Genomic DNA, 576,716 nt, shown 5'->3' with positions numbered 1-576,716 from the left:
ACATTTAAGTGTTATGTATTATATAATAGACTATATACATATACTATATGATATAATATATAATATAATAGATTATATATTATATAACATATTCATACATATTATGCATATATATGTACAAGTATTATAAAAATATATGTATGTGATATATACAATGCATACATACATCCATATTGGGAGAATATTTGGACCTGTGATTTCATTGATATAGCAAATTCACAAAGTGGCAACTCACTCCAGAATGCAGTTTGTTAGCTCTTTGGACCTTAAGATTCTCTTAGAAAGCTTTCTGGATCTCTGAGAAGTTATGGTCACATAGTATGTGTCAGAGTTAATCCTGAACCCAAGCATTCCTGACTTCAAGGCCTTTATCCCATATGCTACATTGCCTCTCAAACAGTATGTTAGGATACATATATATATGTACATATATGTATATATGTATGTATATGTATGTATATGTAAGTGTGTATATGTGTATGTATATATACACATATGTATACACATGTATATATACATATATATATTGATTAATGATGTTAACTAATTCAATTTTTTACCATTTTATTTACTTTTTTAGTTTTTTTTGGTTATTTATTCACTTAAATGGGGGATGTGATATAAAGGTTACAGGCCAATAGATAATCCAAAACAAAGGAAGTATAATATGTTTTTTTACTCCTAACTAGCTTAGAAGAGACACTTTTTAGCACCTAGAAACAGATTGTCCATTTAGTTCCACACAGTCACTTTGACTTATCCCATGCCTAAATCTCACAAGAAGTAAGAAAGGTATATTTTCCCTCCAAAATCAAGACTTGGATATTTATCTTCCAACCTAAAATTATATTGCTATCACAAAACATTCCCACAGAGTTGTACCAGGGAGGCTATCCATCGAGTCAATTCTTCGCGTGTTAATATTGTAGAAAAAACCATTCTGCCCCTTCAAAATACTATGTTAGCATTTTTGTGATTTTTCTTTATCAGTGTGGAGATCTCCTTCTCCCACTGAAACAGACCAATAACTTGTCTGTACCATCTAGTCTTACAAAGTTGCCTGAACACTGAAAGGTGAATGTGTTAGAGAAACCATGAACTTACATCTTCCTGACTCCAAGGGCAGCCCTCTCTCTATCTACCATAACACACTGCCTCTCTTATTTGAATTTGGAAATACTCATGAAAGAATTTAAGTAAAGCATTTTGCAGATCTTAAAGCACTACATACATGTTAGCTATCATTACTGCTATTATTATGGATAATGTGTGGAATTGTTATTCCCCCTAATGTTGATGGGTTTTGTTGTTGTGTGTTTGCTGTATTGTGGTAGCATCATTACTTATATTTATTTCTTGCTAATAGTTGTTTTATTTTCCTCTTATTCCACCTCCTATTATAGATTGTTTAACTTCAGTGAACCTTTTCAAACTTAGAAGGAAAGATGAGTTGAACCCAGGAGATTTATTTAGAGTAAAATATCTCATACTCATCTCAACAGAAATGACAGGAACAGTCTGGTAAATAAATCGAACAGATTCTTACTGGTTTCCTGAAACAAAATTATTTTTGCTTCCTGTTTATGCTATGATGCTTGAATTATGCTAGGATTTTTATTATTTTTTTCTTTTTTCGTTTCTTAAAATTGTTTTTTTTTTTTTGGTTTCTTGTTTTAAAAAAAAATCTTTCCCCTTGGAAAAATTGCATGAATTCTCAGACTCTTGTTGGTAAGGTCCTTTATCAGGAGTATCATCAGTCCCATAGTTAGGGCTTATTGTGTGCACTGCTGTGAGACAGACATGAGAGTGTCTATGGAGAAAAAGTTGAAAGATGAAAGAGTACTCTATTTTTTGGAAGAGGGAGGTAAAAGCCTTGTGAATTGTTTGCCAGACAGAATAACTGTTACTTTTAGTGGACAACCTTTCTTGGGAAAGTTGTTCCACAAATAAACGTCTGTGGGCTTTGTTGGCTTTCATAGCACTTCATGTGAAACAATATGCAATGATTCTATGTGACCTGATAGGGACATGTCCTAAGAGCAGGATATAATTTTGTCCACAGTTACACAGGAGAGAACTTAGTGAAAAACAACCAACTCCCCAAATCTCGAAATTGATAAAAGCTCAAATCTACCAAAAGGCAAAGAGAATTGCAGACAATTTCAGACTCTTATTCATTTCAGAGGATTGCTGACTCAATGAAGTGTTCACAGAGAGGGACAAGCAAATAATATGTGGAACAATGAACCCATGGAGACACCACAGGACCAACAGGCAGGCGCTATTTGGGAGCATTATTTTTTCTTGGTTTCTACAATAGCCAGGATCCCATAATTCAGCATTAGGCTTCTTTTCAACTGTACATTATAGAAATAAGGCGATTTAGCCAATGTGGCTTTCCCTTGTAGTTAGTTTTATACAACATGCAGGTCTGCGAGACTTTTTTAATTAAGAAAAGGGAAACATTAAATATTTGAAATATGGAACACAGCCTTGAAAGAACTTTTATTTATTGGTACTTCCATGAATTTATGTACATTATGTATACACGTATATGAATATATATACCCATTGCATAAACCCCCAGGCACAGGCGAATAATGAAAGCCCAATTAATATCAGAAAGAACAGTGTACTGCCGGCAAGTGAGAGCTGCAAGGACAATCATCCACTCTTGCGGCCAACACTGACAGCTGCAGTGCCACGATAGAAAACCGCATCAAAGGCCCTCCTCTCCCCCCTCCCAATTCAGCCTAAAATGAAAAACTCCCCTCCTATCTCACCCTCACTCAGGCAAATGCCTGAGTGAACAGATGGGATACCAGAAACAACCCATGGTTATCTGTGATGTCACCAAATGAGGCATTCTGGGATGTCTTTAGTGTGGCAGAAAATGTCAGAAGATGACAAAGAAGTGGAGGAGAATTTTTAGAGGGCTAAATGAGAGTGGGACAGAAACCAAGGAGTTGGGGTTGGGGGTGGGGGCAGCAGATGAAAGAAGTTGTTCTGAGCTGTTTCTGGACTCAATTAAGATTGCTATTTTTGCATATATTAGATGAGATTTCACTCAAATGTACTCGCAAACATAACAAGAGACAGAAAACAACAACAACACGTGACTTTGGTATCCTATGGTCCTTTTCTCTCTGGATTCAGCCAGGATGTGGAAGCTGGTGCCAGCCCATTCTGGAATGGGCCAAGCCATTTCTGCTCTTCCTCCCTCACCCTCACTCATTCCTTTCCCTTTTAAAAAACCAAAATCTTTGTCTTCACAACCTTACTATTAGATTTGCCTCATTTTGGATGTCGATTTCCTCTCACAGCTTTTACCCACTACCCCCAGAGATATCAATCCATCTTGGACATGGATTCGAATGGGGTGAGAATGTCACAAAAGATATTTCTTAGAGCTTCATAGTGTGAGAAAAGGCCTTGCCTTAGGAATCATCCTGTGAACCCAAGCCTGATTTTCCCTATGTGTAACATTGAGTAAAAATCTTCCCTTGTTAGATGCTCTCAAGGGATTTAATCAATCATTTAGTAAGGATTTATTAAGTACCTACTACATACCAGGCACTGTTCTGCGTACTAGGGATATAAAAGCACAATGAATGATACCATCCCTACTTGCAAGAAATTTATATGCTAACAAAAGGGAAAACAAGAATATACCCATGTACATACAAAATAGATGTAAAGAGAATAAAGACAAAGTAGTTTAAAGAAAGGTAGTTTAAGAAGGAAGGCTTTGTATGGAACATGGTGACTGAGCTTTGTCTTAAAGGAAGAGAGGAACTGTACCAGGCAAAGGTGAGTAGGGAGTATATTTCAAAGGTGAGTATGGCCAGTGCTCAGGCATGTGGATGAGAGATGGAATGCTGTATGTGAGGAATTGAGAGAAGGCCAGTTTGATTGGATGACAGAGTGAGGGAAGAGTAGAAATGTCCAGTATGGCTGGGAAGATAGGTTGGGATCAAGGGGTAATGGCTAAACAGAAAGGTTTATATTTGATTCTAGTGGCAATAGGGAGTCACTGGAGTTGATTGCACAGCAGATGATGGTCTGTATTCAAGGAAATCACTTTAGTAGCAATGTAGAGAATGGACTAGACTAGAAACAGATTTGATTCTGAGATCTATTGGGAAAATCATCTAGGCAAGATAGAGATAGTAGTTAAACTCATAGGATAGGCCATCTCCTGGAGGAGAACCAGGAGAGAGTCGCATCATGAAAACACAGATAGGAGAGTGGTCAAGAGTGCCAAATGCCATAGATAGGTCAAGGAGAGTTAGGACTGGACAAAGACCATTAGGTCTTTGCTAACTTTAAAGAGAATAGTTTCTTTTGAGTGATGAGGTGGGGAGCTAGAGTGCAGAGGGTTGAAGAATGAGAAAGAGGAGACAGTAAAAATGCTGTGAGTGTAGATAAATATTTCAAGGAGTTTGACTGAGAAAGGAAGGCAAAATAGAGAATGATGGCTTGAGAAGCTGTTAGAGTATAGTGAATTTTTTTAAGGTTGGGAGAGCCTTGGACATGTTTGAAGATAGCAAGGAAGGAATAAGTACATATTAGATTAGCGTCGGGGTTGGTGATGATTGAGATTGCAATCTATTAGAGCAAATGAGAGGGAATGGGATCTCGGGTACATGTTGACCTTGAAAAAGAGAATAGCCATGTTGTTGTAAGAGATTTGTGGAAGAAGGAGAGAGTGAAGGATAATGTGAAGGGGTTTTGCCATAAAGAGAAGTAAAGAAGAAGCTCACATTAAATAATCTCAATTTTTTCAGTTAAATAAGAGGCAAGATTCTCAAGTTAGAGGAAGGGGAGGGGGAGGCTCTCAAGCCTTGAAAAAAGAGATTTAGACAAACTTTTATAGGGATTGAGATAGGGAGTCAATTAGAATAGAATAAAAGGATTGCCTTGCTGCAGATAGGGCCCAGTTGAAGTTAAATAACATGAATATATAATCTACCAAATCAGCCTAGTTGTTCGACTTTCTCAATCTCTGGCTATAAGCATTGGAGTAGGGGTTGAGGGGGTGGATGATGGGAAATAATTCGAGAATGATGTTTGGCCAGGTATGAGCAGCAATAGGAAAAAGGGGAAAGGGATTTGATAGTAGAGAACAGTGTGGAGTTGGGTAATTATAGGGTCAAGACTGTAGAGGGTTGGTAATGAAGTCAAAGCAGGGGTAGTAGCTTAACCTAAAATGGACTTAGGAAAGGGAAGGCATAGGGAGTGATGGAATAATTGGAGGTTATGGTCAGATAGAGGAATTTTAGTTTTTAATTTTATTATTTATTTATTACCCTCCACTTGTAGGTTGTGACCATCCCTAAGGCATGAAACAGTATTTGTCCTCAGATAGCTTACATTCTAATGATCTCTGACTCCAAATCTGGCACTTTTCACATTACGCCACATGGCCTCCATCTGACATCACAGGACATAGTTATGCTTATCAGACACCAAAACATTAATAGGCAGTGATGGGGATATAGGAGGATACTTAATTACTTCAAATAAGCTATGATTTCATTGATTAGATAGCCCCCCTTCTCCAGATTCAGATCAAAATCCATATCTTAGGAGAGGCAGAGTCAAAATGATAGAGTGGTAGAAAGAAATATAGCTTGACTTCCCCACTAGACCTCCTCCACAAAGATCCAGGAAATGCACCATACCTAATTCTGATTGGGAATGCCAAAAAAATCACAATGAATGATTTTGGGAGGGCCAGGGTAACTTAAGGAGAGAGACAAAAAGGTCTGTGGATACTGGGAGATGGAGTCTAGGTAGCAATGAATCAAAGACTGAAGGACAGCTGAGCCTGGGCTCAGGATAGATAGCATCTGAGCAGGAAGAGATCCCAGGGGATCCCTAAACTAATGAAGGATGTAGGAATGGGGGCCATCTGACAGCTAGGTTACCTTCTACCCAGTCACATTGAGGGGAGATCGACAAATAGGGGTGGCAGAGAGAAGTGATCATGAATGAATTGTAGACATATTTTGAGCAAGAAACAAGTTCAGAATCAAACAGGAGCTTTGATCCCAGGAGCGGAGGAGGGACTTGGTTCTAGCCTCCAGCCCAGGGTGGAAATCTACAGTGATAGAATGAGAGCAGGTGTCCTAGAATAAAGGAGAGCCTGGAGTTCAGTCATACTGAACCTGCAGAACCTCCCGGTGGGCTAAAAAGGGCTAATTTTGCATCAATCTTCTGAAACTCCTAAATAGGGACAAACTGAGAGTCCCAAATATGAGTCAGGAACTTGGAGAACTCAGATCAAGAGGATAGCAAGCATACTTCACCCCCAAATTCATCACTTTGGAAGCACTAAAAGCTTGAAGACCCTAAGCCTGAGGTATGAAAACAAGAGAATGATATAAGAGCACAGAAGCTCAGGCCAGACATTCCCCCAAGTAGTGTACAGATTCCAGAATTAAAATAATGTCCAAAGTCAAAAAGAAGCCTGGTAGAGTGGGCAAAGAGGCAAAGAAACAACAACACAAAAGAACCCCACTCTAAAGAGCTATTATTATTGCAACAAGACAGCTCAAAACACAAATTTAAAACAAGTGAATGGCTCAGAAACATCTACAAACAAAGCATCAAAGAAAAAAAATGTAACCTGGACGCAAGTCCAACTAGAATTCCTGGAAGTGTTAAAGCAAGAGTATAAAAAAAGCTTAAAATGATTTTAAAAATCAAATGAGAGTGGCAGAGGAAAATGGAAGTAAAAAGAAATGAGAGCTAGGAAAAAAAGACATGAATAGAGAATCAATAGCTTGGAAAAAAAGAGTTACAAAGTGTTACCCAAGAAGAAAAACTCCCTGAAAATTAGCATGGATCAAATAGAAGCTCATGATTTCAAGACATCAAGAAATATTAAAACAAAGTCAAAAGACAAAAGAAAAATTGTGAGCTGCTATCTCATTGCAAAAACAATTGACCTAGAAAATATTGAGAACAGATCACTTAAGAATCACTGGATTACCTAGAAGTTATGACTAAAAAAAAAGCCTGGGTATCATAGTTCAAGAAATTATAAAAGAAAATTGTCCAGGTATCTTAGAACCAGGGAGAAAAGAGAAATTGAAAGAATTCACTGGTAGCTGCCTGAAAGAAATGCCAAAATAACACCCGCCTAGGCATATTATAGCCAAAATTCAGAGCTCCCAAGTCGAAGGAAAAATACTGAAAACATTCATAAATAAAGAATTCAGTTACTGAGGAGCCACAGTCAGGATCACGCAAGAGTCAGCAGCCACCACTATAAAGTAATGTAGAGATTAGAATATGATATTCTAGAAAGCAAAAAACAAAACAAAACAAAAAACTAGGCTTAAAATTAAAACTAATTTACCCAGCAAAACTGAATATGATGCTGTAGGGGGAAAAATGAATCTTTAATGAAATAGGTGACTTCCAACCATTCCTGATGAAAAGGGCAGAACTGAATAGAAAATTTGACATGGGAGTCAAGAAAAATGTAAAAATGTAAACATGAGCAAGAAATCATAAGGGAGTAAACAAGGTTAAACTGTTTACATTCTTATATGGAAGATGATACATGTGGTTCCTCAGAATTCTATCATCATCAAGGGTAATAGTGGTCCTGGGAGTGATTCCATTATGTTTTGATGATCTTAGAAGAAAAATAAAAAGGCTGGGGAAGAGGAGTACACTGGGTGGGGGTGGGGGGAGGTGGGGAAAGGCAGAGGAAAAATGGAGAAAATCATCTTACATGAATGGAGAACACTAATAGAAGTCTATACAAGAAGGAGGAAGTGGGGAGAGAGGAAGTGGATGACACTTGTACCTCAGTCTCATCTAAACTGGTCAGAGGTAGGCAGAACACATATGTACACAGTTGGATACAAAAATATAGTTTATCCAATGGGGAAACAGGGCAGGAATAATTTAAAGGAAAATGAAGGAATAAGGAGGAGTGTAGGTTAAGAGAGGGATTAAAAACAACAAACTCTTAGAAAGGACAAGAAAAAAAAGAGAAAGAAAATCATAAAAGAATAAGATAGAGGGAATATATAGTTAGCAATCATCGTTATGAATGTGAGTGGGATACACACTCATAAAATGACAAAGAATGACAAAATAGATTAGAAACCAAAATCGAACAATTTGTTGTTCATAAGAAACACACTCGAAACAGAAATATACTGTCAGAGTAGACTCTATTATGTTTTAATGAAAGTATATTTTTTAAAAGCAGGGGTAGCAATCATGATGCAACAGCAAATATAAACCTAATTAAAAGAGATAGGTGGGGAAACCACATGTTACTAAAAGATACCATAGACAATCAATTAATAGCAATACTAAACTTACTTGTGCTGACTGGCATAGTATCTAAATTCTTAAAGGAAAAATTAAATGAGTTCTGGAGAGAAATAGACAGTAAAACTATAATAGGTGGGAACCTTAATTTATCTCTCTCAGACCTAGATAAACCTAATTGACAAATAAACAAAAATAAATGAAAGACTTGAATAGAATTTTAGAAAAGTTATATAGGATAGACTTCTGAAAAATACTGAATTGGAGTTGAAAGGAATTTTCCAGCTATGCAATGCAACTTCACAAACAAAAACATTGACCATGTATTAGGATATAAAAACCTCACAAATAAATGCAGAATAGCAGAAATATTCAATGTACCTTTTACTGACAATAATGCAACAAAATTATATTCAATAAAGGGCCTTTTAGGCAAAGATTAAAAATTATTTAGAAACTAACTTAATCCTAAGGAATGGATGGATCAAAGAACAAGTCATAGAAATAGTAATTTCATTAAAGATAATGACAACAGTAAGACAATATATCAAATTTCTACTATATATCAAAGCAGTACTTAAAAGAAAATTTATACCTTTAAAAGCTTTTATTAATAAAAGAGAAAAAAAACAGGCCAATGAATTGGGCATGGAAATTAAAAAAAACCTAAAAAATGAACAAATTAAAAACCTACAATTAAACTCCAAAATAGAAATCCTGAAAATCAAAGAAGATGTTAGCAAAATTTAAAAAAAAAACACATTGAGTTAATAAATAAAACTAGATGGAGATCTTTTTTTTGAAAAAAAAAACAACTAAATAGATGATCCATCAGCTAATTTGATTTTTTTAAAAAAAATATCATACTAACATAAAAAATGAAAAAGGTGAATTCACTGTCATTGAAGAAGAAATCAAAGTAATTAGCTATTTCGCCCAACTGTATTCTGATAAAATTGAAAATATAAGTTAAATGAATGAATATCTACAAAAATTAAATTGCTCAGATTAACAGACCAGAAACTAGAGTACTTTAATAGCCCTATTTTAGAAAAGGAAATTGAACAAGCCAAAAATGAACTCCCAAATTAAAAAAGAGAGAAAGGAAGGGAATAAGCATTTACATAACACCTACTATGCTTCAGGCACTGTGCTAAGAGCTTTACAAATATTATCACATTTAATCTTCACAACAATACTGTGAAGTAGATGCTGTTAACTCCATTTTGCAGTTGAGAAAACTCAAGCAAACAAGTTGAGTTGACTTTCCCAGAGTCACATACCTAGTCAGTATCTGAGTCGATATTTGAACTCGTCTTCTTCTATACCCAGCTCTCTATCCATTATGCCACCTAACTTCCAGGTGAATTCTACCAAACATTTAAAGAACAATTCCAATACTCCATAAACTGAAAAAATATGAAAATAAGGTGCCCTACAAGTTTCCTTCTATGATACAAATATGATATCTAAACCAGGAAGAATCAAAACAGCAAAAGAAAATTAAAGATCAATATCCCTGATGAATATTGATACAAAAATTTTAAACAACATGTTAGCAAGGAGAAACCCCAAATGGGATCACAGAGAGTCAGACATGACTGAAAAACAACTGAATGAACAAATCATGAAAAGGAAGGTTACAGAAAAACCTGGAAATATTTGTACAAACTGATTCAAAGTGGAGTGAACAGAACCAGAAGAACAATTTATGTAATAACAACAATAATGTTGTAAAGATAAACAACTTTGAAAGATTTAGAAACTTTGATCAACACAAACATCCCACCAAAATTCCAAAGGACTCACAATGAAAACATTTTCTTAACTCTTGATAGATAATGGATTCAGAGTATAGACTGCAGTATATTTTCTTCTTCTTCTTCTTCTTCTTCTTCTTCTTCTTCTTCTTCTTCTTCTTCTTCTTCTTCTTCTTCTTCTTCCTCTTCTTCTTCTTCTTCTTCCTCTTCTTCTTCTTCTTCCTCTTCTTCTTCTTCCTCTTCTTCTTCTTCTTCTTCTTCTTCTTCTTCTTCTTCTTCTTCTTCTTCTTCTTCTCCTCCTCCTCCTCCTCCTCCTCCTCCTCTTCCTCCTCCTCCCTCTCTCTCTCTCTCTTGCTTTACTTACATATTTACATATAATACATATCTATTTATATATTTACTGTACATATTGATATTTTTTTCTTTGCCTTCTTAATGTATGGGGAAGAGGGAAGGAAGAGGGAGAGAATTCAGAACTAAAGACTGAATTTAAAAAAAAGCTATTCTTGAGTAGATGATTTCATGATTTTCTGTGGTCAAAATCTCATTCCTTGGAGGCCAGGCTTTGGTGATGCACCTTTTGAAATTTAATTAGTCTGGTCCTGGGATGGCAGTCTGTCACTGTGTCCATACAACTTTTCCAGATTTATTGGATATCCCAGGGCTTATATTCTAATGGCACAGCCTTTGAGACCACAGGATCACATCCAGACCACAAAGACACATCAGAAGAGCAATTGATTATAGGTAGATAGACTTAATTATGAGTGGAAAAGGAGAAACCATACAGAATTTAAAATTCCAGTTGTAAACTAAATAGATTTATTTGACAATCCTTCATTGAGAACATGGCCTTCTCTTTTCTTACTCTGTGGTAATACATGGGAGTGGTTTTAGGGGTGGTTTTCTTTTCCTTTCTTTCTTCCTCCCTTCCTCCCTTCCTTCCCTTCTTCCACCTTTTCCTCCCTCCTTCCTTCCTTCCTTCTTTTTCTTTCTTTCTTTTTCTTTTCTTCTTTCAAATTTCTTTCAAGTTTCTTTCTCTTTCTTTCTTTCTTCCTTCCTTCCTTTCTTCCTTTCTTCATTCCATCTCTTTTTTTAAAAAAGCCACTCCTTTAGTGTGAGAAATATTGAAACTCTGTTACAGTAATAATTTTTATAGCCTTAAAAACATGGTTCAAGTGTATTTAATTTTTAAAAACCAGATGAATCTTATGTCTAACATCTTATAGTTTGACAGCTCTGTGTCCTTAAAGATGTCCAAAAATAGAATGAACTCCCTTAGGACATTGTGAGAGCCCTGTTCCTACAAGCCTTTAAACAAAGTCTGGATGACCCATTATTTTGGATATTGTTAAAGGAAATGGTTGGACTAAGTAGATGATCTCTGAGATCCTTCCCTCAATCTGTGATTCTGAAATTGTTTGCACACTATACCTGTGGTTTCACTCCTTGTTTTCCTTTCATCTTTAACATTAGTGTGCCCTAGGTATGTAGAAGGGCAGGCTGAAGATATTTTTTTTTAAATTGGGCAAATGTAGTTCCTATGTTTCTTTCTCGAGCCATACCATTCACTCAGTATAGGCACATTTGTCAACTAAATGGAGCAGTACAGTTATGAGAACTGTGTGTCTGCAGCAGAAGAATCATATCTATCTATCTATAATGTGTATATATATGTATATATACACACATATACATATACACATACATATACACACACTCATAATATACATATATAATACCTTGATATATATATATATATATAGTATCTTTCTATTAAAATTTTTTAAATTTTCTTTATTTTTGTTACATTTTAAGTTCTGAACTGTCTCCCTTCCTCCCTCCTCACCCCATACTAGAGAAGGCCACCATTTGAGGCAGATTTATAAATATATATAAAATCATACTATGCATACTTCTATTTATTAGTTCTCTCTCTGGAGGTGGATAGCATCTTCCTTCATAAGCCCTATATAATTGATTTGAATATTTATAGTACTCAGAATAACTTGGTTGTTCACAATTATTCTTCTAACCATATTGCTGTTACTGTATACAATGTTCTCTTGATTCTGCTCACTTCGTTTTTCATCATTTCATGAAAATCTTTCCATGTTTTTCTAAAATCATCCTGCTTGTCATTTCTTATAGCACAATGGCATTCCATTATAATTATCCACCACAACTTTTTCAGCCATTCCCCAGTTGATGGGCATCCCCTCAATTTCCAGTTCTTTGCCACTGCAAAAGGAAATACTATAAATATTTTAGAACATGTAGGTTCTTTTCCTTTTTCCTTGATCACCTTCATGGTATCTGTTTAACCAAATTGCTACAAATTTTAAAGTATTTTTAGAGGATCAAGATTCTATTCTAATTCTTAATTTCAACTTGATTTTTTAGTACTAACTTAAATTTTTTTGAAATGTAAATTTTAATTTATCATCTGTAGCAAATATATATATATGTCTCCTAGTATAAATAAGTACATGTACCTCTTTTATGTATACCAAGTCAATGCATACAATTGAATGAATTACCTATGTGTTGTTGTTCAGTTGTATCTGATTCTTCATGATCTCATAGGGTTTTCCTGGCAAAGATAATGGAAGGGTTTGCCATTTCTTTCTCCAACTCATTTTACAGATGAAGAATTGAGGCAAACAGGGTTAAGTGACTTGTCCAGGGTCACTAGGGAGTATCTGAAGCTGAATTTGAACTCAGGTCTTCCTCACTCCAGGCCCTGCACTCTATCCATTGTGCCACCTAGCTGTCCTACTTACATGTTATGAATATATAAATGACAGAAGAGTATAATGGTAAGAGCTTTGGACTTGAAATCAGAAAGACCTTGGTTCAGATTCTACTTCCGACACTTACTGTTTATGTAATCCTGGGAAAGTCACTAAAATCTCTCTGCATCTCTGTTTCCTTATCTGTACAATGAGGGTAATTATGCCTACTTCACAAGGCTGTTTTGAATCTTACAGGATCTCGGAGCTAGAATTGAAAGGAAGCCTAGAGGCAATCTATTCCAGTCTCCTCATTTAATAACAGAAGCCCAAAAAGGTGGGAAGTGACTTGTCCAAGATGACACAGCAAGGAAGTGTCAGTGCTGGGGTTTGTATTTGGGTCCTGAGATTTTGTTAGTCATTCTTTTCACTGCACCATGCAGTGGACTCTTTGTAGGGTTCTTACTTAAGTGTAAGCTATTACCAAAAGGGTTCTTAATCTTTTGTGTATCATGGACCCATTTGGCAGTCTAGTGAAGTCTGTAGACTCCTTTCCAGAAAGTTTTTAAATGCATAAAATAAAATAGAAACCATTTATAAGAAACCAATTATATTGAAATATAGTTAACAAAATATTTTTAAAAGATTGTGGACCCTAGGTTAAGAACTCTTATTTTATAATAATATTGCAATATCCCCTGTTGGGATAGGCTCAAGTAGAAGGAATGGCACTGGAAAGACCAATTCAGGTTTAGATCAAAGACAATATATGCATTTAATAGCAGCAGAATACACAAAACATTTGAACGTATAGAAGTGATGTTTCTTACCTCGTTTATCCTTATTTTTCATAAACAAATTTTTCATAAATCATACTAGAAAACTCTGGTCATTTGAATTCTTATTCATAGAATAATCTTAATCATAGATTTATTTCTGGAAGAGACCTTAGAGGTCATAAAAACCCTTCATTTTTTCTTGGTGGTAGAGAGCACTAGACTCGGAGTCTAAAATTCCTGTGTTCAAATTCTACCTTAGATGCTTGCTAGCTATGTGACTCTGGGCAAGCCACTTGACCTCTCTCTCTCAATCTCATTTTCCTTATTTGTAAAATGTGAATACAGGGTTGTTGTGAGGATCAAACAAGATAACCTATATAAAATACTTAGTGACCTTTAAAGAGCTATATGAATGTTAGCTACTATTATTGTTGTGGTAGTGGTTATTTTCCCCATCTTTAAAATGAGGAACTAGATGATCCCTTCCAGTTCTAAAAATAAAATGCAAAATGTAAAATGACTCTATCCCTTAACTGGATGGTTTTTTGAGAAACCCCCAACCCCCTGAACCAACGCAATATTTAAATTCCAGAACTATAATAGGAAACCATTCCATGAAAACAATAAATAAACAGACCAACAATGAACGAATGACTATACCCAAACTGTGGTTTTCTATAAACTAGGAAATATTGTAATGCAGAAGCCCTGAAAAATTTTCCTGGTTGATTAAAAAAAAGAAACCGTTCCTTACTTATGAATGGCTATTGTATTGCCGAATGATATCTGCAGATATGTGGCAAGACTAGCCACCTGCCCTTGCTTACTACTGAACAAGCTACTACCAGCTGCATTCTGCATGAAGCTTGGCCTCTGCCCCGAGGATTATCCACTAAGTTGGGTAAAATGATTCAGGCATGATACAGAATCATTTTAGACGTTAGTGCACTCCAGCAGCTCAAGGTTGGAGGGTAGGGGTTGAGAGTGGGGTTGTATTTCTTTAGAACAAAAGGGAGGTCTGGCTTTGTGAAGGAAAATACTATGAGAGGCTCAACTAAAGAATGGTTTGGGGTCCTACTAATTTTGGGTTCCTCCTATTTCCCACAGGCATTAAACAGATGAAAAGGTACTGACTCCCTGGCAAAAATAACCCAAGGCTGATTTAGACATGGGAGCAATCCCTAAGAAAGCATTTCCAAAAATAAACAAAGGCAGAAACAGTAGAATTATAGATTTAGGAAAACCAAGATGGGGCCTTGGGGGAATGCCCATGTGTTCTCGACAGCAAATATGGAGAAAGGAACAGACTGGGTCAGAGCCCTGAATAGAAGCAGAGGGTAACGAATGATGGTGATGGATTACCATGTTATAAATCAATGAAGTGACTGGGTTGAGATCATAAACCACAAGAACAAATTTCAAACAGATATTAATAACTTCTGACCTTCACCATCAACCTTCAGTATGGTGATCTTCATGGTGCCTTTAGTGTCCTGTGTTGTCTAAATGTTTGGTTTGGTTGTAGTAGCTTAAAAAAAAGACACATGGTGCATTTTAGGATCAAGTCTTTGTGCTTTGAAGGGTTGGCATGCTCCTGATATGCTGACACATACCTATCAAGTGTCTCAGTAGTGTCAAGTTTATTTTCTATGAACATTTGAACTAATTTTATCGGCCCCATTTCTCTCAGACTATTTACTACCTGAATATTTGTCAAGACATCCTGGAGAAGTAGCCAGCAATGCACCTCTGAAATGATTTCTATTTGAAGCCTAACTTCTGTGCAAAATGTTCTCTGGTAACAGCAGACTCTCCTCTCCTCTCCTCTCCTCCCCTCTCCTTCCCTCCCCTCTCCTCTCCTCCTCTCCTCTCCTCTCTTTTCCTCTCCTCTCCTCTACTCTCCTCCCCTCTTCTTCCCTCCCCTCTCCTCTCCTCCTCTCCTCTCTTCTCCTTTCTTTTCCTCTCCTCTCCTCTCCTCTCCTCCCCTCCATCCTCCTTCCCTCCCCTCTCCTCTCCTCCCCTCTCTTTTCCTCTCCTCTCCTCTCGTCTCCTCTCCTCTCCTCTTCTCTCCCTCCTTTCCTCTTGTTCCCTCCCTCCTTCTTTTCTCCCTCCCTCCCTTCCTTTCCTTCCTTCCTTCCTTTCCTTCCTTCCTTCCTTCCTTCCTTCCTTCCTTTCTATTGGTACAATGTTTAAAGCAGTCTTCCATGAAGCCCTTGTAATGGTAAGATTTCCCGAGAGGGGGTTGCCAAGATTATGTTCTTTCTCAATGGCTTTTAATTTGTAACTTTTAATGGCTTTCCCCCATTAGACATGGACAATATAAGTAGTATTCCTGAGGAAGCCAGATCTGATTACAATGTGCAGATCTGCTGAGTAGATCCTCTCCCCACATGGAGAGCATTTGAAAAGCAAATTCACATAGAAATACATTCTCTTATTATCCACATGCAAGTCCCAGGAATGCTGATTTAAAAAAAAATCTATCACAGTTCTTCCAGAACTTGAACACAGCATTGATTTTCTTGTTTTATGTGATAATGCTTAGGAGTGATGATAAAATGGCTCAATCATAGAACTATATTCTCCCATGTACTTGTATTCATCTTGAACTGTCAAAGCATATTGGTACTTTTAGCAGAAACCTAACACTTTTGTGACATTGTGGACTAGTTTTTCTGCTTTCTAAGGATTTCATAGGATATCTCCCACTGCACTGGGGTCTGCTTCTGCTCCATTAGACATTTCACTTACTATTGTTATCCAAATGGCATCCTTGACTACTTAAATGCTTTTTTGAACTTTCTTACAATTCTAACTGTCTTTTCTAACTATCTTTGGACTCCAAAGATCACTCCAATAATACCTAGATCTCATCACCACTTCAACATGGCATCTCTTTGTGGTCATGCACAGAGTAAATTGCCAATTCATTAACCATATCTGCAGCCTTCCTAGGCCTTCCAACCTCATTCCAGAACTTCAGTCATTTTTCCCAGGCTGTTTTGGCATCACCCAGACCCTCATTCCCACATTACTTCTTCCAGACTTCACCCTAAAACAGTCCACAGATGAACAAACAGAATTCTTAGGTATCAGCTACCCAATACCCTCTAGCTCCCACCACAAGCCCCTGCCTTTCTAGCCTGTTCTTATATTACTTCCCTCCATACATTTTAGACATCATCCCAAGTGGATTGACCAATCTCTACCCACTGAATATGTCCTGTAATCTCTCACCTCCAAGATTTTCCTGGAATGCCTTTCTTCCCATCTTCACCTATTTGAATTCTTATCTACCTTTTCACAGGGAGAAATCCCTCATTCCCTTTCCCTGTGAATCAGATATAGCACTTCATTTTACATATATATATATATATATATATATATACACACATATATCATTTATCAAGCATTATGATATATCATTACCATCTGTATTTGTATCATTCTACTATACTGTAAGCTCCATAAAGTAAGGGACTCTATTTTAATCTTAATTCTTTATCTCTCACAAGACCTCAAACTGTGCTCTGTACACAGTGTGTGCTTTAATAAATATTTATTGTCAAATGCTGTAGAGTTATTGAACATTTATTTGGAACCTCTGTTTTGGGGTGGAAACCTTGAAGCAGTTATATACATTCACATTTCCCTAAGAACTCCAAGACAGTATAGAAATCCAATATATTCCGCCCAACCCAAATAATCTTTACTGTTCCCACTGGTCCTCATAACTACAACTATGCTGGCTCTTTAGCAAGTATTGGATCCACTTGCCTGCCCTTTGCATTCAGGAAAGAAGTGGTAGGAGCAGGAGTTGCAACACACTTGGAGTAAAAGAACAGAAAACGAAGATTTTTCTGAAGGGAATGAAGGCTCACAGGGAGAACAGAAGCCAAAGGCATGAGAAAAGAAACAGAAACAGGGAAGGAAGGAAGGAAGGAAGGAAGGAAGGAAGAGAGGAGAAGTGGCATTGAATTTGGTCTGGTGGGTGAATATTGTGACAAAAAAAACCAGCTTAGAAATAGCTTCAGAAGAACACTCTTGGAAAACTTTCAGTTTGATGTATGAGCTAAAGCTACTGCCGAGGGAAGCTATTCTGAGGCCTGTCCAAGGTACAGGAATTTTGTTGGCCCTTGTGTAGACAACTTTTGGGAACAGTATCGATGGGATCTGGTGAAATGGGAGTTGAAAGGGTGGACCTAGAGTTATCAATAATCAATTGGTCCCAATGTCATTCTCCCTCATTTCTCAAGGGGGTCAGTTTATGGCTCAGAATCTTCTTCACCCCAGCTCCTGCTCTGACACTAGTGAGCTTCAAAATAGATGTTGAGAGTCCCTTAAACACTCTAATATAACAGTTCCTGCCTCCTCACTTCTCATGATCTACTCTGACATGCTATTTCAGGACCTCACAGGGATATTTGCACCCCTGAGGTAATTCTCAACCTCATGTTTTCTACTTCCTTGATCAAGAACTTTGAAATTCCTTTATCTGATAATAATTTCTGATCATCCTATCTCTCCTTATTCTTTACTCCTCCTAAACCTAGTCATCATCCTCATTGTGAAGTACTCCTTAGTACTTTTCCAAGCTATTACACCTGCTTTGAATTTCTTCCTTCAAAATTCAGCTCAAGCATCTCCTTCTATACAAAACCCTTCCTTATCTGTCAACTCTTGGTGTCCCCTTCGAATTAAGTTTTATTTACATTTTTGCATATATTTATATATGTACATATATGTATTTATTTATTTTGTCTCCTCTGTTTGAATATAAGCTCCATGAGGGGATGAACTTTACTACTTTTGTATGGCTAGTGCCTCGCATGCAGGTATTTAATAAATTCCTTTGGATTGATCAGTTGATCAGAATATGATCAAAGCTATATTAATGCAGGCTCAATGGTTATATATCTCACTCATTTATTTGGGATTTGGAACCTAGCTTTTGATGTAACCTCTACAAGTTCTTCACTGAGGCTATATATCCAGAGTATAGTGTCTTTTCTCCTGCCCGACTTTAGGCAGACCTGACCTCAATATTTTTATTTTTTTATTCAAGATCCATTACTTCATCAGTGTAAGAATTTCACCATGTGGAAACCTCTTCTCTGTATAGATGCAGATCAGCAAACACATCTTTAACATTAAGCCTCACAGAGATGCCTTGGGCCATTGAGAATCTAATTGACTTGCCAAGGTCATACAACTAGTATATAACAAAGTCAGAACTTGATCCCAGGTCTTCCTGTCTTCCAAAGCCAGCTCTCCAATCACTACTTGACCTCCAATAACCACTTGATCTCCACAGAGAAAGTGCTTAATAAGTGTTTGTTGAATTGTTGTCTTGAATCTGTTGAACACCCACTGTGTACAGAACATTGTACTTGGTGAACAACATTGGACAAATACAACTCATTTTCGTCTCAGTGGCTTTCATTAGAGACCCATAGTTCCTCATTTTCAGGATCGATTGGCTCAGAACTGCCTCAAAAGGAATAAAGCCATTTCCACCTTCTTCATCTTTAATAGTTTGGCCAGTTCATCATGCCAGGCATGGGTGACAGGCAGTTTTCAGCAAGGGTTGGTCCTTGGATTGTGATGCCACACACTGGTTTCTCCCAAGGCTCTGAATTCATCTCCTGCAACCCTTCAACTGTTTTAATTATCATTGTCAAGAGGGCTTTCCTTTACTTGAATCCCTGTTAAGGAACAAGAAACATCTCAAATTAGCATGAAAGGTAGTTTTTATAGTTCTGAATGTGGGGTATTTATTTTACACTGTTCTATGGCACAGGGATGGGTCTATTATTGGATTTTGTTCATTATTTTAAAGCAAATTTTGGAGATTAGACATTATAACTGTAAGAAGTAATAACAGCAGCCAGAAATATTCCTAGATCTTGCCCCAAAGAGGCCAAATAGTGCTTTTATGAAGAGAACATTTAACTACCTGGGAAGGGAGAACAGAGGGGAAATTGGCCATGCGAAAGGAAACAGAGCTCAACAGTAGCCCTCACACCAATGCCAATGTGATAATACAACACAGTCAACCTGAAGGCTTAGAGATCTTGGTTGAAAGGTGCCAGTTCAGGACAAAACATTATTCTTATTATCATTAAAATAACCAGTAGGCAGTGAATTTTCACCTGCAGTCAGAACACACTGCACATCACAAATTGCCTCTTATAGCTCAGCTGGGGAAAACACAAAGAGGTGGTTATTTTGCAAAGCAGCTTTTCACTGAAACTTAATTCAATTTTAAGAAAATGAATATGAAGGGGGAGAATATTTGTTCTTGCCCTTTCAAATACTCCTGTCCCCTTCTGTCCTCCTCCTCCCATCACCCATTCTTTCTTCCTCCCCCTACTTTGCCCTCTCCTCCAGCTCCTTCTCTTCCCTCCAGGTAAGAGCACAAAATCTTCCAGGTTCTCTGCTACAATGGCAAAGTGCCTGTAGCTTGTTCTGTAACACCCTATGAGAGAGTTCCCATTAGGGATGCCTTTGGAACAAATAAGACAAATGCAAGGACACTTGGAAAATGTATTCATACTGGGTTATGTAGGAAAGTTTACTGAGTGTATGCTGACATAGAATAACCCCTTTCTTGTGAGTATGATAGTCCCCTAAATGGTCTTCCTGCCCTAGTTTCTCCTTTTTCCCAGTCTGTCCTTTATACAGTCAACAAAATATTCTTCCTATGCCTTGATCTGACTATGCTTGCTCAAAAACATTCCATAGCTACCTATTTCCTATAGTGTGTATGTATAGATATAGATAGATATAGATATTTTCTATTTATTCTGGCATTTAATGTGCTCCACAATTTTACCCCAACCTGTAGTTCCATGTTCTACACCCCTTCACACATGCTTGTGTTATCTAGCTAAACATTATTTCCATTTTCCCTGTCTCATTCTGGTAGACAGAATTCTTTGCCCAGAATTAATTTCTTCCTTATCTCTACTTCTTGAAATCCTTCTCTTCCTTGAAGGCCCAACTCCAGTGCCACCTGCTTTATGGATGCTCTTCTGTCCTTTCCTTCTTACCCCTAACTGAAATTTTCAAAGAATTTCACAAAGATTGTCCTAGAGCACATTTTCTGGATCACTTTTTGCCCCCATTACATCCTGCATCATAATTTACTTACTTGTGTCTACATCACAGCCTCTCTTTTAGTTGTAAGCTCATTGAGGGCAGGGATCAAAGCATTTTTTCATATTCATAACCAAGGGTCTTAGCCCAGTGTGTTGCATGCAGTACAAGCTTATTTAAAATTTTATGGATTTCGACTAAATAATAATAAACAAAAATAATAATAACCAAGATAGAGAAGATTTACAAAGTGGTTTACCTATAACATATCATCTGGTTATCACAGCAACCCTGTGAGCTAGGTACTACAAGTATTATATTATTCCTATTTTACAGACAATGAAACAAATTTCATCATTAACAGGTTGGATATAGAACTCTGATTTCCCAATATAATTTAAAAAAACATCCATCTTATTTTTCTTCACAAGTGACCACACCTTGGTTAGATGACCATCTATCCTGCTGCTATAAGGGGCAAATAATGTCTGATTAAGAATGGACAGTGTCTGGAAAAACTGGAAAATAGTATGGCAGAAACTGGGCATGGAGCAATGTCTTATACTGTATACCAAAATAAAGTTGAAATGAGTTCATGATTTACGTATAAAAGCTGATACTATAAGCAATTTGGGAGAGCAAGGAATAGTTTACCTGCCTGATTTATGGAGAAGAGAAGAATTTGTGACCAAACAAGAGATAAAGAGTGTTACAAAATGCAAAATGGATAATTTTGATTGTGTTAAATTAAAAAGGTTTTGTACAAACAAAGCCAATGCAACAAAGATTAGGAGGGAAGCAGAAAATTGGGCAAGAAATTTTACAACCAGTGTCTCTGATAAAGGCCTCATGTCTAAAATATACAGGGGACTGAGTCAAATTTATAGGAATATAAGTCATTCCCCATTTGAGAAATGATCGAAGATATGAACAGGCAGTTTTCAGAGGAAGAAATTAAAGATATCTATAGTCATATGAAAAAATATTCTAAATCACTATTGATTAGAGAAACGCAAATCAAAACAACTCTCTCCTGCCAGATTGGCTAGCATGAAAAAAACAGGAAAATGGTAAATGGTGGAGAAGATGTGGAAAATAGGAACACTGTTACACTGTTGGTGGAGTTGTGAACTGATCTAGCCATTCTGGAGAGCAATTTGGAACAATGCCCAAAGGGCTATAAAAATGTGCGTACCGCTTGACCCAGCAACACCACTTCTAGGGCTGTATCCCAAAGAGATCACACAAGTGGGTAAGGGACCCATATGTATAAAAATATTTATAGCAGCTCTTTTTGTGGTGGCAAAGAATTGGAAATCAAGGGGATGCCCATCAATTGGGGAATAGCTAAACAAGTTGTGGTACGTGAATGTAATAGAATACTATTGTGCTATAAGAAATGAAGAACAGACGGACTTCATAATAACCTGAAAAGATTTACGTGATCTGATGCTGAGTGAGGGGAGAACATTATACACAATTACAGACACATGGTATCTGTGATGACTAACTTTGATAGACTTGGCTCTTCTCAGCAATACAAGGTTCAAAGACAGTTCCAAAAGACTCATGATGGAAAAAGATATCCACATCCAGAGAAAGAATTATGGAATCTGAATGCAGATTGAAGCAAACTATTTGCTCTCTTTTTTTCCTTCTTTTTTGGTTTTGTTTCTTCTTTCTCATGATTCATTCCATTGGTTATAATTCTTCTTTACAACTTGACTATTGTATAAATAAGTTTAATGCAAAGGTATATGTAAAACCTATATCAGATTACATGCCATCTTGGGGTGGGGAGGAAAGGGAGATGGAGAAAATTTGGATCTCAAAAACTTGTGGAACTGAGTGTTGTAAACTAAAAATAAAAAATAAATTAAAAAAAAAAAGAATGGACAGTGTCCTCAAAGTTGATTTGTAAATAGGTTCTTAGGAAATGAGAATTCATTCTACTTGGAGGCTGAATGTTGGCTCTGGTAACTTTCCATCTCTATTTCTGCCCTTCTGTCTCCCAATGATCCACCTTCTAGATCTGGGAACTCAGTACCCTAATGCCACTCTAAAGTGGCGTGATCACAACAGTTTAACTCAGCCTGCCCTTCCCATAAAAATATTCCATGCTCCAAAATTACTTCTCCCATTCCTCAGCTCATTCTCTCATCTCAGCCAGGTGTTGGGAGGAAAGCCAGCTGATTAAACTTGTTCCCAGTAATGTGTGAATGGTTGATAACCTCAACTCTCTCAGAGGCCTTTGCTTTTTAAAAAGAAGGTACTTGCTAACCCAAGTGAATATCCATTTTGTGGGATTTCAAGGATTAGAACAAAATGAAGTGAAGAATTTCATTTAAACACATACTAATTTGAATCAACAAATATTTACTTGTCTCCTGCTATGTAAAAGATAGTGTAACTAGTTGAAGATTATAACATTTTAGTGCTATGATGATCCTCAAAGGTCATTTTACCCATCAAACTCATTTTACAAAAAGAAACTGAGGCCAAGATAAATGAAATTACTTATCTGAGGTCAAACAGCAACTTGATCCCTCTAGAAGATGTTTTGGAGCAGGTAATTCAACAAACATTTGTTAAACATCTACTGTGTGTAGGACGCTGTACTGGGCCCTGGGAATACAGAGACAAAAATGAAACAGTCACTGTTCTGAAGGAATTTACGTTCTATTGACAGATATACAAATAAGAAAATATAATATAATTTTGAGAAAGTCAAGAGAGAAAGTCAAGAGAAAGACAGTTGAGTGATCAAGTGAAGAATCATGGAGAGGGTAGCAACTGAGTTCAGCTGTGAAGAAAGGTAGACTGAACCTGAGAATAATGGAAGGATGAGGGATGACTCTAGCAAATGCAATGAGATAGGAATTCAGGTAACAGCTTGTAAGCTAGGTCGGCTAGAAGATCTATGAAAGGGAGAAACATGAAGGCTGAAATGGTCATTTGGAGTCAGATTGTGGAAGGCCTTAAATGTCGGGCTAAGGAGTCTGTATCTTATTCTAGAAGCAGTAGGGAACCACTGAATATTTATGAGTTGGAAAGTTTATATCTGAATAATTGCAGTCTTCAATTCTGATTCTGCAATGCCCCTGTGCCAGGTTAGTACAGTAACCTATTTCCTAAATGCCTCATCGATTTGTTCTTTCTGTCCAGTTGGCCTGTAACACACTTTGCTTACTCCAATGACAAAGCATTTGAATACAGATGATCATTGAATCCATGGGCATTGATCACCAAGGGAGAGACTGTGAAGAGAAGAGAACCAAGATGGGGGGATGGGAGGTAGTTGATGACTCAGCAAAGGAGAAACAGTAGTCAGATAGAGGTAGGAAAACCAGCAGTGTCATTCATGACAATCAAAGTATGCAGAAGGGGAGTTGATTTAACAGTGAAGGGATGTCAAGGAGGATGAGGACTGAAATTCAAGAAAAGGCCATTGGATTTTATGGTTAATAAATCTTTGGTAATCTTTGAGAGAGCAGTTTCAGTAGAATGGAGGATTTGAAAGCCAGACTACAAGTGGTTGAAAAGTGAGTGGTTGGAAGGGAAATGGAGACAGTAGGTAGAGAGCTCATCATTCCATAAGTGCAAGTCAACTTCTCTCTACCATAGTGGATGATCTTCAGTGCTCATGCCCTCTTCCTTCACTCTAACTCAGCCTCAAAAAGAGATTATCGTCATCACTCCCAGATGTCCCATTTTCATGACCGTGAATTATGAAATGCATCTATCTGATTGGAATCTCTTATCATGCCATCTCTTCCTATGCTTCACTCCTCCTAAATATATTCTTTGTCTTCACTATGACCTCTAGTCCTTCCATCCATCAGTGCTCTACTAGGCCATTACCCCTGCTCTGATGTCACTCTCTGTTCTTCCCAAAATTGATCCTATTGGTTAACCAACTGAACATCCTGCTGTGCTCTGTCAAATCACACATCCATTTGGCCCATTGTTGATCATACCTCGCCAAACTCCAGCCCTGGATTACTTCCACAATCCACGTCTTCTATTCATTCGGTACTGAACAAGGCTAAAAGAAGGCACACAAGCATGATGATTGGATCCGCTGGAAATTTGTTATCTATTCTCGACTTGGCCTCCATTGCCACAAGACAATCCTTCTATTCTTTGATACTTCACTCTCAACCGGTTTTTCATGCAGCAGGTGTTCCAGACCATTTCTAAGTTTTCCACAGCACCTCTTCCCTCATACTTTCCTGAGGAAGCAGAGAACATTCACAATGGATTCCGCGTCTTCTCCTCTACTATGCACCTCAAAACTCCTTGACATCATCCCCCTATTCTGCCCTCATTTCCTCTGGTCTCAGATAGAGAGGTAATTTATTTCTTCTTACCATGGCCAACCGTTCTATTTGTATCCTGGATCTCCTCCCCTCCTGATTTTTCTAACATATAGCCCCTGATATCATCCCCTCTTGCTTTCTAATCTGCAATCTCTCCCCACTTATTGGCTCTGACTCTGCTACCTACAAACACACTCGGGTCTTCTCTCCATCTTGCAAACTCTCACTTGATCTTACCACCCGCTCAAAATATTCCTTTCTCCTTTTTACAGCCAAACTTGTGGGAAAAAAACTTTCACTTGCATTGCTTCCCCTTCCTGTCTTCCCACTTGCTTCTTGACCACTTAAATTTTCTACTCACCTAAAGCTGCTTCATTTAACTTTGTCAATGATCTTTTAATTGCCAGATCCAATGGTCTTTCTTAATCCTTATAATTCTTAGGGCCTCTTGCACAGGTGTCAAACTTTCTGCCCACTCCAGTGGGGGTGGGGAACCAGATTAAAACACAATTGGGAAATATTTAACAAAATAAATAAAAATACAACACAACATAGACAACGTTAATTTGTGATTTTCAAAGCCAAAATGCTGCCAGCGGGGATCAATTTCCATTTAAGTATGATGCCCCTTGTTTATAGCATTGGACAATGTTGACTGCCCTCATCTCCTAGATAATGTCTCCTCTCTATTTTCAAGACACTGCTCTACCTTCACTATCCACCTACATGCCTGCTCACTCCTGTCTCCTTTGATAGATCACAATCTAAATCTCATCCCCCACAAAACTGTAGGAGTACTCTAAAGCTCTGCCCTGAATCTCCTTCTTGCTCTGTTTATACTCTTATAATAATTTAATTAACTGTGATGAATTCACTTATCATCCCTATGCAGATGATTCCCAGGTCTATATATCCATCCCAAATCTCTCTCCTGAGCACCAGTCCCATTCACCAACTTTCTATTGGACATTAAGAGCTGAACATCCTACATAATCTCAAACTTAATATGTCCAAAACATCTCATTCTCTTCCCCCTCCCCTGCCCGCAACCTAATCCTCTTTCTAAGGTCTATGTTTCTCTCAAGGGCACCAGCCTCCTCTCAGTCATTTAGGTTCACAATCTGAGTTGTTCGCAGCTCCTCATTCTTCCTCATTCTCTGTAGCCAAAGAGCTGCCAAGTCTTGTAGATTTTATTATTTACAATATTTGTTGTATGTGTGTGCATGTAAACATGTATTTTGCATATAAGTCCATCCTTTAGATCAGGAGTTCTTAACCTTTGGTCCATTGACTTGTTTTAAAATATTTTGATGGGGTAGCTAGTTGGTGTAGTGAGTAGAGCACCGACCCTGGAGTCAGGAGGACCTGAGTTCAAATCCGGCCTCAGACACTTGACACAATTACTAGCCGTGTGACCTTGGGCAAGTCACTTAACCCCGATTGCCCTGCCTTCCCCCCTCTGAAAAAAAAAATTTGACACCTACTTTTATAAAATTTCTTCCCTTTGTAATTCTACGTATTTTATTTTGTGTATTTGAAAACCTTATTCTGAACAGGGGTCCCTAGGCTTCGCCAGACTGCCCAGGGGGCCTATAACATGGAAGAGTGTAGAATCCGTGATTTCAGTCAATTTTTTCAAAGCCTTGGACCATTTTGAGATTGCAGTGCTAGAGAAAAGGCTCCTGACTTTCACAACAGTCCATTAAATGAGTAGAACCTTTAACAGCTTATATTTTAAGAGAACATTACTAGTGACATGTCTTCCTCACTAGAACCCTTTGTGATAGATTGTCCAATTAATCCTCATTTTGCCCCTAAGGAAGCAAAAACCCAGAGAAGTGAAACTACTTTGCCAGAGTCAACCAGTGACCAATTCATTCACAAAAATATGTCAATGAATAGTTATTTTTTAAGTGTCTGTTGCTTGCAGTTAGGCAACTAGGTTGTTCCATGGTGCATAGAGAGCTGGACCTGGAGTCAGAAAGAACAGAGTTCAAATCCAGCCTTGGACACGTATTAGCTGGGTGACCCTGGGCAAGTCACTTAACTTCTGTCTGCCTCAGTTTCCTCATTTGTTAAATGGGGATAATAATAGCACCTACCTTCCAGGGTGGTTATGAGGATCAAATGAGATAATATTTGTAAAGTGCTTTGTAAACTTTGAAGTGCTACATAAATGCTAGATATTATTATGTAGAACCCTGTACCAAATGCTGGAGGAAAATTTAAAAAAATAATAATAAAATAGAATAACTGCCCTCATGAAGTTTACAGTCTATATAACCCAGGACTTCTAGCTCCAAGACTAATGTGCTTTCAAGTAGAGCAAATGGCCTCTAATAATCATCTCACGAGGAGATTACCATCCTAAAACTATTCCTGTCATCACATTTGTCACAATCAAAGTTTTTTATGGCCCCCATCTATAACAGTGCCCATCAGAAATCCTAGCACCAAAGTCAGGTTGGATAGCCTATGCAATTCTGTTGTATAGTTTTCTGGAAAATTAAATTAATATTTGGAAGCAGGAAGATGAATGGTGGAGAGAAAGAAAAGAGAGAAATAGAAACAGAGAAAGCCAAAATTAAAAAAAAAAACCAAACATATTTTTAGCAAAAGGATTTTTGAGAACCTTGGAAAATTTTGTGTTTGCTCACGTAAGGCCTCAATGTTTTAAACATATTTTACCGTGATTTTTCCTTCAAAATCTTGACATGCAAAGTTGAACAGTCTTTTTGGTACAAAACCCTGGGACATAGAGAAATAAAAAAGTAGTATTCTAACTAATACATACTCAACAGGAATCATAATATCACATAATTACATGAAATCTCCAGGCCTATCCAACATCATCTTCAGAAATAGGCACTTTTTTTAAAGAGATACTTCCCCATTTCAGGGCTTAACCTTTCACCTGTTTCACTGTTATTAAGAGGACATGACTGAAAAGAGATGTAGCCATAGACTTCTGAAATCTATTCTAAATATTAGCCGAGATCCCCAAAATATGCCAAACCTTTGGTCCAGCATGAACATCTTAAATTTACTGCAGAGGTTCAAGGACCTGTGATTTCATCAGCGAGGGTACTCCCTCCAATGATAATAGACCCTAGTGGTTTCACAACTTTGCAGAATGTTCTTGGTGAGTTGTTGCGTCTAAAATAATTTCTCAACTAGGGAGCAGATTTCTGGTAATGAGCTTCTTCAAATTAGCTAAGTTTGGCCTGGGACAACAAATACACGGTCACTAGCAAACCTGTACTAGATTTTCCGGCTTGGTTAGGAAGACCTGCCAAAGCTTACAGTGGTGTGCAAATTACTTGGGACAAAGTAAAATAATTAAATTTGTTGACATATGATAAGCATCACAATTTTTTCAACATCTTCAAAAAACCATTATTATGCAATAGGTCCTGTTTTTGTTACAGTCACTTGTTTTACATAATTTGCCACTGAATTCACATGATTTTGGCATACGTTCTTCATCTTGAAATGGAATGTTTATTTCATTATATAGTAAGCATATCTTTGAGGAAGAGTCCAAGCCTAGTCCTGATTATGTCAAGCAAGTTCTCAGGATATTGAGGCATGTTTATCTTCATCTTCTAAATAACTTTCATAACATGTGGCATAGTTCCAGGTTGTGCCCCAAATTCCGCTTTTGAATTTCTGTAATTCGAGAACAATTTTGCTTCCCAGTGTACCAATGTATTTATCAGAGTTCATCATTCCCTCAAAGGGGTACAAGAGTTCCTCATTCACTGGAAGTTAAAATAATTCCTCCAGACACTTGGGGGAGTTGGATTTTTATAGTCTGAAGAAGATGCCCAGTTTTTACAAGCTATCCTACAGGCATTTTCTGACAATAGTTTTGGAATATTCTTAAATGGAAAATGAGTTTCATTAATGAAAAATGACCTTTTCACCATTTTAGTACCCTAATTTTTGTCTTGCCCATAACAAGCATTTTTCCCTCATAATAATGGTTAGCAGCTTGGGTTTTTTGTTTGTTTGTTTTGTTTGCTGATTGTCTTTCTGTTCTTTCAATATCATGAGGTATACACCTTTCTCTAGAGGAATCAGTAACAAGCCTCTAGCTGTTAGATCTCTCTGATAATTAATTAGGCTATTTTGCTACAATTAGTTGATTATTTCTTGACTCCCCTGCCCCCATTTCCAATCACACTTTGTGCTTTAAGAGGACTGATTGTGTTTCACTGGCTTGAACAATCCTTGAAATATTTGACTTTCTTACTCTAACAGTCATTATAATATTGATAATAGTCACTGAAGTGTGCTCTTTAGGAGTTACAACTTTTTCATGTGTCCTTGGAATAATATCTGTAGCAAGTTACTTTATATGGCCTCATTCTTCCAAAGCCAGTCCAGATACATCTCCCTCTCAGGCTTCCAGGGTTACCCCCAAGGGTTTGAGATGTCTCTTCTCTAATGCTATCAGCTAGAATACGTGTATAAACCTTAACTTAGACACCAATGCTCATAGTACCTCAGTTCCATTTAACCAATTACCATAGATTACAACTTAAGAAAAGGTAGTTACTTCACAGATATAGCAAGAACTAAAGTACAAACATTTCTTCCCAAGACCTTGGGGTCATACTCTCTTCTGTACCACCTTGATCAATGGACCTGCAGTCAGGAAAAGCTGATTTCAAATTTGGCCTCAGACACTTGCTAGCTGTGTGACCCTGGACACATCACTTTTTTTTGTCAATGACTTTTTTTTTCAAATTTATTTATTTATTTTTAGTTTACCACACACGGTTCTACATAATTTTGAGTTCCAGATTTTCTCCCCTCCCACCCCAAGACGGCCTGGAATCTCATATAACTACTATGTATAACTTCGCATTGAATTAATTTATACACTAGTCAAGTTGTGGAGAGGAATTATGACCAATGGAATGAATCATGAGAAAGAAGAGACATAACCAAAAAAACCAAACAAACAAACAAAAAAAAAAACCAAAAACAAAAACAAAAGAGAAGCAAAAAAGGCAAGCATGTAGCGCGCCTCAATCTGTATTCAAACTTCACAGTTCTTTCTCTGGATGAAGATAGCATTCTCCATCATGAGTCCCCTGGAGTTGTCCTTGCACCTTACGTTGCTGAGAAGAGTGAAGTATGTCAGGGTTGGTCCTCACATAATCCATATATCTGGGGACACATCACTTAAGCCTTTTTGTCTCAGTTTCCTCATGTGTAAAATGAGCTGGAGAAAAAAATGGCAAACCACTCCAGTATCATTGCCAAGTAAACCCCAAATGGAGTCACAAAGAGTTGAACAGGACTGAAATAACTAAGCAAAAACATCAGCATATCACTTTGGTCCCTTGGAAAGGTGGGCTCAGACTTAATCGAGTTTCAACATAACATCAGTTCCACCATTTTCACATCCAAATGCAACATGATGCCTCATGAATCCTTGTCTCAGCTACCGCTGGGCTGGGTCCTGATGGTTTCTCTTTGCTCCTCAGGGCATTGAGGATGGACAGGCTGAAAAACCCTGCATGAGCTTGACTCTCAGACTCCCAGATATAAGGTGGCTTGCTTGCCTGACATTTCAAAACTCACAAGGTCATAGCATCCAATTCCCTTCATGTAAAACAAAACAACGTACACTGAGGTTCTTATTCATAGGCCATTTGTCAGCCTCAAGTAAAGTGGCCCCAATGTCTCTCCCTTACAAAATTGTCATTCATTAGCTAGAAAGAATTCACACAATGAGAAGGGCTGAGGCTGTGGCTGGCTAGTGCATTTTAAGTGCACCCCGAATTCCAACAACACAGTTGGCCAGTCAAAGAAGCTCCTATTTACTACATAATTAGCAGCTTGTAATCAGTTGCAGAAGGTCTACAAAGTTCCAAAGTCCCTCCAAAGCACTTCCATCTCACATCATCACAACCAGAAGGAGATTCCCCTGCATCTTCCACATGGGCAATTTCATTGGTGGCATTTTGTGCATGCTTGTAGTGACTAAACTCAGGGGCCAGTTCCCTCTATTAGATATCTATTCTTAAAAACCACAAGATTAAAAATACAACACAAGAGAGCAATGAAATGTGTGTATGGCCCAAATCCCAGTACTCAGCTGACAGAAGAGTAAGTAAAGCTTGATCCAATTTCGTCTACTCAAGGTCACATGTTGTGAATCCACCAAGTGTGGGTAGAAGTACACACATGACCACTGATGTCACAAAGTGAAACCAATTAAAATGATTACATACACTCTGCCTTGTAGAATCCAGGTCACCTCCCTAGACTATGGGGACTGAAAAGATAGATGTATAAAGATGCCAAAAGGGCTCACAGCTGCCCTTAATAAGAGTAATGATGGTCTTTTAAAAGTTATAAGAGAATGTATAGTAGTATTTGTTAAGTAGTATTATAGAATTACATAGTATTATATGCTAGTATTATAGAACTATATATAATTATATATGTATAATATAATTATATAGGGAATTATAGAACTTACAGTAGTATTTAAGTAGTATTATAGAATTATATTGTATTGCAAAGTAGTATTATAGAATTATATGTAATCATATATATAGAGAGAATTCCATTATATATAGAATTATAGAACTTACAGTAGCACTTACTAAGTAGTATTATAGAATTATATTGTATTGCAAAGTAGTGTTATAGAATTATATATGACTATGTATAATTCTACTATATATAGAATTATAGATCTTATAGTAGTATTTTTGAGTAATATTATAGAATTATATAATAGTATTATAGAACTATATATAACTATATGTATATAATATAATTATATTATTTATAGAACTTTCGGTGTTTAAGTAGTATCATAGAATTATATTGTATTGCAAAGTAGTATTATAGAATTATATATAATCATATATATATAGAATTCCATTATATATGGAATTATAGCACCTATGGTAGTATTTGCTAAGTAGCATTATAGAATTGTATTCCAAAGTAGTATTATAGAATTCTATATATAATCATATATATATATATAATTCCACTATATGTAGAATTATAGAGCTTAAGTAATACTTAAGTACTATTATAGAATTATATACCATATAGTAGTATTATAGAACTATATAGAATTATGTACAATATGATTGTGTTATATATAGAATTATAGAACTTACAGTAGTATTTAAGTAGTGTTATAGAATAATATTGTATTACAAAGTAGTATTATTGAATTACATATAATGATATATAGAATTCCATTATATATAGAATTATAGAACTTACAGTAGTATTTAAGTAGTGTTATAGAATAATATTGTATTACAAAGTAGTATTATTGAATTACATATAATGATATATAGAATTCCATTATATATAGAATTGTAGAACTTACAGTAGTATTTAAGTAGTGTTATAGAATAATATTGTATTACAAAGTAGTATTATAGAATTATATATATAATCATATATATATAGAATTCATTATATATAGAATTATAGAACTTATAGTAGTATTTGTTAAGTAGTATTATAGAATTGCATTGCAAATTAGTATTACACAATCATATATATATATAACTCCATTGCATATAGGATTATAGAACTCATAGCAACATTTGTTAAGTTACAGTATTATAGAATAGTGTTGCAAAGTAGGATTATACAGTCATATATATAATTCCATTATATATGGGATTATAGAACTTATAGCAATATTTGTTAAGTTACAAGTCAGTGGTGTTTGTTTCTGATTGCATCATAAGCAACTTTGAATGTGAAGAAAATGAAGCATATATGGAGGAAACTAAGAGAGCCTACTCATTAACTATTATGTCACACACACTGTGGGTCAGTCCATTAATATTTATTAAGTTTATTCCATGAGTCAGACATTCTGCTAAAAGCTGAAATATAAAGAAAATAAAAAGAGGATCCTGGACTCAAGGAACTCGTAGTCAGTTTAAAAACAATGTAATGTAGTCATAGAGATGGCAGAGGGATAGAATGCCCTTCTTACACTATCAGCATACAAGAATATTTAGGAAAGTTTATTCTCACGAATACTAATAAAAGATGCATACTGTTATATGGGGAAAAATCCCTATTCTACATGTTAAGAATAAAATCTATATCCAAGGTAATACATAATTGGTTGCTTAACTCTATTACAGCCTCTATATCATTATGTTTTTGTAATTGAATCTAAGTAGTCATTTTGGTATAGTGAAAAGAGTATTTAATTTGGAGTCAGAGAACCCAAGTTTGAATCCTGGTTCTGTTATTGATTCTCTTAAAGCACTGTCTCTGAATTGCCTTGTTCACCTGTCAAATAAGAATGATCATTCTTGCATTACCTACCTCATAGGGACGATGTAAAAGTGATATATAAGGTGTAGAAAGATGAGTTATTATTAGGAGAGACAGAGTATGTACTAGAAAGAGCATTTGTATTCTAGGTCACAAGATCTAGGTTCTAGTCCCTGTTCCGATGGTTATTTATCATGTAGCCTCAAGAAAAGTCATTTCATATTTCTGAGCCTGTCTCCTGTTCTCTCAATGAAAATAATAATACTTGTACTACCTATCTCAGAAGGTTTGTGTACTATTTAAATACTATCTATCTATCTATCTATCTATCTATCTATCTATCTATCTATCTATCTATCATCATCATCATCATCATCATCCTCATCTCATTCTCCTATTTTTGATGGAATTAAGATAAAAACAGTCCTAGGACAAGTCTCTATGCTATTATTTGCTTATATTTAAGGCTCTGTGAAATATTGCCCTGTTGGATAAAATAACTGGTTGTTTTTGTTTCTGTTTTTGTAATTGAATCTAAGTATTCAGATGTAACCTCACTAAAAGCATCTTTGGGACAACTCCAGTAACAGCATAATGGGGATGAGATATATTCAATTCTACTCCTGCATGGTTTTGATTGCTTTCACTGGGTCTCTGTATTTTGAAAGCTTCCCATTCTACTTAGTACAGAGATTGTTGAGTTTGGGGAATGGCAACACCTATTAAAAACATTCTTCTTAAATCTTTATTGATCAACATTTTGCTTGTGCAGTTGTGGGCAACAGTTCTGTAAGTGATGCCACTGTAGTTCAAGTAGTTTCTTTGTTGAATTTTCAAGGATATTTTGGGGATATGTAGCGGCAGGAAAGAGAAGAGAATATTTATTAAATGCCTACTAATTTCTAGGCAGTGGGCTCGGCACAGAACCTGGTGGTGGTATTTGTTAAGTTACAAGTCAGTGATATTTATGTCTGAGTGCATCATAAGCAACAAATATTTCATTTGATCCTCACAACAATTCTGGGAGGTAGGTGCTATTTTATTATTCCCTTTTTATAGTTGAGGAAACTGGGGGTAGGAGAGGTTAAATGACTTGCCCAGAGTCACACAGCCAGTTAATGCCTGGATCCAGATTTGACTCAAGTCTTCCTGACTCCAGGTCCTGTGTTCTGTCTACTGCACCACCTAGCTGGTCTGTATCTCTTGTATGGAACTAGGTTATCTCTTAGTTTATGAAGGGCAATGAGCTTCCAGTGTATACTTCTGGTATGCTATTTTTTGTGATCTGAAGTATTTTGTATGGTTTCTTTACATGGTCTGTACTAATCAATATTTGATCTCCCTAAGGATCTTTTTTCTGTAATTTCTAGTGCCGGTAACCTAATCCTGAATCGCTATTATAAGCCCCTCTATTTCTATAAACAAATCTATAGGATGCAGCTACTTATTTAAACTAGGGTCAGGTAGGTGGCACAGTAGATAGAGCACTACCTGAGTTCAGGAAGACCTGAGTTCAAATCTGGCCTCAGACACTTACAAGCTATGTGACCCTGGGCAAATCATTTAACCCTGTTTGCCTCAGTTACTTCATCTGTAAAATGAAGAAAAGGATAAAGAAATGGCAAACCATTCCAGTATCTTTGCCAAGAAAATTCCAAATGCAGTCACGAAGAGTTGGACAACAAAAACAATATTGATGATAATAAGTTGTTTGAAGCTTCTTTATTGGCGTATTTTGGTCGAAGTCAGGTTGAAGTAGTCCATGGCCTTTTGATTCCACTCTTGTACTACAAACTTCTCAAGAGGTAAACCATTTTCAGTTACATTTAAGAAATCCTACAGAAGTAGTAGGGAATAGAGAGCTGACCTTAATGCCAGGGAGACCTAGGTTCAAATCCTGCCTCAGAGACATACTGGTCGTTGGATTTTGGGCAAGTCACTTAACTTCTCAGATGTCTACACAGAGCTTTAAGACCATAAGTTACATTGGCAGAGGGAGTTTTTCACCTCAGAATTCCCTATGCCAATGAATCAAAGGTCTGGTCCCTATTCTTATACCTTGACGAATCCTGAATGTCGTATATTCCTACTACCAAGTTATGTTTGTTTGTTCTAAAAGTATTTCTACAAGTTTTTATCTTATTTAAAGTAAAAGGTTAAACTGATAGCAAGTTGCTGATTGATGTGTTATACTTGCTATATTTTTATACTACCGTGAAGGTAGTATCTTGAAGGAATTTTGGTCTGTTGTGCCGGATCACAGATGACTGTACAGTTGGAGAATGTATCCTAGATTATTAAGTTAATTTTACTAGTTCCTTTGTGTAATCAAGACCCACCAAAGTAGCGATAGAAAACACAGTAAGCCTTAAATAAAAAATTAATTTAGCCACTTGGTTAAAGTTCTAAGACTATCAAATGTACATGTAGAGCAAAATGAGGTGTTTTTAAGGGAATTTTTTTTGTTAACAATAACTTTTTTTTTACAGTATCTACATTTTTTTATTTAATATTTTTAGTTTTCAGCATTGATTTCCAAAGGATTTTGAATTACAAATTTTCTTCCCATTTCTACCCTCCCCCCACTCCAAGACGGCATATATTCTGATTTACCCATTCTCCAGTCAACCCTCCTTTCTGTCACCCCACTCCCCCCATCCCCTTTTCCCTTCCTTTCTTGTAGGCCATGATAGATTTCTGTGCCCCATTGCCTATATATCTTATTTACCAGCTGCATGCAAAAACAGCTTTCTTTTTGAATATCTGCTTTTAAAACTTTGAGTTCCAAATTCTTTCCCCTCTTCCCTCCCCACCCACCCTCCCTAAGAAGGCAAGAAATTCAACATAAGCCACATATGTATCATTATGTAAAACCCTTCCACAATGCTCATGTTATGAAAGACTAACTATATTTTGCTCCCTCCTATCCTGTCCCCCTTTATTCAATTTTCTCCCTTGACCCTGTCCCTTTTCAAAAGTGTTTGCTTTTGATTACCTCCTCCTCCTATCTGTTCTCCTTTCTATCATCCCCCCTTTTTAATCTCCTCCCCCTTACTTTCCTGGGGGGGGGGTAAGATGACCAATTGAGTGTGTATATTATTCCTTCCTCAAGTCAAATCTGATGAGAGCAAGATTCACTCATTCCCCCTCACCTGACCCCTCTTCCCTCCCAACAGAACTGCTTTTTCTTGCCACTTTTATGTGAGATGATTTACCCCATTCTTTCTCTCCCTTCCTCCCTCTCTCGATATATTCCTCTCCCATCCCTTAATTTGATTTTGTTATTTTAGACATCATCCATTCATATTCAACTCACTCTGTGCCCTCTGTCTATATGTGTGTGTGTGTGTGTGTGTGTGTGTATGTATGTATGTATATTTCCTTCAGCTACCCTAATACTGAGAAAGGTCTCATGAATTACACACATCATCTTTCCATGTAGGAATGTAAACAAAACACTTCAACTTTGGTAAGTCACTTACGATTTCTCTTTCTCATTTACCTTTTCATGCTTCCCTTGATTCTTGTGTTTGAAAGTCAAATTTTCTATTCAGCCCTGGTCTTTTCACTGAGAAAGCTTAAAAGTCTTCTATTTTACTGAAAATCCATATTTCGCCTTGGAGCATGATACTCAGTTTTGCTGGGTAGGTGATTCTTGGTTTTAATCCAAGCCCTTTGATCCCTTAATGTAGAAGCTGCTAGATCTTGTGCTATCCTGATTGTGTTTCACCAATGCTCAAATTGTTTCTTTCTGGTTGCTTGCAGTATTTTCTCCTTGATTTGGGAACTCTGGAATTTGGCAACAATATTCCTAGGAGTTTTCTTTTGGGGATCTTTTTCAGGAGGCGATCTGTGGATTCTTTCAATTTCTATTTTACCCTCTGGCTCTAGAATATCAGGGCAGTTCTCCTTGATAATTTCTTGAAAGATGATATCTAGGCTCTTTTTTTGATCATGGCTTTCAGGTAGTCCAATAATTTTTAAACTATCTCTCCTGGATCTATTTTCCAGGTCAGTGGCTTTTCCAATGAGATATTTCACATTGTCTTCCTTTTTTTCATTCCTTTGGTTCTGTTTTATAATATCTTGATTTCTCATCAAGTCACTAGCTTCCACTTGCTCCAATCTAATTTTTAAGGTAGTATTTTCTTCAGAGGTCTTTTGGACCTCCTTTTCCATTTGGCTAATTCTGCCTTTCAAGGCATTCTTCTCCTCATTGACTTTTTGGAGCTCTTTTGCCATTTGAGTTAGTCTATTTTTAAGGTGTTATTTTCTTCAGTATTTTTTGGGGTCTCCTTTAGCAAGTCATTGACTTGTTTTTCATGGTTTTCCCATATCACTCTCATTTCTCTTCCCAATTTTTCCTCTACTTCTCTTACTTGCTTTTCCAAATCCTTTTTGAGTTCCTCCATGGCCTGAGCCCAATTCATATTTTTCTTGGAGGCTTTTGATGTGTGCTCTATGACTTTGTTGACTTCTTCTGGCTGTATGTTTTGGTCTTCTTTGTCGCCAAAAAAAAGATTCCAAAGTCTGAGTTTGAATCTGAGACCGTTTTTACTGCCTTTTCAAGTTTCCAGCCAACTACTTGACCCTTGAGCTTTTTGTCAGGGTAAGACTGCTTGTAGAGTAGAGAGTACTTTGTCCCAATCTTGAGGGGCTGTGCTGTCATTTTCAGAGCTATTTCTACATGGCAAGCTCTGCCACACCAGCACTCCTTCTCCCCCAAGAACCACCAACCAGGATTGCAGCCCAGATTCAGGCTGGGCAAAGAAGGTTTTGCACTCCCGAGCTAATCCGGGCTTAATTCCTCCCACCAGGTGGGCCTGGGGCTGGAGGCAACTGCAGCTATAGCTCTGGAAGCAGCCTTGGAGCTATACCACCTCCACCACCCCAGGGTGGTGGCCAACTGCAAACTCTTTTCACTCTGTCCAGCAGCCCACTAACCTTCTCTGTTGTCTTTGGCATTTGTGGGTTGAGAAGTCTGGTAACTGCCACAGCTCACTGATTCAGGGTGCTATGCCTGTTCCGCCCGGTTCCTCATCTGGTTGGTCCTGGCATGGCCCATGCTGGGCTCTGCTCTGCTCCACTCCCAGCTCGGTGCGATAGACCCTTCCCAGTGACCATCCAGGCTGTCCTGGGCTGAAGCCCTGCTTCCCTTTGCTATTTCGTGGGTTCTGCAGCTCTAGCATTTGTTCGGAGCCATTTTTATAAGTGTTTGGAGGGACCTGGTGGGGAGCTTAAGCAAGTCACTGCTTTCTGGCAGCCATCTTGGCTCCGCCCCTCTAAGGGAATATTTTTAAACATGTGAGGGCCATACTGCACTGGGTTGGTGCAGTTTTCTAAAATTAGGGGAAATTCATTTGAGAATGAAGTTAAGTTGGGAATGACATTTAATATTATGGTATTTTTGTAATTAAAGAGTGAATGATCGCTTCACTGAAAGTTTGATTTGAGAGCAATTTGTCCTGAACATGGGAAACAACAGTTTGAAGAATTTTCATTACTTAAAAAATTGATTACTATGCCTTAATGTTTGTTCTGACTTTTAATAAAATAATTTCTGAAATTCTGAAAAAATGATAGCAAGTATTACAAAATACACCTTCTGATCCATCCCAGTTCTGGCCTCCTCTTGGGTCAGAGTCCAGGCTTCTTTAGAACTCTGAGTAGTAGAGAACCAACCTAGAAGTTTAGAGTCTTTCTGCCAGTAGAGCAAAAACAGGGTACGAGGAGTGGACCTACAACAGGCTGTCTATGCTGAAATCAGAATGATGTAGAAGCCTTTGGTGATTCTCATGTTCCCAGTTTTATATCTGAAGAAGACAGGAGAACTTATACTGTAGAGTTTCTGACTCCTGTGTCTGTCTGTCTGTTGTGTTCTGAGAACATCTCTCAATCCACAGGTTTTTGATAGGTTACTTTCTAAATCTGTTATCATTCATTTTACTGGTCCAAAAGTATACCTTACAACTGGTATTGCATAAGTATTAATTGCTCTAAATGTTGTTTTCCCCATTGAACCTTGAGTTCAGCATGCCAGTAAGTCTCTTGAATTACACAGCTACAACTTTCTTCTTGAAATTTTTATGCTTGATGTGTCTTGATTGGAGAAGATAATCTCTGCAATTCACTTGCCCTGCTTGAGACTCTGATGGGAGGGTTGGGGAAAGGGAATAAGTATCTACAAAGCACCTACTATGTGCCAGGGACTGTGTGAAGCACTTTACAAATATTGTCTCATTTAATAATTCATCTATAAAATGATAGAGCTGCACTAGATATCCACTTGAGTCTCTTCATACTCAGAAGCCTTCTGGCCTTTTTCAAGGTAAGCAAAGCATCTGTTTGAGTTTTGGCTTATTTGCTTTACTGTGGTACTGTCTTCTTTCTCTGTTACTTCTGTCTTTGGCAGTCACTGTCATGGAGAGGTTGTTGTTTTGTTTGCTCTTTGTTCTCGAAGAGAATCATGACATCAAGGAAATGATGACATGACTGTCAGTTGACTTTGATTTGAGTGAGAGAGGGCTGTGCAAGGTCACCAGCCTCACTTTCTCCTCCAGAGCCATCTGGGTCTAGTGGCCTGATATTCACCAGGATGACCAGAGATGGTGCAGAATGTGGTGGGAGATTGTGGCCCTTTCAGGCTAAAGTCTTTTCGGGTTCTTACTTTGAGTGAGGTGATGCCCATTCAGTGAATAAGCCTCTTTAAGAAGTTAATCAAGGGTTGGACCCTTTAATCAAAAACTCAAAAAAAATCAAACTGGGAGGGGAAGACCCTCAGGGTTCCATGTCAGGAGGGAGTCTTGGATGGGTGAATCAATTGTGAGGTTTATAGGCTTCCTGAAAAATTTCTCAATCAAAAAAAACCTCCACACCAACATCAATAATAGTAGGGTTCTAACTCGTTTTTAGAAAACATTTATTTACGTGTCCTTTCCTTGATTTTTATAGGAACAAAATCTTGACTTTTTCACCCTTGACTAAGTGATTTAACACATAGGTTAAAGGTCAGTAAATAGAACCTCAAGAACCATAGACTTTTGACATATGGTTCATCATTAGCAACCAGGGCCAGCCAAGTCATAAAGTCTTTGCAAGGCCATCTTGTAATTCAACTAAGAACTCAGTAGGACATGCATTGGAACAGATGGTTCTCAGCCTCAGGTACAAAGTAAATCAGAGACAAGATAAAAGCAGCCCCATGGCCTTTGCCTCAGCCAAGAGGGGTCAGTGTCTGGAATAACTCATATCTAAAGCCTTTCACTGGAATTATAGTGTGAAGCCAGATTTGTTAATTAATTCCATTTGAAAAATCTCCACACCTGTAAAAATCCAAGTAGTAAACACAAAAAACCACAGTGATTTTATATGTAAAAAAAATACAAAACAGAATGTCTTCTTTAAGAAACAAAGTGAATTTATTGGTGATTTACTAATGATATAGTTTATTGGCTCTCACCACAACCTTAGCACAGCACTCTATCCCTAACAGGAGTTACTCCACTTTCACTACTTTTTCTTTCATTCTGTGACTTGCCCAGCTAATGTGTCAAGCTAAAATTAAGATGCATCTCTAGCACTATTTTTTTCCTTTATGGATATTTGAACTTATATAGCTATGGGAATGTTTCTATTCAAACTAATCACCAACTCCAGCTTCATTCGATAATTACAGACCTCTCAACAGGTCAGAGTTCTACTTAGTGATGGAGGCCTTACTAATCCAGTCCAATAAATAGACCCTGACATAAAGTGCTAGGGATAAAATTAATAAAAAGAAAGGTAGTCCCTGCCCTCAAGGAGTTTATAATCTTAAGGGAGAGACAATGTACATCTAAAAGGAGGTAGGAAAGCTGAGAGGGATGATGGGGATGGGACATTTGGCCCTGGGGCATCTTCTTCCATGGAGTTGAAACCAGGAAGGGCAGCAGAAGCAAAGTGGAGTTTTACTAGATCTACTGGTGCCTAGATCTCCTTGTTTCCAATCCCATGAGAGACTTTATTTCCAGACACATAGCAACGCAGTTGAAATCCCTTCATACGGTATTTACCAGCATGAACACTCAATAGATTGAAGCATATGGTAGTGACCAGTGTAAAGACTTAGGCCAGACTTGGTGATGGACTAATTTAAATTTATTTCTTATTTCATGTTCTTCTAAGAACAATCTATATCTCTTTCCCTGCTTTTCATTTCCTCTGTGATATAAGTGGAATGCTCCTTTCATCTATAGATTCATGCAGACTACTTGATTCAATATAGGGTGTATAGTGTGATAAGTTACCACGTTTGAATCAAGCAGCCATTTCAACTCTGCTGGGAACATCTTGGATAATCTAAATTTAATTTGTATCAAGCTAGCGGACTGGATAAGGATCATACATTTTGAAAGTAAGATACTTTGAAATGCTCTAAATCAATAATAATTATAAAAATTCAAATTAAAGCAACTTTGAGGTCTGTGTCATATCTATCAGACTGGCAAAGATCACAAAGGAGGAAAATGGCAAATGTTGGAGGGAATGTGGACAAACATGTACACTAATGCATTGCTGTTGGAGTTGTAAATTTGTCCAGCCATTCTGAAAAGCAGTAATTAGATGTGGTAAAAAAAATAATAGGGTGAATTTCTCTGCTAAGCAAAAGTGTACAGCTGTCTGCAGATCATTCTGGAGAGAGAAAACTTCCAATCACTATCGGTGGAATATCTTTGAAGTCAAGATTTTTTTTTATTTTGTCTTTGTGCCTGGTACCTGGCACAGTACCTTGCATGTAATAGGTACTTAATAAGTGCTTATTGAATTTTTAAAAATTTCCAAGGAATCATTTTTTGTTCTTGGATGATAAAATTCTTGGCACTGGCACATTACTTCTTCTGTGTCATATTGTCTCAAGGACTTTCAGAGACTATGCGTTAGCCCAAAGATACTCAGAAGGCCAATAAGGAAGGTTTTATTTTTGTGCATGCTTGGTTTTTCAGCAAAAATCATCCATGACCTGAATACTTAGAGTTTTCAAAGTACTTTCTACATTCTTTCAACATTTCCTGGTCTGATAGTTCCTCAGTCTCCTCAGCTCCAAAGACTTTGATCTCCCCTCCACTTTAGCCATCTTTAAGGATGGTAACACTTTAAACTTTATCATTCCTCAGAGTTATTACACTTCTAAGATCCTGACCTCAGAGGTCCTGTTCCTGATCACACTCTCCTCACCTCCCTTTCACCTTTCTCATTTTCTCTTTCCTACTGAATACATTTTCTACCATATTCTGACCTACAGTTTTTTGAGTCCTCCATAGTCTGTCAGTTCATTCACTGCTCCTCTGGTTTCCCTTTCCTCCCTGTCCTGCATGAACCCCATAATCAATGATGTTCTCACTAGCATTCTAGCAGCCCTTCTTTTTTATCTTTCCAATAGCCACTTTACCAATCTCCATCAAGAGGAACTGGTCCAATTGGCTCTGCTACAAATTCGCGCTATCTAATCTCTGCTAAGTACTACATGCCCCCTGCATTGGAATATGCAGGATGGGGGAGGATATCGGCTATGTTGGGTGAGGTAGAGTTAGGAATCCAGGATGATACCAATGTTATGAACCTAGGAGACTGAAAGAATGATGGTGCCTTCAACAGAAAAAAAAAAGTGAAATTTAGTAGAAAAGGAAGTTTCAGGGTTGGATATGTTGAATTTGAAATGTCTCCCAGATATCTACTTCGAAATGACATTAATAGACATCGATGATGTGGGATTAAAATTCAGGGGACAGACTAGGGTAGGAAATAAATCTGGGAGTCATTTGCATAAATCCAATAGTTAAACCCATGAGAACTTCTGAGGTTACCAAAAGAAAAGGAGTATAGAGGAAGAAAAGAAGAGAATTGAACAGAAATTTAGGGAATATTCACAGTTAGTGAGCATGATGTGGATAGTAAGCCAGCAAAGGAGCCATAAAACAGGTAGAAGATGAGATGAACCAGGAGAGAGAGTGATGTCATGAAAACCCAGAGAATAGAGTATCTGGGAGAAGAGAGTGGTCAACAGTGTTAAATACAACAGATAGGACTAAAAGGATTGAGACTGTGAAAAGAACATCATATCTAGCAATTAAGAGATCACTGGCAACTTTGGAGAGAGCAATTTCAGAAGGCTGATGAGGTCAGAAGCCAGACTGCAAAAGGCTGAAGATTGAGTGAGAAGAAAAGGAAGTAGAATTCACTATACTACTTGTCACCCAGGGTCAAAACCTTGTTGTCATCTTTTATCTTGTTCCACTCATTCAATCATTCTCTAAGACCAGGAAATTCTACCCTCATGGTATAGATCCCACCCATCTCCTCTTCATTCTTAACGTCATCAGCCCATTTGAAACCCTCATCACTTCTTCCCTGCACTGTTCTAAATATCTTCTAACTGGTCTTTCTTGCCTTTACTCGGTCTCCCCGCCAATCTTACCTGATCACTATTGGTAACGATACTCTTGCCAAAGCAAACCTGTGATGCTATCTACCTAGTCAAAAATTGTCACTGGTTTGTCAATGTCAACCAAACAGTGTCCTCGTCTCCCTTACTAAACCTTAAGTGTTTTGAAACTGGATAAAGTATCTTATTCGAGTTTTCATCACATAATAATAGTAACACCTCATTTTTCTAAAGCAGTTTAAAATTTCCAAAATGCTTTCTTCATAATAGCTGAGGTTAGTAGTGGAAGCGTCGATACGCAATTTTATAGATGGGGAAAACAGAAGCCCAGATAATTAAATGACTTGACAAGAATTATGCAGCAAATAAATATCAAAGATAGAACTCAAATCTTACTTCTGTTTCCAAGGCCAGCTCTCTTCCCACTATAACACAGCTTCCTTGGGTGCTCAATAAATATTTGTTGAATAAATGAATCAAAATGAATAAATTGTTTCATTTGATTCTCATAACAATAACTGTGACCATAAGGTGATATTTCATAGGTGAAGAAACCAAGGTCAAATTGTTTCTAAATGGTAGAATCAGAACTGGAACCCATGTCAACTGACTTCTAACCTAGTGTGATTTCCATTATCCCTACCTATTTATAGGGTGGTCCCTAAATATTTGGTTGTTTCTAATTAGTTCTCCAGCAAACTTCTTTTTTTCCACATGGAAATCATAATAGCATTAGTTCTAGAGTCTAAGAAAAAAATATTTCCTTAATACCAAGTAATTGTATTTAAAGTAAGATGCAGATCTTCAGCTTTGATGACAACATGAACCAGTGTTTTCTTCTCTCTTAGGCATTTATTGTGAATTATTAGAGTATAAATTTAGTACAAATAATCTAGTACAAATAAACATATTTAGTGCGAAAAATTTAATACTCTTAAATGCATACTGTTTTTGCCAGCAAACTACTTGTTGGCAAAGAGCCAAGAAAATAAGAACACCTGGAAAGTAGTGATGTATGGCTGTGTGTACTATAAGGAACTTACACATAATTAGAAAAATCTCATATCTACTCTTTAACTGGACCTTCTTAAATTAAATATAAATTCAAATACACCATGACATATTTAGATTTTCATCTAGTTTAAATGTAGCATGTTGTGGCTACTCTAAAAAATATTCCTAAATTGGTATTAGAATGGTCTAAGTTAAAAGGTATCTATTATGTGCATAGGCAGCTAGGTGATGCAGTGGATAAAGTGCCAGGGCCAGAGTCAGGAAGACTCATCTTCCTGAGTTCAAATCTGGCCTCAGACACTTACTAGTTGTGTGACCCTGGGCAAGTCACTTAATCCTGTTTGCCTCAGTTTGCTCACCTGTAAAACGAGCTGGAAAAGGAAATAACAAACCATTCCAGTATCTCTGCCAAGAAAACTGAAAATGGGGTCAGGAAAAGTTGGACATGACTGAAAACAACTAAACAGCAACAATTATGTACAAGGCATTACAAAGCCTTGATTAGCCATTGACCCAAGAGGCTGGAACTAAGACACAAATTAGGTAGAAGTTGCAAGAATATATAAGACCAATAAAACCTAGAACTTTCCAAAAACAGAATAGGCTAATGCTTTGAGAAGCAGTGAGTTTTCTGTTTCTGAAGGTCTTTAAATACAAGCTGAGTCACCACCCAGTGGGACATTGTAGAGCAGATGGCCTTGGAGACGCCTTTCAACTCTTAAAGTTTGATTGGTGCCCAGAGTGGTGTAGGGAGGGGCATTTGTTAAGCACTTGCTGATTTTCTTAAGAAGCATAAAGACTCATCTAAAATTTAAAAAAGCATGGCTCCTAGAGAGGTGATGAAGAATAACTGAATGGAGCTATAAGGTGGAATCAATGGCCAAGTATACCTTTTTTTTGTACACAGATTGGAATTTTGCCAGAGGCCAACCATTCACCTCAGATGATTCTAGGTAATTTTCTAGACAGAAAAAAAAATCCCTTGAATAAAAGATAATAGATGGGAAAGGTGCAATTTTCTGATAGGGAAGGAGAAGCAGCATTGTCTGAGGCAATGTGGCTGTTTAATAGACCTGGAGAGTTTTACTTGATAGGTGCAAAAACAGCCACTCAGAGAAAACATAGCATTTCACTTATTTTTTTAACCGTAATTTTTCACAGACTTAAGGTTAAAAGCAAATGGTTGCACAGGCCTATGCTTCACTGATGTGTCTTCTGGTATGAATAATACAACTGGATCTCAATTCTGGGACTGTGCCCAGTTTCAGAGGTCTAAAGACTCTGTCGAAAGCAATGAAGGCCAAATGTTGCCAAAATTTTATATATGCAACAGCAGATCAATTACCTTACTGCAATGGTAATCTTTGATTGTGAGTATCTGGAGGGAGGAGCCTCATTAGGCCTGTTTTCAGCCCTTAATTCTATAGCTCCTAAGTCAACTTGTTCCTAGTCTTTCATAGACCTGGACTGGCCCCTGAAAAAAGGCAAACTCATTTCCTACTTTCAGGCATTCACAGTGGCAGCTACGTATGGTAGGAGATGTTGGATGGGGAGAACACATGATTAAATATGATCACCTCTGGCTCCCTTCTTTCATTGTCAGTTGGGAGTGTTTGAATAAAGAGAAAACATGAAGATATTCTCCTCCTACTTCATGTCTGTATTTCATTAGGAAAATTTGAAAATGTTTTTGGTCCAAGAAGTAAGCCTTCCTAAGAAAAGAGGGATTGTTTTGCATGTGTGGATATGTTGGGTGAATTTTTCCTTGCAGAAAGATGTTTTTTTCCCATCAAAAGTATAATAGTCAGACTTTCTTAGAAGGCATAATAAGCTATTTCTTGTCCTGCTTTCAAAAGTCTTGATTCTGATTTTTAAAAAGAGGGCAACCAGATTAAATCTATAAAATAAAACCTGAAAAAATTGACATAAAAAAGTCTGTCTACTACTATTCTTTCATTGTTTTTTATTCTTCCTTTGAAAAGTTATGAGAATGACTGGTAACGGAAAGATGGGGTGGTAAATGTTGGGATTGTATCCTTATGACAGGTTTCAGTTGTCATATCTCTGCCTTACTCAAAGGACTTGTGCTGGGTCACTTTCCACAACTCTATTCAAGAAGAGATTTTTCAAACTACTTTACCTCAATAAATATGGTGGTGAAATCAAGGAATTGTGCAGGTTTAAGTGTTCTGATTATTCAATATTAAGTGCATGTGTAGATTAAGCCAGCAGTGTTGAGGAATCAGGACCAATTAGACTGGCTTTAAATTATTGAAATGTGAAATGTTCCATAAACAGAACATTTTGTATATGCATTTGCTGGCAAATTATCTTTGATGATTCAAGCTGGGCACTAGAATGAAGTGTTAGTTGTCTCACCTCTCATATTAGCTAGCTGCCTGGGTAGTTAGCTCAGCTGGTTAGAGCATGAATCAGGCAGGATAAGATTTTGTTCCCCTTATTACCTTTTCATGGGAAGATACACCACAGACAAAACCTCTTAGCTTCTTATCCCAGCTAATGATCTCACAATTTTCTTTGTAGCCCCCATAGCTTGGGGTATAGTGCCTCAAACGTAGTAGATGCAGAATTCAACTGGCATTTAGTATGAATGAATGAACATTACTACATTCAGGTACCTGTGTGTTCATTGATGGATATATATATATATATATATGTATATATATATATATATACACATACACATATATATAACATATCTACATCTACAGATACCCATAAATGTATAAGCTGTTCCAAAAGTTCAAAGTTTAAAGTTTAAACTAAACTTTTGAGACATCTCATGTATATTTGTGTGTATACACACACACATATGTATGTGTATATATATGCATATATATATGTATGTATGTCTCTTTCCTGGCATATTCCTGATTTCTTCTCCCTGTTACTTGACTTATACTGTAATATCTCAAACACAGGGATGTATGCATTAGTTTTCTATGCAAATGGACTTTTTGTAATTCTCTCTGAAAGTGGCTTTCTGGAGATTATACAAGATCATTTATACACAGAGTTGCAAAACCTTAACATTTTAAGGGACCTCAGACTCCATCTAGTCCAGCCTGTCCTTGAACAAGAATCCACTCGTACAGCACACTCACCAAGGGGTCATCCAGCCTTTGAGGTAGCTAGGTGACATAGTAGATAGAGTGCTGGACCTGGGGTCAAGAAGATCTGAGTTCAAATCTGGCCTTACTAGCTGGGTGACCCTGAGCAAGTTACTTAACCTCTTCTTTAGTTTCCTCAATTATAAAATGTGGATAACAGTTTTTACTTCGTAGGATTGTTGTGAAGATTAAATTGACATATTAAGTTATCATTGATAAATGAGATAATATTTGGAAAAAAGTATTTAGCATAGTGCTGGGCACATAGTAGATGCTATATAAATGTTTATTACCTTCCTCTTCTCTTCTCCCCTTTGCCAGAAGAGCTCTAGTGAACGGGGACCCAATGCCTCCCAAGTGGACAGTTCTAATCATTAGAAAAATCTGCCCCATGGGACTTAGACCAACAAGTATAATTCCTATTTAACATGACAACCCTTCAATTATTTGGAGACAGATATCATACCCTCCTAAACATTCTCTCCTGTCTGCCAAGCATTCCCAGTTCCTTTAGCTAATCTTCATATGGTATGATCTCAAGGCTCTTACCTTTCTCTTTTTTCTTCCAGCTTATCAATGTCTCTTCTCAAATATGGTGCCCCAAACTAAACACAATACACCAGAGGACATTTGTATTTTATCTGAGAAGCAATGGGGAGCCAACGAAGCTTCCTGAGCAGGGGAGTAACATGGACTGACCTGTGCTTCAGGAATATCCATTTGGCAACTGTGTGGAGGATGGATTAGAGAGTAGAGGGACTGGAGACAGAGAGACTAATTAGGAAGCTATAGTCCATTAAAATACCCAGATTTATCTTTTGTAAACAAATGGCTGCCAAGCTATATCTCTCCCGAGTTGTATGGGTGAAGTTGATCTAGCCAAGTGAAGTATTTTATATTAATCCCTATTAAATTCCATTTTATAAGAATCAGCCCAACATTCTAGCATGTCAAGACCTTTTGGTATCTTGAATCTGTCATTGAACTTTTCAGTTTTCTCCTAGTTTTGTGTCATTTGAAAGTGTGATAAGCATGACATCTATTGACTTTATTCAAGCCATTAGTAAAAATATGAAGCAGACACATCCAAGCACAGATCCTTTGGACCTACCACCGACAAGCTCCTTCCAAGTCAACATTGACCATTCATGACTACTAGGCCCAGTCATTCAGCACATGTGGAATCCCTTCAAACTGGACTGTTATTTAGCCAACATCTCTCCATCGTATCTGCAAGAATAGCCTGAGAGAATTTGTCAAATACTTTACTAAAGTCCAGGCAAATGATATCTACAGCAATTCCCTGACCAGCCATTCTAATAATCCTGCCAAGGGAAGGTAATAAGCATTTAGTAAGCACTGACCATGTGCTAGGCACTGTGCTGAGCACCTTACAATTATCTCATTTGATTCTTACAACCCTGGGAGATAGGTGCTATTATTATCCCCCTCTTACAGTTGAGGAGACTGAGGCAGACAGATTTAGTGACTTGCCCAGGGCCACACAGTTAGGATGTTAGATTTGAATTAAGGTGTTTCTGATTCCAGACCTAGAGCTCTATCCACTGAGCCACCTCACTGTCAAAAAAGGAAATTACCTTGGTCTGGCATAACCTATTTATGACAAAACTGAGCTCAATTTCTGTGATCACTTTTCTAGATGCTTCTTTATCAACCTTTTAATAATACATTCTAGAATTGTTCTAGCAATTGAAGACAAGCTTAATGCCCTATAGTTGACAACTTCTATTCTCTTCCCTTTTCTGAAATTTAGGACTTGCCTTTCTTCATTTCTGAGGCACCTCTCCTACCTTCCATGCTATTTCCTAGCTCATATAGAGGGTTCAGCAATTCCATCCACCAGTTCTTACAGGACCCTAGGATATAGTTTATCAAGGCCTGTTGAACTCATCAAAGTTAGCTTCAGTTAACTTGTGATCTCTCCATTTATCTTTGGGTCACCCACAACTTTAATTCTTCAGAGATTGTGGTGTTCTGAGATATGCAACTATACAGCATCACCAGAAGCACAATTGTATTGAGGTGGAGGAGAAGAATGAGGAGGAGGAGGAGGAGGAGGAGGAAGAGGAGGAGAAGAAGAATGAGGAAGAGAAGGAGGAGGAGGAAGAGGAGGAGGAGGAAGAAGAGGAGAAGAAGAAGAAGTAGAAGAAGAAGAAGAAGAAGAAGAAGAAGAAGAAGAAGAAGAAGAAGAAGAAGAAGAAGAAGAAGGAGAAGACCATGACCACAACCATGACCATGACCATGACCATGACGATATACTATTATGTTGAGAAACCAGGGGAATATCAGTATTTAAAATATACACTTTTACAGCAGCAAGAAGTTAAAGTTTTTGAAAGCATTATCCAATTTTCCAAATGTAATCTGGGCCAATCTTCTGCTTAAGTCTGGGCCTAGCTCATTGTTCAAGAGATATGTGCAGTATACATTCCTTTATGAGAATCCATAAAAATATAATTTCAGAAAGATATTTTAGCATGCTGAAAAAATTGAAATGTTACATAGGAGACCAAGTGAGAGAGTATGGATTGCTTGGTGCAAATTCATCACCTAAATAACACATGTCTATTGAAAGTTGAATATCTACATAGAAGGAAGGTGGAACATTAATCAATTTTTAAAGTTTATGAAATAGATATCTGTCTAAACCAAAAATAGTATAGTGTTCTTTTGGTGAGGAGTTCAGAAGGAATTGTCTAATAGTAATTTGCAATGAATTTTGGAACGTTTGCTCTGGAGACAGGATAACACACTAGAATGAAATTCCACCAGACACATAGATTCGAGTTAAGGGAAATAAGCACACCAGCAGGGTGTCAATTTTAAGTTCTACCAAGAAGTTACCTGAAGATGAGGCCAGAAATGTCTGCATCAAACATAGGAGAAAAATGGCTATCCTCCCTTTGCTTTAAGAATTATGGCAATGAAGGTGAGAATTTCTATTTCAGACACAGTAAAAGCCAGAGACTGTCACAGAGCCCTATGAGAATACAAGATTTGTGTAATGCGAGTAGATGAATTTTTGTGGATATAAATTGCTTTGGAGAAGAGGTCTTTGTTGACAGTGGCAAAATCCCAATTCTTGATGCTCATAAAATCATGGCAGTCAGAGTTGGAAAAGTTCTATTAGGTCATCAATCTAGATTCTGGGCCCAGACAGGATGGTTCACTACTGTGAATGTTCCAAGCCTTTGTCCAGACTCTTGAAATATCTCTAGTGGCCTAACTTAGAATGTTGTTGCTCTCCCCTGGTTCTTGGAGAAGTGTTAAGGTGAATTCATTTTAGAGAATTCATTTCATGAATTAGAGCTACTTATCTGTATCCATTAATCTAACTTCCTATAGTAGCAGCTTCTACATGCAGAAGACATTTCAGGATGAAGAAACACTTGTGTCACCTGAGTAAGCTTACCATCAAAGAAGGTCACCATCAAGAAACAAATCATGAATTTTTCCAGTTCTCCACTTTCATACTTTAGCAATGCATTGCTTTGGTTTTAGGGCAAAAACAATGTGTCCAGAGAATATTTCTTGGCCAGACGATGTTCCAATATGACTAATACATAACAAGGTATTTTCATGAATTGATAAGCAGACTTTTTCTTTTAAAAATTATTTTAAGCCCAAGTTTACCATGAACTCTAATAAATCTTCTTTTTTTCTTCCAGCATGTAATTCGGTACGATATTGTTTTCATGTAACCTGTATCCCAAGAACCCTCGGGTCTTAGATTTGCAGAAACTGGGTTCCATCTTGGTGGCACCACTAAAAGATCAATATCTATCTTTGGCTCATTGTATTTCTACCCAGAGTTTACTTGGGGAAATCTCCAAATATAACATATATAGCTTTTGTCTAGATTTCATCAAATATTGATAACAGGGTCCCCAGTACAAGCACTTGAAATGACAGATGCATATTAGGTAGAAAAGAACTTTTATTTTACCTCATAGAAAACATATAAGGACCCTAGAGTCCATCTGATGAGTACCACCCTGGGGTTTGGTATCCTCTTGGGGGAATAGAATTTGGGTTTCCTAGCAAGCCAGTACCCTGACATTGCAGTGTAATAACTTTCTCCTACCGGGCCCTATACGATCAATCTAAGACTCATAGTGTTGTCTTGTGTTTTGGACTATGCTGGAAAGGGCAACACACTTTGGGGCAGCTGAACAGGAAATTCCCTTCCTTGCCATCGGACTTGAATTCTAAATAGCTCATCATGGTGAGAGGTGAGGGTAATTAGGAGTTTAGATGCCTTATTCCCCCTTGTTGTGGCTGTATTCCCTTAGTGTCTTTCTAACTCTAGTCACCAAGCAAGCAATCCTCTTTCCTATCCAAGAAGCATATGGTTCAGGAAATCTTTGACTAGTAGACCAAATCTCTCCTCTCAAACTTGTGGTTATGCATGAAGTGATCTCTAAGGCTAATACTGCCCAAGAAATTTCACTTCTCTGGCTAGAAAGCTAGAATAGGAAATTATACTGTCTTGGAAATTCCTCCCCTCTAACTTGGAGACAGGGATTAATGAATACTAGTGTTCACACACTCCTCTCTGGGGTCATGTGGGTGAATACGTATAGTTTCTTCAGGATGCTCCACCACCATCCTAGCTGCTGCTGTCTCTTTGGCCCAGAAAATCTACTCTCAGGCCTCTGGTCTCTGACCAGTGCTCAGAAAGCTGTGGGTGGGCTCATATAACTCCCATGTACTTCTATCCCAAGGCTGCCATTAACAGTGCCTATGAGGGATGTGTGATTTAGAGAGAAACCCTTCTCACCACATCATTCTCTTATCTTCCCCTTTAGTACAGAAGAAAGGTGAAAGGAAAAAGGTAGAAATAAGTCAAAAAGGGCTAAGTGTACCTGTAGGCCCATTTTTATGGACGTTTTTGTTGTTGTTGAGTCATTTCAGTCATGGCCAACTCTTCGTGACCCCATTTGAGGTTTGAAGTCATTTGCCATTTACTTCTCAAGCTTGTTTTACAGCTGAGGAAACTGAGGCAAAGAGGGTTAAGTGACTTGTCCAATTTGAAATCATTAACATGAGTCTCCCTGATTCCACTCCCAGCAGCCTATCCATTGAACCACCTAGCTATTGAATTTTTCTGGACTAGCGCTCCCCGATAGAATCCATTCTCCTAATAGTCTAAGCCTACCAAATTATTTTGGGGGCAGCCCACATTACTGAAATCCATCCCTCAGGAGGCACCCAGGGAGAGCAACAAAACAACCAATTCATCTTGAGGGTAGCCTCAGACAATAAGATTGAATCAGTTGTCTTTTATCCCCTCAACAAGGTGCCAGTCTATAGAAGGGGTACTTTCAAAAATTCTAAACAAAGGCTCCCTTTCTTGTATACTCATCAAGTAGAATGGGGGAACTCCCTGATGAACCCCTTACCTGTACAAATACAGTCTCCAAATGGATCATTTTCTAGTCTGAACAAATCAATCTCAGACCATAAAACTTATTTTCCCTTTTTGCCATTTTAATTGTGTTTCTAATCTCCCAGCACGTATTGGTGGCATAATTCTTTCCTGGAAAGAAAAAGATAAATGACAAGTGGTTAGGGTTGAGGCTTTGTGGAGTCTTGAGAGCTCTAATCTTGAAAAAAGAGTATCTCCTCTACTACTGACTTGTTGTTTGACCTCATTGAAGTCACTTTTTCTGAGCCTCAATTTCTTTCTCTAAAATTCTTTTGTTTTAAAAAAAAATCATAATAACCAGGAATACAGAGCACAATTTAGCCAACATGAAAGTACTGAAGAATAATTTTGGTACAAGTTTCAAGTTATTTGCATTAGAAATTTCCATTTCCAAATATATATTCGAAATGCATCTTTCCATTTTTTTTTAAAGCTACAATGAAGTTGTGTGTGAATGTATTGGTGCAAAGTGGCCTTGGTGCTAGTAATGGATTATTACAACTAAACTATTAAGATTCTTTTAGCCACATGCAAGTCTCAGGAGACTTTTCTTGGAAAAATACCAAAGACTGGGCTCCCAGTTTGTGACTTGGAGTTGCAGAAACAGAGGGTTGGGAGGAAGCAAACCATAAATATTCTGATACTTACCTGAACCTTACTAGACAATGGAGTTGAGTGGGAACTAATCTCCCAACACCCCCACCACCTGTCATTGCTTCTGGTAGAAGAGTGGCGGAGGGGAGGGAGGTAAGAAACAGGTGAGCAAGGTTAACCCAAGGCTTTCTGAACAGGGAAAAAGAGGTTATTAGCAACATTAAAGGAACAAATGAAGACTGGAGGGTTTTCCGCCTAATAATAGTTTAATATAGTGTACCTACCATTGGGGTTTAGATTTTCTGTTACTTTTGACTGAGAGACAATATTGGTATAGTAGAGCATCTAGGCGGTGCCATAGTGCACAGAGTGCTGGGCCTGGAGTCGGGAAAACTCATCTTCCTGAGTTCAAATCTGGCCTCAGACACTTACCAGCTGAGTAACCCTGGGCAAGTCCTCTAATTTCTCCCATGCCACCTAGCTGCCGTCAAAGCTAACTATGCTTTTTGATAGGTTGCAATTCATAAACATTCAAAACTGGTATTGTTATTGACATAGAATAGAATGAAAAAATTTTTTTCCTGAGGGAATACCACTTCACTTTCACTAGTATTGAAAGTACTGACCCCGCTACTAGTACCAAAGTTAACAAACTGTAAACTAATGGAGGGTATGGACCGAGTTTTTGTTGTCCTCAAATTCCCAACAGCTCTGTGTTTTGTACATAGCAGGAATTTGATCCACAGTTGCTGAATGGGCATTGCTGAATTTAGTTGCTTCTATGTTTTCCCTTGGTCTATATAGTCTTTCCTGATATATTCCTAGTGATCTCTGCCTGTATTACATGAGTCATGTAGTAATTTATCAGACGCAGTCATCAGAAGCATTGGGTTCAAATCCTGTTTCTGTCACTATCTAACTGTGTGACCTTCTTTGGGCAAGTCATTCTCTTCTCTGGGCCTCAGTTTTCTCTGTAAAATAAGGGGGTTAGATCAGATGGCCACACTAAGGTCTTCTTCACCACTAACTCTGTAACCCCATGATCCTGCTAACCCTTTATGTTCAAGGGCAGTTAGTGCTGCTTTCCAGAAAGGATGAAAACATTATTTAGGAAAGACATTGAGGTGATAGAAAAAGCTTTGAAAACAATTCGAGCATTGTCACAGCTGGAAAGTATTCCCTACTGAACTCAGACTGTCACTCTTAGTGTTGCAGATACAGATATTATGTGTATGTCTAAGCACACACAGGCCTATATACACGTATATGTCACTATGGTAATTCATGTGCTAAATCAATAGCTTTAAACCCTGGATCTTCTTATGTCACACCTATCCTCAATAACCCTCAGTGGCTCCTAGTTATGTCTAGTATACCCGCAGCCCAGAACTCTGGATTTGTCCAAACTAGGTTTAATCTTGAAGGCATCTAAAACCATCATCATTATCATCTGTTGCCCTTTCCAAAAACTTCCTTAGAAAAGTCAAACTTTGTCTGATGTCAAGGTTTCTATAAAAAGGGATCTCAAATCCCTTGTAAGCATCAAAGCTAAAATACGTCAAGTAAAAGATGGGTTTTATTTAACCTGATAAAAATGAGAAAACAAATACCCAAGCCCATTAATGGTTAAAAAACCAACAACCAAAAACAACAAAAAAAACCCCAACCAATATTAAAAATATATATTCTTCACTCTGGTGGACTTTCACTTCTTCAGTGAACTATATAGTAATCTAGAAATACAGCACTATCCTGGATGGTCCCACCACCTCCTGCAAACAGAAACTTGGGGTTAATGAGTCAAATAACCTACTCCTAAGGTGAACCATATCTCTTCCAGTGACCTTTACAATCATCCAAACTTATGGTGCTACTTTGGAAGTAAGACCACTCCACAAGGAAAATATACTCAGTCCCTTAAAAGGCAACCCTTCCTCCTTCCATCCCCTCACCCCCTGCCCCCCACCAGTGGAATTATTCAGGTAGTTCACAGTACTAGTTAAGGACACAGTCCAGTTTTACTTCTCCCAGTCCACACACGTTGTGACTCTGACCCTTACTCTTCATGGGCTCTAGCTCTTGCTCCAGTTTGCCTCTGAGCTATGTTTTAAATAACAGATTCAAGGGTGTCTAACTGTGGTGAATCAGCTAGTTATCCTAGATTAGGTGATAAAAGGGAACATTCAATCAAATTCACAACTTGTCTTGGAGACTTCATGCCAGAACAAAGGTCTCATCTTCATTGACCTTGCTAATAAGGAGTGAACCTCATAAAGGATCAAGGACTTAGGAGGATACTATACACTACCATGCTCCTAAGCATACCTTCCACATAAAGATAAAATACAAACTTCTTAACTTGTCATTTAAAGTTCTGCAAAATCTGGTCCCTGCCTACTTTTCCAGACTTAACTTCACCTTCCTGCACACTCACTTCTAGCCAAACTGGACTACTCGCCATCTGTTTTCCAAACATTCCAATCCATCCCCAATCTCTGTGCATTTTCACAGGCTGTGGACAATGTCTTGCATCAATTCACTCCTCATTTTCACCTCTTAGAATTCAAATCACTATGCTAGCATCCTTGAAGGGAATTTCAAATTTGACCTTCTACTTGAAGATTTTCCTTGTCCCAGTGTATGTTAACTGCTCTTTCCACAAATTGCTTTCTGTTTATTTGTCTCTGTATTTATTGTATCTCCTACCCACCCTCCAGTAGAATGCAAACTCCTTGAGGCAAGAGACTGTTTGATTTCAGCCTCTGTGTTCCAAGGGCCTAATAGTAAATGTGTATTTAATTAATTAGAATTTGGAGAGTACTTTTTACAATGTCCAATAGAAAAAGCACTAGAAGGAAAGTCTTACAAATTTTCCTTTTCTCTAAGATTTTCTACAGATTCGCACACATTCCTACAGAGAAGGCTGCCTTTACCCTTACCACACCAGTGTGGTTGCAAAGGATATCTACTGCAAAGCAGGGACTAGACATAGGCAAAATAAGCAATGCCTTAGGGCATGGTGTGTGTGTGTGTGTGTGTGTGTGTGTGTGTGTGTGTGTGTGTAAGGATACTTTTTTTGGTATTACTATTTTTGGTAAAGTTTTACAGATACCTTCTGCCTTCTGTGTTTTGAATTAGTGTCACTTTCCTAAATCCCATGGTCCCATATAATCCTCCCTTGTGACAAAGATAAATCAGCTAAGGAAAACCAAACAGCATGGTCCTCACATCTGACAACACACACAACGTTACCCATATTTCCCCACCTCTCTGCCAAGAGGAGTGATGCTGCTTTCATCATCTGTTCTTCAGGACCAAGATTGGTCACTGCATTCAATCTGAATTCAGCTCCCTTTGAGTGTTGTTTTTATTCACTTTGTTGGAGTTATGGTGTATCATTCTCCTGATTTTGCTCTCCTCTCTCTGGATCAATTCATGTAAGTCTTCTCATATTTCTCTGAATTCTTATTAGGCATTTTTAAAAATGGAAAATAATATTCTATACCTGCATAGACCACAAAACTTGTTTAGTCATTCCCAAACAATGGGTACCCACTTAGTTTCTGGGTTTTTTTCTTTAATATTTCCTCTTTATAAACATGCTCATTTTATTGTGAGTAAAGCCTGCTTTCCTTTACATGTATGGCATGTAAGTATTTGGTTTATGGTGAGTTAAATCTCACAAGTTACAGTGAAGGTTCAAAACCTTTGACTGAGACAATAATACACAGCCTGTGAGATATTCAAAGGGGATGGGATGAGAGATATAATGTTCCAACCCTTGCTCTGTCCCATCCCCAAAACATCAACCCCTATTTACTGTCTGAAATAAAGCTTTGAAAGTGGAAGGGTGAAGAATTAAAAAAAAAAAAGCAAAGCTCTGAGTAGCTAAAGTGTGTATATAAGGTGGTGGGATGGAGGGGAAGGAATGAAGGGTACAAGAGGTGGAGGTGGTGGTGGTGATGATGATGATGGTGATGGTGATGGTGGTGGTTCATTATTCTTGAAGAGGAAGCTTCATAGGAAGTGGAGGCAAGGAAACTAATCCACATCTCCCTCATAATTTTGTGCAGACCTGATTGACCCTGCCTTAAAAAAACAAAACAAAAAAGCTTTGAATTTATATGTTTATTTCCCAAATATCAGTGTAAACTGAGAATTTGTTCCTTTGGGGAGAATATACTCTAAGTGGTTCTATCTATTTATCTTTAGAATGTTAGTCCCATTAGGAGCAAAATGCCATCCTAGTTCTGTGGAAGTTTTTGGGCTTGTGCCTAGAACTGCTGAAGCAGATATTCACACCTACCACATATAACACTTAGTAACATGATTTTCATTGCAGCATTTTTTTTAAAGAAACATATCATAGGCTTAATTATTGCCCAAACAGCTGCTTCATTGCAGGGAGGCCCATGAAAGGATCCATCCTTTCTCTAATGAAGGTTTGCTTATTTTGCATTAAAAATGAGTAAAAGAGACCCTTTCTGAAATTTTTGCTCAGGGCCCCAGATTTTAAGTTTAGTATGCTAAAACAAATGGATGTTTTTTGTACATATGTTGGTACCCCTAGCTAGCATAGTGGGAAAAAACTGAATTTAAATGAGGAGACTTTAGAATATGGGCACCCAGAAAATTTACTAGCTGGGTGACCCTGGGGAAGTCAGCTCCCTGAGACTCAATTTTCCTCATCCATAAATAGATTACATTTGCATATCTACCTCACAGGTTTGCCTAAGAAACACGATTTTTTTAAAAAAAGTTAAGGCACTAGAGAAATGTTAGTTATTATTATAAGGAGTTTTAAGAACATCCCAAGGACAAGAAGTAAAAAAAGGGGAGAGGGTCTAATATATCCTAAATATTAGAAATGAGAAGGATAGTCTAGTTAGTGCCATCCTCTAATTTTACAGATGAAGGAACAGAGGCCCAGAGTTTCTCAAGATTAGAATTGGTATCAGAATCCAAGTTTCAGGATATCCACCTCAGCTTTCTATCTACTATACTAAGATGCTTTTTAAGCATATGTTTTTCTGTTGTCTAAAATATGCAAAAGATCACTCCGTCCTTTTAGAGAGAGAAGTATATTTCACTTTCTACTTCCTTATGCTACAGAAAAAAAGTGTCAGATCCTTTGGAAGTCCCATTTTGTTCTCTAACAGTTCCCTTGGAGATTAGAAAAGTACATTAGGTTTTCTAAAGGTATAAATGTTTTTAGGTTTTCTAAAGGTATCATTGCTTTATGCTAACACTTAGCTGCCTGACATCAGACAAGTAGAGCAAACAATGAATATGTTTATTTAAATAAGTCTCTCCTCCCCCCGCCATTTTTAGAGTAAAGTCTTAGCTATGGAAACTATAGATCAAAATCTCTGGTTATTTTTATCACTCATTGTATATTGCTATGTTCCTCTCCAAAAAAAAAAATGTACTTGCAAGTCTGTAGTCTCACCAACAATGTTTGAGAGTGCCTGTTTCCCTGCAGCCTTGCCAACATTGAATTTTTATCACTCTTTGCTATTTTTGCTCTTCTAGTGGGTGTAAGTCAATATCTTCAGGACTGCCTTGATTTGCATTTCTCTGATTATTAAGGAATTTGAACATCTTTCCTTGTGGTTATTAATCATTAGTCTCATTGCTTTTTGCTAGCATTTAGCTGCACCAGGGGGCGCAGCATCCTTTTCCCTGAGATTTGAGAATTAAAGAAAGGATATGAAACATTCATTTTCCTAGGCTTAAAGCAACTGAGGCATTTCCCTCCTCACACTGTCCTTTTCTAGTCTATTCCTTAAACCCCCCCTCCCCAGTTCCCAAATCTCTTTCACCTTTGTGTCCTATACCATACACCATATGGAAAAAGATGGGTTTGAACGTTAGCTGTGGCCCTTACTATCTGTGTGACCTTGAACAAGTCACTTAACTTCTAATCCTCAGTTTCCTCATCTGTAAATTAAAAGGATGATGTAGGAACTAGATAATCTTTAAGGTGTCTTCTCTTCCTCCTCTAGAATCCTATGATGCTCTACAGGAGCATCCTATCTAATTCCTGATAGTTGCAGAGCAGCCTGTAGGAGTCTCCATTACCAACCCCCCTCTCCCAGTACCTTGTATGGCTCTCAGCAGTGCCAGGCTGGCTGAGGGAAGTAAGTCCATGTCATACTTCCTCTTACTCAGAACTTCAAGGCACATTCTCTATTATATTTCCCACTCTCTAGCATAATATGCCAGGCTATATCTAGAGATTCTTTCAGGCTGAGGAAACCTCGGTGAAGAAAAAACAGACTTCCAGGAAGAAAAGTTAGACATATTTGGTAAAAGATAAAAGCTAAGGACATGCACTTTCCCCACTCTCCCCCTATCCATTCTCAGCCTCTGCCACAAAGTTATTTAACTTCAGGTCAAATGCATCAAAGATGCATCTCTCTGCTCTCTTTCTACCTCTAATCTCTTCCTTACCACTGGAAAAAACACCATACCTTCCCCCAACTTGCTCTTGCTTCCTCAGTTGAGTGTCATTTTTTCCAGAGGTCTCACATACCTGCCCTGGAGGAAAAAATGATGGAAGTGTAACACTCATCTCATCCCTCTAGATTGTGCCCTGGTCAGCCCACGTCTAGAGGATTGCAGGGTTCTATATCTTAGGAAGGTCTTTGACGAGCTAGAGTTCATCCAGAGGAGGCCAACCTCTGGATGGTGAGTAAGCATCAAAGAAACTGAAGATTCCTCACCTGCAGAAGAGAAGACTTAATGCGGGCATAATCATAGACTTCCATTATTTTAAAGGCTATCACATGGAAAAGAGGATTTCATTTGTTCTTCCTGGCTTAGGAAGGCAAAACAAGGACAAATGGGTAGAAGTTAAAGGAAGGCAAATTTTGGCCCAACCTGCAAGAAAAATTTCCTAACAGTTAGAGTTATTCAAAATGGAATGAGCTCTGAGAGAGGCAGGCAGTGAGTCTTCTCATCTCTGGTGGTTTTAACCTGGATGCTAAATGATGAGCAGTTGGGATGCTATAGAGAGGATTTGTGATGTGTGTCAAGGTTAGACTAGATTGCATGACTTCTGGGGTCCCTTCTAATTTCGAGACTGTATGATTTTATTATTCTATGATTCACTGTACTCCTTAGGATAGAAATGGGCATCTGGGGACAAGGAAACTACTTTCTTTAACCAACTTCTTCCTCTTGGCAGCTGCTATAGAAATTGATGAGCAAAAATAGGAACCCACCCACCCAAGATATGATTCCCAAAGACTCATGCATACCGTGTACCACCCAAAACCACATATCCTCTTCTCACCTTATGACAAACCTTCCCCTCTCCCCACAAAATATTTCCCCAACTCCACCCCTCAAGATATTTAAAGACAACAAACCCTCATGAACCCAGGGTCAGCAGTATTTCTAGCAAAAAGTAGATTGCAGACCTCAGAGACCATTTAGTCTAACTCACTTCATTTTGCCAAAGAGGCACGTGAGTCTCGGGGACAATAAGTGACTTGACCAAGGTCACACAAGCAGTGAATGTTAGAGATGGGATTTGAACCCAAGTCCTCTGACTTTGGATACAGTGCACTGTCTATGCTGCCTCCAGGTAAAGAGTCCTTGGGTTTCTAGGCTCAGGGTAGAGAGTGCAGAAAAGACAGTAATAGCCAACCGAAATGTTTCTGGGGAACAAGCTACAGTGATATAGGGGCCATCTCCAGTCATCCTGATGAGGATGGTGACTTTGCACAGCCCTTCCTCACTTAAGTCCAATTCACTTGAAAGGCATGGCATCACCCTCCTGATGTCATGGTCCTCTTTGAGAATGAAGGACAAACAACAGTAGTATAAAGTAGTAATAGAATTTCATTAACTAGTTCACATTTCTATGGGATTTAAACACATCATAACAGAAGCCTCAGAACTATGTAGTAAGAGTACTATTCTCCTCATTTTATGGCTGAGCGAACTTGGGCTTGAAGAGCTATTGCTTACAAAAAACATAAACATTTAAAAAAACCCAACAACCAAACCCTAGTGAACTGGGAGAGAGAATACTTAGCCAGTGGTGACAGAAACAGAACTAGGAAAACACCTGATGACCCAAGAGATGCTGGGATGGCCTAATTCAGAGGGAAGCACTCCACATATGGAAGAGGTGGGAAGGGCAGAAGAAAGGTCGGTCACCTCCCTCTCACCCTTTGAAGGTTTTATCACTCTTACTTTTCTTTCCCCCACACACTGCTGTAATTAAGCCCAGCCTAGGAAATGAGAGCACTGGACTGGGAATCAGCTTCCCTGAGCTTTAGATTTGCTCTCCTATATGAAACAAGAAAGTTAGCCTGGATGATCTCTAAGGTGGAGAAAGTGCCCTGGTAAGGAAGGTGGGTGTGGCGTCAGAGGAAATGGGTTTATTTCTGGCTCTGTCACTCCCTAGGGGTTGGATCTTGGGCCTCACTTTGTCATATCTGGACTTCTGATTCCTCATCTGTAAAGAACTGGACTGAATATTTCCTAAAGGCCATTCTGGAGCTCAACTTTACCAGTGTTATTATCTTCTTTTATTGACTAGGAAACTGAGGCTCAGAGAACTGAAACTCAAGCCTGCCTTCCCACTGTGTAGTGAGGAGAAAGGTGTGGATGAGCAAGATGAACCTTGTGGGTTAACTTGTGCCGTTAGTAGTAGTGGTAGTAAAGAGATCAAGTGCTTAGAAAGGTGAATGACACTGCTTCTAGGGGCATGGTTGACATTACACTGATTGAAAATTACTTTTCTGAAAAGCAATGCAAAGGCCAGGTGGGATGCTGCCTCCTGCCACCCACAAGTCCAAATCATGGGAGGACTGCCAGTCAACTCTGAGTGGGCACAATGTCAAGATTTTGAGCAGCGATGGGATCATAATTTTATTTATTAATATTATTATGAAAAATAATTGTTAGCTATTAATATTAATAATAAAATCACTTTTAGGTATGCTCTCAGGTACATAATTTTACACATATTATCTCATTTTCAGTCCAACCACCTCTTTTTACAGTTGAGGAAACTGAGGCAAAGAGGTAAAAGTGACTTAGGAAAAGTCACTCAGATAGTAAGTAGCAAGCAGAAGATACCAAGCCCAAATGCATTGGACTCTGGTTCTAGCCTTCCACTTAGCTGATACACCTGCCAATTCTTCTTAGGTTGGCAGACCACCTGGTCCTTCCCCATACCTCAGGAGTGAGAAATATCTTATCGAAGGGCAAGACTGAATCCTTCCTACACTGTCAGGAATACACCTGCCATGGGGATAAGGCCTAAAGAATGTGATTCTTAGGAAATCTTGGGATTGAGGTTGATGAGGGAGGGGGTCCCGGAGATCTGGGCTTTCTGATTCATGCATCTTTATGCAATGAGCCCCTGGGCTTATCAAGGTAAAGGGAGGCCACCCAAGGTGACCTAAAGACAAAAACCTAAATTAAATTAAATTAAATGAAGATTTCTTCCTACTATGCCGGGTTCACTTTTTGCCCTCCTCCTTAGCTGTGATTTTGCTAAGGACATCCTTTCGGTGAGGCCTCATGATCCTGAGTAAAGAATGTTTCAACTTTCCCTCCACTCTCTTTCACATTACTAACAGCCGGCTTTGAGTTGTTGCATCTTGCCAGTACATGTAGTCGGCTGAATTTTTGACATAAAAATAGGGTATGTAAAACAGATGCAAGGCATCCGTATATGACAAACCGTACATGTAAAAAAATATGTGTGTATGCGCCTAACCAGAGCGAGGTATGCCTACACACCCACATCCACACAAAAGCAAGCATAGTGCCTTCCCCAAACGGTAGGTGTGTTTTGACTGGAAGCGCTTGTATTTTGAGATATCCAAATAATTTGGACACAGTCTGTTGTAACACAGCAAAGGAGAAATAAAATATGTATGTGTGTATTACAGCATATTGCGATTTCCCAAAGCACAGGTATTGTGCTGTCTCCTTGGTATTGAATCATCCGTAACGGTATTGCAGAAACGGGACAGAAATCTAAACAGAGTGAGCTAGCTAGCTACCTATCGCATTTACAAAATCCGATACTCAGGCTTTTGTAAATTGTATTCCAGCACGAATTGTTATGCGTAGACCGAACAGTTCATACATTATTACTAATAAGCAAAACAACAGTAACAGAACCCCCAACACCTTGAGGTGGGTGGGTGTTCAGAACACCTGTATACAGAAAACTGGCATATTTAGAAAAATAACCCCTATTGTGTGTCACAGCACCGTTTACAGGTTTGTAGTCAAAAGTCATGCCATGCCTTCATTGCGCGTGTCGTACCTGTACCTTTTCTTTATGGGGCAAGTTATGTATACAACAAGCAACATTGTTTTCCTTGTGCTAATACCTCCGAGAGTCGACTGGGGGCTGGGTAGAGAAAAGGGTAGAAGAGGATAGATAACGAGAAAAACACTGCTTCGTTTTCTAGCTCTAGCTGTCAGCAAAGGAAATGTGGCAGTCCAGAATCGCTGCTCTGGAGTTGAAGAGTTGAACCCATTGGAAGAGGTGACGTGTTCATCCTCTTCTAAATCGCTGGAAAGAAGCTGACAAACTGCGGGACTCAGAAAAAGACAGAACGTTCCGGGGGTGAATAGGGTAACTTAGGTGAATACAGAGGCCACCAGTGACCGGAAAGGAAAGGAGACTTAAAGCCACAGCCGTATTACAAAGTCGACAGACGGAATAGGTGCCATGTCTGATCATACGCTCTTCTTCCAGAGCAATCCTGCTCCTCTAACGGAACATTGTTTTCCTCACTGTCAAAACGAGTATCCCTATCCAAAGAAGACTCCCTCATTTCCCCTCTCCCCCTCCCTACACCTTCTTTCATTGCATAATATTTATGCAGTATTTCGTTTCCGGGGGTCCTTTTCTGTAACTCAGTATAATCAAGACATAAACGCTGAGAAATAAAGCTTTGGACTCAGTTCTGAAAACAAAAATATTCAGCCCATTGTGACCCCCTCCAAATAGTCCCGTGGTTCTTGTCCGAAGGTCTGCTCCTTGCTATTGGTGATATGGCTGTTAGCGAAACAGGTCGGGGAATTTCTGTAGAAAAACCTTGGATGAAGGCAGCCTTCCTAAATTTCCATCGCAGCATCACCTCCCCCCCCCCCCGCCCCGTCCCCCAGTCCCATTTTAAAAATGGATACAGGAGTAGTGCAACAAGCACTTTGTAAACCATAAAATATTATCTACATTTATTATTGCAATCACCAGTAGCATCATAATTACAATAAATTCCGTAATCATTTATCTAAAATGATGATCAAGCTTAAGCCCAGATAGCCTTCACCCACATTAGAACTAGGGTTTTGTTTTGTTTTGTATTTTTTAAACCACCTAGATCCACTGTGTCAGTTACTAACAAATTCCTGTCGTAACATAAATTAGGACCAAAAACAACAACAACAACCCACAAATAATGTTAGGAAGTAGACACAAAGCTACGATGTGAAAACATCAAAGGAAGCTGGATAAAATGCTGTTGAAAATAGTATTTTGTACCACTCCTTCCTTCCTCTTGACAGCGCTAGGAGTTTTTTTGCCTTTAAGGACACGAAACTATAGATTTAGCAAATCGGTAGATTAAGCCCCGGGAATAACGTGATCGAAGTTTTCAGAAATGTCAAGAAAACAGTTGAATTCCTTCTCGGATAATTCACCTGACCGGCATCTTATGCTTGGGGAGCTGGCTCGGGGCTGAAGAAGGAAAGCCCTAACTAGGGGAGGTGGTTTTGGTTTTGGTTTTTGTCAAGTGAGGAAACCCGCTTTGCCAAAGTCAACTAGGAATCTCTCCAGTCGTCCCCGAAACCTAGCGGTCTAGGGACTTGTTCGTGTCCCTTCGTGCGGCCAATGTCAGTACGCACCAGCGAGGATAGTCCAGGCTGGTCCTCAGGAATGGAGGCGAGTGCGGAGGGATGGGGGACAGTTTGGACTGGCCGCTGATGGGCAGCAGTGCTTACATGTCTCTGCTGTTTCTCTCCCCCACCCATGGGGCACCCTCCCCGTGGCACCTCAAGAACACCACCCCCCCTCAAAAGAATGTGGTTGACTTTTTTTTTCTTTTTTTAAGACATGACGAGCCCTTGAGAATGCGGTGTCACTCGTTTCCTTAACAGGTAGTTTCATGGGGGAATCTTGCCGGTCTTAAATATCAAAGGCTGGGCAGAGGCGCGCCGAGACAGGAGAGGGAGAGCTGGAACATTTTGTACTGGTAGCAAATGAGCTTTAAATAACCTCATCTTCCTCCCACTTTCCCTCAACCCCGTGGTGAAAAGAGAGAAGGGAGCCTGACCATTTTGAAAGACTCCTATAAACTCCGTAGGAGACACTCCACACAAATGCAAAACAAGAATCAGCCTCCTCCTCTGCGTCCCCCAACACCCCCAAGGCCACCCTTGGTGGCTGCATCCCTTGTGGGATAGCTTGGTTTTATACAGAAATGGATCGGGTATGCATGGGGGATGGGGGGAAGACACCCTGAACTGCCGCGTTAGGACTACGCAGCAAAGGAGGAAGGTGATAGATAGCTCTTGGGTATTGGAAATCTAAGGACGCCTCTCTCCGTTGCACTTCGGAGAGGGCAGTGTAGTCCAGGGTCTGCAGGTCGGCGGAGCGCAGGCTTCCGAACCAGCAAGGTCTTGGGCCCCGAGCTCAAGGCTGCGGGTCTCCAGCGCTCCCTTCCCGCGCCGCCAGCACACACCTTCCCCTTTCCCGCACCCGGCTGGGCTGGGGGCAAAAGTTTACTCCTTTCGTTGGGTTTGTTTTCCATCTCTGCGCGGTAAAGTGCGATGGCCGAGGAACTGGGGTCAGGAAAAGCAAGCTGGCAACCCTCTAGAGTTCGCCGGCTGGGTCAGACAGAGCCGGGCTGGGCGTAGCTCCCACCCACGTTCGCGTCCATGCATTGTTGCCTTGCCCGCGCTGCCACCTGCCCCGGGGTATAGGAAAGGCGAGGCTGGCACAGCTCGCCCGCCCGTCCGTGCCCCAAAGGTTAACTATGACGGGATTGGGAAAGGCGAAGCAGGGAGGTGAAGGGAAGAGTGGCTTGGGGTGCGGAAGCGGGGCGGGGAGACCAGAGACTGTCTATCCTTTCCTTCCACAATTATTTAGAGGGCAGCGTGGTGTGGGGAAAGCACTTCGTGAGCCTGGAAGCGCTATAAACATGGGCTCTATGGGTGCCACTCTACTGCTTGTGGATACTTTCAGGCTCCTCTATCGTTGGCTATGCCCGGCAGCCCTTAAGAGAATCGGCTTTCTTTTTAATCGCCATGACCACTAAGTCTACGAGAGCAGTGAGAAGGAAGCTTCACCGGGTTGCTTTCCAACAGGTTGTTCACTAGGCAAAAGTCTCCGACTTCCCTTTCGGGTTACTTTTCTGGAGCGACCTAGAGGCGATAACATTTCAACCTTTCTCTGTCCCCGAGACTGTGTGCGGGCAGCCCGCCCACGCCCCCCTGGGCCCAGGCTGCGGGCTTTTTCCTTACGGCTCCCCCCCTACCCTCACCCCCACCCAGGATGGTGCAGCTGTCCCTCCGCTTTGTGCCTCGCTACTAATCATGCAGTCAGTTTTCAAAAGTTGCCACAGCAGAGTTTTCTCTTGCTTTCTTTTTTTCTTCCCCTTACAGACCTTTCCCTCTGCTGGAGCTGGCCTGGGGTTCTGAGGCAAGCCTTAGCAGAAAAGAGAAAAAGGAAAAAACCCTACTTTCCCACCCCGCCCCCCTTTTCCTCTTTCCTACCCTCTCTCTCCTCGAAGGGCAGACCTTCCTGGAGGACTAAGACCCTCGGAGCCCGTACGCCCAGGAGTCCCCGAAGACTGGTGACTCTGGTGGGAAGGAGTTTGCTCTGCATCGCCCACCCCAGTTCTCTTCACTTCTCCGCCCTTCCCCGCCCCCCTCTTCTCCATCTCAGGCTTGCTTGAGGCCGTATGATCTTTGGAGCTAGTTTTGTTCACACTTTCTTCTAAAAAAAAATCTGAATTTCAAAAACCTCAAACCGAGGACCTCATTTCAACTTTCTTCGTCGTCCACTTTTCCTATCCTCCCTCTCCCTTTCTCTCTCTCTCTCTCTCTCTCTCTCTCTCTCTCTCTCTCTCTCTCTCTCTTTCTCTCTCTCTCTCTCTCTCTCTCTCTCTCTCTCTCTCTCTCTCTCTCTCTCTTTCTCTCTCTCTCTCTCTCTCTCTCTCTCTCTCTCTCTCTCTCTCTCTCTCTCTCTCTCTCTCTCTCTCTCTCGGAGCATCAAGGGAGAACGACCAGCATCCTCAACTTTGCTGCTCTCTCTGCCCTGCCTATCGACTGATGGCTGCCTACGACCTTGGTCTGTTTCTTCGGCCCACTTTCGTTCACCAAGTACACAGCCATTCTCTTGCCCCCTGCTTTCAGAAGAAGTCAGACTGAGGAAACTTGACCATTCTCTTCCTTTTTCTCTTCCTCCCCACCCCAAACCTTGGCTTTTTGGATGCAGCCAGTTTTGTTTTGTTTTTTAACAGGAATCCCGGGAAACTTCTCCTCTATCTTTGAAACATCCTCCCCTTCTTTCCTGGGGTGCGGTATTGCCTTAGGCAGTGTTGCCAACTAGGTACATTGAATCAGAGATGGGCAAAAGTTCCCTCAATCCCTTCAAACAAACAGGACCCTTAAGTGAAGAGATCAGACCAAACTGTAATGAGAGCCCTAAACTAGAAAGCATTCATATATACATAACATATATATGTAGATAGAGATTGATTTTATATCGTCATTGATTGGCAAAGAGAATTTTTTTTAAATGCTAAAGAAGTGAACTTCCGAATCCCTAGTGCCTGGAAATGCTCTGCATGAAAGATGAACAAAATCCAAAGTGATGGCAAGGCACCTGGCACTGTAGATTGGCAGAGGTTTTTCACAGTCTTGGTATACTTTATTCCTCACAGCTCTGATCTGAGCCGTATACCAGGCTGTAGCTGATGTTCTAGACTCTGTCTGGCACTTTTACATATTTTTGCTGTTTTGACACCAGCCATACAGACAAAGAAGAGGTCACTTTTAGGCTATGCTGAATTAGGCTAGTTTTTCATCATCTCAACTAGAATCCAGTCATTTCCCAGTCTGTTTCGGCATTTTGGACTTAAATGGATGCTTAAGTGTGGTCCAGTCTGGTATTAATGAGCAAAAGCCAACAAAAAAGCAAAAACTCCCTCTGACTCTTTGACACAAATCAGAACAAATCATTAAAAACCCATTATGCTTACCACCATATGCTAGTCTTCTAAAATTAAGAATATTCTTATTCCACATAATGGATGACTACAGTGCTTTAAGCTTCGTTCCACCTTCCATTCAAAAACAATGCTATAGCCAAGGGAATACATAAATAGAAATTGCCTTTTGTAAAAACTCCTTTTTCTATTGTGTTTTAAGGTCTACAAAGCACTTTCTCTATGACAAACTTGTGAGAAATAGTACATTATTGTCACCATCTTAGCTGAAGAGGTAAAATGATTTGCCTGAGATCACAAAAAAAAAAAAATCATAGATAACCAGAGTTTGAATTCAGAACTCCTAACGCTCAGTACAGTCCTTCCCACCACATCATACTGCCTTACTGTCATCTGCTCCTTGCTTAGGACAGCAACAAGAGTAGGTGTCAATGTGAGTCTTCTAGAGTCTCTTTGGAGATTGGGGAGGGTCAGGTGGGACAGGTTTGTCAGCTTCTCAAAGCTCGGTTAGGAAAGCTCACAAGGCATGGCAGCAGCAGCAGCAGCATCTTGTGGAAGGGCAGCCCTGGCTCTGAAATAAAGGAGTGTTTGTTGGGGGTGGGAGGGAAGGAGGAAGAATGAAAGAGAAGGGGAGAAGAGGGCAAGAAATAAATTCAGCTGGAAAGAAAGGGGTGTGTGTGTGTGTGTGTGTGTTGTGTGTGTGTAAGCAGAATTGCTTTCAGACCCACTGGGCTATGATTTCTTTTCCCTTTAATTTTAAACTTCCTTTGGGGGAGAAAAGTGTTCCCTCCACATCCCTAAAGCACCCCAACTCCCTTTATAAAGTCTCTCCCCTTCTTATATTCTTTAAGACTAGCTGCAGCAGCTAGTTCCTGTAAACCAATAGGACTTCCAGATCCTTCTTTGCTTGGAGGATAAAGATTGCATACACAAACATAATGTCCTACTTCCCTTTCCCATTCACAATCCTCCACCCTATTATAACTCTATGCACTTTCACATTTTATCATTGAAGCCACCAGGATTTTTAGTGTTTTTGTTTATTTTGGGGTGGGAAAGAAGGGATTGGGTGAGAAAATGCTGGGCAAGAAGACGACTGAAAGGTGAAGGTCAGGAGTTGGGACATTATGGCTCTCTGGATAATGTTTTGTTGATTTTTTTGGTGTCATTTTATTACTTCAGAAGGCTTTCCTGCTAGAACATGGCCTATTTACATTATAGCTGGCACAGGAAGCTTGGGAGTCTTTATCAAAACAAAGTACTGCAGTCAAAGGATTTCAGGATGCTTCCCCTACCCCACCCCCCAAATTAAATAAATTTAAAAGGGCTCTGTTCAGTTCAATGACCTCTATACAGTTGAATATCCTCAGCTTTAGGGGAAGAGATGATCTCTTTCTTCTATTCCTGGTAGCAGAGTGTGGTGATGACCCATCTCTGAAGATAGGGTAGTCAAGTCTAAAAGAAAGACTTAGCATCAGAACCCTCCCAAGTGTCAGAGACCTGTGGTCTTGAAGGGAAGGAAACCAGGGAGCTGACTGGACAAATAGTTTAATAGAGAGGAAATAGATTTCATTTAAGACAACTGAGGGTTTGAGAGCTGGACCATGAAGTCAGGGTTCCTTAACCTTTTTGTGTGTCATAGCACGCAAGTAAACCTGTTCCGCCTTACCCTTTTGGCAGTCTAGTGAAGCCTGTGGACACCTTCTCAGAAAAAAAAAAATTAAATGCATAAAATAAAACACATAGGATTACAAGGTCAACCAATGAGACATCACACACACACACACACACACACACACACACACACACACACATATGGATTTACAGATCCCAAGTTAAGAATTGTTAGCCTAGGCCCATCCCCCCTCATTTTACTGATGAAGACAATGAGTACCACATTGGTGAAGCAACTTGGCCAAAATCACAAGGAAACATCAAATGTCAAAGTTAGAATTTGGATGTAATCTTTGACTACCCATTCAGGGCTTAATCCACCATACCACATGATAGAGCATTTTTTCCTGAGGCTGGTCACATCCAACAAGAGACTGTTCTTCCCTTTTAACGGTAATTTTAGGCCCCAAATTGAGATTTCCATTTTTGCCTACATTCAATCTCTACTCACTCCCCTCCCTACTCCCTTTCCACCAGCCCAAAACATTGACTATTTACTAATGTACGTCTGGAAATTATTCCTACATTTGGTTTGGTTTGAAAAGTTTAGGATTGAGTTAGTTTGGGAGGAGAGGGGTGTTGAAGATGGAGAAAGTTCTGTTTCTTCTTTCTTTCCCCTGCAGAGAGGCTTAGTTGTGAAGGGTGAAATTGGCTGGTTTATTGTTATTAGGCAATCAAAATAGCAACATAAAAATTTGTTTTTTGAAAAAAAAATCTATATACATGAAATCCTTGTTCCTTTAAATCATCCCTTCAAGTGTGAATTGCTCTGTCTGGGAAATCAATTCTAATACTTTACTAAGTGTGTCCCTTTAAGAAAAATTCTTAAGCCTGTTCCTGGGCCCAGTGTCTGGGAAAGAAGCAAACTAACTGCTTAGGAACAAAAGAGACAAAGAACCCAAACAACAAAACAAATAAACAACTCCCCCCACCCCCTTAAGGGCAACAATAGACTAGACTTAGCAAGTGCAGTTGCTGCTTGGCCTGTGTTGATCCTGTCGACCTGCCAAGTCTCACTCATTTGGCTGCAGACTTTCCCTCTCTCTCTCACCCCACTCCCTCCCTGTGTTTACTCCCTCCCCCTTTTCTGTCTTTTTAGGTCTTTCTCTCACTCCACTCTACTTTGTGCTTTGTTTTTCATTTTACTACTGTGTACATTTGCAAAGTGGATGTGTCTTAAAACTTTTGCTTCTCTGAATAGTTTCAGCAAATTATTTCGTGCCCCAGAGGCCAACTGATTCCTACAGAATCCTGAAGTCGCTTTATTGCTTAACTTCTTACTTTGAGAGTATTCTTTTCCTTCTTATCCTAGTATTTTAAGATTTAGAGCCAGAAAGGAACCTTAAAAATCATCTAGCCAGGCTCCTTATATTTTACAAATGAGGATATTGAGGGAAATATGTTCAAGGTCAAGGGCGTATCAGGTAACTTGTTAGGATTTGAACACAGGTCCCCTGACCTCCAATCTAGCACTCTTCTGTCACTTGGCATTTTTGTTTGTTTGAAACATATTCTCTATCTTCTTCCCAAACTTTTCTCAAATAATGTAAACATCTTAGCTCTGGGATGACTTCCACCATAGAGAAACAAATCCTTGGAAAAGAGAGGAGTTGAAAGAAAGAATCAATCGTTGGAAAATGTGGGCAGTAGACAGTAATACATATATTGAAATCAAGCCTTACCCTTTCCAACAACCCTAATCTTCAAAAAAACATTTTCTTAACAAACTCTGTTGTTACAGCACCTCCTCTTCATGAAGTATCTGTGTGTGTTCCAGGGAAAAACTGGCCAAATCTGGCCTTTTCTGGGCAGCAGGTGTGAGGCAGGGTGGCCAATGTGGAGGGAGGGTGGTGGGAAAGGAGCTCGGAATTTCTATGGTAAAAATTCCCACCCTGACCTTTTTTTTTTTTTAACTTTCTCAGAGGAACGGGAAAAGAAAAGTCTCTGCCACGAACTAATTGTGTGATCATTGGCAGCTCACGTTGCTTCTCTAAGACTCAATTTCTTCATCTGTAAAACGTAGGGATTGGTTTAGATAATCTCTAAGGTCCCTTAAAGCTCTGACTTTCTATGATTCTAAAAATAAAAATTAAAAAACCCCCTCAGATTTTCAATAGGAAATAGCATTCTGTAAAGAGCATTTTTTTCCTAAGGGAGAGTGGATGTCTTACAATCAGAGGGAAAGTCTCTGTCACAATCAAGTGGAGAACGAGGGCAGTGTTGGATTATATAGAGAACCTAGCACATTTCCAATGTTACAACACTAGACAGTGTTTCTAGTAGGGTCAAATAACTTCATTGCTGGAACTGGGGCCTTAGAGGTCATCTGGCTAAATGAGACAACATATGTAAATCACCTTTGAAACCTTAAAATGCTATGTAAATGTCAGCTGTTACTAGTAACACGCAATCTCCTTGAAAGAAGGCGCAATTTCATGTTTGTCTTTGTATTGCCAATGCCTAACACATCCTAAGGCCTTCATAAAATATTGTTGAATGGAATAGAGTCCAATATCCGCCTTTTAAAGATGAGGAAATGGAAGCCTTAAAAAGTGAAATGATATAGCAAAAAGAGTGCTATAACTAAGACCTATAACTAAGTATTGGTTTTGATACTTCCTATCTGTGTGACTACTGTTGAGTCACTTAACCTTTCTAAAGTTTTCTCATCTGTAAAATAGAAAGTCTGAAAGGGTTGTAGAAAGCTCACTTTTTAAGGCCAGACTTAGTATGGACACCCAGTTGGTTTTAGCCCTGTTGCAGCACAGAACTTCCAAACATAAGAGATCCATCAGCTTTAGCTTTTCCAGAGGCAGGGATTACAGGTGTATGCCACCACACCTGGCTACTCTACTCATGTTTTCAAAGGGCTAAATGGAAATGGGGGTAAATAAAGGCAGCTAGGTGATGCAGTGAATAGAGTGCCAGACTTGGAGTCAGGAAGACTAATCTTTCTGAGTTCAAATCTGGCTTCAGAAAGTACTAGCTGTGTGACCCTGGGTAAGTCACAGCCTCAGTTTCCTCGAATGTAAAATGACCTGGAGAAGGAAATGGTAAAACATTTCAGTATTTCTGCCAAGAGAATCCCAAAAAGGGGTCTCAAAGAGTTAGACACAACTGAAAAATGACTGAGCAAATTAGGAATGGTCCCAGAACAAGTTACTCTAGTCTGATTCTTTTATTTTTAACATTCGAAGATAATTTCACAAGTAGATGAAATACCTGCTTTTTTAATTGAACCAAAGCATTAGGATATAAGCCTATCTTCTTTATGCTCATTGAAAACATCATTGGTACAATTCCAGTGGCAGATTGGACAACATGGTACCTTGTTCACATGTGATATTGATCTCTTCTGCTATTTTCTTCTCTCCTCTGGTCTCTCTACTTTGAAAGCTTTTCATTCCATTTAGCTTAGAGATTATGAATATTTGGTAATGACAACACCTATGAAAAACATTCTTAAATTTTTCTAAAAAAAAAAAAGAAGAATGTTATGCCAGGCGATTATGGAAATAGTTCTCTCTCAATAGTGAAAATGGCCCTATTCCAGGAGAATTAATTAGTTTGAGTTCTCCAAGATATTTCCAGGTCTGAACTTCTAGGACAGGGATTTGTTGTCTGTCAGTCTATGAAAGATAGTGAGCTTCTTATGTATAACTCTAGCCCCCAGGTTACGTGTTGCTGGGGGGTACCAGTTTTTATTGTCTATAGTGAATAATGTGTTGCACAGTTTCCACTGTTAGTGTTTTCTTGCAAATTCTATATTGACCACTAAATCCAAGTTCCTTAAGAATAATTCTTCAGTTTTTCATGGCAATAACCTAGTCCTGAATTACTATCATAAACCCCATATATTTCCACAAACAAATTGGTATGACATCCATTTTTGGATGCTTTTTTTGACGTATTGTTTCATTCTTATACTTTAGTCATTTTAGAGACTCCATCTGGAGATAAACCACTTTGTATTATGCTCAATAGATCCAATGGTGTGTACCTGTTACTACTTTTACTATTACTAAGTAAAATGATGTGCATTTGTTTCAAGAGTATTTTGGTAGGCTTTTCACTTTTTAAAATCATGTATTCTAAGAATGTCTATCTATTTTATTCCTTTTTGGCAACAAAGTGTTAATCTTTCTGTAGTTGCTTTAGTATGGCATACTCTGAGTTTTAAATCTGTCATGGTCCATTATACAGATATATATGTATATATGTTTATACACATGTATGTGTATGCATATGTATGTATATACATATGTATGTGAGTATATGTGTGTATACAGTTAGGTAGTACAGTGGATAGAGTGCCAGTCCTGGAGTCAGGAAGACCCATCTTCTTGAGTTTAAATCTGGCCTCAGACACTTACTAACTGTGGGACCCTGGGCAAGTCACTTAACCTCTGTTTGCCTCAGTTTCCTCAGTGGTAAAATGAATTGGAGCAGGAAATGGCAAACTCTTCTGGTGCCTTTGCCAAAGAAAACCCCAAATGGGGTCACAAAGAGTCAGGCATGACTGACAAAAATACTGAACAGCACACACACACATACACGCACACAGATTGGTATTGCATAAGTGTTCATTGCTCTAAATGTGTCTTTCCCATTCAGCTTTGATTTCAGGGTACTGTTAAGTTTCAACCTATTTAGCCAGAGATTTCTCTTTGATATGGCTATGCTCAGTTGTCTTGTCTAGAGGAAGATAAATTATTTGTAGGTATATGTACGATCAATGTGACCTATGGATTCAAGCTCTAAGTCTTCAGTCTCCATCTTTCCTTGGAGTATATAAAGAATTTTTCTCCTATCAACTCAAATGACATTTTGATATCACCAGAGAAAGGTTCCATAAGATGAAAGGAGCTATTTAATGTGATTTTTAGTGGAGACATATAGTTTGATGTCATTCCAGTATCAAGTAAGTAAAAAGATATTTTGGTTCAACTCCTTTGTTAGTTTGGAAGCCATACTTAATTCTTTTTAAGAGAGATAATAATGGATTTAAGACTAAGCAGAAACATAAGGGACTTAAATTGACTCCCTGAAAAAATCATATTTCCTATCAATTGTTATTAACATTATTGTATTGGTGGTATGTCTCAAATAAGTAGACATTAAATGTTTTAGCATTCTCACCACCCTTAAGCCTGTTTTATGTGTTTGCAGTACTTGAATAAGCCATGAGTGCAGAACTGAATCCAAAGCTCTATGATATTCAACAAATACAGTATAAATGTTAAATTACTTTTGGACTGCTCATTGAACAGTTACTGAATTCATAGTAAGTAGTTGTTTATGCCCCTAGAACTTTTAGGAACACGCTTTTTGACCCTTAGTCAATATATTTTCTTGTATTTGTAGATTTTAACAAATAATACAATCTACAAATGTTTGATATAAAGTAAACAAACATAAGTGGCCTACCTTTGGAGGGGTCACTGTTATTCTCTGCTCTTGACAATATGTGATTTTTTTCTGTTAAGAAAAGGGGGGATTCAGGCTTGTGTTGGAAAGGAGTCTGGCAAATTGCTTTGCTAGTGATTAATGTACCACTGTGATGATCTGGGCCAATAATTATGAATCTTATCTGTCCCTACCACTTTCTTGTTTTGCAGAGCTAGAATTGCAGATACCTACTTTCATGTACCTGTTCTGTTATTCATTATATTAAAGGTATACAAGTTTTCTCTTTCTTCTTTTTTTTTAATTGTGTTAAGATATTGCAACAATGTAGGCAACAGGAAACTTTCCACATTATTCTTCAGAGATTCTTTCTTGCCCATGAATTCTTTACCTCTCAAGCCTTCTCAGTAAAGTTATTAATAGAGGTTAAATTGTTTGCTTCATTCTTTGGTGTCTTTGACTCCTTGTATCCCTTAGCCTTTTGACTTTTGATTTTAATTGTTAATTAGGGGAATCTAGAATTTTTAATATGCTTTCATTTTCTGTGTTCTTTTCTGCGTGTTTCTTCTTTGGGGTTGCATTTAATTAAGGAATGTGGAATTTGAGTTTTCTACTATATATACCAGCTAGGTATTGGCACAATCTTTGAGTGATTTTCTGCAGATTCTACAGATCTTTAATGGCTATCTCAAGTTACTACTGCCATGATGGTTTTTGATACCTGTCCTTAAGGATATTCTTGATAGCTCTATTGTATGGTATGGTATGGTATACCCTTTGTATGGTTCTTTGTATGGACAATCAGTGTTGCATACACTGATATGTGAAGGTGTTGAAATGTTTATATGATTTTTTTTATCCAGTTCTATAGGAGAATGGATTTGTTTATAATAGTTATAACAAATGCTAACTTTTTGGACTTACTTGGTTTTGGTATAATTGGTTTGGTAGTTGGAGTCATGCCATCAAACTCAAAAAGAGCTTTTTAGAATTCCAGTCTAAGCATACCAACCTTCCTTTCAAAATCATTTGAGATATCAGTATTGTTTTGCTCATTCATTTTATTTTGAGGTATACTTTCTGGAGTTTGTATTGAAGATTTTCATGACTTCAGGGTCTTCAGCTTTTCCCTCTTCACATTCAAATAGCTTAATTTGCTCTCCTATTTAATCAAATCTTATCTTAGAGATAAAGTTGTTGTTGTTGTTGTTTTTAAATGATAGCCCTGTGCTGGTTGGCAATATAATACTACTTGACTTGGGGCTGAGATTACTATTAACAAAAAAGAAGCATAAAGCCCTTGCCTAGAACTAGTAAAATCTGTTTCCAATTTTGTTATTATATAGTACTGGCACATAATGAAAGTATTCATGTCTTCAGTCCATTTCAAGTGTACTTGTGGTTTGCTTGCTTTCGTGGTCAGCACCATCTGCACTAAAGCATTTCCAGCAAGTGGGTATCGGTATTTCTGATTAGTTCCAATGTTTCGTGCCTTCTTGTGGTACCAGAACATGAAGGGATGTCACTTGTTTCACTGTTCTCCATGTCAAGATGATCAACACAATAGTTTAGAGTAGGGCCAGCCTGCAACCTTATGCCACTCTGTCTATTTCCTAGTTTCATAGAACTGGTTTCATTACACTATCTGGGGTACTACCCCAAATGATGATATTTCCAGAACCTAACTGGCTGCAATAGGGAGTTCTTGCTAGGCCTTTACAGCTACTATACTAATCTTAGGGCACAAAATCCCTACTATATACACCATCGATCTGGCTGACATGCACTTACTTTGCTCTTGCCTCTCCTCTCCTCTCATGACATGCATGATAAATTGGGCTGTGAGGGGTCATCATTGTTGTTGTTTAACTATAATTATAATTATTATTTTGTACTGCCCTCTACAGGATACCTTCCCAACTCATATTCTTGGGTTTGGTCCTCCAGGAGAATGACTACTTCAGGTTCAAGGTACTCTGTAGATATGCATTACTAAAATTATAGCTCATAAGTCCTCACTAGTTTGTCCACTTTTAATAGTCAGCCTGTTGACACAATTAAAAGGATAGATGTTTAAATGACATACCACGGACAGTAGAAATAAAACATCCCCTCTCCCTCCCTGTCTCCATAAACCTGGAATGCTCTCTTCTACAAATATCCATAGTATCAGTGGGAAGAATGGGTATATACTTAAGAGTACCCTAATAGAGAGGGGATGAGAATGTATATGCCAAGACAACTCACCCCTCTGTTATTGCAGGGCTTTGATGTCTTTCCTGTTTTCATATTTTCCTTATGATGCTCCCCATTTCTTCTGGGCAAGTTGCTCCACTCAAGTCCCTGGGCCTATACCTCTTGATAGCTCAATTCAACTCCATGGCTAACCTCTTTGGGTCTGCTCTCAGGTGATCACAATCTTTCCTACTGGGTGTTTTGTTCTGCCGCTGGATACAATTGCTGACAGGTTGGAGGGAGGTAAGAGAAATATAGGCCTTACCCTGCACTCTGGAACAGAAACAAGGGAAAAGTCAAAGAATGATTCCTTCTGAAGTACTGGGTTTTTCTCCATAACTGACTCTCTTCTTGAGTGCTGGGGATTATTAGACCAACTTCAGAGCTATCTACCTTGTTTTTGAAAGGCCACTTAGAGGTATGGCTAATCCTTCAGATGTCTAATGGTCACCTGTTCTATAATTCCTAGGTAGCTAGGTAGCACAGTGGATAGAGCACCGGCTCTGGCATCAGAAAGAGCTGAATTCAAATGATAACTATCTAACACGGTTGCTATAAGGATCAAATGAGATAATATTTGTAAATGCTTAGCATAACGCCTGACACCTAGTAGGCACTATATAAATGCTTATTCCATTCCTTTCCCTTCTGTCAGTTTGATGGAGGAACTTCATCATGTCTTCTCCAGAAGAAACAAAGCATAAATCCTTCTTTACATTCTCTTTGGAGGGTGTGAAATGGTGATTCTGAGATCTGCACACTTTATAGGTTACAAATGAGACTACTTCGTGTTTGATAGGATCAAAACCTAGTTTTGTATGTTACTTGTCCCTTACATTCTATAGATTCATTAAGCAGGCTAAGATGGTGTGTGTGTAGCGGGGGAGGGGGGGAGCAACCATAATTGATCAGGAATCCTCTACCACCTCAATGTTAGGTAATTATTGATCAAAGTCATACAGATAGCTAGTGACACTCAGGGCCATCCCTGCAATAAGGGGAGCTAAGCCAAAGGACACTTTCCCTTCCCCAACAATATGGTATACTGAAAGAAGCATTATACTTGGAATCCAGAAACATGAGTTCAAATCTGGGCTCTGCCATTTACTAGCTATGTAACCTTGAGAAAGTCCCTTAACCCCTCTGGGCACCAATTTCTGTACCAATAAAATAGGGGATTAGACCAGATGCAGTATGACATAGTTGAAAGAGTTCTGGATTTAGAATTCCAGGCTTGGATTTAGAATTAAGGTCTGGATTCAGAGTGTTGCTTTGCCATTTCGTGTCCATGAATATGGATAAATCATTGAACCTCTCTGGTCTCAGCTTCCTCATTTATAAATGAGTGTTGGGCGAGATGACTTTCTAAGAGCATTCTCAGCTCTAAATCTATGATATTCCTTTGATGTCTAAGTAATCTTTTAGCTGTAGATTCTGTACTCCTGTATTTCAGTCACTCACAAGTAATATGTAGGGGGAATAGGTAGACAAATCCAACCCATCTCTTTGCCTTGGTGAGGGTAGTAGTAAGAGGAAGTCTTGGGGGTGGGTGAGATTGTGAATGACTGGTGTCATCAGTCCTCAGCTTTTGGAGCCAGGAAGTACTGGACTCATCTCCTCAGCTTGCCCAGTTATCCCAAGACCTTCTCTTTAAATGGTTAAGACGTTGAACAGGTCTATTTCCAACAAACTATTATACTTTACCACTTTAAATCCAGGTATGGGTGTTAGCTGTCCCCAAGTCCATGACCAAAAACTAAAGAAGGCAATCCAAAGCAACATTTTCTAATGAGTTTTATTCTGAACCAATACCTTTCCAGTTGGAAAAGCTATTTTCTTTGTATTTTGGCCTTGCCAAAAATGACTGGTTTTTTTCTCCTGTGGAGGTCACTCTCTGACCAGGCAGTGTTTCTCAAGCAGCATGCTCATTCTTACCGGTATATCTTGAAGACCTGATTGGTGAATCATGGCAAGTCAGGATTGTCTTAAAACAATTTAATTCATTGAGGCTTTTGTCCTGCACTGACTAATACTGGATTCCTTACTCTTCTGCTACCTCTACTTCATCTTTTGTTTCTTGTCTCTTTTCCTACAACCCAAGTCAACAAACATTTATTAAATACCTCCTCCAAAAACCTGTTCTGATATCTTCCTAGTGTGGTGATTTCCTGGGTTCTCAGTGGCTGTGCATGTTGATAGGGCCTTTGTGGTTGTTGTTGCTGTTGACCTGGTGACAGGCTATATGTATATTACCTGAATCAGAAAGGGGAAACAACATTTATATAGTGCCTATTATGTGTCAGACACTGTATAAAGCACTCTACAAATATTATCTCATTTGATTCTTATAATGTATAGGGTCTTATCACTTTGCAATATTCCTCTGCCATGCCAGACCCCTTGTCTCACTGGTGAGTTCTTTTGGGGGTCTCCATTTGGGTGACCATGCTTCATTCCCCTCCTAGCTGTGCTTCTGATTCTATGGACATTGCCACCATGCCCCTGCCCAGGTATACTTGTTTGTCCTCCCTGCTTCCAACTTCCATTTTATATGTTGTCTACCTTCAACAGAAGGTAAGAACTGTCTTTGTTTTTTTTTGCTTTATATTTGTATCCTTAGCACTTAGCACAGTGCCTGGTACACAGTTAGTATTTTATAAAGGGTTCTTGCCTTGCCTTCTCTCCATATATATTCTCTTCTTACTCCTTTGTATTTGTTCTATGTCTACAATGTATTCTCACCTCTCCAATTATCTGCAAATCCTGGCTCTTTTATGAAGCCCCAATTATTGGAGTCCATATTGATCTTTCCCTTTGCTCAATTCCTATGGTATTTTTTTAAAGGAATTGAGTACATGGTTATGCACCCTAAGCATTGTTCTCTAGTTTTTGCATATATTTAAATTTGGCATTCCAAGAATTCAAATTTTGGAGCTAACTCTTTTGCTTCTCTTATATCCCTCCTACTTGACTATTGGGCAAATACAGGAGGCTTAATTTTGTTACCCTGAGTTATTATTATTCACTTTCCTTATAGAAATACACTTGAAGAAAAACCTGGACATATGAGAGGATCAGCAAGATGCTCCATATATGTGTGTATATCTCTAATGCCTTTGATTTTCCAAACATTTCCAGTTAATTTAATTAAGTTGTTTGCTTAATAACAACCTCAAGGTGAAAATGCTTCATTTGCAAAGATGTCATGGTCAGTAGGAGTATTAGGTGGGGAACAGGGCCAGTGAAAGATAAATACAACTGACATGTACTCAGAGGCTGAGTCCAGCATAATAGGGAAGAGGGTAGACTCTTGGGTAGTTAATAGAATGTCTTCAATACACACTCCTTTTTACTTGTTCTATGTTGCTAACTACTGACCAGATAGATAACTGACCACATGGGGGAATACACACACATTCACTACACATGTCCCTCCTTTTCATCTTTCCTCAAGATGTAGAAGTAAAAATGTAGATATTTAAGATTATTCCAAGTAATCAAAGAAACTGGTAAGCATGGTAGTAAGGAGTCAGCATCTGGAAACCTTTGCTCTGGGATGGACTCTAAGCCAGGCAGAAGTGAGGATATGTCCTTGTTTTTCTTTGTTGCTGTGTATTGTGATAGCAAAGGTGGTAAAGCCCCTCTGTTCTTTAACTGGTTTACAAAAGTAACATTCTTTTAAGAATTGAAGCAGGTCAGAGATTGTACTTCACACCATTCACATTGGCCAAGATGACAAAAGAAGGAAATAGCAATTTTTGAAGAGGTAGTAGTAGGACAGATATATTAATTTGTACCATTCCATTGTTGGGGGAGTTGCAAATTGATTTAACTATGTGTGAGGGAAATAGCGGGTAATGACAGATATACACAGAAAAGAACTTCAACATAACATTTTAAAATGCACAGAAGGAAATAAAAGGTACAAAAGGAGACAAATGGAAAAAATGTGCTACTACCTTGTTAAAATATATATTATGTTATATATAAATTTTATTTTATGTTTATTCATATGACATATAAATTATATATAATATAATATGTATGTTATGTATCATGTATCATATGTAAACATATAGGTATATGATATATGTTTTATGTATAATTTAACAAGCTAATAAGGTAAAATACACAACTCATGTAAAATATGGATAGGAATAGTGTCATATCAGATGGTTGTTGTGAGAAAGAAAAAATATGTAATACACTTTGCAAATATTAAAACTTGATATTTTAGCAGTTGCTGTTATTGTTGTATAACAGACATTCACAGCTTCTAACTTCTCTCTACAATAGAAGCTCCTGGGTCATGAAGGAAGGGGACAGGACAACATTGGGCTTCCAACCTGCCTGAATACTTCCTTCCCTCTGGTGCAAATGATATAGAAAACAAAATTCTTTTTTTCTAGCTCCGGTCTCCAAGAAGTCTCCAAAAACACTCTCAGAAAGCCACGTTCAAAGGTGTCACTCCATTACTTGCTCCTGGGATGGCATCTGCTGGAGGGTCTCACTTCCACAATAGTATACGCAGCACTACTGTGATACAAGACAGGACATAAACACACAAGGGTAATAGCCAGACTACTTATGTATGCTTTCTTGTACTGCAAAAAGCCCTGGACTTATAGTCAGCACAGGCCTCAGTGTGAAACTCTGATCTTATTATAAGATTGTGCTCAAGTCACTACTGTCTCTGAGCTTTGAGTTTTTCATCTGTCAAATGGGTATATTAAACTTTTACTAATGTTATCATTCTGGCTTGGCTATCACCACATGCTTTGAGATGATGCCCCTGCCTTCATGCTTAAGACCATGGCTTTTCTGGAATTCTACCCATTCCCTCTCTAAGAACTCTGAGTATCAACTGTTCACTTTAAACCAAAACTGGGCTAATTTAAGTCTCTCCTTTAGAAGTGAGCAGGAGAAAGCAATGAAAGTAAAGAATATCCATGAGCTAACAAAAAATATATCCAGTTGGGGAAGTATCTAGTGGATTGGTATGGGGGTCAATGCTAGTGCTGGTCTTAATCAACAAATTCATTAATAGTATGTGAGAAAGAATAGAAAACAGTTAATGATATTTGCGGATGGCAGAAGAATTCCTACAATAGGTGAGGTGATTAAGGACCATGAGGATATCAGAAATGTGAGCAGTAATAGTCAATAATCAATATTTAGTCAATAAGTGTTTATTAAGCTCCTACTATATACAGGGTAGAGACAGCCACGTGGCTCGATGGATAGAGCACTAGGGCCTGGAGTCAAGAAGACCTAAGTTCAAATCTGGCCTCAGGCACTCACTAGCTATGTGACCCTAGGCAAGCTCTGTTTGCCTTAATTCACTGGAGAAGGAAATGGCAAACCATTCCAATATCTTTGCCAAGAAAACCCCATATGGGATCATGAAGAGTCAGATATAACTGAATGACTCAACAACAACATCTATCAGGTGCTGTGCTGAGTACTACAGATACAAACATGGGGAGCTTGCCTCCTGGGGGGAAAAGAAGAAGACAATGTGTAAAAATATGTCTGTGTGCAAAGGCAAAATGCACAAAAAAACTCCATGCAAAATAAGCATAAAGTAGTTAAACAAAAGATAGTGAGGAAGACACTGGCAGCTGAGATCAGAAAAGGTTTAAGCTATGGCTTGAATGAAGACCGGAATTTGGGGCAGGCAAGATCTTTGAGGTCCTTGTGAGGAGGGACTGTTTTATACTTTGTACTTGTATCCCCAGAACCTAGCACAGAGCCTAGTACATAGTGGCTGTTCAATGAATACTTGTTTATTGATTGATTCTAGATATGGGGAACAAGTAATTTGAACACACAGTGAGGTAAGAGTGCTATGTAAGAAACAGAAAGAATACCAGTTTGCCTTAGATTGCAGAGTGCATGATAAGGCTAGAAAGACATTTTGGGGTCAAGCTGTGGAGGACTTTAAAAGACAAACAAGCATTTATATTTTATGCTAGAGGCAATAGGGAGATATTGGAGTTGATTGATTTAGGGAGTTGACATGGTTAAAACTGTGCTTAAGGAAAATCACTTTGGCATCAGTGTGGAAGATGGGACTGCAGTGGGGAGAGACTTGAGGCAGGGAGGAAACCATTGTAGAAGCCCTGGGGGAAAAAAGTGATGAGGGACCCTCTAAGGTGGTGACTGTGTGTGAATAGAGAAGAGAACTGAGTTGAGATTTGTTGAATAGAAAGAAACAACAAGATTTAGCAAGTGATTGGGGATGAAGAAGCGCTGGGGTTATAATCTTGGGATAGAAGAATGAAAGAGTCTTTTATAGAAATAAAGAAGCTTGGTAGAGGGGATAATTTTGGAGAAAGATAATTAGTTTTGTTTAAGACTCATTGAGCTTGAAATATTTTCTGGTTGTCCAGTTTGAAATGTCCAATAAGACGTTGAGGATGTGGGACTGAAGTTCAGGAGATGGAAAGGCTTGATATACAGATCTATGCATCAACTGCATGAAGATGATAATTAACTCCATGAGAGGTTCTGAGGTCACTAAAAGTATATATGGAGACGAAAGGACCCAATACAGAGCCTTGGGGTACATCCACAGTTACAGGCTGTGATTGCAAAAATAAGATGAAAGAGTGGTCAGATAGGTAGGTAGAAGGCTAAGTAAGAGAAAGCATTACCACGACAACCTAGAATGGAGAGGAGGAGAGGGCAACCAAAAATGTCAAATGCAGCAGAGAGGTTGAAAAAGAGGAGGATTATTTGATTTGCTAAGTAAGAGAACATTGGTAATTTTGGAGCGAACAGTTTCAGTGAATTGTGTGATCAGAAGTGAGTCACAAAGTAAAGACAATGAATGTAGATAGCATTTTCTGATGGCCTGGATGAAAAGGGGAGGAGAGATTTAGGAGGATAGTTCCCAAGATGCTGGGTTCACACAAATCAGGACCAAACCCCCACAGGAGTTCTTTCCTTTTCTTTCTTATCTTCCTTCCTTCCTTCCTTCCTCCCTCTATCCCTTTCTTTCTTTCTTTCTTTCTTTCTTTCTCTTTCTTTCTTTCATTCCTTTTCTTTCTTATCTTCCTTCCTTCCTTTCTTCCTTCCTTCCTTCTTTCCTTCCTTCCTTCCTCCCTCCCTTTCTTTCTTTCTTTTTCTTTCTTTCCTTCCTTTTCTTTCTTATCTTCCTTCCTTTCTTCCTTCCTTCTTTCTTTCTTTCCTTCCTTCCTTCCTTCCTTCCTTCCTTCCTTCCTTCCTTCCTTTTCTTATCCCCACCTCAGAAACTCAGGGAAATCTCTTATATAAGGCTAAGGTATGGTTCATGACTAGGTTTCCCAAAAAGTGAGCAAGAAGATCCCCAACTTCCACATGGGTTTTGGGGATAGGGCAAGCTTTCTTTCACCAACCACAGAAATACATAAAACACAGAGGACGCAGTGGAGCCTATTGACAAATACAGGAACATACATATCCCATTAGACAGTTCAGATTCTCTCTGAAATATACTTTAGCTGATTTATGGACTAATACTTCCCACCAGCCCATCATGTATTCTATGAGCAACTCATGGCAACTGCATGGTTGTCAACATCCATAACTGTTGCCCACTTCCCCCACGGTATAACTTTAGTCCTTTGAGCTGCAGGGTAATCCTGTTCCTTCTTTAAAAAGCATGCTATTAAAAAATCTTCTCCCTCTGCAGTCTGGTACCCAACTGACTGTCACGATCAGGAGTTCTCTCTCTCTCGATTTCTTGGGAGCTCTAGAGCTTGCATGGAAAGGCCTTTCTTAGGAACTCTAGTCGCTGACCTGTGCCTAGAGAAGGAAACAGAGAGAAGAAGATGGCCAGGAAGTAGAGGTATAGGAACTCTCTTCTCAGTTTCACACGGCAAGTATAGGATCCCCTGCCATGTACTTCTCCTATAAATCTCCATATATCCTCTTGGAGGGCAAAGGAAGAAGGAAGAAATATGTTCTCCCTTTCCTGACTTACTTCAGCTCTAGTCTGTAAGTCCCAAAGAGAAAACTCCCAGGAAAGGAAAAGCTGAAACATTTCACAGCTTGTTTTTATAGAAGACCCATAGAGAAAAGTTGGCTCTTTCTGCCTGCTTTTCAGTCACCAGTCATTTTGCAGGCAGTCCCATTTACTGTGGATCAATCACAGGGTTTCCAGGGTCTTCACAAGCAAGGTGCTAGAATACTTGTCTTTGTTCTGAAGTGTCTGAAGGGAACTTTCAGACAAGTACCACGCCCCATAATCACAATAGTTTGATTGGATGGCTAATCAAAATGAGCAAGGTTTTCCTTGAACAGCTTCCTCCCCTCCCCAAGGAACAATCTTTTTTAAAAAAATTTATTTTTTATTTTTTAGAGCTACTGTGACGGACTATGGTGATACAATCATAAAAAGCTGACAGTTTCTTCATAATAACCAACATTAACACTTAAGGGTTTACAAAAAGCTTTAAACATATGATCTCATTGGATCCTCACAGTGTCCTTGTGAAGTAGGTACTATTATTGTCTGCATTTTATAGACGAAGAAACTAACATTTAGAGAGTTCAATGACTTGCCTTGGCACACAGGTAGTAAATAGCTGATGTAGGATTCAAATTCAGGTCTTCCTATCTCCAAGTGCAGCTCTCTATCCATTTGCCCCCCTAGGTGCTGCTGAAACATGTACAACTATTAGTAAATGCAAAATATATATGTAAAGTAAATATAAGGTAATTTGCTCAAGGGAAGCATCAGGAAAATCCACATGTGGGAGATGGTGCTTGAACTGAGCCTTGACGAGACCTGAGTCTTCTAAGGGGCAGAGAAGGACGAATAAGTAAGAAGTCCATTCTTAGCATGTCATGGGAGCAGTTTGTGCAAAAGCATGGAGACATGGAATGTAAAATGTTATATGTAGAGGACAACAGATCAGTTTAAGCTGGACTCAGGGTAGTGACATGGGATAAATTTGGACACATTTAGAAATTTGGACACATTTAGGGTAAGTAGTTGGGTAGATTATGAAGATCTTTAAGTGATGAGCAGAGGAGTTTGGGTTTCAGCACAGAGGCAATAGGGACCTACTGAAGCTTTTGAGTAAGGGAAGGACATCATCGGAACCATACTTTAGGAATATCATTTTGGCAGCTGCATGGAAGATGTATTGGAGAGGGGAGAGCCTGGAGGTAGAAGAAACAATAAGAAGGCTATTGCAATATTAAGAGGTGATAATGGCTTGGGCCAGGGTCGTGACTGTGAATGAAAAGGACACATATGGAGAGATGTTATAGAGTTAGAACTGAAAGACTTGGCACTATAGAACATGAACTCCTTGAGAGTAGGGATTGTTTCATTTATACTCTCAGTGCCTAGAACCTTGTCGGGCCTATAGTGGGTACTTAATAATTGCTTATTGGTTTATTGGTAATAGTTTAAATAGATGGCAGGGAGAATAATAGAGAATGAAAAGTCAAAGGTGATTCCGAGGTTGCAAACCTGGGTAATGGGAAAGAGGGAGCTGCCTTTGCTGAGCTCTAGGAGAGAGACTGTCTTGTGGTCATCTCTACCTAGATGACCAGTGGGCATCTCAAATTCACTATGTCCCAAAAAACTCATCATCTTCTCTCTCCAATCTCCAATTCCAGGCTTCTTCCAAAATTCTCATATTAATCAATCAATCAATAAATATCGTACTAAATGCTGGGCACTCTGAGGGCACCACTTTCCTTCTAGTCACCAAGATTTGAAACCTGAGTCTCCCTTGATTATTTCTTCTCCCTTGATAAGTTGCCAAACTTTATAAAAATTACCTTTACAGCACCTCTTGCATCCGTTCCCTTCTTTCCATTTTTAGACTCCATCCTAATCCAGGTCCTTATCAACTCAGACGGTAGTCTTTTGAAATACTCTTGGAATTGGTCTTCCTGCTTTCAACCTCTTCCCTCATCAAATTTTCCTCCAAACAATTGTCAAAAATAACCTTCCAAAAGGAGAAATCTGATTTGCTATCCTCTTGCATCTCTAGTGGCTCCCTATTGAATCAACGGTCAGCTACAAACCCTACATCCTGGCAATTAAAATACTTCACAAACTGGTTCTAGCTTACCTTTTCAGACATATTTCACATGGCCTTCCTTTATACACTCAATATTCCAGTTAAACTGGACTATTTGCTGTTACTTGGCATTCACTCATGAATTTATATAGGCTTTTCCCCTTGCCTGGAATGTGCCCTCCTCTCGTTTCTACCTCTTAGAATCCTTACCTTGAAAATGACAAATGCTGGAGAAGATGTGGGAAAATTGGAACACTATTGCATTGTTGGTAGAGTTGCAAACTTATCCAGCCATTCTGGAGAGCAATTTGGAACTATGCCCAAAAGGATATAAAAATGTGGATATCCTTTGACCCAGCAATACCTCTTCTAGGGCTGTATCCCAAAGAGATCATCCAAGGGGGAAAAGGACCTGTATGTACAAAAATATTTAATGCAGCTCTTTTCATGGTGGCAAAGAATTGGAAATCAAGGGGATGCCCATCAATTGGGGAATGGCTAAACAAATTGTGGTATATGAATGTAATGGAATACTATTGTGCTATCAGAAATGAGGAGCAGATGGACTCCATAAGAACCTGGAGAGACTTATATGATTTGATGACAAGTGAAGGGAGCAGAACCAGGAGAACATTGTACACAACCACAGACACATTGCTTCTGGGATGACTAACTTTGATAGACTTGGCTCTTCTCAACAACAAAAGGTTCTAAGACAGTTCCAAAAGACTCGTGATGGAAAAGGCTATCCTAATCCAGAGACAGAATTGAAGAGTCTGAATGTAGATGGAAGCAAACTATTTACTCTCTCTTTATTTTATTTTCTTTTTGCTTTTGTTTCATTTTTCTCGTGGTTTATTTTATTGGTTATAATTCTTCTTTATAACTTGATTATTAGGAAAATAAGTTTTATGTGAAGATATATGTAGAACCTGTATCAGATTACATGCCGCCTTGGGGGGAGGGACGGGCAAGGAGAGGGAGGGGAAGAAGACTTGGAACTCAAACTTGTGGAACCGCGTGTTGTAAACAAACAAAAAAAATTAATATTAAAAAAAATCCTTACCTTTCTTCAAGGTTCCATTCCTTAAGGAAGAGTTTCCTGAATTTCTCAGTTTTTAAGTACATATCCATGTATAGATTATATCCTCTAGCAAAGTCTCCTTGAGGCCAGAGACTATTTAAAAAAAATCTTTTTATCTCCAATGCCCAGAACTGCCCCTTTCCCAATTTAGATGTACAGGTTGGGTGCCCCTGGAAATGACTACCAGGTTTAAAGTGCTCTGTGGGTTTGCACATCTAAAACTTTAGCTCATGAGCCCCCAGTGGTACATTTAATTTTAATAATTAGCCAGGGACATAATTAGCTCAGGGCAGGATGTACTTTTTCTTCTTGTGATGTCATGATACTTCCCCAGGGATCAGCATTTCTGTTTGGCATGGTGATTTAGTAAGCTACTTAGGTTCTGGGCTTGGTGTCTACAGTTAAGAGAATAGGTCAGCTAAAAGATGCCATGGCTAAGGTGGGGTGGAGGAGAGGGAAAGAAGAGAAATCATCTCCCAACCAAAAGGAAAGGAACAATTCTCTCTTTTTTCTCAACTACCAGAGTTCATTCTGTCCAGAGCTCTTTCCTGCCTATACTCACTCTCCCGGTGGCTCATTTACCTGACATATTGGAACTCACAAGGTCACAACCTGCTCCAGTTTGCTTCATCTAAAAAAGGAATAAAACAAAGCGAGGCCAAGAGCCAAGGCCACTGTTCATGGGCCACATGTCACCCTCAGATGGGCAGGGCCCAGGACCTTTTCCCTTATGGAATTCTTTCTCTCTTAAATTGCACCAGAATACAGCCAGGCAGCAAGTAATCAGATGAGGTGGGAGAGGAGGGGTGGGACACAGGCCCAGATTGACTAGTGCCTTTTGAATACACCCCAGTTTTGCCCCCTCCAGTCAACCAGAGAGGTTTCTTTTTTACCATGTGGATAGCAGTTTGGAAACAAGTTACACAATGTTTGTGCACCTCCAAAATCCATGAGGGGATTATATCAGTTGAGCACTAGCCTGAGCTCATTGCCTAGTTCCTATTACATATAAAATGAGAGAATTGGACAAGATGATTTTTTAAGGCCTGTTCCACTTGTACATATTATGATCCTAGACACTTTCTGGATAGATCTTGTTTGTAGTCTGAAGCCAACAATAATAACTCAGGTTTTAGCTGATTAGATTTTCACCATGGGGCTTATTTGTACTTTAATCAGGGACTCTGATTATGAAAAGTCTTTAAGCTCCCAAAGAATGGAGGGCTGGATACCCTTTGGGACTATTTTCAGCTTTAAGTTTTATAAGTATTTGTTGGAGTAGGTTTAAATTCCCCTTGAGGTAGTGCCATACAAAGATCTATCAGGGTTGGGGAACCTGCAGCCTTGAGGCCACATGTGGGCCTCTAGGTCCTCAAGTGCATCCCTTCGACTGAATCCAAACTTATAAGTTTTTCTTTCCTGGTCCCTTGTTGGTTGACACTGCTCAGGAGTGGTGTGGAGGTCTTTCTGCTAGTAGAGCATCCTAGTTGTAAATCCCACCTCAGAAATTTACTGGTTGTGTGATTTTGTTTGAGTCATTTAATCTATCAGACATTTAGTTTCCTTATCTGTAACATGGGAATAATATTCACTCTCATGCTTTAGACTTTGCCACCATGACTCAACTGACTTCTCACACTGGAACTTCCCTTGGTGCCTCGGACCTTCTCACTCTGGAACATCCTTTGGCAATGCTGGTCTCATTTACCATTGATGAGTTCTTTCTAGGACCTCGGTTTTGGGGCCAGATTGGTCATGGTCCATTCCCCTCCCAGCTGCGCTTGTGATTCTATGAACTTTGCCACCATGACTTTGCCCAGGTACCCCTAATTATCCTCCTCTCTTTCCAGCTCCTTTTTATGTGTTGCCTTTTTCCATTAGAATGTAAGCTCCTTGAGGGCAGGGATTGTATTTCTTTTTGCTGATATTTGTATCCCTAGCATTTAGCACAATGCTGGGCACATAGTAGATGTTTAATAAATGCTTGTTGCCTTCTTGCCCTAGGTATCTCCTGGGTTGTTGCGAAGAAAGTGCTTGCAAATGTTAAAAGTGCCATTTGAATATGAATTGTTGTAAATTTTGAAGGTTTTACCTGGTTATTTTTGGGTCGGGGAAGGAATCTTTATAGGATGAAGTAACTTTGAAAAGCAGCAGTGGTTTGATGGATAGAACTCTGGATGACCTGGGTTTGAATCTAGGCTCAGTCACTTACTGGCTGTATATTCCTGAGCAAATCCTTTAATGTTTCTAAGTCTCAGTTTCTCTTTCTGTAAAATGAGGATAGTAATAGCGTAAATGGAGGCAGCTAGGTGGCACAGTAGATAGAGTGTTGGGCCGGGAGTCAGGCTGACTCATCTTCCTGAGTTCAAATCTGGCCTCAGACACTTAGTAGCTGCGTGACCCTGGGCAAGCCACTTAACCCTGTCTGCTTCAGTTCCTCAGCTGTAAAATGAACTAGAGAAGGGAATGGCAAACCACTCTAGGATCTTTGCCAAGAAAACACCAAAAGAGGTCATGAAGAGTCAGACTTGATACAACAACAACAACAACCAACAACAATAGCCTATACCTCGCAGTGTTATGAGGATTTAATGAGATAAAGTATGTTAGTACTATATGAAACCCTAAGGAAAGTGCTTTATAAATGCCAGTTGTTATTAGTAGAAGCAGTATGGTCAGAAAATAAGAGTTTGGAAGGGAGGTAATGTGGTATAATAGAAAGAACTTTGAATTTGGAGTCAGAGAACCTGGGTTTGATTCCTTGCTCTGCAGTGATCTTCTGCATTTTACTCTCTGGGTCTCAATTTTGTCTTCTGTAAAATGAGAGGTTGGATTCTATCAGGGCTTCTTAACCATTTTTGTGTGTGTCGTGGACCCTTTTTGTAGTCTATGGATGCCTAAGGACCCCTTCTCAGGATATTTTAAAATAACTGAAGGAAATGATAAATTTCAGTTAGAGGTTACTGAAAATAAGGATGGAATTTTTGCCTCTATTCAAGTTCCTGGACCCCTTAAGATGTGTCCTTGGATCCCAGGTTAAGAACCCCTGGATTGGATGAGTCTCTAAGGCTACCTCCATTTCTGAGCATGCGTTTCTAATAGAATCACTGACTTGCAGAAAGCTGCCCCTGGTGAGGTTGGAGGCCAGGCATTGTGTGTGTGTGTGTGTGTGTGTGTGTGTGTGTGTGTGTGTGTGCATGAGTGTGTGTGTGTTTCTCCTTCCAAATCATAGTACAGATGAAGTCAGTTAAAATAAATGTTAATGTAGACATGAAGCAGGAAAGTTAGAAAAGGTCAGCCAGAGGCATGTGTAGAGAGAGGATAAGGAAAGTTCTACCTCTTTGCCTGGAGGGTGGGGGTGGGGTTGGTTTGATGGTCTGACCATCCAGGATATGTGCCTAAAGGCATTTTAAACTCCAACACCCGGGCCTCATTATTATCCAGCACCAGTAACTTTGTATCTTTCAAAACTGAGAGCTGTTTTAACCACTCTGGCTCATTGTAACATCACCACACTCTTATCAATTAAAGCAGGGGTTCTTAGCCTTTTTGCGACAGGGATCCCTTTGGCAGCCTGGTAAAACCAATGCATAAAATGCATAAAATAAATACATAGGATTAAAAAGGAAACCAATTATATTGACGTGTGTGTATATATATACATGTGAGTATATATGTATATAAATACTTATGTATGTATATGCATATATATCTATCTATCCATCTATTGTTCGTGGACAGCAGGGTAAGAAACCCTGCTTTAAAGTTTAGAAAGCAAATTAAAAATTTCTTCATAACAACCCTATAAAGTAGGTAGTATATGGATCATTGTCCCCATTTTACTGAGGAGGAGGCCAAGGCTCAGTTTAAGTGGTGCCATGGGCACTCAACTGGTAAGTGCCCAAACTGGAATTTAAAAAAGCAGGTCTCTTGACTTTTGGTTGCTCGACTCCATCCATGTCTTCCCTGCCTTTCCAATTCATACTGTCTCTTATCAGTGGGGGCTAAGGTGTCAGTTTGTTACTCTTGATAAACAATGCATTGACTCTTAAATTGCACCTTTTGAAAATAACACCTTAACTCCAGAGAATGAAATTAAGGGTACACATTTCAAGCAATGAATTGAGTTTACCTCAAATACTTTGAAGCAGATAGGAATTTGCACTGTCTCTCAATCAGATTATGTCTGACCTAGAGTCACCCTTAGTAGGGAGATGCTCTGGCGAGAAAGGTGAATAATTTTAGGAATTAATTTCCACATCTCTAAGCATTCTAGGGAGTACCCTAAAATGAAACTTGGAATATGAGGATAACACTTGGCCATTCTCCCACACAGAGGTTACTTGATAGGGAATCAGGAGTTCTTAACCTGTTTTGTGTCATGGGACCCCTTTGGCAGTCTGGTAGAAGCTTGTAGAATGAAATAGATTAGTTTATAAAGGAATCAAAATATGAAATAAAAGTTCATGGATACCACATTAAGAACTCTTGCTAGATATTACAAACCTCACCATAGCTTTTGCGGAATGATCAAGATGTTCAAGAGTCCAGAGACAACTTTCTATGATTGCCTTGGGAGTTGTCATAGTGGGGTCATCAGAGTTCACTCCTGGATTCTTGCTGACTTGACCAAGAAGTCTCCTATATTCTACATGATCCTGGGAAAACAACCTGATTCAATTTTCATGTAAAAAGAAAATACTAAGAAGAATTCTGCTTACTAGTGATAAAATATCTTATTTTATTTTAGCTCTGTCTTCACAGTCATTTTTTTAAACCACAGAAGAAAATCAGACTCCTTGCTTTGTTAATATAATTTTGTTTTTAGTCATTACATTTGGTTATTTCTAAAAATCAATCCGTCCTTCAAAGACAAAGGGATGCCACCCCTGAGGATATTGGCAATTCCAAATCCAAAATATTTCAAGACATGCTCAGGTATAAATCTCCTAATAAGACAACTTCAGTGAGGCCAATACTCCTTAGAATGCACAATTTCCATCAGATTTTTTTTAACGTTACCTCATAGTCCTACCTTTTAAGGTGCTTATTTGGAGACACAAAGATGGGGATAACCTTTAACATCTCAGAGGAGGTTTTGATTCAAAGTGCTTCTGCTGGAAGGAAGGAAACAAGCATTTCTTAAGCATACCTACTGTGTGCCAGGAACTGCACTAATTTGCTTTACAGTTATTGTCTCATTTGATCTTTGTAACAACCCTGGGAGGTAGGTCTCTTTCCCATTCACAAATGCAGAAAACTGAGACAGAGTGAAGTTAAGTGACTTGCCCAATCAAGGTCACACAGCTAATATGAGGCCACATTTGAACTCAGGTCTTCCAGACCTAGACCTGGTGCTCTATGCACTATAGCGCCACCTAGCAGCCTTACATATCTATTGCACTAATATCACCTTGTCAGAAATGTTTTTGTCCTGATGGGTTGATTGAAGAACATTTCTATGGGTGAGAATCTGAAGTCTGATTGAATGTCCTGCCTCTTTTGATTCTGCCAACAGAGTAACTGTATGCTAAACTTGTACATAATGTACAAGCTTCTCAATAATTTATAGCTTGTGCTCAGTATAATGTTCTTTGGTGTCATACAATGGTATGTTTATGTGTTCTTATGTCCTTTTTCATGTTTGTCAGTGTTAGTGACACCCACCTCTGATCATAAGCTCCATGGGTATAAATGTCATGTTTAAATTATTTGCATGTTGGCCAGCAGAGAACCATATGTAAGTGGAAGCTTAACAAGGATCATAAAATTGTAGTCATTATGATAAAATACTATTTACTAAATGCTATTTACTAAATGTCCTCTGAGATAAGTCTGGGTACTCTATAGAGAAACTAAAAAGGACATAGGCTTTTTATTTTAGGACATTTCGTTATAAAACATAGTAAAATTAGTAGTTATGAAAAAGATCACCAAGAGTAAAGCTCACCCTTTGTTCACCCTCCCCTAAGAAAAGGCTAGTGGACAGCACCAGTGTTATCATGGTGTACTACCAATGGAAAGACAAAGAAAGAAGTGAGAGAAAGATGCTGTAAGTCCTAGAAACTTCCTCTTTCCCACAATATTTGATCAGCGGCTATCTGCTAAGAGCTAATTTTGCGATTGCGAGCTCCTTTCAGCCAGGGACTATCTTTTGCCTTTCTTTGTATCCTTACAAGACAGTCATTAAATTTAGTTATTTCTAACTAGCATAGGACCTAGCACATGGAAGGCAATTAATAATTGTATATTGACTAATTGACTAATTTCTACCTCAATTTGCTCTTTATCAATAATGTTGGCTGCACACATTATGGGGTAGAGCTCCCATGGCTGGGGTCATAGAAGAAAGTTACTGTGTTGGCTATCCATCTTGACACTTAACTGACTCTGTCAACCTCCCAGAGGGGCAGGGAAAGTGTACTCTATGTAACAGCTGAGTCTTGAATGAAGCCAGGCAGACTTATAGAAGCGAGAGGGTTGAACATTTCAGGCATTGGGAATAGCTAGTGTAAAGACACAGAGACCAGAGTGTTGTCTTTCAAGAACTGCAAGTGGATCAGTTGTAGCAGTATTGTAGGATAGGTGGAGAGTAACATATAAGAAGACTGGGAAGGTAGGAAGGGTAAAGTTATAAAGATACTGAAATGCTAAACAGAAGACTTTGTTTTTGATTCTGAAGGTGATGGGGAGTAAATGGAGCTCATTGTGTGTGTGTGTGTGTGTGTGTGTGTGTGTGAGATATGGTCACACCTATGCTTTAGGAAAATAGCCTTGGCAGTGAAGGGGAGAATAAGTTAGAATAAGGAGAGACTCAAGGAAGGGAAACTAGTCAGAAAGATTAATCCCAAAAATGTATACCAACCAGGAAAAATGCTTAAACAATCCTCCCTCACCAAGAAAAAATCTCTACCTCAGCTGCTATGCTGAGGCTCAGTTCTGTTCATCATTGTTGAGTGAGTTTTGTGATCTACGTATGAAACACACTTGGCAATCCTTTGTATCAGGTGATGCTCCTTTTGCATGACTTAATATAGTTAAGGTACCTTGTCATCAAAAAAAGAGAAACAAAAATTACTAACCTATCTGCTTAATTAATTGCAGCAAAGGATAGAGCATCATGGCAGTTAACCACCAAGCCCTTTTCATTTGGTTTTGGAGAAGGGATCTGGCAGCAGTCACATTTTCAATACTATATTTCACTTAGCCTCATAAATTACATATTCCCAGGACATACCAACTAAATGCAATCCACAAAGTGGATAATCCACATGCAGCTAAATCTAGAATTATTTTTTTGGCTTTATATGTATGGGCATGTGTTTTAAGTTAAGGGAGTACTACAAATGTCTCTTGGAACAATAATCTTTTCATAAACAAAATCAGAGAAATGGTACATTTCAATCAATTGCAAGGACCTGGGATTTAGGGATTTTGTATTGTGACTCTACTGGTAACTTTGCTATGTCTGTGCCTTGTTTTTCCCAGCTACAAGACAAAGAAGTAAAATGTAACCACTTATCTTTATTTACCTAGTCGGCAATAGTAAAGACTAAGGTTCTCCTAGGCTGTAGTCTAGTGGTTTGAAGAGACATATTTTGATAGATGGCTTTTGAAATCCTTTCGCTGCTCTAAATCTATGATCATATGACCTTTATGGTTTGCCACGTGCAGATATTTGAGTTACATATGTTTTGAATCCGACAGTCACCTCCTAGATGAAACCATGTATAAAGGAAAAAAAACACCATGATCTTTCGCAAGGACAATTATTATGAGAGATATTGTGAGGTAGCAGAATAAGGAAGATATGGATTCACAACCTGTTTTTCACATATACTAGCTGTAATGTTGATCCTGGATGAATCACTTAACCTCTCTCTAAGACTCTCTCCAAGATTTTACGTTTCAGAGAAATTGCCTATTGGTAGAGGGAATTTCCTGACCAGAGAGCTTCCTACACAAATGAAATGCTAAGGTCTAGACAGACAAACAAAAAAGTTAAATATTAACATATTATATAGGACTTCCTTACATTCCTTATATTCTTTTGGATCACTGTTTTTGTAACTCTATTGTGTCAGAAATCTCACATGTAAGTAATAACATGTCAGTGACTGTTGTTCAGTTGTGTCAGACTCTTTGTGACCCCATTTGTTTTTTTTTCTTTCGGAAAAGATACTGGAGTGATTTGCCATGCAAACAGGGTTAAATGATGTGCCCAGGGTCACACAGCTAGTAAGTATTTGAGGCTGTATTTGGACTCATGAACATGAGTGTACCTGATTCTAAGTCCAGTACTCTATCTATCGTGCCATCTAGGTGCTCTCAGTAAGTGATTAATAAACGCTGAATTAATAATTGATCTTTGAAATTTTACAAAGGTATTTCAAACATATGTAAGACCTTTCACAACAAGAACACATAACTATGAGCAATTTAAAATATGTAACTTTTCAAAGAACAAGTATGCTAAGAAATAGTCCATAGGTCATATCTGGAATTCATAAAATGGAGGTTGGTATTTGTGAAGTGTTTTGAGGGTGGCTAGTTGATATTCTTGATTCATCATGCCAGAATGCCATCTCTTCTCCTGACTCATAACTAAAGTTCCTTCACGGCTATAGAAACCTGCTGTTGGCATATAGTACTGAGGGAATCTGGCTTCATTTAACCTGTGAGGTTTAACAAGACCATAGCCTGAAGGTTGTAAGGCTTTGAGCCATACCACTATCTCAGGCTTTTGATGACACCATAAACCACTTGAGATTTATGATGTTAGCAGATGCCATTAGATATGTATGTGCACAGGTGCAGCTTGTAATTAGTGAAAGAAGGCAAACTGTGTATATATATGTATATATATATGTATATATATATATGTGTATATATATATATGTATATATATGTGTATATATATATACATATATATATATATTTTAAACACACACACTCACAATAGTTTAAAATTTTACAAGGGATACCTGTAAATTTGAACCATTCATCTACCTGAAGGCAGGGGAAGGCTAAGGCGATGACTTCAGGACCCTTTCAGATTTATTAGTCTGTGTACAATGAACAGCTATATTCTGTGGAATAGATACTGTGTTTATTTTGACAGGGTTATGCCCATGAAGAAAGGGCTTAATATATTATAGTTGAAGTCTTTCACAACCAACTATAGTCAAGATAGCCACTGGTATTTATTATTTATACTTGGTCTTAATTTGAAAGAAAATGTACTGGATAAGTTTCCTCCAGACCTCAATAAAAAGTCCTATCAGTACAGTTATAATTTAATAGAAACCATTGTCAATAGGAAATGTAGCATACATTTAACCTTCAAAGAAAAAGGTAGGTGTTGTATAGGCTCCTCCTTATAAGCCTATCTAAATATGGCAAAATGCTTTTTGCTGAAAACATTTATAACTATTATTTGATAGGTTATCAGTAAATGGATTTTAAATTCTGTAACATGATGCTATAATAATTTTTATAAATTAGTAAATAATGTTAACATCTGATATGTAGTTTGCTTACTATTGTAATTATCAAATGTTTTTAATATATTTATAAAGTATAGGTTTAGTTAAAATGAATGTTAGTTTTAAAACAGCCTAAATGCCATAATCTAATGATTTGTTTATTAATTATTATGTACTGTTTATACCATTTTTTAAAAATATGGATGAAACAAAAACATGCTTATTCTATTTTTTTTAAAGAAACATAGAAGCCAAAATAAACACCTTTGCAGTAATAACTGAAAATTACTGGTTTGGTTGGGATAGAGGAATTACTTCAATTGTGATGTAAAGCAATGTAGTAGTGCATGCCTTCTAGAAATAATTATATAGTGATTATTTTAGAAGATAAACAAACACACAGATGTGCAAGTATATATTTTTAAATTCTTACTTTGTAAATATATATATATATATATATGTTGCATTATAAATTAATTTAATTATGAATGGAGCAAAAACATCCAAGCTTTAGTTTACTTGTAGAAGCTTCTAGTAAGTTCTAATGGATGACATGCCTTTAACTTAAGGCAGAAAAATTACTTGTTCTACTGAAATCACTTCAGTGTAGAGTGCCAAAGTGCCTAAGTGGTTTTTGAATAGTGCTTATTTTTGTAGACATTTCCTTGATGAATAATTTTGATGAATAAATGATGTGATTTTTTAAAAAGACAACCATAAAAGAGAATATTTTGGATTTTAATCATATTGTGTGAAAGGCCATATGCTATATGCTAATGTATATATATATATATATGCATATATATGTATAGGTATATATATATGTATGTGTATATATATGTATGTGTGTGTATATATATACCTATATACCCAGGTTAATGTTAGAAATTAGCTGGCTACTTTGGATATTAACCAATTGGGAATTCTAGCTTAAGAACATATGCAAAGTGAATATAAAGTAATGAGACCAATTTCCATAAGCTAGCCATAAAAGTGAGTTTAATTGTATAGTAAAACCCTGTATAAAATGTAAGTGTGATATAGGTTTCTTATTTGACAGATAAATAGGAGAAAGAACGACCAGAATAGGTATAAGTATGCTTACCAGCTTTAGGTATTGAAAGAAAGGACATGTAAATTTAAAAAAGTAGTCTATGAAATGTTCAAAGTGACATATTGTTTATTACTAAATAATATGCTTGAGGGGGAAAATCCCATACAGGTGACTCTAAATCTAGACTCATCTGTTTTAATAATAGTCACTTGAGCTTAGACAGCTTCAGAAACCTACTTCTAATTCTGCTTTCCTTCTGCATTTCTTGTTTTATATAGCACCCCTCTTGAATAACGCTAAATACTTTACATAGCACCACCTCTTTCTTTAAGCAAACTGTCCTGTGTGTTCTGAGGAACTGGTAGCTTAGCTAAGTGACTTCAGGGAATAATGATAAGCAATCCTTTTTAGGACTTTTTCAGCCGAGTTTAAACCAATGACAAAAGAGAATTTTCAGCGCATTTTCACTGATGCTCTACAATCTATTTTTATAGTTCTTTTATTTATTATTTTAATTAGCATTCATCATTGGTATGTAGCTCTTTAATCCTAAATTTTAAATATATACAAGCAAAAATGGTATGATCTTAACTTAGGAAAAAATGCCTGTTATCTACTCAGGTTGACTATCTGGGCATCATAGCTTATGGTTATAACACATCATAACACATTTACTGTACAGCTGTATTCTCTGAACCCTGGGTAGGAAAGTAATCTAAAGTTTATTTTCCTCTGGATGCCGTATAAAAATGTGTGTGTGTAGGTATATGTGTGTATATATAATGTGTATACATATATATGTATTTGGAAAAAGTTTAACTATTTCCTATTTATTTTTATCCCTTTATTTCCCCCTCTCTAGAATAGTTATGAAAGGTTATTATAAAAGTTAATCATCCAAATTAAGATACCCAATTGACAATCTAGCATGAACTCTGGCTTCTTCTAATTTCTAGTGGGTCCGAGTCACCTTGAGAGTTTCTCCGTTTTATTGCTTAAAAAATCTTCCAAGTATGTGTAAGTATGTACTTAAGTATAATGTTCTCACAGTAAGAAAATAGGAATGGGGGCGGGGGAAGCATCTGTATTTAAAACTGTGTATTGCTAGTCTTATGAAGCAGAAGTATGTTATTGACGCTCTTCTGGACTTTTGGGATAAACATAATTGGGATAAAATACTGACATGCTAACGTTTAGTAGAGAGATAAGAACAATTCATCTGGAGCTATTCTGGTCCCACTGGTAATCATATAATTGAACAGGTTTTTAGAGGATATTTGAAGCCACTGTTGTCCCTTGTGCGATTATATAATTAGTCGGCATCACTGTATAATAAAATCTTCTAAAAATGTGTGTGGAGTAGTATGGTATAATTTCCAGCAAGGAATTCCATCTTCATTTTAAAATTTCCTGATATCTGATTTATCTAATATCTGAATTTTTAAAATCTCATAATTTAACTTTTAAACATATTTTCATTAAATGATCGTATTTAAAAAATGAAACAAAGCAATGGATATTTAGCTGAAGAACAAAAAAACCGACTTTATTGCCATTTGTTAATTAAAGCTACTTTAGAGAAGAAAATTCATAGGCCCAGTTCTAGGTAAGGATGCCTCTTTACTTTTAGCCACTTAATATCTAATATTGCTTCTATATAGACATACACTTATACTTTAGTCACTAAGTAGTTTCGAGTTACTTTGTTTTAAGGATAACCAAATCCCAGATCAACTTTTTTCACAGAGAACAAATGTAGTCTTGGAAAGAGGATCCTCGGAAAGTTGCTAGGAAAATAAAACAACCCTCGCCTGTTCTAATAGTCTAGATGCCTTAATATTTTTTATATTCTTTTAACAGTTGTTAAAACCCAAAGCAGTTACTGAGACATCATCATCCCGATTTTGCTGAGCGCTCTTGCAGAGGGACTCCCACACTGTCTCCAGTAGAAAGCACACCCCAGATACACACTCAAGAATCACACAAAGGCAGGCATACAAATGCCCATGGAGACTCACAGAGTCCCTCTCTCTCACTCTCACCCTCACATATACTCACGCCTCTCTCCAACCCCCTACTTTCTCACTCCCAAACCACGGCAGCACAAAGACCACACACACACACACACACACACACACACACACACACACACACACCCCCGAGGTGTGGCCATGGAGAAATCCATTGCCTCCATTGGTATCATATACAGTGCTGATTTCAGGGGGGCGCTTTGACCTGCGTGCTGCTGACCAGACTTCAATGCTGGCTGCCCCCTTGGCTTTCTGTACTTCGCTTGCTCTCATTGGAGGCTGACATATGAATATGCAATAGCTATTTCCCCAGATCCCTTCCTCCTCCCTTCTTTTTGGTATCTCAGTCAGCCGCCAGGCGGAAGCGAAGAGCTGCACTTTCCAACAGTTCTAGGAGGGCGGCTGTTTGGGGACTGGGAGGAGGCGGAGACGAGGAGGAGGAAGAGGAGACGGAGAAAGAGACGAAAGAGTGCGAGAAGGAGAGCGGGTGGCCTCGGGAGAGGAAAGGGTGCTTTGGTGGGTGGTGGTTAGAGGGAACCACCGCCGCTGCCCAGGCCAATCAGAGAGAAGCGGAAAGAGGCCAAGTACGCAGCCCAGCTCTAGTATCGCCAGCCCGATCTGCAGAGCGGAGCCAGACCCAAACGGGGGGGAAGAGGGGGAAGCGGCGGGGGGGTGGGGGGGGGAGGGAAAAGAGGCGAGGAAGGAAAAAAAAAGGAGTCTGCACCACACACACACACACACACACACACACACACACACACACACATCACACAGAGAGTAGCCTGGCCCGAAACGAAACGAAATGAAAGATCCTCCCCCCCAAAAAAACCCAACAGCAGCAACAACCCCCCCAAATCAAAATAAAAGTAAACAACAAAACAAGCAAGCAAGCAAACGAACAACAACAACACAATAACCCCCGATCCCGAGCTCAGCCTGTCCAGGACAGCGTTCAAGTCAACCACCAAAAACTACTTTCCAGCGTTGCAACCTAAAGAGGAAGGAAGATTGCAAATTCGGAGGGACTGAGGGGGAGGGGAGGGGTCTGCTCACTGACTTTGACTTTTACCGCCTTTTCCTCTCTGACCAAGAACTCTTCCTGTTGTGGTATTGCAGAAACTAATAATAATAAGAATAATTAATAATACTTGCTGTCCACTACTGGAAATTAAAACAAAACCAGAAAAGCAACACAAAATCAACCCTTCAGGAAAGCATTACTCTCTTTGTACCTGAGAAATGTGAAGCCAGCGGCCCTGTGTAGTGCTAGTGATTCAGAATTCTATCCATTTAATGCAGTACAATGGGATGGTATGTGGTGTGGAGATGATAGATTGTATTTGCTTTTTTTCCTCCCTCTCATCCCCCCCCCATTATTCTTTCTGTGTGTGTGTGTTTTAAAGGGGATATATCACACACCTTCCTAAAATGCTGATATAATTTCTGTTTTGTGGTTGGGATATGTGGATTGCACATATATGTTATATGTAATTGTATGTGTGTTTATGTGTATTTGTTTTTGGCAGCTTTTGTATATGGATTACACTTTTATGCCAGGAATCACTGGATGGGAGTGTTCGTCCAAAAAGTGCTGAACTTGGCACATTTCCTGCTTCAACTTCCACCTTCCCCTTCCCTCCTCTCCCCCCCACCCCCCCTTCTCTGGCAGGCAACTATCAGTTAAGCCCTGGAAAGGATTAATGTGAGAATGTTACTTTAGTTGTACCTTGTAGCCAACTCGCTTGCTTGTTGCCTCACGGTTTCCTTCTTTTCTCTTCTATTTTAGGCACAGTATTTCTCATGTAGGCTGCCCACTTTCACTCCTAATGCATGCCTTTAGTTTGGAAGAGGGAGGGAATTATGAAGGGAAATACCATTAATGCTCTGTTTGGTATGTGTTGGTTTTCTATCGGCATGCTTTTTAAAGTTTCATTTCCAACGATGTTGTAGCGTCAAACTGTAGTGGTATTTTTCTTTCTTTCCTTCTTTTTTTTTTTTGTGTGTGTATTGTGTGGGGGCTAAAATTATAATGAATTTCTTCCCCCTCCATCTAACCCCCCCCTTAATATTTATTTTCACCCTGCTGTTTTGCTGTGGGATTTTTTCCCCTTTCTACTTAAGTCTGTGTGTGTGTCTGTGTCTGTCTCTCTTTTCCCTTGTCCTCTCTTCGCCAGTATGTCTGGGCCACATTTTAATGCACAATATCCCATCCATTAAGTTGTGGTTGAATGCGGAGTGTGTGAGGACTTGGCAGCTCTCAGGTTGAAGGGGGCGGGGAAGCCAGCTTCGACTTTGACACAAGATGCCGAAGTGGCGTGATCTGAATTATTATTAGGGCTGTGAACATGGCCATCTTCTCCTCCTCCAGTTGGAAGAGCTGCCATCGAACTTGAGACGAGACAGACAAGATCTCCAAGTTTTTTTTTTTTTTAAGTACAGTAGCTGGCAGGGAAAAGGCGCCAAAATACACAAGATTAACTCTAACTTTCTTTGAACTGATCTCAGAGAACCATTCCATGTAACTCTAACTTTTAATAAGTGGGGGGAAAGTTAACTTTTGAACCCACGTTTGAATAGATATTTGCCAGTCATAAAATGTAATTAACCCCCCCCCCCCAGTAATATATTTTTATTTATGTGGTTGGGGAAAAATGTTCATGTAAATACGTGTGGTATGTGTATGTATCAGTCAAAGGAGTTCAAGATTTAATCAATATCACAGTTAGTGTGCTGTACACTTACTGTATGCAAGAGAATAGATTTCAGTCCATTGTGAAGCTGAGAAACTGACCTTTATGCAGCCTGAGTAAAAACTGCTAAGAGTTGTGAAACACAAAACGTTGTGGTTTACGGTTTTACATTTGAGGTTTGATGTTTTCATTTAATGGTCTGGAAGATGGGGAAAGCTTCAGTACTGAAAAGTCCCTATTAAACCAGATGTGGACAAAGGTCAAGCACTTATACTCATTGATACAATATCCTTCAGATTCCTACTTTACTGATGGGTAACAGAGGAAAAACTGCTGAGCAGTAAAAGTTTTTGAGTGCTAATTTTAATTTATCCTTGTGATAGCATTTCTATCTACTTGAAATTTTTTTTTTACTGAATATACTGAATTTTATAGCCATGAGTTTTTTATTAAAGCAAATGAGAAATTGATTAGCCATTTTCCATGTAAATGTGGACAATTTCATTGTTTAACTTCCAAATTAAAATTTCCTATTATTTTTCACCAGCCATTTTAATTGTGCATGTATTTAATTTTAATAGTCAGACACATCAGTAGTATAATTATAGACTCAATGGTGATATAAACATCTGTAACTGTTCTTTAGGATTCTGATATCACAAAGAAATGAGAAAATGTCATTTAATTCAGTTATTTACCATGCATTCTAAGTATAAAAATATTTTAGAGAAATTCTACTTGTACAGTTATGCAAGGAAAATAGGAAATGTATTTACTGCTTATTTGCTTAGTAAGTTATTTCATTTTAAAAAATCTCTTATAAGATGTCCTCTTACTTTGAAAGTGACTATTTCTGAATTTACATTTACTTTTGATTTTCTTTTCAGTTACAATGACACCTCTAAAAGGACAATTTGGAGGGAGCCAGCAAATTTAACTTAGTTACCCTTCAAGTACAGTATTTTTTTTTAGTACTTAAAGACTTTTGAAAGCAGAGGCCTCCCAACATTTATGTCCAAAAGTCATATAAATGTATCTGCTTGCTTATTTTCATAGGTCAGAATGGCATGTTTTAGTGGGTAACACACTGACTTAACTGTGGAAGTAAAAATATTATATCATCTTACTCTAAAGAGCTGGTACCCAGACGAACAATTGTAACTCTTTCCAAAGTAGTTAAAGATTTTACAGGGTACGCATTTAAAAAAATATTGTAAATGAACTGAGTAATCAAAAACAATTAGTTTAAGACTCCAAAGCAAAAGTAAAGTCTAAACCATGCAAGAGGTAGACTGCTGCATGCTTAAAGCTGTACAAAGATTTCTTTAGAGGTTAAGGAGATGTAATATTGGTTTCTGAACTGGCTCAGTTCTTCACAGCAGTGCACAAGGGCTAATCATTAAGACTATATTGAAAATCAGTTCAGTGTCTATGTTTGGAGTTTCAGTTTGTAAATAAATGTGCATAAGATGTAGACAGACATGGTGAGACATATTATACATATATGTGTATATGTATATATGTATGTATATACATATTGAGCAGTAACATTAATAACAGGAACATTTTTGTCATTTAGATTTGACCTCAGGGGTAGTCCCAGTCCCCCAGTGGGGGTAGGGGAGCCCATGGATATTTATTTATCTTGATTGGTGTACAGTGCTGGTGATAGGGGTACTGGTAGTGAGAAAAATGACTAGTATAGATTGGGGAGGGGGGGGAATGGGGTCAAGAATTAGTCTTAATTTGACAGCAATGTTTTAAGTACTAAGAGAGCCAGGCACAATTTTGTAATTCTTGACAAGTTGAGACAATTCCAGTACTTTGGATTGTTTATATATGAATTTTTGTGAATTTTATTTGTGTGTGTCTCCAGAGATGTATAAACTTGTGTGGTACTTTCAGAGTACATAAGCATGAGCAGATGCTGGTCAAACATCTCTGGGCCAAGAGGTTCTTTTCTTGCCTATTCCAAGTAATGGAAGAGATGAGCAACTTTTCAGGTTGCTCCCTGGGTTCAAAAGGTCACCTGTCTTAGTCTATTTTTAAAATATGTATATGTATTATACACACACACACACACACATACATATGCACACAGAGACATGTATATGTGTATGTATATATGTATATATATGTATGTATGTATGTGTGTGTGTGTGTGTGTGTGTGTGTGTGAAACATTGGCCATTCAGTGTTGGGATAAAAATGAAGCTTAGCCTCCTCCTCCTCACCCTAAACCTGAAAGTCATTATGTGGATTGAAAATGACATTATTAAGATAGGAAAAAATATTCTTTCCCTCCCAAAGGCACGGGATCCTTAACCTTCCTCTCCAGACTTTTCTGGAAAGGTCAGTGAGTGGGATGGGGTGGAGACTATGGTGGAAGGCAATCAATATTTGTAGTTGTTTTGAGATGTCTGCCTGTAGGCTTAAGGGGTCTAGTCTCCTGGAGGTCGCTGAAAGGCCCCAAAGCTATTACAGCTTGCTTTTTAGCAGCATTTGGGTGTAGAAAAAAAAAAGTCTGTCACCTGGGGCACCACCAATCCCCTCTGAAATGAATAAATCTTCTGCTAGTTTCAGAAAATGTTCCACTCCCTCCTCCTTTTTAAGGTGACAGGAATAGGGAAGAGAGGGAAGGGATTTTTTTTTAAAGAAATATAGGAATCCTGAAATACAAATTCCTGTGAAGCCTGATCTCAGATGCTGAGTGGACTGCTCTTACATACCGTATCGGAATTGCTACACTGGAGCTATCCCATTAGTTTCTTGGGTAGGTTAAAGTGTGCCAGCCCTGCCTCTCTGTTTAACCCATTCAATGCAGGAATGGGAGAAAACCAGAAAGTAAGGGAGGAGAATTAAGGTCAAAGTCTAAAATGTTTCCAGACATCTTTGGAGAAGTCTTCAGAGACCCTTTGGAAGCCTGTCTAAGAATAATATATGAACCTTGGAAAAGGTGGGAGTGGAGCAGGGAAAGGAGAGGCTATTCCCGCCACTTCCCAAGGTGGCAATTGACTTCTGCTGCTGGGAAGAAACAACCTGTCTCACCAATTCATCAGCCCCTCTTTCCGAAGGTTTTCTGGTCAGCTATTCCTAGATAGGTCTAGAGTTACTTTGGCATAAGTAGATTAAGAAAGAAATGTTAGTTTTACTGGTATGTCACCTACCTACCTGTCTGGGGCTTCTGAGGGCAAAGAGTATAGTCAAATAGAAACAGCATAAAGTACAGACACCTAACAGTCCCCCTTCCCCGCCCTTCTCTTTATTATCTTTCTCCTACTACACTTTTTTACTTCTTCTCTCTCTATGTCCCCTTTCCCCTGGATGGGGAGCCCAATTTGGTAAGGGAAGTAGTGAGCAGAAACATTAAGTTACCATGATCACCAAGACCTATACAACTACAAACACTTCCAATTTTTAGAGTGGCCGATGAAGAGAGTGAGGGACATTTTTGCCCCTAAATGATCCTTCTCTTTGGGTGGGGAACAATCCCAATGGTTAGTGGTTCTTACCTGGAGCCTGGCACGAAGTCCTCTGTGCTGCTTCTGCTACTGGAGTTAACTGGAACTCCTGTTGTTGCTGCTAAGTCAGGGGTATTCATTCTAATTAATGGTTGTAATCTCTCTTTGGCTTTGGCAACATTTTGGATGTGATCTTGGTTTGAGGGTGAGGGTAAGGGGAAGTATTTTCTTTGGTGATTGGGGGTGGGGAGAGGGAAGCACTGCTGGGAGAGAATGGATATGCCTGTAGAGAAACCTCCCCAATTTTTAAGACTAGGTTCCCCCACCCCCACTCCCTTTCTTTTTGCCAAAGGATAAGGGCTCCTTCACAGATCTGTGGTTGTGAGGGAGCTTGGTCTGGGCGCCAGTGTTTTCACTAGGTTGGTGGTGTGTGTATGAGAAAGTGAGAAATAGATGGGGGCTCAGTTTTTTTTTTTTAAGATTTGGGTACAGATCCAAACATTCAAAAAAGATGTGTTCAAGGACACTAGTGAATTTATGCTAAGGGGAACGTCTTTTACGGTAAATTAACTCCACTTAAATTGAATATTTATTCAAAGGGAAATCCAGTAGTTAGGGCCAGCATCATCAGCTTTTTGGAGTATATGGGATTGCGGAAGAGAAATGCCTAATATAAAGGGATTCGGGATAAAGAGTGGGGTAGATGGGCTTTCGGATTTTTAAAAAATCACGGAGTAAAATTGATTCGAGCTAACCGTCATTGCTTCTCATTACTGTCATCAATATATGCCATCAGCGTCTTTATTACTTTAAAAAATGGCTAAAAGGAAATTAAAGTTGTTTGAACGCTTCATATACGATTTAGCACGCACTGTGGGCACTCAGCAGTGTATTCTCAAGGTTTACTGAAGGGTTAACTAGCTGGAGTTCTTGTAGTTTGCTCGAATTTACCTGTATAACAGGAGACCCCCACCCCTTCTCCCCGCCCCCCTTCCCACCCCCAGAGCCTTTCTTCTTTTGCCTCCTAAGTTTATGGGGACTGCAGCTGGTAGACTTGGCAAGCTCTCCTCATTAAGAGCCCTCTTTGAAAACGGGCTGTGTTTGAGCATTTCCCTAATGAGGACAGGACGGGGTTAAAAAGTGACCATTTCATGGTTGACTTGAACCTGCCTACTTTTCTTGATGTGTCGTTGTGAAATGCTTGATGTGAATAACTCCCACTTGGAAAAGGAAAAAGTCACTGGTTCCTTCAGGACAGCTTGGGGGGGGGGGGGGTAAGGCGGGGGAAGGGGAAGAATAATGGGGGCAAGAAATAGAAAGGCGGGGGGGGGGTACAGAAAAGGAAAAAAAAAGATTCCAAGTACCTAAAAAAGAGTAAAGTGAAAATGAGGCTGCGGCAGCGGCAATAGCAGCAAACGCATAGACTGTGGGCAGGGCTGCTCTCGGCTCTGTACTGCAGGGGCCAGTTGGGCAACGATCGCCCGGAGCTGGTCCAACTCCAGAGGCCCCCAGTTCCCTCCAGCCTCTAGTTAGGTTAAAAAACGTGGGTGGAGGAGGCACTTGCTCTCCTCCATTGTCTGAAATGCTCTCCCTCTTCTGCTTCTCCATCCTTCCGCGTTTTGAAAATTGCTTTTGGGTTGGGGAGGGGTGCAGCTGAGAGAAAGCAGGGCGTTCATGGCATAAGTACCTCCCGTGAAAATATCCTAAATAAAGTTCATTCACTCTATCTCTAGTGAGAATCGAGTCTTCCAGACTTAGGGGGTTGGGGTGGGGAAAGCTATTCTGGAAGATTGAAAACAGACCCCGTGAAAGGAAAAAGCTGCTACTGGGGTCGACGTTGCCTCCGGAGCTCGGGAGACACGCGCGCGCGCGCGCGCACACACATACATACAGTCTCTCTTTCTCTCACACACACTCACTCCACCCTGGGGCGCGAGGGGTAAAGGCTCCGAAGCCGCGCCGTTTCCCCCACCCTTCTTTGCTCCCCAGTAGGGAGGAGAATGGGGAGGGAGGGCTCTCTTCCGTAGGCGCCCCCGGCCCCCGGGGGTGGAGACTCGGTGTGAGCCTATGTAGTCGTGTGGAGGAGGAGAGGAGAGGGGGAGGGGAATGTGAAGGAGGAGGAGGAGGAGGAGGAGGAGGAGGAGGAGGAGGAGGCGGTGGCTCCGGGGCCCCGTCCTACGGCTTTGAGCGAGCAAGGCCACGTGCAAGGGGCACCCCGGGGGAGGGCGGCAAATCTCGGAGAACCGCTTCAGGCAGCTTCTCCTCCGTTACCCTGAGGCATTAGTCCCGGCCGAGGGAGACCCCGTGCACCCTCACCTCAGCGAAAATCCTTCTTTTCCTCGTCTTCTTTACTTCCTCCCTCTCCTGGACTCTTAAATGTGCACAGTTTATGGTGAAACACAGAGGAAGAGAAAAGGCGAGGGGACTTAACTATAGATACCAAGATGTGCCCCGTTTTCTGTACTCGCTCCCTCAGTCATTTTGAATCAAAGTTCCCTAATTCGTCCACCCGCAACACCACCCACCCACAGACTGTGTGATAGAACTAGTGATTTGGCGTCGGCATCTAAAAGCCGAGGGTTCAAATCCCGCCTCAGGCGCTATCTTCTCTGTGCCTCAGTTTCCGAATCGTTAAGAATAGGAGATTGTCTGCTAGGGCCTCTGAGGTCCCTTTTAACTACATGTATGATCCCTCCAGGCACATCCACTCTCCTTTCTGTTCTCCTAGTCTTTGCTGCCAAGTCTTCCCCATTCAGTCTATCAGCCCAACCACGAGACTGATCCCTAAACCCAAAGGTGCCAGAGTCAGCTACCTTGCACCATGTGTGTGTTAATTTTCCATTTCTTCCTCTCTGGGGCAGACAAGGCTTATTACCTCTCTCTCATCTCCTCCCTGCCGCACAAATCAGCGCAGTGAAACCAAAATACCCCGTACAGGGCGTGTGTGTCTGTGTGTGTGTGTGTGTGTGTGTGTGTGTGTGTGTGTGTGTGTGTGCTTGCGCGCGCGGCGATGTGGGAGAAGTGGAGATGGAGCAGAGGGTGTAAGATTTGGCAAAGAGGAAGAGAGCTGTTTGTAAAAAGTCGTGGTTCTGTATCAGAATGGGGGGAAGAGGAAGGGGGGGTAAGAAGGAGAGGGAGGGGGAAGGGGGAGATAGAGGGAGAGGGGGTAGAGAGGAGGGGGGGGGGAGAGAGAGAGAGAGAGAGAGAGAGAGAGAGAGAGAGAGAGAGGTGGGGGCGGGGGTGTGTGGAGAGGCTGGTGCAAAAGGAATGTGCGTTTGCAGGAGGAGGAGGAGTAAAGCGATGATTGTGTAATTAAATAATAAAACAATCCTTAAGTCTGATTTGGAGAGAGCTGGAGCGGGGTCCAGAGGGTGTAGCCGGTGAATTTTTCAACTTCCAAGTTTTGCACCAAAAGTGTGGGGGGTGGGGGAGTCCAGAGCAGAAAACGGAGTTAGAAGAGAGAAGAGAAGGATTTATCGTTTGGATTTTTCAAGAGATAATTTTTATTACAGTGGGCGTTGGGAAGCAAGCAGCCTCTTAGCATTGCTCCATAAGACACGGAGAGGAGAGAGTCTTGGAGTCCGGGGAGGCTGAAGAGGCGGCTGGGGCTGCGGCAGCTGAGGCGGCGGCGGCGGCGACGGCAGCAGCAGCAGTAGAGGCGGCTGGGACTGGAGTTGGGGCTGGGGCTGCGGCTGGGGCTGCGGCTGCGGCTGCGGCTGCTGCTGTGCGTGCGAAGGACAGACGCGAGATTGCGTGGTGCGAAGCATTTTCCGCCCTTGGGATACACGCACACACTTGCCCCCCTCCCCCTACCTCATACACTCGGTCTCCCTCTTTCCCTCCTCATCTCTAGCCCCCTTGCGCGCGCGCTCTATCCCACACGCGCGCACACACCCTCGCAAACGCACTTACACACACACACACATACACACACTTACACACACGACCTTCTCCTAGCAAAGTTTCGCCTCTGATCATTCCAGGATCTTCTTGCATTGCTCCGGACTATAACCTTGAACTTTCTCAGCCTGGCGAAACGTCCCTCTCCCCACCCGTCTTTCTCCTTTTCTTAAACGCAGCTCACCACAAGCAACCAACAAACAAAAACCAAACCCATTTTGTCCTTCCCGGGTCCCCAACAAAGACATCAAAAACAAACAAAAAAACAAAAAAAAAAAAAAAGAGAGAGAGAAAGAAAAGAAAAAAAAAAAGCAAGCCCTCAATCCCGGCCGAGACCCAGCTTGCAGGAGCAAGTACTACAGCAGCAGTGGCAGTGGCGGCGGCGGCGGCGGCGGCGGCGGCGGCGGCGGCAGCAGCAGCAACAGCAACCACCAACACTGCTACTGCGCAGCGACAGCCAGAGGGTTAAAAGTGTAGATTGGATTTCACCCCGGGAAATCTAGCTCACGAAGTGAACTTGAATCTTTGGCTATTTAAGGAGGACTGGGTTTGTTGTTAAGTTGTGGTGATCCAGGGCAGAGCCCCATCCTGATTGATCTCATCTTGAGTCTCAGATGACTGTAAAATGAATAGATGAAGTTATTGCTTCTGGAGGCTTTTCTTGGGGGATCTCCGGAAAGTGCGTTTTAAGGCGAAGTCATGATGTATTCGCCCATCTGTCTCACTCAGGTATAGATATACGAACGGTTTTGTTTTGTTTTGTATTGCGAACAACTAGCGGAGTTTAATTGAACGAACCAAAAACAAACAAAAAAAAAAGGTGAAAAGTTTAAAAAGTCATTTTTTTTTGGGTTTGGGTGGGAAAAGGGGAGGCCAGTTTTTCTAGGGTCCAAGTGCATCCTGGAGCTTAATCCCGGTAGGGAAACCGGCTTGTAAAAGAATTGAGATCCTTTAAGGGAGGAATTCCTAACCCCAAAGTAAAGAAAATGTGCACTTGCTCCTTGAAAGTGAAGGAAAGGCCACTTCTGCACAAATGTTGTTGAATTATGGTCTAAAATGTCAGATGGAGAAGGTGGTAAGGGGAATGGGAAGAATTGAAGGGAGAAAGTTTTAATTATCCAAGAAAGAACAGGGCTTGAAATGCAGAGACTAGAATTAATTTATTCTCTTTTAAACTGTCCTCTTCATTTTGGGCTCTAAATAATACAGGGAGTTTAGGGGACGTGGTTATTCTGTGTTCCTTAAGCTAACATTGACTAATGTAGTGTAGGATTCTTATTTAATCTGCTACCGATAATGGAAGGGAAGTTGATTATTTTCTTGCCTACTTTTGGAATCGGGAAGCCTTGACTGCACGTTGTACAAAAAGAAAATATTTTAAGTACCTTAGTCATAAAGACACCTTTAATTTGAACCTATGCAGTTGGCACTGATGGTTGTTTTGGGCCATAATAGCTAACATTTATTTCAACAACCTTTTCCATTTTGTGAATTTTGCGGGATTACAATGTATGCCTAAAGTAGTTTAGAAAAATGTAAGTAAGCTAGTTCTTGTTTGAAAATGTAAATATATGCCATATACAAAATCTTTCAGTTTGGGTTTAACATCTTTCTGACAATATCACAAAATAAAATACATATTTTATACTTTTTACCTCAGTTCCAGAATTTTAAACCAAGGTCATATGAAAAGTGACCCCACTGAAGTTGCTTTTAAATACCTGCAGGGCATTTGTCATTATTTCATTAAGAAGTAAATACTAATCCCATAGTCATCGATCACATTTTAAGCAGTACACCAAAACTCCAAAGCTGTGGGACAGTTTGCAGGAGTTTTAGTGTTGGCCCTTTTAGTAGAACATTTCATAAACTGTTAACTGTTAACCACTTGCTTTCACATTGGCATACAAACCAAATAGCTAAAGAAGTGAGCAAGTCTTTGGGTGTGTTAAATTAAAAAATCTAATATTATTATGATGCATTTGTGTAATGGACAAATGATTAAGATTTCAATTGTTTGACAATTAGAAGCCATTGTGATTCAAAAGGATTGAGGCATTCATAAATTGTGAATGAAGATGAAAACAATGATAAGGCTTATTCAGTGATTGGATACAGTCCTGTAGCTTTTTGGCTGACACATTTTTTATTGTTTATATTTTGTTTGGCATCTGAGTATGATTGACTTAGATATGGATATTTTCAGCAAGTAAACGTGTCTTTATTTTAACAAAACTGTGGAAAAGAGAGTTGCTGAACTATTTGTATTTTGAAAGTTGTACATAGGCTCTCTTCTTAAGTATCACCATGAAGCTCAAAGAGATACACCTTAGGTGTGTGAATTACCTTTGTTATAAACCATCATTAGTACTATTTTTTTAAACAAATAAATCCTTTTGGCGGTAAAATATTAACATTCCTTGGAACTTAAGCACATGGATGGTTATCTGACATATCGCAAGTAATACAAAATGAAATGCATTTTTGTATTTGCATCCTATGCATGCTTAAGAAATGCTGCATCATTCATCTTCACCTGCAAAGTGTTGGATAATTGGCGACATTCTGTATATTACTCATATTCATAACAGCTGCTTTACAGAAATTGTTACCAGGAGTTAGATTTCAAGATTCCCTGCAAAGGCTTATCAAAAGAATATTAGTTTACACTTAACCTCAATTTCTACAGAGGAAAAATTGTATAGTAATTTCTTGGCATAAAAGATATTTGAACATATAAAACATATATTTTTATATTCATGCAATTGTACAAGTACTTGCAGATATGTACTCTATAGTATACCTTTTGGATGGCTTGTTTTTTAGTTTTTAGAATAATATCTTCCATATTGCCTTAATAAATCTATTTTTAGGATTTAAGGATTATGTGATGAGAAACTATTTTTGGAGCTCCTGCTTAATAGAAGTCTTAAATGTTAAGAGGTGGCAAACATTAAAATGTTACAAAAGTTAGACTAAGTAACTGTTTTGGTTTTATTTCACTGTTTTGTGTTGATAGTGGTGCTGAATGTTTATATCAAAACATTTTCTAAGATTTATAAACACAAATTAGAGTAGATCACCTGATTGGTAAGAACTTTTAAAAAAGTGGCAGATTATTCAATAGTAGTAGGGTACCTGTGTTTTTAGAACCCATCTTAATTCTAAAGGCACCATTGTTAAAAGCTGATATTCAGTAGTTTGGTATGCTGCTTTATTGGTACTTCATACATGCCGAGAATATAAAGCAGACCTGTAAGGAAAAATACTGTATGGTCACATATGATTTAATGTTTGCTTGTTCTTATCATAAATAATATAAAACCTCCATAATGCACTGTTTTGTAGCAATGATATGATCCTATTATTCTTTTTCTTCATGTACTTTCAGGTTTTCCTGATACACTTTTTTATACTTTTTTTTTTACATAGCCGATCCTTCAGAACTGTATTGCCCCCCCCCCCCAAATTGTTCAAATTTTCTCTATCCTTTCTAGAAACCATTGTTTTCTCAAAGGCAAGAAAACTGATTTAGGAAAATGAAGAATGTTTCATTTTGAGTTTACAATGTGTGGCCTGCTTCTTTACTAAGTCTTTTAATTTGATAATGCATTTGGGGGTTAGAAAAAATGGGAATGGGAAAGATCAAAGGTTTTTTTTAAACCAAAACTGAGAAAAGGTGGCCTACTGACTTGAATTGTAAGAGTTAAAAGTTTATTTTATTCTTTGCTTATTTCAAAGTAACTCCCATTTTGGTTTAAAATGAGAATGCATTTTGTACACCTGATCCATCTAATGGGATATTTGAAAGTCTGTACTTTAATAAATCACTTGTGTATGTGTGAAGACAGCTACTTGTGATCCACATTCATGTCACATAAAATCATTAAAAAATATATTGCCTCTGACAATGTTACAAACCAATCAAATGGAGTAAATGGCATTTTAGTCATGTTAGTGGAGAAAGGTATATAACTAATAACAAGTCTCCATTTAGAATCATTTATGCTTCTTGTCAGGCAGTGTTTCATTTGAAAGGAATCCAGATAGACAATGAAGCTCTAAAAGATACTTAATAATACCTCTTTGAAGGCTGAGAAAGTTTGCCACCTCTGTGCTTATTTTTTTTTTCCAGTGGATGCTTTACAATCATTTTTGGCAGTGTCATTTTAAATGTTTTCAGAATTATTTTTGAAAGTTTGTGTTTTATGTATGTTTGTTAAGTAACATTCAGGAAATAGATGAATCTAAAATTTGGATCCTCTATGTTTGAAGTAGCTTATTAATTTTAATATTCATGAAAAGATTAATAGTATTATTCATACTTCAATATTTACACCAAAGTTCCTTTAGTCAAAACTGACTACTATCTCTGTATAGGAAAGTGAAATGTCGCTGAACATACCACTTAAGAACATAAGTATTTAAGTATTTCTGCAGTGCTTAATACCTGTTAAAATAACACTGCCTACTTTTAAGTGGGGCAAGAGTGCTATGTGGAAGAGGAAGTTTTTCCCCCAAACTCTAAAATTTCACAAGTTAAAAAAAATCAGAGATGATGTATTAATCATATCAATAAATCATATGCGAAGGTGAGATTTGTAGGGAGTAAGCTGTAAAGGAGCACACAAGTCTGAGTTTCCTTTAGAAGGCTTTCACTTAGCATATTTTTCTTAGGGGAATAAGAAAACTTTCTATAGTTCTAGTGAAAGCTAAAAGCATGGCATCAGAAAGTGTATGGAGATAGGGAGGTCTTATCATGGGCTGTGGTTGCTCAGAGCAGGGCTGCCTTCCCACACAAAGAACAGATTGTGGTTAACTCTTTCCATGTCCTAGTTTATGTGCTTGCATAGTAACTGAATTGTTCAAATCTCTGCTGGAAACTCCTGATCAGTTTAATGATTTCCTCTCTGGTACTTCATGATGCTTCATGCTGTAATGTAATCATCTGCATCCTGTATTATAAAATTTTGATTCCATTTTTCTTCTGTTATAGTAATGTTTTAAGGCAATATATGAAATATTTGATGACTACATTAATGATAGTGTATGTATTGTGTGTTGTGTTGGAGGAGTTCATACCAAAAAGTCTCAAGCTTTTTCAGCATCTAAATAGGCTAAGCTATTATTTAACCATGCTTTAGTAATGGATACTATTAATAAATCTTTTTTAAAGCTTGGTTGATTAGTTAATATGGAATTTCTAGGACACTTTCTTTGTCATAAAGTCATTGGCTGTACTTCCAGCATTTTTTACCTAATGGAATTAATCAGTCTGCTGATTAAACATAATTCATTCCACATTTGTCAGGGTAGCTAACATTAATCCATAAACTGTAACTGGGGATACAGTCACTTAGAGAAAGTCAGTTTGTGGTTTGGGTTGACAGTACAATCAATTTGACCAAGAATTGTTGAGAATGTCTTAAAAGTAAAACAGTCCTGGTAGATACTCTGCCACCAACTCAAGATGGAGATCTATGATCCTATTTGTTGTAAATTTTGAATTTTTACATCTGTATTTATAGTGGGGGGTTATAGGTTGTGAAGAGCTTTTCCAGAAGAGGTATACACGAATCAACCGAAGGCAGGAAGTAATGAAAAACTGAATAGTTTTCTATTCCTGCCACTATTCCCCCCTCACCCCCAATCTTCAATGAAGGTAGGAACAATGTAGAAATCTATAGACAATCCAGTGAATTATAAGCGATAGGCAGCTACATGTGCATACACACATGCAAATGTTTAAATATGGCAAAGGAATTGCATAGATTCTACAAAAGCAGTATTTGACCACTGGTGCACTCCTAATGTCACTCTGTCACGGTGTACAGAAACACAAAGAATGTTAAGTTTGTGCCAAGTTGCCATTTTTCATTGTTCACCTCAGATTGATTTTTAAGGGGTTTAGAATAATTGCCACACTCATGTGATCAGTTAACAAATTAACTGCCTCTGTGGGGCTTCATATTCTATAGAGGAATCTGCTGGAAGATCGTTAATGTAATTTTGGTTTTCAACTTTATAAACTTTTATTTCACAAAGTTGGTGGAGGAGGTGGGGGAGGATGTGAGAAGAGGGAGAACATGCAGTGCTTAAACTATGGAAACCTTTGGTTTGGGGCTTCTTTAATCCATGCTTTATCTTTTACCCACTTTCCCTTACTGTATTACCGGTTTCTGTAGTTACCACTACTGGAATGGGACTGTTTCAGTGTTGGAATGTTGGACGTTTGATAAGAAAATGGATCAAGTTTGATGGCGCATGCTCTCTGTGCCACCAGCAGTCTCTTGCTGAGAGCATGCTCCAAAAGCGGGAACTGTGTGGCATTACACTGAGCATGTATATGCTTTGTGTTTCTGTGCCACAGAGAAGAGAAATGAACTGTGGCATCATCGTTCCTGCCTTCTGAACAGCTCTCCTCAGATTTTCCAAAATCTTAGTGTGTCTTTTGTACAATGGTACTGCCTAGCATTAGTTGATCAGTCAAACATTTAAATATTAAATAGGATCAAAGCACTTTGGTCAAGCTTTTTTGAAGAATATATTCTGTATGGCATGGGTGGGGGTGGGGATGAGAGCAGGGGTACAAAATAAAACCTTCATTTGTTTAAAAAATTATTTATCCGCAAACTGTGGGGTGGGAGTAGGGAGGGGATAACTGTCACAGTACTTCCTTTTCTTTACCTCCTGTCTTATCATTTCAATAATTTTAAGTAATAAAAAGGAAATAATACAGATCTTCACACCTAAACCTACCTTTCTGTTGCTTTGTGTATTTAACTGGTAGGCAATTTGTACTTTTTTTTTATGAGTTTTTAAGATCAAACTGACTTTACTCTTCTTCTCTTCTGTCCCCCTCCCTTCTTCCACAGGATGAATTTCACCCATTCATCGAGGCACTTCTTCCACATGTCCGTGCAATTGCCTATACGTGGTTCAACCTGCAGGCTCGAAAACGCAAGTACTTTAAAAAACATGAGAAGCGAATGTCAAAGGATGAGGAAAGAGCAGTCAAAGATGAGCTTCTTAGTGAAAAGCCTGAAATCAAACAGAAGTGGGCATCTAGGCTTCTCGCCAAGCTGCGCAAAGACATCCGCCAAGAGTACCGGGAGGATTTCGTGCTCACCGTGACTGGGAAGAAGCACCCATGCTGTGTATTATCCAATCCCGACCAGAAGGGTAAGATTAGGAGAATCGACTGCCTGCGACAGGCTGACAAAGTCTGGCGTCTGGATCTAGTCATGGTGATCCTGTTCAAAGGCATCCCTTTGGAAAGTACGGATGGAGAACGGCTCATGAAATCCCCACATTGCACAAATCCAGCACTTTGCGTCCAGCCACATCATATAACAGTATCAGTTAAAGAGCTTGATTTGTTTTTGGCATACTACGTGCAGGAGCAAGGTAGGATCAGACTGTTGTTTCTTATATTAGTATGTCAAACACTGACAGGACAGTATAATGGAAGAATGACTTCCAAACATTCTTCTGTAGTGCCGTTTTCTCTTTCTTTCCCTATATACACACAGAACTCCTGGGTTGGACTAAAAAATCTCTAAGGTCTCCTCCAGCTCTAACATGGAATGTGTGTGTGTATGTCTGTGAAAACACACACATATAAACATATGCATACATATCAGATATATACTTGTGTGTGCATATATATATATGTATATATATATGTATGTATGTATGTATGTATGTGTATGTGTATAGGCTGCTGGTGATGTGTCCCTACAGATGTAGGTACAAGACATTTCATTAGAGTGCAGCTGTAACACATATATACTGATGTGAATAGTTGAACCCTAGGAAAGAAGAATATTGTTGAGTGTCTTTGAACTAGCAAATTTACTCGGAATCACAACAAAGTTTAATAATATTGCCCGTCTCGTTTGATTTTTTTCTTTCATATATTTTTGTAATAGCAGATTTTTTTCAGTCCTAGTAATATGTGTATTTATGCAGGCATAATCATATCCATACATATTAAAAAATCTTTACACCCTTCCCAGACTAGAATAAAGTAACTAAAATATGTTCTCTTAGACATACCTATTATAGCTCTGAGAAACAAAATTAAATTCTCACCATTACAGAAGGCTTAAGAGCTCTCGTAACAAAAGACAGATCCTATATAGGTCCAATAGCTTTTTAAGACTAAATGTTTCTACCAACACCTTCTTTTTGATTGTATAACCAACCACTCAGTGTTGGCTAAATGGATTACCACTCTTTTTTTTTTTATAAGGCGTGCTATAATAATTTCCCATAGTGACGTAGGACCATTTCCTTTTTAAAGGTATGTTCAAAGTTCAAAAAGTGTAAATTCATTGAGACTTTTTGAAGAATATGGGGATGGACTTCTAGTAGAGTTTAAAAAATACCCCAAAACAAACGGAAAACACATTGCATAGACTAGTTTAAAAGAAATCTTGAAAAAGAATGGAGACAAACATATACAATAAATCTATTCCTTAAAATTAGTAGGAATATATAGTGATATACATGTTCCTGAATAATTCACAAACAGGTGTGTATCACTTGGTATTTTTTTGAGTTTGCAAATACGTGTTCTTTATTTATGGTTTCTAATTTTCCTCGTACTGTACCATCTTTAAATAGGCAAGAGTGTTTCTTCTGCTCTTATTGTATGTATCAGGACACAGAAGTCATCATATCAGCAATCAATCTATGTTAAAATAGCATTTCCTTTTTAGCAGCATGCCTAAAGTGGACTAAAGTCGGGTCTGCCACAGATGGTGGACCAGTTCATAAGTTGGACTAGGTAACTAGGTGGTAGTTAAATTGTGGTAGTCAAATATGGCCTGCAGATAACCAGATGACATACTGCTATGTGATGCTCCTTATATAATTGAGATTTGAATGATAAATTATTATGAATTTTTTTCACATCTAAAATAAGTAAAATATCAACATTTTTCATTGGGCCTTTTAGGGGCATAGTAAGTTGCCTGCTCTTTATATCTCCTCACAAGTTTTGCTTGATATATTTTTAAAAGTTGCAATGCAAAAAAAATCACATTTAATTTCTGATCTCATCATAAGCAATAGTAATGAAGATGAAGTTATGGAATTTATTGCATCTTGTTTAAATATATAAAAAATTGTAACATCAAATCTCTCTTTTTTCCCTTTCCTCTTTCTCCCCCCCTCCCACTGACTATCATTTATAGCATTTTATTGTTTTGCAGTGACTCGAATATTTGAATATGGCTAAAGATGCTTTTGGTAAAAACATGGAGCAAAAATGGAACCATTTGCACACCTTAGGTTCACAACTAAAAGTATTAAACTATATAACATAGATTTTCATTGAGCTATACCAAACAATGGGTTACATATTAGTTGGATTAACTGAAAAGCGCATTTTAACATATCTTCCTGGAAGCAGTATAGCAAGTAAAGTTTTAAAAACCAGATCAAGCGACTTTTTAGTGCAGACAGAAGGTTCGCGTACACCTAAGTGCTACTCACATTTTCAGTTGCTTGAAGGCTATTCCTTGAAGTGTGTGTGTGTGTGTGTGTGTGTGTGTGTGTGTGTGTGTGTGTGCAGGCAGGCTGTTCGCTTGTTTTAGATGAACTGGCAATAAGAATTTATCCCTTGGATTTGGGAAGATAAGGTGAATAGGGTAAATACGTAAATGTTTTCTCCATTATACAACCAATGGGCATATTAAGTTTTAGGTAACCTCTAAGAAAATATCCCTGGAGAAAATATTGATTTTCTTTTGTTTTTTAAAAAACCCACCATCAGGCTATTTTTCATTATTTTACCCTGTGATTCTAATTTGTGTCTTTTCCTACCTTCCAGTGCATCTTCTGTTAACATCTGTTGGTTCTTTATTTGAAAAAGTCACATTATGATGCTTTTGTCTTTTTCCTTTTTTCAAAATTTGTATCTTTTTCTTTGTCAAGAGTAGGTTAATTATGTCATTTTGCAGTGCAATTGATTAAAGAAGCCAGGTTTTAAAAGATAAGCCTGTAGTCAATCAAAGCGCTGCATCTCTCACATAATGACTTTTTATTTCTCCTGTAAGTACATGAAAACCCACTTAACTATGTTTTATAAATCAGGTATAGAAATATAAAGAATAACCTGAAAGAAAAATCAGAAAAGAAAAATGTAATGTTTGAAATTGAATGAAGGGAGAAAATTACTTTTTTCCCTCTCTCTAAATGAGGAGAAAAACATGAGGAAGAATAGCTAGAGTGCCAATGATGGTTGCCAGTGGCACCAGGATTGGCATCAGACCCTCTTTGTTTAGCTTAGGATGCTTGTGATTTGTTAGTTGGCATCCGCATTGCAGTGCAGAGTAATGTTACAATATATTGACAATTTCCAGATTTGAAAATGTCAATAGTCCTCTTGGTTATTTATACAAGATCACATACTGCATCTTTTCAGGAAGAAGAAATAAGGACCAGCTTCTAATAAAGTTTCATCGTTGACCAACTTCATATGGCTTTCCTTTTCCCTCTTTCTTTCTTTCATTCTTTTTTTTTGTTTAGCCCTTGCTTCCCTTTTTTCATAGTAGCTGCAGCATCCTTTCTAGAACAGAGAAAAAGTTAGAAGGAGATTTGACATGAACTGTAAGCTGTGGCTATCGCTAGTGTGATTTGGGGAAGAAATTATGAAATTTTAAAAATTACTCATGGAGTCTAAGTTATTAAAGATTTCAGCACCAAATGACCACTGGGCAGTGTTGTTTTTTGAAAGTCCAAGCTCTTTCTTATTCAGCCTTTTTAAAAAAAAACATAATTTCCTCACTTTTGCTTTTTTAAAAAAAATTAGATTAGCAAAAGGTCACGTTCAATACAGCTATTGAAAAATTGCATTCTCTTCTCCCTGCCTATTGAGAGCATGTATCATTTGGGAAGAACTGCATACAAGTCCATAAAATCATTTATGGTATTTGATTGTGAGTGCTGCGCTTTTACTGTGTTCCGTTGCTAAAAGAACCGCCATTTTGTTTGTCAAGTGCCAGGAGAGGGAAAAAAAAGGCAGACAATGTGCTTGATGCCAATAATGGTTGCCAGTGGCACCGAGGTTGGCATCAGACCCTCTTTGTCTAGTTGCTGAATGCCTTTGATTCGTTGGTTGGCATCCGCATTGCAGTGGGCACATTGGAAAGTTTTTGACAATCAGAGAATGAAAGCTGCTGTACTTGTTTGCTGCAGCAAACCTTAGATAAAATAAATCCCTTCCTTTTCTAGATTTTTTTAGACTGCAGTAGATTGAAACAACTGTTCTAATCTTGTCTCTTCATTTTACTAACAGATTAAAGAGGGCCAATGTTTCTCATCTAGAGAATTCTTGTTCTCTATGCTGTCTTTGTTGCTATCTTACAGAAATTTTTCAAAAGGCAAATCTTTCCATATAAACCTCACTATAATATAGAGGCTGTACTGTGTAGGAAGAGCATCCTACCTTGAGAAATATTGTGGAGGACTAATAGACTACAGTGATGGGAAATGCATTAATTATTACTAAGCTTTTTTGTTTTCTCTCCCAGCACAGCATATTTCTTATATTAGTCATATTTCCCTTAGTTTCTACACTTTCCATTTTTATAATACTCTTGTGAAAGCTCCTTATGTTTCACTCTAATATCAGAAATTTGGGAGAGGTATTTTGCAGTGCAAATGTTCAAAGAAGAGACATATTTCCTAAATCTGATAGAATCCAGTCATCCCTGAATTTTTAAATTCTGCATCAGAATGCTCTTAAGATCCTAGCTATATAGTTCTGTTACCAGGAAAACCAACAAAAAGGCTGTCATTTTTGTTGGAGTTTCCTAGATAGTTAGCATTAATATTGCTTTCCGGTTAACCACTATTATCTCGTTAATTAATAAGAAGGATTAGCAGTTTTACCCAAAGGGCTGCACAGAAGGAAGTCTGGCCTATGTGAGCTACTGAATCGCCAGACTGTGTCCTGTCTGGGGGAGGGGGAGGTAGTAAGGGTGGAGAAAGGGGACAGAGTAGGCTCTGGGTTTTCATTAAGTAGGGAAGAGTTCTGCAAAAAAGTAATCTAGCTCACTGAGCTTGCTAGGAAGTTTATAGATCTCAAGAGATAGTGACTGTTATGTGTGCAGGTTGCATGAATGCAACAAAGCACTTTATACTCACTTAGACTAGCTGGTTGGATTGTACTTTGCCCTCTTATTAAACGTGTTTTCAAGTGCAGAAACTTCATCAGTGTTTGAACGTGTTCTAAAACTAAAGTTACCTTTAGCTATTTGGGGCACCTGAGGTTGTGGCTATGTTGTTGCATGTTGGCTGGCATTCTTTTTGAATGTTAAATTGCGTAATAATTTATATTGTTACATTGTGAATCATTGTTTTTAGAGGAAATTATAATAAATATCCTGTTTTGAAATATGAATGTTTCCATTTGCCACACATTGTTAGAGAATAAGTAACTATTAGAAAATCTTTTTCTTCCCTTCCCAAATTGGTTCTTGACTTGTGGACTAATTTGGGCATCCATTAGTATCCTCACAATAATTATTCTTATTCTTATTCGTAGGAATCCACTATATTTTTATTCATTAAAAATTGCTTGTTTTGTGACTATTTTAAAAAAATACTCTGCTACTTGGGAAAAATGAATCAGCCAGCCTAGTGTTAGTATGGTAGTTTTCCTCAGTGAAATGTTGAAATTAAAACATACATTTTGCCTGTTTTGTGTGATAGGAAGGCTATACGTGTTCATATGTGTGATTTAGGTGACCATAGTTAAGTTTTCCATTTATCGTCCTGTCCTCAGCTGAACTTCTTACACCAACAGTGTACATTTGTTTGTGCTCTAGCTTATGTCTGCTTCATAAGATAACGTTGTACTCTTATTGCCCTCCCTCTGTTCATGGATTTAATGAGACCTTCATAGGGAACATATAATTAAAGATAAGATATTTAGCAATTTCCTTACTGATAAGAAGAAAACAATGTCAAAGGGCCCAGAGGTTAGTTCTTTTCATGCCATGATATCCCATCCACATAATGAATTTACCAGACAGTTCAAGAGTTAAAATGCCAGGGCCAGTTGAGCAAGTTTGGCATCGGCACATTGATATGGCAAGCTAAACCCTTGTACTCGCTTTTCAAAGGGAGAATGAGAGAATACAGCTGATTCATTCTATTGTTATGGTTTTGAAATATTAAAAGTTATCTATGTAGATGCTTGGCACATGGTAGGCACTTCACATATGATTATTGAGAGATTGAACTGAAGACTGAAGGCAGCAAAGGTGGTTACTGTGTTAGCAGCACAAGGAAGACATTTCTCCTCCTCTAAATTTGTATGCACAGAAATAAAAATATTCACTTAGGTTATTCAGTGAACTTTGCACTGTGCCTGAATGTAGTTTAGTAAAATGACTCCACATGTGAAAGAATAGAAATCATGTGCATCCTTTGGGGCAGGATGGCTAATTTGGATGATTGGTTTATAAGCAAAGTAACTCACAGATAGGCTCAGTTGCTGTTTGTGTCTGAGGATTTAGGGAACCAACACACTTGTAGAGACCATTTATTATTAATAATTATACTTTTATGGTTCATTTCCTTAGATGTTCTATGTCTTAAAGTTTTATTTAAGAAGCCCAGATAATATGTTTTGCATATTGTGTGTATTACTGTTTTGCAGGATTTTCTCTATTCCTAAAGTAAGATATAGAATATGGAGAAAAAATGTCATATGGCAAATCACTGTTTAACCCTTAATAACTTACCTCATGGTTACCTTGATAGACTATTAAAAATTTGTTTTCAAGCACAGCTATAATTTAACAAAATCATTTTCTTTGGAATCTTGGGTTCTTATGCTAGATAGAGCAGGAAAACCAGAATTTTATTGACTAATTAGAATTGAATGTGGTCAGAATGTGGCCCAATTGGAGTCTTTGTCTGAATTCTTTGGAATAATTCAAAATTAAGATAAACTTTTAGTTTCTGACATCACAGTAGCTTCCAAAGTAGTCAAAGAAGGGCTATTATTTTAGTACACTCTCAAGATTTGCAAAGAGCCAAAGCAGGGTACAAAGTTTTTATTGCAACAAAATTCTTAACTTTACACAAGGATTGTGAAAATTATAGTATGCAAAAGAAAATGGGTTCCTTCTCAAGTAATCTTTTAGGTAAAAAGTTATTCTTTGGTTTGTGAAATCATAGTGAAGATATTGCAGAATTAAAACCATACACTTTGCAGTTTGAAGTTAATGAAAGTAGAATTTTCAGACACTTCAAATGATTTGCAGTATACATGCAATGTCAGAATGAATGAATGGACAGCTTGATTGTCAAAGCAGAGTTTTACAATTCTTCCCCCATCTCCACTCCTGCCCCTGTGGCAAATGAGTAATTTTAGAAATCTCAAGGACTGGTTGGTGGTTATGCTATCAGAAACTTGAGTTATTGCAGCAGCATGTCACAGTGCCAGCAGAGCAACACAAGAAACTTCCAAAGAATTAGATTCTCTTTTCTGTGGCAAGGTAGTATTTTTTTTAAAAAAATCTTATCTTTCTGAACTTAACTGTGTGCTGTGGTTAATTTAGCTGAATTCACTTGTCACAGTTTGGCATAAAGCAGGAATCATTAAAGTATAGAGGAATATATTGAAAACTAAATGAATGCAGTGAGGAATGTGTTTCTGTGATTAGCCAACATTAGCCTGAAAGTAACAGGATGCTAAATTTATGCAATTTTAGGGATTGAGGTTTTTTTAATTTTGGGGAGGGTTAGGGAGTGTTATTGTTTTATTCAGAAAAATTGGAAGAAACAACCACTAATTAATTGATGAGGTGGGGAAAACCTTGGAACCAAGTTGAAGGCAAAAGTATCCACAAAATTTGAATGAAGCAATAGAACTGTCGGGTGACATAAAGAAGCAGGAATATTTGTATGTGTACATATCATGTATGATAAACACACTTAGAGCTACATAGCCCCTCCACTTATGATGATAGTTTAAACAGGACAGCATTGATGAATCACAGACAAATTAAAGAACTCTGAATAAGTACAATATAATTGAAAATATGGGGTGATGGATGAAGTCATTTTGTTAACTGAGAGTTGCCTGGAGGTTGTGTATTTTCAGACTCCCAATTTAAGGCAGTTCAGAGCATGTAGCAAGTTTCTGATGAAGCACCAATCAGTAGAAAGTGGGATTTGTTTAAACAAGTGAAAAATAAAATAAGAATTGCAGATTAGGAAAAAATTCTTTAATGCTAAATATACGCAGTTTAAAAAGGCAAGTTAGCTTCAGTCCCAACACTGAGAGATTTTAGTACTTACCTAAGTGATTTTTCAAATTTATGCACATTAAAAAATCAGGCATTAAAAGGTAGTTATTTAGCAAACAACAACAAATGCAATGTGACAGACCAATATTCTGATGAATGAAATTAAAGGTTTTTGAAAACACTTGAGTTTATAATCTTTGAAAAAAAATATGTGTATGGATGTTTTTGCACAATTAAGCACCCTGTTAGCAAGGAAGCCTAGAGCCCAGTATGAAAATATCATGCACACGAAGATTGGAAGAAAGAATTATTGATAATAGAGTGCATTGCATAATTTATGTATACGGGGGATTACTATCTTTGCCCATTGTAATGATACAAGTGTATCAACGTGCAGGATGTACCCCAGTATCTAGGAGTCAAAACTGTGAAAAATGTTCCTACTTAGGTCAACTTGTATTTTATTATTCTGACATCTGCAGTTTCTGGATGGATTACCTTAAATTTGCTATGCCATGTTAAAAGCCTTGTTTTATGAGGTCTGTCTCAGCTTCTGGCCTTAGTGTCAAGAACCCTGCAACTTGTCTTGTTAGGTTTAATTGACCAAAGCTGATGTGTTAAAACAATTCATTTGTGCTGTAACTTATGCCCAGGCAAAGTTGCTACCTGAATCCCTTGACCTTGACTTGTCTGGGTCATGAAATGGCTGCAAGCCATTTGACCTTTCCATTGTTTAGTAATGTCACTGTTTCCTCTTATTCTTTTATGGTAATGACTGACAAAAAGGCCCCAACCCGACTTTACACCCCAGTGGATTCAAGGCGTCCCTCTGGAGTAGTTGTGTCTTCTGTTTGACATGGTCTAGCTGTAGTAGGGGTTTTCTTTTGTTTCTCGACAGTGATGGGGACAAATTGGCAGCCCTCCTTGGTATTTGAGGTGGGGGAGAAAGGTTTTCTGGCTTTTAGGATACTGATTTATTTTTCTGCTTCTAGTTTATTTTTGATCTTTTTAATAGCACACATAATAATTTTTTCTTTCTTAAAAAAAGTACAATTTCCAAATTCTGGGTTCTGAAATTTCACTTTTTACATTTTTTGGTTTGCTCCATTAGGATTTTCACTATTTTCAGCCGATTCATGGAGATAATATCCCATGTGATGATATTCATGTGCTAAAATGATCATTTTACTTATATTTTTGGTTTTAAAATGTAATTCTTAAAAAAGTTGGTTTTAAAATTTCACACAGTATTTGGAAGTCCTATTTACTTCTGAATGTTAATGTTGGAGACAGAATGGAAGAAAATGAGAATAAGCTGAAACTTTAAATGTTACACCACAAAGGTTTTTTTTTAATACAGCTTTTATTAGTTAAATGAATTTCTTTTTGGTTTAGTAAAGGATCATGAGCAAAAGTGATGTCATATTCTGTGAACAGGTTAGATACAGATATTCATTTTGCTAAATGTCAAGAAAAATAATAACTCACCATCCAAGAAACAAAAGAATGGATTTCTTGTTGAATATTTCACATGTGAAATACACAATTTTGCTTTGAGTTGTGTCTTCTAAGAAAATGAAATACTATGTTGAAAATATTGAAGTGCCTTAAAGCAAATGTTAAAACTTTGATATTTTTAATCCTTCTTTTAAAAGATGCCAAATATGATTTTGTAGCCTATGGTTTCCCCTATGTTTGCCAGATTAAATATTGAAAATCCAAGCTGTTATGTTTTATTTTAAAATTATTGGAGAAAAATGTTGAAGTTAGGATGTGTAATTCATATAAGTTCATGCCATATACTGTTTACACCTATGTGAATACTTGACAGATGGAAGACATAATGAAATAGTAGACACTTTTGACTCCTTGACTTTAGCCTCTTTCACTCCTCTATATTATATCTGTAAACTATAGATTTCAATGTTTGCCATCTCTGATCTTCCCACAGACATCCATGTTAAAGACTAAGAAATTTCAGTATTTAACAGATAGAGCTACCTCTTGATTCCATCTTAGGATGGGGATAGGTAAAGTGTAGATAAATGAATTTTGTGGATAATATCCAAACATCATTTTGCTCAATAGATTTAGCTTCCTTCTCCCTTTGTCCCACCCATAAAACTTATCAGAAGGTTAAATCAAGTAGATAAATTGATTGATTTGAATTCAGGGCCTCTGTTTCCAGCCCCACACGTTGATAGCCTTAGTTGAAATGTGTTATATAAGCTTATGGTAAGGTGTGGTCTTTGTGGCCCTGTCAATGGTAGGGGATGGGAATCATTTAGAGTAGTAAACTCAGGTGTACATACCATACTAAATGCATAGATTCTAGTCTGAGAATTGTTGCGCTTCTCTCTGATGGGAAGAAGTATATGGATTTTATCATAGGCATTTTCCAAGTTGCTCAAAGACCTTTGAGGAATGGGATGGAGTTAAAAAAAAACTTTTGAGTTAAAATGCTTGCAGAAATTTGTCCTATTTCCTCAGTTGTTTGAAGCATTTTAAAATGTCTTATCCTTCAGGGCTGGGATTTAGGGTGCTGGTGGTAAGTACTGGCAACAGGAAAGCTAAGTACATGGGGCAGTGAATTAGGACATAGTGCACAAATCTGTTCTATGAAGGAGTAAGAGTACCTTAGTGATGGGTAGAAGGAAAGCATCAGAGAGGGAGCAGAGGATTGGCATGATGAGCCTTTGGATAGGTTAATATTCCCTGTTCTGAAAACTCAGGTGACAAGAAATACATTTTCAAAGCAACACAACTGTCAGTATTCCTGTATAGGGGTGATCTAAGGCTATAAACTGTTCTATCTAGGAATATGCAGTTTAAAAAATGTGTACAGTTTGGGAAATTTTTTTATTCCAGGTTGGTGTCCAAGAATAATTTCCTCTGATCATTCTATAAATCTCTGAAAGGAAGAAGGAAAAGTATTGTAATGGATTTAAAAAAACCCTTAATTAGTGTGGAATGAATGCTGTCACTCAAGCATATGTTTATGATTCATAGCACTCATACCAGCACTCTAATAAAAGTATAAGACTTTTGCTAAAGAAAAATTTAACTGGCAATATTTGGGAGGAATAAGCTTATGTTTTAGATTTGGTTGGATAATAACTGTGATGATGCAATGGGTTGGATTTAAAAGATGAGGAGACTGTTCATTTTTATAGACTCATGTAGCCCTAAGAGTGGCTCTTCTTTTAAAAAGATCCCTAGTTGGGTCAAAATCTCTCAAAACATTATTTAATCAATGATGTGAGTGATTTGTACATTATCTTATAAATAACTTTTCCTCCTTAAATTATGTCTTCCTTTCCCTTTTTTTAATGATATGAAGAAAATGAAATACATGAACACCAGAGGAAAAAGTTAAATGTATCCAAATTATTTTACCTAGAATAAACACAAATGGGACTGGTTTTTAGTACTCTAATAATCATGGCAGCTAAAGTTAATAATAATAAAAATTCCTGGTTCTATAGTATTTTCTTTGCAGTAAACAAAATAAGTAGTACAAATATTATTTCTATTTTGCAGAGAGGGGAGCTGAGGTACCAGTTAAGTCACTTGTCCAGAGTCAAATAGCTAGTTAGTTTGTGTCAGAGCTGTAATTTGAACTGAAATCCCTCCTGACTTTGTCTAGCCCTTTCCCCACCAGACAGAGCACCCAGAAAATGAGACCAAGATGATAGGTTAGATCCCTTCATAGACCATTTACCTTCAGGTTACTTTATGGCTACGGATTTTGCCATTTACCCAAAGCCTTAAAATGCAATATGTTTCATTACATTTGAGCTCAGAATGTCAGTGGTTTAGCATAAATCCATCACTACTGCTACTGAAACAGCTCAAAGAGGGCATCACTTTAGCATCATCTTCATATATTAAACAAATTAACAGTTGATCAGGTTCTAATGTGGTTTGGTACTAGGGACAGAGACTGGACCTCTGATTTCCTTGTTATAAGGAACTCTAAGATAAAGAAACTTCCTCTCTCTGTGCTGTTTGACACCATCTCTGCAACCTTTAATTTTAGGGGTTATCCAGAGCACTGGGAAGTTACGCCCAAGGTCACATGTCTGGTACATTTCAGAGGTAGGACTTAAACCCAGGTTTTCATTCACTAGGCCATACTGCTGCTAAGCTACTACTATCCAAGAGTTAATAGTAAAAGTTAGCCCATTATTTGTTTATTAGTTAATGAATCACTGAGATGAGCAGAAAAATAGAACTAGAAAGTCCATTAAGTTTTTTGGCTCATGGCATATAATTTAAAGTAGTGTGCATATCTATATTTATATATCTTGATCTTTTTTGAAAGTACTTTTGAAGTTGAATGGATCCTTTTTTTTACTAATATGAGATATTTTTATTATGCATTACAGAACCTATAGAATCAATTAATTTTTAAATCCTTAAGTATATATTGAGATTCAAAATTTAATGCAATTAATGGCAACCAACTTAAAACGTAACTTAAAGCCTCTAAGAATAACATAAAAACCATTGCTGCTGAGACTTCAAAGGAATGATTTTTGCTCTTTCTAATGCAAATGAAAAATGTTTACTTAAATGCACACTTGAAAATTTTTTGGTATAAACATCAAGTGGAGCACATACGTGTATGTGCTTGCTAGGTACTATATTTCTTGCATAGACTTCTGTGGCTGCTTGCACATTCCTTTACATTTCTCAATGGTAAAACCTGAATATTTTTTGACATGATTTATAGTTATCATGTAACAATTTCTGTTCTATTTACAGACTCCAAATAAGGGAAAAGCAGCTTATAGTAATATGAGGATCACTGGTCTTACAGTAATTAAATAGACTTGTTATACTGCGGTAATCCCTTTTGGAACATTTGGAATGACTTCTTAGCACTAACAAACACAGCATTAAGGCCTGCAATTAATCTGCTTTTTGTGTCCAACATTCATATAATATAAAACATGTGTACAGAAAACTGTATTTCAAGCTGAAGATGAATATCATGGTAGGGCAAAAAAATTTACATTGTTATTAAATAATCAAAATAAAAATTTCAACTCTGTGGACAACAAATATATATACACACACATACACACACACACACACACACACACATATATATATATATGTATGTACATATATACCCAAATTATGTATGTTACAAACAATGAATTTTAATTATTGGCAACTCACATTTTGTGCCTTTCCAAGACCATTGCTCCACTTAGTCTAAGGTTTATGTATGCAAAAGAAATGTATTTTCCTCCAATAGCACTTGGTGAACATGGGATAGAACTGCACGTTAACTCCAGGGAAATCAGGGAAGGCCCCTCTTTTCAGATTAGTTTAGTTTTAGTCTGTTGTACCATAGATCAAAGTTAATGGTAGACTTTACAGTCAGTATCCTGACAACATACCCACATATTTGTTGGTGGGCCTATTAAGTCAAATTTCTGTTCACATGCCCTGTCGTTTGTATTGGCAATGTGAGACACAATTTGCTTCTCGGTGTGAGCTCATTTGTCGATGTTGGATTTTATCAATCATGATTATTAACTTATAGCCTTGAATGCATGAGATAAAGAAAAAAATAGGTAATGAGTGATGAACTGTTTGTCTAGTTCTGGGACAAATTGCTTGCTTATCTTTTATGAAGTACCTTGGAAATACTATGATTATTGAGTGGTTTGCAGCCATTTTAGACAATGTGCCTGGGACCAACTAACATGTTGTCAGGGAAAAACATGATGTAGCAACAATATTAGATCATGCAAATGAGACTACTGAATAGTAATAGTTATGGGCAATATTTTGGAAAACACTGATTAGTGACAGTTTTATTACAGCAAATGTATGTATCAAGTCCCCAGATTTCATTGTAATGCACTGAAAACAGATGTCAAAGTGTCCCAAACAGAATTTCATGGTTAATCTACACATTGCATGGAAAGTACAAACAAACCATTTAGAATTCTGTTATTTAATCCTTTTAGAGGGCCTGAAAATAACACCACTTAAATTTAAACCACATTCTTTCTTTCTTTTAATTTCAATAGCTATTTTTTAGGTGCCAATGATTTGTTTCCCCTTTACTTGACATCCTTCCTCCCCTAGAATATATTCGAGGGATTGGCCACATCTGTACAGTGGGCATGAATTCTTTTAGTAGCCTTGAGAGTGTTAAGGTGGTTGGTATTGCTTTTTTAATTGATTTAATGTGAAGGCTCTTTTATTTTACTAAAGTAAAAGTATAATTGAAATTGTTTAGCAGTGGTACGATAGTTACCTACTACCCTTCAATTCCCACATCTGGAATGGACTGTTCCTCTCCTCTGCCTCACATAATCTCTAGTTTTTCTTTAGAGCGTATTTCAAGTGCTTCCTTGTACAGGAAGAAATCCTTTATCCCCATTCCCTTTCCTGCCCCTGCCCAATTATTTCCACTCTCTTCCTCTTGAAATGACTTTGTAGTACTTTGGTTTTTAAAAAATCTTATCTGTGTATTTATTGCATTATTTAATTTTCTTTTTTTCATCCTTGCTGCTCAGCACAGTGCTTTGCACACAGTAGGTGCTTAACAAGTGTGTGTTTAATTGAATTTACTGAAAGATAATCTATATCACAACATTGGAACCTTGGCATGGGCCTCTTTTGGGACTTTTATAATGAATTTCTCTCGTCAGGAGGAATTTGTTCTGGGATAGGCCTGCTGTACACAAAATTACAAGGTGGAAAATGGCATCACTGTAAAGTTCCAACATGTCACTGCCAAGTTCGTAGTGGTTGCAAAGGATATTAGAATTTATTTACTAAAAAGAAGTTGAATGTTGGGGATCTGACCCCTGAGTCTTCATGTTGCTCATGTCATAGTCCAGTGGCTAGAAAAAATCCTAATTCTTGGCATGCAAAATACTAAAAACATGAAAAAATTCCCTTTATATCAGTGATAGTTATTATCATCATGTAAACAAAAGTAAACAAAATAAGCGGGATAGATGTCACCTGGTGAAAAATGGTACTTTGTGAGTTGCAGTAACTATTTTAAACATTAACTTTTTAAAAAGCTACTATGAGAGAATCATGATTCTGAAAATGACCCTGATGAGAAATGACTAAATTTCTTAGTATTTGCTATGACTGCTTTGTACCTATCTCCCCCCTTTTTTTTTTAAAAAAAAAGAGATGGTGAACACATGAATTAGACAGCAGGCTACTGAGATGATGCTATGGGAGTGAGGAAATGGGAAAGATTCTGGAGAAGAGAAGACAAAGGGGAAAATAGTTTATGTCTTCCAGCATTTAAAGAACCATCACCTGGAAGAGTGATGAGGCTTTTTTCGTGTGGCCACAAGAGGCAGAGTTGGAGGTAATGAGTGGAAGGTGCAGAGAGGCAAATTTAGATGTGACATAAGGAAAGACTTCCTAACACTTATGAGCTATCCCAAAGTGGATGGGCTGCCTCAGAAGTTCAGAAATTTCCTTTCACTGGATGTCTTCAGGCAAAAGCCCAGTAGACTTCAGTTCTGTTCTTAAGATGACTCTTGTTCAGGTAGATGTTGGACTTTCATCTCCCTTCTGACTCTGAGATTCTGTGATTTTTGAAGGCTATTGTCACATGTCAGCCCTAGTCTCGGGCAATCTGTAAAAAAAAGTTTCTTTTTGCCAGAAAGCTACTTGACAAAAAAGTGGTATATGGTTGGCCTTAAGTGCCTTTCTTCAAAGTCAGTGCCTAATTACTAGTCTTCTGCTTCATTCACTTGTGTAGTGTAAGTTTTACGTTTGTATTAGTTTCTCTGTATCTCCTTATATGATGATATTGATGTTAGGTCATTGTGGGCTAAATTTCATGACTACATTTATTAGTATAATTAAAATAGCTACAGTGATTCAAACAATCACATAAGCAGTAAAACATTTACTTTTAATTACCATCTCTCACCTCAGTAAAGCCATTTGATTTTCCTGAAAGACTGTTTTGAGAATGGAATATAAATGATGATTTCTGCATCTTGGGTGGTAGGGCCAATGTTAAGCCAAATGCGAAAAAAATAAAAATAACAAATATGGAAAGTTTAAACTTTCTAGCTGCCATATAATAATGCAAGCCTCACAAAAAACCATCCAAGAAGAAATGAATGGTAAGAAATAAAAGCAAATAATAATGTTGTTTTCAATATCTGCGGGCAACATAAATTAAATAGTTTTTCCTAGAAGAAGAAAGAAATACTGGAATAAATGAATTCTGGATAAATTCCTTGTCAGAATGTAGTGTACTTTACTATTCACTATTTTTTCATAAAGTCTTTCATTTGGGTTGTAAGAAAATTCCAAACATATTTATAATTGGAAACAAAAGTAAATGTAACCATAGCTCTTACTTAACAGGGAAGACTATCAGAGCGATAGCATTCAAGAGAGGAAACCAAGACTTAAAATTTAAAACCCTTTGTTGGACTAGTGTGGATGTGTGTTTTACATAGTATTTCGTTTTTCCTTTGGATCTCTGAGGGACACAAAGTTACAGTACTAGAAATTAATAATGGGAGAAGGAGCATGGAATAGCAGAAAGAGATGAATTTTGAGTCAGGAGAAACCTGTGTTCGAATCTTGCTTTGGATGCTTATAAACTATGTTACAATGTACAAGTCATTTAACTTATCTGGAGTCTGTTTCCTCATGTATAAAATGAGGTTAGGAGAGTTAAATGAGATGATGTGTCTAAAAGTGCTTTTTAAACCTTAAAATACTATATAAATGGCAGTCATAAATAAGAGATATGGAGGGGGCAGTTCTCTTAATTTATTTCATAACAGATTATTATTTCACAATATAGATTCTTCTCTGAAGAATATAGTAACCCTCTAGTTCATTCATAACCATCTAAAGTAATATTTTTGGATTTTTTTTCTGCATATGTATCTCAAGTGCCTAATGCATTTTGGTTTTGGAGGTTTTTTGATATTCCTTTAATTATACTTTCCTGACCTTAGTATGCCTATATATTATATTAAGTAAAAGAATGTTTTTGCCTTTGGTAGATGGATTCTTTCTGTGCTGTTATATGGCAGACCCAGCTTGTACATAAAAAAGAACAGAACTGTTTTGAAGCTGAGAACATTTTAATTTTAAAGGAAAATCCAGAGTGCTAAGATGGAGGGAGAAAGTATTGGAGAAAGCATTTACTACATGTGAGCTGTGTGCAGAACACTTAACAAAAATGCCTGTGGTGAGATTAAGAAGGAAAGAAAGAAAGCCTGGTGCAGTTTCCCAAATAATTCATTAATGAGGGAGATAAGACAAATGAAAATTACAGTATCTGTGAATAAGGAAAAATGCCACATCCAAACAGCCACATATAGAAAGCTGTATAAATGCTGAGTTCTCAGGGATCCTGGGCTCCATGGGATTAGTCTGCAGTGGTTTCATGAAGGAGGTGAGGATAAAGTAGAGTTTTCTCGGGAGTTGTTAGTTAAAACAAAACTTTACAAAGAAACATTTAGATCAGTAGACTGTTTTTGGTAATGATATGTAAAGGCTTAAGGGAAGAGAAATACTTTTCATTTTAGCAACTCATACATTCTTTATTCAAAAGGGAAAAAATACTTAAAAAAGGAATAGGAAAGTTTTGACCTTACACTGTGAAAGGCTCAAAGTTGCAAGAGCTATCACCAGACAGCCTCTCTTCCTTTTGTAGTATTCTGATAAAATAAAATAAAAAACCCACTGCTGTGAATTCCAAATAATTATTTTAAAAGCATTCTCTCAAGTCTGTATAAGCAGTCTTCAATGTAGGACATATCTGGTTTGCAAAAGTTCTTATATACAACTGGCACTAGCAACCCTTCTTCCCTCAATATAACATCGCTCAGGATTTCCTTCCCCCTCTCTCTTCTGGCTACTGCCTGAAACTGTCTCTTTGGCCCCTTCATCCTACATGAGGATAGCCAGTTGGGGGTGGGGGAGAGGGTGGGAAAGGGGAAGAGAAGAGAGACTAGACAAACTTGCAAATCTGCTTCTCTTGTATTGCATCCTCTGCCTCTAGCAGTGGCTCCCTTAGATTCCCCAGTGCTTGTCTTCTTGACATTGTTACCAGCCACAGTCCTATTCCTTCACCGACCCGCAAACCCCTTTAGAGATTCTGTCCTCATTTTCATCCCTGAGATCTCACCCTGCCTACCTTAGCACCTGGGGCAAAATGCCACACAAAACATGAATTTACCTCTGAAATATAGGTGAACATTAAATTTTAAGTCCCCTGTGTGTAAAGAACCAACATGAGTTACCTCTGTGAGACTTCATCTTGTTTTTAACTTAAATAGTTGACTAGTTCACTAGTTTTTGACTTTTACTAGGCATTGCTTATTGGATCACTGTGAAAAATAAAAACAGTAGTCAGAGTAAAGACCCACAAAAACTTTCAAGTTTTTGAGAAGGCTTTTCACAAAATGAAAGGAAGAGTTAGTTTTCTTTGGGTACTCACACCATAGAAAACCCTCAAAAGGACAGGAACATAGAGGTGAAGTTGTATAGCAGGGTTCTGTTCCCAGGAGTGGACATGAAAGAAGGGAGATCCTCCAGGCACCTTTCTGTTGCTTTTTGGGTGACTTGCTACTTCTTTGGAAGCTCTGGTGTTCCATGACTCAGCCACACAGTATAAGTAGAAGAATACTGGTGTTCGAGAAGACGGTTGGTTCAGGGGGAACCTTAGGGTCATTAAAAGCCCTTTATGATTTTCCATATGGTATTCAGTACTCTCTTTTAAGTTCAAATCAATAGCCAAGTCATTGCCCATCCCCAGTTTCTTTGTTAATGGAACTGTTCTATGAATTGGTCATCCAATTGCGTTTCATAATCTGGACAATAGATACTCTTTATCCACCTATTTTTTCCTGTGTGGATAGGATGAACTTTTTAAGGTGATTTAAGGGCCTCTGAAATGTTCTGGGGTTTGATGCAGTTAGTACAGTATCATCCACAAATGGTAGCTTATAGAGGACCTCACTATCAGTAGATTACCTGTCTTCCGTTTGGACTCTGCCAGACATCGTCCGTGATGGTTACAAATGACTTTGGCAATCACTCCTCTCCATTTTATATTTTCTTTAATATTGATAATTAAAAGGTTTTAAACAACTTTATGTATTTTTTATTCTGAACTTAAAAATGAAACAGGCATATCCATAATGAAATGTAATAAAAAGATAATTGCACCTGAAACTGCAGATCTATTATGTACAACTTGCTATTCCTTTTAAATATACAACAAAGTTATTGTGAATTAAAGGGGTTTTGAACAGAGCTATCTGTTGCTGCATTTTCAGGGTATTTTGCATGATTTTGACATGTTTTGGAGACACTTGTGGAGGAGAGTCTTTAGGCTAGCATTTTGCTCTACTAAATCATTTTTTAAAAAAGTAGACATTAATCACAGTGGGATCCTGGATTCTCTATACCTTTCAGTCAGTTATATGAATATAATTTTGAAAGTCTTCCTTTTCCCTTTTCATCCTTTGATCAATGATGGCCTTGATGAATGTATAGATTATTTTTGTAATGATTTTTAGAGGATGGAAAATGAGTATATATGGATAGTTATATAGATATTTCATTTCTATCACTGCACACCCACTTCTGCCTCCACCCCCACCTTTATCAATGGAACCTCTGTAATGATTCACGTGGTTGAGACCTAGAACCTGTATCATGGAGAGGCGTCTCTTGTACTCTCACTACATGGATGGTAGAGGAAAGAAGGAGAGGGTAGGTGAATCCCCAAGCTGGTGGGCATTGGAGGTTATGATTTCCTGGAGTCACAAGTTGCAATGTGAAACACATTTTCCCCATAAAACAGTTATATACAGAGCATATAGCATCCATTGGATGTACTGATACCAATATAAGATAGGACTCTCATAATATGTTTCTGTGAGCTATAGAGCTTGCTCTCATATTTAATATTTCTATGGAAAATGAATTGTAAGTTCCAAAATATAGTTTTTATGAAAGTTTGAGACTTCATACGTGCATGTTCAAAATAATAGCTTACCTTTATTTAGTGAATAACAGTTTACAAAGGACTTTCCTCACAACATCCAAGTGAGGTAGGCAGTGAAAATGCTACAATTCTCATTTTACAGATAGAAAACTTAGCTCACAGAGATTAAATTGCTTGCCTATAGTAGTCACATGTCTAGTAAATATTAGAACCAGTAGAATGTATGTTCATTGATGACTGGAACTGTTTTAATTTTTATATGCTGGGTATCTGACACATAATAGGCACTTAATAAATGTTTGCAGAATTAAATTTACTAAAAGATATATACTGTAATTCTGGAACCTTATGATGAATTTATTTTGGTACTTAAAACCTGCATTCAAATCCCATCACTGACACTTAATAGTTGTTTTACTTCCCTGAGCCTTGGTTGCCTCATCTGTAAAATGGGGAGAACAGCACCTACCCTTTAAGGTTGTTAGCAAGATCAAGTCAGATAATGCATGTGAGGTGCTTTGCAAATTTTAGGCACTTTATAAATCTCTGCTCTGTTATTCTTTTATACTTCTTTTATTGACTCTCAGTCACATTCTTCATGGCAACTTCATAGTAACTTAATCCTTTCTTATCTCCTAAAACATCTTCCTATTTTTTTCACTTTTAGTACATAACCTAGCTTCCAAATTTATTGGGGTGATTCAAACCTTTGGGTGGTGAATTCCTTCAAAGCCTTTAAGTCACTCTGTGTTCTTACCTATCCTTTGCTCTTTCCCTCTAGTCTCAGAGGAAGAGGTGCTTCTAATCTTTGCCAAAGTGAAGCCCTTGATTGGTATTCTCAATGCTATCCCCTCAGAAATTTTACTCTATCCACCATCTGCTCTTTCTTATACATTATCAGTCTTTTCCTCTCGATTGCCTCCTTCCACTCAACCTGTGATTTTCTGTGTCCTAAGGAGAAACTTTCCTCAAACCTACCACTATCTTACATGTAGGATATTCTAAATTCTATCATAATGTTCTTACCCTCACCTGCAGAGTACCTTTTGTACTTTTCCCTCCCCTTCACTTCTAAACTTGTAGAAGGAGTGGTTTTCACTGCAATTTCTTCATGTTCTCACCACCCCCTCACGATTTGCCATCTGGCTTATGTCTCCACTGCTCTAGAAATCACTACTCCCTACTTCTCTACTGAAACAGCTTTCTTGAGGGTCATGAATGATCTTGTCGTAAGCTAGTGGCCCCTTTCAGTCACCATTTTGGGATCTAAATAAGTCCTAACTCAGGTGTGATCTCTTCCCTTAAGCCTTCTCTAATCTTGTTCCATTGAAAGGGATTTCTACTTACTAAAATTTCTCCTAGCACTCTACTTGGACCTCTGCTTTACACTTAGTATAGCCTCCTTTGAATTGTTACTATTTGTAATATTTTACCTTACTAGATTGTAAGCGCCTTGTGTCTCAGCACCTAATGTGATTTTCAACAGTTCAATTAATTGTTGTAGCTCACTCACAGTAGGTACTTAACAAAATGTTTGATGTTAATGAGTATGCTGAATTCATTTTATGTTCTTGACTCCAGTTGACCTCATTTGAAATCAAGTATGACTTTATAATTGAATAGGAAAGTAAAGGGAATCTTTCACTGTAAGGAGAGCAGGAGCCTTGTTTTTTATTGTTAAAAATCCCTTTCTTCAATAGTGGGTATTCACTACATTGTTCAACATGTTGGGATTTCAATGAAGTTTATTGAAACTCTCATGAATTAAACACATTTTTCATACTGCTGTTTTCATTCATTTTGTAATCTCATCAATCCATCCATACCTTTTTATCCTATTCTGTGCTATCTACCTATTTCTGTAGATCCTCCGTAGAGGATCTGCCCAACCTACTAGAGGCCGTCTTGTGATTCATTTAGTCCTTTGTGTATACCAGTGGGGCATGAAGTAATTTTCATTATATAATTTTTATTGTTTTTGTGGGTATTAATATCATACTTAAAATATTGTTGGTGCTGATATAAAAGCATAAGAGATATGGGATAGAGATTTGACATTTTCTGATGAATATTATGAGCATCAGGATAGCCTAGGTAGATTGAGTGCTAGCCTTAGAGTCAGAACGACCTGGGTTCAAGTTAGACTTTTGGTACATAATGTCTCTGTGACCCCAGGTAAATCACTTAACCTTTCAGTACCTCAAGCCATTTTTAAAGACTATCTGTTACAGAGCAGATATTTCCTCGAATTGGACAATAGAGTTGCCTCATCAGGAATTGCCTATACCAGTAAAATCATAGGTCCATTCCATTATGGACTGAGTGACCCATAGATCACCTCATTTCATGCACACATTGTGAGGTAGGCATTGCAACAATTAGGTCTCTTTAACATATAAATAAAATGAGGCTCAGAGGTCATATAGCTAATAAATGTCAGAGCTAGGATTTGACACCAAGTTGCTTCTAGCTCATGACACGACTACTCTGCCTTGCACCTGGAAAATCAGTGTAGTTTTATTCGTCTTTAATAGATAAAATATCCCTGGATTTTGTATACAATGACAACGTAAACTACTCATACAACATGAGATTAAGTTGGTACATTTTCTGATAGGGAATGTCATTAGTCTTGTAGAAACTCACGTATAGCATCTCTTTCTCAGGTCTGGCTTGGCCACTAACTAGCTGGGTATTCCTGGGCAAGCTATGTAATATCCCTCGGTGTCAGTGTCCTCACCTGTAAAGTGAAGGGCTTGGGTTAGGTGGTCTCTAAGTTCCTTTCCTGTTCTAACGTACTAAGCCTGTGAAGTGATACTGTGGCTTTTGCTGTGACATGATCTTCTCAACTGCAATGCCTTGAAAAACCTATGGACCAACAGTATTAAGGTTAAATAATACAAAGTTGATAACGTTGTGCAACAGTATTCAAGTGCAACAATATTCAGAAAACTAGCACTGTGTGAAATGTGGGCCTTATACTGATGCATATGGGGCATGTAGTGATGAGGAATGCTGGATTTGGAGACAACCTGGGTTCAGATCCAGTCTCTGCTATTTAAAGACCTTAAGCAAGTTAGTTCTCTTCTCTAGGTCTCAGTTTCCTCATTAGTTAAATAGCAGTGGGTTGGACTAGAATGATGATCACTTCTGCCTCTAAAACTTCAGTTCTTGGTCTTCATAATAGCCTACGTTTATAATGTGTTCTGCATGTTTTATGGAATTTAGTCCTCCCAAGAACCCTGTGATGTGGGAAGTTTGAGTTTATTATTCCATTTTGCACGCGAGAAAGCTGAGAGTTGGAGGAGTTAAATGATTTGACAAGAGGCAAATAACTGAAATGGTGGTCTTCCAAGGCCATGTTCAGTGTCCTCTGAACTGTTCTTTCATGGTGATTCTATCGTGATTGGGTTGAATAGAGAGCCATGAGAGGAAATGAAATTAAGGGAATTGAGATTCCAAGAAACAGAAAAACTAGAAGTAGGTGTAAAAAGATTAGCCAAAGAATAGTGGGCAACATTCCCACTAGCATGAGGATAATGATTTGGCATAATGGCAGGTAGGATCATGGAATCATAGATTTAGTCCTAAAAGAGACCTTATTTACAGGTAAGTAAACTGAGGACTAGAGAGGTAAAATAATTTGTTCAGGGTCATACAAGGTAGTAAATGGCACCTAGGTCCTCCGACTACAAAACCTCAGTTATATCACACTATATGATTCTAGTTACAAATGGGACAAAAGGAATTGAAGCAATTGTTGTGTGAGATATCATAACCTTTACACATTATAAGGGCAAGCTATGGCTCATGGTAAGATTCTGGCTTATTTACTTATTTTAAAAAGAATGAATTAAAAATTTTGCTGCTGTTGTTAAGCTAGCCAGTGGGCATATTGTCTTGTTACTTAAACTCCTGTTTTCCTTATAGATTTTAAGAGCTGGAAGGGACCTAAGCTGCAACTGAGTCTATAATCCCTTCATTTTTATGGATAAAGCAACTGAGGTGTCAAGAGGTGAAGGATCACAGAGGGACAGAGATGGTAGAAGGATCCGGTTCTCCATTTTTCTTTCCATTCTTCTATGTATAGAAATTCAAATTGATGTCTATAGTTAAATTGGTCTCCTAAATGAAACAAGATGCAGTTTCTGTCTTTTGACTTGAGAATTTGTATGAGACAAGAGTCTCCTTTGTTGCTATTAGGTGATCTTTATCAAACAGAGGAAAGAAAAGAGAAACACAAAGGAGAAAACTAGGCAACTAAAATCACAAAATTTAGCTTGACTTTGCAAGAACAGGTCACATCTTGAGTTTTTGGAGAAAGAATAACCTGGTTTCAAGGTTATCAAGTTCAAAAAGTTTCAGAGAAGTGAAAGATCTGAATCATTTTATAAATGTCCCAATGCTTTAAAGAGAAATGAACCTAGTGATGTCTTTTTTGGCTGGTGGTGAAGGGCAGGGAGGATTTTAAAGATGATTTCAAGATTTTCCCATTCATTCACTTAGCAATGCTTGTCAACACTTGAATGATATTTCTTGTTTCTTCCTCTTAACTTAAGATCATAGGATCACAGCATGAAGGGACCTGAGAGATCATGCAGTCCAACCTCCTCATTTTACAAATAAGGAAACTGAGGCCCAGAAAACTGAAGTACCTTGCCCAAGGGAAAGTCAAGATTCCTTTGGGTCTAAATCCAGTGGTTTTCCCCTTGGAATGAGGCATGAGAGAAGGATGTGTTTTGTGTTTTCATAGAGATTTCCTTAGACTCACCCCCCCCTCCCCGCCACCTCTGAAGAGCATGGTTCTTTTCTTGATCAGGATTTGTCACGTTTATGCTTAGTGACTCTCCCCTTCCTATTCTCAACATAGCAGAATATCCTGTTAGTCTGTTCAGTTTGATTCCCTGAAAGTAAGGCAGCAAACAGATTCTGTAGTGGGGAGCAAAAGGACACAAAGGGATCACGGAGGGCCTCCACTAGTCATTCTTAGAGTCACTTTTTGAAACTGAGCAACTCTATTGTCCACAACTCTTTGTTGTCCCTTGAGATGCCAGTTGAATCTCTTCCCTTTTTTGAAGAAGGAAAAAAAAAGATCTTATGCATTTTCAAGAATCTGAATTACAGGTTAAAATATTGTCATGCCTGTGATGTACTACTAAAGAGCTTTTGCCAAATCTGAAAGGCCTTCTACCTGTAGGGAGAAATAATTATATGTATTATTTTTTTGAAAACTCATCAATCTGTTTTTCTTCTCTCTGCTATATGGAGATGCAGTTTGCCCTACAAACACTGGAATATTGTCCTTTCTCATTTAGAAATGAGGCTTCTCTCGGTTGTTATCAGATTTTAGGAACTGAACTTAAATATATTGACATTATATAGTTGACTAAGTACATGAATATAGGTAGTTTTCTTTCCTTTCCCTTTCTGATCTGTAACAAAAAATCCCAATGAAGTCTTGAGCATCACTATAGACATCAATTTGAATTTCTATACATAGAAGAATGGAAAGAAAAATGGAGAACTGGATCCTTCTACCATCTCTGTCCCTCTGTGATCCTTCACCTCTTGATACCTCAGTTGCTTTATCCATAAAAATGAAGGTATTAGACTCAGTTGCAGCTTAGGTCCCTTCCAGCTCTTAAAATCTATAAGGAAAACAGGAGTTTAAGTAACAAGACAACATGCCCACTGGCTAGCTTAACAACAGCAGCAAAATTTTTAATTCATTCTTTTTAAAATAAGTAAATAAGCCAGAATCTTACCATGAGCCATTTGCCTGAGTAGGAAGTTGATACTTCTCAAGGAAACTATACTTGGGGCTGTATTGATGAACTTTTAGTTAACATGTGAAAGATTATTAGCTTCACGTGAACTGAGATTTTGAGACTGAAAAGAGTGATTAAGCTAAAGATATTTTGATGCTCAAGGCAAATAAGGGGTAGGGTTAGAGATATTAATTCATTATTACTATTAATGGGCCTTTCACAGACAAAAGCAAAATTACAAATAGAAAAAAATCGCATTAGCCTTTGCTTGTACTTAAATTTCTTAAATCTACGTTGTGGGTGTGAGGTGAAGAGATACCTAAGGACTAGGAAATTTCAAAAATAGCCTGGCTCATTTATAATAATCAGGTTGTAAGCTCTGGGCAGCATTCCTGACTTCTTTATCCTGCCCTTGACATGGATCACAGTTTCTATGTACATAGTAAATGCTTAGTAAATGTTTCTTGAATGAATGCCTGTTGAACGAATGAATAAGCAATTTTCAAAATGTAGCATCTCAGTGCCAAACACACGCGGACATCATAGGATTCCTTCTGTAGACATTTTTATGGTTACAATTAATCAACTTAGGTAGTTTCTCTTTGAAATGGCTTGGATTTTCCCCCATTTTAACGATTTTGCTTTGATGTGGCTGTGATAATAATTTGTCTTATCTTTTCATAGTGTCAGAATTAAGTGTTGCAATCATAATCATTCCTAGGGTATACCAAGTCATGGTCTTTTACTTTAGAAACTGTGATGATGCAGAGTTGGGGGCAAGGACTCAATGAAGCAGCTTTTAGGGTAGAACAAAGTTTCTCTAACAGCAAAAAAAGCCTATGTTCTGATACATATGGTAAATATGTAAACCTTTGCCTGGCCCAGGCTCTCTTTTCCCTAATGGACACACTTTATATTAGCTACATGTTGCTATTTTATGGTATCGCCCTTTCTTTCGCTTAGTGTTCCTTTTAATGAGATTTCATCTGCATATGTACTACTGTGATTTGGCCCAGGTCCTGACCTTTCCCTAGGGATGATCCTAACCATAATTACATTTGATTCAGTGAAAGTTTATTAAATGCCTATTGCATCTAAGACACCGTGCTAAGTCCTGTGCCTTTCCCCAAGCAGCTTACATTCCTACATTCTTAATACCACTTGTAGTCAACACATGTATATTGATACTATTTCATTTTTCACATTTATAATTTTTGTTTTTATGTTTCAAATGTTTGGAGCCTGATGATGATATTTCTTATACAGGGGTGGGGGGAATGATTTAATATTAAAAGAACTCTATAATTTTTTATGTTTGGTTTTGTGTTTTAAAAATTGAATTCCTATAGAGCTTTTGAACTAACGATGTAGGCAACCCTTGTCTTTCTCCTCTACCTGAAATACATACATGTATAAAGTTTATTAATTTGTTAGAATACAGTTACATTTATTCTACAAAGTAGTTTACTGTGTGTTAGGTAACCTCCTCCGTAGAGGTCTTCTCCCCCTTCCCATCTCTTGTTTAGTTTATAATCCTCTAAAGAAAAGAAACTGCTTGAAGTCCATAGATTCTAGCTTTAATTATAGCATTACATAGTGAGGTTACCTATTGTCAGATCTTTCTGTACACTATTTAAAAATAGAGCTATTTAAGCAAAATGGGTTTAAATGGGGTCTGTATAAAATGGTCTGGTCTGTTTATTTTCACATGACAGTCAATTTTGTATTTTTTTACATACTTTTATTGGCTCTTGTGGAACATGAATCATTTTGGGTCTTTGATTAGAAAAGCAGTCAAATATTTTCCCACATTTTATTTCATCAATTTGTATCTGGCCATCGTGATTAATTCATATTTATGTAACATACACGGACTGCATTTTTCACCTACCCTTGGTCCTGAGGGAAAGATGAGACTCAAAAGACATGGACTCAATAGATTTTTTTTCTCTTTTGGATAAAATGGACCACTGAAAGTTGTCTAGTAAATTGGATCCGTGGAGACTACTGGTTTAGGCTTAAGACATTGTCCCAAAATAACCTGGCCCACGTTCAATCCATTAGCATTTTCCACAGTTGTCATTTTTCCCTTGGAATTGTCTAGTTACTTTCCTGAAATCTTTTTTCCTTGTGCAGACACAGATTTGGAATTGAATACTCTTAGTCCAATGCAAATGATAAGCAGAGTGGTTTTCTGGGAGAAGCACAGAGTCTTAAGTCAAAGACCAGAGTTTGAATACTATCTCTGCTACTTTACTACGTGATATTAGGCAGGTCACTTCCCCTTTTCCAGTCCTCAGTTTCCTTATCTGTAAAGTGGAGGGAGGGGGTGTAGAATAAACATTCTCTGAAATACACTCAAGTACACAGGTACACAAGTCCCAACACTATGAATAACATAAACTTTTTTTTTCTCTTCAAATTTGACCCCTTTGAATATAAGGAATTTAAGAAGGTATAGATTTTTGTTTCACAGATACAAATATTTTATAATTATTTTAGTATATATGGGATAAATTGGTTCCCAGTGCTACTTCCCTGTATAGGTAACAATTTGTGCTTATGAATGTGCAATAAATGGGGCTTTGGAAGTGCGGCAACTTACTCAAGGTCATAAGTGACCTGACATGCCCTCCAGCATGCTGTTTATAATTGCTGTGGTTAGTTTTCTTTCTCACTGTTTTTACCTATAATGTCAAAACACAATTATATGGAGTTGGTATGTTCACTAATAGCAGTTTATCTCTGCATGGTTTATAGACAGAGTCAAAAGCCAACAACTATAATTACATCCATGTTTCTAACTTAGCAGCGAGCTAGCAAAGTGAGGCTGAGGGTATGTAGTGGATATAGGACAGCCAGTAGGAATTATAGGGTAAAGTCATTGCTTTGCATTCTTTTGGTTTTACAATAATTGTTACTTAAATTTTGTTTTCTGGATTTTACCACTGTCTGTTGTGTTTATATGACCACATAAAGAGTGGTTAAGTGACGTGTTTCTCTACTCTATTTTTTTCTTCTTCTTGTCTTCCTCTATAAATATATCAGCTCTCCTTTCACTTTCTTCTGACTCAGCAGATTGTACATACTACTTAATAGTTTTCTGAAGTATACTGATATTCATGCTCTATGGAACCAATAAGACTTATACCCATTGCATTATATGTTTAATTGGATAATTATGGGAACCATATTGAACTGTTAGCAACTGTCTATCATTTGATTCATCTTTTGAATGTTCACTGGCATGGTTCAAGTTAGCAAGAATATGGTGGTTTTTTTGTTGTTGGCTTTTGGGTTCTTCTAAGGGAAAAAATTGGACTTTTCAAGTAGAGAGTGGTGAAGTCTATCTTAATTAATTCACCTTAGATTTTCAGATAGAGGGATGTAATTTAGGTTTTAGGAACATCATCTTTTTTTTGCAGGGGGAGGTTGATTAATATTAATTTGATAAATCCCCAGGACAGCCTTATGAAGGCTTTTCACTTCTTAGATACATTGAGGGATATAAAATGTGAAATAGAATGTTTCCTTTGAAATAATATAGATTTTAAAACTTGTAAAAGGCCTTTGGATACATCATTAGAAACATAAGATGAATCAATGAACATATGAAAAACATTAAATATTCAATGGAATAGGGGATGAATTATACTGAATGTAATTAAGTCCAGACACCTTTATGTTTGTTTTCCTTATGTGATAATTTGCATATTCTTATGTGACCTCAATACACTCTCTATATAACAGAAATGACTCTGAAACTATCTTACTTCCTGCATTGAAGCTGAACTATTGCTATGTGATATTAGTGAAGAATACTTTTTCTTTGTTATTCATATATGGCCTTTCTAGTAATAAACTTAAAAAATACGTTGTTTTGTGGCAGATAGAGAAGGTGATCTGGTATCATTTTCCATGCCCACCTTGTAATGGGGGAAGCTAGAAGGGATGAATAACCACTTATGAACAAAATGGACATGATATAAATAAAAATTAACCACAGCCTCATCAAATTTAAACCTGCAGAGGATCTTAGATATCATTTCATCTAATTCCTTCACTTTACACTTAAGGGATAAAGCTTAGCAAGTGGCTTGCCTAAGGTCATCCAAATTGTAAGTAGCAGAATCAGGATTTGAATCCAGATCTCTTGATGACAAAGCCAGGACTCTTTCCATTGCACTACACTACTGTTAGAAGACTAGCTTTATTAAAGTGGAGGGTTCATATCGAAGAATAATGTGAGATCAGATTGGAAATCAGTCCCAGTGACTGGGAACTCTGGTAGATAATGTTCCTGCCACACATAGATACTGACCTGATTGAGGAAGATCTTGAATGTCGGATTAAAAGGTTTCTACTTTATCCTATAGCAATGAGAAAGTAATGAATGTTTTTGTTCAAGATACGTTATGACAATTGTGTTTAGAGAATATTAATCTGGTGAATGTTTGAAGGGGCAAGGGAATAGACATAGGGAAAATAGTTAATATAATAGTTCAGATGTGAAGAAATGAAGCCACGTGTGGTAATAGAATAAAAAATGTGTGTACATGCATGTGTGTGTGTGTTTGTGAGATTTGGCATATATATTGGTGTGGGGAAAGGGTCTAGGATATGGGTGGGAAACCTGTGGCCTCTAGGCTGTAAGTGTAGCCCTTTGACTGAATTCAAACTTCGCAGAACAAATCCTCTATGACCTGTGATTTTTTTCTTGTGTAGACAATTTCCAGTGTAGAATGTCCCTTTATCTGATTTAGATGTGCATTAGTACATAGTCATAGTTGTTTGAGGTACTGAGAAGATTAGTGACAACCCACAAAACTAATAGCATGTATCAAAGACAGGGCTAGAATTCAGGTCTTCCTTACTGTAAGACCTGCCCTCTATTAAATATACTATTCCATATCTCAAAAGTTATATTGCAAAGAATTGAAGGGGGAAAGGGCTGAGTCAGAGATGGCTACAGGGTTCAGTCTGGGAGTCCACAAAAATGATGGTAGCATTGAAAGAGGCAGAGACATGAATCAGTCAAATAAAGGGTATAAATTGGAGCTATGAAAGTGAGTAAAAGCAGAGAGATGAGTCTAAGGGTAAAGTCTTGGGCAATGCCCATGATTGAGGAACTAGAAATAAGATTTTTGTTAAAAAAATGAGGAGGAAAGGAAGAGCATAGTATGATAATGAGTATAAGGGTGTGGAGAGTTTCAGGCAGATCAGGGGCTGATTTACAGGGTCATATACTTCAGAGATGGGCAGCTAGGTGGTCCATTGGATAGAGCACTGGGCTTGGAATCAGGAAGACTCATCTTCAAGAGTTCAAATCTGGCCTCAGACACTTAATAGCTATGTGACTCTGGGCTAGTCAATTAACCCTGTTTGCCTTACTTTTCTCATCTGTAAAATGAACTGGAGAAGGAAATGGCAAACCATTCTAGTAACTTTGCCAAGTAAACCCCAAATGGGGTCATGAAGAGTCAGACACGACTGAAAAATGACTGAACAACAAATAATTCAGAAAGGACAAGAAGAATGAGTAGAAAATGCTATTGGATCTGGCAATTAGGAGGTCACTGGATACTTTTGAAAGCCCAGTTTCACTACAGAGGTGAGAGTGGAAACCAGATTACAGGAGGTTAAGGAGTGAATTTGGTGGTTAGGAAATAGAGACAAGAAGTATAGACCACACTTTGAAGGAGTTTGGCAGCATATGAAAGTGGAGAAATAGGACTGAGGGAGTAGTGGGGTCAAACTAAGTTTATTTTGTAGAGTAGAGAAATGTGTGTATAAAAGCAGAGGAGTCGTCATTGGAGAAGGAGGGGTTGGGAATATAATTTGGGGGGATAGCTAAGGGGACAAGTTGGATGATTGGAGAACCAGCTGAAAGCCAGGAAAAGGCTCGAGGACTGGGGGAGTAAATGAGGTGAAAAGCATCAAGTAGGAGATTTCAGAGGTGAAGTTTTGAGGGTTGTGTCAGGTGGTAAAAGACAGGATGTGGCTGTCCTGTGGTAGGAGGCAGATGTTGGGTGATGGGAATGAGGAAGACAAAGAACTGTGAGTTCAAGGTATTATTTGAGTTAAAAAGGAGATGAAATCCTCTGTTGAAAGTAAGAAATTATTAGCTGAGATTCAGTTCAATTCAATAAATATTTATTAAGCACTTATTATGTACTAGACACTCTGCTGTTATAAATATCCTCTTGCCTTAAACAATTGTCACATAAGTTGCTGACTTCATATTGTCTACTTCATTCCAATGTAATCTATGAATGTATTCGATCTATGATAAAAGATGTGGATATTGTATTCCATTTTGTAACTCCCAGGTGTTACCCAGAAGCATCCTTCTTCCCCAAAACTCACAGTGATTTACTTATGTTATTTCATTTGCCTCTTCAACTTTCTTTTAAGGGAGATGGCAAGTGGCATTCTACTAAAAACTTCCTCTTTGAGTCCTACAGCCAATCCAATAAACTTAGTTTAATTCAGGACAAGATCTGCTCTCCCAGGCAGGCTTTGGACTCACTTAGATGTATGTCTCAAAGGCTGAAGGTAACAGTATGTTATTTTAATAATAGCACTGTGTCTGTCACATATCAGGGCTTATTGCTTGTTGATTGGTTGGTGTCAGGAGAACTGGATTTGAACATCTCTGTTGATTTTTAGTTCTGTGACCTTGAACAAATCATCTAACCTCAAGAGGTCTCAGTTTCTTTTTGTGTAAAACTGAGGAGTTGGATTAGTTGATTCCTAAGGTTCCTTTCTTACACTAAACCATAGGATTTAGAGCTTAAAGGGAAGTGAGAGTGTAGAATGTCAGAGCAGGCAAAAATCTTAGAACATATAATATTAAGGAAGAAGGACTTTAAAGATCATTTAGTCCAACCCTATTATTTTACATATGAAGTGCCTGAGGTCCCAGAGAGATGAAGGGACTTCCTGATGATTTTCGTTTTGGTTTTCTGGAACTGTGTATTTTGCAAAGTCAAACGTAGGTCATTCATAAAATGTATTGTTCTAAAGCGATGCCTTAGATCTTTTAAAAAGAATTGTGCTGACCATTTCATATGCTAGCAAAACATAGTTCTTATGCTGAAACTGCTTATAGAAGAGAAAATTACTTAAGGGTGGTACTATTTAATGTCAGAAACATTTAAAAATCTCAGGTGGGGCTTTACTATCATAATTTACATCTTTATGATTGTAGCTTTAATTGAAGTTCAGGATGGTCTCTCCAACTAGCTAATAATTGAAGGGGAACAAACTGGAAGGGAGTATGAAGGGAGTGTTATTTCCCATGAACACTCCCCCAGGGAAACATCATTAAATACCTTGAATGGCACATAATTCAACTAGATTCAAATTTTCATAGGCTGATGCATTTATTGATTACAAAGTCCCTTCTTGGTAACTGGAATACAACTCATTCAGATGTCATCCCGTATTACTATTCAGGTTTGCAAATTACATCTTAAGCTTAAATACATTGTAAATTTTGTGACTGCAAGATACCATTTGATAGGGGAGATGGTAGAGTGACTTCAGGAAAGTATCTTGTCAACATTGGTATTTGATGACCCAATGAAATGAAAAGGTCATCTCCAGAAAGCCAGTTTCCCTGAAACCTTACGTGGCAGTTGCAGTGTGTGCCATAGAACCTGTTTTAAAGCTATCTCAAATGGCCATGTGACAACTGAATAAATACAGAAAGGATGGAAGACATACTCCCTCGACCATTCTTTACATGCCCAAATAAGTAATTTTGAAGCCTCCATTTTAAAAACATCTTTCTAATTTCTGCCTTTTGACTTGGCTTGAGGAAAATTCAAAGAGGAAACAATGTGCTGGATACTGTATAAACCTGGCTTAAGAAGTTGTGTTCTCTGCCTTCTAGGAGTTTACAGAACAGGATGGCAAGAAAGTTGTTGACTTGCTCCAACTACAAAGGCCAAATAATTTGATTCACTTTTTGGCCAAGCTGGAAATCCTTCCTGTCACTTTTTTAAAAAACATTTTTTTCTGACAGGGAAAGTCATATTTTCGTGAGTAGTGCCCGAAGGCCTGAGACTCTGGACAAGACCACACATGGTGCCTTATTTTAGTCCTTTACTCAGCCTTCACAGGGTAGTGTTCTGATCTTCTCCATTCAGACTTCCTCTTTTATTTCCTAACCTCTGCCTTGAAAACTTTGGTGCAGTTGGGCTAAGTGAGACACAGTTTTTCTTTTATTGGACAGTAGGACAATCAGAGGTGATTTGCTCTCTAGTGTCATGGCTCTCTAATGAAATTGACTGCCCTTAGTGAATATTTTTCACACCCTTGGTCTGTCCACTTTTAGGGTCTGAAGTAAGACTTGAATTAAACATGTGTATCTTGTTAGCAGTGTTATGACAAATAGCAGCAGCTGTATAAACTAATCTTTCCTTAGCTTTCACACATGGGACTCAATTAACAATGGACCACTGTCAGTATCTAATCCTTTTTACCTCTTAGAATGTCTTGGTTCCTGTGAACTTTTCTAAGTGTGACTCAAGTATTATTCCTGCCCATAAAGAGAGAAGAAAATGTTAAATGCTGAAAGACATTTGATCTTTCCTTGGTGCTTTACACATGACCTGGGAAGATGTAGCAACTCTCATTTGTGGTTAACTTCACTTGTCTCAACTTTAATTTTCTGTATCTATAAAATGGGATTAATAAGATCTAGACTAATAAAGGATCCAGTACTAAAAGAGACTTAGATGATTTGAATCAACCCCTCCAAGTTTACAAATGAAGAAACTCAGGCCAAGATGGATGAAGTGACTTGCTTAAGTTCATACAGCTAGTAATACTAATGTAAAAATTCAAACCCAGGTCTCCTGATGGCAAGTTTGCCACTCTTTCCACTAAACTATTCTGCCTCATGAGAAAGCAAGTTAGAAGGAAAGCAAGTGCTTGTAAACTTCAATGCACCAGAGAAATGAGTCGTTATTTTTACTGTTAATGTTGTTTGTATTCAAAATCAAAGGTCTTTCCTTTTTTTCTTCAGGACAAAAAAAACTTTCTCAATAGCATAGTGTCCCAAGAGCTCTGTTTGGGGATGTTCATAAGCTGAACTTTTAAAATACCATAATGTCTTAGGGAGACTTGCTGGAAATATAGAGCTCAGATGCATGTAGCAGGAGAGCACAGACTGACGTTGCAGGGAACAGTTATAGAAGGCAGGCAAACTTGTGTGTGAGCAAAATCTCATTGAAAAGTACATTTCAGTACTTTTAAGACATGAAACACACTAAGATATTTTTCCTCTTTAGTTAATTTCCATTTTATTCTCAGTTAGCGGGGAGGGGGACAAAGACACATTGGAGGGTTCAGCCCAATAGGGAATTTGGGAAATAAGTGTTTTAGTCTTAGAATAACAATGAACAAAAGTTCAGGATCCAATATAAATGTGCTTGACATTTGAACCTCTTGCTCAAAACCCTTGCTTTAGGTTTATCTGTTGAGGACATCTGAAAATCCAACAGCTTCTAATCTATGGCAAATGAACAAGAATGGATGATGAGGGGGATATAAAGATAGAGCTCAAACAAGTTGTTAATTCTTTCTTTCACCTAGTAGGACTAATGAAAAGCTTCATTTACTAAAATCAGACTAGACCATTGTCACTACTTGCCAAACTGTACATGCTTGTGCATCCGTCTGATCCATATTTGAAAGCCACAAACAGAAGCACATAATTTGGCAAAACACCAGAAACATGCCTCGGCACACTTCTGGAGACTCTTCCAAATGACTTATTGAATAAAAAATTTGACTCTGTGTGTGTGTGTGTGTGTGTGTGTGTGTGTGTGTGTGTGTGTGTGTGAGAGAGAGAGAGAGAATGTGTGATAGAGTGTGTGTGTGAGAGAAAGTGTGTGTGTGTGTGAGAAAGAGAGAGAGAGAGTGTGTGTGTGTGTGTGTGTGTGTGTGTACATTGCCTAGAGATTCTGAAAACAAATTCTGCCAGCAAAACCATGTGTATTACATTTGATATTTCTCCGTCAAAGTTCAGAACTGCAAAAAGATTTGTTATTTATTGGATATTTGCTTCCCGGTTTATATTGAGGAGAAGTAGGAAATTGAGTGGTTTAGAAACTTCCAAGAGATGTAGTACCTTGTAGTTCCAGATCATATTACTGTTTTCCTCACAATGACCCTTATGAGTGCATAGTGCACATATCATTACCCCCATTTTACAGATGAGGAAACTGAGGCTTGCAGAAGTGAAATGACTATATATCAGACATGGGACTAAAACCCAAGTTTCCTTTTTTTCTGATTTTAAGACCAGTGCTAGTTCTACGTCACCATGCACATTTAAATATACATTATTATATGTATGTATATATGTATGTATGTGAGTATATATACACATGCATATAAGTATATACATATGCATACACACACACACACACACACATATATATGTATGTATATATGATTTCACTGTTGTGGATGCCAGTTGGGATCATAATCCCTCCATGTGGATAGTTAGAAGGAGTTTCTCTAGGTCCCTCTCTCCCCCCATCTCCCAGTTTATCAATTAGTAATATGAATGTCTTTGAACTTGAGAAAACTGGTTCTCAGCTGACATATATGTAGTCTTTTCTTGCTTTTATATTAAAACCCTTTGGAGCATCCAGAACTTTTGCTAGGGTGGCAGAGGCTTTGATTGTTTAGAGTAAGAATAGAAGGCCTCTAAGGTTCCTTCTATCTTTAAATCTATGATCTGATGATGACCTCTATGGTCTGATGAAACTTTAGTGGAAGATAAATACATAAACACATAGGAACACAGAAAACCCTTTCCTTTTTATAGGAAAAGATTGGTGCTATAAGAACTGATCATTTGTCAGTATGTTTCCCTAAAATATTTTAATTTTTATTATATTTCCTTTCCTCTGCTTTCCTCACTGGATCATTGAAGCACTCCATAGCGCAGAGAGAGTGGTTCAGAAATCATAGCTAGACCATCAAGTTATCCACCACATTTGATAAATGATTCTGATCCACACTATTTATAAAAACCTGTCTTCATTTGCCAGATCCAAAATCTTGAGGATTGTTGTTTGGCAGAATGAATCGGACCTCTTAGCTGATATTGGTTGGAAACATGGACATAAATTTATTTAAAAAGAAAATTCAGTTGAGAGGACTAAGAGAAGACTAAATAAAATTCTACTGAAATAGAGTGAAAGGGAAAGAGCATTGAGAAATTCATTTGTTCCTTTTTTCTCTCCCTACATTCATGGTATTTTGATTTTCTTTGAAAAAGGAAATGCTAAAATCCATTTTCATTTTTTCCATCTTCACAACACTTATGTTATTGACTCTATAGTACTTAGTGACATTTTCATTCAAATGATACTACATTTTTCTTGTGCATGATGACATTCTACTTTGTATTACAGGTATTTAAGTCTGAACAGGGGGCTGACATGGTCAGACCGTGAATTGCCACAAATTCTACTTTCTATCAATAAAGATAACAAAATAGCTATTTTAAGTAAAGGCAAATGCAGGCATCTCTGAGCTTGGCTAGGCCAGAAGGATGGGTCTATTTATTCATTCTCCAACATTTTATGAGCGCCTCCTATGTACAAGAAGCTGGGAGGGATGCAAGATGAATAATAGTACTTTGTCCCTGCTGCAAGGAAGTACCTAATGTTTTCAAGGATTTAAGACCTGAACACAGAATTACAGAACCTCAGTGTTGGAGCACTCCTTAGAGGCCATCAGTTCAATGCATACTGAATAAGAATCTCTGTAGTCTATGAGATTCTCATGTATGTTTAGGTCAGCCTTCCTTGATCCATAGAAGGAAGGTAACCTCTTCCTTCTCAAAAAATTTTAGCTCACTTTGTTCAGCTCTTTCTTTTGTCCTTGTTTCTCTTTTGTACATCATAGCATATGTGTCTGTTTACATGTCATATCCTTCTGCTCCCTTTAGATTGTAAGCTCCTTGAGGGCAAGGAGGCTAGGATTTTTTCTCCATATTTGTATCCTTATTATCTAGCATGGTGACTTGTACATAGCAGATGCTTAACAAATGTTTGTTGAATTGAATTCAATTAGCCAGAAACATTACTTAAGAATGTTTATGAAGCTCACCCACCTGGCAATGTTAGATAGGAGGAAATTCTGTTTTAGTAGAGAAATGAAACTTTTGTGCCTAGACTAAACAGTATGTCAATTCAAATATTAAAATGCATCATTTTAAAAAGAAGCCTACATAAATATGTATTAGATTTATTATCAGGCCCAATAGGGTATATTTTTGAATAAAATAATGTAAAAAACATTTAAAAGGGGACCAGGCTGAGAGCAATTTTTTTTGGTAAATACATTCTTCCCTCCTTAGATGTTAAAATTTTAGTTTTTCAGTAAGAAAAGCATACTTTTAAGCATGCATATTTCCTATCCCATTATTTTAAAAATGGTTTTAATGCTCTTCCTTTTGGACCTCATCTCCCTAGTTGATAAGCAGCAGTTTTGTAAACTTACCAATTCACAGAATTAGAGTCTCAGAGGTGGAAGAGACCTCCAAGATCTTGTAGTCCTACCAGTCCTTGAACTCCCTACAATAAAATCATGAAGTGATCATACAGCCTTTTCTTGAAGACCTCTAGTGAGGGGGAATCTGCTCCCTTCTGAGGAAGCCCCTTCTATTTCTGTATAGTTCTAATTGTTTAGGAATATTTCCTTAGCTAAAGCCCAAATTTACCACATTGTAACTTCTACCTATCCTTCTGTTTCTGCTCTCAAGACAATCCATTGCCGCTGTGCCAGTTCTTTAAATACATGAAGACAGCTACCATGTTCATATAAATTTCTTGTTTCTTATTTGTTCTTATTTTCAATACTTTACATATGTAAGCCACAAATAAAATTTATAATACATTATAGCAATTTCATGTGTTTCAGAAATTTTCCTAATTTTATTTTGGAAATATTTAGATGCCTTGAGTTCATTAAGAAAACAGCTTAATTCTTCCAGGATTAACATAATTAACACTTTATTATATGTGCAATAATCAGTACATACTTTGGTCTTAGAAAATCATCAGGTAGCTCTTATTATTTCCAATAGTAACTTTTGGGGGGCTCTGTTTTTAATGTATTTTGTTTCTACCAGGGCATCGCAACTTTTGGGGGCCAGTGACTTTCTCTTGTTCAAGGTTATGTGTATATTTCTTACTCTGAAAGTATAACCATAGGAATACAGTAGGAGAAATCAAGATGATCCAGTGGCCCATTGATTAGGCTACCAATCTTTTTCCTTTTAACCATTACCGTTTTCTTTAATGTCCCAACTTGTGCTTAATTAAATGATTTCTTTGTAGAGGAATTGAATTAATCTCATCAGATTACGTGTGGAAATACTGATGTGTTGTCTTATTCTTAGAGCTAGGATAAGTAAGCAAGCATTGGATTTTGGGAAGGGTGCTCCCATCTAGAGTGGGTGAAGGAATATCGGACTTTTCACTTACAAAATTGATGAGCGGCCATCTTCAGCTGGATCCTGTCATGCCTAACCTGGGATGTAATTTAATTCATTAGTTTAGTTTAAAAATCCATTTTGTAATTCATATACAGAAGGTCTTTCATAATGGTTGGAAGATAATTGTATTTGATTATATTAATTAGTTTACCTAATTTAGAACTTACAGATTTATGTACATAATATGTAAAATTCATGCAAAAGAAAATGCCAAGGAGCGTTGTTAAACCCAGAACCTTGGCACTCATTTTCTTTTAGTCATTTGGTCAGTCAATAAGCATTTGGTAAACTCTTGCTTAACGCTAGCCATATGGCTAAGCATTGGAGGTAAAAAGAAAGGCAAAAACACAGTGCCTGTCCTCAAGGATCCCTCATTCTAATGGAGGTGACAGCATACCAACAACTAGGTATGTACAAGATATATACAGAGGAAGCGAGATGTAATCACAGAGGGGAAGTCACTGGCAGTGAAGTGCCACTTCTTCCTTGTGAACATATTTTCTACATCAAAAGTGCAGCTTGATTAGATTAGCAATTTGTGCATGAGAATCCATTCTTGTTTCAGAGAAGTTTCTAGTAAAGTTAATTTACAGCATCAGCATCTTTTAATTTTTTTGAATTACATATTGTGCCTTCCTTATAACTAGCTCTAGCTGATGTGACTTCTGTGGTTACCAAATTCATACTAATTAAAGAAGCGAGGGAAGAAATTAATTAATATTATTCCTTCCAACTCCAAGGTTCTGTGTTCTGTGTATGCATGGTAGAACATGAGAGGCAGTATGGCATAGTGGATGGGATTGGCTTTGGAGTCAGAAAAACCTGGATTCCAGTACTTCCCCTGCCACATATTAATTATATGACCATTGGCAAACCATTAACCTTTTGTGCCCTAGACAACCATAACCCTGTAGAAATATGATTTGGTGGTTCGCAAGGTTGTAGGGAGTTTCAAAAGTCTCAGATACAACCCTTTTGCCCACAACAAACATAGACTATATTAATCATTCCTGGTTTTTGATATCTAGTTTTAAAATTGTCTCAAAAGTAAATTTGTTTGTTTTTTGCTGCTTCCTCATTCAATATGAATTTGTTAATAAGGTCATTAAGGGTAATACTGTAATTGTTGTCTTATATATGAGCTTCCATAATGGAAGTTAAAATGTTAAAAGGCATAAAAGTTTTTTTAGGTTAATACTGGGAAGTTGGAGTATGATACAGGAGATAGGTAATGAGCCTCTTTCCTTGGCTGGGCTTTCTTAACCATTTGGTATGTGTATTTTTCTCTGAGTTAGGTCCAGCTGTGTTGATCTTCCATTACCATTCACCGGAGTATGACTTGCAGATTGACATTTGCCAAAACTCAAACTCCATCATGAATCCAAGCATGTTCACACAATTAGAGGAGGTTAATTCTAGTTGATAAATCATAAGGAAGTGTACATTAGATAAACAGTAAGGTGGTGGCCTCATTACCGGTTTAAATGGAACTCAGATTGAGGGTAATAATAGATGGCATTTACACAGCAGTCTAAGGTTTACAGAATGATTTACATATGTAATATCATTTGATCCCTACAACAATCCTGTGACATAGGTACTGTATGTATGATTATCTCCATTTTACAGATAAGGAAATAGAGGTGTAAAGAGGTTAAATGACTTTCTTATGGTCATACAACTAAGAAACATCAAAGTCAGGATTTGAACCCTCCTTTTCTGGCTTCAGATCCAGCACTAGACCTACTCACTACATACATCTGCTTCCAGAATTAGTTGCACACATGCTGACGATGTGATTTTTGCCCTGATTTCCATATTTTTCTATAGCAGCACTACCATTAACTAGATTAGCTATTACTCTTATTGGAAGTATCTAATAAAATTATCTAGCAAGGCCTTGGAATTGCATACTTTTCAATTTTAAGGGAGAATCTCATGAAACAAGATTGAAGCCTGTAAATAATGGGTGAACATTTTAATGGCTGTTTTGTTTATGTTGACTTATTTGTAAATTGTCTGAATATCTGGTCTGCGATAACTTGGCATTATCACTTTTGTTTTTTGCAAGGAGCAAAATGATTTAATAGGAAAACCCCCCAACAAACCGCACAAAATCCCTCACCACCTTCCCTTGGTTATTTGCTACACCATACTCCAAGATATTATATAATATATATAATATAATATATAAACCCCAAAATTAATAGAGTGGTGCAGGACTAAATTTTCAGCATTTGTATTGCTTTTTCTTTTTCCTTTTTAGATTTGTAGTTAGTATAGTTGGCCACAGTATTTTTGGTTAATTTTGGATAGTTGTTGCTGAGAAATGTGATCCTAGGAATGCTAGTGATTTGCTGTTTCAAAATAGTGCCATGTTTTAAGTTTCCTTGGCAAATCTAAAATTTTGGAGGAATCTGTACCCCTGCAAATGATCATAAAGGGGAAAAGGGAAGAATCTTTCTAACTTCTCTTTGAAATGAATAGCAGTACCAGAGCAGCAGCTATTAGAGAGACAAAAACGACAAAGGAAAAGCAGCTCGGTTGAGCACATGGAGGTAAATTTACTTACATCAGACTGAAAAATGAGGGCTGGGCTTTCAAAAGACATCCCTTCTGACTAGAGGACAGCTTGTAATTTTGGCATCACTGCAGCCCTCCTAAGCCCCTGAGAAATCCTGAAAAACATTACAGAAGACTGCTCTTCATATTAATGGATGTCTTCCTCTGTGTATATGTGTGTGCATGTGTATGCACGAGAGAAATAGACAAATGGATAGACACACAGGACTGCATAGAATGAAAAATTATTCCTAAAGATGCAATTTTAAAAAAATGAGATGCTCTTGGTCATTTTTTAGAAAGTATGGATACTTCCAAATAAAAATTAGGAGAACATTAGACATTTAGATAGCTTTCTGATTAGCCTTTTAAAGTTGCTGCTCTCCTCACAAGACCTCTTATGAGACATTTCCTAAAACTCCTGGTATCCTGACTGTACTTTGCTTGTAGATATGATCTAGAATCATCATGGTCTTATCTATTAAATGTCATCAGTGGTGAAAAAAAGGCTGCTTCCCCATGGTTAATTGTGGTGAAGTGCCACATTATGTTATACTATAGTTAACAACTTCAGGGGCGCCAAAAGCCTGCAGTCTTGCCTCTTGGGAGTGGGACTTTTCCTTTGCAACTCAGCTCCAGGAAACTTGAACATTTGTGTTTTCAAGACCGCATACCATTGGGAAGGAAGTAGGGGTGGAGATGTGTGCTGAGATTAAGTGGATATGAGAATCTTTGTACTGTGTATGATCCAGGAACTGCTCAATTTTATGTAGGTCTGTTTCAGGAATGGCTTTTGGTTTTATACACACATATGTATACATATGTATACCTAGACATATATCTAAAACTGACAATAATGCTGAACTTGCTAAGAAAAATGTTCACAGAATAACCTTTCATCTTCTGGTTCGTATAGACAAATAACATTTTTTGTACACCCTCACCCCCACCCTGCACTTTGGTTAATGCAATGTGTACATGTATGTGTATTTATGTGTGTGTGTATAAGCACGTATTACTTATTATAGATATTCCAAAGTTGCATTTCTTTGGACTCCATAGCCATTATCCATCATGGTAAAGGAATTTAATAATTGTGGGAACTGGTTATTAAAAAAACAACTTGAGGAATATTTTCAGAAGCGCAGCATTAACTCCTCGCAAACCTCACATATGCCATTCTAAATTAGACACATATAATTTTTTACCTTGAGAGTATCAACTTTTACATTTTCAGAAGATTGTGGAGATAAGAACCGGGGACCCTGGATATCTAATGGGATTGATGAGATAGAAAAACAAAATATAAAACCTGGCCCATTGGAAATAGGTTTCAGGTTCACTGTGTAGTATATACCTGGAACATAGAAGCTGTCTATAGGTAATAGGCTTCTGATTTGTTGTGATTCTGTATGTTTTTAATGATATAAAATTGACACTCTCAATGTAAACTGTTCTCATTTATTTTCTAGTCAGAATATATGTACTTTGATTTGGCTGAATGCTAGGACTTCCCCTGTTATGTTTACTCTGGATTTATATCTTAAGTTGGGGTTAAGTAACACATTTACATAACTCAACCAAGCACTAGACCTGAATGAAGAATTATGTTTCACAGGAGACACAAAAAACTAACTTGTATGTTGTCCTAATAATTTGTCCGCATTGTATTTTAAAATGTAGACTTTATGGGTAGAAGGGTTTTTTTTTTTAAAGTTAACCCTTCCATGTGTTTTGCCCTTCTAAAATGGAACTAGAAGGCTTTATTTGCAAAGAATGCACTGGTGGTGGTTGCTGCAACAGGAAGACTCTGCCAGAAGGAGGTCATATATAGTGTATGTAAAGGTGGTGCTATTTAGCAAGAAACGATGAGCTCATCTGGTAGGGTCTGTACTGTCTGGAAATTGCCATTCATTAATCAAAAAATAAGAAAAAAAATTTCTTTAAGAAAGATTTGCAAACAGGGTCACTGAGGTGTGTGTTAATTTATAGCTGTGGGGGAAAAAGTGAAATTCTCTTTTAAAAGACACAATGAGCAGCCCTATATTTTCATAATTTACCCACTAAAGTAAACAAAATGTTCATGATTGTATTAAATAGATCAGTTGCCTGTCAATACACTTCTTGTCTTAAAGATTTTTCAATTTTATCAAAATTAAACGAGTACATTTCTAAGAACTATCATCATAAACATCTTGCAAAATCCATACAGTAGGGGTAAAAGTTATTAAATGTAGAATTTGCTATAATTGTAAACACCAGAATCGTTGGAAGATTTACAAGTTAGTCCATAGTCTAACTTTTGTCATTGTTCAGTTCATGCAGTAATAACAGGCCTCCTTCAAAATTACTAAATGTTAATATAGAAGCATTGATCAGCTATTCTATGAAATGCCCTGAATGTTACACATAGCAATGTTTTTTCTTCAGTGGTCAAGGAATTTGCCTTTCAACAATATTAGTTTTATGGAGTCGTAGTGGAAAATGCCATCTATTAACCCTTTTACTCTTTTCTTGGGAGTTCAGGAAATATCCTGATTTTATAGCTTGTTTTATTTTCATCTTTAATGCATTCTGTTAGTAAAATATTGTTGCCACTTTTAATCATACTCCTGTGTCTAGAAAAGAATCCTTGGTCTTAAGTCATTATGAGAATTGGGAGAAGTGGGAAAGAAGTGGACCAGAGGACAGAGTGTCCGTGCCTCATCATGGATAGGACATTATCCTGGACTTACTAGTTTCATATTGCAAGACTGTATGTTTTAAGGAACATTCTTGATTATAAAGGTATTTTCCTTGGTTCCTTCTTCCCTGGCTTTTCTCCTCTATATACTGCCATTGGTCAGCAGTGTGGATGTCCTGCAAACTGGTCCTTCTTATTCTTTCATATTCTTTAGAAAAGATAAAAACCACATGGATAATATCGGAAAGGTGGCAGAGTGTGTTTTGTCCAGCTGGGTCTCTGGGTCTGAATTTTTTTCCTGGTCCCGATACATGTTTATTCCTACATGTGACAAATCTGCAGTCGGGTTTTCTTTCTGAGTTATAATGACTCAGATGTCATAATTAATTTGATGAGCAGGTGGGGGTTATTAGCCTTGTGCTTCACTTGCTAATAGCTGCACAGCTTTTCTAAAGTACTCTTTCAACTAAGGAGGCATTTCTTCACATAGAATAAACAGTACAGCACAAAAGCCTCAGTTAGATAACTATCCATGGGCTTGAAAAGCTGCCAAGCAGATGTTGTTATTGGAGCTGGCCCAGGCGAGATTGGGCAAGGCAGATGCTATTGGTGGTGGGGGGGGGGGCGGGGGGGGTTGGAAGACAAGGGGGAGGAGGAGGAGGGAATGGGTTGGGGGAACTTACACACAACTAAAGATGCTTTCTCTGCAGTGGCTGGGCTATATTGTAGGGGTGAGAGGTGTCTTTCCATAAACCAAATCCATAGCTGGCCTCACGCTCATCCCTTAAGATCCACCCTTTAACTGTAAATAAATGAGAAAGAGGGGGGTGGGGGGAACCCTCTCTAAATATCCATATGGGAATGAAACTGAATGTTCATCCAGCAGTCAGCGACTTCTGGTTTGCATTAGATCGGCTGTGTGCAATTTTTGAAGGGCCTACAGAGACTTTGCTTCATACCTATCAACATATGTAATGAACACGACTGCCCTGACATTTACCAGAACTCGTAGGATCTGCTTTATTGCTATAAATTAGGTTGTGCAAATTTAAGACAAAATGCTGTTTTGTTTCCTGTCACCTCCCTGTGTAATTTTTCTCTGAATTTTTTTCTTTCTTATTAAAATGTTGCAAAGTAATGGCATACTTTCTCCTCTTTCAAATAATTCAAGAAATAGTAAGATTTTTCATGAGATAGACATGGTAGTATACTGTAATCTAAGCTGGTCTCTCTTGTGAACTCTGTACTGTTTTCTTTCTTTGGTGATCTAAGGCTTTTAAAAACTCATCTTTTACTCTCTCTTTCACTAGATTAAATTCTGTAATCTCATTTTTCTTTGAGCTGATCTCAAGCCAATGGTCTGGGGATTTTATAGCCAAGGGATAATTTTTGATAATGGGCTATTAAAACACTTGGAGCTTCTATCCTGTCTTTCGAATTAGTATGTGCACAGATTGTCTTGGGGGGGGGGTGTGGGGAAGTGGTTAGAGAAGGGAGGGAGGAGCAATTCTCATCCTTGGCAGTAAGCAACTGATTATACACTACAAGCCACATAAAGGCTTTATGCATGACTTATACCAAAACCTAGTAAATGATAATGGTAGCTAGCTATACCTTATAAAGTATGACACTATTGGTACTTCTTCACTGAGTTTTTGTTTTTATTACATAGAACTGAATTTTCATTTTCCCTTACCCTTATTGTGACAGATTTAGCGTATTCTGAACAACAGGGTCATCTAACAGCTTCCTTAATGATGGAAGTACAGTGGCTTGAGGCAGCTGTGCAAGGTCACATAACTTTCATTGCTGTTTATAGTGTACTCATTAATAGGTTAAAATTAATAATCATCTAAAGAGAAGCCCACAACCACCTGTATAAATAGTGCATTCTTGTCCTAATATGCAGCATAAAGTTAATCAATATTCTTTAGCCTCTTCTTCTTATGTATTTTATTCAGTTCAACTTCCTCTTCTTCATTTCTTTAGTCTTCTAATCAGTCACCAAAGCGGTATTATAAATCCCAAGGAAGCAAACATACACTTTCCCCCAGAATCTGTTCTAGTATGGCTAGATTTTCATTGTTCTCAAATTAGAGTCAATGAATATGTTTGATTATGTTTCTTGGTGATATTTCCACAAGAAACAAGTGGGAACATACATGTGCCTGTAATGTAGCACAAAAGTCATGGGTTGTGAAACACTGGCTTAATATGACTTGCGGTCATGGTTGGCATTAATATTGGTTTTTTTTTAAACTTCATCTGAAATGAAGCTTTTCAAATTGATCGCATGTGTGAAATGCATTACCACATTATGTGCAGATGGCTAGAACACACGTGTGTTAGTGCTATGCTCAAATTCTGTGTGCTTTATCATTGGCTTAGTCAATAGATGAATGTGCATTATGCCTTTCATTGCTGTCTTGATTGGTTACCAGTCTTTTGTTCCTGTACGATAAAAAGGCAGCACTGCTTACTGGCTAGATTGTTGAAGTTGGAGAAAGGAAGACTTGAATTCAAATCCCATCCCTGCTATTTACTAGCTACATGACCATAGGTTAGTTATTTAACCTCTATGAGCCTCAGTTTTCTCATCTATATAGTGGGTATAATAACACTTGTAATATCTACCTCTTTGGGTTGCTGTGAGGCTCAAATGAGGGAATGTATGTTAAATGCTTTGCAAACTTTAAAGCATTATATAACTGTTAGTTATTAAGCTGGTAAGCCAAAGTCTAGTCTGAAAGGTGGTAAAACTCAAATACAATTATGACATTGAACTTCAGGCCACAAGGCCATGGAGAACACTTAATTTTCTCCCTCCTTCCCTGTTTTATGAAGCCCAGAGAGGAAAAGTTACTTGTCAGCTGGACAGGGTAGTAAGAGACAGAACCAAGAAAAAACACAAGTCTTTGAACTATAAATGGAGAAATCTTATCATGTTATCATTCAGGATTATAAGCCTTCTACAAAAATTAGGTCACAAGTATTTGATATGAAAAAATAAACTATTTTGCTTAAAGTGCTTTAAAAATGAAAAAAAAAAACCTCTTTCTCTATACATATTCGTGTGTATGTATAAATGTATTTATATATGTACCTTACACAGAGTAAGAGAAAATATGGCTCATAGCAAGATTTAAAATGAAAGTTCAGGTTAGTGAGAAAGTCTATAAAAGTACTTTAAGTTATTTTCCTACTGGGATGGCTCATTACAAAGTTACTCATTATGTTATTCTTTGGGATATATTTTTCCTGAAACAAAGCAATGATGTTGAGAAAGAGACCTTCTCTAATATTGTTAGCCTGTGAGGCCGGTCCTCTCCTCTACCCCTCAGGGATGGGGATGTCATTGCGCTAATATTGAAATTTAACAGATTAAAACTCTGAGTATGATCACCTCTGGAAAACAGCAATGAACCAGAAAGAATGTTTGTATGTCTTACTCCATTTTGAAAGCTCTCATCTTTTGACTTTATTTCTTTGGATAGTTCGAATTCAGTACAATTGTTATCGTTTCATCTGTTAAAATGTTCTATAGTATGATTTCACTAGTCTTCATTGGAATTTGAAGAATAGAAGAGCCTTCCTGGCATCCCATAGATAGCCTAGGAATAACTAAGATCACTTGAGCTAAACTTAGGGCTAGTTTAAGTTGTTCTGATCAAGATGTTTTGGGATTTATTTTCATGACTCAACTACCAGTTCTTTACATTTTGACTACTTTAGGGAACCTGCTCTTCCACCTTCCTAGTATTATTTACAGTCATGAACAGGTTCAGGCTGTAGTATGGAAAGGAATTTCATGATCATGAGAATTGTAAGGATCTGGAATGTGGTAGGGAGAGAAGCTATGGAATCTGTTTTTCTTTGTTAATATTCTCTGTTCTCGTTGGTATAGGTGTGTCTTTACCTGAAGGCAGGGGCTTACCCCAGATAATCTTTCAAGGTTCAGTTGGTACAATATGGTTGTACTCTAATATGACTGAAATTTTAAAGACAAAATTTAGTTACTACTTCTGAAGATTCACTTCTGACTCAGAAATAGACCCAGATAAAAAAGATTTATTAAATACTTAGCACATGCCAGGCATCATGCTAAGAATAAAAAAATAAAGGTGGAAGAGGAGGGAAGAGATCATGTATTACTTAATGAAAATATTTTCTTATTAGACTTGTCATAGTTCTCAAATATATGAAATATGTCACCAAGACTTTGGTTATAGATATAGATATACTAGCAGTTTTTTTTAAATCTTTCTCTTTTCATGGTCACTTTGATTTTAAAAAGCTCCCCAGAAGTATGGCCAAGTGTTCAGGGTGGAATATGAGTGAATAATGTAGCTTCTCCCCTGTGAGCCTAGATGATTGAGAACAAGGACATTTCAAGACTCTCCTGACTCCTTTGGGAAGCTGGTATGTGTCTGGTTCTTTGTAGGAGCATTCATTTTCCTTTTTGGCCAGTGCTAAATTTCTATAAACTTCACATTAGACTCTAGGGAAAAAAACTCAAAAAAGTTTTTTTTCCCTTGAAATCAGAAAGTGGGTTTAGAGAAGAAAATGTTAAAGCCTTTGAAGTATTCCTTTTATCTTAATTTACACATAAAATTGAACAAGATCTTCACTCCTTTATTATATTTTACAAGCATAGAACATTGTCCAATCCAATTTCAATGAATCCAGGAGGTTGGCTTTTTTTTTGTTCTTGTTTCGGGTTCTCCCCCTTTTTTTGCATGTTACATATAAATGATGCAGTAAGAAGACATTCCTGGACAAATATAAAATGACCTATAGTTTGGATTAATCTATGTGACTGCAGTACTTAGTGTAGACATATAACCTTAACAGTTCTACCTCAAGTAATACTATTTTCCAGTGTTATCATTTATATATTATAACCAAATCCCACTGTAGCTTTGGGAAATCTCACTGTAACTTCATTTGACCAATCATCTGAGGTACAGATCAGATTGTCCAATCATGGAACCAGAGCCTCAGTTCCTTGACTGTAAAATGAGAATAAAAGTAGCGTCCACTTTGCAAGGTTGTTTGTGAGGATCAAATGAGATATTGTATATAAAGCATTCTTCAAGCCTTAAGTGATACATAAATGTCAGCTTATCATCACCATCATCTCTAAATTTTTAAGATTCCTTCCAATTATAGTTTCTATGATCCACAAAAGCCACATTTCCATGGGACCAATGAACACATGGATAGGATATACTTGTACAGGCTGCTCCGGCCCATTTTTCTCCAACCATGCATTTGGCACTAGAATTTTGTGATCGTTCCCTATATAGATGTAAAAAAAAACCCAAACCCACAAAAGTTGGTTTAGATTTGGAGCTATCCATGTGAAGAACTTTCATGGTCACCCTCCCTTTGAAGTATACATGTCCTTTTGGAGTTGCTACCGTAGTAGCTACATGTGCATAAGAGGTTTTTAGTTGTGTTCTCAGAAAATCAACATATAGAATATCTAATGTGAATTTATTTCTCACTGTTCAGAGATCATATCTTAATGTTTTACACACAGCCTTCCCCACACCCCACCCCCTGCCAAGTAAATAAAGGTAAGAAATGCATTTTTAAAATGCGTAAGGTGCTTTAAAAAATTTGGTAATAGTGAAGAGAAATTTTTAAGTAGAAAATTTTGAAAAGCGGATATTTCTTTTACAAGAAAGAACTAACAGTGACCAGTTATTCATTAATGTCCTTGAAATGGTACAATCTAGATAAAATAAAGCCTTTCAGAATTTCAAGATGACTTAGAAACATTCACCTTTTAAAAATGGATGAAAGATCTTTATAAATAATAGTTTGCTTTAAATCTATATGATGAAACAGATTCATATTATAGGTTTAAAAGCATAATCTAAAAAAAAACCCACAAAAAACCCTACCAAATTTCTTTTGGGGAGTAAGTATGCCAGATGTTTAAACAATATGGCAGAATCTCTACATGCTATGGTACTGGAAGACCTTGGGAAAGAAATCATGTCTGGACCCCTAGTGTTTAACAGTTTCAGACCCCTGACCTAGAAACAGTTTAAACAGATGTTTAGTTCAAGGGATTTATGTAGTTGATGTTAAAATTTTTTCCTTTGGAAATAACTTTCTCTAAAATGGAAGATATTTTCTTGTATTTTGTTTGTTACACATCAATAGTATTCTTAGCATGACATCCTAATTCTGTTCACATTCCTTTTAAAAAAGTTCATTGCTGCCCATTTGTGTAATAGTATAGCCTCTCTTTTTCTGCTATATCTCATGCTTTTTGTTGTAATCAGGCTACAACATTTAAATGACAAGCAGAGTTTATTAAAGGAGGAAGTATTATGAAACAATCTCTTGAGATTGTGAACTCGTAAAACTTGTGTGCTATTTCTTATTATTCTCTCCCCCCCCTCCCCCGCCAAGCTTTGTCCTCTATATTTTGTTCCTCCTTCCAACTGAATTGTAAGCTCCTTGAAGGTAGGGCTTTGTATCAACTTTGCATTTTTCTCGGTGCCTAGCACACAAAGAAGCCACCTAATGAAAGTTTGTTGTATTGTGTAGCATTGTTTGATATCGTTGTGTTATGTATCTCCCCTCCCTTCTCATTATGTTCCTTCTCCCAGAAATCATTGCTACCAACTTTGATCTTGGCATGAAGAGTTCATTCCATTGCTTGGGTCAGTCAGAAATGATGCATTGCATCACAGCTGCTTTTATGAAAGTGTTTATTTCATATCTGAAATGTTTTTATATACATTTGCTCTGCTTTGACTTGCAGACGGAGAAAGAAAGCAGTTTTACTGCAGGCGAAACAGCCACCTGTGAAAACTAATTGCGTAGGTAGAGGTTTGATGGTATCTCTGGGAGTGATCCAGCAGGAAGAAAGTAAATGTTCCTAATCTACAAGGAAATCACCTGTATGCCAAGCTGACCCCCTTCATCAAAGCAGGGATTGAAATATCCCATCAAATAGGTGGCGTGTGTTTACGTGGGGGAGAGGGGAGGGAGCTGCTGTGAAGGCAGGTGCATTTCATCCCAGTGAACTGCATAGATAAATGAAAAATGACAAACATGATAGACTCCAGCTAAATTGCCTCATTAAGGACTGTAATGTAATATGAATGGTGTATAGTTACTTTCAAACAAAAGTTTGAGATGTGACTGCCTTTCAGTTCCTTTTTCTTCCCCCTGACTGGGTTTTCCTTTCCTGTATTGAATTCTTCTGTTCCTAGGTTTTCTTTCTTTTCTTGATCCCACCATTACCTTTAAATTTGCTTGCTGCTAAGAGGTTTAGAAACACTATGATGGAGAGGCAAGAATGCAAGCTACCTTTATGAACAGCATCTGTGTGGCTCCCTGAATTGACTGTCAAGAAAGTGTAGAAAGATCAAGGCAGCTGGGGCCTTGCCATGTACATACTAATAACTCCATTGCTTCTGCCGTGTGCAGATGTAGCTTGTTCATGAGACACAGATCATCTCTTGGCCTTCCAAGCAGCAATACTTTAGAAGTTTTGTGACTCTGTTTTCATTGGTTGAGTTTTGAATGGATTGTAAGCTAACCACTCAAGTTACCCCGCCAACTCACACACCTATACTTTGACTTTCTTATGTAGCCAGTGTAACCTTAGCTGTGTATGTCTATACGTAAGTGCTTTTCTAAGTGGCTGAGTTTTATGGGAAAGCAAAATTCCAGAGGTGGGGGAAAGTATTTCTAGTATTTGGAGAATGAAAATCTTGTGGATTTTCAAGGACTCTAGTGAACATACTGTTTTGGTAGATGATAAAAGAACTTGGATAAATATGTGAACATTAATTAAAATAAAGTTAAAATGACTGTTAAAACATCTTTCATTTAAATAGATTGCTATTATTGTGTTTATGTAGCACGTATCATCATCATGCCTCAATACAGGAAGAAAGATTTGGTATTTTATCTGTAAACAACAGAACTGAGTTTAGAAGGATGTAGATAATTTAGTGGAAAGAGTAGAACCAGACCTGGATCCCAGATCTGGTCATAACTTAGTGTGTGGCCTTGGAAGAGTCACTTAATCTTTTTTGGTCTGTTTCCTCACCTGTAAAACGGGCATGTGGGACATCTGGCCTGCCCTATCTTAAAAAAAAAAAGTTGTTGTGAGAATAAAATGAGGAGGTTAGACTAGATGAACTCGAAGTTCCTTCCCCACTCCCACAACCCTTCTCCAGCTCAGACATTATAGAAGCCAGCGTGATGAATGGAAAGAAACTGTTTTGATTTCAAGAGACTCGGGTTCAAGTAACTGCTCTGTCACTAATTAACTCTGTGATCTTTGGACCAAGTCACTTTTAACCTTGCACCTTCTCAGTTTCCTCAACTGTGAAATGAAGACATTAGAGTAGATCATCTCCAAGGTCCTTTCTAGTTCTGCTATAATATGATTGTTTTGACTATTCAATAAAAGTGTTTAAGATAAAGGAATAGCATAAATAGAAATAGTGGAAACAGAATATTAAAAATATTTCCTTAATTTTTGTCAAGTGATTGGTGGTTTAGGGTGGAGAGAACTCAGATTATGTCGTGAATTCTTTCATTTTTGAATCCAATAAAGGGTCTTTGGGGTTTATTTCTATGTAACAGTGGCAGTTTGGTGAGTCTGTTACTAAGTTATAATCCTTCTTAAAGCACATATAGAAATGTCGTGGGGTATCACTATTGAACGTATCATCCAAATTGTTACAGCCTTCCAATGGTTACCCTCCCACTTCTGAACAAAGTTTATGTTATGTTCTTCTTTCCTTCTTTTCTCTTCCCCACACAGTTATCTCCAGACTGTGCTTCTCTTAGGAAACTTGCTGGTCAATCATTTCCCCAAAGGATAGAAGGTATTCTTCACTGTAGAAAAGTTAGGATTTAGTGATTCAAGGCCACTTGGTCTAAACAAGTGTAGAAATGCACTTGGTCACATAGAGTACATGCACTTCTCCCTCAGTAACAAAGTTCTTTGACTAGGAGAACTAAATTATTCATCTTAGATCTGAAATCACTGTTCCTTTACTAATAAGCGTCCAAGGTTAAACAGCCTGTGGGTTAAATTGCTATGTTGGAATAAATTGCTGTGTTAGATCAGATCAATTATAAAAGTAGTAGATCTGAATGAAAGTCACTTTTGGTTTTCAGTGATGATAAACAGTGCTATCCCTTCCTCTGAATTCATATTAGAGAATGAGTAATCAAGAGGCCCTATTAACTTCAGTGAAGGCTTAGCGTGTTCATAAAAGGACATTCAAGATGCCTGACCCAAAAGACCCAACTATAATATTTATGTAGTTTATTGAAATGCATTGTTTAATTAGAACCTAATTATAGGATGTATTATGTACTTAAAAAACAAATACAAAACTCATTTCACTTGCAACACATCATATTTCTTTATAGTTATAACAGACAAATCTGCCTACTTATGCTAATATATTCTAAAACAAAGAAGCGGTAAGGGGCCCATTAATGGTTTCATTCTTTGAATCAACAATTTCATTATATAAAGGTTCCTGAGGTTTTCCACCTTCTCTTTTAGCCATTCCTAAGGGAGTCACTAGGCCAACAACTGACCGTGGTGCTTATCAGAATGAAAAACTGTTCTTAGTATTGTTTGGCAATTGAATTGCCCATAAACATTTTTAGTTGACTGCAATTTTCACCTCCTTCTTCTCTCCTAGTTCATGTCTTCTTCTTCTTCTTCTTCTTCTTCTTCTTCTTCTTCTTCTTCTTCTTCTTCTTCTTCTTCTTCTTCTCTCTGTCTCTCTGTCTCTGTCTCTCTGTCTCTGTCTCTCTCTCTGTCTCTCTCTCTTTCACACACACACACACACACACACACACACACACACACACACACACCCTCACACCCTCTCTCTTTCCCTTGTGGTATATCCAGCCCCTTCTCTTGTTTCCCTGAGACATGGTATAGTTGGCTAGGCCAGTCTTGGCCACTATCCCGACCCCCTTTAGCCCTCTTTGGAAGAACCCCTCCTCTAGAAGATGTGGTAGTCATCTCCTTCCCCTCTCTTACCATAAAGCTCTTTATATTCTACCTTCCCCACCCCCCCATGCTCCTTAGAAGACTTCCAGTTTAGTCATCTTATCTTTATTCAACCTAGGTAAAGTTTTCAACTTCTCCTACCAGCTATACTCTTTCAATTTGATTCCATCATCCTCATGCTCCCAGAAAAAAAAAAAGCTCATCACTAGGAAACCTATCCTCTCAGAGTTTGCATCAGCTTTGGTACTCACATGTCATCAGTGCCCTCAGTAGCCTCTGCCCCTCTGATTAGATGGTGGGAGGTTGACCAAAAAATCCTCGCAAAGCCTCCATTTAAAGAGGACTCCCTGGCCACACATTTACCAGGAGATGCATTCTTTAGATTCTATTCCATCCGCATCATTCTGCTGGCCCCCCCTCCTACTCTTTCCCTTCTAACTTCCCTTTGTGTGTTGTCTTCCTCCATTAGATTGTAAACCTCTTGAGGGCAGGGACTAAGGTTTTCTTATTTGTATCCCCAGCATAGTGCCTGGAACTTTGTAGGTACTTAATAAATGTTTATTGCATTGAAAAAACATTTGAACTCCCTTAGGAGACCCAGCTGGTTTAGCTCTGCTCCTTCCTCCCCATTTTCCAAGTAATCTCTCTTTCCTTTCTCTCTTTCCTCTTTTAGTTATAGCAATGCAAGCAGGAGGTGAATGAGAAGAGAGTTTTCAAAACTTGCTGTACACTTTATTAAAATGCAAAAAAGGTCTAAACCTTTTGAAAGAAACTTTCATTTTGAGTTTGGGAGACAAAACATATATAATTGTACTTTTTGGGAATTCAGATGACACATGTGCCTAATATATTAACATATAGCATATACTTAACATTTATTTTGCTTATTTTCTACATTAATCCATGTGTATTTGCTGTTTATAGTTTTATAAAAAGGTAATTATGTGTGGAAAAAGTGTTTGCTACATTTTTTATCTCTATTGCTGAGAATTGGAGATGGAGTGGATGGTGAGGAGAGGACAAAAAAACAAGCACATAATCATGGAATTTTCCCCTGTGTTTTAGAAGAATTCTCCAGCTGCCCTGGAGGTTGGAGGGCCTTTACCTTTGTTCTTTCCATGTTGGGATGGATAGGAATTATAGGATGTTAGAGATGAAAGAGTCTTAGAGATCACTGAGTTTTTACCTCATTTTGAAGATGAGAACTTTGGATAAAGAAGAATTAGTCTTTTAAGTTAGACTTCTGTTTTTGTCTTTCTTTGTATCCCTTGTACTTACCCACAATACTTGGCTCATAGTAGGTACTTAATAAGTGCTTCTAGATTTGACCTGAAACTATAAGCAGCTAAAATCCAAGATTCTTTGTAAAATAATTGGGAGAAAATCTAAGGCAACTTAGAAATCTTGAATCAACTCTTATATCATACAGTTGTCAATCAGTATATTATTATATTTTTTTACTACTAAATTCTTATCATATGTTAAGTTGCACAAAATATGTAGGCATGGGTGGGGAACCTGAGGCCTCAAGGCCACATGTGACCTTCTAGGTCCTTGGGTGCAGCCTTTTGACTGAGTCCAAGTTTTACAGAACAAATTCTTTTATTAAGGGGATTTGTTCTGTGAAATTTGGATTCAGTGAGAGGGCCGCACCTGAGGACCTAGAGGGCCGCATGTGGCCTCAAGGCCACAGGTACACTTTAATCTGCCACCCAAGACTTCTTTAGTCTTATGGAGATTGACATTGTGACTTTGAGAAAGTACTCAACTTCCCCACACCTCACCTTCTCCATCTATAAAAGGGGGTTGTAGTTATTTCTTATCTATTTCGCAAGGGTGTTGGGAAGATTAATCAGTTACTCCCTGTAAATCACTTCATATAAATGGAAACAAGAACAAACTGTTCTTGTTAATTATGTTACGTATCACTCTTACTCCTGGTGATAAGCATGCAGACTTTTCTATCATGCTTTGTTAAACCTTTATGGCTATTTGGCAAGAGTACTAAACCAAAGCTGTCACTTCAGTTAAAAAAAAAAGATCCAGCAAACATTTATTCAGTGCTTACTATATACAAAGCACTATGCTAGATTGCTATCCCTGAATTGGATAGAAAAGGTGGGGATATAGTCTTTGCCCCTCGAGGAGCTTACACTCACCAGACCATGATGGTGTGCTCGTGGGCAGTCACTGCTGCCATGGTGGAGCTGTAGGCCTGAGGAGGTACCAAGCTAAAAAGATAAATATCCAGTTAGAGATCAAACATTTATTCTATTTGGATAATTTTACTAGCAGTGTTACATTCTCTAGCAAAACAGCAGTTCAAGTTGTTGACTAAAATTCCAGAGTTTCTCCAGATTTTCTCATCATGAAAGTTAGAACTCCTTTTAACCCTGTTAGATATTGAATTAACTCTTCAAGACCACTAGCGCTAGGTAGGTCCTCAAATATTTTCACTTGTGAAGACTACTTCACCACTCTAACCATATATTCCACTGGTTCCTATTAGCCTTTCCTCTTCTCTACCCTACCCCACCCCACCCCACCCCACCCCCTAAACTATGAGCTGAATGAATGGGCAGAATATGAATTACATCATAGGTAAGTTATTTAGTTATGCCACAAATAAATATCAAACATATTTTATTATGAACATGAATAGTAAAAGAAATTACATAACACATTTGGAGAAACACTGGATTAGACTACTTTGTCCTGAATTGCTACTTATTTCAGCAGGAAAGTTGCAGCTTTCCAGGTTGTTTATCTTATCAGAATATTAAGGAGCATAATGTGGCAGATTCTGTATTAATTTGTATACCATCTGATTTATTTTAATATTATTTGTTTACCACAAAATGCAGTACAGTCTTCTTCTTGGACCAGGTTGGACTTATCAAGTCTGGGGGAAAAAAAACAAAAAAAACCAAATAAACAAAAACACCATACCTGTGGATTGTGCTTCCTCAACACCATGCCCATTTTTCCTTAGAACTGCAACCTAGGGAATTACCAAATTGTCCAAATATATTTTAACTAGTGGTGACCTTTGGACTAATTGCATAAGATTGGATCTTTTTTCACCCAGAGGCTTGCATATACTAGGTTTTATATTCTTGTTCATTTCTGCTACTACACTCAGGCCATGAGACTATGATATATCTGGAAGATCAAAAAACCCTTACCCAGTTCCAAAGGCAAGGCGAATAGCTCAAAGAAATATACTTGTCCATCTAGATTAATCTTAGAACCTCATTTTGATGGGATGACTGTGGAAATAAGTTTGGATTTTGAGAATGTTTAGTGATCACAAGGCCTGAACTTTTTTCGTAGTTAGGTATTTTTATAATATCTAAAATTAAATGTTGCTATAAAGGAAATTTTTATACTTTGTTTTTTCTTTTTACTGTTGCTTCCTTATTGCATTGTTTCTGCCTACAGGAACAACTAGTTTACAGAGGTGAATATAGATGATAATCATAGGTGCAGTTATGTGTTAGGTGGGAGGGGATAGAAAGTCACTTGTTTTCAACAGAAAGCCCCGGATAATTTAACAGAGACGGAGAGGTAAATTTAAGTAAGCAAAATTTAAGAACCTTGTTACCTTGTCATTTTCTTCAATATCTTTGTAAATCCTAATTAGCAATGACTCCTGCTGACTGAATAATAGAGAATAATAAATCTTTTTTTTAGTACAACCATTGAAATTATTAGATTTTGTTATGCAATTTTGTGTGTTATATCTGAGGTGGTTTCTTATTTTTAAAACTACTGTTCTGAAATTAGTTATGGTTCTTTTACACAGCACGTTTTCCCTCTCTTTTTTTTCCAGGTGAAAAAACCAGTTATGATTCTTACAGAGCACATGTTTTCCCTCCTTTTTTTCCATGTGAAAAAGCCAGTTAAAAATAACAGACAGGAAACTAGAAACTTAAATGAACATTTTGTTGCAAAGGAAAAGGAAAAGGACCACGAGTCAAGAGAACTGGTTTCTAGTCCCAGGTCTCCCTTTGACAGCTTTGTGACCCTTCCCTTCACTGGGTCTTACTTTCCTCTTCTGTAAAAAGAGAGGGCTGGACTACATGTCCTTGGTGATCCCTTTTAGTGTTAATGCTTTGTGGTTCTGTGTATTTAGAAATCAAGTAGAAAACACAATGCAATAAGGTAATTAATTTTTAAAAATTATGATTCCTGGAGAGAGGCCCATTTTTTTTGGTTAAAAAATGCATTCTGTGTCACTAGTTCTCAAGGGATTATAAGAAAATCATAGTGGAAAAAAAGATGATAGAGAGGGACTTACTTACTTCCACTGAAGAAAGCAGTGGAAAGAAAAGTTAAAGTCAATGCAAATTAGTTTATTTTCTACCAGGCTTTAATTGTTCTGACATTCAGCTGCTTTTACTCTAAAGAAGAGGCTTGTTAAAAATGGGTTTTCTCTCCAGTTCTGTAACATGATATTTGAGGAGATATGAGTAAAATAGTTTATCTTTTAGGGAAATAAGCTGTGTTACCATTAAAAAAAAAACCTAACCCCAAACCAACCATGGTCACTCTTAAATGCACACAGCCTAGCAGTATTGTACAGTCCCACAGAACAAACATTTATTTAGTGGCTGATACAGGCAATGCACTGTGCTAGCCTGCCAAAGGCAATGGAAATGTAGGCAAGACATCTCTCTTGCCCTCAGGGTCTTATAGTCTAGAAGATAAAGAACACCAGAGAAATCTCCTGATAGCAACAGATGTTGATATCTGCCTTACCAGAGTGCAAAGAATGGGAGTATGTGTGCATAAAGATCTCTTCTTAAAACTTAAGCAAAGATGTTTGAATATCTAAGACCTTTGGAGAAAGTACACACTAATAACTAGTAGAGAAGAAACAAATCCTTAGAAATCATCTAATCCAACTTCTGCGTTTATTATGTTGAAGAAACTGAGGCCCAAAGGTGAATTGACTCATTTGAGGAGGTCGGATAATGGGTTAGTAGCAGAATTGTGGTTGCCAAAATAGTGTTTATGAAAGTTAATTGTATTGGTTTTTTTTCTTCTTATTGAAGGAACAGTGTACTAGTCTCAGTGAGTCAGGGTAATTCCTGCTCATTAAAATGTTCTGTAGAGTTCCCTTCCAAAACAGGATTTGGGTCAGTCTACCTGACATGTCAGCATTAGTTTATCTGCGGCAGTAGGCCTCAAGAGACCCCCTAGAACACACAATGAAAAGGTGAGCAGCACCTTTGTGTGTGTGTGTAACCTCTCAAAGTGAAGTGCAGGCCTTGCTGAGCTGATACCATTTGTTTGCATACCATTTGCAGTAACCTGAATGACTGGTTATTCTGGTTGGGAGAAAATAGCACTGACACCATGTGATTCTGGCAAAGTAAACCACATTGGAACTTGGCCTTTGAATACCCAAGGGGCTGGCAGCAATCTCAGGGCTTGGCTGGGAGCCCCATTGAGCTCACTAGGAATCAGTTGACTGCTGAGCTGGATGGACAAGCTGCCCTAGTTTTTTGACAAGCTCTGTCTAAAAGAATGATGGGCAGTTTGCCATTAGTCTTCTTTACTCGAGTTGCTAAAGATTAACTCTTTAGCTACGATGCATCAATCTCATACTTTGTTATTGATTGTTATATAGTCAGATGAAATCTTGGATGGAAGGCTTCATTCCTTTGCTTCACCCTGGACAAGTCACTTAACTTCTGTGCCTCAGTTCCCTCATTTGTATAATGAGAAGTTTGGACTTAATAGACTCTGATCTAAGACTTTGAACCTATGACCCTCTTCTTTCTTGAGCCACTAACATCAAAAGCAAAGGGAGATATATGCATAGTCATCACTACGTGTTTCAGAGGGATGCTGGTGGTTTGTTTTTCCTTGAAGTTCTGGATTTTTTTTTCCTTTCTTAATAAATTGTTGTCATATTCTAATTTTCTGAATTGTGAAATGCTATGTATTAGCAGTCAATGGTACTAGATATCATAAGAATAATTCAGTTCAGTAGCGTACTGAACTGTTAGGTGCGTCTTGTGAACTAAATCTTTGCATCCCAACACTTGAAGAGATAGAAAATTCAGATAAGACGTGGCCCTCCAGTCCTTGTGGAGTGTGCAGTCTTACCAAAGGACATTATATAAATAGGTTATGAGAATTCCAAATAATATAAATATGTTAGAGAGGTACCGAAAAATTCACTGTGAAATTCTGGGAAGGAAATCAGGGAAAGTGGTGTTTTAGTCGCATTTTAGAGGATGGGCAGGAATTCAACAAGTGAAATGGGGTGGGAAAATACATAGGAAACTTTGTGAGCAAAGGCTATGGAAATGGGAAAGCATATGAAGTATTTGGAGGACAGATTAGTTGGAGCATTGAGTATGTGGACAGGAATCTTAAATCTGGAGAGGTAGCTTGGCATGAAATCATCGAGGGCCTTGAATGTAAAGCCAGGAAGTTTGGATTTCACTCAGCATCCATTAGAGAGCTACTAATAAACCTCCTATCTCTTTTTTCTTTTCTTTTTTTTCACATGGTCAGTCTGATAGTGGTAAGGAGGATGGATAAGACACGAGAGAAAGTAGAAACCAGATAATCTATTAGGAGGTTATTGCAGTACCGGGGCGGGGGGAGGGGGGACAGATAATGAAGAGGTATAGTCAGTGGGAATAGGGAGTGGCAGTGGGAATGGAAGATTCAGTCTTACGCATTATTGACAACAAACCTAAAAGCACTACACAAATGTAAGGAATTATTATTATTTTTAGCTTTGAATATTCTTTCTAGTAAAATTATGACCACATTCAGTATTTTGAATGAAAGGGATTAATTGAAATAGACGATCAGGGTTATTATTGAATTCTAGAAGAATAAATTGTCATGAATAAAGCTTACTTCCCAATTTACTTATCTAGTTAGTCTCAAGTGGAAATAGTGGTGATGCAATAGTGTTTTTCTTCTACTAGGTAAAAAAAATAATTAAAATTGAATGTTGTTAATGAATGAAGAAAGTAGGCCCTTTAAATGTCCTAAGTGTCAGTAGAGAAATAAAAAAAAAAAAAACTGGCATGTTTAATCTTGTTTGATGCTTAGATTTTTTTTTCTAAGATACAGCCTTATACCCTAAGGTCTAAGACATCAGGGGTGTCCATGATTGCTTGAAGTTTCAGAAATATGAGATCAAGGATCCAGTAAGAGTATTCAGGATTGTTTCTTAAAACCAAATTTAGTAAGTGATGTCATTATATGCTTCTCGTCTTTGGGTGTAGAAGAAGATGTGTTTGATTAAATATTTCAGGTGGAAACCTTAGGAATGGTTAGAAAAAGGTTGGAGATTTTCTGAGTTCAGCTTGAGCAGAAGCTGTAGGTTCATCAGACTTTTCCTCTTTTTCTCTCCAACCCTCAACCTCTGAAAAAAAAAAGGCAGTGTTTCAGGTGCTGTGAGATCCCATTTTAAGTTTTGGAAACTTAGTTTAATATTCCTTTTGTACGTTAAAGCTACTTGTCATTAGGAATTCAAGGTCAAATAGCAATCTGAGAACTTTTTTTAAAAGCAAGAAAGCAAGGAACTTATTATATTGCATACTTTCTTTAAAATGTATACTCATTCTCCTTCTCCATTCCACCCCCACCCCCTCACTCCAGCTGATGCAGTTCTAGCTAAGACTTCTCTATTGTAGTGAGAAAATCCACTTCTATCAGCAGCAGATCTCAAAACCTTTCAGATAAAAAGCAAACATTATGATAGAAAGATATTGGTGAGTTTTTAGTTTGGCTGGCTGGAACCTGAGAAAAATAAATAAGAAAAATAAGCTTAAAGATCTGAAGTAAATATATGAATGATTTCAGAAATTCCACACACCTACTTTTCCCAGGTGGGATTTTTTTTTGAGGAGGGGGCTGGATGCTGCGAACAGGCACAAGATGTTTGGCATTCTTGTTGATATTTATGAATAAGAAGAAGGATAACATCTCTCTACCCCTATGTAGGTCTGACATTAAACAATATCATTGTACCCTCTTGTCTGGGCATGAGACCCTTTAAAGGAATATGATGTGAGAGGATGCAGAGCCCTCCTCTGGGGTGAGTTATTCATCTTGTCTATGCTCCTCTATAAACCTATATCTATAGAAACTGAGAGGTTGTATAGTCTGACAAATAGTCTCAAGAAGTGTTTAGAATAATCTGTGTATGACAGGGGGACGCTATATTCTTAACCCTTTTGGGTTAAAAATAAAGCAGAAAATTCATAACACCTGATGTTTTATTATTTGCAAAGTATTTGCTGAAGCACTGATTAATTTTATCCTGAAATCAGAACCTCAGAGTTGGAAGGGACTTCAGAGGTTATCTAGTTCAGCCTGTACATGAGCAGAAATATCTATTTTTTCATTCCAGTTTTTTTTTCCAATTACATGTAAAGAAGTATTCAACATTCATTTTAATAAGATTTTGAGTTCTAAATTTTTCTCCCTCTCTCTCTCCCTTTCCCCTTCCCTAAGACAGCAAGCAATCATCTGATATAGGTTATACATGTACAATCACGTTAAACATATTTCTATATTAGTCATGTTGTGAAAGAAACATCAGAACAAAAACTAAAAACCATGAGAAAGAAAAAAAAGCAAAAAACAAAGAAGAAGTGAAAATAGTCAGCTTCTATCTGCATTCAGGCTCCATAGTTCTTTCTCTGGATGTGGATAGCATTTTCCATCATTAGTCTTTTGGAATTGTCTTGGATCATTGGATTGCTGAGAAGAGCTAAGTCAATCATAGTTGATCATCACACAGTGTTGCAAAAGCAGTATCTTCTCACAGAATTTCCAACAAATGGTTATCCAGACTCTGAAGACCTCCAGTAATGGGGGGTTCAGATTTCGAACTGTAAGGGACCTTAGAAACCATCAAAGTTCAACCCCATCATTTTACAGCTGAGGAAGTTGAGGCAGAGAAGGTTGAGTGAATTTCCCAGGGTTACACAGCTAGTAAAATTTTGAGGCAGGATTTACACACAAGCCTTTTTGACTCTAAGTCTAGTGCTCTCTCCACTGCATTGCCTAGCTGCTCCACTTTTGGGTACCACAAATTGTTATTGGAAAATGGTTTAATTATATCAATCTAAAATATGCCTTCCTACAACTGTTATCCATTCCTTGTAATTTCAGTAGGTTGGGCTGAATAAACTAGCCCCTAATCACTCTCCCATATGACAGCCCTTCAAATACTCAAAGGTATCTATAATGTCTCTGACTGTTTTTGTCTCCAGGCTAAATGCCTCCTATTACCTCAGTTCTCCTATTTATCCTCCTCCAGACACACCCTAGATTATCAATGGATTCCCCAAAACATGGCCCCCAGGACTGAACACTTAAACACCTGATTTGGACTAACCAAGACAGAGAGAGTACAGTGGCCTCTCTCGTTCTGCGTACTGATTATTGATGCAGCCTAAGGTTGTGTTATCCTTTTTTTTTGGCTACCATGTTGCATTATGGCACTTACAATTCATTGAAACCCTTGTATCTCTCTCTCCCTACCTCTCTTCCCCTCCCCCCATTTCTTCTTTTCCCCCTCTCTCCTCCCTACTACATCCCCCTCCACTCCCTTTATTTCTCCCTCCATCTTTCCCTCTCACTTTCCTCTCTTTCTCTTATTCTCATGAACTATGGACAGCCATTTGCTAAAATGATCTTTCTCTCCCTCCAGCCCACCCCCAATATAAAGAAGTGAAAGATCAGAGAAGTTAGAGAGATTACTCAAGTGGCTGTCAGAACCAGGATTGGGACCTAGGTTTCCTTATTCCATTGTTTTTTCCCACTGTCCCACTTGCCTTCCATGCTTTCTGCCCATTGTCCCTTGGTAGCCTCCACCAGAGGCAGACTTTGAGATTTGATATAATATAGGTCTGGTCTGTTTTTAAAATTCTTTTAAAATGTTCTTGTTATACACACTGTAGAATACAGAGCTGATCCTCTTTGACCATGACTACTCAGCTGAGGATATAGCTACAAGTTCTGGATAGGTAATTTTCTATCATAGATGCAGGAATTACCAGCTACCCTTCTACCATGCATCAAGTGAGTGGCATTAAAACAAATGGCTTTTTGGGGTTCACTTCCACTATTGCCAGTATATCCTGCTGACATGCCATTGCCATCCTCAGAAGAAACTGAATAACCTGACAGATCTATACTAAGAGGCATAGCCTCATGGATCTACTAGTTAACTCAGCTGTGATGAAACAGAGACAGAGAAAGCTATACGGTCATTAATATGTGTGAAATTTGGCGATTTGAGTAACAGTGTCAGCCTTAGATAGAAGTTAGGCTTGTCTCTGAGGTAACACTAAGGCACAGAGGTGCCTCAGTGTGTTTTACCGACATGTTGCCCAGCAGAACTGTGCCTGGCTTTCGCTCCATAACCCTTACCTTTGGAAATATGAACAGAGTGACATTTATTGTTGGTTGATTGACACATTTTCCTGTGGGGAATTGAGTAGGATTCTACTACAAGTCAGGCATTTGAAAGCCAGAATGGCAGAGTCATATTCTAGGATGGGACATTGACTCACCATATATTCCTGGATGACTCTTGAAAGACCTCTTGTACTCAGTTTTACCTGTCTGTAAAATGGTGGTAATACAGTTAGGCTGCTGGGAGATTAATTAGTCTGTTCATAAAACTGTATGCACTGGGCATCGCACCAGAGTATCTTAAAGGTATTTCATCACTTAATTGAGGACTATCTGAGCACCGTTTACCATGGCATTTCATTAGTGGTTTTATGAGAACCACACATGCACAGAAATATTTGCCCTCTTATGCAGGCCTCTTAGTGACATCTAATAATGGGATTTAGAATACATACCAGGGGTGTGTTTGTGGGGTGGGGAGAGGAGAGAGGGAGGAATGGGAGAGGGAGAGGGAGAGGGAGAGAGAGAGAGAGAAAGAGGGAGAGAGAGAGAGAGAGAAAGAGAGAGAGAGAGAGAGAGAGAGAGAGAGAGAGAGAGAGAGAGAGAATATTTGTTTGTTTTATAAAGGAGAAATTGGAAGCTTAGTTTATCCCCCGAGAAATTTCACAATGATACAATGATTTTCCCTTCAGTATTCCATAGTGGGATAGTGCTACATCACCAAAATGATGAAGTGGCATCTTGGCATGGTAGATAGAGAACTGGCCTAGGAAACAGAAATACCTGGGTTCAGATTGCATCTATGGTGTACACTGTTCGTGTGATTTTGAACAATTCACTTAACCTCTCAGTGATCTTAGCTACACTATTTAAGTTGTAGAAAAGGTGACAGACCTGCATTGAGAGAGGAATCTCCTCACTAGGAGCTCCCTATGCCAATGGAATCATAGGTCCAGTCACTGCCCCGAGTCCTCCCACTCATAAAAATGAATGAAACCAGTTATCAATTTGTATGCAATATATTTTGAACAGTTTTGTCAAACTGGACTTTATATTAATAAAATTCCAAAGGTAAGTATGAAGTGTAGTTAGTAGACAGAAGGGGTAATTGGTCCAGGCAGATGGTGTTTTTCTTTTTGAGGCTAGGACTAAATTAAAAGTTGTTTTTTTTTTGTGGGGGGCATTATGGTGATGATGAAGATTAACATTATCTTTGAAGCTTATTTTGGGTATTTCTCTCAACCTACAATCAGATTTTTTCTAATTTAATTTAACTCACCAAATATTTATTGAGCACCTATTATATGCGCTGGTGATATGAAGATAAAGTAAAATAGTTTTAGCCCTCATGGAGTCTATAATCTTGAAATTGTAGCTTAAGAGTTATATTGTTCTAAAATTTCTCTTTAGGTCATTGATACAAAATACACCGACTCCTGTAAAATATTTTAATGTTCCTATTTGCAGTAGATACTTAACTTTTTTGTAAATTTATTTAAAAATGGTCTTCATCCTCTTTTCCAAGCTGATGAATAATTGTTCCATGACTGTTTGCCAATTCAGATACTATAGTATTTGTAAATTGCTGCTATGTATATATCCTTGTAATAAGAAAAGTTACTTAAATTGGAAAAGAAAAAAATCTAAAGGTTTTTAAAAATGATTATTCCTTTTTTTTTTTTATAGGCAGTATAGTATAGTAGAAAGCGTCCGAGGTTTGGAGTGAGATGACCAGAGTTCACACCCTAGCCCTGACACATACTAGTTGTCTGGCCTTGGGCAACTCACTTAACCTTCTGAACTTTGGTTTCCTCATTTGTAAAATGACTAGTTTGGACAGGATGACCTCCAAGGGCCCTTTCAGTTCTGAATCCATGATTCTATGAAATGTAAGATGGGTGTTGCTATGTAGAGCTACGTAAAAGACATGAATGATAGCAATTCCTGGAAATATTTACTCATACTTACTACACTCTTGTAAATGTGTTTTCATATACAAGTCAGGAGAATTATTACATATTATCATCTAGAATTACAGCATTAAATGTTAATTTGTGTATCTCTGTTTGCATTTTTAAACAATGCAGAGAAATACGCACATTTCTGAGAAACCAATCACATTTAGTTTTGTTACCAGTCAAAACTCCTCTGTGCTTTCAAACTCAGTAGTTCAAGCTTCATTTTTGACCTTTAGATGCCTGAGCTTTATTTTAGAATTTTGGAAATATATAATTATATTTTTAGGTTTTTGAAGTATCATTGGTTATCTTTTTTTTCTCTTTGTAGGACTTAAAAAAGCCTAAAATCATTTATATTGTTATTGACTCAAAAATATTCTGTATCTAAAGTGCTACATTTAAAAGCGTAGTAGACCTGATAGCCAACAGTGTTCACAAACTTACTTATATTGGCTGCTTTTTGACATCACAACTGGAATTGTTTCAAGGTGTTGTCCACTACATGATATATAGATGACTATCGTCTAATGCAGATTCATCTTCATGTATTTAGATGTGATAAAGCTTCTGTGTTCCAAACATGCATAGCTCATTTGAAATGCATAAGCATATGTTTACAGCAAGAGTATATTTTCAGGGCATATATATTCATTAGTACATGTATAAAGGTATGTTTCCAATAACAGCACTTTCAGTATTTTTTCAGAACTTTCTACACTCTCCATCTTGCTTTAATTGGACCATTGACTTGAACTCCTTAAAAACCATTCCTGTGGATCAAGGGTACATTGTAATGTCTTTGACTCATATAGAATAATTGCTTTGTTGATCATATACCCATGCATGATAAGAGATGTATCAGAAGAAATCTGGTACAGAAGTATAAATAATACTTATCTTTAAGCCAGCATCTGTCATCTGCTTCAGCAGACAGTGTTTTCTTTCATTCCAGCACAAAAAGAGCTGAAAGATTTATGGAGCAGCTTTGTTTGTGCTCTGTGATGCTTAATCAATTTTTATTAAATTCTAAATTAAAACTTGGCTTTCACTGCAGATTTTCCCCCCTTCTCCCTTCAGTAGACATCTCTGATGTATAGACCAAGGAAAGAGATCATGATGGCCTGAAAAGGTTATGCATAGGTGGGACACTGTCTGATCTATGCTTCTTCAACCCAGGCTTTTCTGGGTAACTTTTTCTAAAAGCAACTTTATTGAAGTCCATTAGTTTCTAGCTGATTTACAAAGCAGATTGCAATTAAAACTGAACCTTGGTCTCTTTAGACTTTTAGAAATCCTTCCGTCTTCTTTGGATAGAGTTAGTTGCAATTTCTTTTAAAATAATGACATTCATTTTCCTTTGTAACCTTGACTTTGATTATAGAGAAACTTTATAAACTGCCTAAAGATGAGTGCAGGTAGCATCATACGCCTTTTGCTCTGGGAATGGTTTAACAAACCCACCCTATCTTTCTTAAGTTGACTAACTTACTTGCTATTTCAAAGAATTCCAAATTGAAGTTCTAAGTAGTGTAGGTTTAATATCTTGGGGATCTGATTGCATGGAGGCATGGGCTTTGTGACCTCTTTGTGACGGCATTACTTAACAGGTTCTTCATTTGGAATTGTTCTGTGCTTTCATACCGAGTCCTTTGATTGAATGCCAGCATATGTTAGGAGGCCTAGTCAGAAAGACTCATGGGAAAACCTTAAAAGAGAGCAGCCTCCCTTCATTGTTAGTCTAATAAGTGTAAAGAGTAGGAGAGCTAAGAAGAGTCAAGTTGAACCCCTTAAAGATTTGTATTTAAGAAAAATTTATGAAATTTAGAGGACTTTTCTAGTGTGTGGGGTACATATATGTGTGTATATGCGTATATATGTGTGTGTATGTATGTATACACACATCTATGTATATATATGTATGCATATGTATATCCTCATCTAACAGCGATAACTTGCTTTTTCTGGATTTGCTTGTTCTTGCATCTGGTACGCAGCAGACTAACCTGTATATATTACTCATTTTGAAACATATGTTTGTGGGCGCTGATCCAGAAGTAGCTTATGGAGCTCCATTTCTAGGTGTAAGGTTTGTTGAAGAATAGAGAGGGGGAAATCTATGGAAATTGTCATTAATTATTGTTTATTTTCAAAGAAATCTGGCAAGCTGTAAACTTAAGATGTGAGTATCTGTTGTCAAAGGCTGTAGTGTGCTTTTGGAGGCTTTGGCTAACATGACATCTAATTCCAGAGTTAGTTTCATATTTATTTGGGTGATAAAGGCTATATAAAGTTATAAATATATTTCTCTGTATCCATCTGTCTGTCTATCTGTCTATCTATCCATCTATCTATCTGTTTAGGGCCGCTAGGTGGTATAGTGAATAGAGTGCTAGGCCTGGAATCAGGAAGACTCACTTTCCTGAGTTCCAATTTGTCCACAGACACATACTAGCTGTGCGACCCTGGGGAAGTCACTTAACCATGTTTGCCTCAGTTTCCTCATCTGTAAAATGAACTGGAGAAGGAAATGGCAAACCACTCTAGTATCTTTACCAAGAAAACACCAAATATGGTCATGAAGAGTTGGAAAATGACTGAACAACAACAACATAACATGTACGTATTTACATAGGTCCTAGGGCATCAACTTACTAGCAGGTAAGGTCAAAGAGCATGGACCCTGAACACAGTAGGCACTCAACAAATGTGATGAGTGAATGAATAAAGATATGCTTGAATGCTAGATCATGGAATGACCTAACAGACTGTGGGGAACTAGCACGAGGTAGCAATTTAAGGCATCTGACTCTAGCCGAGAAACTGTTCAATGTCAACTAAGTACTGAGTCCTTTCACCTTCTCATTTGCTTAAAAAATACAGTTGGTACCTAAGGGCATTCTCAACAGGTATCCTCTGTCTTCAGCTTCAGAAGCTGCTGCAGATTCAGAAATGCCCTTTGGAATTGTAATGAAAGGGAAAGAAACCCTGAACTGAGAAATGAAGATAACATGCTGAACTTGATATACAAGCAAGTTTTAATGATATGGTTTAACTGACTTCTGGCTTCATAAACTCAACTCTGTTACACTATCACTTGCCAATGTTACTTTCTTGTGATCCTTGCAGCCCACAAAGCTAGAAAGTTTGTGTCTGTTTTGGATGGAGTAAATTGAGAGTAGATGAACTGAGGCTTTGGAGGGATTGCCAAATGAGGTGGTGATGATGGCTGAAGAGACTTGGAGTTAGGGAGTGCTTTCTGGCAGAAGCACAACACAGACTGTATCATGCTTTTGACCATAGTGCTTTGGACACACTGCCAAGTGTGTGTAATGAGATAGTGCTGTTACTATCCTTTGCTTTTAACTTCACTTTTGCATACAGTAAATTACTCTTGTTTTATAAACTGTGCTGCATACTTTTTTTTTTGGTACTTCCATAAACAAATGAAACTGTTGAGTTTCTGGATAAAGTTCGAAGCAGTCTCATGATGGTTCCTCTTTATGCTCCAAGTTAAGTGCTGAATAGTAAGATCTCTTTCACACCATTTATAATGGGATGCACATTTGGAAGGCAATTTAAATTCTTTTGGCTCTATTACCATATGGTTAAAATGGAAGCATTATACATTTTGGAATAGAGAAGAATAGGTAAGAAATTACCTCATCGAGGTACATGAAAGTATATATAAGAGAATAATATGATACTTATAAAAAAGAGAAGTATCATGTGTTCGATTGGTTATATAGCAACCTTTTCAGGAATATCTCACAACTTTAGGTTTTAATGTACTAAAAGAAATAATACTAATGGAATGCATGCAAACTGTCCCTAAAGGACATAGCAATTTTCATGTCCCCAATTTGTGTATATAATCAAATACTGGAACATTGCCAACATGTTATTTGAGATATTGGCAGAAGAGTATAGAGTCATTACCTTTGTTTTCAGGTGTCATTTAGAATTGAACAACAGCACTATATTTCAGTTAATATGGGACTGCTGCAGTAATATTTCATTACATTCACATACCATAACTTTTTCAGCTATTTCCTCAATATTATATTTCTATCATGATTTCACTTTTTAATTTTTGGTAATTTTAATATGCTTCCCACCAATATTAGTCTGTTATTAGTCTGTTTTTCTATGCTGCAAAAGTGATGTTTTATGATTCTCCCTCTTTCCTTCCTCCTTCTTCCCTCCTTTCCTCTTGCTTACTCCCTGATATCCTGCTGGGTGACATCCTGTACTCATAATGCTACCAATCTCTTTGGGTAAATGATAGAGAGTATTTTTTTTCTCTTTGTAAGAAAACACCCAGTTAGGGTTCCTTAGATTCTTATGCTACACATTAGTCAGAGATTTTGTGTAGCCTAATACAAGTCTTTCTTTTCCCACAGTAAATGATTATTTGATACAAGAAACAATGCCTGGCTTTGTCATTGTTCATCTTTTGATAGGATGTGCAATTACTTCCATAACTTGGTAGCTGGTCTTCTTAGTGGGTTGTGGTGGTTAAAAGTGATCATCAACAAGTAGCCAACTTTCAGCTTCCACTTTGGGTGGTAGCATATCCTGTCCAGAGTCTGGGCTCTACTTGCATGGTCTTTGAAAACCAAGGGTCACCTCCATACTGCTGCAGGAATTGGAGGATGACTTTCGTGCTGGATAATGAACTATAATAGCTTTTAAATAACTTAAGTTCTATTTTAGGAGAGGTGATACTCTAGTAGAAACATGAGAGCCTTTTGCCAGCTTTTTTCTAGGGAGGATACATAAAAAATGAAGGGCTAGAGATTAGGAGGGAAGGAAGGAGGAAGTGAAGGAGAAGGAAGGAGGGAGAGAAGTAGAGTAGGAGAGAGAGTGAAGGAGATTGAGAGGACAGGAAGAGGTAGAGAGAAAGAAAGAGAAGGAAGGAGAGCAAGAAACAGAGAGAGAGAGAATCAGAGAGGAAGAGAGGGAGGGAGAGGCGAGAGAGGGAGGGAGGGAAGGAGGGAGGGAGGAGGGAGGGAGAGAGAGAGAGAGAAAGAGAGAGAGAGAGCTTGTTTAAAAAACAAGCTCATATTTGTAACTTGGAGTTAGTGGTCTGTGAAACTGTGTTACTGTTTATCTGTACTTTCTGTGTGTGTGCCGCAGGAGACGTGAAGAACAGATAGTCAGTTCCAAAGATTCTGAGTTCCAAAGCACTGACTCATGAGTCTACAATGAAATACTAGGATACAGCTATTTCCTACCTTTGTTTGGAAATGAACTGATTGGACCTGGCGGATGTAAGCCCTCAGCTGCAGGGCTTCACAGAAGGAAATGCTTTTGGTCTTTATTGGGTACTGAATACTGTTCAGTAACGTATTTGTATTTGACATGGATCAACCACTATATAAAATGCTTCACTGGATACATGAACCCTTTCAACCCCTGTGCATACATGTCTTTTTGTACCTACCTAGATGTGAACGTATATCCACATGGTCCATTTTACATGCCTCCCCCCTCCACCCCATTGCTTAGCCATTGGAGGTTAACCTCTTTGCCACAATCAGCTTATTTTTTTTTTCTTTTTTTTGGAGGGAGGAGGTAAGGCAATCAGGGTTAAGTGACTTGCCCAAGGTCACGCAGCTAGTAGGTGTCAAGTGTCTGAGGCTGGATTTTGAACTCAGGTCCTCCTCACTCCAGGGCTGGTGCATATTCACTGTGCCCTAGCTGCCCCAACAGTCAGCTTATTAATGCTAGTTCATAGACTTTCAGATTGGAAAGGACCTAAAGATCTTTTCATTCTAATTTCTCACTTTGCAAAAGAGATAACTGAATTACAGAGAAGGGAATTTCCTACAGTCATGCAGATAGTAAGCAGCAGAATTAGAATGTGAACCTATGTTCTCTGACTCCAAACTCAGCACTCTTTTCGCTATATCTCACCAGCTTGTGATTTCAGTGCTTTCTCTGTGCCTTCTTGCATGCCCTTAGTCAGACCATTTGGCCTTCTTTGTCCCAAGTTTCTTATCTATTAAGCGGGATATAATTTTATATGTACCGTGAACTACATTGCTGATAACTAACATGGTAACCATTTTTAGATACTTGGAAAATAAGTACCTACATGGGAATAATCCCATTATTCAGCATATTTCTCTATAATGATGTTAAATCATGAATAGCATAAATGGTTGTCAGAGAAAATTAAGTTCAAATACAGTCTATTAGACATTTATTAAGCTCTTCCTGTGTGCAGAGCACTGTGCTAGGCACTGGGGACATTATGAAGTCTAGATAAGGCATGGCTGCCCTTATATAGCTTAGAGGCTCCTAGGGTGTTGATACATACACAGATAACTATAATAGTATACAATTTAATAGTCCATCATGGTAAGAGAATTAAATGAAAAACAAGGAACTGTGATGTCTGAGGGGAGAGACTTCCCATTGGGAGGCATGGGAGAGATTTCATGGTAGAACTGTCATTTGAACTGAGTTTCAAAGGAGGGGAGGGAATTTAGCAGGCAAAGCACAGGGAGAATATTCCAAGTAATAGGTAGCAAGAAAGGGCACACCTATGCAGGGTGTCAGAGAGAAGTTCGGTTTGCCTGGAGTGGAGAGTTCATGGAGGGGACTGAGGGGGAAAAGAAGGTTAGAATGGTAGGGTGGGGCCCTCTCTTGAAGACATCGAGCCAGAAAGAGTAATAGATCATTTTAACGTAATACTTCACTGTTCATAAAGCATTTTCGTCACAATAACCATCTGAGACAGAGAGTGCATATATTATGTTTTCCACTTGACAGATGAGGACACTGAGACTCAAGAAAAATGACTTGCCCAAGGTTATATTGCTAATAAGTAGCAGGGGTAGGTCTTGTGACTCCCAAATCCAGTTCTTTTTTTCACTTCACCTTGTGGGGAATAGTTGTGTTGCATATAGTCATATTCTAGATACCATATCAACAAATAGTATCTACCAGTTTCTTTTTTTAAATTTCCTTATTCTTTTGATCTATCAGTTTCTTAAAGACACTTAAGATTTTTTAAAGATGGTGACTATGAGATTATCTATACATCATATACGAATGAGTGGAGGATTCTTGAAGCTTGAAAAGGGTATTTGTGAGCAAAATAGTAGCAAAACAAGATAGTGATTAGAAAAGAAAGACACCCCCAAAATGCAAATTTAAACTTCCGTAATTATTTCAGTTTGTGATTGTTAGTTCTTGGGTCTGTTTCTCTTCACACAAGTAATCTTTCCAGACTCTTAATAAATACTGCTTTTACCTTTTATTTATTAATGATGGAAACAATTATTCTTATGTTTATGCAGTTCACAATTTTGCAGTTTAGTTTGTGTGGGTTAGTGGCCCTACTGTTCAACTCGGAGGCAAATCTGTGCTAGTAGGGTACCATATGCACGAGTATTTTTAAAAATAGTGTTCTGTTGGCGTTTGCCACTGGTGTTAGGGGAAGAAGAGGAGGGGAAAAATATAAGTATAATTCTGGAAAACCTCCAGAAAGGGGTTAGGGAATAACTTAGGGACAAATGCTCTTGCTTGGAATATAACACCAAAAAGTGGTGTGTGTGTGTGTGTGTGTGTGTGTGTGTGTGTGTGTGTGTGTGTGTTTTAAAGAAGCCAAAATTAAACACAGTAGATTTTACTGTTTGCTAATCAGCATGTGTTTACTTTCTCTTCCAAAACTGAAGTTGCCAACCAATACATTTCCTACCCAGCACTATGAATCTGTCCAAATAAACATGGGAAGTAGTAAAACAATGACACCACATGAAAATATATCCTCATTCATTAAATAGATTCCAAGATATTTTTTGTGGAATTTAACTGCAACAGTGAAACGTGTGTCACATGGGCTCTTTGGCCTATTAAGGAAGCTACTGATTTCTTTCCCCTTGTTGGCCCCAAATGAATCAATATTTTTTAAAATGGCAACACAACCAGCACTGTTGATCCAGAGTGATGAAAATTGATTTTTTTTTTGTATCAACCTCTCCATCCATGTTCCCAGTGGACTGGTGCATTTTGGGTACTGCTTAGCTTTATGTTAATTAGAAGAGTAAGCAGCTTGTAGAATTCAAATAATCAATTTTAATTGCTGTCTCAATCACTAAAGGTTACCAACAGCATCCCTCAAATTGAATTTAAGGAGTGCTTCCTCTGGAGATTGCGAACACAAGGGCGAAGAATAGTTATGAAGAGAAGCTTATATTTAACAAATAGCCAATGTCAGAAGAATAATAACGAACATTACAGAAACCTTGTGGTTCATGAGGATGCCACTGTACTAAAAAATTTGTGGTATCTCCTATTCATAATTCTACTATAGTTAAAAATTGGTCTTTGAATACACACGGTTTCCTTTTTCTGTATCCCCTGCCCCTCCTCCACTCCAGAGGTGCTGTGACCATCTCACAAATACTTAGTGCCCTACTAAACAGTACTTAGGGCCCTCCCACTATCAAACCTGCACTTTGGAAAGGAAATATCAGGTATTTATAGCTCAGAGGTGAATTTATTACTCTATTAGTTCTGAAAATATTATAGTCTAAGTCTTACGTCTGATTGTAGAATGAAAGACTTATCCCTACTAAAGGAATTTTAAGGATCATGAAACCTTGTGGGAAAGGTCTTTGGGGAGAGATGGAGCTAGGGATGTAGCAACAGAAGTCCTTTCAGTCATTTTGGAAATCATACTTGGGATAGATATGTAATCAAACAATCAACAAGACTGTATTAATTGTTAACTTTGAGACATTGTATGTAAAGCACTTTGCACATTTAAAGGGATAAATATTATTATTATTATTATTAATTAGGAATCCTATACTACTTATGCAGTACACTGACTGGCTTGACATACGAGTAACTCAACTTCATGCCACTGAGTTGTCAAATTGGAGACAAAAGAGAATGGGTAACATGGACTCTAGAGTCATTACTATCCCGTACTTGAAATTCAGAAACCTCTGAGAGTGAATGTGTCAACTATTCTGTCAACAGCATAAGGCATCAGTTTAGAAGTCAAGAATAATTTTTTTAGAATAAACCAACTAACAGCTTATTAGGTTGTGTCGGGCAGATGCCATTACCCACTTTAGTAAAAAGTCATAGAAATTCAGGTTTAATACCTTCTTCTACTAGAGAAAAAGACAGCATTTTGTTGGTGAGCTTTTTGAAAAAAATATCTTTCTTTATTATGAGTTTAACAAAGATCAACAGACACAAACATTTTTAAATACAAATAAACAAAAATTAAGATTGTTTATGAAACTGAACTTCTGTTCTACATTTTGAAGATGTATATTCAATTTAATATAAGAAAAAAACTGCCCTGCTTCTTTGTGCCCCCTTATGAACCCCCTTCTGACCTCTTTCATTAATTTTAAATGTTATCGATACTCATTTTTTGCATCGCTATCACTCCCCTCCCACTCTGCCCCAAACAAAATATGTCAACACATTGTTCGTGATTGAAAATGTATGTTTCATTCTATAGCTCTAATCTATTACCTCTCTGCTAAGACGTGGGAAGCATGCTTCGTTATCAGTCTAGAAGTCATACTTACTCACTGAATCATTCAGAGTTCTGAAATTTTTCAAGTTGCTTTCCTTTGTGGTCAGAATTGTTCTCCTGATTATGCCTGGAATATAGTAGGTATTTAATAATTGCTTACTGATTAGCTGAGAAGAATCTCTTGGGGGACACATACAGGGTAGGTTAAGCAACTTGCCAGCTGTCACCCAGCGAGACTTGAACCCATGTCCTCCTGACTCCAAAGTTAACCCTCCATCCATTATACTGTGCTGTCACCCATAATCATTATCTTTTATACTCTGACAAGATACATTTTGTTAAGTGGTTATGAAATGATACAGAAAATACCTTACTCCTGTGTATGTGTTTATTCTTTACTATTAGCCCATTCACACATGATGTGCACATGAGGATAGGGAATGGAACTATAGTTTCATTGGCATAGGGATAGAAAGCTGTCTTCAGGGGTATAAAGACTTCGGTTGAAGTCCCATCCCCGAACATATACTTGCTATACGACCCTGGACAAAGTCACTTAAAATGATGCTCTAATTTAAAATGATTCTCTGAGACAATAAATTAGAGAAATGCAGACTTGCATTGATAGAGAAGGTTCTTTACGTAGAAAATATGTGACGCAAGAGGGAGAAAAAAAGAAGTAGGGAATTTATATATCAGCTCAATTGGCAAAATACGAAAGTGGAATTTGTGGCCATGCCCTGTGGCCAAGGTGTGGCTTTAAGGTAGTGGGATTCTTACAGGACTTCCTGGAAAGAACGGGCCTGGTGCTGTATGTCCCCTGAGTCCATGAAAAGCATTGCACCTGTGGGTGGAGGTCTTAGTTTGAAATATCACCCAGTGAAATACCACTTTCTATAGTCCCACAGTCCTGCATGGGTATCTTACTTAGACGTCATCAGTATTAATAAACAGAAATTTGGTAATCCCTCACTAGTTGTGAATCACCGTTCGTTAAATCCCTCTTTGATGACTTTTGACATGTAGCAATAACAGTAATTTTAGCTTATATTTCCATAGTGAGTTAAGTCCTCTGCTCACAACATCCCTCAGGGTAGATAGTGCGAAGACTTTTTCACATTTTATGAATGCATAGATTTGGGCTTAGAAAAGCTGAGTAACATGCCCTGGTCACACAGCTAATGTGTCAGAGAATTAGAATCCAAATCTACCACACAGAAAAGTATAGGGCACTGACTGTTTCTTAGGTTTTTGCCAATAGACCAAGTCTCCACATGCCTTTGGGATTATCCTTTGATTTTTACCACCTCCTCTGTACCTTTTTCAAATATTTTATCCTTATTATTCCTATTCTCATTCCCATGGATCATTTTTTTAGTGTTAAGATTCCTTTTTAACTCCCCTACTTTTCAATCTGGAGAGTACATTCTGACATGAGGGAGACAAAGAGTGCTCCTTAGCAGGCCTGACAATCCCAACCACAAAGAGCTTTCTTTTTAATCCTGGATTTGACATTGGCAGTCCATTTAATTGACTCTTATACATCACCCAGAAAGAGTTTGGGACTCAGACATTGGTATATTGAAGAAAAGGAATATTGGTGAGTCATTGAACTTTTCTGGCAATCAGTTTCTCGAGATGTGGCAACCCATTACAACAGCAAGGCAGCATGGCAGATAGCAAGCTAGCCTCAGAGTTAGGAATGGACAAATGGATGAAAGAGAAAGCATTTGTGAAGTGGTCTAGTGAAGAGAGGACTTGGAGTCAGGAAGATCTAAGTTTGAATCCTGTCTTAGACGTTTATTAGCTATGGGACCCTGGGCAAGTCCCAACCTCCATGGGCCTCAGTTTCTTCATTTATAAAATGAAGGGGTTGACCTCAATGTCAGGAATCTCTAAATGTATGTAGCAGGCTTCATGGTAAGCACCAGGGATATAGGTTTAAGAAAGCCAGATGGTCCCTGCCTTCAAGAAACTTCTCTTCTAACGGGGAAAAAGACAACACGTAAAAGGGAACTGGAAAGGTAGGGCATGATTTGGAAATGATCACTCTTTGACTTGGTGAGAGGCCTGGCTCTGGGCAAGATAAGGTGAAAGCTCATCTGTCGCATCTCAGAGTGATTTTAGAGGGGCAATGTCCAGGATTCTAGAGGGACAGGAACGAGGAGGAGGAGGTTGAAGAAGATGGAATGCCTGAAGCATACTGCCGATGTATGATTGCACAAATCACTTAATATCTCAGTGCCCCCAGGCAACTGTATAGGATTATAAATTGCGAAGAGTCAATTAACTACTTTGACGGAGGATATTTCCTTATCAGAAGTTGCCACCACCAATAAAATCGCAGGTTCAGGAACCCCCTCCCTGAAACAAAAATTGCTACGGCAGCTAAAACTCGCGTTCAAATATGGCCTGTCACTTACTAGCTGTGTGCCCCTGGGCAAGTCTGCTACCCACTCTTTGCTTCAGTTTCCACATCTGTAAAAGGCAGATAGAACCTCCTTCCCTGGGTTGTTGTGAGGCAAAATGAGATAATAATTTTAAAGTGATTAACACAGCACCTGGCACGTAATAGGCACTATAAAAATATTAGTTTCTTCTCCTTTTCCTCTTCTTTCTCCTCCTTCTCCTCTTTCCCTACTGATCTATTATGAGATAAGTGATAATTAGTAGAGGCTTCATATTTGAAAGGCCATATACAAATGATGATTTTAGACATTTTATGGAAAACATTTTGATGACATAGCTAACATTTTTTTCATATTTTACTACCTTTAAATATTAAGAAATAATTTTGAATTGAACTGAAATATTGTAGCTCAGGGGTTTTTTTTTTAATTGGAACACTCATCCTTTTATAATACTCTGCAAATAGCTGTAAAAGACAGAAATTCTAAAACAAGGGTTCTTGGTGTGTGTGTGTGTATGTGTGTGTATGTGAGATGGACTGCTTTGGCAGTGTAGGGAAGCTTACAGACCCCTTCTCAGAATAATGTTTTTAAGTACATAAAATAAACTTACATGGGATTGAAAAGGAAGCCAACTACATTGAAATAGATATCAAAATTAAAAAAAATCCTCCAAATTCCTAAAGTAATAGCCTCTGGTTGTTCCTCAAACTTCAGTACTATTCATTTTAACAAAATGACCCTTCTCTGAAAACTCTGAAGATCATCTTCTGGGTATTCATCTTTCACACAGATAATTTTTCTTTTCAAGTAAATATGAAAGATAAGGATCATATTTGTTTTAATTTGGATATCAAATGCATTAAATATCAACACATTTAAATTATTTGTTTATGTATTATACGATGATATATTGCCAACATTTATGGGTTTTTTTTAAAACAACTTTAATGATAGAATCCTTGATAACAAGGCTCTTTTGAATGACTGTGTTTCTTTAGGTAGTTTAGGAAATGCTACAAATGAGCTTCCTGTTCTTTGACTCAGTTTTCTTGCAAAGGGAGTTACTTTTCACTATATCCTGCCAGAACACATGTATTGGAAGAAGACAAAAAGCAGAGGTAGGATGTCCTCTTGACCTTGTCTCATGACAAGCATGTCAGTTAGGCAAGAATTGGCAACCTTGAACTTCACTTAAAGAAATGTTGCAATTGTGTTGTGTTGCAGTATTACTTCATGATGAAATGGTTTTTGGAGGTCAAAAATTGGGGCAGAATTAAAAGAAGCTTTTAAATCCAATAGTGTTTTTTCTGTGTTCATGGTTCAGCCTATGACATTATCGTTTTATAAAAATATGGTATTTAAAATTTTTTGAAAACATTAATAGATGAAAGGATTACTATTTTAATTCATATTTTTTGCATGTTATAGCATGTGCATTTTTAAAGATGGTGATTTTTGATGATTAGTTCTCAATACTTTTCAACCAATGTAAGCAAAAAAGAGCAGGAGGGGATTTCTAAATCTCTTATTTTTTTCTTTTCCGTTATTTAGTCTTTGTGTTGGTCTTACTTTCCTTTGCAATTTCTCCAGTCCATTGTAAGTATTAAGGATGTGTTTCAATGTAGACTTTGGTGTTGCCAGCAACTGAATATTTTCTTCAGTGTGGTGGCAAATAATTTAGAAAATAACTGGGACCACTATCTACTGTTTAATGAGAAGAATGGCAAATACAGAGTTAAGCAAGTGACCAGTTTATGTTAACTGAACATTCAGTGTTTCAGGATCTCTAATCCCTAAGCAGATGCTTTAGTAGGGTCTTGTTATTGTACAGAAGTGGCTCTTGTATGAGAAAATGCAGCCATGCAGAAACGGTACAAACACTGTTGACTTGCCCACCACTGCTTACTCATTTTCCCCCCTTTGTGCCCGTGAACCTATTTCATTCTTACCTAGGCATGGGGTCATTTTTCTACACCTTTAAATTCACAGAAAATGCAGTAAATGTGATGTTGAAAAGGTCTTTATTGGTAATAGGTAATGATTCACTTTGCAGTCTCCTAACTTTGTTGTTGTTGCTAAAGAAGACCTTGTTTCTTTCACAAAGACTTTCAGCCATATCGTGGCATTTCAGAACCTTTAAGTTGTGTAATACTATATTTTGTGAAGAAGGGGAAAAAATGAGATTCTTTTTTTCTTGCTTTTGTTAACCCATTCTTGTTTTAGGCTCCAACAAAAAGGGTTTTTGTTAACTGGAGCTTAAGATCCGCCAGCTTGCAAAGTATTCTGTTTTATGCAAGGGGGATTAAGTTGGCATCTTAGGCAGTTCTCTTGTGTGAACCATTCACGTGTCCTGTCATAAGGTGTATAATTACTGCACTTCACCATCAGCAATCATTCTTCAGTTAAAACCTGTTTTAAACCTCTCATTAATATAAATCATACCAGGAAGGTAGAAAATACACCTTCAAAAAGAACGAAGTGTTAGGGAGTTAATCTGTTCTTTTCATAATAGACGTAGAGTAAATAATTTTCACTTAGGGCTTTTCTTTCCATGCAATCAAAATAGTTTGTGATAAAAGATCTAGTACCAGGGATTGCAGAAACACATAGTGTTTTATTCAAGCTGGATTGGCCTTCCTGTTCTGTGCCAGCTCCATTTTCTCTCTGTCACCCTTGAACACTGAAATGTGTAATCCCCCATTCTTTTAAAGTCAACCTCACTGACAAGAGCAACAATAAAAAAAAAATTGCAGGAGCAAACCAAAATTATTTTTAGGATTTTCTTTTAATAAACCACCCTGTCATGCTCAGATAGCAGTCTGAAGTTTTTAATGAGTTTCAATGAGAATGATTTTCATTTTTAGGGAATAATTTCATTTGGAGGTAAATTTATTAAGTATTGAATTACTGATTGTAACACATAAGGAGAAACAGCATGTTTTGGGGAATAGAGAACTGGCCTCAGAATCTGGGTTTAAATTCCACCTCTGACACATATTGTCTCTGTGACTTTGGGCAAGTCACTTAACCACTTAGTGTCTTCAGATCACTCTTTAAGAGCTTAAATTGTAAAGCAAGTGAAGGCCTGCATTGGTAAAGGTATTAATTCCTTCTCAGGATCTTCCTGTAAAGGTGAAATCACGGTCTGGTCTAAAGAAAAAAGAATGTATAATAAAGACAGTTCTCAACTTAGAAATACTTTACTTAGAAACAAGTACTATATGCAGTACTCTCCACCGTCATCATCTCACTGCCATTTTTAAGGCTATGAGCATTGGTGAGAAAAAATTTGGAGTTTTTAAAGACTGTGAGTTCAGAAGTGGAAGGAGGGAAGAATAGTTAAACATTTGTAAAGCACCTGCCATGGGTCAGGCACGATGCTGAGCGCTAGGGGTACAAAAAGAGGCAAAAGACAGTCCCTCCACTCAAGGCACTCACAATCTAAAGAGGAAGCTATCTAAAGTAGGCATAACGTAGGAAAACTTATCCCAGGGCCATACTTCTGATCAGATTTGGCCTGGCAATGGGGTGATTTCCATAACCCATAGTATCTTTTGCTACACATCCTGAATTGTTCCCTTTACTTTTTTTAAGGTGCCCTGAAATGCTACCAACTGGAAATTCATGTGTGTTGATGAACACCTTTTAAAAATAATACTGATAGGGGCCGCTAGGTGGAACAGTGAGTAGAGCACGAGCCCTGGAGCCAGTAATACCAGAGTTCAAATCCAGCTTCAGACACTTGACACATTTACTAGCTGTGTGACCTTGGGCAAGTCACTTAACCCCAATTGCCCTGCCTTCCCCCCTGTAAAAACAAAAACAAAATAATACCCATAAGCATGGAGTAGTTGAATACCAGGCCATTCATATATTTCTCTAAATTACTTCAATTATAAACATTTATTAAATGTCTACTATGTACTAAGTACTAGGGAAACAAAAAAAGGAGGGGCAAAAAATAATCCCTGTCCTCAAGGAACTCATAATTAGATTGCTTTCTTTCTAGTACTTAATTTAGACATCTGAGAGAATAGGATTTTTGTTTGGTGGGAAAAGATTGAGGAAAAAGGGTTCCAAAGTTAAACCACCTATTTAGGAAATTAACATAGTAAAAGCCAGCAAAGGGGGAAGGCTCATGTTTTCTTCCTTCCTCTTTCCCCTTCTTTTCTGTTCCTAGAACCCAGAACTTGGGCTAGTATTAGCAGTACTACTGCTACATTCTGGGTTAAATAGACTTTGGAAGTTTTGTCTGCTAGCCTAACTATCATTTATAACTTTGCTTTTAGGGATAGATACTTTTTGAGTAAGAAACAGGTTGACATGAATGAACTTTAAAAACATAACCTTGTTTTAAGTTGGAGGCTTCATGAATTTAAATAAAATAAATACTATTCAGTTTAATGGATTCTCTAGGACATGGTGTCTGGCCACATGCAGCCCACAGTGCTCCCAAACCAGAATAAAATGTAGTTCCTATCTGATTTGAATGTATTCATGTATTAATAAGAAAACTTATAAACATGTGGTTTTCTAAGTCGATACGTGGTCCACAGGGACCCTTATGTTTGATTTAATGGCACTTGTTCTATTCCAGTTTGACACCATTGTTCTAGGACCCCTTTTCACAGCACATGAGGAGTTAAAATATAGTTACTTCTGTTGGTTATATTCTCCCAAAAACATGATATAAAACTTAGTAAGGAAGCTAAATTAGGAATGACTCTGTTTAATGAGGTTTTCTAAAACATAATCATGAAGAAGAAACAACTGCTTCTCTAGCCATCATCTGCTCAATTATGAATCGAGAGCCAAGCCCCAAGTCCCCCTTTCTTTTTTGTGGAATGGCAAAGGCTGCACCAGAAGGCTAGAGATTTTCCCTGGAATGTTGCCAAAACAAAGGATGTTTTAAAAACATGCACTAATTTCCAAGCAATATGAATTTTTGTATAATTAATGTATCCCAAAGAAATGAAATGAACATTTTAATTTGCAGTTTTTCCTTCCTTGATTATTAACATTGTGTGTGTAGGGATAGTGGAAAGTAGGTTTCTGCATATAGTTTCAAATGGGACTTTAGCTTGGATGTGGGAATTATTATTGATAATTGTAAGGTTCAATTCAGGCTGTGGCCTAATGCCCTTGATGTGTGTTTCTCATCTAGTATCATTCATTTTTTATTCTTCTTCAGCAATCTGGTGCATTACCCTTTCATATTTACTTGTAGAGAAGCATGTATTGTCATTTTATGACTCCTGAATGTTGTACATTTCTGATTTCCAGTTGTTCCAGGGAGGAAGAATGTGTGAGAAGCAGCATGATGCTGTGGAAATAATACTGGACTAGAAATTAGGAGACTCAATTCTAGCCTTTATTGGGTGACCACAAAGTCACTTCTCTGGATCTCATTGTCCTTATCTATAAAGTAAAGACATTGGATTAGGTGGCCTTACAGACCTTACAGGGCATCAGAGTTGCATGTTAGAGAACTAGTTCTTCTAGGCAAGGAAACTTGAGACTCGGGTTAGGGCACTTGTCCATAGATATGCAGGTAATATAAATGACAGAACTGAGATTGGAATCCAAGTGCTCCAACTCCACATCCAGTGCCACGTCTCCAAAATCAATTTCAAATCTCAAAAAAAAGAGATAAGGAATGGACTTGTGATTTCGTTGGATGAGGAAACTCCCTCTATCGATACTGGTCATCACTCTCTGGAATTGATCATCTTGGAGAGTTGCCCAAAGTACTGAGAAGTGAAGTGACTTTTCCAGAGTCACACAGTCAGTATGGCCCAGAGGTAGTGCTGTGAACTCAGATCTTCGTGGCCGGAAGGCCTGCTCTCTATCTGCTATGCTATGCTGTCCTTCAAAAATAGAAGCTGTCTCAGTGTTATTTTTTAAAATTTCAATAAGGGAGGAGGCTGGATATAATAAAGAAGATAGGTGTATCAAATGGATAAGAAAATAGTTTGGGACAGTGAGGAAAATTGCATCAACAAAAGATAATGCTCTTAAGTGACAGAAAGAGTAGATAAAATTAATGTATATGGGTGAAAACAAAAGAAATTGGGATTTAAAAAGATTCATTTAAAAAATCTTATTTTTATTGAAATCTTTTGCTTCTATGTTACCTTCCCTCCCTTACCCAGGGAGCCATCTCTGTTTAAAAAGAAAAGAATAAAAAAGAAAAAGGCAAGTCAGCAAAGCCAACCAATCCATCAACTGTGTCTGATAGTGACATATAACATTCCACAACTATATTACTGAAGGAAAGTGCATTTTTTCCTCACACCTTAATCAGTGTCTAGCTTGATCATGATTATTGCAGATTGTTTAGTTTCAATTTTTTCTCTTCTCCTTTTAAATTGTTGTAATTATTTGGCATAGTTTTCATGGTTCTCTCTATTTCATTCTGTATCAGTTCATATAAGTCTTCTCATATATCTCTGAGTTATTTTTATTTGGCAATTTTTGTGATAGAGTAAAATTATGTGACCTTCATGTATCAGAGTTTGTTTAGCCATTCCCTAATCAGTAGATATTTACTTTATTCCAATTCTTTGCTTCAACAAAGTGCTACCATGAATATTTTGGTACCTTATTACTTTTGGTACCTTATTACTTTTATTTTAAGCTTTGATATCCTTGGCATGCCTATCTAGCAGTAGGATCTCTGGGTGAAAAGGTATGGCATTTTAGTTAGTCTCTGCCCCACCCACCTCCCATTACTTTTTAAGCATACTTCCAAATTAATTTATGGAATAGGGGAAAAAATCATAGTTAATGTACTGCTTGTAAACAACAAATCAACCTATATAAATATGGTTTTAATTGAAAGTATCACAATCTAATAGTGATTTATAACTTCTATTTGAGACAATGTAAGTTTGTTTTTATACACGTATCACAGTACACCATATATTATTTCCCCTTCCATAATAGACACAACATTTAGTACCAAACACCTAATGCCTGAAAAAGAGTTTGTCCATGATATGGACTTTTGGCAGTCCTCATAATGACAATTATAATAAATTTCAGGACTAAGGTGGGCTATTGAAGAATAATCAGATATTAAATAAAACTACACTAGAAAGCCAGTATGACTTAGGTATTCTAGTTCTCGACATACTAGAAAGCTAATGAGTTAGGCATCTGAATTAAAAAAATAGTCAAGTCATAAATAGCTTTTAAAAATAGTAGCTTTTTTTAGGTGTAGAAGTATATCTTCTTTTTGGTTAATTCTAAATTGAGAAACCAGTTGAAAGTTTAAAAATCAGAAAGGCTTATTTTTTCATAGCCTATGAATAAATACAAAGAAGCAAAGATCCAGCCCAGTGGTTTAAATATCTTGTTTTGACATTACTAAACTAGTCTAATTTCATCTAAAAATACATTTCATATTATAGCTAAAATGATGAAAAATTCTCAAATTATCTATTATTATTTTAAATAATTATATGGTTGTTAAAGATAAACATACAGAACACATAAGTTTGTTATTTTAAATAAAATGAAAATATAAATATGCTTTTGGTAATAGCAGTAATTTGGTTTTGGTAATATTGTCAGTCTCTTCAATGTCATGGCAAAAACATTTCTTAAATATCCTTGATTAACCTATTGAATTGAAGATTGTTTATCTCCTTGTGACTTCTCAAGTATTTTTTATCAGTTAAAAATGCTAAATCATAAATCACTTTTTCACTTATCTAGAAACAAAATTTACTTGAAAAATATAAAAATTCTAAAAATACATCATTAGTACCTTCTGAAAATTAAATCTGCATTTCTGACTTGTCATTCATATTTATCAGGGTTGTATTAAATAGAAAAATTCACATTTTATGGAAAAAAGAATTAAAATGAAACTCTGTATTGATTTAAACTCTCCTTGACCAGTTATTTAAATAATTATTTTACTTAATTGCATTTAATGCCACCTCAGAAGAAAGAAAATATATTTTGCCAGAATGAAAAATGATTGTCTGTGATAAACATAATGTACTGAATCCATTTAGAATAGTCCAAACACTGGCACATATCTTGAAATATTTTGGTCTGTATTTTTTGGCTATTTTCATGGCAGCTTTCCAATAATATCTGAAATGCATCCTGTAATGATAGTGGGAAGCAGGGCCTGCCTTTTAGTACAATTCCTGTTCATTACCTCTGGAAAACTTATTACTTTTCTTTTTATCAGTTTTTAATATTATAAGTAATGATGGTCTTTTCATGTTGTTTTTCATAAAGCAGAGTTTCCTCATAAATCTAAAACCATTAAACCACAAAACCCTAGACACAATTCATCACTTTTTTTCCAGTCCTAGTTCAATGATTACTTTAAAAATATATCATTTTAAATGTCTTGTTCTTGGGAAAAAGCAGTCCATGGATACAGTTCTTGTTAATCACTGACCTCTTAAGAAACACATTCATTCATTCAGCAAAAACTTATTAAATGCCCTTTGAGTTTATAGTGCTTTTGTGGAGCACTGAAGAAGATACAAAGTTTAGGAAATAAGACACAAATATAGATGATTATTAACATCCCACAATACTTGCACCAAAGTACAAAAACAAGATATGTGAGAGCCAAAGGGAAACTTGTTACTGAGAAGAGAGGATCAAATAAGGCTTCCTGAAGAAGGTAGCATTGGAATTTGACTCTAAGAAGAGTAGCAATTCAGCAGGTCAAGAAGAGGGAGGATATATTAGGGCAATAGGAACAATGTGGTCAAAGGCATGGAGGTAGGAAAATGTGAAATGTGTTCAAGGGACATAGAATACTTCAACTAAAACTCAGATACTGGCAGCTTGATCTTTTTAAAAATTGGTTTTGGTTTTTGGGTTTTTTTTGCCCCAAACCTTGCTGTTTATCTCTAAATAATGCCATGGATTTCTGAATTAAAATTTATTCATTAGGCAATTATATGATTCAATTTTAAAGATATATAATTTGAAAGAAATATTATAAATAAACTCAAAAAACCCCACAAAGTAACCTCAAAATGAAAGTGGTAATGGATGTTTTAAGATTTCTGTCTTGCCTGATTATTATGACAAATATAGAAAATGTGAAAGTAAAAATTAGCAATCTTGGAAAAAACAGTACAGTATTTATGTCACCATCTGATTGCTATCAAGACAAAAATAATCATAGTATTTGGCAATGGTACCCAAATATCATGTAAGAGACCAAGAAAATGATGCATCCTTTCCTGATCCATCATTGGACCATAGATGTAGAGCAGAAGAGACTTAGAAGGCCGCCATCTTTTCCAGCTCCCTCCTTTTACAGATGGAGAAACTGAAATCTAGAGAGATTACGTAACTGGTTCAGCAGCATCACACTGGTAGTGTGGTTGAACTGAGATGTGAACTCGAGTCCTGGAACCCCAAGCTCAGCACTCTGTCCGTTGTACCTTTTTGTTTTCCATAGTATCCTCTTTTGAATATCACATCGTATTAACAATGTATTGGTCTTATCTATGTCTGGGAAATTGTGGTACGGTCGGAAGAGCACTGAATTTGTAGTCAGAAGACCTGGGTTCAAATCCTATCTCTGCCCCTTAATATCTGTGTGATGTTGAGTAAGTCACTATTTTGAGGAGCCTGTTTCCTTATCTACACACTGAGAGAAATTAACTAGATCAATAAACTCAAGTAACAAGGGGCCCCTAATATTCATAAAAGGAACTCTGTAGGCTATATATTGACTTAGTTTTAAAAGTGAGACATTATCTATGTTTTATTGTATTTTAAAATTTATTTTGTTAAATATCTCCCAATTCTATTTTAATCTGCATTGGGCCATACTTCAGAGTATTGGAGGCTGCATGTAGCCCATGGCCCATGTGTTCAACACCTCTGGACTGGATGATTTCTAAGGTCCCTTTTAGCTCTAATCATGTGAACTTGGTTCTTAGGTGATACAGTGGATAGAGTACTGGCTTTAGAGTCAGGAAGACCTGAGTTCAAATATGTCTTCATCCACTAGCTGTGTGACCTTGAGCAAGTCACTTAACCCTGTTTGCCTCAGTTCCTTCATCTGTAAAACGAGCTGGAGAAGGAAATGGCAATCCACTCTAGTAGTACATTTGCTAAAAACAAAAAGCTGACCAAACCCAAAACAAAGAACCTAACCCAAACAGTGTCACAAAGAGTCAGACAGGACTAATAGACTAAACAAGTGATTACTTTTTCAGTCACTCAAAATTCTAGTCATCTTTCATTCTTCTTTCCTTACCCCTCCTACTGCCCTCATCCAATAAACCCTCAACCCCTGTGGATTCTACCTGTGTATATCCTATCCATATAAAGATGCTGTCAGGCTGTATTTTAAGATTGGTCCTTAATTTTAATTATGCCCTTGGATCAAATCAAACCATTTACATATGGTTACTGAACTTCAAAAGAATTGTGGGGAAAATTCAACTTTTCAAACCTCTCTTTTTACTCGGTAATTTTTGACTCATTTTTTCAGAAACTTTTTTTTTATTTGACTAAAGACACAGCAGTTGAAACCTAAGAGAAATCAGACCATTAATTTCCTTATTGGAATTGACTTTCTCCTAGTAGTAGAATGACTGAAGAATGAAAAATCTCTAAATGCTTCTTCTCTGTCAGTGTATATGAAGTCACTTCTTTTTTAAGGGAGATGAGTGGGGATTGGAAGTCCCAAAGCTAGAATACAGAAGATAATGCAACATGAAGCCATTTAGTGTGGGTGTTTCATTAGCAAAGTCAAATTGGAAGTACATGTGGTTGAGAAAGAAAAGGACGAGGTTGAAGTTGGTCAGTACTATTTAGACTTTTTTTTTTTTAGTATTTGAGCACTTCTTTTAATCTGAGAGTACAGCAGAGTAGCCATGCTTTCCCACTACTCGTGGGACCTGTTCTGGCCTTATCCTGCTGTGGCTGCAAGGATTCTCTCAATGTTGTAGGCCTAATTTCTTTTCTTAATGTGGCAGGCTGTGCTGTTGACCCAAGTACTTTTCCTGTGGCATCATTATTTTAAGCCAAGTGTCAAACCTTTCTACAGCAGAAAGAACTAACTAGTTTGGTTTAAAATCTTGTTTTGGATCCTATATTATTTTGTGACTTACTACCATGCCATATTGCTGTGTCCAGACATCAGTGCGTGATGTCATTGTCTACAGAAGGCATCTTCACTATTGACTAGCCCTGGACACAAATTAAAAATTTCCTTCTAGATTAAAGAGATTGGAAGTAAGGAGTGTATGGGAGGCAGTAATGTGGATCTTTGTAAGCATTTAATTATAGATCCTTATATTTTGTTATGCTTTTCTATAAGTTTTCATGACTTTTTTTTTCTTTTGGAGATCTTATACATCTGTCTTGTCTCCTCTATAGGATTTTAGGTTTCTTAGGGCAGAGACCTTTTGTTTGTCTTTTGTTTACTTTGTATTTTTCCTTAAGTGTGGAATAGTATGCAGATTTCTCTGCACCATAGAATCCCCTCATTGGACACCTGAATCCCTGTGGTTTAAAGCCAATGGATCACTCTTTGTCAAGGCTTAGGCTGCTTGGTCTTTGAAAAAATCCAGTCCATTTACTCATTTATTCATCATTCATTCATTCAAAAAGCATTGATTGACTCTCTCTTGCACCGAGTACTTTGAAGTTAAGGCCAGTTCTCTATTGTACCTGTGCCTGGAATGTTCTCTTGCTCGTTGAATTGCTGTCTCCCTTTTGAACTCATCTAAAATAGCACCTCCTCCGTGAAGCCTTCCATGCTCCTCCATTCTTGGTTACGATATTCCTCATTGGATCTCCTAATTCTGTATAGCTCTTGAATGTGTTTATGTAGTAATTGTGTCTAGTCAGTGGGGTTAGCTTATGTGCTGCTGTGAATTGGGGCCATGTGTCTGCAAGAAAAGGATGGAAATTCATTGCCTATTCGCATTGGGGTAAGTAAAGAATTTTTTGAGTCAGTACTTGTGTAAATTTTGTTTTGGCCGTTATATGGATTCCAGCAGGAGTCATAGAAACAAGAGTGGAATGATGAGCGAGGGAGCCAAACAGTGGTGATGGGCTGGGGGAGATGAGCAGAGGAAGTAGGTCATCCTCCATCCGGGGTGCAGATTTACCTTTGTATTGAAGACTGCAACCCAGGGACCACTCAGAATTAAGTTCTAGCTACAAAGAGAGATTGAACGCATACTTTCACCACCTGAGTCAGGAGTTTGGAAAAGACTGAGTCATGAACTACTCTGGGGGTAGGGAGGAAGGAAAGTGGAAGGACGTGGTATTCATTCAGAAATGTGGCTGATACTGTTTTAGTTACATTCTGTCCTGATTGAGTGTTTACTGTTTCAGTGATATTTCTTACCTTTGTGTCCTGCTGACATGAGAAACAACTGAAACTTAGTTAACTGAGCTAACATCAGAAATTACCAGCATCAAAGATTGTCTAACAGTATAATTTGCCACCAGCCCAACACCTTGCAGTGTTCTGATGATGACTCTTGCGAGAATACTTGTTTCTGGGCAGACCAGTATCAGCATGCTGGCTAATTGGGAGAAAAGAGGGCAAGAAGGGGAAAACGAAGGAAAACAGAGTTGGAAAACCTGCTTTACAGCTTTTTCAATTGGGGCAGGAAGTATTGTCCGAAATAAAAATGATATTTGGTCCTTGTCTTCATAGAGCTTACAATATGGTCTGGAAGCCAGGTGATGCTTTTATGAGAGTCCCATGCCTAGAGAACATAATGCATTGCAAAACAGTACACATAGTAATCATTCGCCTAGGAAATAAAGATAGACTTCTGTGGAGGCATGATTTGTGGTAAAGAGGAATGATTTCATCCAGGTGATGAAGTTCTAGATCCAGCGGTGATCAGTTGTAGAACAAGGGGGCATGAGGGATGGGAGAAAAAAAGACATGAAATTCTAAATGAAGATATATAGAAGGAGGAGGATGGTTTGATGCCTAATAGAATGCACCTTCTTCTCTGTTTTGCTTCTTCCATTTGTGTGTGAGAAGACAGGAATCAGAGAGAGAGAGAGAGAGAGAGAGAGAGTGAGTGTCTAGGGGAGGGAAGCTTAATATGTGGGCAAGCATATTGGTTATGTCAGGAAGCTGGACCCCAAAGATTAAACTAGGTTGAGTAATGACTCTGAGATTTTTAGGAAGTCATTTCCCATTCCTTCCTCCCACTGCTTTGGGTCTCAGTTTCTTCATCTTTAAAGGGAGGACCTGTAAGGCCCTGTCTATCTTTAGCAGTCCGTGGTTTGGGGCTAGTGGGTTTCTCTGGGTGGATGGGGACTCCCCACTGGAGAAAGAACCTTTTATAAGGTTAAATAAATGGAAGATGATAAAGGGGAAGTAGCAGCAGGAGTATATGGGGCTGCTAATTGGATATGGAGTTTTGGGAAGAGGGAGAAGAAGTTGGATTTGGGGATAAGGATAGCAGATAAGGACCACAGGGTTGTGGGAGAAGTCAGGGGGAAAAGATGGATGTCATGACAGAGGTAGGACAGGGAGACCTCTGGCTAGGTAGTAAAGGGGCGGCGGGGGGTGGGGAAGAACCAAATTCTATTATAGGGCATTTTATTCCCCAGGATACCAGGAGATGATTTCCTGGTTCTGAAAAAGCACGCATTGGGATTAGCAAGATCCTTACTATTAACACCAATTTGGAAGTATCAGAAATTATTTTTTTTTCTTTCCAGAATGACATAAGTAAACAACTCAAAGCCTGCTTCTCAGATCTTTTCCATCAGGGACTTTGTGCCTCCTAGATTTTGAGGCATGCTTCAGAGAGCTTTACTCTTCTCATTTATGGCAATATGCTAATTATGTAGTGATTTATTCCCATTGTGATAATCGCACCCTATTGGATGAGACTTTTTAATTAACCCAATAACATTATAATTATGTTATATGTGTATTATTAATAAAACTATATTAATGATAACAATGAATTAAGTAGACACCTACTGAGAGAGGCATGTGCCTTTGATGCTCCTTGATGAACAGGATTCAAGGATAGTCTCACTGAATTTGCTTGTTCTAAAATCTAAACAAGGGTGAGGGAAAGAAACTTGGTTGTTGGAAGAGAATGCCAAAGCTAGGTTGATTTTGCTCTTTGAGATCCATGATTGAGAAGTAGTTCTACTAACATTCTAATTCCTCTCACAGTGAAGTAGTACACTTTTCTGAGCATTTAACCTTTACCTCCAAGGTTTATGTAGAGAAAATTCTGATGTAATGAATTAAGATCTTAGATCTCAGGAGAATTCTTATAACTCTTGTTCCACTCTCCAAAGTCTTCTTTCTTTTGATACAAGGAGAGGATGCTACTTTCTTTTCATTAGGAGAAAAGCTCCTTCCCCTTGCTTAAATCCCACCCAACCTAGTGCCTTTCTGTCTCCAGAGTTCTTCTCTAGAGTGTATGTAGAGAGCTACATTACATTGCTAACCATTTGCCACTGGAGGAGGAGGAGAGGAAAAAAACCCAAAAAACAAAAACCTCCTCCGTATAACACAAATAAAACAGAAACAACGTGTTAATGAATAAAATCCTGGTTTGAATCAGTTCACTCTTAACAAACTTAGGGTTGTTTGCAATTTTGAGTGAGTACATCTGCAAACCAAAATAGTTAGTAGGTCTAATTTTAGGTTTACAGCTTTGACATTATACCCTTAAATTACTTCTTGTTTTGAAAATCATCTTTAACTCAGACTTTTTTCTTTCTTCCTTTGGGCTATGGTGAGATTTTTTTTAAAAGAAGATTTTTTTCACTCTAATTTGCAGATAATTATCTTTTCGTTTTTTTTCTCAGACCTATTTTTCCAGTTAAAGCTCTATATCAACTTTTAGTCTAAATTCCTTTATGATTTCTAAGCTTAAAAAAAGAAATATACAGATAAATATGGCTTTAGTCAAGGGTCTTTAACATTTATTGTGTCATGGACTCTTTTGGCAGTCTGGTAAAACCTATGAACCCTTCCTCATAATAAAGTTTTTGTATAATTCAAAGAAATACCAAATTCCATTTGGAAGTAATTAGAAGTAAAAATGTAATTTTTTCCTCACCTAAGTTCATTGTATCTCTTGGAATGTATCCATAGACCTGTCCATGGACCCTAGGTTAAAAACCCCTGCTCAAGAGGTTCAGAATTATTGAAGATGATATTTGGGGGACACTTGAGTTAATTTTATGAGTCATCATTCATCTGAATTACAAATAATAATAACTGACTTTCATATAGTGCTTTATTATTTGCAAAATGCTCTATAACTATATGTTATGTATTTTGACCTCTATAACAATCCCATCAGGTACATAACATAACTATGATTAGATCATTTTACCAATAAGTAAAATGACTAAAAATAAAATCCATCATGGACCAAAATACTGCTCTTTGTGGTAGCAAAAACATGGAAACAAAATGGGTGGCCATTGATTGTGGAGTGGTTGATTAAATTATGGTATATAGGAATGTAATATAATATTGCACCATAAGAAATGACATATGAAGAATTCAGAGAAACATGCAAATACTTTTCCTGATCCAATGCAGAGTGAAAAGTATAAACGTTAAAGGAATTTACTCAATGACTACAAGAATGTAATTGAAATCAACTCTAAAAGCCCGACTAGTTTAGACTAATTGCACTGATTAATCTTAGTCCCGGAGAAAAGTAAAGGAAACGTGCCTCTTTTCTCTTGGAAGAGAATTGGGTGACTGACTCCAGGTGTGGAAAGTTGTATATACTGGCAGACAGTCACTTAACTGGTTAGCAGTTGCTCAAAAATTTCTTTGTTACAAGCCAGGATTCAATGGGAGGGATATATTGAAAAACGATCCTTATGTTTAAAAAAGGCAAAAAATATGTTATCAAATGGAAGAGGAAAAAAAGAAATCATGAGAATCAGAAAGGTTAAGTGATTTCCCTGGGTCATACAGCTAGTAAGACAAAACCAGACTCTGGGCCAACCCTCTTTCCACTATATCTGTCCCAGTATTATTTGTGTTAGGACAGGTTGTAGAAGCTATTTATTGGCACCTAGTTAAAACCTATATTTGAAAAGAGGGTAATGATTGTAAGTCCCTTGAAGATAGAGTGATCTAAATCACTGTAGAATAAATCAGTAAGTCTGTAAGCATTTATTAAGCACTTACTATGTGCCAGGTATTGTGCTAAGTATTGGGGATACAAAGAAAGGCAAAAGACAGTCCCTGCTCTCAAGGAACTCAGGCATGCAAACAACTATGTACAAACAAGATATATGCAGAATTAATTGGAGTTAATCAATAGAGGAAAGGCACTAGCATTAAGTAGGATCAGGAAGGGTTTCTTGTAGAAAGTCAGATTGAAGGAATATGGGGAATCTAGGAGGCAGAGTTGAGGAGGGAGAGCATTTCAGCCATGAAGGAAAGCTAGTAAAAATACCCAGACTGAGGAGATGCTATGTCTTGTTCAAGGAACAGGGAGGAGGCCAATGTTACTGGGCCACAGAGTACTTGATAGGGTATAAATATAAGAAGATTGGAAAGGTGGTTGTTGGGATAGGGACAGGCCTTTGAATGCCAGTCAGAGGATTTTATATTTGATCTATAGGGGATAGGGAGCCACTGGAGTTTATGGACCTAAAGTAAAAAATTCTTTCTCTGAGATCAAGGAGTCAATAAAGATAGGAGGACAGCTTATCTTTGTTATCTCTGAGACAAAATTAAGTGAGGCATCTGACTTTATTTTGGCATGTTGGCAAAAAGACTCTGATGCACTAAGTGCCAAACTTAGCCCCACACCCCCAATTTAATGTCTTTCTAGGCTAGGCAAGGAATGTATGTGACTGAGTGATCATTTAGGGTTATAATGCTTAACCACTGACATCCACAAAACATCTTGCTGCCCTGAAGTCTTACGGATGGAGTTTCTTAGAAATATATCAAATACCTTTTGAGGAGAGGATAAAGGGGAAACTGAGCTACATTTGAAAATATCATGGGAACAAAATATACTTTCACCACAAATTATTACCATTGACCCTTTTGTCCTTGAATATTCATTTTCCTCGCATGTAATAAATGCACGTTTTCCCAAGGACTACCTTATGGCTCATGCCTTGTTATTGACTTTGGAAGTTTAGTAATCCTCACAAAAGTGTTAGTATACTTGTAAAGGCTAATCAATGTATTATCCTTTTTTTAAAAAAATGATTTATGATAAAAGTATTGTGTATGAAATGAAAGGTCTTAGAAACACAGAATAAATTGACTACCTGACAGAAAAAAATGGAAAAAGTAGAACTTTTAAAAATGAGATAATGTAAGAACTCAGTGCTGGGTTTGGTGAATCTTCGAAAAGAATTTGGTTTTTTTAAAGTAGGTAACAGCTTGCCCAGAATATCTGAGATGACTCATTATACCTTTAAAATCTGCCCAGGTATCAAAAGACCTGTATTTTTATTTGTTCTGCTAATTACTAGGCATGTGACAGTGGGCACCGAGCCTTTTTCCTCTTCTGTAACCTAGGAATGGCAATACCTACATTGTCTTTGAACAGAGTTGTGAAGACCAAATGAGAATATATGCAAAAAAAATCTTTTAGAACTATATAAATTAAGGACTTACTAAGACATAGATACTCTAGGCAGTCTCTTATGCCCACTCCAGAAATAATTTGTAAGATATTTTTCATTATATAAGATGGTATCTATTCTAAAGTAGAATTGGTACATTTAGATGGAGTGTGTAAAAATTATAATCTGGGGAAAAATTATAGCCTGGAAACTTTGGAAATTAATACTGTTGTTCATTTAGCTGTAGTGAAATTGATCAAAATGATTAATTTATTATAAAGAATATGACATGGGGGTGGTAAGATGTTTTTACATTCAAATATTTTATCATTCCTAATAACTCCCAGTTCTTTTAAAAATTCTGCCCAACAGACATCTTCCAGATATTATTTATAATTGACTAAAGCTGTTATGATAGTACTTTAGAAGATTGATGCAGAAATCTGTTAAATTTCTTTGTGCTTTTCAATATAAGGCTCTCAAGATCATAAATTTAGAACTGGAAAAGAACTTAGGAGCCCACTATCTGCAGTGTTAGACAAACTCTAATAGGAAATGAAAGTGACTCACTCCTAGATTTCACTAGAACTTGCTTTTAATTGTTGGTCTGCTGCTTTGAACTGGAAAACAATGGGAAAATGCAACTCATGTCCCCTCTTTATGACACTACTCTAATACTATCTTCTTACAAGTGGGACTTTAAAAAAAACAAATTATAATATCAAAACTGCTTTTAGATTCTTAGAAGGAAGATATCACCAAAGTATACAATATTTAGGGCTAGATGTTTATTCACTTTTCAAATAGTACCACATACTATGGAGCCACTATCCCAAGTCCCATTTTAGCTGACAATTTGGGTCACCAGAGCGTGGCCAGTATATCTCATCAAGGCTCTAGGTTTATCCCTGTGGAGTTTGGGGGTTGTTTTTTTAATGTTCTAGTCTAGATTGCAAACCCCTCACTGGCCCTCCCTGATTATCAGTTGATATCAATTAGTCATCTAGACTTAATTAGCTTTTAGGAATGGATATTAATTAAGGTGGTTTAGTAAGGACAGTTGGTGCAAAACATTTCTTTAAAAGTCTATAACATGTCCCTGGAAAGCACTCAGAGGGATCAGATGCAGGATGGGGGTGGGGGCAGGACAGACAGTGAAAATGCACAAAGTTGGGAGATGCAGTATCTTACGTGAGGAACAGCAAGATGGCTATTGCCACTGGATTATAGAGTATATGGAGGGGAGTGATTAGTAAAAAGACTTGAAAGGTAGGAAGATACCAGTAATGGAGGGCTTTAAAAGCCAAACAAGATGTTATATACCATTCCAGATGTGATAGGGAGCCACTGGTGTTTATTGAATAGGGTCAGGGGTGACATGATCAGACCTGCACTGTAAGTAGATCAATTTTTGTCCTCAGTAAAAGATACAGTATAATGGGGAGAAATTGGAGGAAAACCAACCATATTCCATTTTTTCCAGGTTTTGCTTTGCATATCCAGCTTCTGTCAGTAGCCAGGATTTCCAGAAATGAGGAGAGTATGGCTGGTACTAGGGGACCCTTTCTCTGTTAAACAAAATCATCATCAGGACATCTCTTCCTCCTTCATGAGTCTGTTGACGAAAGTAGCTTCTCCTTAGGCAAAGTTCGGAGAACACATTGTGGCAATAGGTCATCTCTTATTCATCCTAGGTAACAGCATAGTAATGATGTCAAGAAGAATCTTCTGGAGCTACAAGTCATTTAGTCGAAAGGAATGATCTTGATTAATGACCAGCCAGAAGTAATCCAACTCTCCTTAAATATCTTTACTACTTCTGCTTGATTTTTGTACTTAATTTGTACTTAATCACATTCTAACATGCTATATTCATTTGAGTATGTATCTTGTCTTCCTGCTAGATGGCAAAATCCTTGAAGACAAGAACATGTTTTCCATCTTTGTACCTTCCCATGTCTCGCACAGGGACTTAAACATGCTAGTCTGGAGAAATAAGGAATGATATGGACAAGTGTGAGAAGAGTGTGTGTCGAATAGACGTTTTGACCCTGATCATAGATGCAGTATGGCATACTGGATAGAGAGCTGGATTCCAAGCCACAAGGACCTGACTCCAATTGTTGCCTCTAACGCCGAATATGGCTTTGTGACCCTGAGAAGTCACTTAACCTCTCACTGCTCTAGATGACGCTAAGAATATATTGCTGAGGAAGTGCCAACCTGGGAAGTCCAATACTTATTCTCACCCCTTTGGTCTCAAATATTCAAGTAGATCTGTGATCTCACCAATTTAGGAAAGTTACCTCCAAAGCTACAGATGGCAACTGATTCATGACTGCCCATAGTGTGCAACTGTTCTTCTCCTCTGAAAAGTTTATGATGCAGGTTCCACCCAGTTAGCTGGAGGCTTTTGTTGCTTCCTCCCTAACATTGCATGCGGCACATTCCTGTCCACTCATCATATACCTCACCAGCTTGTCTTCTCGTTCTGTCATACAATAATAGATCAGATCTAGTTTTATATATTGTCTAATATAACTTAATCCACATTAATCAGATCTACTTAGGTCAGAAAGTCAGATATTGAATTCCTACTTTGGTATGGGACAGAAACTCTCTCCGTGGGCCTGAATTTCCAGGAGAGGTTAGATTTTCAGAGGAGATTCATCCTGTACCATTTAAACACATTTCGATATAACCAGCTAACAAACCCATTGCATCATATAGACTGCGTGAATGGCTGTATGTTTTGGGGGAATGCTGCCATATTTTCTTTTCCATCATCTACCCTCTTCCTTTTTGTTTCCTTTTTATTGTTTACCCATGGGGGCTGTAATTCTAATAAATTATTCAGAAGTTCTACTAATTCTCTAAGTTGTTAAGCTTTCGGAAGGTTAATAGTTTTGAAGAAAATTGAGCTGAAAAGCCAAACTCAAAGATTCGCTATTACAGTGGATGATAAAAGATGAGTTGGATATAATCTCTCCCATTCTTTTCTTTTTTTTTCTCTCATTCTTATAAAATAAGTTATCACCAGTTTTTTTAACCTGGGTTTGCTTCTTGCTGTGATGTCTTTAATGACTTTATCCATTAATATATGACATTAGCTTTTCAAAGTTTTAATGCTACCTTTTTTCTTTTTACACAAAAGTTACATTTTTATATATGTCCCCACCTCTCCTAGTATCCTCCTTTGTAACAAATAAAAAGTTAAGATAGATGTAGTGACCAGGGAGCATATGTAACATTCCACACGTGCTCTCTCACCTAACCACTGAGAGGTGGGAATTGTAACATTAACTTTTCAGTTAATGTTATGTATATATTAATAAGATTTTCCCCCACTCCTCTTTTTTACTGTCATGTATAGACCTATTAGTAAGATTTTCTGCATGTTATTAGAATTATTGGTTCATGAACTAAAGCCCTGAAGAACACTTCTGAAGTCTCTTCACTTGATTTCTAATGCTTTCATTGGTTTTGAAGCCATTCTCTTGTCCTGTGGCATTATCCTTGTCACTCACTTGCTTACATGTACCGTACTTGGAGAGCATTCTACTGGATTTGTTTCAACTATTTTTGAGAAGCCCTTGAGTTATAAGCATGTTTTCAGTAAGAATGTTCTTTTCTAGATCTAACATCTTTTTTGTGAGAACTATCTCCCAAATATATTTAATATTCTCTCACAGTGTTATTGAACACTGGTTGTGTTCATAGCTTCAGTTGTTTCAAATACAACATGTGAAAATGTGCAAGCCTTATTATCATTATTAAATTAATATGATACTATTATTTATGTTACAAATGAGAGTTTTAAATATTTCTTTTCTCACGATATTTTTTTAACTTTTTCTAATATAAAGTCAAATTGCTTACTGGGTACTCTCTCAACTTTCCTAAAAGTAAAGCAAGCATTCACAAGTAATATGAGGTAGGAGTTTCCTTATAAAAATTGTTTCTGACTCTTTTGACCCTAAATAACTCAATCTTTTGTTGTTGATAACTTTCAATTATATCAATAATTTTTCTAACAATGTCCCTATTATATTCTCCTTTGTATCAAACATTTATATAAACTCCTTGAGGGCAGAAACTATTTTGTTTTCCCTCCCCTTCCCTCCTCTACCCTTGCCTTCCTCTTCTTTGCTTTTCCTTCTCCTCTCTCTCCTTTTTTCCCCTTCTCTTCTCCTTTCTTCTCCTCTCCTCCTTTTGTGATATAAACTCCTTCAGAGTGGGGATTACTGTTTGCTTTGTCTTTGTGTATCCCTAGTACATAGTATAGTTCCTTGTACAGAATAGGTAGATATATAAATAATTTTTGAATTGAGTTTATTGGTTATCTAGGCAATAATATTCATGCAATATGAATTCATTGCTAGTAAAGATTTTTTTCTTCATGGCCTGTAAAAAATATGTATGCATATATGTATGTATGTGTGTATGTATGTGTGAATGAATGAATATACATATGATGTATGTATCTCATTCCTGAAATAAATTTTCGGGAATATATCTTCACTGTAAATCAAGTGCATATAGTCATACAAGGAGTGTTTTCCTAGGAAGAGGGAGCCAAGGACTGCTACTATACTTAGAATTTTTTCAGTGACTGCTGCACTTAGAACTCTTAGTTGGCTTTGCTCAGGGTTTTTTTTTTTTAAGTTTTCTTTCCTTTAGGCTTTTTTTGCTTTGTTTTTCCAAGACACTATCTGTGGTCAAACAAATGGTCTGTCTCAGAGCCAAACCATTTAGTTTGGCTGTCCTAATGATACATCTGCATTGCCTCAATGTCAACTCTGTTGCCATGTCTTCAGGTAGGTGGATTGAGTAGATGGTCTTTGGGGAGCCGAGCCTACTGTGGTTTGAACTGCCATGATACAGGCTGAGCTTCCATCTGAGCCCGTGAAGTCCAAGGAAGCTCCTGCTTCGTAGCCCCATCTTGGCTTTGCCATTCCCATTGCCCCGTGGCCACAGTTCCAGTTGTTGCTCCTGCCAGAGCCTGCTTTCCTGAACAAAGTCTCTTATCACTGCTGTGGCTTGTGGCGGTTGGAAGCTCTGATTTCTCTCACAGCTGATAGTTTCTCTCCCTCAATGCATTAATCAGTCAATCTAGTTACTGGTGACATAAAAAGTAAATTGTCCCTGTCCTCGAGGGACTTACATTCTATTTAAGAAACAATATACACATATAAGTAAATTAAAAACATGAAAAGTAGATTCAAGGTCATTTTTAGGGGCAGCTAAGTGGCTCAGTGGATAGAATGCTGGCCTGGAGTCAGGAAGATCCGAGTTGAAATCCAGCCTCAGACACTTAGTAGCTGCGTGTTCCTGGGCAAGTCACTTAACCTGGTTGCCTCAATTTTCTTATCTGTAAAATGAACTGGAGAAAGTAATAAAAAACCATTCCAGTATCTTTGCCAAGAAAACCCCATATGGGGTCAATGAAGGGTCAAACATGACTGAAAATGACTAAACAACAACAAATTTTTAGGGGATCCATTAGCAGATAGGGAGAATTAGGAAAAGGCCTTATGTTAGAGATGAGCTTTGAAGGAAGTTAGGAGGAGGAGGAGGAGGGGAGAAGAGGGAGTCCATTCCAGACAAGGAAGAAAGACTGGACAAAGCATGGCAGAAGGTTGTATGTGAGGTATACCAATTGTTTCAGTTCACCAAACGTTTATTTAGTACTTCACTGCAGCTAGTAAGAACTTGATAAATGCTTGTTTGTTTGATATATGAGATAGAAAAATTTCAAGAAGTCATGCATGACCTCTTCCCTTGTGGAACTTATAGGCTCACAGAGGAATGTCCTTGGTTGGATCTGTTACCTCATGGATAGAGGTACTTCTAATGGCTCCGGTTATACTAATCAATGGCTGCCTATCTCACATGATTCTGGTGTCTGTCCATCAAGGAATTCTTTCTGCCGGGTCTGCTTCACATGCTGAGAGCTTTCCTCTAGATCAGAAATTCTCAAATTGGGCTCCACAGACCTCTCCATTAAGACGTTTCAGGGGGTGGTCTGTGAACTTGAACGGGAAAAATCTCTCTCTATTTTGCTATACTTGGTTTCCTTTGTGATCTTTGGTATTTTATTTCATACATTTGAAAATATTATTTTGAGACGAGATCTATAGCTTTCACTGGATTACCAAATGAGTCCATGACACATGTATTCTAGTTCTCTGGAAATTATGTGGGTGTTAGCAAAGTACAGATGCTGTCAATCAGTCTATTCCTTTGTCTTGGTCAATGATTGACCCATCTATCTTTTCCTGGTCATACACTTCTCTCATAACCCCTTCTTAAGCTCTATTTTCTCCCTTCAAACTTAATTAGTAATTTTTTTTTTGCAACCAGCTCATATCCACCATGCATGGTATGACACAAAAAAACCAGATAGCATGACAAACATGCATGGGTCTGTGCCTGAAGGTCACTTACTCCTGTTATATACATGGGTACAAGAGGTTGTACTGGTGCATACCACAAGTGGCAGAGATAGCATAATTTTCTGATCTTGCGAGGCACCCTTGTGGCCTCAATCCTCTGATAGTTTACATTCTTATAGCACTTTATGAATGCCAAATGCTTCAGGCACCTCATCTCCCATGGCTTTGTGAGACTAAGTGATATAAGGATCAATCACATTCTATATGTGAAGACAGTCGAGTTCTAAATTGTGAAGTGAATTGCTGGGTTAGATACCAGGCCAGCACTAGAGCTCAGGAGCTGGTCTGGTGCCTATCACTTTTTTCATCACCATGCCAACAGATGACAGATGGGTCCAGGTCACCCAGAGTGTATACTCTAGTGCCCAGTGACCTACTCCAACTGGCTCTGTTGGCCTTCTTCCATGGATAGGATAAACCCTTGGTATTCCTTTTCATGTCTAAAGAGTGTGTGTTTTGCATAGGATGCAACAGGGAGGGGAGTATATGTCCAAAGAGTAAAACCAAAGAATATCTTTGTATGTCTGTTGGTGGAATGGGGTCGAACAGACACATATTTCCTGTAGCAATTTTTCTGAGCTTGTTCACAGCTTAGTTATGCTCCAGGGGGACCAGGCGAGGGGAGGCAAAAGAGTGAACTCAGCTATAAACACTGAAGTGTAAGTAGTTTAAGCTTTCCCCAGCTGACAGAGAGTGAGGAGTCTGACTGAAGGTGATAACAGGGAATGCAACAGAGAATGTGGAGGGGAGGAAACTCTTCTCTCTTTCATGCTTAGGAAGAGAGTGTGTTAGGAGTCTGGAGTCCTAGGATATTGGAGGTGAGAACACTAGCTAGATAAGCTAGATCAATTCCCCAATCTTATATATGACGAAACTGAACTTCAAAGAGGGGGCCCATGTGACCCAAATCACACAGTTGGCTAGTGGAAGAGTTTGGGCTTAGAAACTAGGTATCCTAACTTCCTGGACAGTGCCTTTCTAACCGTTTCACACTGTCTGTGAGAGACCTCCAAGATATAAAGATGAAGACTTATAATAATAATTGAATAGACAAAAAAGGAAAAAAGTTAGACCCCCTGGATATTCTCTGCTTTCTGATATAGTAATTGTCATGTAGTATTAGCTTTTGAAGCCACAATATTGCTTTAAATATCTCAGTGTAAAAAATGACAGGCAGGTCAAAAAAAGTATGCAAGTGTCTGGGTATATCTTGACTATACTGATTTAGTTATGATTTTAATGAATATCTTACTTTTTTACTTTTTTGGGGGGAGGAGAGGGTAAGCAGGAAGAAGGGCAAAAAGCACCAAACTAAATTTTTCCCAGGTAATTTAACTGAGGTTTTAACATCCTATGTAATGTAGGAAGAAATCATTCAATTTAAGTATATTTTTTCAAAGCACTTAGTAGGTTGACTCCACTCAAGAAAAATTTATTAAGCACCTATTACGTGCCAGGCCAGCTAAGTGGTACAGTGGATAGAATGCCAATCCTGAAGTCAAGAACACTCCTCTTTGTGAATTCAAATCTGGCCTCAGTCATTTACTAGTTGTATGACCCTGGGCAAGTCACTTAACCCTGTTTGCCTCAGTTTCCTCATCTGTAAAATGATCTGGAGAAGGTAATAGCAAACCACTTCAGTATCTTTGCGAAGAAAACCCCAAATGGGGTCAGGGAGAGGTGGACACAGCTGCAACTGCTGAGCAATGACAATATGTCAGGCATTGTGTTAGACACTACTGGAGATAGAAAGATAAGTTAGACATCTGTCAAAGAGTCCATAATTGTGTGTGTGTGTGTGTGTGTGTGTGTGTGTGTGAGAGAGAGAGAGAGAGAGAGACAGGTAGAGAGAGAGACAGACAGTGAGAGAGATTAGACATTTATGTAAATAATTACAAAACAAAGTAGTGACTTACAGTTTAGGAAAGGCAGAAGCAAAGTGATATGAAAAGCAAAAAAAAGGTCCATGAATTTTTGAAAAATTAAAAAAAAATTATTATTGAGAGGAAAACTTCAGCCTCTTCTTCCTCCGCCTGCTCCCCGACTAGTAAACTAACCCAAATTTTAATCACCAAAAGGTTGGGTTTGGAATTCCTTCCTTTTGTTTCTTTTTTCTAGTTACCATTTTAGTAGGGATGTTTAACTAAGGCCGCATGACAAACATCTTTTTAAAAAATGTATTTTAGACCTAGTCAGAGCCTTTTCCAGTCAATAATTAAATGAGTTCATCAACGCCTAATGCTTCTGGTCAATGAGAATTGGGTGAGCCATTTCTCTTTAAACTTTCAAGCATTTGCTTCTTTATATGAATCATCAACTCCTAAATGAAATTAAAGCTGGTTTGTTTTCTTTACTTAAAAATGAGTCCGTTGCACATTATAAGCTGTCTTTGTCTGAGATTATTTAAATAAGAGATCTGAAGCCCCTGCAGCCTTAGGCAATGAACTTTGGATTTTTTATTAACTCGGGTCTGTTTGGTGTTAGAATGGATGGTGTTTGCTATATGGTACTTTTTTATTTGAATTAACACTAAGTCCATGCACTATCAAAACACAGGAAAATAATGCTGTTAAATGAGAACATATAGGTAATAAATAAACCAAGTGTTCTGGTTGATTGAGGTTTGATGATTTTTAAAGCTTTTTAGTTGCTATGTTTGATATTGAATTTATTTAAAAAACACATTAGTGTACTTCTGTGGCTTAGTTATGTTCAGAATTCTAAACATAATATAAAATAAAAAAAAGAATGCTGCAGTGCCTCTGAGATAACATTATCAATACTAGTTTTCATTGTAGAGTAGTACAGCTGTGAGATAGGGCTAAACCTGTACTAATACCTTACCTTTTAAAAATTAAACTCAAGATATATGGTGCTTGTACATTTTTGGCAATTGATATGCATTCAGACTCCATCAGTGCTTTCTCTGAAAGTAGATAGCATTTTTCATCATAGGTCCTTCAGAATTGTCTCCAATCTTTGCATTGCTGGGAATAGCTAGGCCATTCACCATTGATCATTGTGCAGTATTGCTGTTATTGTCATGTTCTCCTGGTTCTGCTCACTTCACTTTGCATAGTTCATATGCATCTTTCTAGGTTTTTTCCTAAGCATCCTGCTCACCATTTTTTTTTGCAACACAATAGTATTCCATTACAATAATATACTACAACTTGTTCAACCAATTCCCTGGTTGATGGCAATCCCCTCAATTTCCAATTCTTTGGCAGCTGATTGGGGGATGGATTGGTGAGGGGAGAAACCCCTGGAAGTAGAAAGACCCACCAGCAAGCTATTTCAATAGTCCATGTACAAGATGATGAGGGCCTGTACGAAGCTAGTGGTAGTGTCAGAGGAGACTAGGGGGCTGCTATAAATATTTTTGTATATATAGGTCCTTTTCCATTTTAAAAAATCTCTTTGGCGTACAGACCTAGCAGTGGTATTGCTGGATCAAAGGGTATGCACAGTTTTATAGCTCTTTGGGCATAGTTCCAAATTGCTCTCCAGAATGGTTTGATCAATTCACAACTCCACCAACACTGCATTAGTGCATTATGACTGTAGCATTTCTAGTACAATATTGAATAATAATGGTGATAATGAACATCCTTGCTTCACCCCTGATCATATTGGAAAGGCTTCTGGCTTAGCCCCATTACAGATAATACTTGCTGATGGTTTTAGATAAATATTACTTATAATTTTAAAGAAAGCTCCATTTACTCTTATGGTTTCCAGTGTTTTCAATAGGAATGAGTATTGTATTTTGTCAAAGGCTTTTTCTGTATCTATTGATATAATCATATGATTTTGTTGGTTTTATTATTGATAATGGTTAATTATGCTGATAGTTTTTCTAATATTGAACTAGCTCTGCATTCCTGGTATAAATCACACCAGATCATAGTGTATGATCGTTGTGGTATATTGCTTTAATCTCTTTGCTAGTATTTTATTTAAATTTTTGCTTCAGTATTCATTTATAAAAATTGGTGTATAGTTTTCTTTCTTTGTTCATGGTTTAGATATCAACCCCATATTTTTGTCATAAAACGAATTTGGTAGGACTCCTTCTTTGCCTAGTTCCCCAAGTAGTTTACATGGTATTGGAATTAATTGTTCTTTAAATGTTTTGGAGAATTTGCTTGTGAACCCATCTGGCCCTGGAGATTGTTTTATTAAGGAATCCATTGATGGCTTGTTCAATTTCTTTTTCTAAGATAGGGTTATTTAAGTATCCTCTTTCCTCTTCTGTTAATCTGGGCAATTTATATTTTTGTAAATATTTATCCATTTCACTTAGATTGTTAGATTTATTGGCATATAATTGGGCAAAACAGTGCCTAATAATTGCTTTAATTTCCTCTTCATTGATAGTGAATTAATCCTTTTCATTTTTGATACTGGTGATATGATTTTCTTCTTTCTTTTTTTAAAAATCAAACTAGCAATGATTTACCTATTTTATTGTTTTCCCCCCATAAAACTAGTTCCTAGTTTTATTTGTTAGCTTAATGGTTTTCTTACTTTCAGTTTTTTAAATCTCTCCTTTGATTTTTAGGATTTCCATTGTGGTGTTTAATTAGAGGTTTAAAATCTGTTCTTTTTCTAGTTTTTCTTTGTAGTTGCATACCAGACTCATTGATCTGCTTTTTCTCTGTTTTATTGAAGGCATTCAGAGATGTGAATTTTCACCTAAAACTGCTTTGGCTCAGCCCCATAAATTTTGATATGCTGTCTCATTGTTGTCATTTTCCTTAATGAAATTATTGTTTCTATGCTTTGTTCTTTGACCTGTTCATTCTTTAGGATTCAATTATTTGATTTCCAACTTTTAATCTATCCACAGCCCTTTATAAAATGGAATTTGTATTGCATTGCAATCTGAAAAGAATGCATTTAGTATTTATGCTTTTCTGCATTTGGTTGTGAGGTTTTTATGACCTAATACATGGTCAGTTTTTGTGTAAGTGCCATGTACCACTGAGAAAATGGCATGGTCTTTTCTATTCCCACTCATTTTTCTCCATAGGTCTGTCATATCTAATTTTTCTAAAATTCTATTCATCTCCTTGATTTCTTTCTTCTATTGTTATATTTATCTAGTTCTGAGAGGGTAAAGTTGAGGTCCCCCATGAGTATTAGTTTTACTACTTCCTCCTATAATTCATTTAACTTTTCCTTTAAGAATTTGGATGCTATACCATTTGGTGCATATATGTTTAGTATTTGTATTACTTCATTGACTTTGGTGCCTTTTAGCAAGATGTAGTTTCCTTGCTTATCTCTTTTAATTAGATCTATTTTTGCTCTTGCTTTGTCTGACATCGTGATTGCTACCCCTAATTAAATTATGTCTTTCTTAAATTTGCCTACATTTCCATTTAAATGAAGCCTTGCTCTCTTCTTATCCTGTCTTATTTTAAAGGAACACATTTCTTCCTAAATGTTTACCGGGTTTTCTGGAAAATGGTATTTTACTGATAATGAAGCAGTTTTTAGAAGATGAAAGAGCCATCACTTGTAGATTGACACAAGAATATTTATACTTTGAAATTCATATAAAAGATATGGCATTATAAGTATAGTTGGATTTTATTTACTTTTAAACTTACATTAAAAAAGAACTGTTCTTGAAAAAATTGAACTTGCTTGCAATTGAATCTGTATGAATATCATAAAACCAGTCATTATTTTGTTTTCTATAGGAGTGTAGACCCTTAGATTTATTTTTCTTGATGGAAATGTGTTTATGTGTGTGTGTCTCTCTGTGTGTATGCAGCTGTAAACACAGACACATATATACACATATACACATATATGTATATATAATGCATGTTTTAGTATAAATGGGGCTGAGAGATTAGTAACCTATTTCTAGGATTTCTAGAGACAATTGTTCATTAAGTTTTTTAATTACATAGATATTTAAATAGATCTATGGTCAGTTCAGTATGGATATTCTTTTTATCTGTGGAATTTTGTTTACAACTTTTCCTTGCTTTCTCATCCAATATGATTCCATGAATTCCTACAAATCTTTCTTTGAGGATTTATTCAGTGTTTTGAGGCCCCTTTTTGTCTATTTTTACTGCTTCTGAGGTAGTTGTATATGACTTGGATTGTTCATCTATTTTCTCTCTTACTTAGTAAATGACTAATCTAGTCCTTTATTGGTCATGAGCATTCTTGATTACTTTTAATCTATCTCTTGTCATCATCGGTAGTATGCTATGGTCTGCTTATACCCACCATGTACCTTTCCTCTGCCACTTGGAACACCTGCAATTTCAAATTTTCTTAGGTCCTATTATTCTTCAGCTTGCAGACAGATAATATCACCAGGACAATATTGGTCTTCAGAAGATGTGCTCTTGCCATGGTAAGCCACTTATTGTCATCGAAAGTAACACACAATTTCAACTTGCTCTTTGCTCTAGCAAAGAAATGATCCACAGATATGATCTAGCTTCACCTCTTCTTCCTTAATGTGAACCCAGGTCCTTATCTTTCTTTAGTGACCTCCAAGATAGCTATATTGATGAACTAAGTAATTTAACTACCCTACCAACTTCATGGGCAATATCCATTTTCATCTACTTTGTTTTTCCAGTGTGGATACCTAGAGCAATGTCTTTTAAACATTGTGGATTTCAGTGGGGTAGATTTATATTTGTTCCATAGCTCAATGAATGAAGCAACTTGTGAAACTGATTTCATTTCTAAGTTTTTATTACCAAATATAAATTGTGTCAGGAGAAAGCTGGCTATGTTATGGAGTGTCTATCTCTAATTATACTTTCTTTGGTAATATCATATTTGACAATAAATGTCTATCTAGCAACTTATATGAAGAAGGGTGAGGTAGTAGTTGAAGAACTTTTATTCCTTCCTACCCTCCAATTCCTGCCAATACAGTATTTTTCTCCACAGATTATTGAATGAGGGAGGTAACAACTTTTCATGGACATAAAACAAGACCCTCTTGAACCAGAGATATGTTACCTAGAGAGTCACATGGATGAGATTGAGGGGGTGGGTGTCTTGTTTCTTAATGGGGTCAAGCCTCCCCAATTTATGAATGACCCCTGACAGATCTTATCACAGGAGATTTTGTCTTCTTTGGGAGTGGAACTGTGGTATACTTGGGTCCTAGCTGGAGGTCAAACGATGGGAACCATATGACCTTGTAGGACTAGAAGTAATAAATATGGTGTTATTAAGACCTTATGGAATGTTTACTCTTGAACATTACTTCTTCTATCTCTTCTAGCCTGTAATAAGACAGCAACAATCTGAACTAGATTTCTGTTTTCTAACCATTCTCTGCCAAAAGATAGAGCAGTAGGGTGACCTGAGGCTCTGTGGATAGAAGTGGACAGAAACCTAGCTACTCTTCTGCCAATCAGAGTTATGATGAACAGTCTTCCTTCCTTCCTTCCCTCCTTCCTTTCCTCCTTCTTTCCTTCCTTCCTTCCTTCCTTCCTTCCTTCCCCTCCTCTTCATCCTCTTCCTCTTCCTCCTCTTCTTCTTCCTCTTCCTCCTCCTTCTTTTTCATTATAATCCTCTTCTCAGGAACAATTCTGAGCCTTGTATGCTTAGAACTATTGCTAAGGATTTTATTTTCATTATCTAGTCATCATTTTGGAGAAATTGGTATATTCCTTACTGATACAATAATGCTTCTATAATTAATGATCTCTGCTAAATACCCACTTCAGCGACATATGGTTATTTTATGTAGCTGCATTTGCAGATGTCCTATGACCAAGGCATTAAATAACTTAAGTGTCCTATCCTCCAACAAATTTGTGGGACTGGCAGATTCAGTAGTTTCTGGAAGTTGGGAGTTTTCTCCTCTTACAGCAGGCCCCTTAACAATGAGTAAACCAATTTATGATTTGGTCAAGAACTCCCAAAGCATATTGAACCTATTATCTAAGCTTTTTTCTTAATCACCTTCGTGAAGGGAATATAGGGTAACTTAACAGAAAATAGTTATAGTAGAAAATGGAGGTCCATCCTTTAAAAGTTCTCAATACGTTTGCCTTGTCTGTGTACCTTTTCTGACTCTAGGAGTAGTCTCTATTCCCTTTCAAGGCAAAATTCTATACTAAATCTATATCTTATTTTTGTCTCTAATACCTTGTTTCAGGAATTATCCTCTCTAATGAACCTTCAGATTCTCCTTCTTCATTTATTTCATCTACTTAAAAACATGCTTAAAAGTCTCCCTAGTCCTGAGAGCAGTTCTGACTTTTCTTTGAGGTACCATTGAGACACAGCCTGTCTCCTTTCTCCCCATCAGAGCCAAATGTCTTTAAAAATATCTACACATAACGTATCTCTCCTTAACTTATCAGTATATGACTTTTATCTCAAATATTCTGCTGAAATTCTGTAAGCCACAATGATCGTCTAACCTCATTTTTCTCCCCCCACCACCCCGCTAAATTTGACTCTTCCCTTTCACTCACCTTTCATATTTACTAAATCATCAAGACTTGGGGGCCTTATCTCTACAGTAACTCTTGCATTGTCCCCTCTTTTCATATGGCCAACACACTATTTTAGGTTCTTATTACTAGTCATCCGAACCATTTTAAGTAGCCTCTTAATGGGTCTTCTAGCATCTACTCTTTTCCTTCTAATCATCCCTTCATGCCCCAGACAGATTAATCTTCTTTAGGTAAAGATCTGGTTATGGCATCCTACCACTCAGCACCCTTCAATGGTTTTCTATAATATATGAAGTAAAGTATGTAATCCTAATAAGGGTATTCAAGATCACCACTTACCTTCGTAGTCTTTCTTCATACTATTCCCCACCACATTTTTTTTATCTAGCCAGACTATCCTGTTTGCTCTACCCCTCATATGACCTTTGCTTTTGGTCATGATGTTTCCTATGCCTGAAATGTCCTCCCTTTTCTGTGTGTTGAATTTTTACCTTTCATTTAAGACCTAAGTCAAATGTCACTTCCTCAGTGAGACCTTGCATGATAATGCCCGCCTTTCCAATAGAGAATGAACTTTGTACCATTTTCTTAAACCTTAAATACACCTCTTTTATTCACTTATCATGTATTTATTTAATTTGTGGTATACTTATGAATACGTCATGTCATCTCATTATTAGACCATAAACTCCATGAAAACAGATAGTGGCTATAGCTTATCTAAGTGTTTTATTTTGCCCAGCCTCTTGCACAATGCTTTATCCCATAGATGCTTGATAAATTTTTGTTGAACTTTAATTTGCACAATAGTTACCCCTGTACATGAAATAATAAATGAGAAATCTTTGCTAGAAATGATTTCCTTTTATAACTGTTGAATTAAAAATATGTAGTTTTTCTTAAATATTAAATAAATTTCAACCCAAAAATTAACAGGATGAAGGATAAATTTTCTAACAATCCTAGTTGCCCCTCCTAGTTTAAGCTTTATTTTGGATCCACTTTTAAAGTGACTGGAAATGGAGGTGAGCCAATCATATAGTGAGAATGAAGGACAACAGATGGACAGCCTGAATGGTCTAATGGTACCCAAGCTATTAAAAGAATGACAGAAAAACCTTCAGTATGTTGGGTACATACTTGTCTTTGGGATTTAAAGAATTCACTTATTGATTATTTATATTACATCTCATATAAATAATCTTAATGTTCAATTCTTACCTAAAATTATTTTTACAAAATATATTTGAAATTTGACTAGAGTTCTCAAATGTTTCTTTAACCATTCAGGTTTAATATACTATACATGTATACACACAAATATATGCTTATGTACTTTGAAATCAATTTTCTTTTTTAAATTAAGAAATTTTTCTTTAAAGTAGGAACAGATGGAAGAGTGGAAGTCCTTAACAATAAGAAAAATCTTTCAGTCTCACCTCCTTTCACTTTTGCGTCTTGGACACACTCAATATATATAGTTTCATTCAAATTCATTTTTTTTCTATAAAGGAAGCAAAATGCTATATCCTTTTTCCAAGGGAAATGTTTGTAGTGTCATGAAAAAAGGAGAACAGATGGTATTATAAAGCTTAGGGGGAAAGTATAACACTTTAATTCAAATTGTTAGGCAAAGTTAAAGACAACCACTCAGTTACCAATTGTTGCCGTTATTTATGTGCTTCTAACTCAAATGTGCAGAACAATTTTTCTTAAGGTTGGAATTGTTTGTTAGGCTAAACTAAAATGAAACTCAGGGATTTATTATCTCAATGTAGACTTTACCGAGAGGATTCCTAAGGGGTCACATTTTTATTAGCAAGGAGAAACAAAGGAGAAGTAGTCATAATCACTTAAAATATATTGTATAATTTTTGGCTTCACAGTGGGCAAGTTTACCCAGATGCAGTGTGACAGCCTATTAGCAAAATAAACAGATCTTCATTACTTGAAATCTTCTGCTATTTTCCCTCCACTTTTAACTAAATTAGGTTTACAGTGCATCAGGGTTTGGATTGTGATATAGTGCATTAACTTATCCACATACTGCTTTGATTGAGCAGCAAAGCATCCATTACCAATACCATATCCAAAGTGACGTTTCCATACAGACTGCCTGCTGTTTCATTCATAACCACAAAACAGCCTGAAATGACTTTACTTCTTTTTACAACTTGCAAGGAGTTAATGGACTGTGCTGGCCCCCTGCCAAAACCTTTAAGAAACTTTATTAATGTGTTATGAGACTGGGACACCATAGTGCGGGATTTTATTGGTTATTCATCTTAATGAATAAAAATATGTATGCACAATTAAAGCCACATTCTTAAGCATTTGCCTTCTAGTAAATGTTCAGCCTTTGTCAGTGCCTTTCTCAGTGTTTGCTTATCAATTTTTGTTCTCTTCTTTCCAAAACCTAAACTTCCCCAAACTGCAAGAATATTAGCTCCATTTGAAAAGGTTCCACCTTTTACTATTTGAGCAGAATCATCATATAATACAGAAAAGAATATTCTTGTTTGAGAGCTGAAAGTGTTTATGTTAAAAAGTCCACGTCTGAATCTGGTGATGAGCCACATTTTCCTGTTACAAAAGAAGAAACATGTTACTCTAGCATCCACAGGTGACACAATTGTGCTGTAGGTCTTGTGAGAAAATGACTTGGGACAGCCAGTATTAAAATTAATTTTACAGATAATTTTTTGTTTGATCACATCTGTTTTGGTGTTCTCACAAAAAAAAAAACTTAAAAGAAACAGTTACATATACATAAACAGCTAGAGAATGAATTAATGAACTTTATAGAACTGATAGACTGAGATAAGGCAGATACTCTAAGTGTCTGAAAAGAGGTCAGGGTTTTCACACCTTCTTTAGATTAAGAAGATAATATATGTAAAGTGCTCTGTAAACCTTAAAGCCCTACATCGATGTTAGCTACCACTTATAATGTACATTATCTTCCACAAAATACTATGCATTTTTAAACATCTGTAGAAGAAAGCAAACCAGCCCTACCTAAAAGATGTGGAAAAATTCCAGGACACATTTTGGCAGAAAGCTTTTCATGTTGTAATCATCAGAGTGGGAAATCTTAGACTATTTTACAAAACATCTCATGAAAAATAGTTAATCCTCAGTAAAAATACCAGGGGAGCAATTGAGAAGACATGAAAAATCTCCAATCACCTCAATGGGTCCATGAGCTCATTGATGTGGAAACTTCCTAAAGCTCCTTGAGGGCAGGAACTGGTTCATTTTTTTTTCTTTGTATCCTTAGTGCTTGGAATATAGTAGGTGTTTAAATGCCTACTGATTGATTGGTATTTTGTCCTAACAATACGAAGAAGAGCTCATTTATGCCTTCCTGTCTTCTGTAACTCTTGCCTGTGGCTTCTAGTAAATCTGATGCAGAGGATATACCCAGTAGGCTGGAGGATGACCTAATAATATAACCCTTTACCCATCTAAGATACTGAGTTTAAATTGTCCTGGACTTCTGAATTTGTGGTGGTGTGTGTAACATGAGAAAAATGTCTTGTTGCTGGGTTAGATCATTTTTATAGATGCCTCTCATAATAAATTATCTGATAATTTTGAATTTACAGAATTGGACCCAAAAGTGAACACAGGGAAAGAACTGTAATTGGTTTCTTTGTTTTGATTTTTAAGAACCTCTGGTTAGAAATGACTGCCAAATGTAGTGAAAATCTGGATGATTTTAATTTGCATATTATTGTGGTTTAACATCTTTCCACTGATCTCATGTGACATAGTAGAAATAGTGTTAGATTTGTCATAAGAGGATCCTGGTCACCTTCTAGCTCCTGTATGCCTGGGGCAAGTTGAGATTGAACCAGATGGCCTCTCAGGTCCCTTTCAGCTCTGACTTTATGATCCTCTGATCCACAATACTGAGTTATTGAATGAATAGGGCATTGAGCCTACCCTACCTAGAATTAGATAATAGAGAGAAGGTGAAGTATGTGAAGTGTGAATGTGGTGACTTTTTATGGTTTTCATGAGAAACCTTTTGAGTAGAAGAATATCTCTTCTATCATAGATAATGGATTCAGACGTACTTATTGGGGCTTGTCATCTTTGGAATTTGCATTGCAACACCTACTTGGCTTTGTCAGTTTGGTAAAAATGAGCTTCAAGTTGTATTTCCTAACCATCTGTCCCCCCTCCCCTTTTTTGTCTAGACCTGTCACTTTGGGGAACTTGAAGAGTAAGAAGTGTGCTGGATTGGGAGTCAGAGGATCCAGTTTTGCTACTCATTGCTGGTAGAATCTTGGGCGATCTCTCTGGATCTAGGTCTTCACATGTATAAATTTAGCGATGTGGTCTCTATTAGCTCCAGGGCTCCTACCAGCTCTGAATCTGTGATCCTATGAATTCCTGGTAGAAGTTCAATAACTCATCTTTAACTTCTAGTCTTAATTACCCAGGTTCCTGGAAAATTATTTGCTCATAGTCACATAGCTAGTATTTATCAGAGGCAGTACTGGAACCAAGGTACTCTTGACTCCAAGCCTGATCCTCTCTTCCCTGTACCATGTTGCCTCTTACAAGTTGTAATTACCCAGTTTAAATGATTATGCAAGAATCTATTGATCTTAAATGAAGTTCTCTTTATTCCCCTTTTCATCCATCTCCCATATCCCTGAAGTATTAGGTGGTAGTTGTGACCACAATGACGAAGTGGGTTTGGATTTATCCTTTGATCTTGAACATAGAATAGAGATATTGGGCATGTGAGTTGTTCCAGTAGGGCAAAGGTCAAGCTTTGTGTGCTAGAGTCTCAGTTAAGTATATAATAAAATTTGGATGAAACATGGCAATGAAGGAGCAGTTAACTGTATCATTCATGAAATGTGGCTTTGAAGGAGAATTATTTGATCCTGTGGTAAGGTCTTAAGGGCTGCAGTGGCAGATTAGGAGATTTGTGGGGACTGGAGTGGGTAGTGGCTTTGAAAAGGATATCTGATGTTCATATGTTATCACTGCACTGAGCTGCTTACGTTCTTCTGGCTGTTTGCTGTTCAATTTACTCCACCGACAATCCTCAATTTGTGGCATGCCATGGGCAAAATGAGTTTGTTGGTCTCATCCTACTCTCAGTATGTGCACATTACCAAACCACAGCATACATTTGGCACAATTAGCAATCTCTTCTCAAGGAAGGCTCGTTCCTGGGAAAATATGGAAGTTACATTTCAGAAAAAGGGGGATTTGGCAGAAGAACCCATTGTAGAGTGGAAACTTAAACAAAGTACACCTACACTGCCCTTTTCTGAGCTTGTGTTGCCTCTAATTTCAGTTACAGGTTTCTAGGGTTTAAACCTGAACTCAATTTAAACTTTAAACTTAGATTATCACCTAGTCTAATCTCATTTTTCAAATGAGGAAACTGAGGCATAGAGGTTAGAGTGATTTACCTAGAGTCATAGAGGAAGTAGATTTCTGAGACAGGATATAATCTCTCATTCTCCCAATCTATTTTCAGTGCTTCTGGCCTTGTACCTTACTGCCTTCCACTTGTCAGTAGGCTCACTTTTATTGGTGTTACTGATAGTTATGGAGAACCCTGACTCCATACCTGGCATTTCTCTCCCTCCTCATCTCCTCTTCCTGGCTTCCCTGACTTCCTTTAAGTTCCAGCTAAAATTCTACCTTCTTTTAAGATGAAATCTTTGCCGTCAAGTAGCTTACAATCTAGTTGGGGAGACGCAGACATATTTTAAACAGTTTAATAACCTTGCAAATTAGTATGGGCCCCAGCAGGTGGTATAGACAATAAGTGTTATAGGATTACAGAGAAGTGGGCATGTCGCTGTGAGTTCCAGTTACAAAGGGAAGGCATCTTTAAAAACTTGTCCCCCACCTCCCAAACAACCTCCTTTGAAGCATGTTAACATAATATGCCACCATAGCCTTTTAGAATCTGGGAAATATGATAAGATCAAGGAAGAGAAAGTGGTGAGTTATCAATGCCATGCCATAAAATCTCTGTGAGATATAATCAAATTAGCCAAAGAGTTGTAAAGGTATTGGTGAGTTCAAGCCAACTATAGACATTCTCTGTATACACAGAAACTTTAACCTTGGTTCACCAGTCAGTTAAGAGTACGCTGCTTTTGTACTGCTGTGTGACTTTGACCCTGATTACTAATTAAACAGAGTTCCTAAATGTCTTTTGAACAGGCATAATAATAATGAGAACTTCTGCCTTCAAAAAGGTTTGGAAAATGTGTATAGATATGAGCATTTTTTTAGAGCAATAAAGACAATACTTGAGTAAAATCCAAAAGACATGTTTCTTAATTTTTAAGGCCAGGTAAAAATGATTCAGTCACCTCTGTTGAATTTGTAGCCATATAATAAAAAGAGTAAAGCCAGATTAGGAAAAAAGATAAGAAATATAGCAAATAAGCATATCAAATGTATTTGATGGCACCGGTCTATGACAACATTAAGGAATTCATTCTTTGCCTCTGAAGTACCTCTCTGCAGTAAAAGAATGTTGGATTCAGTTGAAGCTTAGAATTACTCTATGTAATCACTGCCAATTATGATTACAGGATAGTAAATGAGGCCCAATGTGTCTCTCAACCTGAGCTTTAAACTTGTGAAGGATACTCAAGGAGGGAAATGCGGGGCTGTTATGCAACCCATAGCAGCTAAAAGCAGAGAATTGTAGCTGGGAGTTAAGTTTGCTAGGGAAAAACAAAACGTGTCAGGGATCCAGAACCTACACAACAGTCTGTACTTTCTGCCTGCCTCAGGTAAATTTGTCACCGAACGCTGCAACCCCACCTGGCTTTTTTCTTTTTTCTGTAATCGTTTTGAATACTTTCTCGAGTTAGTCCAATTGAGTAATATTAATACTTATGATGCTAATGAAGTAGAGGTCAGAGTGTAATCCTTAGTGACAAAGCCATCATTTATAGCTGGCTTGTGTCCCAGAGCCACAAAGAGTAGAACTCACCCCAGGCAGCCACAACTCCAGTGTTTGTGACATTGGCCACAAAGGGCAAGAGGAAAGAGGGGGCGTATGCATCAGACATCTGGAAAGAGCAACCCTAAAAGTATTTTATTCTGATGTTGGTAGCACCACTTTCATTTATGGAGGACAACACATTTTTTTTAATGTTTTGTTTTTATTTTGCACATATGTTTGCTTTGATAAAGAGAGAAAATTCAGCGTCAAATGGATGTTGTTACAAATGGGAACATTTTGGCTTCCCTTGTGCTTTTCTGCAACACAGCTCTAGAATCTGGGGTTTTCACAAAATTGGGCATGTGCTTCTGTCACAAGTAGAAAGCATTATGGGTACATACATAATTTAAAAACATATGAAATGGAAGAAATTTTTCATGAAAGCCCCTTCCACCAGTTTTCCACCCCCACTTCTCTAGTGGAAGCACTATTTCTCATCCGCTATTGCCTTAGTCTTTTTATTTTTTTAAATTATTATTGAAGCAAAACAAAACCAAAACCACAAAGAAACTGTAGTACCTGCCCTGGATTGTGTGTGAAACCAGGCTTCATTGACAGCAGACTGGGCCCCCACCCCTCCCAGCCAAATTTGGCTTTTGCCCTTCACACAGGACGACACTAGGTGGACGACATTTCAGGATAACTGTTTGGCAGCCATTTTAGATACTGCCTGCGCCGAGAGCACTCTGACTGCCAAAAATTGCAGACACTCGGTGCCAAAACACTCTTGGCAGTAGAGATAAACTTTGTAGAGATACACAGTCCAGAAATATCTTATAATTACAAAGCGCAGGGGGCAGAATGTTTTTACAATACAGCTGTGCTAATGTAAACATTTAATTTGGCAGCCTCCTCCACCCACTTTTCAATTAACCGGGTTTATGCAGATACTTTAGGTCTGTAATAAACTTTATTGCTACTTCTCTTAGAGTACAGTTTATGAAACACAGATTTGAGGGGTTTGGGTTTTTTTTTTGGGGGGGGGTCCATCCATTTAGAAAAGCCCATTGTGAATGTTATGTTACCATAAAGGGGGAAGTGTTGATTCCTGTTTCAGAATGCCATAGGAATGGCTTCTCTGAAAACAATTGCTTTGGAAGAAAAAAAATCTGTGGGGGCTGTCTCCTTTGGCTTCCACCAAAGCAAGCAAAAGGATATTAATAGAAGGAGGTAAAATCAGCTGTACAGTTACAAAAAAGACACTTGTGTTGGTGATCATTAAAAAAAAAAAAGGTAAATGTCCCCTGCAATGCATGAGGCTGTTTCAGAGACAAATTCCCAATAACAGTTGTTACAGATATAATTATAATAATTGTGATTGCCGTGATAATTATTCTTATAGAATGAAGAAATAATTTTCTATCTGAAGTAGCATCCAAGTCTTAAATTCACAAAGCTAGTCCATACATTCTTTTGTAGCTAACCTCAAGATGGTAGAGGTCATAGAAATGTGTTGAGGGGTTACTTTCCACTCTTAATCCCCTACCTCAAACCATATCCCTCCAGTCTACTGGGCTTTTGCTCTATGTCTTCCTGATTTTGTTTTCAATACTTGGAGAAGCCCCAGTGCAATTTTCGTGGGTTAGTCTGGCTACCATGGAGAAGATGGATGAATGAAAAGATAATGGGCCAGGAGGAGCAAAAGACAACCTCTAAAATTCAATATTCGGAAGCAGACATTGAACAAGTATAAAATAGCTCATCCAGGAACTGAGAGAGAAGTGGAGACATGAGAGTACGGCTAACATGCTAAGCAGTAGAAAATGAATTTTATTAGAGCAGGATGAGTAGAAAGTGGTTTCTTCAGCACCTGAAGAAATCTTTTGTTTATAACATGGGCTCTAGGAACAGAAAGAATGAATCCCTAGAGCTGATAGTAGAGTTGGTTGGGTGGGGGGAATGGTGTGAAGCAAACATCACGCTGTTGTTCTCTTGTGGTGGGGTTGACCAAGAGCTCATACCATCTTCTGGGAGAAGGATCAAACTGCATCTGTAGAAGGTGAGCCAAATTGAAGTAAGTTATCAGGAGGCAGAACTTAGAGATGGTAAATGATGAGAAATAGAGCCTTGCTGACCTGAAACTGACCTAACTGACGTGCCTCCTAATGTAATATTGTGAGTCACAGTTTAATTAATTTATTTTTACTTTTCCTCCTAGAGTACAAGAGGCCCATCTTAAGAGAGGAGAGTACTGACTCTCTTTACTCTCTATGGACTCACTTGTAAATTCTTTCTGTGTTCTTTACATTTGTAAATTACAAATTACAAAATTTGTAAATTACACTTGTAAATTCTTTCTGTGTTCATAAATAAAGCTCTTTGATGTTTGGTACATGAGCCTTAGTGTCTGTGAAGGGCCCTGATGGCCATTCTTGTAGGGAGCACCATCCCAAGTGTTGCTGGAGTAGGAGAAAACCAGCCAGAGATAAAAGATGTACCTAGAGTAATCTGGGACTTTCATGTAAAGAGGTGATTGATAACAGGATTACTGAAATGTTAAGCTATATCTTATTTTAGTAAAAATTGTGATAACAAATAATTTTTACATATATGCTAATAACAATATCTTCTGGTACAGCTTTATAACTTTCTGAAATTGTAGAAAATCAGAGACAGTACAAGGAAAGGTAGATAGATCTTTGAGAAAACAATTTTTTTTTCATTCAACATGTTTCATTTCCATTTATTTAGGATTACCTTGTAAAATTTTAGCATTTTCAAATGATTTTTTGCTTTTTCATTTTCCTTGAGCATTTTACTGATCTAAATAATTACTAAATTGATAATTAGTAGATTAATAGCTAATAAAGAGAACCAATTGTCATTGTCTTTCTAGGACTCCTTTTGAAACTATCTATTAAACTTCTTCCTGGAGCCTGTAGCACTTTGGGTAGAGTGATGACATGTCATCACTGTTGTTTGTATGAATTATGATATTGTATTATGGAATCTAGTCTTATATTGTCTCAGTTATTTTATATATATATGCTACTCTTTAATATTAAATTAATTATTACTGGCTCAAATAAACCCATGGTCCACATAGATCCCTAAGCCTAGGACGCTAACAGCAGTCTCTCAAACTTATGAGGTCCCTGCCGTGACTGAAAACATTCATTTCTCAGAATTGGTGTTCAGTGACCTGTGCTACTCAAAACTGAAGAGGAAGCTGGGGACTTCAAGTCTTGTTCTAGGCTCATTTAGACAAGCACATGTTCCGGTTGTTATGAGCTAGTGGTCACTGTTGCCACTGGTGAAGGGTGGAGATGGAAAAGGGATCCCCTCTCCTGCCTCACTGGACATCCAAAAGAGAGTATGAGGGGTTCCAAAGTGATGTGACCAGAAAAGGAATTTCTTTAGCCCTTATACCTACTGATAGGCAGCTCTTCCTGTAACCTATCATATTCAACACTCCTTTCTCCTTCATAGGGACCAAGTAGGAGGTGCCCCATCATCCCAGAGAACATTTCTTTCATCAAGGGGCCAGAGCACATATCCCATAACACTCCCAGCTCTATGGAAGGCAGTCCAACAGATCAAGGGAGTCCCATGATCACACTGTTACACATTACCATGACTGTCATTGAAGGCTTTCTTCTTTGTGTATGTCTGGGTAACAATGGATTGTTCTCTTTTGTTTTACATTTTCATGTGATCAGCCCACCATCTTTTCTGATCATATATACCCTTCATGATAGCTTTCAATTTATCGGTTTTGAAAAACAACTCATTGAAGGTTTTTGAAAGCATATCGAAGCCATTAAAAGTCCTATATATAAAACTCTATTAAAGTAGGCCTTATCTTAGCATGAAGAAGACTTTGCCTTTTCAAAGACCGTACCAGTGGTTCATAAGCTCTAGCAGGTTCTGTGAAGCTGGAAAGGTTTTTAATGTCTCTTAATAATTTCATTTTGGCTAATTTTATGTACATATATATATACATATCATATAATAAAAATTACTAAAATGAGCTATGATAATAATAATATTACTGGTCCAGATTTGTGATTTTATTGGTGCAGATGAGCAATTATTCTGTAATTTGTAGTCTTTCAGAGTTGCCCAGGGCACTGAGAGATTGAGTGACTCATCCACACAGCCAGTATATGTGAGAGGAAAGACTTGAACACAAGTCTTACTACTCCTAAGGCAGCTCCTACCCATGACACCAAGTATAACAACAGCAGCAGTAACTACCACTGCCACCACCACTACCACCACTACTATTTTTTAAATGAATCTATAATTTCATCAATGTAGAGGCATCCTTTACTAATACCAATTGCAACCCATTCTCCATAGTCTCTTCCCATGTAGTTCTTTTCCATGTTATACAATAAATCTTCCATGAAGGCCTTCCTGTTCTTTTAAAATTTTTGTTATAATGATATAACACTTGTTTCTTATGTTTGAGGATATGATCAGTCTATTTTTCCCCCAGTAATATGTCTTCAATAATGTCTTTTACTTTAACTCTTCTGAACAAATTGTTGTTGATAATGTGTTCCAATTTATTTATACCCATGGTGGGTTTTTTTTAAAAATTATCATTTGATATAGTTGAAAGAGTACTGGATGTCGAGTCTAGTACTTGACTTCAAATTCTACCTCTGTCACTTATTACCTTTGTGACCTTGGCCAAGATAATTAACATCTCTGGGTCTTAGTTTCCTTACCTGTAAAATGGGGGGGTTGAATTAGATAGTCTCTAAAATCCATTATTATCCATGATAAACATATTAATTCAACTAATTTTGTGTCTGGGTCCAAAGCATATCATTGTCTGAACAATATTAATTTTTCATCCATTTTTTTGGATGTGGATGGTTAGAACCATTGTTTTTCATTGCCATGAATATCATCGAGGAGGCTTTGTAGTGTTCAAGGTGTTGATGCATTTAATGACATGCCATCATTTAATAGGCATATTTGAAAAAACATTTCTCCCAGTAGGAGATACTTTTATTTGAACCTTATGTAGTAGTACAACTATGACATTGATAAACAGCCTTGATGAATATTATCTTTGTATACAAGGTGTCCCCAAAGTCTTAGTGCAGTTTTAAGCTTTCGTAGCTTAAAATTGAAGTTTGGAGATGCTTCAGATTTTGGGGACGCTGTGTAGGTGTACATGTATGTATTCATCATTGTTATTTTTAATAAACATTTCAGTTTTATAAGAAACAATATGTCCTATTTAGTTATAAATTTCACACAAGGCTCTTTTTTACATATTAGCAAGTTGAAGGTGGTATTTCTTCCTTTTTGTTTCTTATTTCTAGTTCAGTAGTAGCTATCCACGATATCAGCATTTTGTTACTTCTTAGGAACTGGAATGATGATTCATTTACCTGTTTGGCCTAAACTTAGCTGTACGTTTTATAAAAATGAAGATCTATTTGTTATGGCATCCTATAAGCTGCTTGTTATCTCCTTAATGAGTTACCTATCATATTTTATTTTCTTTCTATTAAAACAGCATGGAAAAAGAGTCATTGTCTGCCAACGAATATTAAACTTGAAATGAATATGAGAAGAGATTTGGTAGTAAGAGTCTTGAGCCTTTTGACAAGCTTTTCCTTCATCATCAGAAAACTGGAGACCCTTGAAAGTAATTGGCATTAGGCAGCTAGGTGGTGCAGTGGGTGGAGTGCTGGGCCTAGAGTCCAGAAGACCTGAGTTCAAATGTGGTCTCAAGATACTCAGTGGTCATGTGACTCTGGGCAAATCACTTCAGCTCTGTCTGCCTTCATTTCATCATCTATAAAATAGAGATAATATCAGCTTCCCAGGGTGGTTGTAAGGATAAAATGAGTTAATATTTGTGAAGTGCTTACCATAGTGCCTGGCATGTAGTAGGTGCTTAATAAATGCATGCTTCCTTTCCTTCTTTTCTGTGTCAGGGTAATAAGAAGGAGGTTTCAAAAGAAAAATACTGTGCATTTTTGAATATAGATAAACCTAGATATCAAACGACTTTGAGGACAATCTATCTTATTGAGAGAAAACTGTAAGCAGCCTAGCAATAGTATTGATACTTTGCAGACTGTGATACAAGGGCTTTATTTTATCCTTCAATGTAACATATGGAAGAGTATCTATCAGTCTACACAATTGTCTTTACAGAATCTTGTGTTGTTGCTATTTTGAAGGAATATAGTTCTATTGACCTTAAGTGACTTTCACAATAATAATAATTTATAATAATTAGTAAATATTAATAATATATTAATAATTTTGCAATAATAACCATTATCATTATCCCTCCTAATAATAATGATGATAATGTCAATAATAGCGGATGAAATGCAGTACTTGCTGTCAGGAAAAAAATTTTTTTGAATCCCACCTTGGGACAGTTACTAATTTGTATGATGAGCTTTCCTGAATCTCAGTTTTCTCATCTGTAAAATAGGAATAATATCTCACGGGGCTGCTGTAAGCTTAGTAAAGCTCAGAAGAGGTAGTCTATAGAATATTCTTTGAAAACTTTTAAGTGATATTTAGATGTAATTATCATTATTCATAATAAAGATGTAGATAACCAAATGTGTGATGACCAAATGTCTTTAGTGTTTTTTTTTAATGGTATATCAGTTTAGTTGATCGAGGGTCTATTATCTTTATGAGTCCAATCTCTCCCTTTCCTGACCACATCTTTTACCACTGAGATGAAAGATCCACTAAGGAAGAAGCTGAAGGGATATCCAGGTAAATTGCTATTCACTTCTGCTACTGATGGAGTCAACCCAGGGACCTGTTGCCAGGAGTATAATTCTCTCCTTAGGGAAGTCTCTGAAGGCTTGGTAAGAGCAATTAAAAGGGTATGCTCAGTGGTTAAGTACTCTTCATTTTTATTTTCAGCAGAATTGTTTATTACTTTTCAGTAACTCTTAGCAAACATTCAGAATGTTTTTGGCTACCCTTAATTACAATATTGTAGTCAGTGGCAGAGGGGGGAAAGATGTCAGCTTTCCTCTTGAGTATTGACTAGTAAGGGAGGGAAGCAGAAAGGCCCAACCCTTCCAAGCTGGTTAACCTTGGGTAAGTCATCCAACTTCTCTGAGACAAATTTCTTTATCTAGATAATGATACTTGAACTACATATGTCACAAGGCATTTCCTGGGGAAATGTTTTGTAAATTTAAAGCACAGTAGAAATTAGTTACTGTTAATAATTGTATATTAATAGCATTATTAATAACAAGTATAGTTTTCTTTTGGTTAGGTAATGACTGGAAATCATCGCAGTGTTCTATTTGTTTATAAGAGTGTGAAAAAGTGTGAAAAATACAGTATGGTTTTTATTGATTTTTTAAAAAAGGAATGTATATCCTCAAAGATGATGAAAAATTGAAGTGCTTCTAAATTCATTTACTCACATTACCACATACCTGGGCTACTCTCCCTCTCTCTTCTCCAATTAAAGTGTCAAACGCAAACTGGCAAACTCCCTAGTGAAGCACAACCAGATTAAAATGCAATTGGGAAGCTTTTAACAAAAGAAATAAAAATGCAATATAATAGAGATAATGTTAATTTGTGATTTCTAAAGCAATATATGGCAGCTGGGATCTAGTTCCATTTGATTTTGACACCACATGATGGATGGGATTAATTCATCTTTCATATCACTTCAAGAATAACTATTCCTTCTACATAGATCTGGTAGCGTCACTACTCTGCTCAAAGATCTTCAGTGGTTCCCTATTCCCTATCAAGCAAATATACTTGGTATTCAACAATTTAACATCACCTTGCATTTCCCATCCTACTCCTACCATTCTACACTTCAGCCAACATTGTCTACTCTCTGTGTATGCTCTTTACCTTCCTTCCTCCATAACTTTACTCTTTCTCATACTGGAATGTCATCCCTTCTCTGTGTGTGTTGAATTCCTGACTATCCTTTAAAATACAGTGGTGCTACTTCCTCCAAGAAGACTTCCCTGATTCCCTGTGATGCTAACAAATTTTATAATGCAATTTTCTTAGCTTTTCCTTTTTATATGTTTCTAATATACTTGTCCTGTAGTATTATATTTTATATTCTATTCATATAGCTATATTCATTAAAATTAATTTTAAATGAAAGTAAAATTAAATATATATATTTATATTTATACCTCATTGTTATTTCTCTACTAGATCATTTTAAGTTCCATGAACACAAAAACTGTCTTATTTAAACTTTGTATCTCTCCCAGTGCTGAGTGCTATGCTCTGAACACAGTAAATGCTTAATTAACGCTTGAAGTGCACAACTGGAATGATTTCTTTTGCACGTGCGCGCGCGTGCGTGTGTGTGTAAAGAACTGAGCAGGCACAGGTTGATACAAGAAGGCATACGGTTAAAATACAATAGCATAAGATTGCCCTTTAATAGAAAAAAACCCCAACACCTCATGAGCTTAGTATTACTATGTAATGTAGCTTGGTTTTGTTTTCATTCTTCCAAAGCTTCCTATCCTAACGTGACTGCTTCATCACGTCCCTAAGGAAACACACAAACATGAGCAGATTAAGTTTTTCCAAAGTAGGATAATCTTCAAGTACGTTAGTGTCTGGCATACCATTTAACTTTATCAGGAATTTAAAGCTGAGGATGTACCATGTAGCCGTCTGTGACTTGCCAATTAGCTGGGCTTCCCCCACTGTTTCTGGTTTGGCAGGCTTGAGGTGGTTTACCCTGTTGCAGAGCTCACTGCCAAGGACACATGGCCAGCTCCCGGCTTCCTGTCTTCCTCTTTGTGTCCTGGCCTTGCCTTCCCTGGAGCTGCCAAGTCATAGTTGCCAAAAAATCTTCTCTCAAAAAAAAAAAAAAGGTCAAGCAACCAAAGGCCTCAAATCACCTATGCCAATATTTGTGTTTTCTTTTTATTCCTTCTGTGTTCGACTTGAAGGAAAAGTATACAAATAGAACTACAAGGGAGTGGAGTCTAGGGATGACTTTGGATCACTCAGACAATGAGCAATTATTATAGTGTAACCAAAAGGGCCCTCTGGTCAGTCAGGATAAGATGTTTCAAGTGGAATGCTATTTAAAGCCTTGTGAAGTTCAACGGAACTGAAATAATTTAATGTGAATTTGGATTCAATTGTTTTTTTTAAGGATTCATACATATACACATGTCATTTTGGCCTATTGCTTTCTCCTGCTGCCTCCCAAGGAGGGAGGAGAGAAGGATGTTCAGAGAGGACGGTCTTGGCTTAACTACTGCATTTTTTTTGAGGATGCTGTGGTCCTGTGCAGCTGTTAGCTTTCTGTTTTGGTGTCTGTAGACATGGACCAGTGGTTAAGTTTCTAGTGTTGGTTGCTGGGCTATGGACTGATGATTAAGGTAGGTAGCATTCCTTTTCCAACATGGCACGATTATCTTGTATGTGATGTTGCTGGAATGTTACAGTAAAAGATCCAGCACTTGCCAGTTGAGTGGTTTGATTGACGATGGCTTTTTTGGAAACATAGGACTGGATCCAAATTCAGATTATATGAAGGGGGAAAAACCTACTCCTCCCCCCCATGCTCTCGCAACAAGGGCCTAAGATTTGCCCATTCAGTTTTGGAACACTTATACAAGAAGATTAAAGTTTGAGAAGGTGGTAAAGGGAAGGATTTATTTCAAAATGAATTTTCCATTCCACAAACCATAGACTTTTAGCTTTCATAAACACTTTAAAATTCCCTAAGAGTTAGATTTCTGGCTTAATAATGTTGACCGGTTGAAACGTTAGATGAAAAGTGTTTCTTGAAGTTCTTGATAATGGTAAAATTCATAAATACACACACACACATACGTAGATAGATAAATAGGCAGTGACACGGAAAGGAAGTTTTTACATCTTTTAGAGTATGAGGGAACTATTTTTTCCATCTAAGGGTTTCAGAGCATTTTTAAAATTTATTTAAACTAAATCACTTACCATTAGGCATCGTTGTATCCCTTTCCTCTCTTCCCCCTCCATATCTGATGGATGGAGACACTGAAGGAAATATATTGTGTACACATGTTGTCCTTAGAATCAGAGAAAGCTAGACAAAGAACCTGTATTCTCATCTCCTAATTGGTTGCTCTCAGCTGGTTGTGTAACTTCTAGGTGGCACCTACATTCAATTTCAGTTTAATCTTTCTTCATTAAACCCATTAGAAGCCTTTGTAGCTAAAGTGACTGCTCAGATAGCACATGAATTTCTATTTTGTTGATGAAATTGGTGGCATTTCTTTATTAATTTCTTCTTATGAAAAGCTTTTCTTATTTTGAAGAATAACATTACTTGAGTTATTTTGCTCACCTTCATAATTTTTTTGCATAATTCTCATCACTATGTTAGTCCTTAAAGTTTGTTGGTAAGCAATTGCTTCATGTATCCCATGACTATTTAAAAGTTAATGACACCTTCTGCTTACTTTGAGATAAGCATTTTGTCAAAGTTTATCTATTGCCCAGAGTCAGTTAACTAGCATTGATTAAGCACCTACTATGTGCCAGGCTCAGGGTGCTGAGCACTGAGGATATAAAGGCAAAGGACATCCCTGCTGGCAAGGAGCTCAGTCTAAGGTGGGAGATGATAAGCAAACAGCTGTGTACAAACAAGACATATACAAAGAAAATTGGAGTTGATCTCAGACGGAGTGCACTAAGACTGATGACAGAGGGAGTAGCTCCTTGTAGAAGGTGGGATGTTAGCTGAGCCTTGAAGGAAGCCAGGGAAGACAGGAGGTGGAGATGAGGAGGATGGGAGTTCCACCAGAGGACAGGCCCAGAGCTGGGAAATGGAGTACCATGTCAGAGGAATAGCAGCCAGGAGGCCAGGGTCACCGAAGTTTGAAACTAGCAACTGCACATCTTCCAATGAAAACGAACACTTAAAAAAACCCACTCCTTTTTTTCTCCTCCTCTTGAACCTTATAGCTTTTTATGACAGTAATAAGGAAACGTAGTTGTGGGTATAATTGCCATGAAACAATTACACCCCAGGGGATTAGCAGCAGCATTTTCCTTTCTATATCTAAGGGCACTGTTCCATCCAGAAGATCCGTTTGTAAATAACTTGTTGATGATAATAATAACAACAAAAGCTTCATTTTTTTATGGCATCTTTTCCCACAGAGATCAAAGTGCACTATCAGATTCTTTCATATAACACTCCACTTAAGTGGAATCAAAGGTATTACAGCCATTTTGATATAGGAAATTGAGACAGAACATGATTAAATGACATCCTTAAGGTCGCATAGAAAGTTGGTCATAGAACTTGAACTGAAATGTATGTTTATTGTTTCTCTGCAAGTTATCAAATAGCATTATATATGTATATATACATGCATATGTATATATGTATATGTGTTTGTATATGTCTGTATGTGTGTGTGTGTGTGTGCGTGTGTGTGTGTGCATAAAGCCACAGTGTAGAGGATGAGAGTCATTTTCAGAGATTATCTTGTGGGATCAAATGAAATAATATGTGCATGCATGGGCAAACCAAATGTACAAAGCTGCCAGTTAATCTTGCTAGTTTTATATGACATAGATTCTTTCAGCATAGTATCTGAAGATATTTGACATGTTCAGGATGTGAAGGAAATAATTTATTTACCTACTAATTAAGGGACTGAAAATGGCTCTCATCTTCTACATTGTGCCTTTACCAACTCCGTGTGTGTGTGTGTGTGTGTGTGTGTGTGTGTGTGTGTGTGTGTATCGTACACACACACATATGTCTCTTAATATATTTTGAGTTGAATCCTACATTGGAGGATCTCAGAGTCCACAACTCCTAATCCTAAAAACCATTTGATAAGTAGATGGCACCATCCCTTTGATGAACTGAGAAAAAGAAGTATAAAATGATTGTGATCATTGGTCAAAGAAATGGCTAGGTAAAGATGATTTCAGGGTTCTGTTTTCCAGGGTCTTTACTAATAGAATAGACCTCACACATCTGAGGCTGTTGTGATGAACTTAGACCTTCTTATAGTGGGAATAAGAGATTTGGGAGCAGTACTTATCTGTCTTCCAACCTGAGTTCATGATGTCTTAGAGGACACATCCTCTGGGGAGAATGCACAATTAACTTGATGTTCTTGATTATTATTGTTTGCTCGGTGAATTAGATGTTGGCACAACTATGTGTGTCTGTAGATATACACATGTCATGAATGTATTGTCCTTACGTGTTGCCGTTTGGGGAAGATGATGTATAGTAGCAGTTGCTTTCCCTCAGGACAAATCTTTTCCACAAGTAGTTTCTCTGAAATGATATTGGGATTTGATGAATAGAGAACGCGCCAAAATTAGTCAGATCTTGTGTGTGTGTGTGTGTGTGTGTGTGTGTTTTAGGTATTTCATATGGCCCCTATAGTTCAGAAGCATGAAGAAAAGTCACATTTCAGTACCTCAACCTAGGTAAATGGAGTGAGTGATCTCCTGATTAACATAGATCCCACCCCAGGAATCTCATGGGAAGGATAATGGCCAGGAGACTTTATCTCATCATCACCACACCTCCTCTTGTGTTTCATTGCTTAATGAGTGTTAAACAGAAAACTCTTCTAAGTAGATAATCAGATAAGAAAATGCCAGGATTTGAGGATTTTTTTTTTAATAGGAGAAAAACCACCCCCTTACTCACTGTTAAAAGTGTTGAACTTAAAAAAATAAATTCCCTCTTGAGCCGCTTAGATCAGTTATCATATTATAATTTTGGCAATTATAGAATGATATGTACAGAGTACTTTCTGTGATCACTCTTTATTCTTAAAGTGTTGGTTTGTGATTTTTAAATCGCATTTTGAAAGACTTGGGATTGCCACTTTCTTAAGTCCCCCCTCCCCACTTTTCAAAAACTTAATGTCTCTGACTCCTTTCCTTTTGTGTTGCATCTATTGTATTATGTTTTTTCACAGTATGAGATATCCAAATATAAGACTACATTGGGAACCTGCTGATCGTAGAGAAACAGCTTTGCTACTTTAAAAACAAACCCGTTGCTTTGAATTGTGGCCTAATTTAAGAAGTTTTAGCTTTGTCTTTCCTTGTTGTGGTAACCTATCTTTTGTATTCAGCTTGTATCTTAAACCCTGACATCACCCAGCTCTGTAGCAAATTATTGTGCTATTAGATCTTACTGAAAACATAGAAGTAAAAAAGAATGAAGACTCCACATAATGCCCGACTTTTCAAACATGGGTTATAGGCTTTAAATTTACACGAGAAAGAAGACTTTTCCCTACCTAAATTATAATTTTACATGAGGTTATTTTCCTGCAGTATCTCATTATGAGCCATAGAATCATCTAGCTAGTATTTGTTCTTTGTAGCTCCTGAAGCCTTCATTGTGTAGAGTTAACAAAATGGTTGTGGGCCTTAGGTCTCTTGGCTGTAAAATGAAAGGACCCAGCGAGATGGTCTCTGAGCTCCCTGCCAACTCTTAATGCTCTGTAATTTTATGATAGTAGAATCTGACCATTTGTCGCAAGATATAAAATGACAAGCAAACTCTTTAGAGAGCTGCCCTATAAATCTCCCTTCTATACAGTGAGAAATTGGGGGTAGACAGCTGTAATGAATAAAGCAGCATTGTAAACAAAGATTCCTTAGGAAGTCTAGAAAACTTGGCAATATGATATTGATGGTATGGTATCCTACCTTTTTCGCTGTGTAACCACTTCAGAATTAGCCTGTCAGAGGCACCCCAAACCCTTCACCTCCATCAGCTGTTATTAGCCTTTATAAAGTAAATTGATGGTCTCGAGCCAATCCTTAGGCAGACAGACACCACAATTAGTAGTGTCTGGCACACTTGTTGGCATTCTCAGCCAACATGCCAAGAATTTAGCAGGCCTTGGAGAATAAGATATCCTTCCAGGTCAAGCATAGGGCATTGTAGAGAAGCATAAATGATATCTAAGATTTAGCCCCTGCTATAAGCAAAAAAGAGGTTTAGTTGCTGCTTAAATGGCATGGGCTTTTTTTAAAATTCATTCATTTATTTATTACTAATATTTATAGGGGGAAAAAGGAAAGAAAGTCACTTATTTACAACTTGGTTTTTGGTTATTATAGTTAATCTCGCTATGGTATTTTGTGTGGCTTGATATGTTGTATTTTTTTTTACTCTAACCAAACTTTTAGAGCTTTACATTGATCATTTCTGTAGGCTATCAGCCCGTTCCTAGTTGGTGCGTTCTTTAAGCTTATTTTATAATCTCAGTCATTTGTTTAATGTTATTGAATTTATTGCATTGTTTTGTTTGTAATTGCGCTGTGTATTCCTATAACATAGTCCTTAAACCACTCCAAATACAATATATAACACTTGAGAGAGCCAGTGATGTTATCTTACTTCACTTCCTATTTAATTTATTTAAATTTTATTTTAAAAAAATGAACTTCAGCATCAATGCATCAACAAACAAGAACATTTTGATATATGAAGAATAAGAGGCCTGTTTAAGAAACTGTGAATTTCTTTTGTGCATAGTTTTTTTTTAAGAAATATATGTGCGTATGTAACTTAAGATAGTAACAAAATTGTTCCTTTTGTGTTCTATTCTGCAGTTTATTCTTTTCTTCCGTGCATTTAGAAAAATGTTTTAATGTTCTGCTTTTTCATGTCTGCCACTGACCACTAACCTACCCACCCTTGTAGCAACTATGCATAGTCCAACAAAAGAAACCAATATGGTGACCAGGTTATTTAATTCCAAAGAAGAAGAAAAGTTTTTAAAAAAAAGTGTGTACACTTAAATTTGGTTTAATGCGTATGAAACAGTCTGTGAACTTTTTCTGCCTGACATCAACATTTTGTTTTGTTTTCGTAAAAATCACTGGAGAAGGGCATATGAATTTTCTATTACTTTCTATTACCTTTAATTTCTACACAAAGGCAACAGCTATGAAACACACCTACTGTTCAATTGTCATATTCTGGAGGTTGGCATATGGTTGCCAGATGTGTTAACTGTAAGGAACCCATTGCTTTACCCTCTGTAATTTCTTTACAGTTTAAAAAAAAACAATGAACACATAAGAATTGAAGATATTGTTAGGACTTGCTTTGGGATAATGTTATTTATAATTGATTAGTAACAAGAAATGGTTTGGGACGATCTTTAAAAGTAGCTGAATATAGTTTTAGTACTTCAGATATTCTAAGTCATAGCTCAAAAGACAAATTGTCCGACCAGGCTTCAAGACCCCACAGTTAGCATAATTTATGTACCAGTTTTTCTCCATCAAAAAATTCGTTGGTGGCTATCATGATAGAAAACGACAGTGTTTGAATGATAGACATAACATCCAAAAAATTTCTTTAGGCAAAATTGGGCACAGGAAAAGGTGGAGTTAAGTAATGAAATACTAGAACCTGAAACAATAGTACTTGTTAGATTTCTGTCCAAAGACTTGGCATACTATATAGCTTAGGCTTTATGTTTCATGCTTTGGGGCCATTGATGTAAGCCCCGTTATCCAATAAGATAGACATTCTCCTATGGTGTGAACTCATATGCACAAACACAAATTTGTTATTGTGGAAATGTACTCATTGTGCAGAGCTGCAGTAGATGTAAAGTAAAGACTGCTCTTAAGAGAGGAATCTTTCCTTCACTTTTTTGTACTTTAATGTTTCAGGCATTCTCAATTGGGGGAGGGGTAGTACTCCCTCTAATAGCTCAGATCACACAACCCATCTGTGACTTTGTAGATGGGTGCTTGTGAGTTGTGACTGAAATGATTAACTATCTGCTTACCAATTTTCTTGATGAGTTTCTCTGCCTACAGCTTGGGTTGATGAACAGCCAGCTGATTACCAGGCCTGTATTCAAAATCTTACCTGCTGGGGCAGCTTGGTGGCACAGTGGGTAGAGCACTGTCCCTGGAGTCAGGAGGATCTGAGTTCAAATTTGGCCTCAGACACTTGACACATGTACTAGCTGTTTGACCTTGGGCAAGTCACTTAACACCAATTGCCCCCCCAAAAAACCGAAAATCTGGATCCCTATAGCTTGTATTCCATTGGCATAGCTTTTGAGAGAGTTGAATCATCTCTAAGACACAGTGAGGCATCAGAACAGACCTTTGGCAGGTAGGCATTTGTTTCTTATCAGATAGTAGATAAGTGAAAATGCTTGATTTGATGGTATATGATCTTCATTGCAAAGCTGTATATGAATAGAAGCAAAATAAAATACTAAAGACACAGTCTATTCAATGGTCCCAACCTTTGGGCTGCAGACTACTTAGGGGGTATATCATAGGGGACCAGGGAATCCGTATTGAAATGCACTGAGCATTGTCATTTCAATTGTTATTTAGGGCCAATAAAAGGTATAGTATAACTATAAATAACATATAAAATATATATAAAATAAAATAAAAAACATACTTCCATTGGACAGAATGAATAATATGCCTTACATGTCATTTTGTGCTTTTCCATTGTACATAGATGTGGGCATGATTATTTTAGTGCTAAAAATATATCTTTCACCTCATCAGCGTGCGGTAGGCATCATAACCCATGGTGTCTTATTTTGTACAACTCTCATCCGTGTTTAAGAAATTCTACAGAAGGAGTACGTTCACTGGGATTAAGACCTTCTTGTAGCTCTTTTGATATTACTAATGGTACCAGTGCAATCTGTGGACTGCCTGGAGCAGCTAGGTGGCACAGTGAATAGAGCAACCAGCCCTGGAGTTAGGAGTTCAAATCTGGCCTCAGACACTTACTAGCTGTATGACGCTGGGCAAGTCACTTAACTCCGATTGATTCCCCCCACCCTCCCCAAAACAAAACAAAACAAAACAAAAACATATGGACTGCCAACCTGTAATACCTCACTCTTGCTATTTGACTTTTGGCTATGATTTGTTTTGATGATAGCTTTTTATGCCATTTTTAGTAATCGATATGCCATTTGGTAATCAATTTATCTTCAGTAAACCGTGTCTCTCCATTGATTTTTGGGCATTGTTTTTTTCTCAGTCATCTTAGTAAAATGATTTTAATGCAGGGATTTATGTAATGTTTTAATTTAGGATAGGATTTTTTGACTGGAAAAGGTCAGGAATTCCACTTATCTGAATGCTGAGAAGTTGTGGAATAAAAAAGATGTCATCATTTCAACCTAAATTATTATACTGCTTTGTATTTACAAAACCCCTCATCTCCCTTGACAATGGAGTGGTGTGGTCCACAAAGAAAGCTTTGTGTAGGTAGATTTGGAAATGGATCTTAGAAGGTGTGATGAATTGACTTTCCTTTAATTATCTTTATATTTTACTCTATTGTTACATGAAAATGGCTAAAGTGGTTCCAAGTAAAGGATGATAGGCTTGAAATCAGAAGATCTAGGTTTGAATCTTGGGTTTGTTATTTGTGGCATAGGTTACTTTGGGGAAGTCACTTAACTTCTCTGGGCTTTAGTTTAGTCATTTGTGAAATTGGGCAGGGTATCCAACTAGATGACCAACTGAGCTTCTTTCCAGCTCTAAAACTCTGATTACATGTTTGTTAAAGAAAGGTAGAAATTGTTTCTCAGTTTCTATAGGACTTCTCAAACCTCTTACCACTTTTATATTGTCTAGCATTATTAGAGTTAATGAGCATACCTTTATTTTAGAGAAATAAATAAACTAGACTTAGAAGAAAAGTCGTTTCGCTTAAAGTGGAAAAGTGAAATATGCATGAGAATATTTACTGGAAATCTGCTAGCACATTTTGCATAGTGACTTGTTTAGTATGTTACAGAGGCAATTCTTGTTTAAATGTATTAGTCTAGCCTAGAAGGCTACAAGGTTTATTTTCTAATTTTGAGTTTTTGCAATTCTATAATCACTGATTTCTGTCTGGATGAAAAGCCTGATGACTTCGATGATTTCTTGTTGGAATTATGCTAAATTCCTAAGACACTAATTGAAAATATATTTCATCAAATTCCTATATGCTATTCTCATCTCGATTCTGCCATTATTTAGATATCATTTAGATTTTGATGAGGCTGAGATCTTACTGGTTTAGGCATCCTTCCTTCCTAATTTTTCTATGCCTTTTCATTCTCTGTGATTCTTATCTTTGTCCATCCATAAATCCTCCATAGAGAATTCACCTAATATTCTGGAAGACACTTTTCTTGTCTCTGTGTTTTTGGTAACAATCCTCCCTTCTTATTACATGACTGGCCCATCTTATTTTTTAGTCATACACGTCCTTAACGATGACATCTGCATTGCTACTCACTACAGCCTACTAATTAATATCCAACATATGTCTTTTCATTGGCCCTTTGGTAAATGCAATTTGATTTACCCGAGATCATGGTATTACAAAATTCACATTCATATCACCAAGACAATGTTGGTACTAAAAACAATAGGCTCTTGTGTCAGTGAGCAGTTAGGGATCATTGAAAGTGAGGTGTGGTTTTTCAAATTCAACCTGGTCTGCTATCTTCTTCCTGTTCCTTTCAGGGCCCAGCTCATTGCCCATCTGTGGTGTTTTTTCCAGCAAAGTAAGAAAGGCAAATGGCTGTCCATCTGCAGTGTATTTCCAAGTTAGAAGGACAAACTCAATGGATCACGCATCTAGGCAACAAGGTGTCACGGTAGATAGAGTGCCATGCCTAGAGTCAGGAAGACTGGAGTTCAAATCTGACTTCAGACAATCACCAGCTCTATGACCCTGGACAAGTCACTGCCTCTGTTTGCCTCAGTTTCTTCATCTATTAAAAGAAGGTTTAATAATAGTACCCATCTCCCAGGGTTATTGTAAAGATCAATGAAATAATAGTTGTAAAATGCTTAACACAGTACCTGACACATAGTCGGTGCTATATAAATGTTGCTTTTATTAATACCTATTATCTAATCTGAGTTATGCATTGTTCATCCATTTGACTTTTCCAGTGTAGATGGTTAAACCAGTCTCTTTTGAATTATTCTGTATTTCAATGAGGGGATTCATTAATGTTTTAGGGTTTAAGTAAATAAGAACAATGTCACTTCTTAAAAGGGACATTTGGAAGACCTAGCCATTAATAAGGAATTCTTCTGTTTGAATTTTATGCTGTACTATTATCTAAGCTTTTTAATCCCCCATTCTTTAATTTCGGTATATGCTAAAACTCTGAAGAAATTTGAGTTTCTCTAGTCAGGAGAAAGTTTCTGAAAAATCCCAAATGCCAGGTGGGATCCCAAGTTGTTTTGGGAACATTTAGTATGGCTTTTTAAAAAGTTCCTTTCCCTTTTTCCTTTTGAGACAGGGAATCAGGACAATATAGGCAATATAAACTGGTGGTGGTGCTGGTGGGGTGTGTGTGTGTATCTATATCTATGTATGTATGTATTTTTTTAAAACAAAGTTCAACTTTGAAATAATGGGGAAGGCCTCTCAGGCTGTGTTGGTGTGGGCTGGAAAAGCAGATAATCTTGGCTTGCTTCTTGATTCTGAGACAGCATCAGTTTTTAAATGATAACTCCATAATCATTTTGGAAAATTGAACATTTGGCATTTATGATACTACATGCAGTCAGAAGATTCCTTATGAGCCTGGAGATGAGCCTGCAGTAAAAGCCTAAAGTTGGTCTGTATTAAAATTTTGTCACATCTGGAAGGCATTTGGTGTGTAAAATTACATACGTTTGATAGTATTCAGGATTGAGACATATGGATGGTATATTATGCAGAAACTTGTTCTCTTTTGTATTCTTCGTAGCTTAGAGATTTGGTCCCATACAGACTCCATTGGAACCTTGGAAGCAAATGCACCATAGCAATGGTTAGGCCAATGTTTATAAAGTCTGTGGTGTAGAACTGTAACTCTTTGTACTCTCTGCCCCTTTTCTTCCACTCTGCCACTGTCACTGTAGAAGCAGTGTAGGACTGAGGACTATTTTGTATTTTTCTTTGTTTCAAAGGTTGCCACCTACTGTGTATAGCTTTCCCATACCTGCAAGACAGCATGGCATAGTAGGAGTTTTGGATTTAATGTCGAGAATATCTGGATTTGTATACAAACCTCTCTCCACAGCTAGATGGCTCAGTGGATTGAAGGTTAGAATTTGGAGTTGGGAAGAGCTGAGTTCAAATCCAGCCTCAGATACTTCCTTGCTGTATGACCCTGGGCAAGTCGCTTCTGTCTGCTTAAGTTTTCTCACCCATAAAATGAGAAGAAGAATTGCACCTAACTCACAGGGTTGTTGTGTGGATCAAATGAGATAATATTACTAAAAAGCTTTGCAAGCCTCAAAGCTTTGTATAATTTCTAGTTATTATTATTATATCATTTGGGGTATTAGTTATATGACCAAACTTACTAAACTTAGGAATTACATACCAATAATACCTATGGAATGAAAGATAGTGGTATACTCTGGATGGAGATCAGGCTTTGTAGTCTGAATGATCTGAGTTCAGATCTTTCCTCTGACTCATACTGGCTATATAACTGTGGCCAAAATACTTAACCTCTCAACCCCACAGGCAGCATTTTTGGACCATAAATTGCAGTTGAGTTGCTGATCTTCATTGGTAGAGGGAGTTTTCACATTGGGAGCTCCCCACAGAGATGAAATCAGAGATGTGGGTATTCTCCTCTCTCCTCCCAAAGTGTTCTCCAAATAGGATTGTTTTAATCAATATTCAAATGAGATTTTGCAAAATATTTCGCAAATCCTAAATAACTATAGACATTTCAAGTAGTCTTCTGCTTCTCTTTGCTTTATGAGATGATATTGGTCATAAGCCTCCAGTATTCTTTGTATGATTTTACAAAGCATATTCTAAATTGGTGTTGCCTTTGGATACCATTTCTCTGCTTTTCAGGAAATTAAATATTTGCTGACTAAGGTACTTTCTAGCCTCTTTTGGTCTTGTGGCAAGAGATTTACAATAGTTAAGCATCCATTTAACATATATGAGAAGAAACAAGAATAGGCTGGTCATGGATATTATTTATGACAGTTGGACAGTCAAAGTGTGTTCTGGTACCCTCACAATGTTTGGAGAAAGTAAGGAAGGCCTCTAGACTACAGGATAGATTCCTTATGGTAAATTTATAGGAAAACATGGACAAGAGTCACATAGGATGAGCAGACATGGATGCGTTTCTGAGTTCGTTATTGAAGGGATTATCCTCTTTGATTAGATCACTGATCCATGTAAGTATTGAGGTCAGCTTTTATGATTATTTAAGCTTGACTTACGTTCCTGTCTTTGGCATAATGGAAAAAAATTGAATATGGGCTGGAAAATGTTGGGTAAAAGTCCTATTTTTGCTACTTATTAGCTGTGTGACTATGCAAAACATTTGCCTTCACATAGTCTCAGCTTCCTGATCTGCAAAATGGGAATAATAAAGCTTATAGAACCTATCACACAGGATTGCTGTAAGAATCTAATAAGATAGTTTATGTAAAGATATTTTGTAAAAATAATGTACCATCTGAGAGTCATCTGTTATTGTTTTTCCTTCTTTCATCTTCCTTCATTATCACTGCTCCCCCTCAACTTTCTCTCTCTCCTTAAAAACCCATGTAACTCAGAACTGTTTTCTCACACACTTCTGACACTGACTCTGGGTTGTCTGCACATCTTGCCCCAGGCACTCTATTCTTTTCTGTGAAGACCACTGGGGGCTCAGAGCTATTGTCAATCAGCACCCATTTGCCAGGGCTTTGTCATCACAGCTCACCAAACACTGAAGCTATGTTATGAAGATCTGCACTAGGAGGACCCACTGCTCTAAAACCTGTCTAGTCAGCTGCATGTGCAGGGAATACCTGCTTCTGCTGTGCCCTAGAACTTTTTCTTCCAAGCCTCCACAATTCAAACTCCACTTGCACACTATGAACATAGAACTGACCTCATATACATCTTTAGAGACCCAACATGCACCCTCAAGTTGAATGTAGATCCATACCTGAACATCTTGTCTCTCCTCTCAGTCACACTTTCTTTTCACTTTTCCGTAGTCTTGTCCCAAATCATTCCATGTCTAAACACTCAAACTTCATTCTATACATCTTCCTTTACAAATACCTAAGGGCCTGCTTCTTAATATGTCTACTCCAATGATTTTCAGCATTACAAAAATATCCTCATACTCTCCCAGGGGGGAAAGGGAAAGATTCACAATTATGGGCATATAGCTATCTCTTCTTCAAAGTCAGTCACCATGGCACAGATCTTTTATAACTACCCATCAAGTATCTTTGCAGCGACTAACATTTTATTCTCTATTAACTACCTTCTAGAGGGATAACCAGACTAATTTCATCCTATGTATATAATCCCTTGAATGTCTATGGTTCTGTATGCTTATGAGTATTCTTTCATGTGCACTGGTCCATCCATTTGTATGTACCTGCTCAGATCTTGAGTAAAAACGCCCAAAACACCCAAAACAAAACAAAAAAGAAAATGTAAAGTTTTAGTCAATTTGTATTTTTAATTTATCATAAAAACTAGATCTTTTTTTCATCTTGAATATATTTCAGTGTCAGTGGGGAGCTGCCACTTTCTCTTCCTTGACTAGTATATGCCTTTTATTACTTTTCAAAAATAACTGTTCATTGGATGCATCATTCAGAGTTCTTTACTGACATTTTTTTGGCCTTGAAAAATACTTACCATTTAAACTCATAGTGGAGAAATTTAAGGATATTTTATGTTTTTATGTCATCTGTGATTGTGTTCATTTCCTGTTTTCTCAAGAGACAACTGTACCTTTGTCTTCTTTGGCAAAACAAAATTATGATGAAAAGGTAATGTAATATAATGCTATGGTGAAAAAGTAATGATGGATACTTATTACGTAAATTTACTTTACCAGTGTTTCTATAGGTGATGAAAAATAGCCTTTTATCTATTTAACTTAATTATTTTGTTAAATATGGGGCAACTATTTTGTAGTAAATATACCTGTATTTTTCACAAACTCAAATTGTAATGCTATGTCACTGTAGTGTATACATGACAACTCTGGCTTTTTAATAAAGCAAGTACTAATATATATGTGTATATATATATATATACACACGTATGTGTGTGTGTGTGTGTGTGAGTGAGACAGGCATTTACTGAAAACTTGTTGGTTGATTAACAGATATGTCAATTAAAATAAGAGTTGAGCAGTTTTATCAGTGTCTTATCTTTTCCTGAGTAGAGTCAACTTGTTTCTGTACTCATCCTCCTCTTCCTGTGCAGCTAGATGTCTCTGCTCATCTCTTTTCAGCCCCCTCCACAAATATTATAGTCCTATTAAATGTACAATGAAACAAATTGAGAGGAAAATAATTTCCTGGTCATTACACAAATTGTTAAGGGAAAATATAATTCATTTTACTGAAGTCTAGAGTGGTAAGAGACAATGTGATATGTTGGAAAGAAAAACTGAACTAAATTTTGGAAGACCTGGGTTTGAGCCCCAGTTATATTAGTTAGTAGATGTATATGACCTTGGGTAAATTAATTTAATCATTCAAGGTCTCAGTTTCTTCATCTGTAAAGTGTGGGCAATAATATTTGTGATATCTGCTTCATGGGGTGTTGTGAGGAAAGTGCTCTATAAACATCAAACTATAAAGTTGTTGTTGCTGTTAGTTTTGTTAGGGGGAAGGCTAAAACATTCATTAATATACATATGTCCCTAAAATCAGTGTAATGATGGATATTTTTTTTAATGATGGAAGATAGTCTGTTTTCATAAAGGCAAATTTGAAATTTAGGAAGGTGTATAATGTTAAGTGGTTGTAGATTATAATTTCAATTTACCTTCTCATTGATCATATCTAGGGACCATTAGACAGATTTTATCCATCTCTTCTATTACTGATCCTCATACTTTTGGGAAAAATGATGATTTTACCTTTTTATGTATTTGATCTTTACTGATAGTTTGATGTTATTCTGTAAACAGTTTCTTCTATCTTCTTTCCTTTCAAAAAATTTATTTATTATTCTATTTCTTTTTGTCTTGAGCTTGTGATTTCATTGATGTAGGGAACTCCTTTTATGTGGTAACTCCCTCTTGCCTAGAGCACTAAGAGGTTACTTGCTGAGTGTCACTTAACCTCTCTGTATATAAGAAACAATATCTGATCCTAGTTCTTCCTGATTATGAATCAGCTTTCTACCTCTTGTGTCATTCATCCTATTTAATATTATCGTTATTATTTCTGATAATAAGCAAGCATTTATTAAGCACTTGGGCATTCGGCTAGGTGCTGGGGACAAAGTCAAAAACAAAAACAGTGTCTGCCCTCAAGGAGTTACAGTCTAACTCTGGGAGACAACTTGTATGGTCAGTATTATGTATGGGCATATAAGAGACAACACTGTGTATATATATATATATATATATATATATATATATATATTTTCAAAATATCTACAAAATAATACAAGGTAATTGGAGGGAGGAGGTACTATGTGAAAAGATCTAGGCCTTGAGAGAAACTAGGAATTGTAAGAGATAGAGATGAAGAAGGAGTGCAATCCTGTCAGGGAAGATAGTAATATTAATGATAATAATTATTTTAATAATTTTTAGAGAGTTTGTAAGTCTTTTTCTTCCCGATAACCTTATTATATCCGTAGTGAAAATATCATCCCTATTTTGTGGAGGTAGAAAATGAGACTCACAAAAGTATATTGATTTCCCATAGATCACACAGCTTTGGAGTATCAGAATTTGGATTTGATCCCAGATCTGCTCAGTACTTGACATTTTAGGATGAATTTGACACACACTATTTCTTTTGACCCAACAACCCTGTGAAGTGTATACTGCAACTATTAATATCACTGTATTGCTTGCTTTCTCAATGGGTGCAGAAGGGGCCAGAAGGAAAAAGAGAATTTGGAACTGAAAATAAAAATTCTTTTAAAAAGTGTTATGACCACCATTTTGGAGACAAGAATCATATCACAGAGCTCAAGTGACTTGCCCAACCAATGTTAGACAGATAATAAATGACAGAACCTGAAGTCAGGCCCAGTCCTACTGACTTAAAATCCCAAACGAGTTCCATTACACCATCATTTATCAGGAGATAGTTCCAAACTTAATATTTTTATGTCACTTCATTTATTTTACTGTCATTTTCTTTCACTTCTCTGAAGGAACATTTGGGCAAATAATGCCCTACTTGTGTAGTACACGCTGATAGGATTATCCCCAAATATTCCACGTGTATTTCTTAGAAACTATGCCTTTATGTGCCATGTTTTAGTGGATAGAGAATGGGTTCTGAAAGAAAGAAGACCCAGATTCCACTACCTCCTCTGACATTGTGGCTGTGTGATTGGCTCAGACAAGCTACTTTTCCTCTCAGTGCTCCCAGACATCTCTCTAAAACTCTTAATTGCAAAGTACTTGTTAATAGGAATTGGTAGGAGTTTCCTCACAGGGAGAGGGATATAGTTCCTTACTTCAATGAAATCACAGTTCCAGTCCATAAAAAACAAAAAACCTCAAAACTCCAAGTATCTTTTATGTAGGAATTTCATCATCATCACCAATATCATTATTAAGTAGCTGTGAAGAAAGTTAATTTTTCCTTTGTTGCAAGTCCATGTAGACTTGACTCCAGCTCCTTTTCCGACTTTCAATCTGTAGAGCAAGATGAAAACTGGCACAGATGGATGAATTAGTCTGTTCAAAACAGAGTACAAGTCATTGGCAGTGGGTGAGCAGAGCTCAGAAGTTCTGACTCTTCGGGCATTTTTGACATTTCATTGACACTTGTGTGTCAATGAAAGAGATTACTTATAAAATACTGAATGTTGCGGTTTGGAATGATAGCTAAATTAAACATAGTTAAAAGTCTTTAAAACAACGTACAAAATATCTTGAGGTCTATGCAAGCACCCTACTAATATATTACAATACCATGTAAATAATCAATAAATAAAACAAGTAATAGATATCTGGAGCAGCTAGGTGGCATAGCTAGATGGATAGAGTCCAGATGGATAGAGCCTAACGTCAGGAAGACTCATCTAACTGAATTTAAATCTGACCTCAGATACTTACTAGCTATGTGATCCTGGGCAAGTCACTTAACCCTGTTTGCCTCAGTTTTATCATCTATAAAATGAGCTGGAGAAGAAAATGGCAAACTACTCCAGGAATTTTTCAGGAAAACCCCAAATGGGGTCCTGAAGAGTTGGACGTGAGTGAAAAAGAAAATAAGTACCTACGATATGCAAAACAATGTACTAAGTACTACAAAAATAATATTATCTCACCTGTAAAGATTCTTACTCTTCTCAAGACAGCTCAAGCCTTATCTTCTTGATAGATAGGAGGCCTTTCTTGATCCTGCCAGCTGCTGATGGCCTCCCCGACACTCCCTCCCCTCACCCCAAATCATCTTGTATATAGTTTCTTCTCAAAGACTGTAAACTCATTGAGGGTGGGGAACTGTTTGCTTTACTCTGGTCTTTATATCCTCAGTGCCTAGTACAGTGCCTGGTACATAGTAGTCCCTTAATGTGCTTAATATTTGATTAGTCCCAAAGATTGCTATTTTGTGAGCTCAAATAAATTTCCTGTATTTCATTTGAATATGCTTTGTCTTGTAAAGAAATATTTACAATTAATAATACCACAGACACTGACATTTGGTTTTGAGAAATTCTGCATTAATTTTTCAGTTTCCCTCAGTCACTGTTTTCTTGAATCTGACAATATTCTGGCTTTCATTTCCAGATTTATATTTCATCACCATTCCCTTAGCACTACATACCATTCAACGAAATTCAGGTTTCTTGGTTTCCAAGCACAACCTTATGTAGTATAACAAAATCTCCGATAGCTCCCCAATGAGTAAGATAGAACATTCATCTCATCTTCTTTTCCTACTGAATCCATATTTTGGAAAGAACTTCACTGTTTTCATGTAGCAAGTTGCATTGGTAAATTGTACCCTAATTACCACATAGTGTAGTGATCAGCCAGCATCATGAGATATGGGAAGCATTTATTTTAGACTATGAAAGAGCATAAATCTTACCACTCTCTTCAGAAAACTTACAATACAGCTGGAAATGTTTTGTTTCCAACAAACATGCAATCTTCTCAAAATTGGAAAAGAAATGTTTTGAATAAATAATGTTTTGGCTTATTTCTCTCCAGTGAGGGGGCTCATTTAAAAAAAAAATTCAAAATCATGAAGTAAAACTCCCTTCTCTACTGAAATTCCCTTGTGCTTATCTTTATTCCATTCTAGTGAGGCTTGTTCATCTTCCGAATGTGTAGGATCCTAGATTCCTTTAAGTTCCATCTTCTGCAAGAAGCCTTTCCCAGCCCTTCTTAATTCTAGTACCTTCCCTCTGTTAATTATTTCCTTTTTATTCTGTATATAGCTTGCTTCTACATATTTAGTTGTTGTTTCCCCTCCATGAGGGCAGGGACTGTTTTTTGTCTCTTTTTGTATCCCCAGATTTTAGCACAGTGCCTGGCACATAGCAGGTGCTTCATGTTTATTGATTGATTGCTTTTAAAAATATAAAACTTCTATTTGTCCCGAATGAGTTGCATCTTCATAGGACAGTTCAAAAACCTACACAAGACATGAATCAGTTAATTTAAGGAAGATCATATAGATCACTAAGCACATTACATAATTTTGATTTAATTACCACATCTTTTTTAACTAGTTGAAAACACCCTTTAGAAACTTAGGAAATTTAGCAATGATCCATTTGGTGACTAGGGAACACATAGGGCAAATATTGCTGAGAGCAAGAGAAATGTAGGTAAAGTTGGGTGTGACCATTATGTTTGGGAATCCTTCAGGCAGTATTGTGGGAAAGAATGTAATCTTGGGGCACAAGGGATATAGGTGTGATTTTAATGCTTCTCTGTTCTGAGGATATTTGGGTGTTAATTGAAGAGAGATGATGTTTTTCTGACAGAGCACTGGCAAGTAGTTAAAATATGAATTGACATGATATATCTATGTACATATGTGTTTCTATCTATCCACATACATACACACACATACATACATATTAGTATTTACCTGCTAAATAGTTTGAATTGACAGCAGATCTACTTGGAAAGAAGTGTTTATTGCCTTATAGTGGCTTTTTAGTGGCCTCTATGTAAATGAGCTGTTGGTACCACTCTGATTCCTGATGATTACTCTTGCATTTGCCCAAAATTACCTTATTTCAGCCCTTGGGTTATGGTGGACTTTAAATCCACTGTCCTTTGCAACTCAGGTAAGAAGTGGTTCTTTCAAAAATGAAACATTATTTTGTTATATAATTCAAGAACTATTTAAATGCCTACTGTGTACATGGCACAGTGATATAGAAGATATAAATATACAAAAATAAAAACAAGAACAAGCCCTTGTTCTCAAAGAGTGTATAATGTAATGGGGGAGGGATATCACATACACAAAAAAGCATACAGAAGGTGATAGGGACAAAGAAACATTAGGTATGCTAGGAAAAGGCAAAATGGGAGAAATAAGAACTAGTACAGAGAACATTAGGGAGGGATACAGGGAGGGGAGTAGTTTATCTACTATCTGTGTCCTACTTTTTCTCTCACAAGGTGGCACCTCCATTAAAATACCAAGTTTTAATTTATTGCATATATTTTTAAATAATGTCAATTACAAGAAAGGAGGTATAGTGATCCAAAGAAAGAGTTTGAGTTACGAGGGGTGAATTAAAATCTGTACATGCCATTTTCTCTTAAAGCATTATTCTGTTTCTGCAAAACTAATTCCAGAGAGGCTTGACTTCTTTCAGAATGAGGGCTGGCTAGGAGACCCCACTGCAAAGATATTACAGGAATTTGGAAAACAAAATGATGCTGTCGACATTTCACATATTTTAGCCTGTTAACAAAGTTGTGTAGTGAAGGGAGCTCCAAATAATATAATGTACTATTTAAGAAAGAAAGACAGACAGAAGTGAGTGAACCAAAACTTTCCCACACATTTGCATACTTATGCAAGACAAGGAAAGTACTTACTCAGTTTTCCCATGTCGTGTTTCTGGTGTTATTTTAATAAACATTTAATAGAGGGAAAAGAAAATGTTGTAAAACAATAAGTAAGCTTTTGTGTCACCCAAACGGGTGATGACAATCCACTAAAACTGAAGTTGTGCAGCTCTTTTGGCTGAGGGATGGGAAGGGAGGGAGAGAGGAAAACAAGATAACTTACATAATAGGAATTTTGATTATGTAAAGTTAATTTGTTATATAAATCCTAGAGAAATCAGTTGTTGTAAGTTGCAAAATGCTTAGAATGAGACATCATACGTAGTGGTAGTGGTGTACATGGGGTGGGTTATGAGAGTTTTAACACAAGAGTCAGGTGCCCCCGTACACACACAGACACAGACACAGACACACAGACACATACACACACGCAGGCACTTTTTAAAAGTCAGACTGCCTTTTGTTTTCTATGTTCTTATTTATTCCATATTTTATTTTTTTTAATTTCCATCAATGTTTGTATACTTTTACTTCAATCTTTTCTGTTTTTTTTAACTTTCCCTCCTTATCCTGATTGCTTCTTTGTGACATGCTATATATTTAATCCCTACAAGCTCCCTCCAGCCCCTTTCTCCCCCATACTATCTCAGTAAACTAAGTTGAATTTAAACTTATGAAAGTGATCATTAATAACTTTTCACAGAGAAAGGAGGAGACTGTTCTGAGAAAGGTTGGTGGGTTGATTTTTTGGGGGCAACTGAAGGTATTCTTTAGTTGACAAAGGGCTATTTTTCACCTGCTTAAGGCAAAGGTATATGACAAAGGAGCCCTTTATCACATGCTGACTAATTTTAGTTCCAGCAGGAGGCTCAAAGCAGATTACAGTGTGGGTTTTATTCACTCTTCAGCTATCCTTTGATATATGGAATTGATATTTTATTAGAGAGTCATGGAATTTTAAAGCTTAGAAGGGACCTCAAAATCATCTAGTCCAACCTGGTTTTTTCAGCCAACTTGGCTGTGCAGTGAAATTCTATAAAACAAACCCTGTTCCCATTTATTGTCCTCGAGTCATGGAGTCAATGAGAAAATGAATTCTCTATATCTTGCTATATCTGGAGAGTGAGAATACAATTCAGACCTGAGAGAACACTTTTATCACCAGTTTAACAAGGAGCTTCCATAACAACTCCACCATATGGTTGTTGGGGTGAGAGAACCTGAACATACTGAGCGAAGCCTTTCTCAAAGCTTCAGTCTTGGGGTCTTGCTCTCTCTCTCCACCCAGATCCCGGTTCTTTTCTGCCTTGTCTGATACTGAACCCTGTCCAGGGGACACCCATCTCCCAGGTATCTTCCTGAGCTTCCTTAAGATTGGTGGGTATGTTGTTCAGTTGCTCAGTCATGTCTGACTCTTCATGACCCCATAGACCATAGCATGCCAGGCCCTTCTATCCACCATCTCTTGAATCCTGTCCGAGTTCATGTTTGTTGTTTCCATGAGACTATCTTTATACTCCAGGCCAGATCTTCTTGCTTATGGACGCTACCAGAGAGGTGTGCTTTGCTGCTGTTTCCTTTCTCTCTGTAAGTAATTTCCATAAATTCAAGTTCCCAGAAAATATAAACCAAATTCATAATTTCAACCACTTCTCTAAGTCTCATGCTTTAAGATGAGTTTTTGTACACTGGGAGATACCTGCATTTTTTCCTCACCTGGAATTTTTCTGATTATTATTATATATATTCAAACTAATAATTCCCTTTTCCTCTAGCATCTCTTATTGCTAATTGTCTTTATATTCCTGCCCTTACTGCTAGATTTTACCCAAGGCCTAACATTCTTTTTGTAAGGGGAAGAGCTGATAAATGAATAAAATAATCTTGGACCTGATAGAATTTAATGAATCAGTTAGTTGTGATACCCACCTATCCTAGATTGCCCCATTCCTTCTATTCCTCATGCCAGACACTAACACTCACTGGATCTTCCATAGTAAAATTCCTTCAGATTAGGAGAGAAATAACAGGTTTTCCTTTGTTTACATAGCAGCCATCATACTGAATATAGTTTAAAGTTGGTTTTCTCTATAGCAACAAAGAGAATGGAGTATAAGTAAATTGTGTTCCTGTTTAATGCACAGTGGGTTAACAGATATAGAAGCAAAAAAAAAAGTATCTAGTAAATTTAGATTTGAAAGGGAGTTCTCTATCCCATATCAACTTAATAAGTATCTATTAAGTACCTAAGTACCATGTACCTGGTACAGTAGGAGTTTAATAAATTAATTAATTGATTTAATAAATTATTAATAAATAAATTAATAAATTGATGAATTGAGAGTTTCATGGTACAGTTGTGCTGTGTGTGGTTTGGAGCTAAAAGGTTCAAGTCATAGCCTCATAATCTCTCAGGCCTCAGTTTCTTTGTCTGTAAAATGAAGAAGTTGGGTTACATGACCACTGAGGTCTTTTCTAGTTCTACATTTGAGAAGCTGACAAAACTGAAACAGTCTCTTGGCCTTCAAGGTGTTTACATTCTAGTTGGGAGAGGAGGTCATGAAACGAAATGAATACAAATTAGTAAATATAAAGTAATACAGTGGTATGCATAGCCTCCTCTTAGATCTTAACTTACAGAACTATACCCCACCTTTAAGATGAACCTTGAAGTTTTAATTTCTGGCTATAGTTTCCTCTCCTGCCATCTCCCCCTGTTATTTTATGCTAATTCTGTTCTCTTCTCCCCACCCTAGTTTCCTTTGCTATTTTAATAATTTATCATGAATGTAAAATCTCTTGCCTTTTAGTCTGTGGCTAAACCTTACTAAAACTCATCTCTGGGTAACCTGTACCATCTGAAGTCTCCACTACTGCTTCTGGACTGCTCAGTATTGCCAGAGAGACATGAAATTAAGCTGATTTCACCACAACAGGCTTGTGGTGCATAATCTTAGCTAGGCTCTTTATAATTCTCTCTAAGTTTGCAAGACAAACTTATAAGACTCACTTATTCTTCTGGGGTCTTTTATCTAATTCCCCAAAGATACTACAAAATATTACTGTTCCTTCAACCTTCCAATTTATGGCAGATGATTTTGTTTCTTACTTCACTGGGAAGATTGAGGCTTTCCTATGGGAGTTTCTTCAAATCCTCTGGTTCTGCTCTCAAAACTTCTTAGTATTATCCTCTACTTTTTTCCTTTCATCCAGACAGAGAAGAATATGGTTTGTTAAGGCTAATCCCTCTGTCTGTGCATTTGATTCCATCCATCCCCTCCCTTCCTGCTTCCTTTATGACATTGCTCCGTAGAACATCTTCCATGCATGGTCAACTTCTGTCTCCCTGCTGGCTTCTTCCCACTTGCTTACAAATGTACTTTGTTGTTATTGTTATTGTTCAGTCAATTCTGATTCTTTGTGGTGCCATTTGCGGTTTTCTTGGCAAAGATAATGGAGTGGTTTGCCATTTCCTTCTCCAGCTCATTTTACTTATGAGAAAACTGAGGCAAACAGGGTTAAGTGACTTGCCCAGGGTGTCACAGCTAGTCAGTGCCTGAGTTCACATTTGAACTCAGGAACATCAGTCTTCTTGACTCTAGGCCTGGTATTCTATCTATTGCTTCACACACACACACACACACACACACACACACACACACACACACACACATGTAAGTATGTATATGCCCAACAAATATATTTAGGTCACAACAATTTTTTTTTAAACAAAAAAACTCACTTGACCTTTCTACCCTATTCATCAGTCTTGTAGCTCTTCTTCCTTACACTAGCAGGCTTTATTAAATATTTAGTCAATTAAATGATTAATTGATTTCTTCGCTTAACATCTGGAAAAAATAAATGCTTAACCGCCTATATTCCATATAGTCAGCTCAATCACTCTACTGAAGGTCATCAGTGACCTTCTAATCAGATCCAAAGGTTCATGTTCTTGGTCCCTCTTCAGTATTTGACATTGCTGACCAACAAAAGACATCATATCTCACTGGATTTCCTCTAGTTAGCATGGGAGCGGTAGGGATTAGCCTCAGGTCACTGGTATCTTGGGGTGGGGTAGGTACTTCTTCAACAGTGATAGCTGTAGGCTACCAGTCTTGTCTCTGTAATTAATTCAACTGTCCCCCATGCTCTCCTGGCCCTCAATTGAATTTGCTCCAGGCCAGTTACAGTTTTGTTCCTCTGTACCTTTGTTTCCTATGCCTCAAATGTTCTTTCTACTCTGCTTCACTTAATGAATCCCTCTTCATCATCATCACACATACATACACACACAATCAAAAGTCACACACTAAAACTTAACTGTCACATTTTTTCAGAGAAAGAAATATAAAATATTTAATGTATCTGCTTTTCTATTTAAGAATGGATAACATGAAACTTTAATCAGTAATTATAATTGATAATTAAAAATATACTTGTCAGCACCATTAGAGAGTTATGGCAAGGAATTTTTCATGCAAGTCAAAGATTTGACTCAAGTCTTGGAATTCAATTGCCTATTTCCTTCAAATACTTGTGGTTTCTAGTAGTTCCCCTTTTTTTCAGTTCAGGAAATGGTTCATACTGTTTGAAGGTGAAAATAGAAACTGGCAGTAACATAGATTGGTGTTTCCCAAGAAGAGATTTGTGTGGTTGTCATGCATAAGCGGTACTGGGAGTTTATTTCTTCATTTTCAGGACGGTACTAGCTAGGTACTCGCTGAAGAATGGAGCAGTAAGTTCTTTCTTCCATAATACTCTCTCCCACCCCCATTATGTTTTTCAACTGCACAAAATTATGAGGACAATTTTGTTGTACCAGTTAAAAGTCTGTGTCAAAAAGTTCTTGCCGAGGGTGTCTTCTCTACTGCGTTCATACTTTGTTCACACAGATCCCTATGCCTGCACTGCCTACCCTTCCCTGGTCTGCCTATTGAATTTCTCTCTATCCTGTGAAGCCCAAGTCAAATTTCACTTCCTCTATTATCCTTTCCTTGATCCACCAGTTCGTATTGTTTTGTAACTTTCTAATAGACTTATGACATGATTGTGTGTTATATTGTCTCCTACTAGAGTATAAGGTCCATGAAGGTAGGGAATTTTTTATCTAACATTTATAGCTCTCACAGGTCCTGCCATAGTGTTCTATATATAGCAGTCATTTAATAAATATTGTTTTACAATGTATTGTATAGACTTGCTGTTCCCATAATGGGATTGTTCTGCAACTTTAATCCTAGTGGGAAATCTTATTAGATTAAAATTGCCATGAGGACAGGGACTGTTATACATTATAACCTGCTTGGCATTTAGGAAAATGCCTTGTACATAGCAGACAAAAAATCGATGCATGAATGACTGTATTACTGAGTAACAACAGCTTTCAAATAGTTCGTTGCCCCTTAAAGGGTTACATTGCCAGAATGTTTGTCAGGTAAATGTGAAAAAGCTTAGAATTTCCCTCATTAAAGTCTCTCTCCCTCTCCCTCTCTTTCTATCTCCCTTTTTCCTTCTCCTTCTCTACTTCTCCCTTTCCCTCTTCTCTCCTCTTCCATCTGTTCCTCCTCTTCCCCCTCTCTTCTTCTCCCTCTCCCTCCCTCCATCTCTTTCCACTGTGTTATATTATCCAGTGAGAGGCAATGTGGAGTAGTGGAATGGGAAAACTTGCGACAGCGCTGGCTGGGTGACTCTAGGCGTGTCAATTAATCTATTAGTGCTCTTGGCAATCAAGACTGTAAATTGCAGAGCTGGTAAAGACCTGAATTGAGAGAGGGAGTGTCCTCACTTCCCTACACCAGTGAAATCACAGGTTTAGTTCCCCCCCCCAAATACTATCTAATATACAAGGCATCCCCAAAGTCTTGGGTGCAGTTTCAAGCTATTAAAGAGTAAAAGTACATTAAGACTTTTGGGACAACTTGTATTGTACAGTAACAGAGGATACCTAGTTTTCTGATTGTAAAATACAGTGGAAAGAGTGTTGGACTATGAGTCCAGACACATGAGTTTTTTCCTTCCTCTGACACTACCCACCTTGGCAAAACATGGGTAGATAAGACACCGTCTCATGGCCTCAGTTTCCCCATTTACAAAATGGGCACAGTAACATTGGCATTTTCTACCTCAAAAGATAGGAAGATTTTGTAAATGAAATGCTTTTCATAGAAGTATGAACTGTCATTGTTAATTAAATCCATCAGTGACAAGCAACTGAGATCTCTGATTCTTAACCATTTGTTGAACAAACATTTATCGGTTACTTCCTACATTCATAGCACTCTAAATCATACAAGTGTGACCACAAAAGGAGGCAAGAACTCTTGTTGAGGACAATGTCATTTAATGGTAGAGACAAAGCAAGAACAATAGACAAAATTGGTAAACAATGAAAGTGCAATCTGTGAGTGAATGTATGCCAGTAGAGTGCAGACCACATGGATAATGGTGGGAGAAACATGGCATAAAGGAATGAACAGTGTGTGGGGGGTGTTGTAGGGTTCTATTACCTCCTACCAGTATATGAATGACACCACTTTTCCCTATATTATTGAAGAGAATATATGCTGGGATGTGGAATTCAGATATGTCTCATTGATTGCTTCTTATCTGCAAGTCCTGCCACTCCATCATGGATGGAAATTCAATTGATTTACTTCATCACAAATCCATGTTACTACTCCTTAGTAATTTGCATTCTTCTTAGTGTCACTGATCAATTGAGGATCGATTTGTCCTGCTCCTTCCTCCATCTCTCAATGTCCTACCTGTTCTTTTAAATTCACCTGAAATTCCACCTTCTCCATGAAGCCTGCCTTGGTCCTCTGGCTAGTAAAGAATTTCCCACTCAGATATCACATGGCACTTTGTAGTTTACCATCTAATAGCACATGATCTTGTTATCTGACTTTATGTCTTATCCCCCTACTAGACTGAGAGCTTTATTGCTAGATGTTTGTTGAGTGACTGTTGACTGACTGTGGGAATGGTAACAATATTACATCTAAACTTAGTACCTGATGCTGTATACAAAACACCTAGCATGGTGTTTTATACACAGGAAGTATTTAATAAATATTCATAAAATGAATAAATGAATGAATGAATAAGATGCTGGGTGATATTTATTATGAGATAAAGAGAAATATGGGCCTAGGGTAAATGGTAGGGAGAATATTTGTATGTGCATAACATATACACACACATACACACCACACACACACCACACACACACACACACACACACACACACACACACACACACACACACACGCACTGCTGGAAAAGTTAACTCTGTTGATTTTTTTGGCCAGTAAGAAGAAAATTTGCCATTGGGAGAGGTTGGCATGTTTGCTTATAATCAGATTTACACTCAAACATTATGTCTGTTTGATTTCGAAATACTATGACAATCTAGGATACTATCCCAACGTTGTAGGTACCTTCTATTTCCATGTCCAGACCTTTTATTTTAATGAACTTTTTGTACCTCACCCATACTATACCTATTTTTTTTCCAACATAAGAGACGTGCGTGTTTATTCATCTTTTTTTTAATCCAAAGGAAAGGCTTATGAAATTATACTTAATTCATTTATACTCCTAACTATTGTTGCCCTTTGTTAATTTTTAAAAGGACTCATAAAGATTATGAAATTCTTTCAAAAACAAATTTAAAAGAAAACATTTTCTCTGATTTCTTTACAGATTCTGGACAATCAGGAAGTCCAAGCCACAATGATCCTGCCAAGAATCCTCCAGGTAAATATGTGTTCTAGGACATTTGCAATCTGACATTGTTGGAGAACAAAGGTACCACTGTATAGATAAACACTCCATAATTGGTCAGCAGCCTACTTTGTACTGGCAAGCAGGTATGATCAGGACAAGATGTGATTCTGTGAGACCCTTGGCAGTGACGAATACTTCTCTGGTCGTATCATTAGTTGACTGTCAATTTTTTTTAACCATTGTTCAATTTTGTTAATTTTTTTTGTGGTTTCTTTTCAAATTGGTGCATATGCCTAGCATGTATAGTGTTAGGTATTTGAAGTTTCATTATTTCGTAAAATAAGAGAACATTTTGCTCTTTCTTTTAAAGTTCACAAGCAGTATGTTTTCTCCTTTTGCTCCTGCTTGTTGATCAACATTTGTGACTTTAAAAAATCCTTGGTTAGGTTTTCTTCGAGTAATTTTTTGTTAAAGAGAGCTCAGTTTCTCTACTGTTTTCACTGGACTCTAAACATCAGAAAAGAATGAAAAGTGAATTTTACCTTTTATTTAATTTATGCAGAACTTTTCAGAAATTGTTTTAGCTCTGAAAATTAATCTAAGCAAAGAAGAGGCCCAAATTAGTTGCTTTTGGTGAATTAGTGCTCTAGAAAAATCACAGTTTTCTTTCCCTGAAGTACAACCCCAAAGTTTGAATTACATTAGCTAGGGTTTAATCTATTTTATATATAATTATCTGGTGGTTAATTTGTCATATATTTCTTGTATATATAGCTGCATTCTACCATAAAATTAGATTCATATTATTGGGGTATATGTCTTCTAAATTTTTAATATGCTATTAAATTGTCCACAAACCCCTCCAAATTGAATTATGATTTGAACCAATCACCTTTGTAAGGTGTGTCTGACAGGTAGAACAAATAAACAATGAAATAAGAAAACAACATTAAAACTAACTAGGGGTCTCTTTCTGAGAACTTTCTGTTGTGATTGGTTCTTTTTATTTTCAAAGGAGTAAGCTTTCTCTAAGATGCATGTGCTATTTAGGTCTTTACTATATATAAAAACCTTCTGTCTAACAAATATTGCGGAGCATTTCAAGAGATAGGGCTAATTAAAGGAAAGTTCTATAAAGAACATTTATCTTAAAATGCTTATTCTAGTTTCCTCTCCATAAAATGTTCTGAAGTTTCCAAGAAAAAGAAAACAAAAAAAAATAAGCAAAAGATATGCACTTAGCTGCTAAATAAATTTGATTGTAGACACCCTTCTCCCCTTCAACTTTTCCCCCTTCTCTCCCTCCCTCCCCATGGAGAATCACTTCAGCTATCCATCTGTACGCAGAACAAAGGACTTCAAATACAATACTTTTTGAAGGAAATATTCTGGTTAAAGTTGAAATTTCATTAGTCCCACGTCATTTTCAATCTTTCTTAAGTTTATGAAAAATTCTTTTTAGCTGACTCCCATTTTCTCTGTCTGGTGTCAGGCCAAGAGTGAATTGTTTCAGGACACTTTAGAAAAGCCTCCTCACTCATTTTACACAGAATGAAAAAGCCTTTCTCTATTGGAGAAAGAGTTGATAAGTACTGTAAGCCAGCCTAAACAAAGGGTATGTTCTTTACATTTGGATGACAGCTTGGTTTGAAATTAATAAAGCTGTTATTGTTTGAAATGCAATTCTGAACATGCCGAGGAGAGACTTACACTAATCTAAAAATTCTCTTTGCTTGATCTGAATCAAAACTTTGTACATATCTCTGCAGCCTCAGAAGTAGATTTTTCATTTTTTTCAAGAAGCTTTGATTACCTTTTTTTTTTTTTGCTAGGCTAGGTGCATTTTCCCAAGTCAGCATTTGCCAAAGAATACTTAAACATGGCTTCAGGAAGATTGCTGTTATTTTTCAAAATGTGGGCCAGTAGATTAGTAGATTTCATTTTTCTTTTGCCTTTGTATTTCTCTTTAAAATTAAAAAAAAGTTAAATGCCTAATTATTATATATTTATATATTATATATTTTGACTCAAATTGAAATTGATAGAAAATAGGGTATTTGACCAATCCAATCTCCTGTTTCATCATGTTTATCATATTTAGCACATGTATTTTACATACTCAAATGGACTTGTGATTTTATCAATTTGGAAACTCCCTCTAGTGATGCAGATTGGAAGCCATCTATGCCGTGCTTCTTGCCCATGTCCTTTTTAAAGTCTGACATTGAGGGGTCCACTGAAAGTCCTGGCAGTCTTTCTTACTTTCTCCTAACTTTGTAAGGGTATTACCAGTAGAGCACCCTGACTGTCCAGCTGTGATCTCTCACCCTTGCCATGTGACCAGCTTATCTTCTTTTACCATTATACAAACCCTTGATGACATCTTCAGAGCTCCTCAGTGGTTATATGTTGCAGCTTCTACCCACCTGCCATGAACCTGCCTCTTCATTGCCTCTTGAACGATATTCCTTTTTAATTCTTTGGTAGCCATTGCATTCCACATCTCACAACCCAACAACAGCACAGGTAGAATGTTCATGTGAAAAAGATGTGCCTTCGCTTTCATGGAGAGCATAGAGTTGTTAAAGGAATTTTGCTATTTCCTGAAGGCAATCCACTCCAATCTTCTCCTGTTACCATACTGAGATTACTCACCGTCAAAGAATTAGCACATAGTAAAGTGAAATCAAGACTAGAATAGTGATTCACAGTTATATAACATTTTAAGATTTACAGAACACTTTGCTCACAACAACCCATGTGAGAAGTTAACACAAGGTTTATTACTAATGTTTTACAGATGAGGAAACTGAGGCCCAGAGTGGGAAATCTTTAAACTATACCCCACTGGCCCACTAGAACTACACTCCCCATAATTTAGTTTTTCTTTTCTGATACAGAAAGCAATGTAGGATTAACAAATCACTTAGGATCATCATTATTGGAGATACATGAAAGACCTGTTATTTTTTTCAGCTCAGGGGAGCTCCCCATGGGGAATGCCTCTCCTCCACTCTCTACCTTTTTTTTAACATTGTATTTTTTTAACATTGTATTTTAATTTGAGGCACGCAGCAGTTAAGTGACTTTCCCAGTGTCACTCAGTTAGTAAGAGTCAGAAATAAGATTGGAACCCAGGTGTTTCTGACTCCAAGTTCAGCATATTATCCATTATGTCACCAGCATGAATTATCATTGTTTTGTTTTTGCAGAATAATGATTTTATACTGGAAGAGGAGTCAGATCCAAAGAATAGTCATTGAATAATTTGATGTCAGTGTGGAAGAAGGTTATCTAGTACAGTTCTCCAAAGATCTGTATTTGTCCCTGTGCCAACTTGAATTTAACAACTTTTAACAACTTGAATAAGGGAATAAATGGCACAATGATCAAATTTCTAGATGCCACAAAGCTAGGAGAAACAGTTAATGTGTCAGATGGCAGAATCAGAGTCCCAAAAGGCCTTGGCATGTAAGGATGATGGTCTGAATAGAACAAGATGACATATAATAGGGATAAACGTAAAGTATTTTGCTTGAGTTAAAAGGGAAAAAAATCATTTTACAAGTATAAAATGGAGGAGGCATGACCGAGTTACAGTTTATTTGAAAGAAAATTCTGGGGATTTTAGTTATCAGAAAGAACAGTGTGTGTGTGTGTGTGTGTGTGTGTGTGTGTGTGCAGTGTGTTACTGTGGCTCCAAAAAGCCATTGCAAACATGGGCTTTTAGGAGAGGCCAAGCATCCAGAATGACAGAAGAGAGAGACCCCGCTGTATGTTGAGATTACAGTTTTGGAGAAGACAACAATAGCCTGGAGAAATGCCCATAAGAGAGCAAGTAGGGTAGTGAATGAAGGGCATCGAGATTCCCCCAAATGAGGATTAGTTTTAGGAAGTAGGGATTCTCAGGCCTGAAGAAAAGAAGACGTAGGGTATTCTCAGCAGTCTTCAGGTATTTGAAGGGCTGTTAGGAGGAAAAGGGATAAGACTTACTTGTTTGGCTCAGACCCACAGATCAGAGCTAGGAGCAGTGGTTGGAAGCTATAAAAAGCAGCAACTATGATTTATGCTTAATGTAAGGGGAAAAAAATTCTTGTAATAGTTAGGGGATATTGAATGTTATGTTTTGGGAACTCTTTCTCACTAGATGTCTTCAAGCAAAGGCTGGATGACCACTTCTTTGTGAGGGATTCAAGGGTGTTGGATTCAGAGGGATTTGTGAGGGATTCAGAGTTGGGTTGGATTAAAATAGATTGAACCAGGTAGCCTTAGATCAATCATTAAGCATTTATTAAAATCTACTATGTGTCACACACCGGATTGGAAATAAGAACAGCTGGGTTCAAATCCTGGTTCTTTCACACTTGTTAACCTGTGTGACCTTGAATAAATTGATTAATCTCTCTGGGCCTTGGTTTACTCAGCTCTAAAATAAGAAAGACGATTGCTAGGGTGTCTTCCAGTTCTGTATCTATGATGCTATGAAAAGTCTCTGAGATCTGAGTTTGTGGAGGGAGTTACCATACCAGAAGTTTCTCTTTCAAATCACCAGTACTTAGTATATCATGTATTATTTGCGGCACCAAGCCATGCCAGGTAGTCTGGCTGAAGGGGCCCAAAGATATCAAGCAGGATCTGGGCCTGTGTGCTCATCTGGCACAGGTCCCCTGGGAAAAGCTTAGGAGCATTAGGGTCCTAGAAGATCTATTGAAAACACCTTTGGGAGTTGGGGCTGGGAAGTTGGGAATAGGGCAGAATTTTGTAATAGGCAATAAAAACCACCAGAGGGATGATTAGGGAAGGTGGGTGGTTGAACCCCTTAGGCTGTTTCCTAGTATGCATATGATTAAAAAGGTCATATACCCATACAGTAGGCCACCTGGAGATAAAAATAATCTCCCTTCATCCCCTACTTGTCTAGCTTAAAGTAGAGATGCTGGGAAGGACCCAAGGGAGGGCATTTATATATTTGTATTGAGGTTTGCAAAGTACTTTCCTCACAACAACCCTGGGAGGTAGATAGTGAAAGTATAATCAGGCCCATTTTACTGATGAGGAAACCGTGAGGGCTTGAGAAGATAAATGACTTGCCCAGGACCACACAGCTAGTTAAGTGCCTGCTGACTATAAGGCCTGCACTCTGTTGGCATCTTATGCCAAATTGCCCTAAATAGCAATAAGTTGATTTTTCTAAAATCTCTGGACAAAAGAAATACACGTCTTTCCCTGGGCTCCGAGGAAGGGAGCACATGTGATTACATTACCTTGTGATGGCTTGCTCTTTTGTCAATGTGAAATTAAGCACTCCTCATCACTGGGGCCACAAAAGGGGCCTCGAAGTGAGCAGCCCCTTCTGCCTTGCAATGAGCCACTGCTCTGGAGTCATTATCAACACCCTCATAATGTAAAGGCTTAAAGGTCTGTTTGTACTTAAAATAAAAATATCAATTGCTAAGGTTAAGGTGTGAGATGGACTTATTAGTAGTGATCTTTTATAGAAAAAAAAAGCAACAGCAAAAAGCCCAAACCAGAAAACCCCAGCATGTCTGACTCGCGGGTTCCCTTGGTATTCCTGCACTCGCACATTCATGCCCCCTTTGGGCTATGATCATGTCAGATTTCACAACCCAACTGGCCAAGAAGCCCTGCCCGGTTCTGGGATGGGAAATGTCCAAGGAAAACCAAGGTGATCTCGGAAGTAGTGTGAGTCACTCAGAAGGGGTTTTCTTCTGAGTCAGTTCCGAGCTAATGCCTCAGTGTGGTGTTCGCGGACATTGTGGTTTTGGGAAGTATTCTATTTTGGCTAGAAACTTAAAATGCAGACATTGACTGCTAGTGCTTATGAAGGATCTCGTGGCATTTTCTGCAAAGTTTATTAACAAGAGTTTCCTTACCTAGATTCCACACACTTCTCTCCTTATTCTATATTTGTCCATGGTGTTTATGTGACACAGGTACTCTGAGGCTAATGCTCAGTGAATATAGTCATTCCTGTGTGTAGTCTGTGAAATTCTTAGCATACTGGCCCTCAGTAACCCGCATACGCTTTTTTTCCTTTTCCTTTTCTTTTAGAGTTTTTTGTGTATTAGTTTAAGGGTAAAAGAGCTGTGGTAAAAAAACAAAACAAAACAAAACATAAGAACTTAAGTGTATTTTCAATATGTTTTATTTCATTAATGCAAAAAAAAGTTACAGATTTAATCTTGCAGATAGTCTGAACACCCTAGTTTCAGAAGTAGTAATAAGGTTACATAATATGCACAGAGAGCTGTTGTGGGGGTAATGGTTAGGGGACCATCTTCAGAGCTAGGAGGACCTGTATTCTTGTTCTATCTCTCATGTGTAAAAGCTATGAGACCATGGGGAAAAGTCACTTAACCTCTCAATGCCCCAAGGCATCTCTGAGTTATAAGCTAGAGATGAGCTACTGATTTTCATTATTTAAAGGAGTTTTCACAATGGGAGTTCCACATACCTTTTAAAATCACAGATCTGTAATTACTGTCCTCTTTATGAAAGCATCGGATACTGCCTTCAGAGTATTTAAAGTAACATATTTTATCTCATGTAGCAACTCATTCCAAATCTTTCTAGATAGCACCCAAGTCACAACTCCACACCTAAACAGTAGGTGCAATGTGGCCAAAGAACTGGCTAGTCAGTTGGCAATAAACACCTCCAAACATAGCTAGTCCCGTCCTCTGGTGATAGAACACAGAATCTGTTTCCAGGCTTATGTTTCTAACTTGGTTGGACCTGCTGAAGCCTGTTATTACTTTGACATAGCATTCAGGGCTCACCTCTATGCCATAGTGAGGCGTCCGAGTAGAACTTGATGGAACATCTCAAGAATATGATTGTTAAAGATCTAAGGAAAGAGGAAATTCCCCTGCATGTTGTCATTGTAGCTTTTTTAACCAGAGATTGATAAGTTCCCTGCCTCCTCCTTTTCACTTCCTTATTGATGTATCAGTCGGAATTAAAGGTTTTTTGTTGGTTTTTTTTTTAATAGGGAAAAATACAGTATTTCATGATACTAAGAAGTAATTTTAAACTTTGGCACTAGACAATATACAACAGACTATAAACAGGCATTCTATTCATAAAAGCATAAATAGAAAGACACTAAAAGACCTGGTTAAAGATTGGCAAGGACCCGACGTCATAGGTAAAGCTTTTAAGTAACTTGAGAAAGAGGCCTGTGCAAGTTAGTGCAGAAACCAAAGGATCTTTTCTTAAACAGATTTTGTTTCAGAAACATTTCACTTCTAAACCTCCAAATTAAAAAAAAAAAAACAGACCACATTTTGTAATGTTCTTAAGTTAAAACTGAGGAAGGAACTAGGAGAAACGAAAGGTAGAGAATGAGCAAAATGTTTTGTGCACAAATTACTTTTCCAAAGCCAGAAGTGGCATGTAGCCGTCAGCTACTTATTTTCATAGGCAACGTTATGGTGATTCGTTCACTACCCTCCCCTCCAAGGTTGATGTACATAGAGCCTGGCATCATGCCCAGGATCTACAATGGTCGCAGCCTGACAATTGTAGTATTAAGCTTGGAAGAGCTACTTCTTAGGAATATCTTCTGTTCAGAACAAGGTAACGAGAGAAGACAATTTCTACCCCAACAAACTTCCACCATTACTTTCCCAGCCAGTCAGTCAATAACATTAATTGAGTGCCCACTGTATACGAAGCTGTGAGCTAGAGCATATGGAGATGGATTGAGAAGTTGTGATACAAAAGAAATGGAAATAAGAAGTTTGTAATTTAGTCTGGGATATACAAGTACCAAGAAGTTTGTAATTTAGTCTGGAATATACAGCCTATATTAACAAATAAACAAACCAGTTTAAGGACAGGCATTGTAAATTAATGTTCTTTACAAGATGAACATAGTACAAATCAAGATTAAGTAGGATTTATTTGAGTTTTATACCTTTACTGTTTCCAAAAGCATCTAAGGAGCCTTACTGACTAAAAGGCTGAGTACATTGAGATACCTTAGGACAGAGAAAAAACAAAAACCATCTGCAGAAAGGAGAAGTGGATATTTTCAAGCACCTGAGTTGAGCAGATAACAATTTGACAAGGAATTTGAGTCTGAGATATTTAACAATTAGGACCAAAAGAACAAATACATTAGATTATGTATTTTTAGTTTCTATAAAGAAAAGAGCATACCAAAATTATCTATAAAGTGTTGGAGTTTTCCCCCTACCCTGAACCAAACTCCAACAGGAGTGTATCATGTGAGTCATTTCATCAAGTATAGAAAATGGCATAGTATCTTCAACTACAGTTTTCTAAATGGCACGAGGAGGTTTGAAAATACCATTTTAAAAAATGGATTCTTTATAAAGGCTCTGGGCATATCATTAAATCATCACTGAGAGATAGCAAAATAAAATCTAAACAGTGCACGCAGTGTAAGCACGAGATTTAAGAACATTTACAAAGCAATCTACCAAAAAGCAAACGAAAATATGAGAAAATCTTCCTTTGTCTCCTGATATCTGCTGTTTGTTTGATAGTCTTAAGAGCTGGTAGAGATCTCTAGTTGTTGTTTCTTATTTTATAGAGGAGAAAAAACTGAAACCCAGAGAAGTTAAGGAACTTCTTAATTCATAAGGATCAGAGCCAGAATTCAAACCCAAATCCTGTGACTCCAGTCTAAATATGATAAATCTCTTTCAACTACACCACAATAAAGCTAGATAATGATAATTACATTAGTGAAATTTATCCCTGTACGTTATCGTTCAGCAAAGTTAAGTTTTAGTAAACAGTAAGAGTAAATTTCCACATTAAGTTAAAGCAGTCAAAATGTATGTGTGTGTGTGTGTGTGTGTGTGTGTGTGTGTTCTACGGCCAGGAAAAAAAGAGTCAGAGAAACAGAATCCTTGGCGTTGGGAGGACTTTATGAAGTCAAAAGGAACGGATGCTGATTATGCTATTCTGCAGGCTACATTCCACTAGTAGAAGAGGCTGCAGGGTACAATGGGAGTATTGGACTTGGATTTAAAGGACCTGTTTTCAAATTGTGATACCATCGCTTGCTACCCATGTGACCTTGGGCAAGTCACTTAACTTCTGTGTGCATGTGTGCATGTATGTGTATGGCAGCTCGGTGCCACAGTGAATAGAGAACTGGGCCTGGAGTCAGGAAGACCTGAGTTCAAATCCAGCATCAGACACTTACTAGCTATGTAACCCTGAGAAAGTCACTTAACCCTGTTTTCCTCAGTTTCCTCATCTGTAAAATGAGCTGGAGAAAAAAAAATGGCAAATTACTCCCGTATCTTTACCAAGAAAACCCCAAATGTTGTTGAAGAGTCAGACATGACTTAAAATGACTGAACGGCAACAACAAAAGATTTCCAAAATACTTTTTAGATATGATCTCATATCCTCACCACAACCCTGGGAGGTAGAGGCTTTTATTATTCATATTTTACACATGAAGAAACTTTGGCAGACAGAGGTTAAGTGACTTCCCCAGTGTCTCTTGTGACTTGGAGTCAAGGAATAAGAAATGTGTTTAAATCCTACATCTAATGGGTTCTAGCTGTGTGATTCCTCTAAACCTGTTTCCTCATCTTTATGGTATTAGTCGACGAGCGTTTATTAAGCACCTACTGTGTGTCAGGCACTGAACTAAGTTCTAGGAATACCAAAAAAAGGCAAATGACAGTCCCTATTTTTAAGGAATTCACAGTGTAATGGGTGAGGAAACATGCAAATAGTTGTATGCAAAAAGGCTACTATTCAGGGTAAATCGGGGATAAGCCTTCAGGGTAAATTGGAGATAAGCCACGGAGGGAAACCATTAGCATTAAGGGATATCTTGTGTATGATTAGATTTTAGCTTGGACTTGAAAGAAGCCAGGAAAGCCAGGAGGCAGAGGTGAGGAGGGTGAGAATTGTAGGCACGGGAGACAGACAGTGAACATGCCCTGAGTAAGGGAAAGAGTGTCTTCAGTGAAGAGAGACAAGGAGGCCAGAATCCATGGCAGGGAGGGCAAAGGTGTGAAAAGGGCTTTGAATACCAAGCAGGATTTTATATTTTGTCCTAGAGGTGATAGGGAGCCAATGGAGTTTTGGGGGGAGGGTGGGCAACATAGTCAAACCTATGCTTTGGGAAGATCACTTGGACAGCTCAGTATACTAATGAATACCTACAGTCACCATGCTTGCGTTCATCAAATTAAATAACTGTAAAATCGATGAGCTCTAAGGCCATTAGTTCAACTCCCTCCTTTTATCAATGAGGAAATTGAAGCCGGGAGAGAATGAGTGAGCTGCCAACTTTATGCTACTTCTAAGTGACAGACACGGGATCTGGACTGTGGGGCCTTTGACTGCAAATCCAGAGCTCTCTCTTCTCTATGAATCTATACTGTTGGATGGAGTATCTAACCTAATAAATTCACACCCCCACACACAAACACATGTATATGTTGGCTCACTGGTTTTGACAATAGGTCGTATTTCCTGAGCTTAACGAAACTGATTGAAAGATATTAGTTGCTAACCTTTGGTGAAATTCTCTATGTTTTTTCCTTTTTGTGAATCTACATGCTGGTTATAGTATCTCTGAAAAAAGAGGCAGTGTGATATAGTAAAAAAAGTGACTTTCAGTTAAGAGAAAAGTGAGACTTGTATTCACATCTTGACTTTGTTATTTACTAGCAATCACTGCATGAATTATTGCATATTATGTACAATGTGAATTTGGAATTGATCAAATCCTCAAAAGGTAGCTGCTACTGAAGCAGCTAGGTGGTGCAGAGAGTAGAGCACCGGCCCTGGGGTCAGGAGGACCTGAGTTCAAATGCGGCCTCAGACACTTGACACACTTACTAGCTGTGTGACCTTGGGCAAGTCACTTAACCCCAATTGCCCTGCCAAAAAAAAAACCTAAAAAAAAAAAGGTAGCTGCTACAGTGAACCACAGGATTTTAGCTGTAGCCACAAGAAGGTTAGAAGGACATCTTTCTAAAGCTATAGATCATGAGCCCCTACTGGTGTGCTTCCCTTCATGATTATTGACTGATAACAATTAGTCAATCAGATTTCACTAGATTAATTAGAAAAGGACATTTATGAGGTGGTATAAAACACCCTCCCCCAAATCTGGGACATCTCTCCCACCATGGTTCAGGTTATGGGTTCCAGCTTAGAGCACATGTAGCAAATGGGAGAACTCACAGCTCTTGGAAGACTTTTGCTGGAATCTTCATGATTTTTCTCTAGATATAGCACAGCTTTCTGCTGGGCTTAACGTAAACCTTGAATCTACCTTCCTCCAACTTGTACAGCCTGGCCTTAAGACAGCTGGGTGGCAAAATGGGTAGAGTGCAGGTCTTGAAATCAGGGAGACTCATCTTCCTGAGTTCAAATCTGGCATCAGACATTTACTAGCTGTGTGACCATGGGCAAGTCACTTAATCCCGTTTGCCTCAGTTTCTCATTTGTAAAACGAGCTGGAGAAGGAAATGGCAAAATACTGTAGGATCTCTGCCAAGAAAACCCCAAATGGAGTCACAAAGAGTCAGACACAACTGAAATGACTGAACAATAATAACCACCACCACATGGTCTGGCCTCATCTCCCAACACAGATACTGTCCAAGGAATGCTTCTAGGATGCTAATGGGAAGTCCAAAATCCTTTGGATCCTTCAAAGCTCATAAGGTCTTTATCTGGCCAAGAGAGGAGAAGGAGACTGAAGCTGAGGCTGGACTGATGTTCTTCTCCTCTCTCCCATCCTCACAACCTGAAATTCCTTCTGAGGGGCTTGTTGGAAGATTTCTCTCCTAAGCTTAAATCCTAATTCTAGACTACCTCACTGATTGTATCCAAATTCTCTAGAATGTGACTGAATCCCTCAACCAATCCACACACACACTTCCTACATGGTGGCATTTCACTCCATTCCCTGACTTTGAAGGACTATCAAGTATGCTTTGTACTTAATTGAAAGCCTACTTTGATTGGTGGCAAGTCCTTGTTCTTACCTGCTTCATACACTTTTGGTTGATGGTCCTCATCTGACAAAGGTATCACTTAGGGTGGGGTGGGGTAATTAATTGATTGACTCAATGATCCCCTACCCTTGGGAGGGGCAAGAAGCAGTTCAGTGTTGGGAAATGATGAGTAATATAATTTTATTGGACCACAAAGTATGTGCAAGATAATAATATGAGATAATGCTAGAGAGACAGGCTAGAATTAGGTTGCAGAGGGCTTTGGATGCCAAACTAAGGAATTTAAACATTATTCAGTAGATAAGAAGTTTACTATAGCCCTGGTGTGTTGGGTTGGAGTGAGGAGAACCTGGAAGCAAGGAAACCAGTTAGAGTCCTGCAGTAGTTTAATTGAAAACTAATAAGGGTCTGAACTTAGATGGTGGCAGCTAGGTGCCTCAGTGGATGGAGTACTGGGTGTGGAATCAGGAAGATTCATGTTCATGAGTTCAAATCTACCCTCAAGACACTTACTAGCTCTGTGACTGTCACTTAACCCCCTATTTGCCTCCATTTCCTCATCTGTAAAATGAGCTGGAAAAGAAATGGCAAACCATTCCAATATCTTTGTCAAGAAAATGCCAAATGGGGTCATGAAGAGTTGGACACAACTGGAAACAACTGAACAATAAGAACTTAAATGTGTGCCTATGAGAATGGAAACTAAGGATCAGAAGAGAGAAAAAAATTGACAAAGGCATTGCTTTTCTTTAAGGAAAATGTTAAGAAACAGTATTATTAAAAGTGCTTGATTTCACTTGAATGAAAAACCTTATGGTACTTAAATTTCGAGGAGTCCTTCCCTAGTCTGAAGTCCTGGATATTATTCTTATCAAAGACCTAATTGGTTCCTATACTCAATCAGAGTCCGGAAGGAATCCTGACCCCCTAAAGTGATTAGTTGGTGACCAAACTAAGAGCAGGAGCTTTTTGATTAATCCAATTAAGAGCAGTACCTCTTTTCCCCACCTTTGACCAGACTGATTGATTTCAGGAAGATTATTCACCCAGAGGAATGATTCACATTTAAGTTCCTATTGTTTTATTTTAACAAATAAAAAAATGCTATACTTGAGCTTCGTCAATGGTTTTATCTCTATGTGGGATTGCGTCTTTGTTTCCTGATCAGTGTAAAAATGTAAGTTGATATGGCTTGGGTCAGAGAAACTCCTAACAAAGAGGAACGCTGCCCTTTGCTTCTCTTTTCTCTGTAAGCAGCAATGCTGGGGTTTTTAACAAATGGACTCTGACAAACTTGTGCTAAGAGCAGAGTACAGTGTTTTTCTTCCACAACAGGAATTCACAGAGAATGACAGGACTTAACACCTCATTAGCTGGGGGACAGAGAAGGAGGGGGAGAGAAAGAGAGAGAGAGAGAGAGAGAGAGAGAGAGAGAGAGAGAGAGAGAGAGAGGGAGAGAGGGAGGGAAGAGTCAAAATGAGGCTGAGATTTCTCGTCTGGGTTAGTGAGGAAAAATGGAGACAGAAATAGGGAATTAGAGGAAGCAGGTTTTGGGGAAAGATGATAAATTCAGTTTTAGGCTACTCTATGTTATTCATTCTGTAACACTCAATGGAATGATTCGGTTTTTTTTCCCTTCAGTGGCCCTTAAGCTCAGAAATTTTGTTTAGGAGTATAATCATTTCTAAATTAAAACTCTTTTCAAACTGTGCTTTTAAATTAAATTATCAAGGAGTGAAAAATGTTAAATTTTCACTGAGGTAACAGAGAGTATCTATATTTTATTCAGGGTATGCATTTTGTTATAATTGATGTATTTTGTATATAGTGGCATAAAGGCATCTACATAGATGTAGATGATATATACATGAAGATAAATAATTATACATAAGGTTCTGGCTGATGTTACTTTGCAACTGCTACGTATGACATTATCTAAGCATCATGGTATTAGAATAGATGTGAGAATTGGGAATATGAGACTAGATAAGCTCCCTGAAGAACAGAGAGGACTTTTGAGGGACGGGTCAGAGAAATTTGGGGGAAGGATGCCGTACATGCCACTTCTGAGTAACCGAGGTCACACATGGAAGTCCTGAAGTGAAAGTGAACTTGGTCTTTCTTCTTTGAACATTTATAATTCAAGTTAATGAACCGTTATCTCCTGTCTCTTGAACTAGATGTAATTCTTTCAGGGACAGGTGGACACTAGGTTTCATGCATGTACAATATAGAGTGAACGGCAGAGAGTTGAGTGAGTGTTTTTGGTAATGGTGGGAGAATCAGAATCATGGGCAACAGGCAGGAGCCCTGACTTCTCTAAACTTGGTGTCTTAAAGCACAAGCATCAGCATTCTTCATCATCATGTCCATCATCTCCACCAGGACCTAGCACAGTTCTGGCCTCTTCCTAAATGTATGTTTTACGTTCCTATAGATTTTAGAATGGGAATAGCTTATTTGGGATTTTCTACTATCTCATTTTACAAAGGAGAAAACTGAACTTCAGAGAAGGTCAGCGATTTACTTAAGGTCACATAGTTCATCGGTAAGCAGAGCTAGGATTAAGCCTCTCATTTTCTGATATGAGAAATCTAGTGCTCTCCTCACTATATCATAATAATAACAACAAGCATTCATATAGTGATTACTACATTCCGGGTGCTACAGTAAATGATTTATAATCATTATCTCATTTGATCTTCACGACAACCCTGGGAGGTAGGTGCTATTATTATGCTCATTTTACAGAGGAGGAAACTGAGGCAAATGGGTTAAATGACTTGTCCAAGATCGCACAGCTAGTAAGTATCTGAGGACAAATTTGAACCGAGGTCCCCCTGACTCTAGGCCCAGCACCGTATATACACTGTGCCATCTAGCTGCCCCATAATGAATTAAATAAATGGCAAACTAGGCCTGAAATGAGTCCGAGCTTCCAAGGCTCTGTAGCCAAGACAGGTAAGGAATTTCCTAATGCTGAGAACCACCTGCATCGGTCACTTTAGAAGGTAATGGGATTTCCCTTACCAGAGGTGTTCAAGCAGAGGGCAGATGACTCTTCAAGCATGTTGTTGAGGTAACTCATCCACCACGGTTGGACTATGGGGCATTTAAAGTGTCTCTTTAGCTTCAAGGTTCTGTGATTTTATGATTTATAGTGTAAAATGAACCTGAGTTGATTAACGTATTTGCTTAGAGTATTAATGAAGTCAAGGTGTATAGGATAACTATTTTTTCCTAGAGATTAAAACTTCCAGCAAGTCTCTGATTTCTTTTACCATTTTTAAAAAAACTATCCTTATACATAAATAATGATCCTGAAATAGCTGATCATAGTGGTTACCCTCCCTTCCCTGTTAGCTGCCACTCCTTGGTATTTTTCTCTATTCTTGTAATGCAGAGAAAAGAGCATGGGGCCTGGAGTCATAAAGTTCTGAATTCAAATTTAACCTCAAATACTAGTGGTAGGACCTTGGGCAAGTTCACTTAACCTCTCTTTGCCTCAGTTTCTTCAGCTGCAAAATGGGATAATAATAGCACCTACCTTGCAGAGTTGTTGTGAGGATCGAACGTGATGATATTTACCAAAAAGAAAAAAAAAACTGCTTAGCGCAGAGCCTGGAACAGAGTAGGTTCTTTATCCCCTTTACTTCTGTTCTTCCCTTCTATTTCCTAAGTGCTGGTATAGCCATTTACTCTTGGCCCTCACTCTGTTGGAGTTTCAGACTCTCAGATCCAATGAAGGTCAGGGTTTTTGTGAAGGAAAAGAAGAATAAACACAAAAAGCTCTTTGCTCTAGTAGTCTCGCCAACCCAGATCCTAATGCTTGTCTCTTCCTAGAGCTGTATTTCTAGCCCCCTTTTCATCTCATAATCCACAGACACCTCTTTACCCCAGAGACCCAGCCTGCATTTTAATCCAGAGTCCGTCTTCCCACTTAAGGAGTGTTTTGTGTGCATGTAGAAATGTGTTCCTAGAATCCCAAGTTGAAACTCTTTATGCATGTTCCCATAAAAAAATTGTTACCCATGGAGATAAATTTGACTACATGTACACACTATACTTCAGGTTGGGTTGCCTTTGAAGCGTTGAAGTGCTTCAAAGGTTTAATAGGTTTTTGTCACTACCTCTCTCAGCTTAATTTTTCTCATTTTTAATATGGGTAATAATACTACTTTAGCTTAACTCCCAGGGTTATTGTGAATATCAAATGAGATAATGTATGTAAAGTGTTTAATAAACTATAAATCACAGTGGAAATATCCCTAAAGTTTATTTGTCGGTTGGTTGCTTGGAATGCTGAATGTATTGACCTTAGAGGCATAAATTATTTTGAATATATTGAATATATTATAGTAATCTGTTTATGTTATAATTTATACAAGTATACCACATAGCAGTATAATCCTACAGTCAGAGGCAATATGGTATATTGGAGAGTATGATGCTTGGAGCTAGGAAAGATACAGGTTTGAATCTTGCTTCAGACACTGACTGGCTGCCTATCCAGGAACAAAACATTTAATCTCTCAAAGATTCTGCTTTCTCACCTGGAAAAGGGAGATAACAGTACTTTCAGTGACTGCTTCACAGGGAGGTTATAAGGTTCAAAGGTTCAAAGGTAACTTAGAGTGCTTTGCAAACCTTAAATTAAGGTACTAAGTACAGTGCTAGAAATTAAATTAAGATCCTATGATTCCACAGGTACTCTCTTTTCCCTGTATCATGTTGCCTCATTCTATAATTCTATAATTAATTATATATATGTATACACACACACACACACACACACGCATATATATATATATATGTATATATATATATATATATATATATATATATATATATATATATATATATATATATATAAAACAGTTCTAGTACTGCTTCTGAAGGAGAGTGCATTCAAAGGTCCAAGCAAACTACATGTAAATTACTTTTGGCATGAAAGTTTTGGTGATTGCAGGCAGTTTGGATTCTTGGGTAGCCACCAGCCATGTTGTCACAGGGCTGCCATAGGAGATTGTGAGGATGAATGATGCATGGAGGAATTAATTCACGCATTTATGCATTCATTCAACAAACATCTCCTAAGTGCCACTATAGGCCATGCCTTGTGCTAAGCTATGGCAAATCTGGACAGTGTACTAAAAAGCAGAGACATCACCTTGACCACAAAGATCTGTACAGTCAAAGCAATGGGTTTTCCAATAGCTGTGAGAGTTGGACTCTAAGGAAAGCTGAGTGCCACAGAATGCTTTTGAATTGTGCTGCTGGAGAAGACTTTTGAGAGTCCCTCAGACAGCAAGGAGATCAAATCGGCCAATACTTAGAGAAATTAATTCAGGCTATTCATTGGAAAGTAAAATACTGAAGGTGAAGCTTAATTACTTTGGGCTGCATAATGAGAAGACAGTAGTCATTGGAAAAGACCCTGATGTTGGGAAGTATCGAAGGCAAAAGGAAAAGGGGATGGCAGAGGAGGAGATGGATGGATAGTGTCATAGAAACAGCAAACATGAACTTGGACAGACTTCGGGGAATAGTGGAGGACAGAAGAGCCCGGTGTGCTATGGTCTGTGGGGTCATGAAGAGTCAGACACAACTAAATAATTGAACTACAACAACAGCAACAATGAAATTTTAAGTTGGGCACTTGTGAAAATGCAGAGGTACATGAGATAGTGCCTATTAAAAAATCTGACTTTAGCTGGTATATTACACTAGACAACTAGAAGTATTTAGAACAAGCCTTACTTAGGAGAGATCAATGGTGAGTGACATCTTCTTAAATAAAGGAGATAAAGGAGGAGGACTTCCTGCAAGTGTAGATGTCTGCTTCTGAATAAGACTTGTATGTTTTCTGTTTTATATATAAAATATGTGTATGTATATATGTGTGTGTTTATGTTTGTTTTTGCTTATGTATATATGTATGTACGTAGCATAGAGTCAGTATAAGGTAGAGTGCAGTAATAAATAGAGTGGTATCTGCAATTAGAAATTGCAGGTTCAAATCTTGTTTCTGCTACTGGTGACCGGGCCTTAGTTTCTCCAGCTGTAAAATGAGTGGCTCAGATGAGATGTTCACTAAAATGCCTTCCGAGTCTTGATTCTGGGTTATCTTTTCACCTTTCTCAGCCTTGTGCCCAGTACTAAAGTCTTTAAAAATTATGTTGATCATTTCTATAAAAACACACAGTTAAAATGGTACTATTTGGAAATTAATACAAAAAATTGTGCCATGCACCGTGCTAGATGCTAAAAAAAAACCTTCAGTAGCCTTTTCTGAAAGATTTTCTTGCTACAAAAAGTTTTCATAAAAACTAGAAACATAGTGTTTTACCTACATTCAAGAGTTAAGAATCTGATAACTGCTTTCTATAGTAGCTTGCTTTCATTATTCCTAAAATAGAGCAAAGAAGTCTTTAAAAAGTGAATGTTATCACTCTCGACTTGGATTCTTTATGTAAATGTTGTTTGAAATTAAAATGGTGCTGATTATAATTTGAGATATTAACAGTTAAATTATGTCATTGTGTCTCTGTGTCATTGTTTACAAAAGAAGTTAAACACTATATTAAATTCAGAGCACTGATTCACTACTGCTTTTGTTATAGCAAAACTGAAAAAAGAAATAAGATAAATAATATCATTTAAACTGGCTTTGAGATTTTTCAGTTAGCAAAAGTCTTCATTTCCTACTCATTTTTAAAAAAGAAACCCATGTAGTATAAATATAACGCCAGATGGATACGGAATCATTCTTTTCCTCCTGACTGAAACTGTTGTGTAATACTACAATATAATTAATAAATATATAATGTAATAAATAAATACATAAATAAATGTTCTACTTCAGCAGTGGCTTCATTTTCTTTAGTCGAAGGAATGCATTTACCATGTGAGTACCTTCTAATTCCTTTATGGCCATTTGGCCTAAGTATAAGACATTTGGGTACACTTTGGTAACGCAGAGATTTTTGATTTCATTGGTGGGGGTCTTCGTGAGTCACGATGGCCCCCAAATTCATCATCCTTTGGCCAACCTGGTAACGATCCTCTCCAAACTTAGCTAGACTGGTTCTCAGACAACCAGGGTCGGTCACTGGGCCCATACTCAAAGCCTTTCCAGTTTGGTAAGACTTGTCAAAGCTTGTGCTCCCCTGCCATCTCCTTCAAGGGCCAGGATCACTCATGATCCTACAAGGCATTCTGGTCTAATATATAGAACTTTATACCATCTAATCAATCACTGTAATTCTTTTCTAAATATCCTAACAGTCTTTTTCGATAAAAGTTCTTACAAAGTATATAGAAAAATAAATGCTCTCAGATATTAGGTTGAGGTGCGGGGAAGGTCTCAAATATATTTTGAACATTTATTTTTCTCTGGTAAATTATTAGCACAAATGTGGGGGCATTTTAAAATTACTTCCAGTTTTTCAGGCTTTGAAGCAGCTAGGAATTTGTTTTTTGTATCTTCTCCTAACTGACTGTTCAGTCTTCATATATTTCTTGTCTTGAATTCCTTCCATTATTCAAATATTACCTGTTTTGAAAAAAAAAATCTTTGGACATGGTGTTCTCCTCTAGTTACTGTCTTATTTTTCTTCTTTGTGGTCAAACACCCAATTGATGATCTACATGCTTACCTATTATTTTCTTGCTATCCTTTGCCATCGTAATCTTCTGCAATCTGATTTACTGATGAGTTAAAGTTAAGATAACCACTTTATTTAGTTTGCTTTCATTATTCCTAAAATAGAGCAGAGAGAACTTTCTTGGTAAATCTTCTCTGTCTTTGAATTCTCTTTAGTTCAGCACAAATGGCCACCCTTTTGGAAACCCTATTTACCTGTGACTTCTGTGATGGTATACCATTCTTTCTCCTCCTCTTTTCCTACAAAGTTCCCGTGACTTTGGATGATTCACTTAATCTCTCTGGACCTCAATAAGTAAACTAAAGCTGTTGGACTGTATTGTTTCCCTTTTAACTCTATAATCACGAGATTCTATTATTCGTATGGACTTCCTACAAGCATTCCATTTTAGTAGGCTTTAGTCCCTTATTTTTTTCCTATGTTCTCCATCAGAAATCCCATTTGTTTTCATGGTTTTGTACTGGACCCTCTACTCTGGTAACTCTCAAGTTTTTTTTTTCCTCAGTCTGACATCTTAGCTGATGCTTCATATTTTTCCATCTATTTGACAGATGTCCTTGAACTTAGTCCAGAGGAAAGCAACTAGGAAGGTGAAAGGAGAAGGACCACGCCATACTGGGTTTAGTTGAAGGAGCTGAGAATGTTTAGCCTAAAAAAGAGAACTCATAGAAGAGAATTGGGGAAAGAGGAGATATTAATGGATTTTTATCCTTGGCCTCAGAGGGCAGAACTATCCTAATGTAGGATGCATTGCTTTAGGAAGTAAGGTATTCCACCTCCCTAGACATCTTCATTCAAAAGCTCCATGGTCACTCGTTGGAGACATTGTAGAACTGTGTCCATTTCAGATACCAGTTGGATACTAAGTGACCTCCGAAGTTTCTCCTGTCACTGACCCACTCAGACAAACACTTAGGCGCAACAGCCCTGGGCTTGTTTGTCTTCCCCCAAGTACTTTCTTTTCCCATGTGGAGACTACTGAAGGCTCATAACTATGCCAGTCAGATATTATATACGCCAGGGCTTGTCATCATAGTCCCTGGATACTAAAATCTCCCTGTGGGGTTTGGCAATCAGACCCCATGCACACTCAGTCCTGCCAGCTGGTTGTAGGCTGGGGGCAGCTGCCTTTGTGTGATGCCTTAATTCTCACAATCCCTGTGCTGTCTAATGGAAGTTATTTTCTAGGAGGCCTCTTCCCCTGAAGGCCTAAAATGTGCTCTCCATTTGTCCAGGAATCCACACCCAAGCACTTGCTCCCTACCCCCAAGTCATGCGCTCACTGCTGGCTCATACTTCTTTAGTTTGTATTGCTAACCAATCACTTTCCCTAATTCCTACCGGGAGGATCCACTAATCCCAATCACGCCCTTTATCCTCTAGATAAATTGTATTCTACTCCCAGCATGTTCATTCTCAGACACCTAGGACCTGGCTTCCAACTGTAGCTATTCCATTATCAGCAGGTGTCCATCCTGACCCAGTCTTTTAGCCTGATGCACTAACTGTGGACAGCTATGAGCCTTATTCACCTTGGTGTCCAGCTGGCACTTCTGCAAAGTCTATTACATTCCAGTGCTGAGATACCATTATTCTATTACAGTTACAGATCTTCCCACAACTATGTTGTTGAATCATTTTTCAGTCGTGTCTTACTCTGCATGACCCCATTTGGGGTTTTCTTCACAAAGACACTGGAGTGGTTTGCCTTTTCTTTCTCCAGCTCATTTTAGAGATGAGAAGACTGAGGCAAACAAGGTGAAGTGACTTGCCCAGGGTCATACAGCTAATAACTGTTTGAGACCAAATTTGAACTTATGAAGATAAGTCTTCTTGATGCCAAGCCCAGTGCTCTATCCACTACATCTATTGAACAAATTATTTGACCACTCTGAGTTTCAATTTCTCATCTATAAAATTAGGGAGTTGTGAGCAAGGTTCCTTCCAGTGCTAGCATTTTATGACTACTATGCGTGAGAAGATACATAAACAAAAGTGGTACAAATACAAGTGATTTAAATGTTCAGGGGAGGAGCTCACTTCTCATCTAAGTAACCCAGAAAGGCATAAAGTGGCATTTTAACTGTACCTTGAAGGATGAATAAGATTACGATAGGTAGAGATAGTGGGGGTGGGAGGGTGGGAGGGCTTTCCAGAATAAGGGATCAGAATGAGCAAAGAAGAGTATGGAGAACACAAGGCATATTTGTGGAATTTAAATTGCAATTTGCCTATATTAAACTATTCAAGAAGTAGAAATGAGGAGAGCTAAGACTGTAAGTTGGTTGCTACCAAAATATGAAAGACCTTGGGTGTCATACTAAGTAGATTAGTGCCTCTAGTATCTGTCATGAAAATGACTTTAGAATAAGAAATGCCCAAGTAGCAAAGTCTAAATCATGCTGATAGTTGTGAAACTGCTATATAGTTTGAAAGCATTATCAGCAATATCTTCAAAATTCAGAAGATGACAATGTTTCTGAATTGTTTACCAAAATCAAAATTGACAGAAAATTCCCAGACATACATACAATAATAGCAAACATTTATAGAGCACTTTATGTTTTACAGAGTGCTTTATAATGCAATACCTTACTTCACAACAACTCTGTGAGGTAGGCCCTACCATTAGCCTCATTTTACAGATGTTGAAACTGAGGCAGAGAGAGGTTAAGTGATAATTGAGTAGTGGTGTATCTTTTAAACAAATCCCTACAGGGTTCAAAGACAGTTTAAGGATTTTTCTTCTTGAAAGATGCTTGAAAGAAAATTACCAGGACATTTGGTAAACTCTGTAGTTCACTGTCCACCATTTGAGTGGGTATAAGCTGTTGTGGTTCCTTTGGAAGATAGTTCTAATATCTGTGCCTGGCTTGATGCTACTGGTTCTTTGTCCTCACCAGCTTTTGGAATCTTTTACTCTCTCAGACTTTTGTCAGTTTTTAAGGACTCTTTAAGTAGCTTCAAGTCCCTTAAGGAGCTTTGCAATTTAAACCAGGCCTTTATTCTCTGAGCTGTCCCTATCACATCCCCCTCAGGGTTGTAAATCAGAGCCTTACTACTGAACCAGCTGATATTTTGGGGAGATCTGAATCCTCATGGGTCTACTCTGGACCGATATAAACCTCCTGGGGCAACTCTGCCCTCAGCCCAGATTATGGGATAGAATTGGGATCCCTACATTCAGTCTGGGATTGAATGTCTCCCAAGATGGCCAGCGGTGGTGGGATGGGCATCGTGGTGCTTCTGTTGCCTATGGATTCACCAAGCTCTGCCAGAATGGGAGTACTACTCCAGGAAGAGAGAGAGAGTTGCAGAAGAATAGAAGGGGTAAGCCACTGACACACTTTAAAATGTGATTACTTAACTGTTCAATACAAATTTGTCTGAACAAACTCCATTTACCTCCAGAAAACTTTGAATTTATAGAGCTTCCTGTTTTTAGCTGAAGATACTCTGTTACTTTCCTAACCACTCTTTTTTCTGCAGTTTAAGAAGTTTAAACCCATCCTGATTTCTAAACCTTTCCATTAGTTTCTTGCACATGTTAATTATTTTCAACGTTCCTTTGCAGGGTACCTTGAGGATAGTTTTGTAAAGTCTGGAGTCTTCAATGTGGCAGAACTTGTGAGGGTGTCCAGAAGTAAGTCATGTATTATTTTCTTGTTATTTAATTCGTAAATTGATTGAAAATGCTTCCCATTGGTTCAAAATATTAAAATCCGAGTTCGAACGAGAACCATGCATTTTAGGCTTCTTTAATGAGAAGGAAAAGGGAAACTTTGCTTTTCCAAAGATCAATGGATTTTTTATGAAATAAAAAATTTATTTACTCCCCCTTTTCTAAAACACTTGTATTAAAATCTCCATAGTTAATACCAACATTGTATGGTATGCACTTGAGACTTCTTCTGAATTATTGATATTAATATTACTTGCTACTCTTTTCAAATTTTTGGCCTTTAATGGAAATTTATTTCAAAGGAATTATGATTAATCAAATGGATGTAATTATGGTAACATACACATTTCCTATTGACATAGTGCTTTTTTTCACTTTACAGGACACATACCTAGGCATGCAGAATGCAGAGGGATTAAAAAGAATTAACTTTGCCAACTATAGTTGCAAATAGATAGGAAGCATTATTATCAAGAACAGTAATGACCAGTTGTTTATAATATACGACCTCTCCTCTCATATTGTTCGGCATGTTTTTAGGTGAGGCTTCCCTGGCAAGAGACCTAATCAAATGAATGCCTCCTTGAGAGATCCTTTTATCTTATTCCTTGAGTTTTTCAGACACCTAAGAAAGAAGTTTTAAAGCAAATGCTCCCGTTGTCTTGAAGGGAATGGGCCATTTCTCACCATGGTCTTTTCTACCATTTTTAGCTGTCTAAATAAATACAAGAGCAAAGTTTTCACTTTTCCTTTTCTCACTGGAATAATAAATGTTCAAATGAATGCAGGAGCACATTGGCCTATTTACTGGTGGACTGGATTCCTTTTCCAGGCCAGAATATTATTGCTTTTGAATAAATATCTTTGTAAGCCTTATAGAGAGCAAAGAGAAGCTCCAGCATGAGGCAGGATGGGTATGGTGGGTAAGAGTATGGGGTCTAGATTTGAATCCTACTAGCTGTGTGCCTTGGAAATGCCCCATAACCTCTTGGAAACTTAGTTTTTCTCATCTGCAAAACAAGGATACTTGCACTGTTCACTTCACTGGATTTTTGTAAGGAAAGCACTGTGCTCACCTGAAACTGTTATGTAAATGTGAGTTATTTTCTAGTATTGTTTTAGAGTGAGGCATAGTTTAGAGAACATTGACATATTGCTTTAAGGTTTCCCAAGTATTCTACATTCATGATTTTATTTAACCATCATAACAACCCTATGATGGAGGTCATGTAGCATAATTGTGCCCATTTTACAGATGAGGTTAAGTGACTTTTCCTTACTCCTACCAGTCCAATTTAATAAACATTTACTAAGTCCATACTCTGGGTAAAACACTAGGCTAGGCCCTGGGGATACAAAGACAGAACAAAAAATAATTCCTGACTTCAGGACTTTCTATTTTATAGGGAGATTATAAATATAAACAGATAACTATATGCATATTTTTGAAGAGGGAGAAAGTACTAACCAATGAGATCAAAGAGCAATGTGAGGAGCCAGGGCTAGCCTCCCAAGTCAAGAAGGCCTGACTTCATGTTCTTCCCCTGATACAAAGTGGCTTGGGCAAATTGCTTAACCCCCCTCAGTAAATGTGGAAAATTCTGTAAGATACCACTTTTTGATCTGTAAAGGGGTTTCTCACACTGGAAAGTCTCTATAGCAATGATATTAAAGATTTAGGCCCTCCCCAATTACCCCCACCCACAATAACATATGACCTTATATTAGGTGCTTTATAGATATAGGAAAAGTTAAAGATTTCTCTGTGTTTAGGGGAAAATCTGAATGATAAACTATTTTAAAAGAAATGCCTTCTTATGTGCAGTAGAAAAACTAGGCTAACATCTCAGTGGCTGAAACTGTTGTTTAGTGGAGGCCCCTAGGACACTTGTTATAATAAGGGGACGACTGATCTGTGATTACTGTACCAACTGGGGGTATGTAAATCTATTCTGCTGAAGTGCTCGAGGATGCTTGAAAATAGTTTAATTTATGAAGTGTTTTTAACAACTCCCTTACGATTTTGTTTGCCATTGTTTTTCTATAATAACAATCTCAAATTTAACTGGTGTTCCATGGCATGTTAAGGGCTTTGATAGAATCACAGAATCTCAGAACCTTAGTTTCAGTGGTCATCTAGTCCAGTCCATACTGGAATAGGAAAGCCTTCAGTATTCCAACAGCTGCTTCCTGTTGTCTCCCCTGATAGAATGGATGCTCTCTGAGAGCAGGTCTGCTTTTTCTTTTTTCCTTCTTTCCTTCCTTCCTTCCTTTTCTTCTTCCCTTCACCCCCCGCCCCGCCTTTTTATGCATTTATACCCCCAGTGCCAATTACAGTGTCTGGCACATATTTGGCACTTAATAGGTGTTTATCGATTGGTTGATTGACTCAGTCTTTGATTAAAGAACTTCGGTAAAGGGAATTTCTCCTGGGGTAGCTCATTTTTTGGACGACTTTTGTTACTGAAAAGTTTTTCCCTATATCCAGCATAAACCTATCTGTTTACAACTTTTCCCCTCCTCTCCTTTATATTATTCCTAGTTCTGACCTCTGACGTCAAGGAGAAACAGTCTGACCCATCTTCCCCATTAATAACCTTTCATAGGTTGGAAGTTGACTACCATGATAATCCTCAACAAGGCTTCCTTTCTACAAGCTAAACATTTTCTGTTGTATCAGTCCTCAAATGGTATATTTTCTAACTCTCTTACCATCCTTACACTTCCCTCTGGAGGATAGGGCACTGAGTCTGGAGTTGGACCTGAGTTAAAATGGAGCTTCAGATACTTCCTAGCTGTGAGGCCCTGGGCAATTCACTTAGCCTCTCTTGGTATCCACTTCCTCAGCTCTACAGTGATAATATTAATAGCACCTATTGCCCAGGTTTGTTTTGAGGACCAAATGATGTCATTTATAAAGTGCGCGGCATCTTGCCTGGCCTATAGTGGATGCCGGATAAATACTTCCCCCATTCTTTAACTGCAGTGCTCATCTGATGAAAATATTTCAAACTTGAACGCAGAAGACTATATAGCTTGTGAAAATGTAAACTCCTGTGAGTAGGGATTGTTCCATTTATTGCGTTTGCATCGCCAGTGCCTGGTACAGTACCTGGCAACTAGTAAGCTCCTGATAAATGCTTGTTGATCAATTGACAGAATTGTTGTGAGGAAGAGCGTTGAGTATGGAGTATGAAATTCTGGGCAGGAAACTTAAGAGTTTAGGGACTATGGGTAATGTTTTTCTCACCACTACCAATTGACTGTAGAGGTTTCAGATTATAAAGATGGATTTGGTAAATAAATAGCTGGTTAGGACAGTGATAGCGGCAAAAGATTTCTGAACAATGGCATAAGATATAGGAATGATGAACTCTCAGCCAGGGATGGAATGAATGCGCCTAACAAGAACCAGTATGTTTGCCAGGAGATAAGGTTTTCACATGATAATTCTCATAATAGCTAGCATTTATATAGTACTTTAAGGTTTGTAAAGTGCTTTACATATTTCATCTCATTTGATCCTCACAACGGTCTTGGGAGTTTTATCATCCCCTTTTACAGATGAGGAAACTGAGGCAAGCAGTGGTTAAGTGACTTGTCCTTTGCCACACAGTTATTTGAAGTTAGATTTGAACTCAGGTCTTCCTGACTCCAGATTCAGCACTCTAATGTTCCTCCTACCTGCCTCTATTACACACACACACACACACACACACACACACACACACACACACACATATGTAGCAAATAGTTATATTTATACATGGATGTCCTTGGATCCTTCATAGCCTTCTCTGGAAAGGTACTGTCTCATGTTTGGTTCTGACAAATATTTTTATTTATTGATCTTCAGTTATGAAAATTGGGAATTTTCCTTATAGATCAAGATATAATAGGTCACAAAGTTAAGCATTTTTTATGCCCTTACTGTATGCCAGGCACAGTGCTAATTTCTAATGGGAAGACACATGCAAAAAATTGCAAATATTTATTATAGAGGTCCAGATGACGTGAATGGAAGATGATCTCAAAAGGACAATATTAGCAGTGAGAGACATTGGGAAAGACAGAAGATGGGATTTGGCAGAGTCTTGAAGGAAACCAGTGAAGCAGAGATGTGGTGATGAAGAGGCAAAGCATTTCAGGAATGGGGGCCAGCCAGGGAGAAGACCCAGGATTGGGAGGCCAGTGCTGATTGAAGGAGGGGAGAGTAAGTGTGTGGAGGGGAAGATAAGAATGGAGAGGCAGGTTCGGAGCAGGTTGTGAAGAGCTTTAAAAGTGAAATAGAGGATTTTATGTTGGTTCCTGAAGGTTAGGAGGGCATCATTTACTGTGCTTTTAGGGCATTCTGAGCATTTGGACATGTACTTATTTTGGCATTTACGTTTCTGGACATATTCGGTAAAAAATAAACTTTTTCTTGCTTAGCCTGCCATATTTGATGAAGCACAAATTCTTGTGATCTTTTTATGGTGCTTACAGATAAATAGTTTATCATTACTATCGCTGTTCTGATGCAATCTTTGTGGCCCAATAGTTTCTAAAATTCTCAGTGCCTGACCTAAAATCTTAATAGTACAGTGATAAAGTGATAATGTATCACTATATATAATACAGTGATAAAGTAAAAGGAAAATAGCATGGCTTAATGGAAAATATTCTGGGCTTAGAGTTAAAGGTCTGGGTTCAAATTCTAGCATTTTTACTTGACTCATCGTGTTTCTATATGTAGGTACCTTCATTTCTTTCCCTGAGTCTCGCCAACATGTAAATTGGTGAGGATGAATTGAGATTATGTATGTAAAACATTTTGTGAACCTTAAAGTACTGTATGGACATCAGCCATTAATAGTGAGGCAGCTAGGTGATGAACAAGATAAAACACTGGACCCGGACTCCAGAAGACTTGAGTTCAGATCTAATCTCAAATATTTATTAGCTGCGTATGTTCTTGGCCAGGTACTCAGCCTCTACTTTCTTCAGTTTCCTCATCTGTAAGATGGGTACAATAATAGCACCTACCCCCCAGGATTGTTATGCGCATCAAATGAAATAAACCTTGTAAAAGCCCGTTACAAATCATAAAATGCCATATGAATACTAACTATTATCATTATCATCATCATTGTCCTATGAGGAGTTTTGTCAGCACAGCCAGGCAGATGTAAGTGATTGAGGTTATAAGATTCTTTTCCCCATCTTGAATTAGCTCATGAGTTTCATAAATTGAAGATTTGTAGATTGCGTAGCCAGTTTACCACTTAAAATAGAAACGATCTATCTCATTGTTTTAACCAGTTCCATACAGCCTTCCTTCCATCAGAAAGCAAGATTAGTTAATTTCACTCAGCACCTCCACTCTCTCTCTCTCTCTCTCTCTCTCTCTCTCTCTCTCTCACACACACACACACACACACACACACACACACATACACACACAAACAGCTTCCCAGTGTTACACATAATATTATTCTAATAATAAACTTAAAAGCATGTGGTTATGGTGGGATTTCTTACCTTGCATTTGCTTAACCTCCGGTGTACCTCAAGCCACAACAAACAGAACTGTACTTTAGCTGTCAGAAGCATTCAGACCTTTAGACATCAAATTACACAGCATACAATTATACTTGAAGCATAAAAGGAGGTTAAAATACACTATACAGAAAACAATAGGTATATTGATGTCTAAAGTGAGGCAGATACCCCCAGAAGTGCTGTCTTTATTCATGATTTTTTTTGTTTTGTTTTGTTATGGGCAAAGAAAGTTATTCGTCATAACGACATTATTTGCTATTGGTGAGAAGCCTAATATTTCTATAAAAAGACATCCTTTTTTTTAAAAAAAAAAAAGCTTAACTTGATGGAGATATTCATTGTTCTGAATGGTATTGTTAATATAATACAGGGTGTTCCTAAAGTCTGGACACATGGGAAATGTGGAGTTATTGCATTGAGTTCATGTGAATCTTGCAAAGCCTATCAACCTTTGCATCACAAATGATGGAAATCATATTGAAGATGTTATTTGTTAATATTCCAGTTAAATAAAATGTTGTTGAAAATTTCATTCATTTCATTTCCTCAGAATATGTATTTTTGCCTATGTGTCCAGACTTTAGGAACACCCTGAATAATTCAGAATGTTTATAAAAGGTCTGAGAAAGAGATGCTCCAAAATCTATAACCACTCTGGCATCATATAACATAAAAACTTTGTAATATTGTACTTTTTGGTAAAATTAATCTGGGAGTATTTGGTAGGAGAGATAAAGTGATTACAGGGTGAACCTCATGGATACTCTTCCCTTGATATGTTATAGCCTGTAGCCTGATTTCTCCCATGCAGAGCTTCTCTGGGCTAGAAGAAATGCAAACCATTCTTAAAAACCCTTCCATTCATTTCATCTAGGCAGGCCTCTTCACTGTCCCTGGAGTATCCATGTTCATTCCCATTTCTGTACTTTTATTCATGCTACGCCCATTGCTCAGAATGCTCTGCTCCCCTTCTCTAACAATCCAAATCTTAACCTACCTTTAGGGCCTGCTCAAGGCCTTCCTGATCCATGAAATTTTCTTCAGTCATTTTAGACCACAGTGATCTTTTCTGGGTTCTTAACTCCAAAAGCATTTATTGTCTCTACTGCTTATTTTGGTGCCTAATCATTCAGTGTCTGGCATTGTAATTTAAGCATTTCACACCCATATGCCTTGTCCTCCCAGCTAGTCTCTAAATTTATTAAGGGCAGAGACCAATTGTGTCTTAAAAAAATTTTTTTTGCATCCTCACGGCAGGTTCCCATAGTGCTGCGCCCACAATAGGCGCAATAAATAACTTGTTGAATGAATGAACTTAAGGCAAACAGGGTAATTTATGTCTTTTCAACTGTTTTTACCAAGTCCTCAGAACTGTTCCTGCTATGTTGACAACTATGGTAGCCCGAAGGAGGAAATTATGAGGAGGGAAAAAAAATCCCATATGTAATCCAGAAAATTTGGGTTGGGGAAAGGGGAGGGAAAGAAATCATGTAAGAGAATAAAACAAGAGGGTTTTTTTTGGTATATTGCAGATGTGGTATGCTTTAATAAAAGTAAACATCTGGATTTATAAAACATACATTAGGAAGTAAATTCACACTACCAAAGGAGTCTTTGAATTATGAAAGGACACATTGCAGGGCTGCTTTTTTTTAAGTAAAGCAAGCTTCTCTCTAGTATTTGAAGTATTAAAAAAGGAGATTGCTATTTAAGAGCTCATCTAGTGCATTTAAAATAAATTGATTTACAAATATGTGCTGTAATAACTTTTCTGGAAAATAGTAAACAAAATGATGGACCCAAAAATGGAACAGGAAAACATATTTCAAAGATGTTTGGTACTCTGCCTTAGCTTTGCAATTAGAAGCACATATAAACCTGGCCAGATTGTGTGTGTGTGTGTGTACACACGTGTGTGTGTGTGTGTGGTATATGTGTGTGTATGTTTAAGTCTTTAATGTATTACTTTCCTACCAGTTTAGGAATAAATGTAGGTAAATATTAGTATATGCTGATAGATACTTTATATTTATTTTCAAGGCTCCTCTATAGGCTAGTAAATATGAATTAAAATGTTAATTTTATATGTCATCTCTTTCACACTTCAGCACCTATAACCCAGGGAACTGGGGTAAATTTCCCAATTGGAGAGATCCCGAGCCAGCCATACTACCATGACATGAACTCCGGTGTAAATCTACAAAGGTCACTGTCTTCTCCACCAAGCAGGTAAAGTTTTATATGTCTACATATTTGTAGCATTTTAGCACTTTGATGGGAAAGAGAGAAAAGCAAGTATCTCCATAATTCTTGCTGATTTTTACAACATTCTGGGACTTTCTTGAATTCATCTTTAAATGAGTATTAATTAGAATAATTGTTCTGTAAGATCATCTTTTTAAAATTTTCAACAAAAAGAACAGTGATTTTTAAGTCATTTCATGAAATCTTACAGTTCCATGAGGCATCTCTAGGAGTTACTTAAAATATGTTGTTGTGACAAAGATATTCATTTCAATTCTGCTCCAAAGGTTATAATTTAGGGACATACATGAAAAAGAAAAGAGGAGAGCCACATATTTATATAAACCCCTACTATGTGTCAGGCACCATGCTAAGCACTTTACAAACATTATCTCATTATCAAATGAGATAATATTTTTAAAACGTCACAGGGAAATCTCACGGACACACGAAGTTTGAAAAGTAATATCCTAGGGAATGGTCAGTTTAGATGTTCACCATGGTCTTTTGGCTTTGTTTAATTTGTGAATTTCCATTTACCTACCACCTGAGAAGGACTCTGTAGGTTTCCTTAGGCTGCTAAAGTGAGTCATGACATAAAAACAAGCTAAGGAGCCCCTGGACTAGGTGCTCACACTAGTTACGTGGCTTTGAGCAAAGTATTTAATTCCTCTGAGCTTCAGACAGAGATATTCCTACTTAACAATAACAACATTCCCATTCTGTGAAATCTTGTTCTGCTGAATACTCAGATATCAGCCCTTTACTTTAGTTCAGCTTTTCCTGGGCATATACAGAATAAATATAAATATAAACATGAAGTAGTTAAATATAAGGTAGTCTGGGAGGGAGGGTCCTAGCAGCTAAGAAGACTGGGAAAGATTTTATGTAGCAGGTGCTGCTTGAGCTTTATCATGAAACAAAAGAGAGACTCAAGTGAGTTGGAGGTGAGATGTGGGGGACAAAGATAGGAGATGAATCATGGTTTGTGGGGAACGGAAAGCCAGCTTGTTCAATCTATGTTCAACAGTGTTCAATGAAGATGGAAAGATAGGGTAGACCCAAGTTGTGAAGGACTTTAAAAGCTAGTCAAAGGGGGCAGCTAGGTAACACAGTGAGTAGAGCACTAGCCCTAGAGTCAGGAGGACCTGAGTTCAAATCTGGCCTCAGACACTTGACACACTTATTAACTGTGTGACCTTGGGCAAGTCACTTAACCCCAATTGCCCTGCCTTCCCCCCTCCAAAAACCAAAAAAAAAAAGAAGCTAATCAGAGACCTTAACATTTGGTCCTAGAGGCAATAGGAGTCACTGGAGCTGAGTAGGGGAGTCAAATGGTCAGATCTTTGCTAAAGGCAGCAGGATGTAGGACAAAGCAGAATGGGGATAAATCTGAGGCAGAGGGGCCATTTAAGAAGCCATTGCATTAATCTAGGTGAGAGATGCTGAATTAAGGTAGTAACTGTGTAAATATAGAGAAAGTGTTGGACTCAAGAGATCAGAGTTAGAAATGGCAAGAATTGGAACTCATTGGGTATGTGGGCTGAAGAAGAAAGAGGAGTTGGCAATAATACAGGGCTTCCATCCTTCTAGGATGAAGGATGAAGGACAAAGAATTTCTGTCTTTGAGACAAATCTCCTCCTCTTCTTATGAGGGCAAAACAGAGCAGCCAGGTCATCTCTATAGTTTTAATGGTGCCTCAGTTAAAGCAGCTGGAGATGACATTATCTTTTGGGCGCTGCCTGCCATAGCACATTATTGGCTTATGTTGAGCATTTTTGCTGTTGTTATTGTTCTGTCATTCAGTCGTGTCTGACTCTATGCAATTTACTAAAACCCCCATACCGTTTAAGATGAATTGCTGTCTAGCATCTTGTGCTCATCTTGTACTTGTGAAACAAAATTTTTTTAGCCTAAGTGTAAGACTTTAACTTTTATTCCTCTTACATTTCATCTTACCGAAGATGGCCCAGGGTTATAGATTGTTGGATCTTTTTGAATCCTGACTCTCTGTATCATCTATAATTTCATAAGCATGCCTTTATCCAAGTTTTTAGTAAAAAAATAACTTTAAAACACATAGGGCCAAGCACGTATCTCTGGAACATTACAGTAGATAATTTCTTGTGATTTGACAGTGACCAAATTGATGACTATATTTTGGGTCTGTATAACTTGAGATTTGGGGGGTTCCTTTCCTGATAAACCTACCAGCCATTAGGAATAACTATCTGTCTAATAGTTGATTTTAGTCACTCTCTTTTGTAATGGGATTAGGGGGAGGAATTGAGACTAGGGGTCAGGTGAGAGGTGCTCTGCAGTGAGTTTATTTTGAGTTGGCTCTTTGCTTTGTGGTTTCATTAGTTCATTTGACATGTTGCAAATTCGCAGAATGCCACTCCTCCCCACATTCAAATAAAAATACAAAAATGAATTACAGACATAAATGGTTTTTGTGCTATCACTGTGATTATTTTGACTGATACTCCTTTCAATCTCTTCTTCTAGAAGATTGAGAATTGATTGTATTTGAATTAGTTAAGTATTTATGTATTTGCATGTGTTTGCACTAAAAGTATAATATGCCACAAGACTGTAAAATAATGAGTCTGCTTTATGTATGTAGATTGTATAGACCAACATGATGACTAACCTGCTGAGGCCAGGGAAAATGCCTTTAATTTTCTAATTGAGCATAAATTAGTTCCCTTCTGACCTGACTTACAAGGATATTGTCAAATCATACTTTAAAAATCAAATCAACAAATATTTATTAAGCATGTGACAGGTACTCTTCTAGTCACTGGAGATACAGAAAAAATGAAAAGAAAACACCATGTGTTTGGGGTACTTATTATTTACATTTTACTGAGGGGGATGCCCACCTAGTTCTCTCCTCTTGATCAAAAAGATTCCAACATCATGCTCCCTAGGACAGCGGAGGGCTTGAAATCATCCCACTGCTGCCTCATGGTGAACATTATCCTCCATTTTTCCCACCTACCCCTGCAGCTTTCCTCTACAGAATTAAGACATATTGACCTCTGACCCATGAATGACAGAATTGAACTGAATGAAGATTAGATGGTATAATGTTACATTTTGAACTACATATGGAAGAACTAAATTAATATATTATGTGGTATTTTTATAATTCAACATAAAGACTAAATTATATTTTCTTCTAGGTAGAGTATTACAGCATTCTGGAGGTTACAATACAAAGAAAATGCTTGTTTATTAGCTCAGTACAGTGATATTTCAATAGACACAGTTCCAACCGTCTCATATGCATTAATTAGAAGGAATACTATAACTATACCAAGGATAGGTTACTGGATTTTTGTTCTGGGGTACTAGGGCACTGAAATTTAGAGGGTGCAAAAATTAATACATGTACTCCCTCAGTAGCTAGAATTCATTGCAGTGGTTATTTCCCTTTCCCACTTGGCTGAATTTGCCTCAATTACTTGTATTATTTTTAGATCATATTTAACCAGATTGATTTGAGGGCGATTATGCTGCTTTGCTTCATGTTCTAAAATAGCTAGTTATGGTTCTGAGGATACTGCTGTAAGAAATAATCACTTGTAATAAAAAACAAACATGTTCATGGCTACAGTTATCTGATTGATAGGGCGGCAGGGAGGAACACATCAAACATTATGACCTTTCGCAGTTAAAAACAATATTTTTTTCTCTTCTTATGGGGATATATGGATTTAGTATGTTCTGATTGAGAAAAGTCATTTTTTTTAAAATAAATTGTGCCATTTAAATCTAAACCCTTCACTTTCAGTTCCCTTAAGCAGTCCTTTTCAGGAATGACCATTGGTCAATATTCTGACTTAGTAAGCAAGAAGAGAGAGAATGCCCTCCTAATAACAGAAAACAGGAGTTCTAATGTATAAAACATTAAATATTCATGTTTCCTTCACATTTAAATGCTTTTTGGAAATAGAGCAGAAAAGGTCAGAAATATAGACCACAGTTTTTATGCTGTTTCATATGTATAATGCACACATACGTATATAATATATATGTACCAACATAATGCACAGATATGGTTATATCATGATTATTATATGATTATAAATACATATACAGACATATATAAATGACATGTACATATATGTGATTTATGGTATATACACATGCATACATACATTATTATTGTTTTACACAACTATAAATGCCTTCTATTATTTATGATTTGAAATATGTACTGCTCTTTCAGAACATTCCTAACAGATCTCAGTCATAAAAATGATTTTCCTTTTTGTCGTAGTCAGTCCTTGAAATTTCCTCTTACAAAATTTTCTTCAGCCACTTGATAGTCTCAACAATAAAGTATCAATGGAGAAGATTCGTTTCCAGAAAGCCTATAAAAACAACTATTATTATTTTTGACAGCAAAAGACCCAAAACTATATCCATAGATGAAAATATGGAACCAAGTCCTACAGGAGACTTTTATCCTTCTCCAAATTCCCCAGCTGCTGCAAGTCGGACATGGCATGAAAGGGATCAAGGTGAGTTATTCCCAAGTGATTTTCTACATATATGAGAGGGTATGGACATGCACATATGTGTGCATGCAAACATACAACAGACATATAGATACACATGTACACATACACACGTGTGTTGTGGGGTTGGCTTATTTCTTGGTCGGTTTTCATTCAGTAAAATGATCTTCAATGAATCTATGTAGACAATATAGAATCTCAGAATCTCATATTTGAAAGAAACTTCAAGTATCCTATCCATACCTAAGGAATCTCCATATATCCCTAAATTTAATATTATTATTATTTACACAATATTGTTAGAATATTTTTAGAGATATTTGCCAAACATTTCCTCTGGGTTTAAGTAAAAAATAGAATAATTTTTCATAGGTTTCTGTTCAATATAGTTTGTTACAGATGAAGTAGTCAAAAGCATAAAGTGCCATATAAATCTGAACTGCTGTTTGTGTTTTTTTTAGAAAGTGCAGTATTTCTTTATTGGCTAAGCTTTGTTTCTCTGGGACAACTGGTTTTAATCAGGATCAAATCCATTCACACATTTGCATGTGACTTTGATGATGAAATTCAGAACTTTTAACTATTTGCAAATGCCAGTAGCTGAAATGTCCTGTTAACAATAAACTTTCTTTTTGATTTGTTCTTTTCACTGCATCTGGGCATATCCAGGGATAGAATTCTAAAATAGTGTTGGGGAAAATATCTAACTCTTAAATCAGGTATTGTTGATGCTTTAGGAGATGAGTTTGTCCTGTTTACATATATATGTGTGTATATACATGTGTGTATATACACACACATATATGTATACACATATATACACATATAAAGATACACACATATATATATATATGTTAAATTGACCATTTTTATGTGCCTATTTGTCGGATTAAACAATGACCATTTAACCAGATATATATATAGACAACTTAAACTGGGGTTTCCTTTGTAACTGAATTTTATATAAATTATAATAATATACAAGTCACAATTTTCGATTTAACTTTTAAAAAGTTTGGCCAGTGTGACATTTGCTGCTGGAATTTTTTTTAAAGAATGGAACTGTTGTGGGGGAACCCTTAATAGTTTCTGGACGTAAGTGAACATGTAGGAAAGCCCAACTGGCAAAGCCAAAACCGTGCATGGTACCAGGATGAAGGCTCCTTCTTCAGAATTTCTTTTCTTGTTTCTCAGGTTCATTTTCACCCTATTGATCAGATTTCTTAATTCAATTCTAGTTTACTTTCCAGGTACAACTTGGAAACTTTTTTTTCTCTTAATTGTTTTCTATTTCTGCTCCTATGTTTAAAAAACACTGTCTCCTCTCATTTGGCAGACTGTGTAAATGTGTATGTTCATATTTGTTTAGGTCATTAATTTTTTCAGAATTCCAAAAATCGTTCCTGATTTTTCTGGTATAATATATCAGAATTTTTAAGTTTAACGTATCAGAATGTTTCCATTCAGGATTATATAAGATAAGGAGATGTTGCATTTGTAGAATTCTTTAAGGTTACAAAGGATTTTCCTTATAACAACCTTGTCAGGTAGGTGGTACAGTTTTGTCACTCCCGTTTTGCACATGGGAAAAATGAGGTTGAGAGAGATTTAGTGCCTTGCTCAACATCACATAGCTTCTAAGTTTTAGAATCAGGAACCAAACTCTTTTACCACCCCAAATTCACTGTTCTTTCTAATAAACAATTATGTCAACCCTCTCCCTCCCATCAAGGTCTGACTAAACTCATTCTTCTCAATCTCCCTTCCATAGACCTCTTTAATGGTTCCTACTAGTAGTTTCTGAAAAATAATGCTTTGTACAGGTTTTGAAAATACAGAAAACATTTCCCCTTTGCTTTTCATGCAACTGTGGAATATAGGAAGGTCAGTCTTTTAAAGCTACTGAATTTAGTCCTTGCTTATAGCTCAGGGGAAGGGCTGAGCAAGATGAGGGGTGTACAGAGACTTCTCTGACAAGGTTTTGTCTTGCCACTAGCTTAGCAAACCATTGGGAGAGTCTTTCTCCAGTCTATGCTGATTAAAAAAAAAAAACCTAAAACTAAAACTAAAAATTTTTATCACACTCAAAGACACAAAGAGTTGTTGTGTCAAGATTAAAGGTAGTAGCTGAAGGATGTCAGTAACTCTGTTTCTCCCTCCAGAAAGTTCCTGGTGGTCATTCATAATTTTGTTCTTTTTAATTTATATTTTTAGAAATCAGTGTGATGTTTAAGATTAGATTTTGCTGCAAGGGTGACAGAGGTCATAGGAATATAAATGGGCCACAGTCAGAGAGAAACTAAATATATGGAATAAGACTAAGGGAAAGAAAGATAGACATTTTTCATGTAGAGATGATAGACTAGTATCATTTTTTTGCAGTATGGCTTAGGAAAAAGTTGCTATTAATGTCTACATTTTACCGATAAAGAAACCAAAGCTGAAGGAGGAAAGGAATAAGCATTAATATGGTGCCTATTGTGGGCCAGGCATTGTGCTAAATTCTTTTTATAAATATTATCTCATTTGAGTTAAAATGACCTGCTCACAATCACGCAGCTAGTTAAATGTCATAGGCTGCTCAGGTCTATCCTGACTCTGAGTCAATTGCTTTCCCTACTGTACCACCGGACCAAGGATTTCTGAAGCTATCGAGTTTTCTTTCTACTCTACCATACCAGCCTCGGGTATCATAATTATCTACTAGACTAGAAATAACAATAAAGTTATGGGAAGAGTGGGGGTGACGATTGGTAGAGCCCCTAGTGATTCTCTAGTGCTATGCCAGACCAGCCTGACAAATTCTGATTGCCCAGACTTCTGCATTTTCCTAAGGAAAGGGATTCCTCTGGACAGATTGGGGGAGATGGCTACCATCCAAAGGAATTTCCAGAAGTTAAGGTGAGATTTTGTTAGTGAATTAACCCCAGTTTTTAGGAAACACCCCTTTTAGGGACTAGTTTGTATGGCAATGACGAGAAGTCATTGACACTGTTACTTCTTTTCATATATTTTCCCTCACTTCCTTTGTAATCCAAAAAAGTATACTATTTGAGGATTGTGCATTTTCCAGTGTCTCCCCTAAAAGGGAACTCATATTAGTTTCCCCTGTTTCCTCATTGAGGAACTGCTAAATTAGTACCTTATGAATTTGAATTATGTGGAAAAAAAGTCAGGGAATTGAGGAGAGGAAGCAATAAAAATTTAAAAAAAAAAGTAAAATAGAGAAAAGGCATTCTTAAAAGCATGACAAATAACTAAAGCTCATATGTTACTGCTTATGTGCCAGGTTTACTCCAAACAAAGCTATATTTTCATTTCCAGAGAAATTATACTGAACAAGGAATATAATAGTGGCGCTAATAACAGTGCTGCTAATTATGTGTGGGAAAGGATGTATTGCAAAGAAGTGTAGGTGTTCTTTATTGCAAAAAGTGTCACATTGTAAAAGTTGATTCCTCTACCAGTCTATTTAATAAAGGCAATCTCATATCATATTATAAAACATTTTTGAAAAGTAGAAGGGAAACTGTCATTCTTTCCGTTTTGTTAAATCATTTTATTGTCTTGGTGATTTTCCTTTGTCAAGATGACTGGAATTATCTGAGAAGTCTAAAAAGGCATATCATGTTAAGAGGAAGAGGGAAAAATCCCTTCTCAAGTGTGCTTAAAAAACTCTGACACTTTAATATTGAAGCCCCTGAAGACTTTGTAATATATACAATAAAGCATTGTAGGAAGAAACCTTCACCTGTTAAGAAATAAAAAAGCTAGAGCACATCCTATCTTTGTAAATTTTATAAAGACAAATGAAATTTCTTTGTTCTCTGAGCTTATTTTTTTAAACAGGATAATAAAGTACTCTGTGGTATTGTCTACCTTTAAATCTTTAAGTTAATACTTTCCTCTGAAGAGGAAACTTTTGGACATGCATAAATTAAGCTTCTTGAGGGCAGGGACTTTTTGTTTGTTTTTGCTTTTTGTCTTTTGCTTTCTTGTTGCCCAGTAGTTATATACATGTGGTGATACTTAATACATATGTATGTCATATTGACTTCCGGGCGCCGAAAAGAGACAGGCAAAGATAACATCTTTCTTTTGTCTTGCATTGTGCCTACCACAGTTTTAGTGGGTAATCAATAAATATTGGTTGGTTGATTGAATGATTCTTTCTGCTTGCGATTAACAGTATCCTTCCCCTTTTTAAAAATGTTGGATTCACTGATGACCCACCCCTGCCTGTGACCTACCCTATTAGCATGAATCCTACTGCCCTTGTTCCAACATCTAATCTTCGGCAACAAACAAGCTGATTGTTAACTAACTCAGAAGAATCAAAGGTTAACACAATCATGATGCCCCTTGCTCCTCCCCTTGCCTCCAGAAGCAGCTAGGTGACACTGTATATAGATTAGAGTATTGTATCTGCAGTCAGGAAGACATGAATTCAAATCCAGCCTCAAGAAACTTACCAAGCTATGTGACCTTATGCAACTCACTTAACCTTTGTCTGCTTCAGTTCCCTCATCTGTGAGATGACTATAATAATATCACCTACCTCAAGATCAAATGAATAATGTTTGTAAAGTACTTTGTAAACTTTAAAGTGCTATGTAAATGCTATGTATCATTGGTATTATTATTCTCTCTGGGTAAGAAATCCCCAAACTGTGCATTTGGAATTTATTCCAAATGAGGGCATCACAAATCTCATAACTTTAATCAAATACTGTTCTTATTTCTTGCAAAAATGTGCCAATTTATTTATCAGTTTAGGAATCATGATTTGTATAATCATAAGGAGGCTGCATATTTTACAATGGAAATTCAGAAGTTAAACATTCCCTACACATACACCGTGTTTTTATATTTTAAAAATTCTTTAAAATTATACTGCCTTGATCACAAGAAATATAACTATCATGTTGTTTTTAAGCAGTTTATGTATTGTAATTTATCAACTTTCAAAATATATATTTTAATGAAATATTATTTAAAATAGTTAATTTTTTTCAAATTCAATTACCTATAATTTACATAAATTTAATCTCATAAACAGTGATGTGAATTAGATTAGTCAACATTTACTTCTTTATTTTCATCTCTTCAATCTTGCAATAGAGGGGAAGCAAGGCTCGACCTGATGCCAAAGAGGAATAAGGCAACTCCTATTGTTAATTCTTCTTCCCTGGAATATTTTCCTCATGGGGGCCAGATCCTATCCTTTCTGTGAGGCCCTCATTATGATGTTCTCATTGTAAAGGCTCCTTGCCCAGCCCTCCCTCATACACAGATACAAACATACACAAAGATTCACACCCACAACAGACACACATTCTATGCCAATTCTCTCTCCGTACTAACTTATTAAAATGATGCAAGTAAAATCCTCTGCCTCTGTGATTCAATTCAATCCAACAAGCCTTTATTGTAGTTGAGAAATATTTCAGAATCTCCTTGTTCTAATGCTTAAAACAAAAAGCTTCCCTAATTTGAGATATTGTCTGATTTACATTTTGTTCTTCTGACTCAGATCAGTGTTTCATTTTTCCCCCATCCAAGACTCTTTTCTTGGAAACCTTACAATAATTCCTTGGAGTCTACAGCTCAACATGTCTATAACAGAGATTCTCTTTTCCCCAAAATCCACCCCTCTTACTAACTAGAAAACACAATGGATAGAGCACCAAACTCAGAGTTAGGAAGAGTTGCGTCCTAATTTTGCCTCAGTTATTTACTAGCTGTGTGATCCCAGGAAAGCTATTTTACCTCCCTGTGCCTCAGTTTCCTCATGTGAAAAATGAGGCAGGGGAGTGGGGAAGGGGACTGGGTGTACTTGATGCCTTCTAAAGTCTCTTCTAGCTTTAAACTTTTGATTCTATGAACTCGGACTTTTTATCTGAAAGGCAGTGCCACCATCCTCCGATCACCCAGTTTCAAAACATCTACAATTATTCTTGACTCAACCTTCCTATCTAAATAGCTACAAAAGCTTTTCATGTCTACCTCCACGTCTCTTGCGTCTGTCCCTTTTTCTTTAGTCACAAGTCACTGTTCAGGTGGTAGACTAATCCTAACTCTTTCTGCTCTCACCTGAACTATTGCAATAGCCTCCAATTCATCTCTCACCTATCCAGTTCTTCCTCCGCACAGTGCCAAAGTGATTTTCTGAATCACAATCTTCAATTTATCCTCCACATATCTTATCTGTACATAGTTTTTGTTGGTTGTCTTTTCCATTCAGCTGACATCCTGAAAAGCAGGGACCGTCTTTTGCCTTTCTTCAGGCCCCCAGCACTTACAGAACACAGTGTCTGGCATATAAGTGCTTAAAATGCCAGTTGACCGACTGAATGATTGGGAATATCACTTCCATATTCAGTAAACTCCAGTGTCTTTCTGCTTCCTCTAGGATAAATATAGACTCCTCCATTTGGTATTTAAAGCGCTCTGGTTCCAGCCTTATTACGCTATACCACCCTTCACGTACACTGTGGTCAAGCTTAACTGGCCCTTTTAACAATTCCTCCCACATAGCATTGTACCTCCTGTCTTGGTCTTCATTACTTAGAATGCACTCTCATCTGACCTCCAGCTTCCTTCAAGGCACAGTTGAAGAGCTGGCTTTTATAAGAGGCCTTATTTGATTCCTCCAGCAGCTAGTGCCTTTCCCTAACAATTATCTTATATCTGTATCTATTTGTATGTGCTGTTTTCCTTGGCTAGACTGGCCAGAGATTGTTTCAGTTTTATTTTTGCATCCTTAGTTTCTAGCATAGTGCCTGATATATATGGTAGATGCTTAATAGATGCTTGTACATTGATTTGTGATTGATTCTTAATATTTGAAGAGAAATTGACCAAAGAGTAGTCTGTCTACATTTAGAAGAAACTAAATCTACCCAGATGTCTGACAGGCTGCTAAACGGTATGTTTTGAAAATGAAGATTTCATTATTGATCTATTAGTCATGTCATTTTCTTCACTAAATATCAAATGAAGAACTTTGTCATCAGACTTCAAAGGTTTGTTGTCTGAGATTTAGATCAAAGGAAAAAAGGTATCTTTATAGTAAAGCTATTTTAATCCAATGAGTCCAACATAAAGGGGAATGAAAGGTCCTGTCATAAGTGCATTTTTAAACATTTCAAAGGTGTTTGGAACTGGAAGGATACAAGCAAAAGCTGAATGATCATTTGTCATGAACTGGGTAGGGTTTGAACTAGACAATCTACAAGATCCCTCAAAACTCCAAAGGTACTATGATTCAAATACAGTAAATTATCATGAATTTGAACTTAATGCTTTGGGAGTTCTGACTATTCAGACAGGACTGGGCTTATGACTAATGTAAACAAGACTGTGTTGAGAGGTCACCCCAATTTTTAGTATGTTAGAAGTACCTTTAAGTATAATATAAGCTAAGTTGGAAGGTACTTAAGCTATTACTTTGATATGCTAACTAAAACACTTTTGAAAGTAGGAATTCTATCAAGAAATACTTGGTTAATATAGTTCCAGATTTTGTAGGTAGCTTGTAAGCAAGCAGTAAGGGTATGTTCCTTTTCAATTTTCTGAAATTCATACATTTCACTGGTTTACATAGGCTCTCTTCCCAGTTAGCCTGATTTAATGAAATTGTCATAGATTTTCAGATTTTAATTAGCTGTATATATCTGAGAGTTGTTGCTGAATTCTAGTCTGTCCATATCATGCAGTACTATGAGGTACCACAAGGATGTATAAATATCAAATCAAGACAACCAGCATATTGCCAGGAATATTGGCAGAAAAAGGATGATGCTAACGTAACATCGTGCTGGGGATAGTATATATTAATAGCTGACATTTATATGGTGTTTTAAGGTTTGGAAAACAGTTTTATCTACTTTATCTCATCTAAGACATAGCAAAGCCCTATGAAGCAAATATTATCCCTGTTTTATAGATGAGGAAACTGAGATAAAAAAGGTGAGGTAGCTTACCCAGAGTAACACAGCTAGTAGTATTGGAGATGGGATACGAGCCCTGATCAGTTCTGATACCAAGCCTAGTGCCTTTTCTATTATAACATAAATATATACTATAATGTAAATATATAAATGTATTTTACTATAACATAAATATGTTATAATCCAAGTAAGTGACTTGGATTTGAATTCTGTCTGCGGTTTTTATGAGCTGTCTATGGGCAATCATTTGGAGTCTCTGAGATTCTTTTCTTAACTGTGCAATGGGGAGAGTAAGTACGTGTACTACTGATTTTAATCATGGGATTTCAAGTTAAAAGGACACTTAGAGGTCCTCTAGTCAGTAGGTCACAGATTTTGAGCAGGATGGACCCTTAGAGGCCATCTAGACTAATCTTTCTTTTCGTTTTACAAATTAAGGCTCAGAGAGATTGAGTGACTTGCTTGGCCAGGAAGTAAGTGACAGAGGATAGATTTGAATCCAGGTCCTCCAACTCCAAATACAGTATTCTTTTTTGTTGGATCCACTCACAGGGTTAATGTAAAGAAGGTACTTTATAAACCTTGAAATGCCTTAGAAATGTGAATTAGGTTTATGCCCACTAGACCAGAATGGCGTGGCACCTGGGATAATTGCTGTGTGTCATTCCATCACTCAATACCACATCTACTTCCCTCCCTCCCTCCTTTCCTGCTTCTCTATGGCTCCTCCCGCTCCCTTTTGTTCTTTTTTGCTCCCTATTAATTATGGAATTTAGAACTAGAAAGGATCTTGGGTATTATTTACTCTAACATTCTCATTTTACAAATGAGGAAACTGAAGCAAGAGAGACAGAGTTCAGTGGAAAGTGTGCTGGACTTTTTGTTGTAGCAAAGACCTAGAAATTAAAGTGTATTCACTTTACACATTATGGTATATTAATGTGATGTAATGCTATTACCCTATAAGAAATGACATAGGAGATAGATTCTTAGAAATTTGGGAAGACTTATATAACTCATAGGTTTGTGCGGTAATGACAACAATGTAAAGAAAACTTCAAAAGACTTAAGAATGTATTGACAATGTAATCAACACTCACAGCTCCCAAAGACCAACAATGAAGCATGCTGGCTATCTCAAAGTGCATAATGAGATGTATTTTCAAATGTGACATGACAAATTTATGAAATTGTTTTGCTGGATCAAGTGTATTTGTTATTTTTTTTTAAATTGGGGAGGTCACAATTGGGAAGGAGAAGAGGACTAGCAATTGTGATTCCAAAAGAAGGAAGAGGAACAGGAGTCACCAAAGGATTTTTTTTAAGTATGAAGAAGAGAACCAAAGGAAGTTAAGAAAGAGACACAAGCAGTTAGGACAGATTGGAAACTATTGTGTTGAAGTTGTTATATACTTAAAAAAACCCCAAGCTATATACAATTGCAACTTTATATACAATGCTCCTGCTGTAATGGATCAAGTGCTGGATTTGAGGTCAGGAAGACCTAGATCCTGCCTCTAACTTTTACTAGCTGTGTAGACATGGGCAAGTTGCTCTCCTTTTCAGAGCTTCAATTTTCTCATGTATAAGATAGAGAGAATAATAGCTATCTCACAAGGCTATTGTGGGACATGAGTTAATAAAAGTAAAGTGCTCCATGAACTTTAAGGCAATATGTAAGCTTCGTTATTACTACCACCACACCCTGATGCCTCTCCTTTCCCCTCCTTTCCTTCACCTCTGTGTGGTAGCCTCATTGTGTGCACCATTGCTACTGGCAGTCATTGCTTAGTTCCACTGATCACACCTCGAACCAAAAAGGTTGTTGACCAGCATTTCATATGAAACTAGTTTTTAGAGTGGTAAAAATGTCCAACCTTTATAGCTGTAAAAAGCTGTGAGGAATTTGTATCTATGGCATATTTGTGTTTGAATGCTTTTGAGCATTAATATCGGATGAAATTGCATACCTGCAGATAAGTGGTCCAAAAAGCCAGGCGAATGAATGAATTAAGAATGAATAAACTTGTCATTTAATAATTGTCCCAAGATTTATGGATTTTAGATCACCTATTATTCCCCAAATTGAGAATCTCTAAATTTAAAGTTGAGTTGTGAAATCAAAAATTGTCATGTTAAATCGTTTTAGGGAGGAAGAGATGGATTACTTCTGTTTTCAAATCTGTATTAAAACTTGATCTTAAAATATTAAATATTTTGTAGTAGTTTGAAGAATAGTGTTTCAATAGAAGCTCTGCTGTTTCCTGCTATGTGAGTTTGAGGAAGTTGCTCACCTTCGGGAGGCCCCAGGTCCTAATCTGTAAAATGAATATGTTGCATTTTAGCATCTCAAAGGCTCTTCAAACTTGATGAGATCCTCGGAGTTTGTAATTTTTCCTTTGAGCTCTCAGGCTACCACATGTTGGGCTCTACTCCCCTGCTATTGGACTGAAGACTAGCATTTAGAAGCAGCTGAGAGAACGCTCTCAACTTGAACATGTGATGTGGAAGAAGAAAGAGACATGGGGTGAGAGTTTTGGCCACCTCTCCTAAAGGAATGGCTACCCCTCTGGCTGCCTCTCCTCCTGTATAGCTTTAGGGAGTATTTTGTTCTGCCCTGCAGAGCTGGAGCTAGGAAACTGACTTGAATTATGCATTTTTAGCATAGTGGCCAAAACTGACTGCAATAAATTTCGAGATACAATACTTCTGTCTTTTTCCCCCTACCATGTATAAAAATTGCTTTTAAAAGATGTGGTCTTTAAAATTAAGAATTGATGATAATGAAGCTCAGTTATTAGTCTCGAGGTATGTACCTTTGATCCACTTGAAGAGCATTGATCCCCGACAGTAAGACCTGTACAGGGCAAAATCTATAAACAGGTCATATTTTTCTTCAGAGTAGTCTTAAACTGTTGTAGATTAGGCACACATACGCCACTTGAAGGTCTTAAGTGTTATATGAAAAATAATCTTTAATGACTTGAGTCAAATGAAAAATATCTTAAAAACTATCTAAAGTATCATCTTTTAGAACCATTCTAAAACAGCAATTTTATTCCTAAATAAAAGTAATTGTTTTTAAAAAGTATTTCAGTGTAAGAAGACTCTCATTGCATCATTGAACAGCAGAAGCGCTTATGGGCTGGGAGGCACCATATGTTTTGGCTTGTACCTGAGGAATGCACATTTCTCACAGATGCGTAGGCCCTGTCCTCAGCGATTCTGGTACAACAATGATTGATAGAGATTGAGTTATTGTAACAGAACCTTGTTATGGGATCAGTGTCTCCTACTTTGAAAATAAATGACTCAGCCAGTCTGAAACATTTATTTTCACTAAATGACTAGAGATGTAGCAATAGGAGACCATTATCCTGTGACAATATTCTGTTTCATTGACATTATCTCTTAAATGTAATGGGTCCATTACTAAATAGAGGTTTTGTTGCTGATCAATTTCACATGATTTCCCAAACCATTAGGATAATAAATATAACATCACACTAATGTCTTTGACAGCATATTCTTTTTTCTTTCATTTACATTTGTGAGAGAGAAAATATAGATTTAAGTTGAGGTCAAACATGACAATTTATACTTTTCCTTTGCTGCTTTTATCCACGAATGGAAACTGCATATTATATACATAACTATATTTCTATTGAACTACTGAACTGATGACCTTCAATTTTTCTTTATTTTTCATCTACCAGACTAACCACATCAAATCATAACTGTTCCCAAACAGTTTCTTTCAACATCAGTCTAATGCTTTTATTTGATAACAGTTTCAGAGCCTTTCACACTTTCCTGGAAATCGACTAAAGGAACATATCAGTTAAATCACCCCCAAAGTACCCTTAGAACAGAGAATAGCATTAGTAACAAAAGAAACCTTGAGTTGTCTAGGAGCATAAATGTCTCTAAATGTATGGCTTTTCCCCAAATGTTCTCCTTGAAAAACTCATCTATAATCTTGTTAAATTAGAACCCTTCCAGTATCTTTCTGACTTTTACAGTTAAGGTTACGGTATTGATTTTATTTTATAGTCCAAGACTCTTGAATCCTTTGCGCTAATAAGCCACCATAGCCAGGAGGTTTTCCCTGGAGGCATGTTGAATCTCAGTAATTTACCTATGCCAATATTTAATAAGTGACTACAATATACTCCAAATCCAGCATTATTGTTTGGTACTCTCCCCAACCCCCTTCAAATTAGGTTTTCTGACAGTACTCAAGACACTTTATCATTGTCAATCTGCTGAAATGAAATCACTTAATGGACAAAAGGCATCTTGAAGTGTTTTTTAAAAGCGTATTCATGTATTCAGTATTCATTCTCTTAGCACGGTTCTTCACTCTTCAAAGGATTTTTACTTCTCAGTAAGGTGTTATTGTGAGCTTCAAAGAGGTTTGGGCTTTATCTTTGTTCAGTGTAGGTGTAGCCTAGAGACCTTTTTTATATAGAAGGATGTGATAAATGGAGACTTGTACTAACATGCTACTGTGCTTGAGTTTGGCTAACTTGAAAAAACACACACACGCACACAAAACCCTGATTTAAACGACTACTTTAATGCTTTTGGTTGCTGAAAAGCATAGTAATGTACTTAAATAGTAGTCGAGATAAAACATCATTGTGTTTAAAGTGAGAACTCTTATTAGCCTGCCCCCCCCCATTACTATATTTTGTTATATAGAAAAGAATTGGTTTATAGAGAAGGAATATTGCAGTGAATGCCTGCAAAATTGTCTCGCCTCATCTGTAGGATATAACTTATTTTCCTGAAGTTATTTTAGGGTAGACTAAATATAAATTTATAGGGAAAGATACTTTTAAAATATGGCAGCTAATTTTTTTAATCATCTGGAATCCTCTTCAAATGACTGTTGAGGGATTTAGTCCATATGTCCTGTCATAACATTCAAGGACTTGTTGTTAACTTGGGGTGTGCAAGGTATTTATTCACATCATTTGCCATAAGTCAGAGAATCAAAGGATAATAGAATTTTAGAGCTGGAAGGGACCCTAGTGAGATCCTCTTTACTTTGCCTAAGATTTAAAAAAAAATCTTAAAGCCTTCGCTTTGAACCAAATAAATTGTGGAAGTTATATTTTAACCAGAACTGCTGATAACAAATCTAAGTGACCACAAAATGTCAAAAGACCTAGAGGGAGGCCTAAGTATCTTGGATAGATCTTTTTTTAAAAAAAAAAGAATTTATAGAAGGGCATGGACAAAAATACAAAATTAGAAAGCATAGATGGACTTTAATAAGTACCATTGAAGGGAATACCCACATTATGAAGATATCAAATCCACTGAAATATTTGAGAGGTATGTTTAGGTACTTTCATTTAAATTGTTGAATTCTTAAAAAATCCAGTGTTCAATATTTATTCAACAAACATTTATTAAGCAACTACTTTGCACAAGACACTGTGATATGTTCTGAAAATAGAAACAAAGATGGAAAAATAAGTCAACATTCCTCTAGTATGTTGTAAAATTTATTCATGAACCATTATGGAAATGGTCTTAGATGGCTTCTGAGGTCCTTTCCAATTTGGAGGCTCTGGGATTCTTTAATAGTCCCTGCCCCCAAAGAGTTTACAATCTATTGTGGGAACCCAATGCATAAGTAAATATAATAGAAGCTGAACTCTGGTATGAATGAAGGAGAAATCTATAGAACCAATGCATTTTCAAAAAATTTGTGTAGTTTGATTTAAGGCATATATTCTTTACTGTAATGCCAACAACCTATAATAACGATCTATTATTAACAAATCACCATTCCATATGATATATGAAGAGTCATTCCAATATTTCATTGTAGCATTATCTCAATATTTCAATGAATCTACCTCTTTATCACTCTGACTACTTCCTCACCCATGTAGAGATGGCAATTCATTGACACACTCTCATCCTATATGATTATTTTTCATGTTCTTCTTTAAGACCTTAAAATATCTGCCCCACATATTAGTGGCTTTCTTCATCATTTTCATGGTCAACAGTACAAATTTAGGTGTTATGTATCTCTCATTTCTTATTCTCGCTAGTGGACCAGCCCACCTACTTTTCTGGTCATATTCATTCTTCATGATACTTTTTATGCCACTTGTACATAACTTAACTTCAGTAATGTGTTTCAGCCTTCTTATACTCACTATGTATCTTTCCATTTCCAGCTACACAGTTTCCCAGATGTGACCCAGTGTGCATTTCTCCTTCTACTCAATTCTAGGTCTAGCTAATTCATCTATCTGTAATGCCCGTTCAAGGTATATGTACTGATGAACTAACTCAATGGGCTATGCACCCAATGGATATTACAATTTTGGGAAGACAAATACATTCTTCCTCCATTTAGTTTTTCCCATATAGATTGCTAGGCCATTTGATCTTTTGAGTGGCTTTTGATTTCCTTGAGGAAGCTTTGCAATGTTACAGTGATTGATAAAATTTTGATTGCATATAATGTTATGGGCATAAAATTAATTATAGTGCTCATTAACAAATTTGGGTCATGGCCTTTGAAGTATATCTGTAAAGGAATATAAAAGGGAGTCAGTAAGAGAATCTACAGACTGGTCCTTTTTTATCATTTATCTTGTGCCTGTTTGTCATATTAGGGCCTAGGAAATCATATGGGGGGAAAAACCTCACAGTTTTCTTTGCATTCCTTGATTTCCTACTGTGAGCACCCATAAAGCAGCTGACATTGATTGAATGATAAATATATACAGGGATGTGTCTAGAGGGGCTAAAAAGGATATGCCACATTATGACTTCACCCCCTGAAGACTTCCTTCCTCCCCAACATTTTGATGCAGATGAAATTATTTTGAGGCATTCAAAAAATACCTATTCAACAAGGCGAGGTAATTGAACAAACATGTTTTAAGCACTTTCTTGGTTGAATAAATGTTTGTTCAGTGGTACTTTGTGTAATACCCTGTGTTTGGTCCTGGCAATTCAAAAAGGAAAAATAACAGGCCTGGTATGGTGCGCCCTATCTATATCCCTGCTACTGGGGAGGCTGAGACTGGAGGATCTCTTTGAGCTTGGGAGCTCTGAGCTGTGGTGGGCTAAGCTGATTGAGTGTCCGTACTAAGTCTGGCACCAATGTGATGAGTTCTTGGGAGCAGGGGGCCACCAGGTTGCCTGAACAAGGGAGAATTGGCCCAGGCTGGCAACAGAGCAGGTCAAATAAAGCTCCTGGGTTGATCCTACATTCTTGCCTCAGTTGTCAATCAGCAAGGAGATTGGGCCCAGGAGTGGCTGCGAGACAGGAAGACCTAATCTAAAACAAAACAAAACAAAATAGTCCCAGATCAAGTAGCTTTTAGTCTAAGGGGGTTCAGGGTTGGGTGTTGGAGGGTGGGGAGGGAATCTGGCTCTGCATACACACAAGTATGATACATGGTAGACTGTGACTGGGACAAAGAGGAAGTCAGCATGCTCTCAGAAATTGTTTGCAATTACTGTTGGACAAGATCAAGAAAGGCTTCATGGAAGAGGAAAAGTCTGAGCAGGGTAGGATATCAATAGTTGGAGGTAGGGGAAGGTTCTTAGGTGGAAAAATGAGAGCAAAGTCATGGAAGTGAGATCTGTGCTGAGTGGCAGTGACCAGTTTGACTGGTCTACAGTGTATCTATGGGAGAAAGAATAATATTCATTAAGAACAGCCAAGTCATTCAGAAGTCGATTTTGGAGAGAGCCTTTGATGTGAAGCTAATTGTAGTGCAATAGGAGATTCTGCAGGAGAGAGTGAGGCTGGTGACTTTGCACAGCCCTCCCTCACTTAAATCCAATTGACTTGCAGGTTATGGCACCACCCTCCTGACGTCATGGTCCTCTTCGAGAATGAAGGACAAACAACTCTAACAAGTGCAGCAGGCAGTGGGGAGTCCTTAAATATGTTGGAGCACTGGAGGGATGGGATGAAACCTTTGCGTTAGGAATATCAACTCTGGGCCACCTTTAAAAGAGATTAAAAGAAGCAGAAACTAGAGGAGGTGGGAGAGACTAGTTAAATGTCTTTGCAACAGTCTCCATGACAAGTACACCGAACATTAAAAAGTGAGGCTTAGAAGAGTAGAAGAAGTTATAAAATAAACAATTTGGAAGAGCAATATGATGGTGGTGGCTACTGCTAACTAAACAACTGTCTCTCCCTTTTCCACATTACACAGTGGCCACTTGTACTGTAGCAATAGCTATGGGGATATGACCCGGGACAGACATTTCTAAATTCTGTCCTACAGTTACCAGCTATTTCTATTCTCTGTCTACTCAGATTCCTTTCAAGTATCATTCATCTTCTATGCGAGGAATTTGTTTTCTCCATTCTCCCCTTGCCATCCCCCCAGACATCCCAGATAAACTACTTTCTACACTAGCGAAATCCTTTATGATGGTTGACGAACTTAAAAGAAAGCTATATTTCTGAAAAGAGGACAGAGAAACACCAGAGGATGTTTGGGTGAGAGCTGAACAGAAGTCTGTCTTAGATGTTCAAGATACAATAACAACTGGCATTTATATAGTGTCTTAAGAGTCGCTTTATATATGTTATCTCATTTGATCTCACAGCAGCCCTTTGAGGTAGGAGTTACAGGTGTTATTCAGCCAATCCTTAACCATTTATTAACCATCTACCGTGTGCGTCAGGCACTAAAACAGTCCTTGTCTTCAAGGATCTTACATTGTAACAGTTATTATTCCCATTTTTACAGCAGAGGAAACTAAGACTGAGAAAGGATAAGTGACTTGGCCAGGGCCATACAGCCAGTAAATGTCTGAGGTAGCATTTGAACCTAGGACTACCTGACTCCAAGTTTAGGACTCTCTCTACTATGTCAGGCTGCCTCTTATGCAGCAGTGGAATGCCTCATGTCTAAGATGTTATTTTCTAAAGCCCCAATAACTAAGCATACAGAGTTGCAAAGAAATAAAAAGAAAAAGAAATGCCTCTATATCTATAAGGATGTAGAGAAATAAAAATATAGACTAATAAATATTGTTACTTCAATCTGGTTAGAGCCAGTGAATTGGATTATTACCAATAGTCGCTTCCATCCATGTAAATGTCCCTTCTCTGGTGTTCTTGTTCAAACTCTTCACACCAGAGGTGCAGTGTTAACAGGAGTTTCCCTACTGTTTTCTTTACACCTTAAGTTCCTCCTGCTACCAAAACAGGAGACTGGCAAATGCTTAGCAGCTGTGATAATGTAAAAAACAATGTAAAAGGTTTTAACAGTGCTTGAGAAGAATTATTTTAGATGTCAAGCCCTTGGTAAACAGAAGAATCTGATTTAAGGACAAGAAAATAAAGTAACTATTTTCTCAACTGAGTTTTGAAACACTAATAACTGATGATGCCTACACATGATATCCAATGAGAACTCTTTAAAAATCCATCTGTCTTGTAAAAGAGAATAGCCAGCGTATTAAAGATTTAGAAGAAAAAAATGCATTGGATTGTCAAAAGACTAAATGATGCTTGAGGATTTGGTTACCTAGATAGAAATATTCCATAAATTAAAAATAAAATGATTTTTTAAAAGAATGCATTTTTAAAGCACAGTAATCAAACAGGTAACATATTTCAATTTAGTCAGTGTTTTGGCATTCTTAAAATAGCTTCCAGAAATCCAAGAAATTCTTGTGTTATTACATAATTGACTGAAGTAGATGAAAACCCTAGGTGTCATTATGGAAGAGAATAAAATCCAAACACATATATCTATCTATCCATAAAGACATATATATATATGTATATATATATATACACATATATATGTATGTATATAAAATATCCGTATCTATATCTAAAGAGCTATGCCAATACACCCATTTTCTAGAATAAGGAATGTGCCTCCTGTGGAGATTATAGAATCCTATTTTAAACCTTAAGCATATTTGAAAAGCTCACATATTGCTGGGCTGCCGATGAAAATGGAACAGGTGTCCGGGACAGGCAGGTGTTAAGGTGGATGTTTGAACTTGCCCTAGATCACTAGTTGACTCCAGTGAAGTTCTCCTAACAGGTGGCTAGCTGATTGGTGTGCCATGTGACATTTATCCAGGGAGCTACTTGGATGACAGGCTGCTACAGACAGAGGAAGAGGGTCTTTGCTTTGATGAGGAAATTGCCCAAACTCATGTCTCATTAGTGTTTCCTAAGGTTCTTTGGAAGTGAACAACAGTTTAATTAAGGGCTGACGTAAACACGTTTCTGCACACTTTCCCTGCAGCATTTTATCACATTAGAATTGATCAAAATTGTTGCCTTGGGCTGATTTGAACAGATATACATCTGGAGCGCCATTTGTGCAAGCTGCCGCTGAGTAGAGTACATAGGCTGGCTTTCACAGTGCCTCTTTTCACATTCTGCTTCTCTTTGTAGATGGGTTTACCTTATTGGGAAAGAAGTTGATTTATTTATTTTAACCTCCCCCCTGCCCCGCTTTGATGTGATGCTGTAAAATATATGACATACCATGGCTTAAGCCAAGCATGGTACAAAGTATGAAAATAACAAGAGGATTTTAAGTGGAAATGATGAGCCATGATGATAACTCCCCAGCTTTTTGGGAAGATTTGAACAAAGTAGATAAGAGTTAAAACTCGATATGTCAGAAGTGCTAGTAAAATGTGCCTTGTATGTTAACCCTTTGTGTATTTGACTTATGAAAGAAAAGATTCTAAGCTGCATATCATCTTCACCATATGGCTTCTAAAACCTAGAGCTAATCACCTAATTAGAAATGCACATATAGGAGTGAGCAGTAACAATAAACCCCATCACTTGCAGGTTTTTGTCACCTTTTCTTGTCTTTTGAATAGATATTTTTCCTCTTTTTTTCCCCCATTGTCCCTCTCTTTGATAGCAAGATGTGCCCTTTAACCCTGCCTTTGATTCCTTCTTCTTTACTGAGTTCTCTTACTTTTCTCTCTTCCTCCCCATCTTCAGGTTATTTAAAGTTTCTTCTCATTCTCTTTGTTGGGGTCTGTCTCTTCCCAACTTCCAGTTTGTTCAAAGTTCCATGGACTTTGGAAATCATCCCATGATTAGCCTATGATTTCCAAACATTTATTGAGGGTATATTATATTAAAAGGGCAGCTAAGTGGTACTGTGGTTAGAGCGCCAGGTCTGGAGGACCTGCGTTCAAATCCAGCCTCAGACACTTACTAGCTGTGTGATCCTGGACAAGTCACTTAATTCTGTTTGCCTTAGTTTCCTCATCTATAAAATGAGCCGAAGAAGGAAATGGTAAACCACTTTGGTATCTTTGCCAAGAAAGCCCGAATGGTCTAACAGAGAGTTGAACATGACTGAAAGGACTCAATAGCAATAATACCATATATAAAAAAACTTATATACACAAACAGAAATTCACTCTGTCCTCAATTAGCATGAACTGAATTAGAACCAATCTTCATAAACATGTATGCATCTGTGCAAACAACTGAAAAACATACGAAGCTATATACTAATAACTAATACTTTATGTTGTACCGAGTTTGGAAAAGTGTTATCAAGTCAACAAGCATTTATTAAGTGCTTACTTTGTGCCAGGCACTGTACTAAGATGAGTCAAATTGGGGAGGCGGGGGGGTCTATCTTTGATAATTCCCTGCAAGGAATAAATGTTCAGCTAAATTTTCCAGGTGTTGAGACAGCCATTCTAATCAGAAGGTATGGCATGTGCCAAATAATGGAGGCAGTACAATTTGGTTTAAGAGATTATATGCAAATATCTTGGCTAGAATGTACAGAAATAACAGTAAATGAGATTTAATGACAAATATTTGATGTAATAGATAACAGAGAACCTCTGTATTTTTTTAAACTGGGGAGTGATGCAGTCACAATGATGTTCTCAAAAGATCATTCTAGAAACTCTGTGTGATAAGTTAGAATAAGATGTTTTGGAGGCAAGAGGTACAAAAAAAAAGCTGTTACAGGTATGAGGTGACTTAGAAGAGGGTGTTTATGGAAGAAAAGGAGAAGAGAAAGAAAGAAGTCACCTTTGAGACACTACCATATTCTATATCTCTTTCATTGGCTCATCCTTAATTTCCAAATCAAATTTAAATTTCTCATTCTGGTTTCAAACCCCCACAACAATCCCTTTGTGTCTCTCTTATTGCCTGCCTGTCCCTCATGGAAACCTCAGGCAAACCTTTCCTTAGCTCTCAAAATGCTTTCCTTACTATGTGATTCTCCTTTTTTTCCCCATTCCATCCCTCATACTTAAATGAGAACATCGTTTGAGAAGCAAGAATCTGCTTACCAAAAAACAAGACAACAATAGCTCCTTCTCTTATATACCCATACTTGTATCCCTAACCTATGATTGCTGTGAAAATAGAGAGCAACCAGGTGCTTACTAACTTAAAAGAAAATTATAATAAAAGTTACATTTTTTTTACTTTATACTGTAATACCAAATAATCCCCTACATCCTTTGACTAGTCATTCTAAGATGTCTCGAATTCCAAACCTCACTTTATCTTGTTTCATTTAACAAGGCTATATCTTTGTAAGAAAATAAAATATAATTAAACTTAATAATACTCTTATTTTCTTCTAAAGTGAATCCTATAAAAATATGGACCTCAGTGAAGCCCGCATATTTTTAATAAAAACTGCAAACTGTTTTTACTGATCAAGAAGGGGAGACCCTTTGTGATATTCATAACTTGTGCAAATAGTTTTTGTCCAATTTTTCTTGTTTTCTGCATCTGTAATTCCTGAGTGTATTTAGAACATGAAGGGACCATCAAATCAGTACATGCAAGAGAGAGAACAGAAAGAATAAATGAAGCTATCCTAATTACTTCATAAAGCTAATTATATGATTTTAGCAAAGAAAATGCCTAGGTAGCATCTCTAAAACTGCATAATCACCTGTGTAATATGAACTTTTGCATGAACACCTATGGTTTGTGTGTCCCCTCCCCCCCTTCTAAGGAACTTGTTATTGTGGATTCAGCTGGTTGTAATGAAAGTCTTGAAATAATGAGCACCAGTGGCACTGCCTTGATTCGGTTGATCTTCTCCAAAGATCACATCACCAGGTGCATTCATCCTAGGTGGGAAAGACCATTTGTGTTGAATTGTTCTGAAATGATTTGTAGTTATACTTTATAATTTATATGGTGGACTTCTTAACAACAGATGGATCATATGTCAATTTTATTTGAAACTTCATACTTGAACTCAAACATTGCTGTAAAGGCAGTACATTAGAGCAGCAATAGAAAGCCACTGTCATCCTTTTCTGAAAGTCCATTTCAAATTAGGAATTCTAGTGGAGTAATTAAAACTGTGATTACAACATCTATAAAAATGAGGCAGTTGGAATTGATGATTTAAAATATCTCATCTCTTCCAGTTTTAAAAGTCTGATTTTTTTTGATTGTACATCGTATAGCGTGCCACCCTCAATCAGATTAAAAATGTGTATATTTTTAATATCCTTATTTCATTACATATTAGTCATACATTAATTTTTAGCATTATTTAAGGTCTATTAGCTACAGTTAACCCTAATGTTAAAAGCTTTTTATACAAATTGAATATCTTTCTTCATTTTTACAGGGATCCTAATGACAATATTTTAATTGGCCGTCTTTTTTTTTTTTAAACTTATTTTCTCTTTCTGGAAGTATATGGAATTAGTTCTCTGATTTTTTGTTTCAAAAGTGTGCTGTTTCTGACCAGTGTAACAGTGGTGATCAACTTAACTGTATTAGTCAAAAACTATGACTGAGAGAGCTAGTATTTCTAGCTGATAGATCTCTCTCTTTTTTAAACAGTGATATCTATCATCGAACTGTTAGATGATACAATAGCAGAGTGATGAAATGCTGAAATCAAATAATTAATTTTGTTAAGTGCTTTTTATTATGATGAAAGTTTTTTCTTAAATGTTAGATTTAAAGACATGAAACTATAGAACTATGAAACAATCTCTTCATTTTAAAAAGTTGATTTTTAAAGCATTCTTAAAATATGAGTGGTATAGATTTCAGGAGTACCAGAAAGCTTTCCTTATTGGTGTTCTTTTAATAGTGATTGTCTATATCAACTTAAAAAATATGGCAAAATCAATAGGTTGGATTCCTTTTAAGGCAGGAAGTGGTACCAGTGCTGTACTTGGTTCTGTTAAGCTTGTTCAACCTCAGCTTCCACCATCTGTAAAACAGGCAAAAATAATAGCGCCTTCCTCACAGGGTTGTTGTGAGGATGAAATAAAATTATAAATGAAATTGATAGTAACCGCTCTTTGCAAACCTAGAAGTGCTTCATACGTGTTAGCTATTGTTGTTATCATATAAGATGTCAGACAAATGGTATAACTGACAGTTTAAGATACTGATTAATTCTCTCTTTTCCAACCTGAAAGATCCTTTATGACATCTGTACTCTGTTTGCCACTATTTTATAAACAGTGTGGTCTGGGCCCTAGAAAACAAAGACTCCTTGAAACCATTTAAATTTAAATTAGTGGGGAATGTCTGGGCAAGGCTTTATTTGAGCCACAGAGAATCAATAAACAGAGTTCTGTGTCTCACCCAGAAGGCCACCGTATCACCATTTTTTTTAACCTTTCTGAGAAAAGAAAAAAGCACATTGACGAATGAAGCCTTTAAGTCATCTTCATTGAGAAGCAGAAAGTGTTACATAAACTTTAAATTGACAGGATAGCCACTCAAATGATAAGAGGTGCACCTGTTTTCAAAGGATCACGGATAAAAGAAGAGTGGGATGTTGGACAAGAGTGTCTGTCCTCTGGCACGTTCACTTCTGGGCTGTAGCTTAACATTGCCAAAACCATTTCTCACCCTTGCAGATATGTCCTCTCCCACTGCTCTGAAGAAGCCTGACAAGCCGCTGTTTAGCCCCACGTCTCCACAGGACTCTTCGCCCAGATTGAGCACTTTTCCTCAGCACCACCATCCCGGAATCGCAGGAGTTGCACACAGTGGTGAGGAGTTGCCTAGAGAAGGTTTCTTGTTTCTTTAGCTTCTGGCCCACGTCCACAATGATGGGGCACAAGCTGTAATCACTAGGACCCTGCTAATGGGTCCTAATCCTATACATTTCATTGAGGGAAAGAGAAGGGTCATCAAGTAGATTGTTGATTTTGGAGCATTTTTAAAAGCATGAAGTCACATAAACAGTATTTCTGTGGGTGAAATTTGCTGTTCATTTATCAGGATTTGTCTGAGAGTGAAACAACGTAAATTGCAGGATCCTATGTTCAGAACCAAAAAATGTAGATTTTTTTTCTTTCTTGACTGTTAGCTTACAATGCTTCTTTTACCAACTAATCATTCTGCTTTGCTTCATAATGAATTATTATTAGATGATAATGATTATTAAATCATATTTATATGATGATTTAGGGTTTACAAATTAAAAGAGAAAATAAATATCAAGTCAGTTAATATATCTACTTTGCCGAATCATCAGATTATTGGCAATTACTTTAGCAAAAATGAGAAATAAATGAGTACTTATCAGTATGACAAATATATGTGTGTGTACCCATACATAATCACACCCACATACACATACACACATTTGGATTGTTCACTGCATAATAGGATTTAGACTTAGAAAAGACCTTGGAGGTTATTTTATAGATGAAACTGAGGAGTAGAGGTTTTCCCAGAGTCATAGAATTAGGAAGTCACACAGTTAGATTACAATACATGCTATTTACAAACTCTTATCTTTATATATGAATATGGTTGTAAGCCTGAGAGAAATTTAAATACTTAATTTCTCTCTCTCTCTCTCTCTCTCTCTCTCTCTCTCTCTCTCTCTCTCTTTCTTTCTCTCTGTCTTTTTCTCTCTTTCTCTATATACATACACATGTACCTATACATTCTCATGTTCTTTAGTGGCTGTTAATTTCTAGAGTGGAGGATAGTTCCTTCTTTTTTTTAACACAGATAGAATCAGATTTTTTAGACCTTAATATAAAAGACAATCCAAGTCCAGTAATGAACTATAACTTTTTCCAAGGACTAGCCTAAATTTAAAGAATTTTATCACCAAGTTGATTACAGGTGATTTTTTATTTCTTTTGTCACAATAACTTTTAAGTTATAATCCACTAAGCTATAGAGAAGGTTGTATTCTGAATTGGTAAAAGAACCTTGCACCTATGAAATTACAGGTCCTTTAAAGTAGTGAAATTCGTAGTGGACTTTAAAAATGTCAATAGGCAACATTTAGTTTGTGGTACTTGTAAATCTACATTGGTTGATGTCAAGTTGTCTTCTACTTCCTCCTAGGCTTATAAAGAAAAAGAGAGAGAGAGAGAGAGAGAGAGAAAGAGAGAGAGAGAGAGAGAGAGAGAGAGAGAGAGAGCGAGGGAGGGAGAGGGAGGGAAAGAACTAGCACTATCTAAAATGAAGGAAGTTATAGTTAAGAGAAATATGTACCAAGGGGCAGCTAGGTGGCCCAGTGGATAGAGCACTGGCCCTGGAGTCAGGAGGACCAGAGTTCAAATCCAGCCTCAGACCCTTGACAGTTACTAGCTGTGTGACCTTCGGTAAGTCAATTAACCCTGATTGCCAGAGAGAGAGATGTACCAGCCAGAAGTGATATTCATACACACATATGTATGTGTGTGTATATATATATATATATATATATATAAACATATGCATGTACACACATACATACGTACACACAGGTATACACATGCATACGTGTTTGCTTCAGGCAGTGCTAACACTGAGAGATCTGTAGTAATCAATCAGTTCTAACAAATTTAAACTTCTAAGTCAAGAGGAAAATACAGTAGCAAGGCTCTGAGCTGGGATATATTTAAGGTTTGTCACTGTCATGGCTTTGATCCTGGAATAACTTTCTTCTGGGTAGGTATTTTCAAAGATAAGAAGCAAAGATAGATCTGTCCATGTATGTATTATGCTAGTACTTACTTAGTCCTTACCACAAGTAATGATAGCTAGCATTTATATAGAGCTTTAAGATTTGTGAAGCACTTTACAAGTATTATTTTATCCTCAGCAACCTCAGGAGATAGGTGTTATTTTACCTCCATTTTACAGATGAGGAAAACAAGGCAGAAGTTAAGTGATTTGCCTAGGGTCAAGTGGCTTAGTTAAGTGTCTAAGGCTAAATTTGAACTAAGGTATTCTTGACTCCAGGTCCAGTTTTGTATCTGTGGCACAACCTAGCTACACTACCAATGGGATCCACAACTTTCTTTATCTCAAGTCACCCTCTCTAACAAAACTTCTACACCATCTGCATATTACTAGACAGTCTTTATAAAATCCCATGGCAGAAAAAAAAATCAATCCCTGATGGTTGTCACCCTCTGCAGAAGAATCTCTGTGTTTAGCTGGTCACCAGGTGACAGCCATGCAGTCTGTTATCACCAATCTCATACTAGAAGCTCTTCCAGCTTGATGAGACCTTTTAGAGACTGTACAGAGCCATTTGAAAATCCAGGGTCAACTTCCCTCTATAATAAATGTGTTTCTTGTAAGGTGAAAAAAAAAAACCCTTTACATTTTTTCTCTATATTACTTTATATTATCTTCTTACGAGAACTTAGATAAGTTCTGTGTAAGAAAGCAATAACAGATATATTTACCTTTGATTTGAGATCTTGTCTGGAAAATGACCTCAGTTTGGGCCAACTTGAACATAGTTGAGGAGAACAAGGACAGCCTCACACCATACCTGCCCCCCTAAATCTGACCAGATGTCTGCCTATTGTTAGCCACACAGGGGAGCTGTTAAGAGAATGTGGTTGCATAATAAAAACACATCACCACAGTTGGAAAAACAATTCAAAGCCTGCGTACTGCTGTGATGAGCTTAGTGCCAACTTTTGTAATTTTGGACAAGATCAATGCAGCGTGTATTTACTTATTATTACAATTATGTACTTAAGAATATTGATTATCATTGATATTAAGAGTTGATATTTAGCAATATTAATCGTAAATAACAACTCACACACACAGCACTTTGAGGTTTACACCATCACTTTCTTCAAAACCCTAAAAAGAGCGCAAATGAGGGAGAATAAAGAAAACGGTATTTGGAGTAGCAGAATCTGGGTGTAAATCCCAGTTCTACTCCATAGCTACCTATGTGTTTTCAAGTAAGTCATGTTAGCTTTCTGGGCCTTGGTTTCCTCATCTGCAAAATGGAGAGATTAGACTGGATTATCTTTAAACTTCCCTCTACCTCAAAATTCCACTATTCCCTGCAGTTGGTAGTAAGCCTTATTATGTTATATTTTATTAAGGACCTTGTTCTTACTTGGTCACACAGGATAGCAAGTGTTGGAGGTGAGATTTTAAAACCAAGTTTCTCGATTTCTAACATAGTGCTGTTTCCTTTTTAACATGCTTCTTCTTGTCTGCTCGACCTTTGCATCTATACCAAGATGGGGGAAAATCTCATTTGTGGGGTTTTATTTTAAAAGCTGTACCTAAATCTGATCAAACTCAAAGAAGGGAACCTTATAATTGAATTTATTCTGCACTTTCCTTGCTATGTGTTCTTGTATGTTATGAAAAATTCTCCTTTTGGGGGAAAGAAGTGCTATATTTGAAAGGTAAATTTTGGTGTATATTTAGGGAGTTTTAGTTAAGTCATGCTGTAGGTCTTTTAGTTGAAGAACATAGGAAGAACATATCTTCTGCTCTTAGGTAATTTGGCTCAGAATTGGTGCGCAAACTTTTAAATTTAAAATTTAGCATCCTGGAAAAATGGTAAACAAGAAGAAGTTATTTAATGTATTCTTAATGTGCCTAAAATCATGTCAAGATTTTACTTATATTGCTATTACTCCTATATTGTAGAGATATTTATGGTACAGTAAAGTGCCTCTATCTTTTGGGTTTTTTTTAATATCATTCGGAAATTAAGTGGATAAGTCTCAGATAATGCCTGTGTTAAAAATTGCCTGTAGTAATAAAATATCCATATGAACATGATATATTAAATAAATTATATGTAATATTTTCACATAGTAAGGATTATCAACTATATGGTAGGAAACTTTTGGGGAAGTTAACATGGCTTTGAAAGCTTGAAGCTTCTATTTCATGTTGTCTGTGTTTAATGTTTCATTAGCAATGAGATCATTGCGTGTATTGGTCTGCAGAGAGAGAATGTAGAAGGAAAGGAATAAAAAGAGTGTAGAGAAAATATGTAAAGGAGAGATCCCTTTTTGTTTTGAAAGAAATATTTTCATTTGGAGGAAGGTTTTCCCAGGCCCTGAGGTTGAACATTCATTAGCATTTACACAATGGTCAACTAATTATTCCTGACATTATTGGTTCCTAATTATTGGCTTCCCCTTCCCACATCCATAGACAGGTATAGGATTACATAGCAAGGAAAAATTCACTACATTTACTTACAGTGAGATTTGTTTCTGTTATGAACCTTAATGAAAATTTTGTGAGTCCTTTTCTTTAAAACATTTTCAATTGATCAAAATTCATGAAGTATCTGCCGAGCTGGGAAATCATTGCTTTGTTTAAAGAAACACTATATCAAGCAATGCCATAACCCATAACAAATGAAAAATTTTTGTGAATACTTATGGATCTGTGGAAACAGAATTGTTAGTTGGGGGTGGGGGAAGTGGAGGAGTAAGAGTGTAGAGAGAGACACAGAGAGATAAAGACACCTAGAGACACAGTGAGAAATAGAGAGAAAGACATGTAGAGAAAGGGACAGAGATAAAGACAGAGACCCAGAGATGACAACACAAAGAGACAGAGAGACAGCAAGAATAGGAAGAGGAAGAGGAGAAGGAAAAGGGAGGAGAGACAGACTGGCTGAGATCAGACAAAAAGAAAGAATTGAGGGGCAAATATTTTAAGAGTATTTCGTTTGTCTTAAAAAAAAATACTGAAACATTATCCTGCAGCATGTTTTCTGACTTCATATTTAAGAATAGGAACTACAAAGTCCAGAAAACTAAATCTTAACCAATTTTTTTTCTTTGTTTTTCCCCCTAGTCATCTCAACCAGAACGTCACCGTCGCCATTGCCATTCCCTGCACAAGCTATCCTTCCTCCGGCCCCAACAAGCTACTTTTCTCATCCCACAATCAGATATCCTCCTCACCTGAATCCTCAGGATACTCTGAAGAATTATGTACCTTCTTATGACCCATCTAGTCCACAGACAAGCCAGGTAAAGAGGATGGGGGCAGGGCAGAGAAATGTCATGAGAACACCATATTAAAACGAAGCAAATGTTGTCATCTTCCCCTTTCTGTCTTCTGGGATGCTCATTGTTAGGGTACAAGAATAATTACTGTCATGGCATTAACTTTTGAACTCTAAACTCAGGAAGGTTCTCAGTGATTCATTAAGTTTTTGTCTTGCATCTGGTTGAGTGGCAATTAGTAAGAGGATTTCCTTACAGGTGAAAATTTGTTATGAACTTGTTTAATTTCTCTTATTTTCATTGACTGGAGAGTCTAAGCAGGAACCACATTAGCAAAAAAGCTTGAAGCAGTTCACAGTTTTGAAAAACCTGGTATATGACAGAATTAGGGGAATAGCAAGGTATGTGTTAAAATAAACATACAAAACGAACAGAGTTGTATTCATAGACAAGCTATTGGGAATTAAAATAAGCTTTCATAGTGTAAACATTTTCTGTGTTTGAGGGATACTTAAGTCTGCACAGACATGACTGTATTTAATGGGTGACATAGCTACAAACTTATTCTTTTGTAAACATTTGATAGTAACTTTAGGGATTGTTTGCAGGTATAGTGATTCAGATGGTCCACAGCCCTCCCTCACTTAAATCCAATTTCCTTGCTTGTCATGGCATCACCTCCCTGATGTCATGGTTTCAAGAAAGAAGGATAAACAACAACAGTAACTCAGGTGCATTTCTGCCTTATCATAAGGCAGTGTGGTTCTTGATGGCAAAGTCATGGGTTAGGGATTTGATGTAAGAAAGGTTTTTGTTTGTTTGTTTCCATTTTTTTTCTTCCAATCAGATGGGCATATAATAATGCTATGTGATCTCTTCTGTAGGACAGACTTTCAGCCAAAGCTGTTTGTCAGTAATGGTAATATTTCCAGTGTGAATGTAATGTAATTTGTATGGTATGGTCTGGTATCTGATTCCTCCCCCCCACCCCCCACTCCCTCCATGCGCTTCAAAGTTTCTAACTCTACATGGCCCATTTCAATGAATTTGTTGAGATTTAGGAGCTTTTGTGTTAACACAGTTGTTGAAATGATAATCGAAGGTATGGATATAAACTTCTAGATTTTTTTAATAATCCTTTAATTAAAAAGAAATTAGTTTAATATAAGGACAAGAAATAAGGGAGAATATCAGTTTTTCATTTGCTAAAAACTCAGAGATAAAACTGTAGGCTTGACTGAAAGTTGTGTTTTGAATACCAACAAATGAATCTTCCTTTGGGTTATTTAAAAAGTCAGTGATTATTAGACCCTATGGACTAACATTCTGGACTAGCTGCATAGTTTTTGAAATTTAAATTCGAAGATAAATTTTCAGTCAGTTTTAGGTAAAAAAAAATTCAAATGATACATTATTTTTATTGGATATAATATTGATGCTAATTAAGAAAAACCATGGGATTGTGATATATATCAGTTTAAGACTACAGTTTGCTGTCAAAGCATGGATTTAAAAGTCTTTCAGTTCCACAGAGCATTTTGCTGAGACTCAGCTGGGAACAGTGCACACAGGGCCTGATTTTAATTTGTGTAAGATTTCCATGAATAACAAAGTCTAATTAAGACATCCATTAAAAGTCCTTAATGTTAATTCAGTGTGGAAAATCTTAGAGTTCCATTGGATTTTTTTTTTTAAAAAACTGATGTCTTAATTAGGCACTATTAAGGGAAAAATTATGCAAATTAAAATCAGGCCCTTAGTGTTATGCATTTCTTTAATTATTCAGTGCTTGTTTTACTTACATTTCAATTTTTTTATATGTTAAGAGGGCAGATTAGGCGATAATCTGCCTATATTGTTGCCTGCTTTTCTTCCATTTTCGAGGTAAAGATCTATCTAGCTTCTAAGAGAAGTGTCTTACTCTCTTGTCTCAGTTTTTTTTTTTTAATGCTTTCTCAGGGTTTTAGTACTGTATAATGGAACCAATGTACTGAGCAGGATAATCCCTTCAAAATGCTGTGTCAACTCTCTCCTGAGAGGAGTCAACTCTTTTTAGCAGCAACAATGAGAAGGTTCATCTATTAGCATCCTTAGAAGATAAAAGTTTTACGGTACAGCTTCATCCTTTTAAACTAGCAGAGAGCAGAACAATATTTCTCCTTCTGTGGACCCTAAAATATGGAATATCATTGCCTGTGTTGGCTCAGATTTATTTCTTTTGTCACTTTTTGTAAACTTTAAATTAGGTAAATGTGTGTCACTGAACTTGGAACGTGATTCAGTTCCAGTGGGGAAAGCTTTGCAGTATGGAGCACTGTACTGCTATAGTCTGTCGCAGCATTTCTTTGACATTATTATCACTCTGCAGGTAGGTGTTGTTAAACACAGGGGTCTGGGTCTTTGATAACTTCACAGTTCATAGAACCTCACACCAGGGATAAAAGTAATATTTTTCTGGGTTGTTGTTATTGTTTTTAAGGGGGAAACATAAAGCAACTCACTACAATGTTCAATTGCTAGAAAAAGTTGATTATGTAATGATGGCTTTTAACCCAACGACTTTTGCTTTTTGGGTGTCAACATGAATTTTACCCCACATATTTATAGCAAACTACAAATAACTATTAGGAATATTTCATCTAATTTTTTTTTCGGCTCAACCTGGGTTTGCAAAAGGACTCTCCTGATATTAATCCATTTTTTCTTTAGAAATCAAAAGAATGGTTACTTAGTTAATGTTCCTACAATAAGTGGAATCAAAAGAATGGCTACTCAGCATTTTCCTACAATAAGTGGAATCAAAAGAATGGCTACTCAGTTAGCATTTTCCTACAATAAGTGGAATCAAAAGAATGGCTACTCAGTTAGCATTTTCCTACAATAAGTGGTTCTTTCCCAACATGCTTCAGTAATTTACTCATTTTGATTGTTAAGATAAGCAACTGAGATGCCATGTACTCCCCACAGCAATTTTGAGATTAATTACATTACCACTATACTGATTATAGTGAGACAGTCTTGTTATTCAATGGAATATTGTAAGTAAAATTAGTTTAAAGATATAACTCTCCCATAGGTTTCCACAAGGGAAAACTATGGGCAATATTCCTGACATAATGTTAAATACTCCAAATTATGTGTGATGATATTCAAGTTCTTCATTTTATTTTGAAGGAAAAAAATGATGCAACAGCTGAGGAGCCTAACTTAAGATTCAGCTATGGCTAAAAGTAAAAATATTTGAACATTATTAGATTTTCAGCTATTTTTCTTCCAGGGATAAAATGTCTGTACGTATAGGTAGTTAGATAGGTCTGCTAATAAGGATTGCATCTTTTGATAATTTTGGATTAGAAAAGCTAAATATTTTTGGAGAATAAAATCCTATAAAATTGTTAGGGATTTACTGCAGTAGAGAATTCTGTCTTGGATATGAACAAAAATAGCATTCTCTATCCAGAAAAACATGTTCTGGTATTATGGTGTATCAGTGTGTCCCTTAGGATTTTGTCTCCTAACACGGAAACTATTTTTGTACCCAGGGGCTAAAGCACACATAGTAATATCTATTCTATCACAGCACAGGGGATTTACTTGGGTAATTCCCATAAATGTTAATAAATGTTTTGTGTAAATATCTACACACATCAAAATAAGAACAAAACAAATAACATGTAGTGTAGTTGATTGTCCTCTCTTTTACTGCAACACTTTTTAGTTTCAGTCTTTAAAGCTTTGTTTGTGGATTGTAGGCCAGACCCGTTTCGGTACCTTAGCATCATTTTTGTAGACCAGACTTTTTGACTTCTTTCACAAAAATCTACTCGAGAAGCCCTGCGCCTCATTCTCTATTCTTATATTAGGAGATCCTGATAGCACCACAATTGTATCTTAGATTTTGTCTGTTATTTGTGTGGATGAATGCATTTGTGTTATGTGACAAACTGACATGAAGAAAAACTCCCGCAAACTATGTTCTTTGGAGTGGAGCCTTTGTATCAATGAGATATTCTCATCATCATTTAGGTAATTAGCATCAGATTCTGAAAAGGTTTTGGTGCAAATTTCATCCGGAAGATCAAATGCAAACTCATGACAAGCCCAGGGCTCAAAGTGAGAGTCCTGGGTTCTAGTTCTAGCTCTGATGCTGACTTCCATTTTGTCCTTGGGCAAATCATTTAACTTCCACTTGAGTTTTCTGGCCTGTTAAATGAGAATAATGATGTCTGCCTGCCTCTCCAGGGTGTTGTAAAGATTAATTAATGTATACAAAGTGCTTTAAAGATGAAAACCTTCTCTTAAGTGCTGCTGCTTCTTATTATTACTAACCACTTATTAGGTGCTCTGACTCTTTAACTTGAGTGAGGGGCCTCTGTGGCTGTTCCACAAAATGAGCAGGGTCCATGAAGGAAGAGTGTGCTAAATGGACTTATGAATTAGATGGGCTGGATTATTTCATGCGGCGTGTTCTGTTTTTGTTTTGTAGCCCAACAGCAGTGGTCAAGTAGTAGGGAAAGTGCCCGGCCATTTCACTCCAGTTTTGGCACCCTCTCCCCATCACAGTGCAGTGCGACCTGTGACCCTGACCATGACAGATACTAAACCCATCACTACATCCACTGAAGGTGAGGCAGCTTCACCTACAGCAACCAGTAAGTATTTCTGTAGGAAATGAGAAATGTCCATCGAAGAAGGTTCAATTGGATTTCTGATCCAAGGTGGAAAACAAGGCAATTTTTCCAGTTACCTGATCAGATGGAGGTTTCTCATTTGTGGAACTAACAGGCTTGTGATCTGGCCATAAGTGCTCTCCCTTATCAGATTTTAGACAGTGCCTCATGTCATGTGAATCATCATTGTGACACCTCAACCAGTTTTGAATAGGGAGAAGCATATTTATTTGAGAAAATATCTATTAAAAAAATAACAAAACATGCCTGTTGGTTCAAGGTAAACATTGAATTAGCACTGAGTATCATAACTCAGCCTAAAAGGTTTTTCGATCACCTCCCAAGAAGTTAGATCATTGTTACTCAGTGAGCTTTCCTATAGAAGTTCAAAGCCCCTTCACTAAAACAGACTGAGGCAGTGCCACTATAAGGGAATTGCATGTTTACATAACAGCAGCTTATGTCACTGTTAGGGAAAAAAAACCCATACACACAATGTGGAGAACAGGAAAATGAAATTTAAGTCCATTGTATTAGGCACAAGTAAGCTACCTGCACTTTCATTATCTGTCTTTTTTGTTTTGTTTGCTTTTTAACCCTTTGATTGCCTATCATGGTACATCAAATGCCATATTATTTAGCATGACTGGCCTTTGAAATGACAAAAGAATACAGCCACTAAGTTTACGTAACCCATAAATTTTATGACCACATGCTTGCCTTATTTTCCATGTGATGAGCTCAGAAATAGACAGCAAGTTCATTTTCAATTGGTTCCATCCAGAACACCGACTCTACAGTGACTTGGAGATCATAGTTAGTGCTGTAGAAATCAGAGAGAGGGATTCTATCCTTCAACAATGAATGTGCTCCCCTGTAACTGCATATCTTTCCTAACTTCAAGGACCAACCTTTTTTTTTCCCTAATCAGCGTTGTCCCAGTGCTATAATAATTCCTATGTGAAAATGCAGAGAAGTCATAACACTTCTGGCTCTCACTCCATATGGGATAAAAGTACATCATTTGTCTGAAAGGGCATCATTTGTCCCTTTTCTGTAATTGACAATGGTGGAAGCTGCTTGTAGCAAGCAGTAAACCAGGAAGAATTCTGAGGGAGCACCTCAAACATACCTATGATTTAGACTTTGTTTCTCTGAACAACAGCTCCCTACAGTGGATAGTGAACACCTGTAATCTTGTGGTATACTTGGCTAGTCATTAATGTTGATTGACCTTTTTTGTTGCTAGAGGTCCTTCATTAGTGAGTGTTTCCACAAAGGCAAACATTGAAGGGGTCTAGTAAAACCTGGGTATAATTTCTTACATAGCCAAAGTTAGCTGCAAAAATTATATTCGATAAAGCAACAGGACCTAAATTTTCAAATGCATATTTCTCTGATACCTGTACTATAGAATTAATGTTCAGAACAAAGGCATATGAAAAATAAGTTCAAGGAGACCTTATAAAGTTATACACAATAGTAGTGATGGTATTAAGGGCCTAATGCCTAAATACATTGTGATCCCAGAACCTTCTGCCCCAAACTAGTATATTCTATCACTCATAGTTACTTAACAGTTGTTACTTAGGTCTTGTAGATTATAGGTTATGATGAAATGACATATAAAATTATTAATTTTTTGTTGTTTTGTTTTCAGCCATTTTGATGATTAGTTTAGTTTATATTATCCATGAATGGATATGCCCATGAGGTCATCTGAATCAGCCATTAAAATGGCAAAGAAAAAAAAATTGACTACGCTGCGATTCAGTACTTTCTTGGTCCTAGAAAAATGGCTGTATCTTTCCATTCCTTGTCACTGAATAAAAACAACTTATATAAGTGGTTTCAGTTTATTTAAACAAAACCTTTGTGGTTCTATGTTCATAAAATCCAGTGCCTAGCTAGAAGTGAATTATTTCATTGATAATAAAGTTAGCAAGGTTGCTGGAAATAAGATGGTTGTGAGGAGTTCTAAGTATTTAGGAGAAGACTAAAGACCATCCAAAAGTATATTTCTGGTATTTTCAGGGTAGGACTAATATACAATGGGATATGTGCTACCCATCATTCCATGCTGCATGTTGTCTATCACGAGAAGCTTGGATGAGTAAAGAGCATGAAATAGCTTCACATTCCCTGGCGTTCTCAAAGGTGCTAACTAGTGCCTCATAATTATGGACAATTAGTTCAGGAAAATCACATCAAGAAAAACAATAGAATTGTTTATATGCACATTCAAAATTATTCAAATGGCTGAACTAAAAAAAAGTATTAAGCACATTCTGTATTTGTGAAATCCCCATTTGGTTAAATTATTTTATTGGGGAGCATTATGAATAAATGGGACATACTTTGATTCTGATAGAGAGAGATATCAGGCCTATGAATTCATAGATGTAGGTAACTAGATGAAGAAATTCCTTCTTCAGATGCAGGTCAGCATCTTCTCTGTAAGTGAAGTATTAATTAGTTGCCTGGAGCCCTGAGATGTTAAGTGATTTGATCAGGGCAAGCTCCAAGATCAGTGCCCTATCCACCTCTCTGATTCTGTTGATTCTGATAAAATATAAATATTATTACAAATATGTAAATGTTATAAGAAATATAGTTTAGTCATCCCTAAATCAGTGGTTGATAATCATAAAGCTAATGATTTTAAATTATAAAAAAATTATGTTACCATATCATTTGAAAATATCTTTGATTAAAATCTTCTAAATATGAATCATTATGTAGCAGTAATAATAATAAAAATGTTTCCTTTTCATCTTAATTCTAACATAGAAAAATGTAATTGCTCAGTGCTAGGAATATTAAGATACATTCATACTTTCACCCTGAGAGCCTGAAAAGAAATCTTTAAGAAAAAGGGAAAATTAACTGTGATATACTCATTCTATACTAAAAGAACTTAGAGAGAAATATATGAGATAAAACTAACTCAGGTAAGATACCATTCTAAATATAAATTTTGGAATTTTTATTAGTAGTCAACATGTATATTAAATGTCTATGGGCCATGTCTAAAAAAAAATGCCGCCAACTTTTTCTGGGAAAGCTGCAAGAAATTGACTTTTGTCCTGAAGAGGGTATGGAAAGTAATTACGTTTTTTTTAAAAAAATTACTTAAAACCAAATTTTGCCTTAAAAATTATGCTGATTTTTATGTGATATATCACACTGAGCTGTTTCATGCAATCTGGCACCATAAAAGTTAATCCCCTTCTTCATGTATGTAATTACGACAACCAGATTCCCTTTTCCTTTAAAGAAAAACTTCTCATGCCACATTTTCAAGCACATCATGCTTAAATCCCATTACTAAAAGCTTTCACTTTTTCTTGACAGATTCATAGTCGATTTTCACATGTATTAGTACCACTGAACATTATTGGTGATCCCATCACTAGCTAAGTGATTTCAGATAAAAACTTTTTAGCTAGGGGAATGAACCATCTACTGAGGAGTATGCCCAGCTGAAGACGGAACAAGTGAGTGTGGCATGCTCACAACAAACGGTAGAATTTGGCTTCCTGGCATAGATTTTTTTTTGGACAGTTGATTCAAAATCAACCATCATTTCTCTTCTACCGGTTGTTAAAACACACTCAAGATAAGTAAGAGAAATGTAGAGGCACCTTTTTTAAAAAAAAAAAAATTACAAATCCCACTTGTCTGGGTTTCTTATACATGGACAGGGTGTTCTTTCTGATAGTTCACGATTTTTATCTTTGTTTTTGTTCTTCCTTAATCAGCCTACACAGCCTCAGGCACATCTCAAGCCAATCGATATGTGGGACTAAGCCCAAGAGACCCATCCTTCCTACACCAGCAACAGGTGGGCAAGTTTCACATAGGTGTAATGATATAGCCAAGCTTTTGCAACAATACCTTTTTACATGCTGCCACTCAAATCTGGGATCAGAATGGGATTCTGCTGCATTTAGTATTTTTCATGGGAAGACTAAGACAAAAAATATTATTTCATATTCCAAAATGCTTTCTCATTTTTTTTTGTTTCATACTTCTAAACAAAATTCCTTAAACTGGCACATGATCTGTTTTCATGTTTAGAGTATATATTGTAGGATCACTAGTTCTTAGCAGTTCAAGTAAAGTGAATTTTCTTGGTCAGATTGGTATTTGCTTAAAGCATTCAGAGGACAAACCTGTTAAAAATTATTTCAAAGCCAAATTAAAGCATAAGCAGTACAAATTTTGAGTTTGGAGTTATTTCATATTTTCCAGATGTTAAGATCTTCATTTTTATACTTTATTTGCAAATGGCGAGCTATGAAACCAAATTCTCAGTACAACACATCATCGTTCCTACTTTAATAAGTTTAAATTGGTTTTCTGATTTGAGACGTGATAAAAACATGTTTTTTTTTTTTTTTTTTGCTGTGCTGCTTTTTTATATCATTTATGTTTCAAGTAGCATTTTAAATTTCGCATCTCATTAATGCTGTAAATTTAATGCAAATGAAGTGTTTACCCAAACTGTGAAAATATACAGCCAGGATTAATGGTGGCTTATAAACAAATTAGCCACAGTCAAAAGCATGGGCCATATAAACACAGAAATCACACTTTGCCTGGTTACAATGTAACAGAAATAAATCCAAACAAGTTAGAACTTAACTATGTGATGTTTGCATTTGTTACTCTCAAATGTTGACAGCAGAGTAGTTGGACATTGACACCATAGGATATATTATTAGAGGAAAAGTAGAATATTTCAGAATATCTCTGAAAGAGAAATGCTTTTAACTCACTTATACACATATATCTCTGTGTGTGTGGATGTACCCCCCCTCACACACACACACACACATGCACGCATGCACGCACACGTACACACACATGAATGATTTGGTGCTCATGCCAACTATATTTTCAATTAGGCCTTCATTGTCTGTACTTGTTCTGACCTAGTTAAACTGTGTTACATATGGAATTCTCTAGTCTCGTACAGTTGAAGGCCAAGGTGGCAGACTGTATATATTAAAGGTCACCACATGCAGAGTTCAGAGAAAATAATAAAGATGAGAGTTTATTCAAGATATTTGACGTTTTGCCAATTTGAAAGAAAAAAAAACAACAGTGAGAACTAAATGAAAACATCTGTACACAGTTATGAAAATACCAAATAATAATTAGTGGTTTGCCAGCCATTGGCTTTTCAGCATAATTCTCTGGTATGTTGCTTTTTTTCACCTCTAAAATTGCTGTAATATGAAATGTGTTATAATTACTATAATATGGTTCTATTTGACAAATGTATGTGTTCATTGTATTTTTAAACATATGCAGGGTTTATAGATTTAAAAACTTGTTCTTTTCAAAATCATTTCACATATTTTCAGAAATAATTTTATCATGGGATTTGCATTCTTTATTTCCAGTTAATTTTTGAATTCATAATAAAGTGCCTCCACAGTCTCAACTTTTGCTCCCAAGCACATTTAGAACTTTGTCACACTGATTCCATGTATTTAGAATTATAAGTAACCCACATGCCAACTTAATTTCCTCAGTTTCCTTGTTGGCTGTGTTCATTGCCCATGACTCACATTGGTGTTTCACACAATTGTGATCCAATAATCAGTCCTTAATTAATCTACAAGATACTTCTCCTTTCTCATCTCTTCAGGATAGATTATAAGAATTTAGGTACTATTAGTAGAGTATCACCAAACTGCCGAAGCTTGACATTTTATTTTGAAATATTTATCTATTAATTTTTGATCTCCAAAATAATTTTCATCACAGACTACTCGTATTGAGTGAGCATTCTAAAATTAAGGATTTACAGTAGGAATAATATCTAGTTGAGTTAAATGTGATTGGCTTCCCTCATATGTATGGCAAACGTAGATCCTTAAAGGGAGAATACATGAGTTTTCATCTCTATAATGAATTCAGTTTAATTTAAACTAACTTATAGATCATTTTCTCCCTATGTAATAGGAAAAAATTGGTGCTTTTGCAAGCCTTTCATGAACCCAATTCATGAAAATTCATAATAAGCATGCAGAAAATCAGCTTCTATATATCATTTATAAATGTATGTTTTAAAAGGCTCTAATTAATTGGGCCTATTTTTAACCTTTTAACTTTTAAAAGGATCTTAGAGATGAACTTGTAATGTTTATTATTTAGTAGGGGAAAAAAAGAAATAGTTTAAATGATTTAATAGAATAAAGGTTATTTTTTCCTACAGCAGAAATGAGATTGATTTACTATGTTCTTTCATTACTTTACAAAGATTTTAAAAAGACCACTCTTCTAACGGCAGGCTCTAAATGCAGTTGGTTTAAAGCACATCATGATGAATGAAAAGGAAAATCAAGGGGTACACGAAATAAAGGCAATCAATCATTTTATATTAGCTGGGAGAAATTCAAAATTAGAGAGCCAGCGGTTTTAGTCTCAGAGAGGTCTTTTAAACATTCACCATACTCTTTAATATACATTGACCCCTTAAGAATAAATATTGTCACAGGTACATTCTTTACTTCATTGCAGGGGGCTTGATGAAGATTTATCCTTTCAGGTTATGAAAAGTATTGACATGTATTATTGAGTGTTCTATTTTTACCTAAAAAGAACTATAATGTAGCCTACATAAATTATGGTTAACAATAAATTTAAGTTGGTTGGATGCTTGTGACTCTCTTATAAATAATCTTTCCAGACAATTATAATTAGGCACAACTATATCAATTTTTAGCACCCAGAATGTCAGGGATTCTTGGATTGAGATGGGAAACATTAAATCTAACACTGAATTAGAGCATATATCACCAGTGAGAGTAATATATTTATATTTTCATATCTAAATACTTTGAAAAATATGCTCTTAAAGATGTTAGCTTGTTATATTGGTAGGTGCACGTACATTAATTGCAAATCTGTGCAAGCTTTCTTACAGTGGTCATTGCCAATTGAGGTTGTTACCTAATGGCCTTGAAATGCCAGCTATTTACAAGCTAGGGGAAAAATATCGCCAATATCATTATAAATATGTAATTTGACTTCGGTCTCCAGAAAAAAAAAAGTCATATAATTAGTAAGAATGACTTACAAAGATGCACGTGTATGTAAATATGTTAGCAATTTGCCGTTAAAAGTGATCTGCTCCAATTAATTGTAAAAGATGGCTCATGGCAAGTTGATTAGAACTCTCCTATAAAGTTTTCCTTCATCTTTTAACTAGTGTTTGAGTGTTGTTAAGTATTGGAACTAGACTGTCTCTAGGGTCATTGCTTAATTTAATGTGTTTTCTATTAAGCCTTGGTTTAAATCAAATCTTTCAATGAGAATTTCAATTGGAACTGTTTTCTTCTTAACTTTCCTTTTGGAAGATGGTGTGGTGGCTTGAAGAACTAATGGATACTGCTTTCGCAAACTGAACTCTTTTAGTCTCTGCTAAGAAATGTCTTTTTATGGTTTGGGAGTTTTCTGGAAGAGTGGAAGATCTACTGTCTCTGACTTCAAATCAGTTTGGCAAAGCGCTCCTTTTTCCTCTCTTCCCTAAATAGTTCCTGAGCACATTCTGTTAATTTTAGCATGGAGAAACAATACTCTCCCAATAGTGTCTCCCTAAGTAAATGGGAATAATATAGAAAGAGATGGTGTATTGGAAATACAGTAAGCCTTTTAGAGTGCAATTCAACTAGAATAGGGTTAATAGATAGTATGAGAGAAGTTGCATGAATGAGTGTGGTCATTTATGGAACTGGTCTACTTCATAATGAATATGCTAAATGTCGGCCTTAAATCTCTGACATTGTAGACTGTTTAGTGACATCATTAAAAGCATCTAGCAAACTTGATTATCTACATTATTTTTTAAGTTTCAAATAATAATTTAACCATAAATTCTTAACATTAGTCTTGTCCAAGAAGGAGGGGAAACACAGATATATTTTATATTGTTGCAAATTAGACGCAAAGACATTGAAGTGAAGAAGCTTCCTATTTAAAAATAAAAGGTTGCTTCTCCAAAATATCAGAGAACATTTATTTAATTTTCAGGGCAGCTTGGAGCTTTTGGATAGAGTATGTGGGAAGGCACTTTTGACTTCCATGAAATGACAGAGTAAAGCAAAGTCAAGTTTAGTATAAAAGCAATATATTAGTTTTCTCAAATAATCTTCTCATGACTGTATGTGCTATCTATTTAGAGTTAATGGCTGAGGGACTATTGCTCATTTAAGATCCTTGCATTTCTTATCATAATTGCATGGATTTCACTAGTGCTTGGGTTTGGGCATGATACATGTGATGCATGATTATTAAGTGCTATGATCTCTTTCACTGGGCTACCTTACAAAGAAATCACTGCAAAACCATTAGGTATATTCTTGAAACAAACCACCCCCCAAAAAGAAGTTCTTTTCATTGAAATTGCAATTTCCTATCCACAAAATGTATCCTTTTTCAGAAACAGGATAAGTAGGAAGTTGATTTTTTTTTAGATGCATCATTTAGTTGTTAAGCTCTTAGTGGAAATCCCCTTATGCCATTTATTGTGGAAAATATAAACACAAATGACCACTCTAGAGTGGGAGGGAGCAGGGAAGAGCCTGGAGTTTTAAAACTACTTGGATAGGTAGTATTATTACTTGAGGCAAGAGATTTTGAAAAAAAAAAAAGAAAAAGGATCCAAGTGGACTCTCAAACAGAACTTTTCAGTAAAGTCAGGAAATAGGCTATCAACACTTGGCCTGTTCTTATTGTGTGTGTTATCATAATTGACAACTTGACGTAAAACCATCTCACATGACCGCTAGGGAGGTCTGCAAATGGATAAGAGGTCACTTTTCACATAGGCTTGCTGGAAAGGAAACACATTTAAAGGAAGTTCCAGTCAAAATAATGCCCTATGCAAATGTTTAGTATGGGTTTTTCTTAAATTAGAAAAAAAATCATGTCATTTTCTGCCTTTTATCATTCATTCATTTTTGCATTTCTCTTCATGGGTTGTAAGAGAATTATAGAGACCACAGAGCTGAACAGAGTTCATTCAGTTCACCTCAAAAGGAACTTATAAAGAACCTACTAGAGGTGAGATACCAGGGATAGAGAGACAAAAATGAAAACAGCTCCTTTCCCGAATTTTAAGTAAAACTAAAGCTGTCTCATGTTTTAAAAATATTATTATTTTAGTATCCTAAAACCAAATCAACAAATGCCGTGGCAAAAAATTGTCTGCATATCAGGAAATTTTATTTTCAAATGACCCAAGTTAAAAACCACAGGAGGATAAGGGCATTTGTAAATATGTGTGTATGGATATACATATACATATACACATACACATACACAAATACACATATACATAAACTCACATACATGTGTACATATATATGCTGTAGCCTTTAGGGGGAAAAAATCTTCTTGGGAGTAAAATGAAGAGTAAATATGAATGGGTTGAGTGGAAAAGAAAAAGCAGTTTACTGAGAGTAGATCTCTGTTCTTTCTAGTTTCAACTCTGCTGCAAAGCCTTTCTTTAATCTTTGAACCCAGGGTCTCTGTTTCTTTAACAGAAGGTCTCCTGAAAACCAAAATGTAGTCCCTTGAATTAGGAATGTCAGTTTCACTTTTTGAAATATCCTTTAAATTTTTTTCCATTTTTATACCACTCCTCCTCTGATGATCCATCAGTAACATGTGTTGAGGCTGTGTGATTATACAGGCTCATTTAATATGGCCCTTTTGTTACAGTTCAAATATAGATTGGGTGCTTTATGGAAGTGGAATTTTGAATTGACTCTGAAAGTGTTGTGAAAGTCTTTCATATCCTGTAATCTTGTGCTACAGAAACTGGACTGAACTAGGAATCTGAGTTCTAATTCTGGCTCTGCCATTCCCTACTTGACCATGAGCAATCCAACTCCCTTTCTTGTGCCTCAGTTTCTACATCTGTAATGAAAGGGCTAGATTAGATGATCGCCAGGATCCCTTCCACTCCAAGTCAGTGGTTCAATGACATATGTTGAGTGCCCCTTGCAAGAAAACTGTGCTTTCTTCAGAACCCTATTCAAATTATCATGTTGTCTTCTTTCAGGAATCATTTAAATTTATCTATGATGATGCAATTCATTAAAATCTCTGCTCCTTTAATATTAAAGGATTTAGTTAAAACAGATTGGGATTCCTTGCAAGGTCAAAAAAAAATTGGGGACATTTGGAGAGCTTGGAGGAAGTTAGATACTTCTCCTCCCCTTCCCCCACTCCAGAATCACAGAACCTTAAAGTTGGAAAGGAATTCAAATCATCTAGTCCACTCTATAACAATGATATTCCAGCTTATAGCTTGGAGGCTTCTAGTGAGTAGGAACCAATTATCTCCTAAGGTAACCCATTCTACTTTAGGATAGCTCTAATTGTGAGCAAACTTTCCTTATATAGAACTGAAATTTGCCTCTATAGTTTCTACCCATTTTTCTTACTTCTGCTCTCTGAAGGTAAGCAGACAAGATTTAACTATTTTTCCTTTTGACGACCCTTCAGATAATTAAAGATAGATGACACATCTTCCTCATACCCCAACCACCCCAAGTCTGCTCTTCAGGCTAAACATCCCATAGGATTCTCTCAAGACCCCTTCCCAACTTTGTCACCCTCCCCTAAAAACATGTAAGTTTACCAAAAGCTTTCTTAAAGTGTGGGGGTCGTAAAGAAATATTGTACTCTAGATTTGCTCTGAATAGGACAGAACATAGAGGGATTATCACCTCCCTCTTCCTGGACACTATGACTCTCAATGCAGCCTAAGATAATAATAGCTTTTTGGCTGCTATTCTCACTATTACCTCATAATGAGCTTGTGGGGCATATATCATTTATACACTTGACCAACAATCATTAACTGTCTATGAATGAATACATTTTTCTCGGATTGACAGTTATACTTTATTGACTAATAAGTTTTTAAATGAGAGAGAGTCTTGCTAGAGGGTGTTAGTATGGTTGACCCTGCCAATTTGCAAAAGAATAATAATAATAATGAGTCACATTTATAAAGACCTTTAGTGCTTACAAAACATTTTCTTTACAACAATCCTGTGAAGTAGGTAATGCGGGCATTGTCAACCCCCCCCCTTTTACAAATGGGGAAACTAAGGCTCGCATTTTTAAAGTGAATTTCTCATGGTAATGTGTCTAGAGTTGGGACTCACACCCAAGTCTGTGAACTCTAAATTCAGTGTTCTGTCCACTGCATTAAGCTTTTTCTGTGTAAAATGATCTAGTGTGCTTGTGTTTACTTCTTTGATTCCAGGGCTAGTGTTTAACATTTAGCACCTTTCTGATGTGCTAGAAGAACCCTTGTAAATAAAAGGATGCTCTGGGTTAACTCAACTAGTCAATCTGCTGAGAAGCATGGTGCTGATTGCTGATGGCCTTTAGCTATTTCCTGAACTTCTAAAATGACAGACACACCCACGTACACACCCACAAGCCCCAGTGGTATAGTAATTGAAGGTCCTGCCATCTTAATTGGAGGTGCTCAAACAACTGTCTCTCCTTTCATTTTTCCAAGAATTTTTCTGTCAGTCAGATAGACCCCCATCCTTGTTCTTTGATCTTGTTTTATGTGTACTATTTGAGAACATCTTCTGGAGAGACTTGACTATACTCTAATGCTTAGTTGGGTCAATTTTGATTTAAGCATTTCAATCTTTTTTCCTTTTATGCCTGGTCTTTAATTTTCGGGATCATGATCATATCAAATTTTGAGGGATGAATTTTGTGCTATTTTCTTGGATTCTGGGCAAAATCATATTTCAATAATTGCTCCAATTTTCCTATAGAACCTAGGTAAATGTTAAAGCATCCCCAAAATGAAGTAATGCTATGTGTGCATGTTTGTGTATATAGATGTGTGTTTTCATAAGCAATTCCTATGGATTAGAAGAACTCATGTCACAAAAGAAGGAACTCACTGAATTTCACAGGCTGAATTCTCAAACCATCCTGAAATGTGGTGCTCTTAATTTATTCATACTTGTAAAAACATAATTTCCAGCTTTTATGGGAGGGAAAAACACTTAAAAACCTGTCAAATTTGTGGTAAAAATTAAAATTAAAGTTATTTACATTTCCCTTAAAATTTGTGCTTAAAAATATTATAGGAAAAATGCCCATTTAAACTCTATTATGTTGAGCTTTTTGATAGACTAATTAAAAAATGAATAGAACTAAGGACACCCCCCCATCATTACCATACATGACTCACTGGGGATGAGTTATTAAACCCAGGAGAAAATAACTTTTCTAAGCTCATTATGATTTCGGTAATAACACATATTTAATAGACACTATTCTCTAAAGGAATGTAAAGCTCATGGACAAAAGCCCCTAGATGCTGAAGCATCCATTTGTCTGTCATGTGATTATTTTGGCCAATAAAATCCTGGATACTTGATAGGAGAATTATCTACCAGCATGGAAAACTTTCATGGAATTATATATCCTGTCACATCAGTTATTTACACTGCTTTTTGCTTCTTCAGGACCTATCAAAATGTTTTATTATTATTAAATTCCAACCCTTCAATGATGTTTTCCATTCACTTAACCAAGCTAGACTAGACTATAAAATGTAAACTTTTAAAAAAAGTAATCATAGAATCTGAGTTGGAAGGGACCTCAGAGGCCATCAAATCTAAGCCATACTTGAATAAGAATCCTTTCCAAGAATGGTTCTCAAACTTATTGGTCTCATGGTCCCTTTATATAGTCTTAAAAGTTATTAAGAACTCCCAAAAGAGCTTTGTGTGGGGTACGTCTTATTTATCATATTAGAAATTAAAATTTCTTAGCATTATTATGGGAATAGTTTTGACCTCATGTACCTTCTGAAAGGGTCTTGGGGACCCCCCAGTGGTCCCCAGATTCTACTTTGAGAGCAACTACTCTATAGTTTGCCCAAGTGGTCATCTAACCCTTGCTTAAAGACCTCCAGTGAGGAAGAGCCTACTACTTTCCCAAGGCATCCCATTGTACTTTTAGAAACCTGAAATTGCTAGAAAAGTTTTTTTCCCTAAATTTCATCCATTGTTACTCCTAATTGTGCCCTCTGGGGCTGCCAAGAGCACTTCCATAACAATCCTTCTTTTCCTTGAAGACAGCTATAATTCTCCTCCCACCCCTTCATGCCCTTTCCCCTGGGTCTTCTGGCTAAACATCTTCAGTTCCTTCTTCTAATCCTTATGTGGTATGATCTCAAAATGAGTCTCTTCAACATCCTAGTCACCCACCTCTGAAAAAAAAATCCAAGTTATCAGCTTCCTTTCTAAAATCTTGTGCCCAGAACTGAAGACAATATTCCAGATGTAGTCTGAACAGATCCAAGTACAGGATTATCTCTCCCATAATTCTGGAAACTCTCATTCTCTTTAAGATTCTGATGACTTTAGTGTTTTATCTTCCTTTTTTCCTGCCAAATCACATTAATGTTTTCTATTGAGCCTACTGAAGACTCCAAATCTTTTTTTTTAGAATTGCTATCTAGACGCCCCATCCCCATTTTGTACTTGGGAAGTTCATTTTGAGGCACAATATAAGACCAAAGGATCATCAGATCAGAGTATGGGGGACTTTAGAGGCCAACTGTCTCTTTTTCTATATGAGAAAATTGAGATGCAGAGAAATGATGTGATTTACTCAAAGTCACACAAAACTAAGTGGCAAAACCAAGATATGAACCCAAGTTTTGTTACTCCAAATGCAGATATATAACACTATTAAATTTCAGCTTGCTAGATTTGGTACAGTGTCCGAGACTGCCAAGAATTTTTTGGATCCTTACTTTATTATCCAATATGTTGACTATCCCTCCTAGCTTTGTGTCATTCAATGGAATTCAGCAAAAATTTATGAAGTATCTACTGTGTACAAAACTCTGTGCTAAGTGCTTGGAATGCAAATGGTCCCTCTTCTTAAGGGGCTATATGATAAACATGCCATCTTTGCCTTTACCACCAACAAACAGTACTAGACAAAACAAAGATACCTGATATACTCCACTAGATATTTCCTTCCATAATGGAATCCCATCATTACTTGTTGGGGATGGCCATTCATCCAGTTCTATGTTCTCTTGATTGTCCATCCTATATCTGTCCATCTTCTTCATAAGAATAGAGAGACTTTGTCAAACATTTTCTTAAAAATCTAAATGATATCTTTAACATTCTAAAATCTAAGTGATATCTTTAACATTCCTCTGATATACCACCCTAGTAACTCTGTCTATAAGAGAAATGAGGTTACTTTGGCATGATCTTTACGAAATTGTGATGATTCCCTTTGACCATTACTTCCCCTTCTAACTATTCACTAACCATCCCTTTAATAATACTTTATAGATTTTTTTGAGAAATTGAAGTCAAACTCATTTTTGATAGTTTCTAGATTCTACTCTCTTCCCTTTTATGAAAATTAGGACATTTCCCCTTTTTCTAGGTCTATAGAACCTCTCCCAAAGATCACCAATGGTGATTCAACAATCATATCCACCAGTTATTTTTTTTTAGTACTCTTGGGTAAATGTAGTTTGTGACCTGCTAGCCATTTTTGTTCCTTTCCAGCTATTCTCTCAGAGAAAAAATGTTTTTATTTGGCCTTCTCTTTATCATTAATTTAGGTCAAAAAATAGTACTATCCTTTCCTTTATCTACTTCTAATTCAGTATAGATAAATAAACCCCTTTTGATGTACTTATCATTCCTTGCCAGCCTCAGTTCATTCTGAGTTTTAGAAATCTAAGGTGGTTTGTGTGTTTCATTGGTCTCTTCAGATATCTCTCCTTATTTCTCCATGTTGAAATTGTTTCTCTTTGTGTCTTCAGAATTTGATGCTTAAAAGCTTATCATTCCTCTTGTTCTTTCTTCCTCTATGAATTTTTTGCAATGGAGTCCTCCTATCTTTTCTTTGGATGCTTTGAAATCTGCTCTTCAGAACATCCAAATTATACCTAGTTTTCCTCTCCTTTATCACAAATGCTGAGATGGAATAATCACTTGTCCACAAAGGTTACCTTCATTTCTACTTCCACAGCTAGTTTCTCTTGGGGAGCAGTAATTTCACGGTTGTTTAGGGTCCTTCTAGCCTAGTGTTTAATGTAAAGATCAGAATTTATAAAATTCATTAGGAAAAATTTTTATGAAATTTTGTCAGAACTCCCATATAGATGCATAGACAGATAAATAGGTATAAAACCAGGAACTTATGAAAATATCTTACATATTTTCATAAAATAATCAAAAACAAATGTATACACATGCACACATATGTTTTAATAAGCAATTTTTGGCAAAATGTTTAGAGATAAGTGATTTTTCCAAAATCAGTGATGTCCTCTTTAGGTCATAATACTTGTTACCTTGGGCAAAAAACCAAACCACACACACACACACACACACACACACACACACACACACACATACCAAAAAACAGCTTCCTCATCCCACTCCACTCCCTCTGTTTGGGTGAAAATATTCCCATTACTGAGATCTTGAACACTGAATTTCATTTGATGGTGACTATAGTCACAATTGACCTTCTGAACTACACTTAATAAAGAAAACATTCACTATGTAGAGTTATACTTACATGCTATAATCAAGAAAATGTTGGGTTTTCCTTTTTTTCCTTTTTCAAAATGTCAGAATTTCATACTTCATATATAATTAAAATGATCACATATTTTCCTGTTTACATATAGTACTGAACATTAAAATATATTTTCAAATATTCTTTTAGGAATAAATATTTCCTTTTCAGGCTAATAGAGTTTTAAATGGCTTAATGGCCTGTTCACAGGGGCTGTATCCTCACATGACTGGTCACATGGATGACTGAAATGATTTTTCCCCCTGAAATATTAAGATATTAGTAGTATAGTAGTAGGGGTTTTGGCAGTAGTGTTTTTGCCTTTTAAAAAATAATCACCAAAATAGGGTCAAGGGAATCCTGCAAATCTTTAAAAACTAACATTACTCAGAGCTTCACAACAAGAATCTTGTATCATGTAGTAAAAATTTCAATATTCAGAATTGTGTTTTACTACAAACTAATCTAGAAAACCCTAAAATATATCACATAAGTTGAAAATGACTAGCCATAATCAGCATCTCCTCAGCACACTTAAACTTTTCATGGAAAAACAATAAACATATTCTGTAGTTAATCACTGTAAATGTCATGTTCTATAATGAAAAATGCTGTATCAGGCAAGATGTACTTTATTTACAACATGGATACCTAAAGGTTAAAAACTATAATTTTGAAGCATTTTTTTCTTCCACAAAGGCAGATAAGTTTACTTTCTTAGGCATAAAAATAAGCAGTATATCTTTTCAATAAATCTGCTAGCACTGTAGGGCAGCTGTTAAACAAACAGAGCTGTATAGGGTTACATGAATAGTCTCTGAAGGGCAGAACTGATGATTTGGAGACCTGGGAAGAATTTGTTTCAGCTTGCATTGAGTGCATTCCTCACTCTTATTTAAATGTAACATAGTACTTCAAATTCTGTTCCTTGGAGTTTATAATAAGATTAGAAATTCTTACCACCTCTTTCTAAGTCATGTCACTTTCAGTAACACTAAATTAATAAACTCCTAAACTTGCCAAATACCTGTGCACTTCTTAATTGGAGATAGGGAGAATGTGTGTAAGGTGGGGACTTCTTCCTATAAATTGCATGTCTTCTATGGTTTGCAAAATGCATGCTTAAAGTTAATGATTATTTGACCTTAGTGCAGACTATTTAGTATGTTGCATAGATACAAAGCATTCTGATTTTCTTTCTAAAACAAATATATCACTATTGAACATTAACATTTTCTTTTATTTCAGCTCAATTTGTACTCTAATAATGGCTAATGGTTATGTTCTAAGCACAACTTTTTCTTGAATGCTTTAATTACTAGAGGAACATATTAAAGTAGCTTATCTAAAACAATCTTTAGGAATTTTGCTTTTCAGAATAAGTTTTTCTTTTTTTTTAACGTTACCTTTTGGGAAAGTAAGGTTTATGCCATGTACAGTACTAGTTTGCATGTATTCATTTAAATACTAAAAACTGTAGTACTGCTCGATCCATATCTGACTGCTAGGTTTCAATTGACAGCTGAGGATTTGTGACTGGACCATGAATCAAAACGGCAGGCATTTATACCCCAGTGCCAGTGAGGATACATTGGGAATTACTTGGCAAAGGTAACATTTTAATTATTTCCAAACCTACACTACATCTAAAAATAACATGAGCTTCAATATCTGTTTTAACTGGCCTTTCAGAGAATATATGTCAAAATTAAGTTAAAATCTATGGGTATAATATCTTTTGGCTATACATTCTCTTTTTATTATTATTTTTTTAAATAACCAAGTTAAGTTCAACCTTAAAAATAATCTGCTGCTGTAGGGTACTTTAATTTATCCATCTGAATTTCCAAATCAGGCATCAGTACAATCCTAAAAAAAGAAACAAAATAGCACAGAGTGAAAACAATAGGTTTTGGGACCCAAAGAACCCCCCCCCCCCCAAATTCCTTAGTGAAGTATTTTCTGTAATCAATTTTCCATTTTTCACTATAACCTTCGTTTCAGCTTCCTTCAACCAATAGCTCAAAGCCATTTCATTAATCATTAACACTTCCATCAGAGGGAGGAGACTGAAATTAAAACAAAAATCAATTGATTTTGCTGTTAAATAGCAGCACCCATAGAGTCTGTGTAGGGCAGCTTATTGAAACATAGCCAAAATGGAGATTTGAATAAAGTATGCATTTCACTTCATTGTATCCATTAGTATGAATTATTGAGAGTTGACTTTATTTTCTCTTTCTGGGAAAATTGTTTAGAAAGTTATGATTCTCATAGCAGATTATTCTACCTTTCAAGTACTGTACTATCTAAGCATGAACAGACTCATTTCTAGTAGGCTGACCATCAGCTGATGAATTCTTTGGCTATGACAACCCATGTTCAAGGCAAAGAATGTTGGGAAGAAATCTTATGTATTAGTATTAAAGCAATTTTAATTAGTGAGGATGAATTGCTATCAATTTAGGATTCTAAGGTGTTTAAAAAATCTCATTCAAATTGACCAAGACATGGTTTTAAATTCATATAACTAAACATAAATTTATGCAGGGAGGTGAATCAATCTCACTGTGAGTTCTACGAAAGTAAAGCCAACCTGTTTTTCCCACACTGCACAGAAAACAGCACATTTGTAAATGCATTACTCATTTACTAGTAGGCATATGAAAGCCTTCTAAGCATAGAGGAAAACTTGTTCAGAACTTTAAAATAACGAAGTTAATAAGAGTTAATTTTATTAAGCTCAAAACAAATTACTGCTTCCTGCTATTTTAACTCAATGAAGTGATTCTTATTAATTTAACTCACTATCTTATTAATACACTGAGCCTTTTTGAAAAATTAGCATCTTTTTGGATTTAAAGAGAGTAGCTTAATAGCTTCATTAAAAAAAAAAAACTCCCCCATCATGTTTTTCTATTCAGTTGTACAGATTTCACCTGTTAGTTGGTAGTAGAATGGGCCATTTCCCTAGGCACCTTAACATGGGAACAAATGTTTATTTGTAGATCAGGTAGAATGTATTTATATATGTATATGGGCATGTATGTGTGAGTGAGGGCATAAAAATACCTTTTAGTATACCCCTAAAATAATGAATACTGAAAAAAATCAATTGCATTTCAATGCAGAATAGCTTAATATGTTTGAAGTAGATAAAGAAAGGGGAAAAGCTATACTTTACTGAGAGACCTATGATAGAATCTTCTTGAAAACTGCATTATTTTAGTACTTACCTCTGTTGATTTTAAAAGTCAATAAAAATATTTAAATTGATATTCCACTGAAGGCCAGGTGAGTAGAAAAAACACACAGTGTAAATGTTCCAGAAATATTCAGCAGTTTTTAGCTATTATTTTATGTTACGCCATCTCCTATTTGGGCAAAAATTAGAGTAATCCATCCCTGGGTTATGGCAAGTTGAGAGAAATCTAGAATAGAAAGACTAGAAAACCACATTCTTCTTATCTCTCCCTCCCATCCCCTCAAGTAATTTCCTTTAGTCTGATTGGGCAAATTATATAGAAAAGGCTGAACATTGGAAGTCCACAACAAAAGGTGCCTTAGAAATCAGCATTCTTTTCAGATGGTCTTTCAGGATCTCTGTTACTGAAAGTGATAAGAGTAGTTCTCATTCATTCATTCATTCATTCAATAACTTTGTCCAGTGTTTATTTATTGAGTAGCTATACTAGAAACGGTGAAATACATGAGAGCATGCCCGATAAATGGCTTCCCTCCATGAGCTTACATTCTAGGTGTCTTACAAGACAGAGTAGTCATACCCAATGGGATCTCAATGTTTCTCTAAACTGACTAACATTAAATTGCTGTACTTTGTTTTACTATGCCATTCCACCTTTGATATAAGCAAGAGGCCAACTGTAAGGCAAAAAAAAAAGAGTCTTTATTCATAGCTATCATGTAATATGTTTCAAATCAGAGGTTAAAAGAATAATTATCTGAGAAGACTTAGAATTTTTTCCTACTTTTAGATTTTGCCAATTGGCTATCAAAATAGAAAATAAAAATAACTTCTGATGAATTCCTTTGTGACTCATTCTCTTCCAATAATAGTTGTTTGATAGGGTTCTTCGGAAGTATCTATAGTTTTAGAATTATCTGGAAGTTTGAGAATTCTAAAATAAAAATGTGTTACTTTCAGACTCATGAATTATTTTGCCTCTGGCATAATAAAAGTGAGAAAAACAGGGTTTCCAACAAAGCAGCCCCTAGAGACTTTGAAGCAAGAAAGGAGAAACCAAAGATTAATTTTATTTTCAGTATATTCTCTACCCAGCCTATTGGCCAATAACCCAGGAATGTAATCTCTACCCTTTACATCTTTGCATGAGTATGCTTATGGACTGGAGCTATCCTGTTAAAGCATTCATCCTTCCATAGTGGCTGACAACCATGGTGGTAAGGAACGACTTGTGCAAGTATATTTGAATCCAACAAATTTCCCCTATTCTTCAACTTGCAACGTATAAACAATGCCTTTAGGAATCAAAACTGACTTCTGAGGGAGAGTTTTCATTGGCCTTTTAGTTCTAAATGTGTTTTGTTGTGTTGAGCTTGTAAATTTGCAGAGCATGTGTATATTTTGTGGTGAAAGAGTTGGCTTCACCTGAAAATCTTTTTTTTTTTTCCCTGTGTAAACACAGGTCAGGTAGTGGAAGCATTCAAACTGAGATCCTCCCATTGTGCCCTTGTATTGTTTACTCTTCCCCCTTCAACTTAGTAAGGGCCATCTTCTCAGAGGATGAGGAATTATGCATTGTTTATGTGAAGTACTGTTGTATCTGTGCTCTCATTGGAAGAGGAAAATGATTACTTGTGCAAGTTACATACAGGAATATAGGTACAGAACAGACTGTCTTTGACTGGATTTTTTGTCTCGAAGCTTGTAGCCAGCATATAGCATGTGCTATCAAACATGAAAGAACTATGTAATTGACTGAAAAAAGCAAGCACAGTAATAACATTAATGTGTTATTTTAAAATGTGGGAGGGAAGGCATTATGTAAAAGAGAAACAGGATTTATTGTTTCATCCTTTTTTCTCTCCCCTCACTTCTTTTGGGGGAGGGGACTCAAGCCCACAACTGAGTGGTTTTGTGTGTGTGTGTGTGTGTGTGTGTGTGTGTGTGTGTGTGTGTGTGTTTGATGGCTTATATAAACATAGATGAAGACTTCAGATGGCCAAAAATAAACATGTGAGTGTTACTGAGGGATATATTTACACAAGCCATTTGCTCAGCCTCCAAAATAATGACTAGATTGAAGATTTCAGCAAAATAATTGGAAGGATTTTTGTATTTCTGGTGATACCATGACTGTATGGTACAGAAGAGACTTTTATCAGCTATTTTCCATGTTACATGTGTTGACAGTTATTTTTCTATGAGCTGGAAATTTCATTCTGTAGTGATTTTACATATGTTTTTAGAAGAAATTGTCGTTTATTGCTGCAATTTTAGAGAGTTGCTTGATTTCCCAAGAGAAATTTAGCAGCCAGTAAAGATTATTAGGAGCTGGCTGGTCAGGGGCAGGAGAGGAAAAAAGAGAAGTGAAGTAATATCATTCATTGCCTACATGTCTACACACACACACACACACACACACACACACACACGCAGAATACAGTAGTACTCAAGTATAACTTGGATTGTTTATATAAGACCTTTCCTTTCTTCTTGACCACACATAGACTTCTCTCCCAAAAGCCTACAAATATTTTAATACAGGTAAGCTCCAATTTTTCATAAAAATGCAACATATGGGTGTATACAGACATGCACACAAACTCTTTCACACACACCCTTTGGTGGTATAAAGGGTTAACTTTTGCTTGAACAGTACACTTAGACCATCCAGGCAAATTCACTAGGTTAGCATTTCCTGCTTTCAGTTTGTTATCTTGACACATAAGTACAGTACAACAGCTGGGTTGTTCCTGGGGTTCCTGGGGGGAGCTTTATTCTCAGAGTGCTGAATTTCCTTTTCAGCTGTCAGCTGTAGGGGTGTTCAAACTTTTTACGCACCATTCCATGCCCCTAGCACCACTCTGGGACCCTGATAAAAATGCTGATAAGGTAGATGAATGGAATAATCTTCAGTTCAAGGTAGAGAAAGAACAAAGCCCAAATAACAGAGGACCATTTCTATTCAACAGGACTTCTTACTTCCTTTGCTGTGAGGTAAGCTCACAGCATTTTTGTATTGCTCGAAACATTTAGCTCATTCTGTCAGAAGTTGCTCACACCTGCTTAGTAATTTGAAATTAAAATATTAGCTTGGACTGAATGAAACAATTCTCTTGAGATAGTTGTCACAGAAAGCAGTTATGAAGATGTGCCCCCAAGCAGTTAATACATAAATATAAGTGTGTATATATATATACATGCATATATATACACATATACATACATACATGAATGTATGTATGTATATCCATTTCAGTTTTGTCTAAATTTTCTCCATTATAAAGAAAGATGTGCGGAACATGATGCTTCCTTTCTATCTAGGCAAACGTCTTCAGAACACTTCCTAAGAAATGAATTGTATTCCAGCCAGACTTGCATGCTGCCATCCCACAGGAAATGGGTCAGCAATCCATTAAGATGCCATTAGATAATCTAATTTGGAACTTAATCTCTAAATTAACCATGCTCCATACTTGAAGCATACTTGAGAGAAAGAAAAAAAGTTTATGTTTGAATCGATAGGGGAGCCGAAGCGTGAAGAAGGCTGTTTGTTTTTTCTGTAGCTGTGGTCACGTCTCAAGCCGTCTGGTAACCAGGAGAAACCAGACATGATGTAATTCCAGATTGAACTTGAACTTCAGGGACTTAGAATGGGGGAACAATGGACCATAGGAATCAATAATGTCCGTTTTCCACATGATTATGTTGGGAGTTTTAAGTTAACCTTTATGGGAGAAGCAGCAGGATCTGCAGTGTGACCAAAATGAGAGGATCCAGAGACAAGATGTTAGGGTAAAGAAAACAACTTTTTCAGTGATATTTTCTGAGAAGCACTGTAGATTCCAGCAGGATTAGAAAAGTTCCCGCTCTGCAGTAAAGCAGTCGCCTGTTCTGAGCACTCTTTGTTCACTTAGGTAGGACAAACTTAATCTTACGTTTCCTGTCAGATGATTTTTGGCAGCCCAACAAGAAAGGGAGGAGCATGCTTCAAAAAATTCCCAAGTGTAAACTTTGCTTCTTAACCCTTGAAAGAGTAAGGAAGTATATTAAATACTTTATTTCAGGATGTTTTATATAAAGAATTAGATTTACATTTTCCACAAACCTGCATGTAAAATGTTTTGTTAGCAGCCAGCCAGGGCAGAGTTTATTGAGTAAATGAATATTCCAAAATTTCTAATTATTGCCAGGGGTGCTATTTTTTCTACATAATGATCATTTTTTACTTAAAGTCAAATTGCATCTTATATCATCTTATCAAATTATATAAAATACCTGTCTGACACCAAACAATTTAAGAGAATTTTTTGTTGAAAGTGCTAGAAATTTTAAAATGTTCCCTTCTGTAGTTAGCTAAAATTATATATGGTTGTTATATACATATAAATGAACAAATACATATGCCCCATTATAAAGTGGTAGAAAAGTGGATTTGCTGTCTTTTGGTTGTCAGCATAAATAATAATATAAAACTCTAGCTGTTTAAACAAGTTACATGTCTTTATAGTACTCTATATCCTCTATATGAGAAGCTATATTAGTATGGTTAATTTTTTTAAAAAAGAAATAATTTGTGGATTTTTTCCTTAGTAAGTAAATGTGCTTTGCTTTATTATATATTAGATGATCTGATTTTAAAGGTGAGGCATTCACACCATAAACATTAATAGAAAGTAGTTTCTAAGCACCATTCTCTGCCCCCTCTATCCTATGAAGAATTGATATATGCAAACAAGACAAGGCACAACCACTAATACAGTGCCATAGAGAGAAAAGGAGCATCTGAAGAGGAAAAAAAAAGTAGTTAAGTGAATGAAAAATAAATATTTGGGGTTTCTCATTATAACAAGTATAGAGCAGATTAACTACTTTTTTTTCTTTTCAATTACTTTTCCTCCCTTACAAGAATCAGGCTATACACAGGTACTTACCTTCCAATATAGATAGTGTAGTGTGTTTGTGTATGTGTGTGTGTGTGCATGCATGCATGTGTGTGTATAGTAAATCATCTTTATAATATTCATTTGTCAACCCATCATTTTTAAAAGTCTACAATCATAAATAGAAGTTAACATACAGAATAAAACATAGTAGTATATTTGTCCTACTAAGGGAAAAATAGATATCAATAAAAAGTTTGAATTTTTTGACATCTTAAGATATCCTTTATGTACACTCAAGTACATACTAAACAGTGACATTGTTAACAATGAGACAGAAGAGGGATGTTCAATTTCACAGCACTTTTTACAAAATAGATAGGAATCATTTGTTGTTGGCCTACTTCATATATAGTAGAAGTGTTTTCAGTGACATGACTCTTTGAGGGCTGAAAGAGTTTTCGTGTTTCATTCTTAACTAGTGCAATATGAAATACAATTGTTTTACTTAGAGCTTATCTTTTATAGATGATGGAAAGGAAAATTTTAATTCCTTCAGTTCAATATGACCCAACCATTAATGATTCTGAATTACGGACTCCAATTTGATGAGATTTTATTGTCTAGCATTTTGATGCTTGTCACTTTTCAAAGCTTCCATTTCCTAAGGAATGGCTATAAATAAGGCTTTTCATTTAAGGAACAAATACTTCTCTTTCTCCTTGCTCTCAAGTGCCACTGCTTTCACTTAGAGTAATTCCATGAAACACCTGCAAGTTATGATTTTTGGTATTTCCTAAAGAATCCATGCGAGTACCTTATAATTCAGGTAAGAGCCAGGCAGGGAGCTTTCAGAAGCAGGTGATTATTAGACATAGTAGTCATTAGAAGCCATCTTACATGTACCAAGTATCATTCAGATGGAAACATGAAGATTATAAAATGTTCCTTAAAAATTGGGGAAGGAAAAAAATGCATAGCATGCTATATAAAACTCTGTCTTTCAATTAAATATGGCCTCATTTGAAGAGGAGTCCAACAGCTATTACCCACCATGTTACTACCTTGGGACAGTAAGTATAGGTGTAGTGTATTCACAGCTGAAATAGGACCAGGATTGGGGAAGACAGAATATAATTACTTGAATCAGAGCTTAGGATTGTAAACTAGTTTGTCCATGAGAATTTTAGTGACTCATTAATTTGGACCACAATTCATAGTCTCCCGTAATAATATTAGGGAACAATGGTCGGTCCACAAAGTTGAATGTTTACTGAGCACCATTATTTTCATTGCACAAAGATACATTTAATTGATATACTCTTCCCTAGTGGAAAGAACACTGGACTCAGAGATGGATGCTTGAATCCAGACTATATCAGTTAGTTGTTGAGTGACCTTAGGCAAGTCACTTAACTTCTCTGTGGCTACAGAGGTAAGGCTGAATCATGGAAAGAACATTGCGTTTAGAGTCAGTGGTTGGGATTTCAGATCTCTGCCCTGCTGTTTACTAATTATGTGACCTTGGGCAAGTTATAATAACTTCTTGGGCCTCATTTTCTTCATTTATACAATGAGGAGCCCAGACTAAGTGATCTTTAAGGTCTGTCAGTTCTAAATCCTATTCTCTGCAAAACAGGGATAATGATACTGATATATCCTACATCAGAGTGTTTTGAGAAGGTACAAATCTTGGAAATCTGTGAAGTGCTGTAGAAATCTGAGTTCTCATGGTCACAACTTCTTCATTTCTCTCTGGATGTTATTCACAAATACAGGTTATAAATAGCCAGTCATCACAAGGACATGTATATGTGATCCAAGGCAGGAAGATTACTACCAAGACTTAATTAACCTACCTTTGCTCACCTTATCAGGCAGGTTGTTTCTTCTAATAGAGAAGGAACATTGTCCATTCTAGTAGAGGTGCTATCCTTTTGGGCAAAAAGTATCACAATAATATTATTCCAAGAAGGTAATATTCATTGTTGATTGTTGTGGATATTTTAAGCGAGTGCTGAAATATTATAGCAAATGCTTGTTATTAATGGAAATCTTGATCTATCCTCTGTGTTTTATAGCCCACAGTCATTTTAGTATCCTCTAATGTATTTAGATGATTTGTACATATGTGAATATATACAATATTTTTTGTTTCATTCCAGCAATGTTTATTTTTAAAGGCTTTTGAAAGGGCAGTTATTATTTTGAAAGTAAACATGATTGAGTCAGTGTGTAAAAACAAGGAAGGTATTTCCGTTGTCTTGCAAGATGTTGTGGAAATGAATCTTTTGGCATTTTATAAAACATTGAATCAGTGAGATATCCAACATATCCATTATCAAGCAGAATCATAAACTCTTAGAATTTGAAAGAACCTCAGAGACAATACAGTTTTAAGCCCTACCTAAAACTCCTACCCTTTTCAGTACATCCAACAGTTGGTCATTCAGGCTCTACTTGAAACCCTCTCCGGTGACAAGGAACTCACCATCACTAGAAGACCATTACATTTTTGTACACCTCTAATTATTAAGAGGGTTTTTTCTTTTGTTGAGTCAAAATTTCCCACCTTGTAATTTCCACCTAGTTCTGCCTTTTAGGGAGAAATATAGCATGCTTCTATAGGACAGGACTCTATTACATACTACCATTTCTCTTTTCCAGGTTAGAGGGTCTCAGTTTCTCCAACAAATCTTTGAAGGGCATGCTTCTTAGTTCCCTCATCCTCTTCTGGATGTGCCCAGAATTGGATATAATATCCCACATCTGGCCTGACCAGGTTGAAGATTGATTACTTTCCTCAATCTGGACAATATGCTTATCTTCATAAAGCCTAAGATGCCATTAACCTTTCTTGACTTCCACCTCATTTTTCTGTTTTATAGTGAGGTGACAGGCTACTAAAACTCACTTTTTTTAACTTTAGCTGATTTCTAACCATGTCTCCTCCCATGATAGACTCTTGAAATTGATTTTTTTGAACAGTCATGAAAGACTTGACTTAATTAAAGATAGGGGGTGATGATTGGGAGGGTCTGGATCTGTGATTAGTTTCAGAGATTGAAGTGACTTTTGCAGCAATTTATAGTCAAACCCATACCTGAAAAAAAATTCACCGGAAAGCATACTTGCTAGCCTCTGTCATGTAGTCTCTGAAGATATATAGTACCGAGGAACCCATTATATCCAGTGGCAGCCTACTTCATGGTTAGATATACCTAATTGTTAGGAGGGGCAGCTAGGTAGTGAAGTGAATAGAGCACTGGACTTGGAATCAGAAAAACTCATGATAATGAGTTCAAATCCTGCCTCAGACGCTTACTAGCTATGTGACCCTAGGCAAGTCACCTAACTCTGTTTTCATCAGGTTCTCATCTGTAAAATGAGCTGGCAAATCACTCCAGTGTCTTTGCCAAGAAAACCTCAAATGGGGTCACGAAGAGCTGGACGCAACTGAAACAACTGAACAACAGTAACAATTGTTAGAAAGGTTTTCCCCTGATCATTGTAAGGGATTCCTTCCCTGTTCCAAATCAGAAACTCATCTGTAGCTTCTAGGTTTAGTGAGTTGCCTGGGTCATTGGTTAAGTGACTCGTTTATGATCATGCAGCCAGGACTTGAAACCAAGTGTTCCCGACTCTAAGGACAGCCCCAAGTTACTCTACCTCCCTGAGCCTCAGTCTCTTCATCTGTAAAATGAGATACTTGAATTAGATGACCTCTAATGTCCCTTCCAGATGTTGATCTCCATCTGTGATTCTCTGATCCTTTCTCTAGTATGCCCTGCATTTTTCTTCATACTGTTATGTTCAATCTTATACTCCAGTCTGCTTAATTTTTTTTTTTGGATTCCAATTCTGCCATTGAACATATTAGCTCTGCCCACTAGATTTGTGTGATCTGCAGAGGGGGAAGCATCCTTCTTATGCCTTCACCCAAGACATTGATAAAAATGATGAACAAAGCAGAGCCAAGAACAGAGCTCCATGACCCTCTGCCAGAGAGCTCCCTCCAGTTTAGCACTGATCGGTTAATCAACATTCTTTGGATCCTGTTTGCCAAGCATTCATTTAACTGCATTTGAAAATAGATATCTTTCCATTTTGTCTCCAAAGATTTTGTTAAAGACTTTGTAAAATGTTCTGTTGAAATCCAGATGGGCTCTGCCCATGGCATTCTGTGATCCATTCAGTCGTTTGATCAGCATTTATTAGCGTCCAGTGTTTTATTCAGAGCCTGTGCTGCCAGTCCGATAGTCTGAAAATGAGGATAGTGTACTTGGACTTTTTCTTAATAATGCCGTGCTAGTTTATAGGAATCACCTCTTCCCTTTCTCAGTATTCACCAAGCATCACATTTAATAATTTGTTCTAGAATTTCACCAGGATTCAGTGATTTTCTGACCGAAGTATCTTTCCCTTTCTAAACACTGGGTGATAGTACTATGGCATCTCACTCACTTAACCAGTTCCTAAAAGATCACTGACTTGTTCAGTAGCCAAACCTGTAATATGTTTTCAGTACCCTGAAATGTAGTTCAAGTGGACTAGGTTGCTTAAATCTGTCAAGGGTACCTCTCTTATTATCTTTCACTTCACATGGAGTTCAATTCCTTGTTAACTATTTTTGCCTTATCCTTCTCAGGCTGGATATTCTTCTCTCTGGTGAAGAAATTAGAAATTAAATAGAAATAAAACATGCTACCTTTTCTTTGTTACCTATTATAATTGTCCTAATCATTATAAGCAGAAATGCTATCTCTTTTTTCTTTCTCTGCCCCCAACATAGATTTTAAAAAAAGACACCTCATTTTTGTCTTTAGAATTTATCATAACCGTGAGCACCAATGGGGATATTGGCCTGCCTGATATTATCTTACAGGTTCTAACTTCTCTTCATTCATTGTTAACTGCTCTTGATTTCGTCTCTTATACTTGTCCTTTTTAAACGTGAGTTTTTTCAATGATTTCCTCTGTCTTTAGAGATTTCCCATTCCCCCTTTCTGCTTCATGACTTGAGCACTATAATTTTGGTTTTGAGACTTCCCATACTTAATAAGCTGACTTCCCTTTTAGAGTCCCAGGTCATGGTGTCCTACATATGCTACCCCTGAATTCTTTGAAATATATTCTCCCAAAGCCTATAGTACATGTCAAGCTATACATGGCCGTGCCTTTCCAAAGTTCCTAACACTTTGGTTTAACAAATAATTTCTTTCTTCTCAATCATAATTGAGTCCATAGAAGTAGTCATTTCTGAAAGATCGAACTATTGGCAAAGCAAGCCAAGAATTTGTCAAGCCATTACCTTTTTAGCAGAGAACATGCAAGAGTGAAAAGGTTGCCACCTCTCCTTAAAACCAGATTCTAAATCCATGCCAGTTTTATAATCTGCATCAGGAATTTCTCATCCAATTCTTCTGTCAAGTCCGATGGTCTGTAGTTCACTCCTGCCACAATGTGGTCTCTGTTTTCTTTCATTTGATCCTCAACCAAATGCTTTCCATCAAGCCTCAATCAACTAACCAACAACCTAGCAATCAACCAATCAAAAAACATGCCTTAAGCATATATTATGTACTAGACACCATGCTAGATTAAGTGTTGAGATTACAACAGAAGATTAAACAAATAAGCAAACATATAAATAAGCAAGACAAAGCAAAACAAACAAAAAAGGAAGACAAAAAAAAAAACCCTAGTCCCTGCCCTCAAGGAGATCACATTCTAATGAAGGAGATAACATGGAAATCATTATTACATTCAAGATAGATACAGTGCAGATGGGAGGTAATCTCAGAGAAAAGGTACTGTCAGATGGTTGGGGGAAGGGGCAGAGGAGTGTCATGGAAGGACCCTTATAGAAGGTGGGGTTTGAGCTGGGATTTGAAGAAAGCCAGGAAAAAATGAGAGGTAGAATGAGGATGGTGAGCATTCCAGACATGAGAGACAAGCTAGTGCAAAGTCATAGAGGAAGGAAATAGAATATTGTAAATGAGGAACAGTAGGTGGACCAGTGTAGTTGGAACTTAAAGAAGTTGTGGAGGGGAGTAAAGTAAAAAGATTAGAAAGGTAGGAAGGAGACAGACTATGAAGAGCTTTAAATGAAAAAGAGGACTTTACATTTGATCCTAGAGGTAATAGGGAGCTACTGGAGTTTACTGAGTAGTGGGTTGATGTGGTTTGACCCATGCTTTAGAAAAAGCCTTTTAGCAGCTGAGTCTCTAGAGGATGGATTAGAATAAACAGAAACTTGAAGCAGGATACCAATCAGAAGGCTATTGCAGTGGTCAAATGGGAGGTGATAAGGGCCTGAACCAGGTTGGTGGCTTATGGAAGTTGAGAGAAGAGGACATATATGAAAGATGGGAAAGTAAAAATGACAAGTTATGGCAAGGGATTAGATGTGAAGTGAATGAGAGCGAGGATTTGAAGATGATACCAACGTTGTGAGCCAGTATGAATGACAGGGCATTATGACTCTTGACAGTGATAGAGAAGTTGGGAAGAAGGGAAGGTTTTGGGGAAAAAAAGCTAAAGAGTTATTTTGGATATGTTGAGTTTGAGATGCCTACAGCGCAGATGTGAAGATGAAACTGGGGCTCTGGAGAGAGGTTAGGGTGGGATATATACAGTGGATCTGGGATTCATCTATACAGAGACAATATTGAACTTACAGGAGTTGATGAGATTACCCAATGAAAGCCTACAGAGAAAAAAAAGAGGAGGCCCCATCACAGACTCTTGGGAGACACTTCTAGTAAGGCTTTCATTAAAGTTAATATCTTCTTGATGTAGAATGCTACCCTGACTCTTCTTTTCTCTTTCTCTAGAGCAATCCTTTTACTTTTTTGTCTTGTCACAAATCATCACACAATGTCTCTGTACTACTTATGAGGCCTGTTTATTATTCATCTCTTTCTCATTTTGTTTATCACCCATACTCTGCTCATTGGTTTGTTTAAATATGGATCCATTAATATGGTTTCTACTCCCCTTCCCCATCATAGCCTTCCATAGTCTTGCCTGCTTTATTACACTAGAAGGATACAATATGTAAAAAGTTAAGTATACGTACATGATTATTTGAGGAGGTGTCAGGAAAGGCTTTTTGAAGGAGTTAGCCTATCAACTGAGCATTGAAGGACATGAGGGCCTCTCAGAGTTGGAGGTGGAGACAGATTCATTCCAGGCATCAGGGATGGAATATTCCAAGAAAGAAGAGAGAGGTGGAAAATGAAATAGCACACATTTAGGTAAAAAGCAAACAGAGAAATTTGGCTGGAATTAATTTATACACAGCTAGCAAAAAGGTACTTGTCACTTATTTAATTCAGATTATAGCACAAGAAATATAAGAATGGAATGCCATTTTCAAAAAGTAGGAGAGAAGACAACTTTTTCTTTATCTCTCTGTTTACTCATGAATTCCATAGACATGAATTAGACGTATTTATAAGGGGTCAAAATTTGGTCATGAAATTTGTAATAATGAAAAGCTATTCAATAAAAGTAAGAAGTTTATGCTTTTATTAACTTTGAGTCAATCATCATGCATGCATATTGTAGTAGCACATTCCAGAAATGAGGCATGAACACATTGGCTGTGTTGTACCTCACATAAATGTATTTAGAGACAATATTTTTGGTGTTCTTGTATACCTCCCTTCTTAAAGATGTACTTTGTTGAGCTGACTTTAAAATGAGCAGCCACAGTGTTTTTAGTCAATCCACCCCATAACTCTCTTCCTACTTTATAACCTTCCTTCTTCCTGCTAAAATATTCCAGCAAAGGGAAATATAACAAAAACAAAATGTATATATATTTGAAGATAATAAATGTTTGTTGATTGGAATTGAAATATATATTACTCAGGAGACTCATCTGGGTATTTAGCATAAAATTTGGATATACTGTCACTTATATTCTATTACTTGGTGCTTAGAGACACAAATATCTTGGCAGATAGAGAGGCAACAAGTCCTGTATCAGAAACTTTCAACCATTCACATTCAATTCTATTCCTAATTGCAATAATCAAGATTCTGAAACTCAGCCATTCTGGCTTCTTATTGAAATATGGCTATTCTGCTGTTTACTATTTATATGCCTACACATAAAGGAAACTAAATATACATGATTGATACTTGTACTTGTCATTTGAAATATATATATATATATAATTTGAGGCAAAAGGACTTTGCACTTGAATGATCTGGATAATTTCTTCAATTTTCCATTTCTCTTTATGCTGTTGTCATGGCCTTTAAGTAAAAATCAGTATTTGCAACAGGGAAACCCCCAAACTCTAACATGGCCCTGTGCCTTATAATTCTGAAGTCAAACTTACAAATTGGTAATAAGAGACTTGTAAAGCTCATATATGGGGTCTGCATAGTGTTAATGTAGGGGATTTATTCTTCCCCAAGGGTCCATAAACAGTATTGACAAATATATTGCATACTGCATTTTTGACATGGTCATAATGTAGGATAGGAGGTTTGAAAGGTTTAAATAAACATCTAAATTAAATTTGTTAGTCATACTGCAGCAAGAGTCCTGTAAGGCTCTAACAGCAATTTATTTTTATTGAACATTTTCCAAAGAATGAAAAATATCAGTCTTTTACAAAGCCCAGGATAAAGAACCTACTATAAAAAACAACTATGTATTTATATTCTTTTTTATAATCATGTAGTTGTCTTTTTTTAAGAATGAGTTACACCTACTTCCAATCCCTAAAATATACTATGTTTCTTCAAGAAGACAATCTATAAACAGTGCATCTGATTTTCCTACCAATCATTTAAATCGGGGATATTATGTTGTTTTACTTGTTCCCTCCTCTCCCCCCGGAAGTGTCAGATTTGGGCTAAACTTTAGTTTTCATAGTATTTTCTTCTGTACCTATCTTTGCAAATATTGACTTCTGATTTCAGATTTTGTATTTTCTTTATCAGTCTCTTCATAGTATATATTTTTAGTGTTATTCAAATTGGAATGGCACGAATCAAAAACAAATAAAAACATTATTGAACATATACAGAGTAGAAAGATAAAGAAACATGTTGAAACAATTAAGCCTCTTACAGGTGGCTCTGGTATTGGATATTTTTGTACTTTTAAAATACACGTTCTTATCAAATTGATTTGAGTAGATTTTTTTTTTCCTTAAATGGGTTAGCTCACTTTTGCAGGCATGCTCCAAATATCTCTCAATACATCTTTTGAAGTTCAAAAAAATTTGGGTTTTATAACTGATAGCATAATAGTGTATTCATTGAAACCCATAATCATGAATAAAGTTACTTTTCATTGTAGAAGTACAAGTGGAGCACAGAAAAATACACTTCTGAAATGTAGAGCAGCTTGAGTTGAAATCAAATCTAAAATTGCATGAAAAATGTAGGTGATTTTTTTTTCTTTTTAGACTGTTAATTCAGAAATCTCCTCATAGGAAACTATGTAAATAAGCTAGATTTTTTAAAGACATTTTTTTCTTCCAGATCTACAATTTTAATAACAATAATTATAGCTAGAATTTATATAGCACTTACTATGTGCCAAGCACTGTACTAAGTGCTCTATCATTATCTCATTTTATCCTTACAACAACCCTGAGAGATTAGGTGCTATTATTATATCCACTTTACAGATGAGGAAACTGAGGCCAACAGAGGTTTACTCTATATGCCCATGGTCAAACAGCTATTAAGTATTTGGGAATGAATTTGGGTCTTTCTGACTCCGGACCCAACTATCTGGCCTTATCTACTGTGCTACCCAACTGCTAATTTTATTGGTTAAGGGAACTCTCAGTGAGGAAACTATCTTTACCAATGCAGGTCAGCAACTGTTGAGCAGTTTACTGTGTACGAGGGTTGCTTGGAGCTTAAGAGGTTAAATGATTTGCCCAGGCTCACAAAGACAATATTTATAAGAAAGTGGATTTGAACTTAGTTATTCTTATTTATTCTAAGGACAACTCTTATCCACTATTGTCATGCTTCCTCTACCTGTGTACTATCAAAGAAATACACACACATACACATATACAAACATACATATATACATATATGTGTGTATTACTGTATTGTATTTATTAATGTATATATACATATATCCTCTAATATTTTCTTCCAAATGTTAGAACATACTTGCATTTGTACATGGAACTTTAAGAATAAATAAAAGAAAATGTTTGTGCTACTTGTAAAGGTTCAAAATAGAAAGGATAGGTAGGATTTAGAGGTGGATGGGAATTTAAACACTATCTGGTCCAGTCTCCGTATTTTATAGTTCAGGAAGCTAAAGTCCAAAGATGGGAAGGGACTTTCCCCATATCACACAGGTAGTAAAGCAGCTAAAATGGGATCCTGACCCCCCTAATCCAGTACTCTTTCCACTACAACATACCTACATCTGGCCCCATACACCTATAATTTTAAAAAGTTGATGACAAATAACATTGTAAAGTTAATGATAAAATGAAGAATAATCCAGTTTGTTTTTAAAGGGAAAACATTGGGTATGACAAGACTAAATTACCAAATTATTTTGTGCTTTGTTGGTTATCAATTATGTAACATTTGCACTGAATAAAAATGGAACCTTCAGAGTCACCTCTTAAAATAACCAAAATTTCCAAACAACCATGCGACATCAATATCTTCCCTTTTATTTTTTTTAGTCACTTGGACATTACCTTAATTTCGCCTTGATTTTAAGAGCATCATGGCAAAGCACAGTACCCTAGGCTAAGATCTGCCTGGTCAATGGATATAAATGGGCAGATGTTGAGACTTATCTTTCTAGCTAACATGAGAAATCAAGGTCTAGTTCCTTAACTAATTACACTCTGGTTATATCTGTGATGAAGCCATGGAGGAGGAGAGAAAAGGCAGAAAGAAAAATCGTTAAAATGCTAACAGTAATCATAAGTGGAGAGAGCCTCACATGCCATACGATGATCCTCTCTCACAAATGTGTCTGATCTGTAAAGATAAAAATTTTGGTTCCATTTGGTGAAGTGACTGTACTGGAAGAAAAATTGGAGTTAAAATCTAAGTATGGTCATCATTTCTCTCCTAAGTCACAGTAATAATGTTTGGACTTTTCTCTGTGGAAAGCTTTATTTTTTTTCATATAAGGAAGGAAGAGAAATCTTTCACCTCATCTAGGTAGTCTTCTTCATATCCATTTAATTCTGTAGATGTAGAATTTATGGCCATGTTAACATTTGGTTATGTAAGGTTAAAAAACATACTGACCAATAGAACTGATGTTTTGACACATTTATAGAAGTTGTGTACCACTTTTTTTTCTTTTTACTCTATGTAATATTTCACATGCCTAAGTATGGATTAAACAATTTAATAAAGAATATCCTCAATTAGATTGGATTTCAATGATCTCTTATCTGCCATAGTTGGGTTTTTGCCCTCTATTTTGTCTTGCTTTCCATGAAAGAAGCAGACCACATACTATATGCCTAAAATGCTAATATTACAATTTATTATAACCCATCTAATATATTGTCTTAGTCTGTAAGTGTGAAATCATAATGGCAAGATTCACAAGGTCACCAACCTTATTTCTCTTAACTCTTGATGGTTAAATGTATACTAATATAATTAGCTCATGGAATTTACATGTCAAATGTTGTTACAAATTTTAAAATCATGTCTCTTTCTTTTTTTTTCTTTCCTTTTCTCCCTCTTCAACAGTCCTGGTACCTGGGCTAGCTTGGTCCCTTTTCAAGTATCAAACAGGACACCAATCCTGCCAACAAATGTCCAGAATTATGGTTTGAACATAATCGGAGAACCTTTCCTTCAAGCAGAAACAAGCAACTGAGGGAAAACCAAAAGAACAACGACAAAAACCACACAACAAAAATTTTAAAACAGAAAAAAAAAGCAAAGAAATGAAAAAAGGAAGACGGGACAAAAAAAGAAACTGAAGAAAGAAGAAAAAAAATATAGACCAGCAATTGCAGCACTTACAATCACTAATTCCCTTAAGGTTGAAACTGTAATGACATAAAAAGGGTCGATGATATTTCACTGATGGGTAGAGAGCAGCCCCTGCTAAGTAGCCTTTGTTATATGAAGTCCGCTGGGAAATAGATGTTCTGTCTCGATGACAATATATTTTAACTGACTTTCTAGATGCCTTAATATTTGCATGATAAGCTAGTTTTCTTGGTTTAGTATTCTTGTTGTTTACGCATGGAATCACTATTCCTGGTTATCTCACAAAACAAAGGCTAGGAGGCAGCCTTAAAGCTGCCAGATGACAAGGGCCTTGAGCCAGCCATTTTGTAAACACTCTGATTTCTAAAAGTTCAAAAATAAATCCAAGCTCTGTAGCCTTTAGTTATCAGTACAGATTAATTCAACTTTGGCCCTTAACCCAGCCTTTTCCCGTGTGTAACCCAGTTTGAAATCTTTAAAAAAAAAAAAAAGGAAAAAAATCGGTCTGAACACAAAGGCTCTATGGAAGAAATGCCTCTATGTAGGTAAAGTGTTATCTCTGCATGCAACAGTAAAAATTAATATAATATTTTCCCCACAAAAGAAACACTTAACAGAGGCAAGTGCAATTTAAAAATTTATATCTAAAGGGGAATCATCATTATAAGTCCTTCAGCCCTTGGACTCTAAATTGAGGGGATTAAAAAGAATTTAAAATAATTTTGAACGAATTTATTTTCCCCTCAGTTTTTGAGGGCATTCAAAGGCATTAAATCAAGACAAATCATGTGCTTGAGGAAAAAAAAAAGAGAAATTAATAGAAACACAGCACTTATGTTGGTTTAGCTGCTGCCTCCATGGAGGTAGGATTTATTTATTTAAAATTACTGGTTGCATCAAGAACCCATAGGGTGTACAAAAGGTTCTCTACAATCTGCATCATAGAGACAAAGAGGCAGGCAAATCCATGTCACAAGGGCAAAGCTTACAGTTTACAAACTGGGAACGAGTGAAAGAGGGGTGGGATATAAAAATGCACTCTTGAGAAAACAGAAGTCATCAGGGTGCTGGAAACTTGCATGGTGCTTTCAGAAATTAGCCTTGTTCAACAAATTTCTCGTATTGACAGGACTGTAGTGTGCATGGGCAGACACATTTTGCCTCTATGTCTCTTAAAATTTTAATTAAACAAAAATACTCTTTCCAGTAATCCTAATTTGCACGAAGATATAATGTCCACATTACGTGCCTTGCCTTGAAATCTAAAAAAGTGACATCACTACACTTGTTTTGCTGCATTTATTATAATTTTAAATCTTTACCATTTTTATGACAAAATATTTTGTACTCCAGATGAAAAAAAAGTGTGACATCATGGATTTTTTAGACAGTTATACCTTTATCTCACATTTATAAAGCATATCATGGCTGTGTATAGTTGCCGCTTAAAAATTGTAATCGACCAGCAATATTTTCAGTATTTTGGTGTTTTTTCTATTAACCTTTCATGTTTTTCATCTTCCAATTAATATTTGGGAGGGGGGGTTTCAAATTTTTACGAATTATGCAATACCAAGTTTTGCCTATGTAGGTAGTGCTTTTAGCTGTATTGGTTATTATAGGTAAGTACACAGATTTAAAAAAGAAAAAAAAAGAAAAAAAAGAATGATGTATGCTTTTTTTTTGTTTGTTTGTTTTAATTGACCAAAGTGGGTACTGCTATTTTTGCAGTGTGATGAGGTCCTTTTGTGTACTGAGAGATGGACAGGGGATTTTTTTTTTATACATACATATATATATATACATATATATATATTCTGGGGTGGGTGGGAGGATTTTTAACACTTTACAGTGTAGCTGTGAAGCAGTGTACCCTTAGACAGGCATGGGCTGCAAAGCGACTGTTCTGCCTACTGTGACAAACTTTAAAAATAGGTTCCCTCTCGTTAACTTCCCACCTGGGGTGCAAGCTGAACTCATTTCTGGATTTAAACACACACATGCACGCACACACTCACGCACACACACATACAGACACGTACACACACACACACATATACACACAAATAAAAAGTAATGAATTCTGTTGGAGGCAGACTTGGCTTGAGGAAATTATCTTACTTTGTTTGTTTTTTCTTGAGAGGTCAAGACCCACAGTGAGAGTGAGGCCATCTCATACTTGGCAAAGATATATCTTTTTTAAAAATCCACTTTAGAGGGTGTTTCTCACTAATGGTTCTACCTAGGGACACACTTTCTTTTATACAACATACATACAGCCTCCATTGGAGGAATCAGTGCCCTTTCTTCACCCCGTCCCCAGAATTCTAGCCTGTCCAACTCATCATTTTATGATGATGGAGTATGTGATTTACCCGTGTCTTAATATTATAAACTGATGGCAGTGACTGTTTTTTTTTAACATCAAAAAGGTCAGAGAGTTGCTATTCTTGAATGTATTTGGACTGATAGATATCAGTGGATGTTCATCTCAAGGGAGGAAGAAAAAAATTAATCATCTATAGGTTCTATTTGTACATATCCTTTCTGACTAAGAGCAAATACAGAAGGGGAAGGAGGGTGTAGAAATAATTTTCCTGTGGACAAATTCAGCCCTCTAGAAGATGATGGAATTTTTTAAAGGAATAGTACTTCACATTTCTATTTGATCTTTGATATTTGGGGGAAGAAAGGGCACGAAAACTTTATATTGTTCATATTTTCTTTTCTTCCAGAGTCTGTAGAGTCAGAGTATTAATGGAAAGAATAGCTGTTGGAATTAGTGAAACATGGTAGATTGTCTTGAAGACCCCCTAGGTCATGGTCTAATAAAATAAACTGTCTATTGTTCTCCCAGTACATCATTTAATAATGAATACTTATGAACAATGATTACATGCTGGACAATTGTATTCGATTAACCCATTCAGTATGATGTCCCCAAATGTTGAATAGCACAGCAGGATAAGACCAGTTGAAGTTCAGAAGTAAGTGCAATAATTTGTGTGATCCTCACCCTGGTAGACTACAGATAATCTTAACTGAGCTTTTCAGATATCTTTGACCTATTGTGTGAACAAATCAACCTCACAAGACACACAGTATTTTTTTTTTGAGGGCAGACTCACTCTCTTGATGTGAATGAATGAATGAGCATTTCTAGCTGAATAATAAGTTAGTTACACTGTGGGTTTTACTGCCTGCCTCTTTAATATAAAGGCCTATTTTGAGTTTTTTTAATCAACTTTTTTTTAAGATCAAGATATTTAAAATATACATACATACATACATATATATATACATATATATATATATATAAATATATATAGAGAAAGAAAAGACTCAGATCCAGTCTTTGGCCTCCTCCTTCACCAGGAACTATGTTCTGACGAAGGGCCCTGCTTCTGTAGCTCTCGAATGGCCCATCCCTAGCCAGAACTGCAGAGCTTCTGGGTGGCGTGGGTCACCCTAGGGTTCCAGAAGTGGGGTACTGTCTCAAGCCACCCCGTTCTATGTGCACTGTTTCACCTTTATTCTGTTGCTTTGCAGCCCTGGCCCCTTGGCAGTGCCACTGAAGTGTGTTTCCCCTGGAGTGACATGAACGTTTGAGGCTTGACTAAAGAAAAAAAAAGTTAAAAGGCAGTGAAGGAGACTGTACATAAAGACATGGCAAAAATATTAATTATAGCAATATAGTTGTGGGGTAATGTTTGGGTGGGCAGCTCCATTTAAAAAAAATATATATGTGAATGAATCTGTGAAGCTGCAAGAATGGAGAAGAGCGAAAGGTCTTCTTAACGAACCGCCTACCTTGTAGACAGTAATTTGTACACTGTATAGTTTTGTTAAGATTTTTTTTTAATTAAAGTTCCCTTGTTTGTAAAGCTAACTTTTTAACAATTATAATGGAACTATATGTTGTTTCCATTTTTAAAGTAAACAAGAATATTCCTTGTTTAGAAACTGGACTTGGGTTAAAACTCTCCAGTTTCTTAAGTTATGTATTAAAAAAAAAAATCTGTCCATGTTAGGAGTTATTTCGCAGATTCCTGTGCTTAAAAAGCATAGGTTACTAATCCTTTAAAAAAAATTGTAAATGGAGAAAAGTTATATTTTATGAAGGTTATTTTGTTGTATTTAGTATTGGAAAGTTGGTTTTCTGAGCATTTCAGACTGTTGGAAGCACCACTGTCTTTTTATTAGTATATATGGCCTTTAGCAAAAGTTTTTGTGATTGTTACGTGATGGTATTTAAGATTAGGTTCACAGAGCATTCAGGATAGGCAGAGAAGTAAAGCAGGACTTAGGTCTCACATAACTGTGTCCTCAGGGAGCAGAATCTTGGATTTGTGACTTGTAGCTTCATCAGGACTTAACGAAAGAGATTGCACAGGGACATATTCAGCAGTGTGTCACCAGGATGTGTTTGTTACCTACTTTGGAAAACCCTATGTACTGTGTGGAACCATGAAGGCTGCAGAAAGTTATCCCAGACTCAGTGTACAGTATTCAGTTTTAATGAAACAACTCTATAATGTTGCTGGCAGTTAGGCCCCAAGCATGACATCCAATATAGTTTACATGTTCCTGTCAAGGTCTTTTGTTAACATTAACCAGCTGCATGCTTCCTGGACTTTTTTTTTTATTGGGTTTCTATAGAAAACTTTTTTTTTTTTTTATAATGTGCAGGCTAATCGTGTTCAACAGGAAATAAAAAAAAAACCCAAAAGTGAATGTTCTACTCCATGCTGAAGGGGCTGAAAACTGCTTCCTTCATATTTTTGCACTTTCTGCTAGTTCCCCTGTTTTTTGTAATTGCTCACAATTGTGTGGGTGTGGTGGAGCACCACATTTGGAGGAGAACATGGACCACTGGTTTTGCCCTATAACCCTGCACAATGACCTTTGCATCATCCAAACTCATTGCCATGACAACTCTCTGTACTGTTTCCGTACCACAGTTCTGGTGGTCACATTGTTAGTAAAAAGGGGACAAGTTGGAGACGGTCAATTTTTACATTTTTTTTTTGTTGCAATTTTTTTCTTCGATGGTTGTAAGTAGTTTTTTTTTTTTTATAATGAAAGCGTTCACTAGTTATTACTCTTTAGAAATATCTGTGTGTTGCAATTCAAATGTATGTTAAATTTGTGCAAAGGGCTTCAGTGCCACTAGCATACCCTTATGTTAGTGTAAGCCTTTGATACTTTTCTTGCATGATATAGTACCAGTAAAACAAAAGGTGGCCTACAAAAAAAAATGAAAAGCAGTGTGAGCTAGTGACGCTAAAGCCAGTCTTTGTATTACTGTATTTTTGACAGAATGGTTTTGAAAACTGTGCTACAGGGACTGATGTGGCAAATGTATCTCTTTATGCAGAAGGAAGTTTTTTGTTTTTTTTAAAAGAAGTATGGCTTATTATGCATTCTTCATTGAGGGCATTGAAGTTGCATGGACTGATAAAAGTTGATGCAAAATGAGAAAGAAACAAAAACCAGCAAAATGTTTACCAAAAAACTCAAACAAATGAGCAGTGCCTGTTCAATTTCACAGTCTCTGTTGAGTTCAGTTGTAAATATGTTTCAAATAACATTTTCTTCAAAAAAAAAATCTCTACAACATTGTAGAATGTGAGGGGTAACTCAATCCCAGGTATAGGCTTCTCAAAAGCTGCATTAGATTATGTCTTCATCAAGCTGTTAATTTGTGCTTATATCATATAGAACTTTTAGTAGCCTGGGAAGAGAGGCCCCCATCTCAATGATATTTCTCTGAGAACAACTTTTGTAGAGCTGTGTGTTAATTTAGATACATTTAGTACAACTGTAGGTGACAAGTAGTCAGTTATTGCTTGCTAGCTACACACCAGGGTTGATCCATTTTAAAACTTCTGGCATTTTCTCCTCCTTGTGGGCCAAAAATATGGAATAGTGTATCTTAATTAAAAAGAAAAAAAAAAGAAAAAAAAAAGGAGGCGTGTGCACAATCTCGATGTAACGAACCTCGAGCAGTCGGGATGTATTACACTTACAGTGACTTCACTTCTGGAGCCCAGGCCTCTGGCATCAGACCTAGGCCGGGCCAGAATGTTAGCAAAAGATTTTTTTTTTTTTTTTTATTGTGCCTGGTTGGAGAATAACGTTCTTTTGGGTACTTTTTGTGGGTTGCAAATGAACTCAACTGCCACAAGTTTTAAACTGGTGTAAATCAAGCTTGACTTAATGTGATTGTTACTGTTATATCCAGCCTATACTGCTAGCAGCTGCTCATACTGCAGTCAATTACTGGAAGCGGATATATTTCCTATGCAAAAACTGTTTAGACAATAAAATGAGTTATGCTACAGACCCTGGCCTCCTGCGTTTTTTTTTTTTCTTAACCGCCTCCCAGGCTCCCTTCTTCTCTTCCATACCTCCTCCTTGACCACTGTACGTTGCACCCCTACCCCCCTCAGCTTGGGCATCCCACCTCCCTCCGAAGCCTAACTGAATATTTGGCTGATAAACTTGGAAGTTGTTTTTAATCTTGAATTTTTGCGGCTCCAGAAAAATCTTCCTTTTTTGATTGTTACATCTCTGTTAGCCTTAACTTAGGGGTGGGAAATGTGGCATTGATGGTTTACAAAAAAATTATAGTTACTTTCCAGTGACACCCCACCCACAGGAGCACATAAGAACTCTCCCTTCGATTCAACAATTCAGAAATGATTTAGTGAAAGCCTACTATGTCCTCTAGCAGCACAGTGTGCTAGGCACTGGAGACACAGACATTTACACAGATAAGCTGGGGCGGGGCGGGGGTGGTAGGGTGGAGCGGGGGTAGAGGGAAAGTTGTTTGTTTGTTTTCTCTTTCTTTTTATGTTTTCAAAACTTGTTAATTTATCTGCATGGGGAGATTCTTTATAAGGAAAGACCCTCCACCCATCTATATCAGCCACTGTTCTACAGCTTGAAGAGTCTGCCCCTGGGACACTGAGAGATTGTGACTTTGTCCTAGGTCATGCAGCCAGCCAGTATGTATCAAAGGTAAGGCTTGAATTCAAGTCTTCCCCACTCTGGGGCTCTGATCTCTAATCACTCTCACATGTGTCACGTCTAAAGATCAGAATATCAAAATATGGAGGGAGTAGAGCTAAAGTCAGTTTATAGTGGGAGAGGGAAGCACAGCTGGGGTGTAGGGGATCAGAAGGGACCTCCTCTGGGGAGACCCTTGTAACAAATAAAGTCAAAGCAAAGCCAAGCAACACATTGGCCCTATCTGACAATTTCTACCTATTATATGCCTCTAGTCTGTCTCTAGGGAGGTAAGTTTCATAGTCGAACTATACTCGGCTTTTTTTAAGTGGAATGTTTTTGACTTTAATTTGGACAGATATGCACCTATAGCAACACAAATAGCTCACAGGCATCCAGAGCAAGGCGAGTTATCCCTGGTATCCTCAGCAAAACCCCAAAGGGTACAGGTATAGTTATAGGATTTCAGACCCCAGGTGGGGACAAAATCATTTGAAAGTCAAATAGAAAACAGTAAAAAGAGGAGAATGCCTCTGGGCGTGGGGAAACTGGACTGTGGTGTGGGGTGACCTAAACCACAGGACCTCAAACACATGTGCTTTTCACAGAAAAGGTAAAGCCCCAGGGCCTCCATGTGGCTGTGGGTTTCGTGGTTACCTTATGGTTGCCCAAGATGAAAGTCCCTCAAGTGCCTGAAAAGGAACAACTTTATTCTTCTGTTACCAAGAAAGGGCATTATTACTTTTCAGTGTGAATGTGAGGAAAATAGTTGACTCTCCTTGTTAATTGGAGGATTTTAATACTGGATCCAGCTCTATCACAAGACTAGTGGGCCAAATTGTCTCATTAGAATAAAATTTTCCAAATAGAGTCAGCTGGCCTTCAGGAACAGCTAATTAGAAAGAAATGTGGTTAAAAATGGTTTTTTGATCAATTTGAGTGATATGCGCAAAACGGGAAAATACTCAAATCTGATATTTGACCATCTCAACCAAATTCATATGCATTCAACAGATAAAACTTCTGTACCTAGTTCTCCAATTCATTACTGATAGAGCCATTACTTCTTTAAACCAGGCTAGACTACACTGCCATTGTTTAAAACAACCCAAAAAAGGGTACCCAAAATGAATTTCTGAAGGGAAGAAGGAGGCTGCCAGGGGCCAGGGATGAAATTGTGTTCTTTGGGGATACTTTTGAAACTTCCTTGAAAACGTTTTGGGGTTTTGTTAGTAGAATCAATACATATATTAGTTTTTTTGTTTCAGTAGATGTTTAGTGATGGGAGTGGGGGAGATTGGTGTTTAGTGATGGGGGAGAAAATTCAGTCAAGAATGAATGAATGAATTTGCTTGGTTTGGGGTGAATTCTTAAAAAAGGGGCTGGGAAATTAGAGGCACTGAATTATCAAGCAAGTAAAGCAAGCATTTGTTACTGGTAGATTTTTTTTCATTGTATTTTCCATATAATTCTTTTTAGCCTGTAGATGATTCTTCTTTCCCTCCCTCTGTCTATCTGCCTCTTTCTCTCTCTCTTTATGTCTCTGTGTCTCTCTTCCATCCCTCTCTCTTTTTCTATTTCCTTGCTCTTTCTCTTTTCTTCCCCCTTTCTCATTCTCTCAATACATTATATATATATGTGTGTGTGTGTGTATAAACATATATACACATACATGTATACACATATATACATAAATACACACATGCATATATACAACACACATATACATGCACATATATAGCTATTTTTTCTTGTAAAATATGGGTAACAAATATTAAGGAAATTTAATTTTCCCAAATTTTATCCACCACTCAAATAATACTCAGTTCCTATTGACTTCCAGGCCAGTCCGACTGTGTCGCTCCTGCCTATATATGTTGACCGTTAGACTCTGGGCAAGTCACATAACCTCTCAGTGGCTTTGCAGTCCTCTAAGACTAGAAGTTGGAAAGAAATTGCACTGGTATAGGGAATTTCTTATCCAAGAGACATCAATACCACAAAAATCACAGGTATAGGCCTAGTCCTTGACACTCTCACCATTTCAGTTCAAATCTTGTCTCCATCATTTACAATTTTTGTAACTCTGAACCAATCATTTAACCTCTGGATCTCAGGTCTTTATTTGTATAGTGAGAGGGTTGGACTGGGTGACCTCTAAGGTATCTTTCAGCTCAGTCTATGAGCCTTTGATGTTGAGACAAAATGAAGGACTTAAAGCTGTTGGTTAAGTTGAGCAAAAAAATATTTTAGGTACTCTAGTACAGGAAGGAATTAGTTCTGTAGGAGTGGTGTTTTATGAAAAAATCAATGCAAGTTGGCTGGAAGAAAAAAGTACAGAATCGGGAATCCAGGGGCCTATTTTTGTCTTTCTCATGTATTTAACTAGGGATCTCTCACTGAGGTTGTTTCATAATCCAGCCACCTAATCAGTTCCAAATTCTTGCTCAGATTAGACAATAATAACATAGATAAAGAATACCCTGTGCTGTCCTTAAACATAAACATACTTCTCCATTACAGAAGCACTTCCAGAAAAGCACACATTCTAAGAAGTCAAGGGTTAAACCTAATTGATTTTACTTTATCTGTGATTGCCAAGGCCAAAAACAAAAAAAAGTCATTTCCTCTGCTTCTTCCTTGGTTTGGAAGAAAATGTATATAAGGGTTGGAACTGGATCAACAATGTTCAAGAAGGCCGAACGAATTTAAAGAGAAAGGCTTGGGAAAAGCACAAATCAGAACAAAAAAAAAAAAGACCGGGTTGAGAGAAACAAAGAGAGCCTGCCTGAATCCTAGGAAGCAAGAAAGGAGAAGGAACTTTTAATGGGCAATGGAAGATTAAACACATTAATATTTCAGCTTCATCACTGTGAGGATTATAGAAGAGTTCTACCAGCAGTGGATGAAATAGAGTGAGAAGACAGGGAAAAGGAATTCAGATTAGATTAGAATATTAGATTGGATACAGTAATAGATAATGATTATAGAGGCAGTTAAGTGGTGCAGTGGGACCCAAGTCAGGAATACCTGAGTTCAAGTTTGGCATCAGACACTTACTACCTGTGTGATTCTGGGCAAGTCCCTTAACCCCTGTCTGTCTCAGTTTCCTCATCTGTAAAGTACGGATAATAACAGCACCCACCTCCCAGCATTGCCATGAGGATCAAATGAGATAATATTGGATGATTTTCATGGTCTTTTTTTTTTTCCTGAATTGAAAGCTATGGGAATACATGGAGAAGACCTGGATACAAATCCTGGCTCTGCCATTGATAACATAGGATCAGAAATTTAGAAGAAGGATAATTAGAGATGCTTTAATCTAGTCTCTTCATTTTTACAGATGAGGGAGTTGAGACCCAGAGAATGAAAGAGGTTATAACTTGCTCAAGGTCACACAAGTGTAAGCAGCAGAGCCAGGATCTGAACCCAGATCTTTTGATTCTAACATTTTTTCTGTGCAACTTGTGTGACATTGGGCAAGTTATAACCTCCCTGGCCCTCCTCTGCTTCCTCTGTAAAATGAGGCTGTGACACTGGGTGATTGCTAAGGTTTCTTCCTGCTCTGATGATCTGACTCTATAAGAGGAAGTAGATTTTAGGTACTGATTTCCTATTTTTGGAATCTGAAATCAAAGTTCAGTTGTTTTCTAGTCTATGCCCATCCTTGGGAACACCTTCTAATGTCTGAATGCCTAGCACTCTTTCAGTCCACAGCCAGTGCAAAATGCAAAGCTCTATGCTAGGCACTGGCAATTCTCAGTTGAAAAATGATGCAATCCCCAAGGTGTTTCTAATAGATTCGAAAGATCGAACAATATGCACACAGGTAAGGTTAATAACAGGTAGAATGTGATCGGGTCAAAGGAGAAATGGGATAAGTTACTCCAAGAAAATCTGAGGAGGAAGAAAATATTTTCAGATAAAGGGGTTGGAGAAAGTGATACATGATTTAAAGTTTAAAGAAAGATGAATTTCAAAAGGCTTAGATGATGGAGCACACTGTAGGCATTGGGGAGGAAATGTGCAATTTCAGAGAGTTAAAACAGTGCTCAATGAAATTGGAACAAGTAGTGGTCTGGTTTGGCTAACATAGATTCCCAAAGTGGTCAATACTGCCCTCAGGAGGTGCTGGAACAATTGGGGAGGTGGGGAGTGGTGGTGGTGGTCTTGGTGGTAGTAGCCTCAGCTGCAATTAGGGGACATTGAATAAAAATAAGGGGGTGGTGGAAGCAGAAGGAAATAAGAGAAGAAAATTTTGAAAAACTGTTCATATATGTTCCATCTGTTGTGTAACAGAGTTAAAGTCATAGTAATTACATTGTTTTCCAAATAAACACACAAAATGCAAATTATAACTGATCAGTGGTCAAGTCTGCTGACAGGTCTTAACAAGCAAGTATTGGCAGGCAAGCATGTGGCACACTGTTGAGAAGTCCAGCATGCATCAGCAGGAATATGTGTATGTATGCAATGACTTGTTTACAATATGATACTATACAGTTACATGATGCAATATTGTATCAGTGCAGGAAAAACCCACAACTTTACAATACATTATTAAATTTAAGATACATCATTTTAAAAAAATCATTTATTTTTTGAAATAACTCCTGTTGAAGAATTAAAGAAAGTAGATTTCCAGGGGGGTGCTAAGTATTTTTTTTTGAAAAGGGGGCAGTAGGCCAAATAAGTTTGGAAACCTCTGAAAGGTAGAATCCTGTTGTAGAGACCCATAAATGTCAGGCAAGGGTGTTCACACTTTAACCCATTGTCATAAGGATCCATGGAGGGTCTTTGAGTAGGAGAGTAGTGTAGCCAGACCTGTGCTTTAGGAAGATCCTTCTAGCGGCTATATTAAGGATGGATGGGATAGAGGAGAACTTTGAAGTAGTAAGACTGAAAGGTAGCAGTCTATTAAGACATTTCAGGCAAGAGTGGATGAAGATCTGCAATGGAGTAGTAATTGGATGGCTCTGTATATGGGAAGAGAGAGTCAAATACTGAAATGTTCTGAAGGTAGAAGCAACAGGATGTGGCAACAAGCTTCTTTCCCCACTCCTTTTGGTTGCTTCTGCTCCTGATCTCCGCAGAACAGTTTGAGAGTAAAGGGAGTGTCATTGAGTCTATTCAGTGCAATTCAAGGGAATTGTGCTTCAGAAGTACTTCCCAGTGCCTAGAGTGTTGGAAATAACCTCTAAGGAACAAGGAAAGAAAATCACTTCTCTGTGGTCTCTCTTTGCCTATAATAGCAACACAGATACATTAAGGAGGAAGTAAGGGGAAGGAGGTTACAAGCCTAGAAGAGTTAGTGAAAGTGTGCTTTGTTAACAGTGAAAGAACAAAGCAAGTTATCAGTGCTGCTAATCAATGAGTGGATATCTTTTTGAATACCTGCGAGAGAACCACATCTTCCCATTTGGACATTTACACTACAAGATTTGGTAATTTACAGAGTTTATGGATTTTTACAAATTTATCATCCTCAAATCTGAATGACAGACTAAAGCAAACCATTTTGGAAGAACTTGGTTTATTTTTTATGGTCTTTTGGGTTTTGTCACCAATTTCCATTTCAGAAATTCTCACCTCCAGAAGATTTGGTGAAAGTGAAAATTAAGGACTCAAAACCTTGCCAATAGTCCTCTCCACCAGTTTTTCAACTTGGAGCTTTGACTTTTCTTCTATTCATAGGCCTCCGTTGGTAGGAGAAATTGTTTTAGTGTTGAATAATGACAATGAATCCTTTTTACTGGTGTTGCCCACTAGAGTATGGAATTTGGTATCAAGGTACAGGACCACATATTTAGAGCTGTATAGAAACTCAGAGTCCAGTCCAGCTGCTTCCTTTTACAGATGAAGGCACTGAACCCCAAGAGTTTATAGGACTTGCTCAAGGTCACAAAAATAGTCAGTCAGTCAATAAGCATTTATTAAACATCTACTATATGCCAGGAGCTATGCTAAGTACTAGGGACACAAAGAAAGGTAAAAGACAATAAAGGTGGGCTCTTTAATCCAAATCAAGAGGCCTTATTACTAGGAACAGCAGGAGGGCCTAATTAAAATCCTTTACCTTTTAGATTCAATCGATCCAACAAGCATGAATTAAGTGCCAACTAGATGGAAACTTCTGTGCTAGGCACTAGGAATGCCAAACAGTCACACTAAATCTTCTTTCTCCCAGCTTGGAATGAACCTTCCCCTCACTTATGCCTCTTAGCACCCTTGGTTGCTTTTCTGATCCCCCTTATTTCTCCCCTGTATCCCCACCAGCTTAGCACTCTCTTGAATCACAATATAGACAAACTACATGCCAAATAAAATGCCTCCCCTAGAAATTACCATGTATTTTACTTCAAATATATTCTGTCAATAATTGTCTATGTACATATTATCCCCCTGCTTAACACCCCTCCCCCCCATAAGAAATAAGCTTTTGGAAAGCAGGAACTATTCATTTTTACCTCTATATCTCCAGTGCCTAGCACAGGGCCTGTACCACAGATAAATCAATAAAAAGTGTATAGAGATGAATGCAAAGTCCTTTTAAGAGGTCAAGAACACTAAGGACTACGGGGATCAGGAAAGGCCTCATATTGCATATGGTGCCTGAGACGGGAACCAGAAATGAGGAGGAAGTGTATTCCACGCTAAGACTCTTCCCACCTCCGTTCTCGCTCCACGCCAATCCATCTTTCATAATACTGCAAGAATCATCTTATTTTAGTGTATACCTGGACATATTCTATAGCTCAACAATTTTCAGTGGCTTCCTATTGCTAATTGTCCAAAGTTCAAATTCTGTTGCCTGGCTTTTAAGATCCTCCACAATCTGGTCCTACTCTAACTTTCCAGGTTATATTATTCCCCTCCATGGCCCAAATGGGTCTCTTCATAGCCTCAAAGTATGCCTTTGCTCATACTGTACCCTATTTCAGGGATGTCCTCCCTTTCCCTCTGACCCTGTTGACTTCTTAAGCATCCTTTAAAGCCCAGACCTCAAATAGTAACTCCTAAAGGAAGTAGTAACCTTTCTCTTTGTGTCTCATATAACATCTCTTTGATGTACATTCAAAGTTGTACTTCAAATGAGTGCTATGGCATATTGTGTATTATTATTATTATTATAAATAGTTGTGTGATTTGAGTGTGTGATGTGAAAGTGCGTGATTTGAGCTTAGGGATTCTTTCTTATCTAAACTTTGTATCTTCCCCCATGTCTGACCCATTGCCCTGCATATACAGTAGATAAGGGATGTCTGCTGAGGCCCCAGGCGTAAAGCTGAGGAGGGTATTTGATTAGGCTTCCAAAGCCATTCTGACTTGAGAGGAGCTGAAGTGCCAAGGCTTTGGAAGAGGTCAACTAGCAGTCCAGAAAACAGAACCCCAGTTTCCTTACTGTGCCCTGCTTTTAGCAAATATTTGCTGACCCAATATTTGGTAAGCAAAAGAAGCACAGGGTCTGACTTTATAGGAAAACCTTCATGTACTTAATATCTAGAAGTGCCTAGTTGCTTTCTCTGGGAAAAGCCAGTTGTTCCGTTGTTGGCCAGGCAGGTCCTAGCCTCATTCTGATGAAAGTATGTTTCCAGGCCCCTACACGTTGCTCCTTTTACAGTGGGTGCCTGGGGGTGAAAGGAGGGGCTCTTTAGCACAGTTTCATTGTTTGAGCCTGTAGCGCAGGTGCCCAGCTGCAAAACAATGCTTCCTATTGACGAGCTAGAGTGGCCCTACCCATGCCAAAACCAACGAATATTGCTGTGGGCAGCGAAGGAAGTAGAGAGCAAGATATAATGAGGTGGGGGTTAGGGATCAAAGTGGCCTCATTTTTCTCATGGCCCAGGAATTGATTCTTAGCTACCCTAAAGAGCAGGAACCATTACTGACTGATCCAATATTGTATTTCCAAAGATCCCCTTGTGAGGTTAGGCGTGGCCCCTTATTTGAAAACATTAGTCTTAAGATCATGGGATCATAAATTTAGAGCCAGAAGGGGCCTCCAAGGTCAACTAGTCCAACCCTTTCCTTCTTACAGTGAGCACATTCACTTCCAGTTAAGAAAAGATTAAATACCATATGCAGAAGTGCATTGATTTTTAAAGAAAAAGGTTTAGCTGTAGACTTATCTTTTTGGAATAGGAAAACAAGCATCAGAGAAACTCCAGTGGCTTCATTCCACGTTGTTTGGTGGAGATTTTTTTAAACGGAAAGATCAATGCGTGCCTGGAATCGTGTATCATTTCCGTCAAAAACTTGGAATTAGGTACTATTAGATGGTAAGCTGCATGAGGGATTGTAGGAGCTAGACAAACGGGAACCTTATGGCAGCGGCACGTTCGTGTCCTTGTGTACTGCCCATAGTCTAGTTCAGTGCTGTATGTAGCTGTTGTTTCAAATTGCAGGTTCATCACCACGTGTGTGGTAATGTGGCCATAACCGAGGAAGTCCCGTAGATCTGGCTCCTGCTGTCAAAGTTGTACTCCTGTACAGACACACATGGACACATGTGTGGGTCATATAGATAAGAGAATCAAAATATTAAACCAATACGTGATCATAGGGTTTTTACCTCAATACAGGCTGAGGGAAGGTGCCTTTGGAGGCTAGAAAGGAAGCCCTCTGAGCTGGGAGGGAGATGAGGGAGAGTAATTATTCAGGATCCATCACCAGCTTGGGCAAGGTGAGAGGAAAGTGGTTAGAATTAACCAAATCAATCCATGCCTTATTTGTGAAGAGAATGTTAAATGATTCAGGAATTGGTAAATGGAGAGATAGAGAACTGGACCTGATGTCAGGAAGACCTGAATTCAACTCCAGTCTCAGATACTTACTAGTTATGTGATCCTGGGGAAGTCACTTAACCTTTGTCTGCCTCAGTTTACTCATCTGTAAAATCGGGATAATAATAGCATCTACCTCCCAGGCTTGTTGTGAGGATCAAACGAGATAAATACTGGTAAAGCATGTTCTATACCTTAAAGTGTTAGCTGTTATTATTATGTTATTATATATAATACATATAATATATTATAAATTATGTATGATATATTATTATGTTATTATGTAAGTGTTAGCTGTTATTACTACCACTATTATTATTACATGAAGCCTCCTGACACTGAGTGTCTTTCTATTATCTTTTGGGTCCCCTGCAATTTCAAAATATAAAAACCGCCTTAATCTTGGTGTTTTAAAATACTGGTGCCACTGTTTCATTTCTGACATTTTCCTCTTTATAAACTTGAATCAACAGTGACCTTGATTTGCAAACTGAAAAGACCTAGGGATAAAGGTGATTGGTGTCAATCTGTCCATATTTATGGGTATCTATTTATTGAGGTTTGTGATCTTCTCTGTTGCGCATATCCCTGGGGAGGGTCTCATGCTTTGGGCTATACCATAATCTGCTAGAAATCACAAGACACTGTACACAGTACCCATTTGAGTCCTTCCATCTTTTTTTTTTTTTTGCAGGCTGAGGATGGGGGAAGGGGATGGTAGGGTCCTGATGCAGTACTGGAATATAATCTTAGATTTCTTCACTGCTTATCTGCTCTCTCAGCTCAGGGATTCTCTCAACCTCCTCTTCCTTTAACTTGCAAGTCACTAGTCTTTGGACTACTTGAACTGAAACAAAGCTCGGACAGCATGTCAGACGGAGGCCAGCTTACAAAGCTCAATGTCCACTTTCATGACTGACAGGTCAGAGCACTGAGAAGAATCAGGGCAGGAGAATGAGGAAGGGGCAAAGAGGAATCAAACAAGGCCTTTCCATTTTAAAAGCTGAGTTTCGCCATTTTAATTTCTAGCCTAGAATGAAGCTAGAGTGAGAAGATGAATTCATCTCAGGCACTGATACTTTCCCTCCATATTGGGGCTATATTTGTAGATTTGCCACAGACTATGTCCTATGTGGAAGTTTAAGCAATGAAAATTAAGGCAGTACTGACTTAATAGGCTGAAGAAAAGACTGGTGGGGGCAGGGCTGGAAGAGGCTAAGAAATAAAATCCTGGAATGAGGTGGGAGGGGCACTTTAACTAGGCATGCTTCTTTTTCTTCTTCTTCTTATTAATGAAGCACTAAATAATCTTATGTTGCTTAGACACAACATAGACCCTTGATCCATGGATAGCAATGATTTACTTAGCCTTTCCAGAGCCTTGTTGAGAGTAAGTAAAGAGAGACCCTTCTACCAGGCCTGGTGCTGTGGCTGTGAACTTACCTTTGAGCTCCAGCTAACATAAGAATTTCCTCCTTCCTTTGCATATAAGGGGACTGCCTCTTATGAGCTTTTTTTCTTTCTTCATTTTATCCGCTGCACCCACTAAGCCAAAACAAATGGAGCCCAGGCAGCAGTAACCTTTAGAATGATACAGTAACTTAGGTACAGGAGGCTATGGAGCCCAGTGATGAGCCTGCTGTGACCCTGGGCAAGGCGTCCAGTCTCCCAGAACCCCATCTTCTTCCCTTGCCCTATAGTGGCATTTGAAAGTAATCAAACCTGCAGTATTTGCTTCATGGAGTCATTGTGAGGAGAGTGCTCTAAACACTTTTAGAGAGCTATAGAAATCAGAGCTGTTATGGCTATGTCTAAGGATACAGGGATGGGACCCATGATTTCCTTGGTAGAGGGACTCCTAGGTGAGGAAAGTTCCTCTAGGTCAGCACCTTCTCTGAAACTATTTATAATCTTATTGAGTGTGTATAGCACTGAGACTTGTCTGGGTTAAATGACTTGTCCAGGGTCACACAGGCAGTATATGTCAGAGATGGAACTTGGCCCTATGTCTTCCCGGCTTAAAGGCCACATTATCCTAAGTACGCCTTAATTCGTCTTGTCCTCTGAGATCCTGAAACGTCTGCAAAACTATACTTACTTTCAAACTACTTCTAATAGAAATTTAAATTCCAAATCTGACTGGCAAAAGATCCCCAACTTTTTTCCCCCTTTCCCCATGAACCTTCCTTAAAACCACTTTCTGCCATCTAATAAATTGTTTTCCTTCTGCCTGGATGGCTTGTCACTAGGCCTGGTGGAAGGGTCTCTCTTTACTTACTCACAATAACCAATCCAGCTGAGGGAACAGGCTTGTCATTATATCAGGGAGAACTTACAAACCAATCCAGTGACTTGGCTCCACAGAAAAGGATGTGTTTGGCAGCAACCGAGCACAGAAACCAAACTGGAAGCAGTGCTAGCCCAAGGAAAGGGGATTTCCCCTGGGGGAAAAAATGTGACTGGTTTTTTTGTTTGGATTGGCTACTCAAGAATCCTTCTGACCTGAAATTGTGCTAACTGGGTATTGCGGGGAAGTCCATATGACCATGTGGCTTCCTTCAGCTTGTCTTTGATTAAACAGAAGAAGGGACCAGGGGATCAGCGCTCAGATTTGGTTTCCAGTGAGATCATCCTGTGAATGTTTACAAGCTCCAACTTTCCACTGCTTAAAAGGGATGAGGGCCAAATAACTGCTCACTTTGGGACTGGCACACCTCAAGGTCCAAAACCTTGGTTTGCATTTCTTGTCTCACACTGACCCGTAGGCATTGGCGCAGGGGAGGGGTTGTGAGCCGTAGGTTGCCCCAATGTCAAATACCTTTGCTCCACTAAGGATCCTGGCTCTGACTAGGCTGCAGAAAAATGTGATTGCACATGGTGTAAAAGAGCCCCATGGGTGCTTTCTGTTTATGATGGTAGTCTGGGCTCGCTCCTGGGAAGCAGCCTCCAGTTGCTATAAGTGGTACCAAGGGGTCAACTCATTGGCTTCATTTCTCCCCTTCTTGCCTCACCTGCCTCCTCCAAGCAGAGGAAGGTGTGTTGCCATTCAATGACAGCTGTGCTTGGGCTCTGGTATGAGAAAAAGGTCAGAGCCCTTGATCAATCCAGTCCAAAAAGCATTTATTAAGTGTCTGCCATGTGTAAGGCTCTATTGTAGGCAGTGGGCAGACATGAACCTTTCCATCTGCCCTACAGCCCAGCTGTCTTGTATATGTTGTCTTTGTGAATTAGAATGTGAGTTTCTTGAAAGTAGGGACCATTTTGCTTTTCTCTCTGTATTCTCAAAGCTAAGTACAGTGCTTAGCACATAGTAAATGTCCATCAAATGCTTTTTTGTAGATCCATTCATCTACTTTTCCATCCATCCATCCATCCATCCATCCATCCATCCATCCCCCATGTGTATTGTATCTCCTTATTAGAATATAAGTTCCTCAAAAGGGGGATAGTCTCACTTTTAAATTTGGATCCTCAGCACCCATCACAGTACCTGCAACTTGACTAGCAATCAATTTTTCAACTGATTGACTCTTGGACAGTTCCCTTTATGCTATTTCCTGAAGCATAATCAACTCTTTAGTGTTTCAGGATGGGAGCAATGCAAAGGAATGGTGAGTAAAGGAAAAATTGCTAGTGAAGGTATTAGACTGAGGTGAGAATGACTGATAGCCCCTCTTACCCCCCCAAGGGTATTTGTATGTAATCTTATGTAAATATAATCCATATAATTTCACATATGTGGGAGGGGAAAAGAATGCATACTTGGAGGGAGAGCCTACATATAAGGTCAGCTCTGGGAGACAAAGGGAAAAAGCTTCATTTGTGGCCCTAAACTGATTTATCTGCCAGAGGAAAAAAAATCAATGGTGGTTCAGTTTGTTTACTTTGTTTTTGCTCTGCTAATTTCCTGTCTGTAGCCTGAGTCCAGGCTACCACAGTCCAATATTTGGTAGTGGATGTAGGTGAGGAGAGGAACAGAGCAGAGTGGACGGATGAACCTTCCATAACAGAGGAGAAGGTACTTCCTTGCTTTAAGTCAATATCAGAAGAGGGATTGACTTAGCTCAGGACTCTCAGAGAGCAGGAGGTTAGTAGTGTTCCCTGCAAGGACCAATAGATTTGGCTGCATGAGACCCCCATTCCCTACCTCCTGCTCCACCTTTTTTGATGAAGCACAGGGTTGAACGAGAGCCCGTAGTGTAGTGTCCCCCTTGGCCAGCTGACCCCACTCCTCAATGGACTCCCAAGTGTTCTGTGCGTCCCAGCTCCTAGGAGTCTGCTAGTCTACCCACAAGGTCCACCCCCAGCTCCTGAACTGTCCCAGTGACTCATTTGAGACAGTGGGCCCCAGTCACTGTTTTATTGCTGAGGTCTGTGGCCACAACCCAACTTTGGCTTGACTCCAAAAGACCATGACACACAATAATGCTCGTGTATAACAGGTGTTGGATTAATTTTGTTTCATGTTGTATCTGTTTACAAAAGTTCGGTTCGGTATGCTGAGCCCTCTAAGTCATGGATATTCACATAGCCTGCTTTTCTGCTCACAGTTGAAAACACACATGAGAATATTGCTGAGGACTCTTCCTTCTGAGGGAGATCAATGAACAATTCAGGTGTTGTTGAATGCGGCTTTTGCAGGATAAATTCAGGAAGCCCCATGTCACCTCTTCCATTTCCTTAGAGTGATAGCCACCCTGATTAATTAGTACTAATGCAAAGCGCTGCTATAATGGCTGACACATATGTCCACCTGGAGTCATTGTCCTATCACTGTATAATTGATTGTTGAGGGGAGAGCACTCTAAGCTGCTTTTTTTTTTTAAAGGAACATACGCAGATGCCATAGATATCAACCCAGGACAAAAGAAAAAAAATGGACAGATGTCTTCTGTCAGTCTCTTATGGTGCTTTTAACCTCTAGACAGGAAGAACCTTGGAAAATGATTAGCAAACTTTCTTTTTTAAAGAATGAATGTGGCAATTTTACACAATCCTCTGTCACCAAAACTCTTAATGGTGCACTAAATGTTTTCTAGGCAAGGAAGGTTCCAAAGTGGAATGAAGAATTAATCCAAAAAGCACTAATACAAAATGGATAGGGACTGGTCCCGTGATTTCATTGGTGGAGGACTGTACTTCTGCAATAGATAAACATAGATAGATAATACATGTATTAAGCACTTATTATGAGTAAGGCTGATACTATATTGAGTGCTGGGAATATATTACAAATTATGTTTTAAGGAGGTGAGACAATGCATAAAAGGGACCTTGGTAGGGAGAGGGCGATAGCCTGGGGGCAAGGTGGAAAAGTTTGGAGAGTGAGGAGTGGAGCAAGGAGTGAAGTGAGCAGGGATGGTCTGAGCACTTCCTAAAATTGCCATCTGAACCAGGAACTCCCCAATCAAAGCAGAGGGGCCACTGGGTGGAGGTACCTCTGGAGTGCAAAGGTGGAAGAGTCCAGTAAGTCCAGCGGAACTGCGAGTAAAGTCACGAACTCTGTTTTAGAGACCACACCCCCTCCCCCAATCAGCTTCATCCCTCCAGACTGCTGAGTGGTTAAATGACTTGCCCAGCCTCACACAATCATTGTTAGTCAGAGGTGGGGTGAGCTCCCTATTCACTATGTCCCGCTACCTCTCACTAAGAGTATATATGTTGGTGCTATAGAAAGACAGACGCAGTAACGCTTGGAGTCGGGAAGATCTGGGTTTGATTCCCAGCTTAGGTACCTATTAGCTGTGTGACCCTGAATAAGTAACTTAATTTTTCGAGTTTGCTTATATATAAAATGAGGGATTTAGGCCAGATAGCCTTTAATGTATTTTCCTACTCTAAATTTATGAGCCTATGAAGTTGGTACTCTGCTAAACTTTGGGGATGTAAAAATAAATATACTGCATAGACTTTGTGTTTGATGAGGATAGTATACCTATGGAACTTAGGCTTTCTCTAGATCCCTGGATCTAGCTCAGGACAGCTGCAGCTTTGCCTCCCATATCAGCACAGGGGTGAGTGTGGATAGTCCTTCCTCCTTGTCTCTCCCCCATTCTTTGAAACGTCACCAACTACTCACCAGATTAGTAAGATGCACCCTCTGGCCCCTGGACTGCCACTACTCTTGGTTCTATAACCATTATACCACTCTCTTGGAGCCCACCCTCTTGCTGGTGTGAACTGTGCCTAGTTCTCTGCTCATACTACTGATCAGTACCATGTAGGATGCCCAGCATCAGTGATGAAGGCAGCCACCATGCTCCAAGCCCCTTTTACACTAAACTAAGTTTTAGACCTTCCCAGACTATTCTATTTTCCTTTTCTACTGTGCCTTCAGGAACCTTCTCTTCTTGTTTTGTTCTTCAGTCATCTTTGACTCTGTGACCCTGTGAACTATACTGTCTATGCGGTTTTCTTGGCAAAGACACTGGAGTAGTTTTCCATTTCCTTCTCCGGTAGATTAAGGCAAACAGAGGTCAAGTGACTTGCTCAGGGTCACACAGTTAGTAAGTGTCAGAAGCCAGATTTGAAGTCCTTCCTGACTCCAGATCCTCTATCCACTGAGTCACCTATCTCCCTTCTCGTTATCCTCCTAGATAGCTTCCTTTTGACATTCCTTCCACCTCTTGGTGCTTTCTGAAATATAGCTTATACCTGAAAATGCCACATAGAGTGGTATCCCATCCAAGGAAGCTGCTGCTTCTCTCATACCTCCTGACCCACAGAACCAGAAGTTGGCATACTCCTTGCTGGCCAGCCTCACTTTCAAATCCCTCTTTGGCCACCATCACTCAGTAACCAACTCTCCTTTAAAGATCACTTTATCATATGCAAGTTCTTGCTCCTGTCATTTATAGCTTTCTAGTTGACCCTCCCTTCACCCTAGTAATTTTAGTACCTGGCTCCCAGTCTTTTTCTACATTCCAACCCTCATTTTCACTGTCATCTTTGATAACCCTTGCCTCCCAGTTCTTCAACCTCAATTCTCATGGCCTCTGTCTCAGATGTGTCAAATATGCACAGGGATAGCCACATCTCAGCCTTACACTCACACCCAACTTAATTTGCCTTGGGGTCCAGAATTCCTAGTTATAACTCTGTTGGATTTTAAACTCCACAAAGGCAAGGATTGAATCTTTCTAAATATTGTACTTCCTCAGAACCTATCAAAGTCCTCTGCATACAGTAAGGGCTTACCAAATATCAGTTGAATTAATTATTGATTCAAGGGTGAGTGTGAAAAATGCAAATGAGAAAGCCAAGTGTGATCATTTTCACGTGTGTGTGTGTGTGTTAGGGAACTCTTAAGAAGGAGGTAGCACCTGAATTGGGCTTTGAAGGAAGGAGGGGATGTTGACAAAAGAGATTAAATTAATCTTCCTTGACTCTGAAGGTCAGAAGTAGGAGGAAGGAGTGGAAATTGGAGTGAGGTAGGTTTCAGCTCTATGGAAGGAACAACAATGAGGGTGTGGAATGACCTTCAGCCTCTCTGTCACTAGGGAGGTTTAAATAGAGGCTGGATGCATATTATAGAGAATACTATAAAGTATGTTTCTTTTCAGATGCAAGTTCAGCTAGCTGACCTCTGAGGACCCTTCCATGTCTTAGATTCCGGGATTCTGTGAATAGATGGAGATCAAAGGTAGTCTATTACAGGCATGAAGAGTTGTGTGGAAAAAGCTCAGTGATGGGAAATGACAGAATGAGGAGACAGATTAATGAACATAGAACACACAAAGGGGTTTGTAAGCAATAAGGCTGGACAAACAGATTGGAGTCAGACTGTGGAAGGTCTTGTCTGCTCAGATCAGGAATTGATGCTTTATTTAGCAGCAAATTGTAATTCAGTGAAGGCTTTTGGTTGGAGAAGTGACTGGATCTATCCTAATTATAAGACCCATAAAAGCCAATGATAGATTGATTAACTACCAATGAATAATTGGTAGTTAAGCATATATTCATGCACATTTTACCTTACCTAGCATCTTGCCTATGGCTATAAGAGAGGAAACTAGTTTCCTCAAGCCCTCTTTCACCCCCTTCTTCTTCTATGTACCATCTGCTGTTGAGAACTTCTGAAATGCCTTTTCTTCAAAGTGTTACATGGAGAGCACAGAAGGAGCATCTTGGGCTCCATATCACTTGATAGCAACCAGAAATTCAAGGGCAAAACCTGGCTGGGGGAGACGGAGAGGATAGTCCAATATATGTAGAGACATGATGATGATGATGTGCAAGAGTACTTGATAAAGAGCACTGGGAAGCTGTGAGGGCCATTGGATGAATAGGGAGCATCAGTGCCCCTGGATGTCAGCAACCTGAGAGAAAACTCCATTGGTCCTACCCTAGCTACACTTCTGTTTATTAGTACTTGGGCCTTGGCTAAGATTCCCACTTGCACCACTGTGTTGGCTCTTTTAATCATTATTCTTTCTGGTCCTATTAATTCACTTGTAAAATTGGGTTGTTCATATAACAAAAATAGCTCACATTTCTATAGTGCTTTAAGGTTTATAAAGGACTTTTGCTATATCAAATCTGTAAAGTAGGGAGTGCACATAGAGTTATGTGCAGTTTACAGATGAAGTAATTGAGGCTCAGAAAGGCTAAAGGAATTACTTATGGTCATACAGCTAGTAGATATTGAGGGCAGATCTGAACTGAGGTCTTCTGACTCCAAGTTCAGTGTTCTTTCTACTATTGCCTCTCAAATGAGAGAGAGAATTTATATTCAATTATTAGTTAGGTGGGCAGCTAGGTCACGCAGTGAGTAGAGTACCTGTCCTGGAGTCAGGAGGACCTGAGTTCAAACCCAACCTCAGACACTTGACACACTTACTAGCTGTGTGACCTTGGGCAAGTCACCTTCCCCCCTGCAAAAACAACAAACAAACAAACAATTACTAATTAGGTTTTTGTTTCTTCTCACTTAGCTTTCCTCTTAATGTTCTAAAAGCTGGTTGTCGCTTGGCATCTTTTCTGGATGTGCTCATTTATTTAATTCAAATGGAGACCAACTATTAATGACATCCAAGAACTTTTTCCAATAATAACAAAGGATGAGGAACAAACAGAAGAGTTTATGGTGATAATTCTTCATAGGACCACACAGTCAAAGAAGTATTCTCAAAGTGCAGTGAAGGAAAATTTTGCCAGGGGAATTCAGGCTCCTGGAGGGCAAGAATTATGTCACTTAAAAACATCTTTGGATACCCAGCACCTTGAACAGTGCCCTCTACAGTGTCCTGAATGAGTGCTTAATGAATGGCCGAAAGAGTATATGCTGATTACTAAGACGGTAGTATGTACTAGGGCACTTCTCTGAGTTATAGCAAATGACATCATAATGCTGGAAATCTTATGCCAACAGCCATGAAAAGTTACTGTTAACATGAGATCTATGTAAGCAGCAATCTTAAAGTATGTTGGCATATATGAGATGGTTTTGGCCAGAGATAATAGACTGACAAAATCTGGTCAATTCACTGGATATGCTGCTTTTGATAAATTTAGCAAAACAGTAGAACATGCTCATACTGTGATTCTGCTAAGTAGAAAATCCCCCAAAGCTTATAGATGATTAAGGATAATTCATCCTCAACTTTACAGACAAATGTGAAGTGTGGTACAGATGACAGAGAACCACAGATGTTCCATACTCCCTTGGGTAGAATCATAGTCCTAAACTCCAAAGAAGAATTGACTTGATCTGTGATCTTCAGGAGTGGGGAAAACATGGAGCCTACCATCTTCTCTAACTTGCCCGGGTACATGCATTCCGTCCCTCTTCACCTCCACCTTATAAAATCCTTAGCTGAGTTCAGAGCACAATCCAAGGTCGTCTCCCTTCTCCTCTGTGAGGTCTTTCCTAGCCCTCATTTACCCCATTTATTCTCTCTCTCTCTCTCTCTCTCTCCTTTCTCTCTCCCTCCCTCCTTTCCTCCCTCCCTCTTTTCTTCTCCCCCTCCTCTTCTCTTCCCCTCCTCTTTTCCCTCTCCTCCTCCTCTCTCTCCTCTCCTTTTCCTCTCTTCTTTCCTCTATCCTTTCCTCCCCCCTCCCTATTTCTCTCTCTTCCTCCACTTTCCTTCCTTTCCCCTTTCTCTGTCTCCCTCTTTCTGCCTCCCTCATTTCTTCTCTCCTCTCCTTCTCTTCCCCACCTCTTTTCTCTCTCCTCCTCCTCTCTCCTCTCCTTTTTCCTTTCTTATTTCCCCTATCTTTCCCTTCCCTCCCTATTTCTCTCTCTTTCCCCACTTTCTTTCCTTTCCCCTTCCTCTGTCTCCCTCTTTCTTCCTCCCACTTTTCTGTCTTACTTTGTATTATCTTGCATGTATGTAGTATATACATCACTGGGGAAATGTCTCCCCCAGCAGAATGTCAGTTCCTTCAGGTTTGAGAATGTTCCATATTCTTCTTTATATTCTCTTCATCTAGCAGAGTGTGTGGCACATACTGTGTGCTTACTAAATGTTTGTGGAATTAGATGGAATTGTTTGAGCGGTTGCTGAGACAGTTAACCATCCCACCAGGCTGTTCAGAAGCAGTGTGGCGTACAATACGTAACAAAGGGATCACCTACAACACCGAACTTGCAGGAGCAAATGTTGACATAGAAATGGAGCCAGTTATCTTGGTACCTGGGATGGTCCTTCTGAACATATTTCACACAGTGAGGAGATCCTTATAGGAAACCTTTCCTGGTGTCCTCCTTCCTGCCAACTGATACGACTTGTCCCTTTTCATTTTCCTAGGGCATCTGATCTAGATTTCCCCTTTGCCCCATAATGCAGGAGAGGCAGTGTGCTATATAGTACAAGAGAGGTGAACTTGGAATTTACACGATCTGAGTTTGAATTTTGCCTCTGCTCCTTAATGCCCATGTGAACATAGACAAGTCATTTACCCTCTCTGGGTGTTAGTTTTCTTATCTGTAAAATGAGAGGGTTGGACTGGATGACCTCTAAAGTCCCCATCTCTTCTAAATGTTATCACATTCTGTCTTAAACAAAGTTATGAACATGGCATACCTGCCCCCTCACCACCACCATAGATAATAAACTCCATAAAGGCAAGAATTAGGTCATTTTTCATATTGTAGCTTTATAACCTAGCACAGGAACTTGTGAATAGTCATTTGATGTTTGTTGACTGAATTAATGAATGAACAAAAGATGATGCAATATACTTGAAAAAATACCAGTATGATTCTAATGTAAACACCAGATTCAAATAAGAAAGTTTAAAAAATACTATCTTGAATATATCGGACAAGGCGTTTCACACATCTGGCCTGGATTTCCTCATCTGTAGAATGAGGGGGTTAGGTTAGATCACCTCTCAAAGACTCTTCCAGCTTCAAGTCCTATGAACCTGTGACCTTTTCGTTTCCAAGAAGCTCAAATCCCTTCTCGTACAATGGAGCACATTTTCTTCGAGCATTAACTTCCTCCTGGGAGAAGTAAGGTGGACACTTTTGGAGCTATTTAACTCTCCCAGTTTATTAGCCCCTATGTTTTTCCTACCACCAACGAGTGGCATACTCTTGACAAGTCAGTCTTTCTTATTCCTCCATCCATCTGGCCATTCAGCAGATTTCTTAACTGCTTGTCACTCGGTATCTTCGTTTCTTGATCTGTAAAATAGAACTAGTCATACCTGCTCCACCTACTTCACAGGATTGCGGTAAGGATCAAACGAAACAGAGTTTGTGAAAAGGCCTTAATAAAACGTATAAAAATGCCTTTACAACTGTAATGTAAGTATTGTATAGACTGCACTTTGCCCTGAGATAAGATCTGAATTCAAAGATTTCCGGTCTAGCAATGACGTCTTTCTTATGGTTTTCCTTATGATTTAGCATAAGTACATTTCCTTTAAATGTGATCTCTCCGAATGAACCCTGTTTCCTGCTTGGATGACACATCGATCGTTGTTCTTGCTTGGTGAATATATGGAAGTCATGCATTGATAGGCTGCCTGGTTTTATTTTTGATTTTTCAATATTACCTCTTTCATAAAATCTAAAGGAGGAGAGAATGCCGAGACTGACTTAGAAAGACCTGGGTTTGAATCTCATTCCTCATACTAGTTTGGCTATAAGTGAGTCATTGGGCCTTTCTGAGCCTTAACCAATTTTTCTATTGCTATTGGGAAACCAGGTGGTGCAGGGGATAGAGTGCTAGACTTGGTGTCAGGAAGACCTGAGTTCAAATCCTGCCTCAAAAACTTACTAGCTTTGTGTCCCTAGGAAAGCCACTTAATCTCTCATAACCTCGGTTTCTTCATTTCATAGTTGTTCATCCTTCCTTCTCAAAGAGGACCACAATGACATCAGGAGGATGGTGTCTTGACTTGCAAGTGAATTGGATTTAAGTGAGGCAGGGCTGTTGCAAAGTCATTAGCCTCACTATCTCCTCCAGGGTCATTCAGAGTCCAGAGGCAAGACATAGGTCAGGACAACTGGTGATGGCGGGCCTCAAAGACCTCTAACATCTCTCCCAGCTGAAAATCCATATTCCTATGATAAGAAGTAATTAACAAGTAATAGATGGACTGCTGTCTAGGGAGGAAGTTGACCGCTGAAGAAATCACAACTCTTTGACATTTGGATCTACCTCGCTTATTACTTCATATCATCTTGAATGAAATGTTAGAACTAAAACCAATCTGCTAATGTGGAGTACATATCTGAAGAAATGGTTCATTTATGGCCAGTATACCAATCAGATTTCCAAAATAGACTGGTGGATATGATACAAAATCAAGGATGGGCCACTGCTTGAGAGATGACATCATATACAGTGCAATACTGGATCCCTCCTAAAGTCAGAAAAGATCTGGGTCTCTACACTATGCTGCACGGATAGTTGTGTGATCATGAGCAAGTCCTTTAACTGTTTTAAGCCTCAGTTTCTTAATCTGTAAAATGGGGATAGGGTAAGAGAGGGGATTAAATGAGATAATGTTTGTAGTGTGCTTTACAAACATTAAAAGTTCATAGGAATGCCAGTTAATACTATGTCCTTGAATACATGTTCTAGTCAGTTACCTAACAGCATAAAATTAAGCTTTGACTTAAATTTGTTTCCTGCAGGTAGATAGGGAACTAAGGAAATTGTGTCCCAATCCTCACTTTCTGTAAGCTAGTACTTTTCCTGTTTTTCAGTCATGTCCAAATCTGTGACCCCATTTGGGGTTTTTTTTTTGGCAGAGACACTGGAGTGGTTTGCCATTTCCTTCTCCAGATCATTTAACAGTTGAGGAAACTGAGGTAAATAGAGTTAAGTGACTTGCCCAGGGTCACACACCTTGTAAGTGTCTGAGGACGGATTTGAACTTGGAGAGATGAATCTTCCTGACTATAGGGAGTCCAGTGTACCACCTAGCTGCCCTCTTCCTACATAAGATCAATTTTAGGGTAGTGGGAACTATGAGGAAATCTAGGTTCAAATCCCACTGCTGATGCTTATTGACTCTGTGATCCTGAACACATCATTTAACTTCTCAAGATTTCAGTTTCTTCATCTGTAAAACAGGGGTGATAATATTTACTTATTTTCCAGGGTTGCTGTAAGGAGCGTGCTTTGCAGACCCTAAAGCCTAGTATAGATGTGGGTTGTTGTTATTAGCAGGTGGGCCCAAGGGATTTGTGGCTGCAGTTCGTGGTTTCTAAAACTTGACACCAGGATGTGACCCTTGGTGGGCAGCAGAGATGAAACACCTGTTACGGGACTCTGGGCCTTGTAGAATTTTAGCTTAATGTCTCCTATTGGACAATTGTCAGAATGGGGAAGAAAAGAGCTATCTGGGCCAAAAGCACTTTAAAAAATCACTCCAAATAAAAGGAAATTAAAGTGATGGTTGAACATTGCCTCAGCAGTGGCCCTGGCTGCCGGCTAGTAGAGGACCCTTGTAAACCTAAAGTGTTTAATCTCTCAGAACTTAAAATCCCTAAGAGGGATGTGAGTACAACAAGAATAAAGGAATAGGTGGATGGGCAAAGCACTCTTGCACACACATGTTTACAAGTGATGATAATAAGCAGAATACCTTATGTTTTGTGGCACTTTTAATTGTTTAAAGAGTTTTGTTCATTATCTTCATTTATCCCCACAAAAAAATCTGCAAGGTGCAAAGGACTGGAAGTATATCAAGTATAAAGGCTGTATTAGCTCCTGATGACAAGTAATCTTTACTGTCTCTGGGCTCTAGTCTGTTAGCCAAGAAGAACGTCTCACCTGATATTGCCTCTAAGTAACAGGATCATATGTATGGCAGAGTAGGTCTATTGAAGCTTGTCTGTATGTGTGAAGGGATGTCACTTCTATTTAATATGATGTGATTTTCAATCAAGTCTTTTCTAATCTGGTCCTGAGTCCAAGAATGGTGCATAGGTGTGACCTTAAACAAATTCATCAATCAATTCCACAAACGTGTATTAAGACCCTACTTTGTACCAGGCACTGGAGTTACAAATACAAAATAATATGACAACTCTCTGCTCTCATTTACTTTTTAACAAGGCGCAAGTGTATGTAAGCTGTTGTTCAGTGCTGTCTGACTCTTCACGACTCCTTTTGAAGTTTTCTTGATAAAGCTACCAGAGTGGTTTGCCATTTCTAGCTCATTTTATAAATGAGGAAACTGAGGCAAACAGGGTGAAGTGACTTGCCCAAGGTCACCAGGCTAGTAAGTGTCTGAGGCCAGATTTGAACTGAGGAAGATGAGTCTTTCTGACTCCAGACCTGGCAATCTATCATCCATTGTGCCGCCTACCTGCTCCAGGTACAAGTTAAGTACATTCAAAATATATACAAAGTAATAATCTCCAAGGCCCCTTCTATCTCTAGGATGGTATGATTCTATAATTTGACATGCATTGTTTTTGATAAACGATCTCTTGCTATTAAATTCAATCACATCAAAAGACATGCCTTTTAAAGTTTAGTACTTTCTATATCAAACTATCTCGGTAAAAGCTTTGCGAATTGCTTTTAGTTTTGTTTTGGTTTTTGAACAATTATATATAATTTTATGGAAAAGAATAATTGGATGGAAATTCCTACTAAAACAATAAAAAACCAAGTATACTAAAAGAATAAAATGTTTGATCATTTTTAATATTATTTTGAAACTTGTTTTATGAAGGGCAAGGGAGTATAACAATAATGTATGCGTATAAATGCTGAGCTTCCCTCATTCTCGTATTCTTTTCTCAGTTCCTTTCACACAGTAGACACGGTATTTACAGAAATAGATATGTGTAGAATTGAATTCTCTGTAATATGGCTGAGCAGCAATTATCATGCTGGTCTTAATTTTATACGTGGAGAAAGCTACGTAGACAGTGAGTGGCAGGATTCCTACCAGTACTAAAAAACATTTCTGGGAGGTTAGGTCAGCTCTAAAGTAAGTCAAGATTTGGTTCTCTTGGTCCTTCTTTTCCTCACCTCCCTTCTCTTTCTCCTCCTCTTCTTCCTTCTCTTCTACTGTAAGAAATCACTGATTTTGAAGTCAGAGGTTCTGGATTCAAATCTTAGCTCTACTACTTACTACCTCTGTGACCTAGGCAGTTCATCTCTTTGAATCTCATTTTCCTCATCTGTGAAATTGAGAGGTCTTGAGAGGATGATCTTCAAGACCACCTCCAGGTCTAAATCCGCTGATCTCACCTATATTTTTTAAGCAGAGACCACCCAGGTGACACCAAAACTCAGCACCGTCATAGCCTCCTGGGAGCTTATAGTCCACAGCTCTAGTGGGAAAGTAGATGCAAGAATTATACACAAGCAAACGTGAAAGACACACATTTTTAAAACACACACATAGTAACCTTGTGAAAGTGGAAGGTAAAGTGCACACTGCAGATTAGTCAGGGGGGAGAGTCACTGGCATTCTCTGCTCAGTTAGAGTGGGCCAAGGAAAATTAGGTGGTTGAGATAGAACAAGAAACAAGAAAGTTGGGAAGCGTAAGGCACCATCTAGAGAAGGAGCTGTTCGTCCACAATTATAAGTTCTGCCAACATTTAATTAACCACTTTTATTAAGTGACCGAATCTCCTTCATTTTCTGGGTGTTTCACTCCTTTTACTGAAGGAAAAATGGCAGGAGTTTGTGTTTTTTGGCTTCAACTACAGTGTTTTGGGATTCCCTTGTTTAACAAGGCAGAAGTTTCAATTAAAATCATTCCCTGTCATGTATTTTTGGTTAGCTGTACAGTGTGGCGTGGTTTAGGCATATTTTTAGTAGAAGAAAGAAAATAAAGCAAAATCATAGAATCACAGGACTGTAAAGTTGGAAGGAATGTCAGTGGTATCCAGGCTAGCCCATAGCTGACAAAGAATGCCCATTAAAACATACCTCCAAGGAGGGCATTTAGCCTTCGCTTCATGCCCTCCCATTAGGAGAAATGCATTGCCTTCCCAGGTAGTCTATTCTATTTCTAGCTCTATATTTGGTAGCCCTTATGCTAGGAGACCTTCAATACCCATAATGGTGCCCCTTCAAATTCCCTAATCTCCCAGTTCCTTAGTCTCTTTAAATCTCATAAAATGCTCTTTCACTCCCTTACACACACACACACACACACACACACACGCATACACATATGGATGGTTTATATCTGCCATCTTACCATTACCAGTAAATGTCCCACTTCTGTAATAAAATGATAATAATAATAGCTAACATTTACATATCCCTACTATGTACCAGGTACTTTGCTAAGCACTTTACAAATGTTACCTCATTTGATTGCCACAAAAACCCTGGGAAGTAGGTGCTATTATTATCCCCATTTTACAGATGGGAAAATTGAGGCAAATAGAGGTTAAAGTGGCTTGCCTGGGATCACTCAGCCAGTATCTGAGGTTAGATTCGGTATTCCTGATCCAGGCCTGTGGAATACCTGATTCCAGCTGTTTGACATTCTTCCATCTGACCATAACCTCCTATCATTCCATCTTTTCTTATGTCACACTCTTAAACCTATTTGCCTCTTTCACTGGGTTCTCAAATCCCTCTGTTTTATGACTTACTCAGGCTGTTATCTCTGCTCTGACTTTACTGCCTTTTCAATCTTAACCCTATGGTTAGCCAGTTAAACTCTATGCTGTCATGTACTGTGGAATCCCTTTCCCCCTATATTATCCAGCTCATTCCTTGCCAAACTCCAGCCCTAAATGTCTCCTGCCATTTACCTTTTCTACTCCCACTTATTTATTACAAAATTGAGCTGGAGAAGGCCATACATTCATGCTGACCAGGTACATTATAAATTCGTGTCACCCAACTTTAACTGGGTCTCACGTATAGGAAGAGTTTTATTTTTCTCTACTTGATTCCCTATATCACACCCCTCAGAAATTATTCCAAGCTTTCTTGTCTCTCTTCAAGCCTCCGGCACATCTACCTCACCCCCCTTTCTTAGCTGAGGACCTAGTCTCTTAATTTACTGAGAAAATTAAATGTGAGCTCTTTCTTCTCTTCATTCCAACCCTCCAGTACACCATCCTGCTTCTTCTCCTTCTTCCCAGTCTCTGACAATGGAGTACTCCTCTTCATTGCCAAGGCCAATTTCTCTATGTGTGCTCTTGATTCCTCTCCTGCCCTCTCTAGCAGATTATCGTCTTGATTATCTCCTCCAAACCTAATCTTTATTCTCTTCCTGGTCTCTTCCTTACTGTCTTCAGACATGTCCAATCTCCCCTATCCTTAAAAAACAAAATGAAACAAAACAAAAAAAAAACCCTTCTCTATGCCCCAGCATCTCCTCAAGCTATCATCTTAAATTTTTTCTATGTTTTGCAACCAAATTTCTGGGAAAAGATGTCTACACTTATCTACACTTCCTTTCTCTCCTCAACCCTTTGCAGTCTAGCATCCAATTGTATCTACTCAACTGAAACTTCTCTCTCCAAAATTCCTAATAATCTCTTAATTGACAGAACTAATGGTTTTCTCTCCTTTTTCATCCTTCTTGATCCACATACTACATTTGATGTTGTAGACAACGTTCTCAACTAGGATACTCTCTCCCCTCTGAGTTTATGTGATTACTCTCTCCTCCTTGTCTGACCGCTCCTTTACTGGTTTATCATCAATATCACTTCCCCTAACTGTTGGAGTTTGCTCTCCAAAGCTCTTTCCTGGGCCTTTTTCTTTTCTCTCTCTTTCTTGTTAATCTTATCTGCTCCCCTGGGCATGATTAGCTACTATCTCTATGGAAATGACGCAAATCTATAGAAATACATCCAGGCTTTCCCCTCAGTTTCCTTTGTGCATCAATAAGTGATACCCAACTGTCACTGGAAATTTCCAAGTAAATGTCCCAGAACATCTCCAACTCACCAAGTCCGAAACTGAACTCATAATCTTACCGCACCTACCCAAACACACCTCTATTCCAAACTTCCTTGCTTCTATCAAAAACCTGACTATTCTTCCAGTACCTCAGTTTTGTAAACTTCAAATTATCTTGGATTCATCATCTCTCTTTCTCTCTACTCCCATATCCACTACTTTAGTTCACATCTTCTTCCCTGCTCATCTAGATTTTTGCTACAGTCTCCTAATTGGTCTCCCCACTCCAATCCATTGTATGTGTAGTTACCAAAGTGATTTTCCTTAAGCCTCATCTGACCAAGTTACTTCCCTACTCACTAAACTACAGTGACTTCTTATTGCCTCTAGGATGAAATATAAACTCTACTCTTTAGCTTTAAGACCTAAACAATTTAGCCCAAATCTATCCTTCCAGCCTCACTGAACATAACTCTTTCTGTACTAGTCATCTAGCCAACTAGCCACATAGCATTCATTAAGCAGCTACTATGCGCCAAGATCTGTGCTAAATGTTGATGATACAAAGAAAAGGCAAAAAACCAGTCCTTGCTTTATGCAATCCAGTCAAAGGAGCCTCTTCTCTGTTCATAACGCACTATACTCCATCTCCTGACTTTTTGCCTTTCATATAGCCAATTCTCTGTAATGTACTCACCTCCTCACCTCTGCTACTTCCACCTCATAGAATGCCTCACTTCCTCTGTACAGCTCAGCTACCGTGTTCTGAATAAAGCCTTTTCTGACCCTCAGAAGGGCTAGTTCCCTCCCTCCCAAATTACTTTGTATTAAACTACTGTGTATATATTTGTCTTTATTGTCTTTGTATTTATCTTTTATATAATGATATATACACTTCCTGTCTCTTTCTTTAGAATATAAGTTTCTTGTGAGTAGAGATCATGCAATTCTTTGAATTTGCATTCTCAGCCCCTATCACAGTATCTGGCTCATAGTACATCTAGGTCCTGATTAGTGTAAATAATGAATCACCTGAAGTGTCCATGTATTCAATTTCACTCTATTAGAAGTTATAATTAGGTAAAAAAAATGGTAATTTGTTATATCCCATTGGAGATATGCCATGTGAACTTGAATACATACATAATAAATGCTTGTGAATTGACTGATTGAGAGTTGGGATTTTAGGACAGGTTTCCTAATGTCAGCCCAGAATTTTTTTCTTTGTATCTTCCTTCCAAATCTTTGACTGAGAAAGTTGGTAGGAATGGGATGACTATTTGACCTGATCTCCTGGGGTTGTGTTTGCTTTCCGGCAGAGAGGACTTAGTCACCTGAACTTCAATCCTGGGGCGTGAACTCAGTAATAAGCTCAATAAAATGGCAGCCATCATGTAACTCCTGGGGACCAAAACAGGCAGATGACAAAGTGAGTTCAGACTCTTCCCCGAGTCATGTTCTCTCTCTCCCATTTTCTAGCTAGACAAATCGCTGGGCATGTCGCTGAAAGGTCTATGCATCATCAAACTCAAGGAAAGGAAACTTTGCTGGTCACCCTTAATGAATGCAGTGGCTCAGGCACTGCATTTTAGAAGTAAAGTAACAGGATGCAGATTTCCCTTTTCCTTATTCCCTGAACTGCAGCAAATATCTTGATGGTTTACAGAGCCCAGTGATGCTTAGACCCAGCACACTTTGCAACACTCCAGCCAAAAGTTTGGTGCTGTTATTAATTGGCTTCAATGAAAACACTGTCTTCCCCTTACGCTGTTTGAATAGCGCTTGTTGAATCATCATTCTGAGTCAAGTGTTATTAATTCAAGAATCAAAATGCCTTTTGTGCATATCAGATAAACGTTACCATAGCAAGAGTAGCATAAACAGATATGTTCAAGCCACAACAACCTATAGAAGCCGGCAGACAAAGGGAAGCAAGTTAAGCATTCACAGAAACATTAGTGTTGCAATAAACTATATATCGTCTATGCCTGGGTGTCCGACAACATGAAAGGCCTCCTTGTGAATGGAACCCTGAGATGAAATGACCGCCTTGGCGTAGCCATTCTCCCTCTTACGTTTATCAAATTCGAGCAGCCAAAGAAACATCTGGCTTTAATCGTGATAGAAACTGGAGGATTTTTGGCTGCTCCCTGGTTCACATACTTTCCGTCTTCTTTATCAGGGCCTGTTGTCAGTGACTTGATGAAGTTAAATAGGCTGCACTTGATTCTACTAACATAAGAAAAATTGCGGGATCTCCCCTTGCTACCCCTCCCCCACCACCAAATGCTCAAAATGAGTTTAAATTGAGTTGGTTTGGATCATGTGCCCCTGCCTGCAGAGAATTTAAGGGGGAAAGCCAATGGGGCTAGGTTCTCATAAAGCCGCATTTTAGAAAACCACCACTCTCTTTTAACAATCCAAGTGTGCTCTCCTTAAGCCGTGCAGATGATGTCATTCGACTAATACCCAGCCTTTTCTGGGTTGATTGCAGCCAGAAAAAAAAAGAGGCCCAAGATTAAAATGAGTTTGCTGGGGCTCTTCATGTGAGCCCTCCCCAGAGAACCATGTCAATCTCACCAACCCTCTGCCGGTCCTGTTGCTGTTGTCTGGCCCAACTGGCAATCACTGCCCAGAAAATGACAGGGCCCAAGTGAAGATGGAGATTGAATTCACACCTCATCACATCCCATAAAGGACAATTTTTCAAGGTCAGCGTTTAGGTGAATGAAGGCAACAGCACTTGGCAGAGGGCCTTTCTGCTTGCAACTCTGAATCCTGCATACAGCTGCTGCTCTTTATGTGCGGATGGAGCACCCGCCTGACAAAAAGACAAAACCCAAATGTTCTAACGGGTGCATCTGAATTCCTCAAATAAGGCTGGCGGGTTTGGGTGCATATTGTATTTGTTAAAAGATGCCCCCGTGACGTCTGAATAGAGAAAATTGAAACAGGAATGGTAAATACATTGGTGACAAGAAAATAAGCTTAGAGAGGGCATAATTATTTTCATCTGGTATAAGGGAGCTTCATTTGTAATTTACCTAAATGTCAATGCAGGGCACGCCAACAAAGTGATCGCTTAAGGCTGTTGTATTTATTACGAGAGCAGCCATCTATGGGAGGTAAGACAGACTGACTGGTTTCTGTTTTGTCACTATATCATGGGATTTGAGCACTAGAAGGGACCTTGAGGATCATTTTATCCAGTCCATTCATTGTTACAGATGAAGAAACAGAGAAGGGAAGTGACATATATATATATATATATATATATATATATATACATACACACACATACATATGTGTATAAATACACACACATATGTATATATGTACATATATGCACACTAGATATACATACATATATACACACATATAAACATATATATATTTATACACACACACACACACACACACACAGAGGCAGAATCAGAACTAGAAATCTGGATCTTGAGTCCTAGAGTTAGAACTCTTCCTGTTACGTGATGCTGCTTCCATGGAAGGATCATAGACATTAAGGTAGAAGTGACCTTCATCCCCCTCATTTTACTTATGAGGCTGAGTGGGGTGTTGTTGATGTTCAGTTATTTCAGTCATGTTCAACTCTTTTGTGACCCCATTTGTGGTTTTCTTGGCAGAGATATTAGAGTGGTTTGCAATTTCCTTCTCCAGCTCATTTTACAGGTGAGGAAACTGAGGCAAACAGGGTTAAATGACTTGCCCAGGGTCCTACAGCTAGTCAGTGTCTGAGGTCAGATTTGAACTCAGGAAGAGTTTTCCTGACTCCAAGCCCAGCACTTATCCACTATGCCACCTAGCTGCCCCTGAGTGAAGTGACTTGATCTATTAACTACCTTCTCCTTTCTGGATCCAACCTTCCCTTTGGGTTTTCATGACTCTGCTTTCTCTTGGTTCTTCTCCCATCTGTCTGGCCATTCCTCCATCTTCTTTTCTGGTTCCTCATCCACAACATGCCCACTAGCTGTGGAGTATACCCCAAGATTCTGTCTTAGGCCTCTTTTCTTCATTCACTTTACTCGTTCTCAGTAACCTCTTTAGCTCCCATAGGTTTAACTATCATCTGTATGCAGATGACTCACAAATCTATATATCCAAGCCCTGGTCCCTACTCTAAGTTTCGGTGCTGTGCCACCAACTGCCCATTGCACATTTCAAAGTTGATACCATGAAGACATCTTAAACTCAACATGTCCCAAAACGAACTCATTATCTTTCCTTGCAAGCCTTCCCCTCTTTGAAACTTTCCTGTTTCTGTTGAAAGCACCACCATCCAGTCCTCCAGGTTAGTAACCTGGGATTATCCTGGACTCTTCACTCTCTCTCACTCCCCATATCCATTCAGGTGACAAATTTTGTTCTCTATACCTTCATGATATTTCTTACATCCACCTACTTCTCTACACTCAAAAAACTACCATCTTAGTTCATATCCCCATCAACTTTAGCCATAGGAAGAACATCCTAATTGATCTCCCTGCCCTGTCTCTCTCCACTCTGGTCACCTCTCTACATAGCTACCAATTTTCCTCAAGCATAAATCGTACCATATCACTCTCCTATCCAGTCAACACCAATAGCTTCCTATTGCTTCCAGGGTAAAATATAAATTCTGTTTAGCTTTTGAAGCCCTAAACAACCCATCTCCAACCTATATGTCTAGGCTGATTGGACATTCCTCCTCTTCCTATACTCTATGATCCAGGCAAATTGGCCAGTGCTCCATCTCCCACCTTCCTGACCTTGTGTTGTTATAAGGCCTGGGATGTACTTACCTCCATCTCAAAGAATCCCTTTCTTCTTAAAGAGGAATTGTGTGTCATTTCCTGCATTTAGCCTTTTTTGATCCCTTCAATTGCTAGCTCCTGCCCTCCCAAAATCTCCAGATTGAACTACTTGGAATAAATTTGTGTTTATTTGTTTAAAATTTATGCTATATAAATTTATATACTGATTTCCTCTTCCTTTAGTACATAAGCTTATGAGTAGGGATTATTTGATTTTCTGCACTTATATCCCCAGTGCCTGACACAGTTTCTGACACATGCACTTAGCACAGTGCCTGGTACATAGTAGGCACTTAATGTTTGTTAACAAAGTTGGTACTTAATAAATGCACATTGACTGATTAATTGATTGTCCAAAGTTACAAAGGTTATAGTGGCACAGCTGGGATTTGAAGCCAGGTCTTCTGATTTCAAATCCAGTGCTTTTTCTACTGCAACATAACTCCTTGTCATTTCTAAGTGGTAACTTATTCTGGCTCATGGAAATATCCTGATTATGGCTCCTGTGGAATTAATAGTGATTTATTCCAGATTCATTTTTTTTTTTTGCTGCATATTATCTCACCCAATTTCATGTACAAAGCATTTATATTCTGCTTTGTTCTATCAAATGGGCCTAAAGTCTCTTTTGACCAAGAGGGCCTACCATTTTTCTACTTGCCCCAGAAGTTTCATGAAGATAGCTTAAAACTTAGTTGGAAAAATTTGATCCTTCTCCAGATCCAAGAAAGAATTGTGATGTAGTTTATGAGGGCTGAAATGTAACTATAATGATTTCCTTCAGTCCTCATTATCTGTATATTTAGGAGAACAGTCCAAGTTCCACTCTCTTTCTATATTTTTCCATGTGGCCTTGATCAAAGCAAGTTGGAATTCATGAAACCTGGACATTTCTCCCTGATTCTGTACCACTTAGCATCACTCAACAATAGAACACAGACAAAGGCAGAATTCTTTTTCTTTTTTTCTTTCTCTCAGTGAAATAGTGTTGTGTAGTGCATACACTCATGAGAACATATCGGCATCCATTTTTACCCTTCAGGCCATTTGCCAATTCACTTCCTCTAATCCACTGTCATCTACCTATAATTAGAAATGTTCTTTATCTCTGACCCTCTCTGTCTCTCTCAGACACACACACACACACACACACACACACACACACACAACACACTGAGCAACCATACTTTCTTCTCTCTCTGTCATGGTTACTACCACCTCTGCCTTCTCTCCACTATCTTTCAGGGGAGAAACATCGCTAAACTCACAAACAGGAATAAGAAAAACCTGGTATGCTATGAAAAACATTTTTGTGATATCAAATTATACTCATAGTACTTATAGTTGCTAAGAATAGTATTATAGATTCAACTTGATAACTAAAATTCGGAGATTGGGGAGACAAGTACAGCGTAGTAAATATCATAGGAATTAAGTCCATAAACTAATCTAAGAGTTGATGAGCATTTTTTAAGATTCCATTATGTGCCAGCTACTCTGCTAGGTGCTGTGGATTTAAGAACATAAGAAAAAAGTTTCTGAACTTTGCTAAGGATGCCATCTATGTTTTTCTCGAAGGCATTGACAAAAGTAGAATATAAACTCATTGAGGGTAAGGACTTTAACTGTGAGTCTATCCCTAGCACCAACCCTGCTTTATAGTAGACTCTTAAGAACCATTTGTTGAATGAATAAATGTTAAGTAGCAGAAATCCAAGCACTCATCCCAGGGACACTTCACAGAATACCTTATGCTGAGTTGACATGCAACAGTTAATGACTACTCTTCGAGGTGTGATTGATTCAGTAGAAATATATGTGATGTTTTACCCTTTAGAGTGAAAAACATCAACTTCACAAGTTTGGGAATGTGAGTGTGTAACAATTTGAGAAAGATCTCAAGGTTTTAGAGGACTTCAAGCTCAATATGTGTCAGTATTTTGATGGGATAGCCAAAAAGTCTAAATGTAATCTCAGACTGCATTAAAAGGCTTAACTTCCAGAAATAAGTAGGCAACAATCCTTCACTATTCTCCCCTTATCAGACCTTCCCTGAATCACTGTGTTTAGTTTAGGGCACCACAGTTTGAGAACTGATAAATTGATAAGGCAGAAAGTGTCCAGAGAAAAACAACAAGGGTGATGAATGAGATGGAATCGAAGTCATGTGATTATTGGTTGAAGGTACTGGAGTTGCTTTTAGCTTGGACGTGAGAGGACCTGAAGACCTGTGTTCAAGTATTTAAAGGACTATTCAAAGGCAGAAACAGGAGCAATTGGTGGAAATTGCAAAGAAGCTTGATTTCAGGGAAAACTGACAAGTAGAGCTGTCTAAAAGTGACATGAGTTATCCTGAGAGGCAGTGAATTTCCATGGGTCTTTGAACAATTGTTGGATAAACATGAATCAAGTATGTAAAAGTGGATATTCCTTTTGGGTATTGGTTGGTCTTGTTGGCTGGTGAGATCCTTTCTAACTTTCAGATTTAAAATTGTAATTCTGAGGCTAGATGTCTGATTGGTTCAAATCTATAAAATTTACTGTCATTTAGGCATATCTCCATTTCTACAATTTTTGATCAGAGCATTTGTGCTAATGTAGGTCAACCTGATCCATCACTTTAATAAACCCTTTAAAGGGTTTCCTTTTTTAAAAAGGGGAAAAATAAACAAAGACTTACAGTTGATTGGGAGAAGATAAACATGTACACATATAGACATAAACAAATTTGATGAGATACTTTTTTGTGGTGGTTGGGAGGCATTGCTACCTGGGAGGATCAAGACAGTCCTTATGTAGAAAAGGACATGTGAAATGGGTCTGAAGGAAAGTAGGAATTCTGAGAGGAAGAAGTGAGGAGCAAATGAATTCTAAGCATGGGAAGTGGGGGCAGTTTTTAAAAAGGGATGGAATGTTATGTAAGAGGAACAATAATATTGCTATTTTGGCTGAACCATAGAATGTGTAAAATGGAGTGATGTCAGGTGATCTGACTTCTGTTCCTATTTCTATCACTTACCAGCTGTGTGATCTTGGGTGAATCATTTCATCTCTGGAGGCAGAGTGGGGAGGAAGCATTTGTGTTTCAAAGAAAGGTTTTAATACACAATGAGGATACAAGGACAAAAATGAAATAATCATCCCTTCCTTCAGAGAGCTTACATTCTACTGGTGGATGCAACATATATTCAGACAAGGAAATATGAAGTCTAAACACAGTTTTACAGAAGGACTTCAGTAGGGAGCTAGCACCAACAACTGGGGAGATGAGGAGAGGCTTTATCTAGGAAGTGATGCTGAGCTAGCTTGGCTTTAAATGAAACTGGGGATTCTAAAAAGCAGATGAGAAGAGAGAGATTTCAGACAAGAGGAACCACTCACGCAAAGGTATGGGAAAAGAAATAGATTGGCATGTATGAGAAACAGGCTAGATTGACTAAAGCAGGATTTTGTTTGAAGGGAAATAATAGAAAATAAGACTGGAAAGGTAGGTGGAAGCCAGATTGTAGATGGCCTCAAATGCTAGGTTCAGGATGTTAGATTTCGGAAATTATCCATTGAGCCCATTCTTCATGGTGTTTGAGAGTGGGGTCAGGGACATCTATATCGCTACCTTCTTACTTCTCAGTGGAATGGAGGGTAGAAAATTGGATTCTTTAATTTAGTTTTTGAAATTTTTAATTATGTACTTAGCAGCCAAAGTATCTCTGAAAGTTCCAAAGTTTCATTTGGTGTAGAGGGACTCCCTCAGATGCCTTTTCAAACATTTAGTCCAAGATACTGGGCTGAATACCTCAGAAAAATAAACTTCCTCCTGGGAGTTGGAAAAAGTTAAAGAACAGTCCTTTCCTGCAGTATTTAGACCCTGGCATTTCCCAAATGCTCCATTGCATAGCAGAAAGATCATTGAACTTGGGAGTTAGAAGACCTGAGTTGAATCTTGGCTCCTCGGGTTATACTTTGTATAACCATGAGCCACCTGCCTTTTCTTTACCTCAGTTTTCTCATCTAGAAAATGAAGGATGGGAATTAGATGACTCTTAACATGCCTTTCAATTCTAACAGTCTATGATTTGGGGTTAAAATGTGGGAACATATAGTCACCTACAGAGAAATAACCTTGTAGATGAGTTGCTAGAGAGGTGTATGAAGGGTATAAATAGGTCATAACATGATACTAATGATAACTTGCAGATAAGGAGCACCATGAGAGATAGCACCTAGGGAAAAGTATGAACAGAAAAGATGGTGAGCTAGTCATGTGGCAAGAGTGAGGGACAGCAGATGGGCAGCCTGAATGGTTCTCTGGTATTCACCAAATGTTACAAGACCTGGAGGAAGGGCTCCAGCACCTTGGGTGGACCCCCTATGGAGAAGACAGGAACAAGAGTTGCATGGGATGAGAAGGCACAGATATGTTTTGATCCATATCAATGGAGAGTGTACCCATGTTGATGAGACCATATATCTATTGAAGTATTGAAGTACCTACTGAAACAAATGGCTGTCATAGATCTCATATGTTCATAGAGCTGAAAGAGCATAGATATTTTTTAGTTCATTTTCATCTTTTCCTCTTCCCCTCCCAATTTTACATTTGAAGAAACTGAGACAATAAAATTATTTGATGAATGGGCAGGTTTAATTCCTGTTGTTAGCTTTTTGTTCCTCTGAATAGATGTTTTCAAGTTTCATTTCTGTTTCTTGGTTATTCCATGTTTTATTGAAACCTATTTGCTTGAGCATTATGAAAATCCCTCTGATCCCTGCTCCTCTGTAGGGTACCATAATTTAATCTAGTTGGTGGCAGCAGAAACTTGAAACTACAGCCAGCCACGATGGGCAGGGGTTTCAAACATATGGTCTGTGCGTTGGATCCCTATCCTCTTCCCTCCGTGAGTTATTTTAATCCTGGTTGCCAACCTGCAAAATGCTTAAATCTCGATGCAGCCCGCCAACCTATTACCAATTCCTTCTCTTTTCCTGTGCCTGCCAGACCGTCTGTCCCCTCGCTCCACTAAGTCAGCAACTCATAACAGAGGCCCCCCTGAGACCGGTGAAGGCCTAGGAGCTGCTGATTCTACTGAGGAACCAAGGATGGGATTGTGGGCTGGTGGAACTGGAAGCGCCAGTTCCAATAAAGCTTTGTTTTCTTCTCCACCTTAAATCAGTTGGCATGACTAGCTTGAGAGCCCCTGGATTTGGCTCTCCATTGTACTGGTGTTCCTCTGTGTGCTGGGCTGTGCTGGGCTGCTGTTACAGTCGTGGCGTGACCTGGACATCTAAGGGAAAAAACAGATGTCCCAATAAATTTTTGTCAAAATGTAATTACCTTGGGATTAGAAAACCACATGGGGGTGGGGTGGGAGAGGAACAGATGTATTACCTTCAAAAATGCAGCCATTATTTTGCAGAAGTTTTAAATAACAGAGAGATTCAAATAGAATAGAATTATTATTATTTTTTAATCTTCCTTTTACTTCATCTCTGGGCTTTTTTTTAAATCAGAGGGGAACCCCTGAAATTTAGTTTCCACTAATGGTGTTCAGAGCAGGAGGGTATGTTGCACAAAAAGTATCATCCGGAGTGCTTTTTCATAAATAAATCTAAGGAAATATGACAAGCTATCTTCCCCTCAGGAACCTGGCCAAGTCTCTTCTTCCTCTCCAGCCAATAAAACATGATAAACTATGGATTTCCTCCGTAACCATAAAATTTCTCTATTTTCATGATTTGAACTGTTAGGTGCAGGTCAATGCAGTCCAGAAAACAGGGACTTTTCAGAGGAAAACGGTCCTTGTAGATTTGACTTTTTTCCTGCTTTTTGAGGGGAGGGGAAAGGGCAAAGGTGAGTAAATGGGTGAGTGGGAAGCAGGGGTGTGCTGATAAATGTTTAACAACTATATTTCTAGAGGGAAGGATGAGAAATTCTTTTAAATTTTAACACTTTAAAAAATATAGACAGTCAACAAAACAATAAATCAAGTCTTGATTTGTAATCTGGGTGTAAATGTTCATGCTGAAAATTTAATGTTCAGTTGGGGCAGAGGGGTTGGTCAGAGCTGGCTCCAGCACATCCCTGGTGGGAATGGTGCTCCTCTGGCCTCATAGCTAGCTAGTTGTCTTAGATTTCTCAGTGGGAGAAGATCTTCCCTTTTGAGAAGTGGAGGGGAGGGACTCCCAAATTTAATGGGCAAGTGTCAAAACCCCAAAGGCTAGTGTGGGAGAAGCTTGTCTCAGATTGATAGCCATGGTGAGGTGACACCGGGAAAGACAGTGAGTCAGGGTGAAACAAGGGCTTGTCTGGGTTGGTTTGGAAACATTTCTACCTGGAGGGGCAGACTGGAGGACTGATTCAGTGAGGTCCCTTCTTCCCCTGAGATTATGTGGCTTGGGTTTACATTTTTCAGGCTTTTACTTGAAAGAAGAGGATTTTGTGCTGGCAATATATAAAAAAGATTGTTACTCGGAATGACAGGGCAGTGTAGAGAGTGTCATTATGACTGGGCCCCAAATTAGATCAGGAGGATACTCTGAAAAAACAACACCCAGTAAATCTTTCTGGGCATCCTAATCCTGCTGAAGCCCATGAAAATCTACACCATGAGGGTGGAGGCCTGGTCTTCATTATCTTTGTAAAAGTCTTCCTTTAAGAGCTTTACTGATTGGTTCACACTTGTGAATTAGATTAGATTAGAAACTCCCTGAGGGCAGGGAATGTCTTTTCCCTTTTTTAGGATTCCTTGTATTTAGGGCAGTGCCTGGCATATAGTAGGCATTTAATAAATGTTTACCGATTGGTATCATCTATCTAAGGAACTCCACCCCCATGCAGATCACAACTTGTCTGTAACTTTAAGGCTTAGGGAATTGACCTCCTCCCCCTAGCCCCTTCTTCCCAGAGGCTAAGTGACTTTCCTAGTTACAGTTAGCATATATTAGAGGCAGTACTTGAACCTGGGGCAGCTAGCTGGCATGGTGGACAGAGTGCCAGCCTGGAGTCAAGAAGACCTGACTTCCAATCTGGCCTCAGATACTTCCTAGCTATGCGACCCTGGGCAAAATCACTTCATCCTGTTTGCTTCAGTTTCCTTATCTGTAAAATGAGCTGGAGAAGGAACTGGCAAACCCCTCCAGTATCTCTGCCAAGAAAACCCCAAACGGAGTCATGAAGAGTTGGACATGACTGAAAAATGACTGGACGCTTGAACCCAGGTCTTCCTCCAATGTCAGTGCCTACTCTAAGCACTAAACAATGCTGCCTCTCAGCTTGGCAGACAGCTGGGGCTTAATAAGTGGTTGTTGAGTGAATGAATAGCCATTTTATAGAGAAGGGATTCATGGCTCCCTTTCTCTTTGCTAATATTTCTTACTTAGTTGACCCAAGGATCTGTGATTTCATCTGTCTCACTGTTTCTTTCATCAGTAAGTGTTCTAATTTCTCCTCACTTTAGTATATTTTTAATGAGTTGCTATATACATTGCCTGGTGGCTAGCTTCTGGGGATGAATTTCTCTGAAGAAAAGCCAGCCTTCCGATGGTACCCACCAAGCCCATTCTTGAAACCTCTCCACTTTTATAGTATGACTTGTGCTGGGTTGCATATACTTCAAGAACCCAGGGTCATCTACATTTCAGAAGAAGGCCCTAGAATAGACCATTGGCAGAGCTTGCCCAACTTTCCATGATAATAATATTACTGCCTTATACAATGTGTATAATGTTTTTAGAATTTATTCATTGCTATAGAACATAGCTTTTGGTGCCTCTCTAACGCATTTATCACATAAATGTTGTGCACTACAGATAGCTGTGTTGATGTCCAGGGCCCCTTTAAGCTCCATGAGCATGAGTCTGGGATCTTCTCTAAGTCCTATATTTTGCTCATGACCTAGAAGTGGGTACTTAGGAAATGTTTGTTGTTGTTTATTTCATATACATCATCTTGATAATGATTTCAGAGACACCATTTCCTTAGATTTGTATATATCTTTTGTCCTAATTGCTCAAGGATGTCTCTGTTCGTTTCCTGAACGGTTGTTGAATGTATGTAATCCATCATAATGTCGCATGTGGATATATGTCCTTTAGGGCATGAATGCATATCAGAGTCTCCTTGGCTTTAATTGCCCAGAGTAATGGTACTGGTCAATGGTTAATCTGATAGAATTTTAGGTTTGTTAAGTATGGACTTTAAAGTCAGGAAGATCTGGGTTCAAGTCCCGCCTTTGACATTTTTGATCATAGAATCCCAGATTTAGAGCTGCAGGAAACATTAGAGGTTATCTAATCCAACACCATCCTTTTACAGATAAGAAAACTGGGGTACAGAGAGGTCCCAGAGGTAGTGAGTGGCAAAGCCAGGGTTCATACCCAGGTAATCTGACTCCAAATTCAGCTTTCTTTCCACAGTACCATGAGGGCTCACAACTGGCTGTATAACCTTAGGCAAGTCACTGAATTACTCCCTTAATGCCCACCCCCCCCCATCAGTTTCCTCATCTCTAAAATGAGGTTAATAATAGCCATAGCACTTACCTCACAAGATTATTGTAGGGCTCAAATTAGATCATGTACGCACAGTGTCTTGCAAATTTTAAGGCATTATGTAAGTGTCAGCTGTTGAAACTACCACCATTTAGTTTCAGTTAGGAAGGGTTTATTAAAAGCCCAAGCATATTTTGTCTGGCCCTTTCCTGAATAATCCATAAATTGATATCTATTATAATCCAGAATTTAATCCCATCAGGCAAACCCTGGACATTTAATCCATGGGGTATGTTGCTGAGCTTTTTACACTTCAATCATCAAATAATGCCCAAGAGCTCTTTGTGAAACTCCTTTATAAGCTCTCTTAATACCTTTTTCACAAATGCAGGAAGTTCACTTTCCAACAGCTAAATGAACTTGAACATGAAAAGGCATGCATTAGGATAAAGTCTTCTCCCTTAGATTGTTAGAGACAGTGCAGGTCTTGGACAGTCTAGGTAACATTCAGTTTTTGAAATTGTTGGGTATGGAGGGGCACGCTTTCCCCTACAGGCTGTTCTTCACATAGTTACTTTTGGTTCTAATCTTCAAGGTCTTTCCTTTGACATTAAGTGCAGAGAAGAGAGAGCCATTTTCCACATGAGTCCTCTTGATACAGAGGTCCTTTTGTCATAAGCAACTGAGAATGAAGAGGCAATGTGGTCCGGTGGTAAGAGCACACAAACTGAAATCTGAATCCTGGTTCTGAGACTTGTTACTTCTTTGACCTTGTTTAAGTCACTTTACTTCTCTAGGCCTCAGTTTCCCTAGCTATAAAATGAAGGGTTTACATTAGATAATTTCTGAGGACCCTTGTAGCTCAGCATCTAGGATTCCATGACTTTTGATACCAGAATCCCTTTTGTGGGAACCTGAGGTTCTTTTTCTTGGAGTGAGGATTTTCTGGTCATAAGTCATTCTGGACCCTCGCTTGCCCCTGGCCCTAGTGGGATGATTAGACTTCCCCTTTATTTGATAGGAAGAGGACCAGACACAGACAAGGATTTGGCTATGTTATTTATGGTTTTAATGGTTGTAGTAATTCACCTTTATAATAAGGTATATAAAAGGCTTACCTTACAACGAGGATATGAGGTAGTTAAATTATCTTCCCAATTTTATAGATGAAAAGAAAAAACCTAAAGAAATGTGAAATGACTTCCCTTCAAACCACATCTGGTACTAGAGCCAGGAAACATGGAGCACTAAAGCCAGAAATCAAATGATCTCCTGTGTCTAGGTCCAGCAACCTTTCTATTAGGCCATACTACCTTAATCTGTAATCAGATTGGCTAGTTGTAATGGAAGGCTTCAGCTTACTTAGATACCTCATTGTATTACCATAAGGTTTTCTCTAGGAGCAGGGCAGTGCCCATAATAGCACTGTCCTACACTCATTTAAAAACAACATGGTGTGATCAGTTGATTGGGACTCCTTAAGGCCACAGATGGAATGGCCTCAGGAATAGCGCAATTTATGGAGGGAACTGTCATAGAATCGCAGGATCACACGTTGAGAGCTGAAAGGGAACTTAGAAGCCAACCAAACTCAACTTCATTATTCTGTAATTTAGCAAACTGAAGTCAGAGTTTAAGTAATTTGCCCAGGGTCACATAGTAATCTCTGAAAGGCATCAGAAGGCACCCAGCATTGCTTACTATTTCGGGAACAATCCTGGAAGGTAAAATATGCTTTCCAGACCTTGAGATCTCTAGGTATCTGAACATTTTCCAAAAAAGTTTAGTTGATTTCCTAAATTTCAAGTGATGGAACTGATAAGGCAAGCCTGTTTAGTTTCCTATGGTAGATTGAAAGGGAAAGCATTTTATAATAAGTAGCTCCCATTTACACGTGCTTTAAGATTTGCAAAATGTCTTATATACATTACCTCATTTGGTCTACCCAGCAGCCCTGTAAGGGCAGGAGCTATTATTGTTATTATTATTCACATCTATTCTAACCTCCTCATTTTATAAATTAGGAATCTGAGGCTCATAAGAGGTTATGTGGCTGGTCTGGGCCATTCAACTGTTAAACATGTGAGCTGTTTTTTGAATCCCAATCAATTTCCAATTCAGTCCTCAAATCCATGAGATCATACTCCTCCTCCTTCCTTTCCTCCTCCTCCTCCTCCTCCTTGGAACATTTTAACTTTTTTCAAAGATCCACAATTTGATCCATTTTGGTGCCCCTTTCAAACACACCACATGTTAGTAGATATTTGAATGAGTTGCTGGGACCAAAACATTTTGTAATATGGTGGCCCACCCTCTGATAATGGACCCTTCTCACTTAGCTGGTGGGTCTTCAGACACACAGTCATTTGCAAGGTCTAAATCTGAAGTTTTCCCAGCTTGTTAGGACCTGTCAGTGTTTGGGTTCTTCTGCCATAGCCTTCAAAGACTCAGTTTCACTTCCAAACAGTAGATGAAAAGAAAAACTTTAGTGGAGAGCTATGAGAATAGCTTTTGAATGATCAAAATTTTAAAGAACAACAGAAGATTTTGTTTTATTGTTATTCTGTCCATTCAGCTGTTCCTTGGAACTTCCAAATGCTTTCTGATATTCAGATTTTGGAATGCATACGTAACCTGATTCCCACCCAACCTTAGACTGTTTCCTCAGAGAAAGCAGGTTGGAGGGTAGGAGATAAGTGACTACTGATTGGCTGAGAGACCTCTGAGCCCCTTGATCTTTCACACTTCCATGAGGAAGCAGAGATTTTCTTCAGATTCATCAAGGCTTCTGAGAGGAGCAAAGAAGTTCAAGAGAAAAAGAGGGGATAGAGACAAGCATACATTTTTGAATGGTGGATGGGAAATGTCCCCAGAGCCAAAGACATGAGGGAAAGCTGGACCTCAACATGCCCTATGACTGCCAATGCCTGTAACCCTAGAGATTTCTAGGAAGGAATTTCTCCAGTGAGCTCATTCTATCCTTGGTTCAGCCAAGATTTTGATCTCACAGTTGAAGAACTCAACTTCTCTTAATATTCATTTGCTTTCTCTAATCTATATAACTCCTAGGATTTGGTCCCTTTTTGGTTGGATAATTGGGTTTGCTCACTATCTGAAAGCAACTTTATGTACTAAGGATTTGATTGAAGGAAACCAAACAGTAAGATAAATTTTACCCTCCCCTTGAGAGCAATCAGTAAAAGCCCTTTTTATTCTAAACCCCTAAAGAAAGACCTCTAGAATACAGAGAAGTGATGTGTGGTGGATATGATGAGGGCACAGTCTCTGGGAACCCCCTTGAATCTGGAATACCGTCTCTGGGAGCCCCCTTGAACTGTCCTTGAATCTTCCAACTAGATCTGGCCTTCCCCAGAGACTATAGCCTCACATTATTATTAGGCCCAAATCTCTATCTAAACCTTGCCCTCTGTTGTTACTATAGATATACATGCCTTCAGTTACTTCCCAACCTTGATACTATTGATATCCATGCCTTCAACTACTTCCCATCCTTAATCCCATTCTCTTGGTTCCTGGACTCTGACCTCACCTGGTCCTCCTTAGACTCCTCCTCAAGACCCTCCCTAAACCCCTCCTCTAGTCACCCCAGACCACCCCTTAATCCCTCCTACAATCTTTGTGTATATAATCTCCATCTTGCCTCCATGAAGGCGCTCAGGTTCAATCTAATTCAGTAGGTTGAATCTGGCCTGCTTGTGGAAACAGGCATCACAAAGGGTGGGATTTCTTAAGACAGCCCATTATGGTGAATCCCTTGGCTGAGAAGGCTTGAGTCGAATTCTTTTGGCAGGACCCGGCATGTAGGTATTTTGGGGTCTCGAGCACCCCTAGAAACGTATGGTTCCCCTACAATCATCATTTACCAATAACCTCTTCATTTTGATATAATTCTAGCCTTATACCTCTCTTGGAAATGGGACAAGAAAGAAGTGGTTGTCCAGTCATATCTAGGCTAGATCCTGCTTGTCCTTCCTATAGGTTACTGGCTACTCAGCCAAGGCCTTCCTCCTAGTTGCCACAAAGGTGAAAATTGAAGACCTCATTTGGAGATGTGGAATAGGACTTTCCAGAGACTAGATCAAATATGTGTACATACAGTATGCAGGGCAGCCATTTTATCTGATGCATCCACATTTATATTATATGTCGGTTGGTACAGTAAGTTCAGAGTCTGATTATGTTAGTTGTCTTGTGGTATCCTCGTTGCTTTCTAGAAGCATTTTCCCCTCAATTAAATGGAACTGAGAAGCACTTAGAATTCTTTTTCCTACCTGTTGGGCATCTATAGGCCTTCCCAGTCTGATTCCAGCCTATTTTGACAGGCTTATTGCATATTATTCCCATTCATGCTCTCTACATTCCAGCTAAATCGAAATACGTTTTGTTCCCTGTACATGACACTGCATTTCCTGTCTTTGCACATGCTGTTCCCCATGGCTGGAATGTAGTCCTTTCTCTCTTCCATGTCTATCACCTATGTGATGGGGTTATCGCTAGCCAAACTATCCCCAAATTTTTGGGCTTGTTCCCAGATCCTCCTCTTCTCTTCAGTGGTACAACAGATGGAGAAGAGGATGTGCAATTCACCCCAAGAAAGCTCAAATTGTAGGGACAGATCCCTAAAACCCTCAGTAAACTTAGTACTTAGATTGACCCATTTTGGGCATTTGGACTGAAGTCCCTTCCTTTGTAGTAAAGGAGAAGTTAGGAGTAAGTGTAGAGAGACAAACAAAATAAAGCAATACAAAAAACCCCACAAGAGCGTACCTGCTGGAGTTTCCCAATTCCCTAGCACAAAGAGAATTGAAAGAATCTGGCATATACTTCTTGAAGGGGCATCTGTCCATGTCCTCCATGCTTTAGAAGCCGTGCCTAGGTCCGTGGCCGCCAATATAACCACTGGACTGAGAACCACCTGAGAGCGTCAGGCTGAGTACAACAAGACAGCCTCCTACCTGTCTGACCTACTGGGACCTGCTGAGGTCAGGCCTGAAGAGCACCTCCAAAATGCTTGGAGAGCGAGGAGGATGCCCATGTACCTTCAGTCTTGGCTGGAGAACTTGAGATTAGCAGTATTCATGGTCAGGGAACCAAATGAAGAGGTTTGGGGTTGAGGGGTGCTCAATACCCCAAAGTACCAACACGCTGGGTCCTGCCGAAAGAATTCGACCCAAGCCTTCTCAGCCAAGGAAAAAGACAAAGTTTATTAAGGGTTTGCCATAATGGGTTGTCTTAAGAAATCCCACCCTTTGTGATACCTGTTTTCACAAGCTGGCCAGATTCAATCTGAGCTAGATTGAATTGAATCTGAGAGCTTTCATGGAGGCAAGATGAGACTTATATACACAAAGATTGTAGGAGGGATCTAGGGTGGTCTTGAGTAGTCTGAGGAGGGGTTTAGAGTAGACTGGGGTGACTGGGGTGAGGTCAGACTCCAGGGAAATAGTTGAGAGGACAGACAATAAGAGAGCTAGTGTATACATATTTTGATCATGATCAAGGGTGGGAAATAGCCAGAAGGCAATCCAGAGGTAACCAAACAATGGAAGGCTAGGCTAGGCTATTTGTGCACGAAAACCTAGATCAAGTGGGAAGATTCAGGGTGGGGCTCAAGGGGGTTCCCACAGACTGTACTCCAGATTCAAAGGGGTTCCCAGAGACTGTACTTTCATCATTCCCCCCTCAAACAAATAGGACCCAAATTCTTTTGGGGTCCAAGGGGGTTCCCACAGTCTAAACCCCATCATACTTAAGACTTTTCCTAATCCCCACCTCCAGTTAGTGCACCCCCTCCTCCAAATTACTTTGCAGCCTTTGTTTATATTTTTTATTGACTTATCTGTGGTTATGTTGTTTCCTCCCAATACAGTGTGAACTCTTTGAGGATGAAGACTTTGATTTTTTCACCTTGTATCCCCAGTATCTGGCCCATAGTAGGAACTTAGGTGCTTTTTGAATGAATGAGTAAAAGACGATAGAGTAGTGGAGGTGGGGTGGAGGCGCAGGAATGAAAGGACTAACCTGGGTTTGGATCCTGGTATTTCTTTCTACCTGATTAATTTGGGGCAACTCACTTTACCTTGGTTTTCTCATCTGTAAAATAGAGAGCTGGATTAGAAGACCTCTGAAGGTCTCCCAACTTACTGATCATTTTTATACATGGCTTCCCCAGGTGTTGAGAATTTGGAATTTGAATTGGAAATTCAAAAAGAAATGCAATTTGAATTCAATCTAATCTTTCTGACTCCTGTTTTGTGAACAGTTGGTCAGTTTGCAAATTAACAGAGATCAGTCATGGCCCCACCTTTTAGGATTCAGCCTCCTTTTTATTACTCTCTTCACTCCTCACCAACACCATTCTTAATCTTCTTCTTAGCATGAAGAATTCCAGATTCATTTTTCATGATCTGGGAATAGTGTCTACCAAGCTGTGCGAGCACTATTTTTAAAAGTTCCTGGCCTCCATCCCCTCAGTGAAGGCAGCTGGAGATGATGCAAGAATGTTCCCATGGGGTAGAAATTCTAAGTGGGTCAGAATGGAATGAAGCACTTTGAAATATGGTTTGAAGTAAAGTGTCATGATATTAATATTTGGGAATTCATGGAGTGGGGGCATTTAGACTGAAAAAATATACCAGGCCAACATAGAGACTATAAGGCAGGACAATATTCAAGCCTGGGCAAATACAAGGGACTTTATGCAGTAGACAGTATCTTTTTTTCATACCAATAACTGCTCACTGTTATTTAAATCAGACTGGTGTTGTTTAGTTGTTTTTCAGTTGTATCTGACTCTTCATGACCCCATTTGGGTTTTCTTGACAAAGGTACTGGAGTGGTTTGCCTTTTCCTTCTCCAGCTCACTTTACAGATGAGGAAGCTGAGGCAAACAGGGTGAAGTGACTTGCCCAGGATCACACAGCTAGTTAGTGTCTGAAGCCAGATTTGAACTCAGAAAGATGAGTTTTTCTGGCTCCAGGCCTGACACTCTATCCATTTCCCCACCTAACTGCCCTTTAAATTGGACACTTCATCTCTGTTTGATGAATTTCCTTTCCTTGAAACTATGTGGTCATCAGATGAAATGAACTTTATGTCTTACATTTAGAGGGCTTAAAATGAATGTGTTTCAATTAAAGTTTTTTTGGGGGGGGAGGGATAAAAGATTCATTCCACTGCAACTAGTCTAAAACGAAGAAATACATCCAAAGGTCTGTCACTAAAATGACATCCCATGTTCACCTAATCTTGAATGTGTGCCTGGATGCCTGCCTGCTGCAGAAGCCCAGACTCTGACATTTAGGTGTCTGGATCCAGACTCTGAAGGGTTGTAAAGATTTAAGGAAGATTTAAAGGGTGGTGTCTTTTATGCATGGAAGGCAAACGTATATCATCGAGGACAAAGATGATTGGAAAAGGAAGCGGGTTGCTCATGTAGCCAGAGGGAGGGCCAGCAGAACAGTGTGAGGACTCCATTCACATCCGTGTGAGAGTAAGAGAACCAGAAGATTCTAAGTGGATTGTCTTTGGGGAATCTATGGGAAGTCAGGGACAAGGATTATAAAGGGTGAGCAGGCATGGATAGCAATCTGCACTGGTGGAAGGATTATCCGATTTAGTCAGATCATGGTGCCCTTGAAGTACTGATTTGTATGGCAGTATAGTTACTGGTCACCACACTGATCACCTTTACTAGCTACCAAGTGACCCAAAAGAGCACAATAGGTTTACGACTAGAAGGGAGGTTAGAGATCATCTGGTCCAACCCCTTTATTTCACACTTGATGAAGTGGAAGCCTACGAAGGTTAAATGACTTGTCCAGAGACACATGGGCAGAAAGTAGCAGAAGTAGGATTCAAACTCAAAGCATAGAATTATCGACTTAGAGTTAGATGAGACCTGAGAGGTCATCTAGTCCACCCCCCTTATTTTACAGATAAAGAAACTGAGCCCAGAGACGTTGAAATAAATTGTTCCGGTTCATAGGAAATAAGTGTCAGAGTCAGGATTAGAACCCAGCTCCTCTGAATCTAGAGCCAATGCTCATTACATTGTACCATGATCCTTTTCCTGATGCCAAATCTTACCGTCTCTACACTTAACCTCTTATTAAAGCTAGATAGATTTGGTTGTCAACTGTATACAAGAGATACTTTAACTCCTGAGTGCAGATGAGAACACTAAGAAAAGAAATGTAGGGATACTCCTTCAGATTAGAACCTTGAAGGACACCCAAGTGAGCACCCAAGTTAACTCAAGAAGCCTGGGTGAAATGGAACAACTTTAATGACATCATAATATTAGCAGAGAGAACACTCTTTGCCTTAGAAATCAAAAGACCTACATCTACCACTAAAAAGCTGTGAGGCCTCGGGCAAGGCATTCTCTGGGCTTTGGTTTCCTAGTCAGTAAGATGAGGAAGCCGGTTGGACTAGATCAAAGGTTCTAAACCTGGGGTCCGTGTACTTGTTTTTAAAAAAATATTTTGATGACTATATTTCAATGTAATTGGTTTTCTTTCTAAGTCTAGGTATTTTATTTTCTTCATTTAAAAACATTATTCTGAGCAGAGTTCCATAGGCCTCAAAGACTGCCAGAAGGGGTCCAGGACACAAAAAGGTTAAGAACCCTGGACTAAATGATTGCTTAGATTCCTTCCTGCTCTATAATTCTATGATTCTAATTTTAATTCTATCAACAGTTTCTACCATCAGCATCTGGAATTACTTCTCCAGATAAAAAGTATATATTTCTTTAGCCTTCTTCCCTACATTTACTCCCACCCCTCCATAACTTATCACACATACACAGCATATTTCTTCTCGAAGGAGACCATATATCCAGCAGGATACTCTAGGTGACCCTTTTCTTTAACTGGCTAGTAGACACGAATCTAATTGTAATGACAGACCCCCACACCTGGGAATTCAGTGAATTCAGCACATTCCCCTTCCCTCCTAAAAGTCAGGTTCCAAGGGGACACATGGTGTATCTAACCCTTTGACATCAACTGTTTTCATAACCGTTCACCTTATTTAGGTGGCAAAGGAAAGTGATGTTCTCCTTACGTCTGGACAAAAAAGAATCTCAAACTTTGCAGTTTCATTAATTATCAATCAGTGGCTATTTGGTTATCCATCAAAACTGATATGTGGAACCTACTCAAACTGTCTGAATAAAATCCTATAAGGTTACTGAGTGGAAAAAATTAATGATTAGATTTATAGCAATTCCTCGAGATGGCCTTACCTCCTAGAATTTATGGAAAGCCCATTAAAATATGAAACATATAAACATTTTATATCTTCAGGGATTCAGGCATAATAACAATGATGATGATGATGGTGATGATGATAATGTGTTTGTCATGTGACTTACAATACAACATGCACTTAGCATGTACTCTTGTACACTACAGTTAATCTGTAATATGTTTTATAAGAATGCGTTTTATCCCCCGATGTCTATTATGAACGAATATCTGGAGGTAAGACCCTCACGTCTCAGGTATTTTTTGAATGTGTTCTTTGCACTTGTAATAATTTGTAAATGAATAGCCAATAGCAAGCGTGCTAGATCCTGGATAATCGAGACACTGTAATCTAGGCTATGATGCGGGACCCGCATATCTATCTTATTCCTTTGTTAGACTATAGGTTCTGTAAAAGCAAAGACTGTGCCTTAATTAAATTTTGTATTGACTCCAGCTTCTGGAACAGAATTCTGCACACAAAAGGTGCTCAGTAAATGTACTTTTTTTTTGGAGTGGAGATGGACTTGCCTTACAAGTATAGCCAATTATTTTCTATAATAACTAGTGTTACACATGTAGCTGATTCTGAGACTATAGGTATTATGTGCCAAGTCAAAACAAAGATAAATTTGACAGCAAAGGAAACAGCATTAAGTTCCCTTGTTCTTAGTTCACAGGAATTAGAATTGGAATGAAGCCTGGAGACCAGCTAGTCCAACACACTTTACAGATGGGAACTTTGAGGCTTAGAGGAAAGAACTGAGCTGTTCAACATTGGGGAGAGAAGTAGCAAAGGTAGGATACAAATCCAGGTCTCCCGACTATAGTCCAGGTTCTTCCTTCCAAGCCTAACCAACACACAAGTTTCCTGAGTCCTCCTACCCCTGAAGTTATAGATAAATATTTAAGGAAGACTCAGGTAAGATCAGGACACACTCTACCCACTGACCACCTCTTACCACGAGGCCTCATGTTATTTCATGACATGTTATGGAAATTGTTTTTCATCTCTCTAGAAGAAAATAGAAAATGTCACCGGCTACTCCCCCCACCCCCCAGCTCCTCCCTCCTTAATGTAAATTCCTTTAACAGAGTAGTCAGAAGATGCCTAGAAAACACTCTTGAAACCTATTCCTCAGCTGTTCTGATTAGTTCTCCTCCCAAAGGAGTGCTTTCTACCAACTATGACACCAGTCTCTAGGGATTATTACTATTTGGTAAAATGGGAGCAAAGAAAATACAAAAATCAGCAGACCCACTGTGAGGGAGTGTAATTAAGAACTCTGAATTTTGATCGTGTTTCATTTAGTTGTGATTCCATCTTCCTTACATAATGAAAAAGGCCTGAAAATAGAGCCTGGAGAGAGACCGAGATGTTTATCACCAGAACAGAATCATTCAAATTGTTAAATGCTGCCTTCATTGTTTCCAAGGGGTGGCCTTGATGCTTGAAATGCTACAGGGAAGATGTTTTCTTTTTTCCTTTATTTTTTTTTAAATGACTTCGATGCTAATTATAAAACAGATTGTATAAAAGGAGGAAACTGACAGGCTAACAAGAATTGTGAAACTACGTGGTCATCAGATGAAATGAACTTTATTACTTTCCTTACAAAGTTTCTATGAGGTAGGTAGCCTTATTTTATATTATGCAGTTGAGGAAATGAAAGATACACGAGTTAAGTAATTTGCCCACAGTCACACAAATAGTAACTGTTACAGCTGGTATTTAGGCCCAGGTTTCTCCTGTTTTCAAGGCTAATGCTCTTTCTACTCTATAAGAACCCCTATTTCAACTCAGTCTCAATCGATAATTATTGTTATATACAAGGTACAGTAAGGAGCATGAAGTGGAGGAAATCTAGGCCACAGAATTCTAGTTTCATTTCATGAAGAGCCCTTTAGTCTTCTCGTACCAATAACTTCTTTCCTTATTGCAAGATTTGGTATCTCTGCCTTCCTCAGGAGCATCAGAGGGTTAAGGGTTCAGAGTTGGAAAGGACCTAAGTCTTTTTTCTAGTCTGACTTTCCTTATTTTACATATGAAGAGAATTGGGCCTAGAGAAATTGTATGAATTGCCCAAGGTCACAAAGCAGCTGGGTGGTGGAGTTGGATAGAGTGCTGGGCCTGGAGTCAGGAAGACATATTCCTGAGTTTGAAACTGGCCTCAGACACATATTGGCTGTGTGACCCTGGGTAAGTCACTTCACCCTGTTTATCTCAGTTTCCTTGTCTGTAAAGTGATCTGGAGAAAGAAATAGCGAACCATTCTACTATCTTTGCCAAGAAAAACCTAAATGGAGTCATGAAGTCAGACAGGGCTGAAAAATGACTGAACAGTGATGACTTCATTCCCTGGGCCTTCTACTGAGCTCCTGCTGAGTGTATGTGTGGTGTGCTGGTAAATGTTTAGCCACCAGGCTCTCGGTTAGGGTACAGGACAACATATACATACACTTTCAAGTTTAACTTATATTATTAACACTTTCTTAAGTCTAGACAATCAACAAAACAACAAATCAAGCCCTGATTTGTAACGATTGTCAATTTGTCTCCTATTTGTGACAGGAATATATTCTCAGAAAGTAAGGTCAAATGGAAATGATTTCAGGCCCAACACGTCCGTAGAAACAAATGGTATTCTAAAAATTGAGCACATATCCTCTGAGATGGTATTGGACTATAATTCATGAAAACGATTTTTCAAATTATCCAAACACATGTTGCTGTGTTAACAACCAAGTACATAAGTATTGCACAGGGTACAAAAATGTTTTACTAATCCACAACATTGGAAAGTTGCAGAGAATAAGGGAGAGGGGGCAATAATCAGAAATTCTAGACTATTTTAAGAGCGCCAATTAACTTTAATAAGCAGGAAAACACCTACAGTACATTTTTATTAGAACAAACACATATCACTAAAGTTATTATAACCAACGTGCCATTTGTTGGAATGACTTTTGCTTCTGGGGTCTCTTGCTCCAGATTTGCCATTCTAGGAGAGCTGGTGAATTTCTTACTGGGAAAGAGGCTTCAGGGGCCTTTTCCTCCCCTTTTTACTCCTCCTTCTGTACGATGGAGCTGAGCTTTTGTGGACTGAGGCAAAAAAGAGTGCATATCCGGCTAAAAAGACCCAGAACCAAAATCGGCAAATCCCCTCCTTCAGAAACCTACTCTGCATGGTCTAGGAGCATGGGCAGAAAGAAGGAACAGGGGAGAGAAGGGAGGTACTAGCCAGAAAGGTCCCTTCTCAGAACTTATCTATGAGGCCATGCAGTTCCCCTGAGAGTCTGGAGGCCCCATCAGGAGCAGAAGTGCAGGATAACATGAAGTGGGGGCCAGATCTAAAAAGGTGTAAATTCCAAGCTGATAGTTCAGTGGCTCCCAGAATTGAATGGCCTGCCAGGAGCAGCTTTGAGGGGATCAAGAGGGGAGGAGGTATGTCTGTTATAAAATACTGATGTCTTATAGTAGATAGAAAAAAGAAGATAAAATATTGGTGCCATTATAATGAAATGACATACATAAGAATGGAATGATAAATTACTGCTATGATGATAACCAGAATGTTTTCCTCTCCCCTCTTCTCACCCCTGTCTTATCTCCCTCCCCCCCCATAAGCATGCTCCCCAATAGCATCAGTCCTAACCCTTTGGAGACAAGATAAAACTGAAGCTATAACTTCAAGTTAGGATTTTTAGCATTTAGAGATGGTAGGATTTGGAGCCAAAAAGGTCCTCAATCGATATGACACTTTTATTTTATGTTGGAGGAAACTGAGGCAAAGAGAGGTTATGTGATTTGCCACAGTCACACACAATGGTTTTTAAAAAATGGCTGTGCAAGTTATGGTATATAATTGTGATAGAATGCTGCTGTGCTGTAAGAAATGATGAGCTCGATGATCTTAGGAAAACATGGAAAGACTTGCACAAAATAAAAGCAAAATAAGCAGAATCAAGAGAATGCTGTATACAGTAACAATATTGTTTTAAGAACAACTTTGAGCAAAAAAAGTAATTTTGACTATTATAAATCCCCAAATCAACTGCAAAGGACAGATGAAGGAAGACACAATCTGCATCCAGAGAAAGAACTGATAAATAGATGTATATGTAGAATGATTTTACATATTACACACACACACACACACACACACACACACACACACACACATATACATATTTGTGTCTAATAGTAGCCATCTTGATGGCAGGTAGGGGGAGGGAAAAGGAAAAAAAAAGAAATTTTCACAATAACTTTATTATATATTTAAAAGGAATAGCCAGTTATACATAATAGATTTGCAGTTTAAAAAAATATACATGATAATTTGAGCAGGGAGAAAGCATTAAAAACTAGGGAGATCAGGAAAGGCTTCCTGTAGGAGGTGGTATGTGAACTTAAGCTCAAAGAGGCAAGGCCATGAGATCCTGCTTATGCAAAGGCTTCCTGTAAGGCCTCTGACATATAAGTAGAACCTCAGTGAAGGATAGAAGGCCTTGTACAAGAATCTCTCGAGATACAAAGGTCTGGGTAGATTGTATTCTGCGCCCACAGGAAAAGAATGGCAGCTTCACTGAAATCACTTTCCCCGTGGCAACCCTTGTAAGGGAAGTAGTTTAGGTGTTATAATACCAATTTCATTGGGGAAAACAGAACTTTGGAGAGGTTGAGGGATTAGCCAATGGTCATAGAATCATAGAATTTGAAATTGGAAGGGACATCAGTGGCCATCTACTCCAAACCATACATGAAGAAAATTCCCGTTATAACCGAGTTGAGAAGCGGCCCTCTGGCCTCTGTTTGAAGAACTGCAAGAGGGGGAACCTACCATTATTCAAGGCAGTCCTTTCTACTTTGGGCTGGCTCTAATTGTTAGCAAGTTTTTATTTTTTTTGCTTTATTGTTTTTTGTTTTCATGACATCAAATTTAAATTTGATATCTTTGCCTCTTTGCAACTTCTACTGGTTATTCCTGGTTTTAGCTCCTTAGTCTGTCAACCAGTGTGTTATCTATCCCTCTCAACTTTGTCCTCTGCAACTTTTATGAGCATTCCATCTATACCTTCATTTATATAATTGACAAAAATTTTAAATAACACAGGGCCTAGCACAGATCACTGAAAATCTTCTGCTACACTGACATTGAACCATTCACAATGACTCTGAGCCAGGCTACCCAATCAATTCTGAATCTATATAATGATATTATCTTCTAGTCCACATCTCTCTGTCTTCCTGATAAGAGTAGCATGAGATACTTTGCCAACATCTTTACAGTTAAGTATAGTCAAGAACACTATATATCAATCTCTTCCTCTACTAGTCAGTTTGTCACTCAACAAGCATTTTTAAGGATTTGCTATATGCTAGGCACAGTGCTAAGTGTAGGGGTTACAAAGAAGAACAAAAAAAGTCCCTCTCCTCGAGGAACTTACATTCTACTGGAAGAGGCAATAGCTACGAACAAGATATACACATGCAGAGTAGATGGTAATTGAAGGAGAATCTCAGATTGGGATAATGTGAAAACTGGGTATATTGATTTGATTTGTATTTATTATTGCAGTTAAAGCCTGTATAGATTTGTAAGTACCTTGAGAGAAACATAGTAGGGTAAAATGACAAGGCAGGGAGCTAGTTCAAAGGGGACTGGGCTCATGGACATGATGGATAGAAACACCAACATCTGTCCTAAACTAATGATGGGAATGTTGACATCACTGGTAAAGGATCCAAGGAATGAATGGCAGAGAGGCAAATGGAGCTTGGTGATGACCACAAAGCACCCACTGGTGTGTATGATAAAGAGGGGCTGAGTTTTTAATGGATATAACCACATGCCTAAGGTCCTGACTGCTGAGAAGACACTCCAGGCACCAAAGCACTTCCTGTTGTATTCTGTACATTAATAGCAACAAATAATATTGTCAAAATGGTCACTCCCCTTAACCCAATCATGTGAGATAGGTTAAAACCAATGTCATTTTCTTATAACTAGCTGATACCTAAATACCAAATTCTCCTGTAGGCATTTGAAATGCCCATTTATTGATTGATTGATGGATTAAACTGAATACATGCACAGTAACTAATGCGGCTATCAGGAAAATGGTTGTCCCTTGATTCCTGAAATGAGCTTTACCCTGAGGCCTTCTACAACAGCAGAGACATCAACAATGACACCAGCAACCATAGCAACAGCCAGCATTTATTAGATACTTGTATTCTGGGCTTTTTTCTAAGTGATGAGTAAACAATGTCCTTTGTCTCAAAGAGTTCATATTCTAATGGTGGGTGTGGTTTGCGAGGTGAGTTCCCGCACCAGCATGGGACATAGGGCAACTTCATTCAATTGCTATTTGCAACTGGCATACAAATAACTGGGTACAGACAAGATATTTGCAAAATGGATGAAAGGTGGTCTCAGAGTGCATTAGCAGTTAAGGCAATGGAGAAAGGCCTCCTGCAGAAAGTGGGATTTGAGCTGAAATTTTAGGAAGCCAGGGACACTGGAAGCAGAGGTGAGGAGGGAGAACATTTCTCAATGGGGGACAGCCAGTTCAAAATACTGAGGTGGTGGATGGAGGAACTATAAGTAGTACAGTTTATTTGGACAATAGTGGGTGGAACAGACCAGAAAGGTGAGAAGGGGCCGGGTAATGAAGAGCTTTCAATGGCAAATGGAAGAGTTTATATTTGTTTCTAGAAGTAATAAGTGACCATTAGAATTTCTTGACCTGGGCCTAAGGTAGGGTGGCTCGACATGCTCAGACTTATAGTTTAGGAAAATCGCTTTAGCGGTAGAGTGGAGGATGGCTTGGATTGAGGAAAAGGTTGAGGCAAGGAGACCACATAGAAGCTTATTGTAATAGTCCATGCAAGTCATGATGAGGCCTTGAATTAGGGTGGTGGCTGTGTGAGTAGAGAGAAGGTGATGTATATGAGAGTTGTGAAAGTAGAAAGGACTAGAGTTGGCAGTGGATTGGATGTGTGTGTTGAGGGCTGAGGAGTTGAAGATGATGCTTGGATGACTGGAATGATGGTTATACCCTTTGCAGTTATCAGGGAGTTTGGAAGAGAGGGGGATTTGGAAGGAAATGTAATGAGCTCTGTTTTAGAAACATTGGGTTTGAGATTCCTATAGAACATCCCATTGAAGACATTGAAGATGTTCAAAAGGCAGTTGGTGATATGGGATTTTCATTCAGGAAAGAGATTAAGGCAGGATTAATAAACCTGGGAGTCATCTGCATAGAAATGATCATTGAACCCACAGGAACTAATGAAATCACCAAGATGGCATAGAGGCAAAAGAGAAGAGGGTCTAGTACAGAGCCTTGGGGAATGCCTACTGGAGGTAGACATGACAGGGATGAAAAACAGACAAAAGATATTAAGGACAAAAGATGGTAACCCCATGAAAAAAAGGAAATAGGATTAAGCTGGCATGACTTCTTCTTAACAAAGCCATACTGCCTCTTTGTAATCACTGCTTCCTTTTCTAAATGTTTAGCAACCATCTCTTTAATGATCCATTCTAGAATTTTCTTGGGAATAAAAGTCAAGCTCACTGACTCGTATTTTGAAGATTCTGTTCTCTTCCCCTTTTTGAAGATGGTGACGTTTGCCCTTGTCCAATCTTATGGTACCTCTTCCATTTTCTCAGATCTTTCAAATATTTCTTATTGTAGCTCAGCAATGACACCTGCCTATTCTTTTCAGTACCCATAAACAAGTAGATATGAAGTATCAGTGCTGAGATTTACAAAATAGTTACTTGATCTTCCTTTGATTTTGGGAAAGAAAAAATGAGACCACCTTTCAAGGATTTTGCACCCAATTGCCATAGATGTAATCTGTACTGCCAGCTTTCTTGATAATAATCGGAATTCATTGTAATGGGACATTTGAAGTGGTTTTTTTTTTCCTCTCTCTCTCTTCCTTTCTTCCTTCCTCCTTTCCTTTCTCCCTCCCTCCCTTTTTTCCTTTCTCCTTCCCTCCCTTTCTCTTTCTCTTTCTTTCTTCTTTCTTTCTTTCTTTTTTTTTTTTTTTCTTTCTTTCTTTCTTTATTTCTCTCTCTCTCTCTCTCTCTCTCTCTCTCTCTCTCTCTCTCTCTCTCTCTCTCTGTCCCTTCCCCACCTTCCTTTCTTCCTTCCTTCCTTTCTCTCTCTATTTAGACCAGATTAAGACAAGAGGGTAGAGTTGTTCCTTTGTACTCTTGTTGATCCCTGGGGAAAAAAAAGAACTTGTTTTTCTCTTTTCTATGGGAATGAAAATGAAATATGAAATCCTTAGTCTCTCTGATACAAGCCTGGGCTAATAACTAAGAACTTAAACAGCCTGAACATCTCACCCATATCAGTTCCAGGTAATATTACCTCTGCTCTGGGGAACAGGAAAAAAATATAATCCTATTACATCTACATGGTTATCAGTGACCTTTGAAATTTTGATTAGCCCTGGTTATAGAAAGAAATGGCTTTCAGTACCATGGACTTTTCTTTAGTAGAGTGGTAAATAGCTAAATCTAATAGCTTATATTCCAAAGTGAGTATTGCATTTTCACTACCTTATTAGTTTCACCCTTCTTTGCATTTGCTTTTCCCAGTAAAATCATGTTACGGTATGGGTACTTGGTTCTGGTTGACTATTTCTAGGAATAATATATAGGGAAAGGGGAAAAATCAGAAAAATGTTAAGCATAACCACTTTTCACAACTCTCCAACTTATTTTGGGGGAGTTTTCAGAGACTTTGTTTACCCTTCCACTTAGAATCTAAACTTAGAACTGGAAACCCATTTCTAGCTTTCAAAGGAGAAACTCAGTTTTCCCCATGAATGTTTGGCTGCTGGGCCTATTCTTAAATCCAAATCTAGTTATATAGCCTTGACAGGAGAGGGTGCAGGGTGTGGTAGGAGAGGTGCTGAAAGCTGTAGACATCAGGGTTACAGAGTCATGAAGTAGCTCCTACTGCTACACTCTTTCCATGGCATCCTCTATCTGCTGCTCTTAAGATGGCCGATGAAATCTGAGTTGCCAGGGACTATTGGATCCACGGGATAGACAGATTGGTTCCAGAGGATAGATTTACTCTCCTGACCGGTGTGTGTGTGTGTGTGTGTGTGTGTGTGTGTGTGTGTGTTGTGTAAACGTAGTTAAATGGAAACCTGAAAAAAATGGAAAAGAGAGAATAATACTCACCCTTTCAACCCTGTGAGGTAGGTCCTACTTTAGTTGTTTGGTAAAAGATGCTGAGCTATAGGATCTGCCTATATCACAAGGCTCAAATGGGTCAGCCCATTGATCTTAGGAAGGTGCTACCAAAGAGATAGCTAAAAGGAACTAGTTAATAAAGTCATAGAATTATGGAGTTGGAAGGAGCTTTAGAGATCATCTGGTTTTGCCCCCTGATTTTATAGAAAAGGCAATTGAAGCTTAGACAAATTATGTTACTTTCCCCCCAGGACATAGAGTGAGTCACTGGCAAAGAATAGACTGGAGCTTCTGTCTCCTGATTCCCACTCTGATACTCTTTACACTGTGCCAACTTTGACCAGGATCCACCATGGTCCTTGTGGGACTTGTTATTGGGTTGTAGTACATGTGCCCTTCCACTGAAAAGGGGAAAACTAAGTTCAGTGAGCTTCTTTTTCAACACAGTCTTTATCTTCAGAGGCTTTGATTGTTATTTTTTTTATAAAATCAATTAAAGCCGCAAGGCCTATCCTTCAGGAGCTTATAATCTAAGACAGATATAATGTGTGGATCAACACCCCAGAGTCTAGGTTCAGTCTTGAGGATGGCTCTAAAATAAAAATTCTGTGGCTTATTTTGTATTCACCTAAAGTTCTCTATGAAAAATCTTCAAATTTAGCTCAAGTCCAGGCTTCCATAAATATAGGTAAAAGGATCCCTAGATACCCTTTGAGTACTAAAGATAACAATGCATTTCAAATATAGAATAACTTCCATTTTGCCTGCAGAAAATACAAAATACAAAAAAACCCCCAAAACCAAAGGACCCACTGTACACCATAAGCAATTAATATAATTCTCTTCTCTCTTCAGTGAGTCTCATCTTTCCTTCCAGGTTCCTCTATAGTCCTCAGGGCTCTTAGCAATTCTCTGTGGTTTAATCTTCTAGCTTGCTAGAGGTGCAATGCTCCAACATCCCAATGAGTCTTCCTCTTATCCCTGGGATGCATGCAGACCCATAGGCTTTTGGTACTATCAAAAGAGCTTGGATTGTCCCAGAAGGAAAAGAACTTGAAGTTGCTAGAGAAGTAGCATCCTCCCCGCCCCCCCATCTAACCTATGCTATCTGAAAAACTTATGATAATAGCAGAGGGCAAAGTTCAAGGTTTTTCTCCTCTATTTTGTGTTGAGGTCCTTTGCTTCTCTTCCAAGGACCTGGGACTCACATTCTTTTTTCCCTCAAGAGCCTGGTGAAACTCCTGAATTCTTTTTGGGTGGGGGGTGGGGGTGGGGGGAGGCTGTGTGAATGCACAAGCTTTCCTCTGCTCCAAGACCAGATCTACTCTATGCTCCATTACAATCTCATCTGTCTAACAAAAAGGAAAGGGACAAAAAAGGGTTGACAACACAACTGATGGCTTTTAAAAAAAAAGGCCATTAAAAAGAGTTAGCTCTGAACCATAGTAGCCCATGGAAGCCAATTCATCTTCAGAAGATCACAAACACAGCCTAACTTACCCTGTAAGCTTAACAAGTCGATGAAGAAACTCTTGATAAGTCTCCCACACAGGTGACATCACATGATCAAAAATGCAACATCTCCCCGTCAAACTTTCTTAGAAGATTCTACTAGTGCACAGGCGGTGTTCCTTCAGCTTTTTAAGTATTTCATGGACACCTATGCATCACTTAAGACTGTTCATCTTTTATCCAGTATCCCCATCTGCAAAATTGGGATAAAGCTGTGTGCGTTGCCAAACTCACACAGTGATTGTGTGGAAAGTACTTTGTGTATATTAAAATGCTATAGAATTATGAGTTAGTTTTCATCCTATGGCACACCTTTTCAGATCATATGATTTCTTTTGTGCTATTTTTCATGTCCAAGGTATGCAAATAAATCTGGTTATTTATCTGGGTACCACATATTAGGAAGAATGTTGATAAGCGGGAGAACATTCAGGGGAAAAGAGCCTCTGGGAGAATCATTTGAAGGAATTGAGAATTTTTATCTTGGAGAGTAGAAGACTTAACCATGGAGAATGGAAAACTTTAACCTGGAAAAATAGAAGACTTAGGAGAAAGATGGTAATTGTTTTCCAGTATTTGAAGAGTCATCCCGAGGAAGAGGGGCTAAACTAGTTCAGCTTGGCCCCAGAGGGCAGAACTAGGACCTATGGGTAAAAATTGCGAAATTGCAAAGAGGAAGATTTAGGCTTGACAGAATGAAAAACTTTCTAAGAATCATAAATGTCCAAAAGGCGAATATCCTGACTGAGGAGGTAGAGGGTTTCCTCTTATGGGAGGTCTTCAAGCAATTGTAGATCATGTCTAGCCAGGTATTTGGTAGAAGGGATTTTTGTTCAGAATGGGTTGGCCTAGATGGCCTCTGAGGTCCCTCTCAAATATATGGTCCTGGACCTGAGATTTAGACCTGGAAAGACTAGAAATTATCTAGCTCTCTTTCCTCACTCTCAATATTTTTAAGAAGTGGAAACCAAGTCCCAAAGAGGTTAAATGATTCACATAAGATTACCCACTTAGTTAATGGGTGATCAGGGTCTTCTGATTCTTAATTTAGTATTCTTTGGGGGGGATGCAAAGTTCAGATAAGACACAGTGCTTTTCTATATCACCTCCTCCTTCACCCTGGCTTCCATCACAACTGCCCATAGGACAGTTTCCCACATGCTTCTGTGTTTTGTTGCAATTATTTTCCAGACTGAGCTCCATGAGAACAGGGACCATGTCTTAGGTAAACTTTGTAATTTTCCCAGCACTTTTCTCACAGGGCTCTGCAAATACACACAGTGGGTGATTAATGTGGTTTGTGAATAGGTGATTGAGCGATTATGTCCATCTTGCCTCCCTATAAGACTGTGGCTCCTCAGAGGCTGGGACTCTTCCTTCTACTTCCTTTACCTCTTCCTCCAGTGTCTAATACAGAAGCAGTAGGTGCTCAATAAATGCTCCTTGGTCACTAATTAATGTTCTCTAAGCAAAGATCTTTGACTTCTCTAGCATGTTACTGGTAAAGTTGTGTGAACCTTTGGAAAAACGAGGCTGTTGCCCGGCAGGAGAAATGCCAGTAACTTGAGCATTACTCTCTCCCTCCTAGTACATCTAGCCTGAAATTTTATCTTTTTACACCTAACTTGGGGCCCCCAAATGGGTTCCAACAAGTCAACAGGAGATGTGCATAGAGAGAAAAGATACCCAAAGACAGGTACAACTAAGATGAAGATTAATATTCTTTTAAATAAAAACAAAACCCACATTCAAATAAGGGCAAGTAGTCCTTGTGTCTCCAGCAAGCATATGTGGCTAGCTCTATAGCACTGTCCCTGGCTACTGCTTATCCCATGAAGTCCAGCTCAAATGCCACCTCCTTCCTGGGGCCTTCTCTGAACTCTGAGTTGGTATGTTTGGGGTTTGAATCCTCACTCTGACATCTACTACCCATGTAACTAGGCAATTCATCTAATTTCTCTGAGCCTGTTCCCTCCACTTTAAAATGGGGCTAGCAATAGCATCTCCATACAGGGTTGTTGTCAGGATCAAAGATGATAATGAATGGGAAGTAATTTGCAAATCTTAAAGGACTACATAAATATTAGCTATTATTATTGTTTGTTATTCTCCCTAACAGTAATGATCTTTCCCTGAAGACCTATAGAACGTTGTGTTCCAACTCTCTAATGCACTTATCATTTATCATTGGTGTCTATATTAGTGTCTTATGTTCCTACTAACCTTTAATCTTCTTGAGGAAAAGGAGTCAGTCTTATCTGAACTTCACATCTCCCCCAGCTCTCACTATGGTCCTTTGCATACACTAGTTGCTTAATAAATGTTTACTGAAAGCATGATGTAGAGAGTCTCTGGTCACAGTTTATTGCACCAGCAGTCATTTTTGAAGTCATTTCCTTTGGAAGGGGCTGTTTTTTGTAGGCTGTGAGGTCGCAGACCATTTCTGGGAAGCAGGAGCAGAGGCAGAATCAGGAGGTCCCCTGGCTCTAGTTCTGCCTTATTCCTTTATTTCCTTTGGTCTCGAGTTATCTGTGGGGGTTAGGCTGGAAGATATCACTGCAACATTCCTTTGCCCTAAACTCCCCCTGCAATTTTGCAGGGTAAAAATACAGCCTGGCCAGACACATACTCCATCTGATCAGTTCCTGGCCTCTTGCCTCTGCAACTTTGACACCGAAAAAAGGATCAGTCCTGTGTAAGTACATTGAAGTTTAAGGTTAGCAACTAAGCTTCTGGGAAGTATCATTACTCTGATTTTAGCTCAGAATAGAAGCTTACTTTTTACATCCTTCCTTTTTTTTTCCCTTCCCTTTCCTTTTCTTCCCTATCCTTCATTCTTGTCCTCCTCTCCTACTGCTTTTCCCCCTTTATCCTGTCTTTATTCTCCTTTTCTTTCCCTTCCCTTTTCTCCTCCCACCACTCTCTGCTTTTTGCTAACAAATGTAAAGATGGAAGACGTCTTCGCAGCAATGCTGTTACAGTATGTGGCTTCGCTGAACTGGCAATCACACATATGCTAGTTGTCAAGTCAATGTTGCCATGACAAACTGAACTTTCACGATTCCTGACTTGCATTTACCATGTTAGTGTTGTGTTAACACAGACTTCTGGAAAATGACTTTCCCTTTCTCCCTCATATATGTATGCATAAACACAGACACACATATGACAGCCGGCATGGTGTGGAGGATACAAGGACAGCCTTGGAGTCAGGAAGATCTGGCTTAAAATTTTTCTTCTTCCATGTACTAACTTTATGACCATGGGCACACAACCTCTCACTGCTCCAAACATAAAACTATGTTAAAGCTGAGTTGCTGATGATGGTAGGATTTTCCATACCTTATATTCCCTATACAGAGGAAAACACAAATCTTGAATGACAAATCTCTCTCTCTCTCCCCCCACCTCTCTCTCTCTTTCTGTGTCTCTCTGTCTCTCTGACCTCTCTGCATGAATATACATGTGTGTCTATAGTAGACTTTAATTCCTTCCATTTACTATGTGACTTTGGGTAAGTCATGTAACCTCTCTGGTCCTCAGTTTCCTCATCTGCAAAATAATATGACCTCTGAGATATCTTTCAGCTCTCGACCTATGATTCTATGTGAAATTAATAAAATGGACCATAAATTGAAGGCATTACAACCCAAATAATTAGCACTAAATTTTCAATTTTTGACATTTTAATCAAAGTCTTCTCCTTTAGAAACTTGGGGCTTTAAAATCAAAAGAGATCTAGGAAGATTTTAAGCAACTTTGATCTATAACATCACATCAGTTCCTCTGCTACCTTATGGGATTAAATTTAGAGAAACTATAGGGTGTTTAACAATTGAAAGACAAATCAAATGAAATCCACAAGCATTTATTTATTCAGAGAGAGTATGTGCCAAGCACTATGACATATACTAGGGATGCAAAAAAACAAAAAAACAAAAAAAACAAACAAAAACCCAAAACCAGTCCCTGCCCTCAAGGAGCTCACAATCTAACAAGGGAAACAACGCACAAACAACTAAGTACAAACAAAATATATACAGGATAATTTATAGATCACCTCGGAGGAGAGGCACTAACATTAAGGAAGATGGGCAAAGACTTCTTTCAGAAGGTGGAACTTTGGCTGAAACTTGAAAGAAGCCAGGAGGTGAAGGTGAGTGGGGAGATAATTCCAGGTATAGGAGAGACAGCCAGGGAAAATACATGGGGCTGGAGGATTGAGTGTTTTGTCTGAAGAAAAGCAAAGAGGTCAATGTCATTGGATCTTGGAATGGATAGAGGGGAGTAAGGTATAAGAAAACTGGAGAGAGAGGTAGGAAGGGTTCTGGTTGTGAAGAATTCTGAAGGTTGAGATTATGGAGACACACTGAAAAAAGTGGGTTTTTTCCCCCTCTTCTCCTTCTATCTTAGCATCTCAGAGTCCATATAATCAGGTCAGCATTGTTAGGGGATAGCTATGCAGACCATGGAACATGAACACAATATAAGATTACTGTGCTCTAAGAAATGATGAATATGAAGAATCCAGAGAAGCCTGGGAAGATGTGAACTGAGAGGGAAGTAAACAGTGCTAGAAAAACATTGTGCCCAGTGACTACAACCCTTTAAGTTGAAAGAAGAAAAAAGTGAAACTGAATACCATGTAATTATTATGACCCAGCTTGGCCCTAGAGAAAAGATGAGAAAATGCACAGTCTTCCCTTCCTTATAGAGGTGAGGATGAGGGTGTGGAATATTGACTGCTCTATCAGACTTGGTTGATATGTTGGTTAGTTTTGCTGAGCTATATGTTCCCTCTTTATTCTTCTTTGTTTATTGGGTGGGGAGGGGAGGATATATTTGGAAATGAATGAAAACAAAATAAATAAATAAAATTAACATTTTAAAAAAAAGAGCCTGGGACACATTTCAAAGACTTGAGCTTGAGTTACAGTTGTACCATGGAACAGACACATGACCATCACCACCTAAGCCTGATCTAGACCCGAGATTTCATATATGGATGGAACTTCCAGCATGGAAAAATCCCTTCTCCAAGTTTCCTCTTCTATAAAATGGGGATAATAATACCCATACTACTAGCCTCATAGGGTTGTTGTGCTTTGTCAACTATGAAGTGCTATAGGAATGGGAGCTGTTATCATCATGCCCATACACAGCAGAAATGCAATGAACAGGGCTGGGTGAATCTCAAGAAAATAAAAGGAGAGGATTAACCAAAATCATTCACAGGGAACAATCTTCTGAACTAAAAAACCAAATACACACACACACACACACACCAGGCAGGGCATCCCTACTTGAGTGTAACTTTCACTTCATACTCCAAGGTGACTGGGATTACAGAGACATTCCAATAAATGATGTTGAAAGTTTTATATTTAGCCTATTCAGGCCACGGCTAATTTGTGATCAACTAAAAAAAAAAGCAGCATTTATTTTAAACTTCAAAGACGATTTATTCAATTCTTTTGTTTTCCCTGTGCATTGTTTTTCCTGCTGAGAGCACAATGGTATACCACATACTCCGCATTTCCCCCAGTTTCTATTTAGCCCTTCTAAGAATTACCCAGGCTGAGAACAGCAGAGAATATTCGGACATGTTCCCCCCTAAAACTCCTGGAGTTAACCCCTAAGTGCCCCAGGAGGCTGCAGCATTAGGATCTCTGATCCAGACTCCCTTGACACTAACTAGTTGCTTTGCATGAAAAACAAATTGGCTCTGAGTTGGGCTACAGCCTCTATCCCCTCTCTGTGTTCCAGGGAAGGTGCCACTGAGGGGTTAATCGGGGATTGCCTTTTCAAAAATGCAGGCCCCTGTTGGAAGAGGTTCCTGAGGAATGTGTGAGCATGAAATGTTGGCAGCTTTTGAAAAGGTGGGAAGGTAAGTTTACTCAAAAGCCCCGGAGAACTGGAATTATGACTTCAGGAGCCACAGGAAGCTCTATTTGGGTACTTATTTATTGATACCTTTTGTTGCCTTCCCACAATCCTTCTGGCCACAGTCCCTGAAAGCACCTTGGGCCAGATGATCCTGCCATGCTGCCCAACATAGGAGAAATCTCTGGCCATATGGGATTCCTCTCTCATAGAGGGGGAGAAAGGGGTTAACTCTAGGGCTTAACTCTGGTGAAACACTGAAAACCTGATTTTCCAAACTCCTGGTTTCCCATATGGGGGGGGGGGGTGTTCACTGGGGCTTTCTTTCTTTCCTTCTTTCTTTCTTTCCTTCTTTTATTCTGTCTTTCTTTCTTTCTCTTTCTTTCCCTATTCCTTCTTTCTATCCTCCCTTCCTCCCTCCCTCCTTTCATCTCTCTCTCTCTTTCTTTCTCTCTCTCTTCCACAGAGCCTGAATTAACAACAACAGCTCAAACCCCCTCCAGGTTTACAGTTGCACAGCTTATTGTGTATATATCCTCTAGAACCGAAAACCATATGGAGAATTCTTTCTTGATTTTTTTTTCTTTTCTCTGTGTACCAGGAAGTAGTAAAATGTTTTGAGATGCTATTAAAGTCTTTAAGTTACAAAATCGAGATTCCACCTTAAAAAATTTTCCATACTGTACTTTGCATTGCCTGGGGTGCTGACTAGCTGCCAAATATCTATCAGGGGGTGATTTATGATATATGATATGGTCCTCAGCCCAAGTGGAGACTGTTTAGTTGAAACATGAGAAAGGGGAGGCCTTGTGCTCTCAAAAACCAAGATGACTAGTTTCTGTTTGGCTTTTCGGAGAGAACATACAGTACAAAACGTGCCATATTTTACAGCACCAAACTTATGTAAGAAACAAACTAAAGCAAAGGCCCTCGTTGCTTTTTCCCTACTTGTTAGAGGCGGCTTTCAATTCAAGTGGCTTTTTTTTTATCCTTTCTATTGCCGCCCCAGCCTCTGCTGTTAATCTTCTGGGCTCTGAAATGTAATTGAACAGCTCCGTTCTGGCAATTAAAACATCTTAAAATGAGATTTCAACTCCATGGCTTAAATTTTTCATGCACTTTCCTTTTCTACAATGACTAAGAATATATATTATGATTTCTCTTCTGCAAATGTTTCCTCTGCAGCTGTGAAGAAGTACGTTCCCCATATGGCTTTTAGGATACACGGTGGCTTGATGAGGGAAAGCAATATGGACACCCCTGAAAAAGTCCTTTGGGGTCCACATAGCAAAGTCCCAATGGCTCTTAGTCACAAAGTCTCTCTTGAGGATCACAAATAGGGTGTGAATTTTTTGCTGTGAAAACACAGTTTGGAGTGGTATTGAATCTTCAAGATGGAAAGTACCTTAAAGATTACCTGATCTAACCCACCTATAAGGACTGAGTCCCAAGGAAGAACAGTGACTTATTCAAGGTCACACAGATACCACATAGCACAACTGGAAGTATAAACCAAGTAACAGGATCAGAGATTTAGAGCTGCAAGGGACCTTAGAAGTAATCTTTTTAAAAATTTAATTTTGTTTATGTTATATATATATATATTTCTACATGGACTGTTTTTCACATTAAACCCCTTGCAGGCAGAGATTGTTTCATTCTCTGTATTTGTATACCCAACACTTAGCACAGTGCTTTGGAATGCAGTAAGCACTTAATAAATACTTGATTGAGTACCAACGCATCTATAGTCTAAGTTAGAGAAATTGAGGCCCAGACAGATTAAATGATTTAGGATTATAAATTTAGAGCTGGAAGTCAATAAGCATTTATTAAGTGCCTACTATGTGCCAGGCACTGTGCTAAGTGCTGAGAATGTAAAGAAAGGTACAGGCACCACAGTCCTTGCCCTCAAGAAGCTCACAGTCTAACCTAAGAGAAGATGTGCAAATGATTATGCACATACAAGATGTACACGGGATAAATTGGAGATAATAAGCCAAGAGAGGGAAGACACTAGAAGGAAGAAAGATTTGGGAAAGGTTTTTTTTGAAGAAGTTGGGATTTTATTTGGGACTTGAAGGAAACCAAAGAAACCAGGAGGCCCAGACGAAAAGGGGGGTAATGCCAGGCAGGGGACAGCCAGTGAAAATGGCTGGAACTGGGAAATGGGATTTCTCATGTAAGGAATAAAGAATTAAGATCAGTATCACTGGATTGCAGGAAATATGGCAGTGAATAAGGTGTGAGAGCACTGGAAAGGTCAGAGAAGGAGAGGTCAAGTAGGACTATGAATCCCAAACAAAGGATTTTATATTTGATCTTGGAAGTGAGAGGGAGCCACAGAAAGAGACTTTAGAGGTCATCCAATCCAATCCCTTTATCTTACAGATGATGAAACTTAGGGCCAGAGAAATTGTCACTTTCCTTCACAATGGCAGAACTATGATTTGAACACAAGATCATGACTCCAAACCCAGCCCTCTTTCCACTGTAAGAGGCTGCAGCCTCTAATTTCAAATGCTTGAGACTGTTGTTGTTTAAATAGCCTGGAGGTCAGTGTTGGGTTTTCAAGTGACTAGATATTCAAAAGGATTTCAAACCCCTATTCCATATCTCCCAGGAATTTTTGGAACCAAATGATGAGATTTCTTCTGAAAAGTCTTAGAGCATTAATTGTTGTTCAGTCATTGATCCTCCATGACTCCATTTGGGGTTTGCTTGGCAAAGATTGCAGTTTTCCATTTTCTTCTCCAGCCCATTTTACAGATGAGGAAACTGAGGCAAACAGGGTTAAGTGACTTGCCCAGGGTCATACAACTAATAAGTATCTGAGGCCAGATTTAAAGTCAGGAAGATGAGACTTCCTGATTTCAGGCCTGGTGAGTTAGACATGACTGAAGTAACTAAACAACTATTATTATTATTATTATTATTATTTTTGTAATTCCCATACTATTTTATAGGAATAATACCTTCATCTGACTCTAACAAGAGTCAGAATGAAATATACTGGGCAGCAAGAGAAAAAGAATTGTAGTAGAGCCATCATGGTGAAGTGCAAAGAGCTCTTGAATCAAGACTTCTAAGTTCAAATCTTGCCTCTTTTATTTAATACTTTGTGTGATCTTGAGCAAGTTACTTAACCTCCCTCTAGGCCTCAGTTTCTTAGATTTCACGACCTTCAGGGTGCCTTTCAGCAAGGTCTTTGAATCCAATTGAAAAGATATTGAGAAAGAGAAGAAGCTTTTAGGTCATCAGGAGCAACATCTATTGGCCTGACTCTTTCAGAGTTCCTTATTGAGAAGACATTTGATTTCCCTCTTTCCTTCTGGAAATCTAGTCTAAAGGACCTTATCTTTGCCCCAATGCCATCCTCTCTTCTTAACTTCCCTGTACTTTTTGAGAGCACTGTTATCCTTCCAGTAACAGGCACATAACCTCAGTCATTCTCAACTCTTCCCTCTCCATATCCCCTCTCTCCTATTCCTATTAGTCTCCCGGTTTTGTCAATTCTCCTTTTACAGCATTTTTCACATCTGTCCCTTCCTTTCTACTCATACTCTTACTATCCTAGTTTGAGGCCTTGTCAACTCTCACCTGGACTATTGCAATATCCTTTTAATTGGTGTTTCTCTCTTTGGTCTCTCCTCTTTCCAATCAACCTTCCCAAACAGTTGCCAAATAAATGTTCTTTTTCTCTTCCCTCCCCAACTACATGTTAAAACAATTAAATTTTTTTTAAAGTTTTGAGTTTCAAATTCTATTCCTCACACTCCACTCCATGAGATGGTAAGCAATCTGATAGAGGTTATACATCTGCAATAAGGTAAAATATTACACATTAGTCATTTTGTACAAGAAGCCGACAGACAGGGAGAGAGAGAGAGAGAGAGAGAGAGAGAGAGAGAGAGAGAGAGAGAGAGAGAGAGAGAGAAAAGAAGGAAAGGAAGAAAGTAAAAATAGTATGCTTCAGTCTATATTCAGAAATCAGTTCTTTTTCTAGGGGCAGATAGCATTTTCATCATGAATCTTTCGGGATTGTCTTTGATCATTGTATTACTGAGAAGAACAGCTAAGTCATTCAAAATTCTTCATCCCACAGTACTACTGTTATTGTGTACAACATTCTCCTGGTTCTGATCACTACTATGCATCAGTTCATGTAAGTCTTCCTGGGTTTGTCTGCTATCACCCTGCTTGTCATTTCCTGTAGCCCAATAATATTCCATCACAATTATATGCCACAACTTGTACAACCATTCCCCAGTTGATGAGCATCCCTTCAATTTCTAGTTCTCAGCTACCACGAAAAGAGCTGTTATAAGTATTTTTGAATAAGTCGATCCTTTTCCTTTTTCCTTTCTTTTTTTGGCTCTCTTTGGGATATAGACCTAGCAGTGGTATTGCTGGATCAAAGGGTATGCACAATTTTATAGCCATAGGCTATAGCTATAGACAGTTCCAAATTACTCTCCAGAATGATTGGATCAGTTCACAACTCCGTCAACAATGCATTAGTGTCCCAGTTTTCCCACAGCCCCTCCAACACTTAGCATATTAGTCAATCCGCCAAATCAATATTTTTAATGTTCAAATGTGACTAGGTCCTTTCATTCATTAAGAAGCCCCAGTGCCAAGCTCCGAATGAAATTTAGTATGAAAATACAAATTTCTTTCTTTGGCATTAAAGGACCTTCAATGCCTTCTTCCAGCTTACCTTCTTAGATTTATTGGAAATTGCTCTCCTTTGTAGATATTATATTCCAGCTAATCTGGTCTGCTTACTATTTCCCTACAAGAGATTTCATCTTTTGTTCCTTTGGCTCCTCCATGTTAATGATAAATGGTCTTATCTCTGCCTTTAATAGTCATTAGTTTTCTCCAAAGTTCAAAACAACCTAAACCTCCTGCTGTAAGAGGACAAACCTGATCCTCCTCTGTACCTCTCCAGCTAGTGCCCTCCCCACCAAATTACTTTGCAAAGCTTTGCTTTTTGCTTACTTTTAATTATATTATTTTCTCCAAAGAGAAAGTTCTTAAGGGCAAGGAGTCTATTTTTAATGTTGAATTCCTAGACTTGAGACTGTATCCTGGAACAGATAGTATGTCCTAAAAAAAAAAGTATGTTGAAGGAATGAATGAATACATTTCTTCCTTTTCAGATTTATCAAAATACCTTTTCCTGGATCTCTCATTTATACTTGTAGCACTCCCTCTGGGGTTCCTCCCCAAATGGACACTCATAGCTTGCAGATAAAGTAGGGTGACTATTTTTATAACTTCTAGGGTACTCTGTGGGTCTTTATTCTTACAACAATATAGTTTAGGATCCCCAGTGTTGGGTTTCCCATTAATAGTAAGCCAGTAGACACAATTAGCTCAAAGCAAAAGCATTTACTAAGCTGTTATAAGAAGAACATGTACAAAATGTTCCCCTCACAAACCTGGAATACACTATTCCACTAACACACAGTCTGTGGGAAGAGTGGGTACAAACTTAGAGTACAATGGTAATGAGGCAGATGTGTAGGAAATACATGTGGCTAAAGCAGTTCACACCTTTAGTACTGTTCAGTCTCTCCTCTTTTAGTCCTCATTGATACTCCATATCTGGATACAACATCTCCACTGCTTGGGTTTCCCAGCTGGGCTCTCTGGGTCTGCTTCTTCTCTCTGGAGGTTATCTTCCAAACATTTGGGCTAATTCTCCCTTGAATCTATGGTCATGTCTCTTCTTGGCTTCCACAGGGTTTGCCTCTCAAAAACTAGCAAGTTCTCCTTTCCCTGACTGCTGGATCCTGTCTGCACTGTCTGGAACTTAGGTTTCTAAAGGGCTGTGGGGGATGACCAATACTTGTGAAGTCAATGGTTGCTCCTTCCCAATTCAATTAAGTAAAACTTCTTTCACACTAACTGGAAATTCATATTTCCTAAAGGGTTGGCAGTACATAGATGTCTGTTACTCTTCTAATTCTATCAAAGAGAAACTTTTTTTTTTACACTTGGTAAAGAGACAATATGGTATAAATACTCTTTGTAATTGGTGAACCTATTCATGTCTCAGTATCTCTGTTATCTGCCATCTACCCCAGTCTTTGGTGATGGGAGTGTGTAGAGTTAGAGGAATCAGATCTCACCCTCTGAACCTTTCCATACATATCTCATTCTTTTTGTCCCAGAGTTATTTGTGTACCTCTTTTTCCCTCTATTAGAATGTAAACCCCTTGAGAACAGAGTCTGTGACTCATAGGTCTTTGAATCTGCAGCCTACAAATGGAATACAAGTTGGTTTTGAATTGAACATCACTTTGACTGAAATGTTTTGCCCCTGGAACAAAGTCTGGTACAGATATCTGCTAGTCTCTCAGAGTGACTGAGACTACCTGGTTTAGAATTATTGTCTGGCTTCAGATCATAGGATAGAGAGCCGGAAGTGACCTTCAAGCTATCCCAGAGTTCAACTTCTCATTGTACAGATGAAGAAGCTGAAGCCCAGGGAACTGAGGCTTGTTCAGGTAATTACACAGGTAATTAGCAGCAGAACTTGCTGCTAATTTAAGCAGAACTTAATAGCCTTTCATGGTAGAAAGAAGACAAGAATTTGGAGTCAAATGATTGAAATTCTGCCACTAATGCTTGCTACCTGGAGAACCTTGAAGAAACTCTTTAACCTAGATGGTCTTATTCTTTTGGGTAAAATAAGGGACTTGAATCAGGTCAATTTTGACCTTACAGCCCCCAATGTCCTTTCCAATCCAACTTATGTAACTCATCCCAAGTTCTTTCAAGTTGGAGCTGAATAGAAATGGCACTGCTAGCCCTACATCTTCTGAATATGCCACAGCTTGCCTTTGCATTATGCCAGGGTGCTTTCCTAAATACAGGGAGAGGGTGTTCTTTTTGCAGGAGCAGTGAAGGTGTTCTAAGGACATGATCTTCGAGTTCACTCCCTTTGGAACATGAACTTGAACTGCTCAAGAGCTCGGGGTCTTAAGGAACCCAGAGTTTCAGCAGTCCTTGGAGGATGAGATAACCTGTAGCTATTTTTGAATATAAACAGACCTTATTAAGGCATTAAAAGGACTGCTCAAATGCATGTTTTTTTTTTCTCTTCCCTTCTCATTTTGGCATTTGGAATGTCACTGTAAGTCAGAGCCTTGAGACTTGGCGAGGCTGCCTTTGCAAACAAACATCCTGTCAAAGGGGCCAGCACTCTATGTTCCAGGATGATTGACAGGAAACAGGGTGTTGGGTGAGGAGGGAGGATGGACATTCCTTGCAGGATGGTCTCCATTTCCCTAAACAATAGCAAAATGGGGAAGGCTCCTCACCTATTCATTTGCAAACCCACTTGGTGGAAGTTGGAAACTTTCAAGAGTTGGTGGTGAAAGGAGTGAGGGAGGATGTGGGCTGGGGAAGAGGTGAAAGGAACATTTCATAGGGGCTGGACTATTACTCAACCCAGCAATTAGAAAGAAAAATGCTAAACCTTTTGATAATGCTATTATTTGTGGTAACTGCACATGCTGAGATCTGAGAGGCATTGCATGGACCACTTGAAATGAGCCATAGGACAAAAGGGAGAAATCCAAATAAGATGAGGAAAAGGCAAATATTTGTTCTGCTTAGAAACTGGGTTTGATGTGATGTGAGGGGAGTGGAAGGAGGGGAGAGGGGGGGTAGGTAGGGACTTGAAATGGTTCTCCCTCCTAGCTTGACCAAGGTCTCTCTGTTCTTCTACTTCCTTGGGTCTGGGTTGGCTAAGGGAGAAGAGAAAAAAGAAAGGGATAGAAAATAGGGAAGGACAAGGAAAAAGGCAAGGAAAGATAAGGAAAGCTTTTACAGACTCCTCCACTCCCAACCTGACTCCTACAGAATTTTTAATGTAAGTCAATTCAACAAGCATTTATTAAACACCTACTGTGTGCACGCAGGAGAAACCAACATATACACAGATGAGTATATACAAAAATACAGTTCTAGCTATTCCAATCAACCTGGTCTATTAGCTGGTCCTAGTACAGAATATTGCATCTTCTTCCTCTGTGGTTTTGAACAGACTATCCCACCCCCATGCCTGGAAAGCTTTCCCTCCCTCCACATGTTCATTTCTTAGAATCGCTAGTGTCCTTCAAAGTTCCATTCAAGGGATATTTCCTACACAAGACCTTTCCTGATCCTCTTCTGAGTTAGTGCCCTTTACTTCTTAAAATAACTTTGCATTATTTATATTTATTTATCTGTGTAAATATTATATGCCCCCCCAAAGTAAGTTTCTTGAGGTCAGGGCTATTTGGGTCTTTTTCTTTTTATAGGTCCTCAAGGTCTTATATGGTATATAGCCCTTGGCAGGTGATGAGTCAATGTTTGTTGTGTTGAAGAAGGGGAAAGAACAAAGAGGGGGAGAATTTGAGAAATTAAGGGATGAGAAACTGGAAGCATAGAATTAAAATGGCCACAAAGAAAAGTGTGGTCTCTCCTTCATGCATCCAATGGTAGCAGGTCCCCAAATGACTCACATTTTTATAGTGCCTCATGTCTTATAAAGCTCATACTTTATAACAATCCCAGGAGGTAGGTCCACTAGGTATTATAAGCCCCATTTAGCAGGTGAGAAAACTGAGGCTCAGAGAAGTTAAGTAATTTGTCCATAGTCACACAGCTAGGCAGTATTGGAGCTCAGTTTCAAACCCAGTTTCTAAACTCCCATTTAAGCACTGCCCTGCCCCACCCGCCCCATCTGCATATCAAGATTTCTCTTTCCTGGTAAAGCATATTATATCCTCACCTTGGGTGTGATCAGCAGTATACATTGAGGCAACTAGTGGATAAAGTGCTGGGCCTAGATTCAGGAAGACCTGAGTTCAAAGCCAGCCTCAGATACTCTGTGACCCTGTGAATGTCATTTAACTCCTTTCTATCTCAGTTTCCTCAACTGTAAAAAGAGAGTAAAACAGCACCTACCTCATAGGTTTGTTGTAAAGATCAAATGAGATAATATCTTACCTGGCACATAGTAGGTGGGCACCTAGGGTACCATAGTGCACAGAGCTCTGGGCCTGGAGTCTGGAAGACTCATCTTTCCTGAGTTCAAATCTGGCCTCAGACACTTAGAAGCTATGTGACCGTGGGCAAGTGTGCCTCAGTCCCTTATCTATAAAACAGGCTGGAGAAGGAAATGGCAAACCGTCCCAGCATCTTTGCGAAGAAAACCCCAACTGGAGTCATGAAGAGTTGGGACATGACTGAAACAATTCAGCAACACAGAAATAGGCACTATTCAAATACTTCTTCCTTCCTCCCATCCCCTTCCATTATATCACAGATATCACTCTCGGGTAAATTAATAGTTGCATGAATAAATATGATTAAGATAATTTTATCAAGCAGGTACAAGTAGGCCCCCTGGTGTAGGGGAGCCTAACAAAGGAGAGCTGGGCACAGTGAAAAACGCAAGCTCTTGCAATCCCCCATTGTAGTTTTCAAATGTATCTAGTAGTGATTATTCCATTAATCCCAGACTATATCCTAGTCTATGGCTGGAAATCACAGGATTAGAGAATTGGGAAAGATTGTCTTCCTTAACCCTTTCTGTGCCATGGACTCCTTAGGCAGTAAATGAATGGGATTAAACCAAAATTGATCATATTGAAATGTATTTATCAAAACAATCCTTTTTAAAAGTTCATAGACTACAGATTAAGAACTTTTCCCACTTCACAATCAGGAAATGAAGGCCCAGAAAGGCTGAGTGATTGGTCTGAGGTCCCACAGCTACTAAAGAGGAGAGCTCAGGTCTCCTGGCCAGCTCTAATGCTTTCCCTAACACACAGTACCTGGGATCTTTTGCTTCTAAACATGTGACTTCAGGCAGCAAGCCCAACCTGTTGGAGATGTGATCATTTTTATTTTGCTAGGCTTAGCAAGACAACTACTCTGGGTCAACAAAGCTGAGTGAGGACCAGAAACCAGACCCAGAAGTAAAGATTATGTCATCAGAAGCACAACCATGTAACTAGTACAACCTTATGCTGATTGGAAATTATAGTTCAACCACATATTCACATACTGTGGAGAACTCACTTGGTGCTTGTAATATTCACTGTTTCTCATATCTTTGAAAAATGTTGCTCTTAGAGAAAATCTAGGTACTAAATTTAGAAATTCTTTATTATATTCAATTTAACAGTCAGCCAGAATTTATTAAGACAAATACAAGCAGAAAATTCCTGCCCCTGAGGAGGTTATATTCTAATGGGGGTAGATAGCAAACAAAAGGAAGCTGGAAAGAGGAGAGTGGAAGAAATGGAGGAAGGGGAGAGGGCTGAGGCTGGAGGTAGGGCAGGGGAGTTGGTGGTAGAGAAAGTCTGGAATGCAGTCTGGAGAGGAGTGAGACTTGGCTGTCCTGGAAACCTTTCTTAAATGGAGTTTCTGGGAGGAGCCATTCAATCAGTTGGAGAGAACACAGGGGCTAATGTTGGAATTCCAGGTCTGGATTGAGCTTCCAGGAAGAAGCAGTTCCTGGGACACAATCCCAATGATTTTAATGATTCAATCCATTCTAACAAATATGTATAAAAATTATATGCATCCCAAGACTGCAATTATCTAGATAAGTTCTTAGAGTCTCCAGGAAGAGTACTGATTGCTTGGTGTCCAAAGCGATATGGCTCAGTAAAAACAATGGTGCTGGTTTCAATTCTCACTCTAAATTGTGTGGCAGTGGGCTGGCCAATTAACTCTCCAAGTCTCAGTTTTCACTTTTAAGATGGAGAAAACAATCTTTTCAGTACCCATCTTGCAGCTTGGTTATGAGGAAAACACTTGGTAAACCTTATAAAGCTCTGATGTAGGTCATTATTTTATATAATCTAACTGAAACCTCTCTTTTCACTGTCACCACTACTCTTGTCCTGATACCCTTTGCTGTATGGTAGATTACTTTTCCTTCTCATTGCTCTTAAAATCTTGTAACTTCCTCCCTCTTTTTTTTAAACTATTCTGAACATCGTTTCTTGAATGACTTTCTCTCCCATCTTTCTCTCGCCTGTTGGAGACCTTCCTGGCTATCTATTGACATTACAAAGGTACCAGTTGAGTGCTTTGGCTTTTCACCTCTCCATCCTTATTCTTGCCTCAAAACTATCCCATCTTCTCTTCATATCAGACAGATCCTTGAAGAATTTTTTATTTCTATTCTTCTTTGGAGTTTCTCATTGGTTATATGTTGCAGCCTACCCACATCCATCATGAGTCTCCCCACTGACCTCTCTGTGATACTCATTTTATTTTTATTTTTCAGAGGTAGCTGTATATTCACATCTTGCTTCCAAATATAACAGTGGTAGAATGTTAATGGTAAAAAGATGGGTTTTTGCGAAGCTTGGGCTAAATAAAAGAGTGCTGCAGTTTCTTGAAGGCAATTCAACCCAGTCTTCTCTTCCTTTTCAACTGCAGGTCCATTTCACTGTCTATCATCTACCCCAGATAGCATACGGATGGAGAAGTTCTATAGGACACCCATGCAAATGCATGTTAGAATCAGGGTGATGCAAATTCACCATTCACTTGATCTTTTCTGTGTGAATGGTCAGGCCAAGCTCCTTTGAGTGCTTATAAATCTCTTCCAGGATACACAACAGTTTCCTGACTCTTGATGAAATCGGTACAATGTTATCCACAAACAGGAACATTTAGAGGACCTCTCCATTCATAGGGAGTCCCTGCTTTTTTCCAGTATTTGGTTCTGGATCTCCTCTATCAGCATGATGAATAACTTTGGTAAGGATGTCTCTCCCTGTTTCATGTTTCATCTGATAGTTGTGATCAGAGGACCATTACACAGGGTTATTGCTGCTGTTGTATCTTCCAAAGAATCCTGAACGATTTTGATGCATATGTGAATCCATGAGCGAAGTCCAGTAGATTTTATTATTTTCATTTTAAAGATGAGGAACCTCAGTCTCAGAGAAGTTAAATGACTTGCTCACGATTGTGCAACTTATAAGCATCAGAGGAGGGATTCAAACCTGGATGTCATCTGAGTCCATGGTCAGGACTCTTTCTACTATGTCACATGACCTTTTTTGCATATGACAAATGTTGGCATGTTTTCACTCTCTTGTTAGATATAAGTATGAAGTGAATGAGAATGTTTTGGTTGCTTTGTCCTTTCAGTTATGTTGGACCCTTTGATCAGCAGTAAGTGGGTACTGGAGTGGTTTGCCATTTCCTTCTCCAGTTCATTTTACAGATGAGGAAAGGAGTCAAACACGGTTAAGTGACTTGCCCAGGGTCACACTCTAGTAAGTGTCTGAGGCTGGATTTGAACTCAGGAAGATGAGTCTTCCTGACTTTAGGCCTGACACTCTATCCTCTGGCCACCTAGCTGTCCCTTGTAGGTTTCAACAAATTTAGACATGCATATGGCTTCCCTTAACTTTGTTACAAAATGTCTCCCTCCACTATAAATACCTTTGAGCCATGAGGAGGCAAAATGAATAAACAATTTGAGTTCAATGATAGGACAATGTATGTTTACAGTTGAGATAGGTAGGTAGATTGATAGATGATAGATAGGTGATAGATGATAGATACATAGATAGACAGATGATAGATATATAGATGATAGGTAGATAGATAGATAGATAGATAGATAGATAGATGATAGATACATAGATAGATGGTAGATAGATGATAGGTAGGTAGATAGATAGATGGATAGATAGATGATAGATGATAGACAGATGATAAATAGATAGATGATAGATAGATGATAGGTAGATAGACAGATAGATAGATACATAGATGATAGATGATAGGTAGATAGACAGATATGTAGATAGATAGGTGATAGATGATAGATACATAGATAGATGATAGATCGATAGATAGATGATAGACAGAAAAATAGATAGGTGATAGGTAGATAGATAGATAGATGATAGATAGATGATAGGTAGATAGATAGATGATAGGTAGATAGATAGATGATAGGTAGATAGATAGATGATAGATAGATGATAGATGATAGCTAGGTGGATAGATAGATGATAGATGATAGGTAGGTAGATAGATGGATAGATAGATGGATAGCTAGATAGCTGATAGATACATAGATGATAGACAGACAGATAGATAGACGGATAGATAGGTAGATAGATGATAGATGATAGATAGATGATAGGTAGATGATAGATAGGTAGATCATAAATAGGTAGATGGATGGATATATGATAGATACATAGATGATAGATAGATAAATAAATAGATAGATGATAGGTAGATGGATGGATAGATGATAGATACATAGATGATAGATAAATAGATGATAGGTAGATGGATGGATAGATAGATGATAGACAGATAGATCATAGATAGGTAGATGGATGGATGGATGGGTAGATAGATGATAGATAGATAGATAAATAGATTGATGATAGATAGAGGCCTTATTAAATCCTTATTATATAATAGGCACTGTTTAGCCCAACATTTTGAGTTTAGTTCTCTATGCTATCCATTCTTTGGCAGTTAACCATTATGAATCAGATACACTTCCCCACCCCCCGCCCCCACCCCAGACTGTCTTTGGCTCCTATAAAACATTTCATTTTCACAGTTACTAATCTTTCTCTACTATTTCCCCCTTCCCACTGGAATACTGTCAAAACTATTTTGGGTGGGGGAAGAGGGGAATACAACCCTTAAATATATTTTGTACTTGACAGAAAATCGTTAATATAATTGTCAGTATGACAGAAATTTATAATACTAAATGTAATATGGACTGCCACTCCCTTAAATGATTCTTGTAATGTCAGAATTTCAATAATGTCCTTATATTCCTACTCTTAAAATATTTACTCTTGATTAGGGATAACTGAACCACACCCTAGGTCCCCCCCACCCAGGGATGTTGCCTTGTGGGGAGCCCCAGTTCGAGCTGGATCTCAGCTTCTAGGGTCTTCGTCCCCTTTCACTGGGATTCATGGCATAAAGGACAAAACAATCAGAACGAAGTGGCTTTGCTTGCCCAGATTGCCGAGGGCCACTGGGGTCTCAAGACCAGGCCTTACTACCTCGCCTCTCTCCTCTCCTTCTCCTAAAACTATAAAATCTTTTTCATGGATCTCTTTGGTTGGAAAATCCACTGGACATCCCCCAGGGTGGTAGTTTTTCTACCCTGTTATCTTAATTAAAGATGCTTTATTCCTCAACTCATGGCTTTGATTTCTTTCAGTACTTGACATCCTGAATAAGAACATGTTTTCAAATTGACCAATTGATTAAGTAGGCATTGCTTAGTATCACAAATTCCAGATGAGAAAACCAAAAGGCTCATGAGGGTTTGGTGATTGAACTCCTGAGTGGACTTCGCTATTACAGTTTTTGATCCCCTCTGTCCCTCCCACTTCTTTTGGACATGCTCTCATATTCCCACCTGTGGGTTTCTTCTACTACTTTTCCTATGGTTTGTTGTTACTGAGAAATGGTCTTGTATGTGCCGCATTCCAGAGGCTCTATCATTCCCTCCTAATGTTTGGATGACGTTTGCTGCTGATAACCTCTTCCCTTCACAAACATGAAGGCAGAAGCCCTGGGAGGGAGAATGATCAGTGTGGGATCACACAAGGGTAAGGAGCTAGGGAGGAAACAGAATTCACAACATCTCCATTCCTAGGGGTGGTATTTATTTCCTCTCTTCATGTTGTCTTTACAAACCCACGTACATCCTACGATTTCTTAGAATGGCTCTTTGAAAAGAAAATGAAAGAGAAGCTGAATGTGCCTATCCTGAACTAATAACAACAGAAGCGATATGTTCTAGATGGAGCTGCGATTATATAAGGGCAGACTTATTTCGAGTTCAAAGGGATGACCCCAGAGGCCATGTAGTCCAAATCTTTCATTTTACAATGGAGGATTCTGAGGCCCAAGGAGTTTAAGTGATTCCCCCAAGGTCACATGGGTAGGAATCATCAGAGGCAAGGTGTAAGCTCTGTCTTCTGACCTCAGAGATAGTACTCTGAAGAGACCAAGGGCTCCAAAAACATTTGAAGACTGTAACGACCATAACCTCAGTTATAAAATTAAAGAAATATCTTATTAAAATTGTAAAATTAAATTATAATGATAAATTTAACGAAATATCTTTACTCACATGTAGTAGATTAAAAATAAGTTATAAGTGGGTACAAAAAATGTGAAAGGAGCAGGGGTTCCTTTCACAGAAATTGACAGAAATCTTTAAGTTTTATCGATGCATTTCCTTTTCTTTTTTTCATTACAGTAACACTGCTACCTCCAAAAAAACCCTCCTTTGTGAAAAAATTAAATGTTAAGTAAAATGTACTGACATTGCAACAGTGCACATAACATCTGGTGCCAGTAGTCTCGGACCTCTCTACCAGAGGAGGAATGTGTGGGGGAAAGCTTTTTAAAAAGGAAATTTGGCTCAAACAGGCTTTCTAGAGAGGCTGCTTCATGTAGTAGATATCATGCTGGTCTTGAAGCCAGGAAGACGTGGGTTTGAGTGGTTCCTCAGACACTCACTAATTTTGTGAACCTGAGCAAGGTTCTTAAATACTTCAGATTTGTATTTCTTCATCTATGATGTAGGGATGATAATAATGACCAAGGCATTTACCTTAGAGGATTGCTATGATAGCCTTTTGCAATTAAAGTGCTATGCAAATATCAACCAATCAATAACCATTTATTGTGCACCTACTATGTGCCAGGCACTGTGTATAAACTATTATAGTTATTCTGGTCATAGGAATCTTCAAAAGGACTCAGCTTTTAAAAGTTGTTCCAAATTGTGGAAATTTCCATTGAGGCAGTATGTTCCTACCCAATGGGCCATCATTCATGGGCTAACAGAGCATCTGATCTTTGTGGAGCATATACATATATACATGTATATACACACATATTTACATATGTATGTATGTATGTATGTATATACATTTTCCCCAGGGCTGACTGACTTTAGCTATATTGGAGAACTCACTGTGAATAGTGAATTTTAGAATTATCTTCTAACATGAACCTGTTATACATGCTTCATCTCTTTTATTTAGTTTATAGTTTTGTACTTGCTTTCTTGTCTCTATCTAGTCATATTTCCTTGCGTTGGACAGGGAGAGAAAAAAGCAACACTCCTGGTAGAAGTTTTGTTGCACAATGTCTTTGAACCCATCTGAAATAGTATTTGAAAGGTGGAAGCATCTTTCTACAAGAGAACTCTCTTTGAGTTTCGGTTTCTTCATTTGTAAAATGAGGATGTTAATACTTGTACCACCTGTCTCACAGAGCTATTTTTTTGGAGGGGGGAAGGCAGGGAAATTGGGGTTAAGTGACTTGTGCAAGGTCACACAGCTAGTAAGAGTGTCAAGTGTCTGAGTTCACATTTGAACTCAGGTCCTCCTGACTCCAGGGCTGGTGCTCTACTCACTGTGCCACCTAGCTGCCCCACACAGAGCTATTTTAAGGAAAATGTTTTGTAAACCCTAAAGCACTACAGAATTTTATTATAGTTGCTGTTACATACATTGTTACCACTTGAGTTAGTTTACTTTATGAGGGGGCACCTAGTATTCATCTATGTTCCTTTGAACTTTATAACTGTTAGGCAGCAGTTTTAAAGGGGCATGGATTCCATGTTCTCTCAGGAGCATTGACCTCATATGGCTGCACATGGGTTCTCCAGCATGGTGATGTCTATTCAGTTACAATACCATGGTGAGCAGAGGCTAGTTTGCTAGTAAGATACACAGACTGTGGCTTGGGGCAGTCAAAGATATGACCCTGATGGCACATATCTGGTGGGCAGCTGATGGGGCCAAGAGGCAGGTACAGAGATGCAGGTGGCTGAGAGTGGGAGGCATGATTGGAGAAGCAAATGGAGAGAGCAGCCATGTAGAGCAGCTGCTGGGGGCAATCATGGGGAGCAGCCAAGGGAAGCAGCTGCATGGGACCAATAATGGGGGGCTGGTCATGTAGGGAAGCCACGGTTTCTGTAATCATTTGCAATGCATTTTGAGGAGACCCACACTCCCAAGAGTGGCAAGGAGTTTCCCTAAGGAATTTCTCATCTCCCATGGTCTATCTTCCCATTTCACCTGGTCTATAGCAATAGCTGCCTAATTGTTTAGTCTCTCTGATTCATGGCCCCAACCCCTCTAATGCATCTTCCACATAGCTTTCAAAGTAATCCTTGTAAGGTGCTGGTCTGATCAAGTCATTTCCCTGTTAAAAAACTGTGTTGGTAAGCAAAATGGGTTCTTAGCACTCAGTTCAACTAAGTGCCCTTGAAGAGTTTGGCCTTTGTTTCCTTGATTAGGTTTGGGTATCCTTGGTGCCTCCTTGCCTCAGGGGATGGCCTTGTTTACACATCAGTTTGAGTGACATGTCTGGGACAGCAGAGGCTTTTAGACCACGTGGGTTTAAGTCCCCTCTTAGTGATGATTCTAGGCCATGTGGGTGAGTCGCATGTGTGACTCACCACTGACCCTGAAAAAGATAAAACCAGGGGTTGGCTTTCTCTTTTTGGGAGCTCTTACCCACAGCAGTGGTGGCACGAGTGACTCTGGGCCAGCCCTTGTCATGAGCTCCCAGGCTGAACCTAGATGTTGAATCTGTATTTGGTCTGTCTGTCAATGTTTGTAATTTGTTTAGGGCTCTCACTCGTGGTGCTGCTGGTGTGGAGACTCTGGGCAGCTGTAGCTAAGAGCCCTCCAGCTTGTAACCCGGATGCTGGGACTTTATTAAACTCTGGTAACTATGTATTGGGATTTGAATCAGACAAGGTCTGTCTGTCAATGTTTGTACTTTGTTTGTATTTTGCTCTGAAGTTCAGAGTGCTGATTTTTTCCCCTGAACTAAGTGAATGATATTTGTATGCTGAATTAAAGTAAGCTTGTCAACCCTTTAATGTTGCTTTCCTTACTAAAGCAGATCAAAAGAACCTGTGCTTTTGCAGCATGCTGGTAGTGTTCTTGTTTTTGGGCTCGTGTTGGTCTTTCACCCCCACAGCAGCTGCTAGCTGGATTGTTGAAACAAAAGCCTTCAGAGGTTCCCTATTGCATCTAGAATACAATGCAAAATTGTTCCACCTGGTCTTTTAGGCCCTCCACAGTCTGAATCCATTCCATCTTTCTAACTATTACCCTCCTTCCAGTGTGTGTGCTCTAGCTCAGCGCTCCTTAAAATGTGGATTGTGACCCCATATGGGATTACAAAAAATTGGCAACAGTATAAGGTTTCTGAAAGTTCAACGACCAAAAATTAATTAAAAATCAAAAGGGTAATGAATCTGAGGTGTTTCTGGCAGCGCTTGCCCATGTTATATCACCGCAACTTCACTGCAGCCTTGGTTCTGAACACAAAGCGTACACCCTTTGGACTGTGCCTCAATCCACGCAATGCCAAGGAATGCTGCTGAAATGTGAAAGGGGCTGAGAGTGAAAAAAGTTTAAGAAGTCTTGCTCTAGCTGAACTCAGAATCAAGTGGGCAACATGTTCTCTCAGGATTCTAGGGTACCCTGAGGAGTTTGTGGAGTGTTCCTTTTCTACTGCCATCAGCTCAGACCCTCACTGGTATGTTCCTCCTTTTCTTAAGGGGCTGGTGACTAGCACTTTGGTCCCACTTAACTACTGAACATCAATTAACTTTTACAAGAGTATATTTACTTCAAAAATGGAGGAGGGGGTAAGGAGAGTATAGGCTCAACTTAACTCAGTTCCTACATAGGAACTTGGTCGAAGCAAGTTCATGTTCAAAGATGGCATCAAGGCCGGATGAACCTTAGTCTCAGCTTCCACTGGATAGGGAATTTGAAGACCCTTCCAAAGATTGCTCAGGGATGCTGTGTTGGCTACATGGCCACACTCAGCTTAGGCTCCTGTTGTTTTCTCTTCTGATCTTTCAAAACTCCCAAGGTCAGAGATTCTACTCAGTAGTCACTGAGACCCATCTCCTGAAAAAGTAAATGAGACAAAGAAGCAGTAGCTGAAATGGATAAGCCTTTTTGCAGCCAATCAAAGAACCTCCTCTTCAACATACAATACCTGACTAGATGTAATTATAAAATGTCTTCAAATGCTCTCTCTAAGTACTTTTCTCTAAGGCACTTCCCATACATGTCAACATGGTTCTCCTGGAAGCAGACTTCCTATCTTCTCCATGTGGAGTGATAACATCCCTGATGTTCTGAACATATACCATACAGTTGCCATTTCCTGGCATTTGGTGTTTAATCTTTCTTCCAGACCTTCTTCCTCACCTCCACCTCTCAAAATTCTTATCTTCTTTCAAGATTCAATTTAGGTATCGTATCCTTAGTAAACCCTTCCCTGCTTCTTCCAGTTTTAGTGTTCTTTCTATCTTCAAATTACTTTGTCTTTAGTATTCTGTGCTTTGCTACCTCCAACTGCCCACCTCTCCCCCCTAAGTGGAATACAGTTTCATGAGGGAAGGGAGTGCTTTGTAATTTTGTATATTGTGTGCCTAGCACATAGTAGGTTAATAATAATAACATTAATTAATGTTATTGATAACATTAAGTCTCTGCTGAATTGAATTGCATACACTATGGGAACATAGAACTCATAATTTAAGGACAAAATCAATAATTTTGTCATAAAACATCAATGTCAATATCACATTGATTGTAAAATAAGAATTTTTTAAAAATAGTGCAGCTGGAATGCAAACTTGAAATTATGTCAAATAAGCATGTTGCATATAAGAGCTAATGTCTGATTCAAACTGAAACTGACAAGTACCACTTCTGCCGTTGCTGCTTCCTTCAGTACAGTGGAAAGAGTACTGGGTTTGGAGCCATGAGATCATCAATCTAGACCCAGGAAGGACTTCAGAAGCCATCAAGTTTAACCCGATCATTTTTACAGATGATGAAACTGGCCCTGGATGACTAAGATACTTGCTCAGGGTCCTATAGGTAGGTCAGCATAGGAGGCAGTCCCCAGGTCTTCCTCCTCCAGAGCTAGTATTCTTTCCACTGCATTATGCTTCCTCCCTAGCAGAGTCAAAGTATTAGGATCCCAGCTCTGAAATATATTAGCTATGTGAACCTGGGTGAGTTATTTCATCACCCTGAGCCTCTGTTTCCTCATCTATAAAACAGAAATAATGCTTGCACTACAGAATGTGAAGAGTCATTGTGAGCAAAGGACTCCATTAAGTGGATTAGAAATGCAAGGAATCATCATCATTGTCTAGTATTTATTTAGTCTTGCTTATGGTATTTAGCAGGGCATAGAACCCACGGAAGATTACAGTCTCCATCCTTAACAGGCTACTCCAACCCATATTTTTATACTCTCATTTGTGATAGGTTTTTATCTGAACCAATTATATATCTAATTCATGCAATTGTTCAATAGCCTTATGAGAGCCATCAACCACTGAAAGGCATTATTGAGGGAGAGAATATGATCTCTATATCCAAGTATCTTTAAAAACAGTACAGATCCTCATCTATTCATGGAAACTTAGGTACAGTGCTCATTAACATCTGAATGTGGGTAACCTAGAGACAGGGGAAAGCACTCCAAGGGAGCCTCTGATCTCTCACTATCTCTTCTATCCCTAATTTTGTGATTCTCATTGTTAGATAGCATTTGATTTTTAATCTTTTGTGAATCCAATTTTTTAAACTCATTTTATTTATATCTTTTTTATCACCCTCATTACCAAATATATTCTTTCCATGAAGAATTGAACATGACTGAAATGACTGAATTCTCTACCCAGTGAACCAATCCTTTCTAAATAAAGAAAAAAAATAGTTTAGTGAAAACAATCAATACATCAACTGGGTCCACCAGTATATACAATATTCTACATTCCCGGTTTCACATCTTTGTATGGGAAGTGGGGTAAGAAAGGATTTTTCTGAACTTTTCTCTGCTGACAATCTTGTTCATTATAATTATACAGTATTCACTTTCTTCCTTTTTTCTTCCCATTTACATCATTGCGCTCATTCTGTATATTGTTTTCCTAGATCTCCTTATTTTCCTCTGAATGATTGTGTATATTTTCCAATGCTTCTCTGAATTCATCTTAAATTTTACTTATGAATGGGGACTCCTGGCTTCCTAATACCCTGAATCTAAATATAATTGTAAGTCTAAGAGCACTGATACAAGTTGAGACCATGATTTTAGATTATCTCTTGCTATTAATTGGCAAGCAGAGTGGGAACCCCATCTGGCTGATGCAGACAAGTCCTAGGAAAATGAGCCATCAAATCATTAAATCCAATAGTTGAAATCCTTCCACTGTGCATAGAACACTGCACACACTACACACACACACTACACACACACACACACACACACACACACACACACACACACACATCTCCTTTCCAGGTTGTTATTCCTACTCGTTAGGCATTTCGTGAACATCTTTTGCCAAGTGGGCTGCTTTTCATCCGCTCTTCCTCACACCATGGCAGTCTTTACTTCAATGACAAAAGGAATTGTGGTACAGGGAAGTTATTGTGGTCCATTCGAGGTCACAGCTCAAAGATGTGCTAGAGTTGGGAGCAGAACTCAGTGCTCCCAATCATTGAAGCCTCAAATGCCCCACTAAACAAAATGGACGTTGTTCATGGCTGAGTTTTCACATGATAGTCATCTGCATTGATACAACACTTTAGAGTTAGAGCTCTCAATTCTGGCCAGGTTTCAGAGCAAAATAAAAGTAAAAATTCCCCACCAGAAACCTCACGCTCTGTTGGAGGCACAATAGCCAGGCTAGGTTTTTGCTTGGTGCTGGAGACACTAAGACTAAAATGCAGCAGAAGAAGATACATTCTATTGAGGAAGACATGGAAATATGTAGCTAGCTACAAAATAAGTAGGTGGTCATTTTGAGAGTGAAAGTTCTAAGCCACTAGAAAGATCAAGAAAGTGCTGGTTGAGCTGAGTTTTGAAGGAAACCCAGGGATTCTAAGAGGCAGAGTTGAGGAAGAAGTGCATTCCAGGCATGAAGGGCAGCCAGTGGAAGGTCTGGATTCAGGAAATAGAATCCAGAACATGAGTGGGGAAGTAGCAAAGCCAGGATTCGAATTATAGTTTTCTGACATGAGATATCAGGGTTCTTTCCATCGTATCACAACACTTCCGAATTTGGCAGTCTAATTTTTTGTTGTTTCATTGCTGTGTTCAAACCAAATGGTTTTGGACACCATTTTTGTGTGTGTCAGGCTATTGAGGACTTGGCTCTAAATCTTGGTAAAACTGTAGGGATTCTGAGTTTACCCAAGGCTTATTTTTGTGGTTCTTTCCGTTAGCATTGTTATAGTCATGGTGTATATTGTTTCCTGGTTCTGCTTATATCTTTTCATATGACTTCCTATGCTTCTCGAGATTCACCATAATTCCTATGTATAAGTCTCAATGAGATTAGCCAGGAAGTTCTTAGCTGCCTCAATTGGTTTATTACCTTTTCATGTCAACCAACATGTGTTGGGGTTAGCACCAGGGCTCCAACAGTAGTTCTGAGCTGCCCTGGGGGAGTTTGTGAGGTTTTAGAATAGTTAGGTTGGGAGAAAGACTGAGGAAGGGAGGGCGTTCCTCTGAGCTTGTTCTTGTTGTTGGTGATTTATTTCAGTCTTGCCGACTCTTTGGGATCCCATTTAGGTTTGTTTTTGTTTTGTTTTGTTTTGTTTTTTGGGGGGCAAAGATACTGGAGTGGTTTGCCATTTTCTTCCCCAGGTCATTTTACAGATGAAAAAACTGAGTCAAACAGGGTAAAGCGACTTGCCCAGGATCACACAGTTAGTAAATATCTAAGGCTGTCCTGACTCTAGGCAGGCACTCTATCCACTGTACCAACTATTTGCCCCTAGCTTCTCTGAGCTAGTCCATGATAAAATTTTTGAAGTGGGCAAAGTTTATTGTTAATACCCTCTCCTTCCGTGGCTCCCCAAGCCTCGCTTTCAGTCATCCAGTATCCTCATGTTCTCTTCTTCTATCTCACTATCAAAAACTATTCTCAGATAGTAATCTGAAAATCACCTATCCCATGCCAGTTTGATTTTGGACCTCCTTAAGTGAGGTATAGCTTCTAGGAATGAGGAGGTCATAGTTCCACTGAATTCTGCCTTGGTAAGACCTTATCTGGAGTATTGTGTTCTATTCTGGGCAATACAGTTTAGAAAAGGCATTAGTGAACTGGAGAGTGCTCAGAGGACAGCAACTGCGCCTTGAATACCTGCCATGTGAGTTCCAGCGCACAGAAAAGGGTGCTTTTAATCAGAAGAAGAGATGACTTTGGGGGAACATGGTAGCTTCCTTCGAGCTTTGGAAGAATTGCAAGGGCTGGACTTGTTCTCTTTGTTCTCAGAGAGTAGATCCTTCAGTAGTGGGTATAAGCTGCAAAGAGACAAAATTAAATTTGATACAGGGAAAAAAACGAACTTTAATAACTTCTTCAAGTTCTTCAAAAATGGAATAGGCTACCATGGGAAGAGGTGGGTTCCATTTCACTGGAGGTTTTCAAATGAAGGGAAAGAAAGAGAGGGGAATAAGCATTTAAGTGCCTATGAGTTTTCAAAATGCCCCCACATTCACTAGAACAAATGCCAATCAAAATTCAAGTGGTCCACTTCCTGATAAAAAGAGGATGGTCTCAGTGGAGACTGGGACATTTTTCTGGACATGGCCAATTTGGAAATATGTTTTGCTTGACTATACATGTTTGTAATAGGGATTTTGTTTTTCTTCTTTTCTCAGAGGGGGAAGGGGAAGTAAGTGGGAGAAAAGGCAGATCTTCATTCAAAAATAAGCAAACAGCTAAATAACTAAATACTCAAATGGTCATTTATAAATATATGATATTCCAAAATATGAAAACAGTTTTAGTTCCATTTAAATTGTTCCATGCTGGGACTAGGCATTGAAAAGTGTTGAGAGATAATTTGTGGTTCAGGGAAAAGAATCCTGTATTTGGAGTGAGAAGACCTAGGTTCAAAACTTAGTTTTGCCCTTTACTTCCTGTGTGATTTTGGTTGGGCAAGTCATTTAACCTCTCTGTGGCTCTGTTTCCCTGTCTGTAAAGTTTAGATGTTGGACTAGATGACCTCCAGTCCCAGCTCTCCATAAATCCCATGATTGCCCTGCATGGCAGCTGGGCTCGTAGAATGAGCAGTGTATCTGGCATCTGAAGGACCTCTGTTTAAATCCTCGTTCTGTTACTTACTCCTTGGGTAACTGACTTTCCCTCTCTGGGCCTTCATTTCTTGATCTGTGAAATAGTGGGGCTGGACTAGATGACTTCTGAGATCTAGTTCCATTCTTAGATTCAAGGAGTACGTACTAAGGGTGAAAAACCTTTCAACCCTAGGAAAATAATTGAAGTTCATGCTGACTCAGTTATGATTTTTTTTTGCAGAGTATTAAAAGGTAAATTGACATCTTCAATTTACCAAGAGGTTTTCCTTCTCTGTTGCTTCTTCTAGTTTATGCCCATAAACGATATCTCCTCAGTAGCCTTGCAGGTGTAGCAGCCTGCTGCAGCTACGCCTGAGGGCGTAGGCAGGTGAAGATCAAGGCCACTGGGAGGCCTGAACTACCAAATCAAGCAACTTCTGGCAAGGCCACTGTGCAGGCTCATTGTTCCTCTCCCTGATCTCCCTGACATTCCCTTCTCACTGGACCTTGACTACATTTGTTGACCCAGAACCCAAATATACACTTCACATCTCCTTATAAATGGCCTAGGACTCCTTAGGCCTTGATTTCAAAGCTATACACCTTGACTTGTAACTCTACACATTAGCAATCTGTTGCCAAGTAAATCAGATTGAATACCATACTTATTTATGTTGTCATGATCTCAGGTATGGACTAGATTTCTTTTCTGCTACTAAGAGATTTTTAAAAGTGTTTTTGTTGAATTTGTAGTACAAACATAAATGCAAGTGATAGAACCACTACAAAAAAATACTAAGGCTCTAGTTGAAACCTACCAAACCCTGGAATTTTAACTTAGAAATTTTATCCTATCTTTTACTTGGTCAGTTGCCAAGTTTCACCCTGGAACACATTTTGCTATGGCTTTTTGCTGGGTGCAGGAGTTGACAACAGATGTGGTTGTGATATTGGTACTTTTAATACCCTCATTCAAATTCCTGTAGCAGACATGCAGTGATGCTCACCATCTATAAACATTAATTTAACTGTTGGCACTCTAAGTGTGAGAGTCCTCTAGAAGAAACACAGTAAGTGAAATGGCAGCTAATACAAATCATTTGTACTAACTGTGGCCAATTATCCTTTGTTCAGAAGGCAGCCTCTTGTGCAAACCTGAAAGCTCTCTGAAAATAGCTAAAGCCTTCTCCTTAGGAACATCCATAAACAAGAAAATGGTAACATTCCATGGAATCTAATAATTTCAACTACATGACCCTGGTAGGCTGCTGTTGGGGTGAGACGACAATGCACATAGCATATATTTAGTGTAGGCAGAAGGACTTGTTTGGGGTCTTAAGACAGAGATTAGTTTTGTCTTTATATATTCAGTATCTCTAGTATAGTGGCTTATACACAGTAGATAATAAGTGGTTGTGGAGCTAAAAAAAAAGCACATCTCCATTGAAGAAATTTTAAAGAGGAACATTCAGCTTATACACTTGGGACTTCATTTGGGACACCACAAACATCAAGTTTTAGGCTTTACTCAAAAATCTCCTATAGACACCCATAATGTCTTAGTTTTGAGAGGGTCAGTTTAATTAATTTAATTAATTCAACAAGCACTATTATAAAATAAGTCCATAAAATCCAGAAACAAAATCCAGGAGACAATAACAGGAAAATCCCATCCAAAATAACTACAGAATGTATTAAGTAGCTGCAATTCAATCTATAATGAATACCTGTATAGTTATAATTATAAAATGTTCACTAAAGAAATAAAGAAAGAAGAAAAAAAGAGAAAGAAAGAACCCAGGTGTGGTGGTATAGGCTGGCAAATCTTGCTGTTGGGGAGGCAGAGTCAAGTGGTAGATCACTTGAGCTCAGGAGTTCTAGGGTGCAGTAGGCTAGGCTCATTGGATGTTCACATTAATTCCAGTTACAATACACTGAGACTCCGGGAGTGAGGGACCCACTAAGTTAATTAAATAGGGGTGAGCTGGCCTCTGTTGGAAAAAATGGAGTTAGTTAAAAGTTTTATGCTGACCAGTAATGGGATTAATGAATTTGTGAGTGGCTGTGCCTACTTGTACTTGCAGCCTTGATGAGTTAGAGACCTGGTTTAATCTCTCTCTCCCTCTCTCTCTCTCTCTCTCTCTCTCTCTCTCTCTCCCTCCCTCCCTCTCTCTCCCTCTCCCTCCCTCCCTCCCTCACTCCCTCCATACATACATATATACACATGTATTTTTCTTTTTCTTCCTTCCTTCTTCTTTCCTTCCTTACCTTCCTTCCTCACCTTCCTTCCTCCTTCCTCCCTTCCTTCCTTCCTTTTTTCCTTCTTTCCTTCCTTCCTTCCTTCCTTCCTTCCTTCCTTCCTTCCTTCCTTCCTCCCTCCCTCTCTCTCTCTCTCTCTCCCTCCCTCCCTCCCTCTCTCTCTTTCTTTCTTTCTTTTTCTTCCTTCCTTCCTCTCTCTATCCCTTCCTTCCTTCCTTTCTTACTTCCTATCTCTTTGTCTCTCTCTGTGTCTGATATCTGTCATCCTGTGCTTCTCTATATTTAGATATATTTCTATGTATCCATGTTTATATTATGTTCAAATATGTATCATGCATGCATCTACATAATATATTCAGGTTTTATATGTGTATCATATTATGAATAATATATATGTATGTATATATATATATTATATATTGTGTATATTATATATATATATATATATATATATATAGAGAGAGAGAGAGAGAGAGAGAGAGAGAGAATGGCAGAGACAAAGAGAGACAGAGGAAGGAAGGAAGGAAGGAAGGAAGGAAGGAAGATCTTAAAATTTAGAGGGATATTTAGTGTATTGGCCTTTGAATAGGAAGGTTTATGCCCAATTCTTGGCTTCAGCACTTAATAGCCTGGACAAATTGCTTCTCTCTAATCTTTAGTTTAATTGTGATATTCAATTTAGCAAATATGTATTATGTCCTATGTTCAAGGCACTAAGCTAGACTCTATGGATATAAATAGAAGTATTTAATGGTCCCTGCCCTTTAGAAGCTTACCTTCTATTGGAGAATACAGATGAGTAAATAGAAGGTAATTTGAGAAGTGAAAGAACATTAAAACCTGAGTGGTGGCAGGGAGGTGTTGGTTCACTGAAAAGAAGGTGGTAGACCCTATCTAAGCCTTGAAGGAAGATAAGGATTCTGAAGGGTAGAGAGGAGGATGAAGGGCATGTAGGCATGTTGTGTTAAGCTATCAGTCTAGTTTGACAGAAATGAAGAGTGAGAGGGGTGGGAGGAGAAGGAAATGTGAAAAAAGGCTGAAAAGATAGGAAAAAGCCAAACTATGGAGGGTCTTAATGTTAAACTGAAGAATTTATATTTTATTCTAATGGTGATAAGGAGCCAGTGAAGATTATTGACTAGGAGATTGGTCAAACCTGTGCCATAGGAAGATTATCTTGGCAGCTACATGGGAGAATGAGGATGGCACAGAAAGAGGAAAAACCACATGCAGGGAGACCAATTGGAAAGCAATTTCAATAGTCTTGGTGAGAGAGAATGAGGCTTAAATTAGGGTTGTGACCATGTGAGTGGTGAGAAAAGAATGGATTAAAGAGGCCGAGTCAAGAAGATTTGGCAGAAGATTTGGATATGGCAACTTGTGAAAGAGAAAGAAAAGTTAAAGATGAATTCAAAATTACAAATCCGGGTGATTGGGAGAGTGGTAGTACCCTTAAGAGAAATAAGGAAGTTTGGAAGAGGGGTAAATTTAATGAGGGAAATCATTAGTTCTATTTTGGACAGGTTAAATTTGATATTCTGATAGTATGTCCAAGTGGAGACATCCAGTAGGCAGCTCATGATGTCGGTCTAGAGTTTAGGAGAGATGCTAGCATAGGATTTTGAGATTTGGGAGCAATATGCAAAAACATTTTAATATAGCTCATGGGAACTGAGAGATCTACCAAGAGAAAAAATGTATAAAAAGAAAAGAATGTTCAGATCAGAGCCTTAGGTGATGCTGAAAAATCAAAGGGTGGAAAGTATGTGAAGAACCTACAAAGGGGAGTGAAACGGATCCATTAGACAGGTAGGAGAAGGAAAGAATACTAACATGTAAGCCAATACAGGTCAGGCATCCAGGAAGAGCATATAGCCAAAAGGGTCAAAAACGATAGAGAGGTGAGGGAGGATAGGGATCAAGAAAAGGTAATTAGATTAGGTATTAAAGCATCATTAGTAATGCAGGAATTTGTTTTCCTGGACTATGCTTCTTTATGATGAAGATTTTGTGTTTTGTTTGTTTTTGTCTAATGGGGAGCAGTGGTAGGGATAGATTATGAATGCAACTAAAATAAATAATCAAATAATTAAAAAAAATATCATTGTTAACTTTACAGACAGCAAGTTTGGTCAAGTAGTGAGGTCAGATGCCTGACTGTGAAAGATTGAAAAGTGAAAGCTTATAAGAAAATGGAGGCAGTAAACATAGATGATTCCAGGAGCTTGTCTATGAAAGGAAGGAAAGTCACAAAACTCAAGCTTGAAGGGATGGTAGAGTCAAATGAAGTTTTATTTTTATCTTTTTAAATTTCTTTTTAGTAGGAGGCACGTGAACATGCCTCTAGGCAAAAGGGATGGAGCCAGTAGACAAATAGAGTTTAAAGATGAGGCAGTTACTGATGGGGTGAACTCCTGGGGAAGCTGATAAGATAGGGAATCAAAGGCAAAAGGAGAGAGATTATCTTCAACAAGAAGTATTATTTCTTTGCTTGGAGACTGGAATAGCAAAAGAGAGACTGGGGGATTGGTATATGGTGTGGTGAAGGCAAGGGAGCTCTCAATAGATGGTCTTGATTTTCCTAATAAAGTGAGGTCTTCTGATGAGAGAAGGGAGTGGGTGAGAGTGGCTTTAGGAGAGAGCAGAAGTTGTGGAGAAATCATTGTGGGCCCTGTGACAGAGAAGTAGTTAGCAGACTAGAGTCAAAAACAACAGAAGAAAAGTATTGACATGCAGTGGTGAGAACCTAATTGAGATTAGATAACATGAAATTCAAATGGAATCACGTGGCACATTTGTATGACTTTCTCTAGTTTCCAACAACAGGAGAGTAGGAGCAGAAAAGATGGGTGGTGGGTTATGAATAGTAATAGGATTAGAGGGCAGGTGATTCCAGAGAGAAGAATGGTACATAGTTGAACTGGTCAACTATAGGGCCAAAACTGGAGAGAAGAATGTGAAGCTATGGCAAAGTTGATAGAATGGGAGAATAGATTTTGATGGAGTGACTAGAGATAATAATGAAGTTGAATATTATGTTTGGGAATAGTGAAGCAGAGAGAAGGAAATTGTGATTAGAGAGAATTTCAGAGGGTGGGACCATGAAAACGACAGTTATGGGTGCCTGTGATTTCTAAGGTATGAATACTCCTGTAGGTGGCTGAGGTAGATTGAAATGTAGGCAATGGTAGTTGATAAAGGTGATGAACTGGGAGATGAGGGTGACCAACACGTATATGAAAGCCCCTAAGTATGAGGACAGGGATAAGCTAAAATAGAAAACTGAATTTAGGACTGAATGGCTTGTGGGAGTAGAATATGGTAACAGGGATCTAGATATGATAATACAGATGGATTGAGTGAACCTCAAATGAAAAGAGGTTGTAGATTGAGATTGATGGTAGTAGAGGAAAAGTGTGGAAGTGGCAAGAGGGACCAAGGAATGTTACCTTCTCCTTCCATCCCAGTGTGTCTGGGAGCCGTACAAGAAGGAACAATTCATCCTGAAGAGGGTAACCAGGAATGTGGTATCTTCTGGAAAGTCAGGTTTTCTTTAGCAACAAAAGATGGAAGAAGTGTGAGAGGAAAAAGGCTAGTATGAAGGGGAGTTTGTTAGTAGCAGATTAAGGTTTCCAGAGGGCACAATGGGATAGAGGAAAAGTGGATGAACTTTCTCCTCATTGGGAGCTGGACTGAACACACACGTGATGCCAATTCTATAGAAGCATCCCAAGGTGGGAGGACAAGGTATGCTCCAAAGATACCTTGATTTTGGATGGTTCTGTGGCAGACAAGTTCCTTTAACCCACTGGTGCCTTGAGTCTTAGGATCTCTGGAGGTTCTGAGACTCCTTAGGCACAAGCCTTCATGTACCTACTTCTAGATCCCTGACATTTGGTGGTTTTGAGATGCTGGTGGAAGCTTTGCATCTCTGAAGGCTCCTTTGTGGTGCCAGCTCTGCCATCTCCAAGATGACGAGGAGTGGGGCACTCATCCCTTCTTGGTGAGTGTATTTGGCAGTCCAGCTCTGGAGGTCCTGAGTCTCAAGGCCTTCTAGGCCCTCTGAATTCCTGAGTCTTGGAATCCAAAGAATCTGAATTTCCTTCAGCACACACCCTCTGGAACTTCTGGAGATCTCTAGATAATGTAAAAGGAATCTCAAAGAATCTCCTTCATAGGGTTGTAGTGAGGAAATGAGGAGTTGTACCAAATCACCTCTGATACTCCTTCCAGAACTACATCTAAAATCAGTGCCCTGTGACTAATGACAGAGCTTGTTAAATCTTAGGACCTTAAGGAAACAGGGGTCATTATTATTATTTACTGAATAGACAATGATGAGGTCCTTGACACCACAGTGTTCTGAACCCCAACATATTTGGCAGCTAGAACTAAAGCATAGAGAGGAGAAAAAAAAGAGAATAGCTGTTTGTATATTCAGCCCCAGTTTTTAAAGTTCCCCAAAAAGAAAAATTTTAGTGCACTCACTGTAGAGTCCTCATTCTTCTGACTGAATAGGGCTTGACATACCCAACTGTAAGAACTAATGGGCTTATTGCACCCCACAGCATGGCTGTAGGCCATACATTACTATATTATCAAGAACTAGATTGTGTGTGTGTGTGTGTGTGTGTGTGTGTGGTCTCTCACTCTGCTGATTGATTAGGGCTCACCATTCCTTACTCATGAGAATTAACGGTATGACAGTGCCATGAAATGGGACTACAAGCCACTTATTACTAAACTACCAAAGAACTCTTTCTAATTCTTGTAATGAGTGGCCTGTAGCCCTACTTCATGGTGCTGTCATACCGTTAGTGTTTGTAAGAGTCGTTTTCAAGGTAGGATTCATGGGTAGAATCTCAGAAGATATGGAGGTTACATTTGACTGCCTGACAGGTATAGCATTAATTGTTTTCCATGTGCCACACACTGTGCTAAACACTGGGAATAAAAATATAATTCATTGAAAACCCAGAGTGTTGGATGTTTATTTGGAACCTAAGGTTTCTTTTGGAGGCTTCCCACCAGGCCTCCACAGCATCACTCCCTCTTTCTCTATCTCTTCCTCTCCTCATTCCTGACCAACCCTGTTTCCAGGAATCTCCACGCCTCTTTACCTGCCCCGCTTTTGCTGGGGGAGGTTTTCTAGTATGAGGTCATCAGTCATTGTATATGGGAGTAGTAGGCACAGTGCCACTTCACAAACATCTCCTACTTGCAACAGGTTGGTGGGAGGAGAAGGAACAGACATTTATTAACTTTTGGAAGAATTTTGGCCAGTTCTAATTTTCCTGGATACCTGACATTTTAGTTGCCTCAACAATGTGGGGGCTGGATTGTCCCATTATGTACCATTTGGGTGTGTATTAGTGAGCCTTTACATTTTTTTGGTGTTGCCTATCAGTCAACAAGCATTTATTAAACATGTCTGGGTACTGCTCTAGGCACTGGGGGTACAAAGCTTATGTCAGGAAAGACAAAATGTATATATGTAGGTATATAGGTAAATACATGTACATATATGTATTCTATCTATCTATCCATCTACCTATCTACTTATCCATCTGTCCATCCATCCACCCATCCATCCATCCATCTGTCTAAGATGATTATGGAGGAAGGGTACTAGCTGCCTGGGGAATGAGGAAAGGCCTCATGAGAGAAGTAGCCCTTGAGCTGAGTCAAAGAGAGCTAGGGATTCTGCACGGTGAGGAGGAAGTTCATTTCAGGCACTGGGGAATGACCCATGCAAAGGCACAGAAATGGATCATGGAGCATCGTGCATGAGGAATAGCACGCAGCAAAAAAAAGCCAGTCTAGCTACACTGGAAAGGGCACAAATGGGAATATTGTATAATAAAGCTGGAAACCTAATAAGGCCTGGCCTCGCTAGTATGCCAACTAAATGGGTCACTTCTCCAGAAGTACCCACTTATCTTTGAACTTCCAAAGTCAATTGGTTCCAGGGTTCCATTCTTACTTACCCTGTGCATCTGAGTTCCAAGGGTATCTGGCTACCCAGCACTATGATCTCTGACTTTGTGCCAGCTCGTGTGTGGTAAGATGAAGATGTCTGATGTCTTCTCCGGAATTTTTGGATGCTATAGGTGTCTGGAGTAAACCTCAGTGGAGCAGTGAAGTGGTACAGGGGATGGAGTATTGGTCTTGGTATCAGGAAAATTGGAGTTCAAATTCTGCCTCAGACAATTAATAGCTGTCTGTCCTTGGGCAAGTCATTTATCCTTGTCTAGCCCCATTTTCCCTGTTTGTTAAATTTGCATAACAATATCTATCTCCCAGGATGGTTGTTAGGATTGAAAACTGAGGAGAACAAAACAAAATTAAATAGAACGTATCTTGGAGATACACCAGACTTCTTGGAAGAAACGTATTATTTCTGTTACACTCGCCTGAGTGAGTCAACCTCTCTGGGCTTCAAATTCAGTAAAATAAATGGATTATACTAGATGGTTTATAATACATCTTCCAGTTCTGAGTTCTCTGAATACTATCAAACTAAGCTAAACCTGGTAACCTCAGAATCAATTTAATCATGTGATGTAGACATGGTGGTGTCAGTAGGTCTACCTTTCTTGATAGTGTATTGAACCATGAACTCCTTTTATTTTTCTATTTTGGTTCTTCAAAATGCCCAAATATCACTCTATGGAACCTGGATTTCAAATGCCTATCTGATTTCTGTTTATTTTCCCAAATGCCATCATATCCTTTCTTTTCTATTCAGCTCTGCGGTATCTGCCCAAGATAAATGGACCAACTCTCTGAGCTATCGTATATTAGAATTTAGACAATAGGCATTCCTCAATCACTTTGTTTTTCCTGTAGGGACAGTGATTTTAATGACCCCCAAGTTTCTTCTGGAAATGAAAAAGTAGCTTTTTATCACCAAATATCTGCTAGTGATAGTATATGACTGTATAGCATTGAATATACAGTCCCTAGCAAATTAACAACTTGGGTCACTAAAGGATAATGGAGGAGCACATGCTGAGCTGCAACATATTAATAAAAAAACACTAAGGAGTTTGAAGTGGGAAATAAAGTATCACACTGTATGATGAGACAAGGAAGTGGGCCAGTCACGCTATGAGAGAGGAATGGATCCTCCATTTGTATATACATGCAATGCCAAGGTATCTAGAGGAAAACCCTCAGTATTTTGGGTGGACACAGAGAAGAGTAGCTCAAGATGGCAAGGCATGGTTTGGGGGTGATCTGCACCTTGAAGAAAATGCAGAGCCTTTTAAACATTGAAGTACATGATTTCTAGGGCTCTTGGATATTGTCACAGAATTCTGGATCTGGAGGTCACTTTAGAAGTCACCTGCTCTATCCCTAGGCCTTTGATGTAAGAGACTTCTAAAAATGACCTATACAACTCTCATTAATATTTTTAACTTTCCAAATGACAAAAGCACATTTGGATTTATCTCGGCATCTATTCTTCTCAAAAGTGATCATAAACAAAAGGATGCTATTGAACAAAGAGCACTTTGTTTAGTGCCACATATTAAGGAAAAAAATGTATCTTCACTTGAGGTAAAACAGCATGGCATAGTGGATATAGTGGTGAACCTGGGAAGTCAGGAAGACCTGGGTTCAAATCCGGCCTCTGACCTTACTAGATGTGTAACCAGAGACAAGGTCTGATCTTACCTTCATGTTATTGTCTCAAATTATAAACTATACATCACAGGTCATTGACCTAATTGCAATGTAAGACTCAAATTATTTGCTTTGTTAACTTTGTTCCAGTATGTGTTTTAGGTATGTGGAAAGAAAAACTCTTGGTTCTGTGCTTTCTTTCTCTTTCAGCAATCCAATTATATTCTTCAAACTATAGTCTATGTAATTCACTTAAAGTATATTTTGAATTTCTGATATTCTGAACTATTCCTAATTTGTACTATCTTTTCGATGAGGAAAGGGTGATTTTCTGCATCTCCTGATGGTCAGTGGCATTTTATCTCTCCTGAGTCTCAGTCCTTCCTTTCTAATGGTCTATTCGACATCAACACAGGTGTCTCAAACTTAACATGTACAAAGCAGAGCTCAATACATTTTCCCCTAAGTCTAGCCCTCCTCATAACTTTCCTAATTCCGTTGCGGGGACCACCATTCTTTCAGTCACCCAGATTCAAAATCTAGCAAAGAGAGAACTCTTCACTCTCAATCATCCTCACATCCATCTTTTTGAGTCTACTTCCTCAACATCTCTCACATATGTCCCCTTCTCTCCCTTCACATCATAACCTCCTTATTCTAGGCTCTCATCAGCTCTTGTATAGATCTAAAGAGCTTCCTTATTCATCTTTGTACGTCCAATGTCTTTTCTCTCCATTGCCTTCCACACAACTGCCAAATTGATATTGATAAAGGTTAAGCGTGATCTTGTCAGTTTTCTGTTCAAGAAGCCTCTGTGGCTCCCCATTATCCTTCAGTTAAAATACAAACTCCTCTGTTTGGCATTTAAAACTCTTCACAATCTTGACTTTACCCTATCTTTCCAGAATGGTTACATGTCACTCCCCCTTACATACTCTACATTCTAGTCAGCCTAGCCAGTTTCCTATTTTCTCTTTATGGTGTTTCATCTCCTTCTCTTTGCACAGGCTGTATCTCCTGACCAAAATGCTCTGTCTCTGTCTCTCTGTCTCTATCTCTCTGTCTCTCTCTGTCTCTCTGTCTCTCTCTCTGTCTCTGTCTCTCTCTCTCTGTCTCTCTCTCTCCCTCTCTCCCTCCCTCTCTCCCTCCCTCTCTCCCTCCCTCTCTCTCCCTTTGCTTCTTGGAATTTCTAGCTCCCTTCAAAATCAGCTCAAAAGCAGCCTCCTTCAAAAGACTTGGTTCTCTCAGTTGTTAATACTCTCCCCCATCCCTTATCACTCTGTTAGGCTTTCGTTGGTGGGTTTTTTGTTCTCAAAGATTAGACTAAGAAAGTGTGAGCTTTCTTAGGTCCTATCAAACTAAAGTGAATGTTAATCACCTCCCTCTCTGTTCCCCTCATTCAAGGGCAGAACTAGGAACAATACTAGAAACTTCAGGAAGGCAGAGAGGTCCAATGCAAGGATGCTTTGTTAAATTTGTTTTTGGTGCATAGATTTGGGGACATAGGTTCCCAAAGTGGGTGATACTGCCCCGTGGGGACTCTGGAATGATCCAGGGAGCCAATAGTAGCCTCAGGTATAATTGAGGGGTGTTGAATAAAAATAAGGGGGCCAGAGAAGCATAAGGAAAGAAGGGAAGAAAAATTTGAAAAACCATTTGCACATGTTTCATCTGTTGTGTAACAGAGTTAAAGTCATAGCAATGACATTATTTTCCAAATAAACACACAAAATGCGAGTTATCACCGATCAGTGGTCAAGTATGCCGACAGGTCTTAAGCAAATGTTGACAGGTGTATGTGTCACACATTGTCAGGAAGTCCAGCATGAATTGGCAGGAATATGTGCCTGTAATGACTTGTTTACAATATGATACTATACAGTTACATGACACAATATTGCATCATCAAAATTTCAATGCAGGAAAACCCCTACAAATTTACAATAAATTATTAATTTAAGATGTGTAATTTAAAAAATATTTTATATTTTTTGAAATGATGCAAATTTTAAAAAAAAAATGCTAAAGTGTTAAAGAAAAAAGATTTCCCCGGGGTGGGGTAGCACTGAGTAATTTTTTTTAAAGTGGGCAGTAGGCTAAATAAGTTTGGGACCCTCTGCTCTATGAGGAAAATCACAGCAAATCCAAACCTCATCCTGTGCAATTTTTCTCCACCTACAGGGTAACCCCCAGAGAGGCCCTCCCAATGTCAAGAGAGATCTTTCTCTAGGTCCTTTAATATTTTATGGATGCCAGCACAACACTTAGGCTTTCTGTCTTCCTCTACACTTAGCACATGATCACCTTATCTCCTTTTCTGGCCATGCAGCTTTCTGAAGTCAAGTCCTATCAAATTAACCAGGATTTATTAAGTGCTTACTAGGTGCCAGGCGATATGCCAAGCACAAAGGATGCAAAGAAACGCAAATATTGTCTACCCTCAAGGAGCTTACAGTCTAATGGCAAGGGCAATATGAACAACTACCAACAAAGAAGATATAGATGGGATAAAGTAGAGATAATCACAGAAGGAAGGCAATAGCAGTAAGGGGGAATGGGAAAGGAACAGTAGAAGATCTCTAATCCTTGACTATCTTGGTCACCTTGTTCAGAACATGCTCTGTTTTGCCAATGTCCTTCCCAAATTGTGGCAACTGGAATTGAAAATATTAGACCAGATGTGATCTCATTGGGGCAGAAGACACGGGATGAACATGTCCTTTGTCATCCTCATCGATGGATGGAGAAGGAAAAGGTAATCCAGAGATAAGTACTTTGGAAAGAAAACATCTCAATAGCAAATATGTTAAGTGTTCAGAAGGAAAACGGCTAATGTGTAATATTCTATTTGACATTTTCACCAAAAGAAGCTTCAAAGTTTTTGGAGACAATGTTCATCTCAGGTAGTGGAGCTTATTCCAAGTTGCGTGCAGTTCTTTCTAGAAAGGAACCCATCACTGAGTAGGCTATGCTGTACTTATTTCAAATAGGAAACAAAAAAAGGAAGTTTGTGTCTCTGACTGAAGTTGCTAAGGGAGAAGAATCAGAAAAGGGGCATGAAGAATAGGGAACCAAGAGAGACAGAATGCAATTAAATAGGCTGGAATTCATCCAGGACACCTTGCAAAAAGGAACCATGTGACCTCTCATGACCGCCAAGGCCTGGGGTCTGTCCATGTTCTGTGTTGCTGGAAAGATAATGGGAGATACTAAAGGTTCATTCTGGCTCTCAAGGGACACCAACATGTGCTAGCCAGCATAGGGTCAAAAATCTGTGGGTTTTAAAAAAAATTTTTTGAGTCAGTATCAATAGGCAGGGAGGGGCATGCAAAGTGGCAACATTTTATGTCAAACCCTTCCTTTTTTAAGATTGATAAAAGAAAAGGTTGATTTACTTGTAAAGTTTCATTTCCCCCAGATTAGTGGTCACGTCAGCTCTTAAAATGCTACAGGGGAAAGAAATCAGTATCCTATTTGTCTTTAAAATGGGAGACATGGGACACCTGGCACCCTATAAATACTGTGACACTGTACAACAGCAAACTTGGGCACAATGCTTTTCTTATTCTGAATTGGAATCCATCTGTACCCTACTGTAGTAAGACAAAAGAGGATTGTTAGCACTTAAAGGCACCTTGACGCAGTCATACCACTTGACTGTTTTATTAATTGCCCCATCTGTTAAGTGAGAGCTTTCTGACATAGGTTGGTACAGTGCTCTTAAACCCCTTGGTCTGCTTCCTATTGGTTCCACATGTGTTTGTATTTGTTCTCAGTAGGCAGAGATTCCAGAGAGAAAATGAACCGCTGCAGATCGATTGCAGTATCAGTCATGCAGAAGACATGGTAAAACATGCCATTTGATTTTGATCTAACTTTAACCCTTGCAAGACTCAGGCGTTAAGACTGTGCTTTTTTCTTTATTTTCTTTTCTTTCTCTTTTTCTTTCAAGTGAGCTAAAATACGTGAAGTGCTTTGCAAACCTTAAAACACTATAAATGTTAGCTGTTGTTTCCTTTCCTTCCTTCCTTCTTTCCTTCCCTCCTTCTTTCCTTCCTTCCTTCCTTCCTCCCTTCCTCCCTTCCTCCTTCCTTCCTTCCTTCCTTCCTTCCTTCCTTCCTTCCTTCCTTCCTTCCTTCCTTCCTTCCTTCTTTCCTTCCTTCCTTCCTTCCTTCCTTCCTTCCTTCCTTCCTTCCTTCCTTCCTTCCTTCTTTCCTTGCTTCCTTCCTCATTTCCTTCTTTCTCCCCTTATTCCCTCCTTCTCTCTGTGTCTGTTCCTAAATGTCAGTGTGTATATGTGTGTGTGTGTGTGTGTGTGTGTGTGTGTGTGTGTGGTTGTTTTAAGTTTCTAAAAGTGATATCAGACATTGGGGGTATGAGTGCCCAGACTCTTTGGCGATGCCTCCATTTCATTAAAAGTAGCATTTCTCCTTTAAGGAATTCTCTGCCTCACTTGGAGGAATTGCCCTGCTATCCCAGAGCCAGATAGATTTAATGTGATGGGGAGGGTGGTCATACCGCAGTACTCAGTAAGGTTTGTCTCCTTAATGTAGCCAAAGACCATTCATCCACAAAAGCACATGTATGCTGTAGTAAGCCTGTGGCCTGCATTGACAAAAGACAGAGCAGCAAGCTTAAGGGTCTAACTTAGCCATCATTTACCCTTGGATAGTTTGTCTATTTTAAAAAGGGTTTGATGGGATTGAGTTAAGGATACAACGGCTATTTCAGTCTCAACTTTGCAATTTCCTGCTTTGGGGTGGATTGTGTTATATGTTAAAGTTGTTAGAGTAGTGACTCATTTTTCTACATAAAGTTTTAAATAAAATAGAGAAAGGGAGAGTCTTCTCAGACTAAAACTCCTTTTCACACTCCAGATGCTAAAACTCCTTGAAAGTGAAACATTAATGAAAATGTGGAGCACTCTGGATAATCTTTGAGACAAATATTCTTTAAATTTTCTTTTCTAAAATGTGGAAGGGCATAGCATGCTAACTTTGAAGTTAGGAAGACCTGGATTCAAATCCTACTTCAAAAACTCATTAGCTGGGTGTGGATCCATGATGGTAAAGTAGAGAAGCATTCAGCTAAGATTCCCTAACAACCTCCAAACAATTTTAAAATAATGCCTCAAATCAAATTCTGGAGTGGCAGAGCCAACTAAAGGTCAGATTGAGACAGACATCCTTTCAGCCCAAGACAACATAAGAGGTCAAAAAGAGAAATCCATGACATGGAGGAGGAGGCTGGCCTGGAGGCCACATGGATGAAACACCAGTGATGGGATTAGGTGGTGGTGGTGACAGGAGCAGAAGCAGCTCTGGGAACTCTCAAGCCAGGGTGGTAAGGAGACCTGGCAACTGATCAGAAAAAGATGACAAGGCACCCCTGTGCTAGCACTGGACGCAGGACCAGACACTATTTGGCAACTCCATTGCCTATCCTCAGTTCTAGGTCATAGTTTGAAGGCAGAGAGGAGCAGTTTCAGTCGAGAGGGAGCAGAAACCCTGAGGGGTACTAACACTTCGGCCATAAGGGATCAGGGACCAAGAGGAACAGTATCAATTGGAATCTCAAGGGATCAGGGTCCCTTCCTGGCTAGGAACCAGACTGGAGACCAAAATCTGTAACTATACCTCTCCCCAGATCATACCACCTTGTAAGCACTGAAAATTTCAGAACCCCCAGGACTGGATCTGCAAGCAGAAGTGTGAAAAACCTTGAAGCATGAGACAGCCTTACCCCTCACCCCCATGCAGGGAACAGAGCTCAAAATTAACATTAAGTTCCAAATCAAGAAATGGGGTGGGAAACGAGCAAACGACAATAATAAAAAGCTACTCTGGTGACAGGGAAGATCAAGACACAAACTCAGAAGAAGATAATGAAGTCAAGACAGATAAAAAGAAAAACTCCAAGAAAAAAAATGAACTGAACAGAAGTCCAACAAGAATTCCTAGAAGAGCTAAACAATTATTTAAAAATCAAATAAAAGTGGTAGAGGAAAAAGTAGGTAAAGAAATGAAAGCAAAGAAGAAAAGTATGAAAATACAAGTTGGGTTAAAAAAAGGTACAAAAAAACTTGAGGAAAAGAACACCTTAAAAAACAGAATTGCCCTAACAGAAAAAGAGATACAAAAATTCACTGAAGAAAATAATGCCTGAAAATGCAGAATTGGTCCCATGAAAAAAGAGGTACAAAAGTTCACTGAAGGAAATAATTCCTTAAAAATTAGAATTCAGCAAGTGGAAGTTTGCATGTGGAAGAAAGTGGAACTCCACGAGCCACCAAGAAATAATAAAACAAAGCCAAAAGAATGAAGGAAAGAAGAAAATATGAAATATCTCATTGAAAAAACAACGGACTTCAACTGATTGAGGACTGACCTAAGAATTATTGTACTCCCTGAAAGCCATGATAAAAAAAAGAGCCCAGACATCATCATTATCAAGGAATACTGCCTTGATAACCTAGAACCAGAGGGTAAAATACAAATTGAAAGAATACACAAATTACTACCTGAAAGCTTCCAAAATGAAAACTTCCAAGAATGTTATAGCCAAATTACAGGGCTCCCAGGTCAAAGAGAAAAAAATACTTTAAGCAGTGAGAAAGAAACTGTGGAGCCACAGTCAGGATCACACAATATTTAGCACCTGCCACAATAAAGGAGCAGAGGGCTTGGAATAAAATATTCTGGAAGGCAAAAGAGTTGGGACTATAACAAAGAATAACTTACCCAGCAAAACTGAGTATAATCCTTCAAGAGGAAAAGTTGATTCTTTATGAAATAAAAGACTTTCAGGTATTCTGATGAAAAGACCAGAGCTGAATAGAAAATTTGACTTTCAAATATAATATGCAAGAGATGCATGAAAAAGTAAACATGAAAGAGAAATCATAAGGAACCCAATAAGGTTAAACTGTTTACCTTTCTACATGGACGATGATACCTGTATCTTCTAAGAATGTTATCATTATTAGGGCAGTTAGAAAACATATACATAGAAAAAGGGTGCCAAAGTGAGTCAATGATGTTGGGATGACATAAAGAAAAATGGATAGGTGTAGCCAGAATGGCCTTTGTTTTCTTTGAATGACTCAGCTTACCTCATTGAGCCTCTGGACACTGTGGCTTGCTCTTCCGGGGCAGGAGGCCCAAGGAGCATTCCAGGAAGCAGACAACTTCCTGTGTGATGAGTCATGGGGCTGGCTGAGGGGAGGTGTTAACGGCTACGCTAGGGGGAGGGGCCAAGTCAAGAACCAATCGGCCCTGGTCGTTCAGGCGGTGCTTGATGATGTCAAAAACTCTATAAGAGGGGAGAGGACAGCTTGAAGATCCTCTCTTCCTTTTCCGGTTGGAGCCAGAGACAGTTACAACGACAGTTACAGCGACAGTTACAGCGACAGTTACAGCTACAGTTACAGCCACAGCCACAGCTGAAGCAGGAGCTGCCAGTAGCAGAGCTGACCTACGGGAGAAAGCTGAACAAAGACTTCAGGCCAGTGGGTAATCTTATTACCATAGAGGGGGAAACATGATTTTGCTTTACGCAATCATGCTTCTCTGTAGCCTCCTGGTTACTCTTTCAAGGCGTACTTATTGGGCCTGGAAGCTTTTGATCAATATATCAAAATGGGGTTGCTGGTTCATGGGTTGGTTACTGTGGAGCCTAAATAAATGTTTTGATTCTTCTGCCTTCTACTTTGAGAGTTTCTTATATCCGGCGGTTCCGAACGTTTCAGACATGTTTATGATCCTCTTTGAGATTATAAACTCTGCCCTCCTAATACAATAGGTAAGAAAGAGGATGCCTTGGAAGAAGGGGAAAGGAAGGGGAAGAATGGGGAAAATTATCAAACATAAAAGTGGTACACAAAGAAGAGCTTTTACATTGCAGGGGAAAATGGTGGGGGTGGGGTGGGCAGTGCTTGAACTTCACTCACATCAAAATTAGTTCAAAAAGGGAAAATATATATGCATACTCAATTGGTAATAGAAATCTATCTTACCTATAAGGGAAGTAGGAAGGGAAGGGGATAAGAGAAAGTGGGGCTGATAAAAAGGAGGGCAGATAAAAGAAGGCAGTGGTCAGAAGCAAAACAGACTTTGGAAGAGGGACAGGATAAAAAGCCAAAGAGAGAAGGATTAACAGAAGAAAATATGCTGGAGGGAAAGGAACAATTAGTAATCATAAATTTGAGAGTGAATGGGATAAACTCACCCACAAAATGGAAGAGGATAGCAGAATGGATTAGAAACCAGAATCAATAGTATGTTGTTTACAAGAAACACACGTCAAACAGACACACCCAGAGTTAAAGAAAGGTGGTAGAACAGAATCTATTATCCTTCAGCTGAAGTAAAAAGGAAAGAGCAGCAATTATGATGTCAGACAAAAGAAAAGCAAAAATAGACCTAATTAAAAGGGATAAGCAGAGAAAATACATCTTGCTAAAAGGAGCCATAGGCAATGAGGTAATAGCATGCAAATTCTTAAAGGAAATATGAAATGAATTACAGGAGTAAAAGTATACTAGTAAAAGACCTCAAATTTCTCCTCTCAGAGCTAGATATCTCTAACCATAAAATAAATAAGAAAGAAGTCAAGGGGATGGATAGAATCTAAGAAAAGTTAGATATGATAGACCTCTGGAGAAAAAAGGAATTGGAATAGAGTGTTCCTTTTTCTCAGCTATACATTACACCTTCACAAAAATTCACTCTATTAGGGCATAAAAACCTCACAACCAAATACAGAAAAGCAGAAATATTAAATGCATTCTTTTCAGATCATAATGAAGTAAAAATTACATTTAATAAATGGCCATGGAAAGCATACATTAAAAGCTAATTGGAAACTAAATAATCTAATCCTAAAGAATGAGTGGGTCAAAGAACAAATCATAGAAACAATAATTTCACTGATGAGAATGACAACAATAAGACAACATTCCAAAATTTGTAGGATGCAGCCAAAGCAGTACTTAGAGGAAATTTTATATCTCTGGATGAATATGTCAACAAAATAGAGAAAGAGCAGATTAATGAATTGGGCAACAACTAAAAAAACTGGATAAAGAACAAATTAAAAATCCCCAATTAAATATCAAAATGGAAACCCTGAAAATCAAAGGACAGATTAATAAAATTGAAAGTAAGGAAACCATTGAATTAATAAATAAAACTAGGAGCTGGTTTTATTAAAGGAAAAAAAATAAAATAGATAAACCATTGGTTAATTTTATTTTTTTAAAAGAAAGAAGAAAAGTAAATTACTAGTACCAAAAGTGAAAAGGGTAAATGCACTACCAATGAAGATGAAATTACATCAATTATTAGGAGTTATTTTGCCTGATTATGTCCCAATAAAACTGAAAATCTAAGTGCAATCAATGAATATTTGCAAATATATATATATAAGCATCCCAGATTAACAGAAAAAGAAATAGAATATTTAAATAATCCCATTTTAGAAAAAGAAATTGAACAAGTCAGTGAGCTCCCTAAGAAAAAATTCCAGGGCTAGATAGATTTACAATTGAATTTTACCAAATATTTAAGGAACAATTAATCCCAAAATTATGTAAATCATTTGAAAAAAATTGGCAAAGATGAAATCCTACCAAGTTTAAATAAAATATTAGCAGAAAGATTACATATCACATCATGTCACACATAGCAACATATCACAAATATCTTACTCTACAACCAGGTGAGATTTATAACAGGAATGCAGGGTTGTTTCAATACTTGGAAAACTATCAATATAATTAATTATATCAATAGCAAAATCAAAACACCCGATAAAGATAAAAAAATAATCAATATGTGATTGTATCATCAGATGCAGAAAAAGCCTTCGACAAAATATAACATTTGTTCCTATTAAAAACATTAGAAAACAGAAATTAATGAGGTTTTTCTTAAAATGATAAGTATTTAAAACAAAGAGCAAGCATCATCTGTAATGGGGATAAGTTTAAAACCTTCACAATAAGATCAGGAGTGAAGCAAGGATGGCTATTATCACCACTATTATTTAATATTGAGTTAGAAATGCCAACTATAGTAATAGGACAAGAAAAGAAATTGAAGAAATATAAATAGGTAATGAGGAAACAAAATTATTACTCTTTGCAGATGATATCAAGGTATACTTGGAGAAATTTAGAAAAATTAGTTGAAACAATTAACAACTTCAACAAAGTTACAGTATATTAAGACTCAGTAGGAAGAGATAGAAAGAGAAATTTCAGTTAAAATAATTGCAGACAATATAAAATACTTAGGATTTGCCAAGACAAACCCAGGAATTATATAAACGCAATTACAAAACACATTTCACAAAAATAAAAGCAAGTCTAAATAACTGGAGAAATATTAATTGCTCATGGTTAAGCTGAATCAATATAATAAATGACAATATAATAAATAAATAAAATAAAAATATAATAAAATGACAAATAAAAAATAATAAAAATGAGAATTCTGCCTAACCTAATTCTGACTAAGTTAATTTACTGCCTAAGTTAATTTAATTATTCAGTGATGTATCAATCAAACCACCAAAGAATTACCTTATAGAGCTAGAAAAAATAATAACAGAATCATCTTTAAGGACAAAAGGTTAACAATATCAAGGGAATCAATGGGAAAACATATTAAGGAAGGTGGCCTAGTAGTTCCAGATTTCAAACTATATTACAAAGTGCTAGTAATCAAAACAATCTAGAACTGGATAAGAAATAGAATGGGGGATCAGTGGAATGAATTAGTTACATAATAAACAGTAGTAAATGATTGTTTGGAATCTAACGCTTGATAAAATCAAAGATACAAGCTTTTGGGGTAAGAACTCAACATTTAACAAAAAATGTTGGGAAAACTGAAAAGAAGTTGGGCAGAAAATAGGCATAGACCAATATACCAATATCTCACACTATATACCAACATAAGGCCAAAATGGATAAATGATTTAGACATAAAGGGTTATTTCATAAGTAAATTAGAGAAGCACGGAAAAATGTACTTGTCAAATCTATAGATAAGGGAAGACTTTATGTCCAAATAAGAGATAGAGGGGATTACGGGAAGTAAAATGTATAATTTTGATTTCATTAAATGCAAAAGCTTTTATACAAACAAAACCAATGCAGCCAAAATTAGGAGGAAAGTAGGAAACTGGGAAATATTTTTGTGGCAAATCTCTCTGCTAAAGGCCTCATTTCTCAAATATATAAGGAACTGAACCAAATTTATAAAAAATAAGAGCCATTTGCCTGGTGATAAATGATCAAATGATATGAACAGGTAGTTTTCAGAAGAAGAAACCAAAACTATCCATAATAATGTGAAAAAATGTTCTACATCACTATGATTAGAGAAATGAAAATTAAAACCACCTCATTCCTGTCATATTGGCTAACATGACAGAAATGGAAAATGACAAATGCTGTAGAGGATGTGGAAAAATTGAGACACTAATGCACTATTGGTAGAGTTGTGAACTAGTCCAACCATGCTGGAGAAGAATTTGGAGCTATGTCCAAAGGGTTATAAAACTGTTCTTACGCTTTGACCCAACAATATCACTACTAGCTCTGTACAAAGAAAAGGGAAAAGGATCTATTTGTACAAAATATCTATAGCAGCTTTTTTTTGTGAGGGCAAAGAATTTGAAATCAAGGGGATGTCCATCAATTGGGGAATGGCTGAACAAGTTGTGGTATATGATTATTAATGGAATATTATTGGACTATAAGAAATGATGATGAGGATGGCTTTAGAAAAAACCTGGGAAGACATATGTGAAGACAAAGTGAAGTGAGCAGAACCAAGACAACATTGTACATAGTAACAACAACATTGTAAAAATGATCAACTGTGAAAGACTTAGCTACTCTGATCAGGAAATTGATCCAAAAAAATTCCAAAGGACCCATGATGAAACATGCTACCCACCTCCAGAGAGGGAACTGATATACTTTCAATGAAATTTGATGCATACTTTAAAAAAATTCTTTATTTTGATTCTTATTATTTTGTTTGTGTTTTTCTTTTGCAAACCTGGCTAATATCGAAAGATGTTTTGCATGACTCCATGTGTATAATCAATATCAAATTGCTTGCTTTCTCAAAGAGAAGGGAGAAGTAAAAGGAAGGGAGAGAATTCAGAACTCAAAATTTTTAAAAGATTGTTTAATTTTTTTATATGTAACTGGGAAATATTTAATGAAAAAATAAAAATAATTAAAAAACCTTACCAGCTGTGTGACTTTGGACAATCCACTTATTTCTTTAAGCCTCAGTTTCCTCATCTATAAAATGGGGATAATAAAATAGTAGCTTCATCATAGGGTTTTTTGTAGGTTCAAATGAGATCACACACATAAAGCACTTTGTAATCTTCGTAGCAACATATGAATGCATTATCTTATTTAACAACAGAAAGGAAAAAAGAGTAAGAGGAACAAAAAAGAGATAGGGAGCATAAAGAGGAGAAATGTTGGGAGATGGAATGAAAATACCAAGTCACAAGAAGAGAGAGAATTTTTTAGTCCATCCTTCTTTTGGAAGGTGCAGAGCAGTAGCATCAACAGGTATGCCCCTTCACTTTTTTTGCTTATCTTCTGATTGGACCATGTGTGGATATTTCATTTGCCTGGCCAAGCCTGGGCCTGAATCTGGTCCTGAGCCTGGCTTGATAGATGAGTTACTCTCCAGATAGGCTCGAGGAGTTAAATACAACTTTCTTGCTTAGATGTTGATTCCTATGTTTCGGACTCAAACCTTGTATCCAGATTTCTGTTATCATCCCTGAAGTTTCCAGTTGGTTTAAATTTATGTCTTCTGGTTGTGGACCCTGCCTATAGACTAGGAGCTGCTCATGTCCTCTCTGCCCTGGAAGAAGAATACAAAGAGAGAGGTTTAGGCTATCAGACTGAAGCAGGATATCACTTGCCCAATGACAGAAGGTTCAGGACTGGGATATTTGTGAAGGTAATTTTCACTAATGGAGCTTTATGGTGAACAAACATCTATTTTCATCCAACTTTTGTGAAAGAGAACAATTCTCTTGTTCTGCTGTCTGAATCCTAGGCCCTGACTCCCTCTGCATTTTAAGAAGAAGCAGAAAATGTTTTTTTTTTCACTACTTATGTCTTCTCAACAGGCAAGGAATTTTCTTGCCCATGATTTTAGATTCAGTGTGTTCATTAGGAAAGAAGGCTACCTTGATCATGTCAAACATCCCTTCTTGAAGGAATCTAATACGCCACAAAATTTTTTCCGTCTCCTTCAAAAGTTTTGCCACCTATGATTCTACTCTCCACTTAGAAGTAAACATATTCTATCTCCCAGAAGCCCCTTGGTTAGGATTGACATGCAGGCATATTTTTAGATGGAAGACCCATGCTCCAGCTACACAAAGCTTCTGGAGGTGAATATGGTAGAGGAGCATCTATGGTTGTGTGATTGACAGTGGAGGCTGAGATCAGGGATTTCAAAAGGAATGAGTTGGAATTCAGAAGGTGAGACTAGGGGAAAAAAACCTGCCAGAGGGCATATTAATATTTTGATTAATATCAACTGTTCTGATGAAAACCTTGTGTATATGTCTTTGTAAGTACCATAAGAGAAATATATGAAATAAAGAGACAAAGGGAAGACAACTCGAAAATACTTCAAGACAGCTATCACATCCCCCATCCTGGCCCCACTGCCCCTGCCCCAGGTCTTCTCTTCTTTAGCCTAAATGCCCCCAGTTTCTATTATTGATCCTTGTATGTCACCTTCCTCTGGTCACACTCAAGCTTGCCAATGTATCACCTAAAATATGGTGTCCAGAACTGGATGCAATACTCCAGCCATAGTCTGGCCAGGGCAGGCTCCTTTGACCTCTGGAATATCATATTCTGCCATACTTTTCTATTTCTTTTGCTCTGGATCCTATATAGTCTAAGTTTACATCAGCATTTTTTTCTTTTGGCTACCACATCAGAGAAGAAACTTATACTGGGCTTGTAATCAATTAGAATCTTTATTGCTTTGTTATGAGGAGGGCTTTCTAATCATACTTCCCTCATTCCATACTTGTCCATGTTTTTCAACTTAAACATAGTACTTTACATCAACTTTTATCAAATTGTCAAATTTTATCTGGATAGCTTCAGTCCAACATTCCAGCCTGTCAAGGGTGTTTTGGATCCCAAATCTGTCATTCCAGTGTATTCCCCATCCTTTCAAGCTTTATGTTATAAACAAGTTTGTTAAGCATGCTAGGCTACCTCGTCTAGGTTAACTGGTTCATTATATATTTTGTTTGACTCTTAAATATATAACAAACCATTTGTGGAATATAATACTGTATACACCTGTCTAATCCTGGACCTAACACATTTTCTTCCATCATTCTTTAATTATGGCAGATGTAGCAGCATGATATTAGACCATAAAATGACAAAGACTTCAGAAGATAATTTGGTCCAGCCTTCATTTAGTCCTACACCTAAGCCATCCAGGAGATTTCCCTGTTTCCCCTAATTTTAAGTATTTCCAGAGATGGAGATACTAACATCTCCTTGCCTAATCCATTGCATTGTTTAATTACATTTAGGGACCTAAGAGGTCATCTTATCCAACCCCTTATTTCATGACTGAAGTGACTTGCCCAAGGTCACATGAATAGTAAGTAGCAGAGCTGGGCTATGAACCTAAGTCCTTTGGCTTCAAACTGTAGCCCTTTCCACTGGGCTATGGCTTCTCTTTTGGGTGAGCCTCCATTTCCTATTAAAAATTTAAGTGCTTTTCTTTTACTTCATAGGGTAAATAAATAGCTGGTAAGTGTCATCTTTATGATAACATTTCATACATGGGAAGACAGTAAGTTTCCTCTCCTCAGCTCTCAATTCTCCTGGCAAAAACTCAGTTCCTTAAACTTCCTTCAGAGATCTCATTTTTCCTTCCATGTAGTCATATATGTTACTTTTCCTAAGACTCTCTCCTGTTACTGTATCTTTCAGACTTTACTGTTATGGAGAACAGCCTTTCCAGGCCTTTATAACTTACTGAAACTTGAACAGTTCTTCTCTTAGTAGCCAACCTGGTGATGAACCTCTCCAACTTAGCCAGGCAGGTCCCCAGATGATAGACATGCTATCTGTGACTCAAAACTTATCCACACTGGAAGAAATGTATTTGTGTTCCACTGGTGTAAACCTTGAAAAGCTCCATTTCATTATGAGATTTCAGAAGGGGACATTAATAGAGACCCAAATTGTTTCTGTTTATCCTAAAAAATATGGCAGTCTCCAACTGGGAGAATATTATAATAGTATGCTACTGTTCATCTGAGCTTTCCTTTTTTTGTGCAGATACATGACGGATTTATACGGTTTCGGTATGGGAAACTCTGTTTGGCAAAATCTCTTCACCCATGTAATTTATATCCCATCTGTGGCAGAGTAGATAAGTCCTAGGGAGCTGCTTGAGGGTATAGTAAGAGTCAGAGGAAAGCTCTGAACTCTTGTCTTTCTGACTTCCAGCTTAGCCCTATCTGCTACCCTGCCTCTTTTTCTTCCATTATACCAACTATAATGTATCACAGTGTCATGTATTTTATTTATGTCTCAAATTCAGTTTATGGTCTTTTTTCATGTCCAGTCATGTACTTATGTCAAACCAACCAGTTTCTTTTACATGGCTTGTCTTTATTTCCTAATCATACTACTTTGAATTCGACCCTATTGAATGCCTTCTTATTTTTGCTGAACAACATTTGTTTTACTCAAGGTCACCTTGAATTTAAATTTTGCATTCCAAAATAAGAAGCAGAGAGGTGATGTGAGACTCAGGAAGGCCTGGGTTCAAGTCCTGTTTCTGACGTATACTGGCTTTGTGACAGTGGGCAAAGTCATTTCCCTCTCAATGCCTGAAGGTGCAAGGTACAAAGCAGGTGCTAACCTGCACTGGCAGAAGTTCCTCATTAAGTAAGAACCCTTACACTGATGAAATCACAGATACAGTAAACTCCAAAAATTCCAGGATGCTAGCATAGCTTTACTTAGCATCATCAGCAGACTTTATCATGAAAGGACCCATGTTCTCGAGAATTATAGTAACTAGATGCCTAATTCTCCACTTTAGTGACAGGTCAGCTCATTGATATATTGACTTCTCTTCCTGAAGTAGATAAAAACTCTTCTATAACTAGTAGACAGTCTTCAGGAGTTGCCCTGACCAAAAAATTCATTGCCCTATGATCAACTCAATGATGATACCTTTCCTAACTTAATTAGGCTGGTCCTCAAGAAAATAAATATACCATACTGATTGCTGAGCCCATAATTAAAGTCTTGCTGGAACTTTACAGAGCTTGTGCTTGGCTGGCATAACCTTTGAAAAGCCATGGTGGCCCTAATGGCACTATGAGGGATTAGAGTAATACTTGTATGTGTGCATATACATATATATGGATACACAAAAATACAAAATAAGTATAGATCTATAAATACTATTTAAGATTTCCCCTGGGGTGTTTGTTCTACTGATGAACAATTTATTTCCATAGAATCACCAGATCTATATATTTAGTCCTAATGTCTCTCCTTAGCTCCAATCCCATATTACTAGATTTCCTATTGAACATTTCAGTCTGCATATCCTATAGATATCCAAAACTCAACATATCCAAAACAGAAACTCATTATTTTCATTCCTAAAACCACCCCTTTCATGTATTTCCATACTTCTGTCAAGGGCACTGGCAATCTTCCCATCATCCTTGGAGTTACCCTTGACTCCTCAATCTTCCCCATCCCATGAGCTGAATCAGTTTCTGAGTTTTGTTGGTTTTGCTTCCATGGGATCTCACTTTTATCACCTTGTCTTTATTTACCTGAAACTACCTTTACCTTTTGAAGCTTTCATTATCCCTCACCTGAAGTCCTTCAGTAGCCATCTGATTGGCATTCCCAATTCAGATTTCTTCCCTTGTCAATCCATTCTCCACATAATTGTCAAAGTGATCTTCTCAATGCACTAGTCTGACTTCCGTAATCAATGGCACAACTTGAATAATAATTGTAAAAATTCTAGTAGCTCCCTATGACACTTAGGGAGGCTGACAACTTTGTACAGTTCTGCTTCACTTACATCCAGTTCACAAGCAAGTCAAGACATCACCCTTGTGATGTCTTTGGTCCTCTTGGAGAATTAAGGATGTACAATAACAATACAAACTCTTCCATTCATCATTTAAAGCATTTCACAGTTTGCTTCTCTTCTACCTTTCCTGTTTTACTCCACATTATTCTCTTTCGTGAATTAAAAGTCCGGTCAAATCAGTCATACTATAGTCTCTTGAACAAAGCATTCCATCTCCCATTTTTGAAAAGGTTATTCCCCATTACCTCAAAAGTACTACTTCCTCAACCCTGCTCTTAGAAGCCCTACTTTCCTTCAGAGCTCAACTCAGCTATTGCTTTAGACATGAAGACTTTTCTGACCCCCCCACTAATGTCTCCCCTTTGCAAAGACCTTGTATTTATTCTGCTTTTAGTTATATACCTATATGTTGTCTCTTCTGATAGAACCTAAGTACCTCGAAAGGAGGAACTGCTTCATACCTGGCATATAAAAGACAAATGCAAATGGTTGTTGATTAATTGGTTGAATCCTAGATTCTTAAAGTTGGAAGGCACCTTCAAGCAGTCTAGTCTATCTTCTATCTGGAACAAGAAACACCTTCACAGCATCAATTACAAGGGTTAATATCAGCCAAGTAAGGTGGAAAGAGAATTAGATTTGGAATCAGAGAGACTGGGATAGAATTCCAGCTCTACTAATTACTATCCGGGTGACCTCAGGCAAGTGACTGTACTTCTGTAGATCTCAGTTTCCTTGTCTGCAAAATTAAGGGGCTGGAGTAGATGATCTCAATGGTCTCTTCTAGTTCTAGATACAAAAATCCACCGTGACCTTTCAACCACTCCTATGGTCTAGGTAGCATCTTTTAACTTAATGATAATGTCACATGAGAGGGAAGAAAAAGTCTTTATGAGGTCAAAGAGATTGTATCTATTGCTCTCCCTTTGTTCGTATGGCCTGTCACTATTGTACCAGATTGACATGATGTGCTCAACCAAGTCAAGCTGTTTCATTTTGTATCTGGTAATTTGGATGTTTTGATTTTAGATGTCTGTGTTTTTCATTTTCCTAAGAGCTGAATTTCCAAAGGTAACTGAGACCAATCTCAGGCATCAGGGTGAAAAATGCGCTGAACCAATTTATATGTCTTTGACAACTTTAGAAGTCTATTCTGATCTTTAGGTAAGGAAGAGACTGGTTCATCTTATATATAGAACTCTATAGTTTCTAAAGCCACTGGGGGTAGAAAGTACACATACTGTAGAATCATAGTAGCTCAGGGCTTGAAGAGGACTTCTGAGGCATCTAGTACACCTGATACCTGAGTAATATAACCAATATGTGACTGGTAATTTATCTTTTGCTAGAAGATTTACAGTGATCAGGGGCACCATTGCCCCCTAAAGAAGCCCATTCTACTCTCAGATAGTTCTAATTATTTGGAATTTTTACTTTATATCATGTCTAAATTCATCTTGAAACCCATTGCTCCATAGGAAGGGGAGGGAATTAATCAACCAAAAAACATTTGCTAATCACCTACTCTGTCCAAGGCACTGTCAAGAAAATTGAATTGAATCTCTCTTCCAGTGTTTGAAATATATGAAGATTACCTCACACTTCCAAGTCTGCTTTCCTCCATGATAAAATAAACATCTCTAGTTTTTTTGTTTTTGTCTTTTTAGCCAGCTCTCATGGCATGATCTCAACACCCTTCACCATAGGAGGCAACTAAGTGGCTCAGTAGATAGAGAATAAGGCTTGAAATCATGAAGACCTGAGTTCAAATCTAACCTTAGATACTTCTTAGCTGTGTGATCTTGGGCAAGTCACTTAACTTCTGTCTGTCTCAGTTTCCTCAACTGAAAATAGGCATAATTATACTACCTGCTTCACAGGGTTGTTGTGAGGATTGAATAACATAATATTGGTAAAATGTTTAGTACAGTGTCAGGTACATAGTAGGTGCTTAATAAATGCTTGTTCTCCCTTCCCCCTTCCCATCCTGGTTACTCTCCTCTGGATGCTCTATAACTAATCCATATTCTTTTTAAAATATACTGTTCAGAATGGATCACAATATTGCAGATATAGTCTGATCAGATGTGACTGTCCAGGTGTCTATATGTAATTTGAGTGAAAATTAGGAGTCCAAAGTACAGTACAAAGAAGCAAGAAGTCACAATAAGTCAGAATAAGTCCAACGAGTCAGCATAAGAAGTGAGAAATGAAAGGAAGGGGTAGTCAGGGAGGATGAACACAAGTTAGGTCCCACTGGGGTTAAGCATTAAACTGTAACAACAATGTTGCTTGCTCCTACTGTGGCTGTGTAAGACCAATAACACCAGCACATACAAGGGCTGCTAGCATAGGTTCTTTGATCTGCTTTTCTAAGGAAAGCAACTTTAAGGGGTTAGCAATTTCACTTTAATCAAACATACATATATCATTCACTTAGTTCAGGGGGAAAAGCCAGCACCCTGAACCTCAGAGCAAATACAAACAGAAATTACAAGCGTACATTATATAAACAGAGCAAATAAACACTAATCAGCAGACAGGCTTCTAGCTGTCAGTCCAAGCAATACACAGTTACCAGAGAAGCACCAACATCTGGGTTTTTCAAAGCTGGGGCGCTCCTTAACAACAGCAACCCAGAGTCTCTTCTGGCCAAATCACATGACACTCTTCCAGTGAGTGAGAGCCTCAAGCAAAATGCTAACCTCTGAGTTTATATACGCTTTTCAGGGTCAAAGGGCATGACAAACCATGGACTCAAACCTACCTAAACTAAGCTTTCCCTCGATGTAAGCAGGTCATCAAAGACTCTCTATTTAATCAAAGAAAAAAAGGCCAGAATCATCAAAGGCACTTGATTACAACAATGCTCTAAAAGAGAAAAAAAAAAAGTCCCACTCTAATTACCAATACACAAACCCAGTAAGGCCCAATAAATTTTTACAGGGTTTGTATCTGGATCAAGCAGGACAAAGCATTGGGGAGAGTGAGCAGTGAGCCTGGACCTGGAAACCAAGCTAACATATCCTGGGGGTGGGCGGCAGTAGCGAAGTCTCAAGGAATTGGTGGCTAGTTGATATTCAAACTCTCTGCCAGCAGTAAAAGGGGTTTTCAGGTTACCAGAGACCTTCTTTTGATGGGGTTACTTAGGGGATTTCAGGCTCTCCACAACCTTTGTTTAGTGGGGCGGGTAGGTTACTAAAGTTATTATACCAGGGCAGAGTACTACTATTAGCCCCATTTACAGAAAAGGAAACTGAAGCTCACAAAGGTTAAATTATTTTCCCAAAGTCATATGGCTAATGAGTAGAGTCATAGGATTTTTAGAGCTGGAAGTGCCTTTGAGACAAGTTAGTTCAACTTCCTCTTTTTCACATATAAGGAAAGTGAGCCGAGAGAAATAAATAATTTGTCCATGGTCGTACAGGTAGTAAGTAGCTAAGCGAAATTGGAAGCCAGGCTGCCTGACTTTGCAAATACAGTGCCCTTTAGTCATTCAGAGAATCAATAAACATTTATTAAGCACCTACTATGTGCCAGGTGCTGTGATAAGTACTTTGCACTATGGCACATTGCCTTTTGATTTTTCACTATGTGGTAATGTTCCTTTTTCCAACCTCAATAAAAAAATCACATCAATACATGCATATGTACATACACACATACACAAGTACATACACACACACACAAATATAAAACCAAGACCAAATTAAACAAATAATGTATTCATTTAATAGAGAATCATGGAGTCATAGAATGAGACCTCTCAAATGAGAGTGGAAGGCATCTCAGCAGCCATCTAGTCCAACTCATTCATGAAAGGAATGCTCACTGCAGCATGACCTGTGGTCTTGAAGATCTGTAACAACATGCTACTTGCCGCTACTGCGGCTAAGACCAATAACACCAGCACACAAAAGAGCTTCTAGCACAGGTTCTTTGATCTGCTTTTCTAAGGAAAGCAACTATTAAGGGGTTTACAGTCTTACTTTAATTACACACGCATATATCATTCACTTAGTTCAGGGGAGAAAGCCAGCACCCTGAACCTCAGAGAGAATACAAACAAAAATTACAAGCGCACATTATGTAAACAGAGCAAATAAACACAAATCAGTAGACAGGCTTCTAACCATCTAACTATAGGAATACATATATTACCAGAGAGAGAAGCACCAACATCTGGGTTTTCAAAGCTGGGAGGGGGTGGTGCTCCAATGGCTACAAACCAGAGTCTCATCTGGTCAAATCATGGGAACAGTCTTCCAATGAGTTTGCCCCAAGAAAAACACTAACCTCACAGTATATATACACTTCTTCAGGGCCAGAGGGCTTCACAACCATGTGATTCAAGCCCATGTAACCTAAGCCTTCTCCTGACTTAAGCAGATCATCAAAGACTCCCAATTCAATCAAAGACTTTTGATTGAAACAAAGGCAAGACTCAAAGGCACTTGATTGCCTTAATGCTGAGATGTACTCCAAAACAAAAGAAAATGAAAAAGTCCCACTATACTTGCTATTACAGTAGCTCCCACCCATCTCTCATGGTAGCTCATTCTTCTGAGGCAATCTAATCCCTTTTCTACAGGACAACCCTCAAATACTTTGACAGCTATCATGTCTCCTCCCTCTACCCACCAACTCAGTCTTCTCTTCTCCTGGCTAAATAGCCCAAGTCCCTTCAACAGTTACTCATATGACCTGGACTCAAAGCCCTTCACCACGTTAATTGTTTTCCTTTGGTTGCTCTCCAATTTATCAAAGTCCTTTTTGAACAATGGTGCCCAGAACTGAATACAATTCCTTTCAGCTGAGGTTTGACTAGGGCTGAGCAAAGTAATACTCTCACCTTCCTATTTCTGGAAGTTATGACCCTCTTAATGTAGCCCATGATTGTACTACTTTTTTTGACTGATTTTTTTTGGGGGGTGTGAGGTTGGGAGAGGACAGCTAGGTGATGCAGTGGATTAGAGTGCTGGCCCTGGAGTTAGGAAGATGAGTTCATATCTGACCTCAGATCCTTACTAGCTGTTTAACCTTAGAAAAGTCACTTAACCCCTTCCTGCCTCAGTTTCCCAACTGTAAAAAGGGAATAATAACAATAACAACAACAACAACAATAATAATAATATCTGCTTCCCAGGGTTGTAAGGATCAAATAAGATAATATTATAAAACACTTAGCACAGTGCCTATCACTGTATGAATGATATCTATCCATCCATCCATCCATCCATCATCATTATTGTTATTTCATACTAATAATTACTATTATTGTCGCTATGTCACATTGCTGGCTCATTTTCATCTGTGTTGTTGTTCTTCAGTTATTTCAGTCATGTCCAACTCTCCATGACCCCATTTGGGGTTTTCTTGGCAAAGACACTGGAACGGTTTACTATTTTTTCTCCAGTTCATTTTACAGATGAGGCAACTGAAGCAAACAGGGTTAAGTGACTTGCCCAGGGTCACCCACATAGTAAGTGGCTGGTTTTTTTTTCTTAATTTTCAGCTTGCAGTCCACTAAAAGCCCTGGATCTTTTTTTTTTAAAACAACTTCTGTCTAACCATATGACCTCGAATTTGTACTCATGAAGTTGTTGAATTTCTTATTAGATTTAGCCCAATGCTCTAGACTGGTGCTTAATCCATAGTGAAATGCCTACTGTTTGGAGAAACAAAATCAGTAAAATACATACAGGATAAATTCCTTTAGATCAGTAACTGTTGTTTGCACTTTTGTATTCCCCACCCCTCTCTTCCCAAGCTCTTAGCACAGTCCCTTGCGTATAGTTGGTGCTCAATAAATGTCCATTGAATGAATCAAGAGGATGGAAAAAAACAAAACTTTTAGTTGGTGGGAACTGGGAGAATTGTGAAATCCAATCCCACAGTCATTACATATTTGAGTGTTAAAAATGCATTGGTTTTTGTTTTGTTTTGTTTTCTCCAAACCGGAGAATAGCTGTTTACATTACAGGGGATTGTTCAGTCTGTACCAAAGAGCTTGTTAAGGGCGTCAGACAGGTTTGCTGCTTGAACCTGCACTTCAAATTAGATGAATGGCAAAATTATGAAGCAATCAAACTGCAAAGCTTTTAGCAGCCTACAGTACATTGCCCTTTTTAGCTACCCCTAGGTCTGTTAGCATAAAAGAGGCCATAAAGATAAAGCATCCAATATTATCCGAGTCCCTGGGTTCAGCAAATATGTGCAGCAGGCATTTTATGGCATGTGCACTGCACATTCAGTGTAACCACTTTTCCCAATCATTGTCCCCCACATGTTCAGAGCTGGCCCATTTATTCCTCTCTACAAAAGGATGAAACTGTAAGGATCCATGCAGAATAAGAGAGATGAGAGGACAACTACAACTGGTGTAGTCTGATTTTTTGTGCTGACAGCCCTCAGCATCAGGGTGACCAAGGGAGGAGGTAGATAAAGATTCTACTTGGTGATAAGGGTTTTTCAACCTGAAACTACTTTTAAAATTCCTTATTCCTTATTTAATGTGCTGGAAGGAAAGAACTGAGGTGGAAGATGGCTAGTTAGACCAGGTCTCTTTGTTTAAAGGAGCTGGTAGTGGTGGTATTCAAGTGAGAACATCTAAAGTGAATAATGAATATCTGTGAGTGGAGTTTCCATACCAAAGAAATTTTACCAAGCCCAGTGTTTAGTCTTATCAGCTTACCCTAGATTGGGGCATTTGAAACAAGCATTTTCTCTCTCTCTTTCTCCCTCCTTCAGTATAAAATCACAAAGCTCTTAGCATTTGTGGGCCATCCACTGGACAGGTTACATTTGGATAGAGCCAATTTCCTAGAATCAATTATGTTGTGGTTTCATTTTCCTGAGGCAGACAGTGGTAGGGATCCAACCAGTGGTGGTAAAGTGGAATACACATGTTCTTCCACCTTCACGTATGAGTGAATATGGTACAAACTACTAATTTGGTTTTTGTATTTTCAAAAAAACCCTTTTTTTGTCGTTCATTTTTTTTGTTAGATTTTTTATTTTTAGTTTACAACACTTAGTTCTACGTGTTCTTGAGTTTCAAATTTTCTTCCCTTCCCTCTCCTCCCCCCTTCCTCCCAAGACAGCCTGCAGTCTGATATAGATTCTACATAAATTTTCGCATTAAACTTATTTACACAATAGTCAAGTTGCAAAGAAGAATTATGACCAATGGAATGAGTTATGAGAGAGAAGAAACAAAACCAAAAAAAAGAGGAAAGAAAAAGAGAGAGCAAATAGTTTGCCTCAATCTGCATTGACTCCACAGTTCTTTCTCTGGATGTAGCTAGCTTTTTCCATCATGAGTCCTTTGGAGATATCTTTGAGCCTTGTATGGCTGAGGAGAGCCAAGTCTATCAAAGTTAGTCATCACAGAACCAATATGTCTGTGATTGTGTATAATGTTCTCCTGGTTCTGCTCCTCTCACTCAGCATCAGATCACGTAGGTCTTTCCAGGTTATTGTGAAGTCCGTTTCTTCCCCATTTCTTATAGCAAAATAGTATTCCATTACATTCATATACCACAACTTGTTCAGCCATTCCCCAATTGAAGGGCATCCCCTTGATTTCCAATTCTATGCTACTACAAAAAGAGCAGCTATAAATACTTTTGCACATACAGGTCCCTTTCCCATTTGTGTTTTCTCTTTGGGATACAGCCCCAGGAGTGGTATTGCTGGGTAAAAAAAAAAAACAACAACAAAAAAAACCTTTTTTGGGTGAACTGAGTATGTCATTAAGTGCTTATACCTTGAAATACTGGCCCTGTCTACCACAGAAGTGAATTGCATGTACATTGTATGTTCAGTTGATGAGATAATGAAGTAGAATGTTTCTAAAGATACATGAAGGTTTTAGGCAAACCCCCATCAGGTAGCAAGATAGTTTCAGAATCTCCTCAAAAAAAGTAGAATGATCTTCAGTCTCATTCTACTCTAATTCAAGTAATGTTCTTCTTAATATTCTTATGGAACTTGGAGCTAGGCCTAGAAAGATTATCAGAGGGACGTATAGGGTGGGATAGCTAATAATGGGACATAGGAATGTCTTATCTTTGCCATTTATTAATTGCGTGACCATGAGCTGCTTCCTTAATCTTTTTTTTGGACTAGATTTTTCATCTGTGAAATAAAGGAATTAGAATAGTATATCTCCAAATTTCCTTTTAGCTTTTACATTATTTCATTCAATATACATTTATTAAGTGCCTACTGAGTGCAGAATAAGTACAACATTAGGCATTGGGAAAAGTCCATTTGTACTATAAAATTCAGTTCTTCTCTTAATGGAGTTTACAATCTATAATTCTACAGAGTTGACAATTTAAGATGAATGAATCTCCACTTACGCTGGACATAGGGAGTTTAAGGATTTTGGCTTCAGAAAAAAAGTATACATATCTCTTATAGCCTGTCAGAATGTGGTGGCCAGGTGGTGTGACTTTTTGCATGTGTATGTATGGCATGGCAGAGAACAGTGTAGACCAGCTTTTCTTTTTCCATATGGGTGTATAGCTTCTGGGGGTAATGAATGTTTTATAATATTTATTAATAATAATGGTAAAGCACTTATAAATTGACACCAAATCTTGTATCCATAAAGGCTCCACTTGGTTGCAGTAGCATATTGCATTGTTAACAACCAAACATGTAATATCTCCCCCAGAAGAACTGGAATGTTGGGTCTACACGTTGCCAGAATATGCAGACAAAAAGTGAATCGTTCAGTCAATCATCCAGATGTTTGGTCTACATAATGGCAAACATCAGGATATTCAGTAACATATGTTTTTGTGTGTGGTTCCTCTCTCCCCTCACTCCTCCATATTCTATTATCTTTACTTCATAAGTCTGTATTTGGAACCATCTGGATAAGGGACCACTGTATTCATAATTTGGCATTGGCTAGGCCTAGTTAAAGATCAGGAGAGTCCTGTATTAAGAATGGAAGAAAAAAATAAAGCCCCCCCTTTTTCATAATGGATATTCTCCTCTGGGGGGTACTCTGGAATTTAACTATGCTTGTTGGCTCCCAGGTACTATTTGTTGAAACTTTGTGTAATTTTTCATGAAAAGGGAAAGAAAGAAAAAAACAACTAGCTATTTTTAGAGGCCTTTAAAAATATATGAAAGGCCACTCAAAGTAAACTTGCCCAGCCAGGAAGACGACATGTGAACTTTCCAAATCTGTCCACTAAAGTAGGAATTTGAAAGCCTACCACAAATTACTTTTCACTTCAACCGACTTGTGTATTATGATCCCTGGGCTGTATTCCACTCTCCTATTACTTACACATGAATTTGGTTACCATGTATTTTAATTACATGTGTAGGGTAAGTTTTATGTTCGTTTCTCTGACTTCTCATAAACTTCACAGAGATCACCAGAAACCATATTGGTCTTTAAATAGCCTTCTACTTCTATCCCTGTAGTGATACCAAATGACATGAGCATGACCCACCACTGGCTTGTATTAAGTGTATTAACGTCCTGGCACAGCCTACTCCCAAATCCAGAGCATTTTGACTTAAAGCTGTCTCTGGGCTGAGTTTGGATTCCTGCCCTCCTCATTACCCCGCCCCCTACTACATTTCTCTCATCTCCCCCCTCTCCTCTCTCAATATATCATAGATACATGCTGAGGAACAGGTTTGAGCTGGATTTGCAGAGCCTTCTTTTGAACTTCCAAGTTTCCAGTATTTGTGTCAAAGTCTAAGGGGGAAGAGGTATCATTTTTGGCACTGTTCACTTTGCACGCTAACTGTATTAATAAAACAGTTCTCCCACATAATCCCCATCCCTCATCCCCCCAATGGAGAGTTTCTTTAATTTGAGCTTATTCTTTTGTCCCCAGCTCTTACGCCTATTTGGGGGGAGGGGTACAAACTTGGACTGCTGTATTTATGCATGACCTGTGATGTGAGTGGAGTTGAGGCATATACAGTATAATAGCAGCCATGACTTTCCAGTGAGATCTCAGAAAGAAGTCTTTACAGCAAGGTTGCACTGTGACAATTACCCTTTCTCCCCTTCTCGCTCAAGATTATTTGACTGGACTGGGGAAAAACATAAATCAGCTTCTAACCACATAATAAATGCCCAAGCCTTCCTCCCTTTCCCTTAGAAATACAGCAGAAGAAAATCATCTCCCTAGCAGATTGTTGATAAATCAGACACTAATAATAATATTTCGGGTGACACAGTTGTAAAATATGAGTACTGAATCTTTCCTTCCTGAAATTGAACTAATTGTAACATAATTCACCAACACCAATGTTTTCTTAAACTTCACATAAACACACTAGCTCAAAGGATGTTTTAATAAAAGAGGGCAATCACTTGCTGGTATTTTTCTAGAAAGCAAGGATTATTGACCCAGCTGAGTGTTGGCGATGAGTGGGGGACCGGAGTTCAAAAATGCCTTGTTCCTGGTGTGTGTCTCCGATTCAATATTAATGTTTGGGAAGGTGATGAAAATGTGTCATGTAGCACTTTGTTTGACTGTTATTTGTGCTTATTATATCTCCTTTCTACCCTAAACCCCCTTGGAATCTAAGCTCCATGAAGGTAAGGGCTGGCCCTTACAAAAACTCTGCCTGAAACATAGCAGAGGATTTGCCATTCAGTAGATGTTTAATTAATGTCTGTTGATATATATGCCTCAGATTATCCATCAATAACTGAGGGATGATCAGGAAGAGTTTGGGATTAAAACAGTTAAATAACTTCCTCTCAGTAGAATATCAGCTCCTTGAAGACATGAAAAAAAAAGGAATGAAAAAAAGAAAAATACAGTCAAATGGCAATTTTCAAAAAGGTGGCATGGTGGGTAAGGTGCTGAATTTGGAGTCAGGAAGTCCTCAGTTTGAATGTTACCATAGATACTTCTTAACTATGTGATGTTAGGCAAGTTACTTAACCTCTCTGTTTCTTAGTTAACCTCTTAGTTCCCTAATTGTTAAATGAGCAAGTTGGACTTGATGGCCTCTAAGAGCCCTTCCAATCTAAATCTATTATCCTATAATCTGAGATATCATGACACTCTTGGTCTTCATAATGTCACATAGCTACTGTGGCTGTCCCCGCCCCTTTCCATACTGATTTGCTTAGTTGTACGGGTGTCTCGGATGGTGAATTTGAAGTGCCACATGAATTCCTGAGCCCTTAATGGTACTTCTTACTGAAGAGGCTCCTTTAAGAGAGAGGAATTCAGAATGAAAACAGATGTTTTTAAATTCATGCATTCTAAAATGATATTAAAAAAAAATAAAGTCCATAGTTCAATGTCAGGAAAACCGAACTTGGTGGTTCTGATGAAAAACACTTGGGTATTTCTCTTATGGTTTATGATGGCAACAAAACCCTTGATGACGCCCTGGGATGAGTTGAGTTATGGCCTCTGGTTAAATAGCTGGTTATCTAGTTTTGTTCTCATATATTTGCTGAAAAGTCTCAGTTAAATGAGCATGAAAGTTTCCAGGTATGCATGTAAGGTATGTAAGATTACCCACTGTTCTGAGATCCACAGTCAGAAGACCATATGTGAAACAGAAAATGGGGTCCTAGTGTCCTTGTGCTGGGCAGTCTAAATCAGAACCTAGGGTTTTGTTTTATGATGTCTTCCCCATGTGGTTGCGTGAGTTTCTTACATTTCTGGTTGCTAAAATTACGCTTGGCCAGAAGGCCATAGAGGTAAGGTGGCAAAGATAATAATGATATCCAGTCTGCAAATAGTTCCTTAGGACTACTTTGATTGATAAGAATTATAGAAGTGAGAACACTGTATCTGGAGGGGATCTTCCAGTTCATCTGTTATAACCTCTTCATTTTACAAATGAGGAAACTGGGAAAGTTAAATGACTGGGCCAAGGTCATACAGCTAGTTGAGCTCTTGGGAATTTTTAAAAGATTGCATGAGAAGGAAGGCTGAGTGTCCATTTAGTTTAATCCAACAAGTATTAAGAACCTACTGTATGCAAGCTTTAAATTAATATTTGACTCAGGCATAAGAAAAGCAGAACTCATTTTATGGAGAGAAATAAAAAAAATAAGTTCAGGAGAGAAGACTACATAGAAACAGAAGAGGACCTTGGGAATGGGAATGAAACAAATGATTGAAGCTGAATGACAAAAATGTTTCATGCACCCCTCCTTTAACTTCCTGAAGTCTCTCTCGTAGCATACCATTCTTTTGTAACTTCACATTTTCCGGAGTACTTTTTTAAAAATAGGCCTTAGAATCAGCTAGAAAAGCTGAATGATATTGGTATCTTAGATAGCAGCAAATTTAAAACCCTTTTATTTTACAGATGAGGAAAGGAAGGCCCAAGATCATCATAGCAGCAGATGCATTTGCTTTAGTTTCTCATCTACATTGCCTACTGTACTAGACCAAAAGCTTCTTGAGGGCAGGGACTATGTTGTACTTATCTTTCTACCCTTCAGACAACCTAAGATAGTGAGTTTCTTATTCCTGGTAGATGCTCAGTGACTGATTGTTGAACTGAGTTGAAACCTACAAGCAAGAGGTTGAGCTAATTTTTTACTTAGAAGAGAAGGAGAGATCACTGAAGAGATTCGGAGAAATCCATGGAAGATGTGGGAATAAAAGATACCTGGGACACTAGGGCACCAACTCAGATATTGAGGAAGCTGAGATATCATTCAACCTGATTCCAATCATCGTGGATTTAGTAAGTGGCTATTAAGCATCAGGCACTGATAGGCTCTGGGAATAAAAATGCAGAAAAAGAAGAAGGAAAAAAAAACAGTCTCTGCTCTTAGGGATCTTACATTTTATTGGAAGAAATCGACATGTGCACAGATAAGGACAGACAAAAAATATAGGTCACATACTAAGTAATTTCAGGATATAGATGGAGAATACTAACAATTGAAAAGATCAGGAAAGGAAGGTATTCTGGAGGAGGTAGCATCAATAACGAGAGACCATAGAGTGACTGTTTTGGGGGGAAAATGATTTTTAAACCAATGTTTATTCTTTTAGTGCCTCTCAGAAGAAATGTTTAAAAAAAGAAGAGACTTAGAAATGTACAGATAGTAAGTGGTCACAAGTTGACAGGCATAATCTGGGAGTCATTAGCACATTGATGGTGATGAAATTCTTGGATTCTTAGAAATAAATAAGGTTGCCCCCAAAGAATATAAAGATTGATGAGAAAGAGAGGGAAAAAGTTATATAAGTATAATTGTTTCATGCTGGCTTCAGCATGTGGCCCAATTTTATATTAAAAGAATTTCCATCTGCCCTCCTCCAATTAGAGTACATAGAATGGCTGTGTCTACACTATAAGCCCCAAGATGGTTTGAGAATGAAAGACAAATAGACTAGGATTAGAGATTCAGGGATCATGGATCTGTCTCCCAAACACTCCAATTTAGCCTGGACCAAAGTCACTAATGCAGTTTTCATGACTAAAAATGGAGGGTGAAACCAATCAGTTGAGCCAGATGTTTCTTGATGGCTTGGTCTTTAACAACTGAATCAATACAGACACCATACAGTTCCCCCCCCCCCCACCCAGATATCCTTCTGTAAAAGAATTGATGGATGTGAAAGTACATACATGTGGAAGGAAGAGTAGAATGCAGTGGATAGAACACTAGCAAGGAGGAAGACCTGGTTTTAAATCATGCTTCAGACACCTTGGTTGTATGACCCCAGGCAAGTTTAGATGAGAAAAATTGAAGCTCAGATGAACTGTACAAAGTCATCCAGGCAAAAAGTACCAAAGTCAGAATTTGAACCCAGGTCCTTGGACTCCAAATCCAACACTCTTCTGCAGCACACATATAAGACCATGGGCTTTAGATGAAATCTATTATTATCAAAATAGTAAGGACCAATTTTTACTTTAAATGCTATATGCTTAGGTTAAATAAGGCACCTCTCTCCCCATCCCAAGCTACTTCTTACAAGTTACTGATCATAGAAGTACAGGGACAACCTCATTGACCATTTTTGATAAATGGGGAGTTTCCTACACAAATCATTTGCATCAGAAAACATGATTATTATTGTTGGTTTTTTATTTTTTTGCTACTTTGATCATGAGTGCCAGAAGAAAAAAAACTTTTTTTCTTCCTTCTTGCCTAATCATTGATTCTATTCCCTTATGTACAGCAGATAGATAACACAAAAATTAGCTATTTTTGGATTGGCTAAACTTCAAAACTGAAAATTCTTAGATAAGTCCACATTCAACATCCTAAAAAAGTTAAAAAGAGTAATCATGAAAATATTTATCAGAATCAGTTTCCTAAGATAAATAATGAAGTGGCTGTGCCAAGAGCCATGTTAATAACATGTTTAGAAAAAGAATTTCTACTCTGCTTCAGTCCCTCTTTAAACTTAGGATTTGGAGATTTTAGATTTTGAGTCTGAAGTCACCTTGGAAATCACTCAAGTCCTACCTCTTACCCTCAGTTTTCAGATGAGAAAATGGTGGCCCACAAGGGTAGGTAAAACGATACGCTAAAGGTTACACAGGTAGGAACAAGGAGCAGGGAGTGTGTGGTGCTTTCAGTAACTGTATGTTATTCACTGATTTTATCATTTTGGAGCTGGGAGGATACGTAGAGATCACTTAGTTGAAGTCTCATTTTACAAAAGAAGAAACTGAGGCCTAGAGTGGTAAAAAGTGATTTGTCTAAGGTCACATAGGTAACAGGTCACTCTCATAATTTCCTCTGAATTCATGGGGTTTAGCTAGATAGTGACTAGGAAATAGTACATCAGATGACTTCTAAGGGCACAAGTGACTAATAGATTCAGTCTTTCAGCCAATCCTTTCTTGGAATGGATAGCTAGGATCACATACATTAGAATCATATGGAATATCAGCTCCTTGAGATTAGGGATTGCATCATTATTTGTATATTCTTTATCTAGCACAGGGCCAGGTACATACTAGGTAGTTAATATGCACTTAATGATTGCTAGAAACTTTAAATTGGAATGAACCTCAGAACTCATATAGACCTACCTTTTTGCTTTGTAGAGGAGGGCACTAAGAGTCAAGTCAGGAGAAGGGACTTTTCCAAAGTCATGAAAGTTGTAAGTCACAAAGTTGGAACTTGAACTCATGTCTTGACTATCCAGTTGGTGTTCTTTCCAGCCACAATGGGCCCGGTGGAAAGAAGGTGAGAGGATGGGGGTGAGGATGGAGGAGAAGGAGGAGAGTACAATCTGAAGAGCAGATCTAAAACAGATGCAAGCGTACTAACAGATGTATAACAGTTTCAGAGCAGCTGAATTAGAAAGGGCTAAGTCATTAACCCTGGAAATAGAAATTTATAAGTACTGACTGAACTTGACTTTAAGCCAACCACATCCTTCCATTGCCTAACACAAAATTTTACACACACAAACACACTGACACAGGCACACAATGACACATACATACATGTCAGCACAGATATATCCCCCTATATCTAGGATTACATTCATGGAAGGGAAGATTCATGCTAAAATCTCTTAATGGTCTCTCTATTTTTAACAAAATAGTTTGGAATAATCATTAATTTGATGGAAGAAAAAAACATAATTTGAAATTATTCGTAATGAATAACATACAATCTTCAGATAGGACACTGCCCCGGGTGAATGATCTCTTGTTGCAGAAATGCTCAGCCTGTATTTTGCAAAAATGCATTATCAATCAGTTCTCATTCTCAAATTACAATGACATTGTTTCTGCTGTATCTAATGACTAATGGAGGCTTGAACATGTTTGCTAATTTATGTCAAAATAATAAGGTGGTTGTTCTATTACTACACCTTTGAAGTGCTGCTATTCTAATTGGCTTGGGTTCACTCTTCTGCTAGATTTTTTGAAAATCAACCTGCTTTCCTTCTCTTCCTCTCCTCCACACACTTCTAGTAAGAGTTGGGTGACTGCCTGTTAGTGGGATTTGGGGAGAAATGAGAAGAGAGTTCTCTCCTCTGAATAATCTTCCCTTCTCAATGGTGATTAAAATTCCCACAAGAATGGTAGAAAGCCTTTCATTCCACACCCAAACAATTAATCAACAAGCTTTTATGAAATAGGTGCTAAAGACTATGGTAGGCAATGGTGATAGAGTCAAGTCATATCAACAAGCATTTAATAAGCATTTACTGTATACCAAGCACTGTGCTAAGCCCTGCAGTTATAAAGAAGGACAAAAAATGCAGTCCCTGTTCTCAAAGAATGTCCATTCAAACGGGAGAGACAACACACAAATAGATAAATACACCAATTTATTTATAGAGAAGATAAAACAATCTGAAACATTAAGCATTAGCAGGTGTGGGGACCAGGAAAGGTCTCCTGGAGAAGGGGAGAGTTGTGTTGAGTTTTGAAGGAAGCTGGGGAGAAGTAGGCAGAGTTGAAGGGGTTAAGCACTCCAGGATTGGGGGACAGCTAGTCCAAAGACTCATAGATGGAGGGTCAGATTCAAGGAATTGCAATTCGGACAGTGTTAGAATGTGAAGTTTGTGGAGGAGAACGAAGTGTGAAAAAATTGAAAAGGTAGGAAGAGGCCAGATTATGAATGTCAAATACAATCTCCTTTGACGGCTGCGTCTTCATTCGGTTAAACTGATGTCAGGGGTGTTGTGAGACTCAAATGAGATAATGGATGTAAAGCACTTTGCAAATCTTAAAATGCTATATAAATGCCAGTTATTATCCAGGCACCAGGCCACCAGTCTGGTGAAGATTTCATTCCCTCAGCCTTCTCCTGTATTCCTGCTGAGCTCAAACAATGTTTTTAGGAACAAAAAAGGGGTTTATTGTAAAATGTTTAACCACCAGGCTCTTTGATGGAGGGACTAGAAGAATGTATACACACATTTTTAAGTTCAACATGCATTACTAACACTTTTTAAAGCCTAGACAATCAACAAAACAATAATTCAAACTCTGATTTGTAGCAACTGGGGATTTCTAGGTGTGAATACTCACATTGAAAATTAAAAAATTGGTTCTGCAAGCTGGTTAGAGCTGCCTCCAGCACATTCCTGATTTAAGTGATGGGAGTCTTGAGGCAGGGAGAGCAGTTAGAAAGTTATTGCAATAGGTCAGGTGAGAATTTCTATGGGCCTGAACTAGGGTGGTTTCATCTATATGAATGAAGAAAAGGTTCTGTAAATCAGAGATATTATGAAGTTAGAAATGATAAGATTTGAGTGGATTGGATACATGGGGTGAATTAGAGGGAGGAGTTGAAAATGACACCAACAATATTCTTCACAGTAATACAAATTTTGGAAAAGGGAAAGATTTTGGAGGAAAGATAATGAGTTCTGTTTTGGACATGTTGAATTTGAAGTCTATGAGACCAATTGGAGATATCCACATAGTAGTTGGTGGTGTGTCTCTGTACCTCAGGAAAGAAACAAGCCCTGAAAATATACCTCTGGGAATGACATATATAAAGATGATAGCTGAACTTAAGTGATGTAATGCTATTGTGAAGTAAAATGGTATAAAGTAAAAAGGGGAGAGAACCCATGACAGAGCTTTGGGGGAGACCTACAGTTAGCAGGTACTACACAGATGAAAAACACATAAAGGAGACTGAGAAAGAACAGTCAGAAGATAGTAGGAAAACCAGGTGAGAGTGGTATCACAAAAACCTAGAGAGGAGAGAGTATTTAGAAGGGGGAGGTAATCAACATTGCTGAATGCTTCAGAAACATTAAGAAGGATAGGAGTGAGAAAAAGTCATTAGATGACCCTCAATTATGCCTGAGTAACAGGAAGAAGTATCCTCCAACCCCTTCTCAAAGACCATGTAACTGATCAAGAAATCTAAGGAAAAAGAATCACAATTGAATCAGGTCAGCATAAGGAGACAGACACAGAGGTTTTTGGACTCTGGGGTAGGGGTCTGGCCAGCAATGTACCACCACAGAGCATTCCAGAACCCAGTGACTGAAAGAGTGTTGAGATCCTATACCACAACAGGAAGCACTAGCACAGAAATAAGTCCCGGAGGACCCCAGGGTTGTGCAGGCTGTGGGAACAGGTGTCTATTGGCAGCTCTGTCACTTACTGTCCAGTTTTAGGTCACAGACCCAGGGTGGACTGAGGAGTGGACACGTGCCCATGGTGGTTGTTCCAGAGTGAGGAGTGGTCACCGGCCCTAAGCTGTGTACTGAATTAGGAATAAGTTCAAAACCAAACTAAAGGTGTGTGGCTCTAACCCCAGCAAGGACTCTCTTTTACTCTTCACCCCAGTCTAAATCTTGAGGTAGAATAATCAGGGCAGAACTCCTAAACCAAAGGCGAGTCTTCAGTTCTGTCACTCTGAACCTGCCGAACTTTCCAGCTGGCTGATAGTGTCTGAGTTCAGCAGCAGTTTACTGGAACGCCCACTCAAAGACAAGTCCACAGATGTGTTGCTCAGACTCCCATGAGGGTCAGGAACTTGCAGAGCTCAGACCAGGTGGGCAGTAAACAGGCTTTGCCCCAGATTATATCACTTCCGGGACACTGAAAGCTTGCAGGTCCCCAGCCTGAACTCTCTCTGAAATCCTAGATAGTACAACACTCAATACCCCAAGAAAGCAGCAAAAGTACCCAAGAGAACAAAATTTCAGATCAGACATTTTCTCTAGAAGTATTCGGAGCCTGGCCCTAACATAAAGTTGAAAGTCAGGAAGCAGACTGGAAGAATGAGCAAACAAAGAAAAAGCATCATAAAGAGCTGTTATGTTATATTGGCACAGATACACAAGACACAAACCCAGAAGAAAAGAATGATTCCAAAATATCTACAAACAAAGCCTCAAAGAAACATACATACAGCATGGGCACAAGTCCAAGCAGAATTCCTGGAAGAGAGGGAAGAATGAGTTTTTGTTTCAAACTAAAAACCATTTTAAAATGAGAGCACTAGAGGGGGAAAATTGGAAAATAAAGCTAAGAGAAAAAAGGTATAGAAAGAGACTAAATAGCTTACAGTAAGAGGTAAAAACCTCACATAAAGGGGAAAATTCCTTGAAAAATAGAATTGATCAGAAACTAATGTGTTCATGAGACATCAAGAAATATTAAAACAAAGCAAAAAAATATTAAAAATAGAGGTAAATATAAAATATCTCATAGCAATAACTGATGTGGAAAACAGACTGAGAGATAATTTATGAATTATTGAACTACCTGAAAGCCATGACCAAAAAAAGAGTCTTGATATGTTATTTCAGTAAAACATAAAACTACCTGGATCTCTTAGAAATAAAGGGAAAAGTAGAAATAGAATCTGCTGATGCCCTCCTAAAAAAATGACAAAAAACAAAAAAAAAAAACAAAGCAAAACAAAATTAAAACTCCCAGGAATATTATAGCCAAAATCCAGAGCTTCCCTATCAAAGAGAAAATATTGCATACAGTCAAAAAAGGAAAAAAAAAATCAAGCACTGGGGTGCTACAGTTAAAGTTACACAAGATTTAGCAGTTAGTGCATGTTTACCTTTTTATGAAATTTTGAGTCCTGTGTTTGCATTTCAAAGTTTCTACACAGCTTTAATCAAAAGACTAAAAACATTAGGAAATACTTGGAAGTCCACCATTTCAATTTCTATTTCCCCCTGTAGGATTATGCTCAGCTTTGCTAAGTAAGTTATCATTGGCAAAAATAAAGCAGTCACAGTGCTTACATTCTTTAGGAGGAAATTAAATGTACAGTATGTACTAAGTGTGCAGTTTAGTGGGGGGAGCTACAGCTGGAAGACTAGAAGGAGTTCAATGTAAAAAGTAGCACTTGAATTGAACTTTGAATAAAACTCAGAATTCTAAGAGGCAGAGGTGAAGAGTGAGTACATTCCAGGCATCGGAAGTGAGGGAAGGAAACCACCTGTGCAAAAACATGGAAACAGGAGATGGAGTGTCATGTGTGAGGATTAGCAGGAAGGCCTATTTCACTGGAATGAAGGGAAGTGATGTATAATAAGGTTAGAATGAAAGGTTAGACAGAAGGGGATCTTTTAAACATAAATTTGTTGGGAGAGGAAGCTGAGAGAGGAAAAGGAGCCATTTGAATGTATGCTAAAGTGGAATCATAGAATGGGATATTAGCTCTGAAAGTGACTTAGAGATCATCTGGTCTAGCCTTTTCATTTTACCAATGAGGAAACTGAGACCCAGAGAAGAGACTGGCCCGAGCTAACAAAGCTAGTAAGCGAAAGCTGGGACTTGAACTCAGATTCTTTGATTCCAACTTCAATGGTCTAATCATACCTTCAACATTCCTTGTAGGGTAACTGCTCTTGTAATAGCACCTATCACAGTACCTGGCACATAGCAGTTGCTTAATAAATGTTTATTGATGATTGATTATACATTTCCTGAGAGCAGACTTAAGTGGAGGTGTTGATCACCCTGAAGAGGATGGATACCTGAAGTCTAGTGTAAGCTCCTGAGGGCAAAACTTTTATATATTTTTGTCTTTGTATGTCCAGTTCCTAGTACAGTGCCTTGAACAAACTCAAATAATTAAATGGACCAATGATCTTATCAATTTGAAAATTCCTTCTAATGATATAAATCATAATCCAACCATGTCTGCCCATCATGTGGAATCATCTCCATGTTTTCCCATAAGTTCATCAGAGGATGCGTTATATGGAGCTGCCATCCTTCCTCCTTATCATGTAACCAACTCATTTCCTATTCCTATTACATAATTCTTTTATTCTCCTCTTCTTCAGAGTTCCTCATGGTTACATGTTTCAGCCTATTCCCACCCATCATCATGTACCTCTCTATTGCCCTCTGAAAGATATTTGTTTTTAATTCTTTAGAGGCAGAATGTTGGTATTAAACAGTTGGGGCTTTGCTTTCCTGGAAAGCTTTGGGGACCTAAAAGGAGTTTTGCAGTTTCTACAAGGCAATCCAGCTTGATCTCCTGTTCAACTCCGACTTCTTATGTAGCTATACCATCTATCCCAGAAATGCATGTTGATGGACAAGTTTGTGTGTGTGTGTGTGTGTGTGATGGATCCCATTGGCAGTCTAGTGAAGCCTATGAACATCTTCTCAAAACAATTTAATTTTTTTTTTTTTTGCAATTTAGGGACATGCTTAATTACAGTTGGGAGTTAGTAAAAATAAAGATATAATTTTTTCTCATTCATGTTCACAGACCACTTGAGATCTAAGAACCCTTGCATTATAGGTTGTCCATCCGAATGAATGTCATAATCTGGGTAATAAATATTCTTCATCCACTTGGTCTTCCCTACGTGGATGACCAGGCAAGATTGAGTGATTATAGATCTCTTCCAGGAGGCTTTGCAATGTTCTGAGGCTTGATGCACTTGAAGAGGAGCATTTGGAAGATTTCATAACTCACAAGGAATCTTACTTCATCTTGGACCCTGACCATATCTTCTCCATGATAGGTGACCATGGAGCTCCCTGTTTTATGCCTCTTTTTATTTTTATGATTAGAGGGTAGTTGAAGAGAATTGTTTCTGTTACATCTTTCAAAGAATTTTCAATGATTTTAATGAAGTGGTGGGAAACATCTGGTTGTAAAGGAGCTTATAAGGCAGAATTTTGTTCTACTGGCCTTGCACACGAATAGGCAGTTAATAAATAAAATGTTTTGAATGAATAAAAGACTGTCGAGGGGCTGAGAACGTAAAAGAGAGACAGAAAAGGATAGACGTGCTCCTAAAACAAACCTCAGGCAATTCACAATTTTGTTTCGGCCAATTATTTTCAGCCTGTGGGTCTCTGCAAATCTTAATGTCAAAACAGTTTATTTCTAAAAGATTAATAAGACAATGGATGCTGTATTTTCCTGAATTATCTCTGAATGACTACAGCTCATTATATGTTTTTTCAACTTTTATCAATGTTTTGCCTGGCACAAGGTTCTCTGGGCACAACAATAGGACTGGCCTATGAGGCTTGGCACCATATGTGGCTGATAGTACTTTCTTTTATCATTATCAATAAAGACAGCAGTAAGTTCTCAGATTTCCCATTGGTGTTAGGGATGAGGACAACATGAGGACCCTTAGGTGTTTCCTGTTACAATGAGAGAGACACTATCCATCACTGTGTGTATGGGAGAAAGGATGTGAAGAGCACAACATGGAGGAAAGACTATTAGCTTACACATAATAATAGCTAACATTTAGATAGTGCCCCGGAGCAGTAGATGGAGCACTAGACCTGGAGTCAGAAAGGATCATCTTCCTGAGCCGAGTTCAAATGTGGCCTCAGGCACTTACTAGCTGCATGACCCTGTTTGCCTCAGTGTCTTCATCTGTAAAATGAGCCAGAGAAAGAAATGACAAACCACTCTAGTATCTTTGTCAAGAAAACCCCAAATGGGGTCGTGGAGAGCAGAATACAACTGGAAAAAAATCACGGCAATAAAAATATTGCACTATGTACCTGGCACTGTGCTAAATCCTCTACAGTTATCTCATTTGTTCTTATACAGCCTGGGAGGTAGCACAACCTTGGGAGGTATGTGCTATTATTATGCCCATTTAACATTTGAGGAAACTGAGGCAAAGAGAGGTTAAGTTACTTGCCCAGGGTCACACAGCTAGTGACTCTCTGAAGCTGGATTTAAACTCTGGTTTTCCTGACTCCAGGCCTGGTGGTCTATCCACTGTGCCACCTGACTGCCCCAAGAAAGAACATGTGTCCGAGTCTTTGGGTTCGAATTCTGGCTCTCCTATTTAGTGCCTGTGTGACTTTGAGTACGTTGTTTTTGTTCTCTGAGTCTCATCTTATCTTTGAAATAAAAGGGTCAGACAAGATGGTCTTTAAGGTCCCATCCAGCTCTCAGTCCTACACTGCTCCTTTCTCCAGCCCTCTATGAAGGGGATACAGGAAAGCTAGAGTCCAGATTTTTAGTAAAGTACTAAACGACTCTATGTGCAGTAAGTATTGGGACACAAGTTCCACTAGACTTGATACACTGGAGGAATGTTTATGCAAACCAGTGAATCTCAGTGTTTTGTTTATCTTCTGTCACTGGTATTAAACTATGACAGAAGACAACAAACGGAGGTGGGAGGAGAAATCCGTGACAAGCCTTGTGACGCAGGAAAATGGTTTGGGGGTGAAGAGAGGCCAGGAACAAGGAGAGAGTGTGGAGGTGCCACAGTTCAGCTGACAGCTTCCTTTCAGACCCCACCTGAACATTCCAGCAAAGTGGAAAAGGGGATTGCACATTTGCACTGGTGAGTCAGAGGACAAAATTCCTGTGACATGTGGGAAGGAGGAGATACAGAGTTGAAAGCAAGGATGGGCTTATTTCAGGCCACCAATGAGGTGAATGAGGTGAAAGGGGTGCTCTACAGGAAAACCTCTAAATCTGTGGGTGAGAACTTGAATGAAACCACAACTTGGCACCTCTTGATGGGAAAAACAGCTAACTGGCAGTGTATCGAACTTAGTCACTGCTGCATAACCAATGGCTGGGTCCGTTCAACTCTGAGCAATCACTGTGGCTCTTTTTTCTGAACCACCCAGAATCTGTACATGACAATTCGAAGGGTGGCACATATGGGAGTGTGTGTGTGTGTGTGTGTGTGTGTGTGTGTATGCAGGAAGATTTTGACATACATATGTATATGCATATATGTATGAATGTGTATATATCTATTTATATACACATACATAACTACATCTACACACACACACACACACACACACACACACACACACACACACAAAATCAGTCCTTAGCATCAATTCCCACTAAGTAAAGAGACTGGGATGGTTCTAACCCTCTACCTCTGAATAAGGAGCATGACATAGCAGATACAGTTCTTGGAATCAGGACAAGTTGAGTTCAGCTGCTGCATCAGACACGTCCTAGCTGTGTGACCATGCACAAATTACCTGAACTGAACTTCACTTTCCTCATTTGTAAAACAAGGATAAATATCGATAGTAGCTGCCTCACAGGATTGTGAAATGGTTTTATAGTTTAAAGCATTATATAAATGTCAGTAATAATAATAATAATAATAATAATAATAATAATAATAATAATATGCATTAAAACTACCCTCCCCTACCTAAGCCTCTCCAACTTCATGATGTGCTTTTGTGAATTTGTTTCTCCTTTGAAACCTGTCCTTCACTGGTAAGTGACAAAATTTTAAAGCAAAAAGGTACCTTTTTAAAAATATTAATTTTATTTTTAAATTAACAAACATTTATTTTCTCTTATTTCTCCTTTATGAGTCCTTCCTCCCCCTTTGGGGAAAAAAGGAGAAACTAGACTCTTGTAAAAAAATTAACTTTATTTCATTTGTGTAAATACGGTCAGAGGAGCTGCCCCTGGCTTTGAATCCCACTACAACTGCCCTAGGGGCCATGACTCCTAGGAATAGTTCTGTGAATGGGGGAAGAGACATTTCTGGGGATACAAACAGGTTAAAAAATTGGGGAATGGGATCAAATATTCAGTTCTTCCGGAGAATCATAATTTCATCAGTGAGGTGTTCCTTCCAAAGCTTATAAGAAACTGTTATGGCCAAAAAGAGTTATTATCCACCTTCTGGTGGGAAGCCTCTGCAAACTTCCCAATGCCTGTCCCATTTACTCAAAGGTTTTGTAGCTATGTAGGCCCTGCCAGAGCTAGTGCTCCACTAGGATAGCCTTAGAGAGCCCAGAATCATCACCTACTGTAATGGTGGCCCAGACTTGGACTTTTGTGCTATCAAGATAGTAAAAAAAAAAAAAAAAAAAAAAAAAAAGCTCTAAAGCCTAATGTTGGTGAGACTGCAGGACTGGGCCAGGTGGCCTTCCATCTCTGAGATTCCAAGAGTCCCTAAGACAAATGCATTGTTACATTGCTGGTGGCATTGTAAATGGGTTCAGTCTTTCTGGAGAGCAATCTGATCCCATGTAACAAGATCTACAAAACTGTTGAGACCCTTTGACCTGGGAATTCTACTTTGGGGAAGATGCCCTAAGGAAATAGCAAAAGATGGGGGGAGAAAGGTAATTTGTGCAGAGATGTTCATAGCAGCGCATAGCATAGTAATTTAATAGCGACGCTTTCTCCCCTTCCCAACTGCTGCTCCCACTCTACAGAAGGCTAAAAGGATTAAGTGTTGCAAATAACAATGAAAAATGACTAATGTGCTGACTTGAGTCACCCCGTGGAAACATGACTGAAGTCATATTAAGTGGAAGAAAAGCAGAGAGCAAAGTAGTACTACATATACACTTGATTACAACTACATAATAACATATGTATTTTTTAAGCTAATAATGATCGGAGGAGACATTGCAGTATATAAACAGGATTTAGTGCTCATCAGGTTTTTAAAAATCTAAGTTATTTAATCATAATGAAGTAAAATGTTGCATACACACACATATTTAAAAAGAGAAAATGACCTGGCTTGTTGGACTGTGTAAGAAAATATAAAATGAGTATGAAATGGCTTTAATGCTTTGGTGTGGTGGGGAATGCAGCTGTCCCACAGCTCTGTGCTTTGAGAAGGGCACAAAGGCAGCTCCTTGCTTCTTCATTTGGAGCCCCTTATTCATGTGCTGGTTTCTGCTGCTCATCCATGTTAACGTTCATGTGTTTATTAGGGATTATTTTATATTCTTTAGATTTTTTCCCTTCCTCATTTTCCTTTCTTTCCTCCCTTTCCTCTCTTCCTCCCTTCTCCTCTCCCTCCCTTCCTTCTCTTGCATTCCTTCTTTCCTCCCTCCCTCTTCTTGCTTCCTTTTTCCCTTCCTCTCTTCCCTCCCCTCTTTCTCCCTTTCTTTTTTCTTTTCCTCCCTCTCTTTCCTTTTTTCTTTCCTTTCTTCTCTCCCTGTCCTCCTCCCCTGCCCTCCCTCCACCTTCCCTTCTCTTCCCTTCCCTTTTGCCTCACGTTGAAATTTCAGTCCACTAATGATTTTTTCAGACCATGCACTTTTTCCCCAAGAACTGTTATCTAAGTCATGTTTATCTCATTTTGAACTTCAGAAGTTGATTTTTTTGAACCTTAGTGTCAGACTTTACATTTATCTCTATTAAGTTTTATATTATTAGAGGGAATTGGGGGCCACTAGATCTTCTTGAACAGGGGAGTGATATAGTCAGACCTGTATTTTATTAAATATCAATTTGGTAGCACTGTGTGCATGTGAAGAGGGGGAGGGCAGACATCAGAAGTAAAATTAGAGGCTATTGAAATAGTTCAGGTAAGAATGGAGGACCTGACTAATTTTAAGACTCTATGAGTGAATAGAAGATGACAAATGTGTGAGATATTGTGATGATAAAATTGACAAAAGTTGATAACTGATTTGGTATTGGAGTGAGGGAGAGGAAAGCAATAAAGATGACCCTGAGATTGTCAACTTGGGTGACTAGAAGGATAGTGGTGCCTTCAATAGAAATAGGGAGGTTTGGAATGAATGGGGTATGGGCCAAGTGCACTAGCATAGCTGGGCACACTCAGTCCTATGCTCACGGTGTGTTTGTGGTTTTAGGGGGGAAACAATGAGTTCTGTCTTGGACCTGCCTAATGTGGTGACCACTTCTGAGCCCAGGGCGGAATTCATAAGCAACAGAGATAACTAAGAGGAAATCAAAAAGATAAAAACAATTACAACGTATCAAAGTGTAAACACATCTCCATGGAGGCAGTCACGGAACTTCTTGAATACTGCAATAATAGCAACGGTGTTGTTAATGTTTGCAGTGTCCTTGCTTAGGTTATGCTGTTCATGAGTAGTCAGTGATTGGTCCCTCAGTACTGAATGGCATTTGGAAGCAAAGTGCAGCCCCCACGTCCCAGGTGGAAGCACCAAAGGTAAGAAGTGGTGGTTTATGCTCATGGTAGTGGGCTAGCGAGTCTTTAAAGTCCGTAACTTCTCGATATCCAAGAAAGGATCCTCATGCTGCTGAGTCCAATCCATAATAATAAACATAGCTAGCATGAATATAGCGCCTTAAAGTTTAGAAAAGGCTTTATAAACATCATTCTCTTTCGTCTTCTCAATGACTGTGGAACTTAGATGCTATTATGGTTCCCATTTTGCAGATTATGAAACCGAGGCAGATAGGCAGTTAAGTGACTCGTCCAAAGTCACACAGCTAGTGAGCATCTGAAAAACCCATGTTTTTCTGACTCCTGTGCTAGTGTTCTATCCACTGTGCAACCTAGCTAGTTCCATGGCCTTATTGATATTCATTCCACTGCTAGGAGTGATTGCCTTTTAACACTCAGCTTTTAACACTGAGCATTTTGTTGTATAAAATTACAAAATCTTGGAATTGGAATGGAGCTCAAAAGTCATCTAGTAGAGCACGTGTCCCCTCTATTACGTCTCTGACAAGGGATCATTCATTCTCTGCTTGAAGATCTCCTCTGACGGGTAACTCATTACCTCCAGAGGCAGCCTGTTTCACTTTTGGGAGCACTTGCCATCGAATCCCTGAACATGATATAATTCCAGGGCCTTGATCCTGTTCAGATAATCAAGATCCTGCTCCAAGAGACATGTACTATCAGAATAGCTCCCAGCCTTCTCTTGAATGGATTTTGATGAGCAAACCCTCTTAGGTTTACCCGCTGAACTCTATCTTTGAACATGCAATCATTACATTGGTTTAACACTCCTTAGCCAGACTGAGAGCTCCTCTATCAATCTGCAGATACTGTAGATCATGCTAACCTTCTTGGCTGGTGTCCTCTGCCTGCATAGCATGGCCAGCATTTACAGTAAATGTTGATGCTTTCATTTTCATGACGTGCAGAGATGCAGGCTAACTCGATAAGGCCCTGTGGCCTTTGCCATTTGAGATGTCAAATCTGGTTCAGTCATGAGCAACCAGTTTCATTGAGAGTTGTACACACAAGGTAATCTTGTTGTCATCCTTGCGAAAAATCCCCCAAATTGTACTGTCGAGACAGGTAACACAGCTCTGCAGCACAAACATCAATGCTCTCACCAGGCTGTTAGTTCTATTTATGAAATGTGAATGTCTGAATGGTGATTGACTGATTACCCCAGTTAGAAGTAGCCTTTCAACAGTCATGGAAATGTCTTAGCCCTAAAAGAAGCAGAGATAGTGAGGGATATATTAGGACCCTATAGATTGTCAGGTATTCAGCACAGTTCTGTTCAGGGATGCCTTCCGCTGCCCCCATCTTTCCCTTCTCTTTTTCTCAATCTCTCTTTGTGCACGCGCGCGCACACACACACACACACAGCCATATGTATATGTGTTGTATATATATTTGCATATGTTATATATATGTATACATGTACATATGTGTATGTATGCATGTATATATCTAAGCCATGTCTTTATAAATCTATATAAAGATAAAAATATATGTATATATGTATGTGCATGTATATCTATACACATACACACATATACATATACACACATACACATGCACATGTGTATATACATATATGTGTGTACACATATATGTATACACATATACATATACACATATGTACACATATATACACATATATTCACACACATGTGTACATATTTGCTTTGAGCAGCCAGGTGGGACAGTGGTACAGGCTGGGTTCAGGAAAACTCATCTTCCTGGCTTCAGACACTTACTAGATGTGTGACCCCGGATAAGACTCTTAACCCTGTTTACCTCAGTTGCTCGGCTGTAAAGTGAGCTGGAAAAGCAAATAACCAATCACTCTAATATCTTTACCAAGAAAACCCCAAAAAGGGTCATGAAGAGTAGGACACAACTGAAAATGACTGAACAACAAAAAATATATTTGCTTCAGGACAGAGACAAAGTTGTTTGTGGTAAATAGTATTCCAATTAATTGGCTTACTGATATCAAACCCTTCAATATGCCACAAAACATTTAAGTCACAGACTCCTTGGGTCCCAGAGTGGTCCTTAGCATCTTACTGATATGCTAAGACCACTCATGAATTTGAAGGCCTGAGTTTGAGCCCCGGCTCACATACTTGCTGGTCATGTACATGTGGGTTCTCTGAGCTTCAATTTCTTCATTTACAAAAAAGGGGATAATGATGTCTGTACTACTCTCCTTTTTTTGAGGAAGGTGTTTTGTAAACCACAAAAGCACTGATAGCTTTGATTGTTAACTTGAGAAAGGAGCTGAACAGAGCTTGAGGCTGCCCAGCTTTAACAAGGTTCTATACTTGGCATTGATAGAATGATGTTCTGCTGGGTAACTGGGAAAGATGCAAGGGGCAAGTATAGCCCCACAAGAGAGCCCATTTGTTTCTGAAAAAAAATGAGCAACCTTTCCTCCCCCTTCCAATTTAGCCTTCATTAGAACATACAAGCATGGGAATTCAAAAGCAACAACGCCTTAACAATAAAAGGATGCGATTATTCACACTGTACAATGTATCTCCTAGAAGACATATGTAGCACTTTTCACATCCATATTTAAAGAACAATTTGCTTGGCAGATGTGTAACTAGGATCAGAGGATTTAGAACAAGAAGGGAATTTGGAGATCATTATTCTAGCCCAAGACTTTCATTTTTCAGATAAGGAAATGTGCCCAGACAGGGAAAAAGACTTGCTGAAAGTCATGTACATAGTAAGCTTCAGAGCTGGAATTTGAACCCAGGTCCTTTAACTCTTTCCTGGTTCTTTCTAGAACATCATGCTGCTTCTGGTCTATTCCAAATTCTTAAAGATATTGCCTTTTTTGTTGCTGTTGTTGGGGAAAACCCCCTCCCACCTCTCACCTCTCCAAATAGAGAAGAGATCCGGAGTAGAGAACAGGAAATGATATTTACATTTCAGCCCCTTTTAGGGAATCTCAGAAAGCTAAGATTCCTGCCTAGGCAGGGGCTCCAGTATACATTTTTATTAACTTTTCTGCGACCATTCCTGGCCTTTGTTCGATAGAGTGCCCCTTTTCCTCCCAGCACAGCAGCACTCTGAAGCAGGGCTTAGCCCACTATGAGGAGTCAGACCCAGTGTTTTTGCTCGACTCATAAATGTGGAAATAACAAAATGTGTTCCCTGAAGCTTAGCAGCAGAGTCAGGAAATGGGCTGCTTGCAGGCTGTCCTTCTATGGATCTGGAAACTCAAAAGAACTTGGGTGAACTCCAGAAAACAAGAAGTTTAAAAGTCTATAGAGAAGAGGAGAAATTGGAACAAGCCATTAGCTGGAGACACTAACTCACTACCAGGGGTTCTGCATCTTGGCTTGCCAAGTTGGCAAGCAAGTCAAATGCAAATTCAATTCTATGTTCATTAAGCACCTACTCAGTTCAAGGCCCTCGGGATACAAAGATGAAAAATAAACAGTCCCTGCCCTCTAGTAGCCTATAATTTAAAGCATGATATGTCCACTAATAAGTGCAGTGGTGTGCAAACTACTTGAGGCAAGCAATACTTTTAATGTGGTTTCATTTTGTTATTGGAATGATCATGTAGGTACTTCTATTGACATTAGACTGACTCAGAGGTATGACCTTGACCATATAAAATCATGCTGAATTGGTTTCCCCACCTTTATTTACTTCTATTTCAGTTGAGTGCCGGATTAGATGTCACACTTATATGTCATTACTCTCTTTTCTTGTGTTTTTAATTCCATGGTTTTTAAGGATGGTTAATTACTCCAAGGAGATGTGTAAAAGTCGTGGCTTTTAAAGAGAACACTTCAACGATTGTTGGAGATATTGAAGCAGTTGTTGGCATAGAGAAGTTAAGAATTTCAAGGATCATTCAAAGCTAAAATGGGACAAGATCAGTTGCATTGATGCAGAAAAGAAAGCGTGTTCAAAAAGGAAAAGCAATGCAAAGAATTGACTAACAATTTCCATAAAACAGCCTAAGGAATCCTCAGAAAATGAGCAAAGACTCTCAGCAGGACCAGGTAGCAGGTGGGATTGTTATTGGTTCCTCTTCAGTGTAACATAGGCTTCTCGAAGTCAGAACCGTGAGAAACCCAATTTTTAAAAACCCAGGTACTAACCATTCCCATGCAGAAAAATGAACAAACCAAACCAAACCAAATGCTTGTTATGGATATGGCGATGCGAAGTTGAGAAAAGAATAAGTGATACCAATGAAATTGACTTTTTTTTAATTCAAAGCTATACCCAGACCATTGTCAGAAGTATAGGTGAGACTAGTTGTGGTTGTAAATGCCTGTAATTCCTGCTCCTGGGAGAGACTCAGGCTGGTGAATTGCTTGAGTTTGGGAGTTCTGACCTATTGAAGGCCTACTGATGACTAGATTCTAAGTACATAGCACAGACATGATGAGCCCCTAGAAAGAGGAGGCTGCAGGTTGCCTAAGGAGCATCAAACTGGCCTAGGTGAGAAATGGAGGAAACTGAAGCTTCTGAACTAATTGGCAGTGGGATTGGGACCATGAGTGGTCACTGTCAGCCTCAGCCAGATGGAGACCTCATCTGTAAAACAAAACAAAATAAAACAAACAAAAAATAGAAGTCCAAGTGATCTTATAATATTTAGGTATCCATCAAACTGTAAAACATCTACTCTACCCCTTAAAAATATTTGAGAGATTCTTTTTATTTCTATTGGGTATGAAAGTCTTATCTTTATTAAGTGAATAATAAATTCTGATAAATATATCAATACACTGAGAAATAGAACCATTCCCAAATGGAGTATAGTAATATGATCTTGTACCGTACCATATGTCATAAATAGTTGAGAAATTTATCTAAAAAGTGATGACATATATGGCCTAAGAATTTACCTTTTGAAAATATTTGGGCTATAATCAAGGCTAGACCTAGGAAAATGGAGCAAAGGATTGACCAAAAAATCACCAACATAATGAAAGTAGTTTCATGATGAAGAATTAAAAAATGTGTCAAAATCTTGTGAATATGAAGCCAAATCATGTGAAAAAGTGACTAATGCAAAATGATGGATATATAGTATGTTAAAAGTTTTTTAAAGATGTAAGAAGTTGTTGGGTTTAATGTATGTCAACTTCATTTTACTTGATCTCATAAAATACCATAAAAAGGTAGCTTGTGAGAGGCATAAAGGAGAGACTCAGACAAATAACCCAAGGAAAACCTGAGAAGCTGGAGGAAGGGTGAGAATCAAGGATGATTTCAGAGATGGCATCTTACCTGGGACTTGAAGGAAGATCAAGATGTCAACAGTCCGAGATGAGAATGTTATGTGTTCCAGGCACTGGGATATGGCCTATGCAAATGCAGATAAGTGAGTAAGGGCAAGATGAGATTGAGAAGAAGAAAGTAATTAATTTTGGCTAGAATGTAAATTGGATAAAAGACAGTTTTATATAAGAAGATGGAAACTTTGATCACAGATTATGGAGAGGCCTAAATGATAAGCCTAGGATATTATATTTATTCTCTAGACAATAAAAAGAGAACCACTGAAGGTTTCTGAGAAAGGTCGTGATGTGGCTGAATCTGTGCATTAAGCATTTTACTTTAATAGCCAGGTGGTGCAGTGGATAGAGTGCCGGGCCTGGAGTCAGGAATACTCATCTTCCTGAGTTCAAATCTGGCCTCAGACACTAGCTGTTCGATGTTTGGTAAGTCACTTAACCCTGTTGGTTTTAATTTCCTCATCTGTAAAATGAGCTGGAGAAGGAGAAGGCAAATTGCTCCACTATCTCTGTGAAGAAAGCCCCACATGGGGCCACAAAGAGTCAGACAACAACCGAACAACAAAAAAGGGAGAGGAGAGGGACTGGCTTCAGGGAGACCAATTAGGAAGCTTTTATAATAATCCAGGTAAGAAGTACTATGTCTGAACTAGGCTTATGACAGTGAGGGTGATGATGATAACAGCTCACATTTATACAGCGCTTTAACGTTTACAAAGTACTTTCCCTATGTTGCATCATTTTGATCCTCACAGAATCTCTGGGAGGTAGGTACTGTAATTATCTCCATTTCACAGATGAGGAAACTGAGGCTTTATGGGGTTAGGTTAAGACTTGTGAAGGGTCACACGGCTAGCAAGTATCTGAGGCAGAATTTGAACTCAGGATTATCCTGATTCCAAGAACAGCACTCTCCCCACTGGGCCACCTAGGTGCTTCAGAGAAGGTGGAGATAGGTATAAGGGGCAGGATTTAATGTTCTCAGGTGGTGCTCTGTGCACAATTTTTGTTTGATGAACCTTGCTGGGCCTTTTGCAGAAATTTTCTAACTTATTGATGCGGCAGATTTAGAACTGGAAGAAAACTTTGACATTTATCAATCTGGTGCCCTCATTGCATAGTCAAGGAAACACAATATTAAAATAAGTTGTCAATGCACACACAGCTAAGGAACAGAGCCAGAATTTGAACCCAGACCCTCTGACTTCAAATCAAACTCTCTTTCCTCTGTACCAGATTGTCCTGGGAATATTTCAACAGGGCATTTTTAAGGCATAAAAAGGTCATGACTTGTTTAGTGGACTCTGAATACAAACTCATGAGATAGCATGGCCTTGTGGATAGAGTGCTGGCACTGGACCCGAACTCTGCCTCTGATACTTATTAGCCAGATGACCACCAACATCACTTAGCCTCCTAGAGACTCAGTTTCCTTCTCTGTAAAAGAGGGATAATAACTCTCACACCACCTACTTTGCGGTATTGTTAGAAGGAAAGAAAATGCTCTGCAAACCTCCAAGTGTTCTAGAAACACCAGTTATTGTGATTTATTTTTTAGGGATTTGTGTATGTATGTATGTATGTATGTATGTATGTATGTATGTATGTATCTATACACACATGTGTGACAGGGAGAGAGGATGAACTCTATGTGAATCTTAAATTACAATAGAAATGCGGCTTATTTTCTACACCTATGCTGTCTTGACAAACTCAGTACTGACTTCTTTTAATCGTGTCTGGGAGCAAGTTGGACTTCAACCTTCAGTAAAAATGTATTTGGTCTCTTTCCCCTATACCAGCTGGAGAAGTTCTTCAAACATTCGTTCCAGCTCTTACCAAGAAATGGTTCCTGTGAGATACCAAGCTTGGCCCCAGCTTGGTGGATTAGGCAATTTGACACACATGATGCCCTAAATAGAAAAGTGTCTAGGGCTTTTGGAATACAGCTCTATCTGGAGGTAGGATGAACTAATGGTACAATTCTCCTATAACTGTGGGATTCTATTAAACATTTCTAATCCTAATCCTGACAACTTTCATGGGTCAATTATGTAATCCCTCTTGGATCTAGGAAGCTACATTTTACAGTGCCTGGATCATAGGATGTGGAGTCTGGAAGGCCTTACTTCAAGCCCTGCTTCAGACCCTTACTAGCTATGTGACCCTGGGCAAGTCACCTAACCTCCCTCCCTCTCTCCTTCTCCCTCTCCCTCCTGTTCTCTGTCTCTCTCTCTGTCTCTCTGTCTCTCTGTCTCTGTCTCTGTCTCTGTCTCTCTCTCTCTCCTCTCTCTCTCTCTCTCTCTTTCTGTCTCTCTCTCTCTCCTCCTGTCTCTCTCTCTCTCCTCTCTCTCTCTCTTTCTATCTGTCTGTCTGTCTGTCTGTCTGTCTGTCTGTCTCTGTGTCTCTGTCTCTCTGTGTCTCTCTTTCTCCTGCCTTTCAGGGAGTCCAATAATTCTTAAATTATCTCTTTTGGATCTCTTTTCCAAGTCAGTTTTTTTCTGAGGTATTTCACATTTTCTTTTACTTTTTTTCAGTCTTTTCCCTTTGTTTTATTGTTTCTTCATGTCTCATGGGTTCCCTTTGACTAATTCTAATTTTTAAGGAGTTATTTTTTTCAGTGAGGGTATCTCTTTTACCATCTGACCAATCATGATATTTAAGGAATTATTTTCTTCAGTATATTTTTGTGCCTCTTTTTACCAAGCCATTAATTCTTTTTTCTTTATTTCCTTGAATTATTCTTATTTCTTTTCTCAATTTTTTCTCTATTACTCTTATTTTATTAATTTATTTTTGCTTTTAAAGAAATCTCTTTAGCTCTTTTAAGAAATATCATTGGGCTTATGTCCAATCTGCATTTTTCCTTTGAGACGGTTCTTGTAGATGTTTTCAAGTAACTGCCCTCTGAGTTTGTGTCTTGAGCTTCCGTGTCACCATAACTTTTTTGGTTGGGTTCTTGTTTTGTTGTTTGCTCATTTTTCCAGCCTTTTACTTGACTCTGAACTGTTTGTCACAGTTGGGCTCTGCTCATCTCTGGGGGTGGGGATGGGGATAGCCAGCTTAAGCTTCTGTAGCTTGATACAGGGGCTTGTAGAATTTTGGTGTTTCCAAAGGGGTGTGATCTGAGGAGAGATCTAACCCCTGCCCTTCTGGTCTGCGCTCTGGTCCTTATCCATGCAGGGATCCTGCTTGATTACCATTGCTGACACTTTTCTCCCTCCTGAAACTTTGACCCGTAACTGGGTAATAGGTCATGGAGCTACCAAATGTGCCAGATCCTATGCCTAGTGCTAGTGCAGGCGTCCTCTGGATTATCTTTTTGACCAGGTGTCCAGGCCCCTTTCACCATTCCGATGTGGTGGGCTGGCCTGCTGCTCCTTTGCTGTTGCTGCTACAGCTGCCACCTCCAAGGCCTTTAGTCATTTTTGCTTCCAGTTCTCCCAGCCAGCTCCTACCCCAATGTCCACAGCTTTTTCTTTCTGTCTTTCTAACCTTCCCTGAGCTGGAAAAATGATTTACTGAAATGGAAAAATGCCAAATATTGTTATTATTTATTAGCTATACGGATGCCATGAATCTCAAAGAAGGTCCCAAATTCCATTCCAAATATTTTTGAGCATTCACTCCTATCAGTAAATATTGTCAAGCTTACTTCTATCTATTTATATTTGCTTACTTCTAACTACTATTAATAATTATGTAGATTATACATATGTGTATAAAATGAAGCAACAATGAAAATTGCAAATTGTTGAAATGAAGAAGAAATCATAGTTGATCCTAAAGTCAACAGGGAGGAATTGGAGTTTATTTAGTAGGGAAGTGACATAGTCAGGCCTGTGCTTCAGAAAAATCACTTTGGTAGCTGTGTGGAATATGGATCAGAAAGGGAAGAAACTAGAGGCCAGGAGACCAATAAAAAGGGTATTGCAGTAGTTCAAAGGGTGATAATGGTCTGAACTAGGGTAGTGGCTATGTGAGAAGAGGCAGATAGGACTGATGTTGTAGAGGTAAGATTGGCAGATCTTTCAACTTATGGGCCGTAAAGGGGAATGGACAAATGAGGGCATGTGAAGAGTTAAAGATGATGTCACCACGATGAATGTGGATGACTGAAAGCCTGGGAACGCACTCTGCACATAAGGAAGTTCAGAAGAGAGTGAGTTTTAAAGGAAATGTAGTGAATTTGCTTTTTGACACGTTGAGTTTGAAGTGCTTATGTGACATCAAGTTTGAAATGTCCATTAAGTAGTAACTCAGAGAAGAGACAAAGGGGTGTGTGTGTGTGTATGTGTGTGGGGATATACACATATAAATATATATATTTATACATATATACATATATACACACATATACATACATATATACATATACATACATCATTTGGGATCATTTGAAGAGAGATGATAATTAAATCCATGAGAGCTGATAGACTCACCAAGTAAAGTAATATAAACAAGGAAAAGAGGAAAAGGCACAGGATAGAACTTTGGGGTACACTCTCAGTTAGGATTTTAACATATATCATGATTTAGCAAAGATCATTCAAGTGTGGCCAACCAGACAGAAGGAGAACCAAGGAAGAACAATGTCCAGGAAATCTAGAGAGGAGAAAGTAAATATACAGGAAGAAGGGGTGGTAAAGTTTCAAATGCTGTGAAGAGGTCAAGAAGGATGGGATTGTTGTTGTTTTTGTTTGGTTGTTCAGTTGTGTCTGGACTCTTCATGATCCCATGGACCACAGCACTCCAGGCCCTTCTACCCTCCACTATCTTGGAAAGTCTGTCCGAGTTCATGTTCATTGTTTCTATGACACTATCCATCTCGTTGTCTGCCATCCCCTTTTCCTTTAGCCTTCAGAACTCCCCCCAAATACTGTTTTTTAAAAATCTTATGTATTCATATTCCCAGTACCTAGCATAGTGTCTGACACATAGTAGGTTCTTAATTAATCTTGTTGATGGCTGGATTGATCAGTGAGGACTGGAAAAAGGCATTCTGAATTAATCTGGGACTAAACTCCAAAGCGTTTGTATAAACTCTGAGTCTTCTAGAGAGAACATAACACATTTTAGGGGTTTGGGGTGGTGTTTTGTTTTATTTTTGTCCATGTGTGATTTCACTGGCGTGAGGATCTCCTGGTGTGGAAACTGTTTCTACCAATGTAGATAGCAAATGACCAGTAACTTAGAGTATTGCCCAAAGACTTTTTCTCTTCTCTGAAGCTGGTTTAATATTCCAACATAGGGCAATTTGCCATGAACAATACTTTTCCCCACACAACAGGAAACTTTCTGAAAATCTATATCTGCTTGCTGAAAGAGGAGTGGATAGAGATACACAGAGAATCAGACTGGCGCTCCAAACAGAGAAGGGAGGGAAAGAATGAGGACCAAAAATGACTGAATAGCAGCAGCAAGTCTAAGGAAAATATTTGCAAGATGTCCTGCCTTGGAGTCTAGTCTGGCTCTCTAGGGGGAGATCATACACATGCGCACACGTGGACACACACACACACACACACACACACACACACACACACATCTGGCACTTGCAAAGCAGATAACCTAACCTGACACTGACCTTGGCAGAGTTACAGAAGTAATATTTTTTACCAGGATGAAGTGTTGTTGAATAATTTCTCCAGTATATTAGTCATGATTTTCTTTAACGTTAGACATGCGGGTTTTCTTTTTCTACCTGTTTTAATGGATAGGCCTGCTCGCTGTGATCTTCGAAAAAAAGAAAAATAACCTCTGTTCACACTGGAATTGTTCCATCTCATGTATAGTTTCAAGAAGATGAAACATCATCTTTTAACCAAGTGGTCATGTCCTGTCCTATATAAGAAAATCAGTCTTCTAAGGATTTGCTTTGACTTTTAGACTTGGAAAGAGCCAGGCATAACAGGGGAAGGAAAAGAAGATTTCATAAAGCCTTGAATATGGCCCTGGAGAAGGGATGGGGTTGGTATAAAGTAGACTATGTGGTGAAGTGATCCTTACCCTGATCATGGAGTCAGGAGAATTGGGTTCAAATATAGACTGCCAGGCACTGCCCGAGTGACCTCGCAGCCAAGGTGACGCTGAACTGCTTTGTTTCTTTCTTTGCAAAATAAGGGGTCTTGTATTAGATGATCTCCAATCAGGCCCCTTCAGGCCTATGATAACCTAGTATTTTGTCTAATTATATTGTAAGCTAGACTTAAAACCTGGAGGCCTACTTGGATTCAGATTCTGCCTTGGACTTAGCTGTGGTACCTTGGATGAGTCATTTAGCCTCTCTGAGACTCAGTTTCCTCATCCCTAAAATGAGAGTGATAAAGAAACCTATCTGGTAGAGTGATTATAAGGGTCAAATGAGGTAATAGATATAAACTTTAAATAAATGGATATAAACCTTACATATATGTGAGGCATTATTATTAATAATATTTATATTATAATATATAATATTACATTACATTATATTACATTACATCATATCGTATCATACCATATTATATTATATTATATTATATTATATTATATTATATTATATTTTCTAAGAATTCTTCAAAATAACTTTAAAATGTACTCTTATAATAATAGCACCTTTGTTCATGGATATGACCACAGCTATAATATTGGTCAGTGGGTAGATTACACTCAAAATCAGGAGTCTGTGTATATACAGAAAGCAATGTGGTATATTGGACAGTTTGGGGATCCAAGGCAGAAAACATATTCAAATCCTCCCTCTGATACTTGTGTACTGCGTGACCATGGCCAAGGTTCTCAACCTCTCTGAGCCTGTTTCCTTGTTGCTAAAATGTGGATAACAGTATGTATGCTATCAGTTTTGCTGTCCTGTGGTAAAAGCACTTTGTAAACCTTAAAATACTCTATAAACGTGATGTAATACGTGACTAAACCAAATGAAAAGCTTGACACATTTAGTCCATTTCCCTTAGTCATGTCTAGGAGAGAGTGGAGATTTTAGTGAAAGTTTCTTTATTATTTAGAGTTGGGAGGGACCTTACAGGTTTTTGAGTCTAATCCTTTCATTCTATAAATGAAGAAACTGAAGCCCAAGGAAGTCAAAAGACTTGTCAACCAACCAGTAAGGGAGAGTTGCTTGAGCTTGTTTGCCTCAATTTCATGATCTGTAAAGTGAGCAGAAAAAAAAAAGGAAAAAGGAAATGGCCAACAACTTCAGTTTCTTTGCAATAAAAACCCAGATAGAATTACAAAGAGTTGGATGTAATTGAAAAATGCCAATTAACAACATACACATATACATATACATGTACTTATACATATATATATATATACATACGTATACATATATATAGATGAACATACATATACCTAGGGTAGAAATAGATAAATCTTTTTATATTATATTTCTGTGATGATCAGATGTATCTAAATTCTAAATTCAACTTGTTACCCATGATCACCTCTTATGGGGTCATGAAGGGAATGAATTAGTCCATTCATGATAATTGGAGCTGACCAATTAAGGTTATATAAATTGCCAGGAGAAAAAAACCACAATGAAATGTCACTCCCTTCAAACCCAAATGGTCTCATAAATTCATATTGTACCCTGGTAATCTGAGCAATTGTGGGTATGACCGCATGTTTATGTCTCCAATGCCGTTGTTGTGCAGAACACATGGCATGACATGCCTGTGACAAGTGAGAGTGGTGGGGGGTGGGGTGGGGGGACAGAACCCCCTTTGTGCTCTCTTCCTGCCAGGGTGACCCACAGAGCTCAGTCATGGCATGGCTCGACTCCTCGTGGTTCCTGCGGTTCTCTGAGACTCATAAAACTAAAAACCAGCTCGCATCATCTCTCTTGGATTGTCTCGTAAATGTAAGCTGAGGAAGGGAAAAGTAATGAAACTAACCCAGGGGCCTCTTCACCAGATAGGCAAAGAAATAAAGTCCTCTGATTACACCTCAAAGAACTTAGGTTAAAGTTCTGGGGCCAACTTTTTGTAATCTGAATAGTCCTCAGTGTCCTAGTAGAGCTCACTGGGTAAAGATGTCCCCTCCCCCATGAAACTTTCCCTGTTCCCCTCCCTCACCACCTCCCACCTTCCTTCCTGCCAGATGAAAAGTATTTTCCTTGAATTTCTCATAACTTTACTAGGCTCTCCTTAGTCCCTATCTAGAGAGGTGGAGATCATTCAATGAATCAAAAACTATTTAGGAAGTTCTTAGGTGTGTGCTAGGTGCTTTGCTAGGGATACAAAGAAATGAAAGTTTCTTCTCTAAAGGAACTTACATCCTGTAGGAATGAAAGAAATATAAAATAGATTTTATACACACACACACACACACACACACACACACACACATACACAACTAAAGCATTTTTTTTAAGGAGATGAAGGAAGTGGCACTAGCAGCTAGGATTTCAGGACAGGCCTCATGTAGAAGCTCTTGAGCTAGACTTGGAAGGAAATGAGAGATTCTAAAAGGTGCAGGTGAAGAAGGAGTGAATTCTAGACCTAGGGGACAGTCTGAGCAAAGGTTTAGAGAAGGGAGGTAGGACGTGGAGAAAGCCAATTTGGTTGGATTGTAGAGCCCATAATGGAGAAGCATTTTTTTCACTTTGGATAAGAACAAAATGAACTCAAAACATCCATGCGTGGGGATGGGCGATGGGAAGGCACTGTCCATTCAGAGGCCTAGAGATCTCCTGGTTGGAGACCAGGAATAGCCTGAGACCAGTGCTAGGGAGGTCACCTCCTGGGAGAGGAAGCAGCCTAAACTGAAAGCTTCCCTTTTTTGTTGTTTGGACCCATGATTTCATCAGTGCAGGAAGCTTCCTATTTTAACTAATTATTCTTGATAACTTGGTGCTAAGTTCAATTGTTTCTTCCCACTTGGCATCCAAGAAGCAGTGGGTGGGTGGTAGGGCTGGGACTGGGGCTAGGATGTTGTCAGAGTGATAAACCACACTGTAAAGAGATAGCAATTTGGGGGGGGAGGGCTGAAAGAAGGATAAGTGTTTTAAATTTTCATTTAAATGAAAGAAATGCTAAATGTCTGCTAAAACATTCAGTCTCCTGAAAGAATGTTAGCCCCAGAAGAGACCTTAGCATTCCATCCAGTGCCAAGGAAACTGAGGCCCCAGAAATGGGAACCAGACTTGCCAAGGGTCAAAACAGAAGGTTCATCCAACTCTTACTGAAACTGAGACTGACCTGAGATGGAGTTTAATGGACCCAGAATCTTGTATACTTCCAGGACGTTAGAGCTGGGGTGGGGGTGGGGAGCAGGCAACACGGGACCTCAGAGGCTGGAAGAAATAGCTCATATGTGAGGTCAGAGCAAGGCCTCAATCCCAGGTCTCCTGACTCCCAGATCAGCTTGCTTTTAGCCAAGATTTTTTAAAAAATATTTGACATTTAAGGTTATGACTAAGGCTCCCCATGCCTTGCTCAGCTCAGGATTCAGGACAGACAGCTGAATGAAAAAGGGAGGTGCTGGTTCTTTTTTTCCCCCTGAGTTGACCTACCTTAGGAAGACCAGTAACTAAAGTGGCTTCCTCCATGGAGAGCAGAGGCCTGGGCTGATCTCATTCTGGGGTGGGAGGTGTTCAGCGAGTGAACTCTCCTCCATTTTCTCCCTCTGTTGTAGCTTGGGACCACTACTGTCAGCACTGACTAAGAAGAATTCTGGTTCGTATAAAGGTCTGGCATGTTGGGGTCAGTTCCAGACAGCCTTCTCTACCCCAGGCAGGGCTGGAGTTCAGTTACCCTCAACTGCAACCTCCACCTTCTCTCCATGGATGGAACCAGAAGCTCTGTTCTCACCATCCTGCCAAATTGCCCACTGGAGTTTCACCTCTGGGTTTTCACTTAGAAGGGTATACATGCTCTCAGAGCCCACCAGGGCAAATTTCCTTCATAGGACAAGGCCCCGACTGCACTCCCTTAGTTCTAATTCTACTCCATCACATGCTACTTTGGATCATACTTATTTGAGTACATGTAATATTTACCTCCCCCATTTCTCCATTAAACTGAAAGTTCCTTAAGGGCAGGAAGTATGTAATTTTTCACTTTGGTATTCTCAGTCCCTTATACATAACAAGCAATAATGTTTGTTGAAAGGATGTAAAATGAGGTGTTGGATGCTATGATTCAATGAGTCTTGTGGTGAATCTTTTTTGTTAGCAAAACACCACGAATTAGGGGAGGCAATGTGGCATAATAAAAAGAATGTTCAACTTAGAGTCAGAGGCACTGAATTTGTGCCTCGGTTTGCTTATTTATAGAATTAGGTAGTTAGAATAGTTTACCTGAAAGGTCTCTATAAACTTTAAAAAAAATAAATTTGAATTATTTTCAACTGTCAGGTATTTATTTTTGATCCCTTCCTTCTCTCTCCACCCTGAAAAGCATCAAGAAAAGAAATAAAGAAAGAAAGAAAGAAAAGAAAGGAAGGAAGGAAGAAAGAAAGATAGAAAGGAAGAAAGAAAGAAAGAAAAAGAAAGAAAGAAAGGGAAGAGAGAGGGAAAAAGGAAGGACTTACTATCTAGGTACTTGTATAGTATGATATAAAATGCTAGCATCCTACATGTACAGGCATCGCTCACATTGAATTTGTGTACTTGAGTCATCTCCTAAATCAGTGGTTTTCAAACTTTTCCACAATGGTAGCACATAAAGCAGAACCAAGCAAAACAGAGTTCCATATTGGCCAAGTCCAAAAATGTGTTAATTTGGAATGTTCCTCTATTATTTCTGTCATGAGGTGAGCAGCATTCATTTTCATACTCCTTTGGCTATCAGTTCCAAATCTGTGATTTTTTTTTGGTGTGAAATGAGAATTTTATTTATTGAGTTTGCTTAAACTGAGATATACTTCTCTATTACCTTTAATCCCCAAACTTCAAAAAAGATCTAAGCGATACTTCTAGGATTTACTTATGAAGTTTATCTGCTGGATGCTGTAGTCAATAGAAAATATTCCCAAGCTGATAAAATCACATAGTTACTTCCTTATTCCTGTATACTTAGCAAAGAATCTATTATAACCCTGAGAACTGAGAGTTTAAATGTCATCTCACCTCTTGAGAAGACCTTGGGTAAATGATTTTACTTCTCTAAAGTAGAGAAGTTTCTTCATCTGTGAAATGAGTGGGTTGAACTGTATCATCTTGAAGGCAGCTAAGAGTTAATAAGAGATCTCCAGTTCTAACTCTATGGTTCTTTAGATATGAGGATAGCCACTCAGATGTGAGTTGGCTTATGCATAAAGTAGGAAAATGTTGCCTTGGAGAGAAGAGGTTTAAATGTGACCACTCAATGACAATCAGATATTTCCTAGCCCTACAGAGGCCAGAATAAAAGGAAATGATCACAGTTGGCCACATTCGCAATAGTTTGGCAAAATGGCCAGGCATAGAGGTACATGGCTGTAGCCCTTCCTATTTGGGCAGTTGAGGCTGGTGGATTGCTTGAATTTGGGACTTCTAAGCTACAGCAGGGTTAATGCCAATTAAATGTCTATACCAAGTCAAGCACAAACATGAACCTTGGGGAGTGCCTGGCGGCTGTCCAAAGAGGGGCAAAGTGCCCCAGGTTAGAAAAACTAAGTAGGTTAAAGCTTCTAGTCTGGGTGAGATAAGGAAGCATTGTCTCAAAAAAAGGCATGTTTCTAGAATAACAACAAAATCGGTTACTAAAGAAGTTTATGGAATTATCTGTCTCTGCAAAAATAGGAGAGAGTCTCATCAATATGCTCTTAAAATGAGGCTGGGAAAGATTAACACTGCCTGATGGCCTCTTAAGCAATTTGTGATTCCGTTATTAATGACTAATTCAGCATTATAACCCCTACTTTACAAATGGAGACACTGGACCCCAGAAAAGCAAAGTCATAATTAACTATGAAAGTTACCATTCCTGCCTCTGGTTGGGCAGGCAGTATCTTCTTGAAACAAACACAAACTTCCTCAAATAAAGATATTTTCCCAGCATTCAGGAAAAATAAAAAGCATAAAAATAGTCTGCTTTTTTATTCTAGTAGGCCAGGATTCTTTATTGGCCTCTGAGAATAAAAGCTTTCCCCTGGGGCTCAGGCTATATTAAGATATTATCACCACGTCATTGTCGAAAGCACCTGGGTATGGCACCTGAGCTGTGCACAATCACTGAATGACAAATGCAGTAAGCACCAGGATGCCTGGCCTAATTATACATCTGTCATAGTGCACTGGGCAATTTTCCATTCCAATGTCTCCACCCCTCCGCCCAGCTTCAAACCGCACAGTAAAGAGAAGTATCCACAGAACTCTACATTAAAGGCTTTTAGACAGACCACAATGCAATCAAAGTATTGGGCTGCCGGAGCTGCCACAACCATTTTCCAGTGTGGTTGACCCACATGTTACACTTGGGTTGCCACTTGTCTCAGATGAGGGTACTAACTTGGCCCACATGTGAAACTGACTTCACCTTTCCTGACTTATTTTTATTTATCTCAGTTCCTTAGTGTGGCTTCTTTGCCCTCTCCTTATCTCACTCCCAAAATGACAGTTAGATCATAAGGTTGATTTCAGGACATCATGACACCATAGATGGAGGGCCAACCTTGGGAGTTAAGAGGACCTGACTTCAAGGCCAAGCTTTAACACACAAGAGCTGTGTTGAAAATGAGCCAACATCCCAGTGCCCCTAGGCAACATTCTAAGACTGTCTGCAAGATGGCAAACATGTGAATTCAGTAATAATTAGAGGATGACCATGAGTCTTGAAGAGTCAAGTGAAGCCTGAATGGTTTTCAGAACTAGGTATTGTCAGGAGAATAAAACAATTGGAAGCCAAGGGAAGAGGAATGATTTATTTTTTTAAAATACATTTGTTTTAATTTTTCTACTCTCACCTCATGCTGGGGAATTATTGGGAGCATGAAGTTCCTCCTGATCCTATTGCTATATAAATAGAAGAATCTCCTAGGCCATCCATTTTATAAAGTAACTCTGATTTTACTTGGGAGTGACACTGTTGGCTTATATCAGATTCAAGCAAAAATTGACCCAGGGATTAGTAACTAAATCTCCAAGTCATATTGCCTTCAATTCAGCTCCAGTGAACAAAAGAAGAGCACTTGGACTTTAGTTGTTCTATCATATTTTCAACCTGAGGCTGGTGGGAGAGAGAGCAGATGGCTGGTATTCACATCTGTGTGTTGATATGGGTCTTAACATGTGTTATGGGTGACTAGACAATAGCTTCCTACAAACTAAGGACCAAATCGTGTACCTCAGCCCTGACACTAGCCAACTGAGGTTGTTTCATCTGTAGAAGAATGATGTTTGCATACCTACCTCATAGCTTGTTGTGGACAAGGAACTTTGTAAAGATATATATTATGACTCAAGTAGAATGTAAGCTCCTTGAGGGCACACCATTTGACCTTTTCATCCCCAGTGGCTATTATAGGCCTTTACACATAGTAGATGGGGTTTTATTAGATTTAATTAATATTATTCATGTTCCGTTTTTGATTTTTTTAAAGTTCTATTTCCTTTCTCTTATCCCCACAGATTACAGTATGGAAGGTGATTCTTGAATGCTCATTAAGATAGTTCTTTTTATGGTCAGGATCATGCTGTTGACATCATTGTCACATGACATTGGTTTTCAACTCTTTCTCCCCCTAGCTGCCAGAACGAGCTCCAGTTGCACTCTGTTGGTTTAAATTCTATAACTGGCCATGATGGACTATGTTTTCAAAATATTGTTTGTGCTTTTTAATCCCTTCCTTACTGTCTTTGAGCCTCCCCTAATAGCACTAAGGAGGAAAAAAAAAGCTAAGCTAATTATATGCTATTGTTATATGACTCCTACCAAGTTCTTCATCCAGGGAGCACTGTTCTCTCCACATGTTAAAGTTTAGAAGGCAATTATAAATATCCCCATTATAGAGAAGGTGCTCACTGAAGAACAGTGACATTGGGTATTTGCTCATGGCCAAATAAAACAACCGTGACACAGCTGGAGAGAAAAGCTGTGAGTTTTTTGACTTCCTGTCCATGTGCTAACCTCTAGATAATAGGTACCATGGAAGGAAAATTCATTGCTTAAACTATTACCAGACAAATGCTCTCAAGCCTTATGTTATATTCAGGATGAAAAAGAAGTTAATTCAAATTGGATGATAGCATATTTCCTATACTTTTAATATTTGTCTACCATAATAATTAAGTGCTATACATTGCAGTCTCTGTTTTAACACTGTTTGGGGGTAGGGTGGGGCAGTCTAGCCCCATGATTTCATTGGTGCCAAATTTCAGCAACTCATTTGTAAGATATAGTCTTAGAGTGTGGCTTGGGGTCACTGAGAGTTTGACTCACTTTCACACAGCTCTTATGTGTCAGAGACTGGTCTTGAACTCAGATCGTATTAACTCCCGAAGCTGGTTCTCTCTTCACTGTGGAATGATGCCCCTAACAACCTTATACTCTAACTATGATATTTCTGTATGGTATTCACACTGATGATAACATAGATCTTTTGATATATTGAAATCAATATTGGTTTACATCTTGAAATAACCTGCCCTCTGCTAGAAAAGTCTCAGAGAGATGTTGCTCAGATTTTTTCATTATGTGAAAAAAAATGCTCATCGTATTGGTACAAATTTGAGTGAACTTCATCCAAGCAACAAGTTGAATTATTCAACAAATTAACCCACTAGAGCAAGGTTCATGAAACAGGATAGGGATGATTAGGTAATTCACAAGGGGATCTCAGGGTGTTTTCCGGACCAGAGCTACAGCTCTCCAAATAAACTGTTTTGGTTGGTATCAGCAACAGTGACTTTTGCATTAAAGTGATGGAAAAGGAAGACATAATCATAAGATGTATGAATGAAAAAGGAAGTGGGCCAGTCAAGGAACAGGAAAGGGATTACAAAATTAACAGCCGAGTCCTGCAGTGGTATCTGTGAAATATTAAAAGAACTAGAGGACGTTTGCAAGAACATTGGGCAGATCCTTGTGGATGAATTATAGGAAGACATGAATAAGAACAGAGCAGGATGAGAAGGTGTGGAGTGAACTGTAATCTGCACTGGTGAATGGAATGCCCACATTGGTGAGCTCAGTCTACACTCTGTGAGAGGAACATATGAGCAGAAAGAAAAGGATTCCTTTTGGTTTCTCAACCAGTATTCCCCTGTCACTTTTAAGATTATCATAATGCAAAGAAGACAAACAATTTATGAGTTTTTTTTGTGAAGGAAAGTTGTGTGCCATGGTGGGGTTTGATGAAATGTTCAAGAAACACTGAAGTGGGCCACCACCATATTGAACTGACTTGAAAATTGTTGCATGTGTTTTTTCTTTACTCATAAATTTGATGCACAAATGGATGGTACCCTGTATTAACTTGTTGGGGTTCTCAATGAAATTTCAGCAGGCAAGTGCTGGCTCATCTCCTGAGGACTTTCTCTACCATACCTCCACCTGTTAGCTTCACCTCCACCTCCTTTTTTATGTGTTGTCTTCCTCCATTAGAATGTAAGCTATTTGAGGGCAGGGACTGTCTTTTTGCTTCTATTTGTATTTCTAGTGTTTAGCAAAGTGCCTGGCACATACTAAGTGCTTAATAAATGTTCATTGACTTAAAAGGGGGAAAATTCTATCTGCCATCTGGAAGTTCAGTTTAGGCAGTCAACAATTCAATGAGCATTTATTAAGTGACTACTACATGCCAGGAATTTTACTACATTCTGGAATGAAAAAAGGTACCCCACAAAAAACCAACCAAACAAACAGAACCTGGTTCCTGACCTCAAGCAGTTCACAATCTAGTTGGGGAGACAACATACAGACAGTTGTGTACTGCAATAGTTGAGGGGTGAGGCCCTATGCCAGAGTAGCAGTAGTGTCAGAGATGAGAAGGGGGGCTTATGTGAGAGATGTTACAAAGAAAAAATCCACAGGATTTAGATGCTCTGGTATCATATAGCCCACACACACAGACATATTAGTAACATAGACATATTAATAACAAATGGAGTTTGTCAACTCAAGAGAACATATGTCATGTAGCAAAAAAAAATAGCATACCAAGTATGCTATACTGGTCATAGGTGCTCACAGACGCTAATGGGGTAAAAAGGAGATTGTGCTACTAGCCAGTCAGACTGTGTTGTTCATTTCTAATTTAGTATCTAGCAAAAATATTCTCTTGGGAGGGGTCTAATAATGATAGGAATAATGAAGCATGAATCAGCAGTGCCAATTGATTAGGAGTGAGGAAATGATAGTCCCAGCATTAGAGTATGCTTCGATGTTTTGCAAAAGGCTCTTTCTCTTACATAAAATGAATCCATTCCCTTGAATGTCACTCATTGAACCATTAAGCAACCACCTATTATGTGCATGGCATTGTACTAGCCACTGGAAATACAAAAAAAAAAAAAAGGAAAAAGAAAAAAGAAAAAAAGAAACAGTTCTTGCCCTCAGGGGGCTTATATTCTCCTAGGTGAAACAACATGTACACAGATAAGTTATTATAGACTATATAATAAGCAGTTTTGGGGGGTGGGCCCTGATAATTGAGAGATCATGGAAGTCTTTATGTGGGAGGTAGCATTTTAATTGGGCTTTGAAGAAATTCTATGAGTCTAAAAGGTGGCAAGGATAGAAGGTATTCTAGTTATGCGGGACAGCCTGTGCCAAAGCACATCGGCAGGAGTTGCAGTACTGTGTACTTGGAGTAGCAAATAGGCCAGTCTGGCTGAAATATAGAATACATAGGGATAGTAATGTGAAATTAGTTTGGAAGATAATTTGGAGCTAGATTGCCTTGAAAGAAAGCTGAAGAACAGTACATGTCCTCCTCTTTCCTAGAACCCAGTCTATGGTAATCTTATAATTTCTCAAATAAAAACATGCTCCCTGAAACAATGAAATCAATTTAATAAACATCTTTTAAAAATCATTTTAGCTACCAAAATTAGTTGACTGGCCTCTAATCAATCAATCAGCAAACAAAGTACCTACAAAGTGCCAGGTACCTTGCCAGGCACTAGAGATACAAAGACAAAAATGACATGTTTCCTTCCTTCAAAAAGCTTACATTTCATCTGGGGAGACAATATGTACCCTTATAAGATGTATGAAATGTATACAAAATTAACACCAACATCCTACTTGTCATATAATGATAGCATGCTCCTGAATACAAACAGTAAAGGAAGAGTGCATGCTTTTATTTGGATGAAAATTCTGGATCTGATTTATGGCCAACTTGGGCTGGAACAAAAGAGAGGTCGTAAGGGAGAGAGGGTGAGAGAGGCAGAGACAAAGAAATCCTATAAACAAAATTTCACAGATGGATCTGGCTATGTGTGATGAATAGCCACGAAGAAGGTATTTTTATTCTTATTGATCAATACAGAAGAAAAGTTATGTTCAGCCTAAGCTTTCTTGCCAGTTCTTTTTTTTTTTGAAGTCTTGCTTTCTTTTTGAACTAGTATGCCATTATATTCTGTTTGAGTATTAATGCCTCTTCAGAAGAGGTAGCTGGTATAGTTCCTGCATGGATATTTAGCCTTATGTGTCAGTTCTGAAATCAACCTAGGAACTAACTTCACTTTTACTTGCAAGAGCAGTGTATGGGAAATGAGCCATTATATAGTCTGGAAATGTTAAAAAAATTCCACTGTTTTGAAGAGTTAGTGCTAGTGATGTCCCATGTGGGCTATAAATGAGGATAGACTCAACATCCCCACCCCTTACTTTGGACTAGTATTCTGTTCACCAAAAAAGGCTATCAGAATTTGAAATGGGTGGAATAAGTAGGATTCAAAGGCAAACTGACTTTTTAAAGTATTTCTCCAGAGAATGGAGATGGAATTCAGAATCTGGGGATACATATTGCTTATTCAATTGCTTCTTAGATAGAATTACACTATTGTTTCTGTTCCTAGAATATTTAAAAAATCTTTTAGTGGACAAGTCACCAGAGAATTTTAAATAATAATATCATATAATATGAACATATTATAGCACCCATCATCCTACAGCAGTTACAGAAGGATTAACACTTCCATACAACAAAAAGAAAAAAAAGGAAAAGGATTGGTAGAAATTCTTAGAACATATGATAAACAGTTTAAAAGTCTACTAAAATACTTTTGGAATCAGCAGATATCACTTCACCAAGTAAGAGTAAAGAGTAATAAAAGGGATACATTATTGGATTTGCTGAATGTAGCCAAAAATGGCTTACTTCCAGATAGAGCTTATGAAATGACTAAGATCCAAGAGTGGAATCAAAAGGCCCTCTATGGGTGACATCTGCATGACCTCCACAAATAATGCTGACAGAAAGTCATTGGACAAATGTGAATATGTTTGTGGAAATGATCACGTATATGAGATATAACATTTTTATATGCAATCAATGAAGGAATTTGTTTTGCTTAACTATTCTATTAACTATTAACTATTATTTGTTATAAGGAATTTGTTTTTCTTTTCTCTTTTTTTTCAATAGGGTGAGAGACGGGAGAGAGAGAGAAAGTAGATTTCTGTTAAGTAAAAAAGGCAGTTTAAAAATAGAAGGGGAACTCATATGGAATGTTGCATGTACCTTTAGATCAGTTTGCCATATTGTTAGTTTTACTTAATTGTTTTACTTTGTTTTCACAGATTTGGGGATCATCTGTAAATATCTGTAATAATAAAAACAATACATAAAGAAAACTTTTAAAAATTGGAAAGTTTATTATGGCAATTCAGAACTTGTCATTTCCATCAGAAACTATCAAAAAGTTATCCTTAAGAATCATGGATTTAGTGATCAATGCAGATTATGCAAGAAATGGTAGAGATAGCACAACACATCACAGCAGTCCATAAATATAAATATTTAGCACTTCCTGAATAGCTAGCAAGATATGACCTGGTTGCTAGAATTATAAATCGGAAGCTTACTATCATTTCATGTGCTGACCATGACAAATCCTAATGCTGCAAAATGCAGGCCTCAAAATATCCTGGAAAACTCAACCGAGAATTTCATGCATTTAATCAATAAATTGGTAATCATCACAGGCCTGTTTTGGATGTTATAGTGTTGGCAAAAAAAAAAGATTTCTTATAAATAACTGCTTTGTGATGAAGCTCCTGAGTTTGTTTAGACTTTAACCTCAGAATATTTTCTGTCTCTATACTTGACACTCTTCTAGCTTAGCAGGACCTCCTAGAGCTTGTTCCCCATTGGCACAGGGTTCTTCATGGTGAGGCAACCATACTTCACTGGAGGGATAAAAATGGTTATGATAATAAATCTCCAATTTGCATATCAGTACTTCTTGGACAAAATGCAAAATCCTCCAAAGAGAATTCAGGGCTCTCTACAATCTGGCTAGAATTTCCATTTCTAGTCATGTTTCACACACACATAGTACGTTCCAAACTAAGCGGATTTGTTTTGTATTTTTTTTTCTAGTGGCTTATCCATGCCCATGTTTCCCCTCAACATCTTTGATGACAAGGACTATTTTGGTTTTTTGCATGATAGCCTGAGCATCCATAGCAGAGGCAATTAAATAAATACTTTTTGAATGAATGAATGAACACTGACTTGCTAGCTGTTCCCTACAAATAATCAATTTCCTACCTCCATGCCTTTGAATACATAAGAATACCTCTAAGTGAAGGCACCCTCTTTTCCAGCCCTGCCTGTCGTTATCCCTAGCTTCCTTTAAGGCAACAGTGTCAAACTAAAATGGAAACAAGAACCAATAAATACTGCAAGCCACATATTGACTTAGTTTTAAAATGTAGAATTCCTTATGCTTTTTTGTATTTTTATTTATTTTGTCAAATATTTCCCAATTATATTTTAATCTCGTCCTGACTACACTCTGAAGTATTGTGGGCTGCCTCTGTTTTAAGATACAATTTAAATGCTACCTCCCACATGTGACACTTTCTGATCTTCCAGGGTTATTGTAATCCCTCTTGGAATTACCTACTTTTGACTTAGTATGCTTCGTATTTATTTATCAGTGTATACATGGTTTCCCCCCAGTAGAATTCAAGCTCCTTGAGGACAGAAATTATTTTGTTGTTGCCTTTGTACCCCCTGTGCCTGGCACCTAGGAAGCACTCAATACATGTTTGTTGAATCGACTATTAATATTAAAAAAAACACAGATTTATATAGAACATGTGATTTAAAAAGTGGTTCGATATACATTATAATTTGATCAACAAATACTTTTTGAATGAATTAAGTACCCAGTCATGTCATGGACACTATCATGGAACTAGAAGATGTTGACTATGATCCCTGCCTTCTAAGAGCTTATAGTCTATTTGGGGAGACAAAATTAACGCATAAAATAACTGAAGAACAATATATGACAGGAAAATAACACATACAAAATTGTATAAAGCAGACTTTAGGTCTACAGGAGGTATGGAGAGGGAAGGTCCTAATAGAGCTGCCTCCTTCAGAGGAGAAATACGGCATTTTCACCATGACAGGCCAGCCAGCAAGCATGTAATGCTGCCCTATGGCATATGGAAGGCCAGTCAAGAATTGAGAATAAGCTAAAGCAATAGTGCAATTATGAGGAAGTAGAGGGAGGAGGTATATGTGATTTGGGAATACTTTAGAGGAATATCTGAGAAACTATATGATAGGATGTTTCTTTCAGAATGAAAGTGGATCCTATTTTGACACATTGTGACACTCCAGTGGGCTGAGCACTGGGAATATAGACAAGAGGGCTTGTTTCAGAGTAGGGGGGGAGAGTGGGGAAGAAATCTCATTGCTTTCAATTAAGATTCTGTGGGTGGGGGAGAACACTGGAGTTCTCAGGAAAGGAACTGGCTAATATTATTATTTTTTTGGTGCAGCATTCCAGAAAACATAATCAATGGCACCCGTCCAGTTCCCATTTAGTAACCAGAGAACTAGCCGCAGCTGTTTTTTATGCCTGGTGGTGCCAGTTTGATAGTGTATAATCATATTTGCATAAAGATAAAAAGGAAGGTGTTATAGAACACAGTTAAGCCTATGGTTTCACCATGAATTAAAGGTAATTTCAGACTAATTAGGTATAATTTGTTAAGGAATTCTTCCCAGCAATGATGACTCTGATTTTGTAATTACAGGACAATGCTTACTGTGGCTTTCAAGGCAGGAGAAAGCACACCCGAGGGGGTCATGTCCCACACTAGGCAGATCTAATGGTGCCACAAAAGACAGGTGTTTTGTCAGATTTCAGCCACACACTTTCACACCTGCAACACATTAACTACAGCAGCAATGTTAATGAAGACCAGGTGCCTGTTCTGAAGCCTAAATGAGGAACTGGCATGAGATTTGCTGTTTGCTACCTGGAGTCCCCCCTACCCCCACCCCATGTCTCTGAAGACAAACTTTGAATATCATCAGAACGTGTTCTTTCAGCCTTCTTGTTTGAGAGGACCCAGAAAGGTTCAGGGGAAACTTGGGTTTGCTCTGTCCTATCTGGTTCTTAACTCAACCTCGTCATGATGCTTTTAACTGTCTTATTTCCTCTCCTATCCCTTGTCTTCCACCAATATCCCTGTTGAGAGGGGGTAGGGGAACTTTGCAGCAAGAAGCAGCAATCTCCTTAAGTACTGCCCCCCCTTTTGTTCCCAGATCTGCCTTTGAGCGGTTTCCGAAAAGAACCTAAGCGACAGAAACTCTGAGATGGATTTCCGAAAAGGGCTGCGTTATCAGCTACTACCAGGGAGAGTCTGATTGGAGAGACTTGAGTCTTTTCAGACTTGAAGGTTGGCTATTCCCTCCGGAAATGAGTAATGGATGCCTTGAGCAAGCTTCTCATTTTAATAAAACACAAGGTTTTCATTGTGCACGAGGCTACGTCATTTTAATGTTCTCCTGTTATGAAACACAAAATCGTTTCTTTTTTCTTTATTTGAAAAGGATGTTGATAGTAAAGGCTTTTTTCTTCTTTACTTTTTAGCTTCTTTTCTCCTTTCCTTTGTTCCACAAGTTAGATTATTTTGTGGCTGTCCATTGTAAATAATGCCTGTGGAGGGGTGGGGGTGGGAACCAATAGTGAAACAACCAACAACTCAAAGGGGGAAAAATCCTCTGAGGTCTATATTCTCAGCAGCAGGAGTCTAATTATCAGACTCTTTACCAGCCACTTCTGGCACATGACAGTCCCCTCACAAAACAATTAGCCTCCTTCCCCTGCAAAACCCAGGGATGGTCAAACATCAAAATGTGTGACACTGTATTTAACTCCCTGGTCCTAATTAAGTTAGAACAGAATGCAATCCTAGACTTTAAGTACAGCAGATGTGAAGCTTGGAGTTTGGAAACAGATTGTAAGTATGGCATTCCTTAACTGTACTTACTTACCCAGTGTAAATGGGGAGAGAAGAACTTAGGGAAGACCTGGAAAAAGCAGAACTAAGTGGTTCTCTTGCACACTAAAAGCTCAGTTAATAGGCTCTAATGCAAAAGACACCTCCTCCAAGACAGAAGAGGAAGTGCAATGGTATCAACTCAGACCAGCAATGCTAGACAATTGAGTTGGAGGCCAACTACTCCACTAACCATACGAAATTGGTGATCCTTAATAAATGAGAGTTGGGATGAAAAACAAAATAAATTTTAAAAATCCTCTAGTTAGCTATTTCCATCTTCTAATCTAGCTATCTTGTCTATACCTGTCGTTTCACTCATATAAGTAACTCTGGTGAAGAAATTCCTTCTACAAGTGCAGAACAGCTATTATTCTCCAATTTAAATAGAATTTTTGTGAGGTGCCTAGGTCAATGACAGCTTCAGTGACTTTCTCAGGGTCACAGCCAGTGTATTTATTAGAGGCTAGATTTGATCCCAGGTCTTCATGGCCAGCTTGATCCAGTGTTGTTGTTCAATCATTTCAGTTGGGTCCAACTTAAGTGACTCCATCTTGGGTTTTCTTGGTAAAGATACGGGACTGGTTGCCATTTCTTTCTCCAAATCATTTTACAGATGAGGAAAATGAGGCAAACAGGGTTAAGTGGCTTGCCCAGGGTCACACAGCTAGTAAGTATCTGAGATCAAATTTGAACTCAGGTCTTCCTGACTCCAGGGCTGGCACCCTATCCACTGCACCATCTAATTGTCAGTTTCTCTCTCTGTCACTGTTTCTATCTCTCTGTCTGTCTCACTGTTTCTGTCTGTCTCTCTCTGTTTCTCTTTGACTCTGTCAATCTCTGTCTCTCTCCTATCTTTCCTTATGGGCCCTTCAAGATATAGTTAGGAGACTCATATTTTACCTCATAATAACATAAAAGTAAGAATTTCTAGAACCTCCCTATGTTTAAGGAAATCTTAATTTGTTCCCAAATAGTGTTGATAAGTGTAGGAAAATACTGATACGAGAAGCAAATAACAGTTTTAAGGTACAAATATAGAATATATTCTTTAATAATTTTGTATTTTAAAAACTGGAATTTTGCCACCTTCATGCTTCAACAGTAGCCAGATCCATTAGATTAGCTTGCTAAGTATCCACTGTGCACAGAGCACTATGCTAAGTGATGGGAAAATAGGAAGTTCTGAAAAGATGTCGTTCCTGCTCTCCTGGAACTTATAATCTATGATAGGTATAAGATACATACCAATCCAGTGTAAAAAAAAAACCACGATGTTTACAGATCGGTAATTAGCTTATTATTGTTCTTTCCACATTGTCTCTCCTATTCTGCTGGGAGCTCCTTGAGAACATGAACAATCATTCCTTTCTCTGTATCTTTAGGACTTAACACAGTACCTGGGACCTAGTAGGGTACTTTAAAAATGCTTATTGACTAAGATCTGAGGGGCAAGATTGTTCCAATAGCAACACTGGATTTATATCAGAGAAGAACCTTAAAGATTACCTAGTTCCACTATGTGTAATGGTAATCAGGGAAGGATTTTTTGCTATCTAGTTCCTTTAATGAGTCTGGCCTTTGTTTGAATGGGGCAGGTAAAGTGGAATCTTTTGTCTTGGAATGCTTCTCAGCACTGGAGTGGTAGAGAGTCGTTGATTGGTGTATGATGTGGTGCTTTCTCACACTCTGGCTTCTCACACCCTAAATGGTGAGCCTTGAGCCCTCAGGGTCCTGAACAGGGTGTATATGTACTGCAAGGTTAGTGTTTCACTTTTGGGGGTACACTCATTGAAAGAGTGACAAGACTCTGGGCAAGATGTTGAAATAGCTCCCCCATCTCCCAGCTTTGTAACCCAGACAGATAGATGTTGGTGTTTCTCTGGTAGCTATGGATTGCTATGGATAGACTGGTTTGTGTTATTTGCTCTGTTTATAAATTAAGTTTGCAATTTCTGTTTGTATTTGCCCTGAAGGTCAGGGGGCTGGTCTTTTCCCCCTGAACTAAGTGAATGATATATGTATGTTTAATTAATCTGAGCTTGTTAGTCTCTTAAAGTTGTTTTCCTTGGAAAAGCAGATCAAAGAACCTGTGTTGGCTGCCCTTCCACGTGCTGGTGTTATTGGTCTTGCACCCCCCAGAGCCAGCTGCCAGCCACATTGTTGATACACTATGTCATTTTACAAATGGTAGAACTGAAGCCCAGGCAGGTAAAAATGCCCTTTCTACTGTATCACAGCTGTCTTGCTGCCAGATGATGATGATGAGATAGTAGGAATAGTAATACTAATTAAATAATTATATTATTAATAATATAATGATATATAATCATAAGATAATTATAATAATTAAATGACAATCATAAATAAAATTAAAGTAATAATAATAAAGTACTTACAAAATACTTTATATCTCTTCCTCATCATCTGAGCCTTGCAATACCCTTGTGAGGTAGATGCCTTGAGTGCTTCAATTCCTATTTTATAGATGAGATTCAGATTACTTAAGTGATTTGCTCGTAAATATCCAGTAAACATGAGAGGTAGGATTCAAACTCAGGTTTCTCCTGATGGTAACATCAGCATGCTGCCTCCCTGTTGCTTAGTCATCTTGACCTTTCACTGATGACCAAAGGAATCAGGATTGAGGACTCTACTTTTAAAGTCAGAAGATCTGATGAATTCAGATCCTACCTCTACCCCTCCTTAGCTCTATAACCCCAGGGAAGTAAATTTAAGTCTCTGAGTCTTAGGTTCCTCATCTAAAAATACTGGGATTAGTTTCTATGATTTCTAAGCTCCTATGTAGATTCAATAGCTTACGAACCTTCTGTGTTGCCATCCCTGTGTTTTTCCCTTAGTGCTCTCTTCTTTGCTAGGTGACAATGAACTAATATGTGTTACTCTGTGAACTAACTTATGTGTATTTTAAGCTATACCCTCCTGCAAATGGAGTGCCTCACTTCAAAAGAGGGACTAGAATGGAGTAGTTTCCGATGGACGAGACAGCATCCTGCAAAGGAATAATTGTTGGTCAGCCCCATTGAGAATACACTGCATAGGCAGTTGCCTCAGGCTCAGTGGTGGGGAGACTTGCCCAAAGAACCTACTTTTATTCTAAGTAAATTAGATGAAGATCTTGGATTACTGACAGATTGTCCATGACTGTCCATTGTCCAGGCCAGGTTTGGATCCTCTTGCCACCTAAATTGAAAGTCTTCCTTCTGGTGACACTGAATTATTTTTAATTACCCCTCTACTGAAGCTGAACCATTCTCCATTCAGGTCACACCTGATCAGAACATGGCTCATAAGTTTTACGAGCTGTATTTTGTAGCCCAACCATGTGGGCAGCCACCTTTTCTGACAGCCAGTGATCTATCAGCCTGATCCATTCTCTCCCCTGACAGGGCCCTTGAGCAGCTCTGAGCAGGAGGATTGTTGAAATCACAGAGTCAATCTTAGGATCATAGGATCTGAGGTGAAACCAACCTTAGAAGCTGTAGCATGTGCAGCAGCCACACTCCAGTAAATGGACTTGGCAGATGGGCTAAACCAGGTCACCAATGGGCCTTAAACCCATCAGTGAGTTAGGGCCATTCTACCCCAAAAGTGTGAAGACTTTCCCTAGCAGAATGGACAGATGAATGTCCATAAAGGCAGCTGAAGCAGGTACTAGGGAGTGCTTAGAACTTGGTCAGACATCAAACATGCCAACAACATCCACAGTATTCTGGGTCGTCACCAGTGGTCCTTACTTTTGTTGTGTCACCCAGCTTCAATGATTCTGGAAGAGAGAGTATGGCTGAAGATTTTGTGCAATTCTGCCTCACTTATATCCAGTTCATGCACAAGTTAAGACATCACCCTGAGATGATCCTCTGAGAAAACAAAGGACAGATAATAGATGAGAAAACTCAGACTGAGAGAAAATAACTGACTTCCCCAAATCCATACAGATAGTTAAGTAGAAGAGCTTGGATTTGAACCCTGGTTTTCTGGACCTGAGTCCAATGCTCTTTTCACTATGCCACTGCTGCCAAAGGAAAGCCTGACATCACTGGTAGGAACCAAATTTTAAACTTTTAATGACCCTTGTCCCCAAGTTTCAAGTCTTTGGTGACCCTTGTTTCCCATCATTTTGCATGTGCCAAACCTTTAAAATATCTTTCCTTCCCAAATGTGAAGCGCATCATATGTTGAAAGACAAAGGAGTTTCAGGTCACTAAGTTGAATTCTTGTTGGAACACTGTGGCTACAGATAAGGCCAACCTAACAAGTATGTAGAATGGGCAATGGCCTACATGACCCACATTTCTAACCCACTGGCCCTGCTATTGCATTTGAAATCCTTACATTAACAGCATTGCATGAAGGAATTTTGTACTAATGGGCACACATAAATAGACTAGGGTACATGTAAGTAAATAGAGGAGAAAGAAACCATTCAGTGGTCTTCTTTACATAAATGCTACCAATTGGCTGACTGCCAGTCAATATTATAGGGATGATACAAATCAGTAGCCAACCAGCTGTATAGAGAGCAGATACAAAAATGCCAGTTCTCCCCATCTTTCCCTTGCACTGATTCTGTCCATTCTTCCCATCAACATGAGGATTTCAAATTCCTGCTGCTATTTTGTACTCTGGTGTGTTTTAAACCCTGTATGTTAATCACTCCTTTTGGTTTAGGCCGTGGATTCTCAACATTTTCAAGTATGAGGTTTCCTTTTCAACATAAAAACATTTCCTGGAGCCCTACATAGTTGTACTTTCATTAAGTTAAAATATGGGCTGACCAAAAACCACTATAAATTTGGTAACGCATTTAAATGAATGCACACTTTATTAATCATGATAGCATCTTACATATATTTGAATAGTGCTACATATATACATGTTAGGCACTTCCCAGGACTTAATTTCTCAAAATGTATGGGACCAAAAGAGTCTCATACATTGGGAAAAATTATCTGGACTGTTTCCTAGAAGGGTATGAATAAGCCAACAGCTAAGTGATGTCTCCAGGTGAAAACTTTATACTCTACAATGTTGAAGACTTAAAAAACAGAGTAACTTATATACATGTATATATACATATACATACATACATGCATACATACATATATATATAAACAGAAAGAAGAGGCAAGATACAGAATTGCATTTGGGTTACAGAGAAGACAGCCATATGGATTAACAGTGATGTATGTTATCAGTGACTTCATTATCCCATAATAAGCACAATATTAAAATTATCTTTTGGAGGTTTTCTAGCTTGCCCAGAGAACACTTGAGAAAGTCAATGCCAGAAGGAGACCTCCACATTATAAGCATCCACTGCTGGAATAATTAGTTCCAAAGAGGGATTTTGTTCCTTCCATTATGCTGGGGAATTAGAAGACTTAAAAATGAAATGGCTTGACATTAAAAAAAATGTTCTTTATGTCTTTTGTTTTTACCTCACCACCATTTTTTAATCTGTTCCCCAAACCTCAGTAAGTTATGCCTTGTATCAAATAATGGTGAAGAAAGAAACAAAGGAACTCAACAAAACTAATCAAAAAATCAACTAAGGCTGACAGTGTATGTTATGCTCTGTACCTATGTTCTCTCACGATGAGTTTTTTTGAGGGAAAGTAATTACTGTAATTATATTGGAATTTATTATATTATAATTTTATTATTATAATGTTTATCATATTTATTATAATTGCAAAGGGTTCAGTTTCCTAGGTCTTTTTTTTTGTTTGCTTTGGTCTTTCCATTTATATTTTTCTACTTACTGTAAGTATTGTATCTATTTCTTGGTTCTATTTACTGCAGTATGCATTACTTTATGGAAGTCTTCCTACATTTCTCTGAATCCTTTTTATCATTTCTTTCACTACAGTAATAATCCTTTATATTCACTTGCCACATTTTGCTGATACATCCCTCAATTGATGGGCAGGTACTTTCTAGTTCTTTGCTACTACAAGGAATGTGGCTATGAATATTCTGGTCTATATGGTACTTTTATCTCTGTATTTGACCTTATTGAGATAATGTGATTAACATTGTGATATCTGGATCAAAAGGGTATGGATATTTTAGTCATTTTTAAAGTATAATCCCAAATGGCTTTGAATTAATTTTTAAGTCTCCAAGAAATATAGGAGAATGCTATGCAGATAGCTATGAAGAATCAATCAACATGTATTAAGTGCCTAATATGTGCCAGGCACTGTGCTAAATGCTGGGGATACAAAAAGAGGCAAAAGACAGTTTCTGCCCTCAAGGAGCTTATAATCTAGTGGATGATTTTACAACTCAATTCCTTTCTTTGTTATTAATGCTGTTTCATTTTTTTGATTTCTTTGGTGTAGGTAAGTCAAAGGGAGGAAAGACCGTCTGCCTTTTTAATACAGTGTAGGCAAGTGCCCTTCATTTTACAGACTTAGTGCTTCATCTGGGAGCACTGAGATGGAGACTTGCCTAGAGGCACATAACGAGAATGTATCAGAAGTGAGACTTGAAACCAGGTGTTCCTGACTCTGAGGCTTGCACTATATCCTCTACCCAATAATATTGTGTTTCATCTTGCTTTGTGTCTTAATTAAATGCCCTTGTAATTGGATTTCTGTGTCTTTTGTATGGTATATCAGTAGAATAAATGATTGGACTGAGTTGAAGAGTTATTTGATTAATCCCCAAAAGATCATGGTATCTGGGGTATCTAAAGGGTGCTATTATGTTGCCAAAATCTTAGTGCAGTATTAAGCAATTAAAGCTTATATCACAGGATCATAGGATCTGGATGGGTCTTAGAGGCAATTTAGTCCACTGTCCTCATCCCACTTTATAGATGAAAAACCTGAGGCCCAGGGAGGAAAAGTTACTTGCCTAAGGTCTAAACATTAGTCTGCATTTGAACCCAGGTCTGTCCATGCCTTTTCCAGTGTATCATTCCATTATTTATTCTATCTAAAGACATTATACTTTTTTTTTACCTATTTGTTAATTCACAAATAAATCCACGGAAGGAATATTATCTGAGAGGGATAATATGGTAAACTATTATCAGCTAACACCTTACTTCAAGTGTGCAAGATTACGTAATAGAGATCCTCCACTAATTCTTTCCTCTGATTCCTCATTATTTTGTTCAGGTAACCTTGAATTCCAAGAGAAGAATTCAATGTCTAGCAGGTCCTACCAAGTCAGAAAAGGCTTGGATTATGCCCATTGAGGGACTGTATGTTGTTTGAGGATGAGCCTAATTAAGTTTATAGAGGTTCATTACTTGTTTGGTATCAGGGTGACATATATTTTGGCCCTCTCTAGGTCCTTCTATTAAGTTGAAGAGATTGTGATCTGAATAGTTTTGGGGCAAGGGTTCACAAACTTGAAATTACACATCTCTATCTACTGAAGTACTGAAATAGCAGACTGGCCCCTGAATGCATGGGAAACAGGACTGGGATGTTTTGATGAGCTTTGTGGAGGAAGAGATCCAAAAAGGCCTGTTTCCTGAGAGTATGGGTGCAGATAGGCTGCCATAGCAGGGAAATCTGAACAGATGGTGTATGTGTGTGGAAAACATGAGGTCACTGATTGTGGGGTGTGGTGGGATCTAGGAGAAAAGCTGGGTACAGGAAAGGGAATAAAGAGGTACTGTAGAAAAGTTCCCCAGGCCTCAGTCTCCCCACCTGAAAATGAAGGTGTAGATGATCCTTCATTCCTAAATCCTATGATACATAGATACTTGGGGAACCTTGAGAAAGATGCTATTTTCATGCTGCTCACCCAATGGAACAAAGATTTAAGAGTCAAGAGAGACCTTAGAATGCATTTAGTCCAACTCTCTCCCTCTCCCATTCTACAAGTGAGAAAACTGAGGTTCAAGGTAACATATTGATAGTGGCAGAAACAGAATTCAAACCTCAGTCTTAAGACTCCAAATCCAGTCCTTTTCTCATAGCTGAGTTCCCTGGAAGAGGAGCCTGCTGTGTATATGGACAGGAGAAAATGGCCCTAGGGAGCTGAACTGTTCTGGATGTACAGCTTTGGGAGAATAATAGTAAAACTTTGACCCAGTCTGTGACTGTGGGGCCTTGCAACTGCAGTGTTTTTGCCTTTCCTTCTCCTTTCTCTTTTCACCAGAGGTACACATTCCTAAGGGTCTTGAGTCCTTCAGACAAAATGCTTTTGACACTGAAATTGCTGTCTGAAGCTCGACAGTGAACATCCTACCCACTAGAAATGAAGCTCGTTCTGACATGCCCCCTTTCGTCCTTCCAAATGTCACTGGAAGAGGGGGGAGGGCCCAAATGGGAAGAATGCACTTGGTTTTGGCAATAGCTCCCAAAGTCCAGGCCCCCTTCTCTCATAAAATCCAAAGGAGCGGAACAAGTTCTTGAGTCCACGTGCACATCTGTGTGTGTGTGTGTGTGTGTGTGTGTGTGTGTGTGTGTGTGTGAGAGAGAGAGAGAGAGAGAGAGAGAGAGAAAGAGAGAGAGAGAGAGAGAGAGAGAGAGCAAGAGAGAGAGAGAGAGAGAAAGAGAGAGAGAGAGAGAGAGAGAGAGAGAGAGAGAGAGAGAGAGAGAGAGAGAGAGAGAGAGAGAGAGAGAAGGGGGGGTGTCTGAAGGATGAAAAAGTCTTCAGTGAAATAAAGAAAGGAATGCAATGGGGATAGGCTAGACAGCCAAGGCCATGAGAGATGGGGGAGGGGGAGATTGCTGGAGACTGTCTTCCAAATCAGTAAATGCAAATTGCAGCAGGATCCTGACCTTTTACTGTAACCGATGTCAGCTGCAAGTTGTAACCTCATGCCATTAATTATAACCCAGCATACCTCTGGAGTGGTTCTCCTGTTGGCATCCAGTTTTTGCCTTCCCTCCCTCCCCCACTGCTTCCCTCTACAATCCCCACCCCACTAAAAGTCTCATGTTTCACTCTGCACTCAGAGATGAAATGCCTTTTTTTTTTTTAAATAATGGGCCTTTCGAGGGCAGAGTCAATTTTATGCACTTGAATTTTGACAAAAAAGATCGTTCCTATATAGGACTCCAGGACAGTCTGCAAAACCCATTTATGAGATGAACTGTCTCTATTCTGATAAAATCAAACTTGACTCTGAATACTAGTCAGAAAGAAAATGATCTCTCTTTCTTCTTTCCTTCCTTCTTTCCTACCTTCCTCCTCCTCCTTTTTTGCTAGACTGGGAAAAGTTTATAACTGTTACAGTATAGGCCATGCTATTCAGATTCTGGCAGTCTTAGAATAAAAAATGCTAAGGGAAATAGGAAAAATAAAATCAACATTGACCTCTGAATCCAAGATGTAAAAGAAACCAGGCACAGAATCTAAGAATAAGTTTAAAAATCTCTGTCCACCATTTCCATTCTTTTTGGTTTGGTTTTCATGGGAATGAATGTTTTTATTTAGTTTTATTTTACGTACTTTACAAATTATTTTAAGACTTTTTTCTCTTAGCCCAGTAAATAGGGAAGCAAAAAGGGGGATGGATGGTTAGGAAAGGGAGAGAATGGCACTGAAAAAATCCACAGAAGTAAATGCAACATTTTTTTTAGAACTAGTAGAATTCTCACAGGTCAAAATTACTTTTGAAACCTTGTCTTTTAGATGTTGAGCTAATGTATTTCTTTAGAGCCAAACCAAAGTGGAAGATTGTATAATGAACTTGTGAATGCCAGATTACCTTAACTTTTTTTAGAGATAAAGTCTAGTTTTGGAAGTCTAAAAGGTTGGCTTTTGGGTGTAGGGTGTGTGCTGCTCATGAAAAAGTATAAACATCCACATGGGTTGTCTAAATGTAGTTCTCTGGGAGCCATGGATATATATCTCTAGATTCTCACCTCCCTCCTCCCGCAGCAAATGGAGGTTTTGATTCCTTCCTGCAATCTAGAGCAGGAGGCATGAGACTAGTCATTCTCTCCTCCTCTGAGAGGGGGATGCCAAATTGTAATTATATCAATATGCTCCTCTAAATATTGTTCATCTAAGGGCATGGTTCTTTTAAGCTTCGAAAGTAATAAAACCACAAGCTTCCCTGGTTGCTATACCTTAAAGGTGAAGAATAACCCTAGCTTCATCCACAGGCTTGACTACTTCCAACTAAATGATAGTTACACAAAAGATCATCACAAACAGTGAATAGTCAATAAACCATTTATCCAAGCAGAGAATAAACAAAAATCAGAGAAGTTCTACAGATTAAAGTAGACCAGAAAATACACACAAGTGAATAAACTCTTGGGGTGGGAATGAGCTGAGATTTTGCTTAACCAAGAGGGAGGTCAAAGGGGGAATCCTTGAAGACTCTTGGAAAGTGAGCCGGAAATCAGGGACATGTTGAGGAGTCAACTTCCCTTTATATGTCTTCAAGAGAATCTTTCTCTTCCTCCTCCCTAGAATCTATCCTGAAAAAAGTCTGTAATTGTGTGGTCTCTCATGAATCAGCAGCAAAGAATGCTTCTCCACTATCAAGCTTTTGAACCAGCTCTACCCCAACCTAGGGACAAAGGCAGAATTCCTCTATCTGTAATTTTTTTTTTAAAAAGGCTAAGCCTCAGAGCAATATAAAAATGAACAGTTTACAGCTCAGAAATTTAACGGGTTTCATTTAATAATTTTAATACTTGAAGTAGAAATAGAAGATTAAAGTAGGGTTTATTAACACCAGTCAATATCAAGAACAAAGAAAGTTTTAGAAGACTGAAACTGAACAGCTTCTGCACAAAAATATTAATATATCTAGGATAAGAAAGAAAGTGGTTGAATGTGAAAAATCATCAAATTTCTTAAATAAGGTATCTAGGATATATAAACAACAAACATGTACACATGCACAGTCTACATATGTGTATAATATGCACATATATACAAATACATGTGTTTATATATACATACACACATATACATACACACATATGTAATATAAAACCAAATGTCATTGCCCAATAGTACGTGGTCAAATGGTATGAACAAATAGTTCTCAAAAGAAGAATTGCAAACTGTTAACAACCAAAAGGAAGAATGCTCCAAATCACTAATAATAAGAAAAGTGAAAATTAAAACACACTCTGAGGTTTCCAGTCATATTTAACAAATAAGCAAAGGTGATAAGATATTGAAACAGTTAATGTTGGAGGGGTCAAGAGAAGATAGTCCACACTAGTGCTTTATTTGGAAAGCAATTTTGAATTATACAAATAAATTGAGCAAATTGTCCATACTCTTTGATTCAGAGATTATGATACTGGGATTAAGACCCCCCTCTCCCTCAGGGTTCATTTATAAGAAAAAAGTCCCCTCACTCATCATATCAGTATATTTAAAAGAATAGAACATTACAGCATTGCATAAATAAACACAAAACAGCCTTATACATTTTTATGGTAGCAAAGAATTGGATATAGTAAATTATGACACATGAATATAGTGGAATATTACTATGCTGTAAGAAATGACAAATATGATGAATACAGAGAAGTATGGAGAAATTTACATGAACTTATGTGGAGTGAAGTATGCAGAACCAAGCAAACAATATACACAATGATGACAATAATATAAATGGAAAGAACAATAACCATGAAATAATCAAAAGTAAAGGTTGCAAGGACAAACATTGCCAAAAAGAAGAGATGTGAAAAGATACATCACTTCACTCCTTTGCAGAGGTAGGAGTCTGGAACATTTTTTTCAATGTATTGATTAAATCTGTTGATCTTTTCTTTTTTTCCTCTTTCCTTTGCTCTTTAAAAATATTATTTGTCATGCATGATGTCTCTCTATAACAGGTAGGGGGAGGGATATTGGGAGAAATTCTAGTGATGTTGAAACAGATAAATATCATATAAAAATATCATAAGATAAACACTTTAAATTTCTTTTTTTGGGGGGGCAGGGCAATTGGGGTTAAGTGACTTGCCCAAGGTCACACAGCTAGTACATATGGCAAGTGTCTGAGGCCAGATTTGAACTCAGGTCCTCCTGACTCCTGCACCACCTTGCTGCCCCAATAGTTTAAATTTCTAAAGCATTTTAAGGTTTAACAGAGAGCTTTCTTTAAGCCTTTTGATAAAGGTAATGCAGCTCTTGTCCTCTTCATTTTACAGATGAAGAAACAGAAACACAGAAGTCTGGCTAAGATGGCTTTCCTATATAATGATAGTGACAATACTACTACTAATAATAATAAAAAATAGCAACTAATATTTACATAGCATTTTAAGATTTGCAAAGCATTTGGTGAATATCACATCTTTGCATACCATATTTAGAGTAATGACTTCAGAAAATCTAGAATTCACTAAGATACAGTTAAAGTGAGGTTTAGTCTTCCTAGGCATCATACTGAGTCTTGATAATCATCCATAGATAGGAGCTTTGTCCTGACATTGAGATGCAGCTTTTACAAGGTGTGACATTCCCTTGATAAGGTAACTCTTCGAGAAGGTGTGAATTTCGATAAGGTAACTCTTCGAGAAGGTGTGAATTTCATCCTTCCTCTGGATTGCCCTACTGACATCAATTTAAAGATGATGGATTGATTAATTCACCACACCTGAGATAAACTCTTGGTCTTGGCCTTTAAACAGAGCTTGGAAGCTTATTTAGACAAAGAGGACCAGAGTTGAGTAGAGGAAATCTAATTTCACTCATGGGGACTTAGTTACTCGAATAGAAGTTTACATAGATATGTGTGCACTCCAGGGAGCCATGTATCCTAGGGATCTATGACCTCAAGAGTGCCTTGAGGACCTAGGCTAGCTAAAAGAACAATAGTAAATAGTATGAAGTTCTTGGGCCAATCACAGCTATAGGAAGCTGAGCTAGTATTGTTAGAGTAAGTGTCTGAGTAATAGAGGAATACCAGAACCAGCAGAGAAATTACTGGACCAAGCCTCTTGGATAAATAGAGGAATTTCTGGATCCAGCAGAGGTTTTCTTAGACCAAATAGAAGAAGCTAGAGCCAAGGGACAGCCAGAAACTGAGCCATGATATAGAGAATTAAGTGGATTGTGTGAACTCTGCAGGTGTTGTGATGGGCTTGATCCTTCAGAGACACTGGGTACTTTCCCTTTTTAAGCTTCTTCTAGGGCAGTATAATATATATGAAGAACTGTATATAATCCCATGGGAAAGTAAAGTTTGTTGGAGGAGAGATTTTTTGGCTAACAATAGCAATAACCCTTTGAGGAGTTGAAAATGAGAAAAAAATCAGCTCCAGGGTAGTACTATAAATCTGGAGGACTGAAATATAACTGTAAGGAAGAGGCCCACCAGAGGAAAGTAGAATTGTTTTGTCTAAGATGGGAATGGGTGCAAAACTTCTTTTTTAAAAAATGTATATATATATAGTCTGTCCTCTATTCAATGAGAGTGCATGCATTGGAACTGGTCCTCCCTTCCTCTTTTCTTCCCTTTCTCCCTGCCTTTCTCCCTTTCTTCTTTTCCCATACCATTTTGACATAAACCAGACTCTTACATTTTCCAGGGTAGTGTTGGATGAGTACTTGTGAAATTCATACAAGAAAATCAAAAGATACCTTTCCAATCTTAAACTTTAGCAATGAAAAGCTGATACTTCATTTCTAGACCATAAGTTATATTTAGAAAGTACTTGTGAATCTTGTAGTGACCGCAAGTCCTCAATTACAAACATCTGATGTCCAGAAAAGTTAATTTATAGATAGGTCTAGAAGATTGAATGATAGACTGACCAGATTTTTTTTTCATTAGTGTACCAAGTCCCTTAGAGTCAAGGCCTTCTACCCTAGCTTTTGCAGGTTTACCTTTACACAAAAAAAATTAGTGGAGGATATTTTTGATAGGATACCAAACAATTAGAACTCTACTGATTTCTGGTGGAAGAAATAGAAATAGCTGTTTTCTTTATGCAATAGTTCCAGGGATACGAATCACTTTTCCATGCTCTGAGCTCAAATCCAAAGTGAGATGCAATATCTAACAAGAGTGATGTAAGTGTTCCTTTCGGGAAGTAAAGTTTGAATAATTTCCTGTATTGGGATCTTGCCCAACTATCTATTGGAAAGATATTTACACAAATGTTATACCTCCTGTTACAATGTCATCACTCCATTCATAACTACTGTGTATGTTATCAGAATTTTTAGACCTCAGTATGAGTATCATGTTGGGACATATTGAAATGCTTTTGCCTTCGGATCTATCATCAGCAAAATGTCCCCAGTTTTTACCTTGATAGTAGATGTATTTTTAAACATGTACATGAGAGCCAGTGTGGATGGCATAAAGACTAGAGTATTGGCTATGGAGTCTTCAACACTTGGGTTTGAGTCTTTTTCCTCTAAAAAATACTGACTGTGACTTAATCTCTCAGTTACCCAAGCAAATCTCTAATATTACGTTACAGATGAGTCTGAATTCATAGTGAGAGTTGCTAAACCAGAAGTCCCTCACATTAGTAAAATCTTAGGTCCAGGCAAAAACTTCATATAAACATATACATACATTCTACACCATTAGATTTCAAGATAAGAAATGTGACTATAACATGTGCTCTCAACTGAACCTCGGCATTTACAAGGACTATGTTCAGTTGGGTAGTGGGGAGACAGAAGGCTTCCTAACAATTGTGCTTTGGTCTTGTGACTCTGCCTAGCACTTCCCATGGAAACATTAGATTTTAATGTGCATCTGGATCTCTATTACAAAAAAGAAGAGGGCTCTGAATTTCTATTCAGTCACTCAGGCTGACAGAACAGACTTTATTTCACTGTACCAGAAACAAAGTGCTCAGAGTATTCTCATCTGAGCCTATTATAAACCAAGACAACTCTGCTTCTGTCTCCTGTGGGCCTTTATCTCTCCAAGGAATCTCTACAGTACCCAGGCCCTAGAAGATGACCATAGGTACACCTCACAAAAAGAAGGAGGAGGAGGAGAGATATGGGGTCACTAGATAACATCTCCAGATTGCTATCACCTGCAGATACAGACCCACTACTCTCTGTAGGGCTGCTCTGCAAAGGGAGAGCAGGCAGGAGTCAATAAAGAGTTTATCACCTGCGCGGTTCACATAACTCACATACTGGTGAAGGACAAGGTTCAGGTTTGCTCCTTTGCCCTGTGGCTCTGTTGTTCATCATCTTTGGCTCCTACTTGACAAAGCAACTTTTCCTTTTGGCCCAGGAGGGTGGTCAAGGAATTCCTCCATTGCTGCCTCACTGCTTTGGCCTTGTGCTCTTGCTGAGTCCAGACCATCTCACCATGTTGCTACTGTATCTGTCTGCTGCCATTCCTTGGACCACATATTTCCTTGAAGAGGCTGATGCAAGCCTTCTCTTCAGGAAATCAAATTGAGTGTGAGGCCCCCTCTCCTTTCTGTCCCTGTCTTTTTCAGTTCACCGACCTCCAGCCTCTTTCTATGTAATCCTTTCTAATGGCCATTTTTTAAAACATGGTATCAATCTTGACAACAAGGACCCCAAACAATTTACCCTGTATGCAGCTTATTTGAACATAGTTGTTTGCATGTTGTCTCTTTTGTTAGACTATGAACTCCTTGAGAGTAGGGTCTTTATTTTTTTTAACTTTCTGCGCATCCCCAAAGCTTAGGACAAGGAGTGGAATATAGTAGGTACTTAAAAAATGCTTGTTAACTGTGAAAACAATGACTTTGCACACCCAACTACATCTTCCACTCATTTAAAAAAATGTCCAGTCTTAAAAATTACACAGCGTGTCTTTAGCTACAGAAGCTGTCTTTATAGCATCATCAGTTCATTCATTTCAGCAATAGCATTGTTCTTTTTCAAAAATATGTTCCCTAGCATCTTACATATTTCCAGAGTCCTCTTCAGTGTGTAAAGTCTTTTCAGTGGCATGGTCATTGCAGCCCAAAAGCATTCATGGAATCAACAGTTCTTAGTGAGATCCAAACCTCTCTTATAAAAGTGGTCATAGTGGTCACTCAGCCCCAACAGATGATTGTACTCATTCTAACACCTCTTTATTGATATTTGAAAAGTGTTGTCTAAATTCAGACACTGGTACTGAAAGCCTAAGGCCTAGACAAAAATCAATTATCCTGCATGTAAGATATAATTTATTAGGTATAATTTTGGAGTTTCTTTCCAAATTTATTATGCCTAATTTACTAGCTTTGGAATTTCTTTCCTAATGCTAGCTAGTGCTGGCACTCTATACTTCAGAACAATCACAAAAAGATATATTTTAAAAATCTCACACAAAACCCTACATGACATAACCTATTTGTCACTTATTCATATGGATTGGTATTCTCAATGTATTTTGGATTTTTGGAGCACTATTTATTTTATCAATAAATTCTCTGATGTGACTCATTTTGTGTTTCTACCCAGTTTTCTGGATAATCTAATGTCAAATAAATTCAGGTTCCCTCTTAGTAGACCAACCAAAGAACATACATAACAACAACACCAACAAAAACCCAAAATATTTAGTATGCTCTGAAACGACTAGTAAAATAAGTCAGAAATGATCTCATATTCATTTTCTAAGTGACTATCATCTTATCCTTTTATGTGCCCTCCCCCCAAGTATTTGAGAAACTATCTCTCTCCTCTAAGATTTATTCTCAGTGAGGCGAAAGGTTCAGGCTCTCAGTATGGACAGCCATGTTGTAAATCTCAAATGCTGTTACTTGTACTCATTTTCTCATTCTGCGTCTCCATATATTTTTGGCTTATGCTGGTCTCCTGTACAAGTAACCCTGGTCAGTCATCTCTGGTCTGCCTGTTTCATGTCTGGCTTGCCCTGTGGAAACAAATCCCTGGCTATAGCTAAGATATTTTTTTCTTTGTTTCCCTTAGGATACAATCACCCTAAAGTCAAGTTTCAGAGGAAAGACTTGGTAACTTCAATCGGTACCATCATTTAAGCCCCAAGTGTCATGGAAATATAGTGTCCTTGTCACACATCTCTGTTACACATGTCTTTTGTACATATTTATTTGGCTTCATGGACAAATAAAAGAAAATAATGCTTTAAATTTCATCCTAGTGGGTTTTCCTGTAAACTCTAGAGGAGATACTAGAGTCTTGATAAATGATGTAGCTAGTCTTTGTCAAAAGCACATCCCCCCCCTCTGCCCCCACGCCCCATTTTGGAAGTGTGTTTTTATAAAATAACATATTGCATTTTGACTTTCTTTGAACAATCACAGGATCAGATTTGACCCCTAAGTTAACCTAATCTTTATAGAAGTCAACATGTATAACTCAAAAATTTGGACCCAAATCTTTTATGATTCGTATTCAAATGTCCTGTCTTCTTAAAATTATTATATAGTTTTATTATTATTGTTATTTAGTTATATACTTTAAAACCACATCTTTGCATGGTAGAAATAGTGTGGGTCCTTGCTGTAAATGGGTGATATATGTTTTCATCGTTCATATAGACTTAAATTTTTATCACAGTTTACCTTCCTCTCTGCAATAGACATGTTTGGTTTTGGTTTCCACAGGATCTGAAGGATGATGAATCCAACCCCCTCATTTGACAGTGTAAGAAACTGAGGCTCAGAAAGTTTAAGTGACATGCTTAAAATGACACAGGCACTAAGTAAAAAAGTTTCAGAACAAGGTTCTCTGACTCAAAAGTCAACACTCTTTCCATTATGTAATGTATACCACATTGTATAGTGATCTAGCACTAAACCCCATGAATTTGTCTTTAAATACCATTTATCAATCATGTCTTTATGCAAACATTCTGAATTATTACAGATGAAAAGTGAACAAGGTCTTTAGGAGGTCAGTTGAAAAAATCTTTTCAAAACTTTTCCTTTTTTGGTGATTGGGGAAGTGGGCAGGGTTTATATACCTAATTACAAATATATAGGAATTTTTTATAAAAAGATGTTTTTTAAAAAACTAGGATTTTTTTTAATTGAGGAGGGGTGGGGAAGCAGTCCAGACCTGTAATTTCATGAGCATAGGAAACTTGGTATGGGAACTACCTCCGTAGATGCAGATGGAAATTCAAAGTTTTAAAGATTTTTTTTTTTTGTGGGTGGGGAGAGGAACAGAATTGAGGGAGGATTGAGGGATCAAGTGACTTACCTCTGGTTAGCACAGTATTTGTCTGAATCAAGATTTGAACTCAGGTCTTTTATTCTGAAGGCTGCCCTCCTTTCATGGTGTGTTTTGCCTCTCAAGAGGAAAAAAGCCACCTCAGAATATGAAAATGTAATCATTTCTATGATTATTATTTTCTGTTTGTTATTGACAGGAAACACATGAAGGCCATTTCTATGTTTTTAGTAGATGGAAGTAAGGAAAATATCTTCCTTTGTGCCTTAATAGTCTAGAATATTCTTCTCTCTCAAAGCTATTCCATGGTACTGCTGATGTCTTAGCTCTACAAACAAACTCAAGTTTGGGTGTGTTTGCAAATGCAATAAATTCTTTCCTATGCATACTGAAGCCAGTTATTGTGGAAGGCAGTGTTTTGTATGAAATATAGCCCAAGGTCTGAATCATGAATGAACAACACTAGTATTAGGCAGTAACATGGATGAGTGGCTTGGTAGTGGTTTGGCAAGAACTCCATGAAGGAGACAGATTAAGTTGTTGGAAAAGTATTGAAGGAGAAAGAGATTATATGTAAACTTATATGTGAAGTAGGGCAGAAAGAAATAATAATGAAGGAGTTTTGCACTCCTTCACAGGCAGAAGGCCTGTGTAGTAGAATGGAGGTCTTGTATGACAACTATGGAAGAGAGTTATAGACACTATACAGTGTGAGTGCTATGGGCGTCCACTAAGAAAAAAGAACACAAGAGTTGAGAGCCTATAAGAAAAAAGAATACAGGATGTTAAGAAAAATGAATTCAGAGTTGGTCTTTTATTGAGTGCTACTTAAAGGAAGGGGGTTATTTCAGAGTAGATTATATTTTATTTAAATAATACATGTACAGCCGAGCCTTAAGGGAGCAGTTTCCTTCCAAAAACTCTGATGAATTACAGTATGATCAACGG

At 38.0% G+C, this 576,716-nt stretch overlaps 1 protein-coding gene across 6 annotated transcripts; it reads left to right on the top strand.

Annotated features, from left to right (window-relative positions):
• The first annotated feature begins 111,629 nt into the window (after window positions 1-111,629).
• On the top strand, window positions 111,630-384,973 carry NFIB (nuclear factor I B). 6 transcript variants are annotated; one of them, XM_036737850.1, is made up of 12 exons: window positions 112,316-112,871; window positions 119,018-119,549; window positions 274,412-274,465; window positions 297,667-297,735; window positions 305,424-305,544; window positions 309,974-310,092; window positions 332,925-333,059; window positions 338,104-338,282; window positions 342,745-342,910; window positions 346,690-346,772; window positions 360,084-360,172; window positions 378,380-384,973. In XM_036737850.1, the coding sequence occupies exons 1-12, from the start codon at window positions 112,842-112,844 to the stop codon at window positions 378,507-378,509; spliced, it is 1,707 nt and encodes a 568-aa protein (XP_036593745.1). In that variant the 5' UTR covers window positions 112,316-112,841; the 3' UTR covers window positions 378,510-384,973. The 6 variants fall into 6 exon arrangements, with proteins under 6 accessions (XP_036593750.1, XP_036593749.1, XP_036593745.1 ...); XM_036737851.1 differs by having other exon boundaries at window positions 112,385-112,871; window positions 342,745-342,883; XM_036737854.1 differs by lacking the exon at window positions 360,084-360,172 and having other exon boundaries at window positions 112,005-112,871; window positions 342,745-342,883; window positions 378,380-378,558.
• Window positions 384,974-576,716: the final 191,743 nt, after the last annotated feature.

The sequence above is a fragment of the Trichosurus vulpecula genome, chromosome 9, assembly GCF_011100635.1.
Source record: "Trichosurus vulpecula isolate mTriVul1 chromosome 9, mTriVul1.pri, whole genome shotgun sequence".
NCBI classification, from domain to species: domain Eukaryota; kingdom Metazoa; phylum Chordata; class Mammalia; order Diprotodontia; family Phalangeridae; genus Trichosurus; species Trichosurus vulpecula.
This window is presented reverse-complemented; position numbering and strand designations above follow the sequence as displayed.

What these genes read in the sequence shown, in the direction of transcription:
- NFIB (XM_036737850.1), top strand. Translation starts at nt 112,842, where the DNA reads ATGATGTATTCGCCCATCTGTCTCACTCAG. An exon ending in ATACTACGTGCAGGAGCAAG is followed by an intron (nt 119,550 to 274,411) that starts GTAGGATCAGAC and finishes ATTTCTTTACAG; the next exon opens with ATTCTGGACAATCAGGAAGT. An exon ending in TCCTGCCAAGAATCCTCCAG is followed by an intron (nt 274,466 to 297,666) that starts GTAAATATGTGT and finishes GTTCCTTTGCAG; the next exon opens with GGTACCTTGAGGATAGTTTT.